Genomic DNA, 576,716 nt, shown 5'->3' with positions numbered 1-576,716 from the left:
TGTGGACCAAATGCGTGTTTCGAAAGGGTCGACAGATTTCGCGGGTTGTGATTGGCCAACGCGTTGCAAGCTCTTCATGGCGCACTATTGTGAATTGCCCGTATTCGCAGTCCGTTCCACTTTTTGAAATGTTTGCGAGCCCCACTCAGAAATATTTCTCAAAAGGTATTAATTTCGTATCAGAATTAACAAATTGAAACTCGATACGACCACTTAAATTTGCTTTGCAGAACCAACACGCTTGAAATGGCAGACAAGTTTAATGCGGTACCGCATTTCCAGACTTGGTCATGGAGTGGAGTCGATTCTTTGGTTGTACCCACAGTTAAGATATTCGATAATTATTCGTTAATCCTTACGCATCATTTCATAGAGTTAGCACGCGCTTGGCAAGCGCATAGAGCTCAAACACCGTCATTTCTTAGCTCCAGGCTCAATTAGTCATAATGCCAACTCTATTCTGCATCCGAACAACTCTCCTCGAGAATGCCCAACGATGCAATTTACTATATGGGTGCGCACTCCACTCGCCCACGGAAAGATAATATCGACAACACGTACGTTCACCTGCACCGTATTGATGTGACTATGGGGCATCATTTATCTTCAAGCGTTGACTTCATAAGCCGACCTCGCCCTCATACAAAGTGCTCATGTGAGACAAATTCTTTTGGCGGGTTTTGGGTACGTAAGGATATTTCAGCACGAATCTCTCCTCACCAGACCGCATGCAGAATAATGAAAGTCAACTTTTAATACATTGGAAGGGTGCATGGAGATGGGAAAGTAAGTACGGCCATCTCGAAAGGGCGAAATGATTGGTGGGATAACGATCGTTTTACAATTATAGTTGTTCAGGGCTCGACCTTAGCACTAGCCCGACGGTCATTGTCTTGTAAAAACAGCCGGGGCTAGTAAAAAACTCCATTTACTAGCCCGGTGGGCCAGTGTAAAAAACCTTAAGTGCGAGGCCTGTTGTTGATTGGCAAAATGAAGTATTTTGTTCTTAAAGTAGTTTGTCTCGATATAGCACATGTCAAAGGCCTGCATGCATGCATATATCTCACAATCTAGAAACTCTTTGGGCGGGTTGATCTGGAATTCCTGTCCCGAGATGTTAGAATCCTTGTCCGAGATAGAGATGACACTTTTCCGGATCACAGTGACAGCAGACTGTGCGTGCAATACCACAAACAATTGCCATGAACAAAAATTGAATAGGTTCTCGAAATGGAACATACATTATCGAAATGTGGAATGTTATCCCTTTGGATTTCGACTCAAATAAATCATTTGCTTGATGTTACCCAATACTTCTCTAGTTTGAAATCTCACTAACAGAATAATGAATGTCTCATTCATGTTTGGAACTGTACGAACTTGAGGTCTAGCTGTTATCTTTTTTGCTTTCAGGCCAGGCGGATGGTAGAGGTGATTACGATGAGAATGGAAGGAGTTGACCCGAGTACCAAGGATTTACCGTGTCGACGTGCCTCCCTACAGCCGACCCTCCTCAGCCATCGCCGCTCAACTTCCCTTGCTCCGAAGGCCTTGCTGTCGTTGGATGGTAGCAGTCGCGTGGAGCTGAGGAGCCCCCTCCTGGGCTCCCGACACCTCCCCTCCAGGCTACGGAAGGCATCCTTGTCCAATCTGAGAACGCTGCCCTGCATCACCGCTTTGACCATCAACATGTCTCTGCTGGTCAGGCAACTCCAATCTGTGACCGGCAACCCAAACGTGGACGCGGACGTTCTGCGGATGGCCATCCTCTTCAACGACGTGGCCACCGTGTCAAGGGTTCTGCACGCCCACTTTAACCTGTTCAACGTCAATTACGACGTGGTTGGTCCGGGGACCAGGAAAGCCCGACCTCGGAGCGATAGCCTGACCGTCCAGGTGCTGCTGAATCAGAGCACGGCCCTCATCAGCAATTGGGAGAGGAGCCAGGAGGACGACGCCCACCACGGAACACCCAAACCGAGCGTGTTCACGAACGCCTTGCACCTGGCCATAGCCTGCGGGTCGACCGAAGTGGTACGCCTGCTGGTCAAATGCGGCGTGGACCCCAACTGCGAAGGGGTGGAACTCCAAGAGGATCTGGGCCTGACGTCCAACCAGCAGACGAACGGCACTGACCCTGACGGTCTTCAGTACTTCGCCAACCAGATCAACTCCGTGCGGGAATGGTTTGTCAAGCCGGCCGTGCATCTGGCCACGCGGATGGGGAACTGCCTGATTGTCAAGACCTTACTGCGTTATGGCGCCGATCCCGAGGCTGAGGATTCCCGAGGCGCCACGCCGCTTCACGTAGCCGCCCAGTCCCCGCTGGAGCGCTGGGAGTGCGCCGCTATTTTCATCGAACACGGTGCAAGGATATTTAAGGCCGACAGCCGGGGCCAGCGGCCGATCGACGTGGCCCCAGGGCTGGAGGTGCTCCAGCAGAAAGTGGTCCAGGAGATCCTGGATGTGTTTTACCCTGAGAAGGGCCCCGACGACCCCGAGGAGGACGTCCTGCAGCAGCGGATCAATTCGGTCCGGGACAACCGCAAGGTGTCTCTCGGCCTGCTGGCGCTGCCGCGCTTTGTGGCCAAGGTAGCCCGATCTCGCTCGCCCAACTCGCGGGACCGGTGCGCCACGGTCTGCATCCCGCAGGAGGCCAACCAAGACAGGGAGACCCCGGAGCAGATTGCTGCGGCGGAGAAGCGGAGCCGGAAGATGAGCCTCGGGCTGTGGAACTGGCTGGACAGGCGCCGGAGATCAAGGGAGGATCCCGTGAAGAGCGACCAGGAGCACACCGACTCTGTACCGGGATCGCCCGTAGAGAAGACGTCGCAGCCCGCGCCGAACGTAAGCGGAAATGAGCCCAAGCTCAATAGATCAAGAACACATACCCTGGATGATATAGAAGAAGGTAAGACCGAACAGATTCAGAAATTTTCAACCATCATAAAAAAGGAATTGGCCAAACAGAAACATGATTGTGTACTCAGTAATATAAGCTGCATCCTTATACCCGTTGACTCCGAAATGCCCTTGTACCTGGTACATTAAATTACACTTAAAAGTAGATGTCAAAATCGAGTCTAGTGCTGTTTACTGGAAACGTGCCGTTTGGTATTTTGTCCATTGAGGAATGAGACAGTGCAGTTACTACTGATGCCATGATCAAGGTTAACAATCCAATATTATTAATTTGTCTGTTAGAGGACAGTATAATGTGACAGTCGGCTTTCTTAAAGAAACAGATTACAAGAAACGAAACAACATGAAGCTTGTGTACTCCACTTCTTAAGAAATTCCACTATTCGCTGCATCCCACAGAGTGAACACAAAGGGCGATCAAATGTGCAAAAGTAGACAAAGACAGATTAGATGCCTCAAGCCATGTCCATGACAACGAAATTGGCATCGCAAATTTCTATACCACAGGTGATTTGTATTAGGAAAAACGAAATTTGTTATCAGTTCACTCATCAAACATTAATCGATCACGGTAATCTAAAACTACAATTTTGAAAAGTGTCTAACCACAAAATTGAGTACCACGTCTCAACGCTATAGGGTCAACAGGAAACAATCTCTAGGATCCAGCACAGACTACCCAGTATTCTCACTAGCATGCTAACACGTGGAAGACTTTGAAAAAAAGTCACGTTATGTTAGATCAGTACCAAAAACAATATTACGATATGGCATCGCCACCCGTGAAGACGGTAGTTGTGACAATTTTGAAGAATGTTTAGTTTTAGTCCAGTTTCAATACATTTATTTCCATTTCAAGACAATGTAGAAAAATACAGTATTAAATATAACAACATAACGCTCTGAAATAATCAGACCTCACTCTTCACGATATATTCTGGAAAAAGTCCAAAATTCTGGTTGTTTGTGAATGTTCTTTTGGAAACCATTGATTCCTGAATTCGCTTTGGAGGGTGCTCCGCTAATGTTAGAATTTTCCGGCCTTAGTCGGTGCCGTGCAGAACAGCGTCTGTCGGCGAGGACGGTGACAGAGAGGGACGCGTCGTAATCACTTCACTGGATTCATCGCGAGAATTACCGTTGATAAATCAAATTTCTGGGCCGGTAATCACGCGGGATGAAACCGCAGGCCCAAGACGATGCGCACAGCCGACGATAGCCATACGGCAGGGATTTTGATAACGCAAGGAAATCGCACGTAATCACAATACCTGGATGTAGTAGTAGAGTGGAGACTGTGGGAAAAAAGATAGGATGTCACTGACCGACTCTAGCGCAGACTATTTCAAACGTTGGTGGCGCATGTGCTGCGTCTGTCGAAAAAAAAATGAGGCAGATGTACAGGCCCCAATTTCACGTGTGCACGGCGCTGCTAAGCACACAATTTAACGATAACAGAGGCGTCGTGTATCTCATGGAGACCGTAAACAGTAAGCACAACAAGCGACACGTTTACCTCAGAGGAAAAATTTGCTCGATGCAGTTGCAAAACAGTGGAAATCTCTCTGCGCGGGCAACCATAAGCACACCCACACCGAGCACCATCATGAAATAGTGTTTAGGGCAATTAAGTTCAGTTTTTGTGCTGTCGAGCAGCTCCTTGGAATTGGGCCCAAATGGCTGCTTTTTCATCAATAATCAGAACAGATCCGGCGTGTTTGAAATGTACTCTTTGTACAACAAAGCTGACGGCGTATACACAGTGCCGCTTGCACACACTTCAAAACGCTACACACAGTTTTTGAAGTGAAAATCCCGAGTAGGATGCTCAATTTTCTCCACTTTGAACCCTCTTTTAATCTCTTTTTTATTCCCTTGACTGTCCGTCTCCACAATCCCAACGAACCTTTAAATGCTCGTAAGACAGCATAGAAACCTCCGGTTTTGCGTTTGTTTTTCCCAAGCAAGATTTACGCAACCTCCATTATGTGAACAAAGTCATGTTATGTTCTCAGGTCCACGTCTAGTACCGTATCTGTGTGTATGTTAAACAAACTCATGACACAAGTGCCCTCTTTGGTTGCATATATGCGCTTGCTTCAGATGCTTGCTGCGAGACCTTTGCGGCCGAAAGGAGTGTGCAGATCCTCCAGCGTCTGTCGGCCAATCAGGAATGCCTGCCCCTCCTCCTAGACCGCCTACCAGTGTGCCTTCCCAAACTTCAGCCTCTGACGGCCAGCCTGGGAGGACAGCTCGGCCTGGGTGTCGGCAAGATGCTCCGGAACATCCTTCAGGTAAATAGGCTTTTGTTTGTTTTGTTTTGGTTTGTGTGTTTGTGTGTTTATTTCTTCTTTGCTGTTTTGTGAGGACGACTTAGAGGATTTGATCATCACCATTTCCGAATCCCTTATTATATTTGAAAGAAGACAATGTGAGGTTTTGTTAGTGTTAATGTTCACAGTTAGTTCAGTTGTAATCGAGCTACCACAAGGCAGTCATTCGTCAAATGACAATTCTGTGACACGTAAAATCCCGTGTCAATCACAGTTCAGTCTCCAACAGGATTTCACATCAAATCTCGAGTCAACACTAGTCAAATAATGCGTCGATCCTGTGCCAATAGGTCAGTCAGAGGTCATTTGCAAGTCTTTACTGGGTTGTATTCAACTGATAACTTGTTTACCACAAAAAACCTGTTGTGTTAAACTGGTTCTGAATTAACATCTTCGGTATCGATATCTGGGGGATTTGGTATCGATATCTGGGGGGTACCGAAATGTTAGGGTAACATCGGAAGTTTTGGAAATGCAACAGTTTTGGTTGCGACTCTGCTTTGTTGGCGGTTGGAGGAACTTTCCCAACTAACGTGTCACAAAAAAATTCTATGAGGTTTCCCGGTAAATATTAACATCTACGATGCCAAAATACGCCTCTATTGCCAAAATTGAATTTAAAAAAAAAATAAATTTATGTGGGTTTTATTCAGCTGATTGTCGAAGCTGAATAGTAAATTTCTAAATAGTATTGTGTGGCATTCAAAGTTATCAGCGACATCGTAGTCTCCATTTATTTTGTGTGCAGTGTTTGAAAAGCATCATTTAAGCATCCAAGAAATGTCCGATCCCCAAGTGCAAAGTTGCCCACAGTGCACACGTTAATGAAACATTTTATTCATAAAATGTGATTTACTAATTACCGCACATTGCAGTATTTCGGGGACACGATAATGCATTATGATCTCAAATTGCTTCAGCAAACCCAACTAATTCATTTCGGAGTCATTCAGGGATTGCCAAAGTGTTTCGATCCAGGAGAGCTCCGATGGTGACGCTTTCTGGGCGTGCGAATGATTTTGAGTGATTTATCGTTCTTGCCAGTTGTAGCTTCGAAGGGAATAACTCGGTCGCCCTGAAGGGGGGATGTTCCAGTAATTCCTGCAATTTGTCGGTTAATGTTTTCAAGATAAACTGTGATATATATGCCTCGCTGTCTGCACGAAAGTGCCATATTGACACACAGGTGAGGTTGCATTTACGTTCATGTTGTACAGTTACTTTGCAAGTTGCCGAAGATACAAAATAAAAGAGCGCATTCAGTTGATCTTATTCTCTCGAGTCAGCTCTGTTGAATCCGGTGCGAGTTGTAATTACCCGTGTAACTTTTCTTATACTTATTAAGTCTATGTGTAAGGAAGATGGTGCAATGCGTACAGATTATAGATTACCACCCTTGTTCTCCGATGGTTTATTCCAAATTATGGACAAAAAGCTATGTCCAAAAGAAAACATTTCAAAGTAAAGCTGTAGTCAAATAGTCAGGCTCCTTCCGGTTTTAGAGTGTTCAGTATATGAAGTGGAATCGAGGAGCATGATCCATAGTGGCCATCTTGTGAATAGAGCTCATTGCGAAGATGCTTGCTATGGGCTCCGTGCTGAACCAAAGGAGACGCGTTTTTACTAGCAACGGAGACTATGGTCCCTAACGACTATGAAACGCAAGCGTTGCAATCGCATCGCAACCAACAATAATGAACACTCCTGAGCAAGATGGCTCTTTTCAACCGATGAGGGGGTGCTTCTGCTCGGGGTGGAATGCCCAGCCTCTCTTTCGACCAAACTCCTGTCAATAATTTTTTGAAAGTGTCTATCGAGTTTGATTCAGGGACTTTCGACAAAATCTAGTCACGTGATCATTCGACATTCAGAATGCCCCCTCCCCAGTAATGGCGCAAGCGTCATACCAGCTGTTGAACAAACTTTGTCGGGCCAAATCTCGTCCTCGAGGGCTGTATTTTTAATACCCTTTTTCCAAATAACAGCAGGCAGCTTGGGGGCGCACTTCTTGACACTCTGGGAAGAAGAAGGTTGGTCCTCCGTGCGATTTCTGCATTTAGCTTACGCCTGTAAGTATATGGGTTACACGAAAGCGTTCTATTGAGCCGTCACGCATGATCTCCATGTCTGGTCCGTTGTTGGCAAGTGTCTGTGGGTTCCCCCGTGACGCATGCGCAATCCAGGGACCAAGATGGAGGCTAAAGTAAAGTGAAGGAAATAACGTGAGATGCATAAGAGATGGATTAATCTGAAAGTTAATGAAATGACCTCATTCCGACGACAAAGCTAATTAAATTACCCTCCATCGGTAGACGAGAGGACGTCTGCGTGTTTGTATTTGAAACTAGTGGGAAAAAGCCTTCCGCAAGCATAACCTTACGTTTCTCCCAATGCAGAACGAAAATAGGAGACTGTCGTTTACTTTGATTTATTTGTGGCTCCCATTTGTGTCAATCCAGGGTGTATGTACACGGAAAGCTATATGTAATCGAGCGCACCCAATAATGACGTGATCGGATTTGTCTTTGGCAAAGCAACAGCGCACGTCACACCGTATTTTTCACCTCGTTCAAATTACCAGTGTTCCATGTTCCTATGTTTATTTAAATTTTTTGAATTCTAACCAAAGTCCAATGCAAACTAAAATTTAATGTGAAAGAATGTAATGCTAACACAAAATACATATAACTTGATATGTGAACATCTTAATTAAAATTCAGAAGGCAAAAGTAGGGCAAAAACAAAAGCGACACTACGCCTATGTACACGTATACGGATCACTTTTCGAGCGAGAAGATAGCTATTTTCCCAGAACGTGCTCTTAGCTAGTTCCTTATGTTCATGAAACAAGTTCGATTTCCATTGGGCATTAGCTTAAACAAAAGCAACGGGAAAAATAATGAAGAATATTGGAAATGGATTGAATACGCAAGTCTGTACCCTTTCCCTATCACGGTTAAAAGCGGGGCTGGGGTTTCAAGGGCGTAATGTCTAGCGGCCCGTGAAATCAGATCTCCAGTAACTGCGAGGGTTATGGGGCGGATAACGCCTTGTGTACGAGGTTGCCCGGCAATGGGGGAGTTTAATTGAGCTAATGAAGTAGCCTTAATGTCGGCTGGACTGGGCCGTACAAGCACGCGACTTCTGCACGGGGCTGATATTCCGTGTGTGTCTCTCGGTAATCTTCGCTTTTAAATTTCAATTTAAAGGGGCACGGATGGTGCGCTCAGTATAGGCCTATGCATGCAGGGTCCGCATATTTCAAGCAATCGTTGTTCCGTCGTTTGTGGATATAATTTGCATGTAAATGTCGAGCATCAGTGGGGTTTTATGGTGGAGTCACGATATTTGAAATTATTCTGATCTCTGTTTACTTAGCAGAGTTGTAAGAATATTGCTCTCTAAGTTCAACTTCAGCATAAAAGGGAACATAAATAACGTTCAGTTTTGGTATTTGGAAGCCTACGTATCTATAGTTTAATCGTTGTGGACAGTATTCGTTGTGATAACATGCACGTATCTGCCTGATTTGACGTTTAGTGCATGCACTCATGACAGTTTTTCGAGACGATTGCTTGAGAATCAGAAAGACTGTTCGTGGTTTGTGAAAATGACTGCACGTTGGTTGAACTGAACACCATCACGGTTGTGTAAAGTATCGCTACGTCCATTTTTAAATAGTGTGGATTGAGTCACCACTTTTCAGTCAATTGCTGCTTCGTTTAGAATACAAAACCACGTCTTCTAAATGCGCATGTGTTTAGCCTTCGACTTGCGCCCCTGCACGCTGGAACTGAGTACTTGAAGGGATGGTATTACGACATCAAAGAGGACCGCTTGCGATCACTTCTTGAATAATTTGGTCCAGGTGAACCAGTGTCGATCCGCATCATCTCGATGCACTCGGATTAATCGCATGAAACAACCCGCTTGCCATTATCAGGCCGATACTTGTTATACATATCACAGCTGTAACACTCGACAGTGTAAAAACGGGCCTGGATTGTACCTGATAGATAATGCATTGTCTGTACTGTTAACCTCCGATTAATGCTCATCATGCACTTGACCCAGAAAGTGGTTATCCTCAACTAACACATCTCCCACAATAGCAGTGTGCAAGTTGAAATGGGCACAAATGATGAACTTTCGGCAACTTACAATCAGCAACTGAACTGCAATGCAGGGAAGTTTGTTGCAAGTTTGTTTCCAACTATGGTGACACTTATGTCGCAACGCTCTCAGTACACGGCTCTGGGTTGAACACAAGATATGGCGGGAGAGGGATCTTAACCCATGACACTTTTAAAAACGTGATTCTTTTTGTGTTTATAAATAAGATTCAGGTAGTTTAATTTCCTTCTAGGATTTTTCGTTATGTCTTTTCCATTCTTCATGAAATTTCAAATATCAAACCTCTTTCTACGACGTGTTTATTGGCCCACAGTGAAGCAAATGGAGGGTTTTAAAACAGGGTCGAAAATGTTGCCATCAATAAAACTTGGCGAACATAGCCCTAGAATGTCTTTGCTTGGGCGAGTGACTTTAAACCCTGGCAGGTGCTGCGTGTTGCTTCCACGAGAGCAGATCAAACATCAGTGGTTGGTGCTCTCTTCCGTTCGACGGAACCAATACTAGCAATATTAAAACCCACTGCTTCAGCTTTTAATAATGGAGCGGTGGTAACTCCAGGGACAGTGTATCGAAGTTGTGTAACCTATTTGTACATTGACTTGTCACATTGTACATGTATATACACGTACACGAAGTGAACGACGATTCAGATACTATAGGGGTTGGTCGGTATCCACGCACTCTGCCGTGTCATAATTGAGCTGAAACAGTGTAAGTGTGAAGTGACAGCCTTGTCAGAGACTGGGTGCAAGACGAGGACTTGTACTATCGTAATGACCATAACAGGGGATAGGTATTGCAGAGAACAGTCGTGCACCTTAATGTGTGAACAAGAAGTAGCAGGCTGCAGTGTACGTAAAACGATTGGAACATATTATAATGTTTGACTGAGCTGAAGCTACACTGTGACACCTCGACAATAGGGTATAGTCAAGCAGATCGATGGATTCATATTTCTTTCTGTGTCTTATATTGGACCGAGATGAATTAATTGGTTATGTAGTTTAATAACTGGCGTTTCATCATTTGCTGCTTTGAACGCTAGGCGTGCACGGCGCCAGGTGGCGGAGACGGGACCTTAGAAGGACTGGATGCAGACGAGAGTCACCATGGCAGCGGCTCTTTGGAGGGCATCCGGGGCGAGAGGCTCGGCAAACTGTTTCGCATCGCCCTTCAGTTCGTCAGATGCGGCCAGTGCGTCCGGGACGCGGCCCTGAGCGTCGTCAACGCGGTGCTGCGCCTGCACCTGAAGATGGAGGAGAGCCGGAATTCGACGTGCTGGGGATGCAGCAGCAGCCCACGGAGATCCGCACCGATCCCAGGATCGCCTGAGAGAGGGACACCCTACAGGCGGTCCCCCAGACACCAGCGGGAATACCACGACCAGCAAGGGGAGCATCTCTCCGTGTCGTTCAGCCGGGGGGTCGAACTCCAAAGACAGTGAGTCGAACTCGATCCCGGCCAGCCCGTCCCTGGACCGATTCCGGCTGAAGGTGGAGGGCCACCAGCCCAAGACTGCGTCTCCGGGACTAACCAGGAAGCCAAGCTTTCGATACAGCTCCAACTCCTTCTACGCCAAACGGCTGGTTCTCCGGAAGAGCGTCCACTCCAAGCTGGGCAAGTTCGCCCGGAGCATCGGCCGGAGCGCCAAGACGAAGCAGGCCTCCGCCCAGCCGACAGTGCACAGCGCGGTGCGGCTCTTGACGACCGTCGACGTCGACATGCTTCTGGACTGCCTGCAGAGTGTAGCCAGGTCGTCCGATTCTGCCGAGGAGTCATCGAGTGAGAGTGAGAAGTCCTCTCCGAAGAGGCCTCCGGCAGAGGCCGGCCCGAGCCAAGTAAAGCAAGCCCAGAGGCTAGCGGCCAGGGCATTGCTGACAATATCCAGCTTACCGTCCACCCGCCGAGCCCTTATGCGTCCGGAATACATGTGGAGACTCCTGTCAGTTTTGGAGCCAACGTGTGACCAGGTAGGACCCAATTCTAATACTTTTTAATAGAAAGGTGTATTTTAAAGGGAAAATGCTTGGCAGATTTTGGTAACCAGCAAGAACTTCGTGAAATTGTGGAGAGTGTAACAAAGGCAGTGTTCGGTTAGAATATTAAGTTGAATATTAAAACATAAGTACATTTCCAATAAAGAAAGCAAAAACAAAACAAAAAAGAAAATCTGAATACCTTATGTGATGCTCGTTTATAAGGCGAAAAAAGGCCCCGATCCGTCTATAATAAACGAGGCTTTTACAGAAATATGCCTTTGTTCGGCCGAAATATATTAATACCTAAAATATGTAACAGCTTCATCGTCATTATGTAGGGTCGCGGCACAAAAGAAAAGAAGTTCTATTTGGCTTGCTTGTGTGGCGTTCCGTAGTGCGTGGGGAAAAGGGTTAGCATTGTGGGTGTTCTTGGTTCGAATCCCGTAGGGAATTTTTGAATTCGTTCCTTTGTACAGGATCTCTGCTTGGAAGAGATAAATTTTGAGAGGTTATTATATCTACTGCTACTCTATTTGTAGCCCGAAGTACATTCTTCTTTATAAGGGCAAAAGATCACTTCAACGCGTTCTCGATTAGGTGATGCCATAATAAATTTTGGCGCCGTTCCGAACAGGGTCATTTCTGTTTTAAAAAAATCTCGTTTATTAACAGCGGGTGGAAGTCCGATCGGTTCATAGAGGAATTTACATGTATATATCACAAGAGTTGGTCGTGCTCACGTACAAATCACAGGTGCTTTGCATTACTCTCTCGTTGAAGTGTCAGGTATGTTTAATCTTCACCGGTTTCCCGTCGGGAAATCGTGCGTGGGCATATTTAAAAGAAGCGTAGATTTCCCATGGGTTTTCGACATCAAGAGAGCCCGAGCCCACACCTCATTCTAGGGATTCAGCGACCGTGTATTTCCACAAGAGAAATGCAATAACGTGAATTAAAGAGAGGGCTGCGTTGCCCATCCTCGTTCGCGTATTAAAAACCGATCTCCCGGGGGATCGGATTTATTGACTTTCTAAAACGATTACGAGACTTCGAATACCACTGTTTCCGTGTCCAGGAGTCGATACTGCTGGTTTTTTTGGTCCATCTTAATCGTGTTTGGGAAGCCATGGCGGTTCTGACGGTGTGAAAAGCAACGTGTTCAGCACGCGTCTGTGATGTGACTGATAGGGAGACGAGTGTATATTATATAGACACATTCGGAGAATTAGATACAAATACGGGCGTTTCACAACAGTACGCCTCCAAGAGTTTGCCACGCGTTGGCCAATCACAATGTTCGAAATCTGTCACCCCAATGCGCGTTTGGAAAGGGTTGACAGATTTCGCGCGTTGTGATTGACCAACGCGTTGCAAACTCTTGGAGGCGCACTATTGTGAATCTCCCGTATTGGTCCGAAAAGTGCGAAATCTGAAGTATCAGCAGTGAAACTTTCTCGTTGGTCAAATGTGGATTGCATAGTGTTATGAAAACGCGTAAGGGTGGATGAGAGCTGCATACACGTATGAGGCAGCTATGGATGTAAGCAATGAAAAAAAAGTAACACTGCTGTTACAAAAAAATGTTCCTAGTTAATATCTTTTGTGTAATCACTCAAGACACAATGCCGGTTGTTTATTTTAGTGAGTATTTTACCGTTATACACTGTGTATTTAGCTTTTTGTACCGTTTGCCAAGGACATGGCCAGATGTAAACTGGTTGTTCAGTGCGGATGCGACATTCAAGAGCAAAACTCCTTATGATTTTCAATACAAAGAATAATAAAAACAAAGTCTGAATGCGACTGGCGTCTGCAGTGTGATACGATTTCAAAATGAGTTGGTAAATTGCTTCTCAGCTATAAGCTAACTTAAAAGGATTACTTTCAGCCTGTAAATGTCAACCAACATTTGCAGTTTCCCCAAACAATCTCCTGGGTGACGATCAGGTACTATGGCCTTTTTTGCCTCGTGAAAATGAGCGAATCGTCTGCAGTTTTCGCCCGATTATGGTCCAGTTACGCATGCTCCAGTATCAATTACCTTCGCGGGTAATAGGCTGGTCTGAACATGAGGAGAACGTCAAACATTTTTCCCCGGTCTCTCGTTACGCGTTCCTTCTCTGATGAGGTAGGTGGCCGGCGATGAGGGCCAGATTACGCGTCTGCCGATTGTGTTGAAAAGCGTTTACAGTGCTATTTGCTTGGAAGCTAAAAACACGACGGGAATCAAAGATCACAGGTCACAAAAGTGACAGCTTCGCCTATCAGGAAGGGTAGTTGGGGGAATTAGCTGTAATAAATGCCGGCCGGGGGCTAATGGGTAATCGGTCATATCGTGAAGGTCAGAAGACGTGGTCAATTCTCAACTAGATCAGTATAGGATTTACTGTTTTACTGTCTGCACGTTTTGTTTCTTCTTGTGTTTGACAGAGATTGTGTGGTCAGCATTCAGACAGCACTACATTTTCAACCATAGTATGAAATTACTGTTCTGCATATACTGAATGAGTTTCTTGATTTTATTTTTTCATACACTGCAAAACAAAACTTGATTTGAAACTGATAGCCATTCTTAATTCGAATGAACCTTTATCGATTTCTGTGTAAAATTGTACACGGAGTTGCGCAAGAAACCAGACAAAATATACCATTTTTAGGGTTTTAAGATGTACGTGGTGTCTGCACATACCCCTAAACAGTCGAAATGAATTTTATGTGGGTACGAAAATTATCTATCTCATGTCTATATTTTCATTGTTTTCTTTGAACAGGATTTCCTGTGCCTCGTTCTTCAAGTCATTGAGGTCCTTGTTTTGGATCCAACAAACCACGTGGCCTTAATGTCGGCAGGCTTGGCCCAACGAATCGATAAGATTTCCCGCCATCACGTCGATCGAACGTGGGCAAACGAGAAATCTCCTTACTTCGGATCCATTTTGGCGCTGCACATCACGCGGATCCGGGTGTACCTGGGGCTGCTAGATCACAGCGATCACAGGATGTCCAAAAGCCTACTGGGCATGGAAGGTATATAATCGCGGATTAGGTGAATTACCTCAGAAAGTACTGTGGCCCTTGTCACTACTGTACGCTGCTTTACGGATGTCGCCCCAGTGCTGATGCTGCTCAGTATGCTAATGTTGCCACCAGTTCTACTGCTAGCGATGCTACCGCTGCGATGTAACGATGCTGGTGCCCGGCTCACTACTTCTAATGTTATATAGCTACCGTCGTTACTACTATGCTGATGTTGTGATTTAATGACAGGTTCAATGTTGATAATATTGCTATGATTTTTTTGTTGAAATTACTGCTATGAGACTTCTGGTCCTTTCTCTTAGGAGCTTACATTCTTCCCCTGCTGTATTGTGCTGTGCTGCTTGAGTTAGTGCTGTGTTACTTTAGTGGTGGTGCTGTGCTGCCAGAGCCGTATTAAAGTGTTCCTTAGGCTTGTGCTCTGTATCTGCCTTGAACAGGAACACCCCTCGTCGGTTGAAAAAAGCCATGTTGATCGGGAGTGCTCATTTGTTGGTAGCGATCCGACTGCAACGCTTGCGTTTCATAGTCGCGCATGGACCAGCGATTTGCAGTTACTAAAATTGCGCCCTTTCTTGGTCAAGCTAGGAGCCCAAAAGGCCCTACTCGCGAGAACCAGCGCGTGAACTAATGCCCGCGCATCCTCCATTCGTCTGTACTGTATTTCCTGGTTCTAAATGACGTCATACTTCTGTACTCGATAGACATTTTCACTAATAAAGTCATAATCATGCACGCATGTTCACAAATGACCTTAGCGGCAAGATTTGCAAGTGGGCCATTGAAAAGGTACAGGGGCGCAACTTTGATGACCATTTTCTCTCGGGTTTTCTGGCTTTGTTCAGTTTTTTCTTCAGAAAATCCCATTAAATCGTTTTTGCTACTAGTTTCTATTCTAAGTGGGATTTTTAGTGTACCCCTGTACCTTTTCAATGGCCCGCTCACACTTCTTGCTGCCACGGCAATTTTTGCGCATGCGTGCATAATTATGAATTTATTAGTGAAAAGGTCTATAAAGGCGCTAATACCAATGTCACAATGCTTGTTCATGCGTATACGTGTCCGTTCCGGTTTACGTGTTTGTGGTTCTCTGTGACATTTTTCGTAGGCCCTCATATTTTTCGTAGCCACCACCCCCCCCCCTTGTAGGTCCTAGGCACAGTACCCGCTAGCTGTGTGTTTTTTCAATAATCTGGTCTCATGCGCGGCTCCGTTTGCTTATGCCACTGCAGCGTGCCTTCGCTGTTGCTGCTGTTTTTCCCTGCGGTACTGCTCTCAATATTATCGCTTCCACAACTGCTGCACGTCTCGCTGTTGCAGTTGCAAGTTGCTGTCGCTACTTTGTCGCTACTTCTGATACTGTGATTGATGTCTCTCACGTGTTGCTGGTTTCTGGTACTGCTCGCATGCACCTGATGACAGTGACGCGGGTCACAAAGACGCCAAGGACAGTGACAGCTATAGCGACGAGTGACATTACCGAGATTATGGCCTATATGTTTTAACGCAGATGAAGAACTGTTGTCCTTAAACATTTCATCTGCGTTAATTATGTGCCTCCCATCACACACACGGTTAAAAAATTATAAACTCTTTCATCATCATTTGGCTGTATTGTGAACTATTAATGAACGTGCTTAATTTGTGTTCCATCATCTTTTGACGATACTTCTGTTAACGCTGCCGCTGTAAGCGAGACGATTTGCCAAAATGAGTCGATGTCATTGTTGACCCTTCAAAATCACGCGCCCCTGCTGGTGAGTGATGCGTTCCATGGCCAGTCGTGCGCGCGAGTTCGTGAGGCTAGGAACGCGTATGTTTATTTTCTACACAAATTAAAAACAATCTCAGCTTGTTTGTCGCAGGTACAAAGGTGGTTTAATGTCGTTTTCTTGGCCGTTGACACAGGCAGCAGAATTATTTCTCAAACTGAACTTTCCAAAACACGTCGGTTTAGAAGCGTAGGCCTAGTGCGTACGGTCATAGTTGATGTTCTCGTTTCATTTCTTTATGCTATAATTTTATTTGTGACAAATGTATTGTATTTGTGCTTTTCGGAGTGTTCTGGATTTTTAATTGTGCAAAAATTACCTATAACCTTGAGAATCGGCCACAAAAGAAGCATGTCAGATCTTGGCATTTTAGAAAATATTTGCTTGTAAAAATGACGATAATGTCATTCAGCACGTGAGGTGAAGTGACAAAAGGAGACAAGGTTCATTGGGATAGCCAGTCTTTGAAACTATAGATTAATCCGAATTCTCTTTAAGTGGTAATTGGATCGTGGCGTTCCTTCCAAGCATCGACTGAGTACCGTTCATCTTTGCTTGAGAGGAGACTAGGCTTAGTATATATTTTCCAATGAGAACACATTTGTCTTGGAAGATATAATTTGGCGCCTGATGGTGAGTAGGAAAGCGAAAAACTAAAACACGCCAATCCACGAAGTCCTGACCCTTGATTTTGGACCAATCACAGCCGCGATTGCTTAAACAAGCGTATGTGGGTAGGGCTCATTGATCAGTGTTATTTCGTTACAGATCTGGTAGCATCCGAACCAGTGAAAGAAAGAACGCTTAAAATGCAGGAATTACTGCCGATAAAATTTACTGTCTGTCAACTTTTATTTCTTTGATCTACATTAGTTTGCCCGAGACTAAATTGATAGAAATCCGGATATCTGACATGCCCTTCGCCTTGAATTGATTTGGGATTTTGCCTTATGTGAGTTGTTTTTGTGAAAGTATTCTTCAAGTGAAAAACCAGGTCAATCAAAAGTTCTCTGTCAACCTACTTTTGATTGAAAAGAATCTCCTAATAATCTAGCGTCGTTAACCCGGTCAAAAACACACGTCCGTCTACCTTCGCCGAGAGCAGCGACACGCCGCGATTCTCTGTTTTCACATTCATACTCATCACTGCTAAAATGCGGTGTGGCAGTTTCATTACTTGTTTTCCTGCCCAGCGAACGTGAGCTGTTATCTCTGTGTGCAACTATTCATTTACTTTGGGCAGTAATTTATTGACTGTCCTGTGTGCTTGATAGAATCATGCCCGCGTCGATATTAATGTGGGGACGGGGTAGGGCAAAAATAATGCGGCACCTCATCGTGGCTTGTGACGATTGACGACGGTGGCCTATAGAAAGACCCTGCCCATGAGACAAAATACTGGTGGTTGCATGCTGACGTCATATAAGGTCAGGACAGGGACACGAGCGATGCGGCAGGGACGTGTATACTTCTGTGGAATGGGTTGCGTTGGATGAAGCATGCTTTCTTTGAAGCGCTCGAACTGCGTCCCAATCAAACTCTTGGTGGCAGCAAAGCCAAAAGGGCTAGGCGCAATGCATTGTTCACGGTGCAAGACACGTGGCTTCTATAATGGGAACGTCAAAATTATGATGTGGGCCTACAAAGTGCCAAATCCATTATCCAGACTATTAGTACTCGTATTTTATTATTTTTATCGGGGGAGGAGGGTGTAACTAGTGACGGGAAAATGTCTTTCAAAGGGATCTCAAAATTCGTGTCCGGGTCTGAATGGAAACTACATGTGGTATAATCAGCAAAAAGAATGTTACAAGTTTGATGCACTTGCCGGCAGTAGGGTACCAGCGTAACAGCCTCTTACGGAAAACACAATTAAGTCAAATGAACAAAAAAATCATGATGGTTATATGAAGTAACAGTCTGATGTTTAAAGTATACACAGTGTTTCCATCTCGATGTATTATATTTTATCAGCCTTCTCGGGTTTCCACTGTGCGTCAGTAAACTTGGAAAGAAATGTAAATTACCGTAATGGACTCCGTTTACCTGGGCGCTCAGAAAGTGCAACTTGACCACGAGATTTGCTTTTCGCGATCAGTCGGCTGTACGCAGCTGTCTGAAACACTGTATCGGTTATTATTATGACAATAACGAAATATTTCTTCTCTTTTCTTCTCTTTCCACCGATCGCAGCCGAAATTTGCTCCACCACGGATGTCCCCGCCACGATCAGGAATCAGTCCAGTCCGCTTCATCGCAACGCGGGCAGCGGCAGTGGCGGCGGCAGCAGGGGTGACCGCCGAGGCCCGGCCAGCCTGCTGCTGAAGATGTCTCATGCGACACTCGAGACTCTGGTTGCCACGGCGATCGGTCATCATCAAGGCGTGGGAGGCACCGACGGGGGTTGTCAGTGCAACGCAGTGAGTGTTCGGCCAGAGGAAATCTCTTTCAGTATTTTTTCCCTCAAACAAACTTGCATTTGAGTCATGAATTATAATATGGCAGTGACAGATATCCACTTTCTGAAAATGAAAAAAAATCATACCTGAATATTGATTTTAATATACTTAATGTCAAGTCATCATGGCCAGGCCTAGGGCCTATACAGGTAGCTCTTCCAACTGTCAATTTGAGCTCATATGTAGACTACTGTACAGACGACATCAACCCCCCCCGTGCTCTGCCTTCAGATTCAGAAGTGAAAAAATTGATGTGAGACAGATCAAAGTGGAAAATATCGACTGGACTTTTCTACTGAAACGTTACAGCATAATCTTGCCATTGTTCTTGCTGATAAAAAGGAAAACTGGAGGGCTATTTTTTTTTCGTTTGAGGTTAATGTCACAGTGTATAGGCCTAAGGAAAAGTTCGCCCAAAGGATTTACAGCTAAGGTAGTGACGTCCACGAACACCCACGGCCGTCGGAACCGTCTCCAGTTTGTGTTCAATAGTTGGTCTTTCACGTAGCAATGCTTGAAATTATTATGATATTTTTTTTTTCAAATTGGTCCTTCGATCTTCTCGAATCACTATACTAATCCCAACCAGTGTCCGCATTTAAAGTGGTAATTGACAAAAATGCCGGCAGGGTCAGGGACCTTCGCAGGGCATTTTCTATCATCTCCCTTTATAGCACGGACATTGCCAGGCTGTCTTCATAAGCATTATTCCATCGGAATAATAGCCCGTGTAATCACCCTAATTATCATCTATCAATATTGTCGATATTTTACCGAGTAAGATATTCGAATGGGGGGCGAGTTAAAGCGACGAGATTTGGAGCATGCCCCGGGGAAAATTGCCAGCAACCCCACTGGCTGGAGAAGATGGGTGCTATTGCAATAAATTACTCGGTCCGTTATTATTATTCATGAATCAGACAGTTTACTCTGCAAGGTAGGGCCTGCTCCGATTTCGAAGATGAGCTCCCTGAAATTGTCCAAGATTGATTACAGATGCTGACCTGTAGTATTACAGGTTAAGAAAGGGGCTCGCGACTAAGGCCCTCAAAATCCTGCAATTAGCTTACACGACAGACCTACTTCGTTGTAGGCTACCGGCGGATCTCGATTTCCCTTCAATAAGCCAGCCGTATGTAGGGGTCGTGCATACAATGATGCACGGTGTGTTTGCATGCCTTTTGAGAAAATTTGGAAGCCCGAAAAAGAATAAAAACAGGCCAACCCTTGTATTTCGCCGCGGTCGCACACCCATCTCTGATTTGGAATGGGTGCGGTGGTGAGAGATTTTGCAGGCTTTAAAACATGTATGAAGGCATTTACGGTTTTAATTTCGTGTTTTTTTTTCGAAAATTTGATGCAGGCTCACAAGAAATTCGCTGCTCTATCATTGCATGGAATTCTACCTCCATGATCATTGTAATAACTCAGTGTCTACGTCTGTCGGCAAGAGAATTTAGACTTAGTCGGGTCCCCAACCCGTTAAGTAAATTTATTACATAGCTGAGTGCTGCGTTGCTTCAGTTAGCGACCACGTTGGGGTACGCAATGGACTGCTGTAAGTAAAGTGCGAGACTTCCTCGATCTTCGTCGGCCCCTTCTCTGAATTTACAATGTAGCTAGTTTGTGGGCATAGTGTAACTTCCCAAGTTCTTCTGTAAGTTCTTTTCATTAGATCGTCGGAAGCTAACTTGAGCTTGTAATAAGGAAGACGCTTACTGATAATGGTTTAAGGGGGTTCGAAAGTGTTGCGCTGCCCAGTTTACGGACTGCAAATTTTCATTTGAAAGTGTACCGCGCAAGCACTGCATTCCGGTAACGTAGCCGACATTTCAACTGCAACAATTGTCATGTATTGGCAAATTACAAGTCATAACCTAATGCACGTCCGAGGCTAAAGTAAAGTCAAATTTAGCAGAGAAAATATTGATTACATCTAGAATGTTTCAGGCCTGTCTCATCCCCTCCTTCCTCCATGGTCTCATGCATAGGATTCGTGCACAGACTGTCAAGTTGTGTCCCTATATGTAGGCTCTTGGTACAATTGTAGCTTTATAATTTCTGGAAGCAATATTGGGAGTATGGAAATTGACAACCATCGTCCTGCTGTGGGACTTCTGTACATGTAGGTCATTGTAGGATAGATGTTGTGTTTTCGGTAGAAGAAGGGATAGTTATTATTTTTTATTGTTTTAAAATTAAATCATTGAAGAAAAATGTGGGTTTTTGTCTCTGATTTTTGCATCTTTTTTTCCAGGGAGATTTTTCTATGGAAATGACTCAGTAGCGTCTCAAGGAAGTGCACACATCGACTGCTATAGTACATGTAATCATGGTAATAGCAATGGGCAAACATAAAACGGTCATCTGCAACAATCTTCAGACACACCTTGTGTAGTATTTTTGCCCAAGATATCTTGTCACACCGTCAGGCACAGTACATGCGTTGAGGGGAAATAGTCCTTGAGTTTAATTAGGAAAGCAGTTACATGTAAATCGGATCAACTGGACTCCCGTATTACATCCAATCCAGGATGCTTCATCAGACTGTCTGATCTTGTGGCAGTCACTAGTTTCTGACCCATGGCGATGTACCGGTAGCCTTTCGTCAAAGCCTTCGCAGCTGTGTTCATGTGTAGTTGTAAAGGGGCTGGACCAGAGACCACATGCACGAGTGGCGCAGCCACAAGGCCTTTTCCAACTTGTCAGGAATTTCTTACTTTTTCTTAATGTTTTTGATTTTTGCTACCCCTTTGGGGTAGCAAAAATCCCAACCAATCATAAGCGAGGGGGTCAGCATACATTCACCTATTATGCAAATTGAAAGTTTACGAAAGATAGCGAGCGTGTCCAAGTGTGTCGGCGGCCATGTGAGTGCCGGTCAGTATCCTGAGCAGTATTTGGACAGTTTTTTTTCTGCTGGAAAACTTCAACTTGCCGAGTTTAAACTGTGCAGCGTTAGGCTATTGTAAGTATCTGTATGCGGGCATGGACGTTTTTGTCTCTGCCCACGTGATATGGTAAGAGCTCCATATTTCAAGCACTGGGGTTTTGCTTTGACCATTGAACCAACAAGCATCATAGTTGTCATCTCACAGTTTATATTGCCCTCATGAAAAACCAGATGGAACATTGCATAATCTTTGGAGTTGATGCCGTTTATTTCGGAGACGCTATGCTTCAACTGTTTACATGAAATTTATGGAATAATGTATATAAGAAAGCTTATGAATAATTCACTACAAAAACCTCAAAATAAAGTTGGTAAAAGGCCTTTTGGCTGCGCCACTCACCTGATCTCCTGTCCACGTCGCTTTGCAGTTACACACGCACAGCCATGAAGGCTTTGACAAAAGGCTAGGAGTCAGATGTAGCAGTGGGTACCACGAAACCATTTCAACATGTACTTTGCATTGGAGACAAAGTACACGTACAGGTACATCTTGAAATAAGGCAATCTTGTTTGTGTTCCAAAAATCAAAGATGTGAGTTGAGGCATGGGCTTGGCAGGGCATTTGTTTTATTTACACTTCATTCTTGTTTCAGAATCCAGAGCCACAAGTGAGCACTCGGCACCAGCGCCTCCTGAAGAATCCAAGATGTCAACCGCTAGGCCGCTGCCAGTTCTGCTGCTTTCAGGATACTCTCCTGGAGACGCTGCCCATGACCGTTCACCCTGTCGTCCTGCTGCGACTGCTGGAGCAGGTGCTGCTTACCACGCTGCGCGGCACGCTGAACGGGACGCAGGGTGAAGCGGGCGATGAGATCCTGCAGACCAAGGCAAGGGAGATTGGTGAACCCACATACTGCAAACATTTCAGTGTTCGTGTTCCTTAGATTTGCCCTGATGCAGCATGAATACCTCTAATGCCTTCCTGGGATATTGCTTGGTAGATACCAAGCCCTCCAAGGTCATTCACAATAAATTTGGTGCATTCATAGTGAATTCCCCCTTTTTTACTGTTTTGTGACTGGTACCGGTATGTGGGTGATTCCAGAAATTAGCGGTCCAAAAGTGTGCCATTTTTGTGTCCCTGTTACATCTGACCTTTGTTATTTGACATGGAAATATCACCGAAATTGAATTCAAACTATTAGTATTTGTTTGGCGGGTAATTTGCATTAATTCATCACTCTTGGAAATAAGAAAATGTGTTTTGAGCTTGCAAATCCATTTGTCAGATGTGACAGGGACACACAAAAAATGGACCGTTAATTTCTGGAATTACCCATGTGGAAAAGATTTAGAGTTTATGAAAAATGGGATATTCACCCAATGTACATGTACATCGACAAAAAGTCTCCTTCCCTCCGTCTGTTGTTTTGCAGATGCCATGCAGTGTCACCTGCAGTTCCTCCCTGGTATCCGTTGCATCGGGCTCTTAGAATCAATCATTAACATGAAATACTAAAGTCATAATTTACTAACACATATGCATTTTGTTAACAATTTTAGCAAATTTACAAGAGGCCAGCACCTTGATCTAATTGGGGCAATAAGGTCCATGTGAAGTAGCTGTGCCTTGGGTGGAGCCTCATTCCTTTAAGGATTTTGGAAGATGTAGGGGAGCACAGGTCCAGTTTCCTTAATCCTAACAGTCCCCTGTCTTTTATCTGTTGAAGGATCAAGGACTGTCAGGATAAAAGGAAAAAGGTTTTTGTGGATCAAAATTTCACATTTCTTCATTTGGCCACCAACATTACAGGTCCTGTTGATGCTGACAAGATGGTTGGACACCATTCCCGAGGACTTCCAATGCAATCCTTTCCTGCGGCGGGAGGCCTCTCTGCTGATGAGACGCCTTCCACCCCTCGGCAAGCATTTCCAGCCCCTTGTCAAGAAGATCCAGGGGTTGCTTTCCTCGTCTTGCTCCTCAGATCCTCTCCCCCGACCCATGAAGACGCAGCAGCACCAGGAGTTTCCCCAGCACAACCCCAGTATCTCCTCCACCGAGAGCCTACGGTTGGCTGCCACTACCACAGGTGCGGGCGCCTCCCCAGAGCCCGAGGACACCGCCTCAGTGGGCTCCAGCTTCTCCCGGCCTGGTGGCCGGTCGGCAACTGGTGTGAGCGGCCCGCTCAGCCGGTTCAAGCGGAATGCCTCGCTCAACTCACAGGGCTCCAGCTGCTCGTCAGTCAGCGGGCTTCAGAGCGTGGGCGGCCTGCCCTCTGCTATCGCCAAGAAAGCCACTCTCATGTATGGGGAGGAGCTAGACCAACTCTATCAGAAGGTAAGATCCAAATATAAGATGGCATTTCTCTACAATTAAGCTCAGGCTGAGTCAATTCGAGTAATGAAATATGTTTGTAACATTCAACCTTCCAGTCAGTCCATTATTCAGGTATTCGGCTGTACCAAATTCCCACAAAAACAAGGACAAACATGGGAATACATGTGCAATAATAAGAATATGTGAATATTTGTCAATCAGTTGTTAATTGAATAATCATCACAGCCCTTAAATAATCTATGGATTCATTTGCACCGGGAACTTCACCGCAGTGTCCTGTTCGAATCCACTACAATTCCCTGCAAGTCAATGTCACAAACCGGATTTGGAAATCAAGTCACAAGCCATTCAAAGGAACTGTGACAAATGCTTGTTCTTTGCTGCTGTTCGCCCTCTGACCAGTGACTGGTCTTACCGCTTTATTTGAAAGGATTTATGAAAGGACTTGTAAGGACAGTTTTCTCATGGTGTGGCAGAACTAAAGAGGTTTTTCCAAATCTGGTCTACAGTACATCTCTTTGGCCTTGCATGGAATTTGTTGGATCTGTATTAAAATGAAAATACTCCCAACTTTTGGTTGATGGCCTATCAAGAATTGGATTCAGCTGGCAAAACGGGACTTTCTTTATTGATCAAGCCAAAGTACATGTACATGTACAACATCATTCGGACCAGGAAGTGCAGTGCAAACCAATGAATTATGCGCCTGTGCTGGTTCATATGCTTGTTCCCACCCTAATGCCTTTTACGCATAATTCTGCTCATGATACATGTATGTATACATGTATTCACTTCGGTACACTAAACCACTATACATGTACATGTATGTGTCTGCAAAGCAAGGAATATAAAATCGAGCATACTTGTGTAACATATCCATCTGTTGTTGGGGTTAGCGGATATGTTACAACTTGTACATGTACACGTACACCATAGATGGATTTGAAGCCAAGGTTTGAAAAACCACCCTTGTATTGGATTTAGGTTGGAGGCTATTACTTTAACATGTTTAATAGGAGATACATTCAGACTTCGTTCATGCAAGAATTCAGGTTTATTTGAAGGTTCACAATTGAAGAATTTGGGCTCTTCTATGAAATGCATGTATAGGAGCCTACATACATGTACAGGGGTAAGCTGGTTTGACAGATCTCCATGTTGTACATGTACATGTTACAAGTCAGTTGCTATGGCCACATACCGGTAGCAAGTGGTTCAACAAGAAATTCTCACTAGAGGGCAGCAGACTGATGTACATGTGTAGTACTTGTCATCAAACTGATTCCACAGTAACTTTCAGCGCCTTGGAATAGTGTATGGCACTTAAGTGTTTTTTATTATTATTACTATTTCTGTCTGTGATACATATGTTCAGTAGTCAGTTACAACTTGCTTTTATTTTTGACAGGTTACAAAATACCAGTACCAAGTTGGATTTTGTTGCTTGTTTTGTTGGTGCTAGTGTTTCATTTCGTATGAGACATCCACAAAGGAAAAAACCGTCTCCAATAAGTTACAAAGTACATGTACTGTTGAAGTACCTCAGTGCAGTACATGTGCGGCACTTTTGACTGTTAAACAATGTACCGGTACGTGTACGTAGTAGATAGAAAAAAAAAAAAAAATTCACAGAAAATGACAGTACGAGTACATCTAAGTGGTTGTCTGTAAACTGTAAAACCGTTCAGCAGTACAACCAAGAATATTCATGCTCTTGAAATATTGATATAAAGACTCACCTGACGTGTTTTTCTCTAATGCCTACATGTACATGTACATATTTGTTTTGGATAATTCTGAGGCACGTGAAATAATTACTCGGAACAAATGGAGTATGAAGTTTTCTCCTAGGATAATCGTCCCCCAACTCTAAACTTTCCTTCAACAGTTGCAAGCACATGTGCACTTTTCTGTGGCTGGGTGCTTACTCTTATGTATTATTAGGCCAAACAAAAAATAGCTGTGTTTCCGGCTACCTGACCCAACCTAGAAAATCACGCGGAACCTATATCTTTTCATTCAACAAATCAGTAAATTATATAAACTTATGATGCCTTGTCCCCGAGCCTAATTTTGTGTACATCGTCCTATACATTGTATTGTTTTAAATTTTTTTTTGTATGAGATGAACGGCTCTTGTGTGTTTGCATTTCAACAACCAGCTTCTTTACTACTCAATCACAGTGCTGATATATAATATGTACAGTACATGTGTTAATCTGACACTGACTTAGTACCTGTTACAAATATACACCCCCCCACAAAATAATACAGACCATCATCCGACCCAAATTGTTTGGGCTATAAAAATTTAGAGTAAAAAAATCTTTACCCAACCAACCACCCTAATTTATTTTTCAGTGTAATAGGAAACACAACTAATTTTTGTTTGGCCTTATTTGCAGTGCTTAATGATTTTGCAGTGAGGTACCAGTACATGTACCAGTGTGTGCATTTGTGTGTGAGAAATAGTCTGGTTACCCGTGGCAACAAGAAAATCCAATAAGCTTGTAAACTCCATTTTGAATGATATGCTGTACCCTGACTTGTTCCTACTGGTATGTAGAATTCTTTTGAACCCCCCCCCTCCCAGAAACCACTATCCACATTACATGTAATATATGGAGCAATCCCTCACTTAGCTTTCACATACGGTAAAAGACATGTACAACATTTACCCCTATGACTGTCCTCAGTATTCTCCAGATTTCATTCAAATTTTTCACACACCCTGGGGGGATGATGGCAGGGGCGTAAATTGGAGGGGGATGAGGGTTATATTCTTTCCACTTTCTGGAGGGGAGATGGGCTATTGGATCATCCCCCTCAGTTTTTCGTGATGAGGGGGAAAAAGTGGATATTTAGGTATTTTTCGAAACTTCCTAACAACCAGAATGCATTTAACGAGTATCAAAGATGGAGAAAACTTATGAAAGTTTATATGCAGTTTTGATGTACCGGTACGTGGTATGTACATGTGAGGTTATAGGGTGTGAGGTACCCAATGTGCGTTGATCGATCTGTGTCATGATCAGCGACCCCTAGTGTCAAACAGTGTCCAATTAGTGCCTTTCCAAATATTGGTTTCTTCCAGTACATGCGCAGTACATGTGAATTTTAAGTCATCCCCATCCCCCCAGTTCCACTGAACAAATTTACAGTACACCACCGGAGGATGGAGTAATGGGGCAGTTCCATGGTGTCAGGTGCACATGTACATGTAGGTTTTGCAAAATTAGCAAGTTTTCATGGGTGTATGTGTATGTATGGTACATGTATACACCTGTACATGTCAGTGAATTTTAGTTGTGATAAAAGGCATTTGCTGTATGATAGGGAAAGAAAATTCTTCATGAACCAGGGCCGTTTTCCAATACTCAACTTCGTCTCCATCTCAGGCTTCGTGTAGGAAACCAATCCCCAATTGTGGGCCTGAAGCATTTAACTTACATGTAAATTGAAGTACTGTAATGTTTGGCTCTTGTGCATCTTACTTGATGTTTTGTGGCACTATCAGACCGGTTCTATTGCGCTTATAACCTCAAAGTCAGGAAGTGAAAAACAGTTGAAGCCTAAGATGGAGCCCAAGTCGAGTATTGGAAAATGGCCAAGATTGACTCAAAATACGAGGACCATGGTGTTGGACAAGCCGGTACTCAGACACACTGACTCTTCCAGCTACTGTACCAGTACATCCTTTTTAAATATTTGTGTGTGTGTTTTGTTTAAGTCTCGTGGGACAATACCATTCGATGTGCTTCATGGAAAAATGTGATTCTTTTAGTGGCTTGCAGAAATGTCATATTGTTTTGAGTATTGGACGTATATTTCTTGGCGTCAGCAGCACTGGTACCATACTGGTACGTGTCTGATGTGGCATGACTAGGTTGACAATTATCAGTTTAAAACAAGGTTTTCTTTTGCAAAGAACTTTTTAGCACAAAATACGGCCCTTCTCTGTGTTAAAAACAAAATAGTCTCGATGTTGTTTTCATTTGGCTCCCAAAAACAAGGGTCCCAAAATTGACACCCCAAATTTGTTTTTTTAGTGTGCTGTGCATCGAACGTACAGTAGCAAGGGGAACTTCACACCCCGGGATTGTAAATTTTAATGCATGTAAACAATTAATAGACATCAAAATCAACTTGGCGGTACAAATTTCTCTGGGAGAGCCTTTCAAACTGAAAGTTGTCGTACAGTTTGTTTCTTTTGAGTTTTGCTTTAATGCTATAGAAACAAACATGCATTAGAAAATGTGAAGTGTCACATTTTTAATTTCCCACAATGCGACGAAGGAGCCAGCTTGAAGATGTCCTACAGTTGTCGATACAGGCAATCTAAGTTGACGTTTTCAGTTGGTAGTTGGTCAGGGGCAACCAGCCAATTTTTAATAACTGAGAACTCTTTATTTAATTTTGTGAGCACTTTCCTAGAACACCCTTCCTGAACATCTCGTGATGTGTCAAACAAAAAGTTTGCATCAATCTGAGGAAAACATGAGCAACATTCACGACAATTAAATAGGAATGGACATCGACGCAAACTGCTGACTGTCCCCCACGGCACTGGCCTGTATCATCAGGGGTGCCCGACAATCTCCGCACTAAAAAAAAAAAAAAAGGGACAAGAATCAGATGACTGAGCATCGTGCAGACAATAGCCTTGAGCCGGCGCACACACGGCAAGCGATGGATAAACCTGTCCTGGCCGGTATGCCGCAACTCAGACAATGCACTGCAGGGCAGGCCAGCGTGCAGGACTGACTCGGGAGGAATCCGTGTCACATCCAGCACTTCGGGGGGCTCGCGATCCGCTCCTGCCGAATACACACAGTCTGTTTAACTCATCCCGCAGTTGGGTTTTTTTCCCCGTTGAAAGTTGAATGGTGTATCTCACTTGAGGAATGCTCACTCGTGGTTAAAAGACTGGCCTCACTGAACATGTTTACAGGGGTTTTTTTCTGTGTGGGAAAAGCTATTGGTTTCATTTCAATGTTTCTTATTTTCTCCCAATGTCCATGAAATTTGTGGTCCATTTTCACAGTGATTGCAAGTAAATTCTAATGGACTGGACTCTGCTCCAAGCGCTTCATAACTTACATGTACGTACAGGTTGAGAGTGCAAGTGAAAGACTTCAGTGTACCTGTACATGTTTTGTATGCTTGTACTGTGCATGTACATTTACCTACTCAGGAAAAGGACATGTACGGTACGGTATATGTACCAGTTTGTTTGGAGGAGTGTACACAAACCTCTTGTGATCTTGTGGAAGACACTGCATTGCAGCTGGAGTGCACGTGAGCAGTGGCACGCAAGTGCAATAATGTAGTGATCTCTGTTCATACCCTGTGATGGTATATTTTTTATGCAAGTTCACAAAGCTAGTGACATTCTGTTTTGCACAGTTCATTCTTGGCAAAACTATAAACAACAGGTACAAATTTATTTCAGGTTTCACTATGCATAATGTGTTTAGGATGCTAACCATAAAATAACTTATTAGCCTCTTTGCCAGGATTTTTGCTACAGAATTTGAAGTCACGAAATCATTGTGAATTCACAAATAGTTCATTTGTTGTTATTTTGTTTTAATGCCGCTTTCAGCAACTCAGGCTGTTTGCGCCAATAACTGTACGTTTATTCATACACTTTATTAATCAGCATCACGTTACGGAGTTAAGAAGAAGGTCCAGTTTTAGAGGCAGGAGGAAACCGGAGTACCCAGAGAAAACCTGCAAGAGCAAATATAGACTGGAAACCAAATGCACTTAAAGCTTGGGCCAAGCCGGGACTCGAACCTGGGCCTCATTGGTGCAAAGCGAGGAAAGAACCGCTACGCTAACCCGCTCAGCCAATAGTGCATTTACCGGTACAGTGTACCATAGAATTGACCAGTGTACACTTTACATACGATACATGTACCAGTATACTGCTCCTGGTAGTCACTTTTAAGAACTCATTTCATTGCTCAATTTTTTCGTCCACTTTCTGTTTTGGGCACTAGATTAAGAAAAACTGAATTGCACTACAAAAACTGTGGTACATTTCAGTTCAGATAAAAATGTATCTACATGTATAGTATCTGTTTTCTGCCAACGTTGAACCTAGCCATGGGTCATTTATATTTGACACCTCTTTGAAAAACAAAGAAACACAGAACAAAAATATCTCCTTACGAAAAGGTCTTCTACACTGATGTTTTTCACACATACATTGTACATACATGTACATGTACATCAGTAGCTTGATTTGAAAATCCTACTGATTTCATTCATGAATTGTTCAAGTTTATAAGATTGTGTGATTTCTTTGAATTGCGGTTTCAAACAATTGATTTATAGTCAAACGTTTTTCTCAATCTGCCTTTGCTTTTCCAAAAAGAGTGCTACATACCTGCACATACGTGCACAAGGATTTTTATTTCTGGTCTTGTTTTTATCAGTATACATGTACATCTACAGGTACTTCCCATCCTGACTTTCCTAAAACAGTATTCTTTCAGGGGCACTTCAGCTTCTGTAGTTTGTTTTATTTGTAAGTGTGAGTTTTCATGTGTTATGAATACTTGTAATTTGTTGTTGCCATTACACTGTGAGAATGTATGGTACTGTAAGCTGCATTTGAACTTCAATGTGACTACAGTTGTACCCAGTACATGTACATGTACATTGTATGAACATTTGTACAGTACATGTACATGCATACAGACCTGTGGACAATGTGACCTTTCTTAACTACTGGTACTGTAGTGTGTGCTTGGATGGAAGGGGCAGGTGAACAATACAGCACTTTGTCCTAAGAAAAAAAAAACATTTTTATGAGGTTCAAATATCATCATGCCTCAAGTACATGTACATGTACATGTGTACAAATACTGGTAAATGTGCCAGTACAATGTACATGTATGCACATGTACATGTATTTCAGGAACATGTTTGTACCCGGTACTCTGCTCTTCCTTGAATGGGCTTTTCACCTTATACCTTATTACGAACGATTCACCAATGTATAGGTTACATGTATACAAAAAAGTACATGTACATGTATGAAATTGTGTTTGTTTTGGATTTCTTTTCCTGAATGTTGGATACATTGCGTATCTGGTATAAGTTTGTGAAAACTGCGTAAGCTGCAAGCTTGAAACTACATGTACATGTATTGTAGTGAATTCATGATTTGAACATTTAAACTTAATTTCATGCAGTTACAAGTAGTAAATAGCCTATATTCATATTTTGTTAGTGAGTAATTGAATAACAAACATGGGAAAGACACTGCCCCCTCCCTAACCCTCTCCAGGAAATGCACTGCATTATTACTGAACTATAACAGAGTTCAAGGAATAGGACTTGGCCCATTTCTTCTCAGGTTTCCAAGAGCTCTGCCGGCCGAAAAAATTTCTTAATGGTGTTTTGAAATAGTGACTTCGTGTTTCCTGGCTTAAAGCCTCATCATCGGGCGGCAGCGGCAGGAAAGGTCAGATGTTTATCCTCGGCATCAGGAAACCCCCCCCTGTAATTCTCCTCATTAGCCTCGGAGGTGTAGGGTTTCATACTTGATGCACACAAGCACACCTTGGGAAGGGGGGCCGACTTCAGCCAATCAGTCTAACGGTCGGACTGAATCCTGTACAGTTGTGCTGTTGCTCACACTGCCTGCCAACTCTCTTTGTTGTATGATCCTTTTTTTCCCTCCCTTCCCTGAGTTGACTGTTCACGCTTCCTTGTTTCGCTTCTAATTCATGGACTTTGCTGTTTACCATGTTTACAAAGCAGGCTGGCTGCTCTGAAAGAGGAAAGAGGAATCTACCACACATCATTGACTCACTACTGAAACATGTACAGTGGGCATTTTGAATTATTGTGTTGACTTAGGGGTACAGTTTTGTCATAGTGTGTCCATTACATTAGTTGGCATTTTGAATAATGGAACAGTGTTTGACCATAAGCCCCTGTGCTAAGAGAACTGAAGTACACCCAGGACAAGGACTTGAGGAAAATGAAGAAGTTTGTGTTGACCTTTTCCAGATTGTTTTTGATAATGTATTGCTGTTGTCAAATTGTTTCCTAAACTTTATCCAGTGGGGTTTATATTTGTGGTTTGTTTTGATTTTTTTTCCTAATGCAGCTGAACCGTGACATCATTGATGAGCATCTGCCATGCAGTCAAGAGGACGCAGTGAAACTGGCCGCTCTCCAGCTGTTGGCTGAGTCACCGGCTCACCACACACCCACGACAGCCCCCCACCACCACCACCACAGCCAACAACAACATCACCACCACCAGCATCAACAAAACTACCACAATCCTCATCACCACCAGCCGCCAGCCCCCACGACCCGGCCAGTCATGGGCCTGCCCACAGTCACATTGGACCTCCGTTCTGTGGGCCTCGAGACTCCCATCGTTGACCGACTTCATCCTGGAGGACGAGCTGGGCCATCAGAGCCCTGAGCCAGACGGTGGCATCGACCTTCTCCATCACTGTATTCATCATCATCCTCAGCTTCATCATCAGAGCCCAGGCTTGAGTGACAGACACACCATCTCCAGGACCTCTGGACCCTGTAAATCCAGCCCTGATAACACCATCGCTGACGGGGACAGTGACAGCCCATTACCGTGGACGGGCAGGACGGCACCGCAAGCCGGAGAAAACCCTGGTGTGATTGTCACGCACTCGGGCAACATTCCACTGGAGGACGCTGCCGCAGCCTCTGCCATTGCTGCCCACGCAGCGGCTGATAAAGTCTGCCTGGACAAAGTCAAGCGATGCCTGCCCCGCGGTTACAGCAATGCCCGCGCCGTGCAGAAGTCGGCTAAGAGGTGCTTCCAGTGCTACTCGGGTGCGCTGGCAGATGTGCGCGACCCCGCCGAGCGGAGTTCAAGGGCGAAGCAGATGTACGTGGAGTTCTGTAAGCAGTTACCTCTATACGGGAGTAGGATGTTTCACGTGAAGGAAATGGCTGGGAGCCGACTGAAAAAGAAGGTCAGTATATGCATGCTTGTTTATGAATGATGTTATAATGGTGTAATGTCGTTGACCTTCTGTGTACGTGTACATTTTTCTGCACATGATGAATTACATGTATTGTTAGCTTTGACAGGTTTTTCTGACACAGATGTTTCATCTTTTGTTTCATCATCGTTTCCTCTTTTCATGACATCCATCACACTGCGAAGATGTCAGGCACCACTGTTCTTGGGTTAGAAGTAAAGAAATGCAGGGATGCTGTGTCTTGCTGGATTTTTTTTTCTCTTTTGCGGCAAATACATATGTACATGTTCCACCAATCATGTCTTGAGGGCATTTGGTTAAGAAGTTTATCATGCTGTCTCTTTGTGTACCTGTAGTGTTGATTTGATTTCCCACTTCTACCGGGCTTTGATTTTTGTCAGTTCCTCTTGATGTACACAATCCCCTTGGGAAACCGGGAACATTCCTCGCTGGTCAGAATAGCCGCCAAACTGTTTTCATTTTTGTTCACTAAACATGTTTTTTATTTCAGCTTTCCTCCGTGAATTGGAAACTTTATAAATCGCTGCCAAGGATTACACGTAGAATGACTAAAGCCGTCTGAACTTCCTGCTATTGTGCACTTGTTTGAGTGTGTGGTATGTGGTATCATTCACTCAAACAGTTCTTGGCACTGGTATGCCCAAAAGGTTCTCTGAAAAGGCAAACATTGTAAATCACAATGGGACACAGTACATGTACATGTGCATGTACAGTACTACCAGTAGTAGGTCATAAAAGATCCTTGCCAGCTTTTTTTGTTACTTACTCTTACTGTGTGTGGGTATACCGGTATACATGTACGTACACATGTACAGTACATGTACTGTATCGGTACACGTGGAGTTGTACTTGTACTGTACATGTACATGTTCCTGGTACACTACATGTACATCGTACATGTATCCATGTGTATGTGTAGTACTAATACGTGCTGACATGCATCATTGTAACATGTACAGTACGTCATTACCAAAGTTGTCAAAAACTCCAAGAGTTTGTGTGATAATGCCATGTGTGTTTTTTTCCAGTGGGATTCGAGTGGGAGTGATGTGCTTGTACTGGTACATACTATGACTCAGGCTGTTTGGAGGGACACCTTGTGTCTAGACAAGACGAGCAGAAGGGTGACAAGTTGTCCTGAAACTCCAGATTGTGTTTCTTTATCCCCCAAAAGCCACAAAACCACAAACACCCCAATGATTTGATTTGGAAGGGGGGGATGAAGGCCAAATTTACTAAATAATACATGTACCAGGAGGTATGGACAGAGAAAATAGTGGTTTTTCTTTATGCCATTATGGACGCTTCCCACTCTCTAGACAGTCTGATCTCAGGATGGGGGGTCAGTGGTATACTGGTAACTTGTATGAGAAGGGGACAATAGTTTCTCCCTCAAACCCCTGTATCCCCTCCACCCCCCAAAAAAATGGCCAAGAGAGAAAAAGGCTAATTTGTTTCATTCAAAATTCCAATCAGTATAATGTACTGTGTATACATGAATGTACGGTCAGTACATAATGTACCAGTGTAGAAGTACATGTACATGTATGTTGAGTGCAGTATCCTACCATAGATCTACATGTATTTCTTTTTGGTTGTTCCCTTAAAACTTTGGAAATTCTAACAACCTCCCATAAAGGGATATTTTGCAAAATATACACATTTCCTTAAAGGAAATTCCTGCATCCAAATAGAACTTTGTAGACAGCTGGTTTGAGTTTATTTTCTTGTGGCGGGAAAGGGGGACTTTTGAGGGGATCATGTTGTAAAAATGCTTTGCCTTTGGTTTTTGGATTTGAAATGAAGATTACAGCTCTGGGGGTAGGGCCTATGTTACGAGTACAGTACATGTTCATGTACCTGACTGGATGCTCATACTACTGTAAGTTCTAGACAAGTGCACCTCTAATAAACTGCACACTAAATAAATCCTGCTCGTAAACCTGCATGTGGTTACCAACCATGAACATGTGCCAGAAAAGATCACCTTGACACTATTTTTTTCCTCCGATCCAGTCATCAGAATTCTTGTACACGAAAATTTATGGGTAGGCCCTATATAGCGGTACATGCACAGTACCATGCCATACATTTGTGCGTGTACATGTACCGGTACATCACATATACATGTACATTGTACATGTATGCCCATGTTTTCATTAATTGGACATGCTGGAAAAGTAATTTAAAAATGAACTTGGTGCACTTTATTTGATGGATTGTCATAAAATGTAGAAGTGGTACGCACACGGAATGCACATCACAATTTTTTTTATAAGCTTAAAAACATCCCGGCCAGATTTTACAGGGTGAATGATATTGCTATTTCTCATGTACGTCGCTTGGATTTCACTTGGGCAGTCTCCTCGCAGCAGGGGTGTGCATCTGACTTCGAGAATGTTGGGGGGGATCGCGTTCCTTGATACAGTGCAGGGCCATCCACTTCACCTGGTGAAGAATTTTGAGTGGCACATGTAGCATGACTCTTGAGAAAAACAGCAGTGCCTCCAAGGGAGACAGGAGTTCATCTCAGGTGAATTCCACCACTGGGGGAGATTTTGAGAGAGATAAATCGTGAGAGGCCTTGAGAGGGAAAGGCCTCTCTTTAGGTTCTTGGAAATGTCCACCGCCACAAAAGACTGACAAGAAAGTCTAAATAGATGAGGAGATTGACCGGAAATACATTCTGATTGGATTAGGCACCGGTAGTGGATTCTCAAAAAACCTTGAACTTACATGTAGAGAAGTCACTTGTAGTTGTACATGTATACTCTCCAAGTGATACGATCCCAATCATTTCTATCTACATGTACATGTGTACTTGCCAGGGGCAAGTTGTGGAAATTCTGCACACCTCCCGATGAAACAAAAGCTTAAATTGTGGAAAACAAGTTTAGGCACTTGTGCGAATACCATTACTGGTAGTTGTGTATGGCATAAGGAATGTGCTGTACATGTATCTTGTTAACTGTGTACTAGTACCAGTACTACCGGTGTACATGTACACCGGTAACAGGCAGCATGTGTGTACTCATAGTTTACATCAAATAAACACTGTACATGTACATTGTTCTTTTACTGATGGGATGCATGTGCCCAGCTGGCTGTCCCCTAGGGGTGTGACTAGGGCTAAATTTGTGAGGAGGGGACACAGGGGTGTGCACATTTTTACAAGGGGGGCCACAAGAAAATAAGCTGCAGCTGCATTTCAACAGCTGCATCTCTTACAAGGACACAGTATACAGGATGTACCTTTTTGTAGTCAATATTCATTTTTTATATTATATGTCTTTCTTGTGTTAACCATATTATTACCGGTGGATTTGTATATTTTTTTGAGAACGACCAATTTGAAAAACAGCTATTGCTGAACAATTTTACCCTTTATAGATATGTTTTTAAATAAAAAAAATAGTCTGTAAATAACAAAAAACAGAGATACATGTACATGTGTTATTCACAGATTTCAAATGGGGGTGGGCAACTGCTGGGGGCATGTGGTCCCCTTCCTGTTACAGCATTGCTGGCCCCACATTCAGGGGACAGCGTCTTTCATTAGGGAATTGAGACTGAGTTGTGGGGACAAAAATGTACAGTTGATGTGCCAGTATCGTGGGGTATTGGATTGGTTCTGTCTAATCCTAGTTTGATATACAGCAGTGTTTCTAAAATTCATTCTCTGGCATGCATCAATTTTTACTATGATGATTACAGTGTACATGTACCGGTACTTGTCTGGTACCAGATATGTATGTATGAAGTTAAAGCCTCGGTAGTGTCCTTTCTTGTACTGTTACCAGTAGTCCATCTTCTGCTCTCTCTCTTTTTTTTTTTTTTCTTGTCTTTTTTTTTTCTCATCGTGGGATCAGGTCTTGTGCATCTCAAGTGTCCAGAATAGTGATGGGGCCCAGTTAATTTGGATAGTATGTATATGATATGGAAGTTTTGGTGAGAGGGTATGGGACTCCCTCTATTGACCATAAATCATAAGAAGGGGCTTGTGTCACGTTTTGTCTCATTATTCAAAAGAAAATGGCTTGCAGATGTTGGAGATAGTGCCGAGTGTGTTCCGTACTTGCTTTGGAGTGATTTACATTGTACCACTTGTGTTGTTTCCCCTTGGTTTTGACTGTAATGTTGAAACTACCCTTCAAAGGTCTACATGTCCATGTATGTACATGTATACAATACAAAAGGCGCCACTCAACGGTGATGAGATCGGTGTCAATTTGCCCCCACAAAGAAAAAAGGCTTTTAGCATTTTTCAAAGCTACATTCTCGTCCATGTACTGGTACTGTACATTTATTGATTCACTGTACCAGTAAGTTCATCAATTTTTCCTTGAAGAAATGGGAACAGAGTCAAATCTATTTGTCTCCTGCAATGCCACCCTGAAACAGTTCACTGTACTGCCTATCAATATGTCATTATACCTACATGTACTCATCAATATGATAATCTCTGTATTTCCATGTGTTTTGAAAACTTAAAATGATTTTTTGTTTAAAGTACATGTTATGTTCGGTACTAGTACATGTATGTATTTTGTTGAATTCCTGTAAGCTCCGATACAAACACCAAGTACAGTAGGCCTATGTGAGGAAAACTATATACACAAAAAGCTTTAACCACAAATATTTCTTAGGGCACAGCTGCAAGTCAGTCATTTAAATTTAAAGTAACTTTCTTAGAATTCTACGCAGACAGGTGCATGCATGCAAACATAACAATATCTTATCTGAAATGCCACATGAATGTACAGTGAAAAAAAATCACACTTTTCACACATGTATTGTCACAGTACAACTTCAGGAAACATGTATCTTTCTACCCGGGTAAGTAAACAACACAAGACAAAACACCCCCAAAAGAAAAATTAAAAAATGATCTGCGGTAAGGTTACACAACCTCAAAATATACCCTGGCCTTGCAAATTCCTGACAAATAGAGTCATAACATTGTCGCGCTAAGCGGTGACTCAGTACTTGCTGTCCTGTCCAGGACACCCGCTGCGCTCCTGAGGGCAAGCTGTGGCTAACCCCAGGACCATCTGAGTGGAACCTTCTGGGGTGTTGTCAAGACACCTGAGGATGGGAGGGAGCCTTGCCAGCGACATCGACCCAAGGCCACGCCAGAACCCCAGCCTGGTGGGAGCAGCTAGAATTCCCAGATTTCCATGCCCCCTGTAGTGTTGGTTTGGTACTCTGCAGTTTCTCTCTTCTTAGTACAGTTGTCTAAAGTTGCTTCAGTCCTGCATTCAAAAGCAAGCGTGTTTTGTCCATGTAGTGTGTGTATTTAGCGACATACATGTACATCATTGTGCTATCACGTCCATTGGCAACATACATGTATCATTAACAGGCAAGACACCTTAACAGGCAAGAATCATGTTAAACCATCGTATCACCAAACCGTCAAAGCCAATTACCAAATAAAAATTTAAAAACCATAGCTCCGTGGTAATAATCACAAACAAATTTAATGCATCTATATCTAACCAAGACATGTGTCACTTCACCCAACTAACCACCAACAAACAATTTACGTGAACCAGCTATTCTCCAAATGATCAATGGACAAAAACTAGGCCCTAAATGGCCTTCCAACTTGTGGTAAATACAAAGTGAACATTCAACCAGTAAAATACAGTTCCAACCAACTCCAATTATACACCGGTCCATTCAAATAAAACTACAGCACCAAAGCCCAAAGGACAGTGACTAAATACATGGAACTAAAAGCCGACAGAGCCCAAAAGGCCAATCTCCTAAAACCACATCCTAAATCCAAGGACAGCAGATCTAATAAAACCAGAATGTTAAAAAAGACCAAATCCTCAGACCAGGCTAAAAGTCGAAAGACAAAAGTCCAAAGGCAAACTAAACATCCCAGAGCAGTCATCAAAACAAGACCAAAGATAGAAGATCAGAAAAGGTGGACTCAAACAAACAGACCAAAGATCAGTAACAAAGATCATAAACCAAAATCAGGTAGAAGATTACAAATTGAAAACAAACATGAAACCAAAGATCAAAAATTATAAAGACGGAAATTGAAAGATGGAAACCAAAGATCAAATACAGGAAAAACAAGAACTAAAGACCCTGAGACAATATTCAGCACTAAAAGCCATAGATTTGTTAAAATCCAGTATCAGAGTCAGATGTACCAGTACATGTACCGGTACCCTAAAGGCCTTTGACAACTCTGTAGCACTGATCTCTATACAGTCAGTATAGTAGAGATCAGTGGTCTGTGGTCCCTTAAGCCATACTGTGACTAGATTACACAAACTCAGCTGAGCCCCAAACTACATCAAACAATCTGTTTGTGGGTGGATTTTTATGTAGTCTGTTTGAGGACTGTCTTTTGCAGTGTGCACACACACACACACTGTACAGACACATGACATAGAGGCCAAGCTGGGCACCTGTCCTGCACACTGGCACCCCTGTTGCCAGGCTGCACTCTGATTGACTGAAAGATGATGGACAGTGATAATATGCACAAAGGTCAGCGAGCATTATAAGCCCCAAAGCGCTCAGATCACCCTGCCCCAGAACTAGCCACCCTCTCACAGCACACTCCACTTTGAGAGCGTTCATTTCGGCTTCGGCCTCGTCGCCAAACAGTACCTTGCTCCAGCTGGTTCCAACACCACAACTTCACCACTGCACACGCCCATTTTACCAGGCTTGGAGGATAAAAAAATTACCTAGTTTGAACTGTGGAAAAAAGCCATGGATTACTTAACACCCTGTTAGTCTAAGGAAGACTCCACACCAAGTAGTCACAGGAAGTTTCAGAAACTTTGCTTTGGAAGAGGTAAGTTACCACCTGCATATCACTGCATAAAAGAGATTACAGGTAAGACTAGGTGTACTCTTACACTATACATTACATGCTGGTACCAAGTAGCTATCATAGAGAGCAGTACAGAGGTACAACATTATCATATGTACATGAAGGAGGCTTGAGGCTCTTCCATCTGGTGGTGTTTCTTTACCAGTATACACCTGCAAGATTTGTGTTTCAGTTTGGGTCCTTCAGTGGTAAAGAACTACAAGTAAGTTTGCATTGAAGATTCATTAATTAGCCCCACCATGAGGACTTCATTCAGTCTGAAAGATGTAGAGTACATGTATGTAATCATAATGAACATTGATAGAATGTCCTTTGTACATCACCCCGGTAGTGTACATACCAGGACATCATATTTCTTCCATTGTTTATGACATACTGTGTAGTCAGGTTTCTACCTGTGCATCTGCTTGGTTTATCAAGTTCATCTAGTTCACTAAAATACATTTGTCATTATTTAAGGTACTGGTAATAATTACAGTAACTCTACATTTATGTTTATTGTACATGTACATGTAGGTATTTTAAATAAACCTGTATATGTACTGTGTACACATACTGTACATGTACGTATCTAGGCCGACATATTTCGTGTATCATCTCCTCGGCCAAGTCTTGTACTGGTAGCTGTAATAAAGATTGATCATATCCTTTGATACTTCAGTTTTATGATGTAGGAATGTCCATAAAGTAAATTTCCCTGGTAATAAATTTTGGAGTTAGTTGATAAGATATACATATACATGTACAGTGTACATGTACCCGGTATGTAAGCTAATGAAACCTTTTTGCCCTTGAAACATATACCTGATAAAGTGCTGATGCACCATCTACCCGCTGCGCTCGTCTGATCAGTGAAATGAGTCCAGATTTGTTTTCAGTGTTTTTTAAACCCTCTCTGATCACACGCCAGGGGTTATCTACCATACCTATATCTTGTTTGCAGCAGAGCCAAGGTGAATTGATGATTAATCATTAATGGATAAAACTTCTTGTTGAAACGTTGATTTCCTTGGATTTTGGAGATACATTTCATATTGGTTCATGAGTTGAATTTATTTAACTAAAACAGAAAACTGTTGTTTTACCTATACATGCTCAAACAATGGAACTGTCCAGATTCATTTTCTTTCAAATAATCTGTTCTTATGTTCATATGATGTACCGGTACTGCAGGTGTGTACACATTTTGCACATTTGATATAAAACAGTTCTTGATCTGTCTGCCCAATGTCTAATCTTTTGCCCCTGTATATATGCGGTAAGTTGTACGTCATGAAAACATCCCTTTGGCACATGTAGCCTTCCGACGACAGAGTGGATGTTGCGGTTCGGTCTGCTAGAATCTAGAGTATGTGACATTCAAGTGGTTTACTGTAGCACTATAGAAACACGCCAACGGATAGAGAGGCTTCCAGAAGAGAGATAGCACATGTGTGGGATTAGACCTTGAACTGTGGATATGGGGGGGGCAAGAGCGACACCAGACATGAATGGTGCGCATGTGCACTTCCGTGATTGATTACTTTGATCTCACTCCGAGAGAATTAACCGAGGATGGTGTTTTTGCATTTGTTCACGACAAGGCTTTTGTAAGATCATGAACAGTGATTGGAAATGCAGGACACTGTGCCCTCCCCCTGAAAACTCCATCTTGTCTCGGGATAAAGCCAAGGGTGCTGTTATTTTGTGCCTGAGGAAATTTATGAAGAGGCAAGGCTGGTCATTCAAATTTTTATGGCCTGGAATTTGAAGTGTGGACTTACCCTTGGAAATCCTAGCTTTCACTTCTACCTTTATCAGATGACTGAGCCCATAATTTATAAAACATCCCTGATGGAGAGGTCTGAACTTTTCAGAACTCCACAGAGTTTGGGCGCCACTTTTGAGAACAGGAAACCAATCATTAATTGGTTTTTATGAAGTTGCTTTTCACTTTTTTTTTAGTACAAAGTCGGAGCCATGTGCAACTGGGAACCAGAGGCTTCAGTGTGAAATTAAACTCTGATGTGGTTTTGAGAGACAGATGGGACTACTTTTTGTATGAGAAAATGTGAGTGTTTCTGTGGAGCAGGCTCTCTGTTTGTTCTTGATGCTCTGTCTGACTCACACCAAAATTGAAAGGAATTCAATCAATTCTGAAACTCATAACTGCCACTCCCAATGGCGGCGGAACGGTTTTCAAAGTGGGAGAGCTATTCATGAGATCATCAGGCTATGCCCCCCCCCATCGCCCCTTCCGTTTCCGCCGCCAGTGGCTGCTCCACTCTCAGGAGGAATCAACTTTCTGTTATGACTGATTCTACAATGTCAAATCACTGAACAACGATTAGAGGCAGCAGCGTATCCAGTTTTTGGTGCCGGGGGGGGGATGGCAAATTCAAAAGTGGAAGAAGAAAAACTCAAAAGCCTTACTCACAGTCCCGACATCCTTGCTTTTATTTGCTGGTGTTGTTTTCCTTGGTTTTGGTGCTAATATTTAAAAAAAATATTTTTAAAAATCCGTCAGGGGACAAGCATTTGGAAATCGTCCAAGACTGCGCAGAATAGATATTGCCAAAAAGTATTAAGATAACTGCTGCTTGATAGTACTCTGCCCTTTATTGTGAAGTAAAATCTCAATTCTTTTTCTCTGAGGTTTTCATCTTCTGTATGTAGTCAAAAAAGTTGTACCATGCCTGACCTAAGCCGGCAAATTTTCAGCCAAAGTTAATTGCAACTGTAAATGCGCGCATTATTGCAGCTAATGTATCTTTTTGTGCAGTGTGAAATGCAACTTCTTGCCAACAGTGACTGACTGTTAGACTCCCTGCATACACCAGCATGTGCATGCAATCGTGCAATGCACATTCATAGTACCATCCATTACATGTGTACCTGCTCAGTTAAAAGAAGAGGCTCTGGTATTTGGGCCAGCTCTCAGGGGTGCTTGTTTGCCCCACTTTGCACTTGGCACCTTTCTGTCACGGCTTCACACGCCAGACCCAGCACCCCCTACTACAGACAACTTGCCAATGAAGGGAAAGAAGTTCAGAAGCCACAGCGGCACTGAGGGGGGAAAAAAGAAACAAAGGGCAACCAAAAACTTATCAAGCGCTGTGGTGAGACTGTTTTATTTCCACGTAAGTGGATTTTTCTAAAACTGACTTGCATCTTGAGTTACAAAACGGAGAAGTCGTAACTCAAACCTGTATTTCTCAGGTGGTGAAAGTGTTAGATTGTACATCATTGGCCTGACAACAGAACAGGTGTATTGTACTCGTACATGTGGGTCTGTGTAGCTGTGTTATTGTTAGCCTTGCGCCTTTAAATATCTCCCATTGTTGAAATATGCATTCTTCCACAGTAGAGATAAATTTCAAGAACGGAAATGACTTTCACATATGTTCATGAAAGTGAGGGCATGCGTCTCTTAGGTAACTCCAAGGAAAAAAAAAACCTGGGCGGATGTCCTGGAAATGTGCTTAGCTGAAGAATACATGTGTACACATGTGTGCTTTTCATTCAGTGACCGTAGTATATTACAGGTATTTTTAAAGATGGGTCGGTTGTCTTTAGTTTTTCTCATCTAATGTGCCATACAAATGAATAACCCCAATCCTCCAAAATCTGCCAAAGTCTAAAAGGAGGCTTTTGATGAGTTTATAGTAAATCATGGAAAGGTACTTACATTGTACCTGTTAGTTTGACAAGGCATTTGGTGGTGAGTGTGGAGAATGTGCCAGTGCTGGTTTGACTGCTGGGGAAATTGCAGGATTTAGGAAGGTGCCAACGTGGTAGCAAAAATGTCCCGCAAGTGAAGGTTTAACGAATTGAACGAAAATTGTCTTGGTTATGAATACATTGTGTCCAAGCCCACACTAAAGGGATTTTTTCCAAACTGATGCACCCGTGGGCCAATGGAGTCCGTTGCCCTGTTCCAACAACGCTCCTTCTCGTCTTCAGTATTGGACGTCCTGGGACTGTGCTTTCACTAAACCCCTCGCCAGCTCTCCCAATGACTCACGGGGACAGAAACATCTTCTTCATTCAACATCTTCTTTCTTGTTTTCTCCCTCCTTGTCAGTCTGTGAACTTGTCACTCAGGACAGCGATGGTGGTGAAACTGTCAAGCAGATATACATGAACCCCCCCCCTTCTGTCCCTCTCAACAGCAGCCAGTCCCCTGGGGAGCTGAGCTGAGCGCCATGGCCCAGGCCAAAAAGAAAAAGCTGCTATAATAAATTGTCACATGCCCTTTTTTTGGGCATGAATTTGCTGAATTTTTCATCCTCTCAAAAAAAGTGTAACATAAATATTAAATTGGGTTGATACATTCACTAAGACTCATTGGAGATCTTTACTGTACCAGTTTTGGATCAGATGAGGAATTCTACCGGTAAGAGGGCAAGTACAAAATGAAGCATGTCATTTGGGATAATCTGTAGATTCTTGTCCTCCAACTTTGAAACACTGAATTATCTTTTGCAGGCAAACTAAATCCGGATGGTGGGGTAAACAGAATTTTCAATTGCCATGGCCAGAAAGATGTTGGAAGAAGGGTTGGCAGAGATTTATGGTGCAATTTGAGGCATGGCCATTGAGTTTGATGGTTTGAATACCCCTGGCTGCCCTGTCACTGAGGAGTGTGAGGGAGGGTGGAAAAGCCAGAGCTCATCATTCATTCATTCACCAGGAAAGATACTGTCTCAATCTCCCTTTGGCTAGCAAAGAAGCTCACCAGGAAAAATGGCTCTACAGAGGATTTGCGTAGTAACCATCTTACAGGGAAGTTGTTTTGTTCCACAGGGAGACCTCCTTTTGTGCATAACCCGTGGAACAGAAGCACTGGCCTGTAAGATGGCAGCCATGCAAACCCTCTATTAACTTGTCATTCCGTGATCGCTCAAGCACTTCAAAATGAGGCATACATGTACATGCCTCAGGCTCCACCAAAAATATACAAGACTCCAGACCCTTCTTTGTCCAGCTTGAGTAGATATCCAATAGCCAATGAAGCGCTTGTGTCCAATTTCAGTGTCCGATTCCATCCTCATCAAGCTCACACTGATTGACAATGATTAATTTGAAGCGCGCAGTTTTAATCGGTCTAATCCGTGCACCTGTGGTCAAAGAGCTACAGACGTCCACGTTGGTTAATTCTATTCACACAACCGGAAAAGCCTTTTCATTAAGGAAAGTATTCCTCAATTCAGTCAGCAGAACTGTGTGAGTTGAAATGAATGACCTAATTTGGTGTCTACCTGTGCCACCTGAGGAGCACTGATTGGGATGGAGGGGATAATATAAAAGGCAGGGAAGCACCCATCATGAAATGATCTGTTTGGTGAATAGTCAATGAAAGTTGAGCCTCAAGTTATCCAGATCAAGCTGTTATACCACTATAGCTTGGAAATTTTGGAATGAATGAGTGTCTTCATATTTCAAAAGTTGCATTTACTTGTTCAGTGTATGGTACTTCTATATTTACCTGCAAAACAAGACGAACCTTGGAAATGGCATTCAAAGGAACTGTAGATCAAGCTGTGTTACTCAAATTGGTCAGTGCAGACTTACATACGTGTACATTTGTAGCTACTGGTTCATGTATGTGTGTATTGTAAACGTGTAAAACATGGACCCTTGAAAGCTGCCGGCAGATAAAGCTGGGAAATGAACCAGATGAAGCTGGTAAATGGCTTATAAAAGTACTTGTACATGTTCTTGTAGATCAGGCTGTGTTACTGTACATGTACATGTACTTGGTCAGTGCAGACTTACATGTACTGTATATGTACATTTGGGCTGGAAATACAGGTTTGAAACATGGGCCCTTGAAATTTGCTGACAAGTGGCTATGGCTCTTTCCCATTGACCTTTGTGTTATTGGTAGCCATTGCCAAGTTTATTTTACATGTAGTTGTACGTGTATGTAAATGAACTTTTCCATTTATTTTCTAGTCTGCACCACATAAGGGACTTGGTGAAGTTGGTGTATTGTTTCAATAAGCATACATAACCACTCTCATGGTATCACTGGACCCATACAAAATACCTTGCCAACTATCTGCTGACAGACATCAAGGCCTGACCTGACTATAATCCTGGAAACTGTTAACGGAATGTAATCAGAAGATTCTAACGAAAACTGTAACCGATTGAAAATGTATTTATTCTTTTACAGTTCAAGAAAAAAAGCAGCATTGGGTTGAATGAAATGTTTTAATTCTTCTGTAAACATTTGCACATTACGTTGACAACCTTTTGTCCAAGCATTTGGAAAAAATAATAACCTGCGACAGTAAGAGATTGAGACTAGTCTCAATTGTGTTCCTTAAGCCCTAAAATCCAAGGGATTGCTTTTTGCCCCAAGGAGCTCATCCCAAATCCTCCAAGTTAATCCACTGTGCTGGAAAGCAATGGATTCTCTAAAGTCTTCCAAAAACATTGGACTTGGAGAATCTTGGAATGTTGGAGCCAGTAAATAATTATGTACCATTCTGTAAGTGTAACTAGCAGTGTGTTTTTGCTGTACAGTAAGTCCTTCAAATGATGTTGTTTTGCATGCAAACCGTTTTCAACCTCCCTACCCACTCCCCTTTATTTGCAGTGGCTGGTGGCTAACATTTAGATGTTGGTTGAGCTGATAAGGCACATTCGTTATCTCGCAGGTGTGAGACACTGACCCTGATTACGCAGAACCAGCAAGGTACCCATAGCCTCGCTCCCTGAAATCCAGGTTTTGCATAGTTCAGCACAGGGTGATTAAAATTCAGAGCGAGTAGTGGGTAGAGGGCTGACCCGTGTCTACGTTGCAGCCCCTGCAGATATTTTTCATTGCAAGATTCTGCATTAAACTACGTGTTCAGGCGCTGTACAGCACGTTGTGTCTAATCCTGCCCCTTTTGCCTCCGCCCCTACCCTCATGCCTCTCCTTCTGCGGCATCTTTGTCTCAATGTTATTGCAAAACTCTGCAGTAACTTTTGCAGTTTTACAATTCCAGACTCATTTTCTGATGTGTTTATTCCTACGGTACCTTTAAGGGGTCTGCACATGAATGAACATGTACATGTAGGCCTCGACCAAAATGTGTTCTATTGTACTTGTATTATTTGCAAAAGGTTCTTTGTCACAAGGTACGGGCAGACAGTGTACCAATACATACTGGTACTTTCACCAGTTTTTACTCAAGTTGTTTTTTTTTCTACCTTATTGGTTTTAATAACCAACTGCTTTGTTTTTTTCTTCCTTCAAAATCAACATTTAAAGAAATTACAAGTAAGTCTGTCACAAATCATGTTGGTTTAAATGTACCAGTATGTCTGTAGATACATGCATTTATCATTAAGATCCAGGAATGTTTCATCAAAGTCTGCTAGTCCCTTGGTTGACCCTAGGGATCCAAGTGTTCCGACAGACCCTAGTGGCCTTTGGTGTCACTCAGGTTCCACATACAGGTGGTTCGACATGCATCTGTCATGCCTGCATAAGGGCTGTCTGTAGTTGGATTGGGGTGGAGAGCTGCTGGCAGGCACTGTATTGAATCAGTCAGGGTCATTGGTTCAATCTAGAAAGCAAGGGATGTGGGGTTTCAAGGGTCTGCAATGACTTTACCCCTGACTGTGTTTCCTTGCTTAAAAGGTATCACATTTTGTGATCCATCTTTTTTTCCATTTAGTTTGTACAGTTTCAGTTGGGACACAGAGCCCAATGTCATGAATTGTAAAAGGGCCAATTTCCCATAGGCTATACCAAAGATCAGAATTGAAGGCGGTACTGCTGGGCCATTTCTGTTTGTATACTGCATGGTCATATGCGGACACAACAATCCTTTCCGACTACGGCATCGCTACTCGCTCGTACCAAAGTGTAGGCGTGCATGCTCAAATTAAGGGCAGTAGCATGTCAGTGTGGTGGCCGTGCAGTAATGCTGTCTCCTCAAATCAGTTTATACAGGCAGCTGCTGAGCACTGAAATCTGCTAAAAAGAGAAAATAGTTGCTTAGCAATTCAAAAACTCATGGTACATGTATGTGTGTTGCCTGTGACTGGTGCACGTACTCTTGGGATTATTGCTTAGCGTATAGTTTTCCTAAGCAAGATTTTCTGCCAGGCAGCACCATGACGTTGGATTCAGCTAAATGCAAGAATTATCAAATTTATGGGTTAAGAGGTGCCGTTTCAGAAATTCCACTTTAGTTTTGGTGCTGATTTACATGTACTCGTACGTGTCTGTTTCTTCCTGGGTGCTGGGAGTTTGTGACAAATCGGCACAGGAGGACTATTTTGAGCATTCTTAATTTTTTTTTCCACTTTAATTGACTGTGAATTGACAAATCATCTTAATCTGTCCCTTGTCGGAAATTGTGGCTTTTGCCTCCAACTGTGGATTTCCTACGGCAACACAGGGACCCTTCGTCTTGCCATTCAACTCAATAATTATGTACCTTCCCTTCATTTCTTTCCCCTTCTTTTAACTTATATTTTCTGGGTTGAGATCCTTGATGTGCATTCCTCAGTGGATATGCCAGCACCAGAGTCAAACATGTTTGCTGCAACCATTTGCTGTTGGTGTATTACTCCCTGGACAGTCCTGCAGGGAAACTCCCTGCATAGTATACTGTACATGTGCCAAACTGTGCAGTGGAGCTGTCGGCACATTTGTGGCAGTAGAGATGAAAATGTTTGGATGCCAAGCACCCCTGGTTAAAAAAAAAAAGTGGTGACTGGGCCATGCATGCACAGATCAATCAAAATAAAAGTAACACAGGTGTCACCTTTGGGTAGCGAGGGATGAGCTGAGAAATTGTGTGACCGGGCTCTTCCATCATGAAGTATCACTGTGAAAGAAATGTGGTCCAGTTTGCTAGAATCTGTCATCCTTTAATGTTAGAGGGCATTGGGTTTTTTTAAGTCTTTGCAGGCCATTATCAATCAAAGTAATGCAATTCCAATTTTTTTTTATTTGTATTTTGAAGAAGTTATTCATAGTCATGACTGAGGTAAAGAGAAATTACATGACTGGCTCTTAATTCCAATATGAACATGTAGGAGAGCAGCAGGTTGCAAGAAGAAATCGTTCCGATATTTTCAGGGACACGGTGGGTAGTGACGGGAGCAGGCCTACATGAAAATCAATTAAAATTAGAAGGTTAAATCCAATTGCCGCATTGCAATGGACTGGAGGTAGTCACAGAGGAATAAGAGGGCTAGTTAGGGGTTGATCTATGGGAAATTGCATGACTGGCTTTTTAATTCCAATGTGCAGGGATGCAGTCTCGGTCGCAAGGAGAAATCATCCCAGGATTTTCTGGGACAAGTTAGGTAGTGACTGAAACAAGACTAAATCAATCAAAATTACATGTATATAAGAGGAATCCAGTGGCCTCTTATTGACGGATGCAAGGCAGTCGTGGAGGAGTAAGAACCTATGGTAAGTTGGGGCTTAATTGAGCCTGAGGAAAAGTTGTGTGACTGGGTTGTTTCCACAGTTCCAAAATCTAAATGTGGGGCGGCTGTGTAGTTTGCATGGAGAAGCTGTCTAATCCATCCCTGGGTGTTTTATGCAGCTGGAAGTGGTTTGTGGTCTGTGACAGCAGTCTTTAATCAGTGACTCCCGTTGCAGTACCTTTGATGGGGAAAATTTTCCTCAATTGACTTTCGGACTAGTATGCCTGCATGTGCATCAAATGCTTGACGTTAACAGTAAGGTAAGTTTGTGTTTATCATGATCCTACTGGTACATTAAAGTAGCCGTAAACGTCTGCCTCAAACTTGATGGCCTTTAAGGTCAGTAAGATTTTAAATATTCAACTACTATAAAAAAAAGTTGCCAGTCATTGGGGAGACTGGTACCGGGACATTCATGTAGTGCAGAACCACACATCAGACTCGGTGTATCCTAAAATACAGTAAACAGTGAATGAAACGGGGAGTCCACCACCCAAAAAGAAATAAAGACCTGCTACCTTTCAGTGGTCCCAGGCTCATGGATTCTTTGCCTGTCAGTCTGAATGTGTAACCTTGACTGGAGATCATGGACTGAAGGGGCCATAATCTGTCAAATACTTCACAATTACATTTCCACGCCCCATTAGACAACAATGAACAGGCATTATTGCCTTGTGCCTGGCTGCATTGATAATAAGAAGAGTGGATTAGCAAGGCTCTCCTGCTGTGTAGGATTAGTGATTGGATAGGACAAGATTATTTTAGCTGTGAAACCATTACTTTTAAAGCTATGGAAATTTAACAGGCTTCCACCCACAAATGATGGGCAGCACACTTCATGGAGGAAGGAAAACAGACCACCATGGCTAGTCACAGTTGAAATAAACTCGCTATTGGTACATGTACGTACTAGTACATAAGCCCTTTTTTTTCATAAACTTAACTTAAAAGGATGGATTTCATATACATGTAATGTAGCTGTATGGCAGTGTTTCAGTTAACATGTTTCTGAAACCTTTGAGACCCCTTTTCACTTGTTAATGAATGGCCAGTCTAGAACAGATTGGATAACAGCCCTAAAATTGATGCGCTAAAGATGATGATGAGTGAATTATTTACATACAGTATTCCAAGATGAAATGAGTCAAATAATCAGGCTGGAAGACTAATCATTCAATGAATGAATTTGGACGTGCATATTTTGAAGTAAATATTCAACTACAAGTTCAACTGTGCAACTACAAGTTCAACTGTGCTTTTAAATGGTAAAAGAGATCTCACCTACATTGCACATGTACATCATCAAGTTACGTGTAGATCTGCTGGAGACTTTGCCATGGCCATTGTCATTTAATACATCCTTAAAACAGGTTTTTCCTCATGATATGACCCAATCCTCACATACATACATGTGGGTTATTCCAGAAATTAAGGGTCCAAAAGTGTGACATATTCCTGTCCCTGTTACATCTGACCTTTGTTATTTGACATGGAAATATCACCGGAATTGATTTCAATCTATCACTATTTGTTTGGCGGGTGATTTGCATTAATTCATCACTCTTGGAAATAAGCAAATGTGTTCTGAACTAGGTCAGATGTGACAGGGACACAGAGGTCTTAATTATAGTGTTTCATTGCATGAGATGCTTGCGCTACAGGGTCGAATAGTGGATATATTGGATAAAAAGAAAGAGAAAAACTGTCATGAGGCATTGTGCTTATCTCTTTTGATTTGATTTCGTTTGGCCTGCCATTTTTGGGCCATATTTTCAGTGAACTTTTCGAGATTTTGTTCCTGTTTCCTTTTTCAACAATCTTTGGGTCCACTTTTGCCTGGTACCGGTACCATAGGAATACACAGCTTTAGTCTCTACAAGACGCAGCGTGTACTGCTAAATTAACCCAACAGTCCCAAATCCTCTGATTTCAATGTGATTTTAACATACACCCTGGGGTTAGGGTTCATAGAGATTGCCAAAGTCTTTTGGGAGTAATTTACAGTTAAGATGTTGTTTTTATTCATACGCATGTGTATTAAAACACAGGCCCTTTGATAAACAATGAAATAGTACTGTACATGTTGTACATAAAGTGTGGTAAAAAACAACGACATTAACAACGAATTAACAAGGAAAAACATACAAAACCAATTGCTTGACCTGTCTTAATCAACAATACTTTCCTTGTTCATTCTTGGCCATGCCTGCCTTGTGTATTAGTGTTTCAAGGTACATATAAATGTACTGTACTTGTACACATACACGTACAGTACATGTACAGTGACTACCCGTTTCTACATACAGTATGTTATTATGAAGACCAGAAACCTCTTTTTCAACCTCATTTTTTGCTGGAATGCTGTCTGCTGAAAAAGGAATGAAACCAATTTTTTGGGTTTCGTTTTGACACCTTTCTTCAGTGGATATCTTTTACCATTTTCATCACAACCTATTGCTCATATCACGACTTAGATTTTACTGGCAGAAAATCAATCAAAAGCCCTGTGTTTTTCACAGGAAATTTTGCTTTAAAGTTTCAGCATTAAAATGCATCGTTAAAAATGCAGTGGCCGCAGGTTTGGGCTGCGCACATGGACATTCGAAGGATAGGAATGAATGGATTGACATTTGTGCATGTAGAAATCAGAGAATAATGCCACACTGTGTGGAAACTCCAAGCAGAATGTAGCAGTCAAAGACTGTCACATCGCAAGTAGGAACCAGATGAAATACAATTGTCTCCCAAAAGCCGAACAGTACAGGATAAACCTTGCCTGATAACCCCCACCAACATTTATTTTGATGACCTTGGACGTGGTTTTGTAGGTTTTCCCATATTATGACCCATGGGGGGGGTGCAATTAATAATTCACACTGGTTCAATTCTTGTGACATTTTTTCAGTATAAAAGGCTTTTTTGGGTATAATATTGACCCTGCTGATGGCATTTAGCTGACCCATTTTTTTTATTTGTAGTTAACCAAATAAGCCCCAAATAAAAAAGCACTCACCTAAATTGAATTGTTGGACTGTCAGATGATAAAAACTAGCATTCTTACCAGGAGTGCCTTTTTGAAAGGACATTTATTGTGTTTTACATGTGCACGTGTGGAGTTCCTGAGTTGCTTGTCCTCAAGAAGGGTCCAGAACACTGCAAATTGTAAATTGTAGGTACATGTACATGTATGGTACATGTACCGTAGTTGAACATTTACCAGTACCTACAGAGGTATGGTATATGTACATGTACTGTACATAAGTGCCCTGTACAAGGTACAGGGTGAGCATTTGTGTAAGGAATTTCACAGAGCAGCTGAAGACAAAAATTGGCTGGGCAGTGAAAATAGTGGGTTAGTTCAGTCAAGGTTGCCAGTTGAAATGTCACACCCGTCTGTATTGCTTGTTACCAACTAACAATGTTTTCCCGTTGGTTTCTGCAAAGCACATAAAGTTGCTGATTGTTTTTTTTTTTCTCTCTGACCATTTCCAGTCATCAAGAGGCCCCTTTGAAGGCAAATATATAATGTTGACATCAGAATGGCAGACAGTCGTCTGATAATGCAACAGTCCAATGTGACACGCATGACCAAGTCACACGCGATTTTGGTGTGCTTTTAAGTAACCCTTGAATTGGAATCCAGACTTCTCCTGGTAAAATGGGAAATGGATTTTCCTGCAGCACCGTTTGGTGGTTTACCCTGTTACGCTGTGATGTATTGCACAAATGGCATCTGGCCTCGTAGTGTTTTTAATAAAAAACTCACTGGCTGTCTGCACACATTAATCATGTAAATGCACATGACTTCCTGATATCTGGATTGGGCTACCCTGGGCTTTATAAAAATAAGGACAAAAAGATGTTTATGACACCACACCACCAGTTAAAGCCATCTGCCTACATTGAAACAGAATTATCCAGGGTACTCAATCAACTTGTACCATGTTGCCAATGGTGTGGGATCCATTCAACCAATCAGCAGGCCTGGCTCCCCATTCTTCAGGCATGTATGGGCTCTGAGGCAGCCCACAAGGGAGGGCCAGCTAGGTAGAGGAATAGTCAAAAAAGCATCCTCCCGAGTGGAAGGACTTGAACTTTTGCACGAGCTAAGTTGACTTTTTTTTTAAAAATGCACATGTACATGCTGGGCAGTTGACATAAAAATGCCACAGTCGGGCAGAGTATTAAATTTGCAGTGAGCGGAAGACTGAATAAGTCTCCACGTCCTGACAGTCGCTCACTCTTGAAACCCGGACTGGAATGCCCCCCCCCAGTCCCCTGGCTCGACCGGCCCCCCTGCACATGATTCTGGTTTGCAGTGGGGTATGTGTCACTGTCACTGCTGTTGACGCGATCCCGGTGCTGTGGCAAGGGAGGTGGGGGTTATTTTAAGACACTCGGGGCCTCAGTTTCATAGCAATTTGGAGAGAGAGCACACTTTGCAGACAAACATACAGTCGCCCGAGGTGGATTGCTTAGACAAGTGGTTTGCACATATATTTGCACAACTGGGGTTTCTACCCAAGAAAGATAATAATACCATATGTAAGTACCGTATCTTTCAGGTGTTATTTTGTAACAAACTCGCTATATTTTACAATGTAGTTCAGTATGTTGACAAACTCGTGTACATGTTGTAGTTGGTCATACCAGTACATCAACATGTATGTACTTTTCTTGATATCCTTAAGTACTGTAGTCATAACAAGTGGCAATTGAAATAAAAGGAAACACACTATACTGGGAGAACACATAACGGGTGGAAGTCACATACACATAACGGGTGGGAGTCACATTTTCTTATATGCAAGCGGCAAGCCAGTACTTGAGATACATGTAGCAGATGAGATAATTCTTGATGCACCAGTACATTTGTCCATTTATTGGAGGCGTGTCTTCGTGTTGCCATGTAGTGTAGTGTACCCAACTGCTGCAAAGACAGTTTCATTGTATTATCTTAAGGGCAAACTTCAATTCTCCATTCTGATTGGTCGATCCATGGCAACTAACAGTGTGACATATAACTGTGTTGCACGGTCCATGTCAAACCCATGTAATGTGCTGTTCTAACTCCACGCACTGTGCCATATTTACGCTAAAAGCAAGATGCACAACTGCAAAATTTATTGTGAATTCAAACGTGGAGCCTTTGTAGGCTTATAGGCCCCTATACACGGTAACATCTTTACTGCGTGTCAAGTTTGCTTGAAGATAAATTTGTTATCATGCTCGCACTCATGTGATAACTAATGATATCACATATTACTTGTATGTGTAAGTAAGTTAGCCCTTTAAATGCACATTAGTATGTTCCTGTTGGTCAGTGACCTGTAAGAGTAGTGATATGTTTTGGGATGACTCTTTAACATTTGTACAGTGTATTTTCACACTTCATAAATTGATTTTTTTTTTAATTCATCTTATCTACAGTAATATTACTAAGATTATGGTTCACAAAGAAACAAATTTGGAGATTTGGTCTTTAACCCTTTTCAATCCTGATTTCTCGAGTTTCGATATGATTTTGCATTCCCCCATAGGGGGGTTAGGGTTAAATTGATTTGCTCAACTCATTTGTTGACTCTTTAAGGAAAAAAAGCAAACAAGATTATCTCGCCCAGGCAACCTTTTACTCTACTCAGCAAGTGTTTGTGCCCATAGCTTTGCGAAACTGCGCCTGTGACTGACTCGACCATCTCCAAGGAACCATAAATTGTCGAGACACACCTCATACAACCAGCTCAATAACATGATAAGGTATCTTCCGAGTAAACAACATAGGTCTGCCAGTGTTTGCCAACACGCAGTGAATGGTTTCCTCTCTATTGGAAAGTGCAAAAACAGACGGAAGCCTTGAATTCTGTTCCTTTTGGGGGGGAGATACCCAAATACACAAATTCGATAGAAAACCCACAGAGTTACATGTAGAAGCGAACATGAGGAGCAGGGAGAAAGAACCCCCCCCCCAAAAAAAACAGAAAAAAATCCAAATCAAATTTCAACGGCCGAGGAAAAGACTCCCACTGGGCGGTTTAGAAACCTGGGTGTATTGTGTTCCAACAGCCCAGGACATGGGCCCAGCGCTTGTGGATTGAGTTTCATTCAGTGCTGGTTGTGTCAATGTTTGGAGAATTTCGAGGCTGCTAGGTTTGAGATTACTCACAAAAACGGGAGGGACAAAAATTTTTTCAGGAAGTGCCTCACAGGGATGTCTTCCGAGCGTGCTGATCATTCCGGATATTAAGGTGGATGGAGGCTGTCGCTCGATTTAAGAAAAAGGTAGGGCATTCATGCAGAGTTCTCTCGGCTGCAGAATGACCCCCCCCCGCCCGTGACCAGAATCAGGCCAGCATTACCTGAAAAGACACCAAAAAAGTGGAGTTCATGAGTCCAAGAGGAAGTTTGAGAGATGTTGGTTTCCCTTTGTTCCCCTCAAAGGGCTCTCACTTCGAGTGAAGGAGCCTTCTGAGCATGCCACATTTCCCTCAAACATTTTGTTGTCAGCAGGTCAGTCCCAAACCTTCCCCCCCCCTTAAAATTTTGACTTTAGTTGGAGAAAGCTGTAGAGACTGGCCAGACTGGACACAGAACGTGGGTGTGTGTACATTACTGTGGATTCACAATTTCTGTCTGCAGGTCTGCAAGCACTGAAATGTCACGACCCCGAACAATTAGAGGGAGGGATCCTGTACAATTTTTTCTCTTACATTTTCATGACACTTTTGTGGCAAGCCTGTAAACAGGCTTTTGCCATCTAATGTCTGTGCAGGATTTGACAGCAGTTTCACAAATCTGGATATGTATTACAGTTCTTGGAAAATGCCATGAAATGTTAACATTTTATCCTCGTACAAGATGGTGTGGTCATCACAGAGAGTTATGTCAAAATTTACAAAGCACAAAATGCATGTCATATGAGGTTATACATGTACATGTAAGTATACATTTCAGTGCATTTACATGTACAATAAACTTTTGCATTGTGATGGCTGAGAGCAGGAGATCACGCTTAACATGTGGCCTGTGTGTACCAGCATAGAGAAAGGAAGCAATATTCATGTACATGTACACCACATGATGTTTTGACTGGAGCTGGTTTTTGCTGAGCAAACATCTTCAACTTGAAGCAAATACTGGCACCTGTGCTTACCAAGTGCAGGAAATTGGCTCTTGTGGGTAAGGTACTGGTAGGCAAAATGGTCTATTGTAAAGGTTTTTTTTCTGTTTTCTCTTCTTTTTTTTTCTTTTTTTGGAGGGGGGGAGGAATTGGTGAGAGCTACCGTACATGTAAATACAAATAACACAGCAGTCATGGGTGGTTTGTGCCCTGCTTTCATCTATCACCATCTACCGGTAAGCGTGATGTCACCCACTGTTTTACCACCCCATGACAGAGGGGTTTTTTGGGGGGGACAGTTTTTTTCACCAGCTCGTGGAAAGCACAAAAGTGGTGCAGATAGTGTGAGCATCTTTGTATTGTTGAGGTTAAAGTGTCTGTTTTCATAAGATGTATCAGCATTTGTTTCAAAGTGCATATAGTCAGCCACTCATTAGTAATACTGTACATCTCCCTGATCCTTTAAATAAACCAGGTTTTTTTCTTTCTTTCTTTTTTAAGTGAAATGAAATAACTTTTATTTTTAATGCCCCTTAAAGGTGCACATACTGTACGAATTGAAGCATGGTTCCTCACGCATTGGCCAACGTTTCGATTCTGAAAGGTTTCTTGCAGAAGAAACCAGGTGTTATAGTGAAAGTACATGTACATGCACACTGTGCATGTACTCTCAGTCCCCTGAAGTTCTGAAGTGCTCTATTTTCATTGGCTTCATGATCAGTCACTATCATTATGCATGGGAGTTGCTGTCTAATTGAGTGTTATCTGTGATTCAATGGAGCCTGCGGCGACTCCTCTTGGTGACTCCCCGGCAGTGGCTTATGTGTGCAAATTTTACGTGACATCGTTTCAAGCAGAAATGTGACAGAGTTCCTGATAAGCTCGTCTCCAAAGCAAGAGGTCATTCCCCAGACTAGTCCAGACTTTGCTCAAGTTATGCTTGCTGTAACTTGTGTAAGGCGGGTTTACTGCACAATGTGGGGAAGGGAGGTTTCAATAGCTTAACAGCAAAAACGCTACTAGGGGCTAGAGCTATCTATGTGTTAGGTGGAGTCTGTACGCAGTCCCACCATGGGAATGAAAAGATCTAATTTGACAAAAGCTGAAACTGAAAGCGAGACTTTAAGCGGAGGGATGTCACAGGCATGCATCACAGCCAAGGGCAGCCAGCAATGCCAAGGATCTGGTTGCCTAAGTCCATTCTCTGGGGTCTAGGTTATATTGCCATCCAGTGGAATTTTATCAGCAAGCTTTCAGTGCTCTTTTTCCCCCCAACAAGTGTGTGTTCAGCTGTCCTGGTGAAGCCACGCGGTAATTCATCATTGGGAACAAACATGATCCACCATCCAGTGGGGATTATTTCCCTAACTTAGGTGTTACAGGATCCCACAAAATGAATTTGAAAGGCATATTCGCAGTGGGCCTTACATGTAATGTTGGCTTTGAAGGGAGCAGTGTACTCTTTGTTTTTACCTAATGAAAATGGGCATCATGTTTGGAAATAAACCTGGAAGATTCCTGTTGATTGACATTGCAAGATTCACCAAAAGAAGGCCTGCAACTCAACAGTGCCCAGGCACTTGTGACTCATTTTAGCTTGGTCACATACAAAATAGCATACTTCTCTGCCACAGGGGGCGTGGAACTCAACAGTGGCTCTGAGCTCTTGTGACTCATTTTTGCTTGGTCCCGTACAAAATAGCATACTTGTCTGCCACAGCCTTGCCTTGCCTAGGGATGTGTAGCAAAACATTCAACCATGTGCACACTTCTGCCTTTTTCCCCCTGTATAATGTAAAAGCCGTCAGTAAGCCATTATGAATTCAGGCTTAAAAGAAGAGTGGAGTCAGCCTTCTCCTACGAGTACTTCTCATGTGCCCATTTCCCCATATTCTCCACGAAACATGGGGGGGGGGACTCTCTCATTTTTCTTCAGACATCCTGTGCACATTTTTTACATGTCTAGGATGTCAGTGGAAAGTAAAGTTTTCAAAAAATGCAAAACGGTTACCTTTTCCAGTGACTGTGAACAAAATTACGGTAATTGTAAGTGCTGCATGTAGGGTACTCAGATGATAACGTGAATTTGAAATGATGATAAAAAGGTAATCATCTTCTCAAAGTCCCGCATCTAATTGGACTGAATCTGGGCACATTTAAGCGCGGATAGGGATGTCCTTGGTATGCCAAATTGAAAAACACATTACATTGAGTAACTGCTGTCCACCTTGAGCAGAAGCACCCCCCCCCCTTATCAGAGCCTTGTTTGTTGGGTGTGTTCCTCTCGTTGGTAGCAATGTAACTGTAGCACGTGCATTTCATAGTTGTTTGTGAAGCAGCAAAGTGCAGTTTTCCCACCAGGGGAGCCTGCATTGCTGGCAAAATAGCAGCCACTCTTGGTCCAGCTCAGAGCTCGTTAGATTGCAGTGATCTTGGGAGGCAGAAGCTTCTTCCTTCTGGAAATAAAAAAAAATTGGTCCTTTAAAGGTTAAATTTGAGAAATGCCCTGTCTCCATTTGTCTTTCTTCCCAAGATTATTACATTCGTACATGCTAGCTTGAATTCACTCAGACTGAACGCAGTGTTGCCTACATGTACATCACCCACCTCATGACAAACACTGCGCCAGCAACCTCAAGCTCCGGAACAGTCTGGTTTCCTTCTTTTGATGCCATTCTCACCCCATTCCTAACTGTACCAGAGCCTGCCCCTAATCGATTGAAACCACAAAACAGGTCTGCAGTCAGGAGGATATAACATTAAAATGTGTCACGCATTTCAACAAGTCAGATGGCATTCGGATTAAGCCCATAAATGGTCATAGGTCATTTTGCATATGGTTTGTTTACTGTGTTCAGATATTTCTGGCAGTGAGCCACGTGGGTACACTCAAAGTCATTGCTCCAAAAGTGGATGAAGATACTTCAGTTGATAGGAAATCCTTTCTAACTGTACATTAGTATGTTGATTTTTTTTTTCCAGACTTTCTGGCAGAAGAGAAATTACCATTTCCGTTGCTTGGAATCCCGATTTTCAGAATCTTCTGTATTTTATCCAAAATTTCAGCTGGCTGGCAGAATTTTTTGAAGTACAAGCACAATATTCAAATAATCCAGCAAAGCCTGCATTAAAGGCTTGAAAAGTCACGATATTAGTATACTATCATTTAACAACACTTCCGCTGAGTGTTTCCTTGACTGGTCTTCATCTCCCAGTCTCATCTGAGATTTGTACCTGAGGCTTCTGTGCTTCAAATTCCAAGGCTTGACACTTGCTACCTTTTTTTCCCGCTTCTTTTGCAGGCTCCTCGCATCCTTTGCATCGGCCCCAAGGACATCTCACTGCTCCACCCATCCTCCAAGGCGGTCCTGCGTTGCCACCGCACCGCCCTACTCCAGAACTGGCACATTGGGCCCTGCCGGCACGGTGCCAGCCACCAGCTGCTCTTGGAGTTCCAGGCCGGCAGCAGCAGCAACAACAGCAAGTGGGCCGTCCAGCCCCTTAGCTTCTTGGAGTTGAAGGCCATCTGCGCCAACCTGACTGCCGTCATGCAGAAGGCGCAGGAGAATGGCGACATGGACGGGGAGTCACAGGTGCCCGAAGGGTCTCCATCCACTCTGAGTAAGTCCTGCCTTCTGTGGCAGTTGCCAGTTGTCTGTTTAGTAGCCCGTGATGATCATGACATCCACTCACTTCTTGTGGAACGGACTGTTGCACAGAATGATCTCAAGCAGGCTGGGCAGATGTTTGCATGTTTTGATAAAGCAGGATTTCTTCTGTGCGCAGGTCTTTTTCTGCTGGCTTTAGCATTGTTCCTCTCATGTTCACAGGAGGCAGAACCACTGCCATTTGCTTGCACTGTGCAGCATGTTCATAACCAGTTCTCAGGTGTTCAAGTTGATGTTGAGATCCTTTTCAGGTCGCCCTTGAAGCAGTTTTTTTTCTGGAGGTCCCTGGCTCTGTTAGCAGACCAACCATAACCCCAACCTTTGTCTTCCTCACCCAAACCCCAAGAGATGCCATTGTTTCGATAAATCACAGCGCTGTATCGGTCGAAGAGGCTTTTATATGTAACGTGTGCACATGACCTGCAAGTCAGCAGGGTACCACCACAAATTCCTTTATAATTCTTGTTGCAGGGCCAGTCCAGGAACTGTTTTCAAGTATCCAAATGCCCTTCGAGTCCAATTCAAATTCACCTCGTACACTGCTGTCAGTGTAAGGGTGCCTTCCACCAGAGCAGTAGATTCCTGAGCATGAGCTCATTCGTATTTAGTGATCTTACGAGCTATTTACTATATGTTGTGCCATATAGTTACTGATTATGGAACTTTTTCTGTAAATCGAACATTTGGGACTTGCAGCTCCTGACCCAGGGTATTTGGCTCACAGAACCTCCAACCTGTCGAGCCTACGTCTATTTTGCATAGAGGCAGGTGGCTGCCAGTACATGTGTATATTCAGGCCTGAGCCCGCAGTTTGACTGCTGTTTGGGGATATGTTGGGGGGGGATCAAACAGAATTGACCCTGCCTAACATTTGTGACTTTGCAAAGAATATTGTCCTTGTGGTTATAATCTGGAATTTCCAGTGAAACAGACAAGGGCAACCGGTTCTGAGTGTCGCCAGGTGGTGCTATTTCTCACCAATTTTGTGGTGTTTCCTATGGGTGCATATTTAGTGTAGTACAACCTGCGGTTTTGCCATGTAAGTCCCTGAAGAAGACAACAGCTTTCTCAAACTCGTGAAAAGCATTTAATTCTTTGAGACCCCAAATTGGATTTACATGTTGGGCAGAAAGTTTGTTTTGGATACATGTAGGTTTTGTTAGATTAAGATAACATACCAGTATGGGTCTAAAGGCAGGTTTGTTTACAAGTTGACGGGAATATCTCCTGCAGGGATTGTTTTGGAGTACATGTTGGTATTTTATGACTCCATGAACAAAATTCGTGCCAAATACAATTGTTGTTGATTCAAGGTGCACTTTCATGCATATAAAAATAAATCAGAGCACCGACCTGTACATACGAGCTCTGTTCGTGTTCATGTATGTCTCTTGCCACTTCATTGTCTCCAAGATTAGACTCTTTTTCAGCCTGTTCCTAAGACCAGCATAGATTTACGACTTGGGGTCCAACATGAACATGCTCGTGTAAACAGGTAGCACATGTGGTCGTACACATTGTATGTCCACCTCCTCACATGTTATAAACAATTGCAGTTAGGAAAGAGTAACAGGTACATGTCCGTGGACCATAAAAAAAACAGAAGAGTGCATTGATGTCATGGTGTCAAGTGGTAACTGCTTGATTGATGTTAGACACCACAACCGTGCACTGTTGGCAGTGGCATCATGTCGGCAACATGCACGTCGTGACAAATGCAGAAAGTTAGCGCTCCTGAGAAATAATGGCATCACACTGCAGCACCAACCGCGCCATCCTCGTGTGGACCAGAGCAGAACTGGTCCACATGATGGAGGAAATGTGGTCCTTTTGTGGACTAATCCAGGTCTTTACAAGGTTTCCCCTTTTTGGAAAAACAGGTTTAGTGTCATTTTAGAGCCAGGATTATCCATAAAAGCAGGAAGAGAAAGTGTGTTCACAATTTAAAAAAACAGAGTACATGTACATGTACCGTATTTTCACCAAGTTTTTCTGAATGAGGCACGTGGTTGCCAGTGTGACAGACTGCCATGCAGAGATACATGTACATGTACTTGAGGTGATTTCCCCCCCCCGGTGCAAGCCAGTATTTTCCATTGTAAACATAAAAGTTATTTTTATATTTTGCGTGGTTATAAAGAGGAGAGGCTTTAAGCTTGATAATGCTTTTTTTTATTTCATTTTATTTAAATTTGCTGTGGGCAATCCAGAAATACTGTATGCCCAAGTAAACACAGTGAATCAAACTTGAGTTCGTGCCACTCCTTGGTCTGATCTCTATACCTACGGTAAATGAAAGAACAACGTTATGCTTATTTCACCTTTAGAATAGGATTTCATAAGGAGATGCTGACTGCGCCGCATGCTGGAACCTGCTGAGGAGTAACCCTTTACTGAAAATACATGGCACACACTCAATTTTGGGTGCGTGCATTCACTGAGGCAAACATATACATGAATCTGTGAATCACCATAAGGATATACAGTAAAATTCAAAGTATCGTCAAGCTGAGAGTGTCCTCTTTAAAACCGTGTAAGTTATAAATACAGCCAGTTGACATTTTATGTTTAGATACCTGTCGACTTCATTTGCTGGGGCATGCCCTTGGCAGCACTGTATGCTGCTGGCTTTGGTCACGACTAATGACATTGAGGCAGCACACGAGCGTCTGTGTTCAGGATTTTTATAGTGACTTAAGAAAGTCAGGTGACAGCCTAGCATTCGCTGTTTGGTAAACATAAAGAGTTGAAAGACTTTCAATTATTACAGGGTATTTGTCACGAACCTACAAGCAATTTGCCGTATGTGGCACCACACTCGAAAGCTTGTGTACATGTATAAATGGAAGTGAGATGTACACTTTTACATGATTCGCCCGTTGGCAAGTCACACCGCCCTTTTGGTCAAGGTACATGTACATTTACGTGTATTAATGTGCACATTCGACCTGCATGCGAGTATGGTGCCACCACAGTTAGTGGCTTCTAAACATTTGGTATGTACATATGCATGTAAATGTAGACCGCATCTGGCTCTCATCACCCATGGGATAAACACAGCAGACGCCTTGAATTTAGCCAAAGTTTTGTGTCTTTGAAATTAGACTCTGGGTGCATGTCCCACTGGTAATTGTGCGCATGCTGCAGGTGTTCTAATTAATGTTGAAGGTGTGCATACATGCATCAGTACATAGCGATTTAGCAGCCCCAATTTTGTCTTGACCCGAGGGTTGAATGTTCAAGCATGATTTTGGCACGTTGTGGCACCACCTCAGTAGCTACGATCACCAGATTTAGTTGTCTGGAGTGTACATATGTGCACACCTTATAAGATGATTACATGTGCAAATGTACCGTACATGGTATACATACTCTTAGTTCTTGGCATTGCATTCACAGATGCACGTGGTAGACACCAGGGCCTGATAGCAGGGCATTGCAAAACTTGGAATCTGGGTCTGGGATTGACATTAGTTTTGAAAACAACAGCCTCAAAATATTAACGAGAACTCTCTGTCTACTCTCAGTGGAAGCAATTTTCTGACGTATCCAGGGTGGATAAATATGGTGTGAAATCACACTGATGTACACTTGTAGGTTGCTACATCTAAAGCTGCGAAATTGAGATATTAGCCTTTTCAGTTGGCCCATTTCATGTCGCTGAAAGCCAGTCAAAGTAGTTAGTATTTGATCCGGTTTTTTTTGTTTGTTTCATCTTTCAAAATAACCCTTTGTAACTCTCTCGAGACAAGTGACAGCCTTTACCCAACCTTTAAATAGTATCAATATTTTTGTATTTTGATTTTACTTCCTAGTGTTTTTCACTCATTTCTCAATAGCCCCCCGCCGCTATGCATGAATTAATGTGTTTATTTCGAGATTTTTCCTGCCCCCTCGTGTATCTGTCATCGGCAAGAAGTCATTTTCCTGGAGTCTTAATCCAATCCAGATGGGACAGGCTGTGCTTCACACAATGTTGGAAGCCAGTGGAAAGTAAAAAAAAATGTTGCAGTTCCATTTGCGAGGGACCCATTTACATTTCCTCCTCTTTCTCCCTTTTCTGGCACTAAGATCTGGACTGTCTGGGAGGGATGCCATGTCTTTATCTTGTCCTGTATCAAAGCTCTCAGATGTAGATTAAATCAGCTCTGTAGAGGCTTTGAGCAGAAGCCATCTTGCAGGGCAGTTCTTTTGTCCCACAGGGAAAATGCCTTTCAGCATACCCTGTGGAACAAAAGAACTGCCCTGAAGGATGGCAGCCATGCAAACCCTCTATATGTATTGTATTATTTTGAACAAGCCTATTTGAGAGTACCGTTACTTGAGAAGATTATGCCTCACTCTCTCCCATAACCCTAACAGTCCCGAATCCTCCAATTTTAATATGATTTTGCACACACCCTAGGGAGTGAGGGATAAAGTTGCATTTCCAGCAGACAGATAGAGCTTTGTTCCAACCTTAAAAGCACAGTTCTTTTAAAGTTGGTCATTTCCTTCCTTTTTTTCTAGGTCAAGTAGCAAATACATGTAGTTGATCTCGTGTCGCTGTATCACTATGGTATTATGAATAGATATTTCACGATATTACTGTTTTTCTAATTCATTCATGACTCTTTGGCATTGATGGCAGTGACATGGCATTGGCATGTGTTTTTACACCAGCTTTTGATAGTCAATTTTCACATTGAGTTGCAACATCCCAATGCTTTATGTCTGAATCCAGTTGGTTGTCCTTGCCCTTTTCGATAAACTGCTCTGACCTCAAATTTGTTCTGTATGGTATGTGTTGGCATGTACATGTACATGTACATGCACGGGCAGGTGATGCACATACATGTACATACTCGGCATTTGGACTGAGGATAGACACACAGAAACAGCAAAGGATTCATTCTACTCCCCAGGAATCAATCTTTTGTTGGATGTAACTTTCTTCATGTTCATATTAGTGCTAATAGAACTCACAGGTGGCATTGTCATTGAAAATGGGTTCTGATGGAGAAAGAGAAAAACATTATACTCGTATTAAAAGTTTGATTTTAAAAAAGAGAAAGTTTTCCTGCCTTGTCCATAAATGGGTCCTATAAAGACCTATATTTTGCCCTCAATAGACTGTATTGATGTGTCAGCCATCTTGAATTGAAAGCGAAGTAAAACTTTTCATTGCCAGTTTTTGTTCAGAATGATTTAAAATTCTGATAAACTAGTATTATTTCTAAATGTTTTAAGCCACATTTAATAAAACCTGAAAGCGAAGTTTGGAACTCAAAATAGTCCGGTGCTGTCCCATTTAACAGATTTCACTGAATGTCATAGGTTCAGGGAACAAGAAAAAAATGGCCTCCCTGTGATTAGAGAGTGTAATTCATTTATGAGAATACCCTGAACCTAAAAAGTCCCTTTGTATTCCTAGGAAATCTTCCTGAATCTTTCAACTCTCTCCACAGTGGTACGTGTACAAACTTTTGAATTTTGAAGGTGCACTGAGCCCAGTGGGAAATAACAGTGGCTGGCATACGCCTTCCATCCTTCAAAATCTTCCAGAAGCTCCTGGTGGGTTTTGAATGATGTAGGCGAGGAAAGTTGCATCAATTCTTACAAAATAAACGTCCATTGCTGTGAAATATTAAATCAGTCCTGTCATTAGCTCTGCAGCCTTTTGTATTGAGCAAGTTTGTTTTGTGTACATTTTCAGTCGTGCTTGTGCGTGTGTGATCAGTGTACAAGTACAGTGTGCCAATAATACACATTGCATATTTTGTTTGCTCAGAGGTTTGGCAGTTGGATATTGAAAGAGTCCTTTACTATTTGATAAAACCAAAACCAACCGCACATATCACATAGACCAGTGTATTTTGGTGGTTGTTGACTGTAGTGTTTATAGCAGTATTTATGGCCCGTTACAAACAGTGCCATGGCCTGCGTTTTGATTCATGTGCCAGTGGTCCACGCACGTGGGACTTCCGGTGAGCTGGCTTATGTCACACGGGGCCAAGTATGGCAAGCATGCGCTCTGAAAGGCTGGGACAGCTGGATAGCACAGCGAGAGTGGAAGCTGTCTGAAGAAGCCCATGCAATGTGAAGAATCGCTGATGCCGTGCTGGCAGGATGCATTGTCATGTTGAATCATATGTATTTATGCTTTCAACTGAAAATTCCATGAAGGAATCATCTTTTCTTCTCAGCTACATATAGCAAGTTATCTATTTGGAAGAAATGTCAGTTTTGAAGTTTTGAACTAGGAAGCACTACTGTCTTTGTACAAATTTGCTACTTGTACAATCATTTGCAAACATTTTGGACCACCCATACGAAATCCATTTACCTGAACAAAAACCAGATTTAAACCAATCAATCGTGGCAACTTGCGATATGTTTATTTTCAATGTGTAACCTTTGTAACTTGGTTAAACAGCTGTTTGACTACATTTCCATGATTTGAGATGTTAAGTCTAATATTAAGTGTGCCCTCCTTTATTTCTGATTGCTTAGACTGGCTTTTTTTACCAATGCTGCCTTGCGGACAAAATGTCATACAAAACTTTGTAACTGTTCCTTCTCCTTTCAAATATGATGTTGCCTTGACCATTGTGACCATTCTAATTTCCCTCCCAAATGTGCTATACCTTCCTGCTATGTTTTTCTTGGCATGAACTAAAGTGTGACCCTCTCTGTACAACGTGAGTCATAAATTGTCAGAGCCACTTGCGAGTACTGTAGCAGGTCTTTACGTCGTGCACCATAGAAATGAATGGGAACCGTTTACATTTTTCACCCGCACAATGTTCATTTTTGTCAGTTTGCCAAATGAAATGCATCGAATCAAAGAGCCACCGCTGTTTCTTTAGAAAAAAATGCATTAGAAAAAAATGGCTGACAAAAATGGCTGTACTGGCATGACTCATTCCTGAGTATTTTTGTCTCGTGCCACCATTTTTGCCCTACATGCATGTGTCGCTGTTAGCTGCTTTGCTTCCACCTATTACTGACCATTGTTTCCTTAGGGGTTCGCCAACGAAGCCACGGCCAGGGCTGTCCATCACTGTGACAGGCTTCCTCTGAGCTGGTCTAGCCAATCTCCAGGGGACGTCCCATTGGGACTCTTTAATTGTGGCTGTGCAGTACTCCTTAATCGGAACCTCAGGTTTTGTTCATTACCGGGTGTTTAAACTAAGTCTGGCTTTCGGATCCGATCTCTTTTTTTTTTTTTTTTTTTTTGATCTTATGTGAATCGTGACACAAGAACGAGTTCGTGACTGTCGGTGCTTTGGCTCACCTTGATGGATAATAACACATTTATCATAATAAAGCAGAACTGTTAAGAGAATAACAACAACACGTCTACCTGATCAGAGATTTATACCGGTACATTGTACATGTATGTTAGAAATACAAAGCATGATTTCTTGGGTGTGGCTGCTAGGAACTAGGAACCTTCCTCAAAAATCCATTATCTCCCACTCTCCATTAAGCCAGTGAAACATTCCTTGTGTTTTAACTTCCAAGGGGCATCAGATCCCATTTAAAGTAACAGCAGCCATGCCGATGATTGCAAGCCCTGCCCACAGCCTCCTGGTGAATCTTTAATGATCTGAAGACATAAGGCGATATCTGTGGACACACACAAATGTACTCTAGCATCAATCTAAATTTCAAAAGTGTGCGCAGAAATGTTTTATGTTTTGGGGATTGAATGATCGGGTAGAGTTTCTGGTAACATTTTAGTGTACCGGTATGTTTCGTCCCTAGTTGAGAACATTTTCCTTGCACCCACACCGTTTTCTGTGATGTCTCAGTATCGTGGTAAATTGCCCTTTTTCTTTTGTTCATTTCAAGCCTCAGTTCTGATGGTTTGAAATCCGCCCACTGAGTTTTGAATGCTTCCTCAGAGGCTGCATTTCTCATTCCTAAATGTTCAGCTGAGTCAACAAGCTGCGAGCCCCTGCCAGAAATCCCTCCTCGAGACTCAAAGGGGCGTCTTTTGGGACGCTTTGATCAATCATTGACGGGCATGGGAGTAGGGGAACAAAATGAAGAGCTGGTCCCAGTTGATCAACCTGGACAGTTTTCCCGGCTTATCCGTATAGACTTAAAAGTAAAATGGAAAACTTGGAGGGGGAGAGGAAGGCTTCGATGACTGGGGATGTGAAGTAGAACATCGGGCTAATTAGTCCACACAGTTTCAGTTTTTTTCAGAAAGGCAGGTCTGGGATTTCTCCTGGAATGCACTCAGTGGACATGGTATGCCGCTAAGTGGAGATTTAGCAGCTTAGGTGTGAAGGAGACGGGCAAGGGCAGGAATGCTTCTCAGGAGGAGATCTTGAGAAGAAATGCAAACTGCTTCCTGCTTGGGAATATCTCTAGGGTTGCCGGTTCATTAAAGAACCCCATGCCATCAAAGTTTGTGATGCAAACTTTGAATAGTACTTTTTTGCCCTTTTCACATTGAGTTTCAGTCTTTGCATTGCTGTATTTCTGACTTATCCTTGGTGTTCCATTAAGCAGGAAAACTCACTGACCCAGTTCACACTAAAACTACTAAAGTACAGTTGAAATGTTGAAGAGTGCAATGTTAGAACGTTGAAAAAAAGTGAAAGAAACTACATTTACCGGTACAAGAGAAATTACACTGAACAAAGAAATTCCCACATGACACAAAAACATCACCAAAAGTGCCATTAACTGAGCTGTTTCATGAAGTGCTGGTTGCTGTTTAATGAAGTGACCAGGAACAGAATTTTCAAAGTTGTGGTATGGTACACATCAGTTGTTCCAAGCCTGGGCACCCCTGAAGTTAAAAGGTTTTCCTACGTGTACTTTTAGTTCTAAGGGTATACAGTGAAAGAACCATACTGCCAACATTGCTGTTACTAGTGTGATAATAATATATTTCACTGACTGGAATGAAAACACCACTAAGATAACTTGGGACATTTCCTGTTAAATACTCAAAGACTATGGTATCAATATGGATGTCTCTTCTTGCCTGTGGAATTTTCCAGCGGGGTTCATTACGTACAGATGATACCTTGAGAAAAGGGAATATGCTTCGAGGCTGTTGGGGTACTTGTATTATGATACAGGTAATGTCAGTATTCAAGAGCAGAACTGTGGTGTCGTCTGGGAGGAAGTTCCCATTGTGACAGGTCCCTTCATTGTGAACAGTGAGCCAAATTTTTAAGGATTTTGACCATAGTTAATTTTTTGGCTTTTTAACACTGCTAGTCCCCAAGTAAACTTTATTTAAAGCAAACACAGATGTTCAAGTCTTGGTGCCTTTACATGTACATGTGTACACAGTTCTGTTGGTGGGTATTGAGGACCACTGACGAGTCCCACTTTAGATACTTGTAGTAATAGAAAAAACCTGTAGAAAATGTTTCCTGTCCGTGGATTTGAAGGGTGTGGGAGGGATAGGATTAATGGCATACCAATCTTGTGGGAAATGGTTTCAGACTGCACACTGTTTTATCTGCCATATTTAACCACTCCCTGCCGGGCGACCCGTTTTCGAGTACCTAGGCTTTATATGCAGAGCCGGGGAGCCTGGAACTGGGACAAAAGAGTTGGGCCTTATAATAAAAGACCGTGCTCAGCACAAAAGACTGAGCTGCCGGGCATTACCAACATTCTTTCGCTCTCAATAGTGGAAATAATCCAGCCTTGTTTTGAAACAGTATACCACAGTTTTAGGCATTTAGAGCAAGCAGATTACCACCATGGACAAAAGCTCACCACCACTGCAGCGATGAGCCACACAGCACCGCTGCACGCTAATCTGGCCCCTATTGGAAAGAGGTCAGCAGTGCACGGTGCCGGTTTCGGGAACAAAAGAATCTTACGTAACACCGCACAATCTAGGCTCTTTTCCAAGGCTGCAGGCCTGGCTGAAATATTCAGGAATCAATGAATTTTACCTGTCAGCTTTAGAGTAGTGCCCAAAGAGTCCTTCATTTTGGTATAAATGGCCATTAAATGAAATGATGAATTTTTGAAGAATTTTGAAAACGGAAAATCTTGAAAAGGACCCAGCATCTTGTCTTAGTCAAGAAAAATCCACCCGGCAGCAAGAGGTTAAGCCGAATAAGGCTGGCGTAGTGGTGCTTTCTTCCCCTTTTTTGTTCCGTCCTTACCTGAGTCTCTGGGTTTTCCCAGGAATGTCTTCTTCATTGTCACTTACAATCAGCCTGTAATTGGCACCCGCTCTGTTGGATGAACACAGTATAAGAATATGAATGAGAAATTTGAACCAACATTCATCTGTCTTCCCCTTACCCACTCCCTCTAACCACAGATAAACCCTCTGGCCAAGATGGCCCCCACATGCCCCAGAGACAGACCTCCCTCTACCAGGAGGAGTTTGAGCGCTGCCGCAAGCTCCTGCACTTCCCCGAGGAGGTGGCACTTGCCCTGACTGAGACCGAGCATGCACTGTTTCGTGAGGTGCCGCCTGCCAGCTACGTCAGGCAGGTCACCAATGCCCGCGGCCAGGGCCTGGAGTTTGCGAATGGGGAAGAGGCTGGGAGCAAGACCGTCAAGGACCTGCTGCTTCGTTTCCGAGAGGTAACACATGGCTGACTCTTTGTGTTTAGAGCTCAGGTTTAGGTCTTTGCCAGTTGCACATATAATTAATGCAGAATAGCACCGGTACATGGACACGCACATTGTAGTCGTAGCTCTGGAAACCCATTTGTTTGGCAAACCAAGCCAACTTTTGCACACGGCTGGTTTGTGGTTTGTACTTCATATGGGTGCAGATGTGGAGTAAATATTACATCAAGGAACTTTCATGGTACATTTGCTAAAATGTTCCGGCATATTCTCAGTGCAGAAACATAGAAGGAACTAAAAAGTTCTTTCAACTCTCTGAGCCACAGGACCTAGGCACTGGTGTGCATGTAATACCGGTATTTGTTCACAGATTGGTATCCTATTTAAGAGAGTCACTAAAACATCATTAAATTGCACAAGCATATTTTGCTTAAAACCCTGGCCATGCTGAACCCAACAAGGTTAGGCAAGATTTCAGTGGTCCCTGAACCCAACAAGGTTATGCAAGATTTCAGTGGTCCCTGAACCCAACAATGTTATGCAGGATTTTAATGGTCCCTAGGGGGTTAGGGTTAACCCTAACCATGCTGAACCCAACAAGGTTTATGCAGGATTCCAGTGGTCCCTGAACCCAACAAGATTATGCAGGATTTGAATGGTCCCAAGGTTTTCCTTAAGTGTATAAGACTAAAGATATTGTATCTACTTTTTCTGCCATTTTGCACAACCTCTGCTGACATTTATGTTGTTTTGCAGAATGGATCTCTTTTGAAGCACTGCAGATTTTGGGAGAAAATTGACTGTGATTGTTTTTTTCCTGTTGCCAAGGTGAGCGACTGGGTGACTGAAATCATCGTCACTGAGGGAGAGGAGAACAAGACCATGCTGCTGGTCAGCCTGGTGCAAGTAGCAAATGCCTGCTGGAACATGGGCAACTTCAACACCGTGATGGAGATACTAGACGGCCTCAGGTAAGTGACAATCAGTTGCCATCCACTTGAATATTCAAGCTCATGAATATTTAAATATGCATCTCGGCAAAAAGTAATAGGATGCTTTGCATACATTACAGCTTACATGGGGACTGGATTGGTGAATAAAAAAGATGATGTATGACAGAGTTAAACGTTGGAAGTATTGCGAGCCACTGATTGTTAAAAAAGTTGCTTTTATAGGGTTGAACAGTTCCAAAGCGTGTGTTATGCAAATAGTCCTGTACTGGTCTATACATGTAAACACATTTTTGGGGGGGGAGGATCAACAATGTCGACCAGGCAACAGAAAGTTTATCATCAAGCAGTAATCCAACAAAACAGGTAGTTCTTTGTAGATCTAATAAATGTTGTCTTGGTTTGATGCCCAGTTTGTGAAGCCAGAGATACTTCCGTAGTACCAAGGGTACTGTAATAGTGACTTAAAAAAGTGAATCCCAAAGGAGGAAATTGAGGGACCTACATAAATAAGCACTTTATCTGCATCGCCCAAAATGCCTGCATTGAGAATTTTTTTAAAAAGAAGGATACACACCTTATTTTATACTCTTAACAGTCAGGAATTATCTTTAAGTTCCCTTGAGTGAGTTCAGTGTGTAGAACCTAGATTGTATAGATCTGCTTCACCCCTATGCATGTAATTTTCTTTTGCTCTTTATACATGCACATAGTTTGGTGTGTTGCATGTACACTGTACTCTTTGTATCGCGTGCTTCTGTTGCATCATCAGTGCTATCAAGGCCAGAGAAATGAAGAACAGAGAGCTGTGGTAAATTGCTGGAGCTGTGTACTCCTCATTCCCATATATGCAGAATGCATTGAAGGTCTCCTGAGCACAGGCATTTCACAGTGTGTGCTAGTTTGTGGAACACATTGAGAGGGGACGGAATGCAGAACAAATAATGGGTTTGAAATGAAAGTAGCTGGTGGAACAAATGCCGATAATAACATCGGATAGAAAATCGTAGCGTTTGCACAGATGCAAGAATGCTCTTATAGTGCTTTCTGGTTTTCGGTGCACGTAATCCGGCAGTAAGGAATACTGACACAGATAATTATGCACATTGCAAATAACCTCAGTAAAACATACTAAATGTTTCAGCTCTCTGGAGGTTTGTTCAAAAATGTGGATTCGCCCAGAGAGCTTCACTTCGTAAGCAAAGTTAATGCTCTAGAAATTTAGTATAGCTCTGTAGTTGGGAATCTCTCTCATTACACCTGCCTCTGTTTTTCTGGAGACGTTGTTTCAGCTTATGCTTACGGCAGCCACCAACATGTCTGTATTGCTCATCTGTAGATGTAGGAAAAAAATCCACTTGCTTGCTTTTCATTCATCTGCATGTGTGAGTCTGCATTACTGGTTGACCAGGACAGAGATATCAAGACCAAATTTAAAATTGGCTCTTGTGTAAATTTGAAGGACAGCGTAACTTTGTAAAGAAAATGTTTTAATGTAGCAATGAAGGAGTACCAGCTAGATCCTAAGAGGTGTATACTGTCTACAAAAACTCAGAACCTTCGATTGACTCTCACAAGTCAGCCTTATCATATTGAAAGTGAGGTTAACGTTTCATTGTGGAAAATTATGAATAAAAAGAAGGCAGTAAAATAAAGGTTTGTTAGCAATTAGAATCCTTTACAATGACGAATTATTGAAAATTTGTGTGATTTATCGTGTCTAAATGTATCAAACAACGTCGAAAAAAAGGGAGGCATGGAAATCAAAGTAGTCTGGCACCCTCCCATTCGGCAGATAACATAAAGTAAAATAGATTCAGGGAATATGATCAAAATGGCTTCCTTGTTAATAGGTCTATTCTATCCCTTCCCCCCCAAAAAAATGGAAATATTGTAATTGAAGTAAAAACAACCAAATTGCCTCAGACATGTACATAATCCCACATTCCTTGCATCCCGATTGGCATGATTAACACCAACCATATCAAATATTTGTCATTATGGCAAAAGATCTCACGTGGCAGGATCTCACAGATGTATGAGTCTTGCCAGTACTCTGTTTTTAACAAACCATTCTAATTATGTTCTTCACTCAGCGTAGGTAACTGTGTGAAATGAATGGTAAACCTTTCCATTGAGTTATATGATGATGTCCAATATTTGTTACTGTGGCAAAAACTTAATCAAGTGGGATCTCCCAGTCTTGCCTTTATTCAGTTTTACACTTTGAACATTTGTTGTTCTCACTGTGGTACATGTAGATAAGTGATTGTCATTTAAAATAGGAATTCTCTTGTTGGATGACTAAAAACCAAATAATAAAACTATTATTAATAGATCCTTTGCTTGGCAGCCATTTTGTAGGTGTCTCCTGTTGTTCCGTTGGCTTACACACGAGTAGACCTTTTGTGCACTCATTGTTACTGAACCGGAATAAAATGAATACCTCCAACATGGCTTCCACATGCTAAGGGTCTATTTCTGTTGGGGGTCAAAAAGTAACTTTCTCGAGCTTTGACTCATTTTGTGAGGTCTTGTCACTGTGAGAGCAGTTTGCAATAGTGTGTACCACCTGCAGAGGGCATGATTAACCCCAAGGTTGGCATTGCAAAATGTTGCCAGTATTCTGAGGTTAATCATCGTTGCCATCGTTCGCGTGCAGTGGCGGTACATAACACAAAGACCGATGCATTTGGGAGCCTCATAGACACGCTTGTTACACGCACACATTCCAACTCAAATTGCATGTATCCGAAAAAATGTTTGCTGTGCCGAATACCATTCTGACTACCGCAAAAGAAAATCCATCCAGTGCAAGGATACTGACTGTTTTCCCATATGGCGCTGTTCAAAAAGAAGGACTGATAACCTATTCATTTCGTGGCATGCAGTACTGCAAACTGCTCTTGTAGAGGCTCAAGCTTAAGTAATATGAATTTGTGCTTGTATTTGTGACATACATGTATACATACAAACCTACCAAACATATTCACAATGACAGCATCTCCATGCCTAGGCTAACACATGCTCATGCCAACCCTTGTTTTTTTTGTTCACCCGACCCTTTCGCCTTGGCGTACGCGTGTGCATCCCTGCTGCACCCCCCCGTTCCATTTCCCAGGAACTTTTTTGATTGCTCCAGGTCCATGCTGGTGCGGCCGCTCTTTCAGGACTCGGATGAGGCCGACGTGGAGGCCATGATGGCGCTCTACGAGTCCATCAGCAGCAACAGCGCCGAGTACCGGGAGGCCGTGGACCGGGCCATCTGCATCCCCGGCTGCAAGGTGGTGCCGTACTTCGGCGCCTTCCTGCGCGAGCTGCAGAGCATTTACGATGAGAACTCACCCGTGGTGATGGTTCCAGAATCCACTGACAAAGTAAGAGTTGCAATTAATCAAAGTGAAAAGAAAAATCATATTTGTCTGACAATCTTTGTCATCGATTTTTGTACAACACCCATTGAGCCATCTTTATGGTATGAGCATCGCCCGTACTAAAAATCCCTATGTGGAAAGTGGCACATGGGGCAAACACATGTATTTCACCATGTGGGGCAGATTGCTGCTGGAGTGGTCCTGAGAGAAACTTTGACGGACGGAATACCACTCCGTTGGTTGTATTCTACCCCAGTATATGCCCATGCAGCAATAGTGATTGGCACGTACATGTGCATGTATGAGATGTACATGTAACGGTAGAATTTGTTTCACATAAAACCAGGAAAGTGTTTAAAAGCAGTTGGTGGCTTTATCATCGGTTAAAAAATGGCCATGTGGCATGCTTTTGGCCAGTAGGAATGGATGAAGTCTCAGGCATTTATAAGCAACCAAATACAAGTTGTCTGGGGCCTGCCAGAAAGACTTTGGGGTGAACTTAGGTCAAGCAGGTTAATTGTCCTTGCTGACACTGGTTGTGGTTTGCAAGCATTTCATTTGATCTAATTTTAAAGCCCTATGACCAGTACCAAAGCGGGTGGGGGGAGTGGTTGCAGAATACAAGAGATTTTGAAAGCAAACTCTGGACATTGATGGCAGTTGGGTGACAAAATGGATTAAAAATGCAAAATCAGAACAGTGGCAATACATGTACATGTAGATCATAAAGGCAGAGTGGGTATGTCGAAAATCGTTGATAAATGCATTGAGCAATATGTGTATGCTACAAAAGTACTGGTATCTAATCAACGGTTACCAGTAGTAATTCCATTGCCTGTAAAGAAGTAGCCATAGCAACGGAAGCTTACACCTCCCTTCAGCTTTAGTTAGTCTTATAAGGTGCTATCCCTTCAGTACGTGGATTTGAACTCAAGAGGCTTAGAAAGACGTACTGTTTAGCGGTGGGTACGCAAACCCTGTCCGTGCATCTGCCTGTGACGCAAGAATTGAGATGGGAAAACAGGATGCAGTACAGGTGATTTTTCTGGAAACGTCAGAATAGATAAACTGCCCTTCTGCTGGCAGCTGGCAGAACGATCCAGTCTACGAATCTATTTATGGGCAAATTAAGCAACTGAAACGAACCGTGGTCAAGGCTTTTTCTTATTACTCTTTGATTTGGCTTGGGATTGACTTGTGATGGGCCGCCTTTCAAATCTTCTTGAAATTACGCCAAGATCGAGCACTGTCTAGGGCTTGTAGCGGTCTAGGAAAACTCAAGAGAAGTGGAATTTTGTTAATCTGTAGAGAAAAATGCTATTCATACATACGTTTTCATTCAAAATTTTTGTCTAAGACCTTCCTGTTGGTAAATGCATGCTCATTTGTTATTAAGAGTAATTGTGAACTTTTTTCTTCTTACGATAGAAGTTGTTCAAATTTGTTGCTAAATGATCAGTTTGTTGTACAGGTACCAACAGCGCATGCACAGTAGTGATGGTCATAGGTCATTTGGGATAATCATTACCATTGTTTGCCATCAACCTTATCAGGACAGCCATATACATGTACTGTACCAACCCACATCAACCAATCATAATCATACCGGCGTGACGTCAAATATTTTTCTTCCCCAATATCTTGCCCCATTGACACACCAAATTGGCTAATTCCTTCCTGAAATATCTCCACATGTCTCCTTTTCCGCAAACAGACACATTGGGTTTCTTTAACATAAGCCCACTTGCCCGGCTGTACGTGGCCGGCTCACTGAGCAGGAAATTGGCTGGCAAAATGCCAAACACTGTTAGAAGCGACACAGCACTGTTATTGAGATCCGGGTAACAGCATCTGTCCATGCATGATCATTTTTCACTGTTAACTGTCGATGACAAAAGTTGCTCTGCGCATATACATGTACCTCAACTCAGCCTTCTGCAGTTGGACATTTTGCAAGATTGGTATATGTATACCTAATACGACTTGTCAATGTGGTGTGTAAATCGGCACTGCGTACATGTACATCAATGGAAAACCTTGTACAGTTTCAACGAATGTGCTTCAGTGATACCAGAGAAACTATGCAGGAAATCTCACCATCTCCGCCCCAAGCTGGCTGTTTTTAAAAGGACTGTTTGCTGGTTCATATGTTTGACTGTCTAGGACGGTGAAAATGGAACGTTAAAGGACACCACGGCAGAATACACTGGGGGGCTGCTCAACACGGAGAAAATGATGAGGGCGCACTGGGTGCTGACTGATATCAGGCTGTGCCGACAGGCTGCAGAGAGGAATATCAGCATGGAGAAGGACAGTGACAGGTAAAACTCAAACAGATAGGCAAACAAGTAGACTGACTGACACTAACAGGGACATCAAAATGATTGAGGAGTTCACAAGTGGTGAAAACAGACCGATGGTCTAACAGATACAGTCACTGAGAAAGTCTTCAAGACAGCCGAGAGGAGCAGCAGCAGCATTGAGAAAGACAGAAACTGGTAGAAACAGATAGGCAGATAGAACAATTAACAGACAGTCTGACACTGAGAAATCCAGACAGCTTAGAGGAATGGCAGTGTGGACAAAGAAGGCAACAGGTAGCACAGGCAGACGGGCAAAGAGACTGACAGACAGGCACTGAGAAAAGGAACAGTTTTTGGTTGGCATGGAAAAGAACAGCTGAACAATTTCGGGCAGTTTCAAAGTTACATGAACTTCACTCCTCAGTCATGGTTGTAGCACCACAATTAACGCCAGAAATAGAAGATGATTGGAGATCTTGTTAAAGCTCAGATATTAAAAGTAAACTCATAGGAGTTAGTCTACATTCTCTCTTATTTTTTTTTCTGTTTCACAGTGAAGGCAAAGATGATGATGATGTCAAGTCAATGGGCAAGACGTCCTACATCACCTGTGATGACCAGGAGTACCCGTATGAGCCGATCCACCCAGTGTCCAACCCCCACCACATCCAGATCATTCCCCACCACCTGCTGGAGCGAGACCTGCACCGGCTGCAGTGCATGCACCACGGCACCACCCTGGTCCACTGGGATGACGAGGGCAAGTCTGCCCTTTGCACGCTGCGGCTGGACCCCAGCAACAGCCTGCTGGTCTGGTCCCGGACCTGCCCTATGGGTGGGGGAGAGGACTCGGAGAGCTCGCTGGAGGCGGTGCTGGGTGGCAAGTACAGCTCTAGCACCACGATAGCCAGCGGACTGGAGGAGGGCTACCTTGACCTGATGAGTGCAAAGGATGTCTTCCTGGGCGACCAGGAGGTGGACTTGGCGCCCATTGCCAAGAGGCACAACCTGCCAGGGCTCAGCCAGGCTGAGAACTCTTTTGCCGTCCTGTACGGCGGCAGCATTGCTGACAACAGGCTCTTGCATTTTGTGGCACCCAACCGGACAGTCCTGCTCTGGGCATACGGTCTCCAGGCCCTGATCCGGGCCATTAGACATTACCGCTTGTACACCGCTGACCGCAGGATCCTCTGGCTACAGCGAGAATATCTCAACTTGTTCTACGAAGACGGGAAGTGCATCGGACCAACTCCACTAGAAGCTATGAAAGTGAGTATTGCAAATAGAATCCCTCAGTGGAAATAACAGAAGGACTTTAGTCTCCTATTCCTTGATTCATCAGGAAAAGTGCTTAGATTTGGCACAGACTTACTAGTTATTTGGATATGGACCCAGTTGCACCTCGGAACCAGTTTCTTAACTTGCAAATATGTACTAAGTGAAGCAGAATATGAAGCAGGAAGAGATCATCAGCTGAAAAGCTATGCACTGTGCATTACTTTTTGACCGATTGCTACCTGAATTTTTGCTGAGCACATAAATTTGGTAAGCTCTGTGGTGTTGGAAATATACTGGAAACCTTCGAGGACAAAAAGAAAAGTTTTGCCCAAAATGAATGAGATTGCTGTCAAAACCAAATATAGCCTGGTGTTATTTAATCACAGGAAGAATCCTTACACCGACCAATTGCCTTGTCTGGACTGAACGTGTCATCTAGTTGAGTAGAGTAATTGAGCCTGCTTTAGGACAGTCTGAAGGGTTTTTTTTGAGCAGATAGTGTAGCCAGGATTTTAATTTGTCGTTTCATTTTACCCCAACAATTGTTAAAATGCTTTGTTGTAGCATTGGGTTGGATTAAGTATGTTAAAATGCCTTGCTCACAGACACAACATCACACTGCCCTTCTGTTGTCATTTGTTCTTCAGATTTTTGGCGGTAAAAATCTGGCCATGAAGAAACTGCCCAGTGACCGGAACCAAAACTCTGACTCCAGTTCCACGCTGAACAAGCTGCCGGCCGGGTTCAGCGCCCCGACTAAGAAGATTGCCATCAAGCAAAAATCGCTGGTCTCGCAGAAGGTCAGGATATGAGCAAGTCGTTGCCAACAGCTCTATTTATCTCATCTTGATTTTTAAATTTTTGTGTAATTCCATTCCTCAGTTTGAGGTTGAGCAAAGACATCGACCAAGTGGTAGTTGAGCCGGCACTAAACCAAACAAGCTGTCAGGAGGTTGTAGATTGGAGTTCTGATCAATATCTTCATTCCGCAAAATATCAGTTAAAAATAAATCAGATGTCCACATGGTTTATTTGATGACATCTCCATGAGTTCATTCAAAAAAGGCAGTAATTTCAACATCCAGCAAATATTTCTGTAATCACGGTGTCTGCACGAATATCATGCAGGGTTTGACCTGTAGGACTTGATGGCAATCAACCACATTATTTCACTTGAAATTGTCAGCAGCCCCCACTTATCCAAGTAAATATTTCAACATATCCAGGTTGTGCCTTACGCTGGGAGAAATTGCCCACTTCTTTATCGGTCTGGCAGCAAGAATGTTTAAATCGGAAAAGTTAGCCAGTGCTCTGAGGGGTTTTTGAGTTCGCAGTCTCCAAGTATGTTTCATCGAAAACTGTACATATGATGCAGAATTTTATATGCCAAATGTTAGACATGACCACATATCTGGAATCAATTCCCAGCTTTTCCTCTCCCCAGATGTTGTTGTCGTAGATCAAACAACCCTCCTTTCTGGAAATTAGGTTTTTTCATTACCGGTTTATTCAAGGTAGACCATGAAAAATCACGAAATCAAGCCAATTGTGGATGACTGAGTAAGGGATCATCTTAGAGGTCGGGAATTGCATTCCGTTGGACCCGTTCCCTCTGGAACACTAGCATTCCTTCAGAATGTTCACTTGTCAGTGAGATTTGGGAGCTCTATGCATAGACCGTGCTGAGTATATGTTCCATCAGGAGCACTGCTCTCAGCAGAATGGCCACTCCACTCACTCTGGAATGAGAACACAGCATTCTGAATGGAGTGTCAAGACTGCTCCAAATTATGAGATGACATGCTCTCTAAGCATTCTTTCTTTGAGAGGATCCCAAGTATTCTGTCTCTTGTTGTCCACCCTATCATGCAAACAAATGTTGCTAAAGGTACACATGTATAACCGTCAATTGATATTAAAGGTAATGGTATTTTTTCCACAATTCTACTTCGGGGAGACACTGCCATAAGTGATGAAATAGTGCATTATTTTATTTCCTTATTTTCTCTCACTAAAAAACTCCGGTGGGATGACACTTTGCAAAGAAAAACCTTTTAAAGCATGAGTTTTAAGGCACACTCTTCTGCAAATGGAAAAGAGGCATTGGTTGAATTCACTACCAAAAATGAAGCCTCAACTGACGGGTAAGTTGGTGCTACCCGGTAAGAGCTGTTTTAATGGAGGGTTATTTTTTTGCTCCTTGATTTCTCAGGGCTCCGAGGATGGCAAGCTCCGGAATCGGAGCCGCAAGGCACAGAGCTTCAAGAAGAAGGCCATGCGGAAGGTGCAGACACGCACCATGGCCAGTGACGCCTTCCACGGCTCTGTCGACATGGACGACTCGCCCTCCTCCAGCGTGGACATGCCGGACGGGTCAAGGACTGCCAACGACGACAGCGGCATCTCGGAGCCCAATGAGTCAGCCCCAGATGGGAAAGGTATAACTGGGGGGGGGACACTTTGACAGGAAATTGGACACAAAGTTAGAAACGGAATTCGGCTTCTGGAGCAAGATACTGAGTTCGCGCACTGAAATAATTCAAGGCAACAGAAGTTGCACATACACATATCCAGTGCAATCTGCAAAGACTCTTCCCTTGGTGGAAATATTCATCTTTATGTTTTTAGACGTTATAGAGCTAACTTTGATCTAATTTCAGAAATGGTTTTTACTTTCTTCCCAATATCTGTATTAAGAGGTGTGAATTGATAAGGACCACTTATTTAATGATTACCTCTTCCAGATTCAAAGGCCATTTTCTCAAAATTTGAAACCTTTCCCGTGAAGGAAATGATGAAATTACACATACGCCAGCTTTCTCTAATTCTTTCCCCACTGCTTGTCGTGCAGATTATGATGCGACGTCAGTTTCTGCCTCAATCGTCACGGACCACAGCCGGACGAACTCCACCCGTAGTCGGACGGACTCAGGCCACAGCCGGACTGATTCCAGCTACAGCGAGCTGGGCCATGACATCCCCTTGTCTTACTACGCCCGCCGGAAGTCACCCAGTACCTCCTCCACAGGAACCCAGGGCCTACTGACTATGAACTCACAGCTTACTTTTGCCGGTAAGCCCCTGACCATTGATATGCCAGGAATTAGGGTCAATCCTGTGAGCCACTAATCACACAAAGTATTTTGCCTAGCAAAAATAGGCTACCAGCCAATATATATCGTGCAATGCGTGCATCTTGCATCACCCTGTGACCTGGCCCATCATTCATTTCAGAGAACCCTGTTTGCTGTGAATTTCAGACATCACCTGCGAATAATTTTACAAGGAATTGGCAAACGTGGAACATATTTCTGTCTCATTAAATTTACGAAGTAAAGTTTCTGTGTCAAATTGCTGCTGTCTCCATTCTCATGAATCATGAAGTATGTTTTGAAATTAATAGTCACCTTTTTTTTTAATGAGCCCAGCCTTTTAATTTCACCAAATTCCATCACCTCGTTTTGTTTGATCTTAATGGGTACCGCACTGAACAGAACAACCCAGCCACTTTTACTTTATGGTGGGCTTTATATTGATAACTTACAGTCGTAGATTATCAAGTTTAACTCAGTGTCCTCATAGATGACAAAAAAGACAAATGTGCATACATTAGTTTGTTTTAGCATGTGTGAATGATACAATTTTTGTGTGTTTTTCATTCTCTTTTTCCTACAGAGTTTGTGGAGCTGTTCAAGTCTTTCAGCCTGCGCTGTCGGAAGGACCTCAAGGACATATTTGACTCCTATTCCAAACCTTACTCCTCCAACAAGGACCCGCTACTGGCCAAGACGGAGGACTCTGAAACAGAGTATATGCCAGGAACCAGTAAGTATCCTATATGAAAGACCCAAATCTTTTGTCTTTGGCTAGGTCTGGGTCTTTGCTGGTTGCAAATGTACGGACGCACTCTGAGGGTAGACACAGCCGTAGCCCTAATTGCTAATTCTTAAAGGTTTTCCCGAATCTTGGCTTCAATTCAACTTTGGTTTCTCGGTACCAAAAGCCTCCAGACTGAGAAGACCTTTGTTTAATATGTTGATCTGACAAAAAATGAACAAAATCATGGTGGTGCAGTGGGCATTTTTTTCTGAGCAGCCTTCATCGACCTCACATGTCAGGGTCGTAAATGCATGTAATTGGATCTCACAAAATGAGTCTTAAGGCTGCAGTTTCAGCAGTTTGGATTTTTTGGCATTTGGAAGGGCAAACTGAGCTCCTTGTTTTGATTTATCACTGAGTTCAGCATGCTGATGAAAATGGACATTATGCTGGTGAAAAATGTGGATGGTTCCCGTTGATTTACATTGTGCAAGATTCATTGTAAAGGCCTGTACCAGTAACTGGAAAGTGGCGCTGAGCACTTAGGACTCATTTTGTTAAGTTGAATGACATATATTATAATAGGAAGTTGTGTGATAGTATTTGGTCACGTTGCCCAGGATCATGTAGTCATCAAATATCTCCCAGTATCAGTATCTCACCATTTCAGAGTTTTGACTTTGTCTCTTCTTTCTCCCTCTTGTGTACACAGTGTTCAGCTTGAGCAGGAACATGTTCGTAGAGCCCCTGACTGACAGCAACCGCCGCGTGGCCGACGCCATCGCGGCGTCCAGCGTCCAGGCCAACAGCACGGGCGTCCAGACAGTCACCACCCACGTGATGGGCGTGGAGGAGTTGAGGCAGTTCCTGAGCCGGGAGCAGGAGGAGGAGCTGGAGGAAGAGGCCGTCTTGAGGATCATCCAGGTTGGTGGATGGGATGGGTGTGTCAGAAGGAGGATGAGTCTTGGGCATGTCCCGGATGGGGCATGTCAGAGGGGCTTGTGTGAAGCAGTGTGTCATATGAAGAGTTCAAAGGTGTGTGCAAGGTGTGTTGAAGTGGGCGTGTCCGGGAGGGGGGTGTATCTAGGGGTTATTTTCCAGGTTATGTCTGAGAAGATGTGTCCACGGGTGCATGTCTAACATGGCTAGACCTCCAAACAGCTCTTGTCAACTGCTGTTCCTTGTTTGTGTTTAAGACCAAAATTGTAGCCTTTAAGTTACAGGAAGATTTAAGTACCCTTCCCATAAAGATGGAAAGAGAAATTGGAGACAAGATGAAGAAGTGTGCAACAAATGCGTAAAAATGGGGATTTCATTGAATTTCTTTTGACAGGTGTAAAGGAAGAGAAAAAAGTAATGTTCATTGTGACTGTGCTTGAGAGTTCCAGTTTGGACATTTTTCAGCTTGCTTATCCCTGGGTGTGTGCAATAAACCAGTAGCCTCTGATTCCCTCTCTCATTCCCCTACATGTACCTATGCCAACTGCCCCACCCCGATCCCCTGCCCCCACCTCTATCACAGCCCCTCCTCCCTTCCCCTTGAAGTACTGTAGGGATTACTAGATGTTTATTTGGGCTTTGTGCTTGCCAATTTGCACACCATCAGTGTCGAGTGTTGGCCAACTTAGCTCCAGTTACACGCCATTAGAACGCATCACCCCTGCACTGACTGCCAGCAATTCAGTTAAGGGTGGTAAATTGCCCCGGCCCGGCACCAATGCGTTGGCGCGTTATACGCCAACCTGGGGGGTGTAAAATAGACTGGCTGTAAACCAGAGCTGGCTTTGCCATCCCTCCCCCCCGGGGCCTACCCCGGCACCCGCATAATCATTACAAATTCAGTTGCTGATCTGAGCAGATGATCGAGTTCAGACTCCATTAATATTCATTGTGTCATCTGAGCATTGCAGTCTGCTCTATTAAGGACCATCAGGCGAGACATGTTCTGAAATGCAAGGTCTCTGGTATTCGTCGGTCTCAGAGTGTTGAGTTTAAGCATACTGACCAGGATCTTTCAGATATGTCCTTGCATTAAACACTCGAGCAGTTCTATGTGAAATCTCTGGCTAACGTTCATTTTCACTCTGAGCCAAACTTTGAGTGGTTTTAACAGTACTTTTAGAACATTTTGTAGGACTAAGATTAATTGTGAGAGTTTACGTTTGAAAAAGTGGTCCATTGTCCCTGCACTGATGATGCTAGTGGTCCCTGCTCTACTCTGCCATGTGAGTTGTAATGCTACCAAAAGCATGGGTAAGGACAGGGCCACTTTGGACCACCAAAATCCATCTACCGTACCAGTTTTGGGAGGGGGGTCAGATTGTAGTGGATATATTTACTAAGAATTGTGCCATTTCGTAATTTAAAACCAAACTTTAATTCTGTTTTCTGGATGAATGTTTAAGACATTCTCCTGTTTTTTTAATATCTTCATTAGTGTAAATGTAATGACGCCTCACACTGAAATTCACCCAGGTCAGTTCTCTTTAATGAAGTAAATTTCCTGGGCTACTGGTCCTGTAGTTCTTTTTCTCTTGAAATCTGAAGTCTGTTCACCTGTGGCCATCACAAGGGTACTATTTCATCATCGGTTTCACAGCCGGGGGGGGGGGCATTTTCTTCCTTCTCAGAAGGGCAAGGCAGATTTGGGTTTGCACTGTGCATGTAACTGATTCTCAGTCGCTCAAATGGTTAGGGACCTTTTGCAGTGCGAAGACAGAGTCAGGAATTGTCCATTTCTACACTGGGGATTGTGTAGCAAATCGTGGCCTACATTCTGTAGTGCCATGTTTTAATGTCCAACTGAAATTTTGTCAGCATTTGCTGAATTGTCCACTATGCATCGTATGGAAAGTGATTCTGCGGGTTGAGCTCAATTTCCCATGCTGTACATGTCTGTTATTTACACAAAGTTGGGCACCTGTTTTAATGAAGCAACATATCAGCCAGTAACCTTATCGTAATTGTTATTTCTAAGCAAAACTCTTCCTTTTTGTAGTTACATGCTGTCACTGTAGGGCAAGTCAAAGAATTTGGATGTAACCTTTAAGGTTCATGTAGCATTCAAAAGATGATGCATTCCCAGAATGTTTTGCGAGTGCGTTCATATTTATCGTGATTTTGATTTCTAATCAAACTTATGTACTGTGTTGGATATTGTTCATGGGAGAAGGAACAGCAGGTCAGCTTGTTCCAACTAAGTTTCCCACTTCACTGTTTTCCATTTCTGCTATATTCAGTCAGGTGCGCATAGAAAACTTGAAATAAAGCCTCAAAGCTGTGGAAAATTTTGTAGTTTGGATCCTCACAGCACACTTCTTTGTCTGTTTTCTTGTCTGGAAACCAGCGTCATGAGCCAACGGCTTCCGTCAGGGACCAGCAGTGCCTGTCCTTTGAGGGCTTTGCCCGCTTCATGATGGACAAGGACAGCTATGCCTTCAACAGCGAAGAGCGTGCCTACAAACAAGAGGTAGGTTTAACCCTCTCCGAGACAATCCGGTCCCAGTTCCAACTGCCCCTGCCAATCTCTTCCCCTAAACCCAATGTTGAGTCACTTTTCTTTATATTCCATGCATATTTTGCGATGCAAGTAGCGAGACTTACATCTGAGTTTGTTTTTCACAGGAGCACAACCACCCAATGAGTCATTACTACATTGACTCCTCCCACAACACTTACCTAACAGGGCACCAGCTCCGAGGCGAGTCCTCTGTCGAGATCTATGCACAGGTGAGACACGTCCCCTCCCCAGCTCTGTCATTGGCTTCAAACCAGGCTAAGCCCTGACAGTTCTTCATCTTCCAAGTTTAGCATATTTTTTTCAAAAACTCTTCAGGGGATTAACCATTAAGGTCAGTTCATACTTTTGTTGGTCGTGACTTTGAAGTCCTTTTGTTATTCTGAAACATTTCCCATCTCCATTACGGACCTCAAACCACCATTGAGACCGGTTCATACTTAAATGCAACTTCTGAAGCTAATTTGATGCATCAGAACATCCTCAAAAAAACATGTTCAGAAATTAAAACAAATTCAAAATGGTAATTCCTACAGCATCACAAATAAGCGATCACGTTGTTGGGTATTTTCCCACAAAAACAAACTCCACCCCCCCTCCCAAATTTCCCGACTGATTGAGGGTCAGGGAGTTGGGTCAGCTGTGACTTTGATCAAACTCTACTTTCATGACTTCAGGTTCGGGTTTCACCCACATTATTCAGGACTCACTCCATGGTCAATACTACTTTAATATCTACATTTCCTAAACACAGAGCTGCTGTCCCCCCATGTTTGCTATGATGTGAATACTTAACACACTCATTTGACCTGTGCCTCTAGATCCTGTTGACTGGCTGTCGGTGCGTGGAGTTGGATTGCTGGGACGGTGACGACGGCATCCCGATGATATACCACGGCCACACGCTGACTTCCAAGATCAGCTTCAAGGTTAGTAAAATACAAGGCCCCACCTCCAGCATCAACAGCAGTGTTCCTGGAGCTGCTCAACAGCCAATTCAATTACGCTCAGCGAAATTAGGGTACTGCCATACAGTATGCACTGGTGACAAGATTCCTTTGCCGAGTCCTGCTGAGCATGCTTTTTTCCTCAGTAATTGTTTCCTGCACATAGGAAGTTCACAAATTTAGGTGTCAAAGTGAGATAACCTCCCTAGGGTCAAATGTCACCTTGGTGAGTTCTTTCTACATAGTGACTTGTACTTGTCTCCAGGTATTTACATGGACATCTGCATTATTCCCAATTCAAGGTGCTGTGTGCACCCTGAGCCAACCCTTTGGAATTTTGTTGATATGTAACAAAATGCCTTTGTTCTCAACAAGCTGATCTTTAGAATTCATCTGATGTGTTTATGTAACGTTTTGCATGAAGGAGACTGTTAGTTACTTGGAAGATGTGATTTTTTTACTTCTGTCTGCCAGGTTTAGAGTTAGACACAATGAAATCATAAAATTGGTAAAAGTATTAGGTCGTAGGTCGTAGAATTCAGATGAGAAGTCTATTATCTGCTGGCAAAATGGACGATTTTATTGACAATGTTTTGATTGTGGTGTGTTGTCTTGCTGTTGCAGGATGTAGTCGAAGCCATCAACAGGGCAGCGTTTGTGACTTCGGACTATCCCATCATTCTATCTATCGAGAACCACTGCTCCCTGCCCCAGCAAGCAAGGATGGCACAGATCTTTCTGGTAAGTCTGGGAGAGCATTGAAACATCGGACAGTAGCTGCAAAGACCTTAGACCTGCTTCTTGAGGTGACCCCGTTTTGCAGGCCGCAAGACTCTGTGAATGACCTCGGTCGTATTGTCTGTTTATCAAGGATGTCTTTGGTGATAAGCTGGTGACGAAATTCATGTGCGAGTCGGACTTCAGCGATGACCCCCACCTGCCCAGCCCCGAGGACCTCCGAGGGAAGATCCTGGTGAAAAACAAAAAGATCAAAGCTAACCAGCTACCGCCGGAGCTTCTCAAACACAGGGTAGGTATGATGGCCAGGCGTGAGATTTGTCAGCTTTTCAGCTGATTTCAGCTTTTTTGTTTTGGATTTCAGCTGGTTTTCCTCAATGGCTGTGTACAAAAGTATCAGAGATTTTCACATTTCAGCTTCTTTATGTCTTTTTTCAACCGTTTTTCAGTTATTTTTATCTTTCGTCAATCTCATCGCTGGATAGCCTACCAGCTAAGGGGTAACAATTTGGTACCACTTTTTGAATCAAGGCTTTGTCTCTTCCTGCTGGTTCATCTCAGGCTTGATGGGCCCAGGTCTTTGCTTCCACAATCATTTTGAAACTTTTCTTAATGAAGCAATTGAAAATACTCAAACTTTTGAAGATCTCAACTCAGGGTGGTGGTTGTATAAAGACTGTAGACATACCTAGAAATCTTTATTTCTTACCAAAGTCTTTGCAAGAGTAACCATTTTAAAATCCAATGCAGTATAAAGCTTAGACGAGTTTTTGCTTTTTGCATTAGTAGATGATGCAGATGGTCGGAGAGCAGAAGAGCCAGTTGGGGGCGGAGCTTGCTGCAGCCACTGCCTCCATGGGGGACATTTCAGAGGAGGAGGACGATGAGTTTGAGGATGCCTATGAAGACGTCCTGCCAATAGAAGGTCAGTGGTTCACAAGATCATCAAGTTTTTAAGAGGGGGGACGAAGAGAAAGAACAAGGCAAGTTTGATGAGCATGTTTATTCATTCCTGAGGTTACCGGTTCAAATCAATTCATTATGTTTTAGTTGAAATGTTACAAATGTTTTGCAGATACCAGGGAAAGTGTAAACTAATTCACAGTATAGAAATATGAGTTGAATGTACTTGTACATTGTGGGCAAAATTGGTCAAATCAACTAAACTTGGTGACATACATATCCCGCTGAACCACCATCAAAAAGTACCACATCTCATAATCCATTTGATCTTCATTTTCAATTACGTTCCAACACAGATTTTTTTTCTGTTAGTGGGATAAATCATAAATTTGGTGCATCTGGAGCTGTCAGAAATGACTCTGTTTTATTCCAATCTTGCAGAAACCAGCAGTGAGGTGCCAGAGAGCAAGACTGGCACACTATCCAGAATGGAATCAACGGCAACCGATATATCAGAGCTTTCCGACGATCCTTCCAAGTCCATCTCAGTCAACAACAATAACACTGCCAACGCTAAGACTTATACCTCACAGAAGTGAGTCACGTATTATCTCTGAAAGAGGCACATGCTTCAAATATTCTTTTCTCAGTGCCAAGCCTCTGTGGCATACCAAATAAAAACCCACGTCATGCTCTTTTTGATCAGTTTGTGAACTCGGACAAGGTCATTATGTTGTTCTTAGGTAGCTGATTTCCACTGAGTTTGTCATATTATTTTGTCAGATAGCTTAGCACTCTAATTAGAGACAGCTTTAACTATTAGATTGAGTCCTGTGTAATAGTTTAGCACTCTAAGTAGAAACAGGTTTGACTATTAGATTGGGTCCTGTGTAATAGCTTAGCAATTAAAGTAGAAGCAGCTTTGACTATTAGATCGGGTCCTGTGTAATAGCTTAGCACTTTACGGAGAATCAGCTTTGAATTTTTTTTTTTTTGCTTTGCCAGTACAGCTTCTCTTTTATTCCAAAATTGATAATAACGACTCATTGCGATTGTCTTTTGGTTGGTTTGTCAACAGGAGCAAAACAGGCATAACGACGCCCATCGGAGGCGGGGAAGACATGCACAAGATGGTCCAAGCCAAACACAAGAAGAAGAAGGAAGGGCACCAGATTGCCGCACAGCTCTCCAACCTTGTCATCTATACGCAGGCCGTCAAGTTCCCTGGTGAGCGCAGTATCACATCGTCTGTATGACAGACAAAAATATACATGTTCATGTTAGCCCCATGCGAATCAGTTGGCTGCCGCTTGAAATGACACACTACTCTATAGGAACTGGCTGCCATAGACCTTGGGGTAATTTCAAGCCCCTGACAAGTAATTTCAATCACAGCCTCAGAATATTCCTGAGACAGCTGCTTTACGCAGCTTGCTATGTCGTATTGCAGTACAGTCAACTGACAGCTGTCAACCAATCAACAGCCTTGGCATTGTTTTCCACCAAAATCAGGGTTTCTGAAGTCAGTTCTGATTGGCTGGCACGTAGGATCGTGTAAACTTGCATGCACTTTTACACAAGTTGCTCGTGTGGACCTCACTCTGTTGAAACTCAGTTTTTGAATTTTCAGTGAAATTTTTTTTTGTGCATTTGCCAGGTTTTGCAGAGCAGTCAAGCTCCAGTAAGGACAAGACGGGTAAAAACCGAGATAAGGAGCGGAAAGGAAGCACATCCTCCAATGCCTCTATACCAGGTAGCCCAGCCCTTTCCACCAAGGAAATCAGCTTGAGTCGAGGTAAGCCTGGAGATGAGAAACACGCTGGCAAAACCTCAAGAGGACCTTGACTGGATTCATGTGACAGATTTCAGTACAAAGCTGATTCAAAAATTGTGTTTCGTTCCTCTTTTTGGTCAGGTGATTCTTTGGACATGGATCGAGGCGTGCCGGACAGCCTGCCCTCGGAGCAGATCTCCAGTCTGACGCAGACGCCCAAGTGCTACCACTGCTCGTCGGTGAATGAGACCAACCTGAAGAGAATGTTCCGCAAGTTCCCGGCCCAATTTATCAAATATCCTTTGAAGCAAAATAGGGATTTTCCAAACTCAGTGTCAACTCTCTGGCATTGTCTCAAGCTTTGTCTCTGAAATTGAAACCCTTTGTAGTCCTGTAGATTAATCTGAGAAGATGCCAATTAAGTCATTGTTTCCATTGGCCAGAGAGGTATTTCACAGGTGCTTCCACCTGCCAATGAACAAGATACAACCGCAGTAAACACTTCTACATGTAGTTCCTGTCACTGAATTAGTTGATATGTCTGAACTGAAAGAAATACTTCCATCTGTGAGTTGGTAACCTGCAGTTCATTTGCTCTTTATTGACTTGAAAACTCCCAAACTACGGGATACAAAATTCTGACAAAACTACAGATGTAGCTAAGATTTGTGGAAAAACCTATAATTTTCAAGTCTGTGTCCGTGAATCAAAGTTCTGCTATCACACAATATTTGCCCATGGTTTAATTGGAAGTATTCTTTAGCACGGTTCACGCATACCGAGTACCAGTTGATGCGTACCTACCCAGCGGGCATGAGGATAGACTCATCCAACTACAGTCCCATCATCTACTGGGCCTTTGGTATCCAGATGGTAGCTCTCAACTACCAAACGGAAGGTGAGTGGACAAATTGGCTGGAGAAGTTTATGAGGAGGAGACAGCCCTTTCTTCCTTCACAGAGATGTTTTGACTTCTGTTTTACCAAGAATGAACTGTAATAACCATAGCTTTATGTGAAGGTGTGTTGTTACAACCGTGTGGGAATTTATTGGCTCTGTCTCGTCAGTTTCTCTTATTAACCACTTCGTGCCAGGGTGCCCGGTACCAGGTACCTTAGGTTTGTACGCATGGCCGGGGTGCCCCAAATTGGACGAAGGAGCTTGGCTTTGTAACAAAAGACTGTACTCAGAGCAAAAAACGGGCAGCTGGGAATTGCCAACATTTTTTCAGTTGTCAAAAGGAGAGGAAATCCGTCATTTTGTTGAATGATTTATACCACTGTGTGTGGCTTTCAGCACAAACGGATTACCACTGGAGGCAAGGGCACGCCAGGGATGAGCAATACAATACCGCTGCACACTCATCTGGCTGCATTTGAAAAGACGGCAGTAGCACACTGGGCCAGTTTCGGGAACAAAAGAAAATTATGTAACACAGCACAATTGGGGCTCTCTTTACCAGGCGGCAGGCCTGGCTGAAATACTCAGGCATCAATAGATGTCTGTCAAATTAGAGTAGCCACCAGACAGTCATTCATGTGGGTATAAATGTCCAGTAAATGAAGTTATAATTTTTTAAGAATTTTAAAAACGGAAATCTTGAAAATCCCCTGGGAATACGTCATGCAACTTCAAATTAAACCTGGCAGCATATAGTTAAGTCTGCTTTCTTTTTATTTTTTTCTTCAATATCTCGTAGTGTTGTCAATGAAACAGGAAAAAATTCATTTGAAGTAAAGTGGTAAGATGCCATTTTTATGTGGTACTCAAATATTGATTGACAGAAACTCTAACAAATGGTTAAAAAACTGTCCTGAAGGCTTTTTCTGTACGAGTCTTCAGCTGAGTTGTATTCAGTAACCAGACAAAAAAGGACCAAGATTTTCAATTGACTGGTCATCGTCACGGAAACCCATGAACAATCAATTCACCAACATAAGCCTTTTGCTTCATTTTTCTGCTCAGACACCAACCTGATAACCAACAAGGCCATGTTTGAGCAGTCAGGCAATTCGGGCTTCGTCCTGAAGCCAGCCAACCTCAGGGACAAGACACACCCTCTCTTCCAGCGCTTCAACGCCTACGACAAGGTCTTCGAGGGGCTCCAGGCCAAAGAGTTGACCATTTCTGTGAGTCAGACAGTCCCTCCCTCAGAAAAAAACATGGAGTAGGCACTAAAGATGACAGTCGTGGTTCCACCTTGAACACCTTGAACTGACTCTTAACAATAACAATTTTGGCTAAAGTTGTACAATTTGAACAGCCATTTTGATGTTTGATCTGTCTTTATATGTATTTGATTCCATGAGTTACAATTTGGCAACAGTAAAGAAAATAAATAGACCCACACCTCATATCAAAATTGTTCTTGATCTGTTTTCTGAGAAATTGGTGTTCTTTCATAGTGCCGAAGTTGTTGGCGTTGGAGAGGTCCATAGTCTTTCATAAAAAGTAGGTACAGCATGTTGGCAACATCAGTGGTTAAGACTGCTGGTTCCCCTTGTAATTCTAGGAGACATGAATCTGAGACTGAGGAATCTATCTGGTTTTTAGAAAAACTTTATCAAATGTTGTCAACTCAGCATGGACTTTGTACACAACCCAGTAAGTGGAATCCGGATACAGTATTTTTTCCACATCAGATTTACTTTGAGGAAATTGCCCCCTAAAATTAAACTTTTCTAAGGTCAAGGACCAGGTTGATCACTCGTTTCTCCCCTCCTCGTGTCCACAGATTGTGTCGGGCCAGTTCCTCTCCACCTCCAGCCCCAACGCCTCGTACAGCGTTGAGGTTGAGACCATTGGCATCCCGGCCGACTGCGCCAAATGGAAGACCAAGCCTTCACCCCGCAATGCCGTCAACCCCATCTGGGACGAGACCTTCACCTTCCAGATCAGCTACGATGCAAATGCCTTCCTGCGGCTGGCCGTGGTGGACAGTGGTGGAAACGTCATGGTCCAGCGGCAGATTCCCCTCAGGTGCCTCAGGACAGGTCAGCAGTCGCCCAGGTCAACTGTTGTTAGCTATTAATGCAGAAATGTTACATCCAATTCTGGTCACTGGAGTAGTCTGTAATTGTTGCATGTGGGGCTTGTAACGCAGATGTGTTAGCTCTAAGACTCCTGCCATTTTTGTGGAACAAGTGTCCATACCTGCCGCACTTGTTTACAGTGAGCCTTCTAGTTTGCCAAACTCTGAATCTATTGGTACTACTATTTAAGGTTTTTTACACTTGTTTGTACAAAACATGACAAAAATGTGCACACCACCTGCTCATGAGCATGTAGCCATCTCGGTCACAGCTTCTAAGTCCAAAGTGCCAGGTTTAGAGAGCCATCTCTCATCATGGGTCAATTAGCCCTTGATCTCGGTGATGCAATGACTTGTTTGTACAAAACATGATAAAAACACATGCATTGTTGCAAGTGTCAGCACCCCATCAGTCAAAAAGGTATTTCAAATGTGCACACCACCTGCTCATGAGCATGTAGCCATCTCGGTCACAGCGTCTAAGTCTGGTCACTGTATTTCAGGTTTTCGGCATGTCCGGCTCCGCTCACCCCAGAACGTTCCCCAAGAGCTGGCCACCCTGTTCGTCTTCACCCGCCTGGAGGACATGAAGGACATCTCGGACAAGACCCAGGTCTTGGAGGCCCAGCAGAAACGAGAGATGCTGTCCAACATGGTCTACTACCACATCGGCCGAGAGCGCAGCTCCAGGATGGAGTTCATCGAGGTGAGGCAGTCCAGAAGAAATGGGCATATATATCCTTCCATCTCAAACACAGGAAGAACCAAAATGGGAAATGACAAATTGTATTTCACCTCCAAAGTGCCAGGTTTAGAGAGCCATCTCTCATCAGGGGTCAGTTAGCCCTTGATCTCGGTGATGCAATGATAGATTTTACTGAAACTTGACCGCATCAGTGCTTCCTACAGCTGCAAAGTTTCTGCCCAGTCAGACACAGCATGCTGGTCAGAGTATTTATATTTTGCACCTCACTCTGTGACATTGTATTTTTTTCGGTCGGAAATGACTTTCATGTGAAGATGTGCAAAAAAAAGCAGGGGTCAAAAGCATAGTTAACATGATTTTACATCATTGAGTGGGAAAACCTTTGTTTACAAGAGTTAACTTAAAAAAACAATTATTCCAGTTTCAAAGTCTGATCGTTTGATTTGGATGATACCTGCAAAATCCTGACTTTGTGATTCAGCAACCTTTTGGAGACACTTGGTTTAATATGGAGAATATATCTTTGAATTTCAAGCTTTGATTTGTGGATTTCATTCAGGTTGTTGACGGGTCGGAGGTCAAGCGGGAGGCCCAGCCTGTGGTTGTATATGGCATTGTGTTCACTGAGCAGAGCACAACATTGAAAGCCACACCAGACACAAGAGTCCATGAAATCATCGCCCAGGTAAGAATTCCAACGCCACTATTCTCTCCTAAGTAGGGTTGAAGTCTAGTCCATCAGAAATCATCCAGTCTTAAGCCAGTTCACACAATCATTCCCCATATATCACTGATCATCCTTTTACTTTGACTGGATTTGTGAAACAAGTTGTGTCTGGACTTTTTGTGGACTTAACTCCAGCCCCGCTCCTGAGAGCCCCCTAGGGTGTATGCAACATCATATTGAAATTGGAGGATTGAGAACTGTCAGGGTTAAGAAAATTTTTTCTCAGTAACTGGCAGTTTTGAAGTGTGTCAAATAAATCTCACACCGTGCTTGTTCATGTCACCGAATGACAAACAGAATAAAAATTGACAGAAAAGTGACAGTATGCATTCCAGTACATTTCCCCAAATCAGTGGAGTTGTTTTTAATCTCAAGGCTCTAGGTTGGGCGGACAAGCAGCTGGACGAGATCAGCCTGTACGCCTTGATTGAGGACGTGCAGGAGAACTGGGAGGAGTACCCGGGGGAGTCCAAGGTGGACAGCCGGTTGGAGGAGCGCACCCTGGAGATGGATGAGAGGGTCCTCGAGGTGCAGGCTGGCTGGTCCGGAAAGGGCCGCTTTGTCCTCAAGCAGATCACAGAGGTGAGTTGATCTGGTCAGTCATCCGTTTTGGGCCCAAATCCCGCTGCTTAAAAGGCCATCATATGTGTAGACACTTACCAGTTACAGCTTGCAGAAATGTAATTGTCTCTCTTAATATACAGATGGATTTTGTGCACATTCAGTGAAAAGTTTTATTCAATTGATATTTTTTCTGCCAGTTTAGTTCAAACTTTGTGCTCAGTCAGTCAAACATTTGTGCACATGTAATTGAAGAGTTTGTGTTCGTCCAGTTGACATTTTGTGCACATTCAGTTGAACATTTTGTGCACATTCATTTGAAATTCCAACTTGGATTATTTGCACATTTGGCTCGACTTTAAAGTGCTCTGATTCACAGAGTGGGTGCTCCCTCACTGAGGGTTTGTGGGTGGACCTTACATCATTTTCTACAGTTCCCTACAGGTTTGGTCACCCATACTGTGCTCTGTGGCAGCAGGCTTCACATTTGTGTGGTGCTTGCCTCCCGCATGTAAAACCATGTTCACAGAACGCGCCATTGAAAAAACCTGCCCATATAGCACTCTCAGTGATGCGACTCACCAGGAACAGTTTTCACAGTTGGTCATGCCCTTGGGCCCAATTTCATGGCTTTGCTGACTGCAGAATTTCAGGCTTATCAAGAACCAGGCATCTGGAAATTCCACAGAATTCTCTTCTGTGGGCACTGAAGAAAAACCAAACCTAAAGAAAACCTGAAGAAAAACCAAACTTAACCACTTAACCAATCAATCATGGCAACTTACATGTATGTTTATTTTCAATGTGTAACATTAGTATCTTGGTTAAATAGCTGTTTGACTACATTTCCTTGATTTGAAATGTTAACAGTCCAATATTTAGTGTGCCCTCCTTTATTTCTGATTACTTAGACTGGCTTTTTTTACCCATGCTGCCTTACAAACAAATTATGCAAGACCTGCCTTTGCAACAAAATTCATGCAAATGGGCTCATAGCACAACTCTGAGGTTATCACCACTGTAAAAAACATTTCATGTAATCATTCAGTGAAACAATATAATGCAGGCCCAAAATTCCAGGTGGTCTTAACCACTACCAGCCGGGGACTCCGAAATCGGAGCCGTATGGTTTATATGTGTGGCCGGGGTCTCCGAACTCGGACAAAGGAAACAGGGCCTGTAACAAAAGACCCTACTCCGAACAAAAGACCAGGCTGCTGGGCATGACCGGCATTTTTCACTCTCAAAAGTGGTGATAATCCAGCGTTATTTTGAAACCGTATACCAGGGTTTGGGGTATTTAGAGCAAGCAGATTACCACTGGGGACAAAAGCTCTCCACCACCGCAGCCATGAGCCACACAGCACCGCTGCATGCTAATCTGGCCCCTATTGAAAAGAGGTCAGCAGTGCACTGAGCCAGGTTCGTGAACAAAAGACAGTTGTATAACACCGCACAATCTGGGCTCTGTTTACAAGGCTGCAGGCCTGGCTGAAATATTCGGGCGTCAATGAAGGTCACCTGTCAACTTAGAGTAGTGCCTGAAGATTACTCCGTGCGGCTATAAACGACTGTTAAATGGAATGATGAATTGTTGAAGGATTTTGAAAACGGAAAAAATGATAGTCATGCCGGCCCAGCATCCTCAACGTTGAAAAATGCCCCGGCCCGAAGTGGTTACAGTTTTGCAAATTACCGTACTTCGGAGATAGCCTGTTTAATATGGATCCATTTTCTTGTACGTGAATTCCAAATTCTGTTCCACAAAACCAAATCCCAGAGTCTTTATTATCAGTGAGTAGCACATCACGTTTGCTTGGTAGGCAGATGGGCAGATGCTTGTAGTTCGTGCAAAGTGGGTGGGTTTATCTTCTACCTGTGCACAATGGCACCAGTGTGATTTTTTATTTATGAAAGTCAGGTGATTTCTTACCTGGCTCAACCGTTCTAAAGGGCTTACAGTTTCTGGTTAGAGAAAAATCCAAAATTACCAACAGAGCCAAGCCTCGAACAAGGCCATAGAGGAGACACTTGATTCTAAGGGTTCTCTGCTTAGTGCCGGGAAAATCTGCAGAAATCGCTGGGCTGAAGACGGAAAATGTTGGGTTGTGGAGAAAATAGAATAAAGACAAAAAACTGACAACAATTCCCTGGATTCATGTAGAATACATTGTAATAAAAAACAGCTTGTATTTGTTACCAGGTCTCGTCATTAACAGTTGTCCAATTACCTGGGAAAATAATTTCTTCTTTCGGGCAAGTAAAAATTAAGGAAAAATTACCCGATGGACAGGTGCTTTTTTCTTGAAATAAAAGTGTCTGTTTTTCATGGCCAAGAATATCAGTCAGCAAATATACCTTTGATTTTTTTCATCTACACAAAAGCTTATAAAAAGTGGTAAATAGTAAACAGTTTTGTGCTTGACAATGTTTTTTGCATCGTTACATACATGCAAATGTACAAACTTACGTGTATTAAGCATGCATTACATTTAGCAGGGCACCTTTCCACACAAGGGAAAACGCATACAGAAATAAAATGTAAAATACTCTTGTGTCTGGGTACCAAACCTCATTGGTTATTGCATGCACCGTGCAGCGGAGCTTTTACTACTGGAAGCTCGAAGACTGTTTCACATGTAGCTGTGTTTTCAGCATTAGTGAATTTTGCCTGGTACTTGTGTGCGTACTTTTTTGCATATATGACACCAGGCAAATTTGTCGAGTGGTTAAGAAATAGCCATTGCCTGAACTTGTGTGAATGATGCATCAGAGTCCTGTGCACTCTCTGCATACATGCAGTAGTCGGGGGGATGTATATTCATGTGGAAAGAAATAAACATGCGAAAAATGGTAAATTTAGAAAGCAGAAGAAAGCAGAATTTGAATTTTACAAAGCAGAAAATTCTGGACACTAAGTTTATTCCCACTAAGTAGAGCCCTCAATGTCCCCTGCCCCTCCACACACCCGATTTCACAGCACTTCCTCCCACCGCCGTTCTGTCACAGCTGCAGCAGGACCAGTCACACTGCCACCACTCGCCCGGCCACCTCAACCACTTCAACCACCTCAAGACCTCCAGTCTGCGGTCGCCGCGGTTCCACAGGAACCATAGGGTACAAGTCAGCCCCCTCTCTCCGCCCCCCCCACCTCGACGAACCTAACCATTTCTGCATGCCCAGTTGAATTAATTTCGTGCAGTCTTTTAAATCATAGTCAGATTTTCACTTTTCAAGCCTTGCAGTGATGCCACATTGCAAGACGTATTTATAACTTTGTGAAATTTCCCTTTTCAATGTTGTCTTTGTTTTGATTTTCATCTTATTTTTTTGTTCAAAGTCTCACCAGTACCATTTTCACCTGTCGTAAGTTTGTCAGTGAAAACAATGCCACAATTAACTCATTTTCATAACTCATTACTTGGCATTTGAAGCATTCATAATTTACTAGTGTATGCCATAAACAAACCATTGAAAGATTGCTTGCTCTGTTTACTTTCCTAAGCGTGTATCAGGCATGCTTTTCAGCATACTTTTCCCCATTTCAGCTGAATTCCTGTTTTACTTGCTAAATAACGTCACAAATTTGAAACCATTGTACAAAGTCTTTTGAGCAGCTCAGGAGTTCCCACTTGCATGCCTGATGTGGGCAAAAGAAAAGACCTGAGCCCAGCCCGTAGAATATCATCTTTGATATTATTTTTGAATCTCCCATTTTTTTATTTGTAGAACTGCCTTTTAATCTGTTGAATTTGAATTTGTGACTGTGTTGTACAAACTTGAGTCTTAAGGTTTTTCTTTCAGCAATTTTGTTTTAGTTTGCACTGGAAAGAAAATAAATGAGCTCGTTCTTTTGAGATACATGTATCACTTGGTTTGGCATCCTGAGGAAAAGGGATGTCACACGGGTGAAAAATGCTGACAGTTTCTGTTGATTTACAGTGCGTGCAATAAGGGCGTTTCACAATAGTGCGCCTCCAAGAGTTTGCAACGTGTTGGCCAAGCACAATGCGTGAAATTTGTCGACCCAATACGAGTTTGGAAACAGGCGACAAATTTTGCGCATTGTGATTGGCCAACGCGTTGCAAACTCTTGGAGGGGCACTACTGTGAATCGCCCGTATTCTTTTCGAGGCTTTTAATTCAAAAGTGGTTCTAACAATCTAGGACTCGTTTTTTTTAGGTTGTGACCTCCTCGTTATCAGCAGCTCAACTTTGGCAATCTTCCTTAAAAGATCAGCCAGCCAGATGCTATTTTTAAGCAACAATTCATGTTACTACTTGCCACCAAATGTTAATCCCATTGTTTTTTGCTTGTTTACAGCATTTCAGCGTAACTCTTCTCAAACCAAGCAGTCGTTCTTCAAATAACTATTAATACTCTTAACCATGTTCCCTCCTCTTTTTGCTCGTTGTCATGTATGTCATATATTAGAAATGCATTGTATAGTGCTAAGCGTGACACTTGCCGGGGAACGAATGACATTTTGACCCAAACACTTAATTTGAAGTTTTAATATTGAATGATGAAAAGGCCGTTTTGTTGGTTTTTCTCTAAAAACATTTGAGAAAAGATTCTACAAACACAACAGTTCCCTTGATAAAGTTGCCTATATTGATGTAGGTTTTGGACAGGGCTTGGCTCTAGACATCTTGCTCTGAGGTAATAAACTATCGTTAATTTAATGGTCTTGTCTTGCTGAAGATTTTTTTCTTGCTTTATTACTAATAATCATTAAGCTGTTCAGCTTAGCAACTCAGTAAAATCAACCCCTGCACATCTTGGAAGGTTAAGGCTGTATTTGAATCCATTATCAAGAGCCAGGTCTAGGTCTTTACTGGCATAACCAGGTGGCCCATTTTGGACACAGGCTACATGTAATTATTAATAGGTTTGCCCTGATGTCAAAGGTCATACGAATCTGTCGTGACTTTTCTTGGATTGTTAATTCACATCCAGAGACATCGCTCGGATGAGTGGGCATCCGTCGATGCCGGCAGCGCTGAGAAGACGTTCCTGGTCTGGGTGTACAACGTGTCCCAGGAGCAACCGTACACAGTGTTTAGGGCCTCAGTCACCAGCACAGCACAGGACATCATAGCCCAGGTGATTACTTCAAAACAGTTCCTTACCAATATGATTGACATAGTAGAGTTCGACAATGTGTTGAGTGTCATATGTTTAGAAACTTCTGCGAATACTGCCCTCGCACCCACTTGAATTTGGGCCTATCCGTGAAAATGTAGAATGTAAAATGATCCTCTCAATCATTTTTCGCTTTTTTTTTGTTTGACTTTGGCGTAACTCTGGGTAAATGCCTTTGAAAACTGAAGTGAGAGAATGTAAGATCCAGAGGTAAACAGTTTGGAGAAAAGCTGCTCTGTCAGCTACAGTGCTTCAGGTTTTGCCTATCCCTGCATGTTAAGCCAAGTCACAAGCTATTGAAATGAACAGTGACAAAAGCATTCCTTGTCATCCTGCCTTGTCACTTGCAACTACAGTGACTGGAATTGAGAAAGTTCTCAAGTTCAACACCTCTTAAACTCTTGATTTCACTTCTCAATCCTCAATCCAGGCAATGGCCAAAGCCCACCGCCTGGACACCGACCCCAGCAACTACGTCCTAACTGAGGAGGTCTACAAGGACTGGAAGGGCTCCGAGAAGAAGGACATCCAGGAGAAAGTGACCAGCCGTGTACTGGAGGACACTGAGAGAGTGTTTGACGTGCAGAACCAGTGGAAGACACCGGGCAGGTTCACCTTGAGGGACAGAGACGAGGTGAGTCCATCTGTGACTGGTGCGCACCTCTGTGCAGCATCTTAGTTGAGTCCATTACGGGTCCCTAAAAGTCCATCACACAGCATCAAGTCTGAAAGTCAAGTCACAAGCTGTTGACATGAACTATGACAAGAGCATTCCTTTGTCATTGTTTACGCTGTACTTATGACTGGTCTTATGAAGGACTTGTGACTGGACTTGTGAAGGGACTTACAGATTTGCCCATAACACTGCCTTTTTGCAAATTAAGCCTTTCAATGTTAAAGGTTTTCACAAATTTGACAGATTCTTCAAATGGTTCTGAAACACTAATGAGTCACCACATAGGAAGTTTGAGGTAGTTTTGTGTTGTAAAATTAAGACTTACTACAGAAAATAATCATTCCTGTGCTCCTGACCGAAAACAAGATTTTACTCCTTTCTGGCCATGATGTCAGCAGCAAAGTAATGCAGCTTGCTCGCCCTTATGAATACATACATCGGGAGTATTGTACATGGATCCAGACATAGGGGAACATTGGTTGTTTAACTGATAATGTCGGATTTAAAAACAGGTTTCCTGGGGGGCAGGGCCACAAGGAGAAGCTTTTATCTTCGATGAAGTTCAATGAAATTCACAAATTTTTTTCCCTGTAGTTTTCTAGTAACTGTCACATTTATGCAGACAACATAATTATAAAAGTAACTAAAGGACACCAGAAATGACAAATTGAACATTAGAATGAGTGCTGCAATGCTGGCCCTCTGCCACTTTTAACTGTCTCAATTTCAAAACAAACTAATTGCATAATTCAAGCAGGACTTGTCTGCTGCGGGAAAGTACTCTTGGTCTGAGAACTCTTGCATGCTAGCGAGTCATGCTCAATTCAACTACAGTTCATGAAATAAGGAGTATAGTCATTCTAACATGAGCAATGCACTTGAATGCATTCCAGTTGACATCGTTGGATTGTGTATTTAGCTCATCTTCAGGAACTGCTGTCACCTGTTTCTCGGTTTTACAAACATCATCAGACTGTTTTGGGTTTTTTTTCCATTTCTTAACGAAAGTTGCCAATCAATTAATTATCAAAGATTTTTTGTCTGGTTTCCTCCACAGCCTGCCGTAGCTCAGAACCTGCCCAATGTCAAGGTGGCTGTGAGCAGCGTGGTCGGGGGTAGTGGCAAGAAGTCCGGCTTCAAGCGGCTGACCAGCATGAAGAACCGGAAGACCAGCAAGGAGATAAGAGAGAAGGAGGGCTCACTACTTAACCTGTCAAGTAAGCAGGGCATCGTAGTCCGAGTCCCTCTTGCAAAAGAATCATTGCTTGTACACACATACTCACACGCAAGTACTCAGGCCGCACTGTCATGGGTGTCGCCAGGATTTTCTTTCCTTCCGGGGGAGGGGGGAAGTTTAATTGAAAAATCTCTAACAGCGGCAGAGGGTCAGTCCCGAGGCATTTTCAAGTGCTTTTTTTCTTTCATCTAATTACCCTTCCCTTTTCATTTGCCTTTACTTTTAAGTTGCTTTCCAAGAGGGAGGGGACAAGCCTCCCCTCCCCTTACCTCAAACAACAGTTACACACACTGTTTTGTTTCATCAAGTTGATGATTTGCTAGAACTCTGATATCTAGATATTCACCATTATTATTGTTCAAGGTGCTACATCATTGTTATCCCTGCACAATGGGCCCAGGAACACTCGTAGAACCATGTCAGCTCCCTCAGGAGCATACAGCTCCAGATTAGATATTCCAGGCGAAAACGGAAAATCGAGCTCAACCATCTCTACCCTCACGGGCACCTCTTTATAGCTCTGGGTGCAGATACGTAAATGGGAGTAAAGTGACTTGCCTAAGGTCACAACATGTAACTAGCAAGTGGCTTTGAACCTGCTGACTCTGTGCTCAGGAATGTCTAACCGTTACCATTAGGTCATATGCTTCATATTTACCAATTCATATTGAGGGGTGCTCATCAGACTTGGAAATGGACTTGAATGCACGAGTGCATTTAATGTTTTACTGGTTCCCTTTCCCCATCCTTTGTCCCAGGTGCAGCCAAAAAGTCTTCCACCTTGCCCCGCGACTTCAAGGCCGAGGACTTCAAGGCAGAGTTTGAGCGGATGGAGGAGGCGGACAAGGGCTCCTCCCGCTCCTCCAAGAGCAAGCTCCTACCGTCCAGGACCAACCTGGTGGGCAAGCTGAAGCGGTGGAAGACGGAGAGCTCCTGAGATCTACTCGTCTCTACTCATAGTCGGGGACCATCGCAGGATTAGACACAAGGCCAGTCGCAAGGAACAAGGGTCAACAGTGACTCAGTCGCATAGGTTTTGGTGTGAACCTTAGACGGGAGGGTCTCGTGCTGGCGTTGTGGAGCTTGTGAGATCTTGTGATGGTCTTAAGGGGGTCTCGACTACAAGAACAAAACAGACAAAGTTGAACATTTTAATCAGTGCAACAATTTCACATTCAACTTCCGAAATGCCAAACGTGTCCCCGCTGGATTTGCAGCAGAAAAAAAAACTGAGAACATCGCTGACAGTGTTGTATACTTTGTTGTTTTGTTTTTAGGTTTCGTTGGGAAATTATAAGGCAACTCGTGCTTTGTTTGGATGCGCTAATATGAAAATGTTGTATATCCAAAATACTAACTTGTTTTGTTGGGTTGGCCTCTTGCGCCGCTGATGCGTGGTTATAATGGGAAAAACTGGCTGGGAATTATGGCTCTGCCTTATATGCATAAGCAGAAAAACCTTGAGAACCATGGGCTCACCATGCCACATGGTCCACACCTTCGTCTGACTGCCTTACACGCTTGTGCCATCACCCAACAGCAGTATTCATATCAACAATACAGAGGGCCCAGTTATGCGCAGATCCTCTGCACCAGATTCCAGTAGTCTTGTATTGGTGTGCTGCACCCATCGGCAACAGGTGTCTGATGTTTCATTGGTCCAAACAAAGGCAAACAAATAAGTAAATTTAACTAAACCAAAATCTCGACATTCTACTCCGTGAAATTTAAGTTCTGTTGTCCACAGAGTTTTAGAGTAATTTTGGAAAATTTTAATATTGACCAAGGCATTACACATTCATTTTGGAGAAACAGTGCTCCTTCCAAATTTTTAAGAGTCGCATCTATTGATGTCTATGTACAACATTATTTTTCCATATGATTTCCATTTGTCAAATATTATCTAAATATTATTAGTGAGCATTTCCCCTAATTTTTAAGCCTCAAAGCTTGGCTAGTGTCTTGTACAATGTATGTTGTGTTTAGCAAAATAGAGGATTATGACACGTAGATCTTTTATGTATGCTTTTTTATTTCAAAAGTATTACAAACTATTGCTTTTTGTACTAGTTTTTAAATTTCCACGGAATTTTACGGACATTCTTTAAGGCAAATTGAGACTGGTCTTTTTTTTATGGAAAGCACTTTTTATAGGGCTAATAATTAAAAAGTTTATTTGCTCTTGCAAGTTTTTGCAATGCACAGTGTTCTGCTGAACCGTTTTTAAGATTGTTTGCAATAAAAATTACCAGTGCAAAATTGGTAGTTGCTTTTTCAAACACAATGTATTATTTATAATGCGAGGAGTTGTTTGAAATAAAAATACCAGTAGTGCAATGAATAGGCTTGTGATGTATAGATGACACCATTTTACATTTTGACCACTTCGGGCTTTTCAGGAGTGAGCAAGTTTCGCACAATCGGCAGGTTTAGGTATGCAAAAATGGTGCAAGGGCATTAATATTAAGTTGTTGTCAGCTTGTTCATGTAGTGATCACTACACAACATGCACAAATCAAGCTGATTTGCATATTCATAAATGACCAATTTCTCCTTGGCCACCCCATGATATTGAATCTGTCATTCTGTTTTCAAATAAGAGTAGACCAAATATGCCATTTTTAAATTCACAAATCAGTGGTTTATTTGCTTCATGATGGGTTTGTGCATTAGTGCCTGGACCAGTGGCTACGTTACTTAAGCCATTAATGAGGAATTCCTGTTCTTTGACAAACCAAAGATTGAACAAACTTATAATCTAGAAGCACAATTGTAAACCATCATGCTTAGTTTTGGTAAAAGTGTTATAAAGAGTTTTATGAGTAGACAGCCCTGGTCAAACAGCTTGCAAGTTTGAGTCAGACTCAAGATTGTGCATTCAAAAGTAACCCCCCTTTTGTACAATCGGCAATTCTTATTTACAATTTAAAGAGATCAATTTAATTGTAAATCAGCAGAAAAAATTGTAAGTCTCTTGCTTGTTTTGATTCTCTTGTTGCACTTTTATTTTACAGTCAACACAGAAACTCAAGACATTGGATGAATTCTTTTTTTAACCATAAAAATGGCACGTTGGGTTTGACAGATTTCAAATCTGGTGCTCAGTTGTTTTTGAAAACAAAGTTGCATTTGAAGCAAGACACTTAGCAGAAGCACGATTGGAAGCTACGACCATCAGGAATCTTGATCAAAAGTTGTTAGACTGTCATCCTAGGCTTGATAGCTAAGTTGGCAGAGCAACTGCACAATGCTTGGAAGACTGCTGGTTCGAATCCTTCAACAAAAACAAAATTGTACTAATCTGGGTTTGGATTTTTGCCAGGTTTCTTTTTAACCATGGAATAGCTTAATATGCTGCACCGGTTAAATTTTGTTTCTAGTCAGGAATTTTGTCTTAGCTGTGAATTGTAGAATGAAATGAAATTTGAAGAGGGGTTTTAATGACATTTGCATGGTTTTGCTTTACTTGGTTTTCATTGCAAGTGCTCTGAAACAGGTGTGCTTACTTGTTGAGCAACAAAATTAATGAAACCTCAGTCAAAAATTCTTCTTTAAATTTGTTGTGGTTTTCACCAGTTCACCCCGTCTTGTACCCCAATGTAAACTTGGCATAGTTACAGTGTAGTGAGTAGAGTGCTTAAAAAGGTAAATATTTCTCTAAGAAATTCCATTGGAGCTGTGTGGATTTTTCACAGAGGGAGGAGCTCTCTGTTTTTCCAAGACGCCTGTCACCAGATAACCCAGAGCTTCCCTAACAGTAGTTTCATTTTTCTTTCCAGAAATTAGACTTCTAATTAGAAGAAAGGAAATTGTGTGTGGATATTGTAGCGGCAACTTCCCGAGCCTAGGGGATGCTTGTCTGAGTGTGCCTGAAAAAAAAATTCCACTGTAATTCACTTGTAAAATTAATCTTACAAATTTGTAAATAAGAAAGCCTTACATATCTATGCTGTTGAACCGTCACAGCTGTATGTATATTGTACATGAACCTTTTTTTCTCCAATGAGATGTAATTTGAATTGATTATTAAGTGGAAATTGTATCTGAATGGAGTTATAAAATCACAGCACAGTTATTATACCGGTAATTGTCTTGTTTTCAATGGAATAAAGGTTAAATTTTTGTCATTGAGATATATGTGTGTGATGTGCTCACAAGTCATTTTGAGTTTTGTAGGTAAATCCCTGGTTGATAATGTCCAGCCATTAATAAAAATCCTTCCAAATGTCCCTTCAAGGTGATGTACTCAAGCAAGCCAACTGTGCCCAGTGTGAATACCAGACTATTCACATTCAGTTCTGAGTTCTGCTTGCCCTGAAGAAGGTACTCAGTTACTGAAAGCTCAGCAATTAGGTGTTTCAGAGCACTGATTTTATATTGTATTCTTGTCAATATTATCATCACGGTGCTACGCAGCCCTTCCATATTTCTCTGAATACCAGACTACCGAGGGCAGGCCAGTGAAAGTTTTTGCAATTATTTATTCAAAACAAAAAAAAGTTAACTAGGAATTACATATTTGTTACAAGATGAATTTAAGTTAGGAATAGTTTTATTTTTAGGCATGTCTCACAGGAACTTAATTTTATTTAACATCATAGATGTTTGGAAAATAACTGACAACTTTTCACTGCTTTAAAATATGAAATACAAAACACTAGAAGATGATACTTGTTTTGAGGTATTTGTTAAAAATTGATATTTTGTAGAGAGCCAGAGGAAAATTGCTTGTATACAACTCTCGCCCCATCCGGTGAATCTGACCGTTACAAAAGAGATATGGACCTGCAAGGGTCCACACGTTTCCCCTCGGACGCGGAAGAGTTACTGACGCATTTTGAGGTTAGATAGCGTGGCAAAATGGAGATGACCAAAGAAATCAGCAAAACTTCAGTCTACCTCCATGGTTTGAATAGGTGCTCATGGTGGGAGAAAAATTAACATTTCCTCGGAGTTCTCTTAACTACAGGGAAAAAAGGAATGTCCACATAAGGTACGTCAAACAAGAGTATGCACACGTTTGAAAAGGCTTTTGCCTTTTCGAAGCCGGCAAACTAAAATAGTGAAGAAACTTGTGGACCCCCCCCCTCGCGGTGTGAGTGTACTTGCGCCCTCATTGTTAAACGTGGGGCATGAAGTCTGGATTCTGCCTCATATGCAGTTTGTCTATGGATATTTAACGCACCAGATCAACGTCTTCGTAACACATATACATAGAAATCATTTTCATATGGCACTAAGTTTGACAGCTGATCGTTGACTGTCCTTCCCGTTCAACGAGTGACAAATTTACTGACATTTTGCGGCGTGGATGATGTCTGTGGGTCTTTCCCAATCTTTGCAGCACGACAAAGAGTAAACGTCTTCGTTGGAAGGTAATATGTCTTTCTTTCTTGAGTTTTAACATCAGTAACAACATCATGTCTGACAAGTGTATGAAATTGAGTTGAAATCTTTAACTGGGCCTAAAAAACTACCGATAGGCCTAGTCGTGTCACGTCGTTCAGGCAGGAGGTTTCACACAGATAGACACTATTATACGGTATGTAAGGGCCTAATGCATGATCATGATTATGCATCAATGGATGGTGTCAGTCGTGCTATTGTACTTCATGTACATTACATGTAGCTCCCACGTGATTGGGGTCTGCTCTTTTGACCATGGGATCAGGCATGTCAGGTCAACTCGGACCCAAACCAACTCCACCATGAACTCTGACCCATACCAACTCGAACCCATGCCAACTCTGGCCCATGCCAACTGGAATCCATGCCAGCTCGGACCCGAAGAAAACTCGAACCCACACCAACTCGGACCCAATACTAACTCAGACCCAAAGCCATCTGGGTCCCACGCCAACTCGGACCAATGACCAACTCAAACCCTCATCAACTCAGACCCACCCTAATTCAACTCGGACCGTGCGAGCCTTAGACTATTTGAGCAACTGTGTGAGAATGCTTGGATAATAAATGTGAGGCTTTCCCGAGTTCGCACAGAGCAAGGACACAGCAGGGACTGCTTTTGGATCCCCCAATATTCTTGCTTCTATAGATGTTCTGTTTTGCAACTTAGATGATTTTCGCCTACATTACATGTACTTAGCAGTTCTTTTAAGCAGTGTACCAGATAATTGTTTAAAACTTCCATCAAACTCTAATCATTCCCGTTATTAAAAATTTGGGGTGTACTGTATCCACTGAAAAATTGTTGTGTATTGTGATAATAATCAATTAATAACTTTAAAGACACCTTAATTGGGGATTTTCTGAGATTTGTTCAGGTGAAACGTGCACGTGGTGAACAGTCCACCAATTTTGTGTCAAATTGAGGTTGCCACTGTTAAGGAATTTTGGATTATTTTTCATGGTATTGAAACTGTGAAAGCTTTAAAATGTGTAAGCCTCTTATTTCCCTCATACTTTTTCAAACTCGATTCCTGGATGTTTAATTTCAATTCATCTCCTAAATTCATGATTTTTTATATCTTACGTTTAATGTTGTCTCTTAAAGAATTTCATACCGTACCTTTCCTGGGAGTCATTTTGATTTCATCATCCGCTATTGCCGAATGCGCAATACATGAAAAATTGTCATTTTGGGAGAGTATAAAATAAAATAACGTTTCATTTTCAGGTCCATTCAAATTTTTCACATGATTGCATGTTATCTTTAGCATTATTATTTCTCGAAAACAGGATGAAACAAGATTCGTAGACATGCACATGAAATGGTTTAATTACTCTTGGCCTACACTCACAAAAAACTAAATTTTCATTTATTCAGATTTTCAATAGTAAAGCATGTTTTCATTCCAATGGAAATAAAACTTTTTTGCCTATTCTGCATCAGAAAACAGTACTTTACTTCTGACCTTTGTTGGTACCGGTAAGGTTTAGATGTCAGTCTAATATCTGAGTTTCTAAAAAAACTATAGGATCTGGTAATCATTCACACATATTGATGGTGTTGTCTGTACCAACGCCAAGGGATTTAATCTGATGCATGGCACTGACTCATAAAAGGTGACGAGTTCATTTAGCATCCTTTGATGACACAGAATTTAAAACACTCCTTTGGTTGGGTCTGAGTTGGTGTAGAATGGATCCAAGTGGGCTATGGGTCCAAGTTGGTTATGGGTCCAAGTTGACTCAAAACCATATTCTGTCTGTCTGTCTGTCTGTCTGTCTGTCTGTCTGTCTGTCTGTCTGTCTGTCTGTCTGTCTGTCTGTCTGTCTGTCTGTCTGTCTGTCTGTCTGTCTGTCTGTCTGTCTGTCTGTCTGTCTGTCTGTCTGTCTGTCTGTCTGTCTGTCTGTCTGTCTGTCTGTCTGTATCATGAAGTTGGCAAAGCATCCTGGGCTAAGGGAAACATCACAGCAACCTGTGGAGAGGAGACGATGCCAAGCAGTTACATACATACTCTTAGAGGTGGGAGGAAAACCCCAGAGAAAAAGTCTAGGTGCCGGGGGTAACACCCACGGAATTAGGTACCGGTACTTGTACAGTGTACATACACGGTACTAGTAGGGACTGAAAACCTAATCCACATGTGAACTGAGCTGGGATTCGAACCCAGGCCGCAGAGGTGGAAAGCAAGCAAACAACCATTGCATCAACTTTAACTTTAGGAAAGAGTTCCATACACGGACATCACTTGACACCTTGTGTATAAACCCAGTGAGACTAAATAACAAAATTCTAAGTATTTTGTAAGTAAACACTTCAATATTTTCCCTGCTAAATTTGACATTTTATGACGTTACCGGTACTTCCTACATGTAATGGTTACACCACTTTAGGGAAACATAGTGATGTCTGTACATACATGTCTACATGTACATGTATATATACATGTATGTATCTTGCAACCGCTTAAATATCAAACAAAATAATATGCTATACCCGGTATATTTGTATGCCAGGTGTTTTAAACTAAACAATTTTTTCCATCATCTACATGTACATACATGTAAATAATAATTTTCACATGTGTTTAACCTGAAAGGTTCAAACTGTAAGCCCTATCAAGTAGGAATGATTTCTAAATCAGTTTAACTGCTGTTAAAATGCAAACCCCACAAAATAAGGTACTGTTTATGTACTGAACAGGTCTAGCACATCAGTAGGCCTACATGTACATGTACCAGTACATGTATGGATGTACATGTACATACATGTACATGGACTAAAAATGTCTGCAGAGTCTGTGGAATATATCCTAATAAACAGAGGAGGTTCTGTCCTGCCTCACAGTGATCAGAATCAAAGTTGGCAATATCTGTGACATCCTCTACCGGCAAAATGTACATGTATAATCCACCAGACATGATTCTACGCTAATCATCACTTTGCAGATCAGAAATACACAGGGGAGTGAGATTTCAGCTTTTTTTGTGTGTTTGGATGTTGACCCTGAATTTCAGCTTTTTTGTACACCTGGTCTGTAAAAAGGTATGGAGACTTTTTACATTTCATCTTTTTGCTAGCTGTTTTCAGCTTTAATTTTAAGTGATCACTCACACCCCTGATAATCATAAGAGTCATCAAATTCATATTTTTAATATCATTTTAAAGCAAAGGTACTGTATGATGTTTACACATTTAAATAAAAAAGTTTTAAAAATACGTTGACATGCACGTACTTCTCCCAAATGTTTAAAAAGAACCCATTTTATAATTTTTTTCCAGATCTACATGTATGTTCTTTTTTATATCTGTTTCCCATATTTCTTCAGCATCACGTGTAGCTGTCTAAAAAACGGAATACATGTAAATACCCAAATGAATAAATCTACTCCAGTTCATCGGGGAAGACCATTTCAGGGAGCGATTGATACATGCAGCTGTTATTGTTGTCTCTCGGTTATCACAAAGTGTCTGTTTAGGTTGATCATCAGGTCACAGGGCTGTGAAGATGCCTCTGCTTTGTGGAAGGTACAATGTATTTTGTCGACAAGCTGTGAGTGACGATGATTAAATCTGCTCATTGAATGAGTCTATTCCTTGTGCGTACAAGTACTGTACTTGTACATGTATTTGCATGTACATGTATGCATCTCACGGATAATGCATACATGTATGGTGTATACATGTACATGTTAATACCAAGGTAGTGGTACACTGTACATGTAGGTGGGACGGTCTTTGTAAAGTCCTGGCAAATGTTTAAACAGTACATTAAAGTTCTGCCAAACATTTATCAAATTAAATGCAAAATTCCATCCCTATTTTAAAGCTTGATGCAGCTACATGTACAATGTACATTAACTTTACACGTACATGTAGGTTTGTCAGTTTGTGTTATTACATGTACGTGTATCTCTATTATTATACCATTTTAATTCAAGTTAAGACAGAACAGCCTTTAAGATTCAACCAATTTTGACCTTGAGTTTTGTAGTGCAGAGCCCTGATAGGGACGATATGGTCTGGAAGACCAGAAACTGCATTTTTTTTTCATGCAGTTACTGAGAATTTTTCACAAATGTATGCCATCGGCAAAGAAATGGGAGTTTACCCCCCAAATTACTGAAAAACATTGTGTGATCAGTGCAGATTTTTTTTTGAGCTGTGGAAACTTTGCAAATTTAATGGCAGAACCTCTTTATAATTTTGATTGGTGCCATGTTCCAGTTTTTTTCATGCATTTTTTGGCCCATTCCAAGAAATTTATGATCAGACCTTTACATGTAGGTGTGTGTGCATACTTGTGATCCGGTGTACACATGTATTACATGTCCATCTGAGAAAAATATTAGACCTTCAATCAAATTAATATTTGAGGAGAATCATGCTTTCTCGAATAACGTGAAAAACAGGAAATTATATCTATAGGCCCTACACAGCCATTCCTTTCCCGTTCCTGCAGGTACATTACAACAGGTACCGCACAGTATCAGAGAGAGAAAAATAATTCAAGTGATCTGAGGATCCAAGGGCAAACAGCCTGAGTGGCTATGGAGGTTTCATTTGTGCTTCTACATGTATTTCCTTTGAGAGGATGAGGCTTTTCAATGGGTCCCTTCCTGATTTTTATCAATGACCTTTGTTTCTTCAATGCTGTTGTGGGAGGCAAGGGGGAATTTATAACCTAGAACTTTCTTTTCACCAGTGATCTGTTCCTGACCCAAATGACTGTCAATGGCTTTGTTGACATCAGTTCATCAAAAGCCCTGTTGCATTTGTAGTGGGGAGAGGTATAAATACCCTCTTTGATATATAAAAACAGGGTCCCTGATATTGTCAGTGCCAAACAAAGACTCAGTCATAGGCATCAGGAGCACTCGCCCACACAATGGGCAACCTCTAGTCTCCCAGGGCACTAAGGTCTGACCTGAAAGTGAGGTCATGTGTCCGCTGGGGTTGTTGTCTTACAGTGGCTGCTCAAATCAAATGATGTGTAACTGCAAATCTATGGTACCGGTGTATATATAGATTTGTAGTTTAGGAAATTGCTAAATATTGATCAGCCTTGACTATTTGTAAAAACAGTGTCATGCATTCAGCAAAGTGGGTGTTTCTGGTACATTACATGTACATGCACATATACAAGAAGCGGAGTTTTGTACCGGTATCAGTTGAGGAAAAACGGTACATGGTACTCACTCAAGTTTTTTATTTTATTATAATTCAGGTTATTTCCACTTGATTGCGACCCGAAGGTTGAATTATGAAGTGGTTACATGACAAATATAATTGAATACATTTAAAAATGCAGATTGTATAGGACACATACGAAAGCACTATAAAATATTAAAAAAGGTCCGTGAATAAAAAACCCTAACAGTAAAAATGTACAAAGAGAGAAAATTGACATACAATGCGAATACGGGCAATTCACAATAGCCCGCCTCCAAGAGTTTGCAACGCGTTGGCCAATCACAACGCGTGAAAACCTGCCAACCCTTTCCAAATGCGCATTGGGTCGACAGATTTTGCACATTGTGATTGGCCAACGCATTGAAACCTCTTGGTGGCGTGCTATAATGAAACGCCCGTATTATATTATATTAATATGGGTACTGGACATCAATTTATAAATCGTGTCTTTGATACAGGCTGCTGTCTAAAGGAAGATCAAACCTTGAGTGCATCATTCAACAATCTGGTCAAGTATTGGATGGGACTGTTATTAATTCTAGCTGTAGTGCCTTGATGGTTGTCGAAAATGAACAATTATCTTAAAGTCATGAAATGACATTACTAGATTTTGGGAACCAGTCAGAGAACTTGTTCAAACAATAAGTTTTTAGAACAGTTAGAACACAAGTTTTTCCTTCTTTCACTCAACGACTCCAAGTCCAATAAAAGCAAGGCCTGTTCATAATTACAGTAGTTTCTATTAAGTATTCTACCACCTAAACAGACACATTACTACAATTACAGAATCACTTTTGTAATGACGCACATGTATATGTGTACACCTCTGCACTCATGGAGACCATACAAGTTACGGTAGAACCAATGACGATTTGAAAATAATTTACAAATTATACATGCGCGTGTATGTGTTTGTTACAGGACCATACATGTACAGTACGTGGACAGTGATTTTAAAATCTACCCCCAGTACTGTACAAGCCCCCCAATCAATGTACATATGCGGAATCCTATGGTACATGTACATGTAGCAAGGATGCTGCATATTTACTGATGGCTGTGATGCAGTCTTGAACAAATGTCAGTTTGCACAGTGTATGTTACATTTGTTGGCCAAGTTTTTGCTCACATACATGTATATGTATTTCTGTGCACATGAGTGTGACGCATACATGTACATGTATTTCTGTGCACATGAGTGTGACGCATACATGTACATGTACAGTACGTACCCTTTACGCGTGTATGTTTTGACTGCAGTGCAGTCCCGTGGGTTACTTCAATCCCTTTAAGAAAAGTTATTTTTAAAATTTATTTTTAAAATCTAACTTTTGAACTACAGACATCTTGTACATCAACGTTTGCAAACCCACTACATGTATGTATAAATTTAAGTGTTAAACCATGGAGGAATAAAACACACAGAGCAGTTGACTTCCTCGTAAAAAAAAATGCGTAAGTTTCAGCATCACATATTCACGGCACACAGAAAGCGTAGGGTACAGGTAGTTATGTGGACTGTGCATTATGCTTTTTCACCCATGGCCTTGTGATGGGCAAAGCTGATTCATGTATTCAGTACTGGATTGGGCCTTGTTGTCTGCCTTGTTTGGCTGTTCATTGCAACCTGCCTTTAGTAAGTGGACATTAGGGCTGTGCTGAATATCCAAATAACAGAGTATTCGATCAATTGTCAAATATTTGAATATTATTTTTCAAATTTGAATGCTCAAATGCAAAAGTCCTGAAAAGATGGGAAAATTTTCCTTTGTTTTAAATGAGCAAAAAGTATGGAAGCTTGTTTCAAGCAGATTCAAATGAAAAGCATCAGAAATCTTACAATGATTAAAAAGTACCGTAAACTATTCATTAAACAATTTAAAAGGAATAGAAATTTTCAACAGGGCAAGAAGTCTTGTTCATCTCTTCAGTCTTGATACGTGTAAATCACTGGAGATACTCCTAGATGTGAGAAGCTATTATATTGATCATATTGTACATGTACAATTTTGTGTCATTGAAACTAATTTTGTATATGGTGTGTTCATCAACGATCTGCTGGTCGGTGGGACCGAATGTTCGGATATTCAATCAAAATGAAGGTCGAATATTCGAATAGTGAATTATTCGAATTGACTCAGCCCTAGTGGAATTCCATGTTCTGTAGCCTAGCTCATACCAGTACCTGTACCGGTATGGTACACTTAGCCTGGGAAGATGTATGCATATGTACAGTGTATGTGATAGACCACAGAAAATGAAATTTGTTGCTTCTGGTACTTAGAAGGATGCTTGACATGCATGTTTACCTTCGCCTTTGCAATCTGATTTATTTTTGTAACCTGGCCTTGCCTGTTTGGGGCTTCCATGTCGGTGGACAAATGGGGACATTCTTGCCGCTGGGGGAATTTAATTAGCCATCCTTGTTCCTGCAATCCAGTGGCTGTACCACATAAATCAAATACCAGTAGGTCCTGACTTGTAACGATGAAAATGTTTGATTGGCAAGCTCAGTGACAGTGCTGTTCCTCAGGAATGTGTTGTGAATTCTTCCTTATACTACAACTTACCGGTAGTCGTCCTGCATCTAATCCATTTCCGGGAAGAACGGCGAGGAGGAAAAAAGGTACCGGGCAATTTACTAGAGACCTCAGTAAGTTACAGTGAATGCATAAGAGGACTTCAGAAGGAATTTTGTGTGCGTTGTCACTTTTCGTATAGTGCAGGTTGTGCAGGCATGGCATACATACACGTACATGTTGCGTGGACCTCTGCACAAAAGAAGTCCACATAATGTAGGGTATGATGGCATTGTGTGGACTTACACATGTCCACACAATGTTTTCCCCTCTCTGAAAAACAGTTTCGTATCATACAAGTACCGATACATGCTACCAGTAAATTTGACATTTAAATCTCCTTCCCCCCCAGAAAAAAAGTATGTGCGATTGGATGATGAGATGAGGACGTGAAGAAAGCTTGAAGATTTAGCTTTAAAAGCTTTAAAAGTATCTTTGTCAGTGTTGGAGTTGAGTCCACAGCCTCTGAGACCAAGGCTGAGTCAGAGTCTGGGGTCTGCAAAGCCAAGGCCATTTAAGGCTGAGGTTACAGCCTTTGAGGCCAAGGCCAGTTATTACACATACATGTATGTATACACGTTTAATGTAACAACATGCACATGTATGTATTTTTGGTACTGTTGGATTCACCTAGATCCACAAGAAACTGTTGTATACATGACATGACAATAGCCCCAATTATTTTGTCTAAGAAAAACTACCAAAACAAACAACAAAACAAGTGTTGTGTTTCATTGATTAGTTGGGCCTACTTTCAGTTTAACATTGTGAACAACCTGGTAAACAAATCCAAATGGGCATAATTGCATACATGTACATGTACCTCTTGTTTGGCAGGTGTTGCAAAGTTCAATTTTTATATTTCTCTCAACAAAGTAAGAGTATTGAGTCCTGGCCTCAAGGCCAGTCTTTAGGCCGAGGCGGGCCTCGAGACCTCCAACACTGATCTTTACAGTACATTTTAAGAATTACATGTACCTGGATTGTACAGTATGCTTACATTTTACCATACACTTTACACGTGTACATGTCAATATACATGTACTGCTACATGTGTACCATACACACAACACAGAGATACATACATGTATAGGATTCGTCATTGTACGGTACGTACATGTACAGTATATGCATACCTGCCAAGTCTCACGCATTAGGCGTGTGACACAGGCATTTTGACCAAGTCTCACGTTCACTTGCATCAAGCTCAAAATCTCACGCATTCTGCAAATGATGACGATAATTCACAAAAACTCACGCATTGGACAACAAGGTCAGTCGCCTGCATCAATTTGCTTTCTCTGTACTGTACTGTACACGCGCATTGCACTGTATTACAGTATTAGCCTTCAGTCAAGGCTCACCTGGACACATGGCGCACACATGAGGAAGACAGGCTGTGCAGAGCGAGTGGCAAAGCTCGTGAATTGTGTGTGTCCTGAGTACACGGGTGGAGCTACTGTAGTTGCCACGCGCGCCTTGACTAACGACTATGCACTACTGATGACTCACATCACGCGCAGGCCGTCTCCGAAACTGGCTTCTAGAGCTTTGGCTAGGTCTATTTTCTCAGCGTCTTCGCGTAGAGTGAAGACCTAGACCTACATGTAGGTCTAAACAACAGATCCGGATACAGCATAAATAGATAGGCAACGCATGCTGTACTGCCGCGCTATAAATTTTCCGTTCCAATTGTGAACGGGCGCTGTAGAATGTAGTACATGGGCCATGCACTCAAACTTTTTCCAAATTTTGTCATTGACATTTTGTGTAAATGTTAACTAGAAAACGTCATTTTCACGACACAGTTGAAAACATCGCAACGTGATTTAGTTTTGCGATTTTTGAAAAAGAATTTTAACAAGCCCTAAGAGATCCCAAGCATTTCATGCATTAACTTTCATTTGGTTTTGATGATGTCACCATGAATATTTTATTTAAATTATGACGTCACGATATGATTATGCATTATAATGGACGTGGGTTTCAATCAGACAAAACAATCTCACGCATTGGAATTTATGAAACTCGGCAGGTCTGGTATATGTATGTGTACATAAATTCATGGACCATGCATTTACGGTACATGTACATGCTTGCAGATCTGAGCAGTCAACAAGGATCCATTGGATTGTAATACACACAAGCAGGCATACATGTAATTACCTGACGGGGGCGAATTCTTGCTTTTGCACAGAAAGTTACCGGGGTACATGAGTAACGTGCATGTACATACATGTACATGTAGGGGATCCAGGGTAGAGTTTGATTCGTTGGGCTTTGTGCAAGACACACCAAGCCTCGTCATTATCAGAGACAGCCAGTGAATAAATTCATGGGAGACCGTTATGTACATTTTTTTTTCACTGACAAGTGCAATGATGACAAATTTCTCATCTACCAGTACATGTAGAATTGTGCTTAGGCAATTGTTGCAGTAACATCTCCTTACATGTAGTTCTCTCCCCTGTCCCTTTCCATTCTCCTCATCTCTCTTCTCCATCCTCCCCACAAACATGTTGATGACGCATGTGGCCGGTCGGGTGCTCCCTCGTAAACTATGGTGCAATTCCAGTCAATTTCATTCACCTTTACTTATTCATTACGACGTGAAGAGGCTGCTTGTTGATTGTAAACAGGGATGCCATCTCGTCGCCTGGATTATCACCGATATACTTCATTCCATTCTGTCAGCTTGTTTTAGTCCCTGAGCCATCTTCATTGCGATTGTCGTTATTGGGAAAGAGGTACTCTACTGTAATTGTAATTGGGTCGTTTCCTAATGTACGTACATGTAACTACTGCCAAATCAGTAACATCAGTTACAGGACCTTTTACATTTAGGAATCAAATGGCTTGAGTAACAAGTACTCTTTGTTGCTAATGACGTCAAACGTGCCAGCATCAATACATGCACAAGTATTCATGTCATGTACGTACATTACATGTACCGGTAGATGTACTGGCACATGTATTTTTTCTTTACTTCTTTTCTGTGCACATGTATATGTACATTTAGTTTTCTGGGAAGAAAACCAACAATTTCTTTGAAAGAGTGACAAGTACCAAGTACGTGTACTGTACGTACCAGTAGGGAGCACTGCATTGCACATGTACATGTACATACTGTACAGGTACAATGTACATGTGGAAGGAAAGTGTGTCTGTGATCATATTTTGTGTTAAAACTGTGAATATACCGGTTCAGGTATTCATCTTTGTTCATGAGAAGAGAATGTTGACCAATGGCAGAATTTAGCAAGTAGGTAAGATCAATCTCGTAAACGAGGGTGTTTTTTCAAATATTATGTTAAGTGCATAATCTTTAATTTCCAATCAAATAATTCAAATTACCAGCCAGGTACATGTACCAGTACATGTACCGGTAAGAACAGTTAAAAGTCAATTTCGATGATGTACAAGTACGTACTGGTACATGTACATGTAAGTATCCCTTGTTAAATACAAGTCAGGTGTAACAGGGTCAAAGAAATGTCCCAAGTTGGACCCCACATAAATAGAATGATCCATGTACATGTACATTTGTACGTATATGTTCAAAGAGATCAAGTAAGATCCTGGTTGAGGTCAGGAAAGGACAGCAATTGTTATAGTGACTGATGGAGTGAAATAGTCCACGAGGTCACACACTGTACATGTACATGTACTCATACTCCCGCACCGAAGTTGTGGGGACATACATGTACCGGTACATTGTACTCTCAACTTTTCAACTAACTGTACGTATGTATTTTGTGGGGACCGAAAAGGTTGTGGGGACATTTTAACTTGGTTCAAATTTTCCCTACCCCAGTATGCTCCTATGAATTGACCTTATTCAAGGGGAGGTCCATGTATGTTGTAAGGTACATGTACATGTACAGTATGATACATGTAGTGCTGGTCTGCATTACGCGCCAAGGTGTGTCCAAACTAATCTCTCTCAGAGAGGGTTTTTTTCTTTTTTTTTTAGAAAGTTGTTTTCCTGTGTCTGGTGAGACAATACAAATGTGAGTAGTTGTTGCAGGTAGTGGCTCAGCGATTTAATTCTGATGGTTTGGAATTGCAGTGCATGAATGCTTTCTCAATATAATTAATCCATAGAGTAAATGTACATGTGTGTACTGCAGTGGAATTCAATGTGAACTCTTGCATTCAATTTGAGTGGAAGATGTTTTCCTCACGGTACGGTAGAAGTTATATACTCTACAGGTGAATTAAGTTACATACCAGTACCTGAGCATGAGAGGCCATGACATGGGTGACTTTTAAAAGATGCTCATTACACATGCATGTCAATTGCCATGTATTGAGGTTTTAAGTACCGTGTACAGTGTATATGAGGCACATAGACCATTGATAATGCTATAGGAATGTTTCACGAAACATGAGGCGAAACTGATGAGTAAAATCCTTGGGAATTGTTTGTGAATTATTAACTCTCATGTACATGTACATGTACTTTCACTTTTTCATCCCAAAAGGTACATTTATGGTTTACATGGATGAAAGGGAATAAATGAGTGTTGGGTCGCTTGTAAACTTTAAAAGTTTAATAGAGGAGGATTAAGGTTCAGGCTCCAGATGGTCAAGCTCATAATCCCCACCCGCTGGCCTGACTTAGAAATTCTAGAATTCAAATCCTGAATGTAGCAGTACATACATGTACATGTATGTGTATGTTCAATCGTACCCATGTATGTACATGTAGCTTGAGTGAGAGCTCAACACAGTATTGAAGTTGGTCAAAACAGCAGGTTTTTTTGTTTTTTTTAAATCAAACAAGGTGTATAGGTACAATTCAGGTGTTCATTTCAGTACAGTATATACTGTAGACTGGACATGTACATGTACGTGTACATGTATTCACTTACAGAGCCGTATGATAGGTAACGGTACATATTGTACTAGTACATGGGTTATTCCAGAAATTAAGGGTCCAAATTTGTGTTGTGTCCCTGGCTCACATGACATACATGTAGGATTTTGTAAGTTCAGAACACATTTTCTAATTTCTAAAAGCGATGAATTTAATGCAAGTTACATATGTACATTGTACATGCCGAACCAGCAATAATACATGTAATTTTAAATCAATTTCAGTGGTATTTCCATGTCAAATAACAAAGGTCAGATGTACATACCGTAACAGGAACAGGAAAATATCACACTTCTGAACCCCTAATTTCTAAAATTACCCACATGTACTTTACCCCAACTCCACCCTCCTTCATGACTTAAAGCATTATTGATTCTAATGGGTGAACTATTAGTTTGAAGTATTTTGCACTCTGTTGGCAGTGTGTTCTGATGTCAGTATGTGCATGTACCAGCCCATGTAATGTACATGTATGTACCATACCGATACATGTACATGTACATGTATATGCAGGAAGAAATTGAAATATTTATCTTGTGCCATTTCAGCACTAATAATCGCCCCCAAAACATGCCCTTTGTGCACTAGCTCCAAGGACACCAGGAGCCTGACCTTACATTTGTTTACTGTCCTGAATTGATTTGGGACCTGTTTGTTTTATTTTGTGGCCCCGCCCTTTACATCAACAAAAAAGGCAATTAATTGACAAAAACCCATGCATACATGAACAGGTAGAACATGGTGTGTCATAAAAGAATCCTACATGTAGCCTCACATGACATTGCCAAGGGGAAGTACATGTAGGGTACATGTATGCCCACAGGTGTACGTATTTTACCCTTTAGCTTACACTACTGGGAGATGGATATAATTAACATCCAGATGTGATTGCTTGGAGAGTATGTGACCTTTTGACCTTCCAATGCCACTCTTGCACTTGGAAGACTCTCACATGGAAGGCCTATTTGCAATGCTCTCATGGTGGATTGCTACCCACCAGCATCTTTTTCTTTCCTCTGTGCAGAATTTGTTAGCCACCCATCTGCATCTTTTTCTTTCCTCTGTGCAAAATTTGTTTTCCCCAACCTTCTTAGGTGTTTTCATCCCTTGTTCCTATTTCTTTTCTTTTCTTCTCTCTTTTTTCCTTTTGCACCAGTGCTCTGGTCATGTAAACCAATCAATAGCGAAAAGGGCTACCCAAAGGCAGAACTTTTGACAGGAGTCGATTTTTTGGTGGACAAGTCAGCTGTCATTCCCTGAACACTATTGTACTGGCTGCTACAGGAAATTGTCAAATTTCATCACATCCGAGGCTCCAACCCTTGGAAAAAATTTCTGGGGGGGAAAAAAAGAGAGAAAAGCATATGATTCAGGGAAGGGTACTTGCTGAATGTATCCTGTCGGGACAGGAGGGGGGATCTTTTCCCTGAGTCACTGCTTGGAGCTAAGCGGTGACAGGGGATTGAGGTTCGATCAGGGTAGGGAGGGGGTGGTGTTGGACCCAGTTCCTTTGGCTGGATGCCAAGGTCACCGGCGGGGTGACTCAGTGGGCTGGGTCTTTGTTGATAAACACTGAAAGGGGATCCAGGGGGGGAGGGTTGAGGTCTAACTTCTGACAACCCGATCTTCCTTCCTTACTTCCAGACGGGGCAGTTCAGTGGTCAGGGAAACCTGCAGTGATGCACGTAGCAAGGTAGACAAGATTCTGGCTTTCTGTCTGCCACTGGGTTGGAGGCGAAATCTTTGTCTGCCGCAATGTTAAATTCTGAAAAGTGGAAAGCACTACTGGAGTGTTTCTGCTAAGTCTTTTTACGATAAGTTTGGACGGTGCTGTGAGTTTTATCCAGCTGTCTGAGGGTAAGTACAAACAGAAATTGTGTTAAATCATATATTTATCTCTAGCAACTAAAAAAGTTACAGAATCATTGACGTTGCACTCTGGGAAACTTGCGGGAGAAAAAGAAGAAAAAGGTATAGAAAAGAGGAAAAGGGGATGAAAATTGTCAGAAAATTAAAAATTGCCATGAAATGCTTCCAATTGGACCCTCATCTGTTAATGGTTTTTCAGTCTGCTAGACAGTACTAAATGAGTATTTTTCCCCATTGCAACCCATAGAGCTGTACCTCCTTTTGAACAAACTCAGGGTCCAGAACGTTCCATACTCAGTTTTTTTGTGGACTACAAATATCATCGTCCCTAGTTTCTCTCATTGCTGTTGAAAATTCAGTCCAAGGAGTCCAACTCATTAGGGTCCCTCTCACAACAAACAGTACCGTACTTACAGCAAATGGCAAATCATTCTTAGTAATATCTTGGATAGCATCTTGCGGTTGCGATAGCTGTACATGTAGATCTTCATCATATGTCACTGGTGCTGCAAGACTGGTTGATTGTGCGGTCAACGGTTCATCAGTTTACCACCAGTCAGTCACCTTTCTTCTCTGATACATGGCTCTGGGGGGATTTTTGTAAGGAAGTACCCCGGTGCAGTATGGGTGGAGTCTGATGTCCATGACTTTCTTCACATTGAAGGACTGTGCCTACCGGATAAACACATTTGCCCAAGGCAAAAATCCACAGATACTAGCTGCCAAATGTATCGTACACGTGTACATTTTAATGCTCTTGTATGAAAATACATGTACTGTTTCCAAGTTTGGTTGTTTTTTTTTCATTAAGATTATTTATTAGTTTTTATTACAATCAAAATTGACATTTTAAGAGAAGACAAGTCTCCTTTGTCGCACCTGCCAATGTGATGAACCATTTAAATGGGCTGGCCCAGTCTGACTCACTGACTACTCGTACAAAATGGAGTAAACATTCCGTGGAATAAACATTTCATGACGCAGGCCTCGTTCTCCGCTGCCCCAGCCCCTTAAACCTTAACATCCTGTGCAGCGGTTTTCCCCCGAGAGTTAACAGATACCTCATGGCACACCTGGCTGTCAGTGGTGCGTCGCCGAACTGCACACCGCATGACTAAAGGGCTCTGTAGCTACGTGCACTGTCTACTGGAGTGTGTGCCGTTTGTTGTGATGCAGCAAGGTATGGGCAGGTATTCATTGCACTGACAGTTTCAGTACCTTTCGCCGTACGGCCTGAGGCTGACGTTGACCTGCCGTCCTCCGAGCTGGAAGTGGTGAGAGTCATGCCTGTAAATGTACATGTACTTGTGCTCTTGATATTCTCTGGATACTGGAACAAAACTGAATAAAAACGATTGCCTAATGTACATGTACATTAGGGTATAGTGAATTTTGAATCTATTTTTAGGTTGGGCAAAGTTGAAATTTTTTTTTAACGCGGTAGGTCTTACATGTAAATATCGCCAGGACATCATTCTAGCCTATTCAGAACTTAAAATTCAAGCTTTTTTGAAATTTACTATACCCTAATGTATGTGTGTTGGCTGAAAGTCGATGCTGTTGAGCAGAATCTTTTACAGCAGTTTTTTCTCTCAGTAATGTGCAATATTGAACTCCATGAGATGCCCCTTGTACCATACAGGTACCGGATCCCTATAAATGTACATTGCATATTTATCAGTATAGAAAATGGGGACGTCTTGAATTGGTGCAGAAAGTTGGGTTGATAAATATTGCTGATTTGTGCACGTATTAAACATGCATGTACGTGCAAGCATTGATACGAAGGTTGGATTGCTTGCAACGTTCTTACATGTAATCGCACATTTAAGACTGGCCAAGCACAAATTTACCAGTATTCCCTTATTTAAAAAAGAAAACTGAATGTGAGGCTTAGAATCAAAATTGCGTCACCCCTCAACAGATTACATTTACACTGAATAATTATGCTAGAATCAGGAAACAAGATCAAACATTTCTGCCCCGAAAACTTCTGACGCATATGTACATGTACGTGTACTTGTGCTTCGGTATTTAAAAGAAACCGCTCCTGCATGTAATTTGTAAATGTACTGGTACATGTACCGGGTACATGTGTATGTGTACGCATGCGCCCCCCCTTCCCCCATCAGGAACAGTGGAAAAATGAATTGTGTACATTGTCACCTGAGCCAAAACCTGCAATCCAACACTCCATGCACACAGCCCTGCAATATCCTGTCAGCGAAGCCCGTCTCAATGTTCGGTAAACCAGTAAGGTGTGCATATTATAGACATTGTGTTGTCAGCACTTTCCAAGTTTAACGTACTGTACAATATAGATGTCCCATCTTTACAGGTTGAATCAAACAATTTACAATGTACCGTTCCTCTACTCCTTGCTCTGTGATCTAATGGTACATGTACCAGTAAGCTCTGTGATCAAAATAATACGAGAAATGTATACATATACTTCCCCGAGAGTGGCAGGTTTTGATCTGCTTAAATCTTTGCTGGGTCCAGCACATGTCCAAGGTGCTAGGAAACAATTGATGCAGTTGGCACAATGTTTGATTAGAAGGTTTTTTTGAATATTCATATTGTCTGAATAAAAAATGTAGTTTGAATTATGCAGGTAGAATCCTGCCTGTTATTTTTATCGGCTACTCTCTTTGTCTGGTATCATTGCTTCCTGAGTTGGAGCTACTGGTACATGTGTGTACAGTGATTCATTTTATAAGGATATCAGCTGGAGCATTGAGTAGTACACCAGATTTGTCAGACCCAAACATTTCGAAATTGTGACAAGATTTTCACATGGAAGCCTTGCACGTGCATGTACATGAACGTAATTCAATACTTGTTGATATTTCAGCTGGCAAAAACCAAGCTACTGTACTTAAAGGCTTTATGTGTGAATTTCTGAATTCTGACAACTCTACTGGTACGGATGTAAAATGTACATGTAAATGTTGAAGTGTGCAGCTTTAAGAAGGACAGCTACACGGACCGGTAGGTAAGCCACCAGCATATACGTTGCATGTTTTTGTTGGCTACCAAGAGGGCTCTTCATGAAAAATGGCCGGCTACACTGGGGAGTCAGCCTCTCTGAATTTTCAAATGGAGATGACGGCGCCGCCCAAGTCTTATTTGCCCATCTTGTTCAGCCCGCTGGGTAAGTGAAATTAACCCTTCGAGCGATTGACGTAATAAGCTATTCAGTCTGAGGTTCCTGTATCTCAGGACGGGCCCCTTCACATAGGAACAAGGGACAGTCCTTGTAAGGAGAGTGAGCCTCCGACAAATAGTGTTTATTCTGGACTTAGCCGGGTGAAAACATCCGCTCGCTCAGGTACATGTAGGGCTTGTTCACGTAATTGGTCAAATGAAAACAAGTTTCCCAGAGATGGATGTGGTTCGCAAACAGCAGCGGTCAGATTATAATGCATACAGTTTGTGAGCGATGTTGAGTATCGTTGATGAAGCGCTTGGTGATCTCAGACAACTTTTTCTGTGATGCAGGTGTACTGATACATTTCTTGAATAAACCACGATACATGTATGCTTTAATCCTTATAGATGTGCTGTTTTAAGCTTACTGACCAAAATTATTTGCCTTTATTTTTGTTCATTTTTGTTTGGGCCATTCAAAAGTGCGTGCACTTAAATTTCAACTTTTGTTTCAAATTTGCGTTTGAGTTGTCTGCAGCGTTTACTCACATTGCACAGTAAACACCCGTTTCTGGAAATATACAGCTGAAATTTGTGCCCAAATTTAACACTTGTATACACAGAGCGTGATCATACCGGTATCTGCTGCCTGCCCTCGACTTCTGTTTAAATTGGGAAATTTATACAAAATTCAAATATTAAGCTGAAAAACTCTGCACAGGAGTTGTGAGAATGAAACAGTTGTCCAGGTAAGTTAATGTCTGGTCGAGTTTTGCAATTACCGATACATGTGTTCTACGTATACATGCATCAGCTATGTATGGTATACAGTGCATGTCCATTCAGTCAGTTCCAGCACTAGATGACAGTTAATGCAATGGCCATGATGGCATCAGATCTTTCACAGTATGCTCTTTCATTACATTCACACCATTGTTAATAAAAGTCACTTTTTTTCTGTGCCTGCTTCTTTTTAGTTGATTTTTATCCTGTTATTTTTACTTAAGAGCAGCTACATGTATACATTTAAATCATTGTTTAATACAGTGATATAAAATTAAATTTAGCTACAGTAATGTATCCATTTCAGAAGTTAGACAGAAATCAGATTGAATGCTTTTAAAAATCAAAAATGAATTTGACGTACACGTACATGCACTTCATAGATGGAACATCAGTATTTTTATTGATCTGGGCAAAGATTGGATAGTCAAGAGCCACTCACGCAGAGGGCATGCAGGGGGCATGACGTACATTTTGTCAGACATAAAGTGCCATGATTTATCACTTGAAAACAAACTGTAGATGTAAACAAGTGCAGATCCATTCAAACCTTGATAAAAAAAAACTGTTATAGTAACAAATTCACTCAAAATGGCAGTAAATCATGGAGGTGGTATCAAACACACAGGCCTTCACCATGTCAGGCACCAAATTTCAGCTACATGTACATACATGTATTCTGTGGGTACACTTATATGTACATGTATTATCTACAGTATACCGGTATTGGATGTACATGTATCATGTAAATGTACACACCAAGGTGTGAATGGATCTGCACTTGTCTACTAGTACATGTACATCAGTTTGTTTTCAAGTGACACCGTTAGCTTCTCTTTTTTGTCGTACAAGCATTTTGTCTTTTTGTCACTGTTGACTCTTATTCTCACACAACATGATGCTAATTATTACACTTAGTTCTGTATTTTGTTTTTGTTTGTGTATCTCTGCTTGTTGTTTCATGTTTTTGATCCTGGCATGGCAATATACCCCGTTGCCTTCTGCCTATGCCACCATATTGCTCTGTACTGGTACATATGTACAGTACATGTACATTATTTTCTGTGTTCCTAATTTAATTCATTTTCTCTATTTACATGTACTTGTTATATAATTTTATGATCTTCATTTAGACAATCGCTTTGTGTAACATACGGAGCACCTCTTGCTTTACTTTCCTTTTGTACGTGTGATTTTCAGCAATATGGAAATAAATGTGTTTATGAATGAATGAATTCTCTGCATGCAGGTACATTACATGTATGTACTGGTATTGTACATACCCACCAGTTACCGCTGGGCGAGTAGTGAATTTGTCTAATCGATTTGATCATGCACAAACTAATCATGATTTTAGTCAATTAATCGAGATAATCGCCCAGCGGTACCACCGATGACATTTATTCATGTACATACATGTGTGACCGTAGACATACCGGTAGTGTTTTTCTGATGGTTATGATTTCATTGCCATAACCTGAACACTCCCAAGCCTGTGTTTCTGTGGTTCAGAAAGTTCCGATACAGTATGCTCCGACTGGTTGTAGCAGCACAGACATGAAGTCCTTTTCCTTTTTCACCAACTTTTATGCAAATTTGTACTTGGAAAAAAAGGGATGGAAAAAGCCAAGTTTTATTGATAAATGAAGATTGAAAAATTTTCCGTGATTTGAAAGCTGCAATTTCAACCCAGTTATGCACTGTACTGGTAGGCTGCATGTTGATTTTCATGTAAATTACATACATAGGCTGGGGAGTGCTTTTAAATTTGCAGAATATTTACTTAACTGGATCAGGACGATTTAGTTCTTCCATTTAACGTTCCGGCATTTACTGTACATGTAATGGTAATGTACCATACAATGTACTGGTACATGAGTGTACACATGTACATGTACATATACATGTACATGTATGTACATGTACATTTGTGTACATGTACTTGAGTATATTGTTTGTGTTATATTGTACTTTAGTTATATGTGTATATCTTTTTGTCTATATTTACAACATATTTCAATAAATTTACATGTATCTATATTTATTTTGGCAAAGTATCTCATGCTGTCTATAAAGTCTAGGCAAAAGCTTTATCTCCAGGAAGTGTAAATATTATGGTTTCAGCCCGAGTATTCTGAAATAGTCTTGGTGTATTTTGCATTATACTGCAGACCAAGGTGCACCCAATGCCATGCAACCAAGGGGTCAAGTTTTTAAGGTTCCAGCACATGTACATGTACTATTTTTCCATTCTTTTAAACTGGATGTACATGTACCCTGTCATATTGTACAGAAGGGAATAAAGCAAACGTCCATACTACTGCATGGGTAATTCCAGAAATTAGGGGTCCATTTTTTTGTGTCCCTGTCACATCTGACATACGATTTTGTAAGTTCAGAACACATTTTCTACTTTCCAAGAGTGATGAATTAATGCAAATTACCCGCCAAACAAACAGTAATAGTAATCAATTCCGGTGATATTTCCATGTCAAAAAACAAAGGTCAGATGTAACAGAGACACGAAAATGTCACACTTTTGGACCCCTAGTTTCTGGAATCAACTACTGTACATGTACAAGTATATACATGTACTAGTACTACTATGTCAATTAGACAGTAAATATCTTCCTATTGAGAAAAATGCCTTTTGATGGTCAGTCCTCTCTCTAAAATCTTTGCACATTCCTTTTTTTTCGGATTTGGATTTTTCTGCAGTGACGATGGTATAAGCACATAAGTACATGTAATTCAGTAAACCTTTTTTTCTTAAATTCTTGCTGTTACACGTTAGGGCTGTGCTGAATATCCGAGTAGTTGGTTGATTATCCAATATTTGAATTTTATTTTTCAAATTTGAATTTGCAAAAGTCATAAAAAGAGAGGGAGAATTTTCCTTTGTTTTAAATGAGAAAATTTGCTCTATGGAGGCTTGTTTCAAGCAGACTCAAGGGATTCAAAAAGTAAATTATTCATTAAAAAGTTGTAAAGGAATAGAAATTTTTAACAGGGCAAGAAGTATTGTTCATCTCTTAAATCTCGCTAAATCGTGGCTGGAGATACTCCTAGACATGAGAAGCTATTATAGTAGTTATAATGCATTCTTGTGTGCATTATTGCAACTGATGTATGGTCAGATATTCAATCCATTTGAAGGTTGAATATCCCAATAGTGAATAAATCAAGACAGTTAATTTGATGAGTGAATGCTTTTACAATGCTTTGAAACTTGAATGAAATTAACAAAGGCAATCAATCACTTTACATGTAATTGGATACACATACTGAACATTATGGATGGGTCCGGTGAATATTGCAAAGGTGAATGCTTCTCATTTCCTTTTTCTCTGTGGATTTGTTTCCATTAGTCTCGTGCATTGTCTCCAAGGGGCGACGCCATTGTTTGCCTCCAAGCAGAGACCAATGAATGAAATCACATGTAATGTCACTTTGTGTAATGGTGCACATGTGGCTTCATCATACGGTACACGCTGGCATTCCAAGCCGTGATTTATCCACATCTCAGACACTGTTTGAATACTGATGCTTTCCTTGAAATGCAGTGACCATAAAGAATTAAAATTGCCATGAGTTGACGCACTGCATGGATGCATCAAACTACATGTGCATGTATCTTGTGCGAGAGATCTGCATTATTAAATACTATGCATTTAAACATTTTAATCTTATATACTAATTGCATATAATACTACATGTACGGTACATGTACATGTATGCAGTAAGATAAATTATTTGGCTTTGTTGTCGCATACCTACATGTACATGTGCATGTGTGTGCAGCTATAATGTCCTTTCTTAATCTACCGTAACTCGCCCTTGGCGCAATTGATTTCCGTTAATCTCTAATCCCAACTTGCTCACTGCTGTGTCAGCTGGCTGATGTCCTGGTGCATGCCTGCATCGCAGCGAACATTACTTGTGTGTTTTATCAATGCCGTCGAATGGCGAAAGACTGCATGTGCACGAATGTACCTGTACTGGGGAAAAAAAACAGTTCATTTGTTGACTATAACATTTGATAATTTTCAAAGGGGGTACCAGGACCGGTTTGTTTGCCGGTCTTAAATGAATTGTATAACTTTGCCTAAGAAATCTGACAAAACAACATCAATTTGCAAAATTCTATGTAAGGTTAAATTATATTAAATTAAATTAAGTTAAATTTTATCGATTGATGCACGTACTGTACAAGAAAACTCACGAAGCACTCATTCTACTTAACTTTTTCAGTAGCAACGTATGCCCATTGCCAGAGTTGGCCATGTGTTCACAAAATGATATTTGAAATTACCCGGTGTCATGTTTTTGTTGCATCATTACCTTACTTTGTGCTTTTCCTAAGCACAGTACCCTTACATGTAAGTTGTCATATTCACATCGTATTCACATTTATTTGATTTTATAGAGACAGAACACAAAGTGTAAGTAGTGTTTCAAGATGTTAGTAGCATGGAGGGGCAAGACAGTGAGCCCCAAGCTGGACCAAGAGAGGGTGCAGTTCTCCAAGCAACAGAGGTTCCTTTGATCAGAACTGAACTTAACTGGTTCGTGAATGACTAGGAAATGCACGCGGTACAGTCACGTCGCTACCAACAAAATGAACACTCCCAACTAATGTGGCTCTTTTCAACTGATGAAGGGATGCTTTGATTATATCATCTGCATGCATGATGTACATGTACACTTTGTAAATGTTTCAAGCCTAAATTTCTGAGTAAAACCAGTGACAAACATTAAATAAACATCTTTGACATTTAATTGATCGACTTAAATCAAAAGTGGTTCAAATTGGAAGTACCGTACATGTACGTGTACCGGTACTTCCAAAGATCTTCCACATTCCTATGCATGTACACGATTACACATGTACATGTATGTTACTTCCAGGTTGTGTTACACGCTCGTATATGTAGGAATGACATTGGAGAAACACCCAACGAACCACTGACTGGCATGCCTTATGTCAGTGAGTATTCCTAATCTCAGTAATCCTTCACCAGAAGTGGTCTGGTGGTTATAGAACTTCAATTATTATCGGCACGAAGACTAAGTCACTTGTGCAGTGGGTTTAAAAAATGCATGCTTCTTTCGCAGCTAGGTGATTTTGCAACATGAGCTACTATAGGGCCGCCTGTCAGCTTGGTCGATGCTGTTTAAGTCCCAGCTGATTTGATGTCCGGGATTGGGAGAACTCTGTCTCCTTCGAATGCTTGCCAGATTAATCATTGATAGTGTGAAGTCCTGATAAGCAATGGCTAACATGAAAATTCTGTCGGTTTACTCTTAGTCTTTGCAGCAATATTTGCACATACCGGTGCATGTAGTGTACTCAATCAGGTTATCATTTCTATAAAACTGGTGATTCGGGGATGGGTACATTTACATGTAAGTCCACTCAGTACGGTTAATCTTTCTTCTGGGATTTGATAATTTTCCAGGTTACTGTTTTGATCAAGCAAATGGGTGGGTTTTTTTTCCTCTCATTTGCCCAACTTCCTGACCAGCCATAATCACGGCATAATTCATGCTAGCATTGCACTGGTACTTGGTTCACACGCATGTACATGTATGTGCCAATGATGATGTGAATAGAAAAAGGATGGACCCTCTAACAATTTGTCGGAGTTTTTGGTACTTAAACATTCCTCCTGCCAGCACCAGGGAAGGGAGATATTTTCTTGCATTCTCAGTAGTGGTGAGGGGCAAGAAATTTCCGACGTCAACACCCAGAGTCTTTACTTGAAGTTCTTACTGATAGGTCTTGGTCTTGCACCTTCAGAATGGACGTTCTCCCTTCGCAAAGTGGTTTTTGGTTTGTCTGATTGAAATACTGTAGTTAACCAAGTAACTGACTGAAGGATCAGTTAATTACATTATGTGAATTATTTTAAAGCCCTAATTGTAGAATGTACCAGTAATAAGATTTTTGTGCACAGTGCGCTCAAAATAGAGTGAAGTCTGGCTTTTCAGTGACTAACACAGGATCCCTGGGTAAACTGCAGGAACTGTTGCACTACGCTTTGTGGACGGAATTAATAACAGTGTTCTACAGTAGTTGACTGCAGTTTCTTTTTCTCTGTTCTTGACGTTAAGGTGTTTCAGGAATCAAGAACTTTCCAAATTGCTGAAAAACAAGGATGAACAATGATGAAACTTTGAAACTGAGCTTTGACTGTAAACATGTTTTTGTACTGGGAGGGGCACGTTAATTGCAGACTTTCCCCAGGAGCTTTGGGGAAGGGGTCTTTGGCGCTGAAGCCCTTGGACACCTCACTTGGTGAGGTGGTGGCCACCAACACATCGTCGCAGATGACTGGCGGCTTTGTGTTGTATCAAATGAATATATTAATCAGCAAGCCTTTCGATCTGCCCTCGTGTTTGGTAATCACTTGGAGTCGTTGCTGTTATTTTTTGTTTCTTTCCGGAGAACTCAGCAGAGCCGTGTCTCAAAGGCATTCAAAACAAAAGTGGTTTGGTAAATGTGTGAAGTGCACTTGGGGCTCTATAGTTTTGAATCTTGATTTATCTTAATCGTTTTGTTGAAATCATAAAAGATGTACAGGCAAAGGTGGTTTTGATGATAGTGCCATTTACAAAAATAAAATTATTTTGCCATTTATTTGATTTGAATAAACTCTAACCAATGGACTTTTGTACTGATAATGAAACAGTGAAGAACAGGGTGATTTGTGCATGTGTATGCGATCGAACCTGAAAACATTTGACAAGTATACAGCAATGTGTACATTCACTGTATATGTACACATACTTATCATACGGTACACGTGTACATGTATGCATTGGTACCAGGTACGACTACCGTACACTCTGGCAGAGATGCATGTAAAGTACCATCTTGACAGTGGCTGCATGTTGACAGGTGATATTCAATACATCCACATTCCGAGCCATATGCAATTGATGCACATGCGGGCACTCAACGAATTCACCTTCTTCAAAGATCAGAACAGAATCCATGCATGCGTGTACATTTCAATCACAAACATCACTGTAGGCCTACCCTAGATCATCCCCAGCACCTGGTGATAGTGTACACATGCATGATGTTATTAGTACACACTGGAAGTGGTCTTTCTGAGGGGGGGAATCAGGAATTGTTTTTGCCGCATTCCTTAACATTACTCGCAGAAAAGAGAAAAGAGGATATTTCTTAGAAAAAGAGTCCTTTTCTGTCATTAAAAATGTAATCACTTTGGTGATACAAATGCAAAAAACTGTCCATGTTCAGCATATTATATAGAACTTAAGCGTATGAATTCCCTGTCCATACTGTGCATTTCAGTCTCTGCACCAACACAAAATGATAAATGTGAATTTCAATCATTTCAGTGCTTCAGTTTACACAAACGCACTGCATTCAGTCAATTCTTACCGGTAAAAACCTGTAATAACATTGTACTCTGCCAGTAGAATTACATGTACGCACCAGCATACCCTAGTCGGTGGATGCTCGGCAAAACTGCCTTTTCAAGCTTTAATGAAGGAGAGAAACGTCTGTGAAGGGATCGGAACAGACGAGCCGGATGATTGGAAAAAAATTCCCATGTGACCAGGGAGCTGTCGCCACATAGAGTTTGATAGAGACATGCATGTACAACAGATTAGCAATCTCTTTTCTGTGCAGCCTTTACATGTACTTTTCGGTGCCTTTCCAAATGAAAGGCAGTTTCCTATTCATCTGCCATTTGTTAACCTGAGTGGCCGACGGGGATTCTGGCATACTGTACTTTGCTCACGTGAGCAGAAAACTCACACGATTGCAGCATGCCTGTTGAACTGTGGTCAAATGCCATTTCAGATTTTCTACTCAGGAGACCCGAAACTCGGGTGTCTTGACAGACAAGTCATCAGTGCTGCTACCTGACCTCAAGTGTGTGTGAGGACCGACGGCTTCAGAGATTCTGAGCTTCAGTTCTGCATTTTAGTGATCTGTGCTACGATGACGCTGTGAATTTTCTGAGGACATGATTGCTCACTGTCACAGCCAAAAGTTGAACCCCACAGATTTATATTAGAAGTGTGTAGTACAGGGTTAGCCAGAATGCATGAATCGTGTGGGATTAATCACATTCTGGGTTGCGCGGCGCATTCCCAGATACAAAATATTTATTTCACTCAGACCCAGAGTCTTATTGAAGCTATGGCACCCAGGGTTCACAAACATCCAGGCTCCACAAAAACAGGCACAAGCATTTTGATGAATTAAGTTAATGACGTGATTTACATGGATTTCCCGTTTGATGTCACCATCCGGTGTGAAGTTTCATTGTAATTATATAAATCGTCGTACGACTGATGAACAGAAAATGTGTACAAGAGAAACACTGCCTTGCTGATGTGCTAATGCAGGTTCGATGATGTATTGTGGACTTCCAGCTGGTTGACATGTTTAATCCGGTTTGGCATAGCAGACATGACAGTAAGGATGTTGATTAATTAATCACTGCGTTCATTGGCATGGTAGGTTAGATACATGTATTTGTTTATATGTTTCCGTATGAACTCATGCTAAATCATTTTTTTTCTTTCTTTCTCTTTTTTTTTTTTTTGGTGTTTGATCCAAATAGTGAATTCTTTGGGGGCGGTGTTGGTCAGCATAGTACCGGTACCAGTGCAGTACATGTACCAGTATGTATGGTTCCTAGACTTCAGGGGGACCATAGATAGCATTAATGTGCAACCAGTCATAAGAGATCCAGTTAGGGGCAGAGCAGTTCCATGCAAAAATTCTTTTCCCCCCTCCCCCCGAAACCATGAACATGCTTTGAGGCTGGACTTTTGTGGATAGTTTCTTTGACTGTTCCCCTCCACTTTTCCATCAGTAACCCTCACTTCAAAATCCTTCTAAAGCTCTTCTTCCAAAATGGAGAAAACCTTGTGTGGACTCGGCTTAGATCTGGTCTGCACAGCCTGAACTGCTTGGATCTGTTTTTGTTCCCAGGTCTAGACAGAGACCAGCAAGGTTGGTATGCACTGGTTTGCAAGCAGAACAAGACAGCTACCAATTTTCGTCAGAATTAGTACAAACCTGTATAGTGTCTTCATGTTAGTAATTTCTGCACAGTAACAATTTATGACATTCAATTACCACACTTGTACATGCACCCGTCTGCAGGGTCTTTAGCACCACCTGTCAGCATTCCAGTATAGTTTCACTGATACCGGTACGGGTACATGTACATGTACCCAGTACATGTACAGTGTATGTCTAAATAAACGGTGGCAACGTGTCTTGTTGCTGTTGAAATGATGCTGCAAAGGGGAAATTTCACATACACTGTAGGCTTTGGTCCCACTGACAGTACCAAGGGAAAAAAAAGTGCCGTACATGGACTTACACAAGTTTTCATTGTGGTTGTTGCTGAGAATATTCGATTTTGAACATGTCTCCATTTTGACCAGCCCGGGGCAAGTATAAAGACTTTTGGACAAATTTGCACAGGCTTCTAGAACTACCGGTACCTTAATGTATTTGAGAATGTTACAGGTGGATAACAAGCTGACGTAATTTGTCTAGAGACTCATCTACATGTACAATGTACCAGTAGTACGGTACATTGGTATTAATTTGCCTGCATGTTCGGCTTGGGTCTTTGAAAAGGGTGAATATGGCACGTTGCCTGTAGGGTTACTTAGAGAATGTGTTAAGCAAGCAGCCTGCTGTACTGTCACTTGATATGGCTGCCTCTCGAGTGTCTTTGATGTCTGTAGTTGATATTCAAGACATGATGCATGTACAGTCTCGGCTTTGTGGAGATGTGGTCCCCAGGACCCAGCTACATACTGTAGTTGAGAGAAATATCTAATCCACCTAATGTTTTGATGCGAGGTGTCAGGGAAAAGATTGGTTGATAACCCGTAGCTCAAACTTGCATATTACATGTATTAATGACACTGTTGTTGCTTGTCATAGTTCTGGATGCATTGAGAGTGAGAGTGGCTATTAGGTGATTGGCAATCGCACAACTTTGTACTGATTAAGAAATGTCTCCTGACGTGGTAATCTACCAAACCATGCACCGGTATTGTACCGTTATCACGAATTACATGTACTTGCACAACATTGATATACATGTACATTGCACATGGATCTTAACATCAAGGTATCGATCACTACCAAGTTTCAAATTTAGAACTTGGAGAACACGTTGTACTCAAACCTTTCTGTTATGCACCAGTATAGAAAACTTTTAGGGCGCCATCAAATTACACACGCATACCAATATATCCCAATCTAAATTGGATTTCTTTTCACTCACCCAAATGATCGGTGACACTAGATATTGTGCGAGCACAAGAAAACGTGATACCAAAGCAGCTCTGCCTGTTACAAGAATGTGCCCCGATCGCTAACTCTGGATCGGGTTGTACTGAAATCGTACGGCATGTCGCCCCCGGAACTTGTGCAAATTGTCAGGTCATCTGTCTGGCCTCCAAGCCACATTTTTTCCTTTTCTGTTTTTTCAAACTGTCGATTTATTGCTGTCTTGGGGGAAAGCATGCGTACGTGTCAGACCTTGTGAAAGTTGCTCGTTGTTGCACAAGTAATTTTCCTCGCGGCATAGCAAGATGGATCTTTCTTATTGGAAAGTTTCAATCACAAATTAAATAGAGTCATCAGGTCAGACTTATTTTCCCATGTAAAGCCAGACACATATATGTAACGTTCAGCTTGGGTTTGGAGCAAAAAGGTATCCTGATTTCATTTTCCGCAGCGACTTCTCGGCTACATGTAGCTTCAAGTATGGTGGTAAGGATGGCTATCGTCATTCATCATGTATGAACGATGTCGTATGCAGGGGTACAACATTGCTAAGCAGTTGAATTTATGCTAAATAAAATCAAGCTGAGTATCAGCCACAGGCAGTATGCATTGTAGCACATTTTGGCAGGTAGCCAAGGTTTTTTCCTGCTGAGCAGATACTTCGTTCTCCTTGCATATTAACATCAGCTCTATCATTGGCAGTACACGTACATGTACTTGGGCTGAATTACATTCTATATTGGAATTTCCATTTTTCTCCTGCAGGCCATGCAGTGGAACCCTATAGATGCCGGCCCCGCCTAACCATGGACAACGAGCTTCCCCGTCAGGAACTGGTCAAGTGCGTAGTGGTAGGAGACAGCTCCACGGGCAAGACGCGCCTGATCGTCGCCCGGGCGACCAAGCGGGCCATGACCCGGGCTCAGCTCTTCCAGACTCACAAGCCTTCCGTCTGGGCCATTGATCAGTATCACCGCTGCCAAGAGGTGGGTTTGGGTCCTGGGTTTAGAAGTCATGGGAGGTTGGATTGGTTGAGCCAGGTGATACCGGTATATCAGAATCACCAAGAATCACATTGGAGGATCAAAGGTCGTAGGAGGTCACTATAGGGTCAGGGCCATTGATGTATCATCACTACTAAGTAATGGATCATGGGGTCAGAGGTCATAGGGTTAAGGGGGGTCATGGGCACTCATCATCAGCTGGATGTGGGTTACAAGGTCAGAAATCATTGGAGGTTATGGGGTCAAGACCAGTGGTCAGTGTCACCACTACCAAGAGTGGTCATGGGGTCAAATTGAGGTTAACTATGGTAAGATATCTTAAATTACATTGTATAATAAGCACTGTAACATTCATTGCTCTCTCAGAGCTTGAGAGAAAAGATTTGCATTACTCCCAGGAGGAGATTTGACCAAATCCACCACTTCTGGCACACCAGTGCAGACTTGCCAAGAACTTAACTGTCAGTGAGATTGACGGGATAAGCTACACGACCAATCAAAATCTGACATACGCATGTACAGCATTCATGGCATTGGTATGTACATGTACAGTATGATCTATAACATTGGTACTACAATCGGTACAGTTACTCATGATCCAGTCTAATTGTGTCAGGAATGTCAGTTTGGATATTGGCTTGTAATATTAAGATCTGTCAAATGACTGTAGGGGGAACATGATGAATTACCAATAACTTGGGGACTTTTTATTTCATTGCTCTCCTTTTTCATCACAGGGAAATAATGGAGATGACAGGGATTAGTGAGAAGGAAAGAATGACCAAAGCCAGTGTTAATTTTTTTCACCACTCACATGTAGATCTCTTGACCCAGAGATGGCTGGCCAGTAGCTGTACTGTAAACACTTGGATATGGTATATTACTTCAGAGCCAGGAGCTATCAGCAGAGCTTGTACTTGTCCAGACCAACTGAGCTTGTTTATACCAGTTGTTCAGGATACAGTCTGTCCATGTCCCTTTTCTACTGTACAGGCACAAGATGTTTTTGCTGGGGAAAGTCACAACAACAAAATTCGTGATGTGTTTACGTCTGTGTCATCGCTCAAGCCCATTCATATGTCATTGGGGCCCCGCTGTGATCAGATTAGCAGGTCTGGCGCTGCAGTGCTGGACTTACAATCGAATTGTGTCCCCCCCCAACATGTGTTATATCTCGGCTCTCTGACTTTGTTTGGGTGTGTTTTGTTTTCATTCCATCATTTTTTTTAACTCTCTAGGTGCTGGAGAACTCTTGGGAGGTGATAGATGGAGTCAGCGTGTCGCTGCGACTGTGGGACACATTTGGCGACCACGAGAAGGACCGGCGCTTTGCCTATGGCAGGTTGGTTGGCTCTTGCGTTTCATTACTGACCCAGATGCATAAATTAAATTTCTTTAACCTAGCGTCAATGCAGAAACAAGTCACAACAGGACTTTCTTTATATGATCTTGCGTGATACTTTTTCATGCTATCCGGTGATGTTCCTTGTGTAAAAGTTCGCCCAAGCAATTTTGCCACTTCTGTGACACCAAATTTGGTCTTGCATGTACAGTATGTGTGATATCACTGTTATTCCACTGGTGTAAGTTTGATTGACGCTGCTGTTTGATTCAGCAACTGCATTTATGTCATATGTATTGGTATTTATGTTCAGGTTTTGATGACTGACAAAGGTTTTAGCAGGTGTATATAACTTAAAGGGAAATGCTCAAAGCCTCCCTCATAATCATCTTGTCACTTGATTAAACATGGAAGATGAGGATACCTCTTGATGGATAAACCAGGGCTGGTACCTGTATGTGCAGAGGGAATTGAGGTCAGGGCAAGGCCATTGGTGCTAGGCACAGCTTTCCTGTCAGGCTGGCTTTGCCCTGGTGAAATGGAGTTACCATCTGTCCATTCATCAGCCCAAGGAATTGTCTAGACAAGTTGTCCTACTGGTACCATTAACCCTAATTCCAAGAGCATGTGAAAAGGCACTTTGACATTGGAGAATTGGACACTGTTGGGGTTAATGGGAGAGTATAGAGGTCAAGCAGCTTAACATTCCAGAGATGTGACCCAAAAAAATGGGGACCTGCAATGGCTACACAGCTCCTGTGATGTCATTGGTCATTTGGGAGTGCACTGTCATAGTTCCAACTTCCCTCTAGTGTGATTAAATGCTGAAGTCATCATATACAGTGTTTTGAGAATTCAGGGCATGCTGTAAGCACACTTGTAAATATTTGAATGAAGTGTTTACCCCTCCCTTGGCATTAGAGTGCCAAATTTCATCTTTAACAAAAGCAGCTGGAAAAACCGGTGTGCATTCCACTCACATGTACCGTACAATTGTCAGTGTTCTCAGTCTTTCTGTGCATCTCCAATGGAAAACTGCCCAGGGCTATTGACCGTGTTTGGATGAGTATGCTGGATTTTGGAGAATCTAGACCAATTGGGGTTAAAACTTCAGAAATCCTCCAAGTTTGGGCCTATACATGCAGTCGGAGCGACAGGTACGGGTACTTGACAAGTAGAAGCAGCTTTTATTGTTGTCCAGTGAGGTCAAGGGCTCAGGGTCCCCCCCCCAAATAACCTTTCATGTACATGTACCCGGTACATGTACATGTGTATACCGGTCTAGATTGATTCCTCTTCCTGAATTTCGCCGCGCGCTTCCTGGCCATTAATGACTGACCATTTGGCTAGAGGACCCCTGCAGGTTCCTGTTTTTCCAGGGTTAGGCAAGTTGCCGGCAAAAAGGAATGGATACAGTAACTGGGCTTTTTTTTTTACACACTCACCATTGAACCTGTAGGTCGCATCCTGTCCAAACAGAACCCAGGATATTTGTGACAGGTATCAGACTGGACGTAGTTCAGTTTGGGTTGACTCAGTGGAAGTGTTCAATTTCTACCCGGTTCCTGTTCACGTTCGGCATGGCAGTTTTTGGTGGCACCTGCCTGAAGCTGTCAAAATCAAGATGGCTGCGCAGTAGCAAAGCGACAGGTTTTTCATAAAGAGCTTGAGCCCTACATGCAGCAGTGGGCCTGCGTGCTCTTGACAGCTGTCTGAATCCATCATACTCCATCAGAAAGACTTGGTACCTTTAGTCCCCGCAATTCATTTCCATCATGAATGTCCAAGTAGATGTTGGATTTTGGTGGATATTTTGTCCCAAATGCTGGTTGAAACCAAGCCTGACCAACAACAGTGGCTAATTCCACAGCAGTGCTGAGCAGGTTGCATTGTTCTGATTGCATAAACCTGAAAACAGTTAAAAAGATTAGTGACCTATCCGCCGACAAAAGACAGACTGGTACGAAGTTTTCCAACCAGATTCTCGCATGTGTTTGGCATGTGCACAAAGACCATACATTCCAGCATAAATTCATTGCGCGCACTCGGCATGCTCCGCATCAAAGGCGCATTAACTTGCACGCCTAAGCAGTGAGTTCATCCCAAAGGACAGTCTACACGTATTTCATTTAAAAACATGCCCTCATTTGTTCCCACTCGGAGCGGATAGAATATTTCATAGCCTAAAGGTGTTGCTTATGCATGAAAATGTATCAACTATACATACACAGTATGGTTTTTACTGACATCAAGCATATTGCAAGAGCCTCTTTGGTCTGGCATTCTTTGTCAGATTGGGCGTCAGGAACAGAAGGTGGTATGGCTATGCACCATGATGCATCAATTGGTGGCAATACAAGCCACATCCTCAAAATAGCTTTTATCAAAGTGGGTATTACTTTCACATGTAGGATTATGGGAGATGTGTTACACATGTATAGTGTAGCTCAGTTATTGTTTTTTAATTTGTTTAAATGTCCTCTGAATTGAAGATCTCGTATTCTTTGTTGTTTCCATGTCTTTTTGAAATGGATGGGGATTTTGTTGATTGGCATGAAGACAGCAAATATAGCATTTTTATTTTCTATTATAAATCTATATACATCAAACAAAGTAAAAGGGACTGTCAACTAGACCAGCCATATTTGAATGTTGCAAGATTGTGGATGGTGCTTCAGTGCACAAGTTAATTGTGCACCCGCTCCTGTGTTTGTTCCCGAAGTCACACCTGTTCCCTGTTTGTTTTTTTAAACTCCCCGCAGAGCTGACGTTGTCCTCTTGCTCTTCTCGGTTGCCGATGCCGTCTCCCTCCACAACACCACCCGTGTTTGGCTGCCAGAGATTCGCCACTTCTGCCCGCGCGCTCCCATCATCCTGTGTGGCACCAAGAACGACCTGCGCTACGCCGACCTAGAAGCCCTGCTCAAGGAACGAGGGCCCGTCAGGTAAACAGTGAAAAAGCCAGAGGCACTGTTGCCCGCAAGGGGACTGTTTGCCAAGCAGCAGAAGTATTTCCCTAGCAGAAATTGGTAACCGGCCCACAAAAACCCAATTCGCTGGTTTTCTGCATATTTTATGCTTAGCTTATACATGTGAATCTGCTTAGAAGCAATATCTGCGTAGGAACTCCAGAAAAATTTGGGCCAGAAATGGGAGATTCAGAAGCTTTAGGAGTTTGATGTTTTTAGCCTAAATTCCACGTAAAGTCCAGAAAAAAGTAAATTGTAGCTCGTGGCTAAGGCCATGTCCAAATTTACTGCCTGTGGTTCAGAGTAACACAACGTCTATGGGAAGTGGCTGTAGTCGCTAGCCAATGGCTTCCCAAAGGCACGCATCTTATTCCCAGCCACAGCCATAACATTCAACTGCAGCCTTTCACTAGTCGCTGAAGTTGAGGTCACAGGCCAATTTTGTGGAGCCATTAATCTCAGAGCCCTTCCAGAGCACAGAAACAGTATGAGTAGGAAAAAAAAAACAGTTTACCAGCCACTTGCAAAATTTCATATTTGGCTTTCCGCTGTTAGGTCTCTAACTTTGCTTAACACGCAATATTTGTGGGTTGACAAGTCACTTATTGAAAAATTTTGCTGATAAATTCTTTGTTTTGGAATCCACAATTTTAAGCTCCGTTTGTACACGTATGTGTAATAAATTAAACAAACAGTTCAACGTTTCACTTTAACATTCATAAAAATGTACCTCCACCCGTAATACATGTCCAGCTAGCCACCAGATGTTTCTTTTGTGTACATGTAAGTGCTTTCACTTGCATTCAAACAGTTACTGAAACTCCCAAACCATGTTAGCTAAGAGAGGGCTTTGTAGTTATTCAGTTGCTCATCTAAGCTTTCTTTTTAATTTGCCGTTGCTAACATTTGAGCAGATGGTACACCAGTAAAAGTCAGGAGAGCAAAATACCAAAGTAATAGAAGGATAAAATTTGTTGGTCAGGCAAGTGGAAGGAAAACGTGAACCTTGTTTTGCCTTGCCCGGCTTTCTTTGGAGGACAGTCACAACAAAAGTGAGACATGGGGATCTAATATCATTTAAATGGTTGAGCTTGGACACAGTGGACTGCAGATTCCTTGACAGCAACCACACCAACTTCTTACACATTTGCAAAATGCATTTTTGAAATCCTCTTTGGAAGTACAGTCATAACTGAAAAGAGTTTAAGTTATGTTTTTGCCTTCCTAGATAGTAACGAGTTGTGTACCATCGATAAGATTAGTGTCATTTCTATATTCAGTCTTGCCTTCATGTCTAGAAGCGTCATTAAAAGTCGAAAATCATATACATGTATGTACATGTATAAAGCCATACTTGTATCCAGGATCACAAATGTTATGTATAAAAATTCTCCTTGGACCTTTTCTTGCTTGCAGCCACCAGTGCACCAGGCACCGACCTTTTGACCCCAAAGGGATAGTTTCCCCCTCGGAGGGCAGGCTCATTGCCAAGGAGATCAACGCCTTCTATTACGAGTCCAGTGCCTACACACTGTATGGCGTGGATGAGGTGTTCGACAACGTGGTCCGGGCAGCCCTGATCGCCAGGCGACATCACCGCTTCTGGCAGTCCAACCTTAAGAAGGTAAATTGTCAAGGCAATCATTCTGCACATGCTTGCCACTAGATTATGGGGATTACAAATGCGTTTAAATGTAGATGTTATGAGGACCAGAGATTTTACCAGGACAATTTTTTTTTGTCCCCACAAAACAATTCCAACTATGCCTACAACAGATATTGTCTCCATAACGCGTGCAAGGCCCGCTATAAAGCAAAGCAGTCATAATATACAAATAGTGCCATGGGCTGTGTGAGAAATGGATTGGCAAAGCTTAGGTTACAATTACTGTCAAATTATGCCCGCATATTTCCTACTGGTAAAGCCCCAGACCTGGTTCTGGACTTCAGACATAATGGAGGGTGCCTGACAAGCCTTTACCTTTAACCCTACTTGAAGGGTAACCTTATATTGCAGTTGTCATGCCTATTCATTGATTCACCATTTCACCAATGTTGCGTTTCTGTGGTGGAGGAATGCCATGCCATGCCACTGAAGACGGCCAAAGCCTCGCTTGCCAAGAGAGCCTTATATTGGCAAGGAAATCAACTGGATGAACATTAATCAGACATATGCTGCTTTGCTGTTTTGGCTGTTATCTTGTCTATGCTGAGCATTTCCCATGCTAAACGACATTGTGCACTTTGCAGTCCCTTATTTGCACAGTCCAAACCCACAAAATTTCTCGCATTTGCCCTTTGAAATCTGCTCATGTTGTAAGTTAATACCTTGTTGAATGTAAAACGTGCAAAAAATGAAATGCACTTTGAGCTACAGTACAGATGCCTGAAAAAAGGTTGGCGCCACCAACAGGTTGCCACAGAGATGCCTTTTTCACAGTGCGTTGTGGGGAAACGGTTAACAAAATTCTATTCACCAGCTGTGCTGTGCGGGGGGAATTTAAGTTGTTGCCGATGTCCTTGTGTCGGGGTTGAAGATTCGAAAGTATTGTTTGAGTGTTGGTGTTAGTTAATCAAGGTGGTTGTTTTTTGGGAAGCAAAGAATGCCACAATTACTTAAAAATTTCTTCAAGTTGTTGACTGACGTTTGCTCCAATGCAAACTTTGGCAAGTCAGCCATGTTTTTGTCGACCGTAAACTTGAAAACTGACCTCTCTGTGGCAACCTCTCGGTGGCATGGTGTATTTTTAATCGCCTTTTATTCCACCTCCTCAGGTTCAGAGTCCCCTCCCTCAAGCCCCCTACTTGCCCCCCTGCCCCAGCGAGCCACGTATCGTGGTGCCGCCGTCCACCTACAATAACGACATCTCCAGTCTGTTGAAGGACCTGACGTGCGCGGACGTGACCTTCGTGGTTCAGGGTGAATACATTCACGCTCATAAGGTAACCAGTTCGATGTTCACTGGATTTATCAGGTTTCATTCATGTTCTCATTCAATTCCTTGATCGTGGCATGGTACAGTATCTTCTTCTCTTGACTAAGGCCTTCAGATAGATCTTTCACACTTTAAATCAATGACGAACCCTCAGCATTTTTCACCCTCATAAGATCCATTTCCATCAGGATGCTAAACTGAGTGATACATCAAAACAAGGAGCTCAGTTTGCTCTTTTTAATTGCAAGTCAAGAGATGATTAACAAAGGGCTTGAAGACTCATATTGTGGGAGCCTGTTTTAAGTAGTGCCATGGCAAAGTCAGTCATGTATCAGTGCCTTTGTTGATTTTAAGATGGCATATTAAAACTTTTGAATTGCTGGCTTTTGGGGCTATTGCCAATGGGAGCAGCTTGTCCTAACATCCTAAAATGTGAAATGCTCACTGAATGTTCCATCTGCTCCCACCATTTACCACTGAGTTGTTGTTTCTTCCAAGGTGTGCCTCATAGCAGCCTCATCCGTCTTCCACGATCTCTTTATGTTGGACCTCTCGGACCAGCTGGACAGTTCATCATCCTCCCAGGATCCAGAAGGGCCGTCCTATGACCCTGGCCAGCAGCAGCACTGGTCCAGCCCCGTGCCCGTGCCCCAGCAGCACATGTCCACCTCGCCGGACATCATCGAGACCCCTCCCGACAACTCAGAGCATCACCGCCTCCCTCAAGCCCACCCGCACCACCAGCGAAGCAACTGCGACAGAGACCACACCTCCTTGCTGGAGGATGGCTGCCTGAGTTTTTCGCCTAACGGCAACACCTGCCTGATCTCGGTCCGCCCCAAGACCAGGGCCCTACCCACCGGGGAGACGCCATCCCCACCCCAGCTCTCGGACCCGTCGGATTTCGAGGACTCCATTGAGGGGGACGAGGGCTTGACCAGCCTGACCGTAGTGCCTGCCAGCCTGCGCTACCTCCCCAGCAAGGTCCTGAGCCACCCGGCCTTCCACTCCATCCACCTGCAACAGGCCGAGGACCCCATCACGGGCCGGCCCAAGCTGCGCAGCGTGGTGGTGCTGAACTACAAGATCACGCCCGAGGCCTTCCGTGCCGTGCTGGGGTTCCTGTACCTGGGTTCCCTCAGCCCCGAGAAGTACACCAACCTGAGCGACGTGATCACGGCGGCCTCACTGCTGGACCTATCCGACTTGGTGTCAGCCATCGCAAACATAAAGCATCAGGAAGAGTACATGAATCTGGAGATTGCTGAAGCCTTCTTGGAGAATAGGAGAGACCGATTCAGGGAGCTGTTTGCAGACAAAGGATTCCTCTCAGGTATTCCCTACATTATCATTTCAGAGATGAATGGATAAAGGTCGTAAACAAACCCTGTGATGATCAATTTCATGGGTGCAGATGCAATATCTCTCAAATGACGGTTTTCCAAATTTCATTCTCAGCATTGTCTCTATCTCTGGCTTCTACCTTTGGAGTTTCTTAGCTCAACAAAAAGTCATATGCTACCCAGGGAACATAGAGCTGTATTGCCGTCGAGCGAGATACACGTATTTTCCTCAAGTTCCTGAGTACATACCTACAAGTGGTTTCAGTGTCGGAGATGAAGCCTGAGACAGATTGAGCTTCTCATGAAGTCATAATGCGGTTGAAATCAGTAACTGATGCATTGTTTTCCATTGCACTGGAGCCAGTCTTATTGTGTCAAAACTATAATATATAATCAGTTCTTTGAATTATGTAATTGCCAAGCTTTCGGTACCTGGGTACCTTTGTCAGGGCAAGCAGATTCAGTCTGCTGAAATTCCGATCATGGTGCTACGCAGCCCTTTCATATTTCTCTTATTGTGTCAAGCTTGGCCAAGAGGTGCGCTCGAAATGTGCATGCTTGTGTACATACATCACAGGCTGAGCAGAGCCAGGGGTGGCTTAGACAAGACATAACGTACTGGTTAACATTGATAGCTGCTGTGTGTGTCTGCCCAGATATGGTGATCAAGTTGGACGACGGTGCTGTGGTGACCCATCGGAGCCTGCTGATGGTGCGCTGCGACCCTATGCTTGCCATGTTAAGCAGGCACTTCAAGGAGCGACCCTGCCAAGAGGTGAGTGACCCAAGCCGTCCTGGGCGCCAGTGTCATCACCAAACTTGCTCAGCAATACGGACCTGCTCAGCATGATGGATGTACTGAACAAAGATTTGGTTGAGAGCCAGTGATGAGGAATATGCATATCACACTGAATTGGCTTTTACTAAGTAACTTTTCATCTGTGCTGAGTGGTTCCCTGACATCTGGTTCTCATCTTTCTTTATTTGCCTCTCACTTTGATTGGTCCGGTTACTTAATTGAACTAAGTGGTTCCCTGACCTGAAGTCCTCAGCTTAATTTCACTGTGCCGTAAGTAACCTTTTCTGTACCTCTTAGGAAGCATTTCAGAATGTTCCTGATCTGAAAGGAATTCGTGGAACGCAGTGTGTTCAGTACAGGAATTCACAGTGTTCCCATTAGGAACGCACTGTTCACAAGTTAGCTTGGATGCACGTAGACCTGTTTTCCCAGGATTCTAGAATAATCAAGAGTATGTGTTCTTCTAAAGAGGAACACAAGTGCTCCCAATCAGAGCGAGCACTGTTCTCATTGGCTTGTTCTTTGTCATGCCAACGTTTGAGACATTCTCTTAATGTAACGGCAAATCACTGCACAAGGTAGAATTGTGACAGGACAACAGCCAGTGAAATCACAGAAGTAATCAGGCCGTTGCTCACCTTAACTCAGTGAGGTCAGATAACCACGTCTACCACAACCAGTGAAATTGCAGAGCATATGAGGGATGTGGTCAAACCTCATTTAGTGAGGTCTAGTTACTAGTCTACTACAACCAGTGACATTTCCGAACTTGTGGGGCCAGGTCAGATCATCAGTCTACTAGCCCCTCAACCCCTCACATGTGACCTTTCCACGTACAGGTCATCCTGCAGGGATTCAGGAAGAGTACCTTCAAGGCGGTGCTGGTCTACCTGTACACGGACCAGTGCCCGGAGCAGCTGACCCGCAGCGAGATGCTGTCCGTCATCGAGCTGGCCAACTTCCTGTGCCTGCCCCGCCTGGTGGCGCTGGCCGAGCAGTGCCTGGTGCTCAGCTTCCGGGAGGAGGCGGCCGAAAAGGACGGGGACATCGGGGAGAACGTTTCCCACCTGCTGGATACGTGCAAGGTATGACATACCACAGTAGCAGTGTATCCCCTGTGGTTAATGAGTGCACAGCACCTTTAGGATGGATTATTGATGGTATCTTCCCGTAGTACTGGAAGTTGACAAATTATTTCCCCGGTGAACTTCATGATCCAAAATATGGGACCACAACCATTTAGACTCGGTTTGAAAAGGAACCCCAGTACCTAGGAAGGTTTAAAGTGCATCCAGTATTCAGCAAGAGGTCACCAGCACCGTTTTTCTATTTTCAACTTCGTCTCTGTCTCAGGCTTTATCTTTTTTTTTTAACCACCTGACTTTGAAGTTGTCAACGTAATAGTCTGACAGGGCCACAGGAACATCAAGGAAGATGCAAAAGAACAAAACATTACAGTACTTCAATTTAATCTGAATGCTTCAGGCTTACATACGGGAATTGATTTTGGAGTCAAAGCCCGAGATGGAGACAAAGTTAATTATTAGAAAAACGGCCCCGGTACCAGACCTGTACGATCCAAAGTTTTAAAAAGGCTCACAGTACGCTCCTTTCACCCTTCCCTCCTCCTTCAGGTACACAACGCCAACCAGCTCTACCACTGGTGCATCCACCACATGGCCATCCACTACGACGCCATCAGCAAGAAGCACCCACGCCTGCTTCGCGACATCAGCCAGGAGGCGTGCAAGGAGATCCACTGCCAGCGGTGGCCGCCGCTCTACTACCTGAACGAGATCGAGGAGTACGAGCAGCAGCAGCGGGAGAAGAAGCGGCTGGCCGACCGCAGCAAGAAACACAAATGGTGTCTCAAGTGAGGATGACGCGCATCCCCTCCCCCTCCCCTGCGGGACGTCTTTTTTTCTGCACATCGCTCGGGCATCATCTGATAATGTTTCCACCGTATTAAAGTCTGTAAAGTCATTGGCTACATTTTGGTGTATTACGGTCCTGAGCCTACAAACAGCAAAGTCAGGCCCATGGGTAAGCGAGAGCATACCTGTAGTCTGGATCAGTCTGGGAACACACCTCTTACATCGCGCAGTTATTTCAGGATGGCAGAAAGTAAATGCTTAGGGCCTGTTTGTTTCACACTGATTTGGATCACGATCAGTGATCCCATTCATTAGGTAGGTTCTGTTGTAAGTGAACCAACATTAGATCACTGATCACGATCCGAATCCGCATGAAATGTACAGGACCACAGTTGATCACTTGATGTGATTGGAGAGCATTAGCTCATGCAAATATTTTCCTTCACCCGTGAGTATAAAGAGTAGCCCACATAAACGCAGCCTTAGATTTCTCACTTTGTCGCGAGTGGTTTGAGGATCTGTGCTTATAGAGGGTCGCGGATTGAGGTCAGTTTATGATGCCATTTTGTGTCCATAGTGGTGGCTTGTGGTATGTAGCATTGCACTGATCAATCAGGAAAATGTGAAATGAAAGACAAATGTTGAAGGATTGATTGTTTCGTATGTCAACACGCATGCAGAATGCACACTTGTCTGTGGATGCACGGCTGACTTTATGACCAAAATGGCTTCCAGTCTAAAGCTGTCGCAACTCTTTCCATGCACGTCTTCATTGATTCAGAATACATGTTGCCTGCTCAGAGGTTACCATAGCCTTATGGGAAGAGACAGATCAGATTGATCACTGCAGATGAGATTGATAACTGCAGATCAGATTTTATTTTGGCTGCCAATCTGGTCTTGTAAAAGCTTGAAATAAAAGAAAAAATTCTTTGACTTATAAACACCAATATGCTAAATTGGCCTTATCAAGTCTAACAAACTATATAGGCCAGGGTGGACATCCAGGACATTCACAAAATCATGGGTAGCAACCACACCGCACCGATGGAAACAACTGCAATGAGCACGCGCATACGTACCGATCAAAGAAAAGATTGAGTAGCTTGATCCTCTGACTGGCTGGTTAGTGCGTGTCACCATGGTCGCTGTTGTTTTCACCAGCATGGTGTGGTTGCTACCCACCATTAACCACTTCCTGTCAGGGATTCCGGTACTGGAAACGTATTCTTTGTATGCATGGCCTTGGTCTCCAAATCGGACAAAGGGAACTGGGCCTTGTAACAAAAGACCGTACTCGGAACAAAAGACCAGGCTGCTGGGAATTACCGACATTTTTTCACTCTCAATAGTGGAGATAATCCAGCCTTGTTTTGAAACAGTATACCACGGTTTTGGGCATTTAGTGCGAGTGGATTACCACTGGGGATAAAAGCGCTTCACCACTGCAGCGATGAGCCACACAGTACTGCTGCACGCTAATCTGGCCCCTATTGAAAAGAGGTCAGCAGCACACTGTGCCAGGTTTGTGAACGAAAGAAAGTTACATAACACCGCTCAATCTGGGCTCTTTTTTACAAGGCGGCAGGCCTGGCTGAAATACTCCAGCATCAATAGATGTTGTCTGTCAGGTTAGAGTGGAAACCAGACAGTCCTTCTTGTGGGTGTAAGTGTCCAGTAAGTGAAGATGGAATTTTTGAAAATTTTGAAAATAGAAAAAAATGATAAATATCACGCCCCAGTATCATGAACATTGATAACTGCCACTGGCGCGAAGTGGTTAAGCGAAATTGCCGGATGTCCACCCTTGCCTATTCCCGTCATTGTTTGAATTACTGGCTGATTTCAAATCGGACTTACAGTTTATCTTTTACTTTGCTGCCAAATTTCATTCCATATATCTTTCCAGATCTGGAACAGCTTTAAAAGATAAACGAATAGATTCTTGCGTTAAAACCGTTGCAATGCATTGTACTTAGGTGTTATTCATATCTCATTGGTGGTGAATATGCTTTGCCAAAAAAGTAACATTTCCGTGCATGGACTCATGGAAACGTTAGTGACGATATTTATATTGTGCTGTTACCCTTCATGAGAGACACTTTGCTAATGTTGTGTTCTTTCACAGCCGAGTTTTAAACAACCCAGCCATGCAGAAAGTCATATTAACGCTCTTTCTTCGAAAGAACATGTATGACATAAAAGCTGTCCAGAGAAATTGATATTTATGCCAGGTTAGATGGCAGCCACATTGAACGATCGGATCTCGTTCAGGCCTCTTTGTATCTACAGAAGAAAAATGGCCAAACTGGAGGGTACATTGAATTTGGCTCCTTTATGTTTATGTAAATGAACTTGTGAATAAACATTTGCTTGTTAATTTATTTCTGCAGAGGTTAGAATGTACGATTTAATACAGGCCATGGTCTGAAAAGGGGGCCACAGTGTTAAAAATGAAAAACTAAAATTGTTACTGATCTCGTTTTTCTGAATGGCAGCTCACAGCTCTTGATTTTGTTGACATAGTATTGTACGTCTGCTAGAAAATAAGAGGGGAATTTCACATCTACGCAATCACGGTTGAATGCTTTTCATTCAGATGACTGGGATTCAGTTTGGTCTGAAACAATATCTTTTATGGTTCCAAAACAAAATTTTGACTGAGCATGGATATTTGCTTTAAAGTAAGAAGTGTTGTGAATGTTCAGCATAAGCCTTGAGGCTTTTGAAATGATGCTCAGGATGAGATGCAGAGTCACTTTGATTCAATGTACAGTGGCCAGTAACCTGATTGCCACTTTTCCAACAAATTCCATTATCTAACCTGTATTTTCTAGGGCTTATGTGCCCAGGACCCACCTTGAATTCCTCCAAAATCTGTCACTTTGCAGGAGACCATTTTTGCAGTCATGCCATGTCGTTCCTGGAACATAACAGTGGCTGAGCCCTACCTCCCTTCGGTCCTTGGGAATCCTTCTCGTTAGGCTGGGAATTCAAATATGAAGGAAAGTCTGATTTGCACAAGACTCATTCACTAGGTTTTTTTCCACTTTGGAATGCTGCATGTGAGAGGTTGAAAAATGAATCGGCTGATCTGAGACGAGGTCACATGCCTTTGCCATGTCTTTGGGGAAGGCTCTGGGAATGTTTGGGTTGAAACGATGACCAGATGCGAGTGACAATCTCTCAGCAACTGGTTATTATAATGCTTGTTCAGAAATTAAGTCACTTTGCTGAGCCGTAGTTCTCACTCAGATATGCCTGATTAGCAAGTGCACAGTGAAACCTCCACACCAAAATGTCACAAACATATGATACCGGTGTGTGTCTCCATTGTCGCAAACATGACATTACGCCAGCTTTGTGCAAAGTGAATTTTGCAAAAGCTGACCATATGCTAACTTCAGGGGAGGTCACTGTGATAAACACTTCTCGGCGTTAAATTTGTGTCACTTTTGCATGACATTATGAACTGGCGGTCACAGAGAATTCATGTTTCTGGAATATTAAATTTTACAACAATATCGACTCGGGTGTGTATTTCTGTTACAGGGAATTGTCGTTTTCCCACTCAGATTATCCACATCCTGACTCCACACACAAAAAATAATGAGCCTAGCGTAGGGTTGTAGGAACATGTAAATAAACTGTGGTATTTCTTCTTGCCTGGTTGATTTTTGGATTACCAAATCTTGAGTGTGCTATTTGCCTTTAAAAGGTCCAAGTTTGTAATGGTGAACTCATGTTTAATGTTCAGACAATATTAAAATAATATATCGATGACTTACCCAGGCTGTACGCGGTAAACTGTCTCTGTGAGATGATTGGCCTGGCTTTGTAAAACTGTCAGAAGCAGAAATTGTGAGCTTCTTTTTTGTTTATGTATTTTGTTTATTTGTATTTGTTACATTGCATGTGTAAATAAAAAAATAATAAACAGAGACGAATGATCATTTTTGCAATACAGAATTGAAAGAACTTTCTTTGACAGGTCTTCTTTCTTTACGGAAGAAAATCTGCAGTGTGCCTGATTGGATGAAATTCATGAAAAACTGGCCAATCAGACAAGCTCTTTGTCTGTTCTAAACTACACTGGCCAATTGAATTGTGTCAAAGTGAACACGATCAACTGTCCAGTAAGTATGAATTCTTGGCCACAGTTGGACAATCGGCACTTCGGAAAGATCAGTTTTATTAAATTTGTCTTGCCCACCAATTGTACATGATCCTCTATGATTAAAAACAAAACAAGGGCATATTTTTGTTACAAGATGTAACAAGTAAATAAAACTATTAAGATATCTGTGTTGGATCATTTCCAGCATGTACCAGGTGGAGGAATTACTTTTTGATAAATCACAGAACAAATATGTCAGAGTTAAGTATTGAAGTGCAGTGAGTATGTCTTGCAGATAATGCTGTGAAAGTTGAATGCTGCTAACAGAAGAAGCCATGGTTCATCGCTACCCCAAACTGAATTTTTTTTTCACAAATTGGCCCCAGTGGCAGAGCCCTGTAAGGATTTTCATCCATAAGAGGCAAAGTCCGAGTCGTTTTAACAAAGAGCTGTTCCAAGCTTCTACAGACCCCCTCCTGAGCACAAAAGTTAGCTTGCTCATTGTAAGTTGGTTTTTCTGTGCATAGCAAATTGGCCCCAGATGTAGCATACACCCCTTCCTTTCCATTGGAACTAAAATGGAGCATTTTATTTCTGTGTTAATTAGTTTTCAAATCAGTTTGAAACGTTTCTCCTCTCTGCTATCCTTTACAACGGTCACCTCACTTTTTCGAATCAGGTGTTGCTAAAGTAATGTTGCTTCCATTGAAGATTTATTTTAATCTTTGAACAAGTTGAATAAGACTTTGAAATGCCTAGAGAAAATATCATTTATTAAATTAGTCAAAATCAGAAGCTAAAAAGAAATATATTAACACATTAAATTTCACTCTTTAGATTTAATAAACAAATAGTTATACTCCTAATGTTAGTCCCCTGAGCTATATGGTGCTTGTACTTGTGAGCGGGCCTTCTTCACATTAAGTTGACAGTAGAGGTTATGTGTTAATGTGTCCACAGAGGGTTTCACTGGGATAGGCTTGAGTAATGCTTTTGTGCATTGTTGCAACTGAATTACAGAAACAGCCCCTGAGACACAATAGAGATGCCAGCAAAATGCATAACCTGTATTTGTATTGTCACAAAAGCAGGGACCGAGTTATGAGGACAAAACTGTCCCCGTAATGTTTAAGTCCCCATGAAGTCTACATTTTAACGTGTGTGGTCTCCATAATCCAGCAACAAGCGTGTATTTACCAAATATTTACCAAAATATGAGTACACACTGTTGACAGCGTGAAGAAGTGCTCAATTTTTTTTTCTCTCATGAAAAATGAACCTCAACACAAATAAGCCATTTGCGAGTTAAATTTGAATAAAATCTGGTACACTGAGTTCTTTAAATTCATGTGAACATAACAACTTGAATTCTCCATACTAAAACCACTGTTGCTATACCTCGTGATTCGGGGCAAGCTTTTGCTTAGTTACATAAAGAGACGCCTTGCAACAATGCACTGTTCTCTATGGATAAGAACGGTACAAAGGAACCAGTCCATTCCAGAGATGGTGATCGTTATGCAATAGCTTCCCCCGAATCACGAGGTACAGCAACAGTGTCTTCAGTCTGGGGAATTCAAATTGTTTCGTTTCTGTGCAATCAGATAACACAGTGTACCAGATTTTATTCAAATTTAACTCGCAAGTGTCTTATTCAAGAGCCCTAATCCCCTGCTGATTCCCTCCCCGAATTGTCACAAATTAAGTATGGAGCCATCGTTACAGTCCACAAAGTTATAGGGGCTTCAACAGATCTTCCACTGTACACACCTCACATCAAACAAACCCATCATCAGATATTGCCCATTGATGGGTAGTGTAAAAATTGGGCAGGGCCGGAGATCAGAGTAGACAGGAAAAGAAGTTTCTGCTCCATATTTTTCAACTCCAATAAGAAGCGAAACCTTCAATCATTGCCTTTCACTGCATCACTTTTGGACTTATTTGGGAAAACCTCTTTCTGTTTTTTCCTTGCAGTACGCTATATTCCACTCTGTTAGTCATTATGTACATAGTCATTTTAAAAGATAATAAAAGCATGGATGGAAAATAATAGCTAATGCAGAAATAGTGGCCAAGCTCTCGAAAACATTTTTTGTACAACCAAATGAAGGGAAACATGCTTTTGATAGTAAACAGAAGGCTTAGAGTCACATTGTGAGTAGAAAAGTGAAGATGCTTAAATGATAACAGCAGTTAGGGCTTTTGTTTTTGTTTGTGAAATAAAACTACTTTTGGATTGTTTGTTTTTCATTGTTATAGTGCGGCATTTGCCCACCCATTCCAATCGCCACTCCCCCTCCATACATGCTAATACACTTCTGGAGAAATACTGAGGATGTTACGAGGCTAAATGAAGTGTATTGAAAATAAAAAAGTGGATCAGGCCAACAAAGTTCTTTCAATGGACAATAAATAATCCAACTTTTTTTAGAGTCTTTGATCTACCATTCTTTGTCAAGAACATTATCTAGCTGTTAAGTTCACAGTTTTAATAAATTTAATTAATCCGATTTTAGTTTGGCTATTTTCTTGGGGTTTCACCCTCTGATAATTTTGACACATTCAATTTTGAATCATTATTTCCTAAAAGGGTTTTGGGGAGTGCCTGGCAGGTTCATCTCAGTTAATTGTTTTCCCCCGTTTTAATCCTTAACAGTGTATGACACAGCAACTTCCTCATAGATGACCCTGTAAAGTTTTTCAAAACTTAAACTCCAATTCTGACTTGTGATAATGATAGATATTCGTATACATTGTATAATTGTTTGTATTTTCTGTTTTTCCCCCTACATTTTAGTCCAAGCTCACTGATTGCGTGCCAAACAGTTGCTGTACGTACGATGGGCTCTTTTTTGTGCTGTAATTTTGTGCAATAGATGTGATTGGGTGGAAATAAAATTCGTAAAAAGCTAGTTGTAATTTGTGCTGGTGTCCCTCGTGTTCCGAAAATTATCATGCTAGCTGTCGCACCAGCATGACAGGTGACCATGACTGAAACACGTTCACTGGCAGATAGGGAGGGGATACAGGAATCCCCTTTCCTCCCCTCCCCCAGCTTGGACAAAACAGTTATTTCCACTCCTTCCAAAAGTGTGTAAAAAGCCCCCAACATGTGGCCTCAACCCTCACAAGAGCCATGTTTTTAGAATATTACACAGACCTCCAAACATTTTGCTTCTCCTGACACCAAACCTCCCCTCTGAAATTCAGTTCTCTGCCATCGAGCATTTAAGCCATCTTAAGTTGTGCTGAAATTAAATATTTCTAGTGCAAGTCATTCTTTTCGACTTTAAAAGGTGCCAGATACACCGCCTAAGTTTGCCCCCAGTCTCCAACTGGCACTTCATCTAGTCACTGGAGCACAACTGGTAGTTATAGGTGACCATCTAGTCACTGGAGCACTCCTGGTAGTTATTGGTGACCGTTCTTTGTGAATTCGGAGTTACTAAGTCACTTTCCACAACAGGTTGTGTATGCAAGAGGCCTGCCAAACACTGAAATATTCAAGCAAAGTTCTGAAACTCAACCAAGTAAACTGCTAAAGCTACTGGCGTTTAGATAAAATTTATCCAAAGAAATTGTGTTTGGGGGCTTTGTCAAAAGGAACTAGTAATTCTTGACAGAAGAGGAAAAGTGCAGTGTGTGATAAAATTTGTAACAACGTTTTTGGAGGGTGGCTGAGGTTGTTTGATCAAGTTCAAATCTTTCTGAGGGATTTTATCTCCCCCCCCCCCGTCACAATGCGAAATTCTACAGCTGGGGCTCTCAACAATTACAACGTCACTACACATCTGCGTACATGTAGCCCATCTACAACAACATGGACCCAGCGGCCCTCCACACCGATTACGGTTGATACGATGGGAACGCAGGGAGAACAGCGCCGCGCCCTATATTTATAGCTGCTGGCGCTTCTAACAGCGCCATCTATTGCCAGCATCGGGGAAAGCTACTTGGTTCAAATCACGGAGGCTATTTTAATTGATCTTCCTCCCTTTGGAAAAGCACTCCTGTTGCCCATGGAGAGTGAATTGTTCCCTCTTGGACGTCACGACGGACTGAATTTTACCCTGAACTAGGAACACAGCGACAGAAAATAGTCATGAATCCTTTTTAATGTAGAAATTTTTAAGTTAGCATGTCGATTTGGAGCGAGTAAGTGATTATTTCAGTGGTGGGAGCGGCTTGCCGGTGAGGGAGGGCAAACGCCGTTGAGACAAACCGTCTGCATGCACTTGCAGACAAATGATTTTTATAGCCCGATTGAGCGCGATACCTACGGCTTATCGAAAGACCAACGGCACGAATTAGTCTGGTTCAAGAGAGCGCGCGATTGGGCTTGTATGAGCGTACATGCAGGATACCGCGTACCGCTGCTGTTTTGTGCCAATGCCGGAGACACAGATCGCGGCGAAATTGTGATTTTTAATTGCCTTTTCTGTGAGGATTTCTAACGCAAAAGTGGATATATTACAATCTGTGGTGAGTCAATAACCTTCTGAATTGGTGTGTAAAATTTCAAACTTTTATAAAGTTTACTTGGTAATTTTTTTCAGCTGCTAATGTTGAGTGTGTTTTCTGCGTTCAATCTGCATCATCCATTCGAAGGCAGACAGATGTGCAGGCGTGCCTCTGGTTTGAATTTTGTATAATCCAGCGCCTTTCCACCTGATCGCGCCTGGCAAGCTTTAGGTGACAGGCGAGACAAAATACCCACCTTATCTGACATCTTCGTGATCATGTTTTGCGCGGATGGTGTAATTTCATACCTGCAAGTGAAGCATAATCATAAAATGTGACAAATTATGGGTCGCGAGAGGAGGTGGAAATGACCTGGGCTGCATTGGTTTGAATTTGCTGCATGTTGAATGTATTGCCTTGGATTTATAGGTTAGTACATGTAGGCATGCTTAATGCTGGAGATTACTAAAAATTGGAGTGGATAGTGAGAAAAGCACATATTATAAATGGACTTGTAGTAATGTTCTGCTTAATCATACTTGTAAGCCAACATGTTGGCTAATATTACTGACCCATTTGTGAACAGAAATCTAGAAAACTGAAGATGGGCCTGTTTAGTGTTTGTACAGTGATGCACATGTGCTACTTATGACTGCCAAGTGAGTTTATGTCTGCGTAAAAATTAAGGAGCATGTCTTTTTCAGCGTCTTTGGTTGAGTTTTCAATATTTGCGCACTGATTTTTTTCCTTTAGCAGCTTTTGTGAAGAATGTAAAAATTTCAGTTGTAACATTCTGGGGATATTGCTAAGATTAAAAACTACATGTAAGTAAGCCTCAGCACATGTAAAATAGTAGTTGGATTACGTTTGAAGTTTGGTCCTACCAGTATGTGCAGTAGTTCGATTCCCTGCAGACTCATTCTATGAGCTGCAGTCAGTAGGCAGTCGGGGCATCTAAAAATCACACGAAACAACTTTGTGCTAAATGCATCGTTGCATGGCATACATGGACGTGTGAGAGAGATTGCCTGCTTGCTGCTAATTTGGCATTCTGAGGATCAGGTTGAGGTATTTAGAGTTAAATGGCAAAAGCATAGATTGGAAAATGTCTTTTAAATTAAGGTCGAAGTATACATAGATTGGAAAATGTGTTAAACTAAGGTCAAAATATACATACATGTACATGTAGTACCACCACCTTCGGGAGGCAAGAGTTGACTACGGGTACTGTACATAAGGTCAAATGATCACATTTCTTAATGGTCAACTGATGTGCTTTGGGTCTGGCACTTTCGAATGTACTGTACATGTATATGTATGTAACTTGCATTTAGGCAAAAGTAGCCATCCAAGACACTGCAGGAGTCTGTTGTGTAGTAACAGACATCAAAATTGTGACAACATGTCATGCTCAAACATTTATCACAGCAGTTAATTTGTCTTTTTGAATGCAAGCAGTTGGTAACACCAAGTACTGTTCTGGATGACAAATGCAGCCCTTGATCGGGTTAGAAGTTCCAAACCCTCTTTGCCAGTGATTCACAGTGACATTGTTCAGCTCCCTGGGCATAATCTCATTTGCGCTTTGTGTGCGTACACATGTAGAGGTACGTGTACATGTAATGTACAGTTATGCATTCGGATTAGTGCCTTGAGCACTAACTGAATTGGAAAAAAGACTCACTTCACCGACTCATTGGTGAGGATTAGCTCAACCCTTACAATATGCAGGGTCACCACAAAATGGTAGCAGTGCTATAACAAGAATGCCAAATGTATGTTGACAGAAAAACCAATGGGAAGAAGTACCTCATGCATATATGCACAAATATTTTCTCCTTTTTTGTTTTAAGTGCCTCTAAAAGACCAGGCGTCCGTCTTTGACATTTATGTTAGTAATAGTTTGTGGTTGAAATACCCGTACTGTACAAAGTACCTGTACTTAAGTTAGTGCATAAAAATATCCTACAAATGCTGTGGACACTGCTGTTCATGTACAATTGCATAATGTACATGTTAGGTGTCCTCATTCTTGGAGTTGCCAATACATTCTAGACTGTGCGCAAACTGAGCCATTAATTGACATCAATGATTTTTATACTGATTGTACAGCAAAATGGCACTAGTAATTGGGCTGATTATAAAACTTTTAATTCATCTCCCCTCGGAAATTTGTGAGTCTAGTACTTGACATGGTGTGCATTATTTCCCCCATCTCTCCTTCCACAGCCAACTTCTGAAAATTTTTACCTTCAGTTTTACATGTCAGTAGACAGTTATTAATACTTGTACCTCAATTTACAAGTTAAATGTAACCTGTTTAAATATTACTTTCAGATTTGGCAGCACTATATTGTATTTAGCATATTGCTTGTGTTAACCATTTTATTCCTCTGTATGTCAGGTATTCACAATTAAAAAAAAAATCATCAGAATGGCTCTTCCAATGATAAAAAGGATAAAAAAAGGATTAAAACGGCAAATCTACATGTAGGCATAATCAGGCTGCATTCATGTACTGTATGTACCCGTATGTATAGAGTACATGTGTTCGCTGCTGCCTCACGCACTTGCTCATGGCAGTAGCCTTTAGTAGATGCTGCATATGCACACCGTCAAATGACTCATTGTGCGTGATTCATGTCTAACTGCCACCAGACATGACAACTGCACCCAGTGCCTCTGGCTCCATCCCAAGCTCCAAGGACCCTTTTTAGAAATTATAATTCAGCCTGGTCCAGGTCACTGAATGCAGAAGAAACAGGAACGTGCCATTTTGGCATCGGATAGAGCGTGGTCAGGTCTACCATGAACACGAGTGCACATTTTTCAAGTCGTGAAGAGTAAGTGCAGAGTGGTACGGGGCTCATGTACATAATCTAATCACGGCCCCAGAACACATTTTGTTTGAAAAATTGGCTACATGCCTGTAAAGTGGATTACTTTCCTCTTAAGTTAGTTATTCAGAATCAGATTAATCTTGATTTTTTTTGCGGGCCCCTGCGTACACGTGGCGCATGCTTATGTGAAATAGAAGTGGAGCTACATGTATATGCGTCTGAGCCCATTTGCTCCGATTGATGCTCAGTTCTCTGTTAAAGGCTGACAGTGAATCCGATTTTGAGTTGTTAAAATGTGCAGCTGCATTTTAAAATTCTTGAGTGATTTTTATTGGCTTAGAAGTTTAATAGGAATAGGTATTCATGCTCTCTAATTTTGCAAATTGTGACCTTACCTGAAAGAATAGACTTTGTTCATTGGTTGGCCATATTGGAATTGAAAGCAAAGTTACCTCTTCATTTCTAAAGTTCTAAAGGGAGGCTTGGTATGCATGGCAGTTATAAAACAGTCTGGTACCATTGTAATTGACAATTTGCAATTTGTGAAAGGGATTCAAAGAATGACCTCAAAAATGGCTTCCACGTGAATAACGTCTATTACATTTACTAGCTGCAGGCAAACCTCCTTAGTCAATTATTTACATGTTAAATTCTTTGTGAGTAAAATGAGAGGTTTCAAACTTGAGGCATTCAAACTTGGTAGCCTTAAAGACACCTAAACCTAGGCAGTTGAGAATTTGATCAGTGTCAAACCGTGGTCTAGGAGATGGGTGTTGAGGCAAGCACCACCATGGCAACCAGACCCTCCTCCCCTTCACCGAGTTCACTTCTGTTTTTCAAACAACTTATGTGTGGTTAATGCTCTTTCCAGTTGGCTCTCAGTTTTCTTGAGCATCAATCTTCATTGGCTTGATGTATATTTTCTCTGATCACAATAAATATGAGTCATGCCCACTGACCTCAACAGCTTCTGGGGAGTCAACAGATCAAAAGAGTTTTATTGCAGCCAGTACATGTATCTGTTTTACGTGTGTACATTTTAAACAGTCCTTTCCAAACAAACTTTTTTCCCCACAGTTGGGGTGATTGATGGAATACCAGCAGTTACTGAAATTTTGTTTTATTTATTTTGTTGTTCAAAATAAAAGAAATTATGAAAAGCTGAATTGATTGAAGGGCTTTCCTGGGGTGTTGTGGTTGCTTTGTGTCAGAATGACTCTGTAGGTTATGGTCCCTACGGCATCTGTTCAGGTCACACCTTGGGCTATCATTCAGTTGTGTTCTGCAGCTGGGTCAGGTCATGGTTTGGACAAATCAAGCTGGAAAGTGAGAAAATACAGATAAAAAAGGAGACTATGCATTTGTGCAAGTGTGAATGAGAGGATGGGGGCTGTCAGGGTTAGGTCCTCATAGAGCACCTTCCTTGAGGCTTCACAGTCACACCCTAGGATCATTCCTTGCAGTAAAGATTGCGCCCTAACAGCCCTCAGTCCTCCAACAGGTGAAGGATTGAGGACTGTTAGGGTTAAAGAGAGTGACAGATGACTGAAATTGCAGGTGCGTGTACATGTATTTTGGCAATAACCTGGTGCGAAAAGACTCTGCATGCCTTTTTTGCTTTCGGTTTCTGTCGTAAAGTCTCAAGTTCGGTCTCCAGGGGCACAGCTCTCTGTTTGGGCTTGCTACTAGTATATTTCCGGCACATTATTGTTGACCTTATTTGAACACTGTTCCTCTGAAGTACACAATAACCATGTTTGTATGGTTCCCCGAGGGCAGTGCCATGTCAAAGAGCAGATTCTTAACTGTAAAATTGCCAGCACCTGTCTCGGTGTCAGTTTCACCCAGCACAGTATTCATGTACACATCTGTGTCATAAGACTTCTTTCAAAGAAAAGAGGTCTGGGAAAAGGTGACCATGTGAGGAAACATACTGAAGACTTTATCTCAGCCATCTTGTAATGAATATTTGCGTGATGTACATTATCTTTGCCATTTCTTGATGTGCACGTGTTTTTTGTGTGAAAATGGTTATGGTTTACAAGGAAGTGGTGTGTTAAGGAAATTGGCATATCCTATGATTACAATTCAGGAAGTGATTGCCTGGTCCTGTTGAAAGTTATCACAAATTCCAGGGATGTTTGCGCGCTGGCATGTTAGAGTAACATATGTTGCATCGGTCAGCTAATGTGTTTAATAGATTAAAAAGTCAGGTAGTTCTCGACATGACTGCAACGTACTGGTACTGTTCAAGTGTTTGGAGCCTTGTCAGGTAGCCTGTGTGTGAGTTTCATAATATGTGGAACTGTGTTGCTGCCCTGTTAAGAATTTGTAAAATTTAAAAAAAAAATCATTGATCAAAGACTCAAAAGTTTTGTTGAAATTTGTCGGTGCATTTGTGTGCTTTGCATTTTGTTTTTAATATTTTATTGAGACCACAGATTCTTGTGGTGCTGAGTACATTTTGTACAGCGACGTACATGTACAAGATTGAATTAGCCAGATGCAAATTAGATTGTTCAAAATCTAATCTTGTGTGTTCTCAGCATTCAGTCCTAAATGAATGACTTGTAAATTGCAAATGCAGTCAGTGTAGGGTTCAGTTCAGGCTTCTTGTCAACGTTGGTTTGTTGGCTAAATAACAGGTGGAACTTTATTTTGAATCAGGTTATGCAGACGGGCCAAAAATGGTTAATTTGTCAAAAAACGATACTTTTGGGGGGGGGTTAAAAAGCTGTTGTTCAGTGATATGTGTACCATTTCATTATTTTTAATTTGTTTAATTACCCTAATGTGACTTTTGAAATATCCAACAATATTCCAGTCGTTTGGACAGAATGCCTTAAAGTGCATGTACATGTAGTTAAAATTATTCCAAGCCATTACAGTTGATTAAATCACAGGGCTCCATTATGCAAGGTGGTAAATGGAAGGCTGAAACGTGCAGGGAAAATCTGGTGGCATTTAAAAAGAAAAATGAAACAAAAATTTTTAAAAAAGAAAAAAATGTAATACAAACGACTACATGTATCAAACGACCCCCTCCCCCCCATCTGCGTTTGATTTGGTTATAAATGTCTGGCGCACAATGGCAGACAATCAAAGATAGGCTCTTTTTTGAGCCAATAACTTCAGCAGTCCGCGCTGAGGGAAACCCAAACGAAGCAACCACCTGCAGCGGGTATTCTTTCTTGCCATGGCTTTGCAAAATGTTGGTAAACCACGATGGAAATCCCCCACAGTTTTGAAAAATCCTGGGGAGAACCCTGAGGCCCAAGCCGTTCAACAATCAGTTGCTGGTTCGGCACTTATCACTGACATGTTCAGGTATAATGCGTATCCTACTTTTTCTTCGACCTGAATGAATATCGATTTTCTTGCGATATAAAAAAAATCAGGATGGCATTAATGCCCCTAACTTTGGTACGCTGGTGGCATGATTAATGCCCATAACTTTGGTACGCTGGTGGCATGATTAATGCCCCTAACTTTGGTACGCTGGTGGCATGATTAATGCCCTCACATTTGGCATTACTGCTCTTGATTTCACCCAGTCCACCAATGCCAAATGGCTGTGCCCTAAAAAAAAAATGGAATTCGAGGCCTGGAAATGCATTACAGACGATCAGGACTTTTGTGACACCGCCAACTTGGACGATATGACAGGTTACACAATGCCGACTTAGTCGGAGTTTACTGTTAAGCATAATGGAATAATTTGGTGACGTTGATACATGTGTGGTATGTAACAGAAGGTGAAAAATCAGTTATTTTGATGATGTATTTGACTCTCTTCCTGTGCAAAACAGTGCATAGTACTAACTGGGATATGTACATTACCAATATACATGTTCTACTGGTAGTACGTGATATGAGCCCATGCGAATCACTCTTTCCAACACAGACAAGTCCAGGGCTTCATTCACCATCCTGATGACATGACCTGTTTATGAAATGGCCAGGCATGCCAGTGCCAGTAACTGTGGGAAATGTGAGCCTGGGACAAGATCTGCCCGCGCCACAGGGATCTCCTGTACATTGTAGAGATTTAGATTTACCACTGGGAAGCCCCTTGTTGCCTCAGTATTGGTTACTGTGGGCTCCTGTGGGGTTCTGGTGATGCTTGTAATCAGATGGCAGACATTCTGTTGAAGCCCCGACCTTGGACTGGCACCTTGTTATGTGGATGTACCAGTACCACTCCCGGTTTCGCATTGGTGGATTGGCACTGTAGGGTTCGGCCTTGTTTTGAATTTACATGTATGGACAAACTACTCAGTACATACATGTCCTGAAGCCTTTAAGATAATTTTTGAAGTGCATGTACATGTATCTAACTTTACATGTACATGTGCATGTACGGTTCTGGGTGGTCTTTTGACTGCAACTGGTGCCAGTAGTGTTGCATCTTTAATTGTCTGGATTGTTATTTATTTTTGGCAGGCTTTTTGTTTGATTTAGTGTTACAATTTGGTCTTTGTACCCTGATTTCTTTGAATCGTTTGCTAGACCATGACCTCATTTTGGGGGTTTTTTGTATTGTTGGGTAACTGAATTACGGTAGTACCCGAAGCTTGATTCAGCTGCAGCAGGTGAATCACATCTTGAAAGGACTACCACTGTGTCCTGATGGAAAGAAATCCTCAGTGAGCCATTGGATTTTTTTTTTTTTATAGACTGGAGTTGGGGTTGTAACACTAGATACCTTAAGTCTAGAGATTTCACTGAAACCCAGTTTCTGGGACTAATCAAGTAATGTACAGATTTAGTTAACAGTAAAATTTGATGTTTATTTTTGGTACATTGAGTTATTTTAGCATCTGGTACAAAGCCAACTCTTTAATTGGACGCACCGGTGCATGTACAAATACAGTGTACATTATAATTTACAAATGTAGACATGTAAGGATTCATAACGGGGCTGCATGTACCGTACGTGTTACACACATGAACATGAGATGTGTTTGTAATACATGTGAGGTCATATTCACGATGTACATGTAGAATGCATTCATAATGCCTCAGTCTTTCAATATTATGGACACACTGCCTGCCCTGTGAAGAAGATTGGTGAGTCACGCCCAGCTTTATGTACTTCTTTGTGGTGGAGCTGCAGTGTTCAGTGTTATACTAACCTTGAAATACATGTATGCCAGAGTATTATATGAGGCCAGGGGAGGCCAGGCATTATTGATTTATTGTCCCGACTAAGTCAACTGGGTCCCAGTATTTCAACTAGCACACTTTGTGTTTGGGATTATGATTCTGGACTGTGCTAGCTGCTTGGGACATGCAAACAAGGGTGTGTTTGCAATGTACTGTATGTTGAAATTTATGGTATAAGTACAGTTTTGCCTGTCTGTTCCTGTATTCAAATTTGTTTGTAGCGATGTTCTTTAAGTACTCGCAGCAGTATTTGTGGAATTGTCTAGCCTGTAGGCTTACATGTACCATTATGAGAACTGTCGATGAATAGGCCTATTGTGAAATTTAAAAAAATATATATGTTTTCAGCTAGGATGAAATTAGACACAAACCCTTCTGAGACAGTGGATGAAACAAGACGTGAAATTAGTCCAGGCAAATTTATGCTGAGTGGTTCAGGGGTTTAGATAATTTTCTTCAGGCCATGAGTAAAATACCCACTTCCTTGCTTACAGTAGAGTACAGTACTCTTTTGCCCTCAGTAATGTTTCCTATTGTACTCTTCTTCAAGAGAGGGAGAGTACTGTTCTCCCTAGGAGGAACCGAGTACCAATATTAAGCAAATTAGTCCTTTCGCGTTAGTAATTATAATAATACTTGTTTTTTTTTCTTGAAAAACACAGTAAAAAACAGCACTTAGTGATAACCATGAACTCGTGAGACCATATCATTACATTAGTCTGCATTTACCCGTGTACTGCACATGTGAGGCTACCACTTGCAGATGCCATGTTGACCGGCTGCCGTGCGCACACACCTGGTGGTGGCCATTCGAAAAATCACGGTGCACGTCATTGCTTGGTGGTCAAATGCGTTCACACTCACAATCTGAACTTTAATCTTTCTGAGGTGTTTCAGACTCAATTTTTCCAAAACTGATACCTAGTTTTCTTGCAGATGTACCAGAAAGCCTCTAAAATGCTACGTGAAAAAATGCTCATGTTTGGCTGATCAAAACTTGCTGAAAACTTCACATTTATATGGCAGAACTTTCGATGAGGAGTTCGGGCTCTATCCATTCTTGCAAAAATCGATGAAAATAGCGTGGTCCTTGCAGGCTAAAAATCAATTTTACTGCATCTTGTCTTCAGGGAGTCTGGTGACCAAGTTTTTGCACACAAAAACGATCCATTTGTACAGTGCTTGGGCAGTAGCACATTTCGGTCTACAACACGTTTCACTTCAAGTCTTTCCTGTCGATTCGGGATTTTCTAAATAATTTATCATGGTTATGCACAGAGCAGCAGAAAAGCTGTACGCAGACAAACATGAGCAAATCAGTTTCAGTAGCGTCCACAACGAATGTTACTCTACTGGGCAAGGCGTAATTGACGAAACATGAAAAATACAGAAACTTATGGTACTTTCTCTATAGTTAAATCACTGAGTATTTTACGTTCAGCATGAGGTTTTAAGCTGGGTATTTGACTAAATTTCCAACTCGGGAAGCATATATGCCAATAGTAATCCGCATGTTATCTTAACTCCAGGTGGTTGATAAATGTGTACAGACTACAGTCCTAATCGATTTCACTCTCAGTGATTCAGTTCTAGCTGGACAAACTACTTTCTGTTGACTTTTCAATATTTGTCTTTGTACATGTACACTCTGCATTTCTACATGCAGCTTTTAGATTTCTTTGGAGCAAGACATTGGCGCAATGTCAATAGGATGGGATGGTTGACTATTTTACATGTGCATGTACCTTGAAGTAGTATGTACATGTATGTAAGTTGTACAGGTGACATAAGAATTTTTGCAGAGAGGGAATCATTTTGTGTTGTGCATTAATGTTTGCACTGTATACCACAAGTACTTTAATAGTTTGTTTTCCTGTTAAAATACTGTGTACACATTTGCCCAATATGATTGACCAAGGTTTATAGCAATTTATTTAGTGTACTTCTTAACAAATTTAACATGTTCTAAAGCTGAGCTTTGATCAGGTCAAAGGTACCGTTGATAGTGTTAATGGTGTTGCATGTTCCGAACCCGTAAGTGGGCATTAACATTGTATTTTCTAGATAATGTGCAGCTGTCATGTTATGGCACTGTGCCATTTCAGTGAATTGGAATAATACTGACTTTTTTTTCCTTTTGTGGGCTAATTTGGTCTGTTGAATGGTTTGTTTTATCAGTTTCTGGAAAGATTTAAGATTAAACAAAATTCTTAGTCTTTTACCCTGTGGGGTTTATGCGTGATAACTCGTGTAATTGTAACATACATGTACATGTCACTTAAGTTTGTGCTGTACAAGACTATACATGTACATACATGTATACCGGTACGTGCAGAACATTCATGCTAGCTCAGATTTTTCTTCAATGCTCAAACAATCAAATACCAGTATTTAATAATTCAATCAAGTAAATCGCATGTACATGTAAGTACGGGGACTTAAGATATTTGTGTGGCTAAAGATTAATCTCTTATAAATGTACTGTAAATCCATTGTTAATGACAGACTGGTCATTTAGAAGCCTAACCCCAGGTGTTATGGTAGAGTGAGTGTTACATAACACTTTCTGCCTTTGTTACTGGAACAAAGGGTTGATTGGGCTTGTGTGGTGTGTAGACCTACGAGTACACTGGCCAGTTAGAACATGAAGGGTAATAGATTGAATTGGAAACATGCATTTATGCATGGCGTTCATGGACAGAGGGAATGTACATGTACATGTGTGGTAGGGCTGATGAACATAAAGAGGATTGAAGAAATTGCTTGTCGAAAGGACAAAAGAGAAATGCAAGCAGACGCATTTGTTAACTTTGAATCCGAGTGATTGTGAATAGAGGCATGTACATGTCCGCCAGGGAGTCTACTTAATGCCTTTTAATTGGAACATTTCACATGCAATAGTCTGCAAAGCAAAAGAAGGTGCACATAAATATGTACATGTAATTCACAACGATTCTTTATCTGGGTAGTGAGTCATGTACATGTACATGCATGTCTTTGTACACTATGCTGGGTCTGAATAAATGTGTAGCTTGTCTGTGGGTTGTGTGCATTGGAGCACAAAGCACAAGCATGAATTGAATAACTAATTACACAATGGAGACCCCAACATTTACATTGTACAGATAGGAGATACAGTTTGCATTGCTGTTGTGTGCTGTTAAATCATCAGTTGTAGTTAGGATGGTAACAGTTAAGAGAATATGGCCACTTGGAAAACAGTTTTCCAAATGCAGTCCTGTTTGTGGATACAGCTGCTTTATATTTAAACTTCTTGTGAAAAAAAAAAATCATTTTATACCATTTTCCATCCAGTTTTATTTTACACCAAGACAGTACCTTTTTTCCCGTCCTGTTTTGTTTTACACCAAGACAATGTCTTTTATTCCGTCCAGTTTTATTTTATGCCAAGACAGCAAGACAGCACATTTTTTCTATTCCCAGGGAAGAGATTTGCAACGTTTTTGCACGATTTTCGCACGTCATTCGACCCTTTCGCATCCGATTCGCTGTGAATTTGCTGCGAATTCGCAGGGGGGGGGAAAGTTTTGGTCAAAATGCGAATGTGAATTCCTTTTGCTTTTTTCCCATTCCTTTTCGCAGCGTTAACTTTCAAATGCAACGCACTGTATTTGTTGGTTATGGTAACTGCCTCCAGTAGAACCTGCGAGTGTGTGCGCATTCATGTATCTGAATAGATAGTTGCTCACATTGGCACTGGATAATTTGTCACTTACTTGACTACATGACTAGATTCCCATAGATTTGTTCTTGATAGTCACATTCTCAACTTTTTGTGATGTTTTTTTTTTTTTCAGCAGTCGTGGCATAGCGTAACAGTCTCGTAGATCTCGTCTAACACTCAAACACACACACCATGGCGGACACGTCCTTAGCCAACAACGTGGACGAGGTCCGGGAGAAGCTCCTCCCTGACCCGGACGACCCCGAATACCAGAAGGAGCTGCAGCGCCCCGCCCACATCAAGGCAGACATGAAGGACATGGAGAGGCAACGCCGCGTCTCCCTCATCCTCAACAGCCAGGCCTTTCGGGAGGAGCTGGAGAGTATCATTGAGGCGCAGCTGAAGGTAAGATTACTTAGAGGAGCGAGAGAGATGTTAGAGCTCCATCCCCAAAATAAGTCTTGGTTGCAGCTGGGCGTAGCGTTTGGTGTGCTTTTCGGACATACCGGTACTGTGTGCAGAACTGAGGACGAAATAAGACCTCGTAATGTAGGGTGTGAAGACATGTAGACTTGCACAGGTCCACGCGATGCTTTTTCTTCTCTGGGAAATAAGCTTTTAGAGATATTTGGGGGCTAGGGTTATTTTGGGCAAAATGACAAATGGGAAAGGAAATTATCAAATATCCAACTTGGAGCAATCTTCGAAGTGGAAGAAAAATAAGTATTTCCTCTGAGCTTTCTTCAGGGAAAATAAGAAATGTCTGCACAAGCAGCCTGTATTTCCCATAGACACGTGTGTTACTGCCAGCCGCTGACAATAAACCCAGCAGCAGCACAAAGCCAGGGATCTGGCTCCATTTCCTGCCCATAAATGAATGCGTCATAGCTGCTGGAGCCAAGACTTCTTGGTCGTAGCTGTACCTTGGAGAGGACAAGAGCCCATCCCTTATTGGTTTCCAGACAAATAGGTATCTAAAACGGGCTTCCCAAGCTAGTAATACAGCTGTGTCTTTTATCATATCTTTGCATCTTTGTATGCATCTCTGCATCTTTGCATATTTCCAATGAAGCAAAGACCCAGACTTACCGGTAGCTCAAGACAACAGATTCAAATGCAGCCGTAGGTCTTTGCACTTGTTCACCTCCATCTTTGGTCTAGTGGCATGCCCCCATCTTGTTATTAATTGGTGTTAGCTCCAATGCTTTACCAGTAGCAATTTTTTAGAGGGGGACTTTGGTGTCTGTTGGATACCAGTTCAGTCATCTTGGGCACCCTGTTTTCTTATGTGCGTAAGAAAGCACTTCAGCTACTTTGCAAGTGGAAACACCTAATTCTCCAACGTTTGCTGGCACCTTGCATTGGAGAATACCAACTTCTTCAGTATTTGATTGCACTAGGTCCTTTGTGTAGACTCAGATACCTCTGGCAGTGGCTTTGGAAGGAATTTGGGGTTGGTTAAGTTCTACATTTTAGCATGAGTTCTGTAGTGGGTTGTTCTCTTCACTGATACACAGGAGGTCTTGGGTTCACATCCAACCTAAGAACACTTATGATTTTTCTCTTTTTTTGCACTCTCTTAGACAGCTCTAAATATGTACATGATGCTCGAAACATTCCATTGGTGGAAGGCAATCAAACATTTGGTAAAATGTCGGCACATGTTGAAACAGCACACCCTTTTCACCTGAGACACTTGAGCATGGAAAAATGTGATTTAAAGTACTGGTATTTTTGTTGTAAGTTTAAGCTTTGTCCTGACTGCGGTTGGTCTTGGCCGTAACAAGTGAATAAAAGTGTGTAAAATGTCTCCCTGTGTTACTTGGATCCCGGTCATTTGAAAGGGATTCTTTGCCATGACAATTTTACCGAGATACACAATACAGAAATCAATGCTGTGGTATTGACAGGATGTGACCTTGTTTTTCCAGCTGTCCAAAAATTGAAACACAACCTAATTTCCAGGAAAGGAACCTTGAACTGAACCCTGAAGCCTGGCCCAAGAACCTCTTTGAGGTGACATCAAGGATTTGTCAGGCTTTGTAAGAAAAGAAATTGAATGACAAAGACATAGGGTACATATACATACTCGCTGTAGGTGTCCAATTGCCAATGCTGTGCCTACATGTAGTTATTTTCAGTACTGAAACCAAAGTCTATTGTGTAGTGAGCCTACCAATGCCAATCTGCTTGAGAAAGACTCTTCCCCCACATGAAGGAGTGGCTTTACCTGCAACAGGTCCCGGATGCTAGATATTTTTTTGTAAACAACAATCGGGATACACCCTGTACTTTCCTTCAGAAAAAAATGGTTTTTATTGCCAGTTCTAGGAGGAGACTCGTCTTTGTGCCCTTTGCAGTCATGGCACTGCTTCCCTTTTTGAAATTTTGGACTTTACCTCCCGTTTGGGAAAAAAAGTGATCACATTAATTGAACCACAAAGAAAAGAAAAAATCTGCAATTGCAGTGGTAACTGATTGAAAAAAATATTTGTCAAGGAAAAAATTGCATTTTTGAAAAAAAAAGACTGCTCTTCTACTGGGATTAGAACCAGTAGCCTCACAAACATGCACAGGCGTAATTTATTTTAAACTGGACCACAAGTTTGATTGCTCGGATGGAGGAATTATAACTCTGTACCTACATGTACATTATTTATTTATGTATCCTCTAGCCTTTATTCCAGCCTTGTTATCCATCCAAAGGTGTCTGGTAAAATGTGACACGCTCTGCAAAAAAAAGGGTATTACATGTACGCCTTGCAATGCCAAAACACGTAATGGCTTGTTCTATTTGGAGAGGGCAAACTTTCTTCAAAAATGTGATTTTGTGTTTTTCCTTTAATATTTATACATGTATTTTTCAGAATTTGTGACTACAAACATGGAGACTGATGAATAAAGATGAAAAATTGATCATTCAGTAAGAAACCCTATATAGCATTGTGTCTCCAAGTGCTACACTTTCTGAGCTTTTTCTCGAAAAGTGCTTTTAATTTTATTCAATCCGAAAATGTTGATATGCAAATGTCTTTCTCCAGCATGCAGCACACTACAGGGGTCATTCATACATCAGATTGTAGCTTTTGATACATCCAACCATATCAAAAACTCATAACCTGAATCTGGCAACTTATTACCCATTTTTCTAGAGCTGGTCACAAATACGTTCTCATCCTGAATGTCCCACAGTCCACCTTGCCTGACCCTGTCATGGCCAGCCCCTCTGGAATGTCAGGGCTATTCAGGGAACTTCTTTTTTTCCTCCCTGCTAATCCTCCTCCCACTCCTTGATCCGCCCCCAGGCAAGGTCAGGGCTGGATACCCAGTACCTGGGCCCTATTGTTAATAGTCAGGTGTCCTTTTTTTTTTTCCTTTCTCAAGAGGCACTGAAGAACTACACATTCTTGATCTGTGTCTGGATGAAAAGATCCTTTCATGTGGAAAAAAATAGGACAAAGTGTTGCTTTCAAGCCCATGTGAAGGCTGTGAGCTGAACAGGATAACTGGTATTTCATGTACTTCATGTACACGTACTGTATGTACATGTAAGTCATACTTCCATAAAAAGGGAACTCATTATAAATGTCAATTTTTGCCTCTTGTGTGGCAAAGATCCAACAATTACACATGTACTGCACTATAGATTTTTAGATGACAAAGTTGCAATGGACATACATGTACCTGGACATATACTGTCCCCCCCCCGGGGGGGGATTTTTTTATGTTACCCATCCTACATTTTATATTAACTTGAGTAACTTTAATGTAGTTAGATTTAGGAACTGAGTTCTTAAGGGGAAAATGCAGGCATGGTCTTTTCCTGTTTGATTTTTGTTGTTTTAAAACAGGATTTTTAATTACTGGAATATCTCAACCTCATCTTGTAATGCCAGGAATGTTGATGTCAGCTTGGCCCCAGATAACATTTTAGAAATTATCCACACCCTAGGTATTGGTTTATATTCTTTGATGTAGCTTGACCGGCTCCCCCCCCCCACCATGCCTCAGTTGTTTCAAGCCGAGATGGTCTCTGACCTTTTTTTTTTCACACGCTACTGGATTAATTAGGGGGCCCCATGCGGTCTGTAGAATTGAGCCAAGGGGGGAGGTTGGGAAAGCTGCCTGGATATTCTCTCTGCTGTAATGAGCGGAAAGATACTCTGCAGGATAGGTGTGTAGCAAATTGCTATTAGCATTTGCTCTTGGGCAAGACAATTTGCTTGAAGGTATTTTTGCGGATGATGTGTACATAGCCATGCCGATGCTCTCTGTACATTACAAAATAATCTGAAAACAAAGGTACGGTGTACTCGGGATAATGCCTCACTGGGTTAGATTTAGTGGGTCCTTTAGTACTATTAATTACAGGCTTAACCTTCTGGTTGATTGTTCATACACATGCCCATATAAGGCTAGTTGTGCCTCTGATTACCCTCCTCAACCTAGCAAATCGCACCAACTCTAAATCTTTTATTGGAAAATAAAAAATACTTTTGCCGACCCTTGTTCTTATTTTTATACACAAAGCTTTATGGTTTTAGATTTTTACCATTTTTTGGGGCTTAAAAATGCATGTTTTCTCATGAGTTAATTTCTCTTGTGTACGTAACTGAAAATTTTTCAAGAACCATCACTTTTAATTTAAAAAAAAATTCCAAGGCTTAAATTTTTGGCCCAAAAATTTAGAAGAAAAAAAAGATACTACCTAACTTTTTTTTTTTAGTGTAATAGGAAGCACAACTACTGGTATTATTTTGTTTGACCTGATGTACAGTGTACAAGTGTGTTGAGCATGAAGGCAAGATGCCATCAATTATACATGTACCAGTATATGTAGGCCTTGTGCCACGTCTGTAGGAAATCCAGTGAGTAACCTGTATTCCCTATGCTAATTTTGGATCATGGGTCTATTGCACAAATGGTGCCGAGGAAATCCCCATGAGAAGACTCTTGAAAGTATTGGTGCCTGTAAGTGCGAGGACGTCGTGGTTAATGCGTTCATTATTTAGTAACGTGCGAGATTTAGGTGAGAGACTGCCCCCCTGTTTTGTCTTGTTCTCTTTTTTTTTTCTTTTTTTTGTGAGGCACAGGTAGGGATGCATTGATGAGGGGCAGAAACCTTCAAACATTGCATCCCGGACCAACATATTAGTACATATGTACGGGTACCTAGGGTCTGCTTGCACTTGCTGGCTGGCTCACCTGTCACATCAGTGCAGAGGCCCCCTTGCTGTGTTCTCCTGTTGAGCAGTTGCACAGCAGCTGTGAACTGATATAGGGGCTGCTAGCCTCCTTTCTCCCTGATCTCAAGTAAAAAGACGGGGGAAAAGCTCATTGTGACCTTGCACTTTTGTTGGCCAATCCATCTCCTGGTCTTCCCTAGCTGGGGATATCATCGATGACTAAGGTGTCTACCTAAGGAGAATTTTGTGGTACGGTCTGCGGGTGGTTCTCTCTAGACTGCAGACTAGTGACATTGAATTTGATTAGCAATTTAAAGTCTGCTGGGGGGGCAGGCTGTCTTAAGAGAATTATTGAAAGTAGTCTCATTTAAAGTTCCATTAGTGCTTAGAAAATGTAAATATTCATTCAAAGTAAAAATCAAACAAAAAATTCACAGTGTAGTAAAAGCTATGCGGTGATTGTCGCAGACACCCTTGTGAACTGTTAAAATGACGGTTCTTTTATTTCCGAAAGAAATCCAATCATTTAATTGAAAAAACCTGGATAAAAGCATGCGTGTATTTTTTTTCTGTTTTGACTTTGTTAAGAACATAAACAAGAACCTTTTAATTGTAAAATCAGAGTTTTAAACTGTAAAAAAAACCACATGTTTTAAAGGGGGATTTTCCCCCACATTTGACATATTTAGCAGGAGATTTATTTAGGTTTATTCTGTAAGTCTCCCAAAAGATCTTGTGAAGTAATAAAGGTGACAGGCATCTTTGGGCCATCATTATAAATAAACACAGCATGGGAGGAATGGTACCAGTAGGATATCTAATTTATGAGTCTGTCCCAGGACTTCAGTTATGCCAATAAGGAATACCCATATTCATATGTTTACATTGTAAGTCGGTTAGCCTTGAGTTTACCAGGTACATTGTACAAGCATTACTAGTGTCATCATTTCACTACTGCTGCAGGATTTATACTCATTTTTGAACCCCCCCGTGCTTCCAGGCAAGGACTGGTGTGGATCACTCTGACTGATAATGTACATGTACGTGATAATGTAAAAAATGTCTGCTTACAACCGGTACCTATGGACAGAAGTACATGTACATAATGTAGTGTAGTAGGCCTCAGGTTTGATTTCAAACTGAGCACCAATATCTGTACGTGTAACTGGAATTTGTTTTTAAAAAAAAACGGAAAAAATGGGGTAGCATAATTTCACTTCTGTTGAGAATGACCCCATTTCCTTTGGGCGGCAGTTATGCCAGACCATTTCAATTTATATTTATGGGAAACTGGTTTGTCTTACATGTACATGTAAGTTCACTTTACCAAGGTTTAGTACATGTTATGTACATGTACATATACAATATAAGTCCCTCCCCCTAAAAAAATGCAAAAATTCTAAAGGCTGTTACTTGATGGTTGGCATCAGGAGATAAAAAATTCAACTACAGTAGACATACATGTTTTTTCCCCTTTTATTTCCAATTTCACATTTTCAAAAAATCCTTGCCCCCCCCCAAAAAAATCACTTAAGGGTTGCTTCATCAAAACAAGGGCAATCCAGTAAACAGGAAGTATTATTGTTCTTGTGTGTGTGGTTTTTTGTTTTGTTTTGTTTTTTGTTCCCAGTGGATACTTGTTTCGAAAAGGATATAAAAAAAATTTTTTTTAAGCGGTATGTTTGGTTTGGCCAAAATTTCTACTCACTCCAGCGATGTCTACCATACATGCACACGTGGGTCCTTGCTCAATGATTGCTAGAAGTACCAGTAGGCACATGCATAAAACTAAAACAAATTTCTCAACAATAAGTTTTTTATGTACATGCACTTTATGAATAAAATACATCGCTGGGCACAATTGCAAGACAAACATGTCTATATGTAGATGCGGTGCAGACGCGACCTGCACCTTTAAGCATCCCTCCTCCACAGTGATTGTCCATATACTGCAGACATTGTGTATTTGGTGCCAACACACCAGTCAGGACAAATAGCAGTATTAATTTTCATCATACCTGGATCCTATGGAAACCAGTCCCGGGGATAGAAATATTATATCCACAGCATGTACCATGTAGGTCATCCCCGCTAGATGAATGGTATGACCCCGGCATGCAGCTACTGGCAGTGGGTATCCAGGGCAAAGCTCTGGTCTTTCCATTTGTGGGGGGGGGAATTATTTCCTGTATTATTCAAACCGACTGGATGAATCACAAAAATTATGCAAAGCTGTTGAAATCATTCCGACGTGGTTTCCAATTGCCTTATTTCGTGTCACTGTGAACAATCACCAATTTGCAGTTGGAATAACCACATAGGGAGAGTACATGTACATTTGTTTGTCAGAAAATGTAATTTGTGCATATATGTGCATAACACATGCATACAAATTAAATTCTGGAATTTGATACACCTGTCCTATTTCACATACAGGTATCATACACCTATTGGTACATTAGAAGACAGTTCTAGTTGAAAGCCTAAATATAACAAATAAGTACAGAGTTAAGAAATTCACACAGCTACCTGTTACTTTATTGTGGTAATTTCCGTACGGTTATGAGCCAAGAATATTTGTGAAAAGCTCTCTGCATCACAGGTATCGTAATTACTAAGCCGTCCACAAACACCCTTGCTGATGAAACAGAGAGAATCTCATTAATTCTGAGGAAGGTCTGGATTCTCAACTTCATGGATGGATTGCTTGTGCCGCATGAGCTGGGTGCACTGACTCATTAATGGTTGAACGGGCCGAGGCTGTTCACTTCAATGCCGGAGTCGATGAATGAATCATCAAGTACATGCATATGGGAGGGGGGTGAGATTAAAAAAAAGCTGGATTATTTCATGAGGTGCTTTGGCATGCTGTTCTCCGATGACTAGCATAATGAGATTTGGAGAATCTTTGCCTCAAGTTCTAGTGTACATCGTGTGCATGTGTAGACTAGACTGTATTTCGGCCGCAAGCAAGCAGCAATTTTTTTTTTCATCTCAAGTGATTCTTATGGATTCCGGTACACGTTGAAGAAGGTGACTTTTGCAGGGAGTAAATCATGCTGAGACAAATAGTGATCTAGAATGGCCCTTAATTGCACCTGTTTGACGATATTGTAAAAAGACAGTGTAGGTTTAATATGAAAGAAAATCCTCCTCCGGTATCTCATTTGAAAAAATAAATAAGTAAAACTCAACGCTTGGAGCTGACTGCATGAAGATGGATGGCAATCGGAGGTGTGTTCACCTGGCACCATGTAAATGTAACAAAGATGCATGTCTGATTTTCTTTCCGCCAGTAGGCTGAGGTAAAGACAGGTAGTACTGGGTACACTTTGGTGTACCTGAGCATGAAGCATGAATCGCCCCCTGGAATCCCTCCTTGATCCTCCCAGCAGTATTTCCCTCGCCTCATTAGCCTAACCAGCCCCGTTTGAGCTTTTTTTTGCCAACTGCCATGCCACGCAGCTCCCAGCGATGGGACCTAGGGATCGCCAAATTCTTCTCGGGGCTGTGGCACAGAAACCAGGAGGAGTTTGGAATGGGTCACGGGTCACTGGGGTCATGTTATTGGGGTTCTGAGTGTTCTCAGCTGGATCTTGAGGCACTATATGTTTTGTTTTGTTTTGTTTTTTGGCAATTTTCAAAACTTCGGGGTAACAAATTTTCGACCTTGTTTCCTTGTATGCCAGCAGTGTTGTTCATAATGTACCCCTAGGTACCATACCTGCAGACATGTACTAAGAATATGTATCAAAACCGAGGCAGATGAACTGAGATTTGGTTGATGAATTTCATCTCTTTTCCAGTGTCCGATTACTCTATTTACAAAAAAAAGAGGGCTCAATTCAGTGGGTGTTGGCCTGGGGAAAAGCAGGAATTCTCTAGTGCGTGGGTTCAACTAGTCCCCGGAGATTTGCTGTTGGATGTGGAAGGCAAGAGTCAAAAAGGCCAACTTATTTTTGGAGAGCGGTTTGTGGAGATTGTTTGTCAAGATACAGCGTATCAATAAACCTTGAAGTACCGGTACCGGTAAGAGTGCACATGCCACTAGTTTCTTTTCATTATGGGTGGCTGACGCTGCAGTGTTCAGTCTACAGGACCTGGGAGGGGGGGCAAGGCCTTTCAAGCATTGGTCCCAGCTAGTGGTTGTAAATAATTCAGGCGGTTCCTTTCTCCTTTATTTATTTTTTTACCTTAATCCCCTGAGTGATGCTTGCTATTAGAACGGTTAGTCATTCCTCTGATATCGACCTAGCTTCACACGCATGGATGGGTCACAGATCTCTGGCTAGATTTGCCATCTCAGAATGCGATGGATTCAGAGTAGTGCTAAAAAACGGCAGGGTTCTTGGTAAATAGGCTGATTGAGGTCCACACTTTGGATGTACATGTATGTCTTGAATTGATATTTTAGCTTGATAGTATGTCTCCAGATTTTCACAGCGTGTGACTGTGCGCTTATACATGGGGCCTTGTGAGATACCGGAACAATGGGAAATACCCCACAAGGCCAGTTTTTACCTTGTGGTACCCCTCAAGAATTTCACAAAACTGATATTTGGAAAAAACTCAAAAAGGGGAAATTTTGATGGGTAAAAATCTGTCGCAAATTGAAGTGTTTTATATGAGGGACATACGATCAAAATTTCAACCCAGGAAAGTGAATTTGGTTGAAACCAGAGTGATTTGAAATTTTTTGCGTGTTGTGTGGGAGTTTTGTACACGAGAACAAAGGAAATACCCCACAAGTATAGCTGTGTAAGGATAGGTGGCCTCACGGATGACTCTCCCAGTTTTGTGCAGTAATCACAAAAACCAGGCAAGCTGTTCTAGGTTTGTACATAAAAGAGACAGAAGGGATGAAGTCTGATAAGAATAGCTTGTATGGATAAACCCTAGATTCTTCTTTCTTTTTTTCTGTCTGGAGCTCAAGGTTAGGAGGCCTTGTGCAGTTCACAGTTTTGATAGAGTGGAGGTTTACATGCAGCGCTCATCAGAGCCTGGAGTGGGTTGAACCAAGTAGGGCCCTGGCAGAGGTCCCCTACAATGGCAGGGGAGACAACAAAAGGAAAGCCAACAATAGAGAGCACCCGACTGTGGAAAATTGATTGATCGTGCCAGGAAGTTTTTCTTTCTTTTTCACACAGGCATTGGTGGAGCACGGACAATGCACCATACAAATTGTCTGCCCACATTGGAACTGGGGAGGCTCGTTTAGGAAATCAAGCATACACATGCTTTAAACGCTTATGATGAATAAGATGGTACATGTACAAATACGTGTATGATGCTGTGTTTTGGTAGCCTGGCCTCTTTTTTTGCCAGATGATAATCTCATACTAAAAAAATTGTAGTACAAGGCCCCCTTCCACCAGCTTACAATTCCATGTGTGTGTAACATGTACGTCACTGCCGCCTTTGCTTGCTGGCAAATTTAACATGTTGCATCCCATTAAGATCTGGGTCACGTCTGGGTCTTTGGATAAAAAGCAAGAACGATGAAAAAGGAGACTTGCAATGTTGCATGGTGATTGGATTCCAACAGTGGCATAGCTAGGATTTTACTAGTGGGGGAGGGGGCCCAAAGGGGCACCAGCATCTTGGGGCACCAGCTTTCGGTGGTGTGTTTTTGGGGGCAAGTTTTTGTTAGCCTTGCTCAATATCCATTCCTCCGTTTTTTGGGTTTTTTTTCAGTGGGGGCCCCTGGGGGAGGACACTGGGAATTTTTTTGGGGGGCACATCCCCCTCCCCCTGACTACTCCACCAGATTCCAAGTCAGTTTTTTCTAACTGCGAATGCAGTAGGCAGTTTGTATGCCTGTTTAATGTTTTAATGTTATCAGAGCTCACAGTATCTGCCTCATAAAATGGTTTTTGATGTAGTTAAAATATGTAAGTACCGGTACAGTGCACATGTATGCTGCAAAAAAGTTCATTGTTCCCACTTACTGAGAGCTACTGGTATCCCATACTGGTAATTCTTGGGAGCTTTTACATGTGCAAATGCACAGCATGATCCCAGATCACGATGTGCACATATATGTGTACACATACGTGGATCTTTTGAGGTGTGTTCTTTTTTTCTGTCATAAATGATGTCGCACATTGTAAAATCATTAAGCGTCTTGTGATTCTGAGCAGTCTGAAGCAGTCCAATTGGGGGCCAGGCCTATACATGTAGCTACATGCCGGTATTCCACAAACGTGTAAACTTGTCTTGCTCAAATGAAGGGAGCAACTCATCACATTAGGCCCGCAGGCTTCGACTTGGTATAGTCATGCTGCGGACTTGAGCCACGACATCAGTGTGACTCAGTGTGAAAACAGGATGAAATATTGTGCTGGAATATTATCCATTGAATGTTCTGAAAGCAGTACTGACCTGCGTGCAAGGATGGGCACTGTTCATAATTTCCTGACTGTCTGTTGATAATAAACATTCTCAGTTGTCACATCACTATGGTACCCAGTACTCCTACATGGACACCAGTAGACACAACTGTCTGGCTCATAAAAATCAATACACAACAAAGGCAGGTTGATTCTTTCTATTGTGAAAAAAAAATCCACATGATCTACTAAAGTATGTGGATGTACATGTACAATGTACCTGGTAGTGTACTGGTACATGTACATCTATAGTGTATATTTCAGGAGTTGGAACAATTTCAGACCTGCACCTGGGCATTGTCATTTGGCCATTAGAGCAATCAGTTTGTCGTGTACCATATACCGGTAAATAAATTAAATTTACTTTTGCTAAGCAGGAAAGCAGGTTGTGCGATGGTTCATTTCACACACGTAAACAAGTATACATGTCCCAGTTTCTTTCAGTTGTGTGTTAATTAGGCCTACATGTACATGCACCCTCCCCCGGTATTTGAAGACAGCCCCCTAATTTGCAGTAAACTTAACTTTTGTTTTTTCTCTTTTCTTTCAATTTGCCAACATGTTAATTAGGACATGTTTCAGGTTTGTTTTTTTCGTTTATTGATTAGTTTCTTCTTTTTCCCTTTTTTTTCTTTTTTTTTTCCCCTATTTGGCATGCAGTTTTTGTGCATGGGGCGATTATTAAATTCATTCGGGGATTCATCGCAATATTTCTTTTGTTTTACCCGTTAAGATTGTGGTAGCACCATCATCGGTTAATTCTGGTCTCATCGTCTCACATTTTCAACAAGGCTTATTTGGAAGCACGGCTGTACTTTTTTTAAAAATTGCAATGCATTGTATGAATGTTCATGCAGTATGTTCGATTTTGATGGCGTTTTGGTTGTTGATTAGGCAGCGCATGTTCTCATCAGGCCCCTTGAATTCCTTGTTTAAATGTAGACTTGTATAAGTCTATCCTGCATTCCTGTCCACATTCATCTGGAACCTGCCTGCAGCTTGCCTGTTCAGTGTTGTGTAAGTACACCTATGTGCAGCCGGATTTCTGGTCAAGTCTACCGTAGATGTAATGTACATATAAATACATGTATGACATATTGTTGTACCTTGTTACACTGTATTTTTCTTGTGTAGAATTTAACCTCAAATAGTGATTACATGTACATGATGTACCTACCTGTGATTTTTTTTACCGAGGGCGTTTTCCAAATCTTGGCTTCATACCTTGGCTTTGGCTTCTGACATGTATAGGACCTGATGCGGAAAACTCTGGCAAAATGTATCCCGTATGGAGGTCCATGATCTGCTTAAAGTACGTCAGGTCAATTCAATCCTGCATGTTTTGTTTGGTTGGTTGATTCAAACTATCGGTGTGTTGATTTCTTATTACAATTTCCCCCCTCAATAAATGGAAACCACTTTGTGAAAAAAAAGATTTCCTGTAAGAGGGCTTGAGAGAACAGCCTCAAAGTGGTTAAAAAAAAAAATCTTAAGCATTATACGCCTGAAATGTTGCCTCCAAACTGTGGGGTGAACACACAGTTTGGTCACATGTAGCTGACACCTGTGCAAATGGATAGAATGCATTATAAATGGCATGCGTTTAGCAAAAAATTTCATTTTGAGTCTCCAAACTGACTACATTACCGTCATGGGAACCTTGCTGGAAAATTATACCGGGTATGATGGGTAGGGGGGGAGCTGTCCGATTAATTGAAACATTGATCAAAATAAAAACGACGAATCAACCAAAAAATAAATGCAACGTGCAGACCCGCAGTTTTCAGGCAGAGCCACGGCCATGGACATAACCAAGGTTTGGAAAATGGCAAAGGTACCGGTATGCTTGATTGTAAAGGTTTTTGTACGCCGTTCCACATGTTACTCGAAAATGGATTTTGACCAGCAGAGGGCATACATGTATGTCCAGAATCTTTTAAAATCTGCCCCATTGGCCCAACAGGTTTTTGGTACATTTTATGAGTTGGTAATGACTGGGCCGTCAATCATGTAAGAATAATCAAAAAGAGATCGTGGTACCGGTAGATCTGAGGAGAAGGATCCTAGCTGGGAGGCCAGAGGTCATTTTTTGGTAAATGGTTTCTTGAAATGAGAAATTGCTACCGGTAGTTTTCTTGGGAAGAAGTTGGATCTGAATTTTATAGATCTTTACCTACCAGTATGCTTGTTTATTCTGCAAATAATGCTGGTACTGGTCCCCTAAAGTTACCACAGCTATTAAGAGTGAGCCAAATTTGCCAGTCCAGGCCCCTGGATTTGTGGTCCCATAGTTTTAAGTCTTGTTTCTCACAACACATGTATTCCCCATGCCTAGTTTTTTTTCCTCAGCCTTATCATAGATCTTCCCACCCCAATTTGTCCTCTGGCAGTCTGTGGGCCTGGGGAAAAAGCCCCAGTGAGGGACTCAAAATAAATGACCCCAGCTGACCACTCGCTCACACATGCCAGAGAGCTGACCCATGTCTGGCAAGGCAAGCATAAATTGCAGAGAGAGAAGGAAGGGGCCAGGAAAGGAAGAATGTTCCAGTGCTGGTGGAGGTCAGAGAGGCGAGAACAAGGGGTTAGGGCAGTACCAGGATTGAGATATCAGGGAGAGAGTGCATGGGAGCGTGTGCACATTGTGCATGTACCAATATGCATCAAATCTTTCCACTGTCTCTGAGGTGTGTATAAATTGCCACATTGCATAATCCATTTTTATCAAAGGTAACCTGTAACCTGATTCAGTTGCAGAGCTGCATTAAGGAGAACCAGTGTTGTTAATCCTTTCATTTTTTGTTTATGTTTTACTGAATGATATGATGGGCTGCTAATAAGGTGAACAGAGTTTCATGGTTTGCCAACCCTGAGACCAGGCCAGCCATAGAAAATTGACACTACTGGTTAGCAGGTAATGATGGAGATAATTGAAAATGCAGGGCACATACCGGGTACAATTGTACATGTACATGCACATCACTTTGACACATGCTAGAGCAGGGATCTAGAAAACTACATGTAGTTTGGCGTGAGAGATTCATTCAAGGATGGAACAGATTACCGGCAGGCTTGCAGTTTACAATGCATGCATAACATACATTACAAGGAAAAAGAAGCATGTTCATGTACATACATGTACATGTGTACGTGTACACAGAAATAGTTCTGTTTGAAACCAAAATTGATTTAGAACACTATTAACTGCTATTTCTAACAATACGATCCCTAGTTTATTAGTGCGTCAGTGCACTACATTATTGATATGGCCCCCCGGTGTTTATATCGAAAAGAAAAATACCCCAAAGTGCATTCACATTTTGGCCACGACTTGTCAGTTCACATATGCTGTGTCTAATGGCCTGAGGTTCTCAAGCCACACCCATGCAGTCAGCCAAGCCGTGCATTATGCACACGCATACATGTACATTGAGCACACACCGAGCATACTGTGAGCGTCATGCTGTCGGGTTTTCATGGACACAGCATTAACAGCACCCCTCCAAGCCGCAGACATTGAAATAAAGACACCGGCTGCACTTGGCGTCACAGTTTTGCAGTATACATGTACATTGGGTAGATGCAGCAGCAGTCATGACACCGTCAGCTGATCTGGGAACTCGTTCACTATTTCAGGGATGGGTTTTTTTTTCCCCCGACTCTCCTCTCGCCCATCCCCACCTCGCGAACTGGTCACCGCATGCATAATTGTCCCATAATTGTCTGGCTGGCCTGTAAACTCGCGCGAGGTTTGGTTTTTCTAATTTCTTGTACAGTACATGTACGTAGTCCCCCATTGGAAACCTCTCTCCTTTTGCCCGGTCATTTTGATCTGTCTGGAGGAGGAGAATTCAGATGGGGGAGGAACCGAGGAAAAAACACACCAAGGGCCTCGCGGCAGGTTGCATGATAATGAGGGGAGCAGTTATTTGCTTGATGCAAAGAATGGTGCAAATTACTTGCAGTGCGGGGCGGGTGTATACATGTATGTGTGTACATGTATGTTTCATCATCTGACAGGCTCCGTCTCATATCACAGTTGCCTGGATATGGCCTGCTCTGTCAGCGCCAGCCTCATGACGATTGGCCCCAATGACTGATGGCCGTGCCGTGAATATTAACGAGAGTCTGAATAATATTGCTTACTGTGCCCAACCGATGCGTGTGCGAGACTCATGTGTACGTGATTCACGTGCATGACTGTCCATGGCAAGATTAGACTTGTACTAGGGCTTTGCCATTCATTGTGAAAGGGTTCTGGAATAGTTGGTCACACCATATCATTGGCTCAGCATGAATTCATTTTTTTTTGTCAGTCCAGACAAATGTGATTCATATTTAGTATGAAGAATACCATGCATAAAATTGGAAGCAGTCGAGGGCCTTCTGTTTCTAACATATGGCGGTAGATGTCTGGACCTTGGGTTTATTTAGCAGTTTTAAAAATTGGTGAATGGAGCATTCATCTGGAGTCTTGTCATTGTTACAGCCATGGTGAAATGCAGCATGAATGGACAGCCTGTGCTTTTTCTTGTACATGATCATATGCTGGTACATGTACCCTACATGTACTGTACAGGGGTACATGTTCCTGTAACCTTCCTTGTCATGGCAGTGCATTGTGTTATTGAAAAAGAAAAATTGAAAATGGATAGAATTCTCATCTTTTGGAGTTGTGATTTCTCTGTGATTTGTTGGTCTTGCTGTTCTTAATCTTTTTGTCTTGTCCTTCACCTGTGTAATTTTTAATACTTTACACTCGGAACTGTCTGAGAACATGAGAGAATAAAAAAAAACTTTGTTGACTTGCTGCTACCACGTGCAGTGATTGATGCAGCGTGACATACATGTAGATGTGCTCATAAAAAGTCTGAATTTCATTTGTTTTTCAATTGATTGGCACACTTTATTGTCAATCCACATGCACGACTGTGCATATTTAAGGCCAGCGCGTTCACTGCAGTTCAGTGGACCATCTGGCTTGGGTTCATTTTACACATTGCGTGAGACATTTTTGCCCCTTACCTTACCGACTTCCTACTGTATCTGAGATTTCACACCCCTTACCCCTCCCTCTCTCTGGATCCAGCACCAGGCTGTGTTAGATTCCACAGTCTTCTGGACAGCTAATCTACCAGGAAAAAAAAAACAGACGGAATCTCACTCCTCGGTTAAATTGGATTTGGGGAGAAACAACAGATTTGTGGCGTGTTCGTTGACACATTGCATGAGCCCTTCTCCCTAGCCTTTAAAGGAAAAAAGCCTGAATTCTTGATGGAAATGTGTCAGGCAGCATCCCTGGGACATGAAGTTTGCCAATGAGAAATAATATCGGGGCCAATTTACTGAGGGATTATGTTACGATTCCAAGAGAGATGAGTTTCAGGAGAAGGGTTGAATTTCACTGTTGAATATAAATTTGTAATTTACATGCACTTACGGTACCATACATGTACATGTATGTCTGATGATATACCGGTACCCCAAACGTTACAATGCACAGCCATGAATGCTAGTAGGTACAGTAATTTATCAATGTAGAAATGTGTCTTCCTCCTATGATAGCGTATTAATGTGGACAAAGTCAGAGATAGGGGCTTATTGATTTGTTTATTACGACATATTTATTAAATTACTTCAGGTTTAAGTTCAGTCTGTTACATTGTACCCGGTAAACTATAACCATTTTTTAAAAACTGTAATATGATTTATACATCATTAAAGATGTACGCTCATACTTTTTCCACTGTTGTGGGGACTGCGGACTGTGGCCACCAAAAATGTTGGTCCTGATATCCCTAGCAAAAAAACCAGCTCCCTTAATGCGGTTAAGGCCAACCAATGTAATTCTTACGCTGTGCATGACAAGCAAATATTCAGGAGCCCTTTCAAATACAGTCATGTTTTCCAAAGTATTCAAAATAAATCCTATGGTAAGTATTTTCACAATTTGAATAACAACAGAAAGTCCCACAGAATTAATGAACGAGTGCTAGAAAGAAATCCAACCCAGATTTTGTAGCAGTTCTCTTAATTATATTTTTAGAAATGAGTCAACACAATTTGGAAGAAAAAAGTGTTGCCCAAATAGGCCATGAACAGCATCTATATCTGCTGTAGTTTGTTCACCTTATCACGGCATAATCCCTCAAGCCCATGTATTTTCATCATGTCGTGGGTTGTAAATCTTGAAAGGTAGCTTACCTACATGTACATGTATGGTACTGGTACACTACCGTAGTTGGGGGGAGGGAGGGATAATTTCACAGATCACTTGGCATGTTTGTGTTTGTGCATGAATTTTAGGGGAGGAGAAATAAATCACTTCTGCTTGTCGAAAAACTTTGCATTTGTTACTGAAAATTTTAACTGAACTCTTGTTCCGAATGTTGAGACAAGTACATCGTGACATCATTACTGAGGACATGATTGGATGACTGTGGACACCACGATTAGGGTTAAGGTTATGTGCACTTGCATGTACCGTATGGGTGCTTTACCACACATTTGCACTTGCGCTCGCGGTCATGCTGACCCTTTTCGGAAAATGTTGAATAGTCGTAAACAAGCTCACACGAAGATAGTGCAAGCAAGGGCATTTTCAGAATCTCTTTTTGACTTATGGAATGTGTACCATAGTTGGTTTATAAACATGTGTTTCCACCAAGCAACTTTACAGTACCCGGTACATGCAATAGATGATGTACATGTACTGTACATGCACAGCACTGGTACATGTACATGTTACAGTGTAGAACTCGTACGGGTGAAACTTATTGCATCGATCTTCCCTGGTAAGTCTTAATGTTATTCCGCACAAATCTGCCATCTATCCCTTGACCATGATCACTCTATTTGGGCACAATGGAAACAACATGATTATGCATGAATCGTGGGTAAACCATGCATGATTAAAAATCAATGGCCGACCTCCTGGTCACGCAAGGCAGGCCAGCCGCCTCGGTCGTGACTTGCCATGTCCGTTGACTCACGCGATGACACCGTGTTCTTTTCTATGCTGGTTGAAGCGGAAAATACGATTGGCTGATGGTTTTTAGCTCTCTCCCCTCCCCTCCCCAGATCTCTGCTTTGTGGTGTATGCAGATGATATGCAAATGAGGTACACGTATGACTGCATCACTGCCTCAGTGTCTGTCACAGTCCATTGGTGTTTCTTTGATGGGGCTGAGGAGTAGGGCAAAGAAGTTGATGAAACCAACTTCACAGCTTAATGCAGTAATGCAGATTCATGCAATGCATAAATGATGAAAATGTATTCAAGGTCATGATACTTTGCAGGTTAGTGTTTTCTGTAGTGAAAGTTAAACCAGAGATGACAAGTTTCATGTAATCAGCTGATCTTCATTGTATTTTTGTCAACCACAAAATGTTTTGTTGATGAACCAAAATTTAGAAACCATTCTCTTCATCTGTTTAAACTCCCTGGGTTTGTTTTCGTGGAGGTTTTCTGAATCTTCCAGAATTCCAAGACATGGCCAAGTGGTAAAATGTTTTTCACTTGGAACAAAATGTGTACTTGAACTTTTTAGTCCACTGGGGTGGCAGGACTTTGGTAACTAAATGTACATGTTGAAGCCAATTTAAGATGTCTGGCAGATTTAGGTAGGATTAGCATTGGTATTGTTTTGGCCTGCTGAATTCATTTTTTAAGAATTACTGTGACTGGTGGGGGAAGAATACCCCCTTCCCACCTGAGTACGCAGACCCCTCCCCACAAAAGGAGGGTGAGCAATTTCTTTGCACAAAAAGTTCTGTAATGAAAGAGATATGATTGATGAGATGTCAAACGTGCGCTGGGCCCCAGATGGCCAGAGAGTGTTCAAAGTTATACATGAGCAAATACCTCATTATGAGCTCTTGTTATCAACAATTGCATGTACGGTGTACGAGTATGTGGCAGTCCTTAAACTTCCTGACTTCCGTCTCTTCAAAATTGTGCAGTTTGTCTGGGAATCATTCATAATTTGCATTTCTGTCAGATCTATACGGTTCTTGCCATGGAAGTGACCAATTTTGCAAAGAGGTCAATTTCATACAAAGTGCATTTCACCTGCTTTGACCCTGTTCTGAACTTTATGCTGGTAGTTGCATAAAAATCATATTCTGAATTGTCTGTTACAGAGGGAACCTGTTTAAAAGCCTGGTAATTTACAGAGCTCATTTTGTCAACAAAAAATTAGGTCAAGAACAGCTTGAGTTGCATGTGTACCGGTACATGTACGAGTTCTCGTATATGTAAATAAATTTGTTGAAATTTGTGTATTGTGAATCATTCAGCCAACCCAATGTCTACGTATTAACGTTGACAAAAAGCATCACTTCATGTGCATGTACCGTACATGTACATACTGGTACATTTTTGGTATGTACATGTACTGTGATGTAGAGACCGTTACCCAGCTTCTGCTGACCCTTATTTACCGTTAACTCTTTTGCAGTCTGTTGGTGTTGTGGCTGCTAGGTTTTCTGCATACACAGTACTGTTTGGTACTGTTTATAGTGAACACGTACCCGCAGGCATGTGCAATGTTCAATGCACCTGTTACATGTACATGCATACATGTACATGCACTTACAATATTTGTTTGTCTTGCACCTGTCACTTGAGGGCGGTGTGGGGTCATGTTGTTGTGACTGTATTGTCTGCCCAACCACCAGACTGTCTGGAGGTGTATTGACTGAGAATGTTGGCGGTTTGATTTTGTGAGGAGAATGGCAGCTGGAAGACTGCCACATTGTTTGACTGCAGGGAGTGGAGAGAACAAAGATCACGACTATCCCAAACCTGCGCAGGTGGAAAATTGGGGGGTGCAGCACACCATTTCATTTGAAAACATAGTTATTCATTATTATTATTATTCAAGTTGCAATCCTATGTATGTGAATTGCACTGCCCCCATGAAATTCGTTTCACAGAACAGGTCTACCAGTATTCGAGGGTGAAAAACTGACATTGCTAAAATGAAATTGGTCACCCTTTAATCTGAAGAAATCTCCGTCCTGAATGAGGAGCAAATAAAAGTGTAGTTTTATGAACATGCTACCAGTAACATACGAATTTACACTGTACAAACATGTGTTGCCATCTTGGTACATTCACTTCTTTGTAAGGAAACAAGTCCTTTTTTCCCCGTTGTTGAAACACCACCTGTTGGAATTGAAGCTGTACATTTAGATGTCTACATGTACGTTGTACATGCTGGGCCGTAAAAGGCTAATGGCTCACTGACAAAAGGGGGGAAAAAGTAGAAGAAGGAAAAACATTTAGGAAGAGTGAGAAAACATCCAGGTTGTGTGTAATTGTGTACATGTAGCCACACAATGATAAACTGTCACGCTCGCATGGTCTGGCGCTGGTGAAGAAGCCAGACAAGCACAGTGTAATGCAGGCTTTTCAGGTTATTGGATATAGGCTGGCATAAGCACCATTGGATGAGCATAAAAGGACTCCAGTCTACTTTTCCAGGTATTGATTAAATGAAGTCACTCTCTAGAGTTGCCCATTGATACAGCTTAAGCCCCCATTCTGATCAAGTGGTATAGAGGATAATCCTGTTGATCCCCTGGCTGGCAATGGGTCACTGAACTTTCCACCCTCTTATTGCCTGCCCACTTACATGTAGTATACATGTCTAAGTACACATGTATGTAATGTGACAGTTAACAAAACCCATGGATCCTGTCACCATAGGCAACAATCGTTTTGTTGTACGGTACCCTGGTCATAGATTTCACTGGAAGGATCTTATGCCAGATAAATTAAAATACTTTGACAAATTGAAACACGTGAAGAGTAGATTAGATATTTAATTTCGAGGAAAATTATTGATTGTGATGTCTCTGCAGTGGTATAAGAATTACTGGTACTGTGTATGTAAACCTACATGTACATTGTCTTATGGGTAGGCCTTCACCCAGTTCAGGGGACAATTTATTTTGTTGTAGGAACATTGTTCTGTTTCTATAACATTTTCGGTCCTCACAAAATAGGTGAAATATTGTGTGTTTTTTCCCACAACTACTGAACAAGTAAACACTTTCCTGTATATGTATCGGTACCGAATGTGTGACTGGTGCCAATGAGCTGTGAAGTCTCAGACAATCCAAACTGAATGAAGGGGACCAGGAACCGGCAACCGCAACAACATTATGGCAGGTTTATTAGGGTTTATAACCCAGTCTGTTACTTGGCCTGTTGTCCTTGTTGGACCTGTCTGTGTTCAGTCATTCTCTTTATGGGGTACAGTCTGATGATTTTGACTAAAAAGTATGTCACTTTGTGGTCTTAATAAAACAAAAAGTTGAACCAGACAGTAATTGTCACTGTTTGGATTCAGCCTTCATTGGACACAATGAATGGTGGTTTTCTTAAACGGGATCATTTTATCGATACTAACGCCTGTAGCAAAACTGAAGTGCCCCTCAGAGGTTTTTTATTTACCAAACAATACTCTGACTTCCAAAGTGGACCTTAATGGTTCTTCAAAAGCTTTTAGTCTGGTGCATATTGGCCTATGGTTGTCAGCTGGCAGACAGTGAAGTCCAGTTGAGTTACTTTTATTAAAGGTCATGGTTAGATACAAGTACCATTTTCAGGGTGTCAGGTGCACCCCTACTGATATGTGGCTAGCTGTCAGGGACTCCATTAAGTAATTACATGTGTAAATAATAAATATCTCCATAAACTAACTTCTTAACACTAATGTTAAACCTCATGGGTCAAGACATATTGCTAGTTTCCATGCACACTGATTTAGGTGGACGGAAAGTCTGTGAATCAGCAAACATTGAAGCTCCTCCCTGGAATGACATCCTTGTGAATATGCATATTTGCATTAGCATAACAACCCAAAGCTCACCCAAATGTTCTTTCAAGTGGCCAAATGAAAAGTGAAAAATGAGGTGAAACGGGATGCATTGAGGACTGCATTAAAAAGTTACATTGCATGGGTCCTTCCATTTGAAAGTGGTAGTTTCTTTAAAGCTTGTCGTTACATCACACGTTTCCTTGTGTAAATGTTGGTAGAATTAGCTATGGAATGACGTCGTTGGTCAGATAATGTATATACATGTATGTAGCTTTATGACCAGTGCATATGCTCAAACGTTTGACTTTGAGTGGAGCCCAGGTATTATCGGTAGTTGGAATTATACCAATGCTGCTGACATCACAGATGGTTTGAAACAAAGCCGAACATTATGCAGGAACGTACCCGTGCGTGTGCATTCATGTTCACCCTTTTAATCCTCCGGTCCGGTTCCCAGTGTGCAAAGAACGGGATAGTTTTTTCCCAGGCTTTGGTGTGATTAGTGAATTCCACAGTGTACTAGTACCTTTGCAATATACCCTGTTTAGCAATCTCTGAACTGGAGCCCATTAATCTAACAGTGAATCTCAGTAGTGCCACGTAGATATAATGGACCCTGTTAAGCCTGACTTGTACATATACCAGTGCACTACCGGTAGAGCATGTACATGTACAATGTTGGCACATACATGTACATGTACCCATGCACATATACCGGTACATGTACATGCACGGTCAGTTTATATTGTACAATATTATATTGTACCTGTATGAAATGATCATCTATCAAGCATGTGCTTTGACAAGATGTCATATTGAGTGCAAGGAAAAAATGGAGCGTTGTCAGAAAACCCCTCCAACCCGACATGTGGACATGCACTGTATCCAGAGTCGACCTCATCAGTGCCTCATTGACTAGCTGGTGGGCTAATCAAGATGGGTTGCTGCGTGATAAGAGCGAGCCCTACAGATAAAATTCCCACCGGCTGGAAAGGCCGATTGATAGCAAAGTGATTATTCCAGCAATTATTGTGTGCATGCACGACGTACATGTTCCATATGCCACAGTTGAACAGTATTGTACGTGGACCGGTATTTGTGATACTGCCAATCAACTGTTACCCCTCCAACCATTGCCAATCCACCACTGAAGAGGTAGAACTTGTCTCTTCTATAGGCACAAATCTTCCTCAGCCCCTTGAGTCTTGTTCGGATGAACAGAGATTTGGAGCTTCGCAGTGAGGGCCATTCATATGGGGGGCGGGCAAACCTGAATAATCTTGTAGTCACCCAGGATTAGGATGAATAACTGAGGAGAATGTAAGGGCATCAGACCTCTCAAGGGCTTCTTAGAAAATGGACACTCTACGGTATGAAACTTCAGGGTAAATCGGCAAAAGCAGCTGTAATTGGAGCTTGCGTACCAAGAAGAAAAGTCTCTCTACATTGAAGTAACTATGCACCCACATGTAACCGGTACATGTATCCTGGACATTTTGTTGTGAATTTCATTCACATCTACCGGTATAGCACAGGAGTGTCATATTTTATGACCAGCAACTCGCAGAGCTACTGACTTCATATCCATTTCCAAGTGCATCTTGTTTCGAAAGTCCTCGGAAATAAGTGAAAAGAAATTTCTTCCCATTGGTTTTCAGTGGAAAGAAACTTCAGGTGGAAAGAAAGCCAACATTTTCGGGGCATCCTTGGAGTCCAAATTGTGTTAGAGTCATGCATACTCTTGTGCTGTCTGGGATTTTCCTCTCTCTTGGCCCCCTAGTTGTATGCCTGGTCACTGTGTTCCCAACTTTAAGGATATACTTCAAGAAGAGCTTTGTAAATTACTGGTAGCTTGATGTTGACTGGCTTTGTTGAATGTTCAATGTTCAGTGCATGCACACTTTACCTGTAAAAAAAACAAAAAAAAATTGGCCATTAATAACCCTCTCACAAATGAACAAAACAGAGTGGCTAGGTAGACTGCATGGTTCCCACTTCCTCTGTGAGCTAAATTTATGGGACAGTGGAGAGACCCAGACCAGACCTGCTTAGGTGTAGAACTAAGTATATGAGGAATAAATGCACTATGAATCAACTGGTGAAGAGTATGTGTGAAGACTGGTGGTGGTGGTGGTGGGCCAAATGGGAAGTTGTTGACAGGCAACAAAGCGCCCTCTCTTGGTCATGCTCAAAGCCAATGCAAAACATACAGAGATACCCCCAAATTAACAACATATTGTTTCCTTTTCTCTTCCCCTCCCCTGTGTGTTCTGGTTGCAGAGTGGGCCTCACCCAGCCAGCCTTATCGCCCTTCAGCAGATAGCAGACTTGGTGCTCCCCCAGTCGAGGTTCAACCAGACATCAGTGGGCAGTGGACGTGGTGGGGCGGCCCCACAGGGTAAGATGCAGGAGTCAGAGGCCCAGCTTCTCCTGAAAGTGAAGGGCAGAAACACTCACAACTTGCTCAGTCATTTAGAGCTTCTCCCTACTCCCAATCATTTTACCTGGCTCATGGGGAATGCTGCTGTGATGGTACCACAGTGCAAGGGGGGGAGTATTGAAATGAGCGCACTTCCAAAATGTTCCTGTGAAAGGGAAAACAAAGTGGGCCTTGGTCTGTGAGCGATATATATGTACAAGGAGAAAGCACATGTATTTAATTAAATGAGCCGTTGCTTCAGGATTGTTAGAGAAAAAATGTTGATGTCCAAAAAGTTAATGACCCACGAGAAGTGCAGCTGCCTGTGACGGTTTCAAATACTCTGATGGCATCAACATGCCGAAAGGTTTGCTCCACTTTCTTTATTGTCCCATTCAGTTTGTTCAAGTATCGGTAGTCTCTTCAGACGGCTGGCTGTCTGTTCAAGACATTATTGTGCACGTGTTACTGCTTGTATTTTTAGAAGTACATGTGTGTGCATATTCAAGCTGTGTCGGGTTCTAGCACCAGTGTGCCTTGCTGTGCACTTTTCCAGCATCAAGCAAAAATTCTAATAGTTCTGTGACCCTCCTGGATCTTTCAAATTTCACCGGGCAGTTTCTGGAAGGTTTTGCTCCAGTGCTAAAGTACGGCCAAGTTAAAGAATGTGTGAGTCCGGAATGCCTCCCACCACTTCAAGCGCAGTGGATGCACTTTGAGTGTCGTGCACAGGAAGGTCGTTGGCAAAATGACAACAGGCTTGGGTTTAAACAAAGGTTTAATGGACTGCAGATGAATTGGGCTGTAGCCAAAATTACGGAGTATAAATAATGATCCCGGCCTATACTTCTTCATGGTATTTGGCTACGCCTGTACATGTATGTACATCCCATTTGGTGGGACCATATCCTTGGATATCATTTTGCATTTTTGTTTTCATAGACATGCGGCGTGGTGTACATGTACGTGCACATGAAACCCATCAATTTTTCCTGGTGGGCAACCCGATCGTTGTTTATTGTGTAATGTGAACAGAACCAATTTATGTTTTGCAATTGGAGCAGATGTCTCTTTTGGCATCAATCCACAGGTGCCAGGGATGTTAGAACTTGTCAAATTTTGCAAGTAAGGTGTGATGAAATGTGCTGTGTTTCATGATATTAATGGGAAAAAAATCACAATAATAATAATCAATGAAAGACAATGGTTTGAATTCTTTTGAATCCTATCAATGAATCTGTGGAGTTGATTGATAAAATACCATATGTCAGTATTATCTTGCTACCCAGCACATGCATTGTTGTCTTTATCTGTGCGTTTAGCCGGTCTGACTGAAGTGACCGGTACAGCCCTGTCCTCCACTACCCCCCCCCCATTGTACTCAGAAGTGATGTGGGTGAGAGACAAGAGCAAAACACGCACAAAACTATGGGTTGCAGGGCAGAAACTTTAGGGAGGTATCGGAGGCAATTGCTTTGATGCCCCTGGTCTTTGCCTTGATGCCCATTGAAATGTGCCCGAGCTGATTTTCTAATACACTGTACAAGTGCCCTTTGCAAATAAGAAATTGCCTTGCCAGTTCAAGAACGAAGTTCCTGCCCTGGGGTGGGTTTCAGAGTTTCCAGTGGTTGGGGTTGACATCCCTCCTCTTTAGTTTATCCTTTCAAAGAAAAATTAAAAAGATGTGTTAGAATTGAGTGGAGGCTGATAAGAGACATTTTTTCTTGAGGGGGTCTTTATTAAGCAGAGACAAGATACCATGAGGGGTGAATGTTTTCTCTGTTTTCATTCCAGGAATGAGCTTAATACCAGTGGCCGACATCCGCGGTGTGGACTCGGTCAACTACAGCAAAGGGGAGAAGATTCTGCGGTGCAAGCTAGCCTCCCTCTACCGCCTGCTGGACCTGCACGGATGGACACAACTCATCTACAACCATGCCTCGGTAAGATAGGGGGAGGGAAGAAAGAGTTAGTCCAGTTTCCTTCTGACGAAGTACTTGTACCTAATAGTGGTTCCAAGATCCCCTTGGATTTGCTAAGTGTGAACCAGCTTTCAACAGGGAGATTGGAGGTTGTAAGGCCTGTCTTCCAGAAGTGTTATTTCAGTTGAAGTGTTTCAGGGATGTGATTCCTCACTTTTGGGGCATATTTCAGGATTTTTAGCTCAAGAATTTTTCTTTTTTTAAGAGGTTTAATCATTCAGATGTGGCTACTGTTTCAACTTTATGAAAAAAAAATTTGTTCAGCTATAAAAGCACCTTGTTATAAATGTGGCTTTCCAAACCCCTAAAAAGTCTAAAAGTATTTTATTTTCACGTTACGACCCCTGTGCTGGATGTGTTTTCACCCCCATTGTTTGCGTTTATCAACAAGCCACACTTTTCCATTTTTTTTTCTAAGAACGGATGTCCAGCAGGCATCTCTTCCTGCATTGTGTTGGTCCAAACCCCAGTTCATTCACCCATTCAAGATTGGTTGTTCGGATTGCTTCCCCTGTCACAACAAACTTATCTTGTTTACACTGCCTCATTTACTGTCGTTGTGTGCATCATGGTCTACCATAGTCCTCTCCAGCACGCCTTGAGAAGCATTTCAAGTGCTTGTCCATTACGACTAATCCCTTCAAGCCATCTCGGCCTTCTCTCGGGACAGAGCTTGCAACAGGCCGAAACATTCTGGAGGGCTTGAGCAAAGTTTGGTCAGTCTGGCTGGGCGGGGCTTCAAATAAAACTCATGTGACTCTAAATATCAGATGAGTTATTCTTCCGCTTTTGTGAAGCGTTTTATATTGCTTTGAGTTCGACTTCTGCTGGTTTGGGGGGACAAAAGGAACTTTTAAAAAGTATTAGTTTGTTCATGAAGTGAAAAGGCAGCTTCAGGTAACATAGTTATGTTTATGTTTGATGGCATACCCTGCAGTACCATTGAAGGGACAGCAGAACACAACTGTTGAAAAAGTCTCTTCTTTGGCAGTTCTTGGGGCTTTAGATTTAGGGTGCAACTGTTGGAGTCTCTTTGATTATAGCTGGGCTGTAACCAGTGTGGAGGTTCATTACAGCAAGTTTGCAAGGCCTTCAACATTCAGAGTGTACATGTACATTGTACATATACACATATGTGCATGTAGTGTGACAAGGAGAATAGGATGTAGGAATTTGTCACTATGTCTGAAATTTGAGCATGAGTCATACGTCCTGATATTAAAGTGCAGAGTATGAGTCCATTACCTGTTATTATTCGAGCTTGGCCTGGTTGGCCATGCAAGAAATGAGTTGAGCCAGACTTGGCAAGAGAATCGGGAATGCTTGAGTGCCAGCACTTGGCTTTTTACACACACGGTGCACTCTACAAAACTCCGATTGCAGCCAGCATCGTGATAACGAATAGTGCATATTCCCCTGCCAGTCTCGGGCAATGTTTGCTGACAATAAAAAGGGATGCACTCCGGCTTTTGACAGCGGCAGGAACTCATGTAAGCCACAAAGAACACACCAGGTTCACTCTGGCCTGTCAGGGGCACTTGCCATGTGAATCGATAGATGGCTCAGGCCAGTGAAGTTACACCATATACAGTGGAACGTCCCTATACCGAACACCGCTATACCGAACATTTGGCTGTACCAAATATCGTCCTTAACTTCAAATATTTTGTGCACAAAACCTACCAAGCATTATGCAGTTGCAAATCAACCGAGATTTGCCACAGCATGCATCAGAGATCGATCCTGAGTGGTAGCATCACGACTTTTAGGATAAACTAAATATCAATTTTGTAACTCAAGATTTAATAAAAAGCAAAAATAATTTACCGATACCATTCTAGAAACCTCAAACGTGAATGCTATGGCAAAACGTCACGAAAACAGCGAACCATAATATCACAAGAGGGTGCACTTGATTTAGACAAGAGAGGGCCCTATTCAACATTGCAACGAAACATTCGGCAGTTAATTTCGCTATACCGAACAACCGCCTGTACCGAACATTTAGCGTGGACCCTGTCCAGTTCGTTACAGCGGCGTTCCACTGTAGTATATACTTTGTACAGTTTATACTGGTACTTAACAACCATTCACAGAATCATACTAATTTGGTGACTAAAATTAGAAACCATGACTGCAGTGGTACTATGCTTACATGTACATGTACGTACCATGCCTATACATACAAGTGATAGGGTGTTGTGATTTGGCAGAAGTCAAGTTTTAGAATTTGCTTATGTTGCCACAGAGTTGAACCTTTTCTGAATGGTACATGTACTTAATAATGCAGAATGATAATTGCTGGGCTCATTGATATTTCCTGATTAGCAGGCCTGTCTTGGATCAGTAAACATGCAAATTAGCTGTGAATAGAATGTACTGTTGACTTAAAGTGATGGAACTCTTGTGCAGACCGCTGTATATCAGTGCCAGAAGTATCCCATTGAGAACATGCAGTCTGGAGGGTCCTTATCATTGGAACGCTAACAGTGTTCAGTCAAAGGTCGGCCGGTTAATCGCACCAATCGAGGTCAAGGGGGCTGCAGGAGGTGGTCGCGTGTGCGCTGATGATGCGTTGGTTTCCTGTTTGTGAAAGAGTGTGTTTGCTGTGGGTCATCCTGGAGAGCGCACCACTGTCTGGCTTGGTCAGAAAATCAACAGCAACAGCGATAAGAGTGTTACACCAAAATGTTGACCATTCTGTAATCCTTGCTCACTTGAGAGGCTGACGACAGATTAATGAAGTACTGTACCAGTAGATGGCTACATGAAGATACTGGCCAGTGGCTCATCACCAGGCTTGCAAAATGAGTTTCTCATAAATGCTGCCAGTAGACTATTCCGAAGAGACACGTTTATTGCAGTGACACTGCATTTATTGACATGTTCTCAACCACGAGACGCACATGCATTTCAGCAAAGTCACGAACAGGGGCTTGAGGAGGTGCATAATGCAGGTGTACATGCACACACATGTACGTGCCACTGCAGTAAGGTGGCTTTTAAATCAGTTTGCCACTAAAAGTGCACAGTGCCAAAAGCAGCCTGCACACTTCAATCGCTGGGCCCTCTTAGTAAAGAGAAGTGGCCCCCTTAATAAAGAGAAGTCAGCAGTTGGCTTCAAAGAAATGTAATGTTGACAAGTAGAGTGCTAGAGTATTACCCGAGGCAAACCACATACATTTACATGTCAATCCTGACTCTGAGAGAACTTTAACAATTTGAAAATGTCAGAGCAGTTTCCCATTAAAAAAAATCATCTTGATGGCTTGGTACATGTACTAGTACATAATTTCTACACTGTCATCTTTAATGGGAGTAATTTGAAGTTCGTAAATCTACGACAGATACTGTAATCACAAGTTGCCCTATTTTTTAAACACATTTTACCTTAAGAACTTGAGCTAGCAACACATACGGGTATGTACAAGTACATGTACATGTCCGTGTGATTCAACCATTAAAGTCAGCTACATGTACAGGTAGTACAGTCATTTGCAAAAGTTCAAGACCACCTTGAATTTAATTGGTATTTCTGTCGCTTGGCCTTCATTACACTGTCTCACTCAATGATTACTTAACATGATTTTACAGTGGTGCATAACATCAGTGTAGCGCTGTACACCCATTTGAATGAAATTTTTTGCAAAGGCAGGTCTTGTATGACATTTTATCTGCAAGGCAGCATGGGTAAAAAAGCCAGTCTAAGCAGTCAGAAATAAAGGAGGGCACACTGAATATTAGACTGTTAACGTGTCAAATCGTGGAAATGTAGTCGAAAATGTTCAACCAAGGTTACACATTGAAAATAAACATAAGTTGCCATGATTGATTGGTTTAAGTTTGGTTTTCCTGCAGGTTAATGCAGTTTCTAGGGGTGGTCCTAAACTTTCGCAAATGACTGTAGTGCCAACACACCACGGTTCAATGGAGATGAGTAAGGATCTAGTTTCATCAGAAATGACTCATAATGTTATCAGAAAAGGTCACACAGACAAACCGTGTAAAAGCCATCATTAGAACAATTGCCTAAAAACTTGTGCGCGCATATCCACACTATTAGGAGAAAAATAACCATCATGTTTGAAAATGAGAGATACTGGTATCAAAACATATTTACAGTTCCAAGTCAATTTACATGAACAAAAGGCTTTGTGGAATTGGAATGCTGTAAAGTGCTCTTAGGTGGCGTAAGCAAATACATGTAAGTCTGATTGGCAGATGAGGAAAAAAAATGAATTATTGAATGTGCTACATTGTACTTCGACGACAATTCACAAGCTAAATGTAGGTCAAAATGAAATCCATCCTGTTGAACACGAGTTGGCCATCTGCCATCAAAAATACAAACAGATGCTACCCTGGCATACATAAGATATATCCAATGTGTTTAAAGTGTGGAAGAGGTGGTAAGAATTTGTGTAATGCCCCCACAAACATATGAAAAGATAGTTTACTACCCTCGTAAAAGGTTGATATGATATTTATTTGGAAAAGTATTCAACTCCATGAACATGCAGAGCCATTTCAAGACACCAGCAAATTACTATACTATAGCTGTCCACGTCAGAAACATGTTACATACTGCAAAACACATGTGGCCTCCATTCGGAAATGATTATCTCCAATATCGCAACCCATTAATTGCCTCATCTGCACATTTCCGCAAGTGCCCGGGAAGAAGGTTGGGGATGTTGAATCCAGACTGGAAGCTACACCGGGGCTGGCGTTGTCACCTATGTGTTGCTTGGTTTATCGATTAGGCGAGGCAGTCATAATGTGTAAGCGCGACGTGGTTGCTGGCTGTTATTTTTTTGATGTACATGTAGATCAAGTGGTTAAGCAGTAGCCAGGCCCACTGACGATAAGAATGTGTTAGTCATACGATGTGAATCAAAATGCAGGTTTTGTGAGCATATGCAAACTGTAAGTAGATGACATGCATGCATAATTTTCATGTGTTCATGGCAATCACTACATTCCATGAAATGCAACGACAACATTATGAAGAAAAAAATTCTTACACTTCACATTGACTGCTTAATGACAGAAATTGTCCCTTCATCTTCAATTACATGTATTTATCTTACTGCAAGGTGATATTCTACATGTATCTCCAAACATTATTCCCCCAATCAAACCGTGTTTATGTTGCTAAAATACTTATAAACGTATCCATGTTTATTACCCATACTGAAATGAAAACTCTAAGTTTATGGGCATGAATGGCCTTCAGGGCAGAAAACGTCTGTTTTAAAGACACAATTCTTATCTTGCATGCGCAAGAGATATCTGCACAATGTACCATGTGGAAGGGTATTGTTCATTTATGTTTTGTTCTTGGCCTTTTTTGATACACGGGTACATGGAGTGCATGCATTCATACAGCTCCTCAATATCTTTGCAGCAGGTGCAAGTGCCAGCAATTGGATTTCCCAGCATGCCACTGCGAGCACACACTCACAAGATCTGTTCTCGTCTGCCGAGGCAGGTCACACCCCTAGTGATGCAGACAGCGCGGTCAGCAGAGGCAGACACGCGTGCATGCACACACCGTTGCACATCTGTTGGAGATGATCAACATACTGGGCATGTTACAGTGTACCTCCGGCACTCCCCCAGCAACAGTGTACCAGTACCGTCAGTGTACATGTTGCTCCGTGTTGTTACGACCATCCATGCCTCGGCCAAGTGGAAAAGAAATTGTGTTTCATGTCCAAATAGCAGGTCTCATGTTTTCCTGCCAGATTTTCCCCCAAGATCACTTGCACATTCGGGTCTTGGTGCATGTAATGAAAACCAAAGGAATTGTGCATGAATGGATATATCGATCATTCTGTAAATTCTGGGTCCAAAAGTGTGACCTTTCTGTGTCCCCTGTACACCTTACCTTGTAATTTGACATGGAAATATTTCAATATACATGTATTCTAACAATTTTTAGTTGTGTTGCAGATGTGTACCGTAATCACTCTTGGGAATTGAATAATGCATTCTGAACTTACACATGTACCGGCATGTCAGATGTGACGAGATGCCAAAAAAAAAACAGACCCCCAAATTGATAGAATGACCCACATGTAAATGTCACACACTGGGGCATTTGCAGCTTCTAAAGTACTTGTTGCCATGGCAACAGCATCTTCATTGTCATCTGCTCCTTTCCAGTTGTTATAGCCCCCCTCATTGCAATTAAAGGTATGGGTTGAAACCGTGCACTGTTTTAGTACTTGCCACTCCCGTTGTACCAATGAATTCATGACATTGTGTTTTCCATGAGATTTGAAGCTTTCCACGGTGGAGGTAGCAAGTAAACTAGACAGGTTTGCGGGGTAGCACCGTTTAATTGTGTGTTCCCCCGAAGGTTCTCCTTCAAGTGGGCCATGTACATGTATGTGGATTTCACAAACATGACAAATAAACAAATGAACGGTTTTTGAGAGGGCACGTACAATAGCGGTCCTTACAACTGTAACAGACGATTGCATGTATGCACATCAATCTGCACTACGTGTACATGTACTTGTACATGTACCTGCTTCAGCATTCAGGAATACATCTGCATACACATGTACAATGTACTGGTAGGTTACTTTTTCCTGTATAATCATCAACCATAAGTTTGCGACGTTTGCTGACTGCTTGACCACAGATTTCTGTCTTCAGATGTTTACTGTGTACAGTCTGACTTTAGTCGGCGATGTACATGTATGTGTGGGTATACATTAGTGCAGTGCAGCATGTCAGTGTCATTCCTATCATTCATGTACATGTACAATTTATATACCTGGGTAGGCTGTGCATCGTACCTCATTCTCCGTATTGAAACAGGATACCGGTATATCTTAACATTCCCAGTGGAACATACATGTACACGGGTGTCGTGCCTCTTCACATCAACATTTCCTCGGTATTAGCGTATATTTAGTCACTGGCTATATTTTTAGCTGGCTGACTGGAGTTGTATAACACTAAGCTTGTTAGAGTCTGACTTCATGCAGTGAGTCAAAAGAAATTTGATTAGTGGGACAATGTCAGAGTGAGTTGTGGAAAGATTTATCTGAATTGGAAATACTTACCAGCAAAAGAATCATTTGATTAAGTACTCTATTGTGGTTAAAGGTTGCCTAATCTTTTTTAAAAACGTTACACAATAATTCATTTTGGACTGACATATTTGAAGTTTAAGTGTATTCTGATTACCTCTGATTTCTTCCTGGGAACAGCTTTGTTGTTTAGAAGTTTGTGATGGCAATTTTAAAGTTAATAATTTGAAAAGAATATCCTTGAAGGCAAATTGTGGTTTAATTCCATATTGTCAGTGTGTTCTGCATGTGATCATGTTTCTCGAGGAACAACCACATCCAACCAACCTTCATCCGCAGATTAGATATAAGATACCCACACTGAAAAGAGTTTAAGGCAGAGCCTGATTGACTGGCTCACATGACGGATAGACAGGGGCATGAAAGTACCACAGGAAGTGATTGTCAGAGCCATTGTGAATGGCGGTGATTCAAGCCAAAGAGGCCACCATCAGGATGAGCCCTGGTTTCTTGCAGTTCAATGCAGTACTTGTACATTATACATGTAGATGAGATGCATAGCATGAGATGTGCCAGACATGTACTGTACATAATGGAGAGACTAGTCTGCATTGGCAGGCTGTCCAGGGCCCAGTACCTTGTACACTGTACATGTAGGTGCTTTTGAGGAAAATATTGCCCATTAGAAAAAAATATTGCCTATCAGCAGACTGTTGCCTGGCAGAAAAATATTGCCCACCTGGAAAATAGTGACTGAAAGAAAAATATTGCCTTGCCAAATTCTAGTGCCAAGTAAACTCTGCTGTGAACCAGTAGATACATGAACTCGTGCATGTGCAGGTGATACATATGGCATGACTTGGTGACCAATTACCTTGGTTCATAAAAGGTTGTCTCTACTTTGCAATTTTCTTCTCTCGGCAGCTGTGCCACATTGGCCACCAGGCCTACCACAGAATGGACATAGTGTTTGTGTTTGCAACTTTGTTAACACAGAAATTCTACTCCAACTCCAAAAAAAATAAATTTTCAGCTAAGCAACTTTAAAGGAGCACCAGTACGTTGTCATGTTCTCAGATTTTGTTTTTCTAAGGGGAAAAGGGTTCTTTCACATGTACAAAAAAGCACCAATATCACCAGTCAAATAAATAAACATGAGATTCTTTTTCTTAATTAGCAAAGCATACATGCATCCTGTTCGGAGAAAAGTGCTGCATATTCCAAAATAAATTAAATGATGTTAAAGCCACGGATCGTTCCTGGTCAACAGTACGTGACTCCGCTGAGGCGGGGAAGCTGTCGATGCATTGAGATGTATGGTGCCCAGGTCAACGGTCAGAATGATCCAGGCTGGAGGACAAGGCTGTCGTCATTGAGAGAGCCAAATAAACAAGGGCAGAGTCATGTATACACACACTAGACTAATTGTGCAGTTGCAGCGTGTACATTGTTAAGTGCAGTGCATTTAGTGGAATGATTTGTGAGGATGGGGAGAGAACTAGCAAAATGGACAGTCAAATGGCTAATTTCTGGCTGAATTTTATTGGAATATTAATTAAATGTGTTCAAGTTTCCAAAGATTGAACTACATGTACACTGTAGGTGGTATTGCGCAGTAACTGTTTTTTTCAAAGGAAGCCTTCTTTTGATGGATGAGCCTCATCTCTGGTTACCTCATTCTGGTTGCCTCAAATGACTTAATACATGTAGCATGTTACAGTTATCCAGATGGGATGGTAGGCTTCTCAGTGTGTTCTGGCTTGTGAAGCAATTATCAAGGTGATGTCCTGATGTTCTTTAACTCAAATGGACCATGAAGGGCCAGTCATTTTGTGCAGTAGCTTGCTCGGTGCTTTTATCTGAGATAAAATGCACACAAGTAAGTTTGTAATGGAGATGTATGTGGGTTTGGATACCCCCGGCAGCATCTTTGAAAGGGTGCATCCTGGGGAGAAGATGATATAGAAAATTTGCTGAATCTGCCATAATCTAACGAGCAAAGTAGAAGGCCTCCTAGATCCAACAGAACCCAGTGATGAATGTTTTTTGACTGCTGGAAACAAGATTTCAGAAATTGCCCGCTCTGAAATTTTGTGAGATCACCCGTCATTTTGACAGATTAAACTTGTTTGTCACCAAAGTTTGTTAACTTTTGAGTTTTCCAAAGTTGCTCACTGCCATGTTTTTGTTTTTATCTTTCTCTATCACCAGCTACGTGTCTCCATGGAAACAGACCACTTTCTGATCAACCCCTTTGGCCTGATGTACCACGAGATCACCGCCTCCTCCCTCATCAAGGTGGACATGCTGGGTCAGACCGTCGACCCGGGCACCACGACCTATGGCCCCAATGTGGCCGGCTTCACGTTGCACTCTGCCATTCACAGTTGCCGGCCCGACGCCAAGTGTGTGGTGCACATTCACACCGCGGGTGTAGTGGCAGTGAGTGTCCATTCTGCCATGTAGGATTCAAGGGATTCTATGTGGAACGTGTAATTAATGTAGTAATTGAGAAATCTGTCATGCAAAAATATGAAATGTTTGATACAATTAGTCACTGGTTTCTTGTTGGTGTGGAGTCACGTCTTCATACATCCATTGGAAGTCAGTCAAAAGTCTTCCATTGTCTAGTCACTGACTCTTTCATTGTTACTATGACAAAGGCAGTTCTTTTTTTCGTTCGTTTCCAGTTACTTACAACGAGCCTTGTATGCTGATGTTGACTTGAGCCTGTTAACCTTTTCCCTTTGTGAAATTAAACATTCTAGTGCTGGTATTTTGCATAGTAGACACTTAGGTCATTTATGCGTCCTTGTCTTGTCTAGTCTAAAACAATCTGACCCACAAGCCCAGCTCTTAACACAACAGCAAGTTAAGTTTTTCCTTTGTTTTTCCTCCATTCAGGTTTCCTCCATGAAGCAAGGCCTCCTGCCCCTCAGCCAGGAGGCCCTGATCTGTGGCGAGGTGTCCTACCTTGACTACAGTGGCATCATCATCAACGACCAGCAGAAGGACGACATCATCCGGGCTCTGGGCCCCAACAACAAGATCCTGTTCCTGCGCAACCATGGCGTAGTATGCTGCGGTGAGACGGTGGAAGAGGCGTACTACTGGACGGTTAACGTGGTCGCGGCCTGCGAGACCCAAGTAAGTGACCACAGGTGTCGGTTGATGTTCAGGGATTAGCCCATTCAGTAGGCGGATGCAAGTCTGTGGAAACTCTACGGCTTGTCAGGCTGGAGTTCAACCCCGGATAGAATGTCACTCCGTCACAGGTAGCTCCCTGGACTGGGGAAGGTCCATGGCATATGGCCAGCAGGTGCATTGGAACTCTTTACCCACTGATCATGAGTCATGACTCCCAAGGATGAGCTCAGACTGATTGAGCAGGACTTGGCATTCATGTATATATTTTCCAAGAACGTCCAGTCAAGCGATGCTCTACCGATAAGTTGAAAAAAGAAAGTTAAAACATTTTCTTCAGCTCATTATCGACCAGATCCTTGTCCTTACAAAGTCAAGATGTTTTTGTGAAATTCAAGTAATAAATGTTACTTTGGGCTTTTTTCCTCTTCAGGTCAGGTGCATGTCGGCAGGCTTGGACAACCTGATCCTTGTCTCGGACGCCGTGAAGGAGGCGACCCGCAATGTGGCAGTCAAGGGTGGTGGTGGCGTTATCATGCCAACCTCGCCGGAGGAGGAAGGGGAGAAGCGCCGTGAGAAGAGGTGGAAGATTGGCGAGCTGGAGTTTGAAGCCATGATGCGGCAGCTGGACAACATGGTGAGGCAGTCCTCAAGATTTTAGGGGAGTTTGGTGATTTGGGAGTTTGGAAGTGGTTTGTCCTTGCTTTATTACCACTGTCATGCATTGTCACCTCAGTCCACGTGATGTGGATTTGGTTTTTAAGTCCCTGCATGATTCTGTTGAGTTTTCCAGAATGTTCGGGGGGGGGGTTCCTCCCATGTCTAAGAAATGTCTCCAGAGTTTCTCAATGCATGTCTAGAATTAGGTCTTCAGACATCATGACATGATGTAGCTCTGATATTAGTGCCAAACTACGTGCAGTGTGGTGCAGTGTCAGTTCAGTTCAAGTCCTAAGGTAATGGTGGGTGTCAGATTGGGTACCAGTTTTACTTGGCAATGCTGCTATCACTGTGGCAAGTGAAAATATGATCAAGTGCCTCACCAGCTACCAATACTAGTGTCGAGTGCCAAATATGGGGTGTCATGAGGTCATGTGTCAAATCAGTATTGTGTATTGCTTACCCAAACGGGTCTTAGTACCTATGGGCCAAGTGTCAAGTTCAGGTTCCAATTCTATTGGTCAAATGCCATGCCAACCCCAAATACTTTAAGGTCAAGTGCCATTCTAGGTCCCAGTGCTACTTGCTGAAGTGGCACATGGGGTTCTAATAAAATCCCCAGCTGGGATAAGACTTGGATTATGGTTCAAGTACACACAAGCTAATCATTAACTGTCATTTCTTCTGTGCATCACCAGGGACACAGAACAGGCTATGTGTACCACCAGCCCCTGGTGCGTTCTGAGCCCAAGCCCCGCAGCGAGGTGGCCCACCCAGCGGCCTCCACCTCGGTCACCTACTTCTACGACGATGACAAAGAGAGCAGCAAGTACCAGTCGCCCATGAAGTTGATGAACCGCAAGCAGGCTGGAGAGAAGACCAAGTGGTTGAACACGCCCAACACTTACACCAAGGTTGAAGTTCAGGAGGAGGTGAAGGAAGGGGACGAGACCCCCAAGACAAAGACTGTGGTAAGCCATAATTCAGGCTGCATCCGACACATCTTAGCTGTGGCTGACATAAGCACCTTCATCTATGGGAAGCAGGTGCAGCCACTGGCTGACAGCTTGCCATAGGCACACTTGTTATTGCAAGCCACAGCCGTGACTTTTTAATCCTTTGTTTAATGGGAGTCGGATTGGGGCTGGTTTCGGGGTACTTCCCTCGCCTGTTGTCATCTGCAACCCAGGTTCAAATTCCACCCAGGCCAAGTTAGAGTAGGTTTTCTGTCCCAACCTTATTTCATTGGTTTCTCTTGGAATATGGTAATTTTCCTCCCACCTCTAAAACTACAAAACGTCTTCATTTTCTCTCTCTAAGTTGCCTCGGCCCTCCAAGTTGCATTTCGTATGCACATTTGTTAGAAAACCTTGGTTCATCCCAGGAAAAGAAAAATTAAAAGCACAAAAAAAAGTATTCATTATTGTATTGTCCGTGCATACATCTGATCTTTAATTTTCCGGGTTTTTTTTGGGTTGTTTTTCTTTAAGTGGGTATCTGATGAACAGAAGCAGACCTCTGGCGAACCAATCAAAGTGGACCCTCACCAGTTCTCAGTGCTGTCTGATGACCCCAAGGAAATGAAGAAAAAGCACAAAGATGTAAGTTCACCGCCTAAATAAAACCCAGTTCGGAGTGGTCTGTAGGTCAGTTGAAGAATGCCATGTAAGTAATAGATTTCAGAGACGAGTCTTTATGAAGTTGGAAGCACATCTAGTCCAGTAGCGCACATGTCAAACAGAGCATAGGCCGTGTCACGTCTCGGGCGTTCTTGTCTGTTGCTTACTGATATTCAAAACAGCTGCCCAAATATTTTTTGTCATTTCCTTTTTTTCTTGAAATGCTCTGCATCAGCATTAGTCACCCCAATCATGTTTCAAACAATATGCCATATTGCATTGAGTAGGTGTTCTTTTTTAGGTAAAGGTCCTAGTCAGTTGACCAAGCGTGAGGTGGTTTGTTGACAGAGTAGCTATTGGAGGTTATGTACTGCTTTCTTCAAGTTGTGCTCGTCTGCTTGAGTTCTCCTTGATGTAGAGGCTACACGAGGGTCAGTGTCTTTAAAGTGTAAAGTCAAGACGGGCCTGTGATGCCAAGAATTGGCAATCTGTGTGGCATCAGGTTGTCAATATCTTCAGTCTGTTTAGTCTTTCACTGGTTAATTGTTTTTTTTCTTTATTTCTCTCTGCAGTTGAAGACAGACAGATTTGACGATAAGGTGACTGCCGGCCCCATCTCGGAGGTGCTGTCGGGCGTGCAGTATGGTGACACGCGCAAGGCTCAGGTCAGTCGAAGTGTTTGTCGTATTCATGGAAATGATGCATATTCAGTGCAAACAGACATAGTGCTTTTGCGCATCATTGCCTCTGGAGCCAAAAACGTTAATCCTTGGGTGTTTGTTTGTTTGTTTTTTAATTTTGCTTTCCTTCAAGCATTCTCCATTTTGTAAAGTTTCCTTCCCAAAGAGCTTTTTGGACACTCCCCCCGCTGTCTCACTCCAAAACAGAAAAATCAATATCATTCATTTGACGTGCATTTTATGATATAGCAACAAGTGAATTTTGGTGAGTAGTGGACAACACCAGTGTGGTTTTTCCGTTCAGTTCTGGTAATGCTTAAATTTCATGCGAGATGCCCATGTGCTCATGGGAACCACTGCGCAAGTGATACAAGTATCATGATGCAGAACAGACATAAATTGTGTGTGATAAAACTTGCACAGGTCTAAGTTCAGTGGAATCGTGCACATCTTTTTTTCTTCCAACTTTCCAAATTACCCTCCTCACCCCTTTTTTAGTGGGTTTTGTCATGATGTTCGTCTTGGGAATAGTTGTTTTGTTTTTTCATGCTGCGGTCATTATTGGTAGTCACATGGTCCCTGGACCAGAGGCTTGATCTCATAAATGCAAGGGCGGGTTGGCAAGCTTTAACCGCAATTTTTCCTTCTGCCATTTTGAACGTCTCGGTCCACTTCAGCCTTTATCAGTTTTTTCCGTTTTGTGTCCTGCCGTCACACGAATTAGCCAATCTTTTCCCCAACAACTGGTGGTGCATGCGGCAAAATGTCTAACTTCGGATTTGTAGCATCTTAAATTGAGGTGTGGCCTGCATGACTGTTGTTTTTGCACAAGTCACTTTTGCTCACAGTTCAGTGCATGAAAAACCCCTTTCTTTTGGTTTTACTTAGCAACTTCCTTCTGTATGCGTCTGTGGCAGTCCATTCCAACTTGACATCTTCATTTGTGTAAAGACAAGTTCCACATTTCCATGTTGTCTCCCAGACTTACAATCCAAGGCACCCTTCAGATTCCACCAGTGATTCAGACAATTTGGCCCTCGGCAAATTCCAAGGGAATGTTCTTCGTCTGAGATCACAGGGTGACACAAGGCGGTTGCGTTTGACAAGCGAATACCAAACGTCAGTCTGTCATATCCATTTCCAACTTGGAGCATCCCTTGGAGCTGTAAAATGCCAACGCATATAGAAAAAAAAAACATTTTAGTGCAGATCTCGTTCAGAGCAGAGCTGCCGAGTCAACTCCATGTGTATTTTGCTTGTTTGTTTTTTTTCTTAGCTTGCTAGGGATGCCCCCTTGTCTGACTCCAAAGATAACCTGCAAGAGTCACCCCGCAAGGTATCTGACCAGTGGACCCCACAGTCTGGTGGAAAAAAAATGCGTTTTTTTTCGCCCCACAAACATGGCTATTTGTTCCTGGCTAAGCCCTTTTTTCTTCCATGATTGCTTCTTTCTGACAAGTTGCATTGTGTCCCTGCTGTGTACCTTTCTCACGACACATTCCTATTCTTATGCACCATCTTTTCTGCTTTTTTTCCCCCTCCAGTTAGTGTTAGCTCCACTTTTCAATACGGCGCCATTTCCAAACACCACCAAACCCTTTGCTATGTAAATCGCTTGAAGCCTAATGCACATTGTACCTGTCTGTGGCTTGCAAATAAATGCATCAGGTTCAGTCATTTTGACTTCAAGGCATTTACTTAGCATCCCTAGGATTGACGGACAAAGAGCCTTGGAACCATCACCTGGACTTGACATACATGTAGTGTCTGATACATGCAGTGGAAGCCAGACCATGTCTGAATCACTTAGCTATGGCTAGAAATAATGTGTGCACCAATGGAAGCCACTTCCTATAGACTTGTACGTTATTGGCAGCCATAAACACGCTATTAAGACACAACCATATATTGAATACATCGGCACCGGTACCACTGGTTTTCAGCATGGGGACAGATTCCTAGGAACAAATTCCTTAGGGAATAGGGGATGGTCTTCCTCGGTCTAAGAACTTTTGGATTAGTTTTGTGAAGTCACTGGATGGCGACAGCAGACCTGAAAATTCACACACGCAACGTATCTGTGAACTTGGGGCGGACTGATAGTTTTTAGTGCGAGCCCATGGAACTTGTGCATAGAGACTGGAATGGTGGAGACTTCAAAGAGATTTTAGGGGCTGGCTGTCTGTTGAGATCCCATTAAGAGAACTAGTGAACCCTGCAGGTAGCTTGTTTAGTGTCCTGTTTTGTTTTTCTTTAGCCTCAGTAACATGTCTTTTATACTGCACAATTGACTTTTCAAATCGGTTTGCATCTTCACCAGTTTGAAAGTGTTTTCCAAAACTTTTTTTTTACTAAACAGTCTTCCTTAACTGTTATTCCTTTGCAGAGTTAATGATATGTTGGCATCGTTCAAAACCAAACTTGCTTTTAATGCTTTGCCAACAGTGGCGGTCCGTTAGACAAATAGTCAATATGCTGGCACGTTTTGTCATGGCGTGATGAAATCAGTCAGAGGCCAGTGAGGTAATTTGGTTGGTTGTCACGTAGCCTCTGGCACATTGGATGTCCCTGTGATGAATAGGTTATACTTCACGATTCACTGAGCTGTAGATTCAGTAAACACCAGTAGATGTATTGGCACCAGGAGATGTGCACTTGGGTAAATAGTACACACCCTGTTTTGTTTTGTTTTCATTAATAACGTGCTTTGTTTCTGTAATGACATGCTTTGTTTCGCTTTGCAACTAACCTCTCTGCTTTCGTTGTAAATTCTTGTCGGCGCAAAGATACAATAAGTTTATTAGCTGGGGGGAGTACAGGGGTATTATTTTGAGGTGGCATTTTGATTTTTTGCTAGGAAAATTTTGATTGATTTTCACGTTGAAAATAATGCTTTGAATGATTAAAGCGAGTTGATACTTTCTATTTTTGTTTGCAGCTTTTGGAAGCAATATTTCTATATTTCAAGTAACATGTATATTGCATTGTCATGCTGACTAAATTCTGATGTTACACAAAATATTGAAGCCCAGTGGTACTGAATTTTGTCAGGGGGAAGAACTGTATGAATTTAAGTTCAAGCATGTTGTAGTGTCATCAGTTATATCCAAGAACGTTGAGTTTAGCCAAGTTTCATCATACATTCAGTCGGCAATGTCATATTTCATGCTTTTGTACTGCTTCGCCCTCAGACTTCCAAGAGATTCACATTGAATTCAGTAACAGTCTCGACACATTTAGTTGGAAGTTGGTTGTGTGCATTCAGTTGAAAATTGGTCAATGCACAATACAAACACATGCACATTGTCCTTCCATAGCTTTCAAAAGTAGGCTGCCGTGCCAGGAACAATTCTTGCACTAAGTCATTCAAATAAATTGCACTGATGCTGACAACCAAAGTTACATGTTATATAGGGTTTGTACCGAAATGTGGGTGAGTAGGTTCAATATTGACTTTCGACCAAATTGCATGATTTTTTACTGCCCACACAGCCCGGTAGTGGTGGGGACCAAGTCCAGGCGGCCTCCAAGGGGATTATCACCCGTGAGCACCAGAAGGATGTGATGCTGTACACAGCCTATGCCCCCAATCCCTTCGAGAACATGACGGAAGAGGACATCTTGAAGTACAAGCAGGAGATTGCCGAGAAGACCGGACAGGGTAAGTCACTATCCTTGATGGGCCCTTTCAGGGGAGGTTTAGAATGAGGGAGTTGGGTGTTTTGAAGCATGTCACAGGTCAGGTTGCTAGTGCTAGCGTGGCTGCACGCCAACCCGCATGCACTGAGCATGCTAGCATCCGCGTGACGTCGAGTGCTTTGTTCTCAATTGACGTTGCCTTTTTGAAGTAGCGATTTGGCTCATTGGCTGCAAGTTGCAAAATCTCAGTCACTAAGTGTTGTGGCCTCACAGTTAACAATTTTGACCTGCTTTGACCTCGAACAAGTCACTTCCTCCCGGTTTTGCCTCATGAAACCCAGATGTATGAATGGGTGCCCTACGAGGGTGAAGACCAGATATACACTGACAGTGGCTGCCAAATTGGTCCCCTGGCTTAACCCTAACCCTCCTCAATCCTTCACCTGTTGGAGGATTGAGGAGGGTTAGGGTTAATGAACGGGATAATAATAACCATTGTAGTGCTTTGAAAATGGAGATGAGTTAATCAAGTAAAAAATGGAAGAAAAACTTCTTAAAAGGTTTGTCATGCAGTTTGCGATTGGTTATTAGTAAAATTGCAGTAAATGTTTATCCATCCTTGATTTGTAGATGTGAAAGAGATTGAGCTGATTGTGCAGGCGCCTAACATGAACGGTCCGGAGGGGGCGGAAGAGACAACTACCACTACCAAGAAAGAAGTGGTTGTCACCAAAGGAGGTGAGTTGACAAGGGTTGATCTCCAGGCTCATTTATTCTAATTGATCGTGATCATTTAAATTCCTTCTCTGCTGCTCAAACTTGGAGTTGGAGACAGCGAACGAAATTTCACCTCAAAAGCGTGTGACCCCATGGTGGTGTTTCCTGTTATTTAAATCGCACCACCCTGTATCGAAAAATTTGGCCCCTTTTTTTGGAGGAGAAAACATCAGCTGGTCATTCCACAGTTCTGGCATTTGTCATTGCTGCCTGATGGGAGAAGTAGGTCTTCCTGCCCCAGAACAGGAGTTTCTTGTAGACCATAATGACCCGACAAGGCCAATTGAGCGCACTTACTACATACAAGATAGGCTGTCTAAGGGTTAAGTACATGCCTAGGCACAACCAGTAGCTGGAATGGAATTTCTCAGGGGGCACCTGGGGGGTGGCTCACATTTTTTTCAAGGGGGGCTCTGTTAGCAAATGTGCTGTGGCTTGTACATGTACGTGGCAATGCCTCATTACACTGCAGGCAAAATGTCAGAACCCACATTGTTTGTTGCCATTTCTCAGCTTCAGCAGGTCTCTTTGTTTTTGCGGTGACCATTTTTTTTTTTTTGTCTCTGCGTCGATTCGTCTTTGCGATCGCTACAGAGGATGGCTCGGAAATCACAACCACCCGGGTGGTCACGACCACGCTGACAACCAAAGAGACCACGCTGAACGGGGAGGAGGCCGAGGCGGAGGCGGAGCCCGAGGAGGGGGAGGAGGAGGACGAGCGGGCGGCCTCGCCCTCGCAGGAGGCCGGGGTGCGAAGCGCCAGCAGCGCCGAGGCCTCGCCCACCAAGGACGCCACCTCGCCATCCAAGAAGAAGGACAAGGACAAGAAGAAGAAGTTCCGCACCCCCTCATTCCTCAAGAGCAAGAAAGACAAGAAGGAGAAGGCAGAGAGTTAAGCGCCCATTGGAATCAACCCCCTGTCTCCCCGTGCACTGTTTCCAGCTTTTTGCCCGAGTTGGGGTTTGTGTGTACCAATGTGGCTATGTCCATTTTTAAAAAAAAGTTTCCGAAGTGGCCTCGTTGTCCACCATCTTGTCTGAACCGGTCAGAACCAGTTCTTGCCAGCTGTTACCATAAGGAACAATAGTTAAAGGTCTGCCACCAGACTGGATTGAACTGGTTCCAAGCAGTTTGGTTCTTCAAGACTTAGAATTTGTCATTTTGTTTTTGTTTTATACTTCTTTGCGTAGGAGTCAAACGGTAATGAGAGTTTGCTTCCTTATTTTCTGCCTTTTCTCTCCATCTCGACAATTTTTTGTGGCTTTCCTGCTCGTAGTTTTGGGGGATGGAATGATTTGGAGGTTGAGGCTAGGGGGGAAGAAACCACGCTGCTGCAGTTATCAGCCGCTTGGAAGGAGCTTGATAAATCTTTGTACATTACTGTGATCGCTCGTCCCATGAGGACACCAGAAAAGAACTTTTGTGTTTATTAAGCAGTGGTCGCTTAGTAGGTATTTTTCAAAGATACAGTGTAGGTAGTGCTGACCATATTTTAACTGAACTAAGTGTAAATTGATGCCTTCGCGTGAGAAGGATGATCGCAGAAGGGACAGAACAATTCCCAAATCGTTTCAAGGACAAATGCGATCCCTACCCCCTCCGCCTTATTTGTTTGTAGAGTGATATCTGCTATATATGTAACACGTCAGTGATTACTGAAACAGCATTGCTGCTGACGAGATGCATGGCAGTTTTTTAATAAATAGAGCAAACGATCCTGGGTAGCTTCAAAACGAAAGATGATGGTGTTAAAATCGTGCCATCCAATATCCATGGTAACTGGCTTTTATTCTGCCCTGTATCCTGGTCACACGCAGTGTAAATTTATTCCAATGTTTTTCCTAGGGTGAATGCTAATGATCTGAGTGACATAAATTGTGGATCAGAGATTGTGGTCCTTTGAAAAGGCCCTCTTTACCTACTTCATAAGTGGAAAAAATATCCTGGGGGAGAAACCTTCAACTTGCACAACTAATGAATATTTTCTCAAGAGCACCCGATAAATTGTAGATTAACTGTCTTGATAGGTGTTTTTAATGTGACATTCTAAGGTTGTAAATGTAAAAAAGTGTATCGCTCTTTGAAAATATGAAGAAGTCCTATGCGTTTGATGTTGGTGTTCCTTGTAGAGCAAATGTGTACATTTTTTATTGTTGCTGTTGCATAGGTGTTTAGTGCAAAAAGTAAGATAATTCCAAGAAAACAAAACAATTAATTGGTCAAATTTGGGGATCGCAACACCGCACAGGTGAATTTGGGGAGAAAAGGAGGAGTAATCGTCTCTTTAAGTGCTTTTATGTGCGGATGAATTTTTGCTTCAGAGTATTCAGATTTGAGCAAACATGGACTTTGCAAGAGAAGTGGGACTGCTGTGAGCGGTCAAGTGCTTGTGCCTGTGGTGAGGAGCAGGCTTTCATCCGATTGGACATGTCACGGGCATGTGTTGAGCATGTGACGAGCATGTGACCATGTGCGTGGTATCCCGTGCCAACAGCATGTGAGTCTTCATGTGATGGCCACATGCTCGGCATGTGACGGGGAGGGAGGCTTTCGGGGCGTGGTTCAGAATCTTCTTTTGGAGGGAGGGACAAAAAGATAGGCATCTGGGAAAGGTCTGTTTCGTCTTGGACCATCCCATGCTGAGCAGCGGGAATTTCTACTTTTCAACCAAAAAAAACCCCCAACATTACTTTGTGGTGATATAGTTCTATTTGATGTGCAAAATGGGAAATCTTGACTGTGGTCGGTACTTGTCCAACTTCATTTTGTAACAGTTCCCGCTCCTACTTTTCTGTGAGATTTTGTATTCATCTTTGCAGTCGCATCACATTTTACCTACATAGCTCTGTACCATACCTACATGTAGTGCTTACGTACTGTATTCCGTAGTACAGCCCACAAAAGTATTTAAGAATTCATCAATGTAGAAGAGGCAGAAGTATTTCTGTGGTGTGAGATATTTGATATGTCTGCACCAGAGGCGTGCACTAGTTGTATTCATGTAATTTGTAGCCTAGCAGATATACCCGTGAGAATTCATGTGATAAATCCTATTTCCGTGTAATTTATAACTCCAAGTGTAAGGTGTCACGTTAGGCTCTGCATGAATAGTGTTCAGTAAGCAAAACTAAAGTACTTGAATACATAGGTGTAAGTTTAAAAGAACTGTTCAATAAATCAAAAATAATATTGTAACATAACCCAGTGTATTATTATCATTGTAAGTGTCTTTTGATTTATTTTCAATGAGAATAGAGTGAAATTGCCAGCCCGTTCATACGTACAATTTTAAAATTGATCACTTCATGAAGAAAACCTAACATCTTCAAAATGCATAGCAGAAAGACTTGCCAGAAACTGTTGCCATATCTCAGGTGTGGTAACTGGACTTATGGAATGGAAAAAGGTTCCAGACCAGACTCAGATATGGCAGTTTTTTGCGACTATTTGTGGAACATACCTGTTGTACTGAAACGGAAAAAAAAAACCATTCCAACATTGTTCTGGATCTTAGAGTAGTCTGACGAAAGTTACTTATTCATAATTTGAAAGTATTTCAACATCTCTTAATGGTATTCTTAAAACAGTGTCCGGGGTTAGACAGAAATTGGCATTTCAGTTTTTTCAAACTAGACTTTTTACTGAGTTCAGTTCTAGTGAGGATAAAAATGGCTGTTGGTATATCAAACAAAAATTCACATTTGTCAATTTTGTGATAGATGTGTTTGATCCCTTCAACTTTTTTTCATCACACAGAGTAAAGCTAAAAAAAAAGTTATGAGGTTAGGAGTTTTGTTGTGTCTAAATTTTTGTCTTCTGACAAAATTCTGTGTGTTCTTTTCCGTGTGGTACAGTATCATAGCAAACAGTATGTTTGCCAGTTATTCTGAATGGCAGGTTTTAGATTTGAACATTCCTCATCCACTGTACAACTGGGGTAAATTTGTCACTGGTTTTTAGTCCATCCATCCTTTTTTCTAGAAAGAGGTTTCAAAAAAGGTGGAGTTGCTGGTGGGGTAGTTAAAGTCCATATAGAACATCTCGAGTTGCACACTCGTGTCCTTTGACGATGGTAGAAAACTTTACCCTTCAAAAATCTTCAGTATTTTAAATTGTAGGATTACCCTGAGGAACTAAATTGTGTGCTGGGACACAAATTTGTTTAAGAGGGTTTCCCTTCAGTTTGTAAGTCTAGCTTTATCAACAGGGTGTGACATAAATTCTTGGAAGTTTTGTTTTGTGGGCCTGGTGTACATGTACAGGGGATTTGGGGGGTACTAATATGCATTATGTCAATTCGACAAGAGAAAGGCACTTTTGACAACAGTTTGTGCTTATATCAGTCCACTGTCTGTTCCCGTCTTTGGTTTCCCCCAAATTTAGACAGTTTTGCTTCCCTGGTATCCTGCAGCTGGTTACTAGTTGCAGTCCAACCTCTAGCACTTGTACAATGTGACTGGAGAAGAATGTTGACAAAGCCTGTATAGAATCAACGCAAGCAGCTTATGTTTTCTGTATGGACACACAAAAATGTTTGAACTACTGTATTATCTCATCTGTTTGGGGGTGTTTTCTTTTTTTCAGGGAAGTCGTGTGGATAGTACTAAACATTGTCCAAGACAATATTTAAGCTAGTAAACAATGTAAGTACGTGATTTAGATTAAGCCAGTTAATACTGGTTTGAATAATAGTGCAGTACTTCTAAAAAAATAAATACATTAGTTTATGTTGTCGGTTTCTTTCTTTTCTTTTTTTTAATAAAGAAATGTGCCATGCTTGCTTGCATTTGGAAATTTTGTAATGGTAGATTTGTGTTATGCCTAATAATAACTGGAAACCATGGAAATTAATGTAAGGGCCGTACCCATAATCTATTGTAGAAAGTACACAGAACTGCTGGTTTACAGTACCGGCATTTGGCGAACTGCGATTGTCTTAAACAGTAAGTAAAACGAAACATTTCAGATGTGTGGACAGAAAAATCTGGGCCTGCTCGGAATCATGTTTCACCAATTCAAAAGGAGGGGCTCTTATTTACGTGAAAAGTAACCATCCTGCTGCAATTGGACGAATAGACACCATCGTGCGTTATGTTTTTAGTACTGCAATCTGGTTTTCGGTCTTGTTTCATTTAATTTTGATTTCACATGTGCCATGCCCTTTTTAAACAGAGTAGAGGTGAAAATCAAGACTTCACGTGTATTTGTAGACACTGAATTATGAAATTTTGCCTGTAGGTTTGAATACTGAGTTGTTACAAAGACGATTATGGTATGTTAATGAAAAGACTTGTGAACGTCAGAAGGAAAACTGCTCAGATTTTCATGCCAACTAGATGTAGGTAAGTAGAATGATACAGATGTTAACCTCTGAACCTTGTGTTTGCCCCGCAAATAGAATTACTAGCTAATCCACAGAAAATCTGTGCAGTTTTCCCATTTTAAATTTTCAACTTTTTAACGCTGATAACTTCTTGAATCCTTTAAATGTGTTGCATATCAGTATGACAAAAAAAAAGTAACTTGAGCAAATATTGAAATTTTGAGGGGGGGTCTTTGTAAATGAACTTGCTTGATGTGAAATTTGTCCCCTTTTAAATCCTTTTTTTTTTGCTTAGTAGATTGTACATGTTATACCATGTCACTGATTTTTTGACGGAGTAGAAAGTTGATCTGGATGTGAATAATGCTGCTGTAACCTATTGTTTCATGTACTTCACCCCTGTGTGCTATGCCGCTGTGCGCTGAGGAACAGTTTGTCCGGGCCAGACCCAAAACTGTAAATTGACCTGTGCGATGGTAGATCTTAGCAGCTTTTTTTGGCACTCGATCAGCACCTGTGATGTAACACTGCTCTTTTTTCCTTAATATCCAAAATGTTGGCTGCATGGTGATCTGTAATGTTAAGGATCTTACATGGTGATGTTCATGTATGTATCTGTGCTGAGGCAGCTTATGTGGAGTATTGTAAATGTGGCAGGGACACAGCTGTGCTTGTCAGAATTGTCCTTAAATGTTACTCATCCTTCTGTGGTTTATTCTTGTTGCAATCCAGTGAGGTTAGAGTGCATTATTTACATCCAGCAGCATTGCCAGGACAACGTCACATTTCTTGAAGCCAACTGCCCGTTGCCTTCGCAGGTCCAAGCTTGGTTAAGCGTATTGCCAGGTGCCTTGTCTGCAAGACAACCTAGAGCAGACTTGCTTGGCCTCACGAAACGTGGCCCACCCTTCAACTCCGCGATAGAGTACAGCCATGTAGTATTATCGGATAGGAACACCTGCCAAAGCTTGTCAATATTTCTCTTTAATTGTAGGCCAATTGGTAGAAACGTGTGCGTGCGTGGCAGTGTGGAATTTTTAAAAAAACTCTCTATTTGAAGTCTTTAGTGTCCCTCTGCTAGTGGCAATATGGTGGCATGGTGTACTGAGCCGTTTAAATAAAAGGGAAATTAAAAAAAGAGAAATAAAACATGGTCCCTGTACAGAAGGACTAGCACATTGATTGCAATAGCTGTATTTCTTGCGTCATGTAGTTCTTTTTAATGTTTGGGGAAAATTGTAGAGTATATAATTTTAATTTTGGGCTTGAAACAATAGCAGACTGAAACGTTTACATCCATAATATATACTTGATAAAAGATTTCAAGTTTCTAGCACACTTGCGCACTAATTTGAAACACTCAATAAAACAAGTTCAGAAATCAAATCCAAAGGGGTACCCCTTGGCAAATTTTTTTTCCTTTTTTTTTCCCGGTGCAAAAGGTCTTGAGCCTGTGGACAGGTTTGATATCTGATTAACATTTGTACATTCCATTTATGTATATGTTGACATTCAAATAATTTGTTTCAATACCATTTAAATTGGACACACTTGGCAGCATCTCTATGAAATCTGGTTCATCTGTGGGACCAATAATTCACGTAGGTATTGTTATGCAGATCTTGACCTTTGGCCCCTGAAATCAATGGGCCTGTTTGTTTGGCACAAATCTGGATCAGCGAACCCAAGGCTAGTTCGTGGAAGGTGGGTTTTGTATTGGTGAAGCAACATCAGATCACTGATCGCAATCCAGATTTGTTTGAAACAAACAGGCCAAAAAAAGGTGTGTTGAGGGCTACACTGTGAGGCCACTTGCTGAGTTCCATATACATGTAAATACAGTTCCGCACTGTACTCAATCATGGCGACACAACCCCCTCCACACTTGAATGGTTGGTCAAGACAAAGGCTGTGCCCCTTCAACTTCACAGATGGTGCGTCAATATAAATAAAGAGCTAACACTGAGGGGGGTGCTAAATCTTGAAAGAAACAAGACAGATGGAGGATTAGTTTCTCAGGACCGATAGTATAAAACTTGAAAACAAAAGTGTTTAGAAATGAAGCTGCATTGTAAACTACATCTAATGGTCATTTAACTGCATACAATTTCATGGGGCGGCCATGTCTTTCCCCATTTTGGAAAGTGTGCCCTCAAACAACCAGTTAAAAATCTTTGGCACATCATGTAATTTGAAATATTTAAAATAAAAAAAAATAATTAGTACATCCACTGCGCTATGTACATGTATACAATTTACAAATGACCCATCTAAAGGCCGATGACACAGTTCAGAGATTTTAAGTTGTTCCCATCTGTTAATATGAAATTGGGAATCCCTTCGATTCAGAGTATCGAGGGTACATGTACCCTTTGTGTGAAGTTTTTGCCATTTTGCAATGGAAGGATCTGTATTCTGTGCCATCTGACTATGACATGTTCAACCACTTGCTGCAGGGTTTAATTTGAAGTTGCATGACGTAAAACCGGGGGATTTTCAAGATTTTCCATTTTCAAAATTCTTTTAAAAAATCACAAGTTCATTTACTGGACATTTACACCCACATGAATGACTGTCTGGTGGCTACTCTAATCTGACAGACAACATCTATTGACACCCAAGTATTTCAGCCAGCCCTGCCACCTTGTAAAAAGAGCCCAGATTGTACGGTGTTACACAGTGGCACAGTGCGCTGCTGGCATCTTTTCAATAGGGGCCAGATTAGCATGCAGCGGTGCTGTGTGGCGCATCGCTGGAGTGCTTTTGTCCCCGGTGGTACCAGTAATCCACTCACGCTGAATGCCACAAACAGTGGTATAATCTTTCAAACAATGATGGATTTCCTCCGCTACTGAAAACTGAAAAAATGTTAGCAATTCCCAGCAACTAGGTCTTTTGTTCCGAGTTCGGTCTTTTATCCGATTTCAGGCAGCCCAGCTTTGCACATACAGAAAACGTACCCAAAACTGGGCTCCCCAGCAGCAAGTGGTTAACATAAAGCAGAAGGCATGATGTAATTTTGACACACAAGGGGGCCAGTCACACTGGAAGTGTTTTCCCTTGGTTAGGAATCTTTGCCACTGCAAGGCCGCTAAAAAAAAACCTTTTCTAAATGAGAATCAGTATGGAGGGGTGTTACTGGAGCAAATCATCAGGAAAATTTGGTTTCGTATTCGTGCTCATGACCAAATGTGGCTATTTTCCCACTTCTGACATGAAACCTGAAATTAGTTTCTATCTAGAAACAATACAAGTTTCCCTCAACACCTTCATGTTGATACATACGCAAAGCGGGTTTCAAAATACTCAACTTGAGGCAAAAAAGTGCAAATGGTTCCACGATGGTAACTTACTGGTCTTACTGTCAGCATTCTGCACCTTCCGTAATTCTTTTCCAAAAGAACAAGTCAGGTTGTTTGGTGAACAATGGCACAAAAACAAGGCATTCAATGAGGTGACGAGTTGACCTCTCAAAATGTTGGTGATGCCGATGATGGGTATCCCGGCAACTGTGTGGCATCATCGCTGTCGTCTGTGTTCCATCTCTGGGGGCTGGAACCCTCTCTGGAGGCGGGGCTTCCCTGCAAGTGGGAAGGGGACCTACCACCCAAGTCCATTAAGTTCCGTGCCCTGCTCGTTGTTGACGAGCCCAGCAACTCCGCCTCCTTGGTTTTGTCCCAGGAGTGGGCCCGGGTCGACCGCGGGCTGTCCCCATCTCCCGCCCTCCCAAACTCCTCCCCAAGGCTGGAAGTCTTCTGGATGGACCGCTTCATGTCCTTGAAGAGTCCCGCGAAGGGGTCCTTGCTGGAGCCATCCGGGGACACCACAGCCAACGAGGGCGTGGCGGAGTCCTTAGCGAGGCCAGGTGTGGCAACAGCTGGGGTAGCGCCTGGGGGTTGGGATGCCAGCTGGCTGGGCGGACCAGCAGGGTCAAGGCTGGATCTGTGTGGGTTTGCCGCCAGGGTCGGCTTGAGGGGCTCTTTCTGCTGGGTGGGGGGTTTTGGGTGGTGCACCACAGCTCTGGGGAGCACTGGAGAATCAGTTTCTATGTCAAAGAAAAAATTGCAACAGGTGCTGTTATACAAGGTTTCCTGGTGATGTCACAACTCCTAGGGCAACCAACCAGCTTGGCAGACTGAGACCATGACACACAACACTACCACGAATTGTTACTTATGAAGCCATCCATTCACCAAACCTTTTCTCTCAATCTATCGAACTGCTCATTAATACATGCTACACTTGAAAAGTGTGACACTGTCCAACTCTTCTTAACTTTGAAGTCAATATCAAAATCTCATAGGCAAGTATTCCATTCTCAAATTACAACCGAAATATTAAACTGCAGCATAAATCGAAGTTTGCTTTAGTTGTTAGAAAAAAACATTAATCCTACCTGATCTTGCGGCAGCCAATCTGGCCTGCTGTTCCATCCTCTGCTGATCCTCCCTCCGTTCGCGGTCTTTCTTCTCCCTCTGCAGTTCCCTGACCTGTTCTATTTCTGCTTGCAGCATTTTTTCACTTGCACCAAGCTTGTTTTTTAGAGTCTGGAAACAGGAAGACAAGTCTGATTTTGTAAGGAACTCCTGTTTTGCATTTGTTCCTAATAGAGAATGCTCTTCACCTATTTCACTTGTATGACAATACGAACATATTCCTCTTAAAGCAACTAGGTCATTCTGTCAATTTGAGGTCCAATTTTTTGTCCCTGTCACATCTGATTAGATAACATTCTTTCATTTCCAAGAGCGATTGAGGCACTCCAAATTACATGCCAAACAAATAGAAGTTTGAAGTCAATTTCAACAAATTTCACAGGTCAGGGATAACAGGGACACAACAACTTCACACTTTTGGACCAAAACTTAAAGGATGACTCAACTACATCACGTACAATTTTGTAACGTGCTTTTAAATTTTTAATGGTGTAAATACGTATGAAAGGTAAAACATGAGGGAATCAGCTGAGTCTGAATCTGAGCAGATTTTGACTGCCCAAATCGATTACCCTTTTCCTCTCCGATTGTTCTGTATTCCTGCACATTACAAGCAAGCTGGTTGTCCGGCATCCACTGCCACTGGAACCATGTCACACAAGTCTTTTAAAAAAAATTTCTGCCAAATCAAACCAAAAAATCCCGGGAGAACCAGATGAAAAAAAAAATCTCGGCAAACCTGCATTTTGGAGTAGACCGTGTCGCTGATTTCTCGGATGACGCGCACACCATTGAGACTGTCGGCCGTGCGGTCCCTGCAAGATGCAATAGGGGACAATGGCATTAAAACCCTAACCATCCGACATCCATCAAAATCCACTTCCGCTTTTTGGTGGATTTTGATGGACTCGGTCCAGAAGGCCTGAGGTGATCAAATGTTGATGGATTATGATGGACTTGCTCTAGTAGGCCTGATACACTGCCGAGGCATTCACTACATGTTGTTTAGGCACCATGTAAGCCATGTTCATCATCAATGACTATCATACCAGTGGTGAAGTTTTAGTAACAAATGTGGAATGCACAGGGAGTGTTTGGCTTTGATGGATTTGGTCCAATGCCCAGTAAAAGACACTAGGGAGTTAGGGTTAAGGTGTGCTTGATCGCAAACAGTATTTGTTGCATTTGGCTACATATTTAAGTTGGCCGCTACATGTTGCCCTTTGTCAACAGATGAAAGTTTCGTCTAAAAATGATACCACTGGCAAGAGGTCAACCGGGGCGTCAGGCAAATCTTCCCACAGCATACCTGAAATTGTTGAGTATACCCGAGTAGGTGCCTGTGACGGTGGCCACTGTCCCTGCACTCACAGTCTCCCTGTACTCTGAATGGCTGGTATCACCAAGGTTGATGATATTCACCCCTAACGGTGTGAGACCCCTGGATAAGTCAGGAGAGATGTCAGATGTCTAAAAAGGAATCTATTACATTTGCCTGTTTTTAATGCAAAGAAACTGAAGCTTTTAGCATCAGTCTCTTTGAGTTGGTTTGATTTCTTTTTTGTCGTATTCTGTTCCCCTCTTTACCATTCTGAACAATTTGGAGCTGATCTATTTCAAAATATCTAAATTATTATTGTTTTTCCTTCCATCTGTGTCTATTCTAAGTGTGCAATGGTCAAATTCAACAGAAAACCCTGAAGTGGTCACTCAAATCAGTGAGATGGGCCGCCTCATAGTTGAATAGGCAGGGGAAACCCAGGCAACTAGTTATCTAAATATGCTAATAACCAGCCCAACCCTGTCCCTCGCAAAGGTGCTCCGTAGGAAAGAAAAGTTTAATATAAAAACATTCTCTTGAAAAATCAAAACTACAAGCAGACAAGGTTTGCCTATGACAACAATTAAACGACAATAGCATCGTACCTGTCCCCAAGCGTAAGTAGTTGGTGGTTGAAGAAGTGTGTGGCCTGATTCCAAGCCATTCCTGAGGTGAAGAGACCGAGGAGGAAGAGGTCAGGGGTGTCTACGTGGAAGAGCTTTAAGAGTTCTCGGTGCAAGGTGCTCTCCCGCATGGACGGCTCCAGAAGAGTGTTACGTCGGAAGCGATACCAGCCAATTGTGTGCTGCAGAAGGAAAGTGTATGTGTGTCGGGGGGGGGGGGGAATGGGGAAATACAAGAGGGAAAAATACAGCTAGCATTATTCTCTACCCTGTCAGGGTGTAAACTGGAATCCAAGTCAAATTTTGACATCAATGCATTGGCCTCATTCATTCATCTTGTTTTGAAAGTCAGGAAATCCCAGCAAAAGTTTTCTAAAAATGCAAAGGAAAGAAGATGGTCCAATGGGGCAAAGTATAGCATCCAAAGTATGGATAAAAGTCGTATCATCTTTATCATCTCTTTAACCCTAACCCCCTAGGCTCCTGCACTAGAAAGCATACTGAACCTCACAAAATCCAACAGGTTCATGTACTTGTCTATGTACTTGTACATGCAGGTTAGTGTACCAAACCTGATAAACTCCAACAGAATGAGCCCATTGGAGTTTTAGTGATATGGTATGGATGGGTCTATGCAGTATAGGATGACTTGCACTGAACAGTACCAAACCTGACAAAATCAAGCAAAGTCCAACAACTGGTACAGCAAGCCAGACACTGCACACAGTGACCTGTTTGTGTCCCAACTCACACAGAATCCAACACCATCTCCCTGGGCCTTTCATCCCAAGTCTCACAAAATTCAACAACAAGTTCCTCAGGTACGGTACCAAACCTGCCAAAACCTCACAAAACCTGCTGTTGGAGTATGGCAGGTTTTGGGCAGTTAGGGTTAAGAAAAATATTTTCAAAGTGGGACTGTTCCTATAATTACAGCAAAATAGCCAGGCTCCTTCCAATTTCAGAGTGTTCAATAAATAGAGCGGATTTGGGGAATACGACCAAAAAATGGCCATCTCGTGAACAAAGTCCAATGTCTTTCATCTCCCATGCACAGTTGAGAACAGAATTAAACTGGTCAACACAGAAAGCAACCAATTAAAAATTGAATTTTCTACCTTGTAATTGTCTTTCAACATTGACAGCAGTTTGACTTGGTCGGTGTGGCCCTTACGATCATAGAAACTACAATTCAAAAAAAGGACACAGTCACAGACATGGAAACCATTTTCACTGGTTCCACAGGGCAAGAATGTTTTACTGAACTTATGGCAACTGTAGATTCCCACTTTCAAAGATACAGCAAAGCATATTGGTGATTGGCAAATATGTCAATTTCAAAAACTTAATACTCAAAAATTTGACCTTCCGTTAGATTTATATAATCACATGCATCGAATTCCCACAAAAGCAGAAACAAAAGTATGTATGTTTCTGGACAGTCCACCGCATTGAATTTCAGAATACGGCAACCCCAAAATTCAGAGAAGAGGCTAGAAGTTCAATTGATATTCAGTTCTAATTGATGATTTATTCCCAGTAGTCACAGTGAGAATGCCAGATTACACACCACAAAAAGTCAAACGAAATACACACCAGAAATGACGTGACCTTACTGTCGGGCACATACCTCAGTTGCCATTAAGTTTTCTTTGAAATATACTTTAAAAATGCAAGTTTGTGGCCAAATAATTGAATGTTTTACTTTTATTTCACTGATTTTTCTCCTCGGAATATTTAATTTCAAAAAGAAATCTCCGAATACTTGACCATGTGTCTGAAATTACTGTTACCTGAATGGCTCATCACATGCGTAGTGTGAGAAAATGTCTGTTGATGAAAAGAGAAGGAAAAGATGAGTGAAACTAACTTTGTACGGGGATAAAATCTGGGGAAAGTCTTTAAAAAAATACATTGTTGCATACAACAATATGAAGAGATTGAATGTACTTTAATTTAAAAACTCTCATGACCACAAACACCACAAGTTTAAACAGGAACAAACTAACTTACTGACTGATATTTGTTCTGTCTTTCGTGTAATTTGTGAGTCGCTGATGTCTTCGTTTGTCTGCCTCCTGATCTCCCCAAACAGGAAACCTTCCTACAAAGGAAAAAGATAGAGACCCATGAAACAAAAATCAGATTATGAATGAAGCAGTATACTTTGTGCAGTTACCATTTACTGACATGCTGTAGCTCTCCAAATTTAAGTTTTGGTCGTTGTTTTCTTCCTCCATGGTCGTACCGACCGGCAGATTGTTGATGAACAAACCATATACAAAATAAGTTGCAATAATGCACACAATTGCACATTACAATCACTACCATAGCTTCTCAGGTCGAGGAGAATCTCTAGCCACAATTTAGCAAGATTTAAGAGACGAACAGTACTTCTTAATATTGTTGGAAATTTCTATTCCTTTAAAAATTTTTAATGAATTATTAATTTTCGAATTTTTCAAAGATTTCTCTTGCTTTTCATTTGAATCTGCTTAAAACAAGCCTCCAGAGTGCAATTTTTAAAATTTAAAACAAAAGAAAATTCTCCCTTCCTTTTCATGAATTTTGCATTCGAATATTCAAATTTGAAAAATAACATCCGATAATCGATCGAATATTTGGATATTCGGCACAGCCCCACATATTCAACAAGCACTGTCGAGTCTGTCGTTAACAATATATCGGTGTTTACAGACAACAATTTACATTTACATCTATAGGAAGAAAGGTGGAGTAATTTCACTTTTTTTCACATCATGCACTGGTATTTGTGAACTCTATTTTTGAATGATTTTTTTTCTAGGCAAGCAGAATTGATTCCAAACAACTGATGCATGCATACAGGGCACGATCAGCCAAGCTGCTCAGTTGTTGGATCAGTCGACCTCACAACACAATTTGTTAGTAATTCCATCATCAGCCAGTTACTGTCAGCCACTTTGCCCATTTACCACTTTGCCCATAACAACTGTTTGTCGCTTTGTCCTAGCTTAAAGGATCCAGGAAATGAACCCCGCATTTGCTATCTGGGAACATTTATGTGAAAAGGATTTTTGCTGGATTATTGCAATATACTTACACAGCAATTGCCAAAGAAAATGAAATCTGCCATGGCAGTGGTTGAAAAAATCAAGAAATCTAGTAAACAATGACAGGCACTGAAGCAATGAGATAGAGGAGACCAACAAAAATCAGAGCTTGTCAAGCGCAGGTCCCCTTGATAATAACGAATTATGAATAAAACTGTAAATGTAACAAAACAAACAAACAACACAGCAAGCAAACAAATGACTGTGCAAAGTCGATACAAAACACTAAACAAACCAAAAGGTGATATCAGGTGGAATATTCAAAAATCATAAATCAGAACTGGTTTCAAGAAGGACAAAATCAATTAAGAGAGTATGAGTTACGGAGTAATTTCTTATAATTTTGAAACTAGACAGAGTATTTAGGTCTCAAGTCGAAGAGATTCATCTAATGAGTTCCAAAGTTTCGGCCTTCATATTTAATACTTTGTTGGGCAAGCCGGGTTCTTGTATACAGTAAACGGAATTGTGAGGCTTGGCGGGTCGAGTAAGAGTGGAAATCAGTATTCAAATTTGGCACGGTCTGGTGTCCAAGATATGGACTCTCGGGCCTAAGGCCCAGTTTCCATGGACAAAATGAAACCAGGTAGGCCTATGCCTGGAGTCACGAGATGATGAACGATGTTCACTATGCTTGTCGCAAAGTACATGCTTTTCACCTCTCCATAGGAATAATGATGTAATGTCTAGACTATGTTGCACATAATATAATCTCGTAGGTTTACAAACCTGGTCACCCATGCTGCTGGCATGGTCGAGGAACAGTGAACTCCAAACACAGCCGCTAACGTTGACGGTCAAGTTGCTGCAACTCGCCATGTTGAACTAGAAAATATCTGCCACTTCCTGGTCTTGTCCCCAGAGTGGTCTGAACAGACTTCCCAAAGTGTAATGCTGTGGATTTCGTGGTAGTCAGGAGACATCAGCAACCCAGTTGGCTTTCGTCGGTGGTCGTACGGTATCCTTATCTTCATATCAGTCTTCGCTTTATTCGACTTTATCTGGTAATCAGTGATTCTGATTTTGTATTTGGGGGCATGGACAAGTCTTCGAAAAGAATACGTATTCTGTTTCCTTGCCGTATGCTATGACAAAAGACGTTAGAAGGGCACCGGGCCCGGCGCGGCGGAGGCCGCCGGTGGGGGGGGCCACTCCAGTTTGAACTTTGTTGTGGGCCAACATGAAAGGAGTAAAATAGGGGGTGGGGAGTGGGGAAGCTGGACGTTGAGGGGGCATGCAAGTCCTACTAAGGTGTTTTCTTAATAATTCTATTAGTTTCTTTATTTGCCAATTGGGGAGTGTACTTACCGGCTAGGCCATGGAAGGAATCCTCCATGGTGTTGTTACGCCCAAACTAACTACATCCGTACATGTATAGTGCTGCAGTTGGGCTATCCCAACTATTGTTGGGCAATCTCTTTAGAAAATTTCTCAACCTTCTGCGAGTTTATGCAGCTCGCACCAAACGTAATTCGTCTAAAATATGGAAATTCGTCATAAAAACTCATTCCTGCAAGCATGAGTCGGAAACAAAATGTCTTGGTTTATGCTTTAGCACATATATACATGTACATGTATGCACACACTGTGCTGTAGTTGGGCCAGCCATCTACCGGTATAGCACTGTAGTTGGGGCATAACAGCTTACGTCATGCACATGCATGTACTCTTGCATAAATATGATTAACGGATGTTAACACAAGGATGTTCATATAAAAGTACAGTTAGGGTCCTTTTTTGCCAAAGAGAAATTTACACGTTCATGAGGGCCCCAAAATACAATGTCGATCATTCTGGTCCTAAAAACAAGAGATAGGGGCCTGCACTTGCATAGATACAAATTATTTTCATAATGATTCAGTGTACCCTGGTGAAATCGACAACAGCGAGAAAGGTCCAGTGGCATAGGGCTATTTTTTTTCAAATGAAACAACTAGCTCTTCAAACGGTACAAGCTGTGAGCATAAATAAGACTGTTGAACCGGTTTGCTTCAAATAGACACATCCTTTTCTTAAATTTCCAATTTCACCTGTTCTCCCAAATTCCCCCCCCCCCAAAAAAAAACACAGTAGTGTCACGCCATCAAAATAGGGTAGATTTGGAACAGTCACCACAACTACATGTATTTAAGGGGAAAGAGCTGAGCTTATAGAAAGTGATGTTATCTTCAACTTCAGGTTTAGCAATTTAGCTTAAACTCAGTTGTAGCTGACTTGTTAAACATCCAAGATGGGGGAGATGTTACACCAAAATGGACTTCTTGAAGGTCAGTTAAATATCATTTTCGAAACATTTTTATAGCAAGCCACCCCAAACTCCCTTGAAAAATTTCACCTGAACTGGTACCTGTATTTCTATCAAATATAGTTCATTCAGCTTAGGAAAAACTGAAATTGTTTGAGGGAACATTTTGAGGTCATATTTTCAATACCTGTTGGTGTTTACAAAGCTCCAGAATTGTGGTGGTCGGATATGGAGCTCTTTCCTTAATTTTGACAAATCTCAAAGTTTTGCAATAACCTTTCCTTGACTTGTTCCTCATATTGAACATTTTATGAAACACCAGCAGAAGCACAAGTTGTCTGCACTTGTCGTGCACCCAGATCGTGAGCACACTAAAGTTGTGACCATTGTTCAGCTGTTCCTGTAAGAAATGCAAGTCACCATCAAACGTCTTCAGTTGATGTGCTGGGTGTAGTGAAGTCACTTCAATCAACCCTCATTTGACTCTGCAAAAATAGTGTAAGTGTTAAACCATGGGTTGTATGCAGTTTGTGCATCGTATGCTGGTTGCGGTAACGGTTGAGCCACTAGCCGTGATGACCATGACCGCAGTGTTTTTTCTGACCCAAGGCAACCAGCAATTTGTCTACTTCAAACTTTGCATGATCGCCTACAACGAGACAAGTCTCTGCAGCAACCTGAGTGCACACCCACATGCCGAGGACAGGATCCAGGCCGAGACGTCCCGCTGGCTTCTGTACATTGATATCATCTGTTACACACCCACCCTATTCACCATGCTCATTTTGGGCGCATGGTCCGACCGCATTGGGCGCAGACCTCCGCTGATCCTGGCCTGCATCGGTAGCACCGTCCTCGGAACCATGTTGTTGGTATCGGCTCTCTGGATCCATCTGCCTATGCCACTCGTTCTTATCGGCTGGGCGTGCTTTGGGTTGACCGGCAGTAACGGCATACTACTGAGTATGATGTTCAGCTATGTTGCTGACATCTCCACCATCGAGAACCGGGTGATGCGTATAGCAATTCTAGAAGGTGCGGTTGCTTTCTCATCAGTTACAGGCGTGGCTATAGCAGGCCTGCTTACCAACAGTCACTCCTTCCAACTGCTGTTCGGTCTTTTTATTTTACTCTTCCTTCTCGCGATGTTATACACTGTTTTCCACTTAAAAGAAACACGCAACACAAGTCCATCAAAAATTGAAACGTCTGAAAGCAGTAGTCACTCTGACAGTGAGGCAGATCCATTGTTAAACACGCAAGAAAGAAATTTTTATGAGGGAAATACAAGGAATTTGCCAGAAGAAGGAGGGCATGCCAGCAAAGGACTATGTGGCAAACTCTTCCAGCGTGAAACCTTGTTTGGGTCCTTTGTGGCATTGGCACGGAAGCGGCCGGGTTACAGAAGAGCAGTTCTCATACTCCTGTTGAGCTGCTTTTTTCTTCTCAACTCCAACTATTTTGGTGAGCATATTACACCTGATCAACTGCATGTACGTGTAATTCTATCCAACTGCTTGTCTTCAACTCAATGTCAAATGCAAAACTTTTATGGAAATTTCATTTTAGAAATTGACTAGATGCCCTAATTGGAAATTGAGCACGCGTAGAGTTTGGCCACGTGGAAATTTCAGAGAATTTTAGGCTGAGTGGTGGTTGAAGTTTGTCGTTTTGTCTCAGACCTTCTTTGCATGTTAAATACTGGTGCACTACTGTACAGTATGTTGTGGTTTAGACAAATTTTAACGTCTTGTGACTTTTTGGGTCACATAATGTCAAGTGCTACTTTTGTTCACAGGTTTCATTAATGTTTTCGTACTTTACACAACGAAGGCGCCCATAGAGTGGACCCCCTTAATGACAGGTAGCGTGTCTTCCCAGTTTCCAATTTTCTGACATATACAGCTGCTCCTTTGTGAGGTGCTTCTTTATTGGTCAATGTTGATGGGTGAACCCCCCCAAAAAACTGTATTTTCTTTTGTAACCTCTTCTCCCAAGTCTGCCAAAGTCTGAATCTGTGCAGTTGCCATGGTAACTCTTTGACTGTTTTTTACACACAAAATTTGAAATTTTATAATTGTACAATTTTGGAGAATATTTTTAGTTGCCAGGCTACTCAAGTCCAAGTACAAAACCGGGTGTTACATGTAAATCTTTTTGTAAACTTGTACACTTGAAATGCCTCTTTGACGAATACACGTAGGCTTCTGTGAGTTACAAATGCGTACGCTTTACCACAAGATCTAACAACTTATGCAGGGATGTCATGTGCCACTACTGAAATGACATCTCATTGGATTAGACCATATCTGTCAGCTGACACATGTGAATCATCTTTTTTTTTCAACGTCATCTTTCCTCCTCCCTGCAGGGAGCTGTTACGCTGTTGTTGCCCTCAGCAACATCGTGTTGCTGCTCACTGTCATCCCGGTCACCAGACTGGTAGGCATCGATGTCCGAACTGTCGCCGGCATGGCTATCGTGATGCTTGGCATCGGGTTTGTCACGATGGCATTTGCTAGATCAACTCCAGCCGTCTGGTTGGGTAAGGGTGATAGAAAGACAATCAAGAAAGTGCCACGGTTTGGGTTGGCAAGCCAGTCAAAGCTACCTGTGGATTCTGATTGTCGCCAATTATCCTTGTGTTTTGTTTTGTTTTGTTTTTCAGCGACAGTGCCATTGTACTTTTTTGAGTTGGTCATTACAATTTACCGCGGAATGATGTCTATGCTGGTTTCACCCGACGAGCAAGGTAGTTTTATTCAAAATAATATGCTCAACTTTAGCTATCTCAGGAGGTTAAACTAACAGTCAATATCTTTAGACCTTTATTAAATCTGTCAAATACTGTGAATTCAGGTGTTGGTTTTACTGCCAATCTATGAAATCACCGTGATCATAACCTCCATGTCTTACAGGTAGTGCATTCGCCCTGTTAGACATCATGGGCACCGTGGCTCACCTCTTTGCTTCAGCAGTCTTTGACAATCTCTACCCAGCCACACTACACATTATGAGCGGGGGCGTTAGCTTCCTTGTCATGTGTGGCATCGAAGTGGCGCAGCTCTGCCTCTTTCTGTAAGTTTGTAAGAAAAAACACATTTGTGGCTTGCTTGAAGGAAAGCATGACCTCTTGTATTCTTCTTGCAAGTTTGTTTTTCCATGATGGAAATTTAGGGACAGATGTGTCCCCAGCCACAGTGTTCTGTAAAAATGCCTCGTCCAGTGGTGGTCACATGGGCCTTATATACCCTGCTAGCAGACAGTCAGTGGATTGTTAAAAGCAGTCCATTGTACATTTTGTACTTTACATCAATAGACATGGCCCAGCACCCCTAAAAAGGAATGTGCCATCACAATGAACGTACCAACAGCTGGGCGCACTACTTACACCTGTGTCCTGACCCAGCACCCACAGACCTTTTTGTTACATTACCCTCCCCACAGAAGAAGGGGCGTCCTCGTTCCTTCAATGAACATACCAACAGCTGGGCGCATTACTTACAACTGTGTCTTGACCCAGCATCCACAGACCTTTTTGTTACATTACCCTCCCCACAGAAGAAGGGGCGTCCTCGTTCCTTCAATGAACATACCAACAGCTGGGCGCATTACTTACAACTGTGTCTTGACCCAGCACCCACAGACCTTTTTGTTACAATATTGCTTGATTGCCTTGAGCATTTTTGTATTCTGACAGAGCTTTTTCTGGATTTCTGAAAAAGGAATTTTCGACCCTAACATGCCGAAAAAGGAATTTTCAACCTTGACATGCCTTTTGCAAGAAGACGCGAGAAAACTAGCATGTTGTTCTTGGAGGAAGCGCCTTGGGTTTTATTTCCTCATCAGCAGCACTGAATATTCCATTTGCTTGCAGATGGTCCATGTTTCTACAGAAATGCCATCGGGCCTAGCCGAGTTGTGCTGTCAGAGACTCTAACTTTGCGTCCTTGTGGTGGAGGTGCCATTAAGCTCGTTGGCCGAGGTGGAATTCCTCCATAATTTTGGGTACACGGAATGCATTCAATGACTTGTCAACTTCCACTTGATGGAAACGAATAACTTTGAAGACGTATCCCCTTCTGGTCACTATACATACATCTGTTTAGGAATTACAAATGAAAGTTTTATCATTCCTCTAAAAACAAACTTGAGCAAAGGGTATGCTTTCACTCTGACACTAGACCATACCCACTGGGAAGCCATTTTTTCCTATCTTGTTCCCTGAATCAATCACATGCAATTTAATTTGTTAATGGGGCGGTGCCAGACTGTTTTGGGTTACAACCCTCACTTTCAGTTTTTTTAAATACTGCTCAAAATATTGAGATATGATTTATCACAAAGTTTGAATTATTCTAAACAAAAGTTATATCATCACTGTTGTGTTAACTTTAATGTTCCAAAATGAAAAGTTTTACCTCACTTTCAATTCAAGATTGCCGACATACACAGCCTGCCTGTATGTTTCACATGGATCTGGATCTCGATCAGTGATTCCAATGTCGGTTTATACTACCAAGAAGGCAGGATCCAGTGTTAGGGAACCAACTTCAGATCACTGATTGCAATGCGGATCCATGCAAAACAAACAGGCCCAGCATCTATTGCAGGGTCGTGAGATTTGAAATTCTCACTCCCTTTGAAAGAAAGTGCAAGTTGTTCTTCATATCCATGTTTAGTGTCGCCATGAGTAATCTGGACTGAAATATTTTTGTAAGACTAATTTATAGGAATGGTTTATATATAGCATACTTAATAAATGTCACCATCTGGTGTAAAAGGATATTTTTGTAAGGCTGTAAATGTTGTGGAATGTTATGTTTCACACGTGGAACTGTTTTATCTTTCTACATATAGATTACTTGTGAAATATGTATAATCTAATACATGCCTAGGTCTTGGTATATGAATCAGTAGATGTGGTGCACGTACTGGTATGCTATAATTGGTATGGCCTAACAATTTATTGATAGTTTAATTTTTGTAGACATGATAGCATTTAACACATTTTGGAGGTATTCATCAATTTGACCGCATATATGTATCATGTTTTTGAAAGTAGCCCATCATTTTGGAGACAAAATGGCATCACATGGCAGGACCTCATGCTGCAATTCTTTGTATGTATGGCTCTGGACCTGGCGTACACACCTTCATGCATGTGGCACAGGGCCTGCACAAAACTAAGTTTCTTTCAAAGTTGTGTGTAGTAATCTGGGCATTTGAAGGTCATGTTACATAATATTTCTCAAGATTTGAAGTGCTACATTCTCTCCAGCACAGTGATACATATTGAAAAATTATGCCTGATTTTGAATACAATTGTACAAAGCCAACCAATACCTTTTCCACCTAAATACAGATTCAATACCCATGCTCCCTTTCTCAAATTCCTAGTTCTTTATTCCTTTCAGTCAAACCTAATATTGTACAAAGAGTGGCCATGGACTTAGGGATTCTCCTTGCCAATCCAATTATTTACACAACCATTAAATTCAACATCGAGTCGGATTTTGTTCAGCCATTTCCTCCTTTCTCTGAAACAAAGTCTACAAAAAATAACAAGTATTACTTAATGGTGTACTTTTTACACTATTGTTTATCCCTGTAGATTTCTATTTCACTTTAAGATCTATGTAAAAAACACTCTTCAGTGTGAACAGTTTTGGTCAATTCATACCTGACATAGCCTCCACAAGAGTTTTCTGTAACCCTGAACAGTGAATGATGGAAACTTCAACAGAAAGTACCAAACTGCACATTTTTTTCAGTTACGTCAGTGCACGGCCGTGTATATAAAAAACCTGGACTTGCAACGCCTTTGTATGAAGAAGCAACCAACCAGCAGCCATTTTTATCGAGCCAAATACAAATGTGTGGGTTGGCTCCCTTCTATTGACGTCAGGAAGAACAAAGGCGGGCATTGCCAGGAAAGCTTTGTATTCGGCTCGGTACAATGGCCGTGAGTGGATTCAATGATCTCTGTAAGCTGATTAAGGGCATTGCGAGTCCAGATTTCATTGTACACGTCTGTGCATCAGTACAGATTATGAATCGCCTTTGCACACATTCACATGACTCTATCCTTCCCCAAAAAACTCAAATCTGATGTTCAGGTCCAAGATATTTTTCAACTTGCTCACCAATCCCAACTTGAACGCTTTTCCCAAGGGTTTTTCTTCAAACACACTCCGGAAATTCACTCTGGACGGAACCAGCAAATTATTTTGTACTATAAAAACAATGGAATGGTACATGTTCTGAAATGAGTGGTCCCTATCTAAAATGAGGACAAAAACACACAGATAAGCCGAGTGCTTGTTTACAGTACTAGACAAATCTTGCCTGGTGGAGCATTTCCGGAAAGAGCCACCATGTGCCAAGTGTTTAAACATAGTGTTTTGGCTACGAGGTACCAGTGTACTGTTTATTACTAAAAAATATGGATAAATACAATATACAAACTTATTATGGTGTATAACATAATGGTCATACTTCAGACGAACACATAAGTGAAGCAAATTTCGATAACACAAAAATTTGTTAGAGATGAAATGAGCTCAACTGGTGTGAATTTGCACTGCACAGATTAAATCTGATGTCACCTATTCCCATGTTTCTTTGCTTTCGCGCCAAATATGAACTGATCTCAGGAGAGACTAAGTGGGACCGGTCATTTTGCTTGGTGGATGCACTAGCACACCACCGGGCAAAACATACGGGTAATCCTCGGTGGGAAACCTGAGAAATTGCTCTGGCCATCAGAGTTGCAGATCAAAAGATCTAATCGTGCCACCATTCCATACAAAGGTTGGTGTCTCTCACATTTAAGGGAAATCACCACTGGCTAAACCAGGGGGCTAAATCCACATGGATGGTTGATTTGCCTGGGTTGCTCTGGCTTTGTGGCAGAAAAGCTGCAAACACAAAGTTATCAAATGGTTGATGGTGATTTTTTTGGTAAGATATGAAATTCTTCTATCTACACCTAACGTATTTACTTATATAATGAGCTAACAGAAGTGACTATGGTTCAATATGAACTTTTTTACCAAAACAAAAGGAATCAAAAATTGTTAAATTAAACTCAAAGCGTACCTTGATATATTCAAATGTCAATGAAATAAATAAATCAACTTGGATTATATTGGCTGTATTAAAGTTAAAATAAATTTATAAATGAATCATTTGCCAAATGAACTTTTGACCAGAGTATTGAAATAACCACCAAAATTAATATATCTCTAAACGTCATCTACAACAGTTTCTTAACTATACAATTAGGGACTAGTGGGAGTTGTGTATTAAACCAAAATATATACATGATTAAACACTTAGAAAAAAAATGACATTTTAATAACAAAGTGCATTTATTCTTGGTGACATTTTCATCTGCTGTCTAAGAACAGCGCTGTATTTTCAAACAAACAATTGAAGATGTTTAGTTACATGTAGTTATATTTTGAGGAACGGTAAAAGTTCAGTTTGTCCTGTGTTGAAAGACCACAATAACAGTGTGCACATGTTCCTCAACACGAAATTGGATACTGCACTTACTACATGTATTGCAATATTGACACTGCATAAAATAAGTACCATACTATTGGTCGCGACAGGTACTGGACAGCCTTGAAACAAGTCTAGCGCATGATTGGCAAAGCTGTGTGTAAAATCAAGTTGCTCTGGTCTATGGGTTTGAAACAGCATTGTATTCGAGTCCATCACAAGTCCTTTCACAAATCCCTTCACAAGGCCAGTCATAAGTAACAGGGTGAACAATGACAAAGGAATGTTTTTGTCACAGTTCATTGGAATAGCTTGTGAATTGGCTTAAGACTGGACTTGTGCTGGACTTATGGGGACTTGTGATGGGCTCGAATCAAACACTGGTTTGAAAGCATAACACCTATAGCAAAAGCTGTAGCATGTTAAACTGATAAGGACAGCGTGAGTGGCTCATAACCACTGTCGGTTGTGAAGCTGGTCTCTAGCTCTGCGTTTGGTGAACCTGACCTTGTATGAAAGATGTAAGAAAAAAATTCTAAGGGTGCAGTACCATTTCAGTTGAAGTACACAATTAAAAGTGACAGTCATAACTGATGTAAAAAATAAAAGGTGGCTTCCACAGGCAATATCTATTAATGAATACAATATCTGTTAACCTCAAATATCTTCCATCTGTAGAGAGAGATATTTACAATACTAGAACACAATTCATTTGTGTCTCCAATAATGGGTGATCCTGACACACAATGCATGCTTTCGACCACTCTGCTACATGAATATGTATTATTGCATTCTCGATCCACAGACCCCTAAGATTTGCCTCTTTGCAAACTGCACGCAACTTAAACCATATCAGTATCTATTCAACTTAATTTCTATCAACACTTACCAGCACTCATCTTTCCATAGGCAGTTTCTGTGCAGCCAGCCTCAAAACTACATGCAATTTACAATGCAAAACCCATTATGAATCATTACGATTCAGTACGATGTGCGCAAATTTTGCTCAGAAGTGAGGAAGTTTGATCCACCTTGTACTTTCATAAGAGTAATTCCTGGGCACACATTGTGCCTTTTTTTAAATTACGTACACGTACGTGGAGCAAGTTAGTTGCTAAGGGAAGAAAGGCGACTTAAATGTCAAATGTTTAGTAACATATGGTGTCTCAAAGCATGTTAGATTTGTGTTAGCACCATTGGCAAACATATTGTGGAGGTAGGGATTCGGTAAAATTATGTCAAACTCATATTTTCAACCCATGTACCGGTATTCCAGCTTTTCACCTGTAATGTCTGATGGAAAAGAAAACAAAAAAAAAATCAAAGTCCCCCAAGTACTTGGCACAGACATGTCTGCGTACTGTTTACATTTCTGGCAGTGAGATGTCAATGGCAGTGAACCGAAGCGCACCGGCAGTCAGGTTCAGAATTGATAAGTTGATTTAGGGCGTGGTAGAGATCCCTCTGCACTCAGAAATAACCCAGTGAGGCTCAAGCACTGAAGTTAACGAGCACATATAATGTCGCATGATTTTGGATACACAAGCACAGGTACAACAAAGTAGGGTACGATTTTCATAGTTAATATCCATGAACTCTGTACATTTTCAATTCAATTTACAATCTGGCCAACGAGGGTGCAAATTTAAAACATACATATATGCACGAGGTACGGTGCATAAATCCACTTCAAGCATACAAGAGCTCCTCACCACTGATGAGAATTCAGAGCTGGTGTGCCAGTTAGATGCCAGACACAGAAACACAAGATGGCATGTTTCTGCACGGCAACAACATCTCTTGACGGGAACACACAGCCTTCACACACAGGTTCACCCAAACTTCTGCAATTTGGGGGACAAAACACAGCATTTCACCTCTTTTTGTGTGGCCCAAAACACTACGGGGACAGAGATATGTCCCCACATTTCAGTCCTAATTCGCCTAACATAAGAAATTGTGCGCTTAACAATGTGCGACCAGTTTCTGTTAGAATGTAAAGTCTTCATGAGTGCATCAGGGGCCCAGTTGAAATGGTTTCCTCTGTTCCGTTTGCGCGTTAGGAGTTCTTCTACACACAGGGGTGTGAGTGGCCACTTAAAATTAAAGCTGAAAACAGCTAGCAAAAAGCTGAAATGTAAAAAGTTCCCATGCTTTTGGACAGACCACGTGTACAAAAAAGTTGAAATTCGGGGTCAACATCTGAACAAAAGAAGGTGAAATCAGCTAAAAAGCTGAATTCTCACACCACTGTACACAACAGATAGCTTTGCAAAATGACTCTTGACTTGTGCACACCTTTGGGAGATGCCCACAAGCAAGCACGCACAGTCAGGGCTTAGTCATAAAAAAATAAACATAACAAAGACATTACTCATAAAAAACCTCCATCTGCCATTCATGCACAAAGCCTGTACTGGCCACGTGCGGAGGCTTTGCACGATAGCCATCTTGCGGGGCAGTTCTTTTGTTCCACATGGAAACTTTCTGTGCGCATACCCTGTGGAACAAAAACACTGGCTTGCAAGATGGCAGCCATGCAAATGCTCTGTAGTTTTTCGGTAGAGCAACAGTACAGCATTCCAGAAAGGTCGCGGGTTCCAATCCCACTGCGGCACATTTTCAGTGTCCAACCAAATACGTGTGCTAAGAAACACCTATGTGCAAAAACTGTTGACACCAACAGGCACACTTTACACGTTTGACTCCACACCTCTTTTCCGACTCCTCAGTGTAGCTTTTGTCAGGTTGTGGGCCAGCCCAAGTCACCAAAAACTCCAAGTCGACAAATGAAGGGAACAAGACGTTGTCACTGTTTGTACGGAATGCTCACAGTAGATAAAAAAGGTGCCCAATTCCTGATCGGTCGGCAAAAGGCCTCACACATAACTTGCATTGGCATGAGAGTCTGTCAGAATTTGTGCGTTTGTCTTTTTGGGTTCATAATCTGCTCCGCTAGCACACTGTCTTTCTTCCGGGGCACTTCTGATTTCAGTTTTTAACCCTGCGCCTTCCCTGGTAACTGACAACAGCAGCAATTGAGTTTCATGTACAGTTTACCAGGGATGCGGCACGCCTGGCAACAGAGAAGCAGTAGCCATGGCCGGAGTGGCTGTGGAATGGGGACAAACACGGGGGCCTTCGTAATGGAACTCACGGAGCAGATGGCGTCTAGGGTTCTGAGATCATACAACTCCATTGCACACTGCACCGTTGCCATTCCGATCGCCGTCGTAGCCAATCAGTTCAAGGAATGCCCCTACAGCCCCAAAATAACCCTGCAAGGAAAGACAGATCACACAGCTAGACGGTGTCCAAAAGTTATGGCTGTGGCTGGAAATAACACTTGGACCTATGAAAGCCGTTGACTAGTGGCTGCAGCCAAATCCCATAGACGTCTGTGTTATGCTAGCCACAGCAATATACTTAGGACACAGCCTTACAACAAATGGGAGCTATCACTCCAATAACAGCATCATACTAAACTAATCACATCTGAACTGTCGTGCGGTCAATGCACCGTCCCCAGGAAATCATAGGAACCTTGGAGAAGAATTATTTTCAATGAGGGACCAGTTAGAAACTGCACTCAAAATAGGGAAAACTGCAATGCACATGCATAAAGTTTGAATTATGCCCTATCTGTCAAACGAAACATGTCACACTAGTCTACAATGATAAAGACACGTCTTTATTAGACATTCATAAATACCTCAGACAGTCTCCCTTTTCAACAACGTGCAACTTGATCGTGTATTTACATCTGATAATGCCCACTACGTAAATCACGCACTGGCACCTGGATACGAGACAGTTTAATCGATTCTGATTGGTCAAAAGTCTGTGTGCACGTGGCTTGCCACAAGTGTACCAAGTCCAGAAAAGAAAATTCTTTTTGACAAAAACTACAAAATAAACTGGATAAAGGTGCTTGGGAAAATGAAAGTAAAATTCCAGAACAAAATTGTTGGAAATCTGTCGTATATTGACTTCTTTTGACTCTCTGACTGTAAAAGGTATTTATGAATGGGAATAAATATGTGCTTGGCTGGTCTAAACTAAAGTTTAGAACTGGCCAAGCGTGTATTTATTCCATTATTTCATGTAAATATGTTTTGTGTTTACAGCATTTCTCAATGATCAGTAATGCTTATAAAAGTCTTCAGAGCTTAATCACAGCCGATTCTTCGCATCCAACGCACCTCGTGTTGTAGGAAGAGTGCCTTCAGACTGCCCTTGGACCAGAAGTCCATGGCATACGACAGAAGTTTCATGGAGATGGGATTGACTCGAAGGAAATTGCCAACAAAAACTATCCTCTCAATACCCTGAAAAGATAGGAGACACAGGAGACAAGATAGGAGCAATGCAGGGTATGTACATGTACATGTAAACAACTGGGAAATAGTTGGCCAGCTGATGGATGGAAACAAATTTCATTTGTTGGGGTTTTTTGTAATTGTTCTGTTTTGGCTTCTTTGGTCACTAAGTTTAAAATGCAAATTACAAATGCTACTTTATGGTACCCATTTTAATTTGACGGAAGTTACAGGAGAATGTTCTTTCTATCAGACATTAGACAAAACTTGTGCGCACCCTGATGCCGGCAAGCACCCTGATGACGAGCAGAGGGCACTGTTTGAAACGTTGAGTTCAAACAAACCACACAACTTGAAAAAGAAATGGATTAACTTCCTTGGTGATATGCAAACCTTACATAATTTTTTCATGTATACCATGGGATTCAAAACTAGAAGGATTAGAGTGTTGGCTCGTTGGACACGAGGATAAATCCCCAGGTCTCACCTCGTTGAGAGCCGTCATTCTGGCAATGGAGCCGATGTTGTTGGTGATGGTGACCAGTGTGGCTCGGGCCAGGTCCTTTTTGCTGGCAGCGTCCCGCTTCTCTTTGATGCTCATGGAGCAGAAACTGAAAAAAAATGAGAGAGATGTGAAGAACAGTAGTTGAAAATGCGTCCTAACAAATTACAGGTGTATGAGAACCAGTTATGCACAATAAGGGTCACACAGTATCCTACAGTGGTGTGCGTGTACAATTTTTGTACATGCAATGCAGAATCCAGGTATCTTACTGAAACAGAAATATGGTATTCCGATCCATGGTACCAGCTAAACCTGGACCATATATTCAATGACTAAAAATGCAATTATGTGAAAAATGCGTTCAAACTGCCAATTCTATTTTACATCAAAAATGCTAATCAAGAACCTTTGGATATAAACTTTAAAAAATGTTCCAGTAGCAGAGTAGCCTTGTTTTTAAGTTAAAAATCTCCCTCAAATATCTTTCAAAATCTTTCCCATTCTTTGTCCAGAAAGTCAGTTACTCAATTTGGAACTGGCTCCTGACATCAATGGTCAGGTACATGTACATGCGCATGTCCTGGCAACCAACTTTTCTTGAGCAAATGTTTCCCATGCTGTAAGGCCACGTCCAAATTACTTGGCTATGGCTTGAAATTACACACAATGGTTGCAGCCGCTACCCATAGAGTTATGTGTTTTCAAGCCACAGCCAAATAATTCAGACACACCTTAAACAATTCTCTGTGTTCAGCCCACTTTGTAAAACTGGCCCTAGATAAGCAAGGTTCCAGAGATCAACACACACTTCAAGGTGACGTGAACTTCACAGGTAACCCTATAATAACTGGCCTTCCTATTATTCATAACACAAACAGTACGCCCAACAATAAAAAGCTATCGGACTATACTTACCAGCCAGATCACTATCTGCGCAAGAACCTTACCCTATGATCCACAAAAGTAAACAAATCGCTCAAACGCACACACAGCACAGATATGGTACTGACCTTAAAAGTGTTGGGCGCACTACATGTATACATGCTAACTATGCTTATTAAGTAGCATCACCAAATAATGACGTATTTGACACTTTTTTGGAAGGGTGTGCTTAATTTCAGATAATATAATCTGAATGCTTGAGATTTTATTTGTTGGGCAAAAAGGACAGTGGTCAAAGCTGGATGATTTTGGAGGGGATGTTATCTTTAATAAGGATGATTATGCTAATAGACGTAAGATGGCTTAACAGAATATACACAATCACACATAAGACATTATTAATTTTGCAACAAGCAACATATATGCAGGTTTAACTTTTCAAAAACTGCTGAGCATTAGGCAAATGCGTTCTTACAGTTCTGAGCTCTGTTCGACAAACCGGGTACATGTAAGAGATCACAGTCTGTAGAGCTTCGCGACGTCCACATTGGTATGAAACATCTCTCACTAACAACGAACATAATAATTACAAAGATCAACAGACATTGAGAGGAGTGGGATTGAACCTAGGACTTCCGGAATGCCATACCAGTGCTCTACCAACTGACCTGTCCAGCCCTATTTTGGCGGCTCTACCCATTTGTCAATGCCTTGTCAGTTTCCCTTTACAGTTTGTTTAGCAAAGAGCACTTTTACTTCAAGTTAAAAACAAATGAAGTGCAAAAACACTTTCAACAGTTTTGCTGGGTGGTGCGCTAAAAGGATCATTTATGATGTACCCACCTGCTTGCCACGACGGAGCCGGGCAGCCCAAACCGGTTGTAGTCTCTACCGTAGATGTCCCTGACACTCTTGTCCACCTTGGTGCTGTCTCCTTGTGAGGCGAGCTCAATAGCCTCCTCAAACGTCTCGCAGCCCGTCAACAGACAGCACAGGCCAAGAAATGTACCTCCTCCCAAACTGAATGGTTAAAAATACAAGAAAGAATTGGCTCTTAAATTCAAGGTGGAGGGAAGGAGGGAAATTGGGAAAAATGTGAGAGTGGATATAAAGAAAAGAAAACAGTATCTATTATAGTCCTTGGTTTATTAAATCTGGCACAAAAAGATTCAACGAACTCCTTTATGCACCCAACTGGTATCCTCAAAAAAAAACTATGTGCGCATGCTTCACCAGTGCGCTTTACCTGGGCCCTTTGCATCCACTCATGCATGTACAGTACAAATTACACAGCAAACATATTCATCAAAACCGGGTCCACCAGACTATCCTTCTTAGGGGGTTTTGGCCTCACCAGAATACAATGCACAGGTGCTGGTAAGCCAAAGAGACACAAACAAGTTTGTTTTGAAAGACAAGAAATAAGCAGATTTGAGTCAATTTCCTGAAGCTGTTAGCGGTACGTCAAAAAACCTCCTAAACACACAGATTGACCATAGTTGCTCAGCAAAAACAGAACACCAGCCAAAATTTTGTTTGACTGCTTTTCACTGGTTCCCAGCTACATGTAACTGTTGCTTGGATTGAAATCAAATCCACATCCTCCTGTTAAACAATGCAAATGTGTTGCAAAATTTTGTTTGACTGATTTTTACTGGTTCCCAGCTACTTGTACATGTAACTGTTGCTTGGATTGAAATCAAATCCACATCCTCCTGTTAAACAATGCAAATGTGTTGCTCTCAAATCATCAAGTTTGGTCGTATCAGCAGATGGTCTATCCATCAGGAATCGTAATCAAAGACAAACGTCATTTGGAAAAAAATGTCCAAGAAGACAATTGTTCGTCAGTACTTCAAATGTGACATTCAATCCAATTCTGCGAATGACAAGAATACAATCTATTACTTTCCCTTAAATAGGGTTGAATCAGAAGTTAATAAACTTGGTCAAGCTGATGAATTACCTTGTGCCCCCAACACGCTTGAAGTTGTCCTGTGAGTACACTGCCAATATGCTGACCCCCGACCCGATGTTGACGGCGAGGTAGGGGTAAGGGTCCCGAAAGTCGTAAGGCACCCTCTCGCTGTCTTCGCTGTTGAAGGCGTCCGTGTTCCTGTAATAGTAACACTCATTGGGCAGTATCCTGTCCATGAAGTGGATGCCACGGAGCAGGCAGCTCAACTCGTCGTGTTTTTGCAAGCTCATGTTGACGATCTGGGTAGGATGGGATATCGGGGATCAAATACATACATGTGATCACGCTGAGGCTCAGAATACATCTCTTTACATATTAGGCACATCGATCCCATCTGCTTCCACACTCTTCTACAAAAACCAGTTCAAAATTTTCTCCAAATCAACAAAGCAGAGAGCTTGATGACAAATTCCTTTTGTTTGAACTTCCACGGGCACAAAATAATAGTGGCCAGGTTGTATTTTCCCCATCCTACAAAATCATATGATGTCTACGGGTAGACATTAAAGGATCTTGGAGGGTTGATGACAATATGCATACATGTATGCTAAGAAGCTGTTAAATTTGACCTAAAGGTTTCAGTCGTGGGAAGGGGGGGCCTGGACGTATATTTTGACAGCTGTAGTCCTTCATGAACTTCAAGTCTGGCAATGCAAATGTTTTCTTTCATCAAGGCAAATTGGGCTAACAAATTTTCAAATGCTGGCTTGGACCCTTGACCATGGAAAGGTAAACAATCTTACAATACGTCCCCCTCCCACCCCCTGAGTGAAGGGAAATAAGGGGCACTGACCTCTTTGAAGTCCCTCTCAAACTTGTAGGCCCCTCCACCCGTGGCGTGGATGGTGTCGGCTAGACTGGACAGCCGCTTCTCCTTCACCATGTCCAGGAAGCGGCTCATGCTGGTGGTGGGGAAGCGGATGAAGTGCAGCGAGCCCCGGTGGCCCAGCACCGTCACCTGGCGCACCTCCAGGTGGACGTCGCGGATGCCCGTGGAGCCGTAGGCCGTGTTGCAGCGCAGGTAGTGGTGGATCTTGTAGAGGGCCTCTGGCTCCAGCTCCGTGTCCTCATCCTCCAGGTTGAAGTCGGCCGGCTCGAAGTAGACCAGCTTGGCCAGGGAGCCGCCGATGTCCATGCCGAACCAGGGCATGGCTGGAGTTGGAAGTTACAGAGAAATAATTGGTGTTTAAGACTAGCTACAAGGGCTTACCATGTAAATAATTCAAGATTCAATTATTTAAATTTCCACTCAACTGAATATCTGTATATTCAGTGGTACTGATCGGACAGCTTTAGGTTAAACTTGCAATAACTGTACTGCAAAGTGAGGCAAACCTGCCCAACACTGTAAATCTAGATTTCTTTACCCAAATTTTGAGCACAACCGTTGACTTCGCACACGTGGCTTCGTTTAGTAACCGGAGGCATGTTGACAACACCAGAATGTGCGGTCTGGTCGAGACCAGAGCCAGCAAATTGACAATCAATGATGTTTCTTAATGTATGGTACTCTTGCTGGAAACTTTACAAATACCGGTAGATGACTGTACTTGTCACACCACAGTACTTATCGCAGTTGGAAACAACTCATCTCAAGAAAGAACAGGGTTTTTTTCAGAAGGAAAGTGGTCGGATTTGGTGGAAACTTTAAGAAGTACTGCCAGTTTGCTTATGCTGAGTTCAACGATGGAATGAACCTATCCACTCGCTGTCTACACGCGTATCCTGGCACAAATAGATAGTTATGGAACATAACATTACACTGCACAATATTCACACCAATGCTCATACTGTGAAAACACTTCTCCCACGCCTCAAGCTCGCGTAAGAGGATTTGGATTTGTTTTTCCTTGTGACTTCTACCAGAGCATCTGTTCCGATGAATTAAAATCAATGAATTGCCAGCTGTCCAAAAGGCAGAGAGCTCATCCACACTGGCTTACGCTGAACACAGTCGCCATTCATTTACGGTAATTCGAGTGGTAAGCGAGTTGTGAGGTTGTGTGCCTGAGGAAAAGGTACATTGTACATGTCCTGACACACTTAGCAGAGGAAAACAGATTGCAATCCAAAGAGCAGACTGTCCACTACATGTACATGTAAATGAGGTTCACAGATTACACGTGTACTCCAAATAACTTCCGAAAGTACATGTAGGTAGACTTTCTTGTAAATGCTGGTACCACCAGCGCAATGTGCTGATTGTGCCAGTACGGTTCACAACCAGTAATAAAGGATGCTCAGTTCCAACACGTACATTCAACACGCGAGGGTTTGGCACCACTGGCTCCCCAAACCCCACACAGCATTTCTGTGATTCCACTTGTGGCAACCTACTGCACAGTGTAACTGACTTGGGCGACACTCGGCACTGGCATTTTGAGTTGTTGCTGGTACATGTACATGTACCTACATGTATATTTAGCGTGGTCTGATACCTTCTTCAATCACCTGATTTTGGGTGAACAAACTGGACGGGGCTGCTTGTGTTCTTTCATTATCTGGATCATGCCTTGTGTGTATGTACATATGCCGGTCTATAAGTGTACAGAGCACACAAAGAACAGAATGCAAGGCACTGCCTGTTCACTGCACGCCTTGGACAATTCTTGGCTAGATCTATTCTTGGAAGCACAATATCTTGAGGTTGTGGTGTGAGGGAAGATCATACCATTGTTATCTTTGAAGAGGGAGGTAATTTGATTTAGTATTCAGAATCGGACCACGTACTTCATTATCAGGTGTTTTGTAATCATGAGAGTTTCTATTCTTTACAAAGTATCAGTACTGTTCTGCTGTTTACCAGGACAGGTACAACCTATTTTGCCTTTGCAAAGTACGGGACATCACACTTTTAAAATCTTCCTCTCACAAAGAACATGTCAACAAAACATGCTTTTATTGCATATATCTGAAATATACACATGTACAAGTACTTTCTAGGGTCCTTAAACACAAACATCAAGTGGACTAAATTCTTTGTTAATTTACATGTTTGGTCATTTACATGCATGCACTCAGTAACATACATATACCAGACTACTGATCTGAATCAGGGTTCCCCTGGAGTACTGATATGTGTGAGGTGGCTCAGAAATTTTGCCAAAAATCTAGTGCCTAAAAAGCCTAAAATAAATTCGATATACATATTGTCTAATAATACATTTACTCCAAATTTCCCTTCGAAAATAAAATCAATCGTGCATTCTGTGTCCTTCCTTATCATTCTGAATGATTTAAACTGATTTATTTCAACATTTGCTTTTTCCTTCCATCTTTGTCTATTTTAAGTGTGAAGTGGTACAATTCAACAGAAAAGCCTGACGTGGTCACTAAGATCAGTGATGTGGGCCGCCTCACACTTAAATAGGCAGGGGAACCACTGATCTGAACAATTCATCATTACAGGACCATGACTCATCCTGAGTCCTTAAATGAGTACCAACAAAGAGAGCGTATCCTACGTGAGTATTGTTGAGCTGAAAGTCATAATCCTGATGGAAGGCACAACTTATTTATTGTCTAAACAAGCAAAAGGTTTTTTTTTCACTTGACACTACAGCTCTTTAGCTGAGGCCAGGATCTATCTATTTGAGGTGATAATGACCATTATTGAGAGATCAGTTCAGGAAGGTCCAAAGAAAAAACCCGGCGCCACTCTTTGTCATAACTTCCCTAGAAAAAATATTCAGCACCACTCAGCTCAATCTGCGGGCAAAACCCTTCCAAAAGTCCCCTTTTTGTCCTTTGTAGAACTTTGCACGATAATTCACCACACAATGGCCACTACCACATCCCTAGAATACTGAACCTTTTGTACAGAGCTGTTTACTGCCAGTTGGAACCAAAAACACCATGAAAGAAAATACGGTACATGTGCCATGCCTGCGGGAACAAATTTTTCTGAGTGGGTGCTGAGGTTGTAAAATCATATATATCTAGGGTTTTTCGATGGATCTCTGACATCGGTGATTTTATGTTTGTGGCTTAACGTGGTCAAAGTTGGGGGGTGCTATTTTGTACACCAGCACCCCAGCCCACAAAAGTTAGGGGAGCTTCAGCACCCGCAGCATCCCTTCCCCTTTCCCACGGGCTTGACATGTACATGTGTGGGCCATAATTACATGTACGGGTATATCTCGTACTTGAACCGCAAACTTTTGGGCAAACTTTTGGTTACCCGCCCAATCAGCTTGGTGTCGCTGTCCAACATCTCTTTCCTTAATTTTAACAAGCTACACATGTCCATGTACCGTATGGCAAAAAAGAGTGATCAAGAAAAACCACAATAAATACATGTAAGTACATGTACCGGTACATGTATGAATGAACACCAATACCAAATTTAAGAAGTATTATGTTATGTTAGCTAAGCATGTGTACACTGATCAGCAATATAAACACGTTAGGCAATGAAGGTCACCTGACTGCACTTTCAATTTCGGGTTACAAAACTGGACACAAGTGAATGCAGTTATGGAAAAGGAAAGGTACAATGACTCCACTTGCCATGTGACAAACAATCAGAATTCTATCTGGCAAATCTTTACAAGTAACCAAAGTTTCAGCAAAAGGCACGTCTTTGGAGCCACCAACTTTTTGGAAGCAGTGCTGAGTGCAAGTTTTTCCCCGCCAAACTTTTGCTCAGGATGATAACAAATGTTTGTTCACCACTTGGTGACAATAGAACCAACCAGCAGTCCTGGCAATCAATTTTTTGGATCTACCAAACTTAAAGCATGTACAAGTACCATGGAGGGTGTTTCAAGGTCACTGTTATACTTTATAATATTTCATGCATACAATGCTTGCCTGTCACGCTACACCCATGGATGACAACCAAGTACATTGACTCTTAGGCTCGAACGGTACTGCATCTTTCAATACCGCGATCTTTGTGATCAAAATACAGTGATATTCACTAATACCGTGATATTCTTTGAAGTGGAGGTATAAAGTATTTGTCATCAAAAAGCAACTGCGATAAACGGCAACATTCCCTGGGCATGCCAACAACTACATGTACATACATGTACTTCTGACTTCCAGTCAGATTCTAAAAAAGCTACCAGTACCTTTACACCAAAACCACAAACAGGATGACGGGGGTTGGTTCATAAAATTTAAAGCTTTTGACTGGTGGGTTGGTGGTTGTTTAATTAACCCTAACACTCCTCAATCCTTCACCTGTTGGAGGACTGAGGAGTGTTAGGGTTAAATTTTATGTTTAGTTTGTCACCACGTCCAAGTGACAATGCAGACACGACACTGGATGACTTGTACCGCAAAAGATGGAGTGAAATATGACGATCTGGTGGCTTTCATTTATTTTCAAGGCATATAGGCAAGAATACCGTGGTATCAAAATTCCATACCATATTTGCATGACTTGCCGGTATTTTGGTACTTATGGTTCACCAGTCGGTATTTTTCGGTGTTGAAAAATACCATCACTATTCATAACACCTAAATTCTGTCTAAGCCTACTGGCTCAAAATGTGCTTCTGAAGGTCTCAACCCCTTTTTATGTCATAAAGATGTTTCCTTTTCTCAAGACATATTTGCTAATTAATAAACTCGGCCCTCTACCTACCGGTACATGTACATACATGTACATGCATTTCAAATGTCAACTTCCTACAGGAAGTCAATTCACTTAATAGGATCCCCAAGAGGATGTACAGTGTAAGTGGACATTCCCAGAAAATGCATATTTACATAACTGCTTTCTTTCCCACTGTACTATTAAGTACAAAGTTACATTTTTAATAAATAAGTTAGATACACAGGCTCCAACCTTAACACTAGACCGGCGCACAAACTCTAGCGCTAAAACTTTCCCGGGCTAGTAAAATACATTCTTTTTTTAAACTGCCCAGCTGGCTAGTAAAGAAATACCGGTACCTACCTGTAGGAAAAGTTTATCACTTGTCAGATTTGTAAAGAATACAAAAAAATTGTTGTAAAATTCATTGTGTTGTTTATGATTAATTGTAAGCTGTGAATCCTTCCCCTCTGATAGCAAGACTCCTCTGTAACAGCTGAAATAATGACGTTGAACAATGCCACTTTAGCTTTGCTACTGTATATAATGTCCAGTGGGCAAATCAAAACTCCTGCAGGCTGGCCAAACAAGCTACTGTAACCTGCTCCATGGGCTAATTAAAGAAAGAGATTAACGTTGCCACATGGCCTGGATACATCTTTAAGAACTGAAGCGGAGTAGTCCTACACAACATTGTTCTTAGGAAAATACTTGCATGCTTTGATTACAACGCATCACAGTTTACTTACATTCATAATAACAAGTCCTCGTTCCCATATCTGCAGAAAATAACTCTTTACGTGTACATGTAGCATACCGAGCAACAGCCACTACAAAAACACAGGCCTAATAGTCTGTTGGGTGGACGGGTACCGCTACTGACACATGCGAAGCACTGTGCTAAGAAAGTAAACAGATTTCAGTTCAAAGTTTGTGAAAAGGCACACATATTTGTGCAGTGTAACCTTCTGTTTAACCTCACTTGTTTGGACTTTATCTGTACTTTAAAACCCTACTCTAATTGGTTACACTTTGCACAATCACTTATCACCCTGTGTAAGATAATTCTTCACCCTAAAACTACAAAAAGCATCTCTGGTGTTTTTTTTTTTTATAAAGTACACTGTTTGCTGGGTTCACAGAATCACTGCATAGTGCCACGGGTAGTCTCGGTTCATGACGTCCTTGGTGGATCACTGTTTTGGCGCACACTGTCACTGGACAATACTGTCAGATAACCCAAGTGGGAATCCTGCAGGGTAGGGACTTTGTTCTTGAAGGGGCAAGGCAATTTCTCCTTTGCAAAGGCCACTTGTATTAGAAAATCAACTGGTCTATGGGAACATTTCAAGGGGCACTGAGGCAAAGACCAGGCGCATCAAGGCAATTGCCTCTGATAAGTTCCTGCCCCGATCCTGTACACACAAACCTGGGCTGCAATTGAAGGGCATCTTGCGAATCTTACAAATTCCCTAGTGCACGACCTACATGTACATGCACACACACCCGATTCCCAAGGCAGGTCGCAATAATCTGATAGTAATACCACTAGGGCACTGGAAGAAAACAATATTTTAGTGACAAGCTGGCTAGTGCGAGTCAGGGTACATTTCTGAAGCAGTTACATACGACATTTACATGTACATGCCTTTGTGCAGTCAGGCCAATGAGTACGGTAACTGATCAGCAACAACTTGGCTAGGGTGACAATAACCAACATTTTGTCTCATTTGCCTTTGTGTATTTTGTTTGAGAAATGTAAGACCACTGGTGCTGCCTCAATAAACACTCTCTTGCCAAATCCACTTTGTACTTGTACAAAGTGCATTATTGACAAAAAAAATCATGGCCATGTATGGCACAAAAGGATCATTCGGTGAAGAATAGTAACCTGACCTTTTTTTAGCTTTCACAGGACAGGTTTCTTCCCTGGCAATATCAATTCTTTACCCGTCTGACATTTTTTTCTCACTAAACGACAAACAAAGAAGATGACCGGCTCAATCACTAACTAGTCACACAGGTACCGGTACTCTGATCAGTATTTGAAATTCAATATTAGGAAATGCTCCTTGTATTCTGAATGACTCCATATTAAGCTCTTAATTCATTACCAACATCGGAATATCAAGCCCCTCGATGAATATCTCAAGGCTCTCTGGTACAAAATCCATCCGATGGCTGTTAAGCTGGAGTATGTACCATGTACACGTATACTGATTTGAGGGAAAAGGGATTTCAGTGTGAGCCATGAGCCAGCCAATTCTTGTCATGTCCCTAAGCTACAAGTGCTCTGACTTCAATGGGTGATCGCCGTTACTGCCACTGAGACCTCTATGGGCCTTAGATCCTGTGTGTTGGGCTGGCCCTGTGTTGAGTCCTAGACTGGGACCTCGAGTTTAGACAAACACTCGAGCACCCCGTCTTCAATGGGTAATCATCGTTACTGCCACTGAGACCTCTATGGGCCTTAGATCCTGTGTGTTGGGCTGGCCCTGTGTTGAGTCCTAGACTGGGACCTCGAGTTTAGACAAACACTCGAGCACCCCGTCTTCAATGGGTAATCATCGTTACTGCCACTGAGACCTCTATGGGCCTTAGATCCTGTGTGTTGGGCTGGCCCTGTGTTGAGTCCTAGACTGGGACCTCGAGTTTAGACAAACACTCGAGCACCCCGTCTTCAATGGGTAATCATCGTTACTGCCACTGAGACCTCTATGGGCCTTAGATCCTGTGTGTTGGGCTGGCCCTGTGTTGAGTCCTAGACTGGGACCTCGAGTTTAGACAAACACTCGAGCACCCCGTCTTCAATGGGTAATCATCGTTACTGCCACTGAGACCTCTATGGGCCTTAGATCCTGTGTGTTGGGCTAGCCCTGTGTTGAGTCCCAGACTAGGAGTGGGACCCCGAGTGCAGACACTCAAGCGCTCTGGCTTCAGCAGGTGATCGCCGTTACTGCCACTGAGACCTCTATGGGCCTTGAACCCAGTGTGTTGGGCTGGCCCTGTGTTGAGTCCCAGACTGGGAGTGGGACCTTGAGCGCAGACACTCAAGCGCTCTGTCTTCAGCAGGTGATCGCCGTTATTGCCACTGAGACCTCTATGGGCCTTAGACCCAGTGTGTTGGGCTGGTCCCGTGTCAAGCCCCAGACTGGGATTTTGAGTGCAGACTAACACTCAAACACAAAACTACATGCAAGTCACTTTCACTCACTCTTTAGCAACAGAAAGCTCCAAGTTTCATGATAGAAGATAGAAAGTCCAAAGCCTTTACTCTTCCTCTTCCAAAGTTGGAGTTTCAGTTCAGCTTTTTTGAAGAGGACATTTTCTCACACAGTTTGCAAATGAGAGAGAAACCAAATGATTTCATTCAGATGGCCAACTTTTTTAAAAAGTCCAACCATTTAATAGTCTGGTTGCATGACCATGGATGACCTAGAATGTGTAGAAATCACAGAGTAATTTCTTGTTTTGTCTATGGACACATGAACTTTTTCAAAAGGGACGACTGATTGTGGAGCAGCCATGCACAGATTTACATTTTATGAATAAAAACTTTCACAGATTGCTCAAATATTCAATTTTAAAATTTAAATATTTAATTTAATATTACTTATGGCATACAGCTACGTTTCTCAAATTAAACTGGTACCAACTATAAGTGATTATTCTAATGAAAAGCTACATTTTTGAAGAGGCACTTCAAAGTGCATTTATATCAAGCCTCTGATTACATTATGCCAGTGGTCAGAAGCACCCTTTAGAGGTGGAATGTGACAGAAACGTACCTGGATTTCTGCAGGACAATTTTCTTGTTCTCTTCATAGTGTGTTCTGTGATCTTCAATGGGACATCAGCGTCCTTGCTGTCTGCTTTCTCCGTGTTCATCTTTGCAAATACTGCAATAAGATTACTGCTGACGGAAACAGATTATCTATCAAATAAAATGTAAACAAGTAGGAGAATATTTCAATGAAATAGTTTCTTACATAGGTAGGCATTTAAGATTCAAAGAATATTTGCATCATGAAATTACCCTGTGCATACAGGGGGTACATGTACATGTACGCTGGCTTTGTGATGTAGGGAATCCAATCCCGATTCATTCGTCAACCACCAAAGATCAACTTAGATGAACAAAAAATGCACCTCTTTTTAATTAAAATCAGTTATATAACACATATCAATTACATTTTTAAAAGTACATGTTTGCAGCGTTGAACATTATAACATTTTCATTTTTACAAATATGACTGGCTCTACAAAAATGGCCCTTGAGCTTATGTGTAACAAATTGATTGAAGTGATGCCTACGGATAGAGAGGCATTTTAATAAGGATTAAATTTGTGCATTTTTTACCTCTGTTGCACATTCTATTCCCGAGATACAATAAAATTTAGAATTGATCTCTAGCAGGTGTACGAAATGGTCTGTCGCATACAGACGCATAGCATGACTGAAGGGCCTTTTTGCAGAGTGGGTCACATATATGTACCAGTATCTTGCTGCCACGTCTATGAAAAAAAAAAAACAACTGACCACTAAAGAGTCATAACCCCCCCATTACCAGCTGAAACAGAAGAGGCATAAAATACGGTACACGTACATGATGTATCCTACCATGTACTCTGTTCCTATGTTATCACGGTAACTCTATAATTGCAGCATCGGTAATTGTGAATTTGCATTGCCAGTAAGCTCCCAACCGACAAGATTTACCCAGGTAATTGACCCTAACTCCCTACCCCCTTTTTCTAACATATAACCCGAATCCTACAAATTCCTCCAACTCCATAGTGTAAAAGTTCCAAGTAAGCTGAATCCTCCAAAATTCTCCAGAGTAAGTTACTGTGCACCAGTGCCTGAATATAACCCAATCTTGGAAACTTTTAAAGGGGGCCCAGGGAACTTTAACATGTACAACTTCTGCTCGCAATGTTAAGTCATCATCATTGCCTTTTTTTTAGTTTTTCCCCTTTTTTGTGTGATTTTTTTCTTTTCTTTTACTGGTTGTACTTTTTTGTTTCTTTTTCTCCTTTTCAACTAAATACCAAAACAGAAAGGTTTTCCACTTTATTTCTCTTTTTTCTTTTCTTTTTCTTTTTTGTGTGGGGATTTCTTTTCTGAATTCTCTTTTCTTAATAACTAATACCCTGAGGATTAGTTTTTTAAAATCAGAGTGACAAATTTTGCAAGTTTCCTTAAGTTTCGGTAAGGCCAAAAAAAAAGCCTTTTGTCTCTGGTAAGCGCACATCAATTTCAGGCACGCAAATCAACTTTTTTCTCTGCGAAAGCTGCAACAGAGCCCTCTACTGTCGCACTGCCTCACCATCTTTGCAGGCAGCTTTATCTTTTAATCAGGACTATAGATATTGACGAGATGTTGAACAATGATAGCAGACTATGGATACAAAGTTGTTTGTTGTCAGCTTATAATCATAATAAAGCTGGTCGAGTCCAACAAATCCATGCATGTAGGGCAATTGTCTGTAAAATCCAACCCTGGAAGAAAAAAAAAACGCATCGCCACATCAATTTCAGATCATCAGTCTGACCAGAGACAATTTTTTTGGGACCTGAAGTTTAATAAAAGACATAACTTTTCTGAAGATTATTAATTTTTCTTCATGTCTGTCATTACCTACCATGTATCTCTTTAACAGTTATTTCTAACACTGCCCTGCCCAGGGACATACATTGCTGGGTTCTCATACTGATGTGTCAATCCGAAATGGTCAGAGGTGTCTGAAGACATGTTTTAACTGCGACAGTGCCAATTTATTTCCTTCAGAGTCAAAACAAGGGCTTCTGCACTGAAAAACTTTTTGTCCGCATAAAGCGCGCCCCAATCTCCATTACAATAGACTTGTATCAAACTTACTTTTTCCTCACCATGGCAATATATAGCGAATAATTTCAATTTTGTAGCTTTTCTTATGCAACCTGAAGACATTTGCAAGGATATACATGTATTTTGAATAAAATATTAAAAATGTCTGTTTTATGAGTTTTAATTCCCTAAGAGTTATTACCATTTCATTAAACCTGAATGACTGTTTCAGACACAGATAAAAGAACGAGTCCACCAAGAAAATGAAATCTGTGATATCCTCATGTTTATTGTTCCTTCGGAAAACACTAATTTAAGTAATAAGATGAATATCAAATCAAGGTTTCTGCTACATTTCAGATTGGGGTAAAAAAGTCCTGGGGAAAAAATGAAGTCATTCCTTGCCGGATTACTAAGTGTAAGGTGACGCAGTGCAATTATTCCCATCTCGTTCTCAACGCCAAGGGCATATTTAAGAAGACTGAAAACAAATGGAGTCAACCACACGCATGACAGATAAACATTACCACAAAATGAGGTTACAAAATTATTCTTTTAACTTAAGTTTTATCTTTATTTATCCATAATCTAAGTGCTTTAAAGGCCATCGTAGTCTCAGAAACCATTTCTCGAAACCACAATAAAGACTCTGCCTCCACTTGCATATATGCAGTATCATGTATATGGTGCACACAGAAACACAGAATTTCTGAGACACTTTAGACTTACAGAAAATAAAATGGACCACAAACAAAATCTTATCATGCTTATCGATCAAGTTAAAAAGTAAGAATTAAACACCAGCAAGGATAGGATAATTCAGGAAGGTGAGCGAGCAATCTTTATTTTGATCGGGAAATGTGATAACTAACGCGATAATAAAGTAACCCATCGTACTTGAAGTTGAAACACCGGCAACTTGCCATGTGGCAAGGTGAGCGGCGCGGGGAAGTCGGCCAGTCGTCATGGTTGACGGTCGGCCTGACCGTCAACTAAGGTTCAACTTCAAGGCAAGCCATTCAGCTTTTTGGAGTGACTGACTGTATGCACAGCAACATACTTTATTTCTTTAGTTGCGTCAACACTCCGAACGCAGCAAACTAACTGTAATTCTTTACTCACCAATCTTCACTACGGTTTTTTAGGGCTTTATTACGATAACGCCAACCAGACCAACATCACTCTAGGCCCTGTTCAACCATGTGATTGACAAACATCGTACGATTTCGATTTTTCTCAGTACGTTGTGTGCATGGCTAGTCAAAGGCCTTGACATAAGCAAACACATCCGTCGTTCTTTGAAAAGGGAACCCGACAATATGTTAATTTATCACAGCGCCGCCAACGGTAACAACTGTTCACTTGTGATTGATCACGAGATGAATAACTGGAACTCCGAACGGTACAAGTTCACGGTCCTCATCAAATGATGAATTTTTATTGTTAATGTAACACATGGTCACGAACGTGTGAACATTCATTTCAGTTGAATTAGTTGAATCCAAAATAATTGTCGGGTATTTTCTAGTTTTGGTGGAGATGGGATGTAAAGCTTTGGGCAGAATCCACACCTCCGGCCGGTGCAAGGGACACCTGGTTGCATCAGTGTGCACAGTGCGTGCAGCGCGGGGGATCAGCCCGGGGCGCGGGGGGGGGGCGTCGGACATCGATTTGTGAAGTCAGTGCACCAAGGTACGAATGTACGATTGACACAATATCTATAGTTGATTGAATGAAATGATAAAATAAACGACTTCGCACGTATAGCTGATGTGGCTACCTTCACTACTCACCAAAAATTGGCAACCATCAACCAACCTGGCTTTCCGGGGGCCCCAGTCTCCTGCAGAGAAGGGATATTAAAATAAACTGAGGTAACCAACTCTGATTAAGTTGAACAGAAAATTGACCTCGCTGTCACAATCTTTAATTATGGAGGATGAAAATTGGCCATCTGATTTTTTTATATCAGAATGGTAGAAAAGCAGATTTTATATTATGGTAACGTGCAATTTCGACTTTCTAGTTTTCTGCCACCTCAAAAAGCACTATGAATATTGTTTGGTTATGCATTTTCCTGCTTTTCTGCTTCAAGAGAAGCAGATTTTTCTTTTTCTTCATTCGCTGGCGGCCGAAAAGCGGCCATCTGTTTTTTTTTTTTTTTTTGCTTTCAAGCAAGCAGAAATTTGGATCGAACATTTTGACGACAACCGTGAATTCAACTTTTCTGCTTTTGTGATACCGGAACTAAAAGCAGATTTTACATAGGTGGCCGAAAAGTGACCATCTGCTTTTGTGCCTTCCATTGCCGTGAACGGGGTCAGGAACCTCAGGTTATGACCATTTCCTTTCTTGTGTATTGAAGACGTATAAGCCAATAATTACAGTCCACCCTCTTTTATGATGAACGATCATGTGAATGATTCACATGTTTGCCTTGGCCCAAGCAAGCTTTTGTGTCTGTTGGATGATAGTTGTAAAACTGTATTTCGTTAGATGCTGTTTTCTCTGCCTCACAGGGACACTGATACTGCAGTATGGGATTGGTCCCTAGGTACTGCTTTCCATACGTTCACTCCCCCAAAAGGAAATGGTCGTAACCTCCTGGTTCATGACCCCATTCACCTCCCATCTGCTTTTCCGGTATCACACAAGCAGAAAAGTTGAATTCACGGTTGTCGCCAAAATGCTTGATCCAAATTTCTGCCTGCTCGAAAGGAGAAAAGCAGATGGCCGCTTTTCGGCCGCCAGCGAATGAAGAAAAAGTGAATCTGCTTTTCTTGAAGCAGAAAAGCAGAAAAATAGAAAAAAGCATAACCAAACAATGTTCGATCTGCTTTTTGAGGTGGCAGAAAAGTAGAAGTCGAAATTGCACGTTACCCTAACATATCTGCTTTTCTACTATTCTGATAGCAGAAAAGCAGGTGGCCACTCAGTTTTCGTCCTCCATACCACTTTCGTCTTCCATACTGCTGACACTTGACAGACGGGAACGTTCACTTTTGGGGCGTCGAGATGTATTTCTGCGGACATTTTAGAAATCTAATTGGTCAACCTACTAAAATTTTAAAATCATTTGAAATCTGAAGGACCCAATAACACTTTTTTTAAAACTTTGTTTGAAAGGCTTCAGGAACTTTGGTTGCCCGCTCTCACGCTCTGACCTTATTAGTAGTGCGCAGTGCACCCTGCGCCTGTTCCATTGCACTGGCAATTTGAACCACTTAAATTTGCTGAAAACTGCGCTTGCGTGTGTTGACCAAATCCCAATTAGTAATGCACTCAAATTCTCCACAAAATATAGCATTTTGTGACCCGAAAACTTTGAAGATTTGTAGAAGAGACTCGTTTAGGTTACCAAAACGAATGGCAACTTGTATCTGAGTGAGATTTGGAACTTGAAGATATCACTGCCTGAAAAAGGCCTATTTTTTGAGAAGTGTAGGCATCGATTTTTCAAAATGGCGACTCGGAGGAGTGCTCAGCAACTGCTTTTTAGGGGTGACCTTTTGTGGAAAAAATCTCCTAAAAGGCAATATTTTCAAAAGTAAATGAATTGAAATTCGAAAAGAAAATGAGAAACGATAAAATGAACTTTAGTTGGATGTGCTTCTCAAACGTTTCTCACTGTTGGCTGTGGCAGTTGACTATTTTATGCATACCGGACCACCAGTAGAGCGCCACCACAAGTGTAATTTCTTTTGTTTGGAAAATTAAACACTCAAAGGAATTGAGGCTAGTCTATGCATGAAGACAGCCATCAGCCGTCGGGTGCATACCGCGCATCATTATTATCCATAGCAATAGCGCTGCTCAACGGACCGGATCGCAACGTACGGAAAGTGTGTGCGCAATGCATCGGGTGTTTAACGCTGTGATGGCCACCGAAGGCGAATTTGGGCAGATAGGGAGGGCATTACAGGCCGTCCTCCAGCGGACGGAGGCGGCATGGCAGTCCAGAAATGAGGTGAGTCGATGCATTTCCCTACTTTGTCTTGAGATTTCATCAGTCAGAGGGTCTGTTGTTGGGAATCAGCTGCTGGATTGCAGTTGGAAAATTTTGGGTCGGAGTTCGTGCATGATGGAAAAGTACTGGAGACGTGCTGCAGAAACCCTATTCGGTTGTACATGTACATTACGAGGCAACAACAAAAGCACCAGTTGAGCTGCGGTGTGGTCAGTGCTCTGTAGGACATCGTGATGTCGCAATCAACACGGCAATGCGGAAGTCGGTCGTGTCGGTTGACAACATATAACACTTGCTGTATACTGAAGTACTGGACGATAATGTGGGGAAGAAAGCAGACTAGTTGAAGAAATATCAGTCTCTAAGGAAACCTTAATCATTTTGTTCAAAGATCACCTATGGCTTAAATGAATGTGGTCTGATACTAGTGATATCAAAATTTTAAGTTGAAACCATTGGAAAGAGTTCCATGTACAGACGCTATACCCTGTGCATAAATCCCAATGACACTGGTCTGAAAAATTCGAAGTGTTTTGTAAGGAGGCCTAAATGGCTGTTTTTTTTTTCAGAAAGAGTTCCATACGTGGACGCCAGTAATTATTCCCTACAGTGACTTACTAGCCGTCAGAACCAAAACATGTCCTGACACAGTTGAGGGAAAATTAGTTTTAGGCCTAATACTGGCAGATACATTTTTTCATCCCATTGTACGGGTGTGGTTAATGAACACCATCGTAGTGGCATATGGCGAAATGTTTTAAAACTAAAAGCACACTGTAGAATGAGAACCATATTGTTAGAATCATGGTAATGATTCTTACAGCCTTGGACCAAACTTCACTATGAAAACAAACCTCAGACAGTGTTTGCTACTAAAAATGAAACAGTTTCTTGTCTTCACCCTCTTAGCCTCTAGTCTTCCATGTCTTTGTTTTTGGAAAACTTGGAAGACAATCTTGATTTGGACTTTTTGTTTCTTTCCAGTGAAAGAAATGCAAGTTTAAAACCTGATAGATATGATGTAAACTCGTTCAGATACACAAGTCCTTTCACATTTTTGGAAAACGGTACCATCAAAAAAAAAAGAAGGCCACCTTTTCTCCTTTAAAAACCCAGATGAGAAACAAATTTATTTTCTACTTTCTGTAAAATACCTTTAATAATGTATATTATTGGAAATTTTGCTTTGTAGAAGAGCTGCAAAGGACTGTAAATGTGACATAGGGAACCGTGCCCTCCCCACTTTTGACCATTATTCAAAACTGTCCGAGTGGAACTAGTGTTAAGGCCTACATATGTTTGACATACTTATTGCTGAATTTCTGGCAAGCATTCTTTTCTCCGAAAGTATTTGGGAAAGAGGAAATTTCATGAATTTCCCCCATGCATTACAGTTCTTGCACATTTTTCTGTCCTTGTGTACTCGAACTGTGAAAGTATAAGGTTCCAAGCAACTGGCATTGTGATACTTTTTTAATAAGCAAAAAGATGAAATGTAAGTTTAAACTTGAGGAGACACCAGCTTAACGTGAAGTTCATAAAATATCTGAAAATTGACTTCATTTGTGATAACTCGAACTCCCTTCGAATTTTGGTGTGGGACTTTACTCTGAATAAGAAATGAAGGGCACATTGTTTGCACTCCAACCTCCAGCAGGCAGCAAGTCCCAAAATTGTCTTTGCTCCACTGTCTTTAATTGCAAAATAATCCTTAATTGCTGTGTGGATTTTCAAAGGATCTTGGAGAGTATGGAAGAATGACAGGGAATCACTTTTTTCATAAGGTTGTGACCATTTGGTGTACATTTCTTGGTCTTTCTTGGCAGAGAATATCCCAAGAATCGCCAAACCTGAGGCTTGTTGCCGTCACCAAGACGAAACCCAAGGAGATGGTCTTGGAGGCCTACAAACATGGACAGAAAAACTTTGGCGAGAATTATGTACGTGTAAGACAACAACAGTACGGCACTTACAAAACGGTTGGAATAAACCAGGGTTGTTTGATAGAAGTTGACATAATTCAAAAATGTATGGCAGCATTATTTTAAACTTTTTTCATACCAGGTTTTGTTTGTACACAGACATGTATATTCATACTGTAGACTCACTGTGGTCTGTCAGTTATGAAAGAAGTCACAAGCTGGCTCCGTAAGATATGAACCTAAGACTTCCTGCTTACTAGTGCAGACGTGTTAACCATTCGAATCACTATCAAACCTGAGCCAGCTTATGAGTTTTCACAATTCTTGGAGTACACTGATGAGAATTCAGTGTGAATATACACTTTGGTGTAAGGGCAACACCTAGTGTAAAATTAACATCCCCAACACACAGCCACATCAACCCTAACCATCCTCAGTCCTTCAAAATCCTCCGGTTGGTTTTGGAGGATTGAGGGTGAATGGTAAAATTACATTGCTGATTGCAAAGGGCGTATTGTCTCAAGGTTGTGGGTTAGACTTCGTGTTGTTTACATTCAGCCAGGCAGAAATTCATGCCCACATTATATGTGAAATTATCCATATTGCTCCAAGATACCATTCACACTCTGTTAACATAATGAGAGGATTTGAAAGGGGATTTTGGAGGATTGAGGCTGTATCCAATTTCTTCATGGGGGCAGTTGGAGGATTTTGAAGGACTGAGAGTGTGTCCTAGTCAAAAGGGCCAAGGCGGTTAGGGTTAACATCATGTGTGCTTGTTATGTTCAGACGGCATTACCCCCAGCTGTTACTGTCACATAATTTAGCCTAAATGTTGACAACCAAACAGGTGCAAGAATTGGTTGAGAAGTCCCATGATGCAGAGATTCTGAAGGCCTGCAGGGAAATCAGGTGGCACTTCATAGGCCACCTGCAGACCAATAAGGTCAAGAAGGTCCTTGGTAAGTCCAGCACTTAGCAATGCCCATTTGAGTTGTAAAAACTCCATTCTGGCTAAAATGATGCAATGAGGAAAGGACTCAGAAATGAAAACAGCTCTCCAGAAAGCATCGTTCAGAGAACAAATCGTAAAACTTCAGGTGTTCTGAACACTGTATCTTGATTAACAGCAAGTGACCAAAGGCAGAGCAGAGTCATAGTGTCTTTTTGGACATCCAGAAGGATATATCCGGCACACCCTTTGAGTTGGGAGAATGTTGTGAAAGCATAAAATGCCAACTATTTGGATGTCGTGATATCCTTTCTGGGCACTCTTTGGCATTAAGTTGCAGGTATTTACTAAAGCCCTGTTCAGAAGTATAAAAGAAATTTTGTTTACATTCAGTGTTTTTTTTTTTTCAGGGTTTGGAGAAAAAACAGCCATTTGGCTGAAACTGACATTTTAGTTTGTGCCAGTTTGACCAAAGAAAACCAATTATTCTATTCTTCCTTCACAGAGGCACCCAACCTGTACATGGTGGAAACCGTGGATTCTGTGAAGCTGGCCAATGAACTGAACAAGACATGGGAGAAATTGGCCAAGGGTTGGAGGTTAAAGGTCATGGTGCAGATCAACACGAGCGGCGAAGAGCGTGAGCACATTTGTCCATTTGTGCGCCCACCCGCAGATTTCATTAGGAGAAACTTTTCCCTGTAGGAATGACTTCCTGGAAATATTAGTTCTATCGGAAAACTTTGACAAATCATTGAGATTTCTCGATGGAGCACATGTTGGTCAATGTACTAAGTGGCTAGCACTAAATGTACGAAGTTACTTGTTTGTTTTGGAAACTTTTGAAAATTCTACCGTAATATCATTCAGTGCTACAAGTTTGTCCCAGATTCCTGGCCCCCGGAGCCTTTGCCTGCTCTTCAATCAAATTTGCCATCCTCGAGTCAAAATTGACCATTCATAGCACTTTTTTTGTTTTGGCTGCCTGCAGAAAAGCACGGTGTCCCGCCATCACAGTGCTGCGATCTGTACGACCATGTCCGACAGAAATGTGGTGCCCTCGATGTCGTAGGCATCATGACGATAGGTGCTTTTGACCACGACCTCAGCAAGGGCCCAAATCCTGATTTTCAGGTGAGTGGAAAAGACACAAACTGTCCCAAGTTTACTTTGAACTGTAAGTGTGGTCCCTGACCCCCCACCCAATACAGGGAGATATGAAATAAGGGGCAGAGAATCAAACTAAGAATGATAATATTTCTCAGTTGCAGCAACAACCAAAAATTGCCGAATATATCCATCATACTCCTTACCAATTTTTGTATAACACAGTGGACTCATACTCAAAATACAGCAAGTTATGTCTTTTTTGGAAGAGGAGTGGTTATTTCATTTTCGTGGTTTATATTATTTGTAGCTTTCCAGCAATCCGAACGATCTTAACTCCATTGTTACTAGAAATCCGGTTAGGTGCTGGTGGAAGGTTTATGTCATAGATCCATCTTTAACGGGTGAAGCCTTTCTTTTTCCTTCCGCTTCCATCAGACCCTCATCAAGTGCCGAGAAGATATCTGCAGCAAGTTTGGTCTGCCCAAGGAGTCCATCGAGCTGAGCATGGGAATGTCTAATGACTTTGAGCACGCGGTGAGCAAGTTTATTCAGCTTTGGAATAGGCAACATACTCAGCTCTGTCAGGACTCAAATCCGACTCGGCTCTCTCGGGGCTAAAATATGATATGTCTTTGTTTTAGTGCAGGGCCCAAATGCACGTGCACCGCTGTATGTGGATACTGATAAGTGCTGTTGCAATAAGCCTTGTGCGAGTTAACTTAGAATAAAATATGAGACACTGAGTTATCTCATTGCACATAAACATAACAACTTGAATTCCCCAGACTTAAGACACTGTTGCTATACTTAGATTCGGGGCAAGCTTTGCATAGTGACCACCATCTCTGGAATGGACTGGTTCCTTTGCGCCCTTCTTATCCATTGAGAACAATGTATTGTTGAAAGGCGTCTCTTATGTAACTGATGTAATTTAAATGAATGTAGTGTACCAGATTTCATTCAACTGTAACTCTCAAAAGGTTTATTGTACTGCACATGAAATCATTTGTGAATGTCTTTTTGCGGGTGAATAAGTGACATCTTACAGAATTGTTGGTGGCTTGGGATTCCATATTTTAGGAACAAGAGACTGGATTTCATGCAAGTCCAATTTCACTTTAACCACTTCGGACCAGGGCATTTTTCAACGTTGAGGATGCTGGGCCGGCATGACTATAATTTTTTCCGTTTTCAAAATCCTTCAACAATTCATCATTCCATTTAACAGTCGTTAATAGCCGCACGGAGTAATCTTCAGGCACTACTCTAAGTTGACAGGCGACCTTCATTGACACCCGAATATTTCAGCCAGGCCTGCAGCCTTGTAAACAGAGCCCAGATTGTGCGGTGTTATACAGCTGTCTTTGGTTCATGAACCTGGGTCTGTGCGCTGCTGACCTCTTTTCAATAGGGGCCAGATTAGCATGCAGCGGTGCTGTGTGGCTCATCGCTGCGGTGGTGGAGAGCTTTTGTCCCCGGTGGTAATCCGCTTGCTCTAAATACCCCAAACCCTGGTATACGGTTTCAAAATAATGCTGGATTATCACCACTTTTGAGAGTGAAAAATGCCGGTCATGCCCAGCAGCCTGGTCTTTTGTTCGGAGTACGGTCTTTTGTTACAGGGCCCTGTTTCCTTTGTCCGAGTTCGGAGACCCCGGCCACACATATAAACCATACGGCTCCGATCCCGGACTCCCCGGCTGGTAGTGGTTAATGAGAAAGCGCAGCAGATTTGAAGAATTATTTGTTGACTCACATTCATAATTTGAACGTTCCCTCCTTGCCCGCGTAGATTGAAGTTGGGAGTACCAACATCAGAGTGGGCAGCACCATATTCGGAGCTCGGAACTACAAACCCAAGGTGGAGACGGCCCAACAAAATCCTGCAGAGAAGCCGTCCGAAACGCAGATGCCGGACACACAACTGGGACACAGCAGTCACCAAGATCACGTCACTGGTGTGGCCAACCTTGCCCTTTAATGGCAAAAGAATGGAGACATTTGGAGAAGAAAAAATGTTTTCTTTCCCAAGATTCCATCTGAAGTTGGTACTACGCATCAAGACGGCAGTGGGGTTTTTTTGAGCGCTCTTACCATATATGGGGATGCAAATGGACACTGCCATCCCCTTGGATTTGTAAGGCTCATCATCAAGAATTACCACTTTCTCTTTGCCACAAACTACTCTCTGTTTGAGAGGGGGGGTTTGCCAAGCAACAGAGCCGTATTTGGAGATGTTAACAAGCACACTGGCTCTGGGAGTGGACAAAAGTCTTCCACGTGCCAAGTCTTCAAATACTCAACTCTGAATAAAATGTAAAAGGCACCCAAGGTGTCGATATCTTCTTATGAGCACAAAGAGATGCAATCTGTTCAGCTCTCCTGAGCTGGCAAGTGATATGAGCAGGTAACATGCTCCCTGTGCTAATGGAGTGTCGTAGAGGTAATGGTATGTAACATAAGGAAATTTGTGTCTTGAAGGAAGGCTATTGGCAGAAATGTCTGAGTCCTTAATGAGAGACTCTTTTAAGAGTGAGTTCAAAACCCTTCAGAAACCCAGACTGTACAAAAATAAAAGCCAAATGTTTCCTTTATGACGCCAAGCAAGTTTCTTGCCTCACTTTTCAGTCGGTTGCTATTCAGTTTGTTAAACGAGATCAATACCAACATACACCTGTATTCAAAGTAAATTTTACAAATTTACTTGTGGTCCATCAGTAATGTTTCGACATTTTGGGGGGTCATTTAGGCCAGTATTTAATTTTATTTAGCAGATAATCAACAGTATGAAAATCAGGTGGGTTGGAGAGCGAAATGAAATTTCAGGGTCAGAGATTGAAAGCAAAAATTATGGTGTATACAATACTTGTACCCTGGTACTTCTAGCATGAGACAATGACAGGTGGTGCTCATTGCTTTCTGTTTACAGTTCACTTGAAATACTCGGGAGACAAAATTTTCAAATTCATGTTAAGGCATTCATACGTCAGCAAATTGAAAAAAACATGCTGGCCTTATCTTTGTCAGAGGGGTGCTCTGAAACACAAACCAAAGAGGTAACTGGCAAAGAGGCTTGAATTTGAGTGGACATTTAATTGGTACCAAATTGGATTGCCATTCGAAGTTTCTCTCTTCAATTGTGAACCAAATGCCTCAGAGTTTCCAACCCATTCTGGAAGTAGCATTACAACTAGACCATTGGACATTTTCTATCATTTTCATGTTCAGGGAAATTGTATCAGACAGTAAACCGTTAATTCGCGAACATTTCTTCGGCAAGTCCTGTTTCTCCATCTAGTAATACTAACATTGTAGGCTAAATACATGTAGACGCTAATATTATATTGAAGTAAATGAAGACATTTCTGCACTCGACAGCTCATGCTACCTGGATGCGAGGCAGATGAAAAGCTGATCTGATGAAAGCTGATGAAAAGCGCTCTTTGTAGATTTTCTGCAAATGCTGGAGCCCAAGTTTCCCAAATTTGCCTAACTCTAGCTCAGCCCAATTATGGTAGCATTTTGAACTATTCGGGCAAGCGTGGCCCAGCCTGTTACTTCCCTCACACATAAGGCTCGACATCTTCATTATTTGTGTGCAAAGATTCTGTCGTCAACCGTCTGCATGGCCGAGTATTTTGGACGCTGAAAAATGCTCTTTGACCATGCGACCTGAGCCAATATGATGTATTCATGTTTCTGGCATGCTTTGACACTGTATATATACCAGTTTTCGTTGCCGTGACAGACACGGGTTTTTTTAGGATTGGCTGATTTTCTCAATTTCTCCAAGCTTCACACCTGCCAGTACAATAACAACAGTACCAAGGTCTTGTGCAATTAAAAATTTTCTTTTTTTTATTTTTTTGAGATGCTCAGTTGTATGTGTCTGGAAAGAGATGAAGAGATTTCATTGGTTACGTCCAAAATATTGAACTGAAAGCTCAACAAGGCCTTTTGTGTTTATCGGAATGAGATTTGAATTGAGGGGACAAATTAAAGGAACTGGTCCATTTGACGCCAGAAACAATTTAAAAACACTTTAATCTTCATACGCACCGTAAATTTTATCAGATATTGTACCTGAATGAAGGGAAACTAAGTTTAAGCAATGACACAGAATTCATTTGTGGTGTGAGCTAAAACGTGTTTTCCAAAAGATCAAAGGTACAGCTCCTACCTTTTCTTTTGCTGAAAATTAACCTTTTTTTTTATTTGTTTACAGTTGTAAATAAACTTTCAAGTGTTAAACATTTGTAAAAAAAATAACTATGTATATGCATATTAATTATAAAAGAATGGTTAATAAAAGGTATGTTTCAACATAACAATGAATTACACAAAAATCTTGCTGTTTGTGTCCTGATGTTGGAGTTGTGTAGAAGTGAGCTGCATTATTTCAAGATGTATTTTGCGTCAGGGAGATGTTAATTTGTAACAGGTTTTGCCCTTACCCAATGTATGTATTAATAAACACTGTATACTCGGGTGGGACTCAAACCCACGACCTCCTGCTTACTAGTGCAGACGTCTTGTAATCACTCGACCACCGAGCTTGCCGTGGTCGGCTGGCCGGTCCGAGTCGGGTGTAGCAGCGGGTCCTGCGAACTATTTCAACATGTATTTCAAGGAGGAGGTCGTGGGTTCGAGTCCTGCCCGAGTAAGCTTGTGAATTTTTTCGGAAGCTCTCGGACAAGCACTGAGCATACGCTGTTTATTAATACATACGTTGGGTAAGGGCAAAACCTGTTATAAAATGAGCTGCATTAATTGAGAACTTTTTAGAGTGGGGTAGAAGTTGATAGGAGGTTCTGAAACATTCAGGGGATGACGGGGGGGGGGGCAATAGTCCCTCACCGAAGAGTTCTTCTTTTCTAAGTATGAGAAAGGCGATTTTGGAGGACTACTCCCATTCTTGAATGCAGAACGTGAGTAATTGGGCCAAAAATTTAACCTCTCTCTACGGGGAAGCCATAGAATATAACAGATCTTCCCTACTCTACCCCCCAGAAAAATATTTGGCCTCTTGAAGAATTGAATTTGGTACTGGATCTACCCTTGGTTGGGGGAGGGACATAAACGTGGTACATCTGGTGGTGTTAATACGAGAGTTTGTATACCTATGTAGATGTACATGTTCACATTTCATTCTTTCAGTTCCAGCAGTGCCTCCTGGTGTAACATTAGAAGTAGAAACCTCCATTCACTTTATTGGCGTGGTATTCACAAAAAGAACCATACAGTGAATAACTGAACTATTGACTGACAAACGTAGTTACAGAGCCGAATAATTCCCCAAATGCATTTTTATTGTCTCTTCCCACCCCTTTTAAAGGTACAATAACTGTACATTAAAAAAAATCTTGTCACAAAAAAAAATGTTAAATACCAGACAACGGATGTATCAGACAGAATACAGTTTTCACCGAAAACGTATCACAGACTGGCTGACAATTAAGAAATAGTTTACAGAATTTAACACTGAACAGAAAATGAATCGAATGGTCGGATCGTTCTTTATCAAATTAATCATTATCACTGGCTGAACAGAAATTTTTTGAAGAAATCATAAACATGATCAAAAAAAAAAAAAAAAAAGCATTACTTACTAACAGGTGCAAATGGCATGTGCATTAACCCCATGGCAACATGTCTTTTTCAAGTTGTAAGCGTGAGAGACTTTTTTGCCATAATGTTTACCGCACATCTTCCAAAGAGCTCTCCTATACAGACTTTAACCAAAAAACCTTTAACTTTACAGATGAAATTAATTTTGCAATAGAAAATAGGCCACAATCAAGCATGGCACACGAGTCTTTCATTCAACTCATGACATGTCGCGGGTCATATGTGGATCTCTCATTGGGCAGAGGGCACATGATTGACACTTTGCGTCCTTGAAAATAGTACGTGTACCAAAATCTACGAGCACCACCGGTATTCTTGGCCACAGGGCTTAACTTGTACACACTGTGCTTGACTGCCTGTGCCAGAGTGGCTTTCATCACAAACACTGTTACCTGTTGATGCACATGCTATGTAGGAAGATAGCCATCGAATGGACAACGACCGTGACGAGCCCCTGGTAAGGGTTGCTTGTTTTCAAATGTGTGCCTTGTCCTAACCATTTCACAACTCCTTAATGGTTTCGGAGCAGTCAGTTTGCTAGCTTTTATGCAGAAACATTTTATGTGTACATCACTTGCAGCAGTGAATACTCTGTATCCACCCCGAGCTGAAGTGCACCCCCTATCGGCGTAAGACAGACAGGTGGTTACAAGTGGGTTGTTACACACATTCTGCCTGTACGCAAAGACCATACAAGCTGGAATAAATTAGTTACGCGTACTCAGCGTGCTAGGCATCAAACGCTTCTGGCATGCCTATCGGGTGAATACCACAAAAAGCCCTCTTTTGTTGCGCTCGGAGCGGATAGACCTTTATCAAGATGCTTCCATGTTTGTCTTGATCCCTGTAAACCCATTGGTAATAGTAATACAACTTCACATACTGATAAAAGGGATCAGACTATTGTTCCTTCCAGCTTCAGTTGTTACGCTGCTTTGAATGAATGGCAGAAAAGTAAGATGGCTGCCCCATGATAGAGGTCTACGGTAGAGTTACAAAAAGATCTCTCTTGTCGACTGAATGGAGTTACTCCCTCTGTGTGTGCTGTTACACTCTAGGAAATGGAAAACTCTTCAAAAAGTTCTTTATGCTACGCAACACGACCAAAATGGGCCCAAAACAATTTTCCAAAAAAGTATTAATAGTTCTGCCTATTGCCGGGTTTAAACTTCTTGGCTAGGAATGGAAATAACCCATGCCTCTATGGCAAATACATGACGCTGCTACTAGGGCCAAGGTCATTCATTGACAACTTGTTGACCAGCGGTCGATTTTGCTTGGTAACCTATGCATGCAATATATCCTGGGTACCAGTTGAAATCGACCTGGGGTTCACAAATGGTCGCTGTTTGAACTTGGCCCCAGTGGCTTCAATGGGCACATGTATTTCCTGCCGCTGCAAAGTAATTTAGTCTCTATGGTTTAATTCTATTTGGGAAAAACATTGGAAATATATTTGCAACGGACTGCTCTATTCATACTCAAAGAGCACCATACTACTTAACTTTTACACCCCCCCTCCCCCAAAAACTTATAACAGCGATGCTCCAAATGAAGTGACCTCAAAATACAACGTAAGAACACAGAACTGAAATCTTTTTAGCAGTACAAGTTCAAGCTGGATGCTTGTAAGCACTGCACAGCAACCTTCATCGCGGCTTTAATAGTTGGCATATAAAAATCTTCATGTAAATTGCCGAGACTTAAAGCTCTCAATTATTCGACCCCCACACACACACCAATGTGATTTGTACCTCCATTAACACAGTACTCCAACAACAATCAAGTTCCATCAGCAACCATTCGTCAAGCACTGGTTAATTCAGCTTGGTATCCATGGTATATTTCATGCACAGGTTACCAGGCAAAGTCTAGCAGTGTTTGACAAAATGGTCGTTGACTGAATAGGGGCCCAGGTACTTGGGTACTAAACTGTAAGTGCTTTTAAATGTTCTGCTCTTCAAGTACTAGACATCGAGTACAGAAGTCCATCTCAAATTCACAAAACCCTGACCACGTCTCAGTTCTCCGACTCGACATGTGCTGTTCTGATGCATTTCATAACAAAACATGGTGTTGCAAATCTGAACAGAGGGCTAACATCTCAGCAACTAATGTCGACTTTGATCTGCAGAGTTGGCCTTAATCTATTCTACACATGTGGATGCATTCTGTTTGAACTTGACAGGACTGAAAGTCAGCATTATTTTGACGGATTTTCCCCTTGGCTCCATTGAGACGATAAATTAATGTAGGGATAAGTTCAGCTGACGACCTGGACAACCATTCTAGTTCTCTTTCTTCTCTTCGGCCGTCTCGTCGGTGCCGCTGCTGCTATCGCTGCTGCCATCGCTGCTGCTACCACTGCCACCGCTCTGATCTCTTTCAGATGCCATCTTGGGTAAAAAAGAAAAAAACAAATTTACCTCATCTTACCGCTATTATTCTGACACCTTGTGGTGTTCAAATTCCACGCTATCCACTTTTGGACAGGTTGAGTTTTACTCAACTTTATTAAATCTTAATTCTCTGATGCCAGCAAAAACCACGGTGGTGTGACCCAAAATCCCTACTTGTGATACAAGAACTACTGCTTGGTAAAGGTCTTAAGAAAAGAAATTTTAGTTTCTGATGAGTTACGTTGGAAAACAATTAATAGTCATCTTAACAATAATTCATGGCAAGTCAAAGGTAATGAAGTAAAAAAAAAAATTCTTTTTAGGCCCTTCCCCTCCAAAAGGCTCCAGTTTCTGGTCAGGTGCTGGTTCCAAAAGTGGTGCGGTGACAAAGGTATTTTTTTCCCGTAGAAATGATATGTGTACGTACTGCCACTACCAACACCAAAATAGAAGACTGGGCCCCTCACTATTTACTGTTTAAAAACATTTTCAGCTTGTATATGTACACAGGACATAAGACCACCCTGTTTGTCCGGTTCCCAGATGTAAATGTATAACACTGAAATGACGGCACCTGAAAAAGCGTGCTCATCTGAATGTATGGAGGCTTAGATGACTCCTTCAGTGTACATATTACTCAACCTTATCACATCAAAAACATTAAAATTACACAGAGGCAGGATTCCAGTCGATCCAGCAAGTTTGGCAGCTTGTGATCAGTAAAACTTCTATGCTTGCAAGATGTACTGTCTCATATCTCACACTCATTATGGCAAAAATGGATGTTCATTATCCCACTCATTTCTCAGCTATCCTTGAACCAGAAATTGGACTGTTTTTTTAGGCCCACCGATGCCGATTTTCTCCCCCCGTGAATGTAACCCACACTGACAAGACAGCAAGCTCCTTACCTTCTTGTAAGCCATCTCAAAGAGCTTGAGCGAGGACTGCTGCAAGGCGGAGGCTGCCTGCCGAATACTCTCTGACGTCTCCGTGTCCTTCTTGGCCAGGACTTCCCTCACCTTGGCAATCTCGGCTTTCAGTTTCTCGCACTGTTGGGGGGGGTCAGTGGGGCACCAGGTCACTACATTAATCCTTTCACAATAAAGTGCTTGCATGTCGGTGTGAGACTAAATCTTGACAATGAGCCATCACCATATCGCCTGAAACCATTTGAGCAGTCCATGGAGTGCTGACGTGAATGCATCACGTGCACAGATGTGTGTGTAAATGGCATCAGCGCCACAAGAACCAGCGTGCGAACTACCATTCGTTCCTGGTTCAAAATGCTGTCACACTTTTGTATTCTGTAGCCGTTTAGATTCACAAGTTAAAAAAATACTTGGTAAAACAAAGTAGAACAGGCGTTACAGGGTTAGAAATGGACATTATGCACAATTTTGAAAGTTTTCAACTTGTTTTAGGGGTACAGGGCAATGCTGTGAGACACAAGAATTTTTGCCTGGTATTCTAAGATTACTTACTTCGTCTGCTGGCAGTTGGTCTTTGAATTCTTCCATCTTGCTCTCTGTGTCATGTACGATATTCTCGGCTTGATTGATGGCCTCGACAGTTTCCTGTGTGAGGGAACAAAATAATTACTTTCAACCTTTATACGCTGTAACATCCAACGTGTGGAGGTACTGGCTACCTCAAAAAGCCACTGGTGAGCAGGACCCACATGCTGCATTATTTGTAATTTTGCTTTCATGGTCCAAGAAAAACTGACAGAAATTAGCTCTGCCTTGCCAAATCCTAGAGAGTCCTCTAAAACCTCCCGGACTGATGTCAAAGGGTTAGGTCAGGTCTTTCAATCACTTTGCAAAGAAACTCTCATGGTGCTTCCTCTTTGTAATACAGAAGCAGGCAGCTAAACCCCAGAGTGGACTGACTGACATGGCCAGGGCTGTCCAGTCCTGGATCCATGAATTCCAGCCACACCAGGTTCAGATTTTGTTGGAATCTGATGGGTCAGGGTCAATAAGATCACCACTTTAAGTTTTCAGATACTGATGTCTGTCTCACAGGAAATTTGGAGAATCGTCAACTTGCCTTCTTCTTGCGATCCTCCTCGGCATACCTCTCAGCATTCTGCACCATGTTCTCAATTTCATCTTTGCTAAGACCACCAGATGACTGGATGACAACTACGATAAAATTAGCAGCACAAAGAACATTAGCAGGGTATCTATTGGTCGGGGTGCCTGGTAATCCATTGGACACCCTACAGACTATTTCGGACGCTACTGCCATGCAAACCTACGCACTATTAATAGCACAGAACAGGAACTTGGACTTCCCCATCTCCACTTCATGGTAAATCGGAACACGCAATCTTCAAATGAGGTCCTAAGCCCTGAAGGGCACACATGGTTTAAGCTTTCCACTTACGCAATCACACTGTAACTAAATGTGTGTCACTTGGTAGATACATAAAACAAGGTCAAACTTGAGGAAACCAGGGGCCAATACACATATCACCTCTTGATGATGTCAAATTAATAAGTCAACTCAAAGGTCAAATACCGACTTCCCATTTGGGCAGGCATCCAAGTTCCAATTTAGACATCTGCTTGATTAAAATCCCATCTTTCTGTTTTTCGTTATAAAGATGCATAACCTGCACAAACAATTATCAACACACTTACTTTGTTGTTCTTTTCCCGTTCCCTTGTCCCGGGCTGAAACGTTGACAATGCCATTTGCGTCAATGTCAAAGGTCACCTCGATCTGGGGCACCCCACGCGGTGCAGGGGGTATTCCAACCTGTCAACAAACAAAAGGCAAAAAAAAACGCACACAATGAAGTGATACTTGGCACTAGTTAGTTTACTGGTATACTATCTTAAACGTCTGAAATTGCTGAGGTTTTACTTACGAGTTGAAACTGTCCCAGAACTTTGTTGTCGACGGCCATTTCACGTTCTCCCTGGCACACCTTAATCTCGACCTGTGTCTGACCGTCAGCTGCTGTGGAGAACACCTGAGGGCAGCAGAGAGGGTCAAGAGTTAGATGTCAAGGACAACAGTCACGGAGAAGAAAGGTGAAACTTGAAATATTTTTACTTGTAGCTCAATGTGAATAAGTCCAATTTCTGTCTTATTTCTGGATCAACTCAGCAATCTTTGACATTGGTAAGTCTTGTGAGTCAATCACTTTGTTAACCTTTGTTGCGATTCACCCTCTACTTGCGCAATCTGTTCTCATGCTCAGATACGGTCTTTCCACACTCTCCATAGTTACGAAGAAAATGCGGTTGACGAAAAATATAAGCATCACTGCATGAGCAATATTTGGAATAATTTTCAAACTTCTAGTATCCTAAAGTTACACTGACGGACTTGGTAAATTAGCAGCAGAATATGTTGGCCAAATTTGAAGACACTAAAACTTCCCGAGTACAAACTCTGGATATGAAAATACGCTGGGATCCCAAATGCTTCTTAAAATGACGTAATCAGCTATCCAAAATGCACGCCAGACTCAATGTAAGCCCTCCTCCCGCACCAACCTGATGCGCGCAACTTTGATTCTAGAACGTTTGTATTTTCAACAAGCCATTTCAGTCACGAGAACCCTTCTTGAACCCCCAAGGACAGATCTCTGTGGAAGAGCCCTACGGCAGTCTTGTATTAAAGCCATATCCATATCAGCTGGATGTGGCTTGGAATTACACACGACTCTACGGGAACTGGCTGTGGCAACTACCACAGACTTGTGCGTAATTTGTAGCTCCAGCCAAGTAAATCGGACACACAGCCTTACTTCAAAGGCTTCTGAATACTGTGTAACAGTGGCCCAGTTCTGTCTTTTGTAACCTTGTTTAATTTTGCTAAACCCCTGACGGATTTCAAAGGACTCAAGAGGGTTGAGTTAAAATGAATCACAGTACAATTTGGTTGCAGATGGCTTAAATAAAAAAACCAAACGTAATCAGACTTTGGAAGTTGCATCGTAAATGTGCTATAATTTTCGTAAGTAACAGCTTTTGAGAATGTGTTTCTCTGACAACGTCAGCCTAATTTATGACGATGGGTTTGGGTGATGCAACTTGTGTTTCTTACCTGACTCTTTTTGGTGGGGATGGTGGTATTGCGGTTGATGAGTTTGGTGAAGACTCCACCAAGGGTCTCGATGCCAAGGGACAGCGGGGTGACGTCCAGCAGGAGAACGTCCGTCACGTCGCCGGCGAGCACGCCTCCCTGGATGGCTGCCCCCATGGCAACCGCCTCGTCCGGGTTGACCGACTTGCTGGGCGTGCGGCCAAAGACGTCCTTGACGGTGTCTTGGACCTGTTCCGGGAGCAGAGAAGTAGGAAAGTCGTTGTTTTTACTTCAAATCTACGACTTGTTTTTTCTTCTTGTTCTGGTATACAAAAGTCATGGAAGGACTAGAAACAAGTCCAAGTATGAGAACAGCCTCAATATGGCTGCGTCTGAGTCAACTGGCTACGGCTGGCAATTACATGGATGCCTATGAAAGCCCCTGGGAAGCGGTTCCAGCCATTAAGTCCAAATTTCATGTTACACTGGCTCGCCAGCAAAAGCTCACCTTGGGCATGCGGGTCATTCCTCCCACCAGCAGAACCTCCTTGATGTCTGAGCTAGCCACCTCGGCATCTTGGATGGCCTTCTTGCAGGGACCAATGGTCCTCTTGATCAAGCTTTCTACGATGGACTCAAACTTGGCCCGCGTCAGCTTCATGTTCATGTGCTTGGGGCCCGAGGCGTCCATGGTCAGGTAGGGCAAGTTGATATCCGTCTAGGAACGATTAGGAACAGAGGACAAGATAATAATACAGCACCGTCCCAGAGGATGCAATTACAATCAAGCAATGGACATTTCTGCTCATTTATCACATAAGCCTAATCAATACGGGTTGTGCTTTGTGAGACTGTGTTAACAGGTGGATACAAAATCAAGAGTCTTGTGGAGAACAAACCTGCATTTTGAGCGTGAAGGTCTAAAAACAATGATTCATTTACACTAGCGTAAAAATTTAAAAGAGCAAGATAGGAACTTGACACTCTGCAGTGGCTGATCAAAACCTGACGGAAGAAAACACACCACTGACCGGTGCTCATATATTTTGCCCACGTGGTTAAATCACTACTTAAAAACGCTGTGATCTCCAGATATAAAAAGTTGACGATGTTATAGTGAATAAACGTGACAGAGTAAGTTTTGAACAGGAAATAGCAAACCCATAAGCTAACCCAAGAAGAGATATCTTCAATGGGAACATCCACACAGAGTTTACGATTGGAAAAAAAAAAAACGACGCTTTTTTCCTTATTTCATTTACCTGCAGGGAGGACGACAGTTCAATCTTGGCTTTCTCGGCTGCCTCTCGGAGTCGCTGCAATGCCATGTTGTCCTTTGTCAGATCAATACCTTGCTGTTGGGATTACAGAGAGGGGATGTTGCAAGAGACTGATTAGAATAAGATATATCTTTTCAAAGATGTGATGTCCCCAATCTGGGCATGAATCCTTGTGGCTGGAAAAATGTGTGCTAAACAAAAATACTATCCTAGAAACTGCTGCTGTGCACAATGTCTTTTTATTCTGCATAAAATTCAAAAAGCCGGAGGGGTCCTTATCTCTTGCCTTCCATATTCTCTAAATTCAAAAAATTCTAACTAGAGCAGTACCGAGGGAAGGATTGGGAGTGGGAGGCGGTTAACGAACCCATCATCAATTTACTTGCATTGACCAAAATAGCACTGGATTTTTCAACAGGCCATAAGTTTCTACTTATGGAGAGACTTTGTCCCAGAGGTTGGGCCAACGGTCACAAACTGTAACTAAACTGTAATCGACTAACATCTTTCTTGAACTCTTGAACCAGGTACTTCAGGAGTTCGTTGTCAAAGTCTTCGCCCCCCAGGAATGTGTCGCCATTGGTGGACTTGACTTCAAACACGCCCTTCTGGATTTCCAGGACTGAAATGTCGAAGGTGCCACCGCCCAGATCGTAGACAGCAATGCTGGGAAGGAAATACCAAAGAATGTCAAGCTATGGATGTAACACAAATGCAGAATTCTTCCTTGGAATTTGCCAACATGTTCAGAAACACCTATCTTAAGTTGAAAAGGCATTCTTAACAAACGTACCCATTTCCGTTTCGCTCTGAAACACAGAATACCCAGAAGAGGCATTTAAGCCAATGAAAGAAAGTTGAAGTTTGAAAGTAGCTTTGGGAAAAAAAGGCTACAAGAATCTGTTTTGAGGGAAAACCCTGGATACAGGTTATACAAAAAAACTAATTCGCCAAACAAACTGAGTTGGATTCCAACCTGAATCACAGAGATAAAAGCAAGAGAAGAACATTGCACTGATGTGACACCCCAAAGTACAAGAAGGAAAACAAAAGTAGAAGCCTGCCACAAATAAACTGTCTTACAAACAAGCCAACTTGCTAAGTACAAAACTTACATTTTATCTTCAGTCTTGTCCATCCCATAAGCCAGTGCAGCAGCAGTTGGTTCATTGATTACCCTAAGAACATTGAGTCCGGCAATCTGTCCAGCATCTTTTGTGGCCTAAGAAGCCAGAAAATTAGGTCCACAAAAATGATAAACCAGTTGTCTTAAAGCATCTCAAAGTTCCCTTCGATATCAGATAAAGTAACTCGTAAACCAAATATTACTTTTAGAAATATCAACTTATACCAAAAAAGTGTACTTATCACAGATGTTTACTTCCACCGTAATGCTGTGACATGATAAAAAGAATATTAAATTCTACTTTCACATTTCCAAATCCTAAATCCTCAAAATTTTCCATGCAGCAGTAAACAACGGCACAATCTCCGTAAGGATTATAACGATCCATAGAGTGGGGAAAGTTGGCTAGGATTTACCTAGCATCTTCCCAATCATCTCACAGGTGGATTTTGAAGAATCGAGGTACATATAAAATTAATCCTATTCTTTCTTGAAAGGCCCAATTTCGTATAACGTGTCATATAGATAACCAGCTTTTGAAAAACAGAGGTTAAAAGGATGTATTTAACATGTTTTTATGCACCTGTCTTTGTGAGTCATTGAAGTAAGCGGGCACCGTGATGACTGCATTTTTAGCTGGCGTCCCGAGGTAGTTCTCCGCCGTTTCTTTCATCTTAATCAGTACGAAAGCGCCGATCTGACTCGGTGAGTACATTTTGCCGTGAGCCTTGACCCAAGCGTCGCCGTTGCTGGCCTTCACAATGTCAAAGGAAACTGTCTTACTGGAAGGTGTAGGGAATAAAAACAGACAAGGCAGTTGAGACTTGGTGGATGAATTTGTACATCACAAGGCTAAACAGTGTGTCAGTGTGCTTCCAACAATACATAACCCCTACTTAAGCATGAAGTCAATTTTTTTCCCCCCAGGCAATTTGCCAAATGCAACCCAATTAACACGGCTGAAATGAGAGGCTAAGTGACCACACCAAAACGCACAACAAATGCAAGAGTGGATTCTGTAGAATTATGCAGTGTGTTCATCAATCACCAAATTTGGTACAGAGCATTTGCATAGTGAACCCTGCCAATACGGGCGTTTCACAATAGTGCGCCACCAAGAGTTTGGATCCCGTTGGCCTATCACAATGCGCAAACTGTGTCGACTCTTTCCGAACGTGCAGTGCCAGTCGACACGTCCGTATGTGTCAACCCATTCAAATGCGCACTGCGTGCACTGACCACCACGCTGCAAACTCTTGGCATCACACTGTTTCGAATTGCCCGTACTGTTTACACGGCGAAATCTGATGACATGCTACACCTAACCCCTATAGCTTTTATCAGGCATATGAACAAGTGTACACAAAATTTTTCTAAACATCCTTTTCATTAATTTTAATCAAACCATGCTCAACCCACCAGAACATGCTCAGACACAACAATTCTGGTGGATTAACCCTAACCCTTCAAGGGAACTTGGCTAGAAACCCTGCTAGACACATCAGTCAGCATCATTTGTTAAATTGGCTTGCCTGCCCAGTGTAACAAGATCCAACAGGTCAACTCTCCCCAAAGCCAAACAGCCTAGGAGTCTGTGGTTGCCAGTCACCAGAAGATCCAACAGTGGCACTATTCAATGTGACTAGCTCCAACTGTCTCAACATGACCAGCTTGTTCGGCTGCTGTTGAGTGCCAAGTGCATCAAAGTGCATTAGACTTTTTCACCTGATGCACTGTGCTGCACCTATCAGGGTTAGGGTTAAGCAAACAAGAAGCAAAGACCTCTTATGCATTTGTATTAAAAACAGGCATTTTAGTCCACAGCTACGCTATGGCTATGCACAATGCCATGCTAATAGTAAAAGCCACAGCTGCAGATGCAAATACCCAATTCAGGTGTGGGCTTCCAGAGGGATATGAGACTCACTAGTCTGTAGAAAATGACTTGTTCTCCCTCGCTCTACTTACATATCCTTCTGTGTTTCGGGATCGTCAAATCTCCTGCCGATCAGACGTTTCGTGGCGTAAAATGTATTCTTGGAATTTGTGACGGCCTGACGTTTGGCGGGCATGCCCACCAGTCTCTCGCCTTCCGCGGTGAATGCGACGACTGACGGGGTTGTTCTGGCGCCCTCGGCATTTTCAAGAACCTTGGCCGCTTTGCCTTCCATGACGGCCACGCAGGAATTTGTCGTTCCAAGATCGATGCCTATGACGTTGCCTTTGACTCCCTCCGAGGCATAGAACCGCCTTGGCTGTGTGTTGTCTGTGTTTACAATACTCCATACTCCCTGAAAAAAGGCCAAATTGGTAAATATTTTGAGAAGAGAGAAGGCTTACTACATTAGCTTACACAGACTTTATTTCCATGATCAAGATTCAAGGGAAAAAGGAAAAGGAAAAAGACGTGACAAATAATTACTGTCAACAGAGGCAAAGGTAATTTACATAATTTAGCTTAAATCTGCAGGTTCAACATGCTGTCTGGCATTACCGATTGATCTGCTTGATCTACTGATCACATTGCACGACCTGTTAGTGCCAGTCAAAATCTCAGATTTCAAATCCCTTCCTTAAAATAATCTAGAAAACCCACTTGTGGTTGGCTGATGGCAGAAAGATCAATCGGTAATACTACAAGATTGACCGATCAATTGCTCACAAAAGCGAGTGCACAAATTGACTGATTGCGACATGCAAACATGGCCAAATTTATTACCATGATTACCGAGAGAGTCGTAAGTATTTGGAATTACCGGGACTGGTATCCAAAGCAACATAAACATTCGTTACACAAATACGCTGCGTCTGTTTTTGCCACATGACATACGGCCACCAGAGAATGCAGATGTATGCAGATCGTCGAGGGATGAGAGGTGAGGATGCTGGAAAAAACCTCCAATTTTGCCAGTAATATAGGTTACATGCTACAAAATTCACTCAAGAACGGCAGTTCCATAAAGGTTAAATATTATTATTAGGGAAGATTTGCTTAAGCAACTGCAGATGTTTTAACTGGTACGATTCCTGGGCAGCTTTCAAAATGCCACAGCGTGCGGAACCATAAAAAAGGTGGCGTGCAGTAAGGCGTACACCTACTGAGTAATGCCTTTTGTTCAGGAAGTAGCCTGCCCCAAGCCTACCATCTGATTATCAGCCTGATGATCAGATGGTAAGACATGCCTGAGACACACAACGAAATCCGAAATCTAGAGGAAATATGGCTAATTTTGTTTGGTCGCATGATGATCATGATGAAATACCTGTTAAGTGTGATGCTCTATTATTCCATACACAAGTTATACTGGCCTACCACTGGCCTACTGCAAGATAGCCCAGGTTGGACGTTGTCTTCATTACATTACGACTGATGTCCAGGGTTTAAAAGTCCTCCTACAATGCAAAATTTTTCTCAACATTTTTTTCCCCACATTTTTACCTGGCGAAGACACCTCAAATGTCATTCACAAGTGCCTTGAATCCAGAATTCCATAAATGCCGTGTTGAAATTACTAAATACGCCCATTGTAGGAGGACATTTGACTGTACCCTCAGACCCTGGCATGCCTGGGGCCTGGACATTAATCCAACCTGGGCTAACTGCAAGAGTGATTTTGCACAACAGTATAACTATAAATAAAGCCTAAAGGCATAGAGGAAAGGGAAAAGGGGGCCTTTCCACACTGGTCATTTTGTTTCGGTTGTCCGTAAACTGGGCGTGCCACCTCTGCCGGATGCATATGTCTGCGTTGCTGCTCATCATGTTCATGCTTCGGCACTTACCGTTCTGGAGAAACTGGAAAATTGCCTTGGTTGAGTTAACGATCGGAGACAAGAGCCACTCCGTAAGCAGCCCGATGCTATTCTGTTAACGGATGATAACATTTTAATTTTATTTAAATCTTTGCAAATGCAAAAAATGCGAAGAAATTGGTCACAAATTTTACAGTAACCCTACACGTGCAAATCGTCGTGATACGCGTGCACGATCCGAACGATTTCAAAAACGCAATGTGCATGATGTGCGTGATGTAAGTTTTGCACCGAATTGCTCATGCGTTTTAACCTGTGACCCCAGTATTTCCCGAAATTTCTTCTGTTTAAGTACTATTTTATGTACAGCTTTAAAATATACTGGAAACAGTCGTTCATAAGTGCTGGTGCGATGTAAAGCGCTAGATGGCGCTGCTTAAAATAAGCCGGCACCACTAGACTATAGCACTCACGAGAGACATGCGTGTGTACTGTACTCTCTGTGGTCAGATTAGACGTGAATAAACCGAGATCCCTAACCCCTAACCCTGTGTGTCCAAAGATCGCCGGCACTACCGCGTAAATGCGATCTGGTGTCCGTGCTTGGGCAGATAACAATCACAGGCTGGCACGATGGCGTTTTACTGCTCCCGATCGGGACTGGTAATTAACACCGATTAGCAGTGATTATAATATTACTAATACTAGGCCTATAATATAGGCGTCACAACATTTAACTTAGTGTTAAGCGTATTGTCAGTTTTAACTATCAAAGAGGAAAAATTGGGCAGAGGGTTGGACCATTTCTTATTCCGCCATGGTCATGATGGTTGGATCCTTCCTCCATGGTTGGACGGACAGAGATGTTTAGGGTGTAACTTAGCCCGTGTTGGACGTTGTCTTCATTTCATTATGACTGAGTATGGTCAGGGAGTCCACCTGGGCTAGGGTGTAAGTTAAAGCGAACTTTGAGATCATACTCAGGCTTACACTGGTTGCAGTCTCGAATTTGGAAATAGGCCTAAGTGTTTACAACTTTTGTGTGTCATCTCTGCTCTTTCCGCAACAACAGATGTTTTTTGTATTATGTAGCCATAGTAGTAGTCTTGATATCTTAATTTATGCATTTTAAAAAAAATTGTTATCTACTTATTAATGCGTACACATATATTCTTTGTCATTTTATTATATGAGAAAGGCAAATAAATCTTGGTTGGGATGTGAAAAATAATGAGTCTACCAGAATACAGCCTAGGCCCTACATGTATGGAAAGATGGGACTTTAAGCCTACGTGTTCATCGGAAGCTTTTGCAACTCGAGGTCATCACAGCAACCACTTCACTCGTTTTGCACTTCACCCCTTCGCTACTTCACCTATGCGCGCCACTTTGCCCATTTACCACTTCACCCACATGCCACCTCACCCACACAGTAAATGCATGCCACAGTTTCAGATGTAAGTTGGTTTATCAGCAATTAACCAACAAATCTTTGCATCTGTTTTACAGATGTCCTGTATTTTTCTTGAAAAAGTGCTCCAAATATCAAGACCCAGACATGATAAAAGCATGTAAAATGGTTTCCGAAGTTTGGACATGGGATTTTTTTGGGTCGAAGACTCATGAAAAATGTGCAAATACCCAGATGTGTGAAGATGAATCTAATCCTGTGACCTGTAAGTTTCGGGTTGTCAAATTTGGAATGTACTTCACATTGTTACGGGATTCCCTGGCCCCCCAGTTCCGGTCATTCTATGCTTTTCTTGCTATGTGCCCTGCGGTTGCTTTTAGCTTAGCATCGGCATCACATCAAAGAAAACCTCAATATTATTGAATTAACATAACTAGTATTTTATCTTGCTGGCAGTGGCTGAACAATTTTCAGAGTGAGGGGCAGTTGTGAGACCGTCAGGCATTGGCTAGTAGTAGACCAATCTATAAGGCCCTACTTCATTATAGGACCTGCCAGCTTGGGGAGGGGAGCAGTGCCGCTCGTAGGCCCACATCTCCTCTAGATTATCATAAGAAGTCTTTGCACCCCAAGTTCATTGTTTGACTGGCACCTATTCTTCACCTGTATTTCTTATGCGCCTTGTCCGTGATATCACTCCTGTACCATCCGAGTGGAACTGAATAGCTGGATAAGGATTCTAAAAGACTCAAGTTATTCTCACTTGACGTACATGTATGTTTTTTTCTTCCATTTCAAGGTCTCAACTTTGAGAGGAGCCTTCTCTCTGGCGCAGAGGGGATGTGCCCACCAAAGACTTCCAGCTGTCCTTGCAACATCAAAGGAACAACAAATTTCAAGTTATGCGTCCAGAACTTACAGACCGCAGGCTCGCCTGTTGAGCACAAGTAAGAGCAAGTGCTATCGTGCCAAATCTTACCGAGGCAAATTTTCTGAAATCGTCACCAAAATCCCCAAAGACATAGCATAGTAGTACGCAAAGCACAAAAACAATCCACAACCTCCTAGTTTATGAACATTCTTCTTTGTGTCTTCCCTTCAGCATCCAGGTTGAATGTCGGTGTCCAGCATGCTGCGCCGAGCTTTGTGGGCACAGCAGTAGTGAACGGAGACTTCAAAACCGTCCGACTGGAAGACTACAGGGGGAAGTACCTGGTGCTCTTCTTCTACCCGCTGGATTTGTAAGAGCATTCCACGTCCCTTCTTTTGTACTCATACCCTGCAGTTGGATATGTCCAGTAGGCCCAGAGGAGAACTTTAACTTACAGAACAAATCTATGTGGGGAAAAAAGTAAAAGGTGTCTCTTCAGAAAACTTTTGCTCCCTTGACTTTTAAACTTGAATTTGTTACTTTCCTTCAACTCGATGTATTATCATCACCAACCACCCTTGTCCAGTTTTAAATGCGCTAGTTTAGAAAGTGCTCCCTCATATTGCTTTTTTTCTACTGAAGCTACAGTTTTCTTTATAAGTATATTTGAGTCTTATTTTTGTGACTCGGTAGCACGTTTGTTTGCCCCACCGAGATCATTGCCTTCAGCGAGCGGGCCAGCGAGTTCCATCAACTCAACACCGAGGTAGTGGGCGTGTCGGTTGACTCCCACTTCAGTCATCTTGCGTGGATCAACACGCCGAGAAAGGTGAGCCACCATGATGCCACCAGCATCCTTGCTTCAGAGTAAATCGTACTCGTCTCTCTCGTACCATTCTGGAGAGTAATTCAGATGGAAGTTAAACATTTTTCTGATTGTAGTGAAGACATGTGGACTACAAGAAGTTGTCTGTTCATGTGCTTTGATGTACAATATATTATGTTCTATTACATGTCCAAATTCTTTTCTCGCAAGAAAATGACCCTATTAATACGGGGTGCTGTAACACCATTACCAGCCATACAATGGATTGCAGTTTAAGTAAATGTGCACATGTTTGAAGTCTTTTTTGCATTGGCTCAAAAAGAACATGCCGGGTTTGTGAAATTTCTGATCTTGTTGGAGGCATTTTAGTCAAGGCTGTTACACCACCAGTTACAGGGCCCATCACAAGTTACAGTGTTAACAATGACAATGGTTTGGTTGTAATTCATTTGACCAGCTTGTGATCTGAATTCAGACTAAAGGTCTTGGTCTTAGAGAGTCCAGGCTGTAACAACGCCTGAGAAAACTTTGCAAATATGTTTCCTGTTAAGGAGGGGCCAGGTTCCCCCTCTAGCGAGCAGCTGGCCCCTATCAGCTGAAATCACAAGCACTGAAATTATCTATCATTCTTGTGATATGCTGCCCCCTGTTGGTACTGTGAGCCCCTTGATGCCCAAAGCTGGAGATGTGTCTGTAAACAGAAGATTTCTCTTTTATAAATACTTTCCAATTTGTGTAGTGGAAGCTGTGAGTCTGGTCACTAGGAACACAGATTAATAATGAGGAACGAATGCCTTTGTCAAAGGGTCATTTGAATTATTTGTGCATTGATTAGATTTGCTAGGCATGTGAGAACCTATAGTGACTTAATTACATTCACATAGTTGTATTGTTAGTAGACACACAATGGGTCAAAGTTGGGCCACAGTATCACACCAACCGTACAAACTGGTTCGATATCTAAAAATGCAAGGCCGATTGAAAACAGAAAACAGAACCCGATGTTGCACAAATCTTAAACACGCACAGCGCGTGTGAGTTGCCGTAAAGTAGTGCTGATAGGGCCCACTTCGTGCCCGTTAATGATCTTGAACACTTCAGTTTATGCATGCAATGTTGGAATGCTAAACTTGCTCATTATGCTTCTCTGTTGTCACAGGAAGGGGGGCTCGGTCCAATGAACATCCCTCTCCTGAGCGACTTCAAAAAAGAAATCTCCAAGGACTATGGTGTGCTTCTGTACGAGGAAGGAGTGGCCTTGAGGTATTGACAAACACTTTGCATTGCCAAATTTGTAGTTGTATTTGAAGTAGTGAAAGCAATTGCACCAGCATCGTGTCAACGACATGCAGTTAAACCCTTATGGTGTGAAGTTTTGGAATTTAGAGTGAAGTCCCTTGGCCCGATCAGTTTGTATGTGGTCACTGATATTACTCGATAGACCTCTCTCATTGGACGCCCTCTGTGTAGGAAAATTATAGCTGCATATCCAACACCGTCAGGTGTGCTTTAGTGCTGTGTGCAAATGTTCTATACATTCATGTGTGTTGATCCAAATATCTTTGAAATACTGTGCACGCCATGAAAAGTTGAAGTCCGAACTGCAGATTCATGTGGCAATCTGTAGGAAGCGAGAAGTTGACACTCCTTAGGAGGGAAATTTATTCCCTGAAGTTGCAGATTTTGAAACCTTTGGTTACCCTTTGCAACACCTGTGATTTGACCGCAGAGGGCTGTTCATCATAGATCCAGATGGCATAGTGCGCCACACCAGCGTCAACGACCTCCCCGTGGGCCGGTCAGTGGATGAGACCCTGCGGCTGGTCAAGGCCTTCCAGTTTGTGGCCAAGCACGGCGAAGTGTGCCCGGCGGGCTGGACACCAGACTCACCCACGGTGAGCGAATTGGGATCTCTTGATTTGCATGTGCACAGAGGTCAAAGGTCGTAATTAAATGTCGCCTCCATGAACTGCATTAGGAAGTTGTGAGATTTGCTGTTAGAAAGAGACAAAAAATAAGAAATTTTCCTGCAAATTTTTCATCTGCCAGAATTTGTCAAAAGATGGGAAGGTGGAGCTTGCCAGAATTAGGGGTTGCTAAGCCTAGAAATGTGCTAAGCAAAAAAATATTTGCTGAGCAACAACAGTGTACTTGCCAAATTTTGTGGTACATGTGTGTGTTGTGACTGGTGCTCTTCCAATTATTTTTGCTAAGACCATAAATTTGCTAAGTTGGATTTGCTGCCAAGTAGTTCAATGAATTTGGGTCCATACAAAGCACAGGGACTTTGAATTCTTAAAAAAAACAGACACTTAAAGTTTTTAGTAAATCTCTTGCATTCACACCAGCAAACCAAGTCCCTCAAGCGTTCCCTGATTCCTGGCCTCTGAAAAAGAGTCCACATAGCCCATTGCTCTTCAGGCCAGTTAAATTTAATTGTTTTTTTTCCCAGATCAAGCCCGACCCCCATGGATCCAAGACGTATTTCGAGGAGGTCAACAAGTAACCGTGACGACCGTCTGGAGCTCTGACATCTTTTGTGATCCCATAGCCAGCCAAACCATTGATCTATCAGCTGTGAGAAGAAATTTGAACTTTACTATAAGTAGGGCAGATTTTCTGAAACAGTAGTTTGAGTTTTGTGATTTCTGCTGCATGCTTCATTATACCCAATTTTGTTCCTGATTATTGTTTTCAAAGGCATTTGTTGAAAATTGGCAAAGAGACCCCTGGTTAATAAAGCACATTTACATGTACATGTAGTCTCATGGCTCTTCCTAACATTATCTTGCGTGTCTTAGACTGTGTAACACTGACACAGGTAGTGTCTGAATTACTTGGCTGTGGCTTGACATAAGATATGCACTTATAAAAGCCACTAGCTTGTGGCGATGGCTTTTCCCCATAGACTTTTGTTTTATCACTGGCCTTTGCCTAGTCATTCTGATAGGGCCACACTTTTGTATTCAACTGCCGGGACATTCCGTGTTGAATGGATTGATGCTCAAGATTTGTGGTGTCTGTGGTACAAAAGGGCCCATCTGGCATTAGCTGGGGGAGGGAGGTCTTTTAAAATGTGGGCTTCTACATTCACCCTTGCTTAAGAGTTCATTTCAATACGAGTCAATATTTTGCTGTTGGCGTACCAATCTGTATAATAGGAAGCCAGAGATGGGAGTGTTGCAACTTGGTTTGAACATGAAAGGTGTGTATATGATTTTTCTGTCGGAGATGAAGTTGACAACAGAGACAAAGTCGAGGATTGTAAAAACTCTTTGTGATTGTATGTTGGTGTGTTGCAGCTCAGCTCAGTTTTAGTCTAAAGCTTATTAATTGCAGTTTAAAAGCATTACATCAAGTTGGTTCAATTGAAAAGGATCGCTCAACTTTGAGGTAAGATCAAGTACTTGCAACGTTTTGTGCCCGGGGTTGAAACCACATAAAAATCATGACGAGTTCGCATTGTATTTCAGTAATCAGTTTTAATTTCTATAATGCCGTTCTGTTGGAATATCAGTCACACCTGCCAATGTGCACATTTGTCAAAGCAATAACAAGTAATGGAACAGATGAAAAAGCTTTTTGCCCGTTCATTCAGTTAGTTTTTAGTGCCAACTGCAACTGCTCTTTTTTGTTGACAGCATTTTTGCGCGAGTCAGTTTTGATTGCACGTGGTCGTTTTGCAAAAGATGGCAAATTGGCAGGACTTAATAGACTGCGTACAAATATGACCAGTGATCTGTGTTTGTTTTTCTTTATTTGTAAAAAAAAGAGACAAACAAATCCTGGATAAATGACAAAAGTTTCAACTAGTAGGACCAGTGCAGATGTCATTGTTTAGGTATTTTCTTGACATCCTGGACTTGATGTAGTGATGGATGATTAGGGCTTGGCACCAGTGTAGTGGTGCAACACACTAATAGTCTTTAAGATCGTATGTAATCATTGGCTGTTGTTTTATTGCTGAATATTCATCTATGCAAATTATGCCACAAAACAAAAGCCATCATTCATAGTTTAATCACATACCAGCTTCCCCCTTTCCATGGGCACCGTATTTCGGTCACAAGATCAGTTTTTTAGGTATTCACTTTATCTTCCCAACCCAATCTGTTCCATTGCCATTTCGACTGTCACACCACTGACCATTTACTCTACAAACCACTCACCAGAGTCCAAAGTTCCTGACATCCCCATCCTGCGCTCCTGCATATAAATGCTTTCTGCCCCTCACTTTGTGCAATGAAGCAGTTTTATCCCTTATCTTGTTCAACAAACAGCCCAGTGGCATACCTTTGCCTGTACAGTATTTAGACAGTCAATAGTGTGATATTTGGTTTGTGCACAGTCATTGCATGATTTGGGGTCTTCTAGGAACAGTTTTCAGACATAAAAACCACGGCATGCCTTATTGTGATTCCAGCATAAAGGTTTTGCGATTTTTTTAAATTAAACTTTTGGCAGCACAAGTGTAGTAATTTAGTAGTGTAATGCAGTTTTCAAACTTGTCAGGCTTGTACTGACTTGGAAATGAACGTTAAATAAGACGGTGCAGGCATGGCAAATTTGCTGAAGATATACTTTTATGAACTATCATGCTAATAAGAAATCTCACAAAGCCTCGGAAACCTTGAAGGGTTAACTTTCATCAGCCTGGGTGCCATAACATCCAAAAATCAATAAAATGATGAGACAAATACACACAGAACATGGATCTTCTTAACATTCAATTTGATAACTGACCACCATAACTATCCAGTCACTCATTATCCTAACCTCAGACTCTGGCAGAGTAGAAACCTTATTTTTAAACGGAGTTGATATTAGATAATAAAACCAAACAAAATGAACAAACTTTCACTGTTCATTTTGTGTTAATTATACCCTAATGGCACGGTAGAAATCATTCAAAAGTAATAGATATTAAACTAAGGTAATATTCACTAATTGTAACACATAGTTCCAACTAAATTCTATGGTCTACATTTTCCACCTGAGACAAACAAAATCTGCAATAAAACATCCTTTCTCAAAGCCAATTTTGTCATTAAAAAAAGTTCTTCAGAATACTCTAGTTACATCCACAAATATCAAAGAAAATCAACGATGGTCAAGCAAGAATTTGGTTCAAGTATGGACACAACTTTCTGTGAATTAAACACTATATGAGGTGTACGACAAAACATGTTCCCCTGTGTGTTATTTCACTTTCTTGAAGCAAGTACACTGTTAGAATGCAAATAACCCTGAGAGATAACCCTGACAGATGAATGCCTCAATAGTTAATGCACATTTGTCGACAATCCTGACAATCAGTACAAATTGAGGCCACACTGCAAGGAAAACTGGGCATAAAAGGCAAATGTCTGGATGAGGAATGAAATTAAAAGACATTTTGAAAGTAATTCCTCACTCGGTCCAAAGACAAAACAAAACAAACCAAAAAGTGCCTACAGATGTAAGTAATACTACTAATGAATTCAGTTGCTAAACAAAAATTCATTCTCGTAGATTTTCCAACAATCAACTTTAGTTTAGGGATTGCTGAACAATGATTAATGCAACTTTTATGTTCATATATTTGCCACGTTGATCTAAAGCTTCAAATGCTGTCGACTGACGCAGACATCTTACGAGGCCACCGGGAATGGATGATAGCGATGCTTGATCCTGTGAAAAAAAAAATTGCAAAGACATGCACTTATTCACATACAAACTGAACCGACTGATACTAAAAATAGTTATCACATAAGTGCGAGTGGAACACAGAGCGTGTCTATGTTCCAGGAGCGCAAGTGTGATAATGAATTTATCTTCAAGCATTATAGGAGCTTATGTGCACAAACGTGCCAGTTTGCATTTGTGAGTTTTGTTTTTAGAGTAAAAATAGCGCATTGCATGGAGTTAGAACAGCGCGTTATGCAGGGTTTGACATGGAAAATGCAACACAGTTATATGTCACACTGTTTGTTGCCATGGATTGACCAATCAGTATTGAGAATTCAAGTTTGCCTGAAGATAAACGTAAGTACCGTGGCAGCTATACGGCCGTGATTATTAACTCCTCCCACAACAACTCCAATTGAAAAACTGTACTCTTGCATAATGCACGAATTGGTGAGATGTGTCTGTGAACAACTTGAAGCTGTTCTAAATCTAAAAAAAGAAGCAGCAGGCTCTTACAAGTCCTATGAAATCTATCCAATTTCAACATTTTTTGTTTGTATTTCTGAACAATTGAAATTTCAGTCAGAAAATCACAAGTAGGAAGCTTGTTGGGAACTGACCATTCTAGGGCACAGCCTCGGTAGTTTCTATTGAGGGCCATCAGGTCCTTCATATCGGCCGGGCTCAGCTCAAAATCTAGGGTCTGTGGAGAAACAAGAACAAGCCAGGAACTGTTATTGCATTCTAATGGCAATTAACAGTGCACCTTGTAAATCAATAAACTGCAATCAATGCACTCTCCCTTGAGTTGAGGACAGCATTGTGCATTCTTTTTCACATAAGGCACTCTCCTTGTCATTCATTCTTTCCTCAAAGTCCAGCAAGCATCCAAAAACTCAAGTTTCTGGTCCTCTGGAAAACATTTATATTTCATACAATAATGTTCAAATGGGGTTATACAATAAAGACATTAATCATCCTGGTTAAGCCAAAGGCCCATAAGGGTGCCTTTGGCAGTGGCTAAATAACCCACATTTGACTACAGAGCGCGGCCAGAGGTTTTAAGAATTGATTGGTGAGAGGTGGGTGCTTTACCCACTAGCCACCCGTGCACCGCAAAATTGAACCGTTAGAAAGCAGGTGTGATCACCTCAAGGTTCTGCTTGATTCTGGACGGCGTCACACTCTTGGGGATGCAGATGATGCCTCGCTGGAGAGAGAAGCGAATCAGGACCTGAGCGGGGGTCTTGCCCCTAGCCTCGGCAATGCGCACCACCTCCGGGTCAGCCATGAGATTAGGATCTGTCTCCTTCACCCTGCATACGAGAATTATTCAATAAAACATCGTCCTTAAAAAGACATATCCAACTTTGCGATTGTCAGGTGGGGGGCTCTTGATGAAAAAGCCTCTTCCAGAACCCACTGACTCTATAAACCACATCAGTCCCGCTACTGGCTGAATGGCAACACATTTGAATTAGTAAACATAGACTTATGGGTTCAAATCACAGAGTTAGTGAACTTAACAAGTTTTTTTGTTCACGCAAGTTCTTGAACACTGCTGAGTATAAAGATGTTATACAACTACACTGGCGAAGGACAAGAAAAAAACATTACAGTTTTCATCTCCACGAAACCATTGTCTAGTATAAGCTACAGCCCACTTTTTCAGCTTTCAAAGTTCATACGGTACCGTGAAGACGTTCCAAATGGATGATCAATTTCTCAATAGGCACTCTAGTTGGAATACCATGGTTAAAATTATGCTCATAGGATGGTGGAAGAAGGAAGGTGACATGATGTTTCTTCAGCACATTGTCCTCTGACTGTGTATGAGTGATGTATCAAAGCATACACTGAACTCTTACCAGGGACGATCCGGCGAGCCCAGGGGGCTGTAAGCCGTGACTGAGATATTGTTGTCCAGGCAGTAGCGGACAAGCTCCTCCTGGACCAGGTAAGGATGAAGCTCGATCTGTGCGCACACAGGAGGGAGGTGGGGAAGATTACACTCCTTCATGTGACATCCATCCTAGCAAAAATCTTGCTGAGCTTGAGAGATATTCTCAAGCTTCTGAAATCTTAAAAAATGCCATCTTGAGCAGATGTACAACTGTGATTAAAGATGTCTGACATCCTTGGCAAACTTATCTCATCCCTCGAGATATTTGACGGGTTGGGGTGTTTGACAAAAAAAAAGAAAGTTTGCTGGCTAAAGATTTTCACAAGCTACCTTTGACCGACAACCAAGGAACAAGCTCTGCTGGGTCTCATTTCTAGTTGGTTCTACCATCACCAGCCAACGTGCCTCATGCAATATTGCATGAACACTGTCTGCCATTTTCTTGTGAGACCGGTAAGAATACAGGAACGTAAAATTCTAGTCAAATATCAGCATGAAAGCTGCAACCTAATTTCCATATCGTACTGCCATTCTTGTCAGCACTTTAGTCATGACATGAGCTTTTCAAATTGATATAAACAAATACAATATTAATACAATATCCTACAGCATTTACATTTATCTGTGACTTCCTATCTCCCAGTCTTACATTCAAGTATTCATTGTGCTACTGAATGTTTACAATGCTGACCTGGTTGTTGGCTATCGGGACCTTCTTGATGGCCTGGACGTCCTTGATCATTTGCAGGTTGAAGTTAGACACGCCGATGGCCTTGCACTTCCCTTTGGCCACCAGTTGCTCCATGGCCTTGGGATGGGGACAAAGAAAAAGAAAACTTAACAAAAAATCTTTGTTATTGAACTTGGTACCAAACTGTTAGGTGAATTTGCATACATTCTTGTATGGTCAAGTATTTTCAACAATTTTCAATCAAATATCCATCTTAAAGAGTTATTATAATCTTGTTTCACAAGCAGAACTTCCAGTGGTAAGATCACTTCAGAATTTGGGTCGAGAAAAAAATGAAGAGAAAAAAAGACCACACAGAAAGATGCTGTCAAAATGCTCTGACCTATGGTATGTAGACTGATTTGAATTAGAAAACTTCAACAGCACTCTTAGTCCAAGTGTGCGACACAGTCATGCATTGGTGGTCACAGTGCCAACTTAAACAACAATAAGATTTGACGTAACTCTTCTACATCTGAGGGACTGGAGGACATGGAAGGAAACTTACCACCCACGTGTCTGTGTACTCCGTGTCATCTGTCATCATTACTCCATTTTCATCCTTCGGAAAGTTTTCTTTTCCCCTCTGAGAAAAAAAACCAATACAACCCTTTCTCTAATATGCCCTTTTCTTACATCACCGGCATGAAATGTAGCTATTTGGTCAGTGGCTGGGAACCCATATCTTGGGTTTGATATTCTGTGCTTACAGCAGAGAAATGCAGCACTACAAAGTAAGCACAGACTGCTAAACAGTTACCACATTGGGTCAAATTTCATTGAGCTGCTGAGCACATAATAGATTTGAACAGCGAGAACAGGTTTTCAACCAAAATGCCCTCCAAGGTCGATTGCCTGTGACTCTAATTGACTCGAGCTCGTACCTGACTCAAATAGAGTCCACAACGTGACTCGACTCAACTTCTTGACCCAATGACTCGACGCGAATCACAATGTTCAAATGACTTGACTCGAGTCACCAATTTAGTGACTTGTTACAATACTGGGTGAAAACTGTTCCTTTGTGATAAGCTATGAAATTGGGTGGAGCATGTGTGGACTACTTCTAGCCTATTTCCAGTACGTGAACCTTGTAAGCCATTGGCCAGTGCATCAGATAGAGATCCAGGTATTCAACTCCAAGACTGTCCAGAGATTCTTGGCAAGCTTCCTCTACATCATCCGGATGGTGCCTCGTGTTCCACAGCTAAGGAAGCAAATGGAGAAAAAAGAACTTCGGCTGGTTACGGAACAACAGTTATGTGATTTGACTACCAAGAAGCAAAGCACTTTTGGAAGGCTCCCACAGACACTGCGCATTACAAAATTGTCACTATCATTATCAAAATTATAATTATGATGACCTCATAAATTTGTGCACAGGAACAGCACATTTGAACCTGTCTTGACATTTTGGCTCTGTGGCTAACATGTAATGCATTGCCGTATCTAACAACTTACAAAGATTCACCTTGCTTGTGATAAATACATCCTCTCGTTTCACTGTGCCATCATCAATCTTGGCTTTCAAACCAGCACCAACTTCAGCCTCATTTGCATATGCGTAGGCACAGTCCAGATGGCGGTAGCCCACCTCTAAAGCAACCTTGACGGCCTCTGTTACCTGTCCCGGCTGGGACTGCAGTAAAAAGACAACACGGAAACGATTTTTTAAAGTGATGCCATCAACAAATTCTCACAAATGGAGCTCAGGACTGCAACAGTCCTGCAAAATATACCTCGTGATGGGGAAAATTAGATTGAGAAAGCCGAGTTTGTGTCACAAGTAATTTACCTCAGTGGCTAGATTCAAAAACAGATAGGGTTACAACAGGAACCACGAAGGCACAGGGAGGTGCCTTAGTTTTTATCATCCAGAACATGCAAAAGTACATGTATTGAAGTCAATGGTACTCCAGGCTCACAGCATGATTCGAAGGAGGGGCCACAACCCTCTATGTTTCACTATAAATGTACATATACTTTGAATGGACATGGATACGCCCCTTCACCATGTCCGCCCGATAAGGACCACACAGTGGAACCATTTCATTACACGCTCATGACGTTACAATTATCTGACATGGGGCCGGGGAGTAATATAGTACACTATTGCAGCGCACCCCGACTCCACTCCAGCAGTCGATGGGAAGTCAAGAAAAAGTTACATTTTCTGGAACAAAACTGGAATTTAGTTTGTACATTTTCACGTTTTTGTCTTCATTAACTTCATTTCATGTCATTACCTTCCAAGTGCCCAATCCCACTATGGGCATCTTGGCTCCGTTGGGCAACTCGATATACCTCTGAAAGGCCATAGCCACAAATCCAGAAACACTTGAGGAGAAGAATACTCGTCGAACTCCTCGCAATATCCAAAATCGTAGTAAGCTTACCTACGTACGCCGCGGTATACCATAGAGCTCTATGGGTATATCATGCCACAGCATGCGCCTGAACTGACCGCACCGCCGGACCGTCAGTTACGCAAGCTTTGCCTGAACAGCATGGTACCGTAGCCTTTATTTCGCAACGTTATATCTTTTGAATAATCGTAGACAAGTTACCACGCGGTACAACAATATGGCCCAACGGCTATTTTCTGTATTTTATCGTAGCACGTGGACAACTGAAACTCCTTCAGTGTAGGATCATAAGATGAAATTCAACTGGCGTTGCGTGCATGTTTCCTCCATTAGTTTGAAGGAAAGTACAGAGAAGATTGCAAAGACTTTTTTTTCATAAAAAAGTCACGGTGATTCTTTGAAACCCGGCTCCCAAATAGGAGCTCTTTTACGTACAAACATACTTCCTCGTGGTACAGCTGTATCATCATGGTTTCCTCCATAGGTGTATACAGGAGACAACTGTACGCACTGCATTATGTGTTCCACTCACGCTCGTATAAGTAATAATCATACGTATTCTTTGACTTAAAAAAATAGTTGCATATTAATATCGCTGTATACTTAATTTCTGTAGGACTCAATTATACGTATGCGAAGCTACATACAGTAGGCTGCACAACGGTAGCAGTCATCACAGGATAACCAAGAAAGCTCCAATCAAGGAACAAGTCAAAACATCTCGACTGAGGCGCAGAAAGTACAACGGCGTCAGAACATCCTCTCACATTACCACTCCAGCCGAGAGCATGCATATGCCACCTCATCAAAGTTCAGACTGAGCTACTCGGTACATAGATGACCCAGCTTTGTCTTTGCTTTTCAAATAGCTCCTCAAAGCGTGTTAAAGTTTAAGGTTGGATACGGTGTTATACAGACTAAGTGATGCCTCGTCTCTTTACCTCAAAGGCCTAAGAGCTTACACATTTTCTAGTCGATTGTTGCCCTGCCCTATGAAACATATTTCATCACTTCGCGAAATGACTCCAAAATGTTGAAATTCAATCTGAATTTTTAGATAGAGTCTTGAATATTATTGAAGTCACTGCAATGAAAAACCGTGACAGATTTCATGTTGTATAGGCCTAACATTTGATGAAATGAGTTTGAGTGCTGGATTATCGTATGATATTTCCTCTGACAGGATTGAGGGGTCTGAGGATTTTGGAAGCCTTGGGAGCTAGGACAACACAAGTTGCTAACCATGCCGCTGTTTTCATAGTGAGAGGTGTGTTCTCACGCTGGAAGCAGCCTGTCAAGAGATGTTACACCTGCAGAAAAGCTATCAAATCTCCCCAAGGAATGGTTGCAGAAGCTCAATGGCATTGGGTTGATTCCAAAATTGGTTGTTTGCAATCAGGGATGCAGTAATGTGAAACTTTACAACACACTTGCAATTTCAGAGGAACTTAAGACCGTACTTCTTGCTTGATGGAGAAAAGGTCTTTTGCATGTTTGATCCACCTCATCTTTTTAAGAATACAAGATTAAACTTATATGGAACTACCTTTTTAGATACAAAGATTTTAGAGTGGGGCCACTATAGAAACGTAAAATGGTCTTACATCCGATCATTTTATGAGTATGATTCACAAATGCTCATTCGCATGGCATCTAAACTTTTACATGGTCATTTTGATTTGAACAGCTTCTCAAAAATGAGAGTGAATAAAGAAACACCTGTCTTCAGTCATACTGTTACAGCAGGCATCTACACTTCTCTTGGGCAGCTCCTTGCTGAAGCTGCCTTCACCGGGGAGTTCGCCGAGAAAATTGATTACTTGTTTGATGCATTCAACAGCAGCACCTAGGAGGTTTGGAGACGTATGTCAGAAGCGCCCGTCTGTTTGTAGTTATGAGTAGCACACTTGATCCTATGGAGATAGAGAGGGTAAAACATCTGCAGAAAAAGGAAAACAATGGGACGGACAATCTCTCCTCCGTTGTCTCGTATAATCTCATATAATCTCATATAATTTCAATTACATGTATATGGCAGGTAAAAACCTTTACATAATTATTGGATAATATTTCGCCGACTACCGAGAGATTTATATTGTAGATTTCAAAGCTGCCCATCACGGAGGAGCGCATGTCAAGACGGATGTGCCAAAATGGCTGATGAAGCCTTTCTAAAGTAGAAGGATGAAAATGTACTGGCCAAAGACCAGTCAGTTGTCTTTAGAATCTCTTGAGTAGACACCAGAATGAGCCGCTACTGACGTGTAAGATACACTCCAGATGGAGTGACCCTCGAAGATATGCCGTCACCAGGCCCTCTGCAAGGCTTTGTTCATTCCGGGTATTCATTCAATGAATGAAGAGGACATAGATTGCGGTGCCCGGAGAAATGATTAATTTCAACCTGATGAAAGGACTTGTCGACAGACACTCGTTTGGAGGGTTTGACAAAGGAGAATGTGATTGTACCATCTGCACAGAAAGACAAGTGCAGGATGTCCAAAGCAGTAAGGGATGAACATCTACTAGCTGTAGCTAATAGCATCTTTACCCCAAGCGTTAACATTCGTATGGGCAAACGCCTGTTATCTGACAATGAACACAAAAGGTCAAGCACTTTCTGAACATTCAAAGTACTCGTATATCGGGGACAAGGAGGTCAAAGATTTGGCACAACTTTGAAAAATCTCTTGACCAGGTGATGCTATCCAACAGGTGCACCATCAACAAATTCGCGAGCTGATGAAATCGCAGATAGATAACAATTCTGTACAACAGCCCAGAATCCAGCAGCTCTTGCAAAAAGGCCAAAAACTAGTTTACAGCTGCTTGAATGGGACTGACACTCCTTCGATGACACGAGCAAGACCATCTGCGCCATGCCGAGTCGTAGGCCTACTGCTTACTTGAATGTTCCAGCCAGGAAGACAGAATTGTGGACACAATCACTTTAGAAAGGCCCTTTGCTGAGAAACGTTGCCCGAGAGTTTCTAGGCGGCTAACTGTAGATTCTCCCCCATTGGATGAGACGCTTCTGGATTTTGAATCAACTGAAGAAGATTGCACCCCTTGGATAACAAAACTGGGACGGCCACCAGAAAGTGATACCAAGGCCGAGTAGGCCACACTGGGGCTATGAGGACCAATGAAGCTACTTCGTTGGAGACGTTCTAACGACACTTGTCCAGTAAAGCAAACGGGGGAAAGGCGTACCCCTTGATATTGCTCCAATTGATCAGTAGTGCATCTACTCTCCATGCTACTGGATCTGGCTTCCAAAACACAAAGTAGGGAGGTGTGTATTTAGACGAGTTCCAATGAGATCTGCTGTTCGTCTCTAATCCAGCTTGACCATGACCAGTTGGAAAAACTTGGGGGGGGACGCCACTCCGCACAGTCCGGGAAATTTCGCCATAATCGATCCGCTGTGGCGTTGATGGTTTCTGGCAGGTGTTCTGCTGATAGTAGAATGTTCCTGTGGAGCACCAAGTCCAGAGACGAACGGCCAGAAGAGACAAGTGATGTGAGCGAGTCCCCTGTGAGTTGTGTACGCTACTGCTGCGACACAGTCTGACTGGATGCGAACATGCAAATTGTGACGGTCCTTGAGCGGTGACCGAAGACCGTACCAAACTGTTTAGAGTGTCAAGTAATTGATGTGATGTTGCTTCTCTGCTGGCGTCCACCGCCCCCGGCTCGTCTGTGGTTGAGGCAGGCACCCCAGCCCTGTTTGGATGCATTGGACTGAATCACGACATCTGGATCTCGGAGGACTGTTCCAGGCCTGAAGATACTTCATCCACTGAGACGATTCCTCTCAAGTGCTTCAGAAGACCGAGAATCTGGCCCCACTGAATATGTCGATAAAAAATGGGAGCTGGCAGAACAGCTTGTATAGTTGCCAACATCTTTCCTACCATTCACTAAAGCTCGCGCATTGTACCGGAGTCTCCTTCTAGAATTGATCAACACTGATAAACTATGTCGTTGACCTTCTCTGATCTCAGAAGAGTTTTGGGAATCCACCACAAATCCGAGGTACAGCAGACTCTGCTATTGGCACAGCTGAGACTTCGAGTTGATTACAAAGCCAAAACTTTAAAGGAGATTGACCGCTGTTGTGACGTTGATGAGGTTTGGAGCTTTTCATGATGTAGGTAGCAATTGAAGTAAACTAGATAGGTTTGCGGTCGCACCATGGATACATGTATAGGCCTATCTCTTTTTTGAGCATGTGGGGTTCTGAAAAGAACCGGTGGTACTCAACGTTTCGGACAGTATGCTCTGACCGTCGTCAGGAGACGTTTGTTGCACATTCCTGTTTTGCTGTTACGAATAACGAGAACAGACCTCTGAACTGGTTCTTGTAACAATTCAATCTTATTACGTAGTACTGTCGAAAGAATCCATGATTCTTGAGTGATGAAGCATCATCGGTGCAGAAAATACTGAAGTCGGCCTTGCTACAGTTAAAATTACACAGGGAATTAATTGGTACAGATGGAGTTACATATGTACTACCGCAGCTACTTTTTAAAATTACCTGGATCAGGTGTTGCCCGCAGCTTTCCAAAATGGCTGGAACTCTAAACTCCCCCCCCCCGAAAAACGTGGGTAGAAACTTCGATGACTTGAATGATGAACCATCGTAGTCTCGATGCTTGCGAGATACGGCGTGAACCGCTTGCCTCTGGATGAAGCCGTACCTTGCTGCCTGTAACCTTTGCGGCGAGCTTCTGAACCTTTTCTGTGTTATCGATATCCTTCATAAGTGAGGATCCAAATAAAGCATCCATAGATGGAGAATTCAACTTGAGGGCGTCATTTTTTTTTGTCAAGAACATCATCAAAGATATGCTGTCTAGCTATAGCGAGACCTTGACTAGCAGAACCCAAAATGATGAGACCTGAGCTTAGAAGATCCAATACGAAATCCTTGCCCATATCTTCGGGGCACTCCAGATCAGTCAAAGAGATAAAGCAAAGGCAGAACGGCTTCTAACATCTGGCTATGTGCCAACCGTACGTTGTCATCAGGAGAAACCAAAGACGGGTTAACCTGCTTGGAAACCTTACGAAGACCTTCCGGCAGCTCCGGGGCAGCAAAGAATTTTTCCTGGTCTGTGAGTACCTCGTGAGCACTTAACTCCTCCTTGAGGTCATCAGTTCCTCCCACCACTGGATAACCTCCTAAGACAAAAGATTTCTAAACTCCATATGCGGATTACACATAAACTTTTTTGTGGGCGAGGCACGAGGAGCTGAAAGGTATTAAGCGGCAGTAGAATTCTCGTCACCACTCTCATTGTCCGTGATTGTCGTCGACGGACGGTGAGAAGTGGGGGACAGAAATTCGCTGACCATGCTGAAACAGTCCTTTCGTGACGACAATTCCCTCAGCCCCTGCACTCTGCTCTGCCGTGTGAAAGGAAACCGCTGGCCAGTCATGTCCGACTATGGAGGAATGCCGGACTAGTTGGTGACCCCGAAAACCAGGATGGCGTAGAAAACGCATTCCAATTTACAGGATTCTGCGGTTGCATAACAGCAAAACTAGCGTTGTATGGATTCCAACCAGGTGGAGTAATTGTGCGTGGGCCTTGAACAGGTGGCTTTCCAGTAAGTCTAGCTGGTTAGCTTTGTGTTGGAACTTCAACCGTTGCAACACCAGTAGACGCGGGCGGCGGCGCTGTGCCCGTGGGGTTTGAGCATGGTGGCCCGTGACCCCCACGACTGACAGACCACGAAGGGCCTGTGGCTGACGTTCTGTAGCCTCCGCTCGCAAATCCCCATCCCGGGACTCTACGGCAATCTCTTGAGCAGCCATCGCCAGAATATCAAAGGGGCTATCGCTCGGAACTAAAGACATAGTTGTTGGTGGCATAGAAACTCGATGACGTTATCGTGGGTTTTCCTGGGGCATAGTCAGGCGAAGATAACTCAAGCAAAAGAACCCAGTCAAGTAATGTACGTCTGATCAGAATGCACACAAACAGCAGAAGGCACACAAACAGCAGAAGCAAGATGCAGGCTTACTATGTACCATGCTGTGGAGTCGGTCTTGCGTGAATCCTTGAATGTCTAATGAAGTTGTTGCATCAGCTTTCAAGGGTGGACCAGAGTGCAACACATTTGACAATCTACAATGCAAGCCTCTCCGTAGTCGGCAAAATTATAATCACGAGAGTTTTAACGAGCCTTGGCTTCGTCTCTGTTGTTAGCTTCATCTCTGACAGCATAAAGATGTTCGCAGATTTTTTTAATTAAAATTTTGTCAGCACAGAAGAAGTAAGTTACTAGTGTACTGCAGTTTTCAAACTTGTTAGAATTGTACTGACTTGGAAATAAACGTGCATTGACAAAATAATGATTAATTTCGAAAGTTTAAGAAAATGGTAAATTTGGTGAAGATATACTTTTACTAACAATCATGCTAACAAGAAATCACGCAAAGCCTCGAAATCCTGGATGGGTCAACTTTCATCAGCCTGCATGGTTGCCATAAGAGCCAAAAATCAATAGCAACGACGAGACAAATACACACAGAACATGGATCTGCTTGACATGCAAGTTGATAACCGACCACCATAACTATCAAGTCACTATCCTAACCTCAGACTCTGACAGAATAGAAACCTTGTTTTTAAACGGAGTAGATATTAGACAGAAAATAACAGAAATAAAAGAAAACGAAAGGCACAAACTTTCACTGTTCATTTTGTGTTAATTATACCTGAGTGGAATGAGAGAAATCATTCAATAGTAGTCGTGTAAAAACTAAGATAAAATTCACTAAGTGTAAAACATAGTTCCCAAATTCTACTGTATACATTTTCAACCTAATAAAAAAACAAAATCTTTGATGAAAAATCCCTGCACAAAGTCGATTTTGTCATTTAAAAAAAGTTTTTCAGAATACCAGTTATACATGTGCAAATATCAAAGAAATATCATCGATGGTCAAGCAAGAATTTGGTTCAAGTATGGACACAGCTTTCTGTGAAATAAATACTATATGAGGTGTACGACAAAACATGTTCACCTGTGTGTTATTTCACTTTCTTAAAGTAAGCACACTGTTAAAATGCAAATAACCCTGACAGATGAATGACTTAATAGTTAATGCACATTTGTCGAAAATCCTGACAATTGGTAAATATTGAGGCTACACTGCAAGACGAATTGAACACAAAAGGCAAATGTCTGGATGAGGAATGAAAGTAACAGAAAGACATTTTAAAAGTACACGTAATTCCTAACGAAGTCAAAAGGCAAGAAAACTCAAGAAATGTTACAATGCAAATAACCCTGACAGATGAACACCTTAATAGTTAACCACATGCTGCCAGGTGCTTTTAAAATGTAGTGCATACATACGGGCGATTTTCAAGATTTCCATTTTTCAATATTCTTCAAAAACTCATCATTTCATTTAATGGACATTTGAACACACACGAATGACTGTTTGGTGGCTACTCTAAGCTGACAGGTAACCTCCATTGACTCTGGAGTATTTCAGCCTGACCTGCAGCCCTGTAAAGAGAGCCCAGAATTGTTAGGTGTTGCGTAATTTCCTTTGTCCCTAGTGAATGTGAGTGGCGTCTTTTCAAACGCAGCTGGATTAGCATGAAGCGGTGCTGTGTTGCTCATCAACGGGGCCTTGGAGCACTTTCGTCTGCGGTGCTAATCCGTGGGTGCGCTATGCCCAAAATAGTGGTATACTGTTTAAAAACAGTGACGGATTACCTTCGCGAAATGCAAGCCGAAAATGATGGCAATTCACAGCAGCAGGTCTTTTGTTCCGAGTACATGTATGTTCTTTTGTTACACAGACCATCTCTTTTGTCCCATTTTGGGCACCCCGGCTCTGCGGTGTCAAAAGGTAAGAAAACAACTCAAGAAAACCGTGGTTACAAATGTTAATAATACTAACAATGAACTTCAGTTGCTAAACTAAAATTTAGTCTCACAGATTTTCCAACAATTGACTTTAGTTTAGGGATTGCTGAACAATGATTAATGCAACGTTTATGTTAATATATTTGCCAAGTTGATCTAAAGCTTCAAATTCTGTCGACTGACGCAGACATCTTATGAGGCCACCGGGAATGGATGATAGCGATGCTTGATCCTGTGAAAACAAAAATGCAAAGAAAAGAGCTTATTCACCTGAAAATTGAACCAACAGTACACGCAAAAACTACTGTAGCTATGCAGAAGCGATTATTATTATAACTCCTCCCACAACAACTCCAATTGAAAAACTGTACTCTTGCATAATGCAAGAATTAGGGAGATGTGTCTGTGAACAACTTGAAGCTGTTCTAAATCTAAAACAGAAGCAGCAGGCTCTTACAAGTCCTATGAAATCTATCCAATTTCAATTATCAAGTGAGCCCCATCCAACATTTTTGTTTCAATTTCTGAAAAATTGAAAATTCAGTCAGTACATCACAAGTAGGAAACTTATAGGAACTGACCATTCTAGGGCACAGCCTCGGTAGTTTCTATTGAGGGCCATCAAGTCCTTCATATCGGCCGGGCTCAGCTCAAAATCTAGACTCTGTGGAGAACCAAGAACAAGCCAGGAACTGTTATTGCATTCTAATGGCAATCAACAGTGCACCTTGTAAATCAATAAACTGCAATCAATGCACTCTCCCTTGAGTTGAGGACAGCATTGTGCATTCTTTTTCACATAAGGCACTCTCCTTGTCATTCATTCTTTCCTCAAAGTCCAGCAAGCGTCCAAAACCTCAAGTTTCTGGTCCTCTGGAAAACATTTGTATTTCATACAATAATGTTCAAATGGGGTTATACAATGAAGACATTAATCATCCTGGTTAAGCCAAAGGCCCATAAGGGTGCCTTCGGCAGTGGCTAAATGACCCACATTTGACTACAAAGTGCGGCCAGAGGTTTTAAGAATTGATTGGTGAGAGGTGGGTACTTTACCCACTAGCTGCCCGTGCACCGCAAATTTGAACCGTTAGAAAGCAGGTGTGATCACCTCAAGGTTCTGCTTGATTCTGGACGGCGTCACACTCTTGGGGATGCAGATAATGCCTCGCTGGAGAGAGAAGCGAATCAGGACCTGAGCGGGGGTCTTGCCCCTAGCCTCGGCAATGCGCACCACCTCCGGGTCAGCCATGAGATTAGGATCTGTCTCCTTCACCCTGCATACAAGAATTATTCAATAAAACATCGTCCTTAAAAAGACATATCCAACTTTGCGATTGTCAGGTGGGGGGGGGCTCTTGATGAAAAAGCCTCTTCCAGAACCCATTGACTCTATAAACCACATCAGTCCAGCTACTGGCTGAATGACAACACATTTGAATTGGTAAACATAGACTTATGGGTTCAAATAACAGAGTAAGTGAACTTAAAACATTTTTGGTTTACACAAGTTCTTGAACACTGCTGAGTATAACAAGGTTATACAATTAACTGGCAAAGGACAAAACACAACATTAAAGTTTTCATCAGTCATAATCTAGCATAAGTTGTGCCCCTTGTTTTCCAGCTTTAAAAGCTCATATGGTACCATGGAGACACCTAAATAGATGATAAATTTCTCAAAGGTGAGACTCAAGAACCACACATGCTCTCCGCATCCCGCACTGAAAATAGCCTGCATGTGAGTGATGTCTCAAAGCATACACTGATATCTTACCAGGGACGATCCGGCGAGCCCAGGGGGCTGTAAGCCGTGACTGAGATATTGTTGTCCAGGCAGTAGCGGACAAGCTCCTCCTGGATCAGGTAAGGATGAAGCTCGATCTGTGCACACACAGGAGGGAGGTGAGGAAAATTACACTCCTTTTTCATGTGAAATCCCTCCTAGCAAAAATCTTGCCAGGCCTGAGAAATGTTCTTATGTTTGTGAAATCTTTAAAAAGTCATTTTGTGCAAATGGACATTTGTGGTAACGAGGGTGTCGGACATCCTTGGCAAAATTATCTCAACCCTCAAGATATTCAGGGGGGTTGGGGTGTTTGACAAAAAAAAGTTTGATCAACAACCAAGGAACAAGCTCTGCTGGGTCTCATTTCTAGTTGGTTCTACCATCACAAGCCCACGTGCCTCATGCAATATTGCATGAGCACTGTCTGCCATTTTCTAGTAAGACCGGTAAGAATACAGGAACGTAAAATTCTTGTCAAATATCAGCATGAAAGCTGCAACCTAATTTCCATAATGTACTGCCATTCTTGTCAGCACTTTAGTCATGACATGAGCTTTTCAAACTGATATAAACAAAAAAAGCCAGGAAATGGGAATTCTGAGTTTGCAAAGTCCTTTTAATACAATATCCTACAGCATTTACATTTATCTGTGACTTCCTATCTCCCAGTCTTACATTCAAGTATTCATTGTGCTACTGAGTATTTACAATGCTGACCTGGTTGTTGGCTATCGGGACCTTCTTGATGGCCTGGACGTCCTTGATCATTTGCAGGTTGAAGTTGGACACGCCGATGGCCTTGCACTTCCCTTTGGCCACCAGTTGCTCCATGGCCTTGGGATGGGGACAAAGAAAAAGAAAACTTAACAAAAAATCTTTGTTATTGAACTTGGTACCAAACTGTTAGAGTGACTATTGATGCATTAAGTGTTCAAAGCTTGGTTATCTTCCATGAGAGGTTCAAAGTTTGAAATGGTCATATTCAAGAACAATGCCCCAAACCCTGGTATACGGTTTCAAAACAAGGCTGGATTATCACCACTTTTGAGAGTGAAAAATGCCAGTAATGCCCAGCAGCCTGGTCTTTTGTTCGGAGTACGGTCTTTTGTTACAGGGCCCTGTTTCCTTTGTCCGAGTTCGCAGACCTCGGCCACCCATATAAACCATACGTCTCCGATTCCGGAGTACCCGGCAGGAAGTGGTTAATGCATAACTGCATAGTATGGTCTGATTTCATATGGTCAAAGACTTGCAATCGACACGTAGCAAGCTGTATGATGAGCATTTGTGAGAGTAAAGTTTGTATACATTTTACATGGTCAAGTACACTGTAGAGGGCGCTATACATTTTGTTGCACAATTTTCAATCAAATATCCATCTTAAAGAGTTATTATAGTCTTGTTTCATAGGCAGGACTTCCAGTGGTAAGATTACTCAAGAATTTGTGTTGACCAAAAAATGGAGAGAAAAAAGGGAACCAGACAGAAAGATGCTGACAGAACGCTCTGACGTATGGTATGTAGACTGATTTGAATTAGAAAACTTCACCAGCACTCTTAGTCCAAGTGTGCGACACAGTCATGCATTAGTGGTCACAGTTCCAACTTAAACAACAATAAGATTTGACGTAACTCTTCTACATCTGAGGGACTGGAGGACATGGAAGGAAACTTACCACCCACGTGTCTGTGTACTCCGTGTCATCTATCATCATTACTCCATTTTCACCCTTAGGAAAGTTTTCTTTTCCCCTCTGAAAAAAACAAAACAATACAACCCTTCTTCTAATATGCGCTTTTCTTACATCAATATATAGTTCAGTCTGAAGTGCCGCCATGAAATGTAGTTATTTGGTCCATGGCTTGGAACCCATATTTTGGCTTCGATGAAATTCTGTGCTTACAGCACAGACTGCTAAACAGTTACCACACTGGGCTAAATCTCATTGAGCTGTTGAGTACATAAAAGATTTGCACAGTGAGAGCAGGTTACCGACCAAAATGCCCTGCAAGGTTGACTGTCTGTGACTGGCTCTCAGCCAATTACTGCTCAGCACGTAAAGCTCTAAAGCGGTGTTTCCTACTTGGCGGCTCTTAGTATTAGGGCTCTGATTCATGGAAATGCATACTTTTTCTTTTTCCTTTGGAAAAATCCTCATTCTTGATCAAAGGCATCACCAGGATAATATATTTTCTGGGGTAGGGGGTGGACGGGGTTAACCGTAAACCACTTTTTGGTTTACCGTAAACCACTTTTTTTCAGAGGGAATTTTTTTTTTTGGGGGGGACACTCATCAGTTAAGAACCGATAAACATCTTAATAGCAGTGAAAGGGGGTCAATTGATTATTTTTTTTGAGCAAATTGGTGATTTTCATCCCGTCATCTCTTTTCTAAAAATTTCTTTTGAATCCCCCCACCCCTTTTACCTTTTTTCCCCCTTTGGAGGAGAGGGGAAGACACATTTGTTCCCCTTACCCGCACCCCCCCCCATGAAGCCCTTACCCTAATATAACAGAATTTTCTGGTTGGTGAATATTGTTCTTTTGTGACAAGCCATGAAATTGGGTGAAGCACGTTTGGACTACTTTTAGCCTATTTACAGTACAACGGAAACACTGTCAACCACGGTAATAGTAGATGTACCTTGAAAGCCATCGGCCAGTGAATCAGATAGAGATCCAGGTATTCAACTCCAAGACTGTCCAGAGATTCTTGGCAAGCTTCCTCTACATCATCCGGATGGTGCCTCGTGTTCCACAGCTAAGGAAGCAAATGGAGAAAAAAGAACTTCGGCTGGTTACGGAACAACAGTTATGTGATTTGACTACCAAGAAGCAAAGCACTGCTTTTGGAAGGCTCCCACAGACACTGCGCATTACAAAATTGTCACTATCATTATCAAAATTATAATTATGATGACCTCATAAATTTGTGCACAGGAACAGCACATTTGAACCTGTCTTGACATTTTGGCTCTGTGGCTAACATGTAATGCATTGCCGTATCTAACAACTTACAAAGATTTACCTTGCTTGTGATAAATACATCCTCTCGTTTCACTGTGCCATCATCAATCTTGGCTTTCAAACCGGCACCAACTTCGGCCTCATTTGCATATACGTAGGCACAGTCCAGATGACGGTAGCCCTCCTCTAAGGCAACCTTGACAGCCTCTGTTACCTGTCCCGGCTGGGACTGCAGTAAAAAGACAACACGAAAAGGATTTTTCGAAAGTAATGCCCCCTTTCAATTCTCACAAATTGCGTCAGAGACCACAACCGTTGGAAATGTACCTCATGATGGGGAAAATTAGATTGAGAAAGTGGAATTTGTGTCACAAGTAACTTACCTCAGAGGCTGGATTCAAACACACATAGGGTTACAACAGCAACACTGACAATAAATGGCCCCATACTGATACTGACAAAGCGACCTGTGCCTTTTGCCATTCCAGAACATGCAGAAGTCAAAGTCAGCGGTACTCCCAGGCTCTTTAGAAAGAGGGGCCACATCCCTCTATGTTTCACTGTACATGTAGGCTACACGTGATACGAATGGACATGGATACACCCCTCCACCCCCAACCCGCCTTTTGCCGGCTCAGGACCATGTACACTTTGCACCCCCGACTCCACTTCAGCAGTATGGGATAACGGAATGGGTTTAGGGAGTCAAGAAAAGTTGCGTTTCCTAACAAAATTGGAAACATTTCTAAATCCTAGATTCAATGTCTTTCGTAACGCGTCACAAATACCACGACATGACAGTCATGACAGTGACGGTCCGACACCAAGCCCCCTGACCATTTCTGTCTATCCAGCCATTTTGCATGAATCGTGTTTTTGTGCGCTTTATGATTTAGTTTTGTTTAATGTCATTAACTCCATTAGACATTACTATACCTTCCAAGTGCCCAATCCCACAATGGGCATCTTGGCTCCGTTGGGCAACTCGATGTACCTCTGAAACGCCATGGCGTAGCAACAAATCTAGGTCACACTCGACGAGTTACGTGGCTCGTCGAACTCTCCTCGCAATGTACGCGTCCTTCCTCAACTTATTTTGATTGCTTATTGTTCAGGGTCGCGCGCTGCACTCTGAACGCTAGTAGTACTACAGTGTGCTTTGTGATGGAAACGAGACGTCAGAGCGGATTATATCGATGGTTAGTCGATAATCTTACCATGGAGGAAAGAACACGTAATCAAATGTGCTGTGGCCTTTTTTTTCGGGCAGTGAAAATTTCTTTATTTCCTCTCTTCGTACTAAAAAAATCATGAGAAAAATTCTTCCAACCGGGGTTTTCATAAGAATGTGAAACACGTAAGTGTCATGAAAACAGCGTTGAACTAAAGGCCATCCTGATGGTCGTTAACTTGCAAAAAGTTTTTAAAGCCAGATTCACGAACTTACAAATCTGGTTCGTTGTGATTTTATTCTGTCACATGGTCACAGCACGGAGGAATAAAAACATTCCTCCATGGTCACAGTATTGTGACCATTGTGACCATATCATTGCCTAACTGAAAGTCCACTTGATATTCGAAGAGTGTAGAAATAGTGCCTACAAAAATCATTTTTTATGACGTGTCAAGGACCGACACTCGCTTCAAATTACGCTGTTGCATGAAATGGCTCAATATCTCTTCCAAAAAACGTTTGCACTTTTGGCTTTATCGTGTGTCATTACAAATTAAACGTTCATTGCAAATATATATGTGGGGTATATCTTCAGGGAAACCCCTACAAGAATTATTTTCAATTAACGGTTACTGTCTGAAGTGTAGGTGTCCACTGTCCATGGTGTTTTGTACACCCGAGGAGTAGTAAATGGCGAAGCAAGGGGAAGCCGAGGGCGTCATTTGCCCCCGAGGGTGTACAAAACCCATGGACCACAGTGCAGGCAACAATTGTGTTTTGTTGGTCAAAGCAAAGCATGGTCAAAGATTTTCAAGCTCTTATATGCATGATCTGTAGACCTTATACATGTAAATGATGTGTATGCACATTTCATTGAAAGATAAATTAAAACACTTTGACAAATTGAAACAAATGAACAGTAAATTAGATATAGATTTCAAGGAAAAGTATACTGTTTGTGATGTCCTTTGTTTTTAGATACAAAATGAAAAAACTTCATGTTTACCAAAATTAATATTAATAAAGACCAGTCGACTTCAAGTGATAGTGCACATTTTGCAACTATCCAAAATGCAACCAACAAAGTTATTGTTCAAACTAAGCAGATGATACGAAGCATTCACACCACAGTTGCACAGCGCGCATGCATGAGAGCTACTTTCACCGGCAGTGCACGGGGGAGCGGTTCGTGGGTTATTCAGGTTCGTATGGGAAGTCAGGTCTGTGAAATGCGCTCCATGTACTACACTGGGCAACTGGCAGCTCATTACCTAAGTCGGTCGGGTTCGTGGACCGTATGTACAGAAAATCTCTGTATGATCTGTGCATAGATCTGTTCCTTGCTCTATGATCTGAACTTGCAGATCGAGGGCTGGCAGCGGGTAATTTAAGTCCGTATCGCGAAAGAGCGTCTTGAGTCAAGACTAGGTACACACCAACGTACATGTACGTACCGCGTGTGCAGGGTGTACGTATACATGCATCGCGCGCCGGCGAACGTTCATTTACGCCAGCTTTGCCTATACAGCATGGTGCCGCGGCCTTGATTTCATAACCATATGTTGCGTATAAATCGAAGACAAAGTACCAGGTCATATGGCCCAACGGCTATTTTCTGTGTTTCTGTTATAGCACCTGCCAACATCCCTACGAAACTCGTACTCCCTCAGTGTGGGCCCTTGTGTTGAAATGACATTCAACGCGCATCTTTTCCTTTACTGGTTTGAAAAAAGTACAGAGAATATTGAAAAGAAAACTGAACTTTTTTCAGAGAAAAAAATCTTTGAAACCTGGCTTTCAAACAGGAGCTCTTTTAATCACACATGAAATAGTTCATCCTGGCCGTTATTGTTGTGTTTCGTCATCAGAGATTTGGGATGCTGTTGCTTGATCGCCAAAATCAAAATGTTCCGTTTGTTCCCTCTCGTGGCCTTGGCTTTCATCGCAAATACCGCCAATGCTGAGCTCATACCTGCAAGCAGCGATCCATGCCAACTCGACAGACTGCAAGTGAAATTCGGGGATGTGCGTTATTCTTGCGGCAAGCAGGTGGCGTTGGACACGTTCACCAACGGCGACGCCAAATCTGTGCGTGTAGACGTGACCCTGGATGGTCGCTTTAGCGAGGTGGGCGTTTCTCTATTCGATATGCAGGGGGGGGGGTGACACGGGAATATAAGTTTGATATAAGACTCGCCAAGTTGTAGTCTGTGGAGGTAGCCTCCATGCTGTAACCGACCCCTATAACCATGCGATAAATTGTAGAATTCCTTTACAGACCATATTGCTTTGCCTTTAGTCATTAGCATGATTAGGCTGAGGGTGATTTGGCACAATGAGATGTCAACCACGGCAGCCGGCCTAAAGTTACGTTTTGTAACTGTTCTGCAAAACACATGAGCAATATTTGTGACAAGATCCAAAAAAAAAAAAAACAGCGCAGTAGTTTTAAGAAGATGAAGTTGGATTTTAGTTAGTTAAAGGAGGACATTTATTTAGTGTTATTGTTTGACACAAATTAAATAAAATCAGACAAATGTATGTTTGTCACAGATAAATATAAATATCATTATTGTTGTCATAGTTATATAACATTCAGAAGAAAATGCCAAAATTTAGCCTGTTAGGTTAAGCAAATGCTTTTGTACCCTAACCTATGGATAGACAGACAAGGAGGAGGCAATCGGAAAAAAAACATACAGACAAGGGAAAAACAAAACATAGCATACGTCTCCATGTTTAACATGTGCATTAAATAAATTCAAGTTTTCCCTTATGTATGGAAGTAATGCAATTTACACCTTATTTCCTTGGTGGCCTCAAAAGGCAAATAATTAAAACTGGAAATAAAAAAATTGGTTTGCACACAGTACAGATAAATGCACTGGCAAACTGCTGTCTTTTCGCTTGCGCATGAAATTAAATGTAATGCAACTTGTCTGTGAAAATTGACCTTGCCATCTGCATATGTTCTCTTTGTGAATTGGCGACTTATTGTACTATGAACCTGCATCTGTTGTGTGTGTACGACCGGTACAGCTGTTCGCTGGAATAATCAATAGGTAACTTTGTGCCATGTGCAGATTTTCTTAAAATAATTCAATGACATGTACTGGTACTTTGTACATTTTGTGTATAAACACCAAGATTATGCGAACCAGGGACAGTGATAAAAACATGTATATGTGATTTTCATGTGCTGGTCTGAGATTTTTTTTTAAAGATGGCTTAATGTAGCATAGCCCTAAACGTCCCGAATCCTCCAATTTCAATATGATTTTACAAGTACATACACCCCAGGGGGTTATGGTTTTAATGTAAAAAAAAGTTTATTAATTACAAGTAAATTGATAAAACTTAATCTTGTGTCAAATAAAAATAATTTCAGTGCTTTGATATAAATTGAAATTGTACTCTCTTTTGAATTTGAACAACAAAAAGCATTTGGGCAATATGGGCGATTCACAATAGGGCCCCTCCAACGTGTTGGCCAATCACAATGCGCAAAATCTGTCAATCCAATGTGCATTTGGAAAGGGTCAACAGATTCCGCGCATTGTGATTGGTTAACGCGTTGCAAACTCTTGGAGGTGCACTATTGTGAAACGCCCGAATTCCACGGAATCATCAACCACTGGGTCAAATTTCAATATGGTCTAAATAAGATATGTTATATATCAGTTTGAAGCTTATAGTGTGTACTTTCTTGAAACATACATCATTTTTAGCAACATTCAAGAATTTGGCTTTTATTTGTCACTGAAAACTTACAGTAGTTTCAAATACGGAGAAATTTGATAAATTTCCTCACTGAAAGTCTTTCTTTTTTAGCCTCATTAGAAATTCTTTGCTCCAGTTTTATAACAGTTTGAAGAATACCCTCGTAAGTAACCAATAACAGAAATGAACTATCGTTTTCTTCAGAAATTTTATGTAATGTATCATCTTAAAAAACTTACTTTTGTATATCCAACACAAATTTGACATAGTTTTTTATCTCCACAGTACATCCTTTTGGACAAGAGAGTGCCAAATTTACAATACAAAGCACAAAATGTGCCCTCTTCCTAAACATCAGCATACCAGTAACTCTGTAATTTTTTTTTTCAAATTTTAAAAGCTATGATGTTAGATGTGCACATCTGACACCCTGTACGTCCAACACTGCCCAAACCAGGCACTGCTAGCAGTGCAGTGCCACTACAATGTGTAGAAACCATCAATCATCTGTACACCTCATTTGCATACATATATATGTAAATGAGCCCCCACCCTTTTGTAATAGTCACCAAATAGACTTCCTTTCTGTTTTATTTGCATACATTTTATAATTTGGACAAACCTTCCCAATGGATCGAAGAAATCAAAGAAATTTTAATTTATTTGTGCATGCGCGTAAATGGTAAGTACAGGCAAAAAGCTTGAGCGGCCCATTGAAATTTACAGGGGCACAAATATCAACGTCACTTTTTCCCAGTTCAGCACATTTTTCACTTTATGTCTTCGGAAAAGCCTTTAAAATCTGGTGTGAAAGGAATGTTTGCAGAAAAAGATAAAAAACAAAAGAAAAACCATTTCATTTAAGTCCAAAGTGCATGAGGTCCAAAGAAATCAGTATGGTTCCATTCCTTGTGAACTGTACAAGTTACATGTACAACAAAGTGTGTGATGCATTAAGGTACAATCCACCATTCTCGGTCGAAGACATACAGGTACCGGTAAGTGGCAAAACGTTTGACATGAGAAGGATAATATTGGTTCTTTTGATGAATGCCATCAAGGGAGTATATCCATGTGAAGTGACAGCTATTTTCAATAACTCCCATTTTTAAGTCTTTTAAAGTCCAATTCATGGTACATGTACATGTATGACATTTCAATGTACATAGGCATGTACGTACATTTACATGTACATGTATATAAGTGGTGCATACATGTACCTTGAAGTACAAATTTTATTTAATTGGACATGGAAGAAAGGAGCCATGTTAAACTCTTTTGACCTCATAGGCTCAGGAAGAAAACAATTTTTTTTTATTGCAGTGTGAAATCCTTTTAGATAGAAAGTAAAGGCTACATGTACATATACACTGTATAATGATTTTAGAGCATTTCCCTAAGACTAAAAAGAAAAAAAGTGCACTAAGCTCGGACAAAATGACGTTAAATTTATGCAACTGTACATTTTTAATGGGTTGCTCCAGCTTGCTTACCTCCGCTTGCTATTTATGTGCATGCGCGCATAAATTAGAATTTATTAGTGAACTGATCTGTAAGGTTACTATAACCTGGGTTTGTAGCTCTATGCTATAACGGGAGAAAGGCAATCTGCATGCGCATGTACATGTACATACACCTAAAGTTGCAGGAAATACTGGTGGGGCCAATTCATGTTTGGCTTAATTTGATGCTGGTGCCATTATTCGTACTTAACAGTATTTTAACCTTAAAACATCAAGAGGATTGCCAACTGTAGAAAACTGAACTTTTTGAAAGTTTTAATGTTCATGACTTGTTTGATTTAGCACATTTTGCATATCTTAGCTTCGTGGGTAGTATTTTGTATCATTCCATTTCATTGAATACTGCATTATCCAATTTCTTTCCAGTTGTTTTTGATAAGCTTTGGAATTTTCTTTAGGTCTGAAAAGTTCAGAAAGCCCTTCATGAAAGACGCAAAATGAGATAAGCTTAGGTTTGAGCTGATTACCTTCTGTTTTGTAAAGTAATTTCAGATGTATATGACCAACATGAAAAAAATGTACGTCCAACACCAATATAATACATGTAATGGTTTTTCTGAAAGTCACAAGCAGATAAGAAATACATGTATGTCTTGTGCCAAAGTTTATTGACAAGGGTCTACTATACTTAAACTAAATACATGAAAAAGATTACCAGTACCTCAAGTCCTAGCACATGACAGTTTGTGATAAAAAAATGGAAACTCAAAAAATTAACTTTCTCTGAGTACATCCGACACCATGGTGTTTTGAGTCAGTTTCTACAAGGGTAATAATGCTGGGTGGGTAATTTTTTTTACTAAATCAATGTACCAACTAGCCTTTTATCAAAATGAAAATCTGTTTCAGGATTGTATGCCTCATAATTCACACCATGGAGGTGTCAGAAATGTAAATCCGACACAGTGGAATTGCCCATTTCTAGAACACTGATTAAAAATAAAGCAACCTGACATGCACAGTTTTCAAGGCCGTCAAGTCAGCTCATGTCATTGGTTTTCATACTTTGGTCGTAATTCTTTGTTTCTCTCCTTTCATAGTGTTCATATTTGATTTTTTTCTTGGCTTTCTTGCAGGAAAACAAGTTTTACACGCTGGTGATGGTAGATCCTGATGCCCCATCCACATTGCCGTCCTACTGGGTACACTGGCTAGTCACTAACATCGCGGTAAGTATTGTCTCGGTTTCACAGATCTGCATTTTACAGCGCGAGATATCCCTCTCACTTTCAGCCTGGAGAATATTGTTGGAGATGCAATTTTTGCCGCATGAATGGCCTGAAGAAATTTTTGCAAGGGTGTGTTTCACGAAAGCAACTTACCCATAATATGCAAATGTTCCACTCAGTGACCCAAATAATGAGAAACGCAATCCTGGAAATGTCTGACACCAGACGCTGTGATGTATGTGTGGTAATGTTTTTCACAGTGGGTTTCACTTCTTCCATTATGAAAGTTTTGTGTGGGCTGTGACGGGAGGTTTTGGTTGCAAAAAATGCTAATTCATGTTATTCTGGTCTCTCCTGCGGAACTGGAGCTTAATTGGAACAGCTGAACAAACAAAACCAAAGCTTGTGTTGTTAAAAAAGCACTTTGGGACCTCAGATACGTGTCATTCAAGTTACATGTAAACCTTAAAAAAACTCACAATAAACATACAGTGGATCAATCACATTGTGAAAGGACAAATCTTATTTCACATAAACATTATGCAAGACCAACATGAAAGTAGACAGTCTCAGAGATGAAGACACACAAGTCATCCAAAACCTCAGATTTGGGAAGAATTTTATATTAAACCACCACAACTTTTGCATGTCACAAACTCAACTAAGTGTGAAACGGGGATGCCCATTAATTTTAGCAGGATTTCAATGGGGAAAAGGAGTCGAAGGTACCGGTTGGACAAACTTGAAGGTGCTTAAAACCTTTGAAATTTTGGTGGTCCAGTATGGAACTCTTTCCTCAAGTTTACCATCTTTTACTGTGTGCATGATGTATGAAATTTGTCACTGCGTTCCCTATCATAATCTGTGCCCCCCATGCCCCCCGTATGAAGTATTTTTCTTACTTCCTTGACCTTTTTGCTCTCAGGAGGAAGATTTTGCTCATGGATACCACAGCAACACGAATTCTGAAAATGAGATACTTGGTAAGGGCATAACCGGTAGTTACAGTTTGGGGAATGTAAACAGGTTTTGAAAGTTTAACAGACTGAAAAATTTTTCAGGAAACATTTGGTTTCTTCCTGTCTGTCTCGAGCAGAAGCACCCCCTCATCGGTTGAAAAGAGCCCTCTTAGTCAGGAGTGTTCACTCAGTTGGTCGCGATGCGACCGTAACACATGCATTTCGCATTCGCTCAGGAGCCGGCAAAGTTCTGTTCCGACCAAAGGAACCTCCGTTGCTTAGAAAATTGTGCCCTCTCCTGGTCCGGCTCGAGGCTTATTAGTCTCCTCAGAAGACAGTGTGATGTACACATGTACAGGTACTTGGAATCACTGTTGTTCGTCCATCACAAGATGCTGCTTGTGATGGTTTTGTTTTGATAATTAAACTGATCCAGTTAGGCCCACCTCCTTCACAAATACATGTACATGTAGGCAATTAACACATGCTTCTCTCCTGTGCCACTCTACATGTTGTACTGGTAGCTGTGTGTGTCATCAACTTGCATACTTATGTATATGTAGGACAAGTTTTTGTGGCCTCTTGTTGGACATAAATCACTGCTGTAATTGGTCGAAAGAATATGGGTTGGAGCTAAATGGATCGGTCTATTCTAGTGAAGATCAGCGTTGACAGAGATGTCCCCCACCCATGGTTTGTTTTTCTCTGCATTATTCTCACAGTTTAAAAGATAACTGCTAAGAATGTGTTAAATTGATAACTGAAATTTTTAAAACTCAATATGTCTCTTCCCTTTATTATTTTTTTGATCTACATTAACATGTTCCCTGTCTGAATTTATTCATATTCAGATGCATAATATTTTTTCAAGACTTTATGTGAAGATGTGTAAATGTTACTTTTGACAGGCTATAAACCCCCCAGCCCACCGAGCGGCAAGCCACATCGCTACCAGTTTTTCGCTTTCAAACAACCGAAACAGTTTGGCAGTGGTGAGATCAAGGCCCCCAACAGAGGCGGATTTGACCTGGCATCATTCCAATCACGGTACAACCTGGTTGGACCGATTGCCGGCTACCAAATTCTGACCGAAAGGATGTAGAGGTCAGTGTAGGATTTCCAGTTGGGGTCACACTTGTATTTGGAACTTCTGGGATGGTACAAATTTCAAGTGATTGGTGGTCAAGACCGGTAGGAAAATTTGTGAGCAAACTAACCTTCCAAACTCTTGGCAAAGCTTCCTCTGAATGATTGAGGCTTTATGATCACAAAAACTTGTTGCTGTGTTATTATTTATACTGCTGTAACATTCTGACATTTGAGTTGGGGGGGAAGATTTTGAAGGCTTTTAAATAGTGATCATACCTCAATTCAACACATTCAAGAAACAATGGATGATTTTGGAGGATTGAGGCCACAGTTGTGGAGGCAATTTGAGGAGAATTTCAAGATTGAGGTTGAATGACGTACTGTTCACTGCTTTTCAGTGCTATATGATTTGGCTGTGGGAAAACTAGAAGATTACTTCAAAATTCACATTTTTTCCCCTAAAAGCAGGGAGGGAGATCCAATCACTACCCCTGTTTAAAAGCAAGGAGTACATACATTGTACCCCTCCCCTACATGTGGCTCTCCCTTCTCTTCTCATTTTATGCATGCCCTCGGGCCTTCCTGAGGGACAGCACCCAGGTAGCCTTGAAACTGCATGGAGGAAGCTTTGTATTGCTTGAAACCACCTACATGTACACCTATCTGACAGAGCAAATCCTGTCAAGAAAACAAGGCTTCACCCCCACTCCTGGTTGTAGAAACCAGTGGCATAAACTTGTGTGGGGGGAGGGGATGGGTGATGTAAATGTAAATCAAGTCTCCATAGCTATTTTTTTGTAGTAGGAAGTCTGGAAAATTGCTCAAAATCCATCTTAATTTTTTCATACCCCAAAAATTAGAGGGAAGGGAATGGTGCAATAGCCCATACCCGCCAAAACGGGGTATGGACATGTATACCACCCCCTCCCTCCTGGATTTAAACAAGCAATTCAGTTATGGGACAGATGGGAACCCTAGTTTTTAAGGGCTCAAGAGTTTTTAGAAAGAGCCGAGTCAGCATTTACAAAAACATTGTTGAGAGAGTTTATTTGTGTCACAACAGTAATGCCAGAAAGTTGGATTTGAATCAAAAATGGTTCTTTTTATTATTATTATTATTCGTCTACAGCTAAATTTTTGGACAAACTGTATATGACAAAGGCTCAGAAAAAAAAAAAAAAAAATTTACAATAAGTACATGTAGCGGCATTAACTACCTGTATGGCTAAAAGACAAAAACATTAAAACGGTGTTTGGGTGCATACCATACATACATGTATGTACATTACTAGTACATTTGGGTCAACACGAGTGACTTTGAAATTTGATAACATTTTTGTGGTAAATGTAAGTCCGTTGGTGAACAGAAATGTCACCGGAAACTTGAATAACATCCAGAAAAAAAAAGAAATCTAAATTAAAATGCAGTAGGACCATCACTACAAAGCCATCCATTAGTTGCTCTTCTTGCATTCGGCTATTAAGGTACATGTAGCGTCACTACAGTATGCGTGCAGTGTATTAAAACCAGTGAGGTACATGTGCATTGAAACGTTGGGGTTAATGGATGAAGTCAGTGAAGACGGGACAAATCAAAACTCTGCGGGTGGAAAGGGACAAATCTACTGGAGGGAATGGCAGCTGAGCTGGGGGGGCGGAAGTGTAGTTGTCTAGTCACCTAAGAACTTTCATTCATGTGCCCCACCACGAAGGATTTTGTTTTCTGTATATCAGCAACTGAACACAGACGGATGGAATCGACTCGCATTTCCGGGCTCACAGCAGAAATGAAACCCGGGGGAATAGAGGCTTTGGCACACACATGTGCCTTCCCGCAAAATATCGTGCAGCTTGCCAGAGAGATTATTCGTGAATATTTGATTATGAATTTCCGTGCTGGGGGGTGTGTTTGTGCATAAGCATTGTGCGGCAGTGCATCCTGGATTTTACTTACACAACCAAATATTTTGTGCACACCAGGAAACTTCTAGGACACATACCGTAGCTGGCCAGAAGGCTTTTACACCATTTGCACATTTCCTCTGATGATGATAATTGGTGTTAAGCTGATTCCTCTGATGATGATAATTGGTGTTAGGCTGAGTAAGGAAATTCCTCTGTGCCAGCAATTAGATCTCACTCTATACCAGTTGAAAGTAGACACTGAGAAAATCTCGCGACCATTGGCTTCCAATCAGGTAGCTCCATGAAGAAAACATGCTAATTGTTAGAAAGAGGAGAATCTAGGATGTTAAAACCTTCGGGAGTCATGTTTAAGTGATACTCACATATTCAAATTGCCTCCATCCCATCCACCAACTCTGTCCCCGCCCACCCTCTGCCCCCACTGCTGCGTTGCTCTGTGCCAAAGCCAACAGACTCAGTCTAGAATGGGGGGGCGATTTATAGATTTTTTATGGCTCGGCCATATGGTGTACAGACACTCAGGCAAGGGTGTCTCGATCATATTCCACCCACCACCTCTGCATTGTTTGGGATGAGACAAGGTTTAGGGATGGCTTAAACTGTTGAGGGGGTGGTTGGAAGTAGACGGCAGCAGATATGCTGGTATGGGTACCAGCACAGGTACACGAATGACTACTCCATGGGTGTACCGTAATGCATCATTCTTTAATTAATTTCAAAAGGGCAATTTTTTTTATCTGCATGTCTCTGTTGCAGCAGTGGGCGTGCCGACATGCTATGATTTTGTACACATTCAGTTGAAAACTCTGGGTACTGCATGCTGTCATTGCTTCTAAACTAAAACACTTGGGTTCTGCCTATACAATGTACATGTATGTGTATGGCCCCACACGAATGGGCCATACGCAATGCTTTGTACAGGTTTCCATAGGGATCCCCAAGACGTCTTCAACAAAACTTGGTCCTCGAGCTAGTCACAACTATTTGAGTTTTGCCTGAAAAGAATGGAAGACCTGAGAGCAAGAATTGATCAACTCCACCAGACATTTTGTTGTGCATGTACGTGTAATTGAAAATAAAAATATGTACATGTACGTCCAATGATACAATATTTGGGCCTTTCATAAAGTGGATGATGATTTGGAATGCTGTACTCCTGTGGTGCTCCTTACAAGAATCTGTCAGATCGGTGTGCATGTGGATAACGTGAGCCTGGATTTACCGTACATGTAAACGTAACTCTTCTTGCCCAGAATGGGGAATTTGAACCCGCCATCTGTTGATGTTTGAAAAGTAACTGCTCATGTTAAACGATAGTGCTCTCTGAGCAGACATTGAATCCTCATAACTATTGTGCAAGTCCAAGTTGGAGTGCAGTTGTGAGGGATGTTTGCCGATTGAGTTTAGGAGTCACAGCTGCAGTTCAGCATTCAGTAGGAGAAATCCGCAGTCCAGTGTTCGGCAGGGCTTAAATTTCCCAGTACATACTGTGCATTTATTTACATTATGGCAAAAACATTCTCAAACACTTATCCTTTTATTGAAAAAAAAAAAAAAATTAGACACTGGTGATTTTTTCCAACTTTCACAAGTGTAATGTCATATGTGTAATTTACAACAACGCTCCAGATGCAGAGCACATGGTACAGTATTTGGTGAAAACAGACATGCGATGTTCATGTACATGTACCGGTACATGTATTGATGTATGCTCTAGGCAAGGCAAGATATGACTGTACAGTTAAAAAATGACCTCTGGGAGACAAACGCCGGTGCAAGATGTTGCGAGTCCGTGTTGCTGCAAGTCACAAATCATTCCACACTCTCAGCATGCCAACCAAAATGTACACTTTCTGTTTTGTTTTCAGACGACATGTCTGTGTACCGATGATAAAGGTTTTGTTACTTACATGTACATCTACATGAACCATATCGGCAGCTGTGTTCGTTGCATGCATTGTTGGTTTGTTTGATAATTTTTTTCTGATGAATCCAGATTTTGTTTTGCCTGTGCTTTAGTCGTACATGTACATGTACATGTACATGAAGTGGTACATGAAAAGTATCATTTTTAATATCAGGCATTTTCTTGTTGCTTCCAAGATACCAGGAGTTTGAACCCAAATTTATGCATTTCACGCTTCACTGTGTTCCGGCTGATTGGGAAACCTCCCCCCCTCCAATATTCCACCCACATTAGCAATGATCTGTTGAGTAATCGTGGAGTATGTGTGTGTGGGGGGGGACTTGAGCATTGACCGGGAGTGGGTGGGTGGTAATTTATTGAAGGGTAGAGGGGAATTAGTCAGAAGAAACAAAATGCCCCTTTTGACTGGAGGGGAATGGAGTTGGGAGACGAGTCAAAGGATTTGCACAACTCCAATACATGGTCATTGGTGTTTGTTTGTTTGTTTTTTTTGTGGCAAGCACATGATTGTAAATGTGCATATACCGGTAAGACGGATCGTTGTAAACCCGTAAAGTGTCATATTAAAAGCTGCTTGCATAAATTTGAAAAAAAATGTCAAGACATTTTTCTTTGTGTTTTGCTGAGCCATAAAGTAATTTCATAAATATTGTATATGTTACACTCATATACATGTACATGTATCTAGTACATAACAGTACAATGTATGTAAAGTGTACGTAAAAATTATATGTACATGTATGTGTGCACATGACTTTTTCATTTTGGCACAACAGAAGTAAGCACAACCACTTTAATAAATTTACGCTAGGAAGTTGCACTGTACTACATCCAGAGGTTCATGAAGTAATGGGGACAAACATCAGTTTTTTAAATGTCCAATTTACACGTAAATGAATTCCCAAAGTTGTGATTATTTGTGTGGTCAGTATTTACTTAGAAGGAATGAAGACCTAGTCCCTGGACAGTTAGTGAAAAGAGATCCTTACTTCCTTGTTTCTCTCTGTGGTTTTTGTTTTATTGATAGATTCTTTCCAAGAAAATTGCAACAGGCCAGTTTATTCATCAATATTGATAGCTCCGTTCCTGAACATGGTACACTGCTGTATGCTTAAATCAACGGGAATCAAGTTTTGCCCAGAGTGTGGACAGTTGGACAGCTCTATTGTTAGGTTTTTGCTTGAAGACAAGTGTCGAGCAAAAAATTTGCTTCCCTGTCACTGATTGGTCAGCGCCAAAGCAACAGCAGTGTGCTGCTACCGGTACATTCCACGCCACTATATGGATGAGACTCGCCAGTTTTCCTTTGGATGGTTAATCTTGTTTTCTGGCAGATTAATTCCAGCTTCCCACTCATGTTTGTGGAATGCAATTGCTGGTAAAATGCAGTACATGTACATGTATGTCTGCACAGTGTGTTTGCACGGCCCACTCATGTAGAGACACCTTGCATGCATTTTATCTGTGTTCCAGTCCTAGCTCCATTGGGAGTGTGGGTAATGATTAATTACAATATATTTATTGATGTTTTCAGTCGTTCTTGTAACTGAATTGAATTTTCTTGTTTTCTTGCCAAGTCTTGGTTATTTTATAGTTCTTTTTTGTCAATTGCTCTGCTGCTCCAATATTTATTCAGCCGATTGATTTCAATATATTGATGTATTTATTAATAGGATCATTTTAAATTTATGTTTTTGCTTGTGTGTTTCGTAGGGCTGAGTCAGTTCGAATAATTCATTGTTTGCATATTCGACCTTTAATTTGATCGAATATTCGGTTGTATCGTCTGGCAGATTGTTGACGAACAAACCATATACAAAATCAGTTGCAATAATGCACACAATTGTACATTATGATCAATATAATAGCTTCTCACATCTGGGAGTATCTCCAGCCACGATTTAGCAAGATTTAAGAGATGAACAAGACTTCTTGCCCTGTTGAAAATTTTTATTCCTTTAATGAATAATTTACTTTTTAAATCATTGTAAGATTTCCAACACTTTTCATTTGAATCTGCTTGAAACAAGCCTCCATAGTGCAATTTTTTTCATTTAAAGCAAAAGAAAATTTTCCCTTTTCATGAATTTCACATTCGAATATTCAAATTTGAAAAATAATATTCGAATATTTGACAATCGATCAAGTATTCGGATATTCGGTACAGCCCTAGTGTTTCAATCTAATCGTGAGATGTTGAATCTCTTGTCAGTTATTTCAGCTGAGCCTGAGTGCATACTTTACCCTGGATTAACAGTGAGAACCATCCTTGATTTTGTTTTCTCACACAACAGAACACATGCGAACATCCTGATCACAATGAATTCATGGATGATGTTCTGGGGTGAAAAAAGACTTTCAGACTTGTTAAAAAAAACGAAAGACAAAAATTCTTTACTCTGCCAGTGTTGAAATTCCCAGAAGAGAAAAACGTCTCATTTTTAGATTAGGCCTTATTCCTGTTTTGAAAATGGTTGGTGATTAATGGTTGGTGATATTGAGAACCAGGAGCTCAGTTCCACCCTTTCATTCAGACAATTAGGAGTATTCCAAGATTCCGTTGATAATATTGCTGGACCTGTCAAAAACGAGATTGATGCTCGCCCAGTGCAGCAGTGACATAGTTCCCCCCCCCGCAACTTGATCCCACGGTGCAATTCACGGCCGTGCATTTGTGCACGTACCGGTGCGTCACCTGTAAATTGAAGCTATTCTGCAAACCAATCGACGTGGGCCCAGCGATCACCAACTGGAGTTGTTTCCTGTAACTTCCCACACACACACGAGTACTGGCTCATCGGCACTATTTCATTAGGGTTACTCTTACCATATGACAGCCCTCCTTCCCCCCCCCCTTGTTTCCACAGTGAGTGGGGGTCAACTTCATTCTAACAACGCACAAGGTACCGCCCACCCCCCTCAATTATTGAGTATGCACGGCACCTGCCAAAACGCACAACAAATTTCCCTCTCCTTCGCATCCTTGCACTGGTGAGGCACCGCAACACCCCCTCTTCTCCGTATTGAAAACAAAAAACTCCAAAAAGAGAGAAAAAAATCGAACAGAAAAAAAAAAAGACCTGTGTGATCAAACCCGTGGGTTGCCTTCCCATTATTAATATTAGTCATAGCGGTCCATATTGGCCACACACTACATGTACCTGTGCTTGCGAGAGCACATGGACTGTGTTTGTAAGACTTGGCACGTTCTGGTAACTTGCCCATATGGTGCAGTGGATATTGTGTACTTGTAGGTATACGACGAGGAGTATGGATATGATTCTGTCTGAAATCTGCCTGTGGATTTATATAGCATGGATTCAAAGACCCCGAGCTGACTTGCATGGAGTAACACCGCATGAATTCCACTTAAGTGGTGAGTTTGGTTGAATTTTTTTTTCTTTCTTTCTTTGGCCATGGTAGTTTTTCACTTGGCTAACCTTGTTTCGAAAGGATGAAATTTGGTTCTTTTGCTTGTGTTTTACTTTCCAGATGATTTGTTGATAAATATAGAGAAACAAGTTGTTTCACTGTCTCCCACACCAAAGATGTACAATACATTTTCTTTGTTGTAAATATGCTATGCTGACTTCATTCATTGTGCAAGGTTCCACATTATTCTCTCAACTAAGTTTTCTCTTGTTTGATGATGACGAACAGTTGTAATATTTTGACTTCAAAAAAATGATGTGTCACAGTTAAAAGTTTTGTGCACATACAGGAGGTGTATTACATGTATGTGTAACATACAGATGAAAAATTGGGCAAATAGAACTTCAGTCATGTCAAAATATTCTTTTGGCTGTTTGTGCAAAGCTTAATTACTCCTCAAAAAGCAAATGTCTAAAATTAAACTGTGCTTTCCCAATTTGTCCAACTCCAAGTAATAAATAAAAAGCCAAGTAGATTTTCTATTTTCCCATGAAGCTTCTAAAAAAAAAATAAAATAAAATTGTTTACAGTGATGTCTAAAAAATGTTGAAATTTATTTTTCCCCCTCCAAAACGTAGTCCAGAGCATATGTGGCCACATTCCAAAAGTGGTCCATCACCAGAATTTGTTCCTGCCCATTTTTCCATCACTTATTAGTACTTAAGGTAGGGTCTCATCCATGGAAGTCCAATGCAGTACATGCGTACAATAAGCCTATGATAAGAAGCTGCATTGTGGCTCTAACAGGAGAAACTCATCACACCTGTAAACTGGACGCGACATTTATTCGTGTTTTTCCATGACGTAGGTTTCGGAAATTATAAATATTTTTTCAAACATCCTTTGCTGTGATTTAGCAACTGAAGGTGTACACCGGATGCTTATTCAATTGGATGCAGTGTAACGGGGGTCCTGAGGGAAACGGGCGGGCTGTACGTACTGTGCGTTGTGCACCAAGGGTCGCAATTATTTCACAAGTGCAGTATCCAGATTCACGTTTGGAATGGGAGCATATATGCAAGGTTTTGTCCACTTTTAGAGATTGAAGTGAAGGCAGGATCTGTAGCATTGCTGTCTGCTTCAACCAGATGCACAAAGGAGGCTGTTATTACATTGTCGTTGGTTGTTGTTATGGGTGCTTTTTGTAAGATTGCAGAAAAGGAATTGGAAGTGTTGGGGGGAGGGGGGTGGATTACAATTTGTTTTTCTTTCACAAATGTTGGAGTTTTCTTCATCATTGAGCTTTCCAGCATGTTACTGGGTAATATCTGGTGGTGCATTCTGTGGAGACCGTTCTGTGACAGGTCCTTGTTATGATGTGCAGTTAGTGTTTCTTGAAGATGTCATGCTGAATAACTTCAGAATGCTCAGACACATTCTAGAACAGCCAGAACAGCCTCAACCAGAATTATAACAAAATAGTTTTGGAATGTCTGATTGACCCTTGGTCACAAAATGTGGAAAGACTAGTACCGATAAACTCACATGGACAGATGCCATTCTGAAGTTCTTCCCCCAAAATGTGATAGCCCTCGTGGACATACATGTACCGGCAAAAAAAGTAAAAATAAAAAAACAACCAGATTTTACAATTACTAGTCCCTCAAACAGCAGACTGTATTCACTTGGCCTATGGGCGTAGGAGTTCTTCCTGGAACCATTTGAAGGAGGTCGTTTGTGCACATTGGCCTAACTTTTTGTTAGCTCGTGCTGCAGATTACAAACTTTGGTTAGTCGACAGATTAGAATTTCAAACTGTGGTGAGAGGGGAGATGTTCTGTTTTTCCAGAAAAACCCAGGGTTAATCAGAAGCTGCCTTGGCAAATGTGTGGGCAAAGCAGGTCTTCAGTAGTGATCTGTTACCGACGGCTGTTATCCGAATTTTGGGGGTCTGAACTTGGGCTTTTTTGGGGGGCCTGATTTTGACCCAAGTTTGACTCCCTCCTTCACCAATTTGGAATCGAGCCTTACATTGTGGGGGAAGCAGTAACTTTTCCTTTGGGCTGACGTGAGATTTGCACCTGGAACCCCAACAAACACTGTCCATTTCACTATCGGTATGCAGCGAGAGCTCTGCATCGGCCCCGGGGTGATCAAGTTATGATTGCCTGTATGAGGAGAATACTGTAGGCAAGGACAGGCCACAATGCAGCCGCTGATTCCTCGGGTTGTCATTATTACTCGCCCCTCTGTGTGTAAACCCAAAAGTGTTTTCTGTCATCTTATAGCATTCTGAAGCAGTAACCATGCACCCCTGTCAGCGTTGCACCCCCAGTATGTGGACATTTTTAAAATTTCTTGCAGTTAAGAAACAGTGAAGAGAGAATGCAGTTCACTCATATTGCAAGCGCTCGTTTGATCAGGATGTGCCGTGGTGCCGTTGACCTTTTCTTTCACTCTTTGCAAGTATCCACAAATTAGTCTGAGTCAGTTGTTCAGCTGGCAGGATGTCTTGTGTGGACGGTAAGAAGTCCAAACAGTGCCTCTGCCATGTACATGTACCTGCACTGTGTGGATTTCGTTTGGTTCTCAGGTCCTCACTCTTGATACCACGCGTCCTCATTTGTTCTTGCACTTAGGGTGCGGGGGATTCACATTCTGTAAACCTAGTCTCTAAGTTTAAGCAGCACCATCACCTTCGAGGGCATGCTGTAGAGTGTTTGGCAGCGATCTTATGGGGCAGTTCTGTTCCCTGAAAGATGGCAGCCATGCAAACCCTCTATCCTGACAATGAACTGTGTTCATCTTTGCCGCCTCCAAATCTACACCCCTTTTCAAACCTCCCTCTGAATTTTTGCCAGTTCTGTACACTCTACTTTCAATGCGGCCCATTTCACAGCTCTGCTGTTGCTGAAACCCACCTTGTTTTTCCTCCATTTCATAGCAGTCCAGATGTTGCCTGGACTTTGACAAATTGGAGGACATCTGCGTAGGCTTGACGTACAGCACAATTAACAAAATGCCGTCTCAGTTGTCCTATCAGTCATCAATTAGTGTTTTGCTAGAGCTGCCTTTACCGGCAGAGAGTGGCAGTGGCTGTATGTAGGTGGGAAGTTACAACTTTAATGAGTTGCTCCTGAAATTCTTTTGTCCATTTTTTTTCTCTCTGAAACATTGTACCCTCTCTGGTACTGTCTTAGGCACATTCTCACCTTGTTTTCTAGTCAAGAATAATGAAAATGTGCTTATAGAAATTTACCATGGCTAGATTCCTTGTGATGTTAAAAACATATTGAGTTCTATGCATTCGCATCATATTTAAGTAGTATGCGACTTGAAAAGGGAAGCAAAAACAAAACTCAAATTTGCTTTTAAAAAATGAACTGGAAAAAATCCAAATAAAACCTTCAACGGTACAACTGTGAATTTGACAACTCAGCAACAGAGCTTAACATTTAAGAAAGCCTTTCGCTTTATGAATTTAAAAAGGTTTCTGGTGACTTTGTTGCTTCCTTTGGAAAAATTGCCTCCAGCCTGGTTTGCTAATACCCACGTTTGTTTAAAATCCCAAAAGAGACGTATTGCCCTAATCGCGGTTTTCATCATAGCAGTTCACACGCAGCACGGTCATACTCCCACAGTTGTGGGGGTGGCAGTTCGGTATTGACAGCAGAGCGATGCCATGTGACTTGGGAGACAAATTACAGTAGAGTGTTGTTTCTCAAGAACTACCTGGCAATTACCATCCCACTAAGTGCATATTTCCTTCCTTGGTGAAGAAAACAAAGTCGCGCATATTTGTTCCATAGTTTATGGGGACACACAGGTATGTAGAAACACACATTTGAGATCTTTTGGGAGCCAAAACCATCCTGGGGACAAGTTTATGGCCCCATAACTCTATTTTGACTTTCCAAACATAAGGAATTGCCCCCTTAACACAGTAATAGCCTGGGCAGTGGCACACACACGTAATTTGCGTGGCACACTAGACAACATTGTCCACACTTGACTTGTGGGCGGTGCCCCTCCCGTATCATCGAGGCCATGTTGATATTGGATCAGCTCGTCAGAATTACATTTACTCAATTGTCAATGAGCCTCTCGGTTATTTCTTCAAATCCTCTGAAAAGTGGGGACTAGCCTGTGCGATCAATTTCTGTGGCGACAGTAACAGAGATGGACAGAGGTGGGCGGGAGTGGGAGGGTGCCATTTTTCCTGGAACTTGGGACTTAACAGATTTTATATTCCCAAATATCCAAGCAAGGGCGTATTGTACTGGGTATTCTTTTACAGCAGCGCATGTAGTTATTCCAGATCTCACTAGAAATGCAAGACACATCTAGCAGGGTAGAATTCATATTCTAAGCAAACTTGTTTGAGAAGCAGCTGTATTAATTTTGAACTTGCATGTTTCAATACGGGCAGGTCACAATAGTGACTCCAAGAGTTTGCAATGCATTGGCTAATCACAGTGGGCGAAATCTGTCGACCCAATGCGCATTTGGAAAGGGTCGACAGATTTTGTGCATCGTGATTGGCCAACATGTTGCAAACTCTTGGTGCCGCACTAGTTTGAGTTGCCCGTTTTGCAAATGCATTCTCATCACTCATTGGTACATTAACTGGTCATTGATATGCTTATTGTAAAGGTCTGTTACTTATAAAACTCATGTTTCTTGAATGTTTGTGTGTTGTACATGAAATGAATTATAGTTTCCAATAAAGCTTTATGTATTGTTGCTACTGTTCATGTTTTGGGCTTATTTATTTCCTATGGAGACTTCAAAGACAAAAAATAAATAAGAGAACACTTGAGAATAAATTCAGTTGGTTTTGGTAATTTTATTGATGATTTGTTCGAGAGATATATATATTGACCTATTTGAATCTTGGTAATCTAGCGGTCGTGGCCGTGCCTTCTAAGAAGGTTCAAAGAAAGTGCAGAATAAACAGTTATGCATATTAAGGAAAGGCAAAACTTGCAGTCACTGTACTGTATACTTCTAATCTTAAAAATTACACAGTGTTCCACAAATCGAAATTAATATCTGGCTTGTATGGAGATATGCACATTGATCAGAATGCCATGTGTGGTACATGTTGCAAATGTATCAATTTAATTCCATCATAGTGTAAAGACCTTTAAATGTGACCAAAATTAAAAATATTTGAAAACCTTTTGATCCACTGAAAAAAGATGTGATTCTAAATGAAATCCTAGAGTTTCATCAAGCCAGAAATCTATTCGAATTTCACTGACTGCAATAAAAAATCAGAGATACTGCTATTTTCCAACTAAGACATGGAAATGCATGTGCTTTGTATCACAAGTGAACTATATGTAAGCGCAATAAAAAGAAATGGATATTAATGCGGTCTTGGGACTTTCTAGTGATCTGTAGAGACTACACATAACATACATTTCAACCAAAACGTCAACACCTAGACCTGTGCCAAATTCAGACTTTCACCTTGGAGCCAAGATTTGTTACCTCACCTTACTGCTTGAACCTATGCACCCATTGAATATGTTTTTGTATAATGTGCTTTGTTTTTATACAAGCAGCTGTTCAGCTTGTTTGAGAGTTTTTTCTGATTCTCAATCATGTCTTGTTGGTACTGAGCCAAACTGCTTCAGGCTGCCGTCTGACTTGGACTTGTTCCAAAAAACAGAGGAAGTTTGAATAAAATCAGCCTCTCGACACTGCATCAAGAACTTCAAATTATTCTTCCCAGCTCAGTTGGTGGTGCAAAAAGGGAATATTTTTCCCAAAGCTGACTAACAATGAATCCAATACAAGAACCTTAAGGTTTAAAACAAATGTGAAACCATGGAGGAAGGAATAGTTGAGCCTTCGGATATTAAATGAAAATTCCTCTAAAAATCAAACAAAATTTACGGGCATTATATCACAAATAATGAAATAAAAATATATGCAAAGAGAACCAGCACTAACTCCCACAAAATAAAGCCAACGAGGGCGCTAGATAAAATTATTGGAACCCCCCCAAAAAGGCGTGGGCGGGGACACACCACTTATGGGTGCAGACCACTAATTCAAGTGAGAATTTTTGACCAGCTCATTAGCATTAAAAGTGCCCCCCGCAGTATCTTTTGAAAAGGAGATTGTTTGGCCCCCAAAATGGTGAGATTGTGTAAATCGTTGCCAGGATCAACTCCCTGGGTCTTTTAGCTTTCATATGAGGACAGAAGGGCTAAAAACTACGGTTGAAAAATGGTCCTAAGTGCCCGAGAAAGTTGAGGGTTGCCACTTGAAAAATGGCTGCAATCAGACTTCGGAAAAATCACTTTTTGGGGGGTGATTTCGTTTTGTGGGAATAATTAAAAATGTAATTGGTTAACCCGCAAAAAATTGAAAAGAAATTGAAAGATAAATGACCAGACAAGAATTTCATTTGTGTTTCAGAAATCTCAGGGATGTTGGCGTGCATGCTATTGGGCCCTGAACGGTGCTGATTTTACACTGTTTTCAATGGGGCTTGAATTAGTGGACTGGACCCTTATGTAGAAAGTTTTGTCACATTTAAACACAAGAGGGCAGCAAGCAACTTTCTGTCAGTGTGATACAGCGAGCAGACGATAAAAGCCTCCGGCATGTCTGGGGCGCCTATTGAATTTTGGCTCTGCACGTGTACATGCAGTGTCAAAAAGTTGATGAAACCGAGTCGACTAACTTCGGAGTAATCGGAGAACACTTCTTGGAAATGATGTAAGTAATACAAGATTTTGGTTATGATGATGAAATTCTGTAAAAATAACTTTTGCAACTGAGGATTAGCCACTACAGATTGTAAAACAAAAGTTTTGGGGAAGGAGATAAAGGATGAAAACTAAGTCATGAGTGCTTCTGCGATCATGGCATTGGCAATAGGTTTAGCATGCTCAGTCCTTACTTGGAATTATGGAATAGGGCCTACGTGTTTCACTTTGGTGTCACACTCTCGTATGACTACAGTTTGGTTTTATTTTAGATTCCTCTTTTACAGCGAGACACTTCAGGGAATTAAGAGGAAAATGGGACATAGTTTATGACCAAGCTGTCACTTGTAATGTAGGCCCTTGGCCCAGCCTACCGGTACATGCATCTATGTACTCCGAGTCTGTAGAATTTTTTCTTCGAACTTAATCCCAAACTCGTGGTATCACACTCCCAGGTAAGGCAACAAATTCTGCAAAATTTGGTTTTATTTTGGATTTTTTTTAAAAGCGTGACACCTGGCCTGGGAGGGCTGGAGGGGGAAAGGGGTCACACTTTATGACCAAGCAGAAAGGTACAGTCTTCAAGAAACTAGAACAAGACATATGTAGAAGGAACTCACTCTGTTCTCGTTGGTACTAGGACACAAGATGTCATAGGCCGAAATGTTTGTTTGTGTAGTGTTTATTAAATTGTAAGTGTAATCTGAGATATTTATTCTGACAAATAGAGATGAAAATTTGCACTAAACGTGTTTGTGAAATTGAGCCTACCTACCTGCCAGAATTCTTAATCGTTTAAAGGCAAAGTGTGAAACAGGGCTACAGCTAGCTTGAATCCCAAAATATTGGTTTTGGACACTGGTGGCGGAAGCGGGGGAGGGAGTGGCTACGAATGGCTGATGCCTGATAGTCTAACAACTGGTGCCCCCCCTTTGAATATTGTACCGGACCCACCCTTAAGTATCTGTACCCAAAAAGTTTACTATGAATAGCTCTGAAAGCTGTAAAATCAGGAAACAATCTACATGTACAGTATTTTGTAATTTTAGGGGAATAAATTACAAATTGGTTTCAAAAAGTAAAATATACTGTATGTTCAAACATATTCTAGAACATAAGCAGAATGTACAATTTTTACATAAAAAAATATAATTTCATTCCATGAAATTACAACAGTTATAAGGTTTAATTTGCATCTGTAGTTTACATTTACTTATCTTAAGAATCCTGGCCGTCTTAGAATTATCGCTAGACAGCAGAATCATATTACCAAATGCCAGAAGATTCGAAATTTATTGGGCTTTAGGGAATTAAAAGTTACAGTTGGTTAATGAATATACTTATTTGAACAACTTAGGGCTTCTAAGCTTAAGACCCAATTCGTATGTAGACTTACGTACTGGTATCTTTTTTCAGCAGTGCTTAGACTATCTTTGCTGTGAATCTGCATTGAGAAATGAAGAAAAAACAGAGACCTGGAATTAGTCAGGTATTAGTAAATTACAGAAGTTTTTCACACTTTTGAAACACCTCCAAGAACTCTCAGAGTAGGTGCAAATTTTTGGATTAACCATGTGTTTGAAGGGTGTGTAAACCTGTCTGAGTTCTGTTAATTGAACACAGCCACAGAGGTGGTATACCGCCCTCACCTGCCCACTTGGTTCATTTCCCAATTTTTCAAGGAGCATACATGCAATACATGTACATTTTAATGATGTATGCAATACATGTACACGATCATTTTGTGCAGGTCATGTAGACTGTATCTGCTGCCCTCAGTTGTTGAATGGGACTGTAGGTTGAGTAGCCCATGGATATCTGTACAGTAGCTTGTATCCTGACTTTATGCATGGATGACAACATATGCTTCACCACTGCATATTTTATCATGGCATACATGTACAAGCAAACATGTACATCGTACAAGTTCAAGATTACACTATACACAGAGTACATGTACAGCACATGCACTCAGTGTGTACAGGCAGAGCAACAATGGTCATGCATGGATGAGCAGCTGACCATGGAGATACCAATGAATACTCGATGGCATGCCATTACCATGCCAGGGCTTTGGCAAAAACATTTTCATTCCAACACTTACAAAATGTGATTCAGCCAGTCAGTTCATCAAGCTTAAATCTGCATTGTCACAACCCCAGTTAATACTGTGTACCTACTGCACTTCATAATTTAAAAGTCCTTTTAATAATGAATTGATATCAAAAGACAGAATGCTCGTCTACTGCTTGCTACTACATGTATTTGGTTGTACTAATGCTGAACAGTGCTTGTGTGAATATATCAAAATAAAAAAAATATATAAAATAACAAATTGAGTGCAGGGTTAACAATGTATTCTATGTTGTTCATATGGGCCAAAAATGTGCGTGGGCAAAATAAGGATCTCTGACTAGTTCTTGGTGTTCTATACTTGGATAATTTGCAGATCAAATATGAATTGTCTTTGAACCAGGAAGTGGAGTTTCATGTACCTACTAACCCGCTTTAGTGCAAGACATGTACAGTAAGAGGTGGGTTGCACTCATGGACTGAAACCTCACACTCATAGTTCATTAATTACACCTCTTCAGCCATTGGTTGGGTAAGGAGCCTTGTTACGGAGACTGAAGAGTCTCGAACTCCGAACTGGAACCCAGTCGCACCCCTTAACCGGGCAAACCCAGCAACGAGGAAGGTCCCTCACAAGAGGCCGCCCACACACTAGCGCTTACAGAAATGGGCGACACTGGGTATTGGGTGACTTTCGATGACAGGGAGTAGAAGTGAAACAGGAATTGGACATTTGCAAACCAGCCCGAACATTTGATCAGATAGGGAGTTGTGTGTGCCCACCTACACACTTTCCGAATGGGTACATTGGGTGTTGGGTGTCCCCGTCTAGAGGGGAAACAACAGGCCAAGGGGTTCAGTATTGTTCAAGCAGGTGTGCTGCACTCTGCACTTTGCTTTTTAGTGTATGACGACTTAACAAACAAAGGCAGCTATTATCCCATTTTAACATTTGAGGAGATATCAAGACTTCACCCTGCATTACGCCCACATCCCGTGGATGTACATGTACACAGGGTATTTAGTTTGCATCTTAGCATATTCTGTTTGAGATCAATTCTTTTATCACGGTGGTGCTGCGTGTCTTAGGTGGAGGGTACGTGTATGTAAGCTTCCCATTCTTAATCACAAAGAACTTAATGTAAATTCTTGGTGGTTCAATTTCTGTATTTCATTGTTTAAAATTCGGACGCATTCAAATCCTGTGCTTAGTGAATCATTCATGGATCCCAACTTTTGCCTTATAAAGTTCCTTCTTTCTCATGATAATAACAAATATCCAAATTGATTATCTTGTCCATGTTCTTTGCACTATGATTGAATTTTGGAATCCTTCTTATGGAAACGTTGTCAGTCTCAAATGCTTAAATGAGATAACAAATGCTTGCACTTCCCTTTGCGCTTGCCTTCCCCTTTCTAGACTGACATCACTTGAACCAGGAAGCACAAACACTGCAAATGAATGGTGGTACTGTAACCATGTACATGTACGTCCCCTTGAATACCCATTTGGAACTCAGTGAAGTGGGAGCTAGTGCTTACTTAAAAGTGGTCCATCCACGTACATGCAGTGCATAAATGTACTGGTATACTGTGAAAAATATTTGTGTGACTTTAAGTTGGATAAATATTAGGTCTTCTGTACTTAGAGTAGAGGAGGAGAAATAAAGGCACAACTCTGCACAGTGATTACTGTGCAGTTTTGCAGCACCTTTTGTTCAGTTACAAGATGGCCAGTGTATTTGATATGGTTAGGCTTTTCTGTTACCGGTACTTCCAGATGCATGATGATTTATCAAGATTTAGTCCACAACTTCGCTTGCGAAAACCAACCATTCTGAAGTTAAAGATTTTATTTAACCTATAGCAGTGTACACTGTACTGTAGGCCTAAACATGAAAAGCTGACTGCATTATTTATATCCTGGTATGGTACCGGTTTGTGCATGTGCCACAGACGTGACATGAGCAGTGCACAGCATGGAGTGTTATACCTGTACTTAGTAAAAACTGAGCATCATAGGTATTAACAAAGGAAAAGAAAACAAAAAAGTACACTTTTGCTATTCTCACCACTTCATCCACATTTGTAATTTCCCCGAAAATGGCCGCTGACATTTGTAGTTTTTTGTACTGTAGTTTGTCAAGAGATGTATTCGGTTATTGTAGCGGAATTACTCATGTGTGTCGATGAAAGAGCTCCAGGCCTCTTGGAAGTCTTACTCTGATCTGCTGAATGCAGTTTCTTGGGCAGCAATGCATCAGCACTTGGATGCCCTGAAATCCTCCTGGATACTTTTGATAGTTGAACAAAAGGAACCTCCACCCCTTCAGCACAATGAAAAGGATTTATGCTGTCGACCTTTTAATCCGCTTATTGCCATTGTTGGCGACTGGGCTTGCCCACTTAAATGGGTTCTTCTTACGCTTCTCTCAGGCTCTTCCAGGAAAGCCTTGATTTTTTGACAAACCAACTTAGGTACTGCATGGTAGAGAATTTAGTGGTGTATCTAGGAAAACTGTATTATTTATACTGCCCGTATCCTATCAGTGTTATGACAACTGTAAACAGAGTCTATTTGTCTATGAGAAAACTAGGAAATGGCACTGTCAAATTACAGCATGTAAAGGTGGCGGTACTTGTCATCATTGATAAATTTATACTCTTACTTGTTTATGTACATTTTTGTAATTTGATTTCTCCTAACCATGGCTGCCCAATAGAACGGACTCGGTGCAAAAGATGCTTTTCCACGTATTTAATCAGAATTCCTACGTCAAAGGTAGTTTACAGTCAGCTCATCCTACAGGGCCCAGGTTCCTCTTACTCCACGCTATTTTTTGCATTCCTACCCGTTTCTTTTCAAGCTTGGGTTCAAATTTGCTGGTACTGTCAATAAGCATGCACGTCACCAGGATTTGTCATGAGACAGCGGCCACTAATCCTGCATATATGCTCGCCTCTCTTTGCCCTGTCTCCAAAAGGCTGCGATAGACACGGAATGGCATATTTCAATGCCCGTAGGGTATAGGGGCACTATAACAGCCAGGATAGAGTTGATTGGGTTAGTCATTGTAGTGGGCGTAATTAACAAGGTGAATCCTGTGGGTACTGGGTGTTTTATTTATTCCTTCGGAGAATTCTTCACTCTGGGGACTGTTCACCCCAAAGTTGGGTGCCATCTGCCAGTATATTTTGTCAGAGTGCTGCCCCCTCCCTTCCACACAAACAGGAAAAAGGGGATTAAGTGTGCCCAAGGTACTGGGTGTTTTTCTGAGAACTGTTCTCTTCCATTAATTTTTCATCCTAGTCTTGGTATAAGACACCCATTCCCCCCAGCCGATTATTCAGATTAGTCATATTCTGGTCCTCCTCCCTTGTGCAAAAACAGGAAAAGGTTTATGTGTCCAAGTTTTGGGGGATAAATATTTTGAAGTAGATGCTGTGCACTGTCAGCCAGATTAAAAATTGTAAACAAAATTTGATTGCCGTTAACTTTATTTTCATTCCAATTCCAACTGTGTAATATTCGTTCGCAATATAATCTCCTACAATTCCTGTACTTTTTTTACATGTATACATGTACACGAAAATGGAATCTGACATGCATAACCGTGAGCTATATCATATGCAGTCAGTATTAAGGTTGTCATGAAGATGTGACTTTATTACATGTAGAAACAGGATGGAAACCCTTCCATAAATGTACATGTCCACGGTTATACGATGCAATTAACTGTTCATAATAATGGTAATGAAGTAGAATATGTACATGCATGCACTAGTAGTAAACTTGATATGAGTGTTTACCATGGGTTTTGCTGTGCACAAAAAGGGAGGAAGTGGGCATGCACTCTCAGGCCATACATATTTTGAAACAGATGACCCTCGTTATATTTATCTGGTTATACTGTTGAACATCATTTATTGCTGGAAATTTCAACAGTTTCCTGGCTCGTGTATAGTAATGACCTCCGCATTTGAACACAGGACTGGCACCTTATCTATGTTCCTCTTTACTCGTATGGATTGTACGCCTTTGCATGTACATGTAGGTTTGAAAGCCAGTATTCCTATTATTTTTATTTTGTATTGTTTGGTTTTTGTTTCATTGTTACAACAGAGAGTGTACAATTCATTCATATAAATCCATACCATGTTTGGAATCTTTACCACTGATACATGTATACTTGTTCTCTTTTTTTATTCACTTCTGTTGGCACAGTGCTGTTTCTTTACAAATTCTCACGTACTAGTATATATATGTATTTTTACCCATGCCTGCAAGAATACATGTAGATGCAACCTTGAATCCCATGGCATCAACAGAACCACAGTTGGGTTTTCACCAAGTGGTCGATTGATTTCGCTTCCATGCTTCAATGTAGTGCAGAGATGTATAAACATTTATAGCTTTGTGAAAACATACTTCGATCATCATACATGTGTACAGCAGTTACCTCTTTTTTTTACTGGATCAGCATATTCCATAAGATTTAGCAGCGCTGTGCAGTGGCCTGTGAGGCAGTGTGGTTTGATGGATGCCGTATTCAGCTGTCGGCAGGAGCTTGGCGTAAAGTTTGGTCCCAGTGAGATTTTGTTCTCTTACTAAAAAGACCATTTCTTTGTTCAGTTAAAAAGGGCAACTAATTTTTTCAAAATCTGTGCACACCTGCATGTATTTGCGTGTATAGCCAAGGAAAGTGCCTGTAATGAAGGATGCTTGTTCGAATTTATTTCAGGCCTTTTGTTATACCAATGTTTAAAACAGCAAATATTTTTACATGTACTTTTTGTATTTCTTTTACTATATTCTCTTCAACAGTTGGCACATTATTGAGTCATATTTTTAAAAAGAAACCACCAATAAAATTTGCCAAGGACAATAGGAAATTTGAAGGTGGTTGTTTATATTTAGTTACACTTGTTGGTGCTGGAAAGGGATAAGTTGATTTTGAACAGAATGTAGGTGTGCAGGAAATATTTCTGCACAAAAGCACTCGCATGCAAGGTCACATTTGACAATAACAAAGCTGTGTTGTATTCAGCATGCAGTGAAAAAAAACCAGGGACAAAAGCTGTTGCAATATTGTTGTCAGGGCAACACGCAAAATTTGTTTACTCAAAGGATTGAAATGGCCCAGCTAAATCCTTACTCTTGGCAGAATTACAAAGCCTCCTTGTTATTCCCATATCTACCCCAGCAACAGGGTGCCAACTTGTTTCAAGCAAGTTGCCGATCCTAGAAAGTTGTAAACTTTTTAAAAATATTAGAAATTGTGTGTATGTACAGTACATGTACATGCCTAATCATTCAATACACTGGTGTACATAATGTACGGTAGCTGCCTGTGTGTAGCTTTATCCTAGAATCAAAACCATGGGTTGGTTAACCACAGGAACAACGAAGTACTTGTTACACAATCCGAAATAGAAGCTAAAATCTGTCGTCTCAACCTTGGTTACATTATACGTGTGTATTTACAACCAAAACCACTACCTGTACAAAGAATCACACTACTAGATGCACACAAAGATGCCATTGGGACTGGCCATGTGTTGTCAAACTAAAATTGTAAAACCATAAACACATGATGTGCTTGACAAAGTTGGATAGCGTCGTTCCACAAACAGGAAGTTGCCGATCAGTAATTGAAAAAGATAGTGCGGAAGCTTACTCATGCATGGACAAGTCACCGGTTCTGATCAACAAATAATTTTGAAGTGAAAGTGGCATAGTCAAACTCAAACGTGGCAACTTAAAATTGGTTGGTTTTAAATTGGGTATAATCATCTTACATGTAACTTGAAGATGTTTTGAAGTTTCAGAGATTTTTGTCACTTTAATTTTTTTTTTTGGGGGGGGGGAAGGGGAAACCTCATAAATGCAAATTTGATGTTTAACAGCATGGATTCCATATGTGAACTTTCATATTGCACAGTGTTTCGCAACAATTTGGCTATTTTATTTTGCAATTTTGGTAACACCATGCATCTGCAACGGCATCCACGCAAAGTATATGCAGTTATCTATAAGATGGCAAAAATCAATTAAGTTGATTAGTAATCTCACTGACAGGATGAACAGTAGTAAAAATAGGACCAGGAAAACAAAGCATCTCAAAATAACTCCAGATATCGCAGATGCAGGCCAGGTGGTAATTAATTTTCAAACATTAACTCCATTTTACGTCAAAGTACCCCATTGTGCAAAAATATGATGTGGAGGTGATTAGAAAGGGGTATCTGCAATTAATTCCAAAGTCCAGCCGTATTTAGGTATTTATTTTAAATGGGGACATTTATTTTTGGCCAGCTTGCTTTAAAATAGTTGCAGTCAGGACCATTCATGTATGTCCAGATGGGTTCAAAGCCTATTTTTGTTGTCTTTTCGGCAGATTTACACTTTCCTTTCTATATTGATGCCATGTGTGATGTAAAAGACCTGGGGACCGAGGCGTTTTACGTCGATACGCCATTCTCCACAAACATGACGAAATAGCCATCTGGGTGCAGAGATGCAGCCAACAATGTCGCAGTAGTGGAACTACAGGGACAGCCCTTTTTTGTGTGCTTGTATGCCTGTATGTGTGTGTGCGAGAGGGGGAGCCACTATCTTGTCTCTAGAGCTATTTTTGTCAGGCTCTAAAATGAGTAGGCACAGGCCTGTGTGTGTGTGTATGTGTGTGCTATTCATAGCACCATCTTGAGAGCACAGCGTCTTCATTCCTATGGGCATACTGCAGCTTAATATCTTTTGCATGTATTCAGTGCTGAATATCAAATCAGGGGCTGCTGACGTTTATGGAACTCGTCGTCCAAAGGAATATCATCTTCTGTGGAATTGCCTTGTGTATTTAATTCTTTCTTTGCTCTCAAAATAACCTATTTTCATCCGAGGTACTTGGAATTTGTTAGGTTTATATTCAAGCATTGCAGGAAAGTCTTTTGTCGTCAGATTTCCTTCAAATATTTGTCTTCATCTGAAAACTGCCAGTAAATACTGCCAGATTCCCGGCAAGCCATTCACAAAATTGACATTTGCTTCTATATATTTTGCTCTTCACTTGTTGTGTATTCAACAGAAATGTGGTTCAATTTAAAGAGTACTTGGTAAATGATTACTGATATTCTCTTGATCCAAAGAATTGCAGAAATGTGAAACCATGTTGGCAAACATCAGCTGTCTTTGAAAACTAACACTGCAACACGTTTAAACTCTCTTAGTTGTACGCAAGATCTATTGGATATTCACCAAGCGCTAAGGTCATGTTACCTTTAAATGTACATTTGATTGAATTCATATAGGCCTACACTACATATTTCAGAGTGCTACCTAAAGCATTTGATTCGATTCTAATGTGATTTGGAACTGAATTCCCTCAGTGGCACGCATACATTTCACAAAGAAAATTCAAGAACAGCTTGCATGCGACTCCCAATGTATCTCGTTTGACTGTGCATTTTATTCTCAATATTGTACGAATAACAAAAAGGGGAGAGAATTTGTCTTACCCTTGGAGCTGTGTTTTCCGTCATAAAATACGGTGATTATGTTCCAACATTACAGAGATTGCCGTAAAATTTTCCGACTCGACCAAATCGTCTTCAGCACTTTTCCCCTTCGTTGATAGGGCGGCCTCGAAATTTCCAAAGAATTCCACGGGCTGAATGGGAAGTTGCACAAGCGTGAACGGTCCCGCAGTGATCGCCCATTGAACCCGGAGTGTTTTGGTGTGTTGTGAATTCCATGAATGGTTGCTAGGGCCATGCCAGGCCAGGAATGTGGGAAAGTGGGTCGCTGCGCGGAACTGTCAACCGCAAAAGAATTTCGCGGCATGTTCAGATGTGGTTTGGAATTTCGGGAGGGAGGGGAGGGCTTGGCTGTTTGTTTAGACTTAACAATTAGATTGGGGAGCTTACAAGCGTTACCGGCAGGGGAGGGGACGGGACACCACTTTGTGGTTTATAATTAATTTACATATAACGGTACAAAAGAGTCTTCGCTACTAAGGTTTAACCGGCTGCTTTGAATCCGTGGGGGCAGTGACCTTCTATTTATTCACATTACACATGTGTAGTCAAGTTGTGTGTAGATGTTTTTAACATACAAACAACGTAATGTGTTATAAGCGATGCACACCACAATCTCCCGCAGAATGTGTACCATTCCGTAACTTGTAGTTACAACATAAAATGCTACTCATACGCCAAAGCATCTTAGTTTTCATGACTCTTTTTTAAAAAGCAATTCACATCAAGTGGAAAATTACACTTTAGCAGTGAATTTTAATATCTATTGAGGATAAAAAATTGAGTCATCGGACACATTTTTGTGATAAATATTGGCAACTAAGTTCCCATCCATTACAAACGTCAGTTGAGGAGACGATCTTTTGACATATTCATTGAGGTTAAATGAAAATAATGGGCAAACTAAAATGTGAATTTCGATTTTGACGATATGTAATCCAAAGTACACCCGTGTATGCGAATCAGACCAACCTGCAGCGCCTAGTCAACATCCCAAGGCCATTGTAGGCCTGCATGTAGATCTCAGATAATTGATTTGCATACCTGATGTAGGGATATGGGAAACCACAACGAAGGTCACGTTGCGCTTATAAAATGTACATTTACATGGGCAAGTACTGTACATGTAGGCCTATTTACGGTACGTGTACGGTAGACAGATGCACATGTACAGTACATTGTACATGACAGTACTGTACATGCTCGGTATTCTATGGTGGACATGACATGTCCTGTCCTGTGCATGGATTATACTGTCAGGGGAAATTCCGCTTATGTGGTTCTAGTGCAGTCAGAAACAGGGAAGTTCCGGGTCATATATCAGGTCTAGTTTTGTCCTCACGATCCAAGTAAACCACAGACGGAACCATAACTAATTCATGGTACCATACGCAATGGACAGGAAAGTGTACGTAGACAGGTAGTATGTCCATGTTGGTACGTGCTGAACTTAGTTAGACAGGTTGTGGTTTGGGATTGCCCTAAGTCATTTTTTTCTGATCTGTTTGATGTAGTTGATAGGTCGTCGTCCTCGAGATTTCGTTTATCTTGTTTGATGAAGTCGATAGTCCTGGTGGCGAGGCAAATGGAACCACCAATATTTTTGCATTGCCCACAAAAACGTCAAGATTGTAGATTAAAATCTTATGTTAGCAATATCCAGATTATTTTGACCTGGTACCAGTATGCCTAGTTTTTTGTAAGATAAAATTAAAAACAAAAACAGCGAGGCATGTCTTTGCAATGATGCATGCACATTACCATTCAAAAACGGGTGAAAGGTGACAATTTGTAATTGGTCATTCACTCACGGTGATGCCTTAAGGCAATCGCAGAAAATGCTGGAGAAATCAGTCCATGCAGGTCTCTCAGGTGTAACGAGTTTAGAACTTTTGAAATATTATTGGTTGCATGCACATGTACATAATAGTACTGCTGACAGGCTCAGAGCATGACTGAGGGGGAAGTCACACATTAAACTCTTCAGGACTGAGGTTGTGACGCATACCATTCGCTGCTACAACAGGGATTTCCTTAGCTGCCGCACAAACTCATGACTCACTTAGCAATACTCCTGGAGACCAAAGTTTACCACTAAATATTATTAATCACTTTCGTTGGTGCAGGTTACACTAAATTATTCCTTAAATCACCAGATCTTTTCCAACAGTGACAAATGTGAGCGGACATTGAGCTGTAGTTTTGTCGACTTTTTAAAAATTGGTATTAAGCATTTGCCTGCTGTTTAGTACATAAAATCCTAGGGTACCGGTATACATTTGCAAGTACACTGAATAAGCATAAAAAAAACTAATGAGCATCGATCGACTGAATTATTGAAATGACAGGATAAAAGTTTTGCTAAAAATATCAAAGAAAAGGAGTGTATTCTTTTAGTTTTACTCATTACTTCTGAAGCTGAATCGTCTCTGTTTGGTGAAATGAACGCAGCTTCAGATCAGGAATTTAAAGCGTGTAGCATACGGGAAGGGAAATGCACACATGCAGACTGATAAAAAAATATATTCGATAAATGGTCGGTGCGACTATTTTAGCTGCCCCTGACGGTCACACGCATCATGGCGGGACAAAGATAAGCATGCACGTTGATAATACACACGACAAAATAACAACAGCTTACCATGCCGGCCCGAATCCTGATTATCCACCGGGACGCCATTTGCAGCCTCAGAAGCACTGGCTGCAATGCCCCCCAAAAACAGGTCCACGAAAATCATGTCAGAGGAGACCAGATGGTATTTCAGGTCACGAGAATTGTGTAACTGTAGTAACAGGAATACACTGGCAGTGTTCGTCCTGTGCACTGAAAACAACGACCACCATATCGCAGCACGCTTACAGAAAAAGGCAAGGTTTTTTTTACCAGGAATTGAATACACTTAGCATAATGGGGGTTAATGCAAACTCTCGCCACGTGAACTTGTAGTATCAAAGCTGCCTCTGTTTACTATTCAGTTGTGCCTAGCGATTCCCAGGAACCGAAGCCCAGTCGGACCTGTTCGTTGATCTTCGGATTGTTTATCCAGGCGTGGCATATACTCGATGACGTTGCAATGTCATGCAAATTAGTCGGAAGTAATAAGACTCGGCTTGCTTACGAAAGGAACTCCTCACCATATTTGGAAGTTGCCGGAGATCCGAACTACCGATTGAGCCGCCGTGATGGTCGATTCCATTAGGTTCCAGGTTGTAGGGGTGTGAAGAAGTGCGGGATCGTAAAGCACCACCGGTTTGAATTATTTGAAACAGAAGAGTGAAAATCTTGTGTATAAACATTGAGTAAATAAACTCATTTTCTTTAAATCGATCACCCATAGGTGGAAATTGATTGCAGCTCCCTAGTAAAGTAGGTGCTACTTGATCGCAGTCTCTTCATTAAAATCGGCGAACCCACAACCTTGCCTGAAAGCACACCACCGGTCTCTATAGTGATGACCTGAATTGCTGACGTCAATCTATTCATTTGTCGTCATTCTATAGCCACCCTAATATGGACCGCGCAGAGGGATGAATGAAAAATGAATAAATATACCGAGCAAGTCGAAGCGTAATCATTCCACACTTCGGCACTTCTCGATGAACATCGGAAATAGTCGTTCTGTCGTTGGGACTTGCTTTAATATTTTCCGAGGTCTATGAGTTCTTTATGCTCTGTGGTCATTTTTTTTTCGACGCCTTGTGTTCGTCGTGCACTTGTGATAACTGCAGGACCGTATGAGCAAGAAACAACAAAAATCCGGCGAAATGCGAATGGATTTGGACACCCTTTCCCAGGCTGCGCTAAGTCAATTTGACACGAGTTACATCAACCAGTCGTTCTTTGGATCAAAGTCATTTCCATCAGCAGTCAGCGACGAATTCGCCAGGGCACTTCCCAACCCCATGGCAGTGCCAAACACTGATCTGTTCATCGATTGCGAACAAGGGGATCTGCCAAACTTTACAGGTGTGTAATCTTGATTGTCAATTTTAATTGTAACTGTTAATTAGTGAATTAGTTATTAAAATTATTTTGTGTTATGCATGGTCACTTACCTCAGCCTCATGGTTTTATTTTTGGCACGTGTTTACAGCGTGAGTGTTATATACTTGAGATTGACTTGTAAACACTATCGAGTTAGTTTTAAAATCGCTTTAGGTTATTTAGGTATTACTGTAAAGCACTCATCCAAAGCTCATCGCTTGGCATGAATGTTCGAAATAGTTCTTGGTCTGATATTTACTCATTTAAATTTAAAATTTTGAACTTCATCTGATCATAATGTCTGGGTATAAATGAACGTAGGTGGACACTTGGTCTTTAGTTTTTTTGGTTGAAATTATCAAGCCACATCAGTATGTGGGCGAGCGCTGCACATGTTTGCACCACCGGCACCCACCCACCTGATCGGAACACAGACAAACCTTAGTACCGTCAAACGCTGCTTAGCGCTCCACGACTTCACACCCATGCACACGGTTAAAGCAAACAGCCTTGGTCTTTCCCCAAGTGCAAGTTGAACGATAGCTAACCCCATTGTTAACGCACGGGCTCCGTGCCCTCAGTGTGACATGACATTGAATATCGCGCACGGTACTGGAAATCCGTTTGTACTCGTTTGCTGTTTTTGTGCACATCGTCATAGACGACCTGCTCGAATAGGCCAGCGCTTTTTATATCCCTTTGTCCCAGTCAGTGGGCTATAGTTCCGGATATGACAGTCGGATGCTGTTGCCTGTCAAAATATGCAATTTCCACTGTTAATTCTGAACTTTCAATTTTTACATCGGAATTTTGCACTCGTTTGTACTTGGAATACGGTTGCTTGTTCAGTATGTATAACTCGTTTAATGTATACAATAAAATCGATATTAGACAATGAATACTTATTTTTTTTCTGTCTTATCTTTTCATTTCAGGCAACATGGAAGATTTTGAATACAAACACACGGTCACCGACCCAAGTTTTGAGCATGATCACAACATGAACACCCGGAGCGATACGATGCCACTTTGCTACCATGGCACCATCACAACAACGGCGCCGCAGATGTCTCCGGACCCTGACAGTCCCGATGGGTCTCCCAACCCGGCCTCTTGGTGGGCTACTACAGACCAAGGGATGCTAACTCCAACAGTCATCGGCAACATTGTCAGCAGGTCCAACACACTCATCAACGAGGCAGCTCCAAGCGGCAGCCAGAGTACGGAAACCCAGCGCCTGAGCCGAGAGGAGACATACACCCCGGCAAGTTCGTCCAGCTACGATGTGATCTGCACGGAGCCCCTGCCAATGTCATCCCCAGACTTGGCCACTGACACGGAACAACTTCCCCCATATTCCTGCGCCTACACACAGGCCGCTGGTTTGTCCTCGTTTGACACGCTGGTGGACACACTGAGTAGTGCCGCCTGCGCTGCCGAAACATCGGCATCACAACCAGTAGGCACTCAGTTCAACGAGCAATCCATAAAAATCGACGGGGTTCTGAAGTACACCTGGCCTGTCTCCTTGGAATCGAGCTCGGCCTTTGGGCGACCCGTTCAGCAGCAGCAGCAGCATGCTGTAGTCTCGCAACAACAGCAGCAACCTCACTCCCTGAAAATGTCTCCTTCGTCATCTCGCTCTCAAGCCTCGCCTCAGTCGGTTCCTTGCCGGACTCATACACAACAACTGGGTGAAAGTATGTTGCTGCAAATATCGAATCCAGTCGACATCTTGAACCAACCGTACGCCTCAAATCTCCCAACTGCCACCACAGGCAAAAGCCCCAAACCCCGAAAGTACATCAGTCGGCCGGGTAAGACCCCACCGCATGAGCGACCGTACGCATGCCCTGCCGATAGCTGCGATCGACGGTTCTCTCGCAGCGACGAGCTCACCCGTCATATTCGCATCCACACGGGACAGAAACCATTTCAGTGCCGGATCTGCCTGAGGAACTTTAGCCGTAGCGACCATTTGACGACCCACATCCGCACCCACACCGGTGAGAAACCGTATTCCTGTGAAACGTGTGGCCGTAAGTTTGCCCGGAGTGACGAGAGAAAGAGGCACTGCAAAATCCATCTTCGGCAAAAAGTTAAAAAGGAGTCAGAGCAGATGAAAGGAGCCAGTTCATGCAGTTACCAGTTACCTCACACCTCCCCCTCCTCGTCCCCATCGCCCTCCTGTTCGTTACCAGCAAGCACAATAACTACCAGTGCGTCTTAAAGACGCTCAGTAAATCTGGCGCACCCTGTACGGCTGGTCTGACTGGCCAAAAATACTTTGAAAACTCTTTATAACCTCCAATATATCTAATTGCAAGCATAACAGTTCAAGATAAACCGGCTGTTCTTTGTATTCAGCAAAATATTGTCAAGACACAAATCAAGTTTCCCTCTTTCGGTGATTGACAATAATAAGAAACGGACTAACCTTTATATTTTTAATGAGCGTTTAACGGAGTGGCGTAAGGAAATGCGGAATTGTATGGATGTGTACAAAATGTATACAGAATTTTAACTCGAAGCACACTTTCTTGGGACCAACTTGCTGATGGTAGAAACTAGCACTTAAAATGCTCAATTGTTGGTGCAAAGTAATTTAATGTTCTTTGTCTTTTTGTCGCTCGTAGACATCGAACCTTTTCTTTCTGGTGTTTCTTGTCACACTTAGTATTTAGCATTCTGTAATTATTAAATCAAGCTCTTATTGGGGGTATTCACGGCTTTTGATTTAAACTAAAATGTCACAGGAGCCTCTCGGTGTTCGAAATCTTCCTGGTTTTTGAGCACTGAAATTCACATTCCTCGTGACAGAAACATTATAGCAATGCACGCGTATAAAGCACTCTCTTATAACCATTATTGGTAATGATGTATAATCAAAAAGACTACATGTATTTACATTAAGAAAAAACACTTTTAGCATGTTGAATAAAAAACTATTGCTCGGATCATTTTGCGATACCTTTGGGGTTTTGCATGTTCACCTGCCCAGTGTTTCGTTGGTAAAACGTTATTTAAAAACAGAAAGATAACTTGACATTTGGGAACGTCCAGAAACATTTGGGAACGTCCAGAAACCTTACGCAGAACTCTCGGTTGATGATGTATGTCGCCATTTTATGGTTTATCTCCGTAAGTAATCGTCTAACAGTGCATCAGGATTGCTTGAAAAAATTGATGTCAGAGTATTCTCTAACTGGGAGCAGGCTTCCACGTTGGTTGAGACCTATAATGTAACACGCAATTACCACCAATTGTAAGAATGACAGGTTCAGATACTTAAGTCGCTTTCGTTTGTACGTTTGTAAACAAAGTAAAGCAGCCTGCAGGTTCGGGATTTATTTTTATTTTCAGCCATCCGTTTTGCATTTTCGTTTGATAATTGACCACGTGTAAGCTCTTTTCCCGAAACTACTTCCGCACTGTAGATCACTTGTCAGTGTTTTAATATAACATTTCACTTTAGTTTCTGTATCACTTAAAAGATAAGATAAATGGGAAATAAAAAAGTGCTTTTTGCAGATTATTTTGCTCAGAGATTTGTCGGTACCCAGCTCATTTTGGATGTTTTTAATTTTGGATGTCAGTTAGAAATGCTGCAGTTATGGGTACGCTGTTTTATGTAGCAGACATGGGTGTGTGTGCGTGTGTGTGTTGACGTTTGAACCGATTATCAGTCGTCAAGCATGCAGCCATCACTTTTGGGGATGTGCGATCGAAGTACACACAGAAAATTAAAAAAAATGTGCCTTGTGGTGGTCTGTTTTGGAAGTCAAATCAGACAGAGACAGGTCTGTTGAATCGAAAGAATCAAGGTACCGTTGGTTTGGAACAGTCGATTCTGTTGATTCGTGGGTCCTGAACTGTACTGATTTAAAGTCTTCTGCAGAGAAGACGGTGAAATCCATTCCAATCGCTGAACCATGCCTGAGTATTATACAATTTCAACATTATATAGACACATTTGCTGTTCTTTACCAAGAATCTTTGTTTTATGATGTAATCAATGTAAAAGATCTGATGTAAATGATACTTATATGTAAATGATGTTGTACTATATACTGAAAGACGGAAAAATACATGTTAAGGGGAAGAATAAATTATTTTTGTCACCCGGATGTCAAAAATATTGTGTCGAGTTTTGTCATACTTGTTTGAAGTTTGTTTTCATTGCTTTGAAATATGCCATTCCAATTCCTGATCAGGTTGGCTTCAGCTGGCCCTCATGACGCCCACGTGAAACTATAGTTGAAATAAGTCGATTTTAATAATTCATTCGACAATATCTCTAAATTTTATCCTAAGGACGACCATTCGATTGTGTTGAATGCTGTCATTATAATTTGAAGCGGCAGTATACACTGCTCAGTGCAGTGCTCGCAAGTTATTTCCAAACGTTCAGACTGCTTTTGAGAAGTTTCGGGTCTTAACAGATTCCATGCGTGATTCACCCAAAGCGTGCCTTTAGAGTACGTTTCTGTGAAATATAAATTAAAGAAAATGTTAAATGAGAAAGTTCCAGACCTTTTTTTGTAAGTGATACCAAGGGAGTTACAGTGACATTGCATTCATACAATCGCTGCCATTCATTTCTCATGAATCACTGATATAGGTTCTTGTAACTACAGCGGGTCGATGTTGTTCCACATGTATGTACACGCAAATCGTCCGAATTCTTCACGATGTCCATAATTCCTTGAAGGTCGCTTCAACGGGGTTGAAAGTATGAATCATACACACAAAGAAAGAACAGTAACTGCTCCAGCGTAGGTTTAAATTAATGGTAATACTAAATGAATCGCATATCAATACACCGGGATCCTCAAAAAAGTATAGTTATGTTGCTTAGAGTTGCTGTAAATTAGTGTGGGTGGGGATCTTTAATTAACGGAAGTAAGTTGTAGCGTTGCTCTTATGGTAGAAATATCCTTATGGACTGTTAAATTTTAGTTAAACAAATGTTTAAAAATCATTGATTTTGAAGGACCTTTATACAGATTACCGTGAAAATTTCCCCGCGAGATAGTTTTTAAAAGCATACAGAACACCAGTTCATCAAAAAGTATCATCACTGTATGCCAGTACATGTACAGCAATAGAAAAAACATCAGCCAAGGTGCAACTGAAGTACATTTTCGTAAGAAATTCAATATATGAGCAAGACAAAATATGATCTTGTAGGAGATCTTTGAACAGCACCCTGAAATACAGTAGGGATCTAATATTTTAGGTATCTTTAAATTGAATGTTATATGTGTATATAAAGTTGTGTTTGATATATATTCCTGTATAAATCTGGAGATTTATACTTCATGTCAGTTGCATCGTGAATAGTAGCAACAGGTCACCCACTCACTTTTGGTATGATTTTTTTAACAGAAAGTTTTCATACTTTGTAGTCACTAATCTAATTCCCTTGTCCAATAGTTGTTGTTTTTTTAAAAGTTTTTTGGCGAAGGTAGGCAAAAGATTTGTCTCGAACATTCGCCCGAAAGTGTCATTCTAACAAATGGTACCGACGTTCATTTCATTTTGATGCACGCAAAGTAATTGGGCACCGCATCATCCTGCAGTCAAATGTCTCATCAGGCAAATACTTCACAGGGCTCGTCATTGTTGCAAATTTAGATTCGCCGCATTCTTGGATTTTCTCAGTTGGTCCATGATATTTATTCTTAGTAAAGATAGCATTTATTTCGTATGAAAACTGAGCATGTCTTCAGTTACTGCAGTAACTGTTGCCCTGTTTTTTTAGAGCATGTTATCGTCGCAAACGGTCAATCCTCCGTAAATTGTCTTTTGCTTCTAAGATTAAAGAACAAGAAGGTCTGGATGCTTATTTTTGGGTTGAATGAAACTCCAACTGTAGATATGCGCACTGGTCACAAAGAACTGGAGTCGATGACAAAAGCAGTCAATTTTTTTTTATTAAAATTAAAACATATACCTATGATTTGAAAAACCAGACTATTTTTTTTTAAAGAAGAATAATTCAATAAACTGTCGTGCATCATTTTAATTCAGCAAAAGTCACCAAATAGTACGTTACACATGTATATTACACTAAGTTAAGTCTTATCTCCTCACCCCCACAAACGATGAAAACATATTGATGCTTGAACAATGCGGGGGCTCTTGGAAACACAGGGATTTTTATGCAGAGTAGTCCTTTCTTTTTTGGGTGGGCGGGTGGGGGTCGAATCTTTACACGCGCTCCATACGGCCATATGCTTAACACTGCTGCAGTTAACTCAGCGATGAGTTCGTCGCTAGATGAAAACGTATCATCGGAAGATAAGTCAGTAAGATAAGTCGGAATATAAGTGCATACCGTACCTATAAGGGGATGGGGCTCCTTACAGCTAAACCCTGAGAATATATTCAGAGGATGATTCAATCAGTCAGGCACCTTCATTCCTACTGTTAAGCGTATACAACATTGTAAAAATTGTGTTCAGGAATGAAACATAATCTTGCTGTCTGTTGAAACAATGCCTTCAACGTAACATATATAGGCCTATGTTCAATATAACCATATTGCTGAAGACTAGTTATCTTGAAACGTGTTCAATCTGATAGGAACTATAAATGTCTGTTGAAAAGTGCAAGTTGCAGAACGAAGTTTTTGGTAGTACGTTGCGCAGCCACAAACCGAATCATACTTGAACACAACCAGGAGTTGATGCTCACTGGGATGTGCTGTTTCATTTAACTAGTTAGAATGACGATGGATTTGGACAAAATTCGGCAGATGTTTGGAGTGTTTCCAAGAAAATTGAAGTCACTGCTTTCGATTTAGTAAAATTCTATCTTTTAAGCTGGCAAAGCTTCTGCAAATGTTCAGAAGCTTCCATTTTATGGTTGGTTCTTAGTACTGTTCTTTCAGTTGTTAATAATACACAAGTTACACAAGTGAGAAGTACATACATTATATATGGCTTTCTATTCTACACGTTACGCTCTCTTAAGTGACATTTTGAAGATTTGAATATTGTACAGACTGCGTTGGATATCTCTGTCACTTTTGACCTCGATCACTGTTTTAATTTGCTGCAATTACTTACAGTTTCACAAATGATCCGGTCTATAGAGTGTTAAAGATAACTGTAATGAGTAATGATTATTCTGAATCGATATTTGTGAAGGTGACGTTCCGAAAACTGAAACAAATCAATAAATAATTCACTCCTTGCCTTAATTGTTAATTTCATCACTTCCTGATCGATGTTTTCTTTGTTCCAGTTGACGTACAGAAAGACCATTATAGAACAGTTTGAGATTTTTTCTGCATCCAGTTGGGGACACTAAACAATAGAGGACAAAAGGTTCCCGATGGGGTTTTGGTCCCTGGTTGACACGCCGTGTACAAATCCTGTTGGAGTTCTGCAGAAAAGTTTAGGTCCAGACAAAAGCGAAACAATGCAACGTCCACGGCTACAACTCGGTATAATGTGTGTTCTTGTGGTTTGGTTGAAAAGACGGGAATGATAATTTGTTGGGCGTGAAAATATAACATATCTAGAAAAAAAGACCGTTGGTTAAGAATTGATTGACACGAGTCAACTTTCACAACGTCGCCTGAACTGTTGAATTCGGAACTTTAAAGTGTCGCCGTAGCTCTTCCTGCGGTTTGGCGCTCTTCGTTTGGATGAGTCAGTGTAAACTGTCGACCCATGTCGGTGTCTTCTCTGCTGAGGACAAACCCTCAACACTTGTTGCTGTCCTTTCAAACATCAAGGCACCTTTTGTGAAGATGCTGCCCTACTCAGATTTAAGTTTGGCCACTGTGTGGTTTGCGGGCTGATTAATTTTCATTTTTAAGTGAAATCGAAATTATCATTGGAAAAAGAAAGGGAGGAAAACTGGTATTGTTCCCAACGTTAGTGAAAATATCATGCTCTCACTGTCTGCAGTTTTGGGTAAAAATCCCCCATGTACAGTTGGTCAAGTGTACTGTTTTTGTTCGTCTGTTTTTACAAAACAACAAAAACGGTAATAAAACGTGAATGCTCTATTTTGAATGTTACGAATGCAGATTATACATTCCCGAAAAGTCGTTATTTCTTGCTGGGAACCCTGGGTGTAGCACCAAATTGGTTATTATGATTTAAATACCAGATTTTGTGTTTGAAATCATCCGAATAGGTATCTTTAGTTTTATATGAACACTGTAATGACACGACCATCTTGTGACACTATTTCCGCTTCAAGTATTCTGATTTAAAGAAAGCAAGAACCACGTTGATGAACGTAGCCTCTGTATTATCATTGGGTCCATTTTGCCGTCACATTTGAGACCTTCTCTTTGTTCTTGTGTTGGTTATTATTTTACCGAAGTTATCTGACTGATGGAAATGGATCGTTGATTAATGAGACCTTCATAGTTTTTGCGGTTTTTCTTTCATATTCCCCTCCCGCTTGTATTGGGCCACTTTTCCTAAACGCACACTTTGCTACAGCTACACACCCTAAATGGCTGTACCCCAGTCGTCATCCTTCGTGACTCATATTGCCTCTTTTTGTATGGAACATTCGTATTTATATTCCTTGCTGAAGAATGGATTTATGACTGATAACATCTTTATTATTTATGGATAGGTTTTGTATCTCGACTGAAAAAGTAGCGTGAACCGAATTCTTCTTGAGGGTACTCATAGATGGAGATATTGTGACAGAAGATGAGCCGTTTCCACCATTTCTGCTGTAATTAAATGTCAGGAAAACTGTTGAAGCAAATAATAGTGTTTTACCCAATACATGTAAACGTTAATTTTATCTTGAAAAACTATGTATAGGTTTCGCAAGGTTGCAAAGTTGTTTACTGGTAAAATGAAAGAAGAGTTAACATTTCCAAGAAATGCGCAATAAGAAGAGATGTATTTTCAAGATGTATTTTTGCGTTGGGGAGATGTTAATTTATATAACGGGTTTTACCCTTACCCAACGTAAGGACGTTGGGTAAGGGCAAAACCCATTATATAAAAAAGAAGAGATGTAGTTAATGGACTGCCAATAGAACAACTGAAAATGGTTGATTGATATTCTCATATTTATAATACGGTATTTGAAAGACAAGGTACAGTAGATGTGAGAATATCTTTACAATACACAAAGGGATGGTCACCACGGAGTCCATAAAAAGAACCGGACCATTATTTATTGCCAAACAGCAGGGTGATTTTCCTCCAACTTCACGAAAAGTTGTGTGGCCAAAGCCAGATTGTTGGGAAAAAAGTGGTATTGCCTACCTTTTTTTACTCCACTTTCATACAGTGGGAGAAAATGAATATACTTGTGGCTGGAATTTCGCCAGAAAGATGGCACAAAATTCGCCACGAACAAAATTTAACTTCGTGTATGATTGGTGTGTGATTCAATGCAAAATAACATGTTTTGAATATAGAAAACGTCCGCGAGAGCAAACAATAATTTAGAATACCTGTTATACCAAAGACTGTCAATGTTCAAAATTCACACCTCATAATTAAGGCAAGTTATACAATGGCATAAATTTTGAAATAGTGCTTATTCGAACCATATTTAGGACTTTCTGACAGAGATCAGGCTCATAATTTGGTGTATGATTTAGGAACGGACTGACGCACGCATACAGTCGGGAATTATCATACCCAGTTCTTTCCCTTTGTTTATAGAAAACGAGCATATCCGGTAAACTAAGCAATCCCCAACTTTCGAGGTTCACTTGGAACGGTCGAAGTGTTGAGATTACTTTAATCATTTTGTAATTTGAATGTCTTGAACATGAACCCATAGGTTCAACCACGTTGTTTTGGAGAATTCTTTTTGTTTCAATGTTTGCCTACACTTTTTATGCGTTCAGTATTGTATACGCAGAGGCACTTCGTAGTTCCGTCCCGTAGTTCCGTTCCGATGTGGGGACTTCCCTCGGATTGAAACAGCGCGCTGCAGCGGTTTGATTGTTGCATGCTGTCGAATCGCCATCCTACATCTTGCTCTCCTTTCAATAACACAGAAGCATTTTTTCTGCTCTCTGACATGGAGAGTATACATTAAAGAATATTTCCCCTCACATGGAAAAAGTGCCGCTGAGGAAAACTTCCGCAGGACCTCTGATTTCCATCGCGCTGAGATCACGGACAAAACGTTAATTTCTTTCCTTGTTTTGATCTCATCGGACATCAAAAATGCGTTTTGAAGCACCATTGGTCAGTTTAGCCTCCACTGTGGCTGCACGGGGCGTCAGTGGCCATAGCATGTGTTAAGTTTCTGGCCACTTTGAATTTTGTATTTATCAACCACTTCAACACAGATCCCATTCCGGTGTCATTTTGAAGTTTCCGGTATTTAAAAAGCAGGACCTGCTCAGTAGGCGCAAAACCTTCTACAAACGCAACTTGTAAAATTAACCTGTTTTCGTCTTGACACTGAAAGTAAAGTGTATGTCTGTTAAATAAAACCAATTTAAGCTATTTGCAAAACACCTCTGACATCAACAAGAATCGACAGTGTTGTTTTTAAAGCAGGAGCAGAAGCTGTGGAGTTGCGGTTGTTAACTCTGGCCCGTATTTTGACCGCAGGGATTGGGGTATACCGGGCCCGGGCGGTATAAACGAAGGGCTTGGCAGTTCGAGTTCAGCTGTCGTCGGACTGGTGCTGAGGACGTCACACCCAATGGATCTCGCTTTCCTCTTGTAATTTTAGTTTTTTGTTGGAGTTAAACTGCTAGAGGATTTCGTTTTCAGTAGTTGTAGTTCCCTGACTCTGCAAGAATGGGTGTGTTGAATTGCGTATTGAAGTGACAACAAATCCAAATTCATGTTGAGATGGTAATTATTGGATTTTTACCAGACATGTAAACCGTTACTGTTGACCAACTTTATTTTCACAAGTTGTTTATTTCTACGTTTTACGTCATTTTGGTGTCAAAAATTTTCCTTGCCTGAGGAAAATATTTCGACTGATTGAGGTTAAAATAGGGATGTGTTTCAGGACAATTACTTACAGTTACTAGTTACAGATAATCGTATTGCGAGATTGGCCTGCCCTGAATTGATGTAACGATAAGTGTTGTTCGGCGATACTGGACCGTTTTCCAATGCTCAACTTCGTCTCCGTCTCAGGTTTCGTCCCCGAAACCAATTCCAGACTGAGGGCGTGAAGCATTTAAATTAACCCGAAGTACTGTAATGTTCGGCTTTTTTTCACAACTTCAAAGTCAGGTTGTAAAAACATTTAAAGGTTGAGACGCAGCCGAACTCGAGTACTGGAAAAGCGCCCTGGTGTTTATGGCTCTTCTGTTTATGGTGGAATGCGAGGAGAGCTAACCAGCTAACCGACCGTGCATGAAACAATGGCCATATTCATGACGCGCACTAAAATTCTGGCACACGTCTAGTTTGGTTTTATTGTGTGGCATTCCTCTTGGCATCAGATTTTTTTAAACAAAAAAAATCCCCCAAAACAGTAAGAACAAAAAAGAAAGGATCGCACTGCGCACTCCCCACGCTCATCTGTAAACAAACTCCACAGCGGCTGTACCAAAGTGGCAATGCTGAAGCAAGCCAGACTACTCGGGCGGAGACCACCGTCAGTCGCGTCGTGTGGTATCAGCTGAGAGAGATTACCGCTGTGCACCAGACCGGTGTCATACCACTCGTCGTCCACGGTTCATTTAATTCACGCTCTCTATAAATAACTTTGATACGATCGCGGATAAACAGACAGCGTTAATGACGTTAACAGCGAGCACGAAATAGTCATTGTATTGCGCGCACGCGCTTCAACTGAATTCAATTTTCACCGATTCGTCGCGATGTACGTAGGCTTTACAATGTGCTGGTACCATTTTTTGTATTGATTAACTTAATCGTAAACAGTAGTGAAAAATACCTAATCCCGGAAACAAATCGTTCAAAGCAAATTAATAAACAGTTGTTTATTTCGTCGCCCAAAAACTATGAAGCAAGGTAAATGCCGCAGGTACATGTGTCTCCGTATAAAATCTCTTATATTGTCGTTATAGTAGGAAGATATCGATTTCTGACATAGTAGAGCAAATGTTCTTAACCTTGCTAACATCGCGGTTGTTGTTTTTCTGTAAAATCAGTTATCAAAATTATCAACGAATATGAAAACGTCTTTTGACTGTGCACTCGCTGGGAATTCCTTGCTGATTTCGAGCTTTGTTCTGTAACCACATTAAGTACTTCAACGGTATGTAGAAGCTCACTTGATGATTACTCCATACCTTTTTATCGGTTGGGTGATAGATGTCATTTATTTAACTCGGTGAAATTAGTCACTGAAGTCCCTGTCACGCTTTCTGAATTCATTACCTGGAGTAATCCGGTTCAGTGTGTGGCTGTAAACAACAGTATTAGGCTCTTTTGACAATTCATATTTTATAAGATGTTTATATTGTTCCGTGCATCTGTAGCTAACATATTGGAACTTTAACTGTGTAACACATATCTGCGCTAATCTGATCTGAACTGGAGGTACCAGAATGACCTCAGTCATCACACTTTCACCGGATACTAGCTGATTTGGATTTTAACCTTAATAGGCAAATTTGATGTCGGTCCCCCAAATGAATAAAGTAACAGTATAAGTAATTCTATAATTTATTAATTAGCAGTGTTTGAGCAATCACAGATATTTCGATATAAATTTACATTAGATATTTTTATGAAGCAGAAACTATACATGGGGAGCGTTTGCGAACGTTTCTGCCCATTGCGACCGTACATAGTAAGAATTGACCTGTACGCATTGCTATCTACGGTAGATAGCATTAAAGGTTCTCATAATGGTAAACTCATCAAGGTAATATTTTTGTCCGATTTTCTAAACATGGGTATAGTTTGACATTTTCCCCATGAGGAGCCATCGGAAACCAGAGGCTAAAGGGTCATTCATCATTACTGCTATTTCTAGAGCTGGGCACAATGCCATATTGCAGTATCACTTCCCTATTTCTAAACAAATCGTCATTGGCGCAGACAATACGCAGTCGAGCGAACTGGTTGCAACCTTTGCGGGGCTATGACCGTCTTACGTCGCGGAAACGGCATCCCATCTCGCTCGGGCCTTGGTCTGCTGTCGTCATCTAGCCCTCGCCTGGGCTATTTTTAGCTGGCCCTAGCCATTGATTGCCGCTAATGTGCACGGAGTGATGTCGTCACACGGACCAGCGCGCCTCTTTCACGTTTTCCACCGCTGCCTGACGCAGACACCACATCGTCGAAGCGACTGGCTCGTGATGTCATCACTGGGCTGATTACGAATTCACCGGGCGACACGCACGCTAAGGGTTGCTTGTAATAATTATCGTGGCAGTCGGTACGAGCCGCATGCTACACGGGGAGATTCATAAGGCAGCGCACGACTAATTTCAATATGCTAGAGTTTGGCGGCCAATCGCAGCGCCGTCTGTCACTGACGTTTACTTGGCCATTCATTAATACAACTCACTCTCAAATTAATGCATGCGTACGTCAGCAGCTTGGTGATTACGGTGCGGACTGCCATGCACGTGCCGCGCGAGATGACGCCACGTCATAAGGCAAGGCAGCCTCGGTGCTCATCTTGCGCTTGGTTCTGCGATGTTTTGCTTTATCCGGAAATGATAATTCTAGCTCCGATTTTTTTCCTTCAGACCAATTTCTAGAGGCAGATTTACGTACAACATCGCCTTCCCTTGAGGATTCGATCTGTCCTTTCTCCTTTTTTGTTTACGCTTAACGGTAACATCCGATATGGCTGAAGTTACGTCTGTAGTTGTGTTCGGGTAATGCATCCGTTCTTGAAAAAAGGATAATATTCGTAGAGATAAAAATATCCCAAAATAAAGGGAATCGTAGAAATCGGAATTAATGGATACGTAATATCCGCCGATTACCCTTCCGCTCCTAAATATGTTTACCACGAAGTCTTCAGTCATTCGGAAATCCTGCCGAACATGATATTGGAGAAAAAAAGTTGAGAGTTGAGGTCTTTGCCCCCCCCCCTAAAAAAGAAGTAAAGGAAAGATTTATCATTGGGCATCGATCAAGGGTTCAAATTAAATAGCTAAATGTTGTTTGGTCTTTTCATAAAAGATATTTTTTGTGAAAAACTCGTGTTTTAATCAGCCCCAATACATGCAGTGCATGTTATAGTTGCCTGTATTTGTCCTTTGACTTGTTGACACCCACGGCGACATAGGTGTTTTCAACTAGTGCAACTAGCCTTTGCAATTTAATAGGCAAATAACTAAGACAGTAAATTTTAATGACAAAAAATGCAGAAGATTACCCAAAAGAACCCATCTTAAATATACTAGTCTTATAACCAAAATAATAACGATAATGACAAATAACAGATCCCTTTCGCAGCTATTACTTCTTAAAGCAATTCGACTACACGAGATACCGGTGCAGACAAACAACCATCAAGCGAAATTTATTACCTATATGGAGCGTCATCAGGCGCACAGGCTCAACCACGGCCACCCAGTATTAATCACGAGCTTCAGATTTAAATGAAAAGTCCGGAGGACTACCACCACAGCAGGAGAGACATCGTGGAAGACTTGCCGCGGCCATGCGTCTGATGCAATCGTGGCAGTTTGCTTACGCAGTTTGGAAGAAAGTGATGAAGTAGTCGTGCGATTGAAGCAATGTATCAGATACATACATTGTGTACCCTGGCGGAGAAAGCGTGTTTTGGCGCACTTCCTGATTCTGAAGTTACAAACTACGCTCATGTACTTGGAAAACAACGGTTAATTGTCACTTCAGTGAAAAAAAGTATTGTTTAAATTGGCCATTTAGAACCTTTTATTAATTGTGATGAATTTCGATCGAGAGTTTGGCGTCACATCAACGTGTTTCTTTTCCCCCGACTTATTCTTATTGCCCATGACAACGTGCCTGAAGATGTCAAAGATATTACTTGTGATATACTCTTCAATCAGTCGTTGTTTTGATTAAAGGAAAACTCATAATGGACGTCTCACATTTCCGGAAAACGCGAAATCGAAGCAAACATGACGTCACGAAACATTTGAAGTGAGATTCGCTTCAGTTGAAATGTATTTAATATTTACAAATTTGCCGCACGAATGCTTTATTAAATAGCGTATATAGATTGGAAGCAACAACTGCCAATACTCTCGTTTGCGGGACAAGATCAAAATGATGGAAATTTGGTATACACGCAATATATTATTGTCAGACCGTGTCCCGTCTTGGCCGAAGGTACCTCATGACTCTTCCTTAAACTACAACACTTTTAGGTTGTTTCATGGAGTATCGGAGGGATGGGTCGAGTCATCTTCAAAATCAGCAAATTCGATATTGCCTTCCAAGTTGGTCGTCCTAAATGACATGTTTAAAATCTGAAATGATTCTAAACAGTTACACACGAAAACACTCGCTGAAAATATACCGATGATACTTTCCCTCTTTTCTTGATGCTCAAACCGTTTTTATAATTAACGCCTTGATACAAAATGCTGTCAGGTAATAAGGTAGACGACATACTTCGCAGACCTTTCAGACAAAATAATAGTCTGTTCGCCAAAATGTTCGCCGAAACATCTTTGAAGGCCGGTTCGCTGCGTTGAAACGTCTTCAACCTTTGCGGAATCGTAGCCCGAATTTTTGATCTGCCCTCAGATATTTTTTGTTCGTGCTCGCTTTCGCGTGAAGTATGAACCGGCCTTGACTCGTCATCGAGAGAAATTGGGAGAAATGGAACTCTAAAATGGTGCTTTGCAGAGTAACTTTTATTCGTGATTCTTTCTCAGTCTGACGGTCCATTTGCATTTGCCCGTTTTGTATCTGTTTGCAGACATTGTTTCTTCACCGATGCTTATTGATTGGTGAATTTTGCATGAAAACAGAGCAGTATAGGAGAAGGGGAAATGTTTGTGCATTCGGTTTTGGGTCGACGTGACTCTCAGGCGTTGGAGAGGCTTATAACGTCATTGTGAAGTCACAACAAATAAATTTTCTGGTTCTTTCAGAGGAGAAACGGGATTCGTCTTTAGGTGGAGTAGTTTTGAGGCCCTGCCTGCTAGACCAAGATAACCCGAGCCAAGTGGGGTGTCCATTTGTGACACGTCTAGTGTTTAGGCCTATACCTTAAAACCAAATTTATGGCTCAAATTTTACACGTGTCATTTTTCATGCAGTTGTCTGAAACTTTTTGCTCTAGAACAATAGAGAAATAAACGTTCCGGTGAACAGCGTGTTGCTTGACCGATGACTAGCAACATATCAGACTGGTCCGGTAACCTTCAACGCAGCTCGAGGATGCGTTTGATTTGTGCCGATCTCCGGCCCGCATTAGGCGGCTACCCCACCAACTCTTGGCTCCTTGCCCGTTCCATTGAGTCAACAGGCTGCGGTAGGCTCTCCTAAATGATGCGATGACTTCATCAACGTCGGATCGCATTCAAACTGTCAAACATCGTACGTCGTTTTCAGAACCTATTAGATTTCATGTAGCCGTGAACCTCACAGACTAGTGCTTTAAGCCTCTCCATTGCTTCAACTTCTTAGCATACTACAGTACAAGTACCGGTACTAATGTTCTTGAATTTGCCGTAATTTTAGAAAGCCTCTATAACTAATCTCCAATCAGTTTGTCGCAATCATTAATTTCAAAACACACTCTCACTCCATCTTGGTGTGCAACATTTTCACGTGATATCGGTGTCTAATGTGTAAGTGTTTGGCCGAAGGGCTGGAAACTTTGGAGACATCTCTCGGATAATGAATCAAGTTGGAGCTTGTTCGTCTTTGCCGTCGTTACTTATTTTAGTCGAAGGTTTGTGCTGTGATGAAAACAGATGTGTTCCCTTCATTTATTAACTTGTCAACTTTGAAATGTAACTACATTCATTTCCGTCCTGTTTCTTTTATATTCCAGGTGCTTTTTTGGTCCTGAACAAGGAATGAGTGATTAATTTAAAAGCTGTCACCAGAACCGACACCAGCAGATCAGATTGTAGAGCATTTGTGAGTATTGACTCTTTTTAAACATTCTCATTGCTGTCCCCCCCCCCAAATGAAGTTTCGAAATTAGCCTGGGAATCTTGCAGATCTTCTCTTTGCCGACCTCAATTTTCTTCGCCCGTGTCTTTGTTGTGAGTCTTACTTAAACAGGCTGTCAACTGGCTGTGCACGAGTCTAATACCTAACAAAAAATAAAAATCAAACGAAAAACGAACAAACAAAAACACTCTGCATGCTTGAAGGAAAACACAGCCACTCTCTGACAAACAGTTTTTTGGAAGGATTCTTTCTATGGGATTGTGGAGTAAGGGGTCTTTTCGACACGTAATACACTCCCGCCCATTTGTAAGCTCTCGTTGAAATGCTTCATTACCGTGTATTACAATTCTATATATTGAAATACGAAATTCAAATTCTAGCCCACGTACTTCTTTGGTAAGCTGTCTCCTCTTTCCGAAGACATTCATCAAGGAATCAGAATTCGTCACAGAGACATCATTTTAGAGTATCTGTATGCTGTTTGTAATCTAGTTTCATTATTTTAAAACGGACTTCTATAACTCTCCTTGAACAGCCCTATAGTCCAACAACAACTTTGATAATTTTGCATCAATATTTTATATGGATTTGTCCTTGATTTTACCAAATTGTTACAATCACAACCATTGATAAGTTGCCAAATATCAGACAGCTCCGTCAGACCTTTGGTCCGTCTTAAAAAAGTATGTAACAACGAAAGAACATGTGACGCAGCATCACTCTTCCCATAAAACATCATATTAAGAGCTAAACACATTTAACGAAAAGGGCATTTACAAAATGAAATAATATACTAATTGTGCATTCGAATTTCCTCGTTTAACTATTTGTTATTATAATCTAGTGTATTTTGATGTTTGAAACCCGAATGTATCATCGAAACCTATTTGACACGAGTGAGGAATATATATATATATATATACATGTATTACAAATTGTCATTCAACTAGACGTGCGTAAATGTGTTTTGGTTCATTCCGATTGGATGATAACCCATGGTGGATTTGTCTTTATTGTCTTCGCGGGGAAAAAAAGAGTTCGTTGTGAGATACATGTAATATATCGAATACTGTAAGGGTCTATGGGAACGTATACGTGAACGATGTCTCAGTCCACTCTTCATAGTCCATATCATACCGGGTGGTTCGTTGTTTCAATAAAGAACGGTAACTTGTCCGGTGTCGACTGAGCCCGTTCCGCTTAGCACCACCGCCGACTCTCGGATAGTCCCGGCTGCCAGAAAGCACGACCGGAAACTGAATGCGATTAAGCCCAGATCAGTGAAGGGCTTTTTTTTTTTTTTTTTTTTTTTTTTACAGTGCATGTATGTACTTTATTCTGTCGCTTCAGACGGAAATAATATTTCAGAGATAAGTATAATCTGTGATAATTCTTCATACCGCAACACGCGCGGAAGACCAATGCAGGAAAGATATATCTCGTTTCCGGCATCACGATTAAAGGCTAGCTATTATACCAGATGAGTCGCACAGATTTATGCCAGTGAGTTATTGTATCAACAACACTCGCTAAGAATACGACTCTGTGTAAATTGAAGGGAATCTGTACTCTCGTGGACTATCATCTTTTTTGTGCTACTCCCCGTGACGTATATCTTTTAGTGACCCTATCTTGTTTGGTACGTTTTATACAGTATAGTGTGATTTTACTGGATCTCACAGACCTCACGAACCAAGTTGGTCGTTTTGTCTGCGTTACAGTTATAGTGTGCTTTACTTCTAACTATTCTCAGTTGTGAAATTCGGTATTGATTACCTTTCATTTCTTCGATTTCCGATAACGTGTAGTGCCAGCTCCAACCAAGTCTCAAACAATCTGCACTTAACTTTGATCTTAAAGAAGAAAGGGGACAAAATATTGCGACATAATCTGAGACCGGATTACCGAGTTCCAAATGAATAACTTCCAGAAATTTTGCTGATCTCTCCGGAAGCGCGAGGGCCGAGGCAATTGAATCGGGCTGTCTGCTCAAGTCTGGTGGGCGAAGGGATGCATTAGTCACCCTGTCCCACTCGGACTGGGACACAGCTCCCATCAACCAGATCATTATATTGAACAGTTGACAATTTGAGAAACGTTGTTGACCAATTCGAAATTTTCCAATGTGTTGTTTGTTTAGGATACTCGACGCTGTCAAAGATAGTTAGCTGACCGAAAATTTTGCCCAATTACCGTTTGAATTTTTAACGGCCCTGTCTTGACTTCTCTTTTCTCTTGCGAAGCAAATGCCTCTGAAACAAAAGGAAAAAATATTAGATATAAGGACAAGTATTTTGATTGATAGTAATAGTGTATGCAGAATAATCCACATATCCGGCTATTATTCGTGGTCACTTGCGTAAAGCCTCCATGATGAGCAGATGATCCTCCATCCTTTTGGCATATGGCTCGTGGAAATCGGATCGCGAACCAGAATTTTCGTTGCCGAACACGTTACCTATAAAAAGAGCATTATTATCTTAATGTCGACGTTACACAATTTAGACTACGACATCGTTTATAAAGGTTCCATACCCTCCAGAAGTGTTATTAAATGCTGTGGAGGGTGGAAGGTGATTTTTTTTGTTAGTTTTTGCAAAGAAAAAAAATTTCCATCATTTCGTCCTACTTTGACCCGTCTGTGACACTGTCTCTTTTGAAGATCTAGATTTATCGCGCGTTAAAAGTAATTTTACCCCTGTGACTTTTAGGTTCTCGTTATTTCCTGTACACAATTATTTTGAGAAATGATAATTTTCTGTGGTAAGTGAAAAGGTGCTGCAGTGCAGCAGGCAGTGTTCTCCTTTTTACTTTGAATTTTTTTCTGCAGAACGTGGATTCGCGATGTAAAGAGCTAAGGCGTGATGAACTGTGTTTTCTGATTTTCAAGTTAAAACTTTGTTCAAAACTGTGTGTATACCAACCGGCTCTACGTTTTCCTCTTGTTTTTACAATGATTTCCCTGTAGGATAATGAATAATAACTATTTCCATAACTCCAGAATTCTGTTTGAACAGTCGTACATTGACGTGTACCTCGTTTTATACGTGTGCCTGCTTAAAAAAAATTCACATTTTTTGCCATGTTCTTGTACAGAATAATTATTCTTTGGATATTGTTTGTTGAAGACCGAAAGACTTTGAGCTGGATTCAACCTGGGAGAAGTTTTGGAAAGTTGTGACATCATTGACATTTCGTTTAGCGTTCGGTCGTTTGTTTGCTATGCAAATCCCAGTCTACTGGGCCTCCCAGTTAAGATCCTTCGTGGTTTTCCATCAGATAAAGCCCTCTTCTCTTCTTCTTGCCTTAATCAGTCTGAGATGGGTTCACATGCGGTCACACGAATAGGAAAGACGCCGCTCATTTTGATGCATACCTGTCTCGCGGCAGAGCTGTACTCGATGCGTAAGTAAGTACAGCGGCTGGCCGCGGCCTGTTGCACTGACATCGCGGGCCCCACTGCGCGTGGGAGGGGAACCCCAGTGTCAACTTTCGCTGTGAAAACACCCATTACGAACCGTCAACCCAGGCCTGTCGCGTGGGTACACTGGGCTAAAGCGCAGCTGTACCCATGGGATGGAACAGGTGGGCCGCTGCTAGGGTTTACGTAGGTGCGCTGTTTCCTTTCTCAATAGGTGAACTACAGCTTCATGACTATGCGAAGGGCTGGGAGTGGGGGTGTATTGAATTGATGATAGTCCAAGTCAATACTCAAATGTAAAAACAAATCTGGTAATCACATACAGAAGATTTTAAATAATCTTCTGATGCTAACGAAAACAGGATATCGTGGATTATTTCCGTGCTGTATACTAAAATGTTGTTGCCACGTCCAGACCTAAAGTTGAACCCAAACATTTTACAAGAAAACAAGAACACACGTCATTAATTAATATTTTCGGTGAGAGTGTTTTAAAAGAGCTAATAATATAATGTTAAATGAAATAAATGAAACCAGCCTGTGTGTTCATACATCATTGTCCTGATTTCAAACTGTCACGGTTTTAATATCTGAAGAGGATAAGTGTTTTCGGCCTAAGACCATTTGCTTCTACTGAAGTCTTAATATCGGCCCAACTTGTAGCTTTAAAAATTGTATTGTGTATAATGTAAGCAACAGAAGTATCCTTCAATCGATTTAGCTAAACACTTAGACGGTCTTAAAGCTGTAGTCTTCACTGTCTTTATTATGGGTAATTACTAATTATATAATTGAAGAATGACTACTTTTGTTTCGTTTGTTTCGTTTGGTTTTTGTTCAAGTACACCGAAAGACAATTAGGCGTGTAACAAAAAACAGCCCGACATTGTGCAGGTGACTTTGAATGTACATCAACAAAATGAACGCAGTTTGTTGCGACTGTGGAGGACAAGGTGTAAACCTATGGATTCAAGTGTACAAAGAAAGGCAGGATCGTTTGTAGAAAACTTTGTTTCGGTTTTCCGGTGTTAACCAAAATTAAACAAAAAGGAGTGTAGTATTGTTGTGCTGTATCCACTGCTTCATGGTGATGCATAATGCGGAATTACTAATGGCACATGTATGACTATAATTATTTCTTTTTATAGTAAAAAGGGCTGGTAAAAACGGCTGGTGGGCTTACATAATTATACTTGAAGTGATCAGTTTTAAATTGTATGTACAAATTGATTCGCCATAGTGTCGCCAAAATAATGTACACTTTGATGAGTCACTGCAGCCATTATTGTATTGAAATGGAACTGTAAAAACGTTGACCAGAATATCTTTTTTGTCAGTGTGACTGTCAAGTACACAAAATCAATTGTAATCCCTGCTTCTGGCGGAAGGCATAGATACAATGATGACAGCGAATAACTGATTCTTCTATAGTTCTGATATGGCAATCAGAAAGCAAATATTGGGGTAAATTCCAAACGTTGCACCTCCCAAAACGATTTTAACATGACAGACCAATAAAGGTTTACGACTCAGAACACCATTGCTACAGTCGCCAACGCTCGTGTAGCTAGTCGCTGTAGCTGTACACAGAAGGCGCCGAAATAATGATGCGAATCCGCTTCCTGCGTGGAAAGGGAAATTCTGCTTAATGGGTGAAGTCCCGCAGTTCAGACAACCATTCGACATCACTGATAACTTAAAATGCAGTCGGTGTTTTTGATGACAGTTTTTGTTTTAATTTTGTCTATACCCAGCTCATCATATCAGTCATGTCTTTTGAAGATTTAAATAATCATAAATAAATAGATACTTAGTAGTAAGACTTCGTATGTACTCAATGATATTTGATGGGGGGTATAGGGTTCTTGAACATTAAAGGAGGCATGTTATGTTACAGTTGCCATTGACGGCGTAACATAAATTATGAATGCCCTTTTCATTAGGGGGGTCTTTTTTTAAACAGTGCGCAGTGCATTGTTCCTTTAAATTTTTGGACCTACCTTCAACTGCGATCTATACTAAGTTATGATTGACAAGGGAATTAGTGTTAAAACAAGTTCAAGATGGCGGATTTGGATGTTGTTCGGCTTCACGTAATACGCGTATGAAGGCCGAAGTGTTGCGCTTGCATCTTGACTCACTATGGTTTTTTGTACATGGCTAGAAAACGGGGGTCGGTCAACAACTTCCCTGGATGGCACCCAGGGAAGTCGGCTTGCATAAATCATCATAATGTACGGAGACGACAATAAGGGGTAAGAGCTGGCAGCGCATTCCTGTCCCTCAGCCCCATCGATTCTCAACTGCACTTGAGAAGCCAACCCGCGTATATGCATTGTACGCTTTGCGATTCGGTGCGCCAGACAACTGCATCCCCGCAGGCCTGCGCCTGAGACATTTGGGGATTTTTTTTGTAAAAGGAGTGTTCCCTGGTTATGTTGAGAAGATAGATAAGATTAAAGAAGTTAGAAGCATTAAATTCGCTTTGTGTTGACTGGTCTTTCATGCCATAATATAACTATATGTTTAAGGCAGAGAGAGATTTACAGTTCGCGTTGAGTGTGGACAGTCCTGCTTCAAATTATGTACACCCTCAGTAATTCACCGGAGTTCTCTGAAATTTTGCCTGCAAACTTATAGGTTTGATTCTTTTTGACATTGTCACTGAACAGCAGTTACAAGACCCCTGCACCTCAACAACATTTTCTTCTTGACAAAACCGTACAGTTCACTTTCAGCAGAATTTTCAGTGGGCTTAGCTACTTTTCTGTCTTACTATTATGGTAAATGGAAGATTTGATAAAAGGAAAGAATCTCATGGGTGCCCTTTGACATTGTCACTGAATTCCAGTCACGAGACCTCTGCCTCTCAAGCAGATTTTTCTCGAGGCTAAATATTATAGTTACATGTAATTTTCAGTCAGAGTTTTCAGGAGCTGTTTTCTGTCTTGTCGTTACGGGATTTCTTAATGAAAGATCAAAAAACGTGCAGAAAGGCAAGATTTTTGTCGGGGGGGTGTCCATAAATTTAAGGCTTTTTTGAAATATGACATCTCCTTGCCTTAATTTAGGCTTTTACGTCAGTGCCAATAATCGTATCAATCCGAGACACGTACAGTTTTTCTTTTTAGAGAAATATTAATCCTTTGAAACTAAACCTCGCAAGGGTCCCCTAGCCTTCGTAACTACGACATATCATCAACTAATTTCGCTTCAGATAGTTCAGTGGTGTATGAAGTACGATCCAAAAACAAGAATTAGAGGGTGCCCGCGGGGCGATAAACCCACGCGGTGTCTTCACTCTGGCGGTCAGTCCTCGGTGTTCGGTGATATGCTCCCAGCAAAATGCGTCGAAGCCCCACCGGAGCTTTCTGGACAGTTTGATAGCCGAATCATCCCGAGATTACGATCCTCAAAAAATAACGAGCACTAAATCGTTCTTGGAGGCGGTGTAATTGTTGTCTTGTGTGCAGAATGAGAGGGGTCTTGAATATTTAGGCTGGAGAGGTGTTTGCTCGAACCTGTCGCCGAGTTCATTGGTATCATTGTAATGCGAAACAAAAGGGCAAGATTTACAGTAAAGAAAAAAAACAACTGGTCAGAGTAGGTGATGCCTTGGCAGATTGTTTGAAGGTCTTAATGGTGTTTTCATCACGCAATGACCCATCTCTCGACGCGCCCCCGTCGATCGGCCGTCCTACGCACCTTTCCTTCACCGCTACCCTGGCCGCGCTTCCCAGGGTAGCCACAAGTATGTGTACCTTTCCCCTAAACCCTTTTCCCACGCACTCACACACACACACACACGCATAATGTGCCCGCTTCCAAAAATTATTTTAATGAAATAAAACAAATACAAACCGAACGGGTTATAATTGGGAATGTGTGGTGCCTCACACAATAAGTCACAGAGCGGGATGAGCTTGTCTGTTGCCTATAAAGCCCTATTGTATAGCCTGGCTTCATCCAATGACGCCATTTCTCTCTTAAGCCTTTATGGACGAAATATGAGGCCCGCGAAACCAGGCAACTGTTGCCGGAAGCGTGTCTGAGCAGCGCATGGCGAGGTGGGATTTTTAAAACTTGGCGCGCCCAGCAAGGCCGTTTCCCTGAGAGATTCCCACATCCTTTTGTGCCGTATACCCTTGTTGCTGTCTTAAGTCAACCCGTTAACATTCTTGGCAGCGATAAACATCCTCCCAACTGAAATGGTAGAATTTTTTTCTCAGGATTTAGTTAGGCCTGTTATCGATTCGTCAGAATGCGGGTGCACGCATCAGAGCCCCGAAACTGGTTCCTGTAGGCGAGACGAGCGTTTATGTTGCACAAGAATACTCCGGTATTGAACATGTGGTTTCAATAAAGAAATGTTTTGGTCCAGTGTTGGGTCACATTGTTCGGCAATGTTACCAACGTTACCGGTTACCAACAATATACATAATCAAATTGTATAACCCCACGTTTCGACCACATACCGTGTTTAGTCAAAAGAATCGTGTTATACCAATTCGCTGAAGCATGCAGCAAGCTTTGGTCGCCATTTCAGCCGTACAAGTTAATTGACACGATTGCATCGTTTGCACAGCTAAAATCGAAAACTCTCAGATTGCCATTGCAGCAAATTGTCATGATGAAAGTGTGTGTAACAGTGACGTGATCAATTTTGCTCTGTAATAAGAGTGGGGGTACCCTCAACAAGGATACTCCATGGTATCTGGTAATGTCTGTTTCCTTTTGGCTGTGTAGAAACAGAACATCACCGATGGTGTCGTCACACGTGGCACGTGGTTGATTTGGCTCAGTAATGGTATATTGGCGGGAAACCACGGGTATGCATACCTGCATGTAGTTTTTGACACAGGGTGAAACAGTGCACAAGCCGGGTGTTCTTTCAACCCTCCACTCCTCCGGAAAAGAAGAGCAATCTTGAGCAAACAAACTATATTTTATGATGCTCTGTTTCTGGAAAAGAACGTCTTTGTCCGTTTGAAGAATAGCGTGAGCGGTGGTCAGTATGCTATACCCCCTTAACTGAATGAAAAAATTCCTGCCTTATTGCAAAGTGCTGTGCACATCGTGTAAGGTTGCAGTATTATATAGTACAGAATAATGATGTCGTCTCCCGCGGTACCGAAGAGGTGCACCGATAATAGCGGGATGGCCCCGCCCAAAATGTCGCGTGAGTGCACTGTGGCTGTTATACTCTTTCTGCCCTAGGAGTACACCTCCCCGTATCACGACACTGCTGTTCCTTGGGCCGTGGATTCATCGTGATAGTGATTCGACGTGGGCGTTGCTTCTTGCGGAGGCGTTAATGACTCGGCGCTTGTTGCGCGTTGTGGGCCAAATTAGCAGCGCCCCCACTGCTTTCGAGTATAGAGTCGAACTTCGTCAAGGCATTTTTTTTCCTGTCTCCAGACAAACACAGAAGTGACATGTGAGGACTATTTTCTTGAATCTGAATCTGCCACCGGCACAATTTTGAAGAGCCCGCTTTAGATACCAGGGGCAACCTCTTGTTGTCACCGTGGCTGAGGTGTAGCAGGAGAAAGCCCCATACAATCTTTCACGTCCACGTGCGCTTAAAACTTACAGCCATTCATCCTCTGTGTACATCGTTGAGTATCTCATGGGCTTTCGTTGATTAAAAGAAAACACAAGGAGAGTGGGAGAGAAACAGCGCAAGAGTCCATCCTGCGTGATTAACATGGGAGTAATGACATCTGAACAAATAAGGTCACCGGGGCAGTTACTATACAACCACCACGCCCACCACGCTAAAAGTTTGGTAACCTCCAAACAAGAAAGAAAAAGACACCTTTTACCCAACGCCAACAAGTCTTTTTTTTTGCGTGGTGATGTGCTCTTTTGTGAAGGCCCAGGCAGTGCTCCCAGACGTCTTCACCTATCTGAGAGCTGCTCGAAGGAAAGGGACTAAAATAGGCCAGCATTCAACATTTTCCCAAACGGGTTAATGTTTGAAAGATGAACTTTCGTTCTGCGTTTCTTTCTCAGGGTACCAGCTGGGTCGACAGCAGAAGTCACCACGGCTGTATTTGAATAGATGTGCGCAAGTATAAACAGTGCTTTATTTTGTTGACTGAAAACACCACTGAGGCACCGGTAGCCAACCGTTTGCCCCATCTGGTATTCTGATCTGAGTTTGTGCTTCTCATATTCGTGTTACAGTACACGTCGGGCAGGGGAAAAAATCCGAAGTTAAATTAACATTTCCCTGACGCAAATCCATCCTTAAAAATAGCTGTTCGCCGCACCTGCTGCTACGTCTGACTCGAACCAGCCAGCCGACACCGGCAAGCTTGGTGGTCGAGTGGTTAAGACGTCTGCACCATTCAGCAGGAAATCGTGGGTTCGAGTCCCACTTGATTACGCTTGTGGCATTATTTCCACAAGCTTTCGGGGGGAACCACTGAGCACACAGTTCTAGTACCTATTCGCTTAGTTGCAACTTCATTGTATTTAAAGAGAGAAACTCGTTTGGTGTCTTTGGCTCTCAAATGAGCGAGTCTCCCACGAGTCAATGTGGCCTGTCCGGTTGGCGTTTATCTTCGGTCGCAGAAGCTGGCAGCAAACAAGAATATTGTTATCCCACCGGATGGGATGCGATGCCTTTCTATCATGCCTCGATGGAGTGATGCAGAATCCCGGTGCTCGTTTGTCACTCTTAGATATATGAAGAGATTGAAACGCCCACAATTAGCTTTCTTGCCGGACAAATTGGTCATTTTCGGAATTGAATAGATCGCTTCATGCCGAAAAATACGACGGTTTCAACGGGTAGTATTACTCCAATTTCCCAGTCAGAAGGGCTACTGCAGATTTCTGTGGCGCTGTGTAGGGCGTAGGGCTGATTCGGCCGAGTGCAGAAACCACCAGTCGGCATGGGTTTTCCGCGAACCGGCTTCTTATGGGTTTGGTTGGCGTGATGAACGCGTGATCGTCTCACCGATGCGATGGTATTTCGCCGGTCACACTGTGCAGCTCATATTCTTGGTAAACTAGCCGCCCACTTGTCAGCAGCCCTCCCCCTTATGGGGTGTCCATCAAGTCTGGTCTGAGCCTCTTTCAAATTATTTTTTTTTTTAAATCAGTCATAACGGCTTGCGTTCGACAAGGGAACATGTCCGGTGGGTGCGACAAATTTACCACCCATGAAAAAGGGCTGTGCCAGTCATACTGTTCTATGGTGAGAGTGTCATTGTTAAATTGAAATGAAACCAGACCCCTGACTGTTTTTGTAATAATTAATTTTTTGAGCCAAACTGAATGAAGTAGTCTGATTAAGTTTTATTATTAATTCTCCTATTCGACTCGACGTGGTCTCAATAATGATTGACAGTTCCCCGTGCATACACTTTGTATAAACAACAATGTAGTAGAAGCACTGCTTTAGTTTGATTGGTTTTGATTTTTATTTGCTGAAAGAGATAATTGAATTCGTAGAAGCCCCCCACATCGTTACATATTCGTCCGGGATGTCTAGCTCATGCTCTTGTTTTTTTGTGATTTGTGCGTGTTACAACAGCCAGGGTGTGATCAAACGCACGAGGCGTTTGTGCATGCATGGGGGAGATGTCGGGACTTTGAGCATGTCCTGTTCACTGCGTTACTCCCTGTCCATTTTACGCGAAAGCGCTGAATCCGGATCGATTCTTGTTTTTAATCCGGAATCCTGTGTGATCAGTAACCGCACGCCTTTTTAAAATAATTCTTTATTTCCAACCACATCGAAGCCAAACTTAATTAAGCGTCGATTATCTCTTTGGTAACGTCAGATGTCAGATTTGTGAAGTGGTTAATACTCTAACAAAAAGCAAAAGAGTGGGTTGATATTTGCAAATTCTGGGGAGTTTGAAAAGTAGACGTCAAAAAAGAGAAAGAAATGTCATTTGTGATTCAATGATATTTACTTTTGTTGATATTTTCTTGGGTTTAGACCCCCGTATCATTTTCTACACTTGTAATTATTTTGGTGGTAAAACCCGCTTATCTCATCTGAGAACATAACATCCAATTTACTGCTTGAAATTACCCTTTGTTTGATCATCCAAGGAAGAAAATTTTGAAAAACAGAAGTGCATTTTGTACATCAAAATGAAGGGAGGGGGGAATCCATTGCTGATTTAAAAAAGAAGTGGAAAACCTGCACCTCAAATTCCTCCTGACGTCCGTAAAGACAAATTAACTGAATAAACTCTTGGGCAAAACCTTCTTTAAGGTTGGTTACAAATTCCGGTATACTCGATTTTGCAATCTGGCGACATTTTCAAATTGGCCCTTTTACTCTGTGATTTACGGGATGTCTGCATTGGTTTCTTCTAAATAAATTGTACAAATGTCCAAATGTCATGATCAGGAGTTCTGCAAGATACTTTGTAGAGTCTTTGTTTCTACATGAACTCGCGGTGAGTTCTCGGAAGAACTTCCGCGCTTGAAACTGACGGTCCTGCCCTCAACTTATATCCCGTGTGGGGAACATTATATAGCGAGTGCACTCAAGGTACCGTACCGACCGGAGGTATCATGTTTTAGTAGAACTGTTCCCTCAACCGATTCACCTTTTTTTCCAAGACTTCGAGTTATGTTTTATGGAGACTTTCGTTCATCCAAAGACAATGGTGCCTGATATTTGGGGAAAGGTTAGCGGATCTGCTCTGCTTGACGACCGCACCGTGTTTACTAGCTTCGGGGAAATTCGTTTTGAATGCTCTGTTATTTCGGATGCAGCGATATCGCCACGGCTGCGGACGCTGGTAAACACCATCGCCTGGCATTTAGGCCTAGACAGTTATTGCATCACATCCCGAAAACAATCACTGTTTTGACAGAAATTTCCTTTTCCCGCCTTCCTTCCGAGTTTAAAAATAGTGGGGGGCGAGCGAGAAAAACTCCAATTGTGTTTGACGGTGCAAAGTTTAAATTTAGGCGGCCGGCCAAATTTGGATAGGAGACTCCAGAAAAAGGGGGTGGTGATGATCTGCGGAATTGTCCAGGACCTCGCGTACACTGTGGCCAAAACAGTCGACAAAATGCGTATTTTAAGCGGGGAATGATGTAACGAGTGCTTATGTGTATGGCCTCTGCCGACGTAATACGAACTTCCCCAGTGCAGCCCTATATCGATGTCCCCCCCGCCCGAACAGACGCCTAAGCGAAACATCCAGCTATTGACACCCAACTTATTGTGGAGGACCCCTGCCCATTGTCCGGCGCCCGTCAGCTGCACTCCGCCGAGTGAAACCGAATCCGCTCCCGCTCACAACTTCCATTGTGTGGCGCCCCGTGCCAACTTGTCGCTGGCCTGGGAGTTTCCCGGCCCGGTGGCCGGTTCGACGCGCGTGGCGGGTTTCATTGCGTCATAAAAGCCGAGTATGACGAGTACAGCACCAGGCCTGCCTGACACAGCGAGTTAAAAAGGCCAGATTTAACGAACGCTGCATTGTTCAGCGATGCAACTTTCTTTCCAAATTAGGTTCTCACTAAAATAAACTTCCTTAAATAACACTTCCGTAACTGGAAAAACGGAAGATATTGATGATAAATTTTAAATAGTTCAAGGATACGGAAGTAAGACGTGATATTCCTAAATCTCCCTCCCAACAACTAAGAGTTTCCATCCAGTATTGAGCATTGACTTCAACTTTTTAAGACTCGCTCAGTGATCGTGGGAAAAACGACGAGCTTGAAATCTGCCAACTCTTTTTATATACTAATGAATACGGGACCAATATTACCCTTCCCACTTCACCGATTATGCCATTGCAAATGGACAAAACTTCCGACTTGGACGCCTGTTCCCCCCGGCCCCCCTTTTTTTCTACCCGTTTCCTCTATTTCGGGAAATCTTTCCGTAGAAATCGTTTCATGCGATCCGTTCTTTCCATGTGGTGACGTTAGACAAGGCGGCCCTAATCACCAGCGAACGGTAAACACACTCCAGCACCGGCGAGTCGAGGACGTCAACCGCACGTCAGCACCACGAATTATCACCGATCCCTTTAGCCGTCCTGACGCAGCGCTCTAAATTTGTCCAGTTTAATTGACATTTTTTCCCCTCCCTTTGGTTTTTCTTGTCGGTCACACTCGAGATCTCTGCAAAAAAAATGAAAGGGGGAAAAATAAAGAAAGCTATTCAACCGATAAAGAAAGTGTCATTTAGACTTTTTTTTTTACATGAGGCTGTTTTCGGAAGGGGTATAGGATGTTATCTGAGAGGGGAAACGTCGCTGGATGGATACCCGAAGAGTTCTCCGGAAAGGTTTACGCCAGTGGAAGTGGGCCCAGTATTAAGACGGATAGGATGTAAGGCTTGGGCGATGGGCTCTTAATCGTCCAAAGAGGATATTTCTCAGAAAATGTGGGCACAGGCCGGTCCAAATGAATATTGCGCAGCCCCCCCCCATCACACATCTTTTATCCACCCCAGTTTGCTTCCGTTTATTATGAGGCACGTATACTTCTCTCTTCCGTGCCCAGCACTTCATTAGGAATATACCCTGAATAATTTAAAGGATTGAATTGTGTCCTTAACACGCCTAATAGGTACACTCTGGTGTCCGTCGTGTTGATCGGAAAACATGCGTTCTCTTTTGTTTTGCTTTAATCCCACCGTCATGCTTTTTTCAGCGCATTGGCCACGTCTTTCATTTGTTTGTCTTTACCAGTAAAAGATCCCATTTTATTTTTTCCTCAGCAGCTAAGAATGTAGAGCAACTTTGGATGTTACTTGCTCTTATGGAGTGTTGCTACCGTGAGTAATCGACTTCCACGGAGTATAGGTGCAAGTACAAGTACAAGCGGCCGGTGCAAGGGTGCAAGATTCGAAATAAACATGCCATATGCAGCAAGGTATGAGACGGAGAGAACCCCCCCATGCTTTGTGTTGGTCATTGTCTCGCAGGAATCTGGGGAATTCCTTTCAGACATCTTGGGGGATGTGTTAAGTAACAATAGTCTGGAATATGTATAGGGATTGGACATGTTGGGGGGGTACCCCTCGGTCTCATTTCTTGCTGGGTATAAAACATTAAATACTGAGGTGTGAAGGCGTTGTTTCTGGTCCATTGTGTTTCCCTCATCCCATCCTTGAGAAACAAACGCGCGTGCAAACGAAATGGGGGGGGGGATTCACTTGAAACTGTGAGCGATGGCGGAAATCAGAAGGAGACTGTAAAGAGGACAAAACACATTCAGAACACAGAGATATTCGAACGAAAACAATTATTCAGGTCGACAGGTGTTTTGCCAGCTTGCGTAGAGTCACACCGAGTCGCTCTTTGTGAACGGGGCCAGCCCGGCCGTGCAGATGGAGTTTATGAAAACACTGCCTTTGTGGACAGGGCGTGGGATGCGGGAGAAATCGTCTTTTTCTCTTGCATCCTTTATCTTGGCATCTCAGAGCAAGGATGCGAGTGTTGAAAATCTGATTTTTTTTGGCTGGTCTGCGCAAACAAAGGGGTTGTCACTTCTTACCTTTTCCTCGATAGGCCCGACAGTGTAGTGGAGGCGACCAAACTAAGTAAATCCAGCAAAACGCAGATTTTTTTTCAGCGTCTTTCATTTCCTTAGTAAGTAGTGCCCCTGAGAATTGTTTCAAAAGGGTTTGGGGTCAGGCTTTAACGCGAAGGAGATGGTTATATACTGCATTGAAAAGGGCATTCCGTCGCAGTGGTGATCCTCCGGATTAAAAAAATTCATCCGGGCTGCAATTTTCACAAATGTCAGTTAGTTTGGGGGATATTGCAGATTAGTAAAATGGGCCGCGCTTGCCTGGCATGCTAAGAGAACTCGCACCGCTGGAATGTTGTAGATGCACTTTTTTAAAAACTTGGGGATTTTGGAACTTCTGAATAATGTTAAAGCAAAGTAAACAGACACAAACAGCAACATGCCTTGTTTCCCTCTTTTTTTCCTCACCAGAGTACTCTGTCTTGACAGTACCCATAGACTGCCCCTACATCCCGCAGATGGTTTTGTTTTTACCCCTGTGCCGTTTTCGCGAAGGAACACGGCCTTTTATGCTTACAGTACAGGCGGAGGTGGCTGTGGATGTGTGGAAGGGCGTGTCCAAATGACGCTATGATTACGTCGTCGTCTCCCTAAACGCTCGAAACATGCCTCGCCGTGGCATAGGATGACGTCGTCGATTCGTGAACATTCGCAATAATGATCTCCTGGAGGAGACATCAAGTTATATTATTAAGGCAGACGCGAGCTGTTTGCGACACGCAGTCAGACATTCCCCTCGTCATATCAGAGGTCGATCCAGATGGATTCTGATGAAAGAAATCCTGGAGTTAGGATATACCAGCATGTTTTCCCTATTTATTTATTCATTTTTTCATAGAAACATTGCATACCCGGTAACCAGTTGTCATGTGAATGACCGTTGTGAACTAATGAAAATCCAAATTGCCTCGTCGTGACTCTTCTCAGCCCCGTAAGTCGGTCGCCGCATGGGTCATACAAAGAGCAAATAATAACCGTAAACATTGCTGTGATCTGGTGTAGTGATAGTCATCTCTTGACGATATCCATAACTAATTACGTGTATTTCTATCGAGCAGGTCCGGCTCGCAACTGTATGGTACGCAGTTATTACTCAGAACAAAGAACATCAGCGTTCCACCTGTCTCAGGTTCATATCCGTCTTCATTCACTGCATCTTTTGTCCACTGGGAGATTGTCTTGACGTGAATCTGGTTGCCCCACTTGTGTTTGATCATGGTTTGCTTGAGGTATGTAAACGATATCTGTACGCTGTATTCCCCTTATGCTCCCCAAACTCACCCGAGCGCACGTGCCACAACCCTCACAGCCAGTGATTCCTCGTGTCCTGTTCCGCTCTGAAATGCATACAACGTCAGACAAACATATCAAGCTATTTGGACAAAAAAAAGCAGTGACGAAAATCTCAAGTCCGGAGGGCTAAAATACAACAAAATATCCCGTTTTTCTTGTTTTCGACGCCTTTCAGGCCGTCTCTATTTTGTATTGTCCAGTCGTTTCCTGTTTTGGGGCTGAAGAAACGAAGTTTGTCAAATAGGGTACTTCGTCACTGATGACGTCAAAACCATATTTTGATATACACGAGTTCCCGTAAACCAGCTGCTCCCCAAGGTTGCAGCGGTTCCATTAGTTGTCATCGGGTAACCATGGTTACGGAGGCGATAAACACGTCTTAGCCTTGCTGGAATCTCTCGGACGCACACGATAATTATATCCTCTGCTTTTTGTGCAAATTGAAAAAAAAAGAAATTAACAAGCCATCATAAAAATCTGCAAATTAGCCGGAGAAGGAAACCTGAAGCAATGGCCAATTACGAAATCCCAACCCGGTATTTGCGCAATTGAAGTCATCAGTGTGATAAAATACGTGAATCGTGTTCCTCGTCCCCAATGTGCGTGGCCCGAGGGGGCTTACGGAGAGATACAGAGATGTACTTGACACTCTAGAGATACGCGGAGAAGTAAGTCGGCTGGAGCATATGCTTGCCATTGACTAGTCAATCCCCTAGTCCGTGAAAATAATGCTGGCTGAATCCAAGTACTCGCGCATAGTTGATCGTAATTGATGATATAAAGAGGGAGGAAAAACTTGGTACTGTACGCCGCGGCGATGAGCCCTGAGCAGCGATGTGGCAGTTATGGGGGGGGTTGCTGTCGTGTCATTACGTCAAACGCAACGCCATGCCTGTGCCGCAGCTTCATTTTAAGACGCAATTTGCTCGTAATATTGACGTCGTGCTTGTCTACGGTCAATGAAGTGACGACAGTGCTGCCTTGTGATTGCTGCTGCTCGACCTGCATGTAACCCCTGATAGTCAGTGGCTTATGAATATTCATAATCAGTCTGTATTGTACTCTGCGCCAATAAATCAAGTGCACATATAAAACATGCGCTTAGTACCGGCATGCAACTATATAGCCATGGTTACATGTTCAAAATTGTTTTTAAATTGTCCAAATTATATCTTAATTCAACAAATAACCGGTATCGTATGCCATATTTAATATCTTTTTTTACTTGCGCGACGATCATCGTCTCAATATAACTCTACAGAAATGTGATTTTTCGCCAAAAGTGGAGACCAAATGAATGCTATGGATGGGTGTCATACTGTATCCGATGCCATTTGGTGTCCAAGGGGCTTGTACATATGCAGCAAGGTATGAGACGGAAAGAACCCCCCCCCCCGCTTTGTGTTGGTCATTGTCTCGCAGGAATCTGGGGAATTCCTTTCAGACATCTTTGGGGGATGTGTTAAGTAACAATAGTCTGGAATGTGTATAGGGATTGGACATGTTGGGGGGGTACCCCTCGGTCTCATTTCTTGCTGGGTATAGGCTTGTGGTATAGGGGCCAGTTTATTTCACGTGGATCTGTGGCTGCATCCGAATCTCTTGTTTAGAGCTAGGTCTAGGTTTTCACTCCATTGGAAATGCGTGGAGACGCGTTGACAATAGACCTAGTCGTAGCTCTGGAAGCCCGTTTCGGACACGGCCTGTATCTCGATCAGTGATCCTATTGCTGGTTCGCTCGATCCACCAGGCGGGTTTTGGTGTCAGTAAACCAGCGACAGAGCACATGATCTCGATCCCGATCCACGCGAAACAAATTTGCCCAATGTTATGCTGTTCTTGTGCGGTCTAGGGCTGTGGAGGTTGCCTCGCTAATACGTAAGTTCAATCATATAGTCGTTCAGTTCAGTTCACATTATGACTTTTTAAAGGGGGATTTTTGACCCACTGCAACCCACGCAATTTTCTCAACAGGAGCATAGTATTGCGTCGCCCTAAGTCTACGGAAATACACCTGTGAAGCAACAAAAGGGGGCTGGGCGTGGACTGAGGAGAAGGCTACGCGTTCCCCGTGCTGTTCGACCGCGGACTGCCGCGCCTGTATCTCTCAACTCGATGTCCTGAAGTGCTGTACATGTACACGTGGAAATTGGCAGCTCATCGACCCAGGCCATCTTGGCGAAAAGCATGAACGGGTTACGCTGAATTCATGACTTTCGTGCAGCGTTCCACCAAAGACTCCTAAGAATCGACAGAATCGAGAACTTTTCAGCGTTGGTCGCGCATAAACTATGTACTGCTTCTTATATTCACAGATGGAGAGAGCAAATACAATGTTGAAAGACGAAAATTAATATCCAAATCACAAAAGAACATTTTACAACCGCAAAGGCAAGATCCAGATCTACTTGCTTTGAAATGATGACGTAAACTACATTTTTAAATAACTTTTTTAAATGACGAATCGAAAACATACAGCCAAACCAAGCCTGACACCAAAGAGAACAAAAATTACCAGTGTCTGAAATAGTTTAAGAAGATTTATTTTAAGGGCAAATGTCCGATAAAACACAAGAAACACATAAATTTTCATATAATTTGATGACGACGACGCGAAATAACTCGGGAAATTCCTTTAGTGAGAGGAGAACATTCTTGGTGTCACATGAGGGCGCCTGATAGACCTGCAGAGTCCTCCGTTAGCCCTAAGAGTCCTTAGTCCTCCAACTTCAATATGATTTTACATATACCCAGGGGTGGATTAATGAAAATTTTGTATTATTTGACTCATATATCAAACAGCACAAGACATACATGGAGATTGGTGCTAAATCAATGGCATTGCCGGTTTTTGTTTTACAAGCCTTGTTGAATTTTCCCTTGGTGAATTTGAGCGCACCAAATTTCTAAACCCATTTACTAAGCAAACCATAACAGAAATCGTTTTCCTTACAACTTCCCAGTACCCGAGGCCGGTGAAGTAAAACGTGAACATATTTTTTTGTCGATTTGTGTTTCCACAGGACATTATACTTTTCCGGTGAGGGAACCCTTTGGAAACTAGGCACATTGTGCACAGTGAGGAGACAGACCTGTTGTCCGTGATCCCGACCCCAACCTCTCCCCCCGGAAATCCCCTGTTCATTGAACGCTGTGTACAGAGAACCTTGATACATCACGCGCAGTCGGGAAACCGTCAAATTGCAGAGTCTGTATATTACTGACTACCACGTGGCCGCATAATTTTCACGAGGGGCTGTGCACTCATGGACGTGAATCCCGAGGGGAAGGGGGTGAATTTGGTATCCCCTAACAGTTTTTTTTGGGGGGGGGGATAGGCCAGAGGATATCCTCCATTTCTCTACCTTTAAGTTTATTATGATATCCGTGAATTGTGTAGCATCGGAATGTAGCATCAGATCTCAAGAAACTCCATTTGTTGGGAGGTGTCTGAGGGACGCTCATGACAATGTCAGCTGGTTTCCAGCCTCCTCCAACCCTCCCCGTTCATCCCCCATTCTCTCCCCCTCCCCCATTCAGATAGATTGACGCCACTGGTTGTACTTTCAACACCCGTATGAATGTCGTCTCTATCTGTGAAGGGTCTGCCTTTTTTTCAAACAGAGTTATTTGGCTGGAACGAAGGCAAATAGAGCGAACGGAAGAATACAGAAAGGATTTAAGATTTTTCCAGTATGCTTTGTAAATTCGTTCAGTAACCACGTTGTATTATATCAGTGGCCTAATCGCATTATCCGCGAACAATCATTTCCAGACTCGGCAGTCAAGGCCGGCCAGGGATTACCCTAATTGTTCAGCGGGGCGGTTCCGGTCCTTCCACGGCGTTGCTCATGACTTTCACTTGCTCTGGTTGCGGGCTATCCCTGTGTGAGCGATTTGTCCTGTGACTAAGGGTGACGTCAAACTGGGTCTCGGAAGCAGACTGTCGCGAAACATGATCATCCGAACCACAACTTTTTTTGAAATATAGATGTACATGTACATGTGCATTTTTTTTTCACACGCTGTTTCCCGCGGGTCTGTGCCACCACCGGCGTTATACCAGCGCGCATTGTAATTGTAACGAGCCAGCCTAGCCCCGCCGGAAAGTTTGGGCCAAACAGCAGTGGGTTGCCACAGCGACGAATTCTATGACGTCACGACTACCGGTCGGACCCGTGGAAAGTATGTCACGCATGCCTTGAGGCTTGTGTGACGTCAAGGCCTATTCAGCTGGCACAGCAAGGCCAAGGCCGCGACTCAGAGGTTCTCGTTTACTGTACTGGTGTAGTCATCCAAATCAAAACAGATCTAAACAGTGAACTTGGGCACCCTGGCAACCGCGTCTGAGAAAGTTTCTGGACTCTGTTCCCCTCTGAAATTAAAAAATATGGTGTATTGTTGGTAAAGTGCAGCCGGTGGAGTTTGACAGAATTATTTGAAACTATAAGTACAGCAAACTTAAAGTCCAACCTGATCCTGGGAATTGCCTTTGCAGTTGACAGCCCTGCGGTTTTGTTCCAGTGTTTGTTGACACAAAGAACCACCCGCTTCTGTTAGTTTAACCCAGATGATCCGTTGGAATCACAGTTCGTTTCCCCCATCATGGACTGGCCATTGGACATTAAAAAGTAATCAGACTATGATGAAATTTCATCATGCAGGTCTCCTGGAAAATGACAACAAAAAAATTATGCCGTTTGCATTATCCCCACGAGATTATAACGACACAAGGTGCACCACCAGTCTTGTTTCGTTCGCTGATTAGAGGTGTTCCATCCATGCACCTAATTGAGATTAGAGGGTTTTGATGCCACCTCGAATGCACCCCTCGTCCCACCAACTTTGTCACTGTTGAAGACACTATCTTTGACACTTTCTAATCGATATTTGCGTCTAAGTAAATTTCAATCCTTCGTTTTCTGTGCACTTTGGGCGTGGTATTACCATCTCCGGATGACACGTATGGTTTACCGTTGTGTAATTCGAGAGCTCTTTGCAATCACGATTTCCCATAGATCCTACGGCTGAGCGCAAGCGTGTGCATGTGGCGCGTTTATAGCTCTTCGTAGGCTGAAACCGTCCTTTTCTTCTGGGTGTGGTTGCTAGAATGGAAAATTGCAGTTGTACCGTCGGCAATGTGAATAAATACGTCATACGGATAGGCGTGTTAAAACAATGTTGGAAAACAATATTCAGAAAACAAAGTTGCTATGAAGCCCCTGAAAGCTTACATGTACCTCATGTGACGTTAGTGTGGATAACTTACATGGCCTCAGTGTGCGTTGGTTTTCTCGACTTAGTGTTTTCCTTTGGAGCTGATAGCAACTAGTGAAAGTTACAGCATGAACTATATGTGATTCGAGAAAACAGCTTGTTCAAGAGAAAACAATGTTTTCAAGTTAAAGCATTCCATTCCATTCCATTAATGACAGCGCTATGCGTATCGACCGTCCAACCTTGCTGATTTACGTCGTTCACAAACACATTGTTGTCTCTTCATCATCGGAGAGAGTGGATAAACAAGGTAGAGGTTAGGTATAGTGCGTTGAGAACCGGAAAAAATACAATACCTAACGCTTGGCATTCCAGTAGGGAACAGCAAACAAGCAAACGGCAAGGTTGTTGTTCATTTCTAACAAAATATAGCCAGTTTTGCATTAGTGGTTCGGGCTTTTCAATTCTTAAAGCCCGGAAGCCCGGGCCACGGCGTGATTAGTTGTCATTGTCGTGTTCACGCGCCACGGTTCTCGATCATCCTTACAAGAGCATTCAAGCATTTGGGGCACGGAAAGACTTCAACCTCATGACAGGAAGAATAAAAAGCACAGAAAGTATAGTGATGCACCAGGAAGTATACACGTTTACAAAACAACCTCTGAATAATTGGCTTTAACAAACTTGTAAACAAGTGGGCTGGTTCTTCCTCCGTGTCCACTCTCCCTGTCATTTTTCCATCCCCCTATTTTCCGTCGGCAGGATTCAAGTTGGTTTCCCACCCTTTGGAATGTGCGTCTTGTCACGACACATTTATTTTAGCAGCAATGTGCCATTGGCAAAATATCAAATTAATGTTGAGCTGAGCATTCCAAGAATCGCAATGTAAGTTTTCTTTGGGATCGGTCGATTTTGATGGATAGATTGATGTGATTTAAACAAGATAATGTTTCATGCGAAACATATGTTTTTAACTCTGTTAAGTTGTGAAAAACCGGGCCAATATTCTTTAAAATTGTGACGTGTTGGACTTGCTAAATATTTAATGTAGCGGACCAGCCCCACGGGACGTGGGGGCCGGAAGCAGGAACGGTCCTCAAATTAAAGCGCACGAGCACTTGGAGAACACGTGAATACTATGATGAACTATGTCTAACTCATGAACTACAATTTATTAAATATGACAACAGTTGGTGTAGTGTAATGGCTAGACAGCACCATAAATAATAATACAATGGATGCGATGGTCAAAGGCTAACAGGGCACCTGGCTATAGCTGACCAATACGTTACGGCACTTTGTAATACAGAAAACAGTTATCAGATTGGGTCCCCGTAAATCGTACAATTTCTCCGACAGCAAATCGTGTGAAATATTTATACAACGATAGGTACTTACTAGGAATTTCTAGCACACTCTACCACACTTAGGAAATTAATTGGAGCAAAATACACTGGCATGGTTCTACATTCGAGACCCCAAGGCCAAGAGGCTTTTTAGGCACTTCCCGTGCACGCGGTGGCTGACCACCTTGCCACCGCGTGAACGTGCCGGGAAGCGCCTAAAAAGTGTCTACTTTATGTTGATTACCTCCGTGACGCATATTAGAAGGATGAGGGCGCCCTTACTGCGGTACGGTTCCTTACATTTATGGGCGATGAAGGGGTTTGCTGAGGAAATTGGGATGGGTGTACTGCATTTAAAAAAATACAAAGCACCGCATCTGCCTTAATTTCGTGGCAACATTTCATTTTGACACAGAAACTGATGTGCTTTTAAAATAGCAAACGTCATTTAGTTTTGACTCGATGGTCGAGTTCGGGCGGTCCGTTCTTGACACGGGCTTCGTGTTCTCGCGCTCGAACGGCGGGGACACGACCCAAGAACACTGTTCTCGGAACAGGATCACACACCACCTCCTCGTCAGGATTTTACACGAACACACGGAAAAACTCGTGAGATTTGATTTTTGGACAGCCGCAAAAGTATCGATATGGCTTTACAAAGCTGAAGACAATAGAAAGTTTTGCAAAATTAACATTAATAATTTTCCATGGCAGAAATGAATTTTTAAATGGAAAAGAAGTTAGCCCAGTTATCCAACATTAACTCTCGAAGAATGCTCAAGGACGCTGCCATGTTGCATGTCGCTTGCCACAAATGACTACTAGCGTTAATAACCGGTTGTACATTCTCGGCGTTCGAGCGACCGACACAGGCACGAACAACAAATCAAGCTGTTCGTGAACAAACGAGAACAAGCCGCCCGAACTCAGCCGATGTGCGTTGTATAGAGCGCCCTCGTGTGGACCTCTCATTGCCCGTGATTATGAGAGTCATACAGGAAAAAGAGAAATACCTTTTTGAAATAATGCAGAGATGTGTGTCTTTGCCATTTAACAAAATTTTGAACATTGATTTCCCCGGTAAACATTGATTTCCCCGGTAAACACAGACTCAAAGCTCCCCGTGGGGTTGTCGAAAAGACATAATCAAACGATGACAAAATACATAATTTTCTTGTATCCCATTGCTCATATTATAAGTACATTTTTCAATCGTAACCATCAATATCTGTTAATTTAAAAATAATTCTCTCTTTCAGTCACTGAGGTCGTCAGATCTTCAGTCTCTCCACACGACTTGCACGGCATCCATGGACTATTCTGTGGAAATTGTTCGGACACATTACTTAATTTGTTAATGAACACATGCGCGTATTAAAGACCTTTCAACAGAAGATACTACCAAGTCCTCACATCTTCAAGTTCAAGGCCAGACATAAATCAGTATAATTAAAAAACAAGGAGAATACTATTACCAGTGAGAAGCAAATTTATTCAACAAACAATTAGGCAAGCCATTCATTATTTTCCAGCATTGCAGTCTGATAAAGCTAAACACAAAATAACTTGCATAGAGAGCACAGGTTATAAATAAAATTGTGTAACCAAGAATAACCACACAAAAGATGTAATTCATTTACTTTGAAATATGGACAGAATTCATCAAACATCATGGTTCAGTAATCTTAAAATGAATATACAAATCTGTACTAGACTTATGTGGGGTTTGAGAAAACAATGCGCGTTACAGTTTACAAGCGGATTCATATAAGCAAAATGATAGGTTAGATTTCAAGTCCACCGGGCAGGTTGGCATTTGAATGTTTTGGCATCAAACATTTAAAGCTAAACATATGAAATCTCTACACCAATAAGAAAAGCACTTTGCTGGAACTTGTTAATAATGACCAGAATCAATGTGTCAGCCTCACTGTAAAAAACCTTTTTTGAAGGTCCCTGGGGAAATCGGAAGAAAAAACATAAGTCTAGTTGTACAATGTAGAAGGCAGGCAGTTCTAAAACATATTGGTCCGAGTCAAAGTGCGCTTTCCACAGAAAAAGTCAAGAGTTGGCACATTGAATTTTCTACTGTATCTATAGATTTGATTTAACAGTTGCAGTTATCTTTAAACTACAGATATGTAGGCTATGGGGCAGCGACGACATCCAGGACTCTCGAAAAATGACAGGTACTGCGCCGGTGAAAACAGGGACCGTGGCGACGTATGCACACACCAGCCAGTCCGAGGATTGGGTTGCACAATCATTTCTTTGATCAGCACACACACATGCGTTCAATGCAGTTGTTTTCATCGGCGTGGTGTAGTTGCCAGCTGCAATTTTGTGAAACTCCCGAATGTCTGCGCTGCTCCATTAAAACAGAAAAGTGCCCCAAATGTTCAAGTCCATCTGTGGGCTGCGCTGCATTGGTTTTAATGCTCATTAATTGCAAACAGTTCTTTAACTTTGGATGATGTGTTAAATCCAAAGATCAGTTTATAAGCTATCCAGGTCAACAGTGGGTCCTAAATATTCCTCCTGGCAACACCAAAAATTGGACGGCTGTGGGATCTTCCGTAACCAACTCACATCTCCCACATTCTCTTTTGAGTCGGTGAACCTGGTTTCCTTGTAGTACACACAATCTCTTCCCAATTCCGGATCGTAAGGTGGCGACAGGATGTCCAAAAAAGCTGCTCGTCCACCGACCGACTCTATCGAGTGCACGTTGGCCTCCAGTGGGGTCAGAATACATGGCTCACTGTCTGGGGTCAATTCAACCTCCCCCCTTGGCCGAACTGGAAGGAGAGTTCTTGCCAGGGTCGACTGCTGGAGCGCCAGCGGGGAGTCTGGGTCCGTGGATGAGTTCACCGAGTCAGACTCAGAGTTTGTGGTGAGGACGTCTGGGAGGTCGGTTGTCTTCCTCTGCTCTTCCGTGAGGAGATCGTAGGACCGCACCCGTATCGTGCCGAAAAGGACTTTGAGGACGCCGTGCATGTCGCGGTGGTCGTGCAGCGGGAGCCGACATCCGCGCTCCACCACGAAGACTCCCATGGACACCACGGGGTTCTCCGCTACGAACATGTAGCCGACCGGGGCTGCTGGCGAGGGCTCGACACGGTTCGCGGCTGCAGCGGGCTCTATGCCAAGATCGGTGGCCCGGATTCGATTCATACTCGTCCGGAGAGAGTTCAGTTTATCCAGGAAGACACTTTTGTCTCCATGGACTGTTTTGAAAGTTTCCAGCGCTTGTTTCGAGAGCTTTTGGATCGCTGAATGGTTCGCCATTCCAAGGTTGTCATCCGTCACGTCTCATGCGTGTTCATTTACAGAGGTAGCCGTGTCCGAATCATTTGGCTGCGGCTTGGAATCCCACACAACTCTATGAAAAATGGCTGCAGCCACAACCTAACTCTCGATGCGTAATGTCAAGCTGCAGCCGTGTAACTGGGACACGGCTAGGTCAGGTTTCATGTCATGTGCGATGACAGGTCATGACTTTAGGCATGCTGTACAATTTACAAAGAAATCTTTCTTATTGAATAAAAATTTATCAACGAACTCTTTGAAAATAAGGATAGGGTTTTATGAGTTTTCTATAATTCCACTTGATTGGATTACAATTTAGATAAGTATTTTATCGGGTTTTATTTTTTGTAACTTTATGTAAGGTCAAAGGTTAGTACCGTCAAAAACACAATCTACAGTTTTGTCTTTTACCTCCATTCTGACCAGTTTTCAGCTGGCTAAGTCTCGAGAAGGTAGAGTAAATTAATGAGGTAAGATTTGACTAATAATTCTTGTAAAGCTGGACTTTTTACTTCAGAATGTTTGTTTGATTAATGGGTCCTATCGTTATCATATTTGAGGTCTTTAAAGGCGACAATTTAGACGGGGTAATGTCGGTAGGCCCGGCCCCTCACTTCTAAGTTCTAGTTGGAATTGTGGACGTGAAGCCAAGTGCAGGGGAGTGAGTGGGCGTGCCGTGGGATGATGTTCATATCGAGTCGTTAGACATTCTGGGAAAGAAAACATGATGGAAAAGCAGCAACTAGTCTTTGCCTAAGACTGGCTAAAAACATATACGCACGCTGCACTACAGTTTCAGGTTGAAAAACGGCTGACATAGTGGGGAGTCCTGCACTTGTCAGGTTTTTTTGTTTGACCTCATTGGAAAGAAAATTTCAAAAGAAATTGAATGGTATAAACCTTAGCTCAATAGCTGTAAGTATAGTGAAATTATGATTTTATTGTTGTTAAAATTAGGTGCAATTAGTCCGTCACTTTTTTGGGGGTTAACACAAGTTTTTTTTCATCAATGTATTTGAACCACATGGAGTCTTGTCCCTCATTGGTTCCACTTCCAGTCATGCCAGAGTTGGACAAAAATCTGTAGTAGTTAAGTCACAGAGGAAGTGTAAAGTAAACAATATCTTTTATTATGGAGAACTTTATCAGTAATAAACACAAGATACATGTACATGATGTATACAGTAACAGGACAGTTGAGTTGGGCTTTAAATTTTTAGTGATGTGTGAAAGATCACTGAAGCATAGTTTTGATGTGATATTTTGTCATCAATAAATAGCTTCAAAATAGGGAACCAAGTCTGTCAGGTGTCATTTTAAGTCTGTTCGTGTTTGACAGGGTCTTTTGATAACATTTCATTGAAACAACATGCGTGGTTTTAATATGCCCTTGTTATTTGCATCTTGCTCCCCGTGCACCATACAACTGATGCACATACCATACATGAGCACAGTTGCACAACAGCACCCAAATACAAAAGGACTGTTTGGCACCAGTTTGAAATCAATTTTTTACCAAAAAAAACCAACTTCCTTTTCTTCCTGAAATCTCAAGCTTCCAAATAAACACCGTTTCATCAACTCCTTATACATGTTTTGGGGGGATTTTCAACAGAAAAATGCACATTTTTTTGTTACCTTTTTGTAATCTTCACAAACCAAAACAAGGTTTGACGGTGCTTTGGTCAAATGCCTCAAGTCATACATCAAATGAAAGAGTATTTTAAGCTCTACAAGATGATGACATCATCGTTCCAAACCCAGTTGAGTCTCGCGAGATATTAGGCTTAGACAAGACTATGTCACACGTACAAAGAAAGATGGACACACAGAGTTGTTGTAGTGTAAGTGGCTCTGATCTTGCGTTATTTTCATACTTTACACCCAAAACTTGACACAAACAGACTACTAACACAAATTTTGGCTCTTTTACAAAACTGCTTTTTAAAATATAGAATTTGATGCAAAATGGGCAAAAATCATTGATTGGAAACAAACACTTTTACACGCTTCGAGATAAAAATTTTAGAGGTGTCGTTTCGCTGGACTCCCTACTGATAGGCCGTAGTAGTAGTCCAATTGGATATTATCAGTCTCCACAACAATGGACAAAGTGTAACACATTGCTGTGTTAATATATAAATCATGTGTTTTTCTTTAATTTCTAATGCTAACTCTGAATTTGTTTTTACCATGTTGTGATGCACCGTAATTGGTAAATTTTTTTTTCTTGATGCTTTTCTGTCCAACAGGTGAAAAGTAGAGTTTGCTATAGAATGCTGAACTGAGATCCTTGGCAGGGATTCAGGCCTGGCAGAGGTCTTTCATCATTTACGGCTCCAAGTTGTTATGGGGCAACAGCGATAGAGAAATTTATTGAGATTTCTTCCGCTGGTGGACCAAGAAGTATTTTGCTGCTATTCAGGTTTCATCACCACCTCTAGGAACAATTGGCACAATGAGCTGGTAAGTATTTTTTGCATCTCAAAAATTTGAAGCTCACCCCAGACCAGACCAGACCAGACTTTGTCCTTGACTACCTATTCGTGCATTTTCATTTGCCTTTAATTGTATCCGTATATGTTCAGCTCCTTTTTAGGTTTACACTGATTTTTTAAATCAATGGAGAGTAAGTTGTTTTCCCCATGAAAATCTGTCGTCATAAAAAATTACATGAATAGTAAATGTTGATTTGCAATATTTCTGTTTTGTCGTCATCTGCAGGAACATTTTTAGTCGTCTGACATCTCCAAAGAAGGCACCTCCAGTCATAACGAAGGAGGTAATCCTTTCTCCTTGTGGTTATTGTACTTTTTTGTTGATATTCAGTTTCTTGTAGCATGATTCACTGTTTCAGAAATGGTAGCATGTATCGATGAACAAAATATCCCTTCACCTTCCCCGAATGTCATTACCAAGGGCGTCATTTCTAAGGATTTTACTGGATGTTAACGATTTTTGACCCATGAAATGTTAATTTTATTCATACATACATCCAAAATGCACCTTGTGTCTCATTTTCAATTGTAGTTTCACAAATCAAGGGCTGTTTGCTGCCATTTTAATTTAGAATTATTCTAATGAGATTTCCATATTCATGAGCAAACTGTGATGCCAACCCCAGATGCAAAGTTCAATGTTACATTGGTTTGTGCACACAAAGATGCTGATAAAAAGAAAAGATTCTGCTGGGTAAATTTGCCTTTCTTTGATGAATTATTGCTGTAAAACTACATAGCAATAATAGAGCAAGCAACCCTTTCTAAGATATGCTTTCATTGGATAAATTCTGTCTTCACAGTTTGAACTGAATAACTATATCTTCCATGGATAACGTCATTGCAACAGCGCCCTCTGGACTGCTTAGAATGTTTTAAAAAGTGCACTTTTCAATACATTGGAGCTGAAAAGGATGTCATGTCATTTACATACATAAAAAGTAGAAAGTTGCAGAATAATTGTGCCTAAGGAAATTCTTCTGCTGCTACCCTTTAATCATTCAGGTATTGCTGCATATTAGCCTTTTGCACAAACGAACGGAATGAGAGATTGATAACTTGTACAGTCATTTGGGAGGAAACTCATACCTTGTTGTCTGTTGCCATTCTTGAAAGGCCACACCTTTATAAAACGCTGTCATTGTTACGATCGCCCGGCTTGAGCCTCTTACGGATTTGCCTTCATCCTCCAATTTTGCCCGCCAACTACGCCACCCAAAACACCCTAAATTATTGAAACAGTGACTGTTTATTCCAAGGGAGCTCTAACCTTGCCCCACAACCCAGTTCCCTACAAAAACCAGCTAGTTTTGATGAGTTTGCTGAAGGGAGGGAGGTAGAGCCCAGCCACTATGGCCCGCCACGATAAAGTCATGCTTTCATGGTAAAGTCATTACATTTGCTTAGCACATAAATTGGCTAAGCAGTGTTTTTTTGCCAAGAAAAGATTTCTTCCACTGGCAGGGCTGTTTGCAAGCACAGCTGAGCGTGAAGTGAATTTCTTTATCTTTTGTTGATATTTCTTGTAGGAGGAGAAAGCATTTGAACGTGAGGTGAACAAAATCAGTGTGTAAGTATTACAGAGTTCAAAAGGATGTGAGAAATGACAGTATGATTTCTTCAAATGAAAGATGCTTTTCGGGCGCAAAGCAAATAGTAAAGCTATGATAGAAATTCTGTGGAAACCCATCCCAAAAATCCACCCGATCTTATGGATCTCTTGGACGGCTTTTTAAGCGAAAGAAAGTGAAGCCTAGCCACGATTACAATACACACCGGGCTTGGAACCCCTTGGAAGTTCAAGTACAGTGCAGAAAAACAAGCAATTGTTTCCTACACATTTGTGGATTTTGAGGATTCAGGAAGCTAACACACCTTTGGCATTGGGTAAACCCCAATTTTTTTCCCGGAAGGGAGGGTTTTATTGAATCTGGTTGGTTTTTTTAACCACTTCAGTCTGGACGAAGCCACCAAGAAGCTGTACAAGGACATGAAGCACTGCATCGAGGCCATGGGGGCGCTCTCCAAGTCACAGTGCCGCATCGGACAGAACCTGGCAGCAAGCCCCATCCTGAACACTGAGGAGTCGTTGAAGAACCTGGAGCTCATCAGCAAGTCCATCGGGCAAATTGAGTCCAAAACTCAGGAACTGGTAATTGCCTGTGCGGCAGTGAAAACAAACAACCCAACACCCCAACAAACAAACAAAGGGTGATATCTGATTTTGGCTGAGTTTGCCATGCTCACAGTTCGGCTGTCAAATGTGATGCAGTCCTGCAGATTTGTAAAAACTGAAAATGAATAACTAGGACGAATCCTGCAAATAGTCTGGCACTTTGCTCGTTTCAAGTGTACAGCGAATAAAATGGATTTGGGGAGCACAAATTAAGAAGAATATTATGTGAATGAAGCCAGTGGTTTGGCCTAGCCACGCAAAATAGATGCTTCTTTTGTCCTTACTGCCTGCACGAGAATTCAGGATCATGTAAATTGTCTATTTTACTTAAATGTTTCCTTTTCTTTGCGGCTCAGATTTCTGTCCAAATTTCTTTCAACCTTTCCTGTTGCCGTTGTCCGATACACGTGGGGCATTCATTGTGTTTTTTACCATCCCCAGAATGCCAGCTCTATGCGGACCATGGTGGAGCCCATGAAGAAGTTCAGCACCATCTTCCCCAGCCTTTATATGGCCCTCAAGAAACGCGAGCAGTGCCTACAGGTGAGGCGATAACACGTCGTGACGTGTATGAAAGGCCATTGTTTCAGCAGTAGTGTGATTCTTTGCATTACAAAGAATACAATTAAGTTTGATCTCTCGCTCTAGTTTGTCTTGCTGATGAAATGGCCATTATAGATTACCAAAGTGAATCCGTCACATGCAAAATTTCACAACGAGTGCGTGAACCAACATGCGGGTATATGTCATTCGTTTGCACTGCACTTCCTGGTTCAAATGACGTGACATTTTGGTACTCTATATGGGTGGGAAATGTTAAGAGTTTCCCTTTATTGGCATCATGCAGCATCGTTTTGAAAGTGAATCTGGCGTCTTATGACTCATTTTGTTACGATAGGTCATATGTTATTTATCCCTTTAGCCCTGGTAGAACACAGAATAATATAACGTGCCTTAGTCCTACATATAAGACAGTATGGATCATGGTGTATGGGCATATCAGTTGTCATGGATCATCCAAATAGATCAAGGGATTCATGGTTTTAAAAATGCATGTCTTTTAGACGTTTTCCTCTGGAGAGTCTGGGTATTCCGATTGCGAGGGTCCGAGCTCACTGACTGAACCATTGACGAAACGCTTCAAACTACTTTGAACTTCACAGAGTTTCTCAAATGGTGTATTTGTGAGTCTTTCATAATGGTAAATGCGAGTGTTTTATCTTGATTTGTTTTTTGTTTTGAAATACACCGCAGGAGTACAGTCGATGCCAGGGTAAAGTGGAAAAATATCAGGACCGGGAGCGCACAGGCCCAAATCTTGCCAAACTAGAAGCGGTAAGAATGTAACATGGCAAAAGTTACAATTATACTAAAGAAATTGATGTGACTTTGTTTCAGTTACCTCAGAAACTCGTTATTCTCTCATGTTTTGTAACATCCCAGCTCCTGGTGAAGAAAATTTAAAGGAACTGTGAGAGTCCACCACTATAACAATGCTTTTTCCTCAGCTGCAAATTCTTCTCAGCTGCTTGGCTTGTTCATACTTTTTTGAGCAAGTCCTGTTTTCTTTTTTTTTCTTCGCAGTCGAAGAAAAATCTAGCGGCAGCTAAGGAGGAGTACGACAGACAGCACACTGAGCTGATGCAGGCCATGCCGCAGTTCTTTGAGGGGCGCGTGGAGTACTTCCAGCCGAGCTTTGAGGCACTCATCAAGTCTCAGGTGAACAGCCGCGTTTTCTCCCTTCCATTTTTCTCCTCTCGTGGATTCCACACAGGAACAGTTGTTGGCAGGGAGGGATATGTGGACTGCTTGCGAGGGTCCAGGAAGGACATATAGGCACCCGGTGGTTCACTTGAGTGAAATTTTCATTTTTCGTTTGAATGAGCACAAAAAGTTACCATCTTTATGTACACGCGAGAAGAATGCATCGGAGAGGGAGTCATAGTAGAAATGGTTTTCAAGTATTTGACAATGACAGTGTTTACCGCTGTGCTGCCAAGGCATAGTACAGTGACCCATTTATAGAGCTATTTAGAAATTTATATGGAGTCTTAGGGAGAATTCCCCAAGGTTCCTTGACAAAAATAGCTTTAGTTGCTAAAGTTCACTGAGGATCTTCTGTTTGTGATTAAAATGTTATTACACCTTTCTGTGAAATGCTAAATTGCTGTATCACACAGGTCATATATTACACGGAATGCTTCAAGATCTATGCCGAGCTTGCCGTCCAGTTGGGGGACAACGACACGCTGCAGAGCGACGAAGACTTTGAGATGGACCTACACCGACGGCTATGTGAGATCCGGGCTTTGTCCATTGTCGTAGACGACTGAGTAAAGTCTAAATTCTGGAGGTTTTTTTTCAGTAATGTAGCTGACCACTCACAGTGGGCGCTTAGTGCAAGGACCAGTACCCGGTATGTGTATTGTTTCTTTGTGTCAGCTCAGATGTTGAGAATAAATGTTACTAAGGCAGTGAATATGGTCTAACCGTTTTGGGTCGAGAACAAATGAATTGTAGTCCGTTTTGTATTACATGTGAAATTATAATGCTTAGGCGTGTACGTGTGGTTTGTTAACTCTTACTATTTAATCAAAGTACTATATTCACATTATTTTGTCAGAAACCTTATCTTGTGCAATATCTACTTTCAACTTCTCAAGATGAAATTCCATGTTGCCTAAATTATCAAATGGTACTTAACAACTGCTCTTGACTTTTCTCAATTTACCAAGGCAGATTTTGGTGGGACTATACTATTGACAATTCCAGTCGTATTTAGAATTCCAGATGACAAGCGAATAGTTGACTCCAATTCAGTGACCCTCCATTCCACCGTTTATAATGAAATAAATCTTTGTAAATCCGAGTGGAAGTGAAGGACAGCCTGAAGTAGATGAGCATATTTGTTGTCCTGATGCTCTTGAGTATTAATACGGAAGAGGTTGGAAATGAATACTAATTGCACAGAACTATTTTTAAAAAAAGACGACTGACAGTTCAGAAGCACACATTACATGGTCGTTTCAAGTAAGTTATGTTTATTTTGTACAAAAATAGTTGAATATACATGTACAATGGATCTGCATTATGACTGCAATTTAGCTGTGATTGTGCTGTGTTGACTATTCCTGTACAAGGTTTGTGGGATAACTTGTTTTCTTCTACCCAGGCTCTATGCAGCTCATACTGGTCGTTTTGACAGTATTATTGTTAATGTAAAGACGCTTGTCAGCAAAAACCCTTCCTTAAATGATTAAGTGTCCAAAAAAAAGGGGTTTTGGATGTGGAGGAATTGCACAAATTGAAATGCATCAAAGAAAATAATTATTAGGTTCATTTTTTATTAAATAGCAAATTTACAAAAATATAACCCAAGCAAGCAACTAATGGCTAGTTTTGAAATACAAAAATTTAAAGAACCATTAATGGATGATGACTGAATCTCACTTGAATGAGCTTTCCTTTGATTTACCACTGCATAAATTATTTATAGATCAAGGACAATGGGCACACCAAGATTTTTAACTCAGTTTGAGACAATATGCATACATTTCCTTGTGGCCAACATGCAGAACAAAATCGACCCAAATTGTGAACCTTTAACTTTTAAACCCATGTGGAAAATAAGTCAACATGTACAGGAAATGCAGCAGTTGTCGCAGAGGTGCCAAATGCTCCATATTAAATCAGTTATATTTCCTGCACAATATTTTAGAAGTATAAGCCCCCATGTAGCTATAGGTGTGTAAGTCAAGTAGTCTTTCAGTATAAAAAAGAAATGCCAACAACGCAGCTTGATGACTATGGCCCAAATGTTGTACACTGTACTGTCAAACACCTTTAAACGAGATCATTGGGTTCGAGTCCCACCTCAGTAAGCTTGTGAATTTTTTTCGCAAGCTCTTGTCAAGCACTGGGCATACAGTGTTTATCAATATATATACGTTGGGTAAGGGCAAAACCCGTTGTATAAATTAAGATCATTGGGACTTCACCTTGTAACAACAGGGACCTTCTATCAGTATTGGAAAACGAAAAATGCAGTGATTTTGGCGACCTCGAAGTGATCTTGTTACAAGCAAGACGTAGTAACAGTGTGCTCTGACAATTATCGGTGTTCCCCTGGTGGATTTTTGGCAAAGTCTCCTGTAAGATTTGGTTACATTTTACTCCTCATGGAAAAAAAAAATTAAGAGTAAGCAATAAAATGGAATTAAAAGAAATACTTGATTATAAATATCTTCTTTGTACATCTATGAAACAGTAAAATAATCCCTTCGTTAACTGAATCAAGTGTCCTCTGCCGTTTCTACTATTTTACTTATTTGATAAAAATTAATAGTAAACCACAGGGAAATACCCCCCACCAATTAATAAACAACATTAAGCATAAACAGCTGTTTTTCTGCTTACAGCATGTTCATAAATCAAGCAAATGCCACAACTAAGTTTTCAGTTCAAGGACTAGAATTGGATTTTCGTGGCACTCTGCATGTACCAGCAAAGTGTCTGTATTTTTTCAACTGTGAAACAGCTTGTAAACCTTTCCAGTTTTCTGTCTCGCTTTTTTTTTAATGCCACACAAAACTGAAAAAAAAAATGCTGAACGAGTTCCTGTGCAGCTGGAAATCTCCCTCCCTCCCTAGTCTTGACTACCCTACAGGATAACCGTCTCGCACGAAAATGCAAATTGCTCGGAAAAAAATTGATTTTACAAAATAAAGTGCTTATATATTTTTGTTGTAGATTGGTGTAGCTCCTTCAAACTCTGGCCACAGACATTAGGCGGTCAGAAATAATTAAATTCTTAAACCAATTCCAGGACCTTGAAACAATGTACATGCAGACGGCCTACCCCCAAGTGCCCTGTCTGGAAATGAACCCGGACCCTAGCAAATGCAAGTCAAGTGCACCAATTTTTTTTTTAAAAATCTTGTATTCAAATTAAAGCCATTCCATTACTACTGAATTTCAGATTGCTTTCTGGACTGTACACGTGAGATGTTGGCTACGTCCGGCCGCTTGCAGCGTGGAACTTGACGAACGCTATCGCCGCTAGTTCCTTACAGAACTCCTCTAGGACGATCACACCCTCCAGGAGATCAATGTATGGCAAGCTGTGCAGAAACACATGAAATGTCGTAAGGAAAAAGTAGTTTAACAGATGTGTCTCCAATCAGTCTGTGTTAATATGGAAATAAGTTCTTGATTTGGATCATATCTGTCTTAGGGACATGAAAGGCATTTGAAATTTATATTCAATTATCTCATTGCCATATACTGTACTTATATTGCAGTTGGCTTAGGCACTGACACATTTTTAGAATGTGACTGTTGAAACCACACACTAAGTAAATCTTGTGTGGGTTTGCAGTAAATAGGAAAATTCAGAACAAAATATCAATACATAAAATTGTAATGACTCACAGTGAGGACTTGAACAGAGTCTAAACCTTTGCACCTAGAACTCAAGTCATTCTTGGAGTATAACATTACTAGCCCAATCATTGAGACCCATATTTCTTCATTATGTAGATTCAGAGGCAACATTAAAAGGAACTGATGTTATCATTTTACTTCATTGGTAACAGTCAACAAGGATCATTTACAAGCTGGGAACAAACACAACGGAACACAAGGCAAGTCATGGAAAACAGTTTCTGTTGTTACGGCGTCATATGGAGGCACAAGTATTGAAAGAATTTACAAAGGAAGGAGCAAATTTGTCGATATACCATCTCTTCTCAAAATAACACCTGTAGGGCAATGATGAATGGGTTTTAGTAACTCTGTTTAGTGGAAGGATGGAGTCATTAATTGGAAAGTGTTAATTCTAACACCAATTGACGGCTACATACTTTGTTCAAGGGTTGACAGGTTTGTATATTTTACAATGTTGGTTAACATGTATGTGTTCTACAATGATCCAGGAAACACATTCTAGATGCTACTTTGAAAGGTGCATAACAAAATTCTACGGGTAAAAATCAGTAGTTGGGGTTAAAGTAAGTACGGTAGTCTGCGCGTTTTTGTGGAGATTAAAAAGTCAGTCATTTGGAAATAATTTTGAATTCTTGTATCATGGTGGAATATGACTTGGAGTACCGAAGCATGTTGCATATTAATGATTTTTTGGGGGGCTGAACTGTTGTTCTCCAGATTGGAAGAAAAGGGGTGGAAAGCACAGACAGGTTAACAGCCCCATCTGAGGGTCACTTTGTCGTCAGACACATGACATGGAGAGAGAATTTTGCCACACATGAACCAGACCCATGTCGGATGCTGGCCATATTGAAAGTTGGATGAAATACAGGTATCTAACATCTGAATAGTTTTCATCTGGATGGGGACAAGGCAACAGAAATGGACTTTCAGGGGTGCATATTGGTATCTCTTTGGTCAGTTGTTTGTACGAGTCATCCACAGGCTTAACATAGGAACTTTATTAATTTGCTGTAATTCTTCAATAAACGTAACTATAAAAGCTAGCAGTTTATGCAGGAAAGACCTGAAAACAGTGGGATTAATTAAGTAGGCTTGCAATTACAAGTAAATGCTTTCTGCAATAAAAATAAAGGGTTAAGCAGATTCTGAGTAAGTCACAAAATAAAATCGTGTAACTGAAAGATGTACATTCCAATGTAAGATGCTGGTAAAATGCATCCACATCATATGCAAATATAACAAATATAACATCAGCACCTCCAGTCCATAAGTAGAGGTAAGCGGAACCAATAATGTTAAGTTCTAAATAATAGAGCTGGTAAGTGATTTTTGTTATTGTTACAACATGCAGCCAGTTTGGGTAGTGTAAGTTACCCCTGGAAAGGAAAGAGCATTTTCAATTGGAAGTTCAGACAACTTGAGCAGGTGAACAAACTTCTCTTCTTGGCCGTAAATGGATTACACCTAAGCAGGTGGATAACAATATTGACGGCTGCAACCAGCATGAAAGAGAATAGGAATAACTCTGTAGAGCTTAAATTGTCTAAGCCTCAGATCTTGCAATCCACAGAGTGTTTTTTCATGTGCTCAATCTGGATTTGAAACTTCACCAACTGTGAGCTGCACGAACGTACATTTACATCGGTGTGCTTGACATCCGTGTCCTGTCCAGGGCCTAACACAGCGCGCTTGTCGATGCAGCAGTTTTTGAAAACACTTGGTACGTCTTCAAGCGCTCAAATGAGACAGTGTGTGGTTCGCCCAGAAATCCCCAGTGAGGGAACTGCACACCCATGAAAGGGATCCGCAAGTGTGTTCCCGCCTGTATTGTCTTATCCATGTACTGATATTTGCTGTATCACCATGCATTAGTTACGATTCACATGTGAGGTGTGGGTATTAGACTTGACCGATGATGGACATGAAATGAAGACGTCATTACTGTGACCAATGGATTCTGCATGCTTCTCCTACAGGGAGACCATCCACACAAAGATGCACAGTTGATATTCATAACATGGCAGCAATACAATACGGTAAAACTAGGCAAATTTTGTGGATAACCAAAAAAAAAAAAAAGACTAACAAATGCTGACAAGATCAACAAGAAATCAACGTCATGCTGTGAGCGGATGCACTGATTATATACTCCACAGGCCGAGGTTGGTTAATGGCGTGTTACAAGACGAGCAGGCAGTCGGGATGGGAAGGTGGGGGAGGGGGCGGCAACTTACTTCATAATGGGGGCTATGGACTTCTTGCCTCTGTAAATACAGAATAGTCACGGATGATGTGATTAGACGGGTCACTGGGAATTTATGCCCTTAAGACAGTCTCGGACATGTTGCTGACTACCATCAATAGCTGGCTGAAAGACATATTCTGCTGGTGGTTTCGAGTGAAGTCTGGTTTATCAACTGTGCAATCGTGTGCAAATCTAAGCCAATTTAAGATCCGGATCAAATCCCAAACCCTGTGCTCAAAATCTTTGCCAAGAACTTCTCACAAAATTGTAAGTCCTATTTTTAAGCTAGACTGAGACAAATTCACTTCAAAACCTTCAGTTTGGAAAAAAGACCCAAAGAAACACTTCATCTTTGACAGCCAAAAAGTTACATTCTAGGAATCAAGGGTGCAACTGTTACATGTATAAAGATCCAACAATACAGACACAAGACTTGCCCTGGGAGCTTGAAACCTCTTACCTGTCATCTTCTTCCACCATGCCCATCAGCTGCTTCCTTACCACAAATGCCTGCCGCTGGAAATCAGGGATGGACCTGAGCCGGACACTCAGATCGCTGACCACCTGCAGACACAGGAACAAAGTTTCACACCTATCAGATTTTGGTTTTGCTTGAAGCACTGCCCTTACACAATCAGCAAACCAGGTAAATGTCTCAAACACCTATCCCACATCTTCCATGACACAACATACCCACTGCCACACATTCCACTGCTGCCATCCCACTTCTGCCACCAACTACATGTATCCCACTTCTGCCACCATGCATCTAACCTCTGTCACCATCAGCAACAATTTTCTTTCAACATCTACTCACATGCATATTCCCTCATTTATTCCTTGTCTATCTTCCCACAACTTACTCTGAGGAGGACAGAGTGCATTGTCCTGCAGCCAGCCGCCACCGGCAAGTATGGATCCAGGAAGAACTCTTGGATGTGAGGATGAGGGAACAGACAAATCTTGGAAAGGAGGGAGGTCACTTGCAAGTTGACTTCATAGGTCTGACAGGCAAGAAAAGTATAATGCAAACATAACACTCTTGACGTTAGATGCTAGAATGTAAAAAAAAACAACAAATTGCAACCAACCCCTGAGTGAAGCAAGGGCTTTGACAGATATTTCTTTAAATGATTCAGAGAACTGTTTTAAATGAGAAACACACTGATAAATGCCATATAAGAAATGTGCGACATACCTGATCGAGCATACGAGATAGCTTGTCAAAGAGAATTTTGAGAAAGGCCCCCTCGTAAAATGCCTCATCTGGACAGCGTTCCAAAGGTGTAGGGTAATTCGGCCAATCGTAGGGAAGACAGTTGACAGAACACTCTCGAAACTACAAAGCAAGACATTGCCATTCAAATCAGAATTATGCATCTGAGTGTTCAAGACAAAATTCTGAAAAAAGCCATACCAATTTGTGGAAGATTTCAACTTGGACGGTGCCCGAATTGGACAGTTGTTCACTGGCAACATGTTTTCTGATCACATTACACAAACCACTTTGATTCAAATAAATAGGTTGTTCAGTCGATTTTCTCTATATTTACCAGTCTGTGAGCCTCTCTGAGGTAGGTATCGTAACCTATATCCCCAGTCAAATAGGAAGACCTGGCCTCCTCTGGCATGAGACCTAGAAAACTGTGGGATGAAATCAGAAGACAGTGTAGTTAATATCACTGCAATTTATCGATTATCCTTGCTGGCAGAAGGAGCCATGCATGGATCAAAGGATAGAAGGCACTGAGACACGAAGCAATTTTTGTCGCATGAAAAACCAGCCCACCTGTTGACAATCTTATGAATGCTAGTTTTGTCGTCTGTTTCTGAGCTGGTTGTGGACATCGACGGCGACGGTTGGGTAGCCTCGCTACCTGCATCCGAGAGAGAGTTCACTACCCCATCCCGCATGGGAGAGCTCGGGATGAGGGTGGGGCTCTCCGGCCCGTTGCTCAGTGTCTCCACCCCGCTGTCGCTCACGGCCCCGTTGATGGAACCCTGGTCGCTGGGGTGACCGGAGGACCCCGGGCCGGCTGCGTCACCGCACCCTTGGTCGCAAGAGTCGGAAGAGCCCTGGTCACTGGGGTTGGTGGTGCTCGACCCCTGGTCGCTCGTGTCACCAGAACCCTGTTCGCAGTTTTCCGTCGAGTCGGTCCGGCTGTTGTAGGCACGCGACTGGAGATTGCGAAGGACCAGGTTAGTGACAATGTGACCGTTGGCTTTGCAGAAGAGGGTTTCAAATAACTTCAGAGCCATTATGCAGATCTGTACAAAGAAACAAATTCAGGGCATGAATTAATTTTTCAGAAGTGAAACTAGACCTGCAATGTTACGGCTATGACAATGCTGTTTTAAACAGCTCAAAGGTCTATAGATTTTTACATGTTTTGGCTCAAGGACCTCAGTGTTTTGGACTCAAATACATCTATCAAGATCTAATGGTAGGCCTATTCTGTTTGTATTTTCTTGACCACAGCTGAGAACAAAGACATACTTTCCATTCTTCTGATAGATACAAATCATTTACAAAGCATCTCCCTGAGAAGAAAACATTTCAACAGTCTAGTAATTTAAGCAATCATTTTCTGATAGGGATGGGGTGCAGGGAGGGAAGGTGTGGGAGACTGAGTGCTGTAGGTCTGCCAGCCTACGATCAGGAGGTGACTTCCTGTTCGTGATTGGTAAGGCTAATTACTGCTGATGAAGTGGAGTCTACTAGGTACAACAGGACAGGGGCTGCAACGGCTAACACCCACTTCGTCCGAGATGTTGTCGCATCTGTCTATCAGTCGCTGTCTCAGCTTGTACCCTCCCTCCCCCGGCTTCTCCGGCTCCGTCTCCTCCCCCAATATGAACTTCACGAGGGCATCCAGCAGGGCCGGGGAGGTAGTCATCTTGACAAACTTGACCAGGTGAGCCGTGCTGGTTAAAATGCCCACCTCTGATCTGAAGATGGGACAAAATATCAGTAGCAAGGCTGAAATTACTGTCTAGTAATTCAACCTGAGACACAGTGATTATGAATACCATGTTATGTCTCTGAGCAGGGCAACGTCGAAACTGCTAACAACTGTACAAAGGGCTTCCATAATGTTCGGTTGCACTTTGCATCAATCAGGCAAGTCTGTAAATGGGGTACCAGGGGCAGTGTTTATCTGTCAACTTGTCTTGAGGACAGGCAAAACCAAATTTGGAAAGTTCATTTGTTTTCCTGGTTTAAACATTTACAAGCCCCCCACATACATACATATTTTACACTGGTGAAGAGGTCTTCACATTTCCTTCAAAAATCCTGGGTACAGTGGAATATGGGCTCCAATAGCACCAAGTGGCGTTAGTTTCACAACTCATCCTGGTGGATGACAGAAAGCCCAACCCCACTAAAAACTGTGACCCTTGAACTTCTGTCTACGTAAAGAGATGCAGAAATGCACGAAGCCACTCACGACTGCAGCAAGAGCTGCTCCATGATGGGCACCAGGAAGCGCTCCCGGATCTGATTGGCTAGCGAGCGGCCAACGGTGGGATGAGCCTCCTTGATCACCTGGTCGCAGTAGTCGTACCAGGACAGTAGCGAGATGAGCTGCCGCTTACCCGGGAACATGTTGGTATCCTCCGCGTCGCTCTGCATGTACAAACTGCAAAAAGCGGCGGAGGTTATACTTTGAATTATTTTCACTTCACTGTTCCAATTCAAGTTTGCGTTAATGTCAATTCAAAAGTTACACTGAAGCTGCATTAAATTTCATGAAGCTGCCGAGAAGGTAGCATAGGCAAACCAATTTCTGAGTTTGGCCCCCCTAAAGTTATGCTTCCTTTTCCCTACCTACCCTATTTTGACAGTGCGACCATAAAGTCTTTTGGGAAAAAATTTTGGGAAAATGGGACATTGGTAATACGGAAAGTACAGCCGAAGACTGGGACTTCATTGTCGGTCAGACAGCGGAGTGAACAAAAATTGTTGGTTGGCAAATTGTTGGTTGGTGGATATGAGACCTCTCAAAATAAAGATTTGGTTTTTTCCACTTCTTAATGTGGAAGTTCGGTGGATCTGAGCACCAACTCTTGCCTAAACATGAGACTGGGTTCCAAATATTCGGTTAAACACTCACCCCCACTTAGCCTCCACGCTGTCCACATCCACGGGGTCCATGGAGAGGGGCAGCGCATTGTATAACGTGCACAGCCTTTCGGCCAGCAGCGCGCAGAACTGGGTGTGGTCCACGATGCACTGGGCAGCGTGCTTCTCCGGCAGGCTGGCGCACAGCATCAGGCCCTCACACGCCTTGACAGCTATCCTACTGTCCTGTGAGTACAAAGACAAGGGCTAAGTCCAAAGACGAGCAGAAATAGAATTCTACGAAGTAAGAATATTAAAGACGTGGTTTTGTGTAAGATTAGCTATTGCAGATTGACCATGTCGGAGGGTGAAAACTGCCGCGTTGAGAAACCAGAGTGATTTTCCAAAGATTCCGTGCAGAGATTTCACGTTCTAGCCAATCAACAGTTTCAGAAGGTATAACATCGTGAACTGGCCGGCATGGTTGCGCCTTCCCTTGTTTATAGGCCTTCAGATCTTCCTAAGGGGTGCTATTGTTGTTGTAGCAAGTCATTAACATAATTTGCATACTGAAGGAGTACCTGCATGGTGTGTTATTGCATAATTTTGTGTGGCGTACTGCTTTTGGTTTCTATTTTCTGTTTCTGCTCCCCCAAAAGAACTCCCAACAGGATTAAGACTTCTGATCAAAATTCCCCTGGAAGAAGACTGTGCTTACAGGGCTCTGTGCCAAGGCTATGAGGGAGTTGACTAGACTGAACTCGGGCTGGGTGACGTCTAGACTGGTTCTGCTGCTGCTGCTGCCCGAGCTACTTGCCACTGACGGGGAGGAGTTGTGTCTTGGCTTTTTGCTCTTCTGTCTTGGAAGCTGCCAGGAAGTTAACCAAAAAAGTACAAGCATGCAAGAATGGAAGCCCATTAAAAAGATACTTTACCGAAAGAGACATCATTGTCTTCATGATGAGCCTTACGCTAAGCAACATGTTGACTAACCTTATGTCAACAAGGATAGCTTTAGTATTATCTCAAGGTTGCAGTTGACTGGCCTTACCTCAAGGCAGAAGCTGACTAGCCTTACTTCAAGAATGAAGTTGAAAGGCCTCAGCTTGAGGAAGAGGTTGACTCGCCTTAAAATGAAGAAGTTGACTGGTCTTCCCTCAACGGGCAAGCAGACTAGTCTTACCTCAAGGAAGAAGTTGACGGAGTAGGGATGTTCCTTCAACTTGGAGCACACCGTGCAGAGGAACTGGATTTCTTCCTTCTCAGTGGGGCCCGCTCGCACCTCACCACACACTTTGATTAAATTCTGTCAGGTAAGCAAACAAAATGGGAATCACTTCATCAGTGAGTAGCCGAGGCTGCTGACGACAATGTCCGTTCTTGGATGCGGTTTGAAACACCACACACTCTCTTCAGTATTTCAGATCAGTGGAAGCAAGTTGCAGCCTTACATGTACAGGTTTGTAGACGTTGACGTGCGGCAGGAGAGGTTGCTTGACCTTGCCGAGGAGGTTCAGGAAAAATGTCAGAACGACTTGCTTCATGCCGGGCGGACACTGCCAATGAAATACAACAAAACATCGAGTCAAATCTTACTGAGCCGGCAAAGCAAGTCAAATGGAGACACAGCTGCCAAACACAGATGTTTGGTAAGCAGAAAAATATTTGCTAAGGATAAACAGGTTACCAGCCAAACAGTCGTGGTATGTATACTGCACGCGACTGGTTTCCAGTTGATTTTCACCTTGGACGTAAACTTGTCCAGCAATATTTTCTTTGAGAAAATATGAAATTGTGTCCTGGTGGACCACTTATGATGTAAGGCCTTGACCCACCCTAACAGGCATATGCCTGCTTGAAGCATGTCTCTAATGTCCGCATTCCTTTGTTTTCATATGGTTAAAAAAACTCAGAGAAAAATGCTCATTTTTGTCCCACTACGATAACTCCTTCAAGCTGAATATTTGACAACTTCCTTGACAGTTCCTCTTTATTTTGCTGCAGATAACTCTGAACCCTGAAATGCCTCTAATCTGAAACTGTTTTTCAGAGGGGGGAAACACCTGTGTAGACCCGTGGAAGTCCACATAGCATCTTCTAACCCTACAACATGTGGGCTTTTAGGCACATAGGGCTAGCACCACCCAGGGACACCATAGACCAAACGAACAGATGACGAGGTGACTTTATTTCTGTCTTTCTTACATCAGCCTTGCCCAACGTGTGCAGTGTCTCCAGGATCTTGTGCTGCAGTAGGTACTCCATGCAGGGCCCCGTCTGGTCCTCTTCCATCTGCCGCTCCTCCTGCGTCAGCAGGGCCAGCATGTTGTTCAGGTGGGAGGGAATGTTGCTCTCCTGCACCGGCTGCTTGTCATCTGACAGAGAAAAAAAAATTAACTTTCAAGCCACAGAGGTGTACAGATAATCTTGTTTAAACACCTAAAGGCGAGTTGAGCAAAGAATGAGGCTAAGCAAATTTCTTGTCCAAGCAATAGATCAGCAGAGTACCAGCTACAGGTCATATACACAAAATGGCATTTGGGCTGAGACCAGCTTTCGCTAAGTTAATATTAGCAGTGTAACAGTTTTATAGTTTCTGTGTAGGAAGCTCCTGGACATTTGCCCTACTTCAACAATATCTGTTGAAATGTTTGGACGTCATTTACAAGCTATCTGGGGAAGAAGAAAGTTCAATGAGGAGCTACATTCAGGTGGATTGGAAATAAAATTGCAGCTAATACATACTAACTGACAGTGGCTGGACTGAAACGATAAGTTTGAAACCTGCCAAGATATAATTACTGCCTTACTACCATATGCATGTACAGAACACTTTCTACCATGAACAGAGCCTGACAAACGGTTGTGAGGTTTTCTGCTAATATATGTACAGTGTTTCTGGGATCTATGTATTTCTAGCATCAATGTTACAATGCATATTGGACATGTGAAGTGTAACACTGTCTCTTAAACAGCTCTCCCGTTGAGAATGACAGGGCTAACTTCAGCTTTCAGCACCAACTCACCTTTGGTGTTGATGAAGTAATGTGTGACGGCCTTCCAGTGAAAGGTGAAATCTTCCAGAAGGGTCTGGGTAGGAGCGAGCTGTGCAGTGAAAGCAGTCACCAGAAGATACTTCAAACCACATGCAGAGTTTTTGCATTCTTTTCAAGTTTAAGAACAATTTTGCCATTTTTACGAAATGGGTTATGCAGGGTTCCTGCACCTACAAGGCAATTAAATTCCATGACTTTTCCATGACCAAATTATGAGAATCAACGACCCAATAATGCATTTTCTTGGACTATTCAGACTTTTAAAGTTTGCGAATAAACTCGCGCATTCTATGCACTTATTTCCAATGATAGAAATCACACACAGTGTTTGAAAAATTCCATGACTTTTCCATGACCTTAGTTATTTTTTACAAAATTCCATGACTATTCCAGGCCTGGAAAAACAAACAAATTTCCAGGCCGCAGGAACCCTAGTTACGGCAAAACCTGAGAGTTGCACTGGTCACAAAATGTGTAGTATCCTCTTTCCTGTTTTCTGGGGAAGAAAATTACCCACTGTATTGACAAGGAACATACAATAATGCAGCACACAGCACCACCGAATGCACCCAAACCATATCCACATGATTAAACCTAATGGTCCTCAATGCTTCACCTGTTAGAGGAGTGAGGGCCATTAGGGTTAATGAAACTGTGTTAAGAAACTTTAGGATGTGTGAGGGAACAAAACAAAAGCATTTGAATCGGCACTGACCAATGACCAGGCACAATGACAAATTTCACAAACATTGCACACATCTGTTTGCACTTGGTTAGAATGTAATTTTACACTGACTTCAGCAATCAAGGAAACTGTTTCATTTCAGAGACATAAAGCGGACACTATACAAAAACAAAAGTCAAAGAATTACATTTCTCTTATCTGAAATTTGATGAACAAGAATTGTACTTTTGGTCACGAAACAGCGACCAATCCGTATGATTATGAACGTTGAGCTGTAATTTGGTTTTGCCTTTGCCATAACAAGCAGTCGGAGGCATGTCTGATTTGATCAGATCAAAAGCCAACACAACATGGGTGCTTGACACATTTATGCTCAAGGAAATGCAGAGAAAGAACGCCAGAATTTTAAGCCTCAATCCCCCGATGTCTGTGCTGAGAGAAAAGTCTGAATTCCCCAAATCTCCACCATGATCCAGTTGAACTTGCTGCATGTTTTCTGAAATATTGTCCTACCACAGAGCAAGGTCTAACAAACAATCGCCCTTTGACAAAACTACTAAACCAAGTCCCAGGTAAAGACTTAATGGCTGTGCCATGCAGCCATCACTCCATAAAAATACATGTGTACTGCTCAGTGCTTAGGCCTTAGCCAGGTGTTGAATTTTGGAGAATTAAGGGTGGTTAAGGTACCAAAAAATAACAATGAAAACAATACAGGCAGCCGCAAAAGCAAAGCCAAGTCCTGAAAGCAATTAAAAAAACAAAAACAAGCAAAGGCCGTGACAGACTTCACCACATTGCCAAATAATTACTGTTTATTCTGCCCTATCCCACAACCACTATGCATAACTGTGAAGAAAAAGGTTTCTGTTTACCAAATCTGACTCGCCCAACTGCAGTAAAAAAAAAACACACACGGAAAAAAGGTCATTCAGAGGAAAGAATCAATAAGTGCAAGTACCACATCAAATTGGATTGTTCAGTCATGGGTAGCAACGAGTGCACATTGATTCAAAGCAAAGGTTCCAAAGGCAGACATATTATTCCTGTAGCAAACGGTGCTAGCAAGTTGTTCCACAGTAGAGGCTGGTTCATGCTACAGGCGAATGCAAAAGCGAAGGGAATTTAACATCACTAAAGATTTGCAGAGAAATTTTGCTCGAGTTCAAATAAGTTCAACTTTTGCGAAGTTGAAGCGCGAATATTTGATCTGACGTCACAAATTCGTGTTTGTGTTCGCTTTTGTGCGAAGTATGAACAGGCTTTCATGTAACCATGTTCCACTCTGCGACAATATCATTTGAACAACAAATTCAGTTAAGTATGCAATAGCACTGGTGCTGCTTGCAGCTACTTGGACGTTGACAGAAACGCTTGAGAAAACAATCGACGCATCACATCGAACCTTGTCACGCTACGCACTGAATATTTGATACCCCGAACGCATCACCAATGCTGAACTGTATCGTAGATGTAAAGTCAAACCAGCATCAATAACGCTTCGCAAACAGCGCCTACAACTGAAAGGACATGCTCTCATTGCTCCTGGACAGAAACAACCAACAGAACCATGCCGTAGAGGCGGCGCACTTGTGCAAACCTACATGTACCAACAACAACTTTCTGATAATATGGCAATTGTTGGAATCAGCCTCAATCTGTTACAACAAGCCACTTTGAAGGCCGAACAATGGAAACGGACAATTCACGTATTATGTTAGCCACTGAGCAACGCCCATACGCTGCTGGTGCACTGGCGTCACCATGATGATGATGCTTACAGTGTTAAGATTGATATTTATAACAGAGATGCTGACAGCAACATGTACTTCTAGGCGGTACTTGTTTATCAACGACGAAGGGAAAAGTCCCATATACGGACAACACTAATTCTCCCTTAAAATGTTATAACAACCATCAGAAAGCGATAACATGTCAAAAAAGTGAAAATTAACTATCAACTGATATTTTCCACAAAATAAGGAGGGCCTGACTTTTTTTTGGATAAAACTGATATTTTTGTGAAGTTATCACTTTAGTATCTAGTAAGCTAAGGCTGCATCTGAATCTCTTGACTAGAGCTAGGTCTAGGTCTTCACTCCATTGGAAATACACAGAGACATGCTGAAAACAGACCTAGTCATAGCTCTGGAAGCCCATTTCAGACACGACGTAAGTTAAATAAAGGCCTGTATATACAAGTTTCAGGCGAATGCAAAGTAAATTTGACATCATGACAACTTTGTGGTGATATTTTGCTCCAGTTGAAATGTGTTCTCAACTTTACGAATTCGCAACGTGAACATTTGATCTGATGTCACAGATTCGCTTTCGCGGGAAGTATGAATCATAGGCCTACTTGGCATGAATGTGGTGAAAGCAAACACAAGGCAGCACGAATTTGTGACATCAGCCATGTATTAAAAAATTGTAAGCTCCAAATCCAATATGCTCTCTGCAAATTTGCAAAGGTTAAACATATTTTATCTCAGATGAAATTTTGCTGTAAGTCTTTCGTAACGTCAATGTTGCTTTGCTTTCACATTCGCCTGAAGTATGAACCGGCATTCATAATGTAGCCTACACACTGGTGCACTGCACTGGTTTATATCATGCCTCTGACTCTGTGTGCGTAGGCCCTAGGACATAATCGTGCATGTCTTGAATGTTCGTTTATTATTAATAACGTCGCAGTCTTACCACTTCAACTGCATGGTGCAGAGCCGCAGTAAACCTGTTGAACATTCTCAATTCTCAAGTATTCTTCCAACCAGCTTTCTGATACTGCCTGATATCACGATTTGGGTTGAATTAGCATGATTTTTCTTATTAAAACATCTGCATGTCGCGAGAGTCTCTCATCATACATGATCGAACAGCTGGCAATAAAAACTGCGCATGCGTCAACCTGTAGGCTTTTCCGCATTAAAGGAATTTCCTTCTAAAGCAAGTCGTTGCAAACTAACGACAAACATTGTTTTTCTTGAGGCTACCGTTCTTATCTATATGAGGTTATGGTCAAAATATTAAATTTAACTGTTTTATGAAACACGTGTCATGATTTAGGAATCTGTTTCAAAATTTTGTGACAAAATGATTCGAAGCCTCTAATTCACATTAAATGACTGTTCCTTTAATCAGTGCCTTACTCGGGAGCTATTTCATGCAAAACCAAAAGGCGATGGCAACAGTCGTTGAAAATTTTACGATACCAAAATGGCGACCCAAAAAGGTTCCTTGAAAAATCGCGCAGCTCTGAATCCAAACATCTCCAATTTCAATGGCCCATCAGCGGGACAGACCGCGAGTTCAGCGGGAAAACCGGCCAAAGAAGCGGTAGGAGTCTTTAACTTGATTCCAGTGAATTTGTTTGAAATATAGAAACCAAAATGTAACGTTAGGCTTCTGCAACTTTTATTTTAGGCCAAAGCTAGGCCTAATTCAAAATTGTGCAAGTCTGACTCCATGTCTGAATTTAAGCTAGATAGCATTGAGGGTCAAAGGTCAAGGCGAAGAAAGTAGGGATGGGTGGAAAGAGCTTTATGATCATTATTTACCAGGGAGTAACTTAAGAGTGCAGGGCCACGCACGAATTTATCATGTTTTTATACCCTCAAGAATCACCGCTACAACATGTAGGCTTAGGTAGTAGGTAGGGCCTACAATGTGTCGCGTCGGATCGGAGTCGAGTGACTCTGGAAAGAAGACGAAAAAATTCCAAATCGAGTTTACGATGTTGAAAGAGTTCTTTTTGAGAATGAAGCAACACATACTGAGAGGAGATGGCCAAAAAATCTAAGTCCAAACCGAGTGGCCCTGTTTTCTATAGTTGTAGCCCTACCTTTCCGAGGAATAAAAAGAGCAATCCATACTGCATACATCACACCAACATTAAGGAGTACGTAAAAACACATAAAATATATCAACATTATAACAAGATAAAAATTACAGGACAGAGGACCAAAGACCAAAACAAAAATAAATTTATACAGGATTACTAAAGTGGGAGTCAACTTAATTACTATCAAGTAGCTCTCCTGATCATCATGGGTGATTGTAGTGATAAACCTAGGAATGCTTTTAATGAATGGATTTTTGCCCCTATACTGTGCCATAGGGCTGTATGTAGTTCAGGCGGAGTCTAGAACTTTGTTGCATTTCTGCATGGCAGAGCAATTAGCATGCAGCAGCTTGCAAATATGAGTGAAACAAAAAGTGTAGAGGTGTCCGCAAATAAGGATTTGCATTTTGCCGTCGGTTGTATTCTTCATTGTGGTCTTGGTCTCCATCATCTCCTTTGGTTATTTTGCCAAATAATATACTGACTTTTATTATTTTTTACTCCGTTGTGCAGGGTGGAAGTGGCACAGGACTGCTCATGTCAGTCATCCGAACATTGTCAGCAAGGTGAGTGAATAACAGCATAGCGAATAAGAAATTATGTCCTTTTAGGGCCACCATAGCTTGTTTTGCCTGATTTATCACATGACAATCGGCTGCGTCTTTCTTTTTGCAGTGAGGACCTCCACCAGAGAGAAGTTGAGAAGGCCAAACTAGAGAAAGCCTACCGGGAGTGTGACCAGAGGTTGGATAAACTCATCTCAGGTTGGTGGAGTTTCCGAGTGGAAAAGTTCTGAGTTCCAAAATTTTCTGATGATGAAATCGTATATATCAAGTTCAAAGGTTCTTTCAAAATTCTTTCTTAGTGGGAGCTGCAAGAGGGTATTACTGTGGTTGGTGAATGATTGAGGACTGTTCTGGGTTAATTTTGAATTTGGAAAAGGAGCATTACTGCATTTGCTGTACAGGCATTGTTTGGTAGAGTATGCATGTTGTGGACAAGATGCTGGCCAGCTTTACATTCTTGCAGGAAAAAAATCACCTCTTACTCGTCATTAGTCATCACTCCCACTGTTCTTGTCACTTGTGAACTTTGTGTCATCTCTGCCAGTTAATTACGACACCCTGACTAAGACCATCCAAGCCTACAGCGCCATCTCTGGCCGTATCAAGTCTGCCCGGGAGCGGGTCAAGAGCCTCAAGTCAGACCTGCTCTCCTGCAAAGACCTGCTGCACTGCCGGCGGGACGAGCTTCGCAAGCTGTGGCTAGACGGGATGGAGCAGAAGCACGTGCTGACCCTGCTGGATCAGATGTAAGTTGAGTGATAGGCCCTGTTTAGTCCTTGTGCCCGATGTGGCCCAAGGGGATTGTGGCTGGTCCGGATGGAGCAGTAGCACGTACTGGTCCAGGTGGATCAGATGTACGTTTATAATCCTCATTCTGGATCTCAGCGGAAGAAGTTGCAGCTAGATTGGATGGAGTCAAAGCATGTACACACATGCATTTTTGATATTTAAGTTTTTGTTTTCCTCCTTGTATTGGATATGATTGAAAGTAGTAAATTAATGGCCGAGGATGGAACAGAAGCTTGTTTGCCCAATTGAGCAGATGCCAGTTGGACCTATTACTTAGCTACCCTGAAGGAAACTGGGTTTTCAGCCAATGTTAAGCTAGATCAGGTAGTTATACGCGTAACTGCAGAATGGTCTTCCACGTTTGTTCGTGACGACTGTGGGTAATTTTTCACAGCGAGGAGGTGAGAGGTGTTCCCCAGCAACTGGATGGCTACCTGAAGAGCAAGCACTATCTGCATGCTACCGAGCTCATCACCAAGACCGTGGCCCAGCTAGAGAGCGACCTCAAGGGTGTGGAGGCCCTCAGTGAACTCAAGATGGAGATGTCCACTCGCAAGGAGGTGAGTACTGTCCTCAGATGTATGAGGACTACTTCAGTCCTCGTATGTCTGAGGACTGCTTCAGTTTTCATATAGTCTGTCAGAAGCACAGTTTGGGTAATTGGAATGCATACAGTTATCTCACCTGAGACTGTATGTGTGTATAACACACTTTCCAGATATTAGTTGGCCCTATTGGATTGAGAGTGAGGTTGGTTAGCTTTTCCATTTTAGGAACCTGAAAATAGACTGGTTCCTGTCCCGTACATAGTCTCTGAACGTAGGGACTGGTAGCAACATTTTAAAAAATATATGAAAGTGAGGCATGGAATCCAAAGTAGTCTGGCACCACCCCATTGGACATGTTACCTTGAATAGGATAGATTCAGGGAATATGATCAGAAATGGCTTCCTTGTGAATATGGTCTATTGAGTGGTCTGAGGTGTTGTTCATTCTGTAGCAACTACACAAGGTCCTGATTGAAGAGCTGAGCCAGCACCTTTACGAGAAGTCAGCTGTGACCTTCCAGGTCAACTTCACCCGTGGCGGGTCATTCCGCGGCTCAGGCCAGGACACCTCGGTTGCTGGCAGTAAGAAGCAGACCCTGCTGGAGCTGGCCACCTTGGCTAAACAGCAGCAGCGGGTATCCAGGACCCACTCGCATAGCCGTGAGTATGGACGTTTTTCTTCTTTTTGATGGGTGGAGCTTGGTATGGGATGCAGAAAGGGGAAGAGAGTGTATAGACGCAAGGTACACTTACTGTATCTGTGGTGACGGAGATATAACAAACAGACACATTGCCTCTGTGTACCAATCCCACATGCAGCCCCTCCATGTTTGTGCATATTCTGGCGAAAATAAATCAGTTGGCGTTCTTTGCATGCTTTGTATACTTTTCGAGCAAAGCAGCACACACACATGTGTACTTTGCACTGGAGGTGCCACTTGTAACTATGCCATCTTCTGCTTTTTGCTTAAAGTCTGTAATGCAGATTTTCATTTACTTTTTGGATCACTTGATTTCATTGCTTTTGGTTGTAAGGATAGATAAGACAATCTTTAGGATTGTTTGAATATATCTTTTAATGTCTGGATCTGTGATGTAAACATACTACTGTCGTCCCTGCTCATAAACTCTCACCATTCCATAGAGTGTTCAAACTTGAGCCCAGCTACGCTCGTGTTAAACTCAGGTTCCAATGGCAGTGTTGTTGTTGGTTCCAAGGGCAGTGTTGTTGTCGAGTCCATTGCAGGTGCAGTTGCAGATAAGTCACAAGTCAACATACTAACTTCAGGTGTAACAGGAGATGTGCCCCTGATTCTGAGGTCATGCGAAAAGTTTGTGACTTGACTTGAAGTTGGATGACCTGTGTGAACTTGCGATGGACTTGATTGTAACACAGCCCAGGGGTGTGAAAAATCTCTGCATCAATATGATATACGGCCTCTTGCCATCAGTGACGCTGACTGTTCCGGACGGGACAGAGGAAGAGAGCAAGCCAGTCGTGGAGGATCTGAACGAGGACCCAGAGGCAAATTCAGAGCACTACATGGCTGTCTTGGTGGAATCGTTGTCCCTGCTCAAACGGATACCAGAGGCGGTTGAGGTTCGCATTTTACTTCGCAAAAGTTCCTTGCCAGTTTTAAAAATCTAATTGGATATTCCAGGAGAACATCTCACTTTTCCGATTGTGTCATTGCCAAACGCTGTCACGATTTTTGACTGGAAGTTGAACAGATTTTTGAAAGAGATGATAAGTCTTTATCTTATGAATTTTGAGGGGAACTATTTGTTTTTCACAGTTAGCACGAATGATTTATTGACTTAACCACTTCAATCAAGGTATTTCCTTGATGATGTAATTGGTTAATTTCTCCTCTGCATCAGTCCATCAAGCGATGTGTGCAAGTGGAACTCTCTAAGATAGTGCAAAGGACAACGACAGAGGTGGCTGAAAAGTAAGAAATTTGTTTTAAATCTGTTGTCTTTGTGCAGACTTGTAAACAGTCGACACATTACGTCTTGTACAAAAAAACTGAAAATAACACAGAAAAATTAATTTCTTCTCAAGGCAAGCCAATTCAATTTTCTAATCAGCCTGGCTGTTTTTTCTTTCACAATCCACTTCCAAAGCATTCTGCCAAGATCAGACAGAGATCCTGCCCGTGCTTTGCCTGTCGTAGAGTTTTTGTGTTCTGTATTTCTTTTCTCTAAATATCAGCAGTGACAGTCAACTCAAAACATTCAGTGCCTTGATACTGTTTATCGTTGAAATCCATTCTCTCTTTACTATTTTTGATCGGCAGTGCCAAGCAGCGGGGCGAGAACATCACCCAGCACAACCAACCCAAGCTGCTGGTTGAGCTCCTGGAGTTGCTGTTTGAGCGGTTCCACTGCGTTGCCAGTGCACATGAATGTGCGCTGGGGTCTCTCCAACGAGCGGCAGTAAGAGAGCCAAGTCGATTTTGTCAGGATTTGTCCCGATGCCAGGATGTTTCAAACAATCTGTTTTTAAATTAGGATTTTCCAAAGTTTACCAATATGAACTTATGACGTGTGAAAAACTGATAAAGAACACCAAGTGATGGGTATGTCAAGGGGTGCCTATGGGACCCTCAAAACCTTTTGGGATTATTTTGTGGATTTTGTAATTTTCCACCAATCTCACCCTTGAGTCAACGCACACATACACCTAACCGACAGGGACAAACTCCTTGAACCAACATGTATTGTAGTGGCAAACTTGCCTTAGAGTCACGATATCTTCTTTCTTGTCTCTTTGCCACGTATGTGAGAAGGATATGAAGAATTTACGTTTGCAGTACTTTCTGACGCCCATGTACATATTTAAGCTGCCGCGATGCCCCAGTGAAATGCCGTGATGCCCTTTAAAAATAGCGGGTACCTTTCGGCCACTTGGCCGGTGTGCCCCTCCTCAATTATTAGTAGGCCTACAATTACATGTATTCAACTTTCAAGTTATCGTTTAGTGCTAGCATTTCTGTCAATGGCCGGCAGCCGCACTGAGCACTTTTTTTCACGGACTGGTTTTGCATCGCTCAGACAGCATGTTATGGCAACCATATCAACATACTAGAGTTGTGTGACTCTAAAAATGTGGCACCAGACTACTTTTATACATAGACTGGTTACAAGTCGCGGCACAGAATTACACATTCTGCACCGATTGGATTCTGTACATTGCACATATTAAGACCGAGTCGCTGTTTCTTTGGGGGGGGATTGCGGATGGGAGTATGACCCAGTCTATTTTTTTCCTCACAGTTTTACTGGTATTCACGCGGGCGCTGGGCATGAAAGCGGGCTTCTATTGGGTAAATGTTTGTGACCCAGTGACCGACTTGCTTGAATTACATTTTTTGTGAGTCGTTACATTGATTTTTGAAATACAGTGTTGCCTTTATGGCATCATGAAAAGTAATCAGACACAACACAAAATGGTAAGTTAAAAGTACCGTATTATTTATTTTTTATTTCTACAATTTAAGCAGACTGCTCAGCATGTGAACAGAAACAATGAAAAATGTAGGTTGAAAGTTAAACGCCATGTTGAAATCAAGGGAAAGTCTGTTGAAGTCACCAACAAGCATGATAAGTAAAAGTGGCCTTGGAGCCCTTTCAGTTGGCCTTGGTGCCCTTTGGTTTTTGGGAGCATTCAAGGCCAAAGTGGCCTTGACCCTCTGAAGCTTAAGGTTGAAGCCTGCTTTTGTAATTAGCGTTGTTCATTATTTTTTTGTTGCAGACAAGTGACATTCAGCTTTACACGATGAATGACATCTGGTCCAATATACAGACAGTTGTAAGTGGTGATGTAAACACCTCTTGAACTCTAACCCTGCCAGAGGCAGCGCAATGCATCAGGTGAAAAAGTCTGGTGCACTTTGTTACACTTGGCAATCAACAGCAGCCTAACAAACCGGCCGTGTTGAGGCAATGGGAGCTAGTCCCATTGAACATAGCCACTGTTGGATCTTGTGGTGACTGGCAACCACAGACTCCTAGGCTGTTTGGCCTTGGGGAGAGTTTGACCTGTTGGATCTTGTTGCACTGAGCAGGCAAGCCACTTTGACAAATGATGCAGTCTGATGCTTCTGGCAAGGTTTCCAGCCAAAGTACCCTAGGAATGTCAGGGTTAACGATGTGCTTAAGCTCATTTGTAGATTCCACATATGTTCGTCTTGTATTATATGTATCACTGCGTTTACACTTGATCCGGCGAGGAGGATCAGATCCGGCACGGGGGATGAGGTCCGGATCAAAAAAGTGTGTAAACGCAATGCAGGATCAGATCCTGATCCCAGGATCTGATCCTCCTCTCGGGAAGGATCAGATCCAGTTCAGATCCTGTGCGCGGGATCAATTTGTAAGTGTAAATGCAACGCTGGATCAGATCCCGGAATTTGACGTAACTACTTCTGGTGCAAGTCTTGAAGTGAGCGAAAAACAAGTCTGTGTCATTGTGAAGACCTACATGTCATGTATACGTACATGACATTGTATACGCACCATACATACGCTGTTGGTCCGGCCGCTACGTACATAACCAGCATTACGCTGGTTCCCAATTAAGCCCATGTGCTTTCGTCCTGTGAGTTGGTAGTAAACTGGTACTTGCCCATTCCCATGCTTTATCTGTGTCGCCTTTAGTGGCTTTCATTACTGCTGTATATCACTGATCCAAAACCTTCCATTTCCCCATTTTTCATCGTTTCATCTGAAACTACGTAAGATAAGACGAGACATATATACAGCGCATAAGTACACGTAATACTGGCTGACGTTTTGTTCCAGTGCGCATAATCAGTGAACTGTTCGCATAACCTTTGCCCTAAGGTTGCAGCGCTTCATCGATGCCACGCGGGATCAGGATCCAGTGTAAACGCGGCACGGATCTGATCCCCTCGCGTGATTGCTCTCGCCGGATCTGATCCTCCTTTGCAGGATCAAGTGTAAACGCAGCGTATGTGTCTACCCAGCTGGTTGTGTGCTAGCTAGTGGCCTGTGGGACAAGTGTGTGTGTGGCCTGGAAATAGTCAGGTTCCTCAAGTAGATAAGAAACCTAATGAGGGATGCTGTAGTGCATAGCGAGCCAGTCAGGTATTTCAATAATGCGTGCTCAAAATGAAACGTGTGGTTGGTCATTCAAGAACATCAGTGAAGACAGACTCATATGCAGTAGACATGATCAAGCTGAGGTGACGCCATGTGCTTTGTTTCAAAAGACCATGCCTTTACGAAACGCCGAACTGGCTGAATATTTTCTGGCTGTAGTTATTTGATTAATTTCTCTTGCTCGTTTTGGTTGGACAGTTGCAAGTGCTTTTGGGTAATTACCTGGACGTACGGAACATAACGGCCTCGGTGCAGCAGTCTTCCAGCGCGTTCAGTGAGGCTCTGACGTAAGTCCTCCGTCCCAGGTTTGCGGCATTTCATACGATGCCGTAACAACTGAATACCACTCATTCAAAGAAGAGATAGCTGACCTTGTAGAAAGTTGCCAGTGTAGGCCTTAGATTGTTATTATTTCTTGAAATGAAACCCAAGTTTCCTCAAAAGCGCTCCTTGGCACCATAGCTTGCAAGCAAGGACAAACCTGTAGTAGAGAATAGACGAATAGAAACAGCTTCATGGGTGGGTGGGAAACCCCAGAAGAATGTTCTGGGTGAAACCTACGGAGTCAGGTAGGGACTGAAAATCCAATCTGCATGGTAGCCTTGACGGGTTTCGAACCCAAGCCATGAAGGTGAAAGATGAGGAATGCGCAGTCAGGGGAGTACTGTCGCCATGGGAATGGTTGTCTTTGGATGCATTGCCTTACTAAGAGAGGGTGCCTTGTTACCTAGCAACAACATCCTTTAGTACTGAAACACCTCCTGCGCATACTGGCTTATGTTCGTGTGACGCAAAGTGGCTGGTTTTTAGCCATGTGCTGTATGTGCAAACACATTGGTCTTTACCCAATGTATTCACACACTGTGAAGTATCCCCTAACTTCTCTCTTCTTCACTTGTGAAGGGGCAGCTTGTGCACGGACCCCACTGGCTTTGTGCAGTAACTGTTTCTGGCACAGTGCGGCCTACCCATGACTTCAAAGTGAATGCAATTGCTTTTTAGCATTCTGTTTGATAACATTAAAAAGCCTGAACCAAATTGAACAGACATTCTTAATCAAAAGACACGCCGAATGACGGTTTGTCCCCAGGGAAGTGCTTTCTTTATTTGCAGGTTTCTCTTTATTGAGGGAGGGGTTTTTGTTGGGGGTAGGTCTAACCGCAGCTGTCGTCCTCTATAACTTTGACCCCTAGGGTGTTTGAAAAGTCTGTAAAATTGGCAGTTGAAGACACTAAACCTAAAAGGCTCATTTGAATGAACTTGCAGTATTCTTTTTTTTGTGTGTTTCTTCTCTCAGCAGTGACTACGGAGTGTATTTCAGCCGACGTAAAGCGGTGCGGCAGAGGAAAGTTCCCCTGTTCCGCTTTGAGATGTCCTCCCACGCCATCAGCCTGACAAACTACATGCGGGAGCAGAAACAGGAGTACTACGGATTTGTAAGTTTGCCTCGGTGGAGTAGTAAGCCTTGATGCTGTGATGTTTGCCTGGGAAGCTTCCGGCCAGCCAGCACATGACCCCCAACAGTGGTATTGTGTGATTGGACTAGCTCTCGATATCTCAGTACTGGCAGTTTTTCTCGGCTGCTGTTGACTGCCCAGTGCAACAACGTACGGGAGACTTTTTACACTGGCTGCACCGTGCTGCGTCTTGCAGGGTTTGGGTTAATGTGTTCCGAAATTTTCCTGGTGCATGAAAGCCCATGAAGTGGGATCTCGTTGCATTTTTCTGAAATGTTGAAATGCTCTATACTCTACACTTTGAAGCAAGCTTATATGCGATTGTCACTGAGAGTTTAGCAGTGCCTTTACGCTCTGCCAGTTACGCTTCGCAGATGTAATTCAGGCAGTAGAAGTGAACTTGCAAGATGTACTTAGTTGTTATTTCTTTAAATCTTGAACAGGACGGCATAATGAAAGTCAAAGAACCTACAAAGGTTTGAATTCAAATTCACAGTTTTTTACAGTTCCTTCTTGATATACATGCGAATGGTTAACATGGTTAAAGTGGTTATAGTTGGTTAGTTTACTAATATGTTTTGGTTGAGGGTTCTCTTAAAATTCACCGGTTCGTTCCTGAAGTTCTTGTTCTTTTAACATGTTGTCAAGGGCATTTATTTAACATGTTTCTTGGGCTGTTCACGGAAATACTGTTTGGACCAACATTCATAAAAGGCTTTCAGGTTTTAATGCACTGGTGAAGGAACCACAGCTTATTGGAGTCTAACTGGTTAGTTTTGAGTAATCCAAACCATGGTTGACCAAACAAACCAGGTTAAATGATTATAAATTTGCCTTGTGACAGCTTTTAAGTAAGCTCTACTTGTTTGGGTATATACAGCTGAAGAAAGTAATTTTTTCTGCTATTTTATCACGATAACTAGACTAACCTTGTTTGTAATCATTCTTGGTAGTACACATAACGATCTAGTTTTACAATTCCTGTGGCATGAGTCAAAGGTGTCAATACCAGTTTCAGGGAACACTAACTTCAAAATTAAGAAAGGAGAGCTGAAATGAATTTCCTTCACTATGCTATGCACCATGTGGTATAAGGGTACTGCACTATGTGAGCACATTCAGCTCTGCACATGTCACATACGACCCACACTTTACTGCATGTGTTTTGAAAAAAGGATGGAACATTCCAGACGGAGGACGAGAAGGAAGGGGAGGAGGCACCCATGGTTTGTAAGCCCAGCGTCAAGAACATCACGCTCATCTTCAAGCCCGTCAGTAACTTCATCCGGGACATCGACAGGGCCATGAGTCTCCCAAATGGGTATGGCTGCTATAACGGCCATCCAGAAAGATAGTCTTGTTTCTTGGGGACATGGATGTAGTCATTTGAAAACATAGCTTTGCTTTTTGGGGGCTTGAGATACGAGTTTCCTTGGGTGCCATAGTGCCAATTCAGAAACTAGCCTTGTTCATCATATCCACCCCAATCAAAATATAAAGAGTTAAGTTTTGGTTCTCATTTTTGAAAAAATGCAGTTCTAGCCTGTAATTAGCTGGAAAGTTGGGTGCAGTCACTACCTTTGGTAAACTTCATGAGTTTCAAACAAATTCTTTTATTTGGTCTGTCTAAAGATGGAAGAATATGTACCTGTCAGCACATGTTGGACGGCTTAAAACCAGGCGTAAGACCTTTGTCCAGTTGCAGCTGGTCTAGCCAAGTTACTCTTAAAGTTAGCCGGTTCCTGTCAACATTATGCCCCTTTGCTCTTCTTAGGCGCCATTGCACTCTGCACGAGTTCATCAGCGACTACGTCAAAGATATCTTCCTGGGTCACCTCCTGGACGAGATCGCCACTAACCTGAACACGGCCACCAAAGGTAACGCGCTGCCTTTTGACCCCTGTGGAGAGATATACAGAACTTGGCAAAAGCTGAGTTTGTACTAACTGTCCACAGCCTTCCTGTATGCAGCACCTAGTCACGTAGTGTTCATGATGGTTCAGGACCCCACAGTCTGGTCACTGTTACTTTCCATTCGGCATGATGGCCCACCCATGTTTGAATACCACAAAAGTGCTGTTAGTTTTGTCTCCCTAGCGAGGATGTAGAGGAAATTAAGATTATTGTTATGTCTACAGTTCGATGACAAATTACGCCAGAAGTCATCAGAGCCACTTTTGAGATAAAGACCTTATAAAAAAATTTGAAGCCTGAACACTTTGTCATCTTGTGAAGAATGAAGGTACAACGTTTTCTTTTTTTGAAAGGATGCCAGAACTGGCGAGCCATTCATGCCACAGTACCAATTGGGGAATTACATGTAGCTTGTTTAACCGATACTGTTACGAGTTGAGGCCAGAATTGTTAACCCATCAATTTTTGGACATCCTGCAATATCAGTACAGTTTTTCCCACACACCCTAAGGGGGTCAGGGTTGAAAGAAATTGAAGAAGCAGCATCGAAATTCAACTGTCACAACATTGCTACTGACATTTTGGCCTCTCGCTTTACATAGGGGGCGACGCCCTGAAGTCCCTCGTGGACAACGCCACCCAGAAGTCGTTGGGGGCACCCCGTCCCCTGCTGCACAGCACAGTCATCATCGACCACGCTGTCTCGGACCTGCGGCAGCTGATGATGGATCTGCCCACCTACGCCGACCAGTTCCTCAACATGATCTGCAACATACTGCAGGAGTACAAGGACACCTGCAGTGCAATCTACAGAGGTACCACAGTTTGATTTCTGTTCATTTTGTCCTTAGTACACTGAAACTTTGCGAAGCTGTTTTCTCTTGCTAGGCAAGCCAACAACACTCAATCAAAAGGTAGTTAGGGAACAGGTGATCAAGTTTTAGCTTAGCAGCTGTGCAAGAGATGTAACTGGTAGATATAGATGAAATATGATTTTATTTTAATATGTTGATTTCAGGAAAGGGAACCTTAGCCATCATGTTCTCCTTTGGTTAGACTTGGCGGTTTTAAGATCCAAATGCAAATTTGATCATGGGTTGGAGGTGACTCTGATTGGGAAAGCACAGCACTGGCAAATTGCTGTAGACTTCTCTGAAGAGCACGCGCACACTTCGGCAAGTCACAACATCCTATTGGTCAAAGAGGAATGTGGCATGTATGTGCCAACCTCATGCAAACTAGGCGTCACTGCATTAACGACCTCCTGCAGGTGTATGAACTAGTGTACAAAGTTCACATTTGAAGAAGCAGTCTCACTTTGTCCTTGAGCAGGCCTGGTGCAGCCCGAGTCGGAGGACAAGCGCATCGTCAGCGCCAGCTGGGTCAAGGACGAGGACATCAACCAGTGCCTACGCCAGCTACCCAACTGGGTCAACCTGCAGGCCCTGAGCAAGCCGGGCAAGGACAGCAAGGACAGTGGCGCGCTGGAGACCATTGAAGACATCAGGGAGAGGAACGCCAAGGTAAGCGGCGTTTGGGAGGGCGATGGAAGAGGGGACAGAATTAACCCCAACTCCTTCTACTCGCCATGTTTGCTAATATCCTTCCTGAATTAACCGGTCATTCTGCAAGAAACCAGGACTACATTGTGTTGCCTTAAACTTTCAAGGCACATCATGTCTCACTTGAATGAGTGATGCTGTGGACTGTACCTTACAAAGTCAGACCCTCCCAGATGTCCTGGTGGTTTGAAACATCTTGGTGTGTTATACTTTACAAATTCAGTCAAACCCACCCAGATGTCCTGGTGGTTTGAAACATCTTGGTGTGTTATACTTTAATAGTGGAATTCCAGTTTTGATAAGTGGTTCAGCTTTTGAAGCTATGGAAAGCTTGATGGATGGCTCTTTAAAAACTGGATGATTATTATTTCTGGAATAGAAGTCTGTATGCACCCTGGACCAGTCAAATTGTCCTGCAAAATTGCAGCAAACTGTGGCCCGCTACTCACATTTTGCACCGTTTTGAGACACAGTAAAATTTATTTCAACATGTTTTCTCATTCCAGGAATCAGAACTTCTAGTGACCAACCTGGGCGACAAGATCTTGCAGAAGCACGAGGTGCTGTGCGACATCCCCTCACTCAAGCTGCTAGCCAACCTGCACGAAAGCCTGGTGAGCGTCCGACCAGAACACTGCCCTCTGTTGATGGTTTTGGGCAAGTACTTGCCACAAGGGTGCTAGACTGGCCAGCTGACCTCACGCTAAACATGTGTACAAAACAGTGGACGTTTTCAAAGATCAACTCTGTTTCACAATGCTGCTTGTACTTGCGGAGCGTGGTGCTATTTTACCCGCAAAATTTTTCCCACTATGTCTCTTGTCCGTGACTGGATCTTAATTTGCAAACTGTGACCTCTTGCTCATTTGCTGCGTGAAAGCTGAGGTCACAACCTTTAACTTATCACAGAGGCAGATACAATTCCTCATTTTTTTTCTACGTTTTTCTTTGTCTAGGAATGGTTCTCCAGTGGTATACGGTTGTTTGCCGGGTCGTTACCAAGTAGTGGTATCAACATGCTCACCACCCCAGGGGGTGTAACACTAGTAAGTACTCAAGATTTGAGAAGTGCTTGTATCAATGGGAACTGGGTGTTAATGGAAGCTTTTTGGCATGTCTTTGTGCAAAACGTGATCTACATTGATCTGATAGCCTCAGGAATGTATTGACATCGGTGATATACTTCATTACTCACTCCTGTGTTCATTTCCGTGACTCGTCTCCCCCCCGTAGGAGGTGCCGGCTGTGGAGAACAGCCTCCTTCACACCCTGATCTCCCAGGCCAAGGAGTTCAAGGAGCTGGCCGACGTCTGCCTGCTGGTGCTGCATCTGGAGTTGAGGCTGCATTGCTTCTACTACCTGCTGCCCGTCGCCAGACAGGTTAGAAGCCTGGGAGCCGGCTTGCAGGCTCTGTTTTTGTCAACTGTGGTCCTTAAACTTTGCACACGGTGCTGTGTGGGCACTCAGGAGGGCTGTTGCATATTTGGGACGTACCATGTGCATGTATCGATGCTTGTGGAGTAGAGCTCACATGACCAATTTTCATCTTGATGGGCACAAAGCCACAGCATTGTTGTGTGGGCTCCAGGTGCATTTAAGGTGCTGGTCCTCACATATTCACCATTTCCCTCCCTTTGTTTTGGGATGTTTGTGCACTGAGTATAGTTAAGAACCAACTCTCAGATGAAGGCTTGATTTGAGGGTAGGGGTTGGTTGGGTTGGTAAGGTGTGAACATGTAGCCTTCACTTAAATAAATTAATGCTGACAAAAACTGCTTACTGACTTGTTTAACCTCAAATTGAAAAGTTGGCTGATATTTTAATCCTGCTGTCCTAATGGAATCTAACTGAGAGGTGTGATAGTTAACCTTTGACCCCCAGATTACAGCTCTTAACTTTTTACATCGTCTGTCCCTTTTTAGTGAACACAATTCTTTGCGAGAGGTCTGTCTTTTAATTAGCAGTTGTGTTGGTTGCAACCTGAACGCATCGCTTGAATTCAGTGATCTCGCTTTTTTCTTGTGCATGTAGTCCAGTTTCTACATCAGCGCCGACAGCGTGGACCCAGACCCCAACGTGCTGAAACTCAACAAGGACCTGACCACGCTCGAGGAAGCACTCAACCCAAGCCTGATGCCTCACAAGTTCAAGTAAGATTGAATGTCTCAAAAAAAAAAAAAAAAATCACAGGTAAATGGGCTGTTCATCTTAATGGTTTTCTCTCCAGCAATCATCACTCAAAAACTTGTAGCATTGGTGTCCAGTGAGAGATGTTCATTTGGTTAATCAAGCTATAGGGATAGATTAATTAAGTGCAAGAGCACTTGTGGAATACAGCAATATACTTAAACTTGTCTGAGTCTGTATGCCAGTCATTTGTGACCAGATCCTACGAAATGAGGCATAACTTTTTCATCAGTTTATTTGTAGTTTGCATCATAGGGAGCATGCTGAACCAATTTTGTTTTGATGTATTCCTTAGTTTGACAAAGCGGACATTGTTTGGGCATACACTGGGAGAGAGATGTTTTCAAGGACTGATATTGCTGGGTTGGGTCACATAATGTGATTCAGAGTGGGGGTTAGCCTGAACTTTCACGGAAACAATCCTTTGGCTAGTCCCCCAAAATATTGATGGAACTGTCCTTGGTTGACTAATACACCTTCTCACAGACTTGTCAGAGTGGGCAGGACCTATCTCACTGTTTCTCACATTTGTTTGTGTATTTTGTAAGCAACTATTTAAGAAAATAATGCAAGCTGACGTGTGCATGTACAGTCTAATGCATGTGTTTTTGGCTGGTATTTTCAGGTATGTCTTTGAAGGCTTGGGTCATCTCGTCTCCTTCATCCTGATCAACAGTGCCCAGTACATCAAGAGAATCAATGAAAACGGCATCAAGAAGATGTAGGTGCACATTACCCCATTTCTTCCATTATCTTGTCAGAGTTTTAGTGTAACAAGACAAAGTTGCCCTTTTGGAAAGCATAACTCACTGTGCTGCAAAAGGTTTGCACCGTTCACAGCTGCCGTTCTCTAAGTAAGTGCTGTGCTTGTCTGCAGGTGCCGCAACATCTTCGTCCTCCAGCAGAACCTGACCAACATCACCATGTCGCGGGAGACGGATTTGGACCAGGCGCGCAACTACTACGAGCTCATGTACAAAAGCACGGATGTAAGTGTCCAGTCATATTGCTTGTGAACGTTAAAATTGCGTGGGGGGTGTCAGATAATTTTGAAGAGTTTGAAGGGGTAAGATTACATGTATTTGAAGACGAAGTTCCAGTCTTTATACATGAATGGAGGAATGGAGTTATGGAAGATTCAAGATGCCTGTGTTTTGAGAGATGCATTGTACTAGATAGTGGATAAAATAGCTAGCCCGTTAAGGTGTTTTCTGAATAGGCGGCACCCTGCTGTTTCCGTTGGTCGGAGGCTGTCTGGTTATACTTTCATCAATTGTTAAGACTCGTTTATTTTTGGGGGCATATTCGGAGTGAGGTAGGCAACCAGGCAAGGTCGCATTGAGTTTCTTCCATAGTCATTGGTAGCCAGTTTTGGACAGTCTATCATCTCTTGCACTGCACAGATCAATGATTGGGCAGATTCAAGTTTAGCCACGTGGGCTGCTTGCGTTTAAGGGTTGCACGTAGCTTGTAGCCAGTACACAAACACCACTCTCAGGCTCTATCCAAATTATTCGGATATGGCTAGATGTAACACATGCACCTGTGGAAGTCACTAGCAACCGACTCTTGCCACTTTCCATTGACTTGTGTGTTATTGGCAGCCGTAGCCAGGTAATTTACACTCAGCCTTAGTCTTGCCACGTTAGCGTTGACGGCCACCGGTCACCAGTAGCCAATATGTCAGATGGAGTCATTGGTTTTTTTTTCTCTGTTTACGTCTTCCGTTTCCCAGGAGATTCTAAACGGCATCGTGGAGCAGGGGGCCAGCTTCAAGGAGCTGGAGTACCGCAACATCGTGCACCTGCAGCAACGTAGCAGCCCCGCCTATGACCAGAAACACCTGGCCAGGATGCTCAAGAAACTGGAAGAGATCATGATGGAGGCTGTCTAGGTGTTCCCTTCTCCCGCCCCCGAGTTTTTTTGTTGAGCCTGATCTTATTTTTCAAAATTTCTCGGAATGTCTTTCATACAAATCCTAGTACTTACCACCTCAATAAACACCCGTGTCCATTTCTTTAGTATTTCTGTACTTTCTGAAATAGAATTTGATCGAGGGGGAATCGTTTTCAAGAGCAGAGTCAGTGAAAATGTTGTATGTGATATCTTACCTTTCCTCAACCAACCACACAAGGTTAGTAACAGCAAATAAGGCCGTTTCACAATAGTACGCCACCAAGAATTTGCAATGTGGTGGCCATTCACAATGCGCGAAATCTGTCGACCCAACGCACGTTTGGAAAGGGTCGACAGATTTCGTACGTTGTGATTGGCCAACGCGTCGTAAACTCTTGAGGGTGCACTCTAGTGAATCGACCGTATTGAGCATATTAAATAGACACGAGTCCAAAAAAAACCACAGAGTTCAAGTGACCAAAGATAATTCACGTTGAGATTTTGGTTTTGTTTTTCACTTGGTGATGGAGCCAAGGGAAGTATGTACAATATAGCATCTTTTGTTCAGAATTTTATCTAGAAGTTTGGTAATCAGTTGCTATTTTTCAACTTAGAAGCATTGTAATTAGAATGCATGTGCAATATACTCATGTACAGTGAGGTAGTAAAGAAAAGCTTATCCAGAATTTAAGATGCGATGTAAAGACGAATACCAGCTTCAAAATCAATTGATCTGGGCCAATTCATGGTGCTGCTAAGCACACGAGTTTACGCTACAGAGCTTCGGCATATTTCACGGAGACTGAAAGCAGTAAGCACAGCAGGAGGCACGTTTTCCTCGGATGAAAAAATGTCTTCAGGATGTTAAATTTGGCACAAACAGAAAGAGGCGGCTTGTATTAAGGCCAGAAATATGATACCCATGTTATCTTTGAGCAAACGTCATACGATACTAATCGGCCCGTTGCTATTGTCAGTATCTCTCGCTGGGCAGTTGATATTCCTGCATGTATTGCACACGTCTAGTCCTGTATGTATGAATTCTACAACCGTAAAACCACACTCGCGTTCCTTTATAATCAGGTTTACTCTGAAGAGAATGTACTTTTACACAAGATCAACTGAAAAATGTGTCAGCAGCTTTTAAGTACCGACGACTACCAGCTAAATTACTGGCTCAGGAAAAGTTTGAAGGAGCCTTCTGGTTTATATTAGGGAGGAAAAATAAAACCTTTTGCCCGTTTACAGTTTTAAGTGTTTGCTGGCATTTAGTGTTCCTCTGGTACTTCAGAGAATTTTTCTTTAATGTTTTGAAGCTCTGTATCCCTTAAAGATCTATTTTTGTTTGACTTTTTTAAAAATTTCATTACAGAAAAATGCTTGCCCAATTAAGATTGATTTACATGGTTTTGATGATGTTTTTTTTGTAAACTGGTTGATGCCAAATTCAAATGCAGCAGGTGAAAATGCTAATCCAGCAACTGGAGAAAAATGTAATAAAAACGTAAGTGTAACTCATTGTTCATTCCTTGTCTGTTTTCGTGATGTATTTATTTTCTATTTTTATTATGATTTACACAATACAATGTACATGGCCTACATTGTGGAAAGTTCTACAAAATAGAAATGTTGCATTGTAGTTAATAACACATTGCCTTCATTTTCTCAGTCATGCACCATTACTTCTGTCATTGCTAACTTTACGCACGTCCTGTCCGTCACTTGTTTGCATGCACACAGACACACTGTGAAAACTGTGGAGGTGGTCAACGTGTTGAATTTGAGTGATTACTGTACACGGCCAGTAGCACGTATTGCTCCGTGGCCTCTGAGGTTCTGAAAATGAAACATTGTACAAATATTGTACAAATGTTGCTCAAGAGCTTGATATTTGTGGCACTGTGGATGTATTTTTAAGCAGGCGGACGTAGCTTTTCTTGTCAAGAGTCAGGGCATTTTCAACTGTTTTTGTCAAAAATAATCCCCTCCACAAGTAACGTGTCGCATGTGTCGCGACGCCCATGTGTCGAATGTAACACCCATTAGATGGGAAACATTCCTGTAGCTGACACTTACACTTTGCCCTGAGCTAGAATTTCTGCAGCCTACAAAAAATAGGTATTGAGCACAAGAACTAATACAGGTATTGCGCGTTTCAAGCACTGCGACACAGTCAAGCTCCTTGACAGATGCATTACAAGTCAAGGTTTAATAAAAATCTCAGAAGTTCAATAAATAACTACGTGATGACGACTTCAGCACTCTAATTTGAAAAAAAAAAGTATGCCTCCGTTTTCAAATCACAATCGTTCCCTTTTTGTTACAATGGGACCCTGCAAATCGATGGAATTCAGCCAGTGTGTTACGTGCAATCTTCAAGGATGCTATCCCCTCACCTCCACAAATGAAAAAAAAGTGGAGCGCCACAGAAACACTGCAGGTAAATGTGACCCCTTACCCATATCATCAAACGCTGTGGCAGAAGATTTTTAAAATTTGTGCTCTATAAATTTGACCCTTATTGTCAAATGAGTTTCCCCTGATGACTGAATACCTGTTTAAATTTCAACTAAAACCTAGACGTAAAACAATGCCCTTCACATTCAAACGACTTAAGATTTCAGAGAAATGGCATAATGTTAATGCAGCAAAATCCGTTTCAACAGTCTGAATATCAAAATAAGACATCCACAAGTCACATGCTAGATGCACCCAACATGTAAAATCACAGGCTCCTAAATACCTGAGAAGTGAATGCAGTGCTCAAGTCATTCTAAAGGACCTGACGAGTCCATAGTCCGTTTTTGTGAGGATTAGAATATAAAAATTTGGCCACCTCCCCCCATCCCATGCATGGATTCACAATTTTGTGCCAATGACCACATCCAGTGGGTAGTAAATTATTGATGACGCGCTGCATTAATTCACTAGTAATCTCCTGCCGACCAGAATCAAGAGGGAAATTTTTTTAACAGTTGAACCATGGGAAGACATTCCACAGACGACTTGACAATGCACAGCCTAAATGAACCCGTCCTGGTATCAAGGCTACACGTCTGGTTCCCAGACCACCTCCTGCATGGCACCGAAGTTGTCTGTTCAAACATGGAGCTCCATGGATCAAGTTTATACTAGAGTTTTTTTAATACGGGGGTGGGGAGTTGTTCCTGCATCAGCGAAACTGGGCCATGTTGGACTGGATCCGCTGTTTCATGGGCCCCAGGAGGTTGATGTGCTTCTCTCCGCACTTGATGACACAGTCCTCCAGCTCGGCCTTCAGTTTGTCCACCTGCGCCGGTGTTGCCGATGGCACCAGACGGTCCTTGATGTTATCCTGGCACTGCATGCCGCAGCGCTGTAGCCTGTCCTGTGAGTTCATTCGAATGAGAACATCGAGCACCTTTAAGCTATAGCACAATGTGACTTGAAAGTTGGGTCAATTTCGACCTTGTAAAATATGAAAGTAGTTTCTCATTCTTTTTGGGGCCAAAATGGAGGAAGAGACCATATTTTAAGTTGGCATATGATTAATGGATTCTTACTTTCTTGACTCGCTGATGCCTACGGGTCTAAAAGAGAATCACACTTTGTAGTGGATTTTGAAATAATAAAAAAATCAGCACGAGTCAACACAAGATGTTCAATTAGGCGATTAAAAAAAGAAGCAGGGAAAGAAGGAAGCAGACAGAGATAAACTGCTTTTTACCTGACCTTAAAGCATACATGTACATACCGGTAGGGTACGTGTTGCTAGCTAATTCTACAAAGGATACATTTAGGTCCCCGCTAAAAATGATGCAACAAATGTCTTCAATCACTGCTCAGATCAACGAGAACCAACCCCAAAATGGCTCCCTAATAATGTCCAACTGAGCACGTCTGCTCATGTCAGCACTCTAACCCACTGCATCTTAAAACTGCAAGTTTTAAGATGCAGTGGGTAACCTCCTGAAGGGATGTTACCGTACCTCAGACGGTAGGGTACCGGCCCAGTCAGATGCTGAAGAACTCAAAGGTTTGAACCCTCCTCCTGTCAAGTTTCTCTGACTGTGAAAGCTGATTTTTTTTGGAGGGGGGGGGCAGTAGAATGGGATAAGCGGAAACTAACCAGAAAATCATTCAGTTCCGATTGCATGTAGTTCTGTGCTGCTTGCAGGGGTTGTGAGCACTTCTCGATGCAGCTCTGCACCTCTGACATACTTGCAGTGGAGTTTTCGCAGCACTTGGCACTTTTGAGGTACATTTCTCTCTGAAAGAAACCGCAGCATTTATGCACTAGCACAGCAAGAAAAACTGTCACGATTATGTCAATCCAACACAAAACCACAAGACTTGACATGAAATGCCTACCATGCCTACTGACGGCATACATGAGCAGAAGTGTACCTTTTTAGTCCATCATTGTCTAGCATTATATCAATATACGTCATCGGTCATTTCATAATTTTACTTGTTCCACACATGAGATAAACAAACTACCACACGGTCATACTATCATAGGTCTGCTACAGGTTTGGCCTCACTCACTCCGGTATTCAACAATGTTAACAAATTAAAAAATTTTCAGAGAAAGATATTCCAGCAACTGGAATCAAAAAACGTCTATTTATAAATAAATCATGAATAAAGTTCTGGTCATACTAATCTGGCATGAATTTTACCATGCTTATCACGAAATAAGTGCAGTCATTTGAATACCGGCGTTCAACTTGGGCACTAAAGACTAGCCATCTGCTTATGCTACTTTAGGCGACTTAAAAAAGATGTTAAACATCCTGGGACCCACATTGCAACATGCATCAGGCTTACATGGCTTTGGCCCTAAGTAAGTAAAACCCAGCACAGCAATGAATTAGGCCTCCAAGCTCATCATGCCGGTTACCGAAGCAAGACCCAGTTCCCACAGTTACCTGCATCGACCGGAATGTTTCCTGATCTAGCTGATTCACCATTGCAGACACCGCGTCGTCCACTCGCTTTTTACACGCTTGCACTGCTATAGACTCCGCCATCTTGGATTCTATAAAGATAAGAAAGAATATAACGAACGGACCTTACCCACACCCACACCCGGCCCCCCGCGCCCGTGGCCCCAGGGTCCTAGCTGCAGCATGCCATGCCATGCGCGTGCATCATGCTCCGATCCATTTCTCTGGAGGAATAAGATTATAATATCGCAATTTAATACCGACAAAAAGTAGAAACGTGGTGCAATATTCAGATAGACTCTTTGTGAAACTCGTGATCAGTAAGAATAAATGCGTTTGAGACCTCATTGGGTGCCAAAAAGTAAAACATAAACAAAGCATGCAATAAATCCTAAATCATCAGAAAAAAACAAACTGCTTCTTGAACAAAATTTCCCCCATATCGCTTGTTTCAGCGGCCGCCGCGCGGCGGACCTAGAACTTTTAACCAATTAAGAGATGTCCAGCGTTCCATTCATTCAGCTTCCTCCTCTCTGCTGACCTCTGATATTTATTATTCATGCATCAAAAGTAACTTGTTTCCCTAATTAATATGTACTTTGGATAAACGGCAATGAAATAAAATATCAAAATTGGAGGAGGATAATACAAGTCGTAAATGTTACCCACGACATATACATGTACCACCCCTGCCGAATATTTGGAAAAATCTGGTTAACTGGTATGCGCTGACCAATTTAAAACACGTTGTGTAGCAGGTGGACACCAGTTTCCCAAACCCATTGTTGCATGCATATCCGCGTGTTCTGCACACACGTGCACGTGCGTCCGTCCAAGCGTGCAAGCTTACAAGGTGAGCGAGTCGGTGAGTTGCGGAAGTAAATGTCGTGTATTTATGTGCATTTCCCTCACGCTTTGTAGCGGAACTTTCCATCGCATGTTTCAACGAGTCAAACGGCATTGATGCTGCGACCATTTCTGAGCCTCCGACTGTCGAAACTGAAGCCGGACTTCTCTAGTTTAGGCCATAGTTTAGGGGGAGCTCGTACCAAACCGACTGTGACTCTAACAAGAAGTTGCCCGCGAACTTGTGCTAATCCGTTGAGCAACAGCATGAGTTCGGCAGCCTCGAATCTAGCTGACCTGACTGAAGCTGCCAAAAAAGCTGCTGCATACGCCGCTGTGAATGACCACGTCATGGTAGGTTTTTGCTCTGTGTACGGTGTGTAATTTGCATAAGTTGAGTTTTAATGACTGCTGTCTATGCCTTCCTCATCCATGGTTTTAACTTAGTTTTAGCGTACAAATTATAATTCGGTAAGTTCCACAATAATGATACTGTAGGCGAAATGGGACGAGAGGTTGTGGATAGCCATGTACAAACTCCCATAACACTTTGGCTCTTTTGATTGTGCCAACTTACTCTTCCATCACTGCTATTTGTGCAACCAAATTTCATTCGTGCCTTCTTGGTGAAGTTAGATGTTAGATGGGGAAGTTTATTCACCAATTATGGATGTGATTTAGGCGAAGATCTATATCGGCATGTATTTCCTACACTAATGCAAAACCTTACACATTTCTGGAAATTTTTAACTTGAGTGTAATAACATGAAATCTAGCAGCACCAGGCACCAAAAATTATTTTTTGCCAATTTTTATAAAAACAAAATGCATGAAAAATACTTGAGTAGGCCCCGATCGTCTGTCAAAAATTTTATGACCAATGAAAATTTGAATGTTTGTCACTGGGAGACTGCCTGGAACTGACCGCCACCATTTAGGAATTTCCCTGACAGGACATGGTCCTTGCACACTACTGATGATGGTGGTGGTTGTGGCGCTGACAAATATCACTGAATATTGCACCCTCATGTATCAAAATGTCAAGTTTAATTAAGCCTCTTTCTAGTCTGTGCCATTATCAAAAATTTTCACACTGTCTTTCGAATTGGCAATGGCTGCATAGATACCCTTCTACAAGTTCAAGGGACAACTGCAAGTTTCCGATGATACATTTTCACGTACATGACGTATGTTGTCTCAACAGCTTGAATTCAGTGCCACCAGCAAAGCTAACCTCTAAGTATTCTTGTCTTTACTTTTCGGCAATGTTATCTTGCCTCTTGTCCAATTTTTTCAGAAGACTTTTCTTGAACGATGCTATTTGTGTCTTGTTCACTACTAATTTTAGAAATGGCTTATAGGATGACGAGAAGTAGCGTTTAAAGTTGAGCAAATTCATACAGTACTGGGGAGTTTGGTAGTCAAAACAAACATGTAGGTGGGGGGAATCTGTAGGTTTGTGAATCAGTGGATTTCTCTCCTTTTACAATTTTGGGGTTTACTTGTAGGTGTAATTTTGTGACCCGTCATGACAAATGGACATTTGAGAAGAAAAACAATTTGCACTTTTCACACTGAACTATCAGTTTTGGCTTTCTCTGATGTTCCAACAATCACCGTTGGCAACGCCCCACTAATTTTCCTACAGCTACATGTGAATATTGCAGGTATTTATGGAAATAGCCATGTTGCCCAAACAGGCTTATGTGCCCTTGGCCCATCAAAGACGATCCCAAAACCCAACCCTCTTGCAGTGTGTGAGCATTCAACATACAGCTGGAAAATTCCAACAAACTGGCTTCAAAGTCAATTTGGTCATCATGGGAAAATGTATGGGATGTGGTGGAAAGTAGTGATTTGGTTGGTTGAAAGCCACCGCAAACACATGATCGTAGAGTTTTAGATTGAAGCGATCTCTTTACTCTTTCTCTGCGAGACCCCCCTGCTAAAACCCAAAACTCAACCATGACAATTAACTTTAAAATGTAGAAAAGAAGTTTAAGACTTCACATGAGTGATAGACCCCCCCCAAAAGAAAACGCAAAAAGCTTGGGCCTGTGTTTATTATTTAAATTTGGAGGTTTTGTACAATGTGGTTTTTGAAGAGTTTGGGAAAAGACAATGTGTGGTATTTTTTCTTTGTTAATAGTTGCCCACTCAATAAATTGTAAGAAAAAACATGCTTTTCCTGGTTTTTCATTCTTACAGGTGTTTAAAATTTTTTTTTAATTGTTATGTGTCACAAACACAGCATATATGTTCTTGCTCAGTCATGCGTGAATTCAGCCCAGTATTTCTTTTGAATCAACCGCACTGCTCAAGAATGCCATTTGCACTGCCTGAACATAATGACAGGAGGATTGCCGGAGGATTTTGAAGGATTGATGCAGGAGGCACACCTTAAAAAAAAAACATTTTCAAGAATTTTTGGAGGACTTTGGAGGATTGAGGCTGAAGGTGATTTTTTCATGTCGAGAATTGGAGGATTTTGGAGGATTGAGGGTGGTTCCTACTGTATTAGGTTTAGTGTTCGATTGCCTGTATTGTTAGAGATAGCTGCACTGAACGCACCTTGTTTTATGTACGTACTGTGATGGGATGCTCTTGGTTTTTCCCAAGGAGAAAGGATTGTCCCAAAATTGGCCTGAGGTCTATGACAAGCCTCAAAGAGAGCAAAGCCTCAAATACTCATTCACGTGCAGTTTATGGGGGCACTGTGATACTTCTGTCAAGTTGGAATCTTGCCCTGAGATGGATTGTTCCATTTCATTCTGATGTTTTGGTCAGTGCAACTACGATACTTCCTTGCTATTTGTCAAGGGAGAGGCGAGATAGCCAGTGTACAGGCAAAGACATCGACTCGAGGTACCCCTACAAAGTGTTGTTCTTTCCTTGTACATCTTGCAGGATAACTACCGTCTGGGCATTGGCAGTGGCTCAACCATTGTCTACGCGGTGGAAAGACTTGGTAAGTTACTAATCTGCAGACTCTCATGGGTGGTTTTGGTCTATAACTGGTAGACAGAAGAGGAGGACACATAGAACGATGTTCGTCATATGCATCCTAAATATTTATACTTGATTCTATCAAAAACATTTCATTCTCATTGAAGAGACAAGACATGGGAAGTGGAAAATCGAACTGCAGAAGAAATGATAGATTAAAGTATTTAGGATATGTTGTTCTACGTGTCTTCCTTTTTCGTCTACCTCTGTAACAGAAGATGGGAATTATTCACATGTCTGGGCATTTGTGACTCCACCTAACAGTACGAGTCGCAAATCACAAGAGCCACGATTTTGAAGGATCAAGACCGTGGGCACCCCTTAAAGGAGCATATTCAAGAAATACTGGGGGATTGAGGACTGAGGCTGAATGCAATTTTTTTGGCATGGATGAGCGGTGGATTTTGAAGGATTGATCGTGGTGCCTAGCAAAAAAAAATGCCTCTGGGGTTAGGGCTTAAGCAAACTTGAAAAAAAAAAAAGACTGAAGAATTGCCATCAGATTCAGTTTGTGTTTGAATTGATTATAATTATGTGGTTTTGTATTCAGCCCAGCGCGTCAGGGAAGAACAGTTGTCAGTCCAGTGTGTGCCGACATCATTCCAAGCCCGCCAGCTGATCATTAACAATGGTCTGGTACTCAGTGATCTCGAGAAAACACCCCAGGTAGGCATTTTTTGTGTCAAGCCATCATTTGTAGGATAAATTTTTCTTTTTTGGGGGGAAAGTCTTGCACTTGATCCACAAAATTTGTCAGTGGATCTGAGACATCTTTTCAAATGTGAAGGTCATCTCATTCAGGTGAAAGCTTGTCTCAAGTTTCCTGAAACTGCTTTGGATTTGAAACATGCTTGAGAACTCTTTCAGTGTGTTTTGTTTTTCAGGGACAATTAGGAAATGGGGTATGCTAGTCAACAGGTCAAATCCCTGACCAAATCAGTCAAATCATTTTCAATTTTTTTATAGATTGTGAAAATGCCGTGTTTCCGTCCACTTCTGGTACATAGCCTGTGTATCTTCAGACTGATCCAGTTTGTTTATCTTTTTCTACTTCTTCAGCTGGATGTTGCCATAGACGGAGCTGATGAAGTCGACAGTGGCCTCAACCTCATCAAGGGAGGAGGGTGAGTTAGGTTTCTGTGGAGGTGTGCCCCCTGCCTCAATCCTTCAAAATCCTTCAGCAGTAGACCTTTTTCACAGGGGAAGCCATGTTTTGTCTTGCTCCCTAAATATATCACATTCAGTGTAATCTGTGAAGTGGGATGGTGCCAGACTATTTTGGGTTCCAGTCCTCACTTTCATTTCTTTTATGTGCCTTTTTAGATATAACTTGCCACGAATGTCAAATTATCGTGAACAAAGAAAGCATGAATTCGTATTGAACTTTTATTTTGTCGCGGTTATTTTTACTCTTAGGTTCCCAAAATGAAAATTTTACCCCAATTTCAATTCAAGATAGCCGACGCATGAATACTGTCTATTCATGTCAATATGTTGAGGCAGTGCAAATGGTATCCAGGAGCTATGGGGATGATTTTACATATAATCTTGGCCAAGCATAAACAGCGCCCGATCCGGCCCAAGGCCTTGATACAGTGCATCCTTCACAGTCAGCCATACATTTTTTTCCATACAGCCTCCAAATCCTCCAAAACCATTCGGTATCGGAGGATTTTAGGAGGTTAGGGTTTGATATGCGTATTAACCCTAACTCCCTAGGGTGTGTGCAAAATCATATTAAAATTGGAGGATTCAGGACTTGTTAGGTTAAAGTATCGTTTTCCTCATACACTCTGGAACACTCACATCTGTCCAGCCCAACTTTTCTCAATTTCTGTCACCTCAAGACACGAGTCGAAAGCTGGGGCATCCCAGTCAGAGAACCAAGGGTTAAAAGCGCAAGCCCATTTATGCAATGACCCCTTTCTCTGACTCTCTCACAGCGGCTGTCTCACGCAGGAGAAGATAGTCGCCGCTAACGCCAAGTGTTTTGTCGTCATAGCCGACTACAGGTGAGCTCCGACACTCCAGCAAAAAAGTGGAAAACCCAAAATGGTGTGGAATGAAATTTCACAAACATGGATGTCTTGGTTAAGTATAGAGGAGATAACTGTTTGCTGGCCAACTGTTTAGCTTGGGTCACACAGAAGTTCTGATATTCACTATTGTGGCCCACATTGTAGGCTTATTTGATCTTTGATATGCAGAAAAGATCTTCCACAATTAAACCTATTTGACAGGGTACGCTTCCGAAACTTGCCTGTCAAGGGGAAATCTAGTACATGTGGCTTGCACGAGGGCAGTGGTACTTGGGATGTGGGTGGCACTACAGACCTGCAGAGCGGGAAGTGTTTAACGTTCTTGTACTATTTCTGGTTTGTGAAGGAAGAAGTCGAGTCACTTAGGGGAGCATTGGGACCGCGGGGTACCCATCGAAGTCATTCCCCTGGCCTACAGGCCCATCATGATCACCCTAGCCACACAGCTTGGGGGTGAGGCAGTACTCAGGATGGCCAAGAGTAAAGCGGTAAGTCATCGAACATCACTGGCATGCATTGGCTGCTGGTGTACGGGCCCCAGAGAAAGTTTCTTTTGCCAAGCGACGGCCACTTGTTGAAGATATTGTGCTTTCCTGTGCTTGTTTGCATGTGGTGTGGCATGTGCAATGGTGAATGTGCAAAGGGTGTTGTATTCGAGTCCATCACAAGTCCCTCTAAGTCCATCACAAGTCCCTGCACGTCCCTCTAAGTCCATCACAAGTCCCTGCACGTCCCTCTAAGTCCATCACAAGTCCCTGCACGTCCCTCTAAGTCCATCACAAGTCCCTGCAAGTCCCTTTAAGTCCATCACAAGTCCCTGCAAGTCCCTCTTAGTCCATCACAAGTTCCTGCAAGTCCCTCTAAGTCCATCACAAGTTCCTGCAAGTCCCTTTAAGTCCATCACAAGTCCCTGCAAGTCCCTCTTAGTCCATCACAAGTCCCTGCAAGTCCCTCTAAGTCCATCACAAGTCCCTCTAAGTCCATCACAAGTCCCTCTAAGTCCATCACAAGTCCCTGCAAGTCGCTCTAAGTCCATCACAAGTCTTTCAGTCTTAACCACTGCACCAGGGCATTTATGAATGTTGATGATGCTGGGACGGGATAATTTTCACTTTTTCTGTTTTCAAAATTCTTTAAAAATTCATATCTTCATTTCTTGGACACTTACACCCACACGAAGGACTGTCTTGTTTCTACTCTAATCTGACAGACAACATCTAATGATGCTGGAGTATCTCAGCCAGGCCTGCTGCCTTGTAAAAAGAGCCCAGATTGTGCAGTGTTATGTAATTTTCTTTTCGCTGCGGTGGTAGAGTGCTTTTGTCTCTGGTGGTAATCCACTTGTGCTAAATGCCCCAAACCGTGGTCTATTGTTTCAAAACAAGGCTGGATTATCTCCACTATTGAGAGTGAAAAAATGTTGGAAATGCCCAGCAGCCTGATTTTTTATTACGTGTTGGGTCTTTTGTTACAAGGCCCAGTTCCCTTTGTCCAATTTTGGAGACCGCAGCCACGCGTATAAAGAATACGCATCCGGTACCAGCAACAAGTGGTTAAGCCAATTCACATGCTATTCAAATGAACTGTGACTAAAAGCATTCCTTTGTCATTGTTCACTCTGTTACTTATGACTGGCCTTGTGAAGGGACTTACGACTGGCCTTGTGAAGGGACTTGTGATGGACTCGAATGCAACACTGTGTGCAAACCCGTAGCCCGTTAGTTCCATTAGTGCACAAATTGCTCATTTACAAGGGAGTACTTTTTCCATGGAGTGGGCAGGTCATAAAATGTTGCCCCAGACCCCTCTGTTTTGATCCAGTCACTGCTAATGAATTGGCCAACAGCACACAGGTAAAAGAGGTGCTTCTTTCAGTGCATATGAAATGAATGTTGCCCTAGTGATGAAAGGCGTATTACTTTAACCTGTACCTGAACCCATTATTGAGACACCGTTTCTGTAGTGTTGTTTAACTTAAAGGGGCCAGTGTTACTGCATCTGCACTAAAGTTGAGTTCAACTGTACTTTGTTGTGTTTTTTCACTGCGGGAGGGGGCTTGCATCAGAAACTCAAAGCCTGCTATAATTTTTTTGTGTGTGTGGAGATGGTCAAGTTACCAAGCGAACACGGGGTGGAAGCTGTGCGGTTGTCTTCTCAACTCTGTCCCCTTTGATGCCGAATGGAAAATGAAACTTGGTACTAACCACTTGCTGCCGGGTGGATTTTTCTTGAGCAAGGCAAGATGCCGGGTCCTTTTCAAGATTTTCCATTTTCAAAATTCTTCAAAAATTCATCATTTCATTTAATGGCCGTTTATACCAAAATGAAGGACTCTTTGAGTACTACTCTAAAGCTGACAGGTAAAATTCATTGACTCCTGAATATTTCAGCCAGGCCTGCAGCCTTGGAAAAAGAGCCCAGATTGTGCGGTGTTGCATAAGATTCTTTTGTTCCCGAAACTGGCACAGTGCAGTGCTGACCTCTTTTCAATAGGGGCCAGATTAGCGTGCAGCGGTGCTGTGGGGCTCATCGCTGCGGTGTTGGAGAGCTTTTGTCCCTGGTGGTAATCCGCTTGCTCTAAATGCCTCAAACCGTGGTATACTGTTTCAAAACAAGGCTGGATTATCTCCACTATTGAGAGTGAAAAAATGTTGGTAATGCAGCAGCTCAGTCTTTTGTTATAAGGCCCAACTCTTTTGTCCCAGTTCCAGGCTCCCCCGCTCTGCATATAAAGCCTATGTACTCAAAACGGGTCGCCCGGCAGGGAGTGGTTAAATAGTTGGCAATCTAAAATCTGTATTTGGACTTTGTGCGTTATTCCTGATGCACTGTACATGTACGTTTGATCCAGGGCCCTGTGGTGACAGACAATGGGAATTTCATCCTGGACTGGAAGTTCAAGGTGGTCCCTGAGAGCTGGGAGGCTGTCAATCAGCAAATCAAGATGATCCCCGGTATGGCTGTGTGTTTTTCGACCACCCAACCTCGTATGTTTCCTTTTCAGTAATCATTGCCATCTTCTGAAAGGTTGCAATAGCAGCGGCGTGGCAGAAATGGAACTTCGGATCTGCGCTGCAGCTCTTTTCCCAAAGCCCAGTCTGATCGGTTCGATTCAGTTCGGCATCTGCCTGAACAGTTTACTACACAGCCCCAAAGCCACAGCTAGAGATGTAGCTAAGGTTTGGGAGACTGTCCCATGCTTGTTGACTTTGTGCATTATTAGTAGAGGGCGCTGTTTAACCTATTCGGGCAGCCAATTGTGAGCATTTCTTGAAGCGAAAGCCGAGCCGTGTGCATAGGGTCAAGGTTTGCCATGCTCAAAAGTGTAACAACCCAGCATCAGTTTAAGGGAAAGTTAAGTTTTTGTTCCAAAATAGACATTGTTTATTGGATTGAAAAACTGTTTTTGACTGTGCTTTTTAAATTTGAAATTAAGAAGAAGTGGAATTCAAAGAATCATTTTCCCGTTCCACTTGGGGTCCATGGGGGGTTGAGGACTACCCATTTATCTTCAAAGGCACTTGATCACTTTGTCGTCGAGAAGCATCATGTTTATCAGCTTGCTTTTAATTTCCGACTAGGTGTGGTTGAAACTGGTCTGTTCCTCAAGATGACAAGGCAAGTGTACTTTGGCATGGAGGACGGCAGCACACAGTGCGTACCTGGCGAGTGATCAGCGCTACACCGGGAGTCTGCCGCGAACCAGTAAAAATTTTCTTGTTTTCCATGGTGTTGATGCAGCGCAGTGCTCTCTGTTGTGTGGTTGTGTACATCATGCCTGTGACAGTAGGGACAGATGTATACCTCAACCTGCCCTGTGGAGGCTCACAGAGGGGAAAAGTAATACAGATTGACGGTGGTTGGAAACCCCGATTCTGTACAGTTTTGGCCAGGGTTCCCACAGAAACTGAAAACCAAATTCTATGACTTTTCCAGGACTCTCTAAGACAAGAGGTGTGACAGTTTTCATGATATTCCATGCTAATTTGTTGAGAAAAGTTGTTCCGTATTGTGAACTGGAAAACTGCCATCGTCACTAAAAGGACAGCCTACAAATTTACCATTTTCCGTTATCCTACCAAAAGCAGCCCATTAAACTCTTTCCAGGACACCCTCTTTTCTCCCCCAAGTTTCCATGATTTGCAAGGGCAACCTTTTCCTAGGATTTGCCATGACCACGGGAAGCCTGTTCCAAGGAGGGCTAACTGTGTGGGTGTGGAAGTTCAAAAACAAGGTGTTGAAGGTTTCAGGCAAGTTCCTAGGAAGAGTCCACTAGGAGTCAGGGTTACTATTTTGAAACGAGTCAGGTTCCAAATAATGTGTCTCCAAGAGGCACATCTTTGACATGCTTTTACTTTTTATTTGTACAATTTTACAATGCACTTACAGTATATCTCTTCATGGCACAAATACTTGACCGTTAAACAGGTAAAAATCAAGTGTCAAGAGATTACACACATACACGAAGTTACTGCTGTTACAGACATGAATCTTTGTTGCAATGAGAACCTTCCAAAACTGATAAATATTAGCAAGAAACCAAGAAATCCTTAAAATCAGTCAGTTAGTGATATTAGTGTATACTGCTAGAGTTTTTTCTAAACACTAAAATTTGGACCAGCTCGAACTGCAAATGCCTTTTTTTCTCTGATGTAGGAAATTCTAGTTTTGCCGGTCATTGCCAGTAGAGTGGGGGATGTATATAAACCCTTGACGACAAACTGTTGGTGTTTGTTTCTCGGATTAAGTATCTACGAAAATGTTAACAATGGTGCTCAGGAATTATTATTTTTTTTTTAAAAGACCTGTTATGAACTTGATTCATAACTTGTTGCCTAGTTGCAGTGTTCCCTTCACAGTCATCATATGATGTATTTTATTTTTCGGCCAGCCCTACGGAATAACTTGTTGAAATACAATCTCCTACATCGGTGGTTTTCATTATTACCTTGAAACCTTATCTCCCAGAAGTTTGTGACCGTAGTTATGAAGAAACAGCGGTGACTGGTTTAAAAGAAATCTTGCTCAAGCATGCAGTTAAAAAAAAACAGGCAAATTAACACTGTCATGTTTATCCGGTGGTCATAGGATGTCACAAATTGAATTGTAGCCCAGCGCCCTCGGGCTATAGTTAGCCAGAACAATGGTGCCTTGGTCTTGGAACACAGACCGGTGTGTGTTTCCACAGGGCTGCACTTCCCAAGTATATATTATTTTATATCCTATTTTTAGATTGGACTGTACAGTAAATAACAGAGAGGCATAACTTGACTTCAGGATCTACCTGCTCATCTCAAATGTTGAGAGCTTCTTCCTCGAGAAACGTATTCACACTCCCACTTTTTCCTTGAGAGATAGCCTTTACTATAATACAAGAAATATAGAATAACTGCAACAGTAAAGAGCATTTACATTAAAATACATTTGAAATTCTTACATGTACATAGTAATTAAATATCTTTTAAAGACAGATGCTTCTGAAGAAAAATGCAAAGGCAGAGTGATAGACGATTGAATACATTCTGCAGTGTGGCTCAAGAGAAAGCGATGCATTACAAGATGGTCCTGGTGTCAGTAGTGAGCAACGTTTCTAGGAAAACATTTGCCAAACAAAACTTAAATCTGTGTGTCTTGTAATATTCCGGGCTTTATGTCCATGTCCTATACCCTTCCTTCATTGCAAATTTCAGCAAAAGTAGCAAGGCAAAAATGGAGAATTTCAGGCATTTTGTTTGTTTTTTAAATGGGCTGTTCCCTGACAAGGGACTCCGCAAAATTAAATTTAAAAGTGCGTTGTTTTTAAGAGGCAGTTTCTAAAAACATTTCATCACACTGCTTGTGATGAAACTGAACTCTGAATTATCACTTTTTACAAGTTATTGTCACCAAGCATGGGTGCAGTCAAACATTAACCACTTCCCAACAGGGCATTTATGCATGTTGATGATGTGATGCTGGGACGGGATAATTTCCTTTTTTTCGGTTTTCAAAATTCTGTAAAAATTCTTCATTTACTGGACACTTACACCCACATGAAGGACTGTCTGGTTTCCACTCTAATCTGACAGGCAACATCTATTGATGCTGGAGTATTTCAGCCAGGCCTGCCGCCTTGTAAAAAGAGCCCAGATTGTGCAGTGTTATGTAATTTTCTTTTGTTCACAAACTTTGCACAGTGCGCTGCTGACCTCTTTTCAATGGGGCCAGATTAGCATGCAGCGGTATTGTGTGGTTAATCGCTGCGGTGGTGGAGCGCTTTTGTCCCCGGTGGTAATCCGCTCGCACTGAATGCACCAAACCATGGTATACTGTTTCAAAACAAGGCTAGATTTATCTCCACTATTGAGAGTTTAAAAAAATGTCAGTAATGCCCAGCTGCCTGGTCTTTTGTTACGAGTACGGTCTTTTGTTACAAGGCCCAGTTCTCTTTGTCCGATTTCGGAGACCCTGGCGTATAAAGAATACCTGTCCGGGTACCGGAAACCCCGGCAGCAAGTGGTTAATGTTCTCCATTTCTACAGCTGAGCGTAAAAGTACAGTCCACTCTAAAATGACCCAGAAACACGTCTCAAATTGAGCATTAAACATCTCTTATACTGTAAACCTATTACCCCTAACAGCAGTTTTAATAATATATAAGACAACCGCAACACAACACTACTTTACATATGTACAATAGTTCCGTAACATTCCTCAACAATGCAACTTTGGAGAAGTATTTAGAATACAATATGGTGCACGACAACGACAACTAAATATCAAATATAGACAGGGTTTTTCTTTCTCTCTTACGCACTAAATCTCTGTACAGAAGTCTACTGTGGTGTCCAATAGTCAGGAGGGTGGTCTACCGCACGGTGTCAAAGAGTAGCTCCTTGAAGTCATTGTAAGGTGGCAGAACTGGAGGAGGAAAAGAAAATGTTAGGCGAATGTCAAGTCGGCAAATTGAAGGGGAGTACATGTTGGACACGATTGCTCAATGAGGTTTAAGGTCTGGCCGTTGATCCTGTACACAGTCTCTAAGGGATGGCGACCATTTAGACCCGGTTTGAAAAGGGCCCCCCCCCGCCCGGTATTCAGGCTGCTCCAGGCCGGTATCAGGCCTGTCTGCTCATTGGCATTTCAAAGTCCCTGATGAAAGGCTTCCCCCACCATGCTTCCACAGATGAATAGGGGTCTAAGCGGATTAGTGTAAACATTGTATAGAGCTGAAGGATTAAAAACCACAAGCAGGTTCCCTCTTGGATAGATTACATGTGCCAGTACTTGCAAACAATAGACCCCAGGATGGAGAAGTTCGAGATCAACAACCAGTCCAGCATCCCAGGCCGGTAGCCAGGCCGGTAGGAAAGGGGTTTTTGCAACAGGGCGAGCTTACCGAGGGGCCCTTTTCAAACCGGGTCTAAATGGTCACCGGCCCTAACTTCACTTTGCCTTTTTTGAAAACCAATCTTCTGCAACTGAATTAGAAAGAAAAAGTGATCGGCTGATGGCTGAAATACCAGCAAATTGTCTAATGAAATCAAATGATCGCACAAATCGACAGACCGTGTACAGCAAGACACATGTCACATGTGCTCTTGTACTGCACTCTTGAATTACAGACAGGGGTGCGGATGAAACAAGCACCACCCTAGATGCTTGACATGTCATGCTGCCTCTGAATGTTGTGGCTGTGGATGGAAATAACCAAGGCACCCATTGAAGCCATTGGCTGCCACGGCCGCAGCCAGTTGATTTACACAGGGCTTAATTACACCAAGTCAAGTTGAAAGAGTTTTGGTGTTGCGTGACTCGACAAATCCAGGTACATAAAAACCGACACGCAGGAAATCCCCAGTAATGGCAGATGCACTGTGCCTCCCATTGTACAAACATACGAGGCCCTTGGCTGTGTTTCTGAACGGCAGGCATATTTCCTATATCTGTGGTACTAAAGATGTCAGTAAGATATACGTAGATACAGTTCAGCACAGCATATTAGTTCCAATTCTTTAACCTCTGGCATCCACAGTTGGTTACCGAACATGGACCTACAAGTCCTATGAAGTCATGAACTGGTTTGCAGCCCCTTACATGGGCTCACCGGCTCCCCGGCTAAACTCCCTGGGATTTTCCGCCGCCGCTAAAGGTCGACGCTTCCTTCCTAAGCCCTTATCTCTTCGCAGGCCTCCCGGTTAAACCGGGGGAGAATCCCACGCGTGCATGTGTAATCATGTGCGGCTATTTCCCACTGGTCCGTTGGCACAAGGCCAGAAATGCTTAAAGGCATCCAATGTGGCCTCGTTGATATGAAGTAAATGGGACTCCAATGTGTTATAAATCCAGGAAACGTCGGCTCGAGGGATCAGAGAAATCATGTGGCGCAGCGTGCATGTTCTTTTCGTTTTCATTTCTAAACGACTAAATGTTCAGATATTTCTGCAAGTCATATTTGCCAATCCTTTTGCGTCCTAGAGTAAACCACGCTAGGTTAAATTTATGCTGCAGTGGAACTCTACGTCCTATGATGGAAATCATGTCGTATTCTTTATTTTTAAAACATTTTTGGTAAGGTGGGGGTTGAAGATTCCATACTATTGTTCTGAACAACTTTTTACTCTGACGGTTCATACTGAAATTTTATGCGTCCTTTTTTCTGGCTACTTGAAATATCAGTGTTCATTAGAGCCCCTTGCAGGTACCTAACACTTTGGACGGGGGGGGAGGGGAATTGACAAGTTGGAACCGGACAACATCAACCGCCTGGGGAGGCCGAGTCATGATTTCATGTCTCGAGCTAGGTCTCTGCCAATGTGTAGATAATGCTGGTGACAGACGTTGCCGTAGTCAGAGATACCTGTAGTTGAAAGGACCTTACAATCTTACCGTGTTGGCAGTAGCGCCCTCTTGTGGTAGCAGGGCAGAAACAGCCCCCATACTCGCATTTGCCTCCGTGCATACAGATCCGCCTGCAGATGCCTGATGGGGAAAGAGATAAGTATGGGGTGTACTTCATGATACTGTGATCACAGTGACACAGGCGGGCCTTCTAGTCACTAATGGGGCCATCAGAGTTAGACGCCAACACCCAGCAGCACCATGGGAGGGGGGGGCAGATGGTACGCACATGTCACATGCTGCTTCAACTAATAAGGTGCTATGACTTGCCAAGGTGGGCATGTGCTTTGAGTGGACACATGCCCAGGAGTAAAGCGTGATGCCACTGCAGTCATAGCGGCCCCTCAGTCTGTGATCACAAGCTCATCGATTTTGTGGACTCACTTCAGCTAGAAACCACTGGGGAAATAAGTCTGCTTGAAAAAAGTGGCACTGTTTTCAGATCCCCAGCAATATTGAAAATGCTGAAAATGTCCAAGAATTCAGGAAGCAACGTGCCAAACTGGCCCGGCTGCCATTTGCAAGTTAGCTGCACCACTCAGGCAACTCTGTGGAAGTGTGGATCAGTACAATGAATTTTGTTTGTCTCACATTTTGCGCGTCTTGCGTCCATTTTTTTTATATCATATAATTGGACAATATTTTACAAACTGTACTGATGTGATTGAACTACAGTAGGCCAAATGAGGCCATTGAAGTAAACAACAGGACTTCTATAACCAATAAACTTTCAGCACTGTAATTCATTGGCAAGAGTTTCATTTCTGTTTTCATATTATTTGCGGCAATCCTGTTTTGCTGGAGAAAAATAACGCCCGGCTGAAGATGACTCAGATACTGAGGAACAACACCCTCCCCAGTTTCAGGTTTCAGCAACAGACGTCATCCCTGAAAACCTCCTTCCTTGCCTTCCAGACCCCGCCCCTATCAATGACAGGCACCTAGACTCCCCTGGGAGGGGGGACAACTCTGGTAATCAGAGCACAATCTGGACATACCAGCACCTGCGAGGCACCCCTCTCAAACACGTTCACTGGGAAAAAAAAAATTCACAATTCAACTGGGATGCAACTTGGAACTGGTTGGGATCTCCCGTCTAGACAAGCCATAAAACAGGATATATTACTTAGCAAGACATATATGACTGCAAAATTCAAACAATATTTACGGCGCATGGGGAAAACCTGCTAGTATTTGTGATACATTACATTTGTCTGCCGGAATGCCAGATCAGCTGCTTTGTACTTCCAGACAGCTGGGGCGGCTATTATTTCTTCATTTAAAGAGCACCGCTCAGAATGCTTGCTAAGATAAGTTGAGCGGATTCTTTCATACCAAGTAGGGAAACTTGAGATAACCCACAGCTGAAGATAATTGTAAGCATATTTCACGGAATGCTAGATCGTGCATCAAAGATTTCTTTTGAAGAGTGTCGGTTTTGACATAATTTATTCTGTGTGTGTTTTTGTTTTTACTTGTTCCTTTTATTGGTGAATATTTATGAGGGTCTCTGCAGCTCTGAAGAAAAGTATTTGATTAATGTTGCCACGAGACTCAGCTTGCTGAAACTGAACATCAAACTCATTGAGGGACACAAACCCCCCCAAAAATGGGTTCTTAAATTTAACATTCATCGTGAGAAAATGAGGATGGATGGTCAATTTTGTGAGAAGTACATGTAGCAGACTCATCCAAGACAATGCCATAACTGGGGTGATCTCCAATTGAGGTGGGCTCAGCTTCTGGCAAACTACAGAGTGAATACGTCACCAAGTACAGAGGTATTTAATGTATGCGAACAACTGCACACAGGCATGTACTGGCTTCTCATTTCGGTTTGTGAGAATTAGTCTACACATCCCCCCCGCTTGCTGCGTCTCTCCGATATAATAAAGCCGTCGCCCTCAGCCCCATCTGGCTCACCTCTGAACCTCGTCTTGGTCTTGCCCATCAGCCGGCTGGCCGACCCGCACAGGCCGTCATCGGTGAACTTGAGGCAACTGCAGACGCCGGGCCTGATGCACACGCTGCCCACGTCGCAGGCCGGCTCGCACACAGCTGTGGAAGGGGAGACACAAACAGGACAAGTCACCTTCTTAACCCGTTAGCACTTGAGTTCCACCTGGTCCACAACTCCAATTTGGACTGGTAATGAGATTACATCGGTAGTTTGGGGCAGTGCAGAGAGTGAAACATGAATGTACGTTTGAGGCAGTGCGAGGTCTGAAGTTATAATGCAGAATTTGAAATGTGCAATTGCTGCAGTAGCAAGTGAGCACACAAATAACCTCACCCACAAAAAAAGAAGAAGCCAACTTTACACGGACTTCAGTCAAAGATGCAAACATGAACTGTTTAGTAACGGGATCCAGAATGCCACAGATTTTGGGCAATGACAATTCAGTGATTTCTTTTAGTGTAAGTTACAAACCTCTACACCTTTTGACTTTCCGCGTATGTCAATGCATATTCATGAGGGTATGACAGGATTATAATTGGTACCACATCAGAGCCCAAATTCTTCCAGGGAGCGTTTTAGTTGTGCCTACAAAAAAGAATGACCTCTGTCTGCAGCAATCCCTTGCAGATGCTACAAATGGTGCTAGTTTTGTACTCGACACTCAGCACTCAACAATCATTGGATCAGCCACAGTCCCTCAACCCAGCTACCACGAAAGGCACCTGATAACAGAGTAATACTTACGGATCTTACAGAGGGCGCCCTTGTAGCCTCTCGCACACTGACATCTGCCACCTCCGATGCAGGTGCCACCATTCTCGCACCTCTCCCGACAGTAAGGCTCACCTGAAGTGACAGGATTGAGTTAAGTACAGTTTGTAATGTCGCTAAGCTGTTTCATCAGACTCCTACTTCAGTACTCCAGTCAAGACAGTGGTCCAGTGTCACATACACTGCAATTTCACATGAGAAACAGCTTAACAAAGAAACTATCTGCTTAGCAAAAATGGGGTAACCGACCAAAAAAGCATATGCTGTTTATTTCTGGTGACCAGTTCCCAGTTTGTTAAGTGCTTGGCAAATTAATTGGCAGAACATTTCTCTCCCTACAAAGTACCAGCAGCTCCATGAAATGCTGTGTCAAAATTTCCAGTGTCAGCAAGAGAGGGAAAAAATCTTCTTTTACATAATGAGATAAAGGCAAATTACAGTCGAACCTCGTTAATAAGAGAACTGCTAATACAAGATTCTGCTTAAGACAAGGAAATTGTTAGGTCCTAATCCTTTCTTTTTCCTTGCTTTCATTCCTGATAATACAAGGTTACTGTTATAACAAGGCAATTTGCAGTCCAAAGGACCTCTTATTAACAAGGTTCAACTGTATTTGGCCTTTTTCATTTCCCTTTGTTACAAAAATGTGAAAAAGCCCTAAAATGTCGCCTCATTCCACGGAAAGGCCAGACAGGTTATATGAAAAAAATTGTCCTAATTTTTTGCCCCACCCCCAAAACAAATCTCCCTTCCCCCCACAACTTTGGTTCTGGAGCCGCCCTTGAGTGTCAAGGATGCATGTCTAATTATAAAGCCTTATATAATTAAGAGTTTCGACCTTGCGTCTAAGCTGATTCCAAGTATTAGACATTAAGTCCTAAGTCCAACTCTACAGCATCCGGTCTGCATCTGCCATGGTGGAAGCAAACAAGCCATTCCTATATCGGGGGAGGATCCAGAAATTTTGGGGGGGGGTGTGGGGGGTGTGTCACGCTGGAGATTTTTTCAATGCCTCATTTTTGTGGACAAGCAGAAATGATGATGAAACATTAGACGCGCCATATACTGTTTGCAATGGCATTGGTGCACTTACTTTAGTACTTTTTTAATTATTTTCTCAATTTTTACCTGGGGGAGGGGTCTCAGAGCAGGAGAGGGGGGCTCTGACCCTCTGAACCCCCCCTCCCAACCATGCCTGTATATCGTTTACTGATAGGTTTCTCAGCAGACTAGCGATAAATTATGCAAGTTTCACATTGATCAGGACACTTGATTTACTTCTTTTTGACCAGAGATCATCGTAAATGTGTTCATGGGTCTTTCAGTGGAGTCCAGTTGCTTCACGTCCCTTTCACATCTGACGTATAATTTGGTAAATTTAGAATGCATTCTATTTATTTCCATGAGTGTTTCAGTAACTGCAAATTACTTGCCAAATAAATGGAAATAGTTTGAGGTCAATTTCACATCAACTGACACAGGACAGGTGTAGCAGGGACACAAAAACTGTCTCATTTTTAGACTCCAAATGCATGTACGTAGAATTCTCCACAAGTACGATTACTTTATATTGATTGTTTTGAGTATGGGATGGAGGCAACTGCAAAATCTCCCGGTAGGGAACATGGGATTGCTGTATCCTGTAAGACTTTTCAGAAATAACTCCACTTGCGACTATGGCAAAAAACTGATTATAATTGACCGTCAAGGAAAAAAAAATATGCAACTTGAGATACTGCCAGGCTTTTTTTTGGGGGGGGGGAGTAGCAAGTGGCCAGAACTTAAACGGTCTGTCAATTTGGTCAAACGTGAATTTGGGTCGGTCAATTGCTGCATCACTCATCAGACGATAATGCCCTCCACTTCCTGTCCTAAAATTGACCGCTCAGTGACAGCCTGGACAGATTTGAGGATATATTCATCATGGGCAGATGGCTTTCCGCATTGCCTCAGGGCAGAAAATGGAACTGTCCTTTTTGAAATTGAACTGCAGAGTATCGAGCATAAAAAAATGCGCATTTTGAGGCAGGGAACTGATGGCTCTGAGTGAGGGCTGATAATGTCTGGATACGAGGTAATCAGTGGCACCTTGCTCATGCATGCCACAATTTTGAGAACAATGAACGCACACCAGGCGTAGGATTGCATCTATGGGGCAGACCTCCTGCATGTGATTTCCTGTTCCCAAATGACCTCGGACAGGCTTCACTGTTGAATACTGAACTGGCTCATTCTAGTCCTCCAATTATCAACCCTAACCCCTTAGGCCCTTTTTGCTAGGGACCCTTCTCAATCCTCCAGAATCCTCCAATTTGGAGGTGAAAAAAATTGGATTCTTCCTCAATCCTCCAAAACTTCTTGAAAATGTTACCGTACTTCAGTCCTTCAAAATCCTCCGGCAATTCCTGTCATTATGTTGAGGCAATACAAACGGCATTCTTGAACAGTACGGTTGATTAAAAAAAAAAACCGGGTTGGATTTATGCATGACTGAGTAAGAACAACACAAGGTGTAACCCATGACCTTCACTCATGGCGTCCTTCGCAATCAGCCATGCACTTTTGCAATTCACCCTCAATCCTCCAAACCTACCCGAAGGATTTTGGAGAATTGAGGAGGGTTAGGGTTATAACATATGTACATCAGTGACAAGACGTTCTACCTACCCTTGTCCCTGTTTTCCGACACCAGCTGACAGCACACGACGCCGGACACCAGCCCCGACTGGTAGGCGCAGTTGGGCCCGCCCTGCTTCCGCTTGCCATAGAAGACATCGATGCGACCCTCGCCAAGACACGAGGGCTGTCTCCGCCGCCTCTTGGAGCAGTGCCGGCCCATGCCGGCCATGTTGTTGGAATACTTGTCCCCTGTGCAGCTACAATGGAAACCAACATATGACAAGTTACGCCTACAGCTCTGTCTGTTTCTTGTCAAACTGGAAATGACATGTCCAGTTTATTTGTGTAAATAATGGGGTAGTCATTCGGGCCAGCATTTGTAAGAGGCATGTATCGATATAAAAAACGTCCAACGACAAAATCTAAAGGTGTGTGTTACAAAAAAAGTTTCCATCGATCCGGTCAAAATTTTCGTCTGTTATTGCTTTGTTTTCATGATACAGAGAGCAATCAGACCTGATGAAGAAGGCTGGCAGGTCTACATTTACTACGTCCAACTTGACCAGGACTCAAGCCATGTCCAGCAGTAGCTCAGACAACCAGGAGACTGCGACGCCATCTCACAAGATTTGTCCGAGTTTTGTTCGAAGTCTTGACAGAAGTCACAAAAACAGAAAATGCAACAAGCCTTTCCTTTTAAGCAAGGGTTTGCCCTAAGGACACCTTTGCTTTAGCCTTTGATCGGACAGGCTCTTTTCCCCCAAACCATGTAGAGGAACAGTGAATATAACCAGTTTAAATTCAACTGAAGATATTTTTTATCTTGCACAACGTAAATGAAAATCTTCCAAATTACGCAACATGCAGAAGTATTAATAACAAAGCATACCTAGTGATGGAGTTCTAAAAACAGTTACAAATCCTCACTTACCAGTCCTTTGCATACTCATTGCTTTTGGTACATAAATGTAAGCCCAAATGCAATTGGACTATAACGGGGTTGGGGGTTAGACCATATACTAGCACAGGTACAAGTAGACAGGAACTATATGAACATGTACGTGTACAGCCAAGTTGAATGAAAGCCCCTAATTATGAATGCGAACTAGCAGGAGTTCTGATTGACATTCAACTTTTTACGCAGAATAGACACTAATTTATATGGGCAAATCCAGAAATTAGGGGTCCAAAAGTGACACATTTATGCCCCTGTTACATCTGGCCTTTGCTATTTGATGTGGAAATGTCATCGGAATTGATTTCAAACTATTACTATTTGTTTGGTGGTAGTTTGTATTGATTCGTCACTCTTGGAAATTAGAACTTGTGTTCTGAACTTACAAAATCATAGGCCAGATGTGACAGGAGCTCACAAAAAAGGGCACCTAATTTCTCGAATTATCCATATAGGCAACAGCCAGAACGATTTCAGTTTTATGGGCAGGCATAATTCAGCTTGGCAGGGGGGGGAGGTCTTCCTGTTCCTTGCTTGGTTCCCCTTGCTCCTGGGAGCCCACAGGGTTTATTAATTGATTTCCTGAGGGAACTGACAGGGCACTCCTTGGGGGGAGTGCGTGCCCTGTGTGGACTGGGAGTACCCAGTGGGTAAACTGGGTTAAAAGCTAGGAGTTCATGTACTGCCCTTCAATCCCAGTCTTGGAAGACAAAAATTCTGAGGTCTTGTACCGTATCTTCCTGCAGATTACAGTGAGTTCACACCGGAGGATCAATTATTGTTTTGTATTCACAGCAAGCATGAGCCAGGTACCTTTCTTTTGATCATGAACTTCAAACGACTGAAAGATTAGCAAATTGCTGAAATTTTGTTCACAATGAAAGTAAGACTTAGATTTCTGAACAGATCAATGTCCAGCCATGGTGACAACTTCTCAAAGAGCTTTTGTGGAAAGTCCGTTGATCAGTGTGGCTCAGGCTTGAAACACGTACGTGTGCGGTGTACATGTACGTTCACTTCTAAAAGCTAAAAATGATTCCTGATCAGATTTTGCACAGTGAAATGCAGCACTCTCTTTTGGCCAAACCTCGGCTCTACTGCAACTAGCCCATGCACCACTGCAGTCCAGGGCACACAATCAGGACACAATTCTCAGTCCCAGCCTTTTCTTTCAATGCGCAACTGTGCACAAATGAAACTTGCATTTGAGCCAAGCTTGTGACGGATTAAAAATGTGGCACACTGTCTGTTCAAGTTGCCAGAAAGGGTTCGTCCAGCGTCCTGTTTATGGTTCTTATCGTTAGACACATATCCACATCTACAAAGCTACAAAGATGGGAGATGGAATTATTTTTGTAGCAGTACTTGAAGCAGTTGAAGCCACTGCAGTCTAGAAAAACTTTGGGATATTTTCACTGACAGGTTTTGGCCCTGCCCTCTCCATAATCTCAACTTCCCTTGTTCTCGGCTGCACTTGGGGTCAAAAAAATTTTGTAGACAAATATCGTCTTGCAAACATTTAACTTTTCGGCCCCGCAGTGAAACTTGCCTCGGGCTCTGTGGTTTTTATTATTAGAGCGATGATGTAGGGGATAAGTATGCACAGAAAAAAAAACTTGCGTGCTCTGGATCGTGCAGAATCAAGCCCAGACTCAGTCTGGCTAGGTCTGGTTTCCTGACTCCTCTACTCTCTAGAGATATCAGGCTGTTGGTAACACACCCAGGTGTGGCTCATTTGAGCACTACTGTGTCATGCACGTGCCGGTACCCTGCAGAAAAAAACTCCTAAAATCTCCCAAGACCAATATGAAAATGTTAGGTTAAAGAGGTTCCGTAATGCTGTAAAAAGCATACGTGTGAGAGTGTGCTGCTGCCCATGGGCTCGGCAAACTGCACGTTCTCTGGTGATAATGTTGGGACACTTGCTACAATACAAGGTTGTAAAAAAGCTCACGCTCTGATGAGTTTCCATTGCTCAAATAGGCAACAGATGCAGTTGAAAATTGGCCAGGAAAACAGAGCTAATACCCAACACTTGACTGAAGTGAAAAGCGCATATTTTGTGCTACCAATCTGTAGCTCGGCGTACATGTTTGATTGGGTCACAAAAAACACTGGTTCACACACTAGCCTGATAAATAGTCCACCTTGTCATCTGTTCTAATTTTAAATTCTTGCAAAGACATCAACTTTGAAGGAAGGGAGTTGGCAAATAGAGAATTGCAGACAAATCTCGGCATCTGAAGGATGACGTTCTGACAGTTGCCTCAGTGCTCTCCATACAAATGTCACCACATGTAATTTCAATGTTTCTGGCAAGAGCAAGGATTACATGTGGCTACACGTTTGAAGGAAACCCAGGGCAGACGGGGAAATTGAACAGGGGTAGAAATGTAATTGGTGGGTTTGGACGGTGCTCCTGACGGAGCCAACCAGCCAGGGTAAGTATGGGTACATGTATGTTGCGTCGATAGAGGGGGAAACCAGCAATGTCATCACTCAACAGACGGGGAATCAGTAGAGCCCAGAGTTAAGGTGGGCCAAGACGAGAACGATGAAGAATGTGGAAATGTGTGGCTCCCGAAACTTACAGGGGGAAAATGTTGGGATAGGACCTTTGGGGATAGTCAAGGCATCGATCTGGGAAGGGGCCCGATGATGGACAGAAGGTAGGGGTAGGGTAGAGGTAGGGTCAGTGCGGTCAAAAGGACAGTTCCAAAAGAAGAGAGTATTAATAGAACACATCTGTCACTAGAGGTCAGGCAGACTGCCGAAAATGAAAAGAGTATTAATGAAAGACATCTGTCGCAAGAAGTACACAATGCGTGACATATTTGCTGGTTTTTGACCAAATATTTTCAAAGCTTTGCCAAATGTCTATGCTTAGGTCTGAGAAACTGGTCCCTGGTACTACATTAAAACTGTGCTTCCAGTCTGGTTTCGTCAATTTCCAGAGAGAAAAAAAAACAAAGACAGAGCAGACTGCTCCTCAAAAGTCTCCACCTGAAACCCTCCCCCCCCTTTAAATTTTCTCTGGGGTTTTTACCTTCCGGTTTTTTGTTAAACTAAATTTCCTTCCTTATTTTCTCTTGATTGAGGGCTGAGCCCTAAGCAAGACGGGCACTTCTGATTAAAAAAAAAAAAAATTACCATCCTGTCCTGAAACACTGCAATGCAGGCACATACATGTGCCATCACATGCAGATGCTCTCAGCCTATGAACTTCTATTGTCTCTCAAGTAAAGACCTGCTGGCACTCTACCAAAAAAACAACAAAAAAAAAATCCCTGACACCCTTGGCCACCTAATCCAATGTTTCACACTCTGGCATCAAGTTGAAAAGTCTAGGAACTTTCACTGGCTACCAACAGGATCACCTCAGTTTCTTTTCATGGCAACTATGAGGTCACAGCTTCAAAAATGGTCAGTTGTGCTATCTTTAGAGGTGGCAGGTCAGACGTCTGCCAAATTAAGCCCTGAAAGAGATATCTATATATATGAACTATGGAGGGACTTACGTGAATGCATAAGTGGGATTTGACACATGTATTGCAAATGTTATCTAAAATTTAAAAACGACAAGATACCAAATTATTTTACAAGGACTAAATCTGTGATTGTAAGGAAAACTAACGGTACAACTGTATGGGTGCTTGAACTCAAAACAGTAAGTGGACAGGAACGGACAGGAATGAATCACTGCACAGCCATCTTTTCTCTTCTCCGCCCTTGGAAAAGCATTTTTGGAAAATTGATTGGTGATAAACCACCATGCCATCCAAGCCCAACCCGGCACGCCCCATCTCTGACCAGACACAAAACACAAGCATAGGCCTAAGGTGCGTACTGTGTTTGCCGATGAATTTCCTCACCGCCTCTAAATAAATCCAGATCCCCGGGCCTGATTCAGGACACATTTTCACATCATCTCCGCTAATAGAGATAACAAGTCTGCCGCACGTGTCCGTAATTTTAGCGCCCTGTGCGAGAAGTCCCAATCTCTCTGTCTGAATCAACTACAGGTGTGTCTGTTGCTCAATCTCCTGCAAAAGCAGTTTTTCTCACAAAATGGGTTCAGGGTGTACCTAGCCACTGACAACCCCATGTAGGCTCACACAAGACCTCACACGAGACCAATCAATATAATTTACTGTTTGAAGGTTTTCAAGTCGACTGATGATTTTTGTCACCTGAAGAGCTTTCTAGAGTAGCTGGGCTTTCAGAATAAATTTGTTGCGATAGCTGAAGTTTTGTGGCACTTTTTTTAAACAATGCAAGCAACTTCAGGAAATATGCTTTTAAAATATTCTGGGTTACGGCGGAAATTTGAACAGATCAAATTGCCTGTTTATTGTTTGAAGTACCCCCCTGGTATATGTAGCATGCTTCTTGTGACAGGCAAGTGGCAAACTGCACACTGCCACTTACCAACAGTACGGCTCATTCTATGATGACAAACTATACCCCCCCAAAAAAAATACACGGTATTCTATTCATGAGATAGGAATTTGAACAGGGTGGAGTGTTTTTGTCTTGTTCATTTGAAGTTGCTGCACGCTAAAATCAGAGATATTTTAAGAAAGGTCAAGCTCTATTTGGTGATCAGTGTAGCAATTGCCGCTACCTGTTTCACAGAGTGCAAGTGGAGTCGAATGGAAGCCAGCGGCAGTTCAGTGCGACGTGCTGACAATCAGCCATGGATGTCCCTTATTACTGGGGATATCCCCATCAGTGTTGCAAACACCTCGGGGGCGTTATTACCTGAGTTCCAAATCACAACACCCAAACCAACCAACCAGGGCTGTGGCAAGTACCTGGATATCCGACAGCCGACCAACAATGGCAGATGCATGTAGGCAGCTCACTTTATGCAGTTCTATTCACTGAAATAATTGTTGGCAATTCCCCAAACAAACTTCTGAAGAAAAAAAAGCACAGCATTGCTTGACTGTATAGACATGTAAAAAATGAACTTAACATATCACTTTTCCATTAAAAAAATGCCCTCAAAATATCTTCTGGATTGTTTCAGAGGGTAGGTTATTTGAGAACAAAGTACATGTACCCGCCAACGCAACAGAACTCAGTAACAGATTACCTGTACGTACATGTGCAGTACGTACGACCATGCCATGCTGACAGACACGAAATTGCATACAGCACGTAACACTTGTTCTGAAATAAGCTATGACGTGCTTCATTTTGAGCATGAGCTGTCTGAACACCGAAGTTGCTCACTGCTCGGCAGCAAAAAAAGTTTCACATCTGGCTTCAGAGCGTATCGAGTATTCAAACTAAGTGCTCACTCAAGGACCCCAACTCAAGCACTCACCTTGCACACGTCCCAAAGTTGTTGGCAATGTTCATGGCGTAGCAGCCGATCACGCTGTTGGCGTCCTTCCAGCTGACACGGGCCAGCAGCGGAGCATCCCGGGCATCACAGACGTGCCAGCCGGGCGCGCACAGGATCTTCCCCTTGCGGACGTGGCCCTTCCACGAGCCGGCGCAGGCCGCCACATCCTGGAAGTGGGCGAGGCCCTCTGTGGAGCCGTCGCTGCAAGCTAAGGGAGCTGGTAAACAGGAGAAATTCAAGAATCTAAATGAAGTCCTGGAGTTGGCAGTGGCACCACCAGAACCAAACAAATGAAAAATGAGACACATGCTGATTATACCCCTGGTTCTGCCACCAAGAGACAACCTACTGACTCTCCAACATAGAAACCTTCAAGTCTTACTTTCCACTTTGTGAAAATTGGGGATGAGAGCTATTGACAACTTGAAACACAGATCTGGCACAAACCAAACCTGTAGAAATAAGCAGGCAAATGCACAGCTGTCAGAACAACCTCACATTAACGTGTTCCCTCCACCCAGAATGCTGCTGTAGACAGAGCAAGAGGGTGACTTGACAGTCCAACATCAGACATTTTCTAACCACTTTGTCTTGTGTTTCTCCAAATGGGCCGCAACTTGACTCCAATACATCGACGGCTCAAGGCTAAAGATGTTTGAGCACTATCATGTTGTTGTTTTTTCCTGTAATTATTTCTATGTACTTTGTGTACCTTATTTGTATGAATGGAAATAAAAACAAACAAACAAACAAACAAACAAACTTTCTCATTCTGTGCCTACGTTTAATTTCACCTACTAGAGAGCTAACAAGAACGAGTCAACATGCATACTGCCAACATGACTCGCAACTGAAGAAAGGTTTGGACAATTCTGCCCACTTTACTCTGCCTTCCCACAGAATTAATGTACACTGTGCATGCTGAGCTGGAAGTGCTTCCACTGTCACCTTGACAACAATAAACAAATGTAGCTCAGTTTATTGGTGCTGTAATGGTAGTCTGGAGATTCCTGGTACAGTTTCCCAGTTTTCTCCACAAACTAAAGGGAGCGATATGTTTGGGGCAGTGATTGTGAACAACTTAGTGACTTTGACAAAGAAACACCTCTCTTGTGCAGTCTGCCAAGACAAAATGCCCCCCAGGGCAGGTGTGAGACTACCTACCCTGCCACTAACCTCTTAATTCATTCATTTTCCTGAGACATAAAAAAAAAAAAAGTGGGCAGTGTCTCTGATCCTATCATCCCTCGTGATCGCCCGAAAATCTCTGACTGGGCATCAGGATGTATGATTTGTGTTAGTCATTGAAGAGAAGGAAACAAGAGAGGTGGGAAAAAAAGAGAAGAAAATGTGGAACATTTGGGAGCAACCTAGATTTATCAAAGGCTTAACAAGTGCGGACGTTCTTCCTGACAGGAGCCAGGTACTGAGGAAGAAAGGGGGCTGCCAAAGGTCTCACAGTTCGCACTCCCAATCACCGACTGTGATTCACACCTATGGACTAGGTATGTACCCGGTACATGTACAAGTGCATTAAGACATTAAAGGCTCCGTGCAAAACTCCTCCTTTAAGTTGCAAGGTTGCTTCAGTAAAACTGCAATTTCTCCAATGCTGTGGGGGTGTTTTTCTTGCATTGTGCACATTCAACCGAAAACTTGGAAATGCTTGCTGGGGGCAATTCGCGCACAATGTTGGATGTTATGAAATTAATACACACGAGCTGTAAGGTGTGTATTTAGTAACAGTGCACTTAAGTCCCCGTTATACGGACTGATCCAATGGCATGAATGCGCATGAATGAGGACGCAAGGAAAACTCTGATCCACGTTGGACTAGGACTGATCCAGGACCTCTTCAATGGAAATTGTTTGGGGCACATGTGCCAAACTATGAAACCCATCATGTACAAATGCAGTCGGGATTGTTATCGCTGCTCCAGCAGGATGCTGGTCAACAGCCCTAACCAACTTAATTCAGTATCGGATGCGGTTACTACGATATAAATTCAGTCGGTGGCAGCAAAAGGAAGGGGTGGGGGTCAGAAAGTGGACAGAAACTGCGGCTGACTTATCGAGACTGATCCGCAGGATGCTCTGAGACGTCTTTGCCAATTTTTTGAACGGCTTAATCACGACTTATTAGGAGTCTAGCTTAATGCCTACACAACAGCACAGCATGACTGTTCCCTCTGTGGTAACTGCAGTGTGAATGCAGCTGACAGGCTTGATTCTTCAGGCTTCTTTCAGACAGTAATAAACTGGGACGACGCCAATCAGCTCAACAAGGTTACAGTTGTTTACGTCCCTGAGCAGGACACTTTGCAACAATTACTTATCTACTTGCAGGCAAAAATACCGGATAGCGACAGGCCTGGAACTTCAGGGTGGCACTGGGGGCGATTGCTTCAGCCCTCCTGGCTTAATGGCTTTGGAATCTCTTGAAATATTCTCATTTTAAACTGCTCTGCAAGCATTAAAACATATACTATGCAGGAAAAACATGAACTATGTCTTGATGCAGATCTGGCCTTGACCAAGGTTAATGTGTACCCGGTATGCAGGTAACCAGCCAAAACAATTTACACTGTGTATTCCCTGTGGCTGGTGCCCAGCTGATTTTGGTTTTAGCGTATAAATTTGTTGTACAGAAACTTCTGCTGACTAACTGATGAAATTGGACCCCAGCAGGATACAGGACTACAAAATGGCTTGAGTCTTGACCAAAACAAGTTCCCGATCTTGACAGGGACAGGAATGGGTGGGGCTAACCATACTCACCCTTTCTGATGACCTGGAGGAAGGCATCCTCCCTGGCTGTGCCAGCTGAGTTGACCCTGATGCATGAGTACTGACCAGCGTCCATTGGATTTACGTTTGTGATGTACAGGGTCCCTGAACAGACACCAGAAAAAAAAGTAAAAAAAAATCAGCCACTCTACTACAAAAAGACTGAAACCAAGTACATTATGTCAAACGTAACCTTCCCATATTCTTTAAAAATCTACCAGTGAGGTTTGAAAGATTTTGTAAGATTGAGGAAGGCACAGCTCAGTTACAGTTGCGGTACTATGCATGGAATGTAGGGCATTATCTCCTGAAAGTTTAAGTGAACCATTAGATTCCTGTTGCTTTGGGCAAAACAATGTGACTACGGTAGCTTGACAAAATGGGTCTTGAGACCATTTCTTTCTAGCTCCCTTACCAGAGAAGGCAAACTGGACTCTTTGTTGTGGTGAATCACTCAGCATGGCATCCTTAGGAACGGACATTGTGTGGGTGAAAATCTGTCGAGATTTCCTCTTAATTTCCACTGTGCAACATTTGTAAAGGTCTTCAACTCGAGAGTGGCTGTGGGGACTCGTGACTCATTTTGTCAGGTTGGCTCAGGCATATGTACCTGTACCTTGACAGGGATGTATGGCCCTCACAGGCCACCTTCACATGGAAAGTAAGAGCTATGAAAGTTTGTTTGAGAAGCATACACACTGGCGATGCAAGGTTAGGGTTTACAAATAATGAGTAGGTGTATTCTCTGACCTGTGGGCGCCAGATGGACTCTTCTGTCGGTGAGATCGACCGGCGAGCCATCCCTGAGCCACTTGATGCTAGGGGCGGGGCTGCCAGAAGTGTGACAATGCAAGGTGAAGACGTCTCCCTCGTTTATGCTCACTTCAGGTGGAAGGTGGGTGTGGATGACCGGTGCCCTTTCTGCATTAAAACCAATGAAAAAAAAACAAACCATCGGAAACGCATATTTATGTTGCTTGCTTTGTAATGTAAGCTCTTGTGTGGATTACAAAATGTAATGGCAGAAGATGTTGACATGCCCACATGACCAAGTCTCCTCCCCTTTCTCCAACCCCCCCTCCCCGAGACAGAAAAAAAAATTAGCACTACAGAAAACCTTTCAGAGTGTACCTTTGAATACAAAGAGTTGCCTGCAGACATGTCATGCCTCTGTATTTATTACCAAATTTACTTAGGGTCCCCAAAGAAATCGTACCCAACACAGAAACGGTCTCGGGTTCTTCGTGCTTTAACAAGGGAGGGCTGGCCTGATTTTTCATTTATTTCTTTTTTTTTTTAAAGTGTCGCGACTTTCCCAGACTCTTGCCCGGTGAACAGGAGTTCCTCTATTGGCGGGTGTGGTAAAGTGGTTGGGTTCCCTGTCGCCAATTCAGGTCGTAAAGGGTTTGGAAGTTGACCCTTTGTGACTGGGTCTTTACAACTAATGTGCATCTTGGGAAATGTTGAGTCACTTTCGTTGTCCCAACAACGGACTCTGAGAGATGTTGGAGATGTCTGAATCAAGAACAAAACCTTCCAATGCCAATGGCAAGTGATACAGGTATTTGGTGGCTAACTGCATCTTAATATGCATATGTAAAAAAAACCCTTTTTTCACCTTCAAAGTCACTTTGAAACCTAACCAAGCGTAGACTCCACATGGACTTACATCATCTTGTTGTGGAGATGTGTACAATAAATTGTACCACAATGAATTAAACCAAACCCTGATTTGGATGGGACTGAGTGAGTGATTTGTTATTTTGTCGATACTGAGCTCTTGTCGCTCAAAGGGCAGCCTGAGAGGCTTGTGAGAAAAAAAATCCCAACCTGGCTACAGCCGATCTTGAACCCATGACCTCTTGTCTAGTGCCGGTATTTCATCACTAAGTTAACAACTGAGCTTGCTGATGAGATCAGCTGTGCGGTTCAAATCTCCCAAGAATAAAAACTCAACAAGCACGGTGACAGAAATTCCCGAAGAAACTGTATAATGCATTCATTTTGAAAAGTCCATCCACAATTATTCCATTCAGAAATCCAACTCAAGATAAACCCCTTTAATGCAATATGGCTGTGTGTGCTTCATGCTCCGATAAATAGAACTAAGAGCAATTGCTGAAGCTTATGCCATGTTTACAGTTTTAACATAATAAAATTTGTGATTTAAAAGGGGGGAAAAAAATGAAATGTACCCCAATCAGGGAAAAGCAAATCTCCCCGGTGCCAGAGGAAAACCATTCATTGAAATTGTCCTTGACCATAAGGTCAGCCAGTCTTTACCCTGAGGAGCTGTGGGTTGCTGTTATCCCAGTAGACATGGCACCAAGGCTTTCCACTGTGTCTGTGGCTTTTTATTTTTACCCCCAGAGATCAAATCTGGGACAGCCAAGGATGGGAACAAGCTCGGAGCACTCATCAACAATTTATTTTTCAACAGACATTTTTTTATGAGCGGAACTTTTGAGTTAAAAAACATAGTTTATGAGAGTTAAGGGGTCTATAAATAAGCCCAAAACAAGCTCCAACTTTCCTACGGTGACATCTCTTCTCGGCCTCTAGCTCTGTGGAGATCCAAAAAGCTCCAGAGATTTTGAGATGTGGACCCCTGCAGTTGAGGGCATGGGGTAGAGAGTTTTCTTGACCGTCTACACTGGCTCCCTGGTCAGCAGCCGATTCAATTTAAACTTTTCATATTTGCTTTCAGAGCCCTTTGGGGCACTGGATCTGCTTATCTCAGTCTCCCACTTCAACAATTGAAATGACAAACTAGAGCTCATTCAGTTCCAATTCTTGAATGGAAATGTCCAAAAAAAGTCAGTGCCGGAAATAGAGCATTTAATGTCTCTGACCCTCAGCTCTGGAATGACTTGCCTGTGTCATCAAGACAAATTACACTTTTCTCTGATTTTAAAGCCAATCTTAGGACCTATCTTTTTAATGAAGCATTCGGAATGTTTTGTTAGAGGTTTAATGTGTACGGTATATTACGTGTAGTTGTAATGTTTTGCTCATTTTTATTGTGTTTTATCTAGTATTTTGAATGTGAAGCATCACTGACAATTTAGTTTTAAGTGATATTATAGAAATTATTATTATCATTATTATTAGAGTGTGAGAGTTTTAAGATGGTACATATGTACATTGTACTTTTAATACTATCGCACTTAACAATCCAACTACTCACTACCACCAAAGTTTATTTAAGTTAGGCCCTGTAACAAGTTCTTTCACTAGTCCAGTCACAAGTGCAGTCCCAAGTCCTTGTACAAGATCTGTCATGATTAAATGACAGGGTAAGCAATGACAAAGGAATGCTTTCATAAGAGTTCACTGAACAGCTTGTCACTTGGATTGAAGAACAGGTGAATTGTGACGGACTTGTAGGGACTCTGTGACTGACTCCACAGCAACACTGGTACATCTACCCACCTGACTTCTTGCAGCACAGCACCCCGGTGGTGATCCCCGGCCGATAGGAGCAGGCTGCGCCACCACCATCGAGGGCATCCATGCAGCAGCTGGCGTCAATCCGTCCCTTGCCCAGGCAGGAGGTCTGGCCGGGGTTCTGGTGCGGACACCCCCGGCCCACGCCCCCCATGTCATCCTGTGGGAGGGAACACCCAAAACAGCCACTCCTGATCAATCTCTTGGGGGCATTTTTTTTTTCTTTTTGAACAAACAATGACTTTTAAAAAAGTTTCTTGGCTTAGCTTAGTAGCAGGAGAGAAAAACAGGCCGAAAAGTGACAGGAGGCAATACCACAAATAATACTATCCAGGAAACAAGCTGAAAAAAAAAAGACATTCCTGCTTTATAACCACAGAACCGTTTAACCTGCTCTGACCCCGGGATACTATTTGAAACCAGATACAGTACATGGACAGGTTCGTGCAAGAGAACTTAGTTTGATTCTTGCGGTCATAAAAGTTGAGCAAAATGGGCTGTAAGGGTAAGCAATGAGCCGTGCAAAAACATTTTAAAAAAATGAAGAAATGCAAAAGCCCAATGTGCTCGGAAAAATACCCAGTGCCACAGTCAAATTCACCAGATATTCTGTACCCTGTGTGCTTAATTCATTTGTACACAAGCTGTAACTACCTATACATGTACGTGTATTTCAAAATTTTGTCCATACAAAGTACCGATATGAAAGGAGATACTGGCGGCATGAGAATAACTGTTGAACAAGGAGACCACCGGATATGGCTGAAGTAATTACGTGGGAATACATTGTGAAAAAAGCAATATTGCCAGACTGAGTGGGAGACGGGGACAGAGGAGGGAGGTGTCATAATCCCTCCCCCCCAAGAAACAAGAGTCAAATTTCTTTTTTAAATATTGAAAGAAAGGAGATTTGAAAGAACTGTTTTCTTTTCTCTCCAAAAGAATGTAGCATTTAAAAAATTAAAACCCCAGCTTTAGCCTCACTCCTTAGAAAGGCCCATAAAAGGCTGCACAAGAGTAATTTCCTAATTTTCTGCACCCCCCAATTTTATCTTTCTCCCTCCCCCTCCTCTGCCCTTGAAAAAAACAGTCCTCTCTGCAAAATTGTGAACAGACATAAAAGGATGGGAATGTTTTCCAGTGAGATGCCCAATACTTTTATCAGTAACACAGGGCCAAACTGTGTATTAAAAAAAGTCCAGCTTGGGGAAACTTCCACAGAACAACAGTTTAGTCTTTGGACTGGGCCAAACTTCCTCTTGTGGGGGGAAACTGAAATTGGATCCGGGAACTCACCCTTCCCCAAAACACAGGAGAAGGGGGGAGGGAGGGGGTATCATGTAGCACGGTTGGTCTGTCATCCCATCAAAAAGAGTGTACCCCTGTTATTGGACTCTAAGGTGACAGCTCTCTTCCTGTTTTGGGACATGCCCTTTGACCCTGCCACCCAAGCAGTTGGGGGTTATTTATGGTCAACATGGCTTGTCTAAGAGCTAGCTACCACTGGGCTACATTGCTGCGAGCACAGGGCCTGGACGTAGACACACTGGAAAGTTTCTAAGCACAGGGACAGAAACTGTCAAAAGAAATTGGTGACTAAGACCATACTGTGCATCATGACTGTCCAAAAAGTCAGCAATTTTTCGGCAAACCTTTCCCAGCCTTTAAAAGCAAAGAAATTCACAAATGAGTAGATTTCTGCAACATTCACAATTTTACTGAAAACCTGTGTGAGTGGACAGAGGTCACAAACTTATTTTTCAAATCAGCCTAAATCCCTTTTCTTCTTTCCCTTCCACATCTCTCTTCCTTCTAGACAAACATCTGCCGAAGACGAGGAAAATCGAGGGCACATATTGGTAACACTCCGTCTGGCAGCTGTTCCTAGCCACGGAAACATGTTTCCAGCTTCATTGAATTTCCTTTTTTCTTTTGTTGTGATTATTTTTCAGTACTCAAATGCAGGTTCCTGACAAACGACAACCTTGGGCCAGACCCGCAAGTTGGGTTGGTCTACAGTGGAATAATGCCCGACATACATGTACCTGTACTAGTGTCATTCTGGCAAGCCCAGCCCCAATCTCACGCCTAATTGAATCCCACGACTGGATTACCCCAACGGAAAAGTGTGCTGCAAGAGGTGATAACAAGATTATTAGGGCAGGCTGGATTGCCTGAGTTTGTGGTCATGTTTCCTGCTAGAAAAACAAGAGAAATTTCCCAGCCGAGCTCCCAAGGTGACAAAAGTTGACAGAATCCAGCTTAGGTGGTGTGCCACTTAAGCCAGCTCAGCTGTCCATCAGTCTATCCTTGCTCTTTGGTTATACACGACTCACCAAGGGTTTTGATCTTTCTTGAAATCTCCAATATTTCTGGCGTATTCGGAGTCAGATGTTGTTTTACTTGTATAAATTTACCGTTGGAATTTTTAACCATCCCCTCAGTAAAACTGCACCAAAAAAAAATGAAAAAAAAAAACCAAAAACTGAAAGGAAAGTTTAAAAATTCCTGGGCTCTTTGCACAGACTTGAAATAGAAAAAGTAACCGCTGTCCCGGAGGATTTTGCCAAAAGTATGGTATACCGGGCATGTATCGTAGTTTATGAAGTGCAAACATGTACCAGTGCCACACATGTATTTTATCACTCTCCTGTACAGTTACAGCTGCTTTTTCTGGTGGGTGCGGTTTACATGAGGATCAAATGGAAGGTAAGGGGTGGGACAGCCAGCCACATGCACTGAGGTAACCTGTTCTTTCTCAACACTGGCTTGGGTGTGACGCTACAGGTATGTTTTTGTACACTTTCAATGAACTGCTTTTTTTTGTTTACATGCCTACCTGTACATGTGCTTCCATCTTGCACCATTATGCTGTCAAAGTAAAGTCCCAATATCAGACATACATATCCCTGTACATGCACAAATCCATTAAACAGTGTAGTAAACGCATACATGTACATACATGGACAAAATGTACATGTGGGCCAACTAGATGAATATTTTCTAATGTCTGTTAAATACACGTACTCCGTCATCAATATACTCCACTACCAGCGCAGCAACATGAGGCATTGCAAGGTATTTTGGCGGCAACACTGCACGCTGTTCGTTCATGCTTGCCACATACATGTAAATGCAATACCAGATAAACTAACACACGTGCACTAGTACATGAACATTGTAGAATAATTTGACAGCATGAGCAAACAAGCTTTTAAATGAGAGCCCCTGAATTTGAACTCACTGGAAGCCATGATCCACGAACTGAACTTTTCAAGTGGGCCCAATTTCTTTTAACCCCGATTGGGGATTTTGCACTGAGCCCACCACTTTGTCGTTGAGACGTTTGACAGCTCATGTTGAACCATTTCCATGGTCACCTTTGTTCAGTGTACCCAATTCCTTGCCCTGCTCTGGCTGTGAGTCTAAAATAAATTGTCCAAATCCTGGATTGCCTACATTGCTGGCTGATAACGCCTGCTCGACCTTGCGGTTCTTCCGTCTCACAATCCACATGCCTAATTGGGGATGCCAGGTGCAGGCTGAAATCTGATTTCACAAAGTATGCTTGAATCATCTTATTGCCAAGCTCATGCAGTCAAGTTCAGTTCCCATCCCTTAAGAAAGTCTTGAGCCAGTTGAAGAGACAAGATACCGGTATATGTATTTTGCATGGGGGTAGCCTGGGTAGGGGAACGCTGAAGTTGAAGCTCGCGCGTCACGTGCACTTACCAAGCTGAGCTAGGTTGTCATTTAAAAGTTTTGCAGCACTTTAGAAAAGCTTTTACTTCATTCTTGGAAAAATTTTGACCAAGAATATTTGTTAACTTCTTTTTTAAAAATAAACCTTAGATTTGGGTACACAGATTTAAATCCGAATTTCCCTCATTTACTGGGAATTGTCACAAATAAAGTCAGGGTCTACATGCATATGTGAATACTGCGTCAATAACGACATTTTGCTCACGAAACTATTTTTCTTGTTCAAATTTACCAATTTCAAATACAGTCAGAATACTGCAAGCTACATGTATGATTTGTTTTTACTAACACGCAGTATTCACAAGGAAAAGATTTTGGCACCAGTATACATGTATATGAATGTTGAATGTTGACCAGAAGTTAATCCCTGATATGAATGAAAATGACAGACTCAATAACTAAAAATGACGACGGGCAGAATGTGACCAAGAAATACACAAGTATGGATGATATTTTCAGGAATTCCCTCCCACCCATGGCAAAAAATCTACACGTACACAACATCAGAATTCTCCAGTTTCTTGTCGCATGTTGCAGCTACTCAGAACCACTGCACACAACACTCACCTGCACAATACATCCTGCTAAGATACATTATGTAGAGAAAAACATTTTTTTTTAATGTGTAGCAGAAAATAGCTTTATAGATTATAGATTATAGCTTCCTGCCCCTTACCCCCTGGGGCCCGACCCATCTCGGAAATTCGCAAATGTCAGCAAAATTTCTGTTTTTCAAATGCTTGACGCCATGGGGGGGGGTCTGGTTGGGCATGCAAGAACACCTGTAACAATAGCAGACCATGGGTTGCAAGTTCTGGTATCACGGCCTTCAACATAAAGTTGATACAAAACCCGCTCAGTCTCTCAGACTCTCAAGCTAAGAGTAACGGCTATAATATCAATAGCCCCTTATTCTAAGCCTTCTCTAAGTAGGGGTATAGAGTTGATCCCATCCATAAAATCTGGGGGAGAAACTTGATAGGAGCCACTGTCCTCTGAAGAGGCAGAGCTCTAATTAGTCAGGTTAGCCCTGGCAAATTGGTCTGACACAATAGAAACTTGAGCTGGACAGGATGTTTTCACTAAAGAGAGGTGGGATTTAGGGGGCTGTACTGATCCACTTAAGTACATCATTAAGGGTTTACCATACCAAAAAACTGAGGAGCCTTGGAAGGAGGGATTGTAATCCTGCCAATGGGTAATCCTTTCATATTCCCCCCCACCTTGGTATTGGAGAAATGCCGCACATTTTTCAGTGCTCCTGCAGGTACAAGGGACTGGACCCTTGGTGCCAGGTGATTAGAGGGTATCATTTGATCCCTCTTTCTTCTTTTCTTAATTTGAAACATGGCTGTTGAATTTCATCTCAAGGCCCTGCATTAGTTAGTTGTCAGAGCAAGGGGAACACAGCGCTGTAATGAAGCCACATAATATTATTTGACTTTTTTTTTGAGGAGGCTGTGAGGCAAATATTCCAAGTATATTTTTGTGCTATTCACAACTGTACATACTTCTGTCTTGAAATGACCCGAGAGAATACCGAAACTGATCCCAGGCACTAAAAGACAGAGAGAAAAAAAAAGAATAAACTTGATGTAATAAAAACCTGCACAAAAAAGTTTCAACATGTCTTTTTGCTAAAACTAAGTACATACCAAGCACATGTACAGGTGCTAGTACCATTCTTGTTGACATACATGTAAGTTCATCAATCTTGACCAAAGACTTGATCAAATCATCTCTATGATCAAATCCACCTTGCGTTGGTTTTGATTTTACCACAAATTTGTTCAAAATGTACATTTGTCCCATTAATTTATAGTGGGTTGTATTTTCGATTTTTTGTTTAGTATTTAGCAATATAGTATGATGTACATGCACATGTAACTGGTATTTGACGGCTGAGTGGGATTTTTAAACACTTTACATAATCATTCTTTTACTTTTGTACTGACGGCCAGCCATACTTTCAGCGCTCAATTGCAGGAAACACAAAACTGTGAGGCGAAACAAACAGACCCTACACTGCAGCAAGGCAAGAACTCAATGACCAGTGACGCAGAGTCACGCCAAGGCTGTAAGCTCTCATTAATTAGACTTCACATTCTTGGCATCGTCCAGGAAATGACACGCGTGTTAATTGCTGTCACAATGTTAACATTCGTGAGGTGCGTGGAATTCCACCACTCCCAAGGCATAGCAGGAACCACTGTGGAATGAGACTGACCGTTGCACATAGCATCAAACCTTACGACATGTTACAAATACAACACATTGCTTTGCCACTACATTATGCCGATGCCATTTCCCAGAGTGGGGCTCCATTCAAGTTTCATACTTGTGAGGTTTGGAACGCATGTTTACTAGAAATAGTAGCACAGAACTCTATGCCAAGCTTTCAAAAAGAAAGAGAGGGGATTTTTTTACTGAAATTTGAAGGAGAGAAGTAAAGAACATGATGTACGGTATGGACAGACCTTTGGCATTGGAATGATGAAAGTGAACTTGCCACTGAAGAAAAACAATTACAAAACACACATAACAAGTCAAGACACTAGTTTCTACATTCTATGAAATGTTTCCTCCATCCCAAATTTTCAAAATGAACCTGCACCTGGTTTGAAAGTACAGGTACATGTATGTACCAGTGCAAGTACAGTGCATAGCTTTCTCAGCAGAGATACATGTAGCATAAAGTTACATGGATAACTGCAATGGTGCTCATGCAAGCCACAGCTGTACCGGTAACACAAAATACATGTACATGTAGCTTTCAATGTTGACCAACTTGCACGCTTGAACTTGCAAGCAAGAGTTCACCCAAATTAGGAAGCTTAAAATTTAAATGTACCGGTACATACATGGATGTAAATGTGTGCTGGTTCAACAGACTTTAAATGCATTCCACAGAGTCTGCACATAACTTTTTCAGCCAGAAAGTGTGTTCACCCCATAAAAATCTTTTAAAAAAAAACCAAGAAAAAAACCACCTGTATGACACTAACTGAACATTTCTGGGGTGGCTACTTAAGCTGCACCTCGTTGCTGGCACATCTGTGGTTATGGAGGTTTGTCACAGGACGTAACATGATGGGCTAAAGACACTTCAGGAAGTACATGTATGTATGTGCATGTACCACGTCCACGGAGGTGCGTGCATTTTCGGATCTGGGTATTTCTATTGGCAATTTCATGTACATTGTACGCCAGGATGTTGGGAGTCTTCGAGGGCGCGCGTTTCCATGCACATCTGCGTACATGTAAACTGAACGCTGACTGTCAAAAATCACGCAACTGAAAATCCTCTCAACAGGTGTATGTTGCAGGCTTCTAGTACGCAACTGGAGAAGGAGAATGCTCGGTGAGGCCATTTTACCAGGAGGAAGATTGGTACGTATGTGTATAAGTCAAAGATATCTGCTCAAGCAGCCCATGGTTTACTCAAGATGGTTCCATATTTATTGGGGAGGGAGGAGAGCTCTGCTGTACATGAGTACATTTATGTACCAAGTATTTACAACGCACCGGCATCTTATCTGGCAACTTGTCAAACCAAGTGTGTTTTTTAGTTTTTTACAGACGGGAGCTTTCGATGGAGTGTTATATTGGTGAGATGGTGTTCTGGTACACGTTGTACCGGTAAATTATTAAAGAAAAGACTATGACACACAGTTTATCTATTATAAAGAACATGTTTCTTACATGTACATGGATTACTATAGCTCATACATATTCATGACGGATTGCTGAACTCTCATTGGTCTATTCACGTTCACGCGCCAGCCACTATTTTTACTGTTTGCCAAGCGCACACATGATCGTTTACGCAAGGTGTAATTTATACGCATGCGTTTTTATTACTGTCGCCCGGCTTACAGTTAAAAAAAACACATGCGCAGTGTACTGTGCTCTCGCGGTGGCTTGAGCCTACTACGGTATGCAGCTCATATGAAAAGATGGCGGCACACATTGTTTCTATTTTCCGAGGTTATTAAATAAAATATGTACCGGTATGAGGTATGGTATAGTAAAACAAATACAGCAGGGTTTGTTTCGGTTGGACAGTCGATGTTGGCTCCCCTCAGGTACCGGGAGTTGACAAACTACAGCTACTGTGGTATTCGCCTCGGGAACTAGTTTGTCAACTCCCAATAAATCGGGGAACTAACATTGACTGTCCAACCTCAAAGCGCGTTATACTTACAATATTTGGTAGTCAGACTATACTACAGTTATTGCCAATGCTGTTTGAGCACAGGAATGAGGCTGGCTGACCATTCCTGCACTTTAGTGGCATCTTAAACAACAGAGACTGCTGTACACGTAATTAGGGACCAAATTAACTGCTTACCAGGAAGCTCTAGGGCTGTGGGGTATGGCAATCAATTGGAATGCTCCTAATTTGTTTTGGCAAATGACAGTTCTAATTGTCACAAGCTCAAATCCACAAGGCAGGGAAGAAAATGCAACTTGTGGGACCCCCCCCCACTTGTTATTAATTGATGTTTGTGTTTACCCAAATTATCTCCACAAAAGATCACTTAAGTAACCTGGTGACCACCAACACCCGGTGATGTTTGCCTTCTGCTGGACTCTTCCCCCCAAGCTAAAGCGCAAGGCTAGGTTAGTGCCTCACCTGTTCCAAGGTCTACTTTTCAAGAAAAGAGAAGAATGAAGAATTCCGCTCCACAAAACAAGCTGGGCAAACAGCGGCGGGGGGGGGGCAGTCCAACAGTGGGCCCCGATGGAGGCTCAATAACAATAACATGGTTCAGGAACTCTGCAAAGACTCCGATAAACGGGTGAGCCATTCCCAACAAGGGGATTACATCGAGCGGAATTCCGGGGGCACGGTGGGGCCAGGGGGAAAAAAAAAGGGGTCGTTGGGCTATTATCAAGTGGGTCTGTTTGGATACAAATATATACCCTATATTATCACCTTTTCTTCAAGAGACAGAGAGAAGCCTTTAAAATGAACTCCCACCAAAAAAGGGGAAAAGAATACACTTTTCACAATACATGAGGGTATTCCAGTAAGAAATGGGACTCCTGAAGCTGGAATTTCTGAAGCAGGCATGCAAGATTGCTGCGACAAATTGAAGCTCCCCAAACCTTACTTTCTAAAGGAAAACCATCAACTGTTTGAAACCCCACCTTGCCGATGCAAAAGACGGAGCATTCCTTTCCGGCTAAGAAAGCTAAACACGGACAGGACGGAAGCCCCAACTGACAACAAAGCTGACCCAATCTGGAATGCAACAAGCTAATCAAGGCTCCATTTCTTTACAACTGCAAGCATGAGAAGTGACAGGCTGAAGAGTGGAATACTCACGGCTTTACTGAAGAAGCAGAAAAAAAAAACCTCCACATCTCCGTGGAGGAACCCGTTTCCGCTTCCCCCCTTCAACCAAAAATTTTCTCAGGGATGCGGTGGCCTCTAGTGGGGGGCTGTTTTCCCCCTCTGCGGAAGAACTCAGGTGCGGAGCAGGTGAAATAATCAAACGGGACTGCGTTATGATGGATTGATAGGGCCCAGGCAACAATCTAAACAATGCAAGGTACGGGCGCGCACTTGAAAAAATATGTGGAGACTGCTTTCCCAAACATGGATTCATAGAGGCAAGGATGCCAACAATCAGGACAAACTGAAAAGACGGAATGTTGTTCTTCCAAACAAGACCGTGATGTTATACCCATAATAATCTGGCATAGGAGAACGGCTGAGGATTTTGTTGGGGGATGGAGGGGGGGAAGAGGCTAACAGAACATATACAAGGTACTGTACATGTATGTATACACGTACATGTACATTGTACAGGGCGTTGCAATGAACCCATGAGAGAATTACTGTACACATGTGTACCGTGGCTGTCTGAATCCTGATGTCCACGTAAACTTGGGAAGCGGATTTAGAACATTTGTCAGCAGCAAGGACCCACCGAGGGCAGACACAGCAAGGCTCATTTCCTTGGACTGGGGTATGACACAACACAGATGCTAACAGGGAATAAGGCCCGAGAGGAGTACACCTACAGGTGGCACTTCCTGTGCTGCACAGGCCCCTCCCACGACAGATGCTTGATGATGATCCCGTATCTTCCAGAGCCTAAAAAGTGGTGTTAGTTTTAGGGTCGTGAAATTAGACTCACAAGGTGACACTTGTTTCAACCAATGCTGCCAATGAGAGGCACCAAATCAGCAGACCTGTTTGACGATTATTCAACATGGCTGAAAATCAGTGTCCAGTGACACATTATGTATGTACATGTACCTGCTTTGACTCTGACTTCAGCGTCAGTGCAACACAAGTAGATCCCAGTGATACCTTCTATACATTTGTATGAAGAAACTGTGCTTGAGTCAAATGCCCCACTTACAAACTTGTACATGTAGGCCTACAGTGTACTAACGGAGACGGTAACAATCTGCAAGTAGAACTATGATGTTGGTAATGACAGTGCTGCAGGCACAATTTCAGGAGTCGCTATGAAAATCTGCTAAATTACATGCAAATTACACGCTGAGCAAAGACTGGCACAGTACCAGTCACAAGCAATAACCCTGGCACGGCATTTTGGCAGGTAGCCTGTTTACGAAAACTTTACGCTAAGAAAATAATTCTGCACTTCTCAATTATTCAAACTCACCTGCTCAATGCTGTCTGCACACGGCCCACACTGCCCCCTGTCTTGCCCCGCATTGAAGGCATAGCACCCGGACAGCGACACTGCTTCGGGCCACGTGACCGTGTTCAGTATGCTCTCGTCCACCCAGCTGCACACATCCCAACCGGCCGCGCACAAGGAAGAGGCATTGCCCACGTGACCTTCCCACGATCCCGAGCAAGCTGCCAGTCGGTGTTTATCTTCAAAGCCTTCAGTTACGCCATCAGAACAACCTGGAGTTTTGAAGAAAAATATCCCCTTAATTTAAAATCAGATAACGTGAACACCAAAAAACAATGACACATAAAATATGTTCAACAGTTTTCAACCTAATCCATAGAGTTTGTAAAAAGGTTGGATTAAAAACTGCTAGGATGAAAACTGAACTGACACAGAAAATACTAATACCCAGTTACAGATGCTTGTACGAGCTTAAATAAGGGCCTTCACACAATCCAGTAATTGGTCGTTATTTTACCCGATCAGATCACGATGTATGGCACTGACAAATTTACTTTCCTCATACTTCAAATTTCAACCTAGAATTCTCTCTCCGAAGGTTGCACATACTTACTAGTAAGGGAAGGAATCTCAACCATTTCACCAAAGCAACCTTCACAAATAAGGATCAAATACACCTGTCAATTATTAATTCGTAGGGACAAATCGCCATATGACAGCACTTTGCACATAAATCAATTCAGGCCACTGCTTGGGGTACCAAAAAACTTCAGAGAAATCCTGGTGGTAATAAAAATAACAGGCTGCTGCAAGTGTTACGACGCTCCATGCATGACTGCAAATTTCCATTAGGCCTACAAAGCACATGTTGGGTTATATCATATGTGATCCGCTCTACTAAAAAAAGGGTAATAAGTCGCGCAATGCCAAAACATTGTAATGGCCTGTTCTGTTATTGGAGAAGGCAAAATTTCTTCAAAAATGTGATTTTGTGTTTTTTCATTTAATAGCATCTATAATGTTTAGATTTTCAGAATTTGTGACTACAAACATGGATACTGATGAATAAAGATGAAAAATTGATCATTCGGTAGGAAATCCTACATAGCATTGTGTTTCCAAGTGCTACACTTACTGAGCTTTTTCTCGAATAGTGCATTTATTGAATCCGAAAATGTGGACATACAAATGTCTATCTCCGGAACGCAGTGCACTACATGTACAGGGGTCATTCATACATCAAATTGTAGCTTTTGATGTACAGAACCCAGCCACATCCAAGAATCATAACCTGAATCTGGTGACTCGTACCCATTTTTCTAGAGCTGGTCATACATACACATCAAGATGACTTGGACAGAACAGAGAAGAGAGAGTGAATTGGAGAAACAAAAACTGACCGACCCACCCCCCCCTAAGGAAACAGCCAAAGACATTAGAACTCATGTTGTGCATCAGCTAACACCTTCCCACACCAGGGCTCTCTACCTCTCATATCTCCCCTGCAGAGGTATTTTGGGTATTGGGTAATTATTTCCCCCACAGAGCATGCAGAGGAAGTGCTCCCTCCTGCCATCATCCTTGAGAATTTTATTAGCTGTGTGTGGTTTCTGTCCCCTATTCCCTGTGAAGGTCTTGGGGACTCTAATCCAAAGGAAGGTATGGGGTCCAGTTGGCTGGTAGTTTCTTGCCCAAGACTGGATTCAGAATATAATAGATTGAATAACAATGAAAGTAAGACAGCAACGTCCACCAAGAAAGATTTATTTAATTCAAAGGTGAGCAGATGAAATTAACAAAGAAGTACAGACATTTTATTGTGACTCAGTTGCACTCGTACTGCACACTAAAACTGTCTTGAAGGGGAAACTCACTCAGGGTGATGAGAAAATAGGACATTTTCTTTGCCGCTGGGTGTTTAAAATGGATATTGTTTAACCCTAACCCCCTGGTATGTAAAAATCACATTGAAATTGGAGGAGAACCTTTGAAATACTGGGACTAAGATCTTGCTTACTTTTAACACTCTGACCTGATACAATGGTGCTCCACCACAACAATATCCTTCCCCATCCAGCACTAATCAAATCACTCAGGACACAATGCAATGTAAACACTAACTTCCTTTTTCTTGTGTGCTGGCTTACACGCAAAACAAACACTGCCCAGTGAAAAAAATGGGGGACTGTAATCACAAGGGGCTAATTACCCTCAAGGGAAAAAAAAACCCAAGCTTAGCTGGTTGATAAACAAAACACCCAAATCAGTTTCAATGAAGATAATCAAGGGGGCAGATCAACAACTTCCTGTGTGCCAGGGGTATTTAACACCCTCCTGAAAATCCACTTAACACAGGGCTTAGAAACTGTCCCACAAAAAGGCTCTGATTTCAACAGACAGAGCCTGGGGCAGTCCCTGTATCACGCGCTCCAGGCTGTTTTAATGCATATAATGTACATAGAGGCCTGGATTATCACATTACTGGTGGCCTGTGGGGTACAGTGCTTGCTTGATGTAAAAAGGAGTCCTTGATGTCAGCAAATATTATGGATGATGGGCAAGTGGTTGACACTTGACAAGAGTGGCCTCCTACTTTCATCTCACCCACTGATGTGAGGTGGAAGTCTTCTCTACAGCCCAGTGGTTTGAGAATTAAATTCAATGCAGGTTCACTCGGGCAAACATCCTTACTTGCCACGATGAGAAAAACACCAATCTCTGTACGGCAATGCTGTCATGGACAATGTAGGCTTTAAAAGTCTCTCTGAATCTTAGAAGTATGAGCACTTTAGAAACTTTTCTGTGGGTGGAATTCCCCTGCGGCCGAGAATGCCAACTTTGCCAAAGTGTGCTAGCTCCTAAGATGAGTTGGTAAAATGGGGGACAGACCAGCAGACGCTTTGTACCATTTCCCTTGTCACGTACAGTTCCTCTCTTCTCAGGATGCACCTGTCTTGTAAACACCCTTCCGGCCGAGTCAAAAATAATGCATATCCACTACCTAAATTTATCAACCACATTTCACACTCATGTACAGAACATTACTTCAAGATACAGAGTATCAAGTTATTGAACTTGGATTAAATGTAGTTATCCAGCTTGAACTTGGATTAAACATAATTATCCAACTTGAACTTAGATTAAATGTACATTAGTTATATAACTTGAAATTATCACAGGTATACTGTACAGATACTCCGAGATAAATGGAGATTATAAAAACTAATCCAACTTGAGTTTCTTGCCAGGTAATTACTGTACATGTCTATTCTCTCTATTACTCTTGTGCCTTTGATTTGCATTCCAATATTTCAAGTTTTCTGGATCTCTCAATGTCTCTTTTTTAATTATTATTTATGTGTAATGCTGCGACGCATGCACAAAAGTGATCATGAACCCCCCTCCCCCATTGAGGAAAAACTTCCATGGAATCCTCTTTAATCCTTCCCTATCCGTCTGCCCCAATCCCTTTGGTTTGAACCTTGGATAAAATGACATCAATGTGAACACATCTAGATGGCTTCATGATCATTCATTGGCATGCCATTGCTATCTCTTACCATATCCGTGATCTGATGATATCTTCAGCCACTTGTGAATAATAGTAACTTATAAGGTTTGAAAGTACTGCCTACAGACAAGTTAAAATTTGTGCGATTGTCTTGTTGCCAAAGCGGACTTTCCACTTTCTCCATTAACCTGTATTCAAATTGGCAAAGAATGAAGCCATCATGAAGACCAAGAAATCCATCCAACACCTTTTATGACAAGGCTTAAAATCACATCATCCGTGAGTCATTTTTCACAGACTGGATCCTATTTTTGAGTCTTCCAACACCCCCCGCCCTCCTGCGCCCCCCTGAATCCGGTCCAAGCAGTGTGAAAACGCATTCTGTACAACACATCAGGTTTTCATGAGCCAACACCGTCGACCACGGATGCTTCTCCTCCCACCCCTCCCCCATGAGAAAACCTCTGCACGGCCTTCGGCCCTCGCAACGTGCGAAAGTTCATCTGCAGATCCAAGAGTATCACACGCTGATATCAACGCTCTCTTCATTCATTCACAAAGTAGGGGGGGGCTCACCGGAGGCTCAGGATCTGTTAGCTCAGGCCGCCGAGAGGAAACCTGAACTTGCACAGTGACAGGTGCCAGGTTAGCCGAGTGTAAAATGACTTCTGGAATAACCACTGGGCCAAGTGTCATTCAATCCTCCACCAGGTGTACCATTCTTAGTGCTTAACTTATCCCACCAATAAAACAGCACAATCTAATATCCTTTTTTTATAAACCAGCATTAAATGGTAACTCAACACGGCCAATGAATAAAAAAAAATTCTATTGTTGTGTCAAAATCTGCAAATATGTTTGTAACCCTGTGAATTGAAGGGAAAAAAGATGTCTAGGACCATACACTTGTATGTGCTACGACTGAATTCAGTCATTCACATCTCTGGCAACCAAGTCACTGTAAGTGTAAGGTCGGTTAATCTCAATTCAGGTTCAACATGGAACAAAGACTTGCCAAACTTTGCATAAAAACGGTGGGGACTGTCTGCATTGAGCCAACGGGCTTCATTCCAAGAAATTCAGGCCTGCAGGTTCGTCATGATGGACTGATGGCTCACTAGGGATCTTCCTCTTGAGGTTCTGCAACTAAGCTGTCAATTATGAATGACTACAATCTGCCGACTATTAACTGTGGCTGTTCCAAGACCATGATCTGTGCAGACAATACCTAAGGCAAAGGTTGATGGATTGGGGACAGTAAGAGTCTCTCCCCGCCCCCCATTTTTTAAGTCAAAACAATTAGAGAGAGGTGAGTTTTTAGGTCGGTTTCATTTCCCATCCACAAAGAAGTGTATAACATGCTCCATACAAGATTACATGGAAACATTTAAACATATTTGCCCTCCTTCCACAACCCCCCCCTCCCCCATTTGGCCTTGAATCTACCCTCGGTAAAAGGCTGTTGATGTTTCAATACTGTGAACTGAGGATCTGAACTGACATCAAATTTCAGAATGAGGCAGGCCTATTGCTGAGAATGGAAAAATCTGCAGAGCCAGGGTAGATAGTTACCATAGCGTTTAAAGGAAAACCTCAGGGAAGCTATATTAGGACTTGAAGGACCATAAAGTGTGTTACAACCTCGACCTGTTCTGAATAGATTGATTGTAAAGATGCCATGGCGTTGAAATAAATGGAGGATACAATACCCACTTGTGCCCCGTTGCAGCTTACAAACAGCTTTGCCAACTACAAAGAAAAAGTACATTGCCTCTTGTACTCCTTAGGAAAATTATTGCAACATGCTGTGAATGAAAATAAACACAGCACCTGCCCAGTTGGGCCAGTCCGCCAATAATTCAAAGCCAGAAAGTGCAGCACCTGTAAACAGGGGTTTGTCTGGTGGTATGCGTGTGCGGTGTGGGTGGGGGAAGGGAGAGGGTCCAACATGGCAGGGGGTCCTCCCTGGTCTCTTCGATTGGAAGTTGATGGATAGCCCCTGGTTTTACATTTGGGGGTTTGGGACCACCGTGTGGATCAGAGCATGGATTGTTGTCAAGTCAAGATGGAACCACTAGAACTCCACTGCCCGTTTTTGCTTGATAGCACCATCCATGGTTGCACATCCATGCCAAGTGCTTACCAAACAGCTTCTTCTAATGGCCAGGGCTAGGGCCAATTTCATAGAGCTGCTTAAGCACAAAACTTGCTTAAGCTCAAAAAAAAAAAGACTTGCTTAAAAAACACAGGTTACCAGCTCAAAATCTATGTGATTGTCATGCTAACCACAAGACAGGTGAATACCATTCTAAAACAATACATACATGCACATGGAGCTTGGGCTGGTAACCTGATTTTTCAGTCAAGCAAGGTTTTTTCATGCTTTAGCAAAATTTAGGCTGGAGCAGCTCTATGAAATTGGCCCCAGATGTTTTGAGAGCATAGTTCCTTGCCGGATCAGGTTGGCCTTATCCAGCTAAGAATCAATAAAAATGGTCAGTCATATTTCTTTTAAACATCTCCAAACAGTGAATAGCAATGCTGACAGTTGGGGCATAAGACCGTTTTGTCACAACACTGTCGTATATATATACGTACGATGTATGAAATCAGCTTCACTATGGCAGGAATGTTCTGGGGTTTTTTTTTCCTTCTAAAAGTAATAGTTAAAAAAGATGTCTAAAAATACAGGACAGTGTACATGTTCCCGTATATGACAGCCCCCCCTCCCCTGATGGGGGGGTCTAGATGGGCCAGGCCCCCCTTGTGAGCAGATGCCCCCTCCCCATCGGCAAAAACCATCAGCATCAAAATTATCTACGAGTATTGTTCTTGAGATATGTCCCCCTAGCTGGTAAGTACTGCGGCTCCCCTGATTGATACGATACCTGAAGTAAATGTAGCGACGGGGCTGGTATGTGACCATAACAATGTTCAAATTAAAGTCCGACGTGCACATGTGTCACAAATGGAACTTTTTAATAACATCCCCCCCCTTCTCACGTCAAGTTTGATCTCGCATTCTTTCCAGCAAATGATGGATCTATCTTTTTGAATTATGGACGTATTAACAGACTTCTGTACCTGGAGTTAGTACATTAAAGGGGCAGTGGTGCCGGCCTACACAACCAAACAGTCAAGTGTTTTTAACTTGTGAAGAGTGCTTGACCTACGTTATTTGTACCGCGCTCACACATCAGTCTGGCAAACAAATAACAAATGGGACATGGACACGCAATGCCCTCATGAAGATAGCACATTTGGACTCTGTCCAAAACAAAAAGAGGACAATAAATTAATTCTCTTTACAAAAAAAACCAGAACTGCCAAACAGGTCGTGTTACACTGCCAGGCCCAATCTGTAACACAACTCCCTTCGTTCTACATCAAGCCAACAGCTGAAGACGATTTCTAATGATCAATAATGACTCAGCCACTTGTGCCGACCGGAGATAGGGGCCTTCTCTTGCCAGTCCTGACAGCATCGATCAAAACAGTTACAATGGCGAATGACAACAGCGCAGAGGTATGAACCGAACGGCCGCGGAATATCATGCACAGGTACCGGTACATGTACACAGTATGTAAACCTATGTAACGTTTTCATTATCCAAGTCCAAAGAGAGAGGTGAGCTCAATGCACACTGTTGAGGCGAATTTCCCTCAATCTACCGGTATTCCACCCCTGTTCCATTTGGGCTTTACAGTGTAACTTCCTCTATCCCAGTCCCTTGACAGTACCAAAAAATTACAGATCCGGACTGCTCAGCAATAACTTACAGATGCGGACATACATGTACACATGCACGTCTGTGAACTCAAAGTAAGCAAGCTCACCTGTTGGGTACACACCCTAAACTAAGTATGTAGGCGGGTTCATCGGAAAAAGAGAGAGGCAGTACCACAAGGTACCAGTACACGTCAAATCTCAGCCTCCACTGGCCACCTACCCATATGCTACTAAGTACAACCAACTATGGGATACAGGCCTGGCATTTGGAAACACTGGTAAGAAATCCAAACTCCAAGTTTGCAATTTCTTGTCCAGGGCAGCAGGCAGATCACACACTCCAATTCTCCACCATCCCACCGCAACCCTATGTACTGGCATTTAGCTCTATGGTACCGGTAACCCAATCCATCCATCTCAAACCCATCCATCCACTGGATAAACACTGCACGTGTCATTTGATGCCAGCAGTGTGCCATTCTGGGAGTGGCGATAAGAGAAAAACTCCTCTCTTACACCTTGAAAGGACACTCTCTGTACTCCTGGCAAATATACCTTTCACCAGACTTGAAAGGACACTCTCTGTACTCCTGGCAAATATACCTTTCACCAGACTTTCTGACGTTTTTCGCTGACCTTGAAAGGATGACTTTGCAGAAAAACCAGCCAACACTGCCACAAGAAAGATCTACTCAAAGATCTCCGGGAAAATTCTTCTGGAGTGGAGATGTCCTCGAGTGCGAAACTTGCAAAGTCACAGATACCAAAATAGGAAGCAAATCCAAGCTGCATGTGACTTGAACGAGTTGTTGCCAACTTGTATTGGCACAGAATGAAAAGGGATTAACAAGCTGCCAACTCCACAACCAAATACCCGATTTTCCGCACATAATATGCTTTGGCTGAAAAGAAGACACATATTGATACAGGAAGTTATGTGAATTACCTGGTATGCTGCTCAAGACAAAGTGAAGAAATGGGCTGGTTCTCCGCTTGCAATGAATCAGTGCCTTTTTATGCATGTACATAACAGTAATAAAGTAATTTTTTTCTTAGAAATTGGAATTATCCTTGTTTCAAGATCGAGACATTCTCTGCTTGTTTCTACCTCCAAGACTAAGAAAATATTCCAAAGAGAAACTACTGCATGATATTAAGAAATAATTGAGGTAGTCTGACCTGCACTGCTGCAGGCTGAAGTGATTGCAAATCTTGAAAATGTCCTTCCACAGAATACAGGTCAGCCGTCGTCAGACCAATTTTCCACCCAAATAGACAAAAATGAAATGACTGAATGCACATATCTGATGCTTCCTGTGAATTAGCTTAATCCCAGCGTATAATTGCGTGGACATTTTTAATATTGTGGGAAGATATACATGTAATGTAAAAGCATGATCGTTAAAAATCACTTGTGGGTTCAAGCTCGTTAGTCTCTGTATATTAATCCATAAATCAATATAACATGTTTGATTACATCAATAATCTTTGGGGTTAGTCACCACTTTGGGTCTCTGCATTTAAGTTGCTATGCCCGATGAGTCTTCGTCCGATTTCAGATCAAACCTTCGTTTAATAATTCCGGCGCAGCAGTTTACTAATTGGACGGGAGATCAGGTCATTAGCCTTTCATCTTGTTTCCAGACTCCCTGCCTCCGACAATCCGTCAATGTCACAGCGACTTTGGGGAAACCGTTTGTCAATTGGGACTTACAGGTGAGTGCCAGTCCTTTCCTCATGTTGGCAACCTCTTTTTGATGAGGCAAGGTGAACATTTCTTCTCTGGTGTGAATGTCAGATTGTGTACGCACGCGATGAACCTCTGAGAATGTTACTCTGGAAGGAATGTTTTCGGAGACTCTCGAGGAAAGAAGAAGAGCCTGATGCCGTCAGGGCGGCCCATCTCCAAGGACGATGGACATACCGTTACTTGTACATGCATGTGAGTGCCTATCCTAATAACAGGGCATCTGTCTCGTTTGCAAGCACCGTTAACTAGAGGTGTCATCCCATCTATTGCTGAGGGTAGGGACCGCAACAGCTGCACTACTCATTTGTTAGGAAAGAATCCTTTGATATCAGGAACAATAAAAGACGAAAGCTCAAACAAACTACTCAGTACTTTCAAATTAGCATAATGGCTCATGTAAAGAAACACTGAGTTTTCTCAGTGTTGTAGTCGAGTACGAGTACCGAGTGCGAGTACTACAGCACTGAGCTTTGTACTCTACAAACCCTGAACATGACCACTGGGGTTATTAGCTAAAGTTTACTCCGGCCCTTGCCATGAAATTTGCAATACCACGAGATGATGAGCACCAAGGCTGGAGGAATTCAAGGTGGTTTTTGCTGCACCCAGTGATCAGTACGACAATTTTTGTGAAGAACATGCAACGCAACAAGAAACCACGCCACCAAAGGTTGAGTAGACTGATAAACAGAGTGGTCAATGATGTTTCCACGCACATTTCAATATGACCAGTGTAAAATATGGCCTACATATCCAGAATTTAAGAAGTTGAAGAACACAGCAATGTTTACACTTACAGTGCTCTTAAACTTCAAAATGTTTCTAGATCTAATTCCTGAACAGATCACAAAGACCTGCTTTGTGCAAATGGACAGAGTACATGTCTTTATATAATTTTAACGCTGCTTACACTCTTTACTGAATAATCAAGAAAAACCAAGAAACAAGACTTCAAAAAGAAGAGTGGAAAAATTTCATGAACACAAACAGACAAATGACATTTTACTAGAAAAGAAAATAAATTGGGAATAAAGAGATATAAAACTGATAAAAACAATTCAACCCATTCCTCTTGATTGGTTTGGGTATAACAACATTTTTAGGCAGCCTAAGAATACACAGGCTTTATTAACACGGTTTTAACCGTTGAATTACCTTGGCCAGCTTCGACGAGATCCTGACAGAAACAGCACACTGCTGCGATGAGCCACACAAGATAAATATTCGCAATCCTTTGTCTTCTGGAAGATAAATTCCAAACTGCAGTTCTTCCATCCATGTTTCCCAGCTCGTGTCACAAAATACACCTAGGAGGGGACGGGCACAACTTGCCACCCAGCTAGTCCAAAAGGCAACTTCGTTTGTCTTCCAAAATAAAGAGAAATAGAAGCCTAGAAACGATCGGCAAACACGCTAAACTCCTGGGAATTATCTGAGGTTGGGTTAAAAAAAAAAACACACGTTTGTTCTCCAGAGTAACACGTTTTGTTCCGCGGAGATAAAAACCCTGGAATAAAAGGCATTCAGCCCCAACAATGCAGAGTTGTACAAACAAATTGACAGCAGTGGACTTTCCTCCAAAGATCAGACCAGCTACATGTATTCACGGCATAGCCAATCCCGGAACTTGCCAGAGCACACATGCAGCGAGTTTCTTCAGGAGCAGATAACTTTTGTGTGCAACTGAAGCATGGGTTATCTTTGTCCGGAGGGGAGAGAACACACACAGTCTATCTTCACTCGGCGCTGGCACTGTCACTACATCTCCACTGGACCATGGCATACTGCATTACTAACTGCATGAACTACTCCACTATTTCATTCACGCAGAACCCAGTAAGCCTAACAATGTTCTCAGTGCTTTATGTGTACATGTACATGTACATGTACAGTACAGTGCACTGCACAGGGCAGAAATGTGGGGGTGGGGCTTTAGAGAAGCCAAGTCAGTGCTGCCCTGTGATTGGCAGGGACTGGGCTAATCACTAACCAATCGGGTATTGCTCCTGGGCCAAGAGATGGCCAATCAGATTGACAGATTGATAAACTTCTCACAGGGCATGTTTTTTAGTGTTTCCTTGGCTGGGGCAAAGTGGCAGTGGCTCCAGTGATATGAGCAGACTTGCTGTCGCAGAATTGAAGGCAAAGGGAAGCCGGTGATTTACCGGAGCAGATGGAGAGACACTCACAGCATTCCTCATAGTTTAATATTATAAATTACCTTGCTGATTGAAACTATTAGCCCTACTCCCCACTCTAAACAAAGAATGATATTCTTGTCTGACCAAGGGGCACTTGCTGACAGTTAAAAGTTTGATTTCTGAGGGAAGCCATACTGACTATGTGCAAGTACATCACAAGTACGAGAAATGAAACAATAAAGAATAGCCAGAGGAACCTACAAACTTTGCTCATAAATGCACTTGCCAACATTCACCGGTCCAAGTCTCAGGCGAACCAATTTTCTTTGCAAATATGCACATCCTTAGATTGGTATATCTGGTCTACTTCAAGAGAAAGACCAAAGTCATCTTTTGCATCAATGAGCATCTTCGTCGTGAATTTCTGTCTTCCTTCTCCACCTTCCTCCCAAGTTCCCCCCTTTCTTGCTCCTGAGACCCTGAGAGGCATCTCTAGAGAGCATTCAGCAGACAGGTACAGTGTTGAGACAAATTATTTATGGCAGATGTTTGCACATGTCTGCACATGTAAACACCGGTATGCTCCTGTGAAGTACAGTACCTGAACATGCACATGTATGTATAGGAAAAAATTGACCCAACAACTGAGACAAAAGTCACAAGCACTCCATGACACTATCATGATCAAGGTTACCCATTGTGTAATACAATTCAACTTGATGGCGCTCACACAGAGGGAGTAATTTTGAAATATAAATAGCAGCTGCTATGCGGCGGTGATGTCACACAGTGCAATTCTAGACAAGGAATAAAGAAAACAAGCCTGCGTGACATATAGATGTCCCAGGCGAAGTCATTAGTACCTGTCGACTGACCGTGGGGGAATGAAATGTCACGTCAAACGCAAGACTGAACTGCCCTACGAGCTAAAGAGAAAGCTGGGAGTTTGATGAGGCACGACTGTCGGCGGAGTGATTCTGTAACTCGCTGAAATAATCAAAAGCCAATCTATTCGTTTACCCTGAATTTTCCAGCCGGTGCCAAACCGGTTTTACACATATTAAATCTCATTTCTATTTTTTCTAGCAACTAAACGCAGACGGAGTACACTTTTGCTGATTTTTGTACAATACAGAAAACAATTTGTTTCACGAGGCCCTGATATCTTTTTTTTTCTTTGGCAATACATGAAATTTGTTGATCCAAATCTGTTGATCCAAATCGTCATTGATCTCCAAACGGTACTCCATTAATTAACAAGGAGCTGAAATGAGTTCAAAGATTTCTAGCTACAGGTTTCAAAGGTTGTTTACTTGGTGGATATTCCTTTGGTTCAAAAATTATCCTTAGGGGAAGAACTGGGATCTTATAATGAGTTTAAACTACGACCAGGAACTTTAATGACACTCATGAGTGCTTCTTTAAGGCATCTGTTTATCATGCTGATACTGTTTTGGAATATATTTGTAATATCGGGTGCCTGGTGACACGGAAACCACAGAAATCACAACTGGATCATGCAATGTTATTTGTAAGGGGTAAGATTTTTCCAGATAAATAGCGTGCTGATACAGCAGGGGGGCTATTCATGGGAACACCTGTTTGGTACTACTGTGACAAATTGACTGGAATTGATGGTGGGAAGGAAATTTGAAGGGGGGGTGGATTGTTGGACCTCGGTCAGTGGCAAAAGGGACCTGTAGGTAAATGTACAGGGTTTCTTTCCTGGGAACACTGCGGTCTGAAGGAATGTCATCAGACCCTGTTTGGGTCTGGAAATGGTCTGCCTTCTCCACAGCTGGTTGCTGGGTCTTCCAACCCCGGTGGCGTTGGGTTGATCCTGGCGTGGTGGGCCCGGATAATTTGAATTAATGAGTGTGAAATTGCACACCGCTGGTTGAACAGTGGGGCGGGGAACAATAACGTATTTGAATCTCTTGACTTGTCCGGGCAGATGACCAAAATTGCATTATCCGAACAGATTTGAGCCAAAGTCCGGATTTATTGTGTGAAATTCTTCAAAAGGTCAGTGCCTTGAGAAAAATGAAATTCTGTTTGAGGACACTCACATGTTCTAATTCAATCAAAGCCCATCTGTAAATATTCCAGAACACCAGTCTTATTTCCTCTCCAAGGTTTAACAGACAGTTCATGTACATGGCAAACAGTTAGTATCCATCACATCAATCTCTCTTCATGTACATAAACTACATCTACATGTACATAAACTACATGTACATGTATGACTACACAACTGACCAACTACGAGCAGAAATTCAAATTTGCTACCGGTAGTGGCAGGTGCACACCTTCCTGCCCAGTGCAAGTTCATGTTTCGCTTACCATTTGACATTCAACCATGCAAAACTGTACATTAGCAAAACAAAGTTGCTGAATATTACTAGCAGAGAAAATATTTTCCAAGCAAAAAAAACCAAAAAACGGTTACCAGCCAAAATGCCATGCAGTTTTGTTTCTGGCTGACTTTTGATAACATGTAACTCACAAATGTTGCTGAACAATGATTCCAATCTTCAGAAGTCAAATCTGATGACACTGGAATGGGATTGTGGGCCATCTTCCTGATGAGGGGCAGTGGCATATCCAGGTCTTGGGTTCAAGGGAGGCCTGAGAGATTCTTTTTCTAAAAATGACTGTCCTTGAAAAGTGCGCTCGACCCCCTTCCCCAAAAAAGAAAGGCTGCAGTACACGTACCTTATTTAGAATGCTGATTTCTTTCAAACAGAAAGCCGAAAGAAACATTCAACATGTCCGCAGTTGTCTCCTCCCCCCTCACCGACAGCCACTACTGAGGGGTTGTTCTCATTGTTATCAAGCAATCTCCCCCCCCTCCCACCCACCACAGTATTCACTTGAACAATTGAAAGTGGACTGGCATTTCTCAAGGCCACAAGCACTACTAATGTCATAATATTTAGCAACCTACCCCAAAAAAAAAAAAAATCTGGGGAGGAATCTGGGACCCAGTGGGCGATGGATTGATGGTCCTTGAGAAAATACAGCCGGGTCTTTGAACTCTGAAGGCTTCCCGGCAAAGTGCAGTGATCAAAAGTGGGACGTGATATCATCTGAAAGGAAGAACTTTGTAAGGCTCCTTTTTATCCTTTCATCCCTCCCCCTCCGAAACAAAAATTTCACCTGGATACAGACCTTCAACATCCCTTCCATTATTGTTGAATTGACGATACCAGAAGAAGATAACAGTCAGGCTGTGCTGAATATCTGAATAACCGAATATTCATCGATTATCGAATATTTGAATATTATTCTTCAAATTTGAATATTCAAATGCAAAATTCATGAAAAGGGAGGGAGAATTCTTTTGTTTTAAATGAGAAAAAATTGCACACCATGGAGGCTTCTTCCAAGCAGATTCAAATCAGTAACAACAGAAACCTTACAACGATTCAAAAGGTATATTATTCATTAAAAATTTAAGCTGATTGTAAGTGTTGAGTGAGATCATTTCTTGCGTTGGATGAAGAAGGGTGTCCGTCAGTGTGTTTGATGAGAGAGAGTTGCCAAGTGCTGGCTGTGTTAGGTCGCCACCCGAACCGACGGGTGAGTGGGTACGGCCACCCACCGCAGGTAAAGGGTTGGCCAACTGAGATTCTGAGGCCGTAGGTCAAAGTGTGATACACCTTCAAAGTTCTTGATACCACTGACACCCTGAGGAATTGACCAGTCTCCACATGGCTTCCGCCTGAAGTTTAAGTGCACAAACTCCCCGGATTACTGTAAGTTTTACATCGTCCATATTGTTGAATTTGTATGAAGACTGAATATGCTTAAATATGTTATATTACTGAGATGTGTTTTCTGCCCTGCAAAAGTACCGTATTTGGCCCAGATTTATTGAAATGCAGAATTGGTAGTTGATTTGTAACGTCTTGTGTGGATTTCGTTTCAAGTTTTGGAAATCGATCAAAACTCATCAAAAAAGGACAGGGATTTGTAGAGCTTTCGGTCATTTCAATTTTTGTAGATGATCATTGTTCCCATGGAAGCAACCTGATGACTCTGAGTAAGGCCTGGGAAAACCACTGGCAGGGAAGTCCTGAGCTTGATACTTTAGCTCAAGCCAAGGCTGACCGTAACTTCGCAGTTACAGCCACAGGGACAGGACGGATATCACCCGCCTTTCCACCTTGGTCTAGAAGTACCCAGCAGTTATCGGACCTAACTGGGGTTTGAATTAACTACTTTATAATTTGTTGCTGACGAAGCTATTAATTTCGTAATGCTTTCTAATTCTTGGTGGGCTTTATTTGCAAACTTGTCATTGGTTAAATTCATTTTGTTTTGAGGATGTCATTATTAATTCAATTGTTTGATTACTTTGAGTTCATTTTAAGCTTGGGTATTTGAGTTTTGCAAAGCCATACAGCGAGATAAGTTCCCTGAAACTGCCGCTGAAACTAAAAATTTGTTGGTTTAACCCCACATTTTATTTTGGATTGTTCAGAGTTTGGATTGTTTCTCAAGTTTGAGTTAATTTCAAGTACTTCATACTTCATTTCAAGTATTTCTTTGTACATATTGTATATAATTTCAATTAGTTTATTTATCATTCTCAATTAAACTTTTTTTCCTTTACATTTCCTTTCTTTGAAGTTAATTCAGCGTGTTTGGTCGTTTGTTTGTCCGTCCAATTTCATGACAGAAGTGTTCTGATCACGTTAGACTGTTTTAGGGTTACTAATTGACAGGAAGTATCGTGCATGTAGCAATTAAAAGTCTCGAAAATATGTCGATGGACCAAGTTCAGCCAACGCTGGGTTAGTTTTCCTGTTACTTTCTCCACATGTCCAAGCTGACAAGACTAATTTGGCAAAAGACTCCAGCCCTGAGAAAAGTGTTTCAGAAAAAAAAGTGGATCCGATCTTCCTAGTGGTCTTGAGAGGAAAGCAACACTTTTAGTTCAACTTTAATTTGTTGTTTGGCCTCTGGCGACCTTGCGACAATAGAGAAGCTGGAAGAAAGGACACTCCGGCCAGGGGGGAAATCTTTTCAGTTAGGAAGGTTAAACTTGGAAGGATATGTTTTTTTTTTCTCTCATCCAACAATACGACAGAATTGCCCAATTCATTTGCCAAGCATCCCAGAGAAGACACCCTCAAATTTTTTTTATGGAGATTAACAGGAACATTGGAGGTGTGTACTCTGAGGTCACACAGGTCCATGTTCAAAATGGAGTCTATATCATCGATGCCCCAATTTTCTGGATGTTCACCCCCCAAAAAAAATTACAGAAGAGCCCCATTTTGAGAGTAAATTTCTACTGCCTCCTTAACCTGCGGAGACCATGTTAAAGCAGACCAGATATGAGATGCCAGATATCAGACACTGTGCAGCATGGGTTCATTGTGTCCTTGAGTCAAGTTTATCCTAGCAACTGTCTTCCACCATCTGTGAGACTTACGGGACCGCGTTTTGAGTTGAAAAAGTTTCCAAGTCTCCAATCTGCTCTCCAATAACTTTGCACTTCGCCAAAATACCAGTGTCTTCGATACATGGACACCAACTGCCCTCCAAGTCTGACAGGAAAGACGGTAATTCACAACAGACTGAAAGGTAATTGGCGTCTCACCTTCATCTTGGACAATGACGAGCCAAAATGTGGCCGGTAAAATTGAAATACTTGTCAGCGGAAACAGCAAGATTTCAGAAATGGACTTCAGCTGATAAAAGTGAAAAGTGGGAGGGGGGGGAGAAAGAAACGAGGGGATATGGAATGACACCTGTAAGGCGAGATCTGCTTTTACTCAAGCGAGCAGGGGTCGGGCAAAACAAATTACAGCTAGTCTTAATCTCATCCTGTTTTCTACTCATTCTCGGGCATTTTCGGGAGAAGGAGGATGTAAACGTGGGCATGAGCAATGCATCAAACAAGAAAAAAAAGAAAAGAAATCATCACCGGGGCTGAGGAAGAGAGACCACGCAACCAATAACAACCGCCTGGCAAGGTTCAGGTGGTGCGAATTAGCCAGTGACGTCCACTGACTGAGGCTGCACTTTGAAGGGTTTGGGCTGCTGCTTGGCAGGCCCTTTCAGGGGACGGAGGAAGAACATAATGTACAGGTCAAGTACACTCTGTAACAACTCCATCAGTGTCGCTTCCATGTTCTGTACAACAGTGTTTAGAGTGAGCGGATTTGTCTGGAAATTTTTTAAAGGATCTACATGTACATGCATACGTAACGTGTGCGAGCAAGAACTACGATACTGAGGGAACTCTGATGCCTATTCGTGGGAACCAAATGAGGGCCAATCTTGGCACTCTCATCAAGTGTACATGTATGTGATCCGGAGTTGAGTCCCGTGCACAAGCCGTAGGCTGCGTGCAAAGCAACTTTCCGAGTGCATGTGTCCAAAACACATAAGTTTACATGTAACTTGGCAGTGTTCGAATGAGAGGAACAGACTTGAGAATGGAAATACACCAATTGTCAAAGGGCAGTTAAGGATATCCCCTCACCTTTCATCAAAGAAGTGGTGGAAGGCACCATCTATTCCTACTGTACCTGTTGTGGAAACTTTCTCACCCAATATACACCTGGGTGTCGCGTGGTACATTCTCACTGAAAGACGTGTAGCAGTAATACAGGAAGCCCTGACAAAAGAGGACAGTGGTCGCTCCCCTGGCCCTACACAGTGTTTTTTTTCTCCTCTTCCCTTACTCATGGACTTGCACACGCAGCCCCAGCTTCAGACAAAGTTTCCACTGGGCTGCTTGAAGTCGCTGCACTGATTAAGCGGTCCACTGGGAGTTCTGAGGCGTGGAATGTACAGTTTGAACAATTTCCCCCCACCCCCCCTCCAAAAAATCCAAACCCGTGATTGCAATAAGCTGCCTGGTCTTTGACGACTATCCAACAGACGGGAAGTGCTGCCCCTGCCAAAATAGGGATATACGGTAAGCTCCCTCCCCTCCAAAAATGGGTTAAAATTGGCTGAAAGTGCGACTGACGCGCAAGCACTTTGTGTAGGAGTTCACAGGATGTGCATGCATGGACATGATTACCCCCTAAGGCCCCCTCTGCGTACACAAACTCACACAGGAAAACAGTACTTGGGGTAGAATTTCTACCGGTGTGAACATTTTGCCTGCTTGATTGATTGTGCATGTACGCCAAAGCACATACAGGTACATGTAACTATGGAACTGGTGTCGAAAGATATCAGCTAGACAAATACTCGGGGCAATTACTGTGAAAAGAAAAAATTGCAAGAACAAATTTAGACTAGATGCCTGCTTCGGCAAACAACAGGAAGCAGCTGGACGTTAGCAGCTCAACAAATATTTTTGTCAAAACCTAAATGTACTGACATGTACCTACAGTTAAAATGTCGTAAGCGCACTGGCGCAGCATTGGTCCAAAACCAAAAAAAATGCTCACAACAGAATCTAAGGTAATTAAACTGGGCAAAAGGAGATGCCAAAGGGATATTTGTGTTGATAGAAGATCTCTCAAACTGATTTGATGTGCTGGTCCTTGAGGATTATTTATGAAGCCGTTTCTTTGCTTTGATGTTCTGGTACATGTATTTTGTAACAGGACAGAGTTGACTGTACTGTAATATGGTACATGCACCGGTACTCTACTGTATCTGATCCAAGCAGCAACAATAGAGGGCGTGTTTTTACAAATTTACACGTACATGTAGCAGCGGTGGTTGTTTGGTGGGAACTCAACATGTGTGTGCATAGGTGCACATTTGGCACATCACGCGCTAAGCAACCACAGCCAAACCGATTTTTTTTGTGTGGGAAAGTACGATTTTTGGGCCCACTTGGTGCAAGCTCGAGTCGGGTTGAAAAACTTCCCGATGGCCTGACACTCCTTTACCAGTGAGGGTGCACTTCAGCTTGAGCAAATCTGGTACATAACAGGAAGAATGAACAATACAGCAATGCAGTGAGATGGAGGGATCTCAGGGATGAGGAAAACTATCCTGAATTATTTGGGATGATGGGACTCTGGGACAGGACATCTCCAATGTCCCAAAAAAAAATGTGTCCTCCCAGCGGCAAAAATCCCATCCCACCTCATGCATATTCTCACAGGAGGGAACAAACTAGATACAGCAAAACCTGTGAAGAGAGAAAACCTGTCAACCGTTTTGGACATGAACACGGACATAAACATGATAAACCTTCAGCAACCCAATCTCCCAACCTGGTGGATCTCATCAACTCCCCTCCCCCCATCTGTGCCATTAACTGAAATGCACAGGTTCACTCCAGGTCAGGATGGAATGGTCAAAGTGACTCACTGTGACAGCAGCTCTGATATAGATATCAGGGAAAAGAGTCACTTGGAGAAAAAGCACAACGGGAACGGTTCAATGTGCGACTGCGCTATCAACAAGAAGCTCTAATTTGAGTGGGATTGCTTTGCAGTTATGGTAGAGCACATTCCTTGTGTCATTCTGTTCGGTAGGTGGCACAGGATTAAAAGGTCGTCCCACCCCAATTCTACAGGGTCTTATTCCTATGGGGTCCAGCTGGTTCAAGTACTGACAACTGGAAAACTGTTTACAGCTTTTCACTAAGTGAAAAAGTACCTTGAATGTTACACTATCTCTATGATTCATTGCATGCTTTTTGAAAAACCGGCACGCTACCGGTTTGTTGCTGGAGAGCATTTTGACACAGATAAAGGCAAGCTGGACCATTTTCACAGCAATTCTTAGAACATGATACAAAATCTCTTGCCATCTGAAATAAGTACTGATAGGGTGCTGGTACATGCACAGTACCTGAAGCGAAGAGTGTCGTCAGGGAAAGAGCATGCTTTAATAAAATAACGTACAGACACATTATTCCTTGCTGGACCTGCGGATGAGAGAGACTGTCCTAGCAACCCATGCAGTGAAAACCTCTCTGGGGACTTGCATACATCATGTAGGTCCTCACAAGGTTTTCCTCTTTGATAAAGACAAATTTGAGGATTTGGGGAACGCAGTACATGTATCTGTTGAAGGAATCAGGATGTAGAAAAGGGGTGTTCACAGCCTGAAAAACGAGATTCAGGTTATTCTGTTGCGGGAATAAAAGAATGCCCACAAACAGTAGGTAACAATAGGTGAAAGCACAAGGGTCGGCTCAATAGCACATTACATATTGAAATATGAGTAAAGTAGAAATAGTTATGTTTTGCCACATTCTGCCCAACTTTTCTGCTGACTTATTTCACAGTGAGCAAAGGCATGAAGTGTACCTGTGCTTCGTGACTCCAACATGATTTGAATAGCTTCACTAAACTTTCGAGTAGACTGTCCTGGTGACGGCGTGCTGAAACCTGCCACTGCACAAGCAACGAAACCTGACAAATTCAAAGGACTCAAGACAGGGTCTGATTCACCTGGTCCTGACAGGGTATGATGTGTGTGTGTGAGGACATATGTTTGCTGTTTGGATACATGTATTTTCCTGAAGACTGTGAAAGAAGGGGGGTTGGCAGGAAGGAAGGAAGGTATAGTCATGGCCACGCTTTATAAATTGGGCACGCACATAACTTTAATTTCTTTGAGTTACTGCATTTGTTCGCAAAGCTGGCACGCTCTTTAAAAGAAAACAACAACCCAAAACAGCTGAGGAATCTCAGGGGAAACGGGCTACTGACCAATGGAAAGCTTACCTGCTGACACGGGCGGGCTGGATTGTCTCCCTGTTGTTCAAGCAGTCATCCCGCTCTGACTTCCTGCCAAAGTTTCATCATAACTTCCCACCCCGAGACCTTCCGCAAACAGCCTCTGTGATCATGGGGGGGAAGGAGAAGAGTGAAAGGGAATATGGTTAGTCTCAATGATCCGACATCCAGTCTTCGCTGCCTGTCAGCTGCATCTATGGAAGATGTCAAAGGCATTAGCGGAGATTAGAACAAAAGCAGGAGACACGGGATCTCTGTCAGGTGGGTGAGCAATACAGTGACTCCTCGCAAATGGTGTACTGGTACAAGTTTCAGCGGAAAGAGAATTAGTAACACCACATGTTGGCAGAAATACATGTACATGTATGTACTGGTCCATGGTACAGGTGTACGGTACATGTACAACTCTGTACTTCGGCATGTAGATAATGTTGATACATGTGCCGAGACAACCAGAACTCAGCTCAGGGCTTGGTCTTGTGCTGGGCACCCAGCTCACACACTGCAAGAGGTGGCTCACATGTAACCATACGCCATTCTGCTTGGCTACAGATGACTTTAGGTAATGACCACTTCTTAAGTCAGTCCGAGAGCATGTGGTGTACATATCAAATTTACACTGTCTGAAATTTTGACGAGATCATTTGTTTTAAGGACAGAACAACCTCTAAGTTTCCGGAACATTTTCAAAGTAACTCAATAAGTCCTCTGGCTCTTTGTTTCATCAACGGATCACTTGTTTAAAAACACAATGTACAATGGTCACACACATCTAACATGAAGTCAGAATACAATTATACATGGTGTACTAAAGCAACGTAGATTACGTGTATGTAAAGGTACACTGTGCGTGTAGCTAGCACTTTTCTCTTGTAACCTGCCCCACAATGCATACAGCACACCCCTTCAATGAAGGGTTATTATGATAAGTGCATTCTTTTTCCCACAATGACGTCCACTGGTCACGCACGGAAACAGAGTGCAGATCAACACTACATGTACACTGTACTTTACTCACTGGCAACTTGACCACATGATGTATTTCGGCCAGAGATATGACTAGGCTGACTATAGGCACTTTGGACGCATCGACATCCGAGGTCCTCAGCCATTCCTGATTCATTGTGTCAAGTCAGCCACCAAAGGAAGGCAAATCAGGAGAGAAGAAATATGAACCTTCCTGTGTGAGCTTCCCAGCTCAGAATTCACATTTCCAAGAAGTGACTTCATACACCTACATGTAAAATGGACAAAGAGATGCCTGCTTAAAATCTCTCTCTCCTCTGCAGTGACCCATCCCCAACTTCCAAACAGGAAGCAAGTTCTCCGTCCTGTAATGAGACATGAGCTACTAACCTCCCCTACAAATTCCAAAGGTATAATACAACGAAACAATCCAAAATGGACAGAGCATGGAATCTTTGCACCATTCTGCAAGAAGTGATACCGGGTACATTAGTCACGCACGTGCCTGCCAACACTGGGGGCAACCCAGCCTAGTGACGCAGGTGTCTTAGGAATCCTACACAAAGTGGCTGCAGGTGTGTTGACTTGAGCAGACACGGAGGGTGAAATCGATACCGGGCTATTACACAGAAAGGCCCTGGCCCCTACAGTTGGCAATCCTGCCCTGCACTGTAGGTTGGGCCCCTGGGGCTCCGGGAGTCATAGAGTTGATGGATGCTGGTTAGGTGAGGTGCCAGGTAGACAGAAATAAGACCGGGCATCAAAGACATCGCCACGACAGGACTGCATGCAGGCATAGTGGATCAGCACCGAACGTGTTGTGGAATCAATCTGGTAAAAGGTACATGTACTTGAAGAGCAAGTGACTGTTATCATCCAGACGCATGTCAATTGGCCGGGTATGACCTTAACTGCAAAAGAGCTTCGGGGAGGGAGATACATGAAAATCTCGACTCATCATTAAAAATATTCAAAAATATTTCATTTTAATAGGCCCTAAGTTGTCAAGAAGTTAAATGTCCTTGTCATGACACAGGGTGTTGCGGAAGGCAAAAGGCATGACAGAAGGCAAAAGGCATGACAGTTTATAACCACACATGTGCAACATGAAATGGCCCATTGATTAATAAATTACCGACAGAATAACTGCGCGAGGGTCAAAGACATCAGAAATGCAATGACCTGTAACATAAACACAGGACCCCCCAAACAAAGAGCTTAAGCCCTTCCCCCCTTTTTAAATTCGTAGCAAGTCATGATGTACCATTTCGACAAGGTTTATCAAATATGAAGGCTGGTCACTTTACACGGTCGACCAGATTGTAGCTGGGACGCAGTGCGTCCAAGCCGATGGGGTGATACCCATTTAACCCAAGTCCAACCGGCAACCCCGGTGAGTCACAAGTGTAACATGATATTTATGACGCCCCACCTTTGCGCACACCTCAGAGGTCCCGTTGGCAAGCCTCAAACCAAAGCAGCATGCGGCAGGCCGCCCGTCCTGTGATGTCATAAGTGGGCGTGGCATCCAGCTGGGAGGACAGGTGGCCCCGAGCTGGAGCACCTCCACCCTTCTGACAGGTGACGCAGGGGTCATTACACACACACACCGCTGCCCGGCACCGAGGATAATTGTTGGGCTATTGGTATGCCAGTCAGGGGCTTCGGAAGCCATCACTGACAGATTGATTCGCAAAAGTTCATGCAAATGTTGAGAGAAGAGTGGAGCTGTACTTTTTATACCAAATACCATGGTACATCTTAGCAATTTTGGTTTGGTACAGGCAAAGATCTGCACAGTTACAAACTTATCATGGCAGTGAATGAAAAGGTTTCGAGTGGACGACTCAGTCTTAAAGAACTCAGTCAAGAAAACTAGCAAAATTCACTTTTAGCATTTCCCAATGTCCAATCCATGTCTGTGCGCAGTGCCATTTCAATGCAAGCATTGAATATAATCCATCATCTGGACTGAGCTAGCATTCTCTGCCATACTGGCATGCCAATGTTCACCAACAGCTTGTACATGTAGGCCTATAAATAAAATGTGTCCCTGAACTTCTATGAAAGGAGTTCGCACATTCATTAAACTTGGAGAACTTAGGAGGTGGTTATGACAACTGTATGTATACACACGCATCTACCTGTGCAGTGCCGGGCATTCAGTGCACATCAGAAGGAAATGGGCACACTTCCTGACCGCGGTTAGTCCATTTTGGGAAATTTTCCTAAATTCTGCAGGAATGTATGTAATTTAGATTGATTCGTGCCCTCAAATGGAAAATATTAATCCTGTCCTTGAATCGAAAACGAGTCGAACTTCAGGCTTAACTGTAGGAAACAGGCTCAGCCTGTCTGAAACTGGCATTCCCCTGGCCACACTGTGGATCGCTCAGTCTATGATCTATCAACACATTAATTGTGCAAAAACCATATGCTATGATCTCCAAATGATAGGCTGTGCATGAACTTAAAGTGCGATGTACATGTATGATTCATGGAACCGCTGTGGTTTTCACAAGATTTGTTTCCAGCAGATTTGACTGGCTGATAGTCTCTCGACTCGATGACAGTTGAGGTTTGTTAGCACACAGGTGGAGTTCGTGATTGTTATTGTGGGGAGGGGGTGACTGGCATTGGTCAGAGTCAGTAACAGGTGTTTCATGGTGATTTGGTACTTCCAGAACATTTATTAATTCGTTTTTTCCACTTTCTCGGTTAATCTGAGAAAGAAATGGTGGAAAGTGAAATTTTGTGGAATATTTTCAATGAAGTTTTGATGAAGTGATCAGGTTTCTGGTAGCGGTTAATCCCCAACTTTCTACATTATAGATTATCATAGATCTACACGTGCACATGTAACCCTGACTCAAGCTGGTTACTCACATTCACAGTGGGAATTGACTCCCACAAGTTTTTCCGTGACTCGGGCAAGTTTCATATGAGCTGACAAAACACAGAAAGTGGCCCAAATCGAAGAATCTGCTAAGCAAGAAAGACTGCTCACTAAATCTAACTGCTGGGCAGAAACTGCTGAGAACCAATAGCAAGCAGTGCACACAAGGCATGGCTGGTGACCCTGGCTTTGTGTCGTAAGCACTTTTCACGCTTAGCAAATTCTGTTGCAGAACGGCTCAGTCAGCACAAGTCACCTGCCACAGGTTTCACACGGCTATTAACAATAAGGCCATCTCTGAACTACATGTCTACTTACATATATACATATTACATGTACTTGGCCGTGGCTTGAATTTAAACACACGTCTGTGGCAGCAGCCTTCAGCCAGATGCCATACAGTTGTGTGCAAAAATATTTCAAACAGTAACCAAGAACTGGTTATTGGACATGGCCAAAGATTTTGCCTGTAAAAGGCACACAACCCCCAATAGACCAGTTGAGCTCCGCCCACTGTGAACATGGGCAGCTACCAGTAACACGTGTTTCTCTCCAGTGCCAAGCTGAGTCGGTTGTGCGTATCATACACACGTACAGTAAATGCACGTCAGGTTTTGTGCACACATGGGTACGGGTATAAATCACAGCAATGACTGGTCTACACACCAAAGGGGCAGGCTTACATGAATCAGTCTATTAGTCAATAATGCCAGTGGCATTTATTTGTCCAAGTTTTGCTTCACCGCACTTACAACATTTTCTTGTATATTATACAATGTATGCTCCTAGCATTCACATGTTTTGACAGTGACATCCTCCAGGTATTTTCAAGTTTTTTTCAACGTTTCCGCATTCCTTCACGATCAATCCCTGAGCTGCTGTTTCAAGAGCATTTGGCCTCAATTCTCAGATGACCACTGGAAAGTACCCCACATGTGCATGCACAGTAGTCGACGAAGCAAGAACATTCTGAAGAGTTGATGTTTTATTAGCACGTACAAGTACTTGGCAGCACTGGGCTAATACTTGTACATACATTATACAGATTTCCCGGTTCAAACTCGATCAACCGAGTGTCTCTGTCCACTGCTCTGTACCAGAACATGCATGAATACCCAGGAGTCAGACCTTGACTCCAGAGTGCAGGTCAGGTGTCATTACATCAAATCTGAACTGGGGAGGAGGGTGCATGGTCACAACATTGTGAACACACCAGGGACCGGAAAAGGCCACGAGGAAGGAAATTTGCCAATTAGGACCTACTGCCAGTACCAGTTGCAAAGCATGATGCATAACAGGCATTATCTGACATGGGTGGTGCCGTCCACTACCTGCACATGCAGTATATATGGACAGGAATGGGTACCCTGTGACAAACCACTCTGTACATGACATATGTACATGTTTGGCATTATTCATGGCGGCCTCTTTCACTGAGACTTACACAATTTTCCTTAACAAGCATGAATACATAGATGTACCAGGTATTTGAATGCCAAACAGTACCTGTGCAGTTTGAAATACCGTATATGAACATGTCGTCGGTTTCACCAAGTAATGCACTGTCCATAGGCTTTGTACACATATGGTGTGTCAGTTCGTGGTGAAACCGACGATGTACATCACTGAAAGTACGCGTTCGCAGCTCCTTCTGAATCAACATAAATGGGCAGTATACAGGTGACCCAATACTCCTGTCTCCCTAGGGCCAGGGTGGAACAAGTAGGAAGCAACCAACACCCAAACATTTCCACAGGCAACTCCTTTGACGGCCGGGCGGTCTAAAGCAAGCGTAGTTCCCCCCCCAACTCTTCCCAACTGAGGAGTCTCACCTGCCGTGGACAGGGTGGAGGGGGGCTGGAAATGATCTGTTACTAATGTTTGCCTTCCTTTTCACCGCCGGATGGTAAGAACCGCTTCCACCATAAAACCTTGTCATCCATACACGGTAAATTCTTAAACTTCCCTTTTTGTAGAACCCCCCCCTCCCCATTTTTACAGCAAGTCATATCCTGGGGCATAAAAGGACGCCAAAGGTGCAACGATGATCTTATCCGTTCTTCTTGTCTGTAGAAAATGTGTTTAAAAGAAAAAATTTGAAATAAAAACAATACCCTCTCCTAAAAAATTCTCCAAATGTACTATATGTTTTTGGTACACTAGAAAATAATGAAATGAATAAACTAGCGTACAGCTAAGTACATGTACATACATGTACATACATGTACATACATGTACATACATGTACATACATGTACATACATGTACATACATGTACAGTACGTACTGGTGCCTGTCTTCAAAAGGATATCAGACCTTGGTACCCTGTCCTCTTTTGAACAACCTTTCTGTTGTACATGTACACTGTGTGCATACTCCATAGTTGTTGTGATAGCGCCCTCTGGTGTTTGGAACAAAAGAGGTCGGGAAGTTCCACAAACGGGTCGCGTCTCCGGAGTGTGACAGTTCTTGTTTTTAGATGCAAAACACTTTTAAAAAATCCTGGTTCAAATTTAAACCATCTTGGATGGAGTATCCACTTGTGCCCCAGCAAGTCACATTTCAGACTCGTTCTGGTTTTGAAAATCCTTATCTACACTGGGGATGTGCTAAATATCCGAATATTCGATCGATTATCGAATACTTGAATATTATTTTCCAAATTTGAATATTTGAATGCAAAATTCATGAAAAAGGAAAAAGAACTTTCTTTTGTTTTAAATGGAAAATTTTGCACTATAGAAGCTTGTTTCAAGCAGATTCAAATGAAAAGCAACAGAAATCTCACAATTCAAAAACTAAATTATTCATTAAAACATTTAAAAGGAGTAGAAATTTTCAACAGGGCAAGAAGTATTGTTCGTCTCTTTAACCTTGCTATATCATGGTTGGAGATAATCCTACATGTGAGATGCTGTTATAGTGATAATGTACAGTTGTGTGCTTCATTGCAATTGATTTTGTTTGTGGTTTGTTCACCAACAACCTGCTGGTCGCTACGACCGAATATTCAGATATTCGATCGCATTGAAGGTCGAATATTCGAATAGGGAATTATTCCAATTGACTCAGCCCTAATCCGCACCAAGTCACATGCTGCACTTGTAACTTCATTTCATTTCAAATCGGAATTTTACTCTGCCCACTACCCCTGAAATTGATCCAATTTGGCCAGGGAGGTGAGAGCTGGAAGTCCAGACTGTGCTGTTAATGAAACATGTGTGTGGGCCTGTCCTTCAGTGATTGTTCACCGAGATGGTGACCCCCCCCATGAGGAGCCGTGCTTAGACACAGTTTCTGAGAAATTGTGTTCAGCAGTGATGGGTTCGGCCAGATCTTCTGATAATATGTACTTGTTTGTCAAACTAATAACTTATATTTCACGGGTTATGGCACTTTTGGAACCAAACAGAAGCACAACATGTTGGTATGGGGCCTGAGACTGTCCTGTGTTTGGTGGCACAAAAACTCTGCATTCATTTATTTGTTTGGTGTCTCTCCCGTCGGTTTCTCCAATTCTTAATTTGCAGTGCTCATGTTCTGGTACAAAGATGCATTTTTAAATCCAGCAATGTAAAATAGAGCTCACATTGTTGATCGTGTTGGGATTAAACCTCCTACGGTCTGCGAGAAAAGTACCTCCTACGGTCTGGGAGAAAAGTACCTCCTACGGTCTGGGGGAAAAGTTTTGGGTGTTTTTGGGTACACCTAGCAAAGAGTGTGGAACTTAATGTGAGTGAAATGACTAAGTGATGGGTCAACAGATAATAATGATAATTTACAAGTTTATATTGGGCCTTTTACCAGTAAAATTTCACTTATCAAGCAGTCTGCAGGAAGAGGTGAATTAATTTATGGCAAAAAGTACTTTGCAACGCCCGTTAAAAAGAATACATGTAGGCCTATGCATAATCAACAGGCACACATGCCTGATAAAGGTAGCTGGGTAGATGCTGAACTTTTGGAGTCAAGAATGCTGACTACTTCTCAAATGTTCATCACTACACAGCCCGGGGTTACACATTAGCTATTATTTTCCCAATGAGAAGTCAGGAAACCTTTCGGGTAAACACAGGCCGGCCTCGGATTACCAAATATGATATAGACTTCCCCGCCCACCACCTTTTGTTCTGCAGAGAGCAATTATAATTATTGTGATGTGTTTGGTTGAAAGTCAACAGAACTTGATAATGTCCAAACTGCCCCCACGCCCATCAGAGTCAACACCTGGGCCTAGGTTTTGGTGCCCTGGGCAATGTAAGGGCCAATTTTAGCACTGGGATAACCAGGCTACGGGTTTTTTTTAAGACGTCAAAGCAGTTACATCGGTGCTACTGAAGCAGGGCTTGCAATAGTACTAGCCCGGCATACAAATTCCAAAATAGCTCCAGGCTCACTGAATACCGGTATCAGTATACGTGTACATGCTGTCTTTGGTTGCTTGGTGGGCTCCCGGTAGTGGAAACTTCAGTGTTTCTGTTAAACTTCAGATCAAACAGCAAGCAATGCGTTTGGTATTAAATAAAATATGCTGAAAATAAACGGAGCAATGGTGTGAATTTCCTCCCCCCCCCGGCAGCATGATAGCGTGCATGAGCAAATGACTGTAGATTGGTGGCCTGTAGTTACCGGTAAGCATTGCACAGTATGGAGCTCACTGCGGAGTACAGCACACGTGTGTACAGGCTGGTAAAATGCTAGACTGGTGAGCGAAATATGCAGTTAGCTAGCTCAATGGGCTACCCAGGCAAAGTAAGCGCAAGTCCCAAATCCTATACTTACACTATCTAAGACAGGAAGAAAACTAAAATGAGTGTGATTGAGTAGTGTTTTTATAAACGGACTCTAAATCTCGTTAAAAACCGAAAGTAGAAAAACAGAGCATTGTAACTAGGCACTTTATATGTAAGTCAATAATCCAAAGTAAAGATGCACATGTAGCTATTTTTTGGATTGAATTTCAGTTGTAACATCTGACCTATTCACTCCAGTCTATTTTATTGTCAAATATGACATGTATTTGAGGGTGTAAAATAGTTTTTGTCGAATTTCCTGAAAATGCTCACCGGTTTTCAAACTGGAAAAAGCATTTTGATATCCTCTTTGAAAATTTCTCAGCTTAATCAATGGATGATTATCAAAGGCAAGCATTGAGTATTGAACTTTATATTCCAGTCTTGATGATTAGGAATTAATGTGTCTGTTCTTTATAACTTTCTCAGTCTGACCAATGGCAGCATTACCCAGCAAAAAAGTCTTAGATTTAAAGGCTGTCCGTGACTTGCAAGAAATCTGTTGTCACAGGAACTGAGGAGGCCAATATGATTTATTAGACTGGCTGTTCTCATTTCAGAAGGCAGTGTTCTCTGTTCTAATTTACTACCAATATTTTCGGAAGGAAACTCCTAATAGAAAGATCCACTCAGCCTTGCCTTTGTGGTGTTCTGATCAATCAGTGTCATGATCCATCGTAAATATACGGTACCAAAATTCTGACATTTGCATGCAGGCATGCATGAACGCACGGCCAGAACTCGTGATGTGGCATTGGAGAGAAGCACGTGCTGCTTACCCATGAAGGCTGTGGGCGTCAGGCCCATTAGCTTTCTTTGAAGCATAGCGGATGCAACAGGAGGGCGCTATTTGAAGCGGGTAAAATTGGCACAAAACACAACAGATTGGACCCAAACCAAATAGTGCCTCCCTGTCGCCCACTCCTTCCCCTCGAAAAGAAAAGACTGAAAAATCAAAAAAAGAAAAAACAACAGAACCAAAAGTGGACAGAAATGGAAAAAAAAAGGAGATGAGATGGGATAAAAACAAATTTCTTTGCTTGGACCTTGAAATCAATTCCACTCCACTGTTAATGTTTTATCGCTTTGTTAATAATAATAACAAGCACTTGTAAAGCGCCGTCTATCTAGCATACTATTCTGAGGTGCTGTATTATCATTATCCCTGCACATTGGGCTGACATCATCTGAACATTCCTGAAACCATCTCAGCTCCCTGGGGAGTATACTAGCCTGATGCTGACATTTTGGTGCAAACAGCTAAACAACCATGTCTGCCCTCACAGGTAACCATTTACTCCATCGTTGCTAATGAGTGTTCCCCCGGGCCCCACCACGAAAGTTGTCCCTCTGGAAAAGTGTTTAATTTGCCCCCTACCCGTCCCCTCCCTCCTAGAAAAAAAAAGACAACACCCATAAACAAAGCTCAATGGATTGATCAATTTCACGTATTTGGCTGTGGGCCACATTAAAAACAAATTTACAGCTATTTCACAGACTGAGAGATGTACATGTATCTGTACCTAAGCCCGTCGGCTCTTTTTTGCTGAGGACCTTCCGCAATCCTCCAAAATCCTCCAATTTGGGGGCTGAAAAACATGGATTCTCCCTCAATTGCCCAAATCCTCCAAAATTTCTTGGAGGTGGGCCAACATACCAGTACATGTACTGCCTCAATCCTTCAAAATCCTAGTGCAATTCCTGTCATTATGTTGAGATGGTGCGAATGGCATTCTTCAGATTTAAGAGAAATATCGGGCTGAATTTACGCGTGATTAAGCAAAACAACATGAGGTCTAACCCTCAACCTTCACGCATTGCATCCATCGCAATAAGCCATGCACCCTCAATCCTCCAAAATCCTCCCAAACCGCCCGAAGGATTTTGGAGGATTGAGGGTTACAGTTAATGTTCGTCTGTGGTTCAGTTTTATGAGGAATGCCCAACAGATCGTATCAACCCACCCAAACTTTAAACAAAATTGAGGCCCACTACAATGATAGCAGATTTCCGGGTACAGGTTACATTTAGGGCAGAGCCTGGTGCAAACTGTACCAAATACTGAATACCTCATCAGGCAACTTGTTGATTGATGACGAAGTAGGGAGTAAGGAGGGGATAGAATGACACATTATGTGCAACGACAGTGCAGTCGACAGTTGGTTTGCTACGTGAGCATCCTTGCCCACATTCAAGTTGTGACTGAGTGAGCCTGCGTAACAACTGCAAACTTGAATCACGACGGAGCAGAACTGCTGCCTACATGTATTTGTATGATAAGTTTGATGAACGGGGCCCCTCCTGTTGGACACGGGGGGGGCAGAAATGTCCGATTCTGATGCAACCGAGCGCCCAGCAGCATTTGAGTGAATGACGCCTCATCTGTTTCCAACACTGGACCTCCTGACCATGATCAGCCACAGATCAACCAATGAGATTTCAGTCAAAAATCCCAAAGGCGTGACATAACACAGCTGCTTGTTGAAGAATACACGCAGTCACGCATTGACTAACTTTAAAGCATGGAAAAGTTGAAGAAAGAAGGTTCGAACCAAATTGTCAACATGTGCACCGATGAGCCGGTAATCACTACATATCCTTTCAATGGCTCTCTGCATTGTCCACCGGCACCTGTGCAGCATAACCTGCTGGTACAGTACATGTAAACTTCGTAACTCTGCAACATTCTGTCTGGGGTACTGGTGCTGTTATTAGAGACCAGAGATCTCACTCTGCAAGTTTGACACCCCCTGGTGGTGCTGGATTTGGTGGGCACATTCCGCTATACACTTGGGAGGGGGCTTCTGGGGGGGAGGTGGGTGTTCAGATCTGGGTCAGATTGTCAGTGTGTATACACGTCAGTTTTAGCCTGGGTAGAAGTGACAAGATACTTCCCCAGCAAGGTACATGGCTTGTGCCCCAGGCCCACGGTCAGCAGGTTATCTACACAAATCGGCTCTGACAATTATTGAACATCTCCTGGGAGAGCAGAGGATTTCTAGTTAATCAATCTTGGACCATCAGCACAGTGGCTGGCAAGAAAAGTAACCTTCTATTGTGGCTGCGCTGGACTTTTTTTTTACAAACCGTTTTCCAATGGTATTCCGTCCTGCTTTATGAAGGGTTCTTAGAATGCGGTGGCAGCACAGTTCGCTGGAGAAAATGGCAAGTCTGTGGCAGACTGTGGCATTTATTGCCAATCTTTGGCGGGTACTCCTGTTGCTTCACAGTTGACAAACAAGTGCTGAAAGCATTCTGCCAGAGAACTGGGCTTTTCTTGAGGAAGTGGTCTAGTGCTGCGGACGGACGTGAATGAGAATGTACAGCAGTTGGCTTCTGTAACAACACCTTCATTTCGTGATGTCACTTTCTGACACTTTCACTGGGCTTCTGTCAACCAGTTACCATATTAAACAGGCTGCACTTCAGACAACCTCTCTCTTCCCAGCATTTCAGATACCCCACTTTGACACGTCTGATTAGGAAGTTGTCAAATGCAATTGGAGTTAATAGGCAACATGTGGCACATGTCACACCATGTGCTGTGCATGTTTTGTGTCATCTTCATCCTACTGGCGTGTCATTGACTTAACTGTGACAATTTGCAGACTATAGCAGATTGAAAGAACTGCTACCATACATGCATGTCAGTCACACTTCCAAACAAAGTAAAGAAGTCCAAGTCTTTGATAGCGGCAATGGGGTCATTCTGGAAATTTGTGATCCAACTTTTTTTTCATGTCCCTGTCACATCAGTGTCTGATTTTGTAAGTTTCGAAAACATTCTTTAAATTCCAAACATGAGTAAGTAATGCCAAGTTCATGCCAAACAAATAGAAACTAGTTTCAATTCAATTTCATTGATTGAATGTCAAATTACACAGGTCAGGTGCAGGAACACAAAATCCCACACTTTTGGACCCAGAATTTATGAAACGGCCCAGTTAGAACGACCATTCTTTGGTGATTTTGGTGGATTAACGCGAAAAACAGAAAAAAGAAAATGGCAACTGTTGTGTACACTCATCTCTCGTCAATTATGAACTCAACTGTATAAACGGACATCATGAATATTCATGTCAATCTTTTACATTTTTTCTTCCAGAAAACTGAACAAGTTTTTAAAAAAGTTGATCTTTGTTTCACATTTTCAGGAAGGTATAAGAAACTCTTTCCAAAAAACATCTCTGAGACTGTAAAAAATGTCTGGATAGTTTTGTTTGAAAATCTACCGGTAAATGTACTTTGAAAATGTTGTCAACTCCTTGAACTTTGTGCAAAACTATGAATTGGCAAAGGGATGCAACACTCTTGAGAATGTTGTTGGCAAAGTTGGAAGCCCTCTCTGGGAAGGCCTGCAGCTGGATTGAACTGACCCAGGGGAAAGCATCTCTCCAGGTAGTAATGACTTCCTGAAGTAGTGGATTTATGGGCCATTAAAAAAAAGTGGGGGGGGGGACTTCTCCTGAAAGTAGGAATACAAGTTATACTTCAATGCCTAATAGCTTTCCTGATTATTTATGGAAATGCACTTTGCCCATGCTACTGGTACAAGGACTCTTCTTTAGTGCCAGGCATGTTAACGGCTTTCGGCACCTACTTTTAACCTCCTCGGCCCAGGCCAAAGCTTTTTCCAAGGAGGTCCAAAGGGCCAGTGAATATTATCTTTACAAACTTCAGCGTTCCCAATATCTCAATCCCATCTACGAGAAATTAATGAGACATTAAGATGTCACTAATGGATTCACTTAAGCAGTTGAGTGTTTGGAACCATGATGAAAGAAATGAAATGAATGATGAAATTCTTCCATGTGGAAACCATGTTTACTGACCTACATCATATGTGTAGCCTGTCAGGGGAAGGCCTACTACTAGGCCCTTTTCTTGACAGGAGGCTGTTGTAGTGTTAAAAGAGGCCATATGTCTTTGCAATGGGATGTGCAGGGAAAGAGTTCTACATATGGACCGGACCGTCCACTCGACACCCTGTGCACAAACCCTAACAGACTTGTCTGAAATAAAAATTCCAACTGTTTCCTATTGAACGACTTCCCTCCTGAATTGAACTTTTTTTGACATGTTTTTGCATTCTGAGGGCTAACAGGTCACAGTAGGAATAATTACTGGCGTCCGTATATGGAACTCTTCCCAGATTCAGAAATGAAGGAGAGGCCGCAAATTTTAAAATGGGGAAGAAAAATTGGTTGTGATTTCGTTTTTAATATCCGCCTCTGCTAGCCACATCGTCTGCTACTACTTAACTCCAAACGGTCCAAACTACTTAAGTCTAAACGGTCAGCGGCAGACCTTGAAATTCAAGGTCCGTCAAGGTCATGTTCAAGTTGAACATGTAATGTACAGTATGCATGATAAGCCTAACTTATTGTGCACTACTGTAGTTTTTAAATGAATTACTTACTTAAAATAACTATGAATACCATGAACATGAATGTAGGGGCTTACCATTTACAGTATTTGTGCATTAATTAAGCACAAAACATGTCACACTTTCCTTCTCGAGTCTTCGTCTGAAAAAAATTGTCGCGCTACTTGCGTCGTATAGTGCGCCCTCAACTGCATAAAATTCCAAACAGCTAGTTAAAAGAGGGCGCCATTCAAGATAACAGTCTCGGGCACTGCCTGTAGGCGCTGGGCACGCCGGCCAGGCGCAAGGCTGATACTCCTAAAAAGTTAACCGCTCCACAAATTTACACAAAACTAAATTTCTTCCCTATTTGTAGTTACCATTTCATTTAAAGTTTCATTCTCGGCACACCAAGGTACAAACCGAACGGCCCTGGAATCTGGCTAAATAAATCCCCCCCGCAAAGTTCCTGGAAAAGTGGACCCACGCTGTCTTGATTTCACTAGTATAGATTTCAAAGCGACTCGTTCCTAAAAATAAGATACACGTATTACTATACGAAGTTATTAACGAATATCAGTCCGGTATTAGACCGTCCTCGAGCGGTCTCACTTTGAAATCGACTGCGCATGACGGACCTGAAAGATCTGCTTTCCTAAATATTCCGGTTGTGCCAAGTCTGATCCTCATTGAATGGCTCAAGTTTTCAAGTTTCTTATCATACTGTGCGTTACTGGACAACCGGTTAAGCCTCCCCCTGTACTGGCGTGGTTAATTTCCAACAATATGTTAAAACTGAGCAGTTATTTCATCTTCTGTTCTTTTTATACAGTGTGCATGATTTCAATATATATATCACTTACTTTAACCTCCTTTTAAATTGACATTATTCCCTTGAAGTAAATAAACAGATAATATCCAATGACTAGTGGGTGTTTTATCATTTGTAATTAATGTACAATAGAAGTAGGCCCTTAAAAACCATGATATATTCCGATGTACTATTTTTGCAGGGTCATTGTTTACAGATATCAACCACTCACGCTACTAACGTCTAGCTGAATGTATCACGCTCATGTTTTCATGGATACACCCCTATGGTTACCAGGGACCTAGCAATACCAGCTAGGCATTCCTTGTCTGATCCGGAAACTAATTCGTGTTTTAGAAGTGCGAGGATTAGGCCGAAGTATTCAAAGCCTCGAATCTCCCAAACACTGCAGGTCGGCAAACATCGGAGTTGATACAGTAATCTAGACATCTAAGAGTAAACATGGGTGAGGAGAGGGCAGATACAGCAACAGTGTTATTAGGATTTATTTTTTCTCTCTCTGCACGATGTCAATTCATATCTTGTTATCTTTGTGACGAATTTGTTGGGTGAGGGCCATGTGTCAAATTATGTAACCGTAATATGATTCACCGTGTTGCACCGCCTGTCACCGAAGTTTTAGAAGAAAATTTCACTCCAAAGGTTTACCCAGGTAACATAATTTGATCTGCTGATGCCATGTCTTGGAAATCAACCAGCAGCGCCCTCTTTAACCTTCTTACCACTATCCTCACAAAATTTTCCTCCCACATGAAACTGCCGCTCTTATTATTTATCAACGAACAAGCAAACAAACAAACAAATTAAAAAAATAGAATTGAGTGCCTGCTCATACTTACAAATTAAGTTTGGACAAATCAACTGTTTTTTTATCGGGGGAATCTAATCAAAAGGAACACAGAGAAACTGGTGCACAGCAGTTCGAAACTGCTGAAGTTGGTGCAGTGGGCATAGGTCTTCGGATTATGTGCCTTTGGGAAATAAAGCACAACTTTTTCAAAATTCTCCGTGAGCGAGAATGGAGGTGGACAATTCGAATGGCAGTCTCTGCATGTTTTATGATGCGACAGTGCCCATTTCATGTAGGAAAGGGCGGTGATTTCCTGAGCAGATGTACAGGTCTCGTTCGTGGGTGGGTGGGGGGTCACCCTGTACATCGCCCGCCCCTTAACCCAAACCATGCTGAATCCAACGAGCATATGCATGATTTCAGTGGTTCCTAGGGGGTTAGGGTTAATGGCACAAATTGAAACATTATCTATGTGCATCCGACCCCTGCTCGAGTCCACGTCTCACCGTGTGTATTCCATAATACAACAAGAGTTTTACCGAAAAAACTGACTTAATTTAGCGCATAGTACATGGTACTTAATCTGTGAAGCCATAAACCGGGCCCTTTGCAACCAGCTCGGTCGAAACTCGGTCAGATATCAGCACCTCCAATCGACACAAAAAGCCCAGCGCACGTGCCCCGCGCGCTCCCCCAATTACCCGCTGCAGGAAACAGTCGAACTTCCATCGAGATGTCATCTGCCTTATCTAATTAATTTGTGATATCCCCAGTTCGTGTGCCTTCCTTTTATTCAAGTCAAAAAAACATTGCTGCCGGCTAATAGTTGCTCCTGATGGGGGAAAATGCCATTGAGGTTGACCGATATGCCCAATGTGTCAGGTGTGGGTTTTTGTGTTGCAATTTTAAATCATTTTGCTGACTTCTTATTGCCGAACTAAATCAGTGAATGATTACCTAAGCATACCTGATAGGCTAACATGACCCTTTCTAATATTACAAGTTATTGGCACGAGACCTTGCTAAGCAGAATTTCTGGGCTGAGCGAATATCGGAACGAGAGCCATTTACGAACATTGAGCAGTATACATGTATCTATGTCATGTCTTTAATATTATTGGGGCAGCAAAGGTTACCTTATTTTGTTTTTGCAAAGTAGGCCTATATCCGTTTAAAATGCTTTGCGCATGTTGACAACAGGAACAGCAGAACTTGAATCACCAAATCGTAAGTCGAGGATTTCAACCCTATAAGAGTGAAGTGTTATTAAGCAAATGGTTGAAAAAATATACGAATGCCATGCGTAGAGTCATTAAGTTGTGTTTGGTCGTGGGGGGAGTGAACCTGTCAGAAATCACTGGAAATCCAGGGTCAAGTTGAGGGCACGGAAGAAGGAAAGAGGCACACGTTGATGACATTATTAAATATTTGGTATTTGATGACACATTTTAAAACATTTGTCATGAATGCACCGCTCCATTCTACCAGATCTCTATCATTTTCGTCAAGTCATTTTCAGTGACCATGACCGACATAATGCCCCTTCACAACCCCGGCTTCGTTGCAACCCTATATCCACACGAGCATAATGGCGGGGCTATTTAAAAGGTTGTTGTTGCAATAGTTGGAGCCATTTTCACTCAATAGTGTTCAATACAGGGACCCTGATAGGATCCCAGAGACTTTGGAGTGGTCTCGTTACCGGGTCCCGAGCAACGCTGGGCCCTGGAGAGGCACCGCCGCGCGCTCGTTCCATCGGCCCGGTCTCCAAGCACTCCACACCGGCCCGTGTTTGCGCTCCCTGATGGGGCCAGATAACACCGCGCCCGTCATTCACACTGCTATCGCCCCAGATAAATCAGCCCCATCACATAGGCAAACTAATTGCCATTTATTTTCTAATTTTCCTGTTGACTTAAGAAATTTGGGCGATAGCCTTTGCCCACCCTCTGCGAAGCCTCGGCGCTTAAAAAAAATGTACACAAAAATACAGTTGAGTCACTTGAGTGACGCTTTTTGTGCCGTGTACAAGGACCGTGGCTCGCCAGGCGCGGTACGCCGGGACAGCCGTTACTATGTCCCGTTACAAAACAGGTCTTCTAAAAGGATCGATAGGGCCGGTCTACATCGTTAGGTCAAACTGGCATCAGGGCTATAATGGTTGACTTCGCGACACTACCAACATTTCTCAAATATGACCTCGAGGTGACAATAACTTCTACCTCCTCCCGAGTGCGGGTGCGGAGCAACGTGTATCAACCACGGCAGCGCGCCGTTCCCATCGGCTTTTAATAAGAGACCGCCGACAAGAAAAGGGGGGAGAAAAAAAGAAAACATGAACGCCCTCCCTCAGATCTCGCACCGCCTCCAACAATCGAGGGCTCGCCCTGAATGGAGAGCAAATTTGCCCCAGGATTTATTTTTAAAAAAAATATCCTCTTGGGACAAGTGTTGACTCGTCAACTTGGTTGAAGAGTTCACGGGAGACCGTTTAACTCACAAACAAACAGAATAAGCTCCAACACCCCTAAACGTTTCGAAAACAGCCGCGCAATCGTCAAACGATCCTCTGAAATCGGAGTCATCTGGTCAAGCATGTCGCAATCACGAGCCCGACAGAATCCGAACAAGGGGAATCGATTTCAAGTTATGATTAACATCAAGACAGCCAGGTTTCACTCGACATGGAATATGATCTGTTATGGATCGTTAATCCTCAAACTGTTCTTTAGATCACAAAAGTGCGTCTATTTTATGGAGGTATCTTTAGTTTATAGGACTGAAAATTCACCTCTTCTCGTTAACATTTTTATTTTGATATCTGTGATGATAACAGAAAGGCCCACCAACAAAAATGTATTGCAGACGATTCAAGAATCCCACTGGACCTAACAGAGCTTCAACTGATCAGCTCTCCTGAAATCTACATTGAAGGTCTTCTTCGAGACGCTTTTTGGAAGTATGATATCATGTTCGGTTTTATATTTTCTCAGCATCCAAATCAGTGTGTTGGTACGGAAAGATTCCTTAAGTGTGGATTTTGTTCCTAATTTTTCGAGAACAAATATAATCTCTACATGAGGTCAAGTGGAAGTGTTTAAAGGTGCATGTAAAAATACTTTCATCGAAAGATGGTGTAGACAGTTTTATTCCCCAAATGATTAAGACGGATCAATGACGAATGTCACTTTGAAAGTCTTGTCATGGTCATCAGATCTAAATGACAATGTAGCCAGTTCACAGCACAAGCCATTGGCGGTCATGTTTTTACCCGGCAGGGCAACGATGCCAACCAGTGAAAAACACCATCAACTATGACACTATTATGGAAGCGCTCTTCGTTAAATGGTTACCCCGGATCATAACTAAATTATCAACAAAGGTGGGGGGTGGGGAGTCACACTCCATGGACGGACAAGGGAGGTTGGACCGTGTACGGAAACCGCACACTGGGAACAGTTGTCAGTAGTAACGCGCAGCATCCCTATACACGACATCTACTGCGCTTGCTCAGTCCGTCTCGCTCCACCGCGCCTTTTTTTTCCCGTCGTCACCGGCGGAAAACCATCGCTCTGTAGCCGTGATAAGCGAGAAGCCGGGGGCGGGGAGGGAGGAGCCCGGATAATTGATAGCCCACCAAGCTCATCTCATATTAAATCTTTTTCCCCTTCCTGAAAAAAAAAACATCGAAAGCCTGTACCCAAAACGGAACGCGGCTATGCAGGTGGATTTTTGAGTCGGTGAACTCAAAATACCCCAATGCGCATCATTCTATCTTGCCATATATAGATTTCATTTCAAGTGATATTTGTAGCATGTAGGCATGCAGGAGGGATTTTTGGTCAACAGTCAATAAAAACTGAAGTTGCCGTGCTCGCGAGGAATGATAACGGTGGCCGTGTTGGAGTGAGCGGCTTCCACGGGGGGTCAACTTGCGCCGAAAGGTCAGCAGGGGATATAACGACGCCCGCTACTGACGAAATTGTGAGAGAAAGAAATACTACACGGACATGCGTATCCATCATAACACCCCAAGCGCTTATCTACTGCAGAATATAAAGTGGCGGCTGGGAGATACTCATTATAACTAAAGGGGGCTTTCGTCGCGGTGATAGATTTTCTTCCAATACTGAGAACGATCTTTTGGATATTCCTGACTGACTGGACGGGCCGCAGGCTTTTTAATTTTTTTTTTACTGCCGTCCACTTCTCTTCCTTCGGTTCTGCGAGACTGACCGCGCCACAGAGCGGGGTACACCGAGGGCAAAGTGTGCTGGCGGCCCCGGCAATGCTCAGTCAACAGTGCGGCGGGGACGACTACGGTATCCACAGCCAGCCACCGCGCGGCACCCTGCCTGGGCCAACAGCGGGGATGTCCCCGTACGCTCGGCCGACCCGGCAGCACCCACCGCAACAGCATGCCGGACTCCGGTCCACCGGCTCCTCCAAGATCGACCCAAGGTATTCACTATCAGCACGGCCGCGGCTTGGCCAACACTACTCCCTAAGCTTGTCGTTATCCGCACTTTAATGTCAATTGAAACCCATTAGGGGCAGCGCTATGTAAAAGAAAATTTGGGCACAAGTGCAACACGCGACGCATAATATGCAAAACAGTCCTTTGAAAACAGAGCGTGCCGAAAATCCCGAGTTTAGTCGTGACACGTTCTCGATCTAATCACCCTTCTCTGTCACGACACCCCCCTGCCTTCATACCACCAGCATCACACTCCTTATAACAAGAGTTCGTTTCCTTCATTAGCGGCACTTCATAGCCACACGCCGGTTTAAACTAAACGAAAAAGAAAACCGCCCTTGTGTTCTTATTCCTCTGTGCCTCACCTGTAATGTTTGTCGCCTCTCTTTCTCATTTATTTTCCAATGTTGGCGATGTTTCTTGTGCGCTGGGCTAATTTGTTCGTCGGACCATTTCGTGGACGGATCCATTACGCGACGAAAGTAGTTTCAAGTCCAAGCGCTACCGGGACAAGCTGCGAGAGCAGATCAAGGCGTTGGAGAATCTCCTGCCCATCGACAAGGCCACGCTGCACCGCAAACTGGACAGTCAGACGGTCTTCAGACTGGTCATCTCTTACTTCAGGACGAAAGTCTTCTTTCAGGGTAAGCAGTTTTATCCTCATTCTTTCTTCAAAAACAGTCTTTCGAACATCGTTTTACCGGTAAACAGACACGTTTTCTTGAGATGACAGCCCCCCCCCGAATAGAGGTTGATGAATAGGCCTAGGCCTACAAGGTAAAATTAACATATGTTTCACCAGTGCAATTGTAAACTGAATTCTATTTGCAAGTGGACGATAACTAAGGTTAAACACATAGTTGTAATTTGGACGGATAGTTCGCATCAATTCAGTCTAACTGAATATAACGACATTCATTTAAAATTGCCAGCCTCAGCAATCTAGGATACATTTAGTTGTCAGGTGTCCGGATACTGTTGATTTATACAAAAGAGAAAGGCAACAGGTAAAGAACATGTGTATCCTCAGAAGCTCAGCTTGAGATGGAAATGTCACAATCTACACGAAAGTTCAGATTAAATTGACTTTGCAAGTTGGGACATCTCTGTTACACGTAGAACAACCCGCGGTTAGACGTGCGTGCGCTGTGCACTTGTCAAAAAATTATTTGCTTAAAAATTGTGAGGGTCAATTGCTTTGCAGATATCTCGGCGCTTACTGATTCACCAGATTTCCTGGATTATTATCAAGTTCCGGGGTCGTCCTCTTTGTATTAAACTGGGTCCAAGGGAATGGGTCAGCATTCGCTAAAGGACAAAAAAATCACAGTTACTCTCGGAATCTACTGAAGTTTTTGGTAATCACACTACATGAATACATGAATAGTCCCACAAATGAAATCGGAATAGTCTTGTGTGACCTCCTTGTCAGTTGATCTAAACAACGACAGACAGTCCAAACCGATGCGACGAGATAGTGAGTCATTGTTCTGGAAAAAGTGACACGATGCATGAGTTAAATACCTATGTGTTGAGATGTCAGATATACGTATCCGTTAATACGATTATTTCACACTTCGTCACATTTCTATTACATGTTCAAAAATTTCCAAAGCCTACATTTGGCAACTCGTAGCTATTTAGTCCCTTAAAGTGTAACCAGGAAAGTTATCCAAAACATCTCTGACTGGATCTGAACACCATAGCTGCCCCCTTTTCCAAGGAGGGAAAAACGAACAAAAAAGTACCCATCTTCCGAGAGAGTCCTGTTTGTAAAATACCCCTCCCCCAATCATATATACATTATGCACAATGTACTGTGCGAACACGAACTGAACGCTAAAAGTTGGATTAAACGCAAATGGATGTTCATTAAAACGGCTGATGACAAGAACTGTAGAGGAAAGCTACTGTGCTTACATTAGTTTATTTTTGGTTGATAAAATGTTATCAACATTTTTAAATGCAATGCGATGGAAAATGTGGGCGGCGTTTCCGGTTTAAGCATGTCGGTGAACTCAGTTTACATCGTTAATGGTTCTTTAACATTACTATAATGCCCATAGGGAGTACATCTGTACGATGTAATAGCCACACCAAGATGCAGTTGCCGTACTTGCGACGTGGCATACATGACGCACGTGCAGGGAAGACGATTTGAAAGACTGTGAGAGTGACATTGGTGGACTCATCAGTCACTTTTTCGGGTTTTGAGAGAGGACAAAATCCGGCGAATAATATCTGAGCCCATTTTCTTCGTCTGTCCTTTGATACCAGAGATCACAAGCAATTAAGGTGCCGGCCCGGCTGGGTATCCTTCATGCGTCCGTGCGTTTGGACCGGCCTTGTGCTTACTGATGTGGAGGCGGATTGAGAGAGGGCCTATTTGCTTGGGCGCATTCTGTAATCCCCCCAAATCTGTTCAGCCATATATGGAAAAATGATCCAGACCTACAAAAGCTTGGGTGTGCGCACACTATCGCCAAACAATTTCAGGACAGCGATAATCAACGCTGGGAAAGGTTTTAGACCAAAGTGGTACAAGGGGTCCGATTGGGGCTTGGCCCTACTGTTGAGCAGCAGATCTTAAAATGTAAGTGACAGCTCTCTTCCAAAAACCTACGGTGACCTAAATTAAACTTAACACTTACGGGTTAAAAGTAGTTCTCTGCCAGTGTATACGATGAGACTTTAATGCTCCTTGTTCTTACAGGCTTTGTGGACGTGCACACTGATGCAATCCGCTGCCTCGTTTTGGGAAACATTCGTCAGACACAGTGAAACAAGTTCCACAAGCACGGATGTGATAATGACGATGTTTTCATTAGTCTGAGAATCCACTCTGTTGCCAATCACGCACGTTCTTAGCATCAAAACAATCTCGGTCGGAAAAGTTGGGGTCGGGTCTGAGCGGCGCCTCCTGTTTGGTTTTTGGAGAACATATCCTTAAACCGGTCAATTGCTTTAAATCGTCTCTGAAAGGGCTCCAAAGTTTCCACGCGCATTACAAAGATGTGAATATGGCAACGTCACTTGTACTGCTCGGTTTGAGAAGAGTGTTTTGTGGTCATTACCTTCTACTTTTACGACAGAGTCAGACAGTCTGTAAATCCTTCCCTTGTGATGTCATTCTTGATTGCATCTGATCCAAGTAATTGGTACCGTGGAAGCTTCTACGTGAGTTTTGTATTGTTTTAGTTAGTCATCAAAGCGCCATACATCCATACTACTAATCTACTTAATTGCATCTGAGAAACAGGCGAAGTTTCTGACGTGACCGCGCGGTCAGTGTGCCCCGACTGTCTCGTGGAGGGGGAAAACGCCTCGTCTAATTTTTTCCCCTCAATCTAGAGTCAATTCATACTTTAATGCGTGAAGCTCAGTTCCCACTGTACGGGCCTGCGTAAGCTTGCAAACCGTCGTTTGAAAAAATTTGAGTTGCAGCTCAACAAGTCGGTTTTTTTCTCAACTAGTCTCTTGTCAATTGCACACGGAACTCTAAGCAAATTCAGCGCAAGATTTTACCCGAATCGGCGCTTGAGGTATAATTTTATACAAGTTACTCATCCGAATAGCGTGACCCAATATCTTAAACTAACTCTTTATATTGTACGTGTCTTGATGTAAATTTGCTTGCGTCGGTCTTAATCAGACATTTCTTAATATGGACCAAATCGTATGGACTGTGCAATTTGAATTCAATTCATGAATTTCCAGCGGCGGCTCTGGTATTGTGTATTCCTCCCTCGCTCGAGTCTGACAGTGATGCAACTGTACTTCCCGCGTCAATCAATCATATTAAATCGATACTTATAGTACCAGTGGGATTCATTAAATGGACCCAAACAGTGCATTGTCGAACTTGAGTTGTCACCGACGGCCTGTGGTGAAAGCACAGACGGGAGGAGAATAGACCTGAACTAGTCCATGCAAACCGATGTGATTTGCAGACTGCCGTGGAATATTAAATTACAACTACAAGACATGATGCATCGCTGCCGTCTCTACGCGCGGTTAATCATTGCCGGGGTCAGCTTGTTTGGAGCCTACCACTTGAGTAATTAAAAGGCAAACAAACAGACATAATTACTACAGCGACTATCGATATAAAGGGGGCCGTAGACTGGTTCGGTCGGGCCGCATGCGAGAGAGTCGGGATAGTGCGCCTGAAATCAGATTGTTACAACGACGGGGAAATGTATTAATCGTTTTGGAAACCTGGCAATGTTTACAATAATGGTGATGATTGAGTAAACAAGTTGCGTTAGACATAATGGGCCTATATCAGTGTAATACGTATAATGATAACGTGTGTCATTGGAACGCATGTGCTGCCGTCAAGCGAACGGTGCTGTTACCCCTGTTCGTCAGGTTCCATAAAATGTTTTCGGTAAAATATTCTCCTCCCTGTGGAGAATACATCAGCCAGATACTGACACAGCAACCGACTCTACTCTCACAGGTGGCAGTGCGCTCTGTGTTCAGGGGGGGGGGCAGAGGGTTACACGTCATGGCGCCACCACTTGGACTCGAACCCGCGATTCCTGGAAATCGCAGTCTTCTTTTTAAAAAAAATGCTGCTTGTTTTTCACACTACTTTACTTAACCTGGGAAATTCAGAATCCCACGCGAGCAGACTATGAGCCCCGTGTTACTTTGGTCTGAGCCCAAACCACGGACGTATATAAAAAAAACCTGGACTTGCAACGCCTTTGTATGAAAAAGAAGCCAACCAGCGGCCATTTTACCGAGCCGAATACAAAGGCGTGGGTTGGCTCCCTACTATTGACGTCAGGAAGAACAAAGGCGGGCATTAAGGGCATTACCAGGAAAGCTTTGTATTCGGCTCGGTAAAATGGCTGCGAGTGGATTCAATGACTCTATAAGCTGATTAAGGGCATTGCGAGTCCAGATTTTATTATACACGTCCGTGGCCCAAACTAGCTCGCCATCATTACACTTATTTCTAGGAAAACAAGTTAATGAATGTGTGACCAGACCCACTGAATCAGCGAGTGTACTTTTGTTGACTAACAATCAGTTGACTAACAATCGACGCAACCTTTTGTAGGCATTAGCAGCTTTAAGTTGGCGGTGAACTGAGCTTCGCGTGCAAACAACTCCACGGATTACCGGTACATAAGTCAACAGAACTTTTAATGTCATAACTGGTATTACTGAGAAAGAAATTAAAAAACAAATCGAAAAAAAGGGCCATTGAAATAAAATGCAAACAAGTGGAAAGCAGTGGTTTCGACTGTCTGCGTTTGGCGCACGTAGTTTCGAACTTACGAGCGCTGCGTAATTGCCTCTGCACTTTTAAGTTGGAGAGGAAAATATAGCTTGTTTTGAAAAGAAGGATAAGGGCTCCTGGGCGAACGGGTGAGTAATTTAGAGTTGCATTCCCCAACAGTTCACTACCCTTCTTCAAACGAATGAAACATCCAGAACTTACGAGGGCGACTTAGGGTTTTCGTGGGGGGAGGGTCGATTCGTGATTGGCGCATGGCTACTCGTTTTTGTGCATTTCTCCCGGTCGGGAAAGTGCACCGAGCGTGCGTGGGCAGGAGTCGCAGTCGAAGGCTGTCACATTTAGGGACACTTCAGATTGCCAATTTCGAGTGGAGGAAAAGTTCGATTTTTAAATTGGAATCGTGGGGCCCAGGGCAGGTAAGTGGGCATGCGCGCGCTCAGGTTGATAATTGAAACGGGAAAGAGCTCATTTCTTACTTTATGAATTTAATGTTGCTTATTGTGCAGGTTTCATAGGCTCTATGTAGTGCAATGCCTTTATACATACATTGCACATTTCAAGTCCCTCACGTTGCTTATTCTCGCATAACGGTGCTTTAAATGATTCGATTTCGACCATTCCGTTGCATTACACCACATTGATTTGATTACCGTGTTTCTGTTCCTCACTTTGTGGCACTACTTCGTGTTGCCTTGCGTTATTTCTGTTTCATTCTTTTAAAAATGCTTTATTTCACTGGTCGTTTTGTTGACGACGCTTTCTGAAAGCACGGCACGGTTGTGTCGTACTTTCGCGGTTCTGGTTTTCCTCCATTGTTGGTTGCGGAGTCTTGCTTCACGTTTTGCAGACATTTCCGTCGCTTTTTTGTGTGTCCTTTTTGATTCCTGTTGCGTGTTGTTCATTTGCTATGACTCTACCAGCTTGTCTGTAGCCTCGATTTGCCCGTCTCTTCCGAAGTGGCAAATCGAGTTCGGGGTCCAAAGCCATCAGTCACAGTGGCAGTCCTGGCCCGTGTTTGCCCAGCGTCGCCCCGGGAGGAAACGCGGCGGAAGGCCGTTAAGCACCGCACGGTCGTCGGTGTCCGAATGGACTCCCGACGCCGTGCCGCTTATACATACAGAAAAAAAGCTGGCACAGACAAAGCTACACAGCTCTTGCCTTGTATAAACTGTGATATATATATAGATGACTCTCGAAGGAGCTATGAGGAAATGTCGTGTGTGCTTACGGCTTGCAATCTTATACGATGGACACATATCACAGAGCGCAGTCCAACGCAAGACCTAATCCATCATGCCGATTCCCGACTTTTGTATAGTCTTGTTGGACAGCTGGACGGTTGCCATAGTGACAGTTGTGAGACGGGCATGTAGATGAGGGATGCAGTGAGACTTCACGCCAACCTGTCTTTTTCTGGAATCTCTTGGGCCTACTTAAGCCCAAGATATTTCAAGGGAAGCCCTTTGAAAAAAACTCGATTGTCTCCTTGTTACACGATATGACACAGAATATAATCCATCGGGGGGATGGTGAATGGGGCTAATGGCCTATTATTGTTGACCGAGAGAATTAATTTGACTTAGTGGGGCATTTTCGTGGTCAAGTGAAATGCAGGGATTTGAAATCCAAATACTAATTGTTTAGTCACGACTGCCATCGCCCCATCGGAAAAAAAACGGAGGAGGGTAGTGGGGATACGGTGATTGCTCGTTTATAATTCCCCCCCCCCATCCCCGCTAAAAAATATCCACAGTTCGTTTGCTTTGAATAGTACCCTTCCCGCCTTGATGTATCAATCGCATCTTTGCGAAAACCAATATGCAAGCGCGATGCCTTCGCGAGATAGCCGGGGCATTCCACAATAACCTCCGGCTCTCTTTGCTATATCAAAAAATATGAAAAAGCGAAGAGAAGTCTCGCGAAGGGTTCTTTATGCTCCGTCGTTGGATTGCTCTGTATTACTGATCCGAGGTCCGATGGCTATTCGCGATAAGTCTCGTCCTGTCACAGCGCCCGGAGACGAGGTTTTATAGGAGAAAGAGAGATAGGGAGTGAAGGCATACCCGTTGATTGGTGGATGTTTGGATTTGCTGGGTGAACTTTCAACACCGTCCACCGCGGTGTGCGTTTATTTGACTTCTCCCAGCGTCGAAGTCATCCTGGCGAGCCGCGCAGCCTGGCCTTCCGGGGCCCGGAGCATGCCCCGGACCGAGGCTATATAGCGAGGCCGAGGCCGGTCCGTAACGGCCGGCCCAAGCCCAAACTCCGGCGGTGCGCCTTGGCGTGATGACGCACTTCCTGTAAGCAGCCTTTGATGCTGCGACTAGCGTCGCTCCTTGCCCTGCGGGATACCAGCCACGAGTCCACCCCCTCTCTCCTGTATATAATACCCTCCCTGAAAAGCCACACAAAAATCAAGAGAAGAGAGACGGAAAAAAAGGTCCCGCGAGATTCTAATGTTGAATCGCATCGTTTGCATCGTCGCGCTGCCTGGCGGCGTGACCAACGCACGGCGAGTGATTCTTAAACAATACTGTTGGACGCAGGAAAAAGCGGGGGAACTAATCACTAATATCTATACCCTGCCCAGGACTCGGGTAGATATCAGATAAAGAAATCACCCCCGGCGTAGGATGGAACATCAATATAGGCAACAAATTTCATCAACCACCCGGCGGCTGAACCGCCATTCTGCACAATGGGACCAGCGATAAAGGGCATTATACCTCAATAATGTGCCGCCGCGGGGTGGTACCCGGCCAATATTAATCGCGCATTTGATTTCCAAGGGATTTGCTTGACATCCCAGCTACAGTGGTTGACTTACGAGCTTCCTGAAAGTTCACCAGAAGCTAGAAATCTTATTCAGGTTTGATACTTGAATTCTAGATTTTTTCTCCGAAAATTGAAATATTAGCGAAAGAAAAATTGCTGGGAAACATTCAAACGTTTTGCCATATAGATTTGCAGATCGAAGCGTTTGGGGTTTATAGAAATAAATGAATTAAGCGACAGCAAACAGTTCCAAAGAGCCGAGGACATTTTGTCAATTAAACTTCATTTTTGAAATTTGGGTGCCGCCCCTATCCACATTGCTTTAAGTTCTGTGTGGGTCAAGTTACCCTGCCACACTTTTTATGCTTGGCTCTCTCAATAACGTATACTCCAACCAGTTCATCCTGGCAAAAGCTGTCAAAGACCGCGTGTTCAGAGATCGAGGTGATTCCGCACTTCAATCCGCTCCCCTCGTCCTGTGTGTAATGTTGGGATTAAATCCCCCCGATTGTGTTTGCCCGTGCTATCGCCGCGATCCGGAAACACATCGATTTGTACAGTGATTCTAATTGACAGCCAGACTGTCAAAGACAATTGTATGACGGATTAAAAAAGTTCAGTATCATTTTCTTGTCTGCTGGTCAATAATAACTCTGGATATTTCACATCGGTTTACGTACTTCTCTCGGGCCTCGTGCGGTAAGAAACTATCGCTTATAACCAATGTGTTCCTAGGCGTGACACCGTGACAAAGGTTTAGGTGATGTAATTAATGTATAGTAAAATTGGAAAGAAAGGACCATTGCATATCCAGATGCCAGGTCGGGGATCCTTCGTACTGAGTTGGTGATCTATTTCTTTGTGGATGTGTACAAAACACGGAGTCTTAAAATATCTTCAGATGGCGCCAGGCACGAAGAGTGACTTTCTGAATTGATTTTTTTCAATAGGTGCGAAGGCTTTCCTGGATTTCCAAAATGCAAATGAAATTCCCCTTTTTACAGCTGAAGTATCCTATATTTATATTTTTTTCTTTTGAAGTTAACTTTTTCTTCAACTCTCCAGTTTGTGTGCAGTGCACTCTGAAATGGACGTTAAAGTTGCCCCACGACTGCCAAAACCGTGAATGTCCCCACATTTGCCTAAACTCTATCCTCAAGATGGCCCATTTACAGTACGGGCGTTTCACAAAAGTGCGCCACCAAGAGATTGCAACGCGTTGACCAATCACAATGCGCGAAATTTGTCGACCCAATGTGCGTTCGGAGAGGGTCGACAAATTTCGAGCGCTGTGATTGGCCAACGCGTTGCAAACTCATGGTGGCGCACAATTGTGAATCGCCCCTATTGTCTACTATATTAAACCTGCTCAATATTTCTACATCAACGTTGCTTTACCTTGAAGGTTCCATATCAGGCCTTAAGAATGCCCAAGTGTCGCGTCTTTGATTAACATTTGATCTCGTTTTCTGCGTCTCCTCGTCGATTCCTTAGCCTGCCTTTGGCACCATTTGACGGCGTCGCACTTTCCCTGTTGGCCCGCTCCACCCCAAATGCGCCGCCTACAGACCTTGTCCTGTACACCATGCACAAATATTTGGACATCGTGAAGCGTATGGGTCTGAAAAATCGCGCTTCTCTCCGGTAATTTGTCGCTATTTGTTTATGGTTATTAATAGGTGTCAACAGTGCTGCAATACATACGCACACATACTGTCAGCTCTTGTTTGGTAGGCGGCGGGAACAGGATCTTAAAGCGGAACCAGTCTTGGCTGTTCGGCCCAACTGGATTGGTATTTGTCATATGGTAATTTGGTGATCTTAACTTGTAACACAGTGTCAACATGTTACCCTTGCGGTTGTAGACGCATACTGAAGCTAAGAATGAACAGAATAAACAGAAAGAAAATTATTTCTAGTGTGCTGTTAGAGAGATTTAAACTCTATATTTTTGAAACATTTCAGTTACCTTTTGAGATCTATTCTGTGGATAAACGATCTAATTTATGGTCACAACCATGTAACATCGCCTCTGAGTATATGTGTTGTTCAAAGGAAAACTGGTCAACCTTAGAATCGTCAACGAGATTGTATGTTGGAGTCCCACCCGAGCAAGCTTGTCGGCCTATTTCGCAACAAGTATAGCCAAAAACACTGAGCACAATATTGGTTTAGGTCGCCTTAGCCTGGGAAAATCCTACATCTTTCCTACGAATGTCTCGTCAAAAGTAATGGTCAACTGTTGCGAAACAACATCAAGTCAAGTTTGACTGGAGTCCAAGGAAAGTGTCACTTCACAGCTTCCACAGAGTTCTTTGTGTGAAATTATTACAAGCCAAAGTAAATTCAAGGATTGAAAGAAAAATCACGGCTTCTGAAATCTCACTGCAAGTTAGTTTACGAGTTGGACGACTCACGAGAACTCGCGGCTTACGCGTTCCTACATGCGCCAAAACGTACGAAGTCAACAGGCGAATTCTGTCTCGACCAACTCCAAGGTCCAACTAGCTACCACCGTTGAACTTGTCAACTTGCGGACGAGAAAGCAGAGAGAGAATAAAGATTGGATACAAATCGGTGCTGAGGCGCCAAGATTAAGGCCTCGTCTTGTCTCATCCCCGACTTACATGCGGTCACAATATTGCCCCATTAGGGTGTGCGGGCACGCGCGTGCCGCGCGACCCGTGATGAGTCTGTCTCTCGCCTCGTCACATTTCTAATATTCGCGCGCCTGACCCTTATAGGGTCGGCCCATTGCCGGACCAAAACCACATTATATCAAGACTCCCTGAGACCCCGAGGGGCCCAACTGCATAATTAATTGGATAATGGTTATTAACCAAATTACGGGGCCGGCATTGCATGTAGAGCACGGCACACCCTTGAGCGGATTACTGCATGCATGCATGGTGCACGACTGGCCGAGTGACTGGTCCCTAAGTCCGTCCTTGGGAATTTTGTGAGTGTTTAGAGATTCAAGACTTGACTGATCGCGTACGCTTGGCCATTCCTTCCTCCATGGCTGACCAACTCCAATTATATTGACGAAATTGGCATTTTGAATTTTTTTTTACCGATCCACAACTTCTCCTAGTGCCATTTTAGAATCTGTAAGCCTGGGTTCGTCTACAAGATCAAGCAAAATGTTCATGTTGGCTTCTGTATGTTGACCTTTTTTTCGTGTGTGTGACGAAACGTACATGTGTAAGTTAATACGATTATACAAAGCTCAGCTCGCTCAGAGATCATTTTTTTGAGGAGTCACGCGCTAGGTTTGGGCAGTGTTCAGTGAACAGTAGACTTGCGTGACCCTAAGCGACACCTTTTGAATAGAAAATAAACGCTTCTGAAAGTGACAGTGAACTGTGGGGATTTTCTCGCTCAAAAACATGTATCCACCCGGCACATGCATGTGGATAATTCGTCCAGTTCTCGTGCGCTCAACGATGTAGCAGGAACGCGCGATATTGCCCTGTTCCATTAGGGGCATTAAAAACAGCAGGTTAAATTTACCTAAAGTTTTCAAATTATCTGGTTTACGACAAATTAAAAGCTCTGCTTGTACTTAATGGCTTCCCCCAGTTCAAGTCCTTCGATATGCTTTAACTTCATCAGCAGAGTCCGACTCCTTAAATTGTTTTTAGATTTAATATCTCCCGTTTTACCAGCTTCAAACATACTTTTTATTTACTTAGATATGTACACTTAATTCAAGCCAACTCGTTTTTATTAGCTACTAAATGTATAAGATACAAAGAAAATAGATAGTGACAAAAATGAAATAAAGAATAATATAAAATCAAATAAAACTTCACTGATTTTGATGGTAATGAGACCGGAAGTGGCGAGGATAAATGAGAGACACGATGTCATACTTTTTCCACGATAGGAAGAATGTGATTGGTTGGCTAACGTATGACTTTCGATAACTTTGTTCTTAAAGGAGCCTTGCAGTTGGTTCCTGCATATATTCGTCGCTGGAGTAGCCATGGCAACGTTTGAAAAGTGTACAATCGTGAGAAGCCTGAACGTCATAGGAGACGCTTTGACTTAAGTCATCGCACGTTTTTAACGATTTTCCCATTTGACTTTGATTTGACTTTTTCTTAAGCTAGTGGCTTTTAATTGGAAGTTTTACTGTCCCGATCTAACCACCCTGGATCTGGTCTTCTGCCCCTTGAATTCCCCGCACGAAATCCAATAAAAGCGTGGCGGCTTATAAAGGTGCAATTAATGACTGGCAATTAGCCGGGAATGGAGACGCGGGAGCGAGGGAGGGGTCTGGGAGCTCGTCAGAACATGGAGCACTGGCTGGCCTTGGGAATTCGTCCGCCTACATCCGCCAGACAATTTTCTCTTTCTCCTTCTTTGGTTGAAGTCGCCAATTAAAATGCCATTGGTGCCCCCTAAATGAGTGAGACGAGGACGCGCCGAAGTGATCGTGTCTGTCGTCGCGTGATGCCGACCGAGAGCACAAAATCTCCTCTGATTTTTCAATTCTAGCCTTGTTTTCGCCCCCTTTTTTTGGGGGGGGGTGCTTGCCATCCTTTGTCATTGTTTAAACGAGGTTCCTCTTCTTTCGTAGATCCCCACCGAGAATCACGGGCGCGACCCCCCCGCTAAAGATGCTCGTGGGCAGTCCATAGCACGTGGCCCACAAAAAATCAATGGCGACGGTGCGATTGGGAAATCGACCGTGCAAAGCCAGATCAGCTGGCCGTTGTCTTTCCACTCTCTTCCCTCCAACAAGAAGACGACAGCCAGCATCTTTGGAGGGACCTTTAATTGAAATCTATGCGGTGCATGAAAAAATTAATGATAATTCGCAATCAAACGAGCGACATTTTGCGCGCGGACTTATAGACGACGAGCTTATAGCGGAAGGGAATATATCACGTGCGCGTGGCTCCTCAAATGGCTCACCAAAGATTAAAGGAAACTTGTGGTTGTCTTTTTTTTTGCAGTCGGGAGGGGGAGGGGGGAGAAAAGATTCAATAATTCGTATTTTTGAAATCGATTCGTGTGTGTTTTCATTTTTTGTCGAGGCTGAGAGTCTCTCTGGCTTCGCCAAAAGAGCGGGGCCAGTCAGGCAGAAAGACGGTTGGATGAACATCACGCGCTTGGTCTATATTTGAGTGACTCGCGCCAACGGTGCTGGGCTACCGGACCGGACGCGGGCGGATCTGCAAGCACGGGCGAAATGACGGCACCGCACGGCAGGAGCAGGAAGCGATAACCGCCCGTCCAAACACACCTCTACTCACCCGATCAACAACAGCCGACCAAAATAAAAAAAAGGCAAATAAGAAGTGGCCGGATAACGTGGAATCAAGGACGGACAAAAAAATGTCGATTGAGCCCTCTAAATCAGTGGCCGCCCAAAGTGGCAGTAATGACAACACGGGGCGACTGTTCTCCCGCTGACTTGTTGACAATCAAAACCAAATACTAATCGTTCTTATATTAATCTATCGACAAAGTCATCCACAGGTGTAGCCGCGCTTTATGGAGTTGAGGGTAAACATTCTGTTGTCAAACCTCCTTTATAAATCTCACGTCCTTTGTTTGAGCCAATAGACTTAGAACTTTGACATAATTAACCCAAATCTACGATGTCGTCGATACCTTAAGTGCAGTTCTTATTAAATCTTCTTTTCCCGATATGTGTAAACACGACGTCTATATACTGAGTTCCCTTTTGACTGTCAAAAAAAAAACATCTTGAAGAACGATATTATTCGTATCTGTATGAGACAAAAAATCCAATAAGCCTGCAGGAACAAAAAGAATGTATAGCTATATACTGACATGAGCCTTATGTAATTTTAAGCGTGAAGTCGTGGGGTTTGTGTATGGCTTACCATTTTGAGGACGTTTGCACCATTGTGAATTCATTTTCCGGCAATATATGAGTGCAGAGGGCCAACCGCAGTATGTGTACAGGGGCGGACCCGGGGAATTTTTCCGGAGGGGGATTCAGGCTTGAGATTTTGTTTATAATGACTCATTTTTGCAGACGAACGGAACGATAATTAAACATTACATGGCAAACATTGTTTACAATGGTATTAGTGCACTTACTTTGGTTATTGTTATTATTTTTTCCGCATTTGTTCTTTTAGTTTTCTTTCTTTCTTTTTTTTTCGAGCGAGGGGAGGGGATCGACCCCCTAACCCCCCTGGATCCGCGCCTGATGTATTTGAATTTACATGGCGCAAAATGTCATCCGTACAATTATGTCACGTGTGGTTTGCTGTCTCTACATTAAACGTAGGATATTTCAAAGAAACAGAGTAGAGAGAGATCGTGGTATGACGGTTCGCCGGTGGAATTAATGGTAATAATAAAGCAAAAATAAAAGCCTCCACAAAGTTCCCAAAGTACTCCATTCTCGGCGAGGCTGACGATCGCGTCTGACCGGGGAATTCGTCCCGAGTGTCCCCTGGGGCTACATCGGTTCCACTCGCTTTGATACAGTGCCGCCGCAACCGTTGGCGGAGGGGGAAACATTAACGCGCTAAAAGCCCTGCTCCCTACGTGACCTTAAGAGGGACTGCCTAATACCGGCCAATATTACGATATTTCCTCTCTTCGCGAGCCGCCGTGCATTCTCAGCTTCAGTTTAGGTGAAGATTTTGCCATATCCACAACACCATTATCACCGTGTCCTTTTAGTCGCTTTCCCTAAGAGTGACCCAGTTTTGAAGACGAAGTGTGCTCGAACAACAAAAATATCCCTTTTTATGATGAGCGTATCTTATATTGAAAAAGCAAAAGCGAAGTCGGTTTTCGGCGCGTTGATGCAAACAAGTCAATTTTAAAGAAAATCCAAGTGATAGAACAAAGACGTCCTTTGAAGAACGTTGTTTAATCCACAGATCCGGCGTCGGTTTCACAGAGCCACCATTAGCATTCTTTTCTCTCCGGCTGAGCAACAAACCGGAAGTCTGTCAAAAGAAGGGTAGAGTGGTGTTTCGGCTGGTACCATACTGCAACTAAGCAAGGCCCTTTCCGTGCAAAGCAAAGTGTAGGCCCCCATGTCCGAGCTATGGCTAAGATTGCTAGCAAGCACCCGCATTATACGCAGCTGGCGAAGTCCTAGACCCAGCATTAGGGCATGCCATTGGCACGCGGCCAAAATATCAAATGTAGTTTCAAATGCAAAAAAATATGAGCTTATTCAATTTCAACAATTTCCCTTTTCATCCTTGACCGAACTGTTACTCCGGGGAAACTTGTTACATGCAGTGGTGCAACAAGGCATGGAAGGGTGATATATCTGAGGGGACACCCGGGGGATGCAAGCAATTGTTTTTGTGAAAGCAAATTCACCGAGACGTGTACACGCTGTGAACATTTCTAGATTTCAAACGGAGGCACCCAGAGGGGGGGTGCACACTTTCTGTGGGGGTCACGTGCCACTGTGCCCCCTGTTGCTGCGCCACTGGTTACATGATTTAACAGAGTGTTTGAAGTTAATTCTCCAAAACATCACACTTCTTTCCCGATTGTGATAAGAGTATGGACACATTCATTACACTTTTTTGTGGGTTTAAACCACGCGGAGCGCACTGTCTCGTTACAGAGAAAGTGCAACTAACACGCACTGAGACCGTCCAAAGCTGACGCACTGAGACCGTCCAAAGCTGCCGAGGTGTCACATTGAAACTACGGATCGAACAGGGGAAAATTGACATCTGTCCATCCTGAGGTGTCAAAATGCACAGCGGGATTTTTTTCCCGTCTGGAGTGCTTGCACAAACAAAATATTGAACCGGCACGATGGCAGTTTCTGGTGAATGGTTTTCGTTTAAGGGGAAAATGGAAGTAAGCATGGCGCGGGTAAACTGCACTTGCCCGCACGTCTGTTATTGACTGTTCATTTATGCACGCACTTGGATACGTATTTTGGAATCGAGCGCACAGGTGACACCAAAATCAACCTCCTGCTCAAAGCCCTCTTCAGTCTCGGCTGGTAGTAGTATGCGTCGAATGGCCTGGAAACGTGGTTACACTATAACGTCCACGTGGACTGGAAAGTCGGCCCTTTACACCGCAAGCATACGTTTCTTTGAAAAACGAAGAGGGATTTGAATTTAAAAATAACCGGAGTGCACTGGGTAGTTTCAAAAATATCAACTTTGTAGAAAATGTATCCTGACAATTTGACGGGGTTCTTTCCTCCAGAAGTCATGTCGAGTGTACAGACTTTTACCAATTCAGAATTTCACTGCGTTCCCTAGAAAACCTAAAATCAATCTGAAAACATGAATATTTATAAGCAAGAAATTCAACTTCTAACTTCCCAGTCAACGAATTGATCAGTGGAAATGTGGTGTGCTAAATTAATTGTATTTCTATTTTCATTTATTTATAACAGTTTGTAGACATTATATTATAAAGTCGATAATTAGAGACTATCCTTAAAATTGCCAGAGTATCCGTTATTAGCCTCACTTCATTACAAAATAACGTGGCGTTTATTTAACAGAAAACGTATCAATTACAGAATCAGTCGTCTAATACAGAGATAACTGAAGCAGACAAACAAATTTGAACAAGAACACGTTGAACTGGTTTGAGCCGATCAAGGAGGTTTCAAAAGCAGAATAATCGATTTTTTCGAAATTGTTTCATTTTAAAAATGAGAACTGGTGTAGAGTTTGCTATAATTATTGTCCAAATTGAAAGCGTTCCTTATTTGTTGCTCGTCATATATGCTGTCGTCCTACCGTGTCCAAACAGGCAATACTTGAGAAATATGGAAGGGCTGCCTAGCACCGTGATAAGAATATTGACAAGAATATAATATAAAATCAGTGCTCTGAAATAAGTAATTGCATTACTTGAGCCTGTATTTGTGCACCTATTCTAAGTGTCTGTATTAAACACAAATGTCCCCGATACGATATGCAACTCGCAGTGAACTTGTTGAATGCAGAAACTGGGAAATGTGCGGATGGCCCCTCAAAGGATGAGGCCTGTTTTAATCGAAGCTTATATTTTGAAAGACAGAAAGAACACACCGGATGCCTGATGAAGCTGACATTGCCTTGAATGTTACCCCACACGCGCTCGATAAAAATTAATGTTGCCTTGTTTGACTCCAGATTATTATCTGCGAATTCTCGCAGTGATAAGGTTGCTGTCACAAAAGGGTTAAAATTACAAGTGAGGTTGGGCCAAAATGTCGATTACGAAAGGAACATGTGATACCACATTTTTCTTTCCAAAAAAAGGCGAGTTTGTATAGCAGCAACAAACTACATGAACAAAACAAACAGGCCGAAAAGGCTGTGCTCGGGCGCTTGCTTTCTAAATATTTAGCCGTTATTCGAGTCGTCGGAGTGGAGTCGGCAATCGCCCCGTCCGTTGATTCATTAACGGCCATTTTATTTTGCGCCACAGTTCCATCGCGCCGCGGCCTGATGATCTCGCCATCGTCAGGGATGATCAAGAGAAAATGCTCCCGAGACCTCTTAAAGGAAATGTGATTATGGATAAATACATGTAATGGACGGGCGAATATTGTAAAGCGGTGATCAATTCTCCCTCCTCGCAAGTTGTCTGTTTTTTTTTTCTTCTGTCGTTCTCTGTCCTCCGCTCTGGACCGTGCCGCGCGCTGCGTCGTTATAGTTCCCGCTGCGGAACCCCCTAACGATCTGTGATGTTGTGCCGGGGCCCAGGCGCGGTCTAATCTGCCCGACCGTAGATGGATGCCGTGCCACGCCGGGCCCTGTCACTTCTCATACCGGGCTCGCTCCGTTAGCGGCCCCGCGCGCTGCTTCCACCCGCATTAGCGATTCCACGACACATTAGGCATGGAAGACAAGACGAGGACCCACCAGGAAATGAGGGCTTTTAAGATCTTACGGTCTCTGATTGCTAAAGATGTCGCTCGCGTCAGCTCATTAAACGCCTTCCTCCGACTAGCCAGCGACGGCCGGGTAGAGGGAGAGAAGGCGGAATCATAAAGCAGAGTAGAAGAAAAAATGGAGCCAAAAAAAAAAAAAGAAAAAAAAAAGCGTACAAAGAAATTGAGAATGATGATAACATGTAATGCCCATAAATCAGCGAATTTAGCATTCAGTCAGTAGTCCCTACCCCCCCCAAATATGTGTCACAGAACCATGTACATATCAGACCTACATATCGGGCACGACAGACAAAACAGTAATCATGCAACGACAGGTGATGTTTTGAAGCTTATTTGGAGACCCAAATGATCGTGAGAATTTAAGAATGGCAAAGATTGCACCGACAGTCTACTAAAATATATGTGAATTCACTTACAAGTGGGAATTTTATGTCAATGAGATGTCCAATGCTCAGCGTGATTCAAACTTATTCGCGAAAAAAATCGGCAAGCTGTGTAAGATATGTATCTGCAACTTTAAGCTATTTCTTCAGTTCCTATTTAAGGAAACTTAAAACAATAAAAATTTCACAATGTAAAAAGAGACGAAAATTCTTGTATATGCATTCATACTTGAACATTAGGCCCTACTGTAAAGTCTTGAATGAGACCATTCTGGATCCAGTTTTTAATTGGCCCGTATAAGAAACGCGCATAATCGCCGCCCGAAGAAACATCCAGTCATGAAGACGGAAAAAGCTTTACCAATGAACTCGAACTGCCAGTCAGGCTACACACAATTAACAGCCATTAAGTTGAAGGACAGACGAAAGACTAGTGTCTGTCTTTTTTTCTCCTCACGTGCCCCTAGTGTTCGTGCCCGAGGACCCATAGATAAGACCGGCGCGTTTGATCGTCCATTGGACCGTCCAAGTGGACGACACCAACCCTTGGTCGGTGTCCACTGCTCGTTGCTCCGACCATGGTCCGTCTGTAATGGGCCGTAAACAAGAGCGCTGAGTCACCCCATGTAAAGCCTGTATTTGGCACGACAGCTTCAGAACCTTTATAAGAATTACATTCCACTGATAAATTACCCACTGTGTACTACTATAATGATGCAAATGTTTCATCTTTCACCTCCCAGTCATTTGGCAGACCGGCTGTCTTTGACTCGCACTGTCTGGCAACATTGCAGTGCATGCATGTGTAACAGATAGAAAAACTGGCGTATTTTCCCGCGTTTACCTCGATTCGCCACGATTGTGCACTGCGGGATTCGTGTGCTATTGATACTTTCTGGTGTAAGCGCCAAGACTATATGAAAATTCTGGTTTGCGCAAAAGCTGGATTGCCCTACGAATGTGACCCCCAACCTCGCGCGTGCCTGTGTCATGCCATCGAGTTGTCACTTCGTGAGACAGGCGCAGAATGATCAAGATGTCCGTTTTTCACTGCAGCGGAATTTAGGCCTAATTGTTGCTCTTGTCTTTTTTATTCACTTATAAAACTGCATGTAGTCATGCAGCCTGCGTTTATCAATGATGAAACAATGTGAAAATGGCGATCATCATTGTGTCAACTGACGATTTGTATAAAAATAATCTCAGTGACCTTTATTACAGTTATGATGGTGACAGTTTGAGTAAAACATTTGCCTAGGAAGGTAGACACTTGGGAAATCCAACTTTGGGTAAAATATTGGCTTGATTTCAACAGGTTTGCGGAGCGGAGCTCTTGTACGAAGAGAAGTCCAGAATATTGACAGACTAGCTTTTCTAAGAAAATGAGCTTAGGCCTATCTGCTTGGGAAAACGAGCACATTTGGAAAGGAACAGCGGGTTGGGTTGGAGCAAGCCGAGTGTGTGTGTCCCGAGCGACTCATAACATCCAAGACAAAGGAATCTGTCTTTATCCTCGCGTGGTTTCTCACTGTATTCCCCAGCATGAATTTCCGTCACCTTGATAGATGTTCGGCACGTTGGAAATACAAGACAGAAGTGTTTTATGGACATACTTCATTCTCTCTTATTAAATCTGACAGGCAACTCGGAGAGGATGGCCTTCCGTTTTGGCGGCGTTCGTGCAGGAAAACTTGGCGCGGAGCAGTGCACAGCTAGTTTCGACACAGCCAAACAATCGCGACACCTTAATGTTTTTTTTTTCTCTCTCTCCTAGCTGTCTTGGTGGGTGCTTGTCCCGTGCTGGAGAGAGCCAATTATCTTATACCACAGAGCGAAGTAGCAGGGAGGGAGTCGGGGGGAACGATACATCACTCTCTAGAGAGGGGATGTGAATCGACGGTGTTTGCACTGAAATCCGTCACTACAGGTTCGGTCCGCGCGCGCGCGCGCTCGCACACCAATAACAAACGAGTGCGCAACTCGAGGACTCGTTGGGGGGAGAAGGGAGAGGGGTGTGTTATTTTCTATCATTCAACGGCTAGTCTCGAGAGGGCCTCCTTGGTCAAAACGAAATCAACAAGAAGGTGGCACCCCGAAGTGCTGACCGAACACGAAACACTCCAGAGCCGCGCGAATTATTAGGCCAATTTGGGCAATCCGGAAGTGGGCGCTTCTGCCCTTGGAACACACGGTGATGGATAGGCGTCGGGTTCGGCAGACAGACCCCTTCACGTGATGGATGGCGCTGCGCTCCCCAAAGTCGCAAGTTCTAACATTTTTTTCCCTCGGCCACGTGTTCGACACTAAACCCTTTCAATAATTAGGATACTGAAAGTTTGTTTTACCAAAGAGAGCGGGGCATGACGCCCGACTAGACTTCAAGTATCAAAATAACAGAAAACAGTAAAGTTTGAGAGCAAATCTAAAGCCATTTTTGTCTGGTCTCAATCGAAAGTTTGTTCTTTTTAATTATCATGATGAAGAACCATTCTACTAGCATGGTTCAAAAACTTTCTTTATGCGTCATGCTTTTAGAACATGTAGACTTCGTGTGCCTTTTTAAAATAAAAAATATGCCTTTTTGTAAAGTTCAGGTTGAATCCGTTTGCAAGTTCGCTTTATCTCTAATCCCGGAGCTGTAAACGCATAGACCTTTTCTACTGAAGTCTGCCACCTTGGCTTCTTCCCGTACAGTTGAATGTTCCCGGTAGCGAACCCTTGGATGCTATCCCATAGTCAGTGACCTGCAGCAAAAAGGCTGCATCGGAGTCCATTGTCTAGAGCTAGGCCTAGGTCCCTGCCCCATTGGAAAAACGCGGGGACCCGCTGACAAAAGACGAAGCCGTAGCTCTGGAAACCCGTTTAGGACACGACAAAAAGAAAAAAGGAGCAGGCAGTCTGGCCACGTACCAGAACCTCGCCATCAAAACACAAGACGGACACGCGGTGCAATTCAGACTAGTGCATTGCCATTGATCGTTACCAAAATGCCAAAAGGATGATCGGAGCAACTGTGCATGGGTAGAGTGAGGTCTGGCTCCCCGCTGGAGCCTACTGGATTTGGGGGCATTTCAAATCACCTGTATCTGATGAATTTTTTAAAATAAAAGAGTAAATGCATCTTCAGGAGGAGGACGAGAGCATTAGGAGATTGTTACAGGGAGACGTATTACGTTGTTTCAAACACAAACTGTTCGAGGAAACAGCCATTCTTCGTTACGGTTCCAAAATTTAGCAAAAGAGATACACAAGCAATCATTAAATGCTTCGTAAATAAATAATCCAGCGCCCGATCAACAAGGAGCGTGCGAACGACGGCACTTGAGAACAGAAGTTGGCCCCCGGTCGGTAGTGTCCAGATGTCGGCCGGCTCGAATGCTCGCCCTACTGGTGCGCTGGGGCAACTCCCGCGGTCCAACGTACTTCTCCCATACATGTATATGCACAGGGTATCGATTGCCTCCGTGCGCCAACGGGCCGGTTGTGACTGGCGACAGCAGGCGGTCTTGGTCGGTCGTTGTACCGCCGCTTCTGTGGTCGAGAAGGGTGCATCTTTGAAAGTGAAAACAGCTGAATTGTGCAGAGCGCCAAACAGTGTTTTGGCGTCATGAATGTCTCCCAGGCGTGTGATTCAATGAAATTTGAAACTGTGTGGTTCTGTCGTTTCGTCATACCTTGTTTTTGTAAGAATGTCGATTTGAACTTGAGGTGAATATGAAAAAACAACAAACAAACCAACAAACAAACAAACAAGAAAAAAGAAAGAAAGAAAGAAAAAACTCCCTAGCAAAAAAATAAGGCTGATATAAGATCGAATCAGATAGTATTATGAAAGCTTCAAAAAGGCAAAACATTTCCAACCTGGTGAAGATGTGTTATTACTGTAAATTTTCTCGGCATAGGAAAAGTAACTCTCCAGTATGAGTTTGTGCAGTTTATCTTTCTTGTGTCGAGATGAATTTTTGGACGATAATAGTTTGACATTGATTGACAACCATGCCGAATAGTTTGTGAGTAATCTCAACCTCCTTTAGGAGTATTATTTGAATGAGTTAGATATGCAGGAGTGGAAACTGCTTTTGCTCGAACTTTGATTATTTTAGAAGGCTTTCACTGGTTCGAAGCAAACGGGTTTTAGAAATGTGCGTATCGCCTGGCTTATCAAAGATACATTTCAATTTAATTGACTGTGCATCTAAACATCGTTTACAGACGGGACTACTTCGTGTCTGGAGTTACTAGAGGCTTGAGCACAAGCGCTTTTAAATACATGTAGTTTTAGCCCGCGTGGCGCAACCATTCGAGTTCCATTTAGCCAAAGGACAAAGTACTATCCCGATATCATCCCAGTCGTTAAAGAGGGTCGAGTTATGGGAACAAGCACGTGCAGGGGGTATCTACGGACCGCGGACCGGCGTGGAGTAGGGGCTTGGCTGTGGGAAGAGAGGCAGCCGGTCGCCCCTCGTCGCCTCCCTCCGACTCGCTCAAGCACCGGAGCCGCTGAGCGGTTACGCTGGTATTCCGGAGGGAGGTCCGTATATCTTTCCCCTGCTTCCGTTTGGCAAGTTTTGGGAACCACTAACGCAAAGAGGGGTTTTCGTGAATGGCAAAATTCACAGTTCGATGGCGACCACAACGATTTCAGAGACACTCTTTCTGCTAATGGGCTTGATACAAGAGGCAACATCTACAGCCTTCTACGCAAAACAGACCTGCACTAATATGCACCTGAAGTATAACTAATCACCTTAAACTGTTTTGAAGTCTGATGTGCAGTTGAGGTTATTTTGATGACAAAGGGTATAATTCCAAAGAGCAGTTTGTGACAAATACGGGCGATTCACAGTGGTGCGCCTCCAAGAGTTTTCAAAGCGCTGGCCAATCGCGATGCGCGAAATCTGTCGACCGAAATGCACTTTTGGAAAGGATCGACAGATGTTTGAGGCGCACTATTGTGAATCGCCCGTATTCGACTGTAGCGACACATTACAACTGTGAAAGGGGTTTGCGCAGACTAATGCGTGTATATGGGTTAGAGACCTATCGCATACTTCCTTTGTTAGCAGACGAATTTTGATGTCTGTGAATACCATGAGTGAAATTCTATGTATTTATGACTTATATATAAATAAATTGACCGGAGCGGGATTCGAACCTGCGATCTCCGGAATACCGCACCAGTGCTCTACCAACTGAGCTATCCAGCCCCTGAACAAAGATATTGACAAATGGGCAGGGCCCCAACATAGGGCTGGTCAGCTCAGTTGGTATACCGGTACGGTATTCCGGAGGTCGCAGGTTCAAATCCCACTCCAAGTCAATTTCTTTATAACTCATGATGTAAACACTTAGTCAGTTTCCTTATATAGATTTTTGATGATATTTTATGACTTAGTGATTGCCACAAGTTAAGAAAATGGAATTGCGGCTAAAATAAACGGTAACACCAAGGGTGTATATTATGTTATATTTTTAGAGGGTTAATTAGGATCAGTCGTACACTATAGGCTTAAATAGTGAGTGTACAGATGCTAGCTATTTTAATGACGATGCTACCTGCAATGCCTGCTCGAGCTTGATTTATGGTAATGTCGTGGCGATTTCCCGATTTTGTGGAATTTTCCCTTCCTCAAGAAAGTAGAACAGAGCATAATATGTAGCTTTTTACCGTATAAAAGCTTTTCAATGGTTGGAGAGTTCTGTTGGGCTATCAATGGCATGCATCATGCATGTTTGGGGGTTACTCCAGTCGCAGGTAAAATCTGAGATTGCCTCACTTTGAGCGATCAATCAACTCGTGACCCGCTCTGAGGTCACCGGCGGATGTTTTATTTGGTTTAATCACGGCAGGCGCGTTGTATCGGAGTGCATAGCGCGTTGTCAGCAGGCGTGCTGTATGGATTCTGCCCAACTGCGGCAACACCGTCGCCGACATCGATCGTTTGAACAGCTCTTCCCTCGTCGCCCCGTTCAGGCCGAAACCTTCTCCAAATAAACGCAGGCCAAAAAAAAAAATCGCCAGAGTCACCGTAGGCCTCTCTCAACCAGCGAGCCCGGACGGGGTTGACTGCGGAGTATACAGACCACATCCAAGCCGAGGTGGCGCGGAGTTATACAATGCGGCGCGGCCCCCCAGAGAATCGTAGGCCACCCCGTGTCCAATTGCCTGTCACTGTCTCCACTCGTGCAAACTGACAGCCCCCGTATAGACTGGTTGTGGACATACCGTCCGGCCAACACAAACATGCCCATATTAATAGAAACAACAATGGCACTTTGGATATTATTACTGATGTAACGACAACCATGCCCGTATACAGCGCGTAACAAACTGCACACAGCGAGTATGGCAATTTTTTTTCCCATTCCGCCGAGGAGAAATTACCGCGCGATTGCAGGAGAAGTCAGTCGGGTCGCCAGCGCTCCGTCCGTCCCGTGTGTGATTACCCACGGCACCGCTGTGTTTGCAGACCTGGTCGTTGTACTGTTCTGCTTGCACAGGTGGTCTTCCCCCTTCTCGCGAGAAGAAACAAAAATGGAAATAAATATTGATCGCATTAAAGACCCCAACAGAGCTGATTTATTCAGTACAACTTAATTTCGCCCGTCTGTTATTGCCATCTCTCCAAACGGCTATTTGCCTGATCGGCAGGGTCGTCTGCATGTGCTTTGTACTCGAAAGACGATTCCCTTTGTATCATAACCAGTCCTTCTCTTAGATGACTGTTCCAAACAAGAATATAACCCATTGACATGTGGCAATTTGCGGCTGCATGAAGATATGGGTAAATAAAATCAAGTTACGACAAACGTCACTGACGGGGATTTTCAGTTCGAATACCGGTACATGGCAGCACATCTTCCGCGCATTATGGGTTTTTCTTTGCAACTTTGATTTGCAACTCGGAGGGGGTACTTAATTTTCCTGTCGAAGCAATCCGCATGTTTCTGAACTTTTACTAAAGAAAGATGCATTTTCAGAATGGCTTTTTTCGAGATCTGTTTCAGCTAGTGACGATTTTAAGGATGGATCTCTGATTGATTTGGGGGGATTTTATCAAGCATTCCTCTCGATACATGCGTTTTAAAGTGTTTGATTAACGAACAGTGGTAATCTATTATTCTTCTTTTAAGAATGAAAGCCAGCAAGCACATGAGAGCCGGAATTTTTGTACAGGAAGTTTAGGGTGAGAATTGGCGCCGGTGCTTCCCGTTTTTTCTTGTCTCATCAAGACCCCCCTTCCGTCTCGGTTTGTCCATCACACCTGCCAATCATTAGCCGGGCCAAGTACCCGGTCCTGTCGTAGCGACGTTTAAAACCTAATCCTGACCGATAAGATAGTTCGGCGGCGATGCCCGCTCTTTTGTCCTGACACGGGCCACAATGGGTGTAGGTGAGGCCCTTCCTGACCTCCACTCGATCAGTCCCCCAAAAACATCGACGGTTTTTTTCGGGCAGGAGATAACACCCTTGATAAGAGGTACCCGGGATTTCGTCCGTTACCCTCGGCAACCCCGGTGTTGGCCTGATAGTATACTCCCGTTGTGGGCTGAGGGCAACACCCCCAACATGGTTGGTGTTGCTGCTCCAGCTCTTGGTGTTTCTAAGAAGGAAACAATTCTAAACAGATTATCACAACGGGATAACATCGATATGAATAGCGTCACTGATGGGTCTTTCATATACCCCTCGCAATCTGTTTTTATTTCCAAAGCATAAGATGACTTCATTAAGATGAGCCTCATTCCGCTTTGAACTTGAAAGGGTAGTATTACCACCCATTAGGATATTTTTTTTCAGCGTTTGTAAAAACTATCAACATATCATCTGCGTACATCCCTGGTTAGAACGATTCTCCCAAGTCGATCAAACGTGTACAGTTTCATACCCAAGCCTGTCTGCTAAATAACTTCGCAAACATTTTACGCAACTTCTTTATGCGTTCTACCCTTTTTTCATTAAATTGCGCCCCAACCTCAAGTTTATTGTATCGAGCGAGAACCAGTTAAAATACCTTGACCAACATATAGTAGACGCTGTGGGTAACCACAGTTTCATTCAGGGTGACTCGTGTATGCAGTAAATGGTCTAATACTGACATTTTCATAGTTTAGAGCTAACCCGAGATATGCGATATTTATGGATATACGTGTAAGTGACTCCGTTGCTCTATATAGTTCATTTGTTCATAATGTGCTACTATATTTTCTATATCCCAAATCGCATTATCCTTGCAATTTCACTATCAATTCTGGGCTGCAAAGGCTTTTTTTCGGCTAAGAATTATAAAGGATTTAGTTATTCGTGCATGTTTTATTTTACCAGATTCCAAAATGCACGCACTGCATGAAAAACCTGGTAGTACAGCGGTTTTGCTCGTATAGCGTGACTTGCATGCTTTATCTGGAGTAATGTTTCAGTTCGCCCAGTGACCAACAATAAAGACATCCACTTGGTGATCGTCATCTGGTTTTGCTATGAGAAACCCAGGACAAAAGATTCCCAGAAACCAAATCTTATTCAGTGCTGGCACGACTCGCGCCAAACTTCAAGTGGAGAACTTTAATTGGGCATGCGCCATTTGATCCAGAATTGGGCACTTGCTGGACGCTGAGGCGGGTGCCAGCAGACCGTTAATGAACGGCACTTAAGTTCAATTTACTGGTGCTGTGCTCCCTCGGAAGAAGAAAACGACGACGACGACGAAGAAGAAGACAACACCAGAAGACGGTTGAGGTTTTATAATACGACATATTGGAAGGAAAAATGTGCCAATTTGACGTGTCGCTTTGTCTTACAATTAGGCGTGCACTTCAGGGTGTTGGGGAGGCTTTTAAACGTCTCAATTTGAGCGCGAAATCCAGACGCCTCTCTATCAACAGACTCCATTCCTGACTGAAGCATTCATGTCAACCCGTTGCCATGGTAATATCACGGGCAATAAATGAGCGGCCGGCCGATCGAACGCATGACCACATTTAAACAGCGTCGAGGAGGTGTGTATACAAACAGACATCTTGCGCGTATAGATACAAGTCATGTAGACATAAACACATTTCGAAGCCTGGCACCTTCAACAAATTAGCGGCGAGCAAATAAGTCAGCTAATAGACGTTAATTCGTTTGTTGATGTTGGGGTTAAATTCTCGTTTCACACTGTAAATAGTCACTGACTGCGCATGACACATGCTTCACATGATCGCTTCTTTTCAAATGTCAGATTGAGAACTGATACGGGCGCTTGGAATTTTTAGTCTTCTATTTTTTTAATGATCATTTCTACACTGCAGAAGAGTCATTTGACTGGCAGCTACCATTTTATTTCTTTCGCGCGATGCATTTCAATAATGTGGAGACAACTCCTTCAAAAAAAATTATGCGGGACCTCATTCAGAGTTGCAAGAGTTGACAACGAGGGTTGAAGCCGTTGGCGTATTGGGAGAACGCCCGCCGGCCAGGTGTCAACGAGGTTGTACGGGACTCGGTGGCGACACCTCGAGTAGTAGATCAACAGGGGGAAACAATGCGGGGCCCCCCGGAGGGCAACCCGGCGGGACCGCGACGGGTTACCCCCCTCGCTGACTTGGTTGGCAAGGAGCCTTTCATCGCCGGGTGACACAGCGGTGGGTGACCTGATGGGCCTTTTGCTGTATCCGCTTCGCTCCTGCCCTTCACAGCAGCCCGGTCCGTTCGTGCTAGAACCCGCGGCTGACGAAGTTAGGGTGGGAAACAACTGGGGGACGCGAGGTTGCTATGGTAATGAGCAACTCTTTCTTGGCCTTGTTTATGTTATCGAGAATGCCTCATCTGAATTCACCAGGATAGTTGATAGTTCTGTTGCCTAGCAACCAGAGCCCTGGAAATTGCAAATTTACTGCAAACATTGTGCTTTCTGGTGTCTATCACGAGACGTTATTGGTGTAGGCCTGGTGCTCACAGTGCGTATCTTACACAGCTCCGTCATGAATAAGTTACCTCATGCTCCTCTTATACAAAATTATTTTGGCTAACTCAGGGCCCACAAAAGCATCATTACCATCCTTCTTACTCATCGTCCCCCAACAAATCCCTTTACCCGCCCCCTTAAATGTTAGCCCCGGGCAACTCCATTTCTTGACTAATTTGTATTGACATTTGAAAAAAGCCATCATTGTTTGGTGGTGTGACTTCATATGAGATTGAAACCGCACCGTCCGTAAGCTGGTCCTGGGGCAAGGCATTAAGAAGGATTGGGATAAGAAAACATCTCGAAAAGACCTTGTAGCACCTTGTTTTTATAATAAAAACGTGTCAGAAGACATTCATGTCACTTGGAATTTTAATTAGAGAAATACAGTTTGAAATACGACTCTAATCTGGGGCCAGAAATGATTCTCACTTATACAAAGTTACAAGTATGCATTTTCGGTACACACCATTGTGGTCACCATTTCGGTCAGTGTTTGGGACTTCTAGAGAAAAAAATCGACTTGTATACAAAGATAAAGATTAGGCATGTTCAATGTGATAATATTTATCGGTACAGCTACATATATCTTTTCGTGATTCGAAATCGCATCAGATAAATTGCAGATGGGCAGTTCGGTATCATTGGAAAACCATACCATGACGCAAAATCCCATCTTTGGAAACACCTTAGCGAAAACGTATAATTTGCTCAATGCACGTCAGTTGTCCACTTGCCTGCCGTGTGCATTTCAATTCGCGCGTATGATAGCCGCCAACAAAGTGACTTGACAGTTTGTGCTCTCTGCTTAGTATGATGGCGTATTATGGCTACTCATCCCGACCCACCGACCCTCCATAGACTACCGACAGCTCCCTTCTGAAGTGGTGTGGAAACGGAGTTTTCTCCAACTCGAAAGTAATAATAGTCCTAATTGGAAACAAAATAGAATGCAATTTTGATTGACAAACAAAATCTCATAATCCTAAAGTGCAAGGAATCTTCAAAGCTCATTTCGAGATCGTCACATTCTCGTCTGGACGTGTCTCGGCTGTAAAAATAAAATCCAAAAGAAGAAGAAAGAACCCCCCACTCCGAGAAGTGAAAAGCTCTTCCCCTCCGTGAACACAAAGGTGTGAAAATAGGTCACCTTTTTTTTCAATTACAATTGGTTCTTAATCTGGTGTTATTAAACTCATAGATGGTATCGGGCGGGGAGCCGCCGCGCTATACGGGATTCTAACGGGTTGCCCGGAGCGTCCTTCCCCGTTGATATTAATTTTGATACCGAGGCCCGACGTCTTGATTGTCGGAAGGGCCCGGGTTTCCGCGTCAGCGTTGGAATGCTCCACCGGCGTGTTTTCTTTGGCGGACTTTTTTTTGCCGGCCAGTGTAAACTCGTTGGTGTGTTGGTGAACGATGGTCCCTCTGGGGTTGTACTGTGATATGAGGGAGGAGGGCGGTATTATTTCCATCGGTTTGCCCCCTTAATTTGCTTGACAGTTTTATTGCGAAAAGTCTTATACAGCTGGGGGTCTTGACATCGTTTCTGTCCGTTATCTGTTGCAAGAAACGACAGCTTTCTGGCGGTTTTTCTGCCCTGTAGAATCATCACTTTGTTCACAATTCTTGACTGCCTTTATTATGAAGGTGGCAGAAGTCTCCATGATGTAAGTTTCATCAAATAGTGGGTTAATGCGGGATTCTTTTCTTTGGACGCACGGGGGCGTATATCATCAAAACGTTACCCGATCTCTGACGTCACAGTTCGAAGCAAGCTGGGTGTTTTGTTTGTGAAGCGTGAATACAGTGACAATAAGCTTTTTGCATGTCGGTTACAATAGCTTCCTGAAACAATTACAGTCGTGAAGCAAAGGTGTACGGGTGTGCTCTGATTGCTTGGATATGGCCAGAGGTAACAGAAACGCCAACGAGAGCCGTTAACGAGCGGCTAAAGCGATTTCTCATAGACTTGTGTGTTCCCGTGAGCGGTATCCTAGTAAATCTGGACACCGCTTTACAAGGAGGCAGATCCAATATGCAAGCGTATAACGATGCTCTGAGTGTTCAGTCTGGTCACACCCTCGTCGCATGCAAAAGGCTAGGATATTGTGAAATGCTGATGCCTCTATAAACATTGCAGATGATTTGTCACTTCTGAAGATACTCCATTGAGAAAATATGGCCTTTTCTCGCAAGAAAACGTACCTGAATGCTATTACCAAACATAACTTATTTCCCTGTATAGGCCTATTATAAACTCCAGCTTTCTTTAAGCTAAGGTGCATCTCGGTCGCCAAAAGTAACCAAGACAGAGCAATTTGTTTGCATTTACCTGCTGGGGACCATTTAAACGGATACACATCTTTCTTACACCCACTCTTTACAAAACCTCGAGGGATTTGCTTTCATGAGTAACATTATATGTTTCAAAGTGCACACGGCGGAGACGGGCGCAGAATTTGTTTTGTCTCACAGATGAAATAACATCGACAGCAAATTCAGACGATGTCCGGCTCTCCTTAAAGTGGTTCCTTATTGCAAACTGAAAGAAATATGTATATTTGTAGTCCTATACCAAAGAGAACCTTTGTATCCGTTACTTGATAAAATATCACTTACGTTTCTTAAGGAAATAGCGTATATATACAGGTAGGCCTATCCCCGGCACGATTAATTAACGCTGATGTAACTTGGTAATTTAGCTGTGCAAAGCTAGACTAACTGGCGACGCCATGTTATGCAAATAGCCGCACCAGGCTCTACGGCAAACACGCTGAGTACAGAACCCAATGCCCGATCTTGGCAAATACAAGCCTTTCGGCAAGTGCAGCGGGGACCGAGGCAAATATGAAAAAAAAAAAGCGGGAAGAACATGCACTATGCCTGATAGGTCAATAAAAGTGTAAAAAAGGAGGGACGGAATGGTTTTGCGTGATGAAAAAGGCTAACAATCGTCATTTTAATTGCCCTTAGAGTTAATTAAATTCTGTCGTGCGGTGGAAGAGGGATATGTCGTTAAAAATAGAGAATAAGATTTCACTTATATGTATTAAATTCTCATTTTTCTTCTGTTACTCGATGAAGCTTTTCTTTTAGATAGAAATCCCATTCTTTGGTAAAGCGACTCATAAAATCCATTACATCAAAAGGTTTGAACTAATTTAGTCAGTTGGATGATGCTCGATGGGAGTTAGCCCCCCATGGGAATTTGAGATTCTTACCTATTCACTTCCAGACCCCCTTTTGGCAGTTTTCTCGATATCAAAGGAGGGCATCAAGTGATACGGCCTATACTTTTAAATGAAAGTTTATTTTCCCCTAGTTGCAGGTTTTTCGTCGGCTACCCAAGACGAGGCCGAGCTGAGCGGGTCTCAGACGCCGGCCGGCCGGGACCCCCTCAAGCCCATCCCGGCTAAACGGGAGACCCTGACGGAAGCCGTGTGCAAGGACTTCTGCGACCGGTCGGAGGTCCAGCTAGCGCTTGAGGTAGGTGTTGTAACCAAAGATGAAAAAAGAAAATGTAGGTCAAAATCCACTTTTGGTCACAGAAGCCAACTCTGCTAAGCAGTTTTTACAGAAAGATTTGACGAATTTACATAAAAGAAGTCACAAGAAACTGAAAAGCGCACTCAAGGACAAAAAGTAAAATTTGCCCCAAGTTTGTCATGTTCTTGTTACAGTGGTTACGGTATTTTATGAGACAGAACGTGGCCAAAGGCCCTTATCTGCTCAAAGGTTTAAAATTAAGCAATAATTTTGAATTCTACAAAGATAAAAATTCTTTTCATGCTCCGGCTATGGAAAACTTTACGCAGTCTAAAACTCATACTCAAAATTAAACAAAAATACTTCAGATAGCAGTAGATTCAAGCAGAAATTAAACTGATCTCTAGTCTAGTCTATGGACGATGGATTATTTTTGAGATTTTCAGCAAGTGCGCGCTCCGGCCGCTCATGACAGATACCCAAGCATCGAGGTATATCCAGGGAGTCAGGTACAAAATGTGTAGTGTTTTCCAGCTTCTGGATGCGATTCGACAGGGGACTAATCCTCCTTCCTAACTTTAAAGAGAGCCCTAAGTAGACGACGACTGTCGCCACAGAAGTTCCCAGGTCTATGCCTTATACGTCTACCGGCCCGGAATCTACGCATCCCGTCGCCCAGCCGTGTAATCGAGGAGGAACGGACCGGGCCCTTGTCTGGCTAGGCCTGGTTAATATTGGACCAGAGAGCACACATCGGTGAGCTTTCGCCATCGAGCCTATTGACGGACGCTCTGATGAACTCCAACCATGATAAAAAAAAAGAGGAATCGTACTAGAAACAGACTGAGGAATACTGCATGTAAACCTGCCACTCTAGTGTAAAATGATCCGACAGAACGGTTCCGACCCTGCATACAGCATGCGCGGCAAAGCACAGTCATACGATATTTTCAAGACCGTTTTTATGTCCACATTACACGGCAGCAATCCTTTGCACTCTAAACTTATATCTTGCTGGAATTTTCTGATTTGCCCGAATCATTTTCGTTGTTAATGGTCGTCTCTCTGCTTAATCGTTGCAGTGATTTTTGCTTTAAAATGCCTAAGGAGTTTTCCTCCACGGCAGCTTGGCTTTTAACATTTATAATTATCTCAATAGTAGTGTAAAACACCAATTTAGTTTACCTCTTTCCCAATGATTTTACGTCATCTATTATTGACGTGCACGTAATTATTAATGTACACACATCGTGCGTAACGAGTGGGTTCAGTTAAGAGAACAGGCCCTTACGCACGAGGGGGCGCTTTTCCTATTTGTACATGAGCACAATTTCCACTCTTAGTTCACCATTCAACACATTATTTAGAAAGAAACAGAAAACAAGTGTACCTGTCGGGAAAAAACATAGAACACTAGTGCAGAGCGCACACGGAAAAGTAGACACCAGTGGTCAGCTTTTTGGCGCACTTTTTCTAGCAAGAATCAGGTGGCAAATGAACTTTAAAAATGTGTGTGTGTTCCAGGTTAGGGCGCTGTAATTGTGTGAAATGGGTTCCTGCGGAGGGAAAACTGTGCGCCTGGGCCCGGACCAGATTTAATTATCACAGGGGGTTAATTGAATTGTGTATAGTGAGCTATTTAGGTCCTCCGAGTGCCTATGGAGCATTGTGTGTGCTGTGTACCGACAGCATAGTTAGAGGAAGGTTGGGCAATATCGAGCGGCGCATTCGGAGACGAGATGCGTCGAGCAAGCAGTTGTCATGGTAAGGGATAAATTCGAACAGCGAGACGAGGATGCTTGTAATTTCTCTTTTGAAGGTACATCTGCCGCACTTTTGTTAATTGGCGAGACACAATTTAACATAGTTGCCATTTCACAGGAGAAAAAGTACGAGGGCATTTTCTACTACTCCAATTTTGGTCTGAAGATTGACTTTTTATTCTACACGTGCATGTAACATTCTGGAACGAGCTAGCCTGGCACCAGGCTGTGGGTTAACAGGGATTCTAAACCAAGTGCAAACACGGTTGGATAGAAGGCATAAAACTGACAGGTGATCTTAACAAAAATACTTTTTGACTTTTTGTTATAGTTATTTAACCACAAAATGAATACAAGGAATGAGAAACTACATACCATTTTTGCAACATTTAACCATTACTTGTTGAAGCGATAAACATGATATCTTGGCTTGTCAAGTTTTGCATTAAATTCTACTGAGCATGATACAAAAGTTACAAGATAATTCAAAATATCAGGTGTCATGAAATCACCCTCGGCATGACACCCAAAGTCCCCATACATTATTAGCAATTATAAAGAATTATAAATTTCCATGGATTTTCGTTTGTCAAGCACACATATCTTGATTTCGACAATCATCTTGGTTTATGGTAGAGATAGAATATTCAATTTTGAAGCTTTAAATCCACAATGGGGCAAGGATATTAAATTACTGATCAACTGAATCTTGATACACTATGTCTCAAGCTATCCCCTCAACATCCTTAGCCATCAACTCCTCCCACCCGTAACAAAAGGAATTATGATACATGTGCATAACAATAATTATAATGATATCTTGCTAATAAACTTAAACTTGGACGAAATTGTTGGAGATTTCTAAAACACAATGTCAACTTTTCCCCCCTTCAAATATTTTTTGACTCTGAACAAATCTTTGAGTTTCCAGGTTTTGGGTTGTTAAATCCGAAGCCAATTGCATGGAAATGCTACTTCATGAAAAAAACAAAAGCAGAATGTTAACACCAGCCCAAAATGCCACGCGGTGACTACTGCAAATGACTGGTTGCCAAATGAGTTGCACTCAAGGCATAAGTTTGCTGAGAGACACTGCTACCGAGTTCAGACCCTGGTTACAATCTTGGGCAACGCGGTTCACGTCTGCTACATCTGTCTCTGTGCCAAACTTTCCTCAGTCCTTCAACATCCTCCACGGTGCAGAAAACCCACGGAACATTCTTTGTACTTGAAGTTGAACTGTCAAGGGGCCAGTGGCATAGCCATGGAGGCACATGGCACGTGCCCCCCCATAAATTCCTGGTGGCCCCCCCCCAAAAAACAGAGGAATGGATATAGAACAAGGCTGACAAAAACTTGCCCAAAAAACCACACCACTGAAAGCTGGTGCCCCCTTTAAGATGCTGGTGTGCCTTTGTACCCCTCCCCCCCAGTAAAATCCTAGCTACGCCACTGCATCAAGCCCTATGTCATGTATGTAGAGTAACTGTGGCTGGGTGCTCTATACCCCTAATTCCTGCAAAATCTTGCCAAACATTCTGTTGGATGCTGAAGGATCTAGGAGGGTGAACAGGCATGAAACTTGGAATTCAGATGTAACAATGGAGGGCATTCTAGACCTAGCATGGTGTTTTTAAATCAAATTTTTATAATGGTCAGCTGATCTGAGGAAAAACTGCAGGCCTGGGAGAGAATTACGCAGTCTGGGTTTGTGTTGAAGTGTAGACTTTTCCACCATTCACTTTCCACGAAGCAAGTTTTCCATGTCCTTTTCCAGTTGTCTTATCACAGCGTAGTTCATGAACACCAGCCGGCCGCTGGGGAGGAACTGGTGCACGATGATTGCCACGCGGTCTCCTCTGGTCAGCAATTCGGCCGGCTGTGTGGCTGCTTGCACATGTTCCTGGAGGTACCTCAACAGCAGCTTGAGTGTGCTCTCTGCCAGGAGACGGTTCTCGCTCCTCTCGCAGACCAGGGCGAGCCCAATGTTTGCCAGTCCCAGCCAGACGACTACCTTTTCCATCCGGAACGGGTCGCCTGCAGGCAGCCGGAAAAATCCCACATCCCATTGGCCGGCATCGTCTAGGGACACCGCAAGGGAAAGCCCACCGGCAACCTGCTCTGACTGGTCCCTGGAGCAGGCTGACCTTCGGAACGAGTACTCTGACTGGACCTGTCGGCCCACGAGAGCCAGCTGTTCTTTCTTGAAGGTTCTCCGGTCAATCACCTGGTCGGACGTGTTGCTGCTGACTGGCAGCTCTGCTGGGTCATCCAGAGAGTCTTCAGAGCCAAATGTACAAGCATAGAGTACACGGCAGGCTTCAGCTTCTACTGATGGGTTCAGCGTATGAATGATGAATGCATACACCATTTTCACTCAGTTTATGGCTGTCGGCAGGTTAGCCAGTGGTGGTCAACAGATGCTGAGGATAGTACTAGCTCAAACATGGAAGCTGCAAAGCAAATTTGTCATAAACAACCGTTTCGCCGGCAGTAAACAGGATGATATGCCGACATATGACATGATGTAACGATGCAGGTCACATTTCATCTCGCCGCGTCATGCTCAAACAATCTGACATTACTAGTAACTTTACTAACGAACCTATAAGCAATGATAAAAGCCAGGCAACTCATTAACATCGTACAAATAAGCCAAACAACAAGGGGTTGATGCTCAGTACCCAGAACCGCACAAACAGCGAGGACGATTGGCGCTGCATACACCGTACCGGGTCCAAAGAGCGAAATGTTGTGCGAGGCACCATCTTCCGCGTTTTACAAATGTTGACTCTTGAGGGCGCTCTGTAAACTTGCCAAGTAAAGTACAAGCGCGTGCGCGTGCATGCTGCGCCCAGTGCAGTTTATCGTCTCTGTGATGCGGCGCTCCCGGTATGGAAAATTGGCCAAAAACACACCGAGAATGTCTCATGAATAAGTGAAATAATACTTTGTGACATTCAGTGTGTTTATAAAAATCCCTCTGAAGAATGAACTCTCCGTTAGACTCTCAACCAGGAAAAAAACAATCGAAGGAAGTAGGCCTGCGGTACGTCGCGCATCGAGAACGTCAATTTGTCGCAAGGTGATTGTCTACCAATGAATCGCAATTATCGTTTATGCAGGTCGAATCATTACAAATGATAGATGAATACCTATCTTAGTTACGTTAGGCCTCAAAACATTATTTAAAGCTCTAAAATATTGTAAAATCGCCGTCAAACTCAGAGATTCTTACCGAAAATTTAGAGTTCCTGACTTTCCACAGCTGGAAATGTGGCCAAAGCAAAGCCTGTCCTGACCAATTGCTGTTTATGTAACCAAAAACAAGGCTCCATCCAGGGCCCAAAGCCATTTAACTTACTTTTCCCTTAGTCAGTTTTTTTTAAAAATAACTTCATCAGAATGTTCCCTATGCTTTGCTTTGACGCAGCGAGCCTCGACAAAACGATGACATGAGCAATGTTTTTTTAATCAACCAGTGAGAACCGGCACTTTCTATTACAGGGCATTAACCTTTTTTCCTGTCATTGTAAAACCTGTGCGGTGTAGGCCTAGCCTAACCATGGCCTAACCAATCACCATACATGTATCACTGGTGCATCAGTACGTGGCAGTGCAGTTCACTTATGACCACTCACGCATAGCCAATGCCTTTATCTTCGAGCAGACTTGAATTCTCAATTCTGATTGGTTGATCTGTGGCAACAAACAGTGCGACATATAACTGTGTTGCAGGGTCCACATCAAACACTGCTAATTTTTTTTTATTGGTATCATCACATCATCGACTGTTCTCCCCATCCAGGCTCTCGATGGGTTCCTGCTTGTGGTCACTTCCGATGGGACCATCCTCTACTCTACAGAGAATATCTCCAGCCACCTGGGCTTCCACCAGGTGGACCTGGTGCACCGGTGCCTCTACGGCATCGTCCACCCGGACGACCACCTGGAGCTCAAGGGGGTGCTGGAGCAGACCCTGTCGTCCACCGGCTGCCAGTCGCGGGTGCAGGTCAGGCAACGCAAAATAAATCGTCACTTCTTCATAACTCTCTCGTTCCTTAGTGCATGTTTGTGACCCGGCCAAACGATATGAGTTGGATGTCATCAGAAACTTGAGTTTGATTTCATGGGCCTGTAACCCTAACCTTTGAGATTTTGTGAGAATCACGTATAATCTCGTTTGATTTGCCATAGTTTGGTTAAAAGAATCTCGCATATGGCAACTCGGTAGGAACTCTCCACATTTCTCACCAACCTACGTTTGTAAATATCCATTTTCAGGATGATGCCGGACTGAGTGATACCTCAAAATTGGCCCAATTTGCACTGTCTAATGCAAACTAAAGCCAACTTACCGAAAAAATACCAAAGGACTTTGGCGTGTTCAAAATCACGAGCAAATATCTAGAAAAAATGCCCCACCCAATTTGTCCTTCAAATCTGACCCTAGTTAGGCCACTGAAAACGTCCCCTATTCACTGGGAAGTGTTTAAATTTCCTTAAAAGGGGAAACACAGAGATTTTTCAGTAAAAGAAAATCCATTGCAAGGTGATCATAAGGTTATTTCCTTCCCCAGTCAAACTCTGCTGATTACATGAGTTATGCCCATTCGTAAATTTCAATAGTGTTGTGCAAACTCACTGCAGATGGAAGCAGCGTACAGCGTTGGTTGTGGAATGGAGGAGCGGGGGACCGGTGATGCTTGTAAAGTCTCGTTCCTGTGCAGGATGAAATGCTTCAATGGAACCAGCACAGGGTTTGTGGTAAGTCTGACTCTGTGCCTCAGAGTGGAGGCAAGTGAGTTTGAACCCTGAGGCTGAATCAGTGCATGCTGAACTTCTTTGAAAAGACGGACCAGGAAGGAGTCAGGTGGCATGACTGGAAATGTCAGTGTAGAGTATAAATAGAGCCTTGGCACCGGATGTTTCTTGAGACAAGCTTCGTTCGTGTAGTGCTAGAGTTGGGCTTGCTGATCTTCGCGTCAGTCCTTTTTTGTTTGCATTTTTAAAAACTCTTTGAAGTTTTAGGGTTCTCAATATGAAATTTTTGGACTACCCCAATGCAGTGTTGTATTCCGGCCCATCATCAGTCCCCGCAGGGCCCTTCAAGTCCACCACCAGTCCATCACAGGTCATCCAGCCACAAGTCAAGTCACAAGGTATTCGGATGAACCGTAACGAAAAACATTCCTTTGCCATTGTTTCCCGCGTTGCTCGTGGCTGGACCCGCGAAGGGACTTGCGATGGACTGGACGACGACACTGCCCTCGTTTGCGCCACTCAAAATCTAATGTATTTTTCCCCACCCAGAAAATGCACTGCTGCGGGGGTATGCGCTCGTTCCCGGGCGCCGTCAAGTCCAGCCGGACCTCCTGCCAGGTCTTGTTCCTGGCCTTCCGGCCCATCACCTCCCTGGCCCAGGACACGGACATCGAGTTCAAGCAGAACGTCTTCTGGAGCAAGCACGAGATGGACCTCAGCGTCAAGCTGCTGGACACCAGGTGCGGAAAGGAAGATCTTAATCCTTACATTTTTCCAGACACAAATAATGAATGGTTACATGTGTAAGGGCAAGAGAAATGTCATGAGGCAACAGCTGGAATTCTCTGTTCAAAGAGGTTGATCTGAGAGCATTCTCACCCATTGAATGAAAGTATTCATACATTACATTAGTGTGAACCTTCCATTATATTGTTTTATATTTACCAAACCTGAGTAAATCTTTGTACAATTCACTATTTTCCAAATAATGCTTAAAAGTCATTTGGCATTTGTCTTGATTTGAAAAGTTGGTCAATAAGGAATTGTTCTCTCTTCAGAATTTGTCCTTTTTCTGTTAAAAACTATGTAATCTGTTTTTGCTGACTCACTTTGAAAAAAATCAAGTACCCTTTTTAAATTTCTTTTTTTTTTAAAATTGAGTTTATCCAGGCAAACATTTTGTGACACACTGGGAAACTCTTCCACCCCTTCCAGTGTAGAGTTTGGGGGTGAACCGTTCATGAATTTCAGCTTGCTTAAAACAAGATACTTCAAGAGATAGTTAGAAATTGTTGAAAACTGATCAGGATCAAATTTGAAGTCTTTTTGTTTTGTTTTGCTTTACATTGGATCATGGCTATTCAAAAAACAGGTTTTGTTTCAACGATGTCAAAATTTCAGCATTTCAGTGCAGAAATATTTATCTGGTCAAATTAGTCCTTGAAACAAAACCTGTTTTTCGAATATTTCAGCGATGGTGAAATTTCAGCATTTCAGTGCAAAATATTCATCTGTTCAAATTTAGTTTCTGACAACTTAGACAAATCCTTGAATGTCATCTTTAGATACTTGCTCAGCTTCCGACATTGTTATTTTGCTCAAGGGCGGAATTCTCCACACGAACCAATCACCTCTCATTGTGCATGTACCACCAAAGAAATGTTTTCCCTTTTCTTTGCCCGGCAGTAATATATATAGATATCCCTTTTCCTTTTTTTACCTGAGACCATTCCACTGGCTTTCAATTCACAGTCCGTAGTGTGATTAAAAAAAAAAAAGAATCTAATTGCGAGTACCAAATTGAATTTCCGTGAGCGGGAATTTCTTATATCTGTTTTTAACAAACACCCTGACAGATCGGGTGGGGGGGATCATTGCCCGCAGTCCTAGCGACGGCCCCACCACCCACTCAACCTTGTCAATCACTCCTAATCAGATTATCTGTTGGTAAATTGCCTCAGTGAATTGGGTACAGGAAAAAGAAAAGGGTTCTGGCCAGCGTACTTGACCCGGCACGAGATAAGCGGCCATTATACCTGCGTTGGTACACACGGTGAACTCGTCGATGACGCTTGTCTTTGACTGTTTCCATTTCCAGAAAATGATTTTGTAAACAGGAGACTGTATGGTGCCACTTATTGAGCACCACCTGCTCAGAACTGTCCAGCTAATTGATATTTGGTGTTACTTTGCTTTACAGCAATATTCCTGATAAGAAAAAAATTAAATTCCAGTTCAGTGGCTGAAAACAGGGTTGGATCCTGGGCCAAATTTCTGAAAGGTTGGGCCAAATTATTTTGAAAGTTTCTGCGACCTTTAAAGGCCTTTCTGCGGTTGAGGCTGTACACGTATTTGGTGCTCTTTTACAGACTTTTGGAAAGAAGGGAAGAGACATAGATTTTCCCCCCCCCCCAAAAAAAAATAAAATTGTTTTTCTCTCAGTAGTAAAAAATGCCTCTGCACATAGTCTCCTTTACCCGTTGCCCCTTTATCCAGCCACCAACTTTCTCGCCCCTTCTTTATGCCTCCCTGCATATGTCCATGCTTGCTTGATTCCTCGTTTGCTTGTTTGTCACTGTCCAGTCGTCAGTTTTGCCAGAAAGATTCTGTTAGGATCAAAATGTCAGCCCCTCTTACTGTTTCGATGTGCATTTTAGGTTGCTTTGGGAGTTCATATAAAACAGATTCATTTTTCATTGACTTGAAAGGAGACAGCAAGTTGTTTCCTTGTAATAAAGCTACGGAGAGATAAGGAAGTCTCAAATTCATTTGATCTCTTTCTTGTACATTCTTGACATTTTCTGGCAATTTTGGCAACATGGCGTACGCATTCACGCCCACATGTGCTGAGCTGGGTGCGCCGAGGTAATAAGCCAGATCACCAATTACTCAACTGCAGCTTGAACAAGGCCGGGAGTCTGGGAACCATCGGTATGTCATACTTTAATTGTTTTCCCTGCAGGGCCTATGACATTTTGGGATTTGAGCCCAGTGAACTGGAAGGCAAGTCGCTATACGACATGATCCATCCGCAAGACCTGGCCGCCATGTTCGCTTGCCACAAGACCTGTAAGTCAGTCGCTTTCATTTTTATACCTCATACTCTGCGTGACAAAGTGTAAAATCTGATAAATTACTTGTTAAACTTGTGGCAGAAGCTGCAGATTGAGGTAGATACGTTATGAAGTTTTCTACTTGTGGAAATTGAAAAACATACCAGCTGGCAGTTTTCAAGATGAATCTTAGATGTTTATGTATAAAAACGTACCCCGTCTCTGTTTCCAACAGTTTGCATCATTGAATCTTAAACTATAATTCAAATTGGCATTTGCCCGGGTGTCTTAATTTCATTTACTCCCATTTTCCTGTGACTTTTCACATTGGTCAAAAAGCTCCTGGCTCTGGGGCATTGTAAGTTTGGATGCACCAGAACAGAACCCCTGAAAAAAAAAAAGAAGAAACTACCTGGGTAGAAGGTGTCCAGAGAAATACAAAGCAACGTCTGAAGGATGTGACTTTAGAACTAGGCTGCCTCGTCATAGAAAATAAAACGAAAATAACTTCATTGTGGATTTTCATTGTGCCAAGCTGGGGCTGTGTTGCTGGACCACACAATACTCCAAGCAGACAGAGTTGGTACCATGTCATTTTCTGCGAGTCCAAGTCCAGATTTGGTTCTAAGTCATTTGGTCACAGGTCAACTCCAGTCAATTAACCCAAATGCAAGGCAAGTCAGAAGCCTCTCTGTCCGGGTGCAAAGTCAAGTCACACATTATTGTGTCTGGCTGTGATTAAGCAAATAGGGCCAGGCGTTAACTTAAGAATTACAAGTTTTGGACTGTTGAACTTTACTCGCTTTGATAAGTGATACTTATACTTTAATCACAAATTGATAGGCCTAATTTCAAAGTTCGGGGGGGTCAATCAAGTAGCTTCTAGCTTGTGTTGGTTACAAGTCATAACTTTTAGAAGTCCTAGTTGTATCACAAGTCCAAGCTGGTAGTTACAAGTCAACTCCCAAAAAATAGCAACTCAAGCCCGACTCAAGTCTGACTCGAGTTCATGTGGCATGAGTCGAGTCAACAACTCTACCAGCTCATGATGTACAGAGAGGATAGGCTGAAATTCTTAGGCTCTTCCCAAATCAAATGGTTTTGGCTGAGAGCGGCACACAAGTCTATGGCAAATTGCTTCAGCCTCTAGCGAGTGGCATCCATAGGTACAAGGGTTATTTTAAGCCATGGCCATATCTTTGGAGGTGGCTATACTGGAGCCTCTTGTGATTTTCCTTGTTCAAAATATCCCGTTTCCGCCGATGATTTTTCTTGCAGTGGTGGACACGGACGAGATCCACACGCTGTATTTCCGGCTGATGACCAAGAACTCCTCATGGGTGTGGCTTCACACAAGGGCGAAGGTCATCACCAAGAACTCCCGTAAGCACTCCATAGTGCTAACGCATTGCCCTGTCAGGTGAGTCGATCTAGCCGTGTTTCAGCAATGTGCGTCAATTGGTGTTTCCTCAAGCACTTGATGGCCTTCATGACAGAGTTGCTGACTCGAGTCATGTGACTTGGACTCGAGTCGGACTGGAGTCGCTATTGTTGTGACTTGTGACTTGACTTGTAAATACATGTACCAGCTTTGACTTGTGACTTGACTTGGACTTGCAAAAAATGACTTTTGACTTGACTTGGACTTGCACAAAATGACTTGTGACTTGACTTGGACTTGCACAAAATGACTTGTGACTTGACTTGGACTTGCAAAGAATGACTTGTGACTTGACTTGGACTTGCAAAAAATGACTTGTGACTTGACTTGGACTTGCGAAAAAGGACTTGTGACTTGACTTGGACTTGCACAAAATGACTTGTTGCCGACCCAAGTCAGACGTTACTCGACCGTCTCCATATATTTTTAAGCTATTCAGTTTACATCTTATGTGCATAAAAAACGGACTTCAGCTTGCGCACCGGCTTCTGCTTCACCCAGCTGCAGCTGTAGATCAGGGCAGCGTGCATATCATGCTGCTACGTTGCGTTGCATTGACGTGTGACTAGGATAAACAGTGCCCTCACTATCTCATCATTTTTACCTAAACAGAAGTCCAATATACGACAGATATGTGATTAACTGCAAGAATAGTAATTACCACACAAGTGAAAAAGAGAATTATGGAGGCATTGTCAACATAATAGGAGAAAAGGTATCATTTGTCCAAAACTCATAACTTGTAACTTCGTAAGTTGACGCCTGGTTCTTTTTGCTTAATATTACAGCTGGACAAAATAACGTGCAGCTTGACTTGTACTTGGACAAAGAGACTTGTGACCTGAATTGTGTTTAGACCAAATGACTTGTGACTTGACCTGGACTTGACCTGTGACCAACTGACTTGTGAAATGACTTGGACTTGCATATAATGACTTGTGAAATGACTTGGACTTGCAAAAAATGACTTGCTGCTACCTCTGCTTTATGTATACAGCACCGTCAATGATACAACTGGAAAACGTTACTGTAATTGACCTCTTGCCGTTTGCGAATTAGCCACACCCTTAAACAACTGTATGGAATTTTGTATTTTGAGTCTTGTTTTTCTCAGCTTTTGTGCGGCCCGTGTCCATTTTGTAGGTATTTCATGAGCCTACGTTGACACGGTTCTGCTAAGATAGTTCAATTGAAAGACCCTGCCTCCATCTGCATGCCCATGTTCAGCTGACTCCTTCGTGTGAGGACACTATGGGCATTTGCGAGCATCTCGTTGAAAACTAATTGTATGTTACATATCAAGGGTTCCCCTCCAGAAATTCATTTCATTGGAAAGCTCAGAATGAACTGAATTCAGAAGCTGCAACGTAATCTTCCATTGCAGAGGGAACCCCTTATTGTGCTTGAAACACTTCCCAGCAGATTTTGAAGGATTGTGTTAGTTTAAGAAATTATCTTGACAAAAAAAGTAATATTTCAATGTCAAACAAATGAAGGATTTTTTTAAATATTATGTTTACAACTTTTTATATCTCACAGGGAAATGGACAATTCGTACCTGCACCAGGAGGCCCGGGCAAGGACCAGGTATGGCCTGGACGAGTACCTCAAGCTGAAGCACATGAACCACTCAGGAACGGACGGGGAGACGTCATCTACCCCACCCCAGTCGGACGCCAGCCAGAACAAACGGCGCTGGACCAGCAACGACACCTACGTGGTGGCCAGCCAGAGCCCGTACAAGCTGAAGGATGACTACTCGGCGTCGCTGCACAGCCCCCATGGGGCCTGCCCGTCAAGCTACCATCAGAGCTCGGAACGGCACTCCCCCGTCTACCCATCCACCTATGCCCCTCACCGCTACCAGAAGGCTGCCCAGGGGTTGCAGAGCTCCCCGGAGAAGGCGCCCCTTGAGCGGGAGCCTCCGCCGATGAACGTGAACTTCTACGATTATGCCCATTCGTCGGACGATTTCATCCCGGGCGGCCCGCTCCATCCAAATCACCCCCAGCCCCACCCAGCGCTCTCGATGTATCAGATGGTAGCGCACCTGCCACCTGAGATGTACGATGCGGAATCGTACCGCAAGCACGCCCTCATGTTCATGGAGAGTCATACCCAGCTGGCAGGGCCTGGTATGGTGCCAAATTATCACCACCACCACATGGGGCAGTATCAACTCCCACTCACCCCGCAGACCTCGCCCCAGTCCTTCTACCCACAGGGACACTTCCCCGTGCACTACCCAGAACACATACCAACGGGTCACCCAGCAGGGCGCCCCGTGGGGCCAGAGACGCTCTCCCCTCCCCCTTCGCCAGACCGAAATTTCAAGCCTGCCTGCATGTACTCATCTGTCGGTCCAGGTGAAGGTTTGAACAAAGGACCTGAGCCAGTCTTTCCCGCTGACTGTTGCAAGGCCGAGCACTACGCCTCTTTAGTTGTAAACGGTGCTGTGCAAGTGAGGCTACTGGACGGTGCAACATACCCGCGCACCCAGTACACCAATGGCTATAGCCATGAATATCCCCACGGCGACCAGTACTCATCAGAGACAAGCTGTCTCTACGGCAACCACTACGAATCAGACATCGAGCTGAAGCCCTTCCAGAGGGTGAATGCTCCGCCCCTGCACAAAATGGACAGTTCACACCGCAGCCTTGTCTCCTACGCAGAGAGTCCTACTGGCAGCAACCTACCGAATCATGGCTACCATAGCGACAGAGTGGCACATGATCGGGAGAGATGCTTACCGTGCCCAATGGCCAACACAAAGAACGGTTGCCTAGCGCCCAAGTTACCTCCAGTGAATGAGGTCCGCATCGTAAGTCCTGCCTCCTCCTTACCTCCTATCGGAAGTTTCCTGGATTTTCTGAATGAGGATGCTGACATTCCGGCAGCCGAAGAAGCGTGTTAATAAAAAAGATTCAGCGAGCTTACAAACAAGACCGGCTGTACGGTTTGGCTCTCAACATAGACTTGATCAACCACTGTCGTTTGTTGCCAGTCGTTTCTCTCCAGTAAAAGCATTTTGTTGAAGCACATTTCAGAAATGATTTTGCACCTACCGATAAAAGCAAAACCGGGTTCCTCTTTTTCATTTTTTCTTTTTCTGTTAGAGACAACACACATAAGTGAAGCCACAAACTAATAGTCTTGTTTATTGACAGGAAGTCTATCCAAAAAAATCATTGGACATTTTCTAGTCTTGTGATCTTGTCTGCTGCTGAAAATTTCTTGCTGCTTAATTTCTTTTTTGGGAGAGGTGAGAAATTCTTTAAATTTTTCCTGGCTGTTGATGATGTCAGTGTTTCTATAGGGGAATTATTTTTAACCATTTCTCGTGATTGTGAGAAAGTCTTTTAATCTATTCTATTTGGTTCAGTTCTCAGGTGTAACTGTTCGATTGGCAAAATGTAATTGCATAACATGTAAAACTTAGCTCAAGATTGAATACATGCACACGTGACCTGCAAGCACGATGTGGTCACTTTACGGGTTCTTACACCAGTTCATGTGACCAAGGTAGTTTTGTTTTGTGGCTTCAAACTATCACGGGTTCGTGGCAGATTCTGTGTGTTGTGGTTCTTCTCCATTTCGATTCCTCGGTTTCAATTTGAAGCAGTTCCTTCACACACCTTCCTAAAGATAGCTCGTGAGAGTCGGGCAAGTTTTGCTTTCACTGTGTCCTGCTATTGCAAGTCGTTTTGTCAATTTCTAATCGTAAATCTGTACTGTACAAACTATGTATTTACTGATTGATACTAGCTATTTATATGTATATATCCGTACTCTATTAAAGTTGGTCTGAAAAGTGCCAAAGAAAACAGTTGTGGGGCGTGCATGGTGTTTGCACATGCAGGGCCCTTTTTCACTTTCGGTGAGTTATCAAATCTTTCACAAGATAAAAAAATGTCTGTGAAACAGAAGTAAGCAGGGCCCCATGTCATAGCGTTGCTAAACAGCTACTGGATGAGTTGGGCTTATTAGAGCAGAAAGACTGAGTTGCTCAGGCTGTGGACGTAGTAACAGTGGGGTGCTCATGCATTAAGATCTCTCTTGTGTTACGGATTTAAGGCAACTTTCTCTTCCCGTGGGGTTAGGCGTGCCATTGCCGCATTTGCTGCTCATTGGTCTCCCTGAAATAAACGCAGCAATCAGCTGTTAAGCAGCACTAGTAAACTGGGCCCAGGTACATTCTGGTCTCTCTCTCTGCATTGCCCATGACAGCTGGACATTGTAATGTCATCAACAATCCCATTGACAGTACTTTACAGGGACTAGGAAACGACTTGATGAAAAGTTGTCAGGATGTAAAGGAACAGACTGGGCTGAATTTGGTGCTTTTGTTGTCAAGAGCAAAATAGATTTGGTTCTCAGTCCTTCCATTTTATTCATAAACTCCAAAACAACACCATAATGATAAGAACTGGGGGGGAGGTGTTTTTAAATATGGGCTTCATCTCCATTTTGGCCACAGGCATCACGTTCATAGATTTAGTTTCCAGATTTGAGAGCTTACAGCTCAAAGAAGCTTCATTTCTACTGTAGGAGCTTCAACTGGTCTAGGTCTATGATCGAAGTAGTGTCATAAAGGAGGCTTGAGATGGCTCCAAAGATGAAGACGAAAAATGCCACAGAAATGCCAGCTCTCCTTTTTTTAAACTGGCTTTCGAGGTACTACTGCTACATAAGAATCTGTGGATTCCAGGCAAGTGTTCTACGTAGAAAGTTTTTGCATTTCTACGGCAGATTAAAAATACACCATGCCCACTCTGTTAGCTGAGACTCTTCAAGACCATCACAAGACCTCCAGTCTGATACAAGTCACAAGCAGTTCAAATGGACTGCGACAAAAGCATTCCTTTGTCATTGTTGACCTTGTTATTTGTGCCTGGTCTTGCACTGGTAACTGGCTTCAGGTTTGGTGCCTGGTCTTGGGTCTGTCCTTGTGACTGACTTTAGGTTTGGTCTTGTGACTGGTCTTGGGTCTGGTCTCGGGTAAAGGACTGAGCATGCCCCACTTACACAAGACTACTCTGTATGATTCCAGATCACACTTTTTGCAGGCCTAGAAGTGTGCAGTAACATTGGAACTGGACTTAGTTTAATAAGGCTAATGTAAATATCTGAACAAAAATATTTCATGTTGAAATGGAAAATGAAAGTGGGAATGTTTTATTGTCATAATTCATGACGTTCATCATCAGTCTTTTTCTACTTGAGCTGAATGTGTGTGGGTTGGAATTCTTTGGATTGGAGTTCGGGTGGTGGTGGTGCGGCTGTGGGGGGCTAACGTCCGAATTAAGGCCAGAGACTCTAAGGACGATGTCATTTTTGATGTGAACTTCAGAGTGGGGCTTTTTTTTTCAACCTTTGTCTATTTCTTATTGTGCTAAATACATGCACATGTATACTATGAATGCCCCATTCAACTCTAGTTGTATACTTGATTTATACCAGGGGTGGGGTTGTCCTAGTATTTTTTTTTAGCGGGGGCAGAGTGGGTCATGTCAAAGGTCATCATGCCCTTTGAAAAATCTGCAAGCAACAAAAGTATGAAATAACGTTAAGCTTCAAAAAGTCTGGTACTTCAGGGAGTTGCTATTTATCGCCCATCAGTTTTCCTATTAATTTCTGAGAATATTTTGAGAAAAAAAGTTATGAAAAACAGAGCAATTTCAGAGCATGGCAAAGGTAGTGTGATTTGGACATTGGGGCAGTGTTACTGGCAGTGTTCCCGGGAGAGAAAAAGCAACAAACTTGCAAGAATCAAAGGCAAACCCTTGCATGCATCTCGTAAAAGCTAGAAGAAAAATGCTCACAGAATTCATTTCCTGTGTTTGTATTTTTCCTTTTGAACGACGCATGTATTAATCTAATTTATTTGACACATGTGCAATGTACCACATGAAGTGGACTAGGTTTATTTTCAATGTGATTTTCTGCACCATATTCCGTATAGAAATCACTAGAGTTTATATATGGAAAGACCCCAATGAAATCCAAACCAGAGTCACTGTCATTATTTCCTGTGTATTTTTTTTTCTGTTGTGGTTTAAAATGACAAGCTTTCATACAGACAAGCGAAACTAAGGCCTGCCTTACGCCTAGAAGCCAGACAGTTTACGTCACGGTGGTTCAAACCACTGGCCGCTAGGAAAGCAGGTAGGCGTTGTATTGTGTAGAGGTCAACGATCCTCCTCGGAATAGAATCGAGAATAATTTTTAGAACGCCGAGAATAAAGAATATAAATAATAAAATGTTGTAACTTGAATGTCACATTCACGTGTGACTGTGGGTTTCGCGGGAAAAGCGGTCAATCTCAATGTGGGCATTGGACTGACCCAGTCCCGGGGAGAGGGGAGGGGGAACTTGGGGTACCTTTAGGGGAAACATTTTACACAATAGAATTGGGCTTTCGTCGACTCTTTGAATAGGGGACTGCAATGTGAACAGATTTCAATTTGTGGAAGGCACAACTTAAATAATGCAGAGGCTTGGTCCATTTAAATTCTGAGGGGGTGAGGGATGGGGGAGGAGCATAAGAGTGCACAGATGGGGGGGAGGTGCTACCCCATTCCATACTAAGATAATTTATTCCATCGGGGTGCGACTTAATACCCACTACTGTACTGAGAACAAATGATTTGTGTGATTTCCTTAATCCATATTTGGCAGAAGTGGAATATCTCCCCCCCCGCAAAAGGTTTGCAAACCGCTCCCCACTAACAGGATTTGTTTGCCTGTGGCAAACTTTTTAGAACAACTTTCTTCCTGCTTAGATTCAAGAAGATTCAATTTGGCTGACACTGGTACATCAGTGGTCAATTTGAGAGTATGGTACTTCTGTAATACAATATGCAGCGCTTTTATCACCTGTTTTCATCATCCTGGTTGGATACGTGATTTCACATTTACATGTACATGTATAATCCATTTGTTACATGCACACACAACAATTTTGCCGATACAGTCTCCAACCCGTTGCATTCTGACACTCGGCCGCCCTACTGCCTACCAATCAAAAGTCGCTTTGTCATTCTGTGGTGTATTCTTCACTCGGATGAAATGATCAAAATTTCCCCTCTAGTTTCTGAATAGTTACTATAACGTATGTATTTTGAATTGTCGAAAGTGTGAACAGGCTCGGCCATGCAATCACGACAAATAGGTTTTTTTTTTTCAATGTCACTTGCAACTTTATTGGTCACACAGCTTAAGAGAAGTCAAACTGCAAACATCTCAGTCAGGACCCGCGAAGATTTTGCCGTGACCGGACGTAGGATTGGATGTTCGAGAGCGCGCGAAAATTTGAATCTCTGTCAGCCAGTGACTGCCTTCGTTTTGGCATACTTGATTATTTTTCAAGATTCTCGTGTTGCTACTTCAACTGGTAAGCAATATCTCATTATCAGGAGGTTTTAAACTTTAAGCTTTCCCCCTCTCTAGGCCGCTTTAGGCCGATTCCACCCCAAGATGGAAGAAGAGATGGAATCAGACACATCATGGGATCAATTATCACAATCTAATCAAAGGCCTTATGACAACCTTCAAGAGAATGATGACAGATCACGATCAACCCTAGATAGATTAATGAGTCAAGCCCAAAATGAAACACAGTCTCAACCAAAAAGCCGTAAACGACAGCACATAACATACAGTGACGTCTACACAGATTCAGATAGTGACCCTCCACAAAACTCCCAACCCAAACGCCGTCTCATTCAGAACTCAAACATCAAGAGTCAACCTACACTGGTCATCATTAATTCCCCTGATATCAAACTTGCTAAGGTTAGCCCGATTAAAATTGCTAAAGCCTTGAACATCCTAGGTCGCAACTTCGTGAAAAGCGTCACCAAAAACAATCAAGGGGGCATTACTGTAAAATGTCATACGTCAGCCCAGGCCAAAAAACTCAAAGCCATGTCGCAACTTGATCAATGGACTATAACTACCGAATTTGCAAAATCAGAAACCCAGAGTAAAGGTGTCATAACTGGAATCCCCACTGAACTTGATGACAAAGAAATTCTAGAAGATTGCAAGAAACAAGGTATCCTAGAAGTTAAGCGTCTAATGCGCAGAAAAGATGGTAAATTGGAGAAAAGTCTGTCTGTCTGCCTAACTTTTAACACTCCCACCCTCCCTGAAACCTTCCAACTAGGATATGAAAACTTCAGAGTCAAGCCTTTCATCCCACCCGTCATCCGTTGCTTTAACTGCCAACGACTTGGTCATGTAGCTAATAACTGTCGTAGCGCTACTAGGTGTGTTCGTTGTGGCGGCTCACACTCATACGAACACTGCACACAGAAGGATGAAGTTAAATGCTGCAGATGTGGGGAGCAACATTCATCAGCATATGCAGGGTGCAATACTATGAAACAAGAAAGACGCATCCAGAACATCAAAGTTTCATACAATATATCATATACAGACGCAGCAAAGGCTATCAAAACAGACATCTCAATAAACCCAAACTCATCATCCACCCAATCTACTCCTGCAACACAACCAATGGCGACCCCTGAGGTAAAATCCACAAGTCGTGACAACCCAAATAGAACAAAAACTAAGATCAGTAGACCTATTCAACCCAAAACTACCCTCCCCTCGAAACAAAGAAAGGATGCCACCACTCAAACTGAACAGACAACTGCAACACAAACTGAATCCACGCATCAGTGCCTTTGTAGCGCAGTCAATATCCTAGAACTACTCACCGGAGTAATGCAAATAATGGATACCCTCAAGAACAAAGACGAGAGAGTAGCTGCAACTAAATCTCTTATCGATCATCTTCGTTCCGAACCTGAAGAACTAAAAAAACACAAAGAAAAACCTGGCAGACGCAGATCAACTCCACAGACTCCATCCAGCCCGAAGAAAACAGATGCGTCGAAATCCCATCAAACAAAAACAGGAACGCACTCATCTGACCAGTCAAACGCAAGCCAACCCCCCAAAAGTAACAGAAACGCAATATCATGAATATTTACACTTTGATGACAGGTTTACTTATCTTACAATGGAATGCACAATCCCTTCTGGCTCACCAAAAGGAACTAAAAGAAATAATTTACTCCTGGCCTACGGTCAAGAAACCAGACATTATTTGCGTCCAAGAAACTTGGTTGAAAGAGAACAAAAATTTCAGATTAAGTGGCTACGATGTATACCGCCATGACCGAAACAACTCAAACAAAAAAAGTGGTGGTGGATGTGCTTTTATTGTAAAACATGGAATTGCTTTCAAATACAAAACGGGTTCCAATATCCCTCTGGAGCTCCAAATAGGTGAAATTTACGATGACTGTAAAAATAAAATTAACATCATCAATGCTTACAACCCTTGCTCCACACTAGACTTCAACTCACTTAATCAAATCATTGGAAACACTGACAAGCCTTGCATAATCTGTGGCGACTTTAATGGTCACAACCCACTATGGGGTAGCTCTAAACTTGATCATAATGGACAAATTATTGATGATATTATCTCTAACAACAACTTGGTCTGTCTTAACACTGGAGAAGGTACTAGAGTTAACTCAGCACGCAGTTCCCTTTCATGTATAGATATTACCCTTGCCTCCCCTTGCATAGCTTCCAAATGCAAATGGACCATTCTAAATAACACGATGGGGAGCGATCACTGTCCAATCACTATTGAAATTAATCATCACATTTATAAAAGCACTAACCACTCTACACCTCGGTGGTCACTTAAAAAAGCAGATTGGGGCAAATTCGCAAAGGAATGCAACTGTCTTATCAGTAAGCCAGACAGCACAGTCAGTATCGACGCCACATACGACAACTTCATTCATGAACTTGATTGCGCAATGACTAATTCTATACCTAAAACCAAACCGAGTCGCACAAACAAACCCCCTACCACTTGGTGGAATGACGAATGTCAGAAAGTTATACAAAACAAAAAAGAGGCTTTAAAAAAACTGAGAAAAACTAGTCTCCCATCTGACTTAATCAATTACAAAAGAGCCTGTGCTATCGCTAAAAAAACCATCAAAGTTGCAAAAAGAAAAGACTGGGAACAATTTTGCAACGACCTTAAGCCAGGAACTAATACTAGACTTATTTGGAACAAAGTTAAACGTATTGACCCTTCTCACAAAAAGACCAACATTCCAGTCATTAATTATGATGGTAAAAATGTTGTCACTGATAAAGATAAAGTTGAGACCCTTGTTGATAATTTTGCTAAAATCAGTAGCAATGAAAACTACAACCCCTCTTTCATCAACACCAAAAAAGAGGCGGAAAGCACTCTCAAGTTTCAAGACAACAATGATGGAGTCCTTAATGAACCGTTCAACATTAACGAATTGAATCATGCCATTGAAGCTTCCAAATGTACAACACCGGGGAAAGATGAAATCAGCAATGCGGTTATCAAACATTTGCCCATTAAAATCAGGGAATACTTACTCATCATCTTCAACATGATCTGGTACACCTCCCAATGCCCTAAGCAGTGGAAAGACACTATTCTCATTCCTATCCTCAAACCAGGGAAAGATCCAGCCAACCCTTCATCTTACCGCCCAATAGCTCTCACCTCCACCTTATGCAAGCTAATGGAACGCATGGTTAACTCCCGCTTATTGTGGTATATAGAAGCACATGACCTCTTCAGCCAGAAACAGAGCGGCTTCCGTAAAGGACGTAGCACAAAAGATCACATTCTCAACCTTGAGTCGTCCGTCAACAAAGCCCGTGCTAACAAAGAAAGTACTCTAACAGTCTTTCTTGACCTTGAGAAGGCTTACGATATGCTATGGCGTAAAGGGATCATAATTAAACTCCAAGCCATGGGCATATATGGGCGAATAACCCGCTGGATTGATAATTTTCTCTGTGATAGAAAAATCCAGGTTAAGGCCAACAATATTCTTTCTACTGAAAGAACCCAGGAAAATGGTGTTCCCCAAGGCAGTGTCATCAGTCCTTTGCTTTTTAACATTGCAGTGAACGATCTCTCCCAGCACCTTCCCAACGTCAAAGTTTCCCAATATGCAGACGACATAGCCATATGGAAGTCTAACAGGAACATCTCTTTCCTTGAGAAAATAATCCAAAATAGTCTCAATAATATTCTCACTTGGTGTGAAAAATGGGGTTTCAAATTATCCTACCCTAAAACTGTTGCAGTTCTTTTCACCAACAAACAGAAAACCAATATCTCCCTCTCTATCCAAAACCGCTCGATCCAATTTTCACAATCAGCCAAATTCCTGGGCGTTACCTTTGACAGCAAACTTACGTGGAAACTACATATAGATAATATTGTCATGAAATGCAAAAGAAAACTTAACCTCCTGCGCTGTATTAGTGGGACCACGTGGGGCGCTGATTGCAAGACACTTTATCAGTTATACTCAGCTTTAATCAAACCAGTTCTTGAATATGGATGTGAAGCTTTCGACTCCGCTTCCACTACCATGAAACAAAAATTAGACAGCATACAATATCAAGCTCTTAAAATCTGTACAGGGGCTCTCCAAGGTACTCCTCTCTTCAAGCTTCAATTAGAATGTGGCGACCCTCCACTGAATCTCCGTCGTCAATTCTTGAGTGACATTTACAGCATCAAAATAAAGGCTCACAAAAACCACCCAAATCAGTATATTGATCAAGATAACTGGCAAAAAAATTACTTCAATGAGAAATGGAGTCAAACGCCACACAAAACTCCTTTTGAAGCCAGAACTACTAAATATGATATTGTTACATTCCCTTTGACTAACACCTTTCCATATTGGCACTATTACAATCCTAACATATCTACAGAAATCTTTTCCCGGATCTCATACAATGACGACCCAAACATGCGAGGAAGTACCAGCAAAGATGTTATTAATACGGTTTGGCACAAATCACTTCAGATCTATACTGATGGATCTTTTAATCCTGACCTCAACACAGTTGGCTGCAGTTTGCATATTCCCCAACTTAACTACTCAAAAAATGTCAGACTTAACAACGGTATCTCTATTTTCACAGCTGAACTTTTCGCCATCCTCTTAGCCGTGGAATGGATAGAAACCGTCAATCCACTTCATTCTTGTATATTCAGTGACTGTTTAAGTGCCATCCAAGCTATTGCTAACCCCCTGCCCCAGAATAAGATCGTCTGTGACATTCGACATACCCTCATTAATATTCAGCACCAAGGAAACGTTGTTGTATTCGAATGGATTCCTGGCCACTGTGGTATTCCTGGCAATGAAAAAGCTGACAAATTAGCTAAACTAGGAACAAAAAAACCAAATGTTGACCATTGCATCCCTTTCTCTGACACCGAAACCAAACGCTGTCTTAAAAAGGATCTCATACAAAATTGGAAAAAGTCCGTCCCAAATATTGACCCTTCTAAACACCTACAGCTTGACCCTTCCTTTACCTTTACAAAATGGGGCAAAGGACGTACACAAGAAATTAAGCTACACAGACTTCGCCTGGGCATCTGCAAAGGACTTAATACTTTCCTCTACAACATCGGAAAAACTTCCAATAATTTTTGCGATTCTTGCGGAACTATCGATGATGTCAAACACTTCCTGCTTGAGTGTAATAAGTTTAATGCACAGAGACAGACCCTCCAGAAAACACTAGGTTTAACTGACGCTCAAATGAATCTCACACAATTATTAGGGCAAAAACATTTCTCCCATTCAGTCTTAAAATACATCCATAATTGTAATATCAATATCTAACCTTTCCCTTCAAAGTGTTTTTTTCCTCCTTGATTTTGAGATTATTGCGCATGTGCGGGAGAGGGGGGCGCCAATGGTTGGCTGGACACAGTGTCGCCTTTCATCACCTGAAGGTGTTGCGGACCTGCGAAGAACCCGGCGGGGCCCGGGCCCTTAAATTGCACGGTACACGGTCCGACCTTGCAGGGCACCAGCGACATTGCATGTTCGGAGGATCACTGGCGTTACCTCTTCTCTTGCACATGTTAATGCTGTTCTGTTGTAGCAATTTTAATGTCCTTTTCTTCTTCCTTCCGGCTCTCATAATATCCACTCTTTACCGTCTGATCAAGTGTCTTTAGCTATTTGAACTTCTAGCCGTACTACCATATGGCCAAGCGACCTTTTGCTAATGGCATAAAGGGCACTAGCGTATGCCGTACATGCCATTAATTCTACAACAACAACAACAACAACAACAACATCTCAGTCACCTTATCCAAACAAAATAAAACCCTTAGAATTTAATTTGAGATTTTTCAAATTCTTAAAATTATACGAAAATATTGTCTTTCACAATTTTCCTCAACTGGTTTAAGTTGTATTTCCTCTTTGTCGTCAACAATCACATTCTTATCTGATAAACTAACTTCATATTATGTAACAGGGAAACAACTTGTACCAAAAAAACCCAATGATGTTTGCAGTGCATTCTGGGTAGAGATTGTTTACCTCACACATCGTGTCAATGTTTATAGCCGTAGTGTGTTCACCACACACAACGTACATGTACGTACAGCACCCAGCATAATAATATACAAAGTTTATACAAGCTTGTCTTTGAAATTATGTCCATACAATAGTATACATTTATTTGTACAAAGGAATATGTGCAACCCCCACAGAGGTACTTACATGTACATGTAGATATTTGTCGTTTGCTCATACAAAAATATAATAAAGTGACACAAAGCATCATATTATGTTACAATCAACAAACTGGGAAGACATTTGTTGAAGTATTGAAGGAGTTCAAAAATCACTCCTATTGGATTGGAATGCAGGATAAAGGGCAGAACTTTAGGCAGAACTGAACATTGTTAAAAAAACACACAGCCTTTCCTCGGCGTGCTAAAGTGTGAAAAAATTTTGCAAAGCTAAACTTGAAGTCGCGGGTCAAAATATAGATTTGGACTGGGGCTCAGATTTTTGCTTAGCGCAAACAAATTTACTCACTAGTTTCTTGCCAGTGGGGTAACCATAGGGAGGGCAGGGAGGGTGGTGGGGGGGGGAGAAGTTGTCCCCCGAGACAATTTTTTCTTTTGTTTTGAGAATTGACAGCACCAACATTTTAACATGGTACTACAGAGCAATTTTCTGGAGGAAAAAACTCCATTCTCCCCCTCTCCCATCCCAAGACCTGTATACTCCCGTTCTGTGCTTCTTGTATACAAATAGGTACATGAAAGAAGTTCAATTAATGGAAGGGTATTCACTACGGTTCCTTCAACCTCTGCTGAAAGAGACAAGCAGTTACAACCCTGTCAGGGCCATGAATCTATCCTTGCTTGAAAAAAATACCTTGATGAGTAGGAAAGAGTGATTTTAAGTTACAAAAATATGCTTCAGAGTATCTTTTGCTGAAGATCCTAAGTTAGGGAAAAAGGGTTGAGGCACAATGCAAAGACCACAATATTGCGCAGTGCACTCTGTATCTTATGCAAGTCCAACATACATTTGCACGATCGGGTACTTTTTATATTTGGTACAACGGGAAATTCCAATGAGTGAAGGCCAAATGGTACAGCATGTACGTACATGTACTGTACATATATGTGAAATGTTATACTGTTATACATGTACATGAACGTGTATTTCCTGGTCAAAGTACACATACCATACTGTCCTTATGACCATTTTTGAAGCTTAATGAAAAATACAAGCTAGATGTACCGGTACTTTCTACATGTGCAGTACATATACCTTCTGCACCATCAGGTGCAACCCAACCATCGTCCCATCCCCCTCGCAGCAGAATACATTGTACATGTAGCACCACGATTTGGACTGGTGACGGCAATATTCACTGGAGTTTGAAATGAGCTTTCTTGGACTTCAGGGCAACCGAAACGTGCGCCCTACAGTGTTAAATCCACAAATTAACCCAGACTAGGGTGCTGATGAATGTCGAAAGACTTGTCTTGCAGCCTGTAGAGGCTGTACAATCAGGGTCTGCCCTCGTTTTAGTCAGCTGATGCCAAATACACTTCCACTACTCCCTACAAGCCCGTGAGGCATCCTGTCCGAACTCCAAGAGGGAAATCCCCATTAGAAAATCCTGCCGACCCCCAAACTCCCTGATGTCATATTCTAAACATTTTTTGAGTCCCCGAGTGCGTCTGCGCAACCAACAATGACCAGTTCCACACTCCATTTTTCCCTGTTTAATTCTCTCTTTCAACTG

The 576,716-nt window shown here is 42.4% G+C and overlaps 22 protein-coding genes and 3 long non-coding RNA genes across 50 annotated transcripts in view; 12 read left to right on the top strand and 13 right to left on the bottom strand.

Annotated features, from left to right (window-relative positions):
- Window positions 1–106,333, top strand: part of plce1 (phospholipase C epsilon 1) — a 141,613-nt gene extending 35,280 nt beyond the window's left edge. The window contains 42 exon segments of the mRNA XM_022230979.2: window positions 1,414–2,911; window positions 5,026–5,216; window positions 10,435–10,815; window positions 10,817–11,359; window positions 14,140–14,395; window positions 18,370–18,596; window positions 22,182–22,415; window positions 23,342–23,866; window positions 31,995–32,279; window positions 32,281–32,856; window positions 59,597–59,915; window positions 70,257–70,525; window positions 71,342–71,484; window positions 74,585–74,840; window positions 77,001–77,158; window positions 77,695–78,409; window positions 79,066–79,218; window positions 80,631–80,856; window positions 81,270–81,491; window positions 82,094–82,243; window positions 82,950–83,161; window positions 85,584–85,706; window positions 85,862–85,966; window positions 86,576–86,683; window positions 87,326–87,442; window positions 87,573–87,731; window positions 88,229–88,364; window positions 88,784–88,937; window positions 89,421–89,569; window positions 90,000–90,137; window positions 90,258–90,411; window positions 90,890–91,014; window positions 92,082–92,245; window positions 92,851–93,109; window positions 93,651–93,853; window positions 94,413–94,538; window positions 94,956–95,162; window positions 98,151–98,258; window positions 100,102–100,248; window positions 100,718–100,921; window positions 102,021–102,180; window positions 102,959–106,333. Of these exon segments, the coding sequence (XP_022086671.2) occupies window positions 1,414–2,911; window positions 5,026–5,216; window positions 10,435–10,815; window positions 10,817–11,359; window positions 14,140–14,395; window positions 18,370–18,596; window positions 22,182–22,415; window positions 23,342–23,866; window positions 31,995–32,279; window positions 32,281–32,856; window positions 59,597–59,915; window positions 70,257–70,525; window positions 71,342–71,484; window positions 74,585–74,840; window positions 77,001–77,158; window positions 77,695–78,409; window positions 79,066–79,218; window positions 80,631–80,856; window positions 81,270–81,491; window positions 82,094–82,243; window positions 82,950–83,161; window positions 85,584–85,706; window positions 85,862–85,966; window positions 86,576–86,683; window positions 87,326–87,442; window positions 87,573–87,731; window positions 88,229–88,364; window positions 88,784–88,937; window positions 89,421–89,569; window positions 90,000–90,137; window positions 90,258–90,411; window positions 90,890–91,014; window positions 92,082–92,245; window positions 92,851–93,109; window positions 93,651–93,853; window positions 94,413–94,538; window positions 94,956–95,162; window positions 98,151–98,258; window positions 100,102–100,248; window positions 100,718–100,921; window positions 102,021–102,180; window positions 102,959–103,137 (10,764 nt within the window). The 3' untranslated portion in view covers window positions 103,138–106,333.
- A 1,062-nt stretch (window positions 106,334–107,395) lies between these two features.
- LOC110977126 (rho-related BTB domain-containing protein 1-like) lies at window positions 107,396–155,665 on the top strand. Of its 4 annotated transcripts, XM_022230970.2 has the most exons (11): window positions 107,396–107,575; window positions 121,903–122,115; window positions 137,132–137,352; window positions 138,609–138,712; window positions 141,475–141,657; window positions 143,098–143,305; window positions 144,457–144,624; window positions 145,116–145,950; window positions 146,617–146,735; window positions 147,599–147,844; window positions 148,394–155,665. In XM_022230970.2, exons 3-11 carry the CDS (start codon window positions 137,173–137,175, stop codon window positions 148,634–148,636), a joined length of 2,286 nt encoding a protein of 761 aa, XP_022086662.2. In that variant the 5' UTR covers window positions 107,396–107,575; window positions 121,903–122,115; window positions 137,132–137,172; the 3' UTR covers window positions 148,637–155,665. The 4 variants fall into 4 exon arrangements, with proteins under 4 accessions (XP_022086662.2, XP_022086663.2, XP_022086664.2 ...); XM_022230971.2 differs by lacking the exon at window positions 121,903–122,115; XM_022230972.2 differs by lacking the exons at window positions 107,396–107,575; window positions 121,903–122,115 and adding an exon at window positions 123,219–123,401.
- A 1,407-nt stretch (window positions 155,666–157,072) lies between these two features.
- Window positions 157,073–214,311, top strand: LOC110977143 (gamma-adducin-like). 5 transcript variants are annotated; one of them, XM_087145012.1, is made up of 14 exons: window positions 157,073–157,259; window positions 169,042–169,310; window positions 193,587–193,704; window positions 195,520–195,668; window positions 204,965–205,195; window positions 205,658–205,900; window positions 206,331–206,534; window positions 207,256–207,528; window positions 208,048–208,158; window positions 208,749–208,841; window positions 210,133–210,192; window positions 212,349–212,517; window positions 213,126–213,233; window positions 213,867–214,311. In XM_087145012.1, exons 2-14 carry the CDS (start codon window positions 169,098–169,100, stop codon window positions 214,166–214,168), a joined length of 2,274 nt encoding a protein of 757 aa, XP_087001138.1. In that variant the 5' UTR covers window positions 157,073–157,259; window positions 169,042–169,097; the 3' UTR covers window positions 214,169–214,311. The 5 variants fall into 5 exon arrangements, with proteins under 5 accessions (XP_087001138.1, XP_087001137.1, XP_022086694.1 ...); XM_087145011.1 differs by having other exon boundaries at window positions 157,074–157,235; window positions 169,039–169,310; XM_022231002.2 differs by having other exon boundaries at window positions 157,075–157,235.
- Window positions 214,312–219,787: 5,476 nt separating this feature from the next.
- Window positions 219,788–228,995, bottom strand: LOC110977052 (BRISC complex subunit Abraxas 2-like). The gene is made up of 9 exons (XM_022230834.2): window positions 228,797–228,995; window positions 226,989–227,079; window positions 226,769–226,805; window positions 226,094–226,160; window positions 224,958–225,157; window positions 224,341–224,472; window positions 223,771–223,846; window positions 222,992–223,142; window positions 219,788–222,640 (listed from the first exon to the last, which is right to left on the bottom strand). The coding sequence occupies exons 1-9, from the start codon at window positions 228,884–228,886 to the stop codon at window positions 222,066–222,068; spliced, it is 1,419 nt and encodes a 472-aa protein (XP_022086526.2). The 5' UTR covers window positions 228,887–228,995; the 3' UTR covers window positions 219,788–222,065.
- Window positions 228,996–230,824: 1,829 nt separating this feature from the next.
- On the top strand, window positions 230,825–235,341 carry LOC110977051 (proton-coupled folate transporter-like). The gene is made up of 6 exons (XM_022230831.2): window positions 230,825–231,776; window positions 232,111–232,176; window positions 232,684–232,857; window positions 232,981–233,064; window positions 233,231–233,390; window positions 234,190–235,341. The coding sequence occupies exons 1-6, from the start codon at window positions 230,825–230,827 to the stop codon at window positions 234,224–234,226; spliced, it is 1,473 nt and encodes a 490-aa protein (XP_022086523.2). The 3' UTR covers window positions 234,227–235,341.
- A 355-nt stretch (window positions 235,342–235,696) lies between these two features.
- Window positions 235,697–258,149, bottom strand: LOC110977050 (pantothenate kinase 3-like). Of its 4 annotated transcripts, XM_022230825.2 has the most exons (8): window positions 258,004–258,149; window positions 254,839–254,984; window positions 246,299–246,657; window positions 245,494–245,744; window positions 244,371–244,547; window positions 242,628–242,751; window positions 242,024–242,149; window positions 235,697–241,099 (listed from the first exon to the last, which is right to left on the bottom strand). In XM_022230825.2, exons 2-8 carry the CDS (start codon window positions 254,936–254,938, stop codon window positions 241,007–241,009), a joined length of 1,230 nt encoding a protein of 409 aa, XP_022086517.1. In that variant the 5' UTR covers window positions 254,939–254,984; window positions 258,004–258,149; the 3' UTR covers window positions 235,697–241,006. The 4 variants fall into 4 exon arrangements, with proteins under 4 accessions (XP_022086517.1, XP_022086521.1, XP_022086520.1 ...); XM_022230829.2 differs by lacking the exons at window positions 254,839–254,984; window positions 258,004–258,149 and adding an exon at window positions 251,800–252,088; XM_022230828.2 differs by lacking the exons at window positions 254,839–254,984; window positions 258,004–258,149 and adding an exon at window positions 247,763–248,225.
- A 2,516-nt stretch (window positions 258,150–260,665) lies between these two features.
- Window positions 260,666–269,178, top strand: LOC110977120 (pyridoxal phosphate homeostasis protein-like). The gene is made up of 7 exons (XM_022230961.2): window positions 260,666–260,848; window positions 262,675–262,788; window positions 263,621–263,732; window positions 264,228–264,362; window positions 264,714–264,856; window positions 265,268–265,366; window positions 266,625–269,178. The coding sequence occupies exons 1-7, from the start codon at window positions 260,735–260,737 to the stop codon at window positions 266,811–266,813; spliced, it is 906 nt and encodes a 301-aa protein (XP_022086653.1). The 5' UTR covers window positions 260,666–260,734; the 3' UTR covers window positions 266,814–269,178.
- A 929-nt stretch (window positions 269,179–270,107) lies between these two features.
- Window positions 270,108–283,316, bottom strand: LOC110977101 (stress-70 protein, mitochondrial-like). The gene is made up of 14 exons (XM_022230924.2): window positions 283,093–283,316; window positions 281,278–281,600; window positions 279,893–280,091; window positions 279,299–279,405; window positions 278,687–278,849; window positions 278,166–278,258; window positions 277,412–277,621; window positions 276,925–277,152; window positions 275,738–275,842; window positions 275,508–275,625; window positions 274,912–275,006; window positions 274,344–274,436; window positions 273,771–273,911; window positions 270,108–272,856 (listed from the first exon to the last, which is right to left on the bottom strand). The coding sequence occupies exons 1-14, from the start codon at window positions 283,192–283,194 to the stop codon at window positions 272,749–272,751; spliced, it is 2,085 nt and encodes a 694-aa protein (XP_022086616.2). The 5' UTR covers window positions 283,195–283,316; the 3' UTR covers window positions 270,108–272,748.
- A 209-nt stretch (window positions 283,317–283,525) lies between these two features.
- prdx3 (peroxiredoxin 3) lies at window positions 283,526–290,648 on the top strand. 2 transcript variants are annotated; one of them, XM_022230929.2, is made up of 7 exons: window positions 283,526–283,725; window positions 285,273–285,420; window positions 285,576–285,714; window positions 286,038–286,173; window positions 287,330–287,433; window positions 287,900–288,065; window positions 288,623–290,648. In XM_022230929.2, the coding sequence occupies exons 1-7, from the start codon at window positions 283,696–283,698 to the stop codon at window positions 288,674–288,676; spliced, it is 777 nt and encodes a 258-aa protein (XP_022086621.1). In that variant the 5' UTR covers window positions 283,526–283,695; the 3' UTR covers window positions 288,677–290,648. The 2 variants fall into 2 exon arrangements, with proteins under 2 accessions (XP_022086621.1, XP_022086622.1); XM_022230930.2 differs by lacking the exon at window positions 283,526–283,725 and adding an exon at window positions 284,306–284,519.
- Window positions 290,110–296,964, bottom strand: LOC110977102 (aldo-keto reductase family 1 member A1-A-like). Its single transcript, XM_022230926.2, has 9 exons — window positions 296,717–296,964; window positions 295,942–296,109; window positions 295,561–295,677; window positions 294,979–295,056; window positions 294,432–294,548; window positions 293,706–293,812; window positions 292,988–293,153; window positions 292,458–292,540; window positions 290,110–291,840 (listed from the first exon to the last, which is right to left on the bottom strand). The coding sequence occupies exons 1-9, from the start codon at window positions 296,786–296,788 to the stop codon at window positions 291,801–291,803; spliced, it is 948 nt and encodes a 315-aa protein (XP_022086618.2). The 5' UTR covers window positions 296,789–296,964; the 3' UTR covers window positions 290,110–291,800.
- Window positions 296,965–303,540: 6,576 nt separating this feature from the next.
- Window positions 303,541–310,675, bottom strand: LOC147796921 (aldo-keto reductase family 1 member A1-A-like). The gene is made up of 9 exons (XM_022230925.2): window positions 310,429–310,675; window positions 309,554–309,721; window positions 309,170–309,286; window positions 308,201–308,278; window positions 307,242–307,358; window positions 306,513–306,619; window positions 305,847–306,012; window positions 305,317–305,399; window positions 303,541–304,967 (listed from the first exon to the last, which is right to left on the bottom strand). The coding sequence occupies exons 1-9, from the start codon at window positions 310,498–310,500 to the stop codon at window positions 304,928–304,930; spliced, it is 948 nt and encodes a 315-aa protein (XP_022086617.2). The 5' UTR covers window positions 310,501–310,675; the 3' UTR covers window positions 303,541–304,927.
- Window positions 310,676–312,297: 1,622 nt separating this feature from the next.
- LOC110977118 (protein D2-like) lies at window positions 312,298–331,094 on the top strand. Its single transcript, XM_022230958.2, has 5 exons — window positions 312,298–312,793; window positions 316,986–317,078; window positions 318,004–318,061; window positions 318,946–319,141; window positions 324,007–331,094. Exons 1-4 carry the CDS (start codon window positions 312,572–312,574, stop codon window positions 319,137–319,139), a joined length of 567 nt encoding a protein of 188 aa, XP_022086650.2. The 5' UTR covers window positions 312,298–312,571; the 3' UTR covers window positions 319,140–319,141; window positions 324,007–331,094.
- bin3 (bridging integrator 3) lies at window positions 326,219–398,715 on the top strand. Of its 3 annotated transcripts, none has more exons than XM_022230822.2 (10): window positions 326,219–326,355; window positions 363,576–363,664; window positions 392,068–392,281; window positions 392,540–392,597; window positions 393,843–393,883; window positions 394,270–394,465; window positions 394,931–395,032; window positions 395,744–395,824; window positions 396,074–396,208; window positions 396,670–398,715. In XM_022230822.2, the coding sequence occupies exons 3-10, from the start codon at window positions 392,274–392,276 to the stop codon at window positions 396,820–396,822; spliced, it is 774 nt and encodes a 257-aa protein (XP_022086514.1). In that variant the 5' UTR covers window positions 326,219–326,355; window positions 363,576–363,664; window positions 392,068–392,273; the 3' UTR covers window positions 396,823–398,715. The 3 variants fall into 3 exon arrangements, with proteins under 3 accessions (XP_022086514.1, XP_022086513.1, XP_022086512.1); XM_022230821.2 differs by lacking the exon at window positions 326,219–326,355 and adding an exon at window positions 331,930–333,086; XM_022230820.2 differs by lacking the exons at window positions 326,219–326,355; window positions 363,576–363,664 and adding an exon at window positions 390,001–390,285.
- LOC110977048 (uncharacterized) lies at window positions 331,178–345,728 on the bottom strand. Its single transcript, XR_002597904.2, has 2 exons — window positions 345,324–345,728; window positions 331,178–334,520 (listed from the first exon to the last, which is right to left on the bottom strand). It is a non-coding gene; the product is annotated as an uncharacterized LOC110977048 (long non-coding RNA).
- On the top strand, window positions 346,238–350,211 carry LOC110977045 (uncharacterized). Its single transcript, XM_022230818.2, has 2 exons — window positions 346,238–346,649; window positions 347,603–350,211. The coding sequence occupies exons 1-2, from the start codon at window positions 346,418–346,420 to the stop codon at window positions 348,895–348,897; spliced, it is 1,527 nt and encodes a 508-aa protein (XP_022086510.1). The 5' UTR covers window positions 346,238–346,417; the 3' UTR covers window positions 348,898–350,211.
- LOC147796920 (uncharacterized) lies at window positions 376,278–380,316 on the bottom strand. The gene is made up of 3 exons (XR_015427546.1): window positions 379,932–380,316; window positions 378,615–379,315; window positions 376,278–377,234 (listed from the first exon to the last, which is right to left on the bottom strand). It is a non-coding gene; the product is annotated as an uncharacterized LOC147796920 (long non-coding RNA).
- Window positions 382,240–386,873, bottom strand: LOC110977049 (uncharacterized). Its single transcript, XR_015427545.1, has 3 exons — window positions 386,559–386,873; window positions 384,417–384,612; window positions 382,240–384,318 (listed from the first exon to the last, which is right to left on the bottom strand). It is a non-coding gene; the product is annotated as an uncharacterized LOC110977049 (long non-coding RNA).
- On the bottom strand, window positions 387,973–389,929 carry ado (2-aminoethanethiol dioxygenase). Its single transcript, XM_022230819.2, has one exon. The coding sequence runs from the start codon at window positions 389,792–389,794 to the stop codon at window positions 389,003–389,005; it is 792 nt and encodes a 263-aa protein (XP_022086511.2). The 5' UTR covers window positions 389,795–389,929; the 3' UTR covers window positions 387,973–389,002.
- LOC110977044 (FHF complex subunit HOOK interacting protein 2A-like) lies at window positions 397,503–412,873 on the bottom strand. Of its 4 annotated transcripts, XM_022230813.2 has the most exons (17): window positions 412,687–412,873; window positions 410,862–410,879; window positions 409,272–409,350; window positions 408,451–408,620; window positions 407,697–407,801; window positions 407,429–407,551; window positions 406,964–407,113; window positions 406,298–406,491; window positions 405,632–405,823; window positions 404,942–405,131; window positions 403,972–404,450; window positions 403,736–403,826; window positions 403,381–403,521; window positions 403,046–403,186; window positions 402,643–402,746; window positions 402,172–402,201; window positions 397,503–399,609 (listed from the first exon to the last, which is right to left on the bottom strand). In XM_022230813.2, exons 1-17 carry the CDS (start codon window positions 412,729–412,731, stop codon window positions 399,501–399,503), a joined length of 2,361 nt encoding a protein of 786 aa, XP_022086505.1. In that variant the 5' UTR covers window positions 412,732–412,873; the 3' UTR covers window positions 397,503–399,500. The 4 variants fall into 4 exon arrangements, with proteins under 4 accessions (XP_022086505.1, XP_022086508.1, XP_022086506.1 ...); XM_022230816.2 differs by lacking the exon at window positions 402,172–402,201; XM_022230814.2 differs by lacking the exon at window positions 410,862–410,879.
- Window positions 412,874–413,163: 290 nt separating this feature from the next.
- On the top strand, window positions 413,164–431,398 carry exoc4 (exocyst complex component 4). Of its 3 annotated transcripts, none has more exons than XM_022230894.2 (24): window positions 413,164–413,322; window positions 414,341–414,393; window positions 414,503–414,591; window positions 414,938–415,139; window positions 415,577–415,742; window positions 416,183–416,390; window positions 417,182–417,330; window positions 417,612–417,682; window positions 418,031–418,169; window positions 419,488–419,544; window positions 421,056–421,144; window positions 422,158–422,293; window positions 422,758–422,790; window positions 423,490–423,635; window positions 424,089–424,192; window positions 424,831–425,043; window positions 425,561–425,751; window positions 426,297–426,404; window positions 426,747–426,836; window positions 427,024–427,170; window positions 427,822–427,940; window positions 428,603–428,698; window positions 428,855–428,966; window positions 429,713–431,398. In XM_022230894.2, the coding sequence occupies exons 1-24, from the start codon at window positions 413,203–413,205 to the stop codon at window positions 429,869–429,871; spliced, it is 2,997 nt and encodes a 998-aa protein (XP_022086586.1). In that variant the 5' UTR covers window positions 413,164–413,202; the 3' UTR covers window positions 429,872–431,398. The 3 variants fall into 3 exon arrangements, with proteins under 3 accessions (XP_022086586.1, XP_022086584.1, XP_022086587.1); XM_022230892.2 differs by having other exon boundaries at window positions 422,155–422,293; XM_022230895.2 differs by lacking the exon at window positions 422,758–422,790 and having other exon boundaries at window positions 422,155–422,293.
- On the bottom strand, window positions 431,392–435,489 carry LOC110977088 (TIM double twin CX3C motif protein-like). Of its 4 annotated transcripts, none has more exons than XM_022230900.2 (4): window positions 435,471–435,489; window positions 434,784–434,893; window positions 433,982–434,122; window positions 431,392–433,240 (listed from the first exon to the last, which is right to left on the bottom strand). In XM_022230900.2, the coding sequence occupies exons 2-4, from the start codon at window positions 434,883–434,885 to the stop codon at window positions 433,046–433,048; spliced, it is 438 nt and encodes a 145-aa protein (XP_022086592.1). In that variant the 5' UTR covers window positions 434,886–434,893; window positions 435,471–435,489; the 3' UTR covers window positions 431,392–433,045. The 4 variants fall into 4 exon arrangements, with proteins under 4 accessions (XP_022086592.1, XP_022086591.1, XP_022086590.1 ...); XM_022230899.2 differs by having other exon boundaries at window positions 435,467–435,485; XM_022230898.2 differs by lacking the exon at window positions 435,471–435,489 and adding an exon at window positions 435,145–435,244.
- Window positions 435,490–435,618: 129 nt separating this feature from the next.
- rpia (ribose 5-phosphate isomerase A) lies at window positions 435,619–450,314 on the top strand. 2 transcript variants are annotated; one of them, XM_022230887.2, is made up of 9 exons: window positions 435,619–436,001; window positions 438,555–438,615; window positions 439,204–439,319; window positions 439,713–439,777; window positions 440,597–440,665; window positions 441,039–441,180; window positions 443,544–443,646; window positions 444,274–444,397; window positions 447,504–450,314. In XM_022230887.2, exons 1-8 carry the CDS (start codon window positions 435,765–435,767, stop codon window positions 444,363–444,365), a joined length of 885 nt encoding a protein of 294 aa, XP_022086579.1. In that variant the 5' UTR covers window positions 435,619–435,764; the 3' UTR covers window positions 444,366–444,397; window positions 447,504–450,314. The 2 variants fall into 2 exon arrangements, with proteins under 2 accessions (XP_022086579.1, XP_022086578.1); XM_022230886.2 differs by having other exon boundaries at window positions 435,620–436,001; window positions 444,274–450,314.
- Window positions 445,032–488,707, bottom strand: LOC110977079 (uncharacterized). Of its 2 annotated transcripts, XM_022230884.2 has the most exons (11): window positions 487,999–488,705; window positions 477,874–478,124; window positions 467,450–467,624; window positions 464,768–464,938; window positions 464,009–464,122; window positions 461,210–461,447; window positions 454,971–455,179; window positions 452,277–452,378; window positions 451,496–451,630; window positions 449,561–449,653; window positions 445,032–447,592 (listed from the first exon to the last, which is right to left on the bottom strand). In XM_022230884.2, exons 1-11 carry the CDS (start codon window positions 488,120–488,122, stop codon window positions 447,540–447,542), a joined length of 1,665 nt encoding a protein of 554 aa, XP_022086576.2. In that variant the 5' UTR covers window positions 488,123–488,705; the 3' UTR covers window positions 445,032–447,539. The 2 variants fall into 2 exon arrangements, with proteins under 2 accessions (XP_022086576.2, XP_087000941.1); XM_087144815.1 differs by lacking the exon at window positions 449,561–449,653 and having other exon boundaries at window positions 487,999–488,707.
- A 29,320-nt stretch (window positions 488,708–518,027) lies between these two features.
- LOC110977116 (uncharacterized) lies at window positions 518,028–567,541 on the top strand. 3 transcript variants are annotated; one of them, XM_022230955.2, is made up of 10 exons: window positions 518,028–518,764; window positions 519,264–519,424; window positions 550,342–550,505; window positions 556,077–556,280; window positions 556,919–557,035; window positions 557,338–557,430; window positions 557,582–557,772; window positions 559,995–560,101; window positions 561,364–561,505; window positions 563,066–567,541. In XM_022230955.2, exons 1-10 carry the CDS (start codon window positions 518,592–518,594, stop codon window positions 564,441–564,443), a joined length of 2,730 nt encoding a protein of 909 aa, XP_022086647.2. In that variant the 5' UTR covers window positions 518,028–518,591; the 3' UTR covers window positions 564,444–567,541. The 3 variants fall into 3 exon arrangements, with proteins under 3 accessions (XP_022086647.2, XP_087001064.1, XP_022086648.1); XM_087144938.1 differs by having other exon boundaries at window positions 518,029–518,764; window positions 519,267–519,424; XM_022230956.2 differs by lacking the exon at window positions 557,338–557,430 and having other exon boundaries at window positions 518,032–518,764.
- On the bottom strand, window positions 552,311–555,064 carry LOC110977117 (AP-5 complex subunit sigma-1-like). Its single transcript, XM_022230957.2, has one exon. It carries the CDS (start codon window positions 554,637–554,639, stop codon window positions 554,007–554,009), a length of 633 nt encoding a protein of 210 aa, XP_022086649.2. The 5' UTR covers window positions 554,640–555,064; the 3' UTR covers window positions 552,311–554,006.
- Window positions 567,542–576,716: the final 9,175 nt, after the last annotated feature.

Source organism: Acanthaster planci, linkage group LG13, assembly GCF_054643075.1.
Source record: "Acanthaster planci isolate LZ-2023a linkage group LG13, COTS_SCS, whole genome shotgun sequence".
In the NCBI taxonomy this organism is placed as follows: domain Eukaryota; kingdom Metazoa; phylum Echinodermata; class Asteroidea; order Valvatida; family Acanthasteridae; genus Acanthaster; species Acanthaster planci.
The sequence above is the reverse complement of the archived record's forward strand: the minus strand, read 5'-3'. Positions and strand labels throughout refer to the sequence as shown.

What these genes read in the sequence shown, in the direction of transcription:
- LOC110977126 (XM_087144863.1), top strand. Translation starts at nt 125,185, where the DNA reads ATGGCCGGCTACACTGGGGAGTCAGCCTCTCTGAATTTTCAAATGGAG. An exon ending in AAGGAACGAGGGCCCGTCAG is followed by an intron (nt 141,658 to 143,097) that starts GTAAACAGTGAA and finishes TCTTGCTTGCAG; the next exon opens with CCACCAGTGCACCAGGCACC. An exon ending in AGACAAAGGATTCCTCTCAG is followed by an intron (nt 145,951 to 146,616) that starts GTATTCCCTACA and finishes GTGTCTGCCCAG; the next exon opens with ATATGGTGATCAAGTTGGAC.
- LOC110977143 (XM_087145012.1), top strand. Translation starts at nt 169,098, where the DNA reads ATGGCGGACACGTCCTTAGCCAACAACGTGGACGAGGTCCGGGAGAAG. An exon ending in TCATTGAGGCGCAGCTGAAG is followed by an intron (nt 169,311 to 193,586) that starts GTAAGATTACTT and finishes TTCTGGTTGCAG; the next exon opens with AGTGGGCCTCACCCAGCCAG. An exon ending in CCCCCAAGACAAAGACTGTG is followed by an intron (nt 207,529 to 208,047) that starts GTAAGCCATAAT and finishes TTTTTCTTTAAG; the next exon opens with TGGGTATCTGATGAACAGAA.
- LOC110977052 (XM_022230834.2), bottom strand. Translation starts at nt 228,886, where the DNA reads ATGGCGAGTTGCAGCAACTTGACCGTCAACGTTAGCGGCTGTGTTTGG. An exon ending in GGTATACTCAACAATTTCAG is followed by an intron (nt 223,847 to 224,340) that starts GTATGCTGTGGG and finishes TGCATCTTGCAG; the next exon opens with GGACCGCACGGCCGACAGTC. An exon ending in CGGTCTACTCCAAAATGCAG is followed by an intron (nt 223,143 to 223,770) that starts GTTTGCCGAGAT and finishes TCCTGTTTCCAG; the next exon opens with ACTCTAAAAAACAAGCTTGG.
- LOC110977051 (XM_022230831.2), top strand. Translation starts at nt 230,825, where the DNA reads ATGGGTTGTATGCAGTTTGTGCATCGTATGCTGGTTGCGGTAACGGTT. An exon ending in GTGGACCCCCTTAATGACAG is followed by an intron (nt 232,177 to 232,683) that starts GTAGCGTGTCTT and finishes TCCTCCCTGCAG; the next exon opens with GGAGCTGTTACGCTGTTGTT. An exon ending in GCGCAGCTCTGCCTCTTTCT is followed by an intron (nt 233,391 to 234,189) that starts GTAAGTTTGTAA and finishes ATTTGCTTGCAG; the next exon opens with ATGGTCCATGTTTCTACAGA.
- LOC110977050 (XM_022230825.2), bottom strand. Translation starts at nt 254,938, where the DNA reads ATGAACACGGAGAAAGCAGACAGCAAGGACGCTGATGTCCCATTGAAG. An exon ending in GGCTCCGTCGTGGCAAGCAG is followed by an intron (nt 242,752 to 244,370) that starts GTGGGTACATCA and finishes ATTTTTTTTCAG; the next exon opens with TTTCTGCTCCATGAGCATCA. An exon ending in CACTCTTCCTACAACACGAG is followed by an intron (nt 241,100 to 242,023) that starts GTGCGTTGGATG and finishes CTTTCCTTGCAG; the next exon opens with GGTTATTTTGGGGCTGTAGG.
- LOC110977120 (XM_022230961.2), top strand. Translation starts at nt 260,735, where the DNA reads ATGCATCGGGTGTTTAACGCTGTGATGGCCACCGAAGGCGAATTTGGG. An exon ending in CATGGCAGTCCAGAAATGAG is followed by an intron (nt 260,849 to 262,674) that starts GTGAGTCGATGC and finishes CTTTCTTGGCAG; the next exon opens with AGAATATCCCAAGAATCGCC. An exon ending in AAAACTTTGGCGAGAATTAT is followed by an intron (nt 262,789 to 263,620) that starts GTACGTGTAAGA and finishes ACAACCAAACAG; the next exon opens with GTGCAAGAATTGGTTGAGAA.
- LOC110977101 (XM_022230924.2), bottom strand. Translation starts at nt 283,194, where the DNA reads ATGTTATCATCCGTTAACAGAATAGCATCGGGCTGCTTACGGAGTGGC. An exon ending in GAATGACCCGCATGCCCAAG is followed by an intron (nt 277,153 to 277,411) that starts GTGAGCTTTTGC and finishes CTCCCGGAACAG; the next exon opens with GTCCAAGACACCGTCAAGGA. An exon ending in TTGAGATGGCTTACAAGAAG is followed by an intron (nt 272,857 to 273,770) that starts GTAAGGAGCTTG and finishes TTTTTACCCAAG; the next exon opens with ATGGCATCTGAAAGAGATCA.
- prdx3 (XM_022230929.2), top strand. Translation starts at nt 283,696, where the DNA reads ATGGCGTTTTACTGCTCCCGATCGGGACTG. An exon ending in ACTGCTCCCGATCGGGACTG is followed by an intron (nt 283,726 to 285,272) that starts GTAATTAACACC and finishes TTCCATTTCAAG; the next exon opens with GTCTCAACTTTGAGAGGAGC. An exon ending in GGACACCAGACTCACCCACG is followed by an intron (nt 288,066 to 288,622) that starts GTGAGCGAATTG and finishes TTTTTTTCCCAG; the next exon opens with ATCAAGCCCGACCCCCATGG.
- LOC110977102 (XM_022230926.2), bottom strand. Translation starts at nt 296,788, where the DNA reads ATGGCCTTTCAGAGGTATATCGAGTTGCCCAACGGAGCCAAGATGCCC. An exon ending in ATGTATTTATCACAAGCAAG is followed by an intron (nt 295,678 to 295,941) that starts GTGAATCTTTGT and finishes TTGCTTCCTTAG; the next exon opens with CTGTGGAACACGAGGCACCA. An exon ending in AGTACACAGACACGTGGGTG is followed by an intron (nt 294,549 to 294,978) that starts GTAAGTTTCCTT and finishes CCCCATCCCAAG; the next exon opens with GCCATGGAGCAACTGGTGGC.
- LOC147796921 (XM_022230925.2), bottom strand. Translation starts at nt 310,500, where the DNA reads ATGGCGTTTCAGAGGTACATCGAGTTGCCCAACGGAGCCAAGATGCCC. An exon ending in TCCCGATAGCCAACAACCAG is followed by an intron (nt 306,620 to 307,241) that starts GTCAGCATTGTA and finishes GTGTGTGCACAG; the next exon opens with ATCGAGCTTCATCCTTACCT. An exon ending in GAATCAAGCAGAACCTTGAG is followed by an intron (nt 305,400 to 305,846) that starts GTGATCACACCT and finishes GGTTCTCCACAG; the next exon opens with AGTCTAGATTTTGAGCTGAG.
- LOC110977118 (XM_022230958.2), top strand. Translation starts at nt 312,572, where the DNA reads ATGTTCCGTTTGTTCCCTCTCGTGGCCTTGGCTTTCATCGCAAATACC. An exon ending in GGCTAGTCACTAACATCGCG is followed by an intron (nt 317,079 to 318,003) that starts GTAAGTATTGTC and finishes TTTTGCTCTCAG; the next exon opens with GAGGAAGATTTTGCTCATGG. An exon ending in TTCTGAAAATGAGATACTTG is followed by an intron (nt 318,062 to 318,945) that starts GTAAGGGCATAA and finishes TACTTTTGACAG; the next exon opens with GCTATAAACCCCCCAGCCCA.
- LOC110977045 (XM_022230818.2), top strand. Translation starts at nt 346,418, where the DNA reads ATGAGCAAGAAACAACAAAAATCCGGCGAAATGCGAATGGATTTGGAC. An exon ending in GGATCTGCCAAACTTTACAG is followed by an intron (nt 346,650 to 347,602) that starts GTGTGTAATCTT and finishes TTTTCATTTCAG; the next exon opens with GCAACATGGAAGATTTTGAA.
- ado (XM_022230819.2), bottom strand. Translation starts at nt 389,794, where the DNA reads ATGGCGAACCATTCAGCGATCCAAAAGCTCTCGAAACAAGCGCTGGAA.
- bin3 (XM_022230822.2), top strand. An exon ending in CTCCAGTCATAACGAAGGAG is followed by an intron (nt 392,598 to 393,842) that starts GTAATCCTTTCT and finishes TATTTCTTGTAG; the next exon opens with GAGGAGAAAGCATTTGAACG. An exon ending in GAGGTGAACAAAATCAGTGT is followed by an intron (nt 393,884 to 394,269) that starts GTAAGTATTACA and finishes TAACCACTTCAG; the next exon opens with TCTGGACGAAGCCACCAAGA.
- LOC110977044 (XM_022230813.2), bottom strand. Translation starts at nt 412,731, where the DNA reads ATGTTCAACAGGTTTACTGCGGCTCTGCACCATGCAGTTGAAGTG. An exon ending in AGCGTGGAGGCTAAGTGGGG is followed by an intron (nt 405,824 to 406,297) that starts GTGAGTGTTTAA and finishes CGCTTTTTGCAG; the next exon opens with TTTGTACATGCAGAGCGACG. An exon ending in TCAGAGAGGCTCACAGACTG is followed by an intron (nt 403,522 to 403,735) that starts GTAAATATAGAG and finishes CTTGCTTTGTAG; the next exon opens with TTTCGAGAGTGTTCTGTCAA.
- exoc4 (XM_022230892.2), top strand. Translation starts at nt 413,203, where the DNA reads ATGGCGACCCAAAAAGGTTCCTTGAAAAATCGCGCAGCTCTGAATCCA. An exon ending in AGATGTCCACTCGCAAGGAG is followed by an intron (nt 415,743 to 416,182) that starts GTGAGTACTGTC and finishes TTCATTCTGTAG; the next exon opens with CAACTACACAAGGTCCTGAT. An exon ending in GCCATGAGTCTCCCAAATGG is followed by an intron (nt 423,636 to 424,088) that starts GTATGGCTGCTA and finishes TGCTCTTCTTAG; the next exon opens with GCGCCATTGCACTCTGCACG.
- LOC110977088 (XM_022230900.2), bottom strand. Translation starts at nt 434,885, where the DNA reads ATGGCGGAGTCTATAGCAGTGCAAGCGTGTAAAAAGCGAGTGGACGAC. An exon ending in AAACATTCCGGTCGATGCAG is followed by an intron (nt 434,123 to 434,783) that starts GTAACTGTGGGA and finishes GGTTTCTTTCAG; the next exon opens with AGAGAAATGTACCTCAAAAG. An exon ending in CGGAACTGAATGATTTTCTG is followed by an intron (nt 433,241 to 433,981) that starts GTTAGTTTCCGC and finishes ATGAACTCACAG; the next exon opens with GACAGGCTACAGCGCTGCGG.
- rpia (XM_022230887.2), top strand. Translation starts at nt 435,765, where the DNA reads ATGCTGCGACCATTTCTGAGCCTCCGACTGTCGAAACTGAAGCCGGAC. An exon ending in ATCTCGAGAAAACACCCCAG is followed by an intron (nt 439,320 to 439,712) that starts GTAGGCATTTTT and finishes CTACTTCTTCAG; the next exon opens with CTGGATGTTGCCATAGACGG. An exon ending in GTCGTCATAGCCGACTACAG is followed by an intron (nt 440,666 to 441,038) that starts GTGAGCTCCGAC and finishes TGGTTTGTGAAG; the next exon opens with GAAGAAGTCGAGTCACTTAG.
- LOC110977079 (XM_022230884.2), bottom strand. Translation starts at nt 488,122, where the DNA reads ATGGATGGAAGAACTGCAGTTTGGAATTTATCTTCCAGAAGACAAAGG. An exon ending in GTGCAGACAGCATTGAGCAG is followed by an intron (nt 467,625 to 477,873) that starts GTGAGTTTGAAT and finishes TCCCTCCCACAG; the next exon opens with GATGACATGGGGGGCGTGGG. An exon ending in GACCAAGACGAGGTTCAGAG is followed by an intron (nt 449,654 to 451,495) that starts GTGAGCCAGATG and finishes TTTCCCCATCAG; the next exon opens with GCATCTGCAGGCGGATCTGT.
- LOC110977116 (XM_022230955.2), top strand. Translation starts at nt 518,592, where the DNA reads ATGCTCAGTCAACAGTGCGGCGGGGACGACTACGGTATCCACAGCCAG. An exon ending in GACGAAAGTCTTCTTTCAGG is followed by an intron (nt 519,425 to 550,341) that starts GTAAGCAGTTTT and finishes ATTTTCCCCTAG; the next exon opens with TTGCAGGTTTTTCGTCGGCT. An exon ending in GCCACAAGTCAAGTCACAAG is followed by an intron (nt 557,431 to 557,581) that starts GTATTCGGATGA and finishes TTCCCCACCCAG; the next exon opens with AAAATGCACTGCTGCGGGGG.
- LOC110977117 (XM_022230957.2), bottom strand. Translation starts at nt 554,639, where the DNA reads ATGGTGTATGCATTCATCATTCATACGCTGAACCCATCAGTAGAAGCT.